This window comes from Trachurus japonicus, chromosome 4 (assembly GCF_045865225.1).
Source record: "Trachurus japonicus isolate A0001 chromosome 4, Traja_1.0".
Classification (NCBI taxonomy): Eukaryota; Metazoa; Chordata; class Actinopteri; order Carangiformes; family Carangidae; genus Trachurus; species Trachurus japonicus.
The window spans coordinates 20,448,934-20,970,279 of record NC_140910.1 but is presented as its reverse complement, the minus strand read 5'-3'; the positions used below and the strand labels follow the sequence as shown (position 1 = coordinate 20,970,279).

The 521,346-nt window shown below is 41.3% G+C and overlaps 10 protein-coding genes and 2 long non-coding RNA genes across 44 annotated transcripts in view; 7 read left to right on the top strand and 5 right to left on the bottom strand.

Moving 5' to 3' along the window:
• The first annotated feature begins 34,648 nt into the window (after positions 1-34,648).
• On the top strand, positions 34,649-291,254 carry ptprsa (protein tyrosine phosphatase receptor type Sa). 18 transcript variants are annotated; one of them, XM_085774628.1, is made up of 36 exons: positions 34,674-34,978; positions 56,097-56,231; positions 80,531-80,627; positions 160,148-160,374; positions 175,647-175,792; positions 178,618-178,759; positions 198,383-198,571; positions 214,436-214,546; positions 224,876-225,145; positions 225,347-225,928; positions 226,696-226,832; positions 226,956-227,100; positions 234,669-234,989; positions 236,851-237,044; positions 238,497-238,523; positions 239,717-239,834; positions 246,179-246,772; positions 247,835-247,929; positions 248,317-248,570; positions 248,857-248,944; positions 250,351-250,563; positions 250,817-250,977; positions 252,844-252,959; positions 258,144-258,191; positions 262,121-262,218; positions 264,756-264,879; positions 267,687-267,862; positions 270,016-270,135; positions 272,690-272,844; positions 273,797-274,082; positions 278,403-278,581; positions 278,685-278,811; positions 278,912-279,037; positions 283,330-283,484; positions 286,332-286,467; positions 286,736-291,254. In XM_085774628.1, the coding sequence occupies exons 4-36, from the start codon at positions 160,278-160,280 to the stop codon at positions 286,802-286,804; spliced, it is 5,799 nt and encodes a 1,932-aa protein (XP_085630754.1). In that variant the 5' UTR covers positions 34,674-34,978; positions 56,097-56,231; positions 80,531-80,627; positions 160,148-160,277; the 3' UTR covers positions 286,805-291,254. The 18 variants fall into 18 exon arrangements, with proteins under 18 accessions (XP_085630767.1, XP_085630770.1, XP_085630768.1 ...); XM_085774631.1 differs by lacking the exon at positions 238,497-238,523; XM_085774634.1 differs by lacking the exon at positions 258,144-258,191.
• LOC146988883 (uncharacterized) lies at positions 184,496-190,294 on the bottom strand. 2 transcript variants are annotated; one of them, XR_015035766.1, is made up of 3 exons: positions 190,140-190,294; positions 189,898-190,017; positions 184,496-184,652 (listed from the first exon to the last, which is right to left on the bottom strand). It is a non-coding gene; the product is annotated as an uncharacterized LOC146988883 (long non-coding RNA). The 2 variants fall into 2 exon arrangements; XR_015035767.1 differs by having other exon boundaries at positions 189,911-190,017.
• A 12,769-nt stretch (positions 291,255-304,023) lies between the features above and the next one.
• tbxa2r (thromboxane A2 receptor) lies at positions 304,024-315,240 on the top strand. Its single transcript, XM_085774627.1, has 3 exons — positions 304,024-304,240; positions 308,500-309,379; positions 313,065-315,240. Exons 2-3 carry the CDS (start codon positions 308,582-308,584, stop codon positions 313,386-313,388), a joined length of 1,122 nt encoding a protein of 373 aa, XP_085630753.1. The 5' UTR covers positions 304,024-304,240; positions 308,500-308,581; the 3' UTR covers positions 313,389-315,240.
• Positions 315,241-316,375: 1,135 nt separating this feature from the next.
• gipc3 (GIPC PDZ domain containing family, member 3) lies at positions 316,376-327,925 on the bottom strand. 2 transcript variants are annotated; one of them, XM_085775427.1, is made up of 6 exons: positions 327,543-327,925; positions 323,395-323,580; positions 322,988-323,168; positions 319,061-319,170; positions 318,332-318,413; positions 316,376-316,575 (listed from the first exon to the last, which is right to left on the bottom strand). In XM_085775427.1, exons 1-6 carry the CDS (start codon positions 327,834-327,836, stop codon positions 316,424-316,426), a joined length of 1,005 nt encoding a protein of 334 aa, XP_085631553.1. In that variant the 5' UTR covers positions 327,837-327,925; the 3' UTR covers positions 316,376-316,423. The 2 variants fall into 2 exon arrangements, with proteins under 2 accessions (XP_085631553.1, XP_085631554.1); XM_085775428.1 differs by having other exon boundaries at positions 318,332-318,410.
• Positions 327,926-332,723: 4,798 nt separating this feature from the next.
• LOC146988879 (GRAM domain-containing protein 2B) lies at positions 332,724-350,610 on the top strand. 8 transcript variants are annotated; one of them, XM_085774618.1, is made up of 13 exons: positions 332,724-332,977; positions 344,261-344,437; positions 345,352-345,415; positions 345,631-345,703; positions 345,795-345,898; positions 346,006-346,104; positions 346,295-346,366; positions 346,783-346,851; positions 347,024-347,120; positions 347,391-347,480; positions 347,768-347,867; positions 348,263-348,370; positions 348,969-350,610. In XM_085774618.1, exons 1-13 carry the CDS (start codon positions 332,886-332,888, stop codon positions 348,985-348,987), a joined length of 1,164 nt encoding a protein of 387 aa, XP_085630744.1. In that variant the 5' UTR covers positions 332,724-332,885; the 3' UTR covers positions 348,988-350,610. The 8 variants fall into 8 exon arrangements, with proteins under 8 accessions (XP_085630744.1, XP_085630743.1, XP_085630746.1 ...); XM_085774617.1 differs by having other exon boundaries at positions 347,021-347,120; positions 348,969-349,241; XM_085774620.1 differs by having other exon boundaries at positions 332,758-332,977; positions 344,264-344,437.
• Positions 350,611-352,391: 1,781 nt separating this feature from the next.
• Positions 352,392-355,153, bottom strand: lim2.2 (lens intrinsic membrane protein 2.2). 2 transcript variants are annotated; one of them, XM_085774614.1, is made up of 5 exons: positions 355,021-355,153; positions 353,724-353,946; positions 353,081-353,221; positions 352,728-352,862; positions 352,392-352,556 (listed from the first exon to the last, which is right to left on the bottom strand). In XM_085774614.1, the coding sequence occupies exons 2-5, from the start codon at positions 353,899-353,901 to the stop codon at positions 352,486-352,488; spliced, it is 525 nt and encodes a 174-aa protein (XP_085630740.1). In that variant the 5' UTR covers positions 353,902-353,946; positions 355,021-355,153; the 3' UTR covers positions 352,392-352,485. The 2 variants fall into 2 exon arrangements, with proteins under 2 accessions (XP_085630740.1, XP_085630742.1); XM_085774616.1 differs by lacking the exon at positions 355,021-355,153 and adding an exon at positions 354,355-354,437.
• Positions 355,045-357,346, top strand: LOC146988877 (uncharacterized). Its single transcript, XR_015035727.1, has 3 exons — positions 355,045-355,143; positions 355,367-355,488; positions 357,208-357,346. It is a non-coding gene; the product is annotated as an uncharacterized LOC146988877 (long non-coding RNA).
• Positions 356,750-365,714, bottom strand: LOC146988876 (WD repeat-containing protein 47-like). Of its 2 annotated transcripts, none has more exons than XM_085774612.1 (16): positions 365,490-365,701; positions 364,087-364,277; positions 363,888-363,971; positions 363,237-363,321; positions 362,715-363,023; positions 361,964-362,403; positions 360,918-361,014; positions 359,956-360,128; positions 359,611-359,865; positions 359,373-359,448; positions 358,976-359,133; positions 358,523-358,692; positions 358,210-358,380; positions 357,875-358,006; positions 357,569-357,787; positions 356,750-357,346 (listed from the first exon to the last, which is right to left on the bottom strand). In XM_085774612.1, exons 2-16 carry the CDS (start codon positions 364,242-364,244, stop codon positions 357,204-357,206), a joined length of 2,670 nt encoding a protein of 889 aa, XP_085630738.1. In that variant the 5' UTR covers positions 364,245-364,277; positions 365,490-365,701; the 3' UTR covers positions 356,750-357,203. The 2 variants fall into 2 exon arrangements, with proteins under 2 accessions (XP_085630738.1, XP_085630739.1); XM_085774613.1 differs by having other exon boundaries at positions 356,929-357,346; positions 364,087-364,266; positions 365,490-365,714.
• Positions 365,715-367,856: 2,142 nt separating this feature from the next.
• camsap2a (calmodulin regulated spectrin-associated protein family, member 2a) lies at positions 367,857-415,290 on the bottom strand. The gene is made up of 18 exons (XM_085774648.1): positions 414,624-415,290; positions 409,534-409,793; positions 396,304-396,465; positions 394,192-394,272; positions 387,925-387,957; positions 386,739-386,880; positions 385,820-385,959; positions 378,805-378,901; positions 378,562-378,658; positions 378,252-378,283; positions 378,076-378,145; positions 375,838-377,944; positions 374,578-374,714; positions 373,814-374,037; positions 373,219-373,315; positions 371,453-371,568; positions 370,932-371,050; positions 367,857-370,369 (listed from the first exon to the last, which is right to left on the bottom strand). Exons 1-18 carry the CDS (start codon positions 414,760-414,762, stop codon positions 370,064-370,066), a joined length of 4,359 nt encoding a protein of 1,452 aa, XP_085630774.1. The 5' UTR covers positions 414,763-415,290; the 3' UTR covers positions 367,857-370,063.
• A 724-nt stretch (positions 415,291-416,014) lies between these two features.
• Positions 416,015-422,578, top strand: ddx59 (DEAD (Asp-Glu-Ala-Asp) box polypeptide 59). Its single transcript, XM_085774611.1, has 8 exons — positions 416,015-416,067; positions 416,333-417,210; positions 417,862-418,044; positions 418,169-418,258; positions 418,697-418,948; positions 421,036-421,188; positions 421,983-422,111; positions 422,207-422,578. Exons 2-8 carry the CDS (start codon positions 416,356-416,358, stop codon positions 422,459-422,461), a joined length of 1,917 nt encoding a protein of 638 aa, XP_085630737.1. The 5' UTR covers positions 416,015-416,067; positions 416,333-416,355; the 3' UTR covers positions 422,462-422,578.
• A 500-nt stretch (positions 422,579-423,078) lies between these two features.
• On the top strand, positions 423,079-440,786 carry kif14 (kinesin family member 14). Of its 3 annotated transcripts, none has more exons than XM_085774608.1 (29): positions 423,079-424,513; positions 424,663-424,917; positions 425,054-425,141; positions 425,269-425,367; positions 425,610-425,662; positions 425,803-425,833; positions 426,129-426,236; positions 426,370-426,486; positions 426,805-426,923; positions 427,128-427,300; positions 428,664-428,811; positions 429,110-429,173; positions 429,323-429,507; positions 429,753-429,855; positions 429,949-430,106; positions 430,187-430,334; positions 430,427-430,573; positions 431,080-431,212; positions 431,766-431,859; positions 431,965-432,106; positions 432,842-432,951; positions 434,291-434,391; positions 434,523-434,753; positions 435,106-435,293; positions 435,800-435,952; positions 436,753-436,875; positions 436,967-437,041; positions 438,515-438,665; positions 439,726-440,786. In XM_085774608.1, exons 1-29 carry the CDS (start codon positions 423,453-423,455, stop codon positions 440,091-440,093), a joined length of 4,926 nt encoding a protein of 1,641 aa, XP_085630734.1. In that variant the 5' UTR covers positions 423,079-423,452; the 3' UTR covers positions 440,094-440,786. The 3 variants fall into 3 exon arrangements, with proteins under 3 accessions (XP_085630734.1, XP_085630736.1, XP_085630735.1); XM_085774610.1 differs by having other exon boundaries at positions 423,188-424,513; positions 431,974-432,106; positions 439,726-440,175; XM_085774609.1 differs by having other exon boundaries at positions 423,188-424,513; positions 434,294-434,391; positions 439,726-440,174.
• A 533-nt stretch (positions 440,787-441,319) lies between these two features.
• The window catches only part of LOC146988872 (adhesion G protein-coupled receptor D2), an 87,272-nt gene continuing 7,245 nt past the window's right edge, over positions 441,320-521,346 (top strand). Inside the window, exons 1-24 of one of the 3 annotated variants that reach the window (XM_085774603.1) lie at positions 441,333-441,534; positions 441,630-441,663; positions 442,183-442,207; positions 443,404-443,628; positions 443,951-444,592; positions 446,754-446,951; positions 447,126-447,199; positions 449,164-449,463; positions 449,762-449,873; positions 450,221-450,367; positions 450,657-450,759; positions 451,206-451,317; positions 451,763-451,818; positions 452,091-452,217; positions 452,795-452,898; positions 454,398-454,500; positions 456,742-456,895; positions 457,242-457,375; positions 457,788-457,903; positions 459,504-459,624; positions 483,827-483,868; positions 488,304-488,357; positions 491,907-492,060; positions 510,232-510,314. In XM_085774603.1, coding sequence (XP_085630729.1) covers positions 441,631-441,663; positions 442,183-442,207; positions 443,404-443,628; positions 443,951-444,592; positions 446,754-446,951; positions 447,126-447,199; positions 449,164-449,463; positions 449,762-449,873; positions 450,221-450,367; positions 450,657-450,759; positions 451,206-451,317; positions 451,763-451,818; positions 452,091-452,217; positions 452,795-452,898; positions 454,398-454,500; positions 456,742-456,895; positions 457,242-457,375; positions 457,788-457,903; positions 459,504-459,624; positions 483,827-483,868; positions 488,304-488,357; positions 491,907-492,060; positions 510,232-510,314 — 3,219 coding nt within the window. In that variant the 5' untranslated portion in view covers positions 441,333-441,534; position 441,630. Of the gene's footprint in view, positions 441,535-441,629; positions 441,664-442,182; positions 442,208-443,403; positions 443,629-443,950; positions 444,593-446,753; positions 446,952-447,125; positions 447,200-449,163; positions 449,464-449,761; positions 449,874-450,220; positions 450,368-450,656; positions 450,760-451,205; positions 451,318-451,762; positions 451,819-452,090; positions 452,218-452,794; positions 452,899-454,397; positions 454,501-456,741; positions 456,896-457,241; positions 457,376-457,787; positions 457,904-459,503; positions 459,625-483,826; positions 483,869-488,303; positions 488,358-491,906; positions 492,061-510,231; positions 510,315-521,346 lie in introns of all 3 variants that reach the window. The other 2 variants (XM_085774605.1, XM_085774604.1) reach the window with 2 other exon arrangements.

Here is a 521,346-nt window from a genome sequence, read left to right as displayed (position 1 = left end):
AAACCTCCCAGGCCATCTGAAAGATGTAACCCCTGGAGCGTGTCCAGAGCCTGCCCTGGAGTTTGAAGTCAGTTGCACCCACACCAAAAGAGTGAGTTTTGAGTTTTTTCAGTAGGCTTCCACACAGGATGCGCCTGCAGGTGGAGGAGACAGAACAGTCTGCGTGAGGAGCAGGGAGCAGGAAGGTGGGGGCTTAGGGGAGGACGGAGGGCTTCTGTCCTCCTCTAGACGCCTCGGGGCGGGATCTCCTTCCATTCACTCAATGCATTTAGGATTTTTTCATGCAGATCTGTGATTGGCTAAGACACGTAAAATGACGCGCTAAGGGAGGACGTCCTCCCTTACCAATCAGCAAACAGAACACAAGATTGACATCAGGTTGGTCCAATGACAGTTCCCCAACCCCCCTTGGTTACTGTTGCTATATGCGCCAAACTTTCACTCCCAGCCGTGCTGCTCATGCTGCTCCTAGCACAAGAAATACGGAGTTTTCAGTGATATTGGCATCGATTTGAAAGGAAATATCAGCAGATTTCTGGATAAACTGTTGGGAGATATCAGAGAGAAGCATTCAGGAGGTACCAGTAAGGAGAAGTGACAGCGTATGGCGGTTAACAGTACTGGCGGTAAACTCACTCACCCATAAAACACATGCTAACCACTGTAGTAAGAGCAGTTGGGCTCTTGGTGAAACGGTTAGCATTGTCGCCTATGGTGCAGGAGACCTGGGTTCAAAGCCAGGGGAGGGCAAATCTCTAAACTTTTTTTTTTTTTTTTTTACATCCCACATCTATGATAAATGCTCTGTCTTTTTCATTAGGCCGTGTTAATCTGAAAACAGTAGGGTGGAATAAAATGGTGTTGTTTTTAAGAAATCTTGTAAGACATTGTTTTACTGTTTAATTTCCATTGAATATAAGAAAGTAAAGTAAAGTAAAGTGAAGTAATGTTAAAATAACATGACGCCGTGGACTGGTCTTCCACCAGCCGCCACTGGTATGAACTGTTCACTAAGATTTAGAGATGCCAAAATTCATCCCAGCCATGTCACATTCAGCTGCACATAAAAGGATAACATCATCAGCAAACAGGAGAGAGGTCACCACACATGGAGCGAAGCCTGAGAGCTAGTTCAGGCAGCCAACTCAAGCTGCGCGGCGTCACTCTCATGACATCATACACACACCCTCTCAATTTGGCGGTCTATTTAAGATGGGTGACTTACCCATCGTCCTCTTTGCTCATCTATGACACAGCATCTCAGTGCTACCCTATTTTCTGCCCCACCATCACCGCAGCATCCACCTGTAGGCTCCGGGTTAAGATAGTCGCTCATCACTCCCATACACTTTAATGAAATCCTATTATCAGGAAGTGATGAAGTTGGAGCCTTGACGCCAAACTCAAATGTACCATAATGAAGCTTCAATAAACATTTTTAATCGTGAGATGTCGGACTGAAATGTTACTTTTTTAAAAATCACAGCCAATTCGTCTTTTTCTGCTCAGACCCCAGATAAAGACCACTAAATTACGTGCACATGGTAAAATTTGGCATGTTTGCTTCGCAGACTTTTTGTGAGTGATCTCCTAAGGGTAACTGTCGAAATGACAACAAGTAACTGTTTCAGCCATGGAGAGTTTGGAAGGACAGCTGGATGGCCACATTATGCACAATTAAATTTGATTTGCTGGGGTAGGGTGGGGGTGCACTGGAGAAGAGACACGCAGCGTGCGTGATGGCACTTAAAGGACACCACAACGGTCACATTTCACTGGAATGATCCAGACGCGAGGAAATGCAGAGATCAAAGAGCTTTTGCCCTGGCAGGTATTAACTAACTCCTGTAAGTGGCTCCAACTCAGCCTTTAGTTCATCCCAACAGCTCCAATATAACATGATGCGCATTATGTCTGAATCATTTTTTCTTCCATCATTCCAAAAATGATGACACAAGCAGAGAAGATTTGTTCTCTCTGTTGCCTTTCGTTGTGCGTGCGCCTCTCACTCACCTCAATAACCGCAGTCATTTGTGCACAAAGCTGTGCCAGTTAAGACTTGCCTTACAAACGTGCTAAATAAAGACAGGAAAACACCAACCGTAATCAGTTTCAGGTTTGGTAAATCATGTTGCGTGTGCTAAATTAATCTATCTGCATCTACTCCTGTTTTGGCAGAATCGCCATATTACACAATAATTTAGGCAAACATGCTAAATGGATTGCATGTGTTATTTTGCACGTAATCAGAAGTCAAAACCAATACTGCCAACATTGTGTGTTCATTTGTTTTCGTGAAAAGATTGTGATTTCTAATTATTTACAGGTTTCACATGCTCAAAGGTAATCAACCACACAATGTTTATGTTGCCACCGAATGAAGGAAAACTGAAAGATACTGCAACACAACTTGCTATGCCTGAGTGACAAAATAAAACTTTCCAACCTTCTTTTATATATATTTTTGAAAATTGCTTAGTTCTCTATTAAATAATATATATAAATACAGTAAATTCTGGACTAGAATAATGGCCATTGGATGTGGATAACATGCCATCACCCACCCCATGTCTCTGTGGGACAGTCTCATCATTTCCAGATTTGGGTTTTTGGATTCACTCACTATTCAAGTGGGTGGAAAAAAAAAATCCAGACTTATTTTAAGAGCGTGAAGTTGTGACAGCTGCAATAGCATATCTTGGTTCGGCTCACAGAAATAGAACCTCCAGTATTTGCTTGGTCTACCGCATTTCTAATGTAATTCAAGTAAATTGTGGCTAATTTGATATACTGCAATAAGAGTATATTTGTGACTCAGCAACCAATCACTCTCCCAGAGGTTTGTTGTACCCAAGCTGAGCATGGTGTAGCTGTGGCAAAGGGGCAAACACAGCACATCTGTCTTGCGCTGTTTCACCATTCCTAATAGGGCATGCGGATATTGCTTGCTGGTTTGGTTTTAAACTGGAAAATGGTCTTACTTTCCACAACACAGTAATCACTAACAAGACCTGGTCAAAATCTAGTATATGGTTGGATTTTGTTGTGCTTGCATTCTGCCTAGTGTCAGCTGGTTTCAGCCCTTCATCTGTTTGTTTCCCTCCCACTCTCTCTGCTCATATCCAGCCACTTCCAGGCCATTTTCAAGCTGCTGCTCTGCACTGCTGATTCAGATTTTATTACCACAATGTTGTCTGATAAAATCAGCATACACATTACTTAAAGAGACTGGTTGTGTTGTGATTTCAGCTATTTACTGGCAAAATTATCAATCAGAGACAAATTTAGAAGCTCACTCACATCTGCGGCATTGAGAGGTGTCTGCAGAGGGAAACTCCAACCTTTAACTCACTGGGCTAAAAAAATACAATTTGGGCCATTTGCCATTGTTGTTTCTGAAATAGCCTACTTAACTCGTTCACTCTTCCCCTCTTACTATACTGTGACATCTAGCCTATGTAGACATGTGTATAAACTAAACTACTAATCCATTATTGATTGTAAGTCATATACTACGTTTCATGATCCATTGTGGGATAGTACAAGTCCACTGCAGTATGTAGATTACAATAATTCTCACCATACTTTTGGACAGTATGACAAACAGCAAACTCCCTATGTAGTGGACTATATAATGGGCCATTGTGGACACAGCCTATAACGGATAAAAGGTTTGTTTCTTTTAATACACAATCCCCATTTTAGGTCTAGGTTTTAGACAGAACACTGTAGTGCAGAGAGAAATAATCCACCACTACATTTTATTACACATAATGAAACTTTAAATGAATCACAGGGGCGACATCTTTTAAATTTGTTGTGAAAGTAGCTCAAAGCAAAACACTGAAAGCAATTGTATTCAAAGGACATATTAGTCCCTAAGGCCTGTTTGGCTGGAACAGCCTAAATAACACAATAAAACCAATGGATTATTTGTTAGCATCACAGGTGAGATGCAGGATGACAGGAAAATGAGCATAATGTCTAACTTAAAATATTACTCTTTCATTGCTGAGACAGTTGTGATGAGCCAACAACTTCTATCGTTTCAAAAGCTTGAAAACAACTGCATTAACTAAACAGAGGAACACCTGAGACCACCTGTTCAATTCCCTATAGCTGCTATGGAAATATCAATGTATTGGTCACTCTCATTATCCCATTATAAAGTAAATTATCCGGTAGAACCAAAACACTGGAAGATGCTCTTAAGCATTTATTGCCTTATCCTTGTATTTCTTACATTTATACCACAGTTAAATGTTTTCTGCTTAAGTGGAGAGTGCCACACTCTTGCTATTGTCAATAAATCCCGCCAAAAATTCTAAGAACCTTTACAAAGCTCTCTCATCTGATCCGTTGCTAGAAATAGCTCAACTCCAAAGGCTGGGATGCCGGCAAAACTTGTTTGTTTTGTTCAATGACATTCCCCAAACAAAAGCTGGAAAAGAAGCCTGTCTTCTTTAAGGGGGCAAACAAAAAATGAGGATATCTTCCAAGTGGTGCCAGAGGGATCTGTCTCTCTTTCCTTTCCATCTCCCTGCCGTGACCGGGAGGGGGTTTTCTGTGGAAAACAACGGCGCTGTCAACAGCTAGTGCAGTGAATGCTAGAGGCCAAACGGAGGAGGAAGCAGCACTTAATGTAAGGGAATGGATTAGAGAGGCTGATTATGCCTTGGAGGTGACAGCAGAACAAAGTGAAAGAAAAGGAAAAGCCGGAGCAAGCTAGAGTGAATATATTTGAATGTGAGCATGCAGTCCTCGTAGGCCCATGTGCTGTATGTGTGTATGGTTGTTTGTAGGTTTGCATGTGTATGCGTGTGCAATGTCTAGGCTTATGAATGTTTAAGTACACTGGTGGGTTTGGTACACATTAAATTCTGAAGGAACTGTGTGGATGTGTCCACAATTGTGAGTTTAACTGTGTGTGTAGTAGCATGTATGTACAAGTAAACATATATGTGTGTGTATATATGTGTGTGTGTGAGCGTGCAGATTTGCTTGCAAGTCTATGTGTGTACATGATGTAAGTGTGTGTATGTGTAGGTGTGTATGTTAGTCAAGGAAAGGAGAGATGGGTGGTAAACAAGCTTAAATTATCTCCTTCCAGCATAACCTTTTCTCAGTCTTGTGTAAAGCTGCAAAGGCAGACATGTTTCTCCAGAGAGGCTCTGAGTACAGACTTGCCCCAGATCTTAGCATAAAACGCTACGCTATGCTTCTGACACAACCCAACAGTATCACGCATGTGTACAGTGCACTTAGCATCGACATCTCTCATTGAGAATGGTTGATGCAAATGACATCTGAATGTTGAATGAATCTGAGGTTAATGCAGCAGGTGGAATATACAGTTTAGATTGTGACCACTGATGGGTGAATAGATGCTCCTGTTATTGGAGCTGAAATGTGAATTTATATCAGTTTGTTTGTTTTTTGAACTCTCCATTTTGCTGTCAGTCACATGTCTATATGTGTAAGTCTGTTTCTGAAAATATCTCACTTGATACACCATCTGTCCTAAAGGCCTATTCAGTTCCTTTTTTTTCTACTAACACTACCATTTTGCAAGAGGTAAAACATGTCATTTCAACATCATTCCATTTTCAATTGTACCACCTTGTGTTTCACATCAGGCTGTTGCTTCCTTTGCCTTCACTGAAGAAGCTAAATGTGTAAAGTAGTGACATTCCTACTGGCCTTTCGCTCCTCTAACCATCTGCTGTTGTGAAAAGCTCTGACAGCTGTAGCTCTGTTTGTGCTGGCTTGAACTGGAAGAACTTTATCATAAATCAAAAACAGCATAACTCCTGCCAAATTTGACCAGGCAGCACACAATGAAAATGCCATACAGAGGCCAGGGGAAGGTACAGAGAGTGATGTTCTTGTTTTTGTTCAGTTTTAGGAAATCATCAACATGATTCACAAACTGCTATGCACACACTGTGTGTGCAGATTTTTTTTATAAACACAGAGAGCCTGTCTCTGGTTTAAGACAATTTCAAAAACCTGACTTTATTTGGCTGTAGTTTAGCTGCACTAATGACACTGATATAGTTAGCTATGTGCTCAACATATACAGCTTGCTTTTGTATATGCAGACATACATCATAAAGGCTGCATCCTATGACCACAACATGTTCCCTGCGCTGTCACTGTAGAGAGCTCCTGAAAACAATCCATCATCCATATTTACAGCAAATAATAGTTGCCCAAAATGAATTATCAGCAAATGCTTGGCTGCTACTGCAACTGCTAAATGGCGCCTAAGGGGACAATGCCATTACTGTGTGCACTCTAAATCTGCACAAGACATTTGTAATCTAAACACCACAATCTAAGATATCTTATTACATTTTTCTTCAGAATATAAGTCCACAAAGGTAAGGAATAGAGTGCTCCCAGGAAGTAATGATTTGCTGAATGCGTTGTAATGTGAAAGTAGATATTTAAAGTATATTCTGTTGATCTGATTCGATAGAATTAGTTTACAAGCAAGATATAATGGAAATATTTGCGGAGGCTATATGCTTTCCAGACTTTTCTATCAATCAGCTATCGGCTGTGGTAGGTCTGACACAATCAAGCAATGCAAGCAAGTTGTAGAGATCCGTGTATGTTGCTACGTTTTTGTACTGGCATGTTTTGTCATAGAACTTGCTGCAGTGTCCGATGAATTAGATAATTAGTGCCATGGGGCTGAGCCCAAGGCCACAACCCTGTCTGCAGAAGAAACTTACTTTCTTATAAGTAAAAGACACTTCTTCTTCTTCTTCTTCTTCAATGTTGAAATGTTCTGCTACTCATTACAGAAAAACACTTCATATCTTTTAATTATAAGAAAGTAAGTTATTCTTCTGCAGATCTTGTTGACACAAGGAACATATTAGCCATGATTGGGATTCAAACCCCCAGCCTCACAATCCAAAGTCAGTGACATTGCAGTACCCACTGATCTATCCAGCTGGATGTGTTGAGCCCTGCTGTCATCAAGGCCAAATAGAAAACACACACAGGTAACTTTATGTGATTACAGTTACAGACATACACAAGGTTGAGCAATATCAGTGCTCAGAGAAAAATGATCATGTGTCTGTCTGATTAGCTCTGTCTTGCCCTTTAGGTTGTGGGTTTGATGTTGACAGAGCTGACACCCCCTGAAGGAGACCATGGCCACTCTCAAAATTTATGCGAGGGAATTTTCTAGTTAGTTATATTAGTATCCCTCTGTACAGCTAAACTATAACTAGTTAATGTCAAGCATTGCAGTAATGTCAAGAGGTCTGCAGGTTCAAATTACAGTCGTGGGGGAATACAAATATGCTGATTGAAATGACACATTGACCAAAGCTTGTTGATGGTGTATTTTAGCAAATAGAGTAATGTCTTAAATGAAGGCATTAATGTATTTATCTGGATTTTATATCTCTGGTAACCATAGAGACCAGTCACCATCCCCAGATATTGCTTATGGAAACTAATATGTTTGCACAAGATAAAGTAATGACTTTCATCTACACTGACATGATGTTGCCTCCCCTTTTCTGCGTTTTCATCAAAATACTCACCACCTCTAACTGGAATGCAAATTTCATTTCATTTCCAAGTCAGAGGTATTTGAATTGTTCTGTTACAAAATGCTGATGGAAAGATTATTTGTAAATCCTCACTGTGCAGATCCAAAATACATAGGCTATTTCTCTAGTGCTTAGGGTACTATAACTGCTACGTTTGTGGTTTCTCCAGAAGAAAGCTTCCACAATGTGATGGGGAAATAAAAAACATTTTAAAATGAATACTGTATTTAATTTTTAATTTTATTTGAATAAATATTAGCACAGATTTTGTGACATTAGATTTATATGCCCACTGATGGCTGAAAAGCACAGTTAAATTAGCATGAACTAGCCTAAGGGCAGCACTATGACTCTGTGGTTAGCTTTGTCACTCTCAGTCTTTGAATGTGAACCCATTGTGTTGCTGTCTCAGTTGCTGAAAGTAAAACGGGATTGCTGGGTCCATCTTTGAACAGAGGTTTTAGGGATCTGTGGAATATGGTGCAAGAAGCTTTAACATGTGGCAATGGTTATTTTAACAGGTGCCCAACTGCCCATACACCTGTTAAGGAGCATCACTCCTAAAGGCCAAATATAGGGAAAGTAAAGGTCACCTGTGTAATGAAAGGCATGAGGAAACCTGCATTTACTCTTAGAGCTGAACTGACACCTTTAATGTATGTTCAGTGTTTATTAGTCATAGTGCTGTGTGTGTGTGTCTGGCATGCATGTACAAGTTAGTGAACTTTGCTCTGGGAGGAATTATACAAATTAACTGATAGTTGTGTCTGGATGTGTGCTGTGTGTTTATGTATTATGTGCTCTGTGTGTACTTCCTATTCTGTCAGTATGTTAAGTTTACAGTCATCCCGTTCAAACAAGAAAAAAACTCTACAAATGCTTTCATTTCACTGTGTCACTCTTTCCATTGTCACGTCTCCCTTTACGTTTCTCTTTCTCTCTATAGTGTCTATATTCCGATATTACTTCTCCCCTGCAAACACACATCCTGTCTTTGCATAACGACCAATATCAGGTTTAGTAACAAACCAATGCTCCTTCATTCATTCTTCATATCATATTTGTTCTTTAATTGTAATATGAAGAAATGTGTGTGTGTGTGTGTGTGTGTGTGTGTGTGTGTGTGTGTGTGCAGGTGCGTGTGCGGTGTGTGTGTGTGTGTGTGTGTGTGTGTGTGTGTGTGTGTGTGCACGTGCGTGTGTCCAAGCGTGTATGCATACGTGTGTATGTGTGGGTGGTGGTGGTGCTTAGGGGGTGCCTGAGGCGAGACAGAATGTAAGCACAGCATGAGTAATGAAATAATGACTGAAATATAAAAGGACGAGGCAGGCCGTGCTCTCTCTATCCGGGGGCCGACAGGTGTTTGCCAGAGTGCCAGTGCAGAATCCATTAGAAGGCTGTCAGAAGACGGCTGCCGAGATGTGAGGTTGCTGTAATTACAACCCGTTCGTACGGGCACAATGCTTCAACCCCTACTCACATGCCACTAGAAAGGAATTCAAAGGGGTGGCAATGCGGTCTGTCAGCTGTCTTTCTGTCTTTGTCCTTTTATTCGTTCTTCTACTGAAGGAAAAGTGCCCTTTTTCTGAACAAGGAAGTGAGGAATTGAGCATTGTGGGTGGAACAGAGGTTCATGGTCACCACTTTCTAGAGGTCAAAGAGCCAACGGCATGACTTGGATTTGATGGACACAGCAATGACAGAAGTATGTCTGCATTTCCAAAGTGCTGTCAAAGTAATGATTGGATAAGTTAATCGTAAGGTTGGAAGGATAGTGATTTATATTAACAGTGACTAAATCCTGTCTGCGGTTGTTCATCTTGTACATGAAATAATTAGATTTTCATCCGACGGGCACATCAGGACCAGTTAATTAAACAATGAACCCACCAAGTGTCTGTTTCTCACAGTCTCCATTTACACATTTTTATTTCCCTGTCCATTTTAAGCTGTTTTGACTCAGGTAATTTATCAAGAGAGATTATTAACTGCTATCGTGCATGTGATAGCGCAAATTGTTTTTCCCACCAGCTCTTCTTTTTCTCTTCAGTGCACTGTGTATTCTTCTGTGCCAGATTCAGATATCTCATGTGTGATATCTTGAAAAATAATTTGTAATGCTCTGCAGTTTGACAATGGTATCAACCTTAATTAAACATTAACTAGTAGGTGCACAGCAGAACAGAAGTCTGCTGTTGGGGAAAACCGTCAACAGTCAATAATACACACAGATTTTAATGTAAAAATACTTTTTGTGGGTTAAAGTATTATTAAAGGTTAAAGCTACAACTTTTTCATCAAAACAATTACATTTTCAAAGCTAATACATCCACAGAACGTCCAAGGGGGGGTCCTGAATAAAAGTCTGTCAACACCGGAGCTGCTGCTTGTTAAATACGGTTAGCATTAGCTAGGCGTACCTGGCAACCAGTACAATTGAAGGTTGGAGTGAGAGCGGGCGAGTGTGACTGCGACACTTGCTGACCATGAGGAATTAAGCTTACCTTACACCTTTAATTCTCACTTTGGCTGTGTTGACAGTTCATGAATTCCCCCAGAGCTATAATAAAATATATGCAGATGTCATCCAGACCTGTTGATCTTCATAACAACTCTTTTGTAGCCTTTCAAATAAAAAAAAAAGCACTTGTTTTCAGATGTCACTTGTCAAAAGTGCTCCCTGCAGGAAAACCAGGACAGCCTGCTACCTGTATGATGCAAATCACACTTGATAACTGGAATACATATCCAACCACAACAAGTATCCATTCACTTGAAGCCCTGCAGGAACAACACAACCAAAAGAACTGAACTGAGTGTCTGAACTATATGGCAACTGAATGGGATCCATTGTGTTCCTTTTCCTTCCACCATAACCGAAGATCCATGAGGATTAAACAGATCAATTGCATTCGAAATGCAGTATTCACGCATGATGAAACAACAACACAGTCATAATGCTGTTCTTTGTAGTTACTGTTTCAGTTTCTGTGAATGTAATGGATATTAAGGAGGCGTGCAGATGTGGGAAAAGAACAGTAAGAACTTGAGAGCAATCATCTCCAAACTAAACAGTCTCAAGTTTTATGCTTTAACCAGATGAAAGCACATGATCATCAAAACCTTCTCTCCTTCACTCACTTTATCCTTTCAAATGCTACTGCCAATTTGCTGTACATATCTACTTCTTTCTGACTTCTTTTAGGAAATTGACACAACTACTTTTAACATTAAAACTGGGCCCCTTCCTGAACCATCTTTCTCCTACCTTGAACTATCAAGCAGGAACAACTTTTAGTTCCTAGTTGCCCTGATCAAAAGGCAGGTGAAGTCCACAGTGCCTTCAGGTGTGACCACAGTGGAGGTATTTCAACCATGTTTTCCAGTCAGCCATCTCAAGAGCATGGTACTTCTATTTCAGCTGGCTCACATTTAACTGTCACTGTCACTGTCACAGGACTATTTTCTTCTCATGTACTGGGCTCTGACCACTCCCAAAGCGTGGGTGACCTACAGTGCTGAGCTTGAATACATCCAGTATCGGCATACATGGAAGACTGCCGCCGCTGCTGCTGCTCTGTTGACATGCTGTTCACACTTTGCCTCGGTGTTAAAAAAGTTCCTGTAGTGGAAATGCCCTTTAACAGCCCACTGAGTGACCATGGCCTGCTGTATCAGGACCGAGAGCAGAATGGGTCAATCAACAGTCAAAATCAAAACAGCCCACAGGTTCCTCGCCTCACATTCTCAGCGGACTCCAAAACTCCAGTTGGAAGCATAAGCGTGTGTGTGTGTGTGTGTGTGTGTGTGTGTGTGTGTGTGTGGGTGTGTGTGTGTGTAATTGTTTATTTTTCTTGCCCAAGGACATCTCAGGTGGCAAGTAAATGATGAAAGAAAATAGAGCAGCTAATTAGCATCGCATGCATAAATCAACTGTTTGTGAAGTTTCTAACTATCCCTCTATATCAACCCCCCACCCTCTTTGTGCATGTCCATCAAATTAGCAACATCATTAGCAAAGCTGCTTTCCAGAGTGTTTCACTCTTTCCTGCCGTCCATTTTCTCTACCTCCTTTAGATTTGAAAGTGCACTTGTTGGATAGATAACGGTCCGTCGAATCACTATTTATATTTGCTCTGAACTGCCTCAGTTTACCAGCTTCTTCAGTTAGGTGAACGAAGATACGCAGGCTATGTCGTGGATAGGGCAATAGAGAGGTTTCTGTTTTCTCATGTCACAGACAGGAGAGAAGAAGTCATGAATTTATATGACTTTCAATAGCAATGAAGCACTGGAGAGCTTTGCCGTGGCCAGGTTTACCAGGCCGAGGCCCGACACAGTAATTTTATGGGCTCATCCAGAGCTAGTGAGGTGTAAAATAGACTGTGGTGATAGCCCAAACACACTCAATGGCAGCCCTTGTGTCTCCACTAGGCTCTGAAATCATATTCAGGGATAACAATAAGTTGTGGAGGTGCGCAGAAAGTCATTGCAACCTGAGACACGAGGTGTGTCAGAAATGGTTCGCTTTGCATATCAATTTGTCGTGTCCTAAAAGGAGAGTCCCAAAGCAATATACACAAGTCACTTTAGTCGTAATTGTTTTTATAACAAGAATATGTATGAATTATTTTTTCAGTTTTTTTTTATTTTTTTTTATAAATACATTTATGAAAAAAACAGAGACCTCCAATGATGATACATCTCTGTTTTTAATTTGGATCATGAAAGGAATGAAAGTCAGTTCAGCAACTGACTGAACCATTTAGCTTGTAACCATTGTGTAGGTGTGCTCTCAGGAGGCATCTTTCTCACCATGACAGAACTCTAAAATGGATTTAAAACTTATTGCTTGCATTTCACTTGCTTGCATCATAAACAGCACAACTGTCAACCACTGCACTCAGAACCAAAGCAGGTTTGAAAATCATTGACCATGGACTTGGAAATCATTAGGTTTTAAGTCGCAGTGCGTCACACTACACATTTGGCAGGTGCCTCTAAATGTGTATCAAACCCCTTTGACCTGTTTGAATATTTTTCATCAAAAAGGTAAATCCCTACCTGCTTTAGTGGAGTAACATGAAGGTAAAAGTAGAGCATATAAATCAGGACCTTGCAGTGTGTTTCTAGGTTAATACTGATCTTAACTTGTGGGCAGAGAGATGGAAGAGTAAGTTATTGCAAAGATGATAACTTTCCAAAGTTATAGAATTCTTGCCCTGTAAAAGTATCACCTTCTATGCAGTAAACTCGGCATAATAAGCCTTCGAACTGGACCTCCTGCGTGGCATTTCATCCCTTCAGCGAACCAGACCCATACCCAGGTTCACCAGCTAGCCGGCAACCTTCACCTTAGCCTCCTCCCTATCTGATCCGCAGGGTGCTGAAATACACTATGATAATGCTACTTAGCTTAGAGCTCAGGATGAAAGGATTCATTGCAAGCAATATCTGAGGGAGAGTCAGAGCAAATCCACCGACATGTCAGATATGTCTCAAAGAAAAGAGTCAAGTTGCTCACTTGTGAGGATTTTCTGCTTGCCTTCGTGTTCTCTGTGAGATTCCTGAGTGCGGCCATCCTAAAAGTTTGATGTGCGTCCCATATGTGAAGCACGTCCTGCATGTGGGCTGAGGGCAGAGATCTATCCTGACCTTTGAATCTTTGTGTGTGTGATTACAAGAACAGTTGGGATTTAGCTGTAACACAGGATTGTTCTGATACCTGCTAAACCCCACGTATCCCCCAATTGGGGGCAGACATACTGGCTGACATACAGAACAACCAAAGGAGCCTCTACTGCACTAATTATGAAAGAATATAGTCATATTTTACATCAAATTAAACAGCAGAAGCTGGCCTACAACGTGTAAACATCAAACTGCATGAAGCACCTCTGTGTGGACCCATGCAGTCGCCACATTTCTGGTTCGTCTACTACTGTGCATTATGCAAAACACATCAGCTACCACTCATATGAAAGAGCCTGCTACAAAGATTGGAACAATAGCCTACATAGCACCCGTGGCTACACACAAGCACTGCAGAGAGAGAAGCCAACAACGAGCAAAGTCGAGCAAACTGCTTGGCCAAAACATGGTTGTAAATTTCCTGTTACCTTTGCTGTTTTGCCGTGAAAAGTTTGTTGTATGGGTAAATCCACAATATTTCCAGTTTGTCCTTTGACCGGTGTTACATCGAAATCGGTCCGGCCACGACCGCTGGGCTTTAGGAGCCGGGGGAACCTTTGCAAGCGCCGCACACAACAGCCTGCACGTCACACATTTCAGGATTCTGCTTATTCTGATTGGCTGCCAGTACTGTCAATTATATCAATGTGGGTATAGCCTCATTCTATTGCCTCTAACGGTTCGAATGAGCTGTCAATCACTCGAATCAACCAATCCGCTGCAGAGATAGAACCAGGTGTAACTGCACCCAAATAGCCTCGCATCACCAGGCTCGTTACACTCCAAATTTTTCTAGTGGAACCGGAAATCACAAAATTCACCAAAGTAAAAGTGTTCACCAACATAAAACTTATGAAATAGACATTAACTTGTAATACAATAGAAGCAAAATGTTAACTTTATGGCTCTGGGACTTTCTTGTAAATTACATTCCTTAAATTAAAGAGTTTCACCGCATTTTATTAGCTTAGTGCTTTTATTTTGACGGAAAGGCCTGTCTCGCTCGCCCTGGATCCGGTTCCTTACCAAAACAGCGAGTCAACGGCCCCAGACTAGCACCCAAATAAGCAGCTCTCAGTGCAGCTTTATGCAGAGGGACACAGAGGGCCTAGAAAGTAGTTGTCGTTTAGTCCCGGTTGATTCTTTTTCAGTTAGTTTATGCAAATTGTGTGGAAAATAAAGATTAAACAATGGTTTATAAGTGGCAGGTGGTTCCACGCTGTGCCAAAAATGGACATTTTGGAAAGCTCGCCTGCACATTTAGTAGTAAAATCTCAATAATTTTGTACTGCTTCACTTAATCAGAATCAACTACTGCAGAGATAATGTTTATACATTGTACAATCATTTGATAGAGGTTTTGAGCTTCAGTTTGGGGGGCAAACATTAAATTAATTTAATTTTTGCTGTGTGCCATACTCTTCACCAGTAGCACATATAGGCTACTGGAATTTACACATCTCAGTAATTTCTCATTTTTTCCCTTTACTATGACACCAAAATTAGACCTTGTGGTTGCAGAGATATAGGCTACTAATTTTATTATGGATATGCAATTTTCAAGAAAAGGCCTAGAAAATAGGCTTGGTTTTCATCAGTAGTAGGTAGATGCAGTGTCAGGGTCGCTCTCTTGTTTTCTGTGATTATTCATTCTCATAGCTGCTCTCGTTCTTTTTGCTCTTTCCTCTTTGACCTCATTTCGTTCTCCTCCTCTCTCACCTTTTCTATCTTGTTTTGCCTCCCGCTGAAATTTTAATCTGTTTCCTGAGACAGGACTTCTAACGAGCCCTCCAATTGAAAAGCGGTGGCCGGGCCTACTCCGTCATCTCTTTCGACCTAGGTGATGTCTCCTTCAGCACCTTTAACACCTGACTTCACCAGAAAACAAAGTCAGGCAGACCATTATTCCTCCTTAATGTGTGTTTTCGTGTTGTGGCAAACAAACTTTATCTAGGAGGCACCCAGAGAATCAGTTCCTGTTGAGAGATTGATATGCACTCTTATTTTGTATACCCAGTAAAGACAATACAGACAAGTAGCATTTTGCTGTGAATTGTTTTTATGTTATTTTTGTTAATTCCATTAAAACCATATAATGCACGATATATTCTCATATTTGACATCATTAAGATTTAAATGCAAATCAATTCTACTTTATCTTTTTATCGCTTAATTTGTCTCATCAGCACAGATTTATAAACTTCTCACCCTACTTTAAGTTTAAATACTTTTTATCAATACACATAACCTTCATACAAATCTTAGAGTTATAAATGTGGAATTTATTTCTTTTTTGAAAACCCTAAGTCAGTGATGGCATGAATGAATCATGAATCAAACATATTCACATCAGAAACCTCTCATACAACCGATTAAAATTCCATCAGAATTCCATCAACAACAAGAGCGTGGAGTGATGAATCTCTTCTACTGCAGAGGTCTAAAATACAATGGAGTGGGGTCATATGTGCAATATCACAATGAATTTATAAATGTATCTAATTACCTGTTACATACAGGAGAAGACAGAGGGCAGCTGTTAAGTGGTTGTCAGTCAGACAGCTTTTTATCCTAGTTTTGTTTGGTATGTTATTGAATTTGGGTAATTTCAACTCTAATAGCCTACCTCTGTGCCTTTTATGCCATTTCATTTACTCTATGAACTATACAAGGAATGAAAAAAAAACTCATCCCTCTTGAACAGCGCACATATTGATTATATCTTTCAGTGCATTAGTGTGTTTGTCCTCTTTCCACTGGTTAACATCATTGTCCCCCTGTACTGTATATCTGTAATTGGGTGGACCTGTATCACCCTAGTTGAGTGTAGTGAACCCTGGTGGATGTGGTGGATATTGTGTGTGTGTGTGTGTGTGTGTGTGTGTGTGTGTGTGTGTGTGTGTGTGTGTGTGTGTGTGTGTGTGTGTGTGTGTGTGTGTGTGTGTGTGTGTGTGTGTGTGTGTGTGTGTGTGTGTGTGTGTGTGTGTGTGTGTGGTGGGTGATAATGTCTTTTACACAAGGGTGTGGTCTTCACATGGTGTGTGCAGTGATTGCATGGCATGGGCTGATCCCATGAGGTTTGCTTGGTTGTGACCTCAGTGCTGCAGCCAGTTTAACCAGCCACACGCACATACACTTCTCAGTCTCCCTCTGTCCTCTCCTGTGTGCAGGTACAGGTAACATCTGTGTTCTTTCAGTCTCTTCTTATTAGCACTACAGTAGTGGAACTGTAGTATTTTGGTAAATGTTGCTTTCAGTATCTCATTGTCCACTCTTGTGTGCAGTGCGCAGTTGGATGTGCAACGTTGGTGCTGATGCCTCGTTTGAAACACGGCTGGGCCGAGACAGGAGAGTTACATTGTGCTAAGCAGCAGCGGCCGATCAGGGGTGCAGCAGCGACCAGCCGGGACCAGCACAGCAGCCCTGGTTATGACCATTTGGCTTTGCCATATACCAGGCCAAGAAGCTTGAGCACACCCATCGAGAGATGATCTTAGTTCTTCAGCCAACTGACTTTTAGCCCCTATGGCTCCACATTTTGAAAGCATTTCAGCCTGTATTTATTATATTGTATAAAATGACGCCTTGTTGTACTTTGCCCGTCTTTCCCACTGGTTGATCAATTTTAAAACAGAACCACTTTACATATGCATGTGCCCTCACAGTCTCCACATTATCATTATCTGTGATTTTTAGGTCATCTTGATTTTTTTTTCTCCTCAGAGTGTATTAAAAAAAAGAAGTTTGCATAAAGGCGTAAAGAGTGGAGAAGTCACTCCTCTGCCACCACTGGAATATTAAACTCAGCTCAGCTGAAATATCAATATCATTCAGAAATGATGATGAAACATAATAGTGTGCAGAGGCAGTTTGTCACCTGTGATGATTCCTGATTAATGACCTTAATATTATCTTCCTTGCTGCTTTGTGCCAGCTGATGTCAGACTGAGTTAAGATACAGGCACATCAGTTGTTCAGCTGTGACATCAAACATGCCCCACAACAAGTAAACAAATGTTGATGTTATTTTTATTTTGTAATAATGCCACTAATGTAGAAATAAAATCTATGCTTAAACCAATTTGACAGTCATCCCAGAAAGTTTGGCCACATTTGCTGAATGTTTACCTTCTTTAGCCCTGATATCAAACACTGACCCAATGTGAAAGACTCAGGGTCGGGGTTGGGGTGAGCCAGTTGCTTCAGTTGTATTGCACTGACTTCAACCAACACTACAACCGTTTTAAAACAGATTTAGATTCAGGTTTCTTTTGTGAAATATCTGCAAAAAAATGAATCTCAAGTTTCTAATAATATATGACTTTCAAATCAGAGTGTGGAGATCAAGCCTAATATATCTTCTTAAATCCATTAACTACATGTTCAAGACCCACACCCGCTACACTGCAACAGGTCAGCGGAGGAGCGTCAATAATAACTATATTCATTGTAAATACACGTCCATTACTGTTTCCTTCATTGTAGGATACATATGATGATCCTTCCAGATACATGTAATGTTTTCATACTCATAAAGTATTCATCGATTTCATGTTTTAATATTAACATTTTTTTTCACTTGATTCAAATCATGGGCTTGCTAATGATTAACAGCCTATGAAACCTTTCATTACACGTTTCCTTCACTATTGGCTAATAAACAAATAAATACTGTGAGGCCTTTATGGTGCCATTTCAGGCAGACAAGTCGAACACTGCTGCTTCACTTACACATCTACCACATTCTCTACTCGCCAAGTGTGTCTATGGAGACTGTTAAGCCTCGCCCACTTTTTGCTCTGCTATGCTGCCACTGCTACAAAGCACTGTACCGCATCATCACCACTCCTATCCTATCCTATAATCATATTATTTAGTGAACACAGCATGCACCCACAGCATGCACCATCAGCTCTGTGTATGAGGATACAGTGATGTCACTTGAGATTACATTCGGTGTTTCAGGTGTGAGGTGTGGTTAATGTTGTGCTTTGGTGAATTTATTTTCCAAATCACTAAGCTCCGTAGCAAGTGTAATCTGCCCCTCCTTATTTCCTTTCTGCCCATGACACACACTCAGTCAATCAAGTTCATACTTTTTACCCTTAGATATTAACACCCTCTCATGCACACCTTCAATATCACACACACATACGTATACGTACACACACTTCAGCTCACACGCCACTAAAATACCTTGTGATAAGGATTCATTGACAGGCTCTTCTGCCACTTTCAGCTGGCACTAACAGGGCAGTTGTGTAACAGGGAAGGTCTGCCAGGTCAGTGGTGCGACATGGGGTCACATGTGAGCATCATCTGGAGTCAGAGAGAGTCAGACGTAGCAAGATTGAAAGGTTTCCAACCAGGTTTCATGTGAGATACTATGACAAATGTTCAGTGTGTGTGTCTCAGTGAGTGTTTTTTTTTCTTTCCTGTGAGTAGCTGAAAGGTAAGACACAGTAAATTATGTGACAACTTCCTGTCAACTTCTTGTTGACAAATTCACCTCAAACCTCTGCCTTCATGCACTGTGAGTTCCTGGGTCACAGGTGGTTGTGGGTGAAGAGATGAGGCAGCAGTCTGCACCTCCAAACAGACAAATTGTTTTTTTTTTGTGTCATCTTCGGGTCACTTTTCACAATGTTACATCATTTGGACACATATAACAAGTGTGTCAGTCAAAGCATAAAAGCATAAGCAATAAGATGATGACTACAATTATATCAAAGTGTTTACAATAAAAGCTTCATATCGTCTGAAAATAATGTAACATTTTATCTATTTTACACTTCCCACAAGTGGCATTTGTTGATACAGAATATGTAACATTTGACAAACAACATCTCAAACAAAAACAAACACATTTCATGTAACTCGTGGATAGTGTTGACACTGAATTGGTTATAAAATGATGTCAGCTTTATAAAGATTCACAGTGGAGATTATTGTGTTAGATCATGTGTTTCAATATTCAGGCTCCATACAAGTCAACGCAAGGAAACAGGGAAACTGTGAAATAATAAAAGCAATGAATAAAACAAGAACACAATGAATGTTCACAATGTGAGAGAAGAGAGATATAAATGAAAATGCAATAAGAGTGACGTTATTCAAGGAAATAAAACAATAATTGAATGAAAAGAAAACACCACAAGTCAAGAAGAAAGCAAAAAGGTAGACAAGGGGAAAGGATATTAAATCTGGAACACTATTTAAATGTGAGTTATAGAAAGATTGTTGAAAGATAATTGAGCAAATGCGATACAGTAATGGCAATCAGAGATATGGTCGGGAGGTAAATAAATTCTTTGATGAATGTTTGCCTCAGAAAAGGGGAAAAAAAGACAGCAAAGAATGAACTTTTCGAAACAGCCTCGGGGAAGGGATCACCATTACAATCTAGCTGAGACCTTCAGATACCCAAAAGACTCCACGCACAGGCAAATAACTCCACAGAAGATCAGTAGCATAAATGCATCTCTAACATTCAGGCTTTGATGCTGTTTATCCAAACTTGTGCTGAGGTGCTCAGCTCCTCTGGCTCAGCACCAGGCCTGCAGTGTACATGGCCCTGTGCCATTGATTACAATAAAGGTGTTTATCACAATGAAGCTGTTCTCAAATCACAAGTGTGTTTTCATCTTCATGTGCCATCACTAACCGGTGACTGTCGCCTAGCAACAACAACAATTTGCTGTTGTGTGATGTCTTGAGGTCATTTGCATTATTTATGGGGCCTTGATTTCATTTGCATTAAAACAGGAATTCCCAAAATATTATAATATACTTTTGTCGGGGAAAGTCATAATGAACGACTGATATTCCAAACCCTCAGAGAACAAACTGGATTAAATTGATAAAAAAAGTACATCATATTATATCAAGTTACATGCAGCTAATAGGATGTCAGACCTCAGGCTTTTAGAAGACACGCACATAATTTGGTGACTTTCCCGTTTATTCGTCACACATGTCTGAGATAAACAACAGATATTATTGCTTCACCTGCAACAGTGTGTCTATGTCAAAAATAGAGTAGCAAAAGGCAAAAAGCGTTTTCATGGCAACTGCAGTGCCTGCTGAGAAAATGCCCATATGGTGAGATATGTACAAGTGTGAGTGTGGTGTGCATTTTACTAAATGTCAACGTGAAAATATGTTGTTTAGTGCCCAGGAAGTTGCGCATCGAGTACCAAACTGTTAATTCTGTTCTATGTTTATCTGTGTCGTTTTATTATGAACCTTTGTGCGTATTGGGACACATATGTATGCTATTGTGAGCCCTGTCAAAGCTGTACAGTACATATAACTGAATCTGTCCCAGAGCATTTGTTATATGGAGTAGATACTGTATGATTAATGATCTGTGACACAAACACAAACTCTGGGAAACAAAGACAGAGTGAGACAGATGAAGACAGATAGAAGCAAAGGGAGAAGCTCAAGTTAAATACCCAGACACTGTGGATAATAGCACTCTAAAGGCACTTCTTTTTCACCACATCCACCTCCTTAAAGGGGTTGCTAGACTACAATTTGAATAAAAGTGAAATACAGGGAGAAATATTGGTGAGAAGAAAGAGTAGACCGATAAGTAATGATGTTAACTCCGCATTCCACAACTTTGAATAAATCTTTACTTCACAATCCAGCAGCTTCCACTCTGACTTATCCCCTTGTCTTCCTAGTTCAAAGATCAGTTGGCTTCCAGTCATCACTTAGGTTAACAAATTCAAGGAATTTGTCCTTCAAATTAAGCTCCATCATGTTTTTCACTGATGTCTTGAATCCAAAGAACTTGGTTACTTGTAATTCTATTTGGTTATTTGACCTGAAAGAAATGTTCTTAAATGTGTGACAGCCATGGTGACATGGTGACATGGCATCAGCAAAAGCAACGGAAGCAATACCGGTAATGCACCCACCTGCTGATCATTTACAATAAGATATCCTGTCGGGTTGAGCCAAAACAGTGAACATGACACGGCTTAATCACCTCATTTGGGGTCTTGTTTTAATGTATCAGCATCTACCTCCTGATAAGAGCCTGAGAGCCCGCATTTCCCCTCAGGATTAGATAGTCTCTTTTGTATGGTAAAATATTGTAACACAGTAAAACAAGGCACACTGTGCTAAACGGCTGAATAGTAAAAACAGGGAGGTGATGTAAAGCCATTGAAATTGGAAGGAAACAACATTTGGAAAGTATGCTAATTGTCAGTGTCATGATGTTATGGAAAATACAGGGAGAATTTAGATATATTTCCATGTTTCATCTCTTTACCCCTCACCCTCTGTACATACTCTGTATCTTTTTTTCATAAGAGGTAGCTTTTTCCATCTTCAGATGTTATCACCCTAGCCCCATCCTGGCCGCTTTATCTTATGCTATCTTACTTAAAGTGCACACAGGCATCACTTCGCATTCTTTTAAACAAGTCAACATATCTCTTTGTCAGTAGTCATCTTAACATCAGTCACAACCTCTCAGCTAACAATAAAGTAAGCAGCCGCTGGCAAGACACTGGTAACTGAACTGTCCTGGCTTGTCTGGTGAAGTAGAGCAGAAATAGCTGCAGAAAAATATACACTACAGTAGCTATTTTACCTTTCAACCTACTGTACGCTTTGAATTATACAAAGGAAAATGGAAAAAAAAAAATAGCACAAGGTAAGTATTTATTCATGAATATCTGGCACCTGCATACCTTTAATGTTGAGTAGTGAGCTCAGGCTTATCATGGGGTTATCAAGTGGGCACCTCCCATCACAGATGTTTCACTGATTCAGACCCCCAAACACCTCCAGAAGGCTCTACTGTGACCTCTGGTGTCCTAAAGAGAATTATTATGTGTTGTAATGTATTCCATCTGACAACTGCCGCAGTGTCTGTGCTCTCTCACAATTTTTCCATTATCGTTTAATTACCATACCTGCTAAAGGGGATCCATTTAATTTTCGATTTCTCTGGATCTGATCTGTTATTAAACCCTTGAATAATAGCGCACTCCCCTTCATCATTACTTGTCAGACCCTGGGAATACAGTATGTACCGGGAATTGTAAGTGAAGGTTGAGGGAAAGAGTTATTCCAAGAGATTAACAATCCACCTTTATGATTAAACAGATTTGTTATTGACAGATATTCTGTTGAAATGCACTTCACTATTAAATTTGATCAGAGGTGAAAATCGGCTTGACAACAGAACTCAATCTTGACTAATTAAAGGTCCAGTGAGTAATAATTGGCAAGGTTTATTGTCAAAGTCTGAATAGCCATGAATATATTTGAAGAGTTAATTTGCAAAAGCAGATAACTCCGTTTTAAAAAAATTCTAGAATCTTCATTTTTTATTTTTTATTTACATAAGGTGATATCAGTCAAACCAAAGTTGAGTGACTTTGAGATGTAACAAAACAGACATATCTCAAAAAAATAAAGTTTTATTGAAAACAACACTATGCAAAGAATAATTACAAAGCCTCAGCTCATTTTTTTCAAAATGGCGCTTTTGCAAATGAACTCTTCATTTGTATATTCGCTATAAAATATATATATAAAGTATATACCAAGGGTCTTGCTTTAGAGAGTGTTGCCATCTTGCGCCACCATGTTTTTACGGCAGCCCGGTTTCGCATTCATAAATAAACCAATGAAGAAGAAGGAGTAGGAAACAGCAGACATCCTAAAGTGGTTTACATTTTCACCTCATCGCTCAATGTTCCTGAAATACTCCCAGTCGTCTCAGTCATGGTAAACATGTTTTTTTGTCCTCGGAGCTCAACCCTAAAGTCTCTGTATGTTATATGTCAAAATGGCGATGGCATGATATATGTGAAAGATGTTGTTTTGTAGCTACTTAAAAACCTACAGCTAAGAAAAATGTCAATGTCAGATGGCATCAGCATTTTGCGTCAAAATGACATTGGCATCCAACCTTTGAATTTTTTAATTTTCGCCACTCAATGTCACAACCTTGTTTCAACCAAATGTCACTGTCTAACAATGTTGGTGGACAGCTGTGTGCCTGCTGGGATGTTGCAAATAACAAATGAACCACACAGAAATATTGCTTTTATAACCTTCAAAGTATTCAAAGTAGCCTTCAAAGAATTGTGACATCATTGTAGACTGTGCAGCTGCATCCAGGATTAGCATGCAAGCAGATATTTGATGATGGCATAAAGTTGACAAAGTTTGACTTAATGGTTGCACTATGGTCAGAGCATAATCAATATTGCTGAAATTCACCTTATACCACATTTCATGCAATTCACAGGACTGTAAATAGAGTTTTCTCAGACTGTTTTATGGCAACCTGTTTAGGCTATAGAAGGCAAGCTAAGACTGACATGGGTATTTTAACATTTTACAAAAAGGAAGCCATGAGAAGGAAATGATGCTGAACTAAACACTTCATACCACATACAAGCACTTAAACAGAAACCTGGCTTTATCTGTTGAGTTTATTTCCTCTCCTAATGGTACCCTTATCCCCTGAAGGTGATGTTCTTTAGTTGTGACAAGGTAGTGTTATTATTGGAGGTGATGCACCTCACCAAGGTTAAGTCAGATCTTATCACAGCAATGGTGCGAGAGGAGTGCTGTTTCGTAGGCAGTTGCAGTGGAGGAAACAGGGCTGGCATAGGTGGAGTGATGATGTACTGATGAGCTGCAGTTCAACTCTCTGACTCACTGTCTGCCTTTTTCCCCCATTGGTGGTCCTGTATGAATATATAAAGCTTTTGTGCATAATGTTAAACTAGGTCAGGGTGGCTCCTGTATTGTTCAGCGGAGCATGACACAACAATTGCCTGGGTTAAAAGTTTCATTTTGAGTGTTTGCAGTAGAGGTGATGCAAGGCAATTTGAATTTCAAGCACCAATTTAATGTCATTGTTAATTATGTATAATATATTTTGGAATTCATAATTATTGTAATTATTCAACGGCGGTATAACCACATGACAATTGACAATTAGTTCAACAAAATGAAACTATAAAATGCTGGGTAGATGACAATGAACAGAGAAAGTGAGAAACACAATTCCCTCTCAATATCTATTTCCACACTGAAACTATCTTCTCTAACTGAATATGTGCGAATGTGTTTGTGCACATTCAGTGTGTGTGCATTCAGTGAATGTGTGTGTATGTGCACTCAAAAATCTATTTCTGTCCATGAGTGACTGTGACAGAGAGACTGGTACTAACATGTAGACAGAAATATAACCAGAGAATCTTAACAGCATTTTTGAAAGTCATGCCTAACGGGCAGACAAGGACCAAATGCAACAACCATCTGCAGTGGGTGCAGATGATCATTCACGCTATCCTTTGCTTATTCATACATTAGCAATCCAAACAAACCCACCCAGAACTATTTTAACCATGGCTTTGCTCCAAATTATCCCCTTAACTGCTATGATGACAAGCCAGCCTTGCAAAGATCCATGTATTTACAGAGATATCATCTTGCTGTTCATCTTTTTTATTATCATTTTTCTGAGGGATGTTCACACCTTCGCCCACCTGAATGTCCTGTCAGGCTGTTGCTATAGATATCTACGCAGAGCGCAGCGAGGGGGAGAAGGCACCAACTGAGAAAAAGTGAGAAGAAGAAGCAAATGAGGAGGAGATGCAGCAGAAGAAGAGACCAAATAGTCAGGAAGCAGAGGGAGCTCAGAGAGAGTAAAATAGTTTTAGTGTTTATCAAGAGTGAGAGAACGTGTGAGTGAGGTGGAAAGAGGGAACGATGACGGGGGAAGAGCAAGAGAATGAGCCCTCTACCTGTCAGTGCATCAAAGCCTTGACGTGTCATATGCTCACCGGCTCACACACCCACTCATCCTCTCAATGCCTCATCCTAATGAGCCAAGTGCCTCTGAATGGTTCCTGTATACACCCAGCACCCTCACACAGCCATTATAAGTCTGTGTTATAGACAATTTATCGCCTTGTACGGCAGCTCTTCTTCTTCCATTCACTGTTGTCATGACATGCACTCATACTGAGTTCACTCACACTGACATGTTACTAATTCACTCTCTCTCGGCAGACAGCGGTAAAATCCTTACTTATTCCACAGCATATGGTAGGTGGTTTCCATCCATTGCACCTCACAGTACAACTTGAATGGGTATAGCTTTCATAGAAGTAGATTAGACCAACCTTGTTAAGACAAATCAACAGAGAAAAACATCTCTGAGGAATTTCTTTTTGTTGTTGTTGGTCTCATTGAACTGTTTGTACAAACACGTCACTACACCATCTATAAGTGGCGTGTGTGTTGAATGCACTGAATGACGAAGGTATCAACTTTTTTTCACACATATGTTTTTTTCCCTCTCTTTCTCACAGGTCTTGCGATGTAAACAACTTAGGCTACTATTAAAGTCACACACATTTGGTACAATTGTACTTTTTACACATTTCAACAATTAATTTACTGCGAACTGTGAATTAATGATGTTACTAATGTTACCTAAAACAATTAGCATTAGAATTATCACTGATCAGACCAGCAGCTGTGAAGTTTTACTATGCTTGGCTCATTGTTTCAGAAAATGAAGTTGCGTCTGGGTTATTATAATCCACAAGGCTGGTCTGTGGAGATTTGACTACTGTGGTTCACACATGTGGTTGTGGATTATTTTTTTTAAATCTGGTATCACAATTCAGTGAAATATTCTTTCAATTGGATCAGTTTTATCTGAAGAAAATGTGTGAATTTGAGCAAGTTCTGGCAAACACCAGAGGAATTGCCTGGATCACAGATACCTGGAGAGACTACTGTCATTTTCAGAGGCTTATTTCTAAATAATGGTGCTTAGTGCTGACCTATACTTTGAATTCTAAAATAGAAAAAAAGTCAGTGTTGGTTTGAAGGAATGATTGCATGTACGAGCGCCTCCATGTTGCCGAGTTGTTGCTTCTGGTGTGATTTCAGAGTCTGAGTCGTTCACTTCTTGCTAAATGTCAAAATATCAAAACCCCCCGTGACCCTGGTATGCATTCATGTGATGTTCTGCTCATTGAACTACATAGGCCTAAGATCTTTTTAACTGTTGAGACTGTTGTTGCTGTGTGGATGGGGGCACACTCATTGCCATGGTAACAAACAAAAGAATCTCTTCTCAAAAGCCATATCTGCATCACTGTTTTTATCTCTCTAACAAGAGCATAATAGAAATCACCCCACTGTAGAGCCAACCATCAATACACACACATGCAAGTTCACACAGGCACTCTCTCTCACACACACTCACACACACACACAATGTACTGCAACAAGAAGCGGTGTGACCTCTGTTAGTCTTTCACTCTGGTGTCCAACTCATCCCAAACCATCTCAATTAGGTTAAGGTCGGGTGGTTGTGGAGACCACCAGGTCATCTGATGTACTGCGTCTTCTCGTCTTCTATCTCCTTATTGGTTAAATAAGCCTTACATGGCCTGGTGGTGTGTTTGGGGGTTATTTTGCTGTTGAAAAACAAATGATGGTCCAACTAAGAGCAAACCAGATGGGATAGCATGTCACTGGAGAATGCTGTGATAGTGATGCTGGTTAAATGTGCCTTCAGTGTTGAATAAATCACCAACAGTGTCACCATCACACCTCCTCCTCCTCCATGCTTCATGGTGGGAACCACACATGCAGATACCATCCGTTCCCTTTTTCTGTGTCTCACAAAGACACACTGGTTGGAACTACAAATCTGAAATTTGGAGTCATAAAACAAAGCACTGATTTACAGATTTATACTGGTTTGATGTCAGTTCCTGGCATTTCTGTTCTTCTCATTGACCTCCCTCTGTTGTGGTTTTCTTTGCAGCAGTATATGACTGTGAAGGCCTGATCAACCGTCTCCTTCAAACAGTTGATGTCGAGATGTGTCTGCTATTTGAAGCTACTCGTGTAGGCTATAATCTGAGGTGCTGTTAATTTCATGAATGCATCCTCTGCAGTGGAGTCTGGAGCATTTCATCAAGCATTAATGTAAAAGTTAATATCATTGGCTTATTACGGGGATAGGCTTTACTATGAGAAAAATAAATGAATAACGAAAGATTTTTCTCATTCGTTAATTTCATTTACCAATATTTTATTACAAGATGGGCTAGATACTGTTTAGCAAATTTTTGTGCAATATCTTTGCCCACAGGTAGGGAAACCACTGTTGTAAGCTTTTGTTTCAATCCATTGTTTGATATAAAGAAATTACCATTCCATCATACTTCTACTTAAATGCCCTAATTTCATGATAAAATATTACTGTAGCAGCTTTTTACATTTTCCATGAATTTCACCCAAAAGTTGAATATCCCTAACTTTTTGTGAATAGTGTATATACTACTGTAGGTCTGTATAAAAATAAAAAATGGTCAGTAATTGAAAGGCTGTGAATCAAAATAATGTTGTTTTTTTTCAATCCAGCCATATTTTCCACATTTCAGCTTACCCTTAATGCTGCAACCTGCTTCTCTTCTCTCTCCACGGCACTCTTGTTTACATCATCTGTGTTGCATCAAAGGTTCACAGTAATGATGGATGCCTCTTGTAAATCCTTTACACAATGTGGCCATTCTAGTTAAGCAAACTGTCAATTATTGGCTCATGATTATTCTGTATTCCGCAAGTTTTCTTTAAAAAATTCAGCAGCGTTATCCCTGACTGTGTGCGGTGCAATGTTCTCCAAACTTCTAATGATCTGAACAGCTGTGAGCCTATGCTTATTAGCTTCTCTAGAATTTGACATGTTTACATTAATGCAAACCATGAACGCTCTTATATTTTAATAGGGAAAGAAGCTGTGGCAGAATCTTTGTTTGATCACACAAGCAAGAAGAGTATGACAGAAGGCAGGTAACGCATGTCATAAAATGTGCTGAATATGGTTGATTCATTCATACATACAAACTGCTTGTGAATTATGCTATTTACATATTTGTGAGATAGTTCACCTTTAGTTAATGTGAGTTGCTAATTAAGCTCCATCTACACAGCTGGAAAGTGCACATACAGTCAGCCACTAATTCTGGCTTTGTAAGTAACCTGCTATAATCACCAAGCTGCACAGACGACTGGAAATGCAGTGTAATGGTCACATTTCCTGCAAACTAACTCTCAGATTTTACATAACAGAATAACAAAATGACCTGTTGTGTTTCTGTGAATGCTATATTCCACATCCAACTGGTTCACAAAATGAATCAAAACACTAATCACAGAGTATAACAAAGTGTATAATGTTCTTGTGTGAGCCCTAGCACTATAATATCCTATGTTTATTTGATTTGATTTGATTAACTTGATCAACTTTATAAATCCCTGAGGGCAATTCTGTTCAGCAGTCCGCCAAGAACCATACAAACTCACTCACATTCATACATACAGTACATACATGTTTATGTTTACAATGTCAGTGGAAGCAACAAGGTGTCCATCAGCCTCCCAGTGTGCATAAAACAATTAAAACGATATGCCAAGAGGAGCACACTAATTAATGAATATATCTGGTCCCCAGTGTGGTAGACAGCATAATAGATAATACATTTATAATACATTTTATAAATAGTACACAATCAATTGTTAAAAAAAAAAGAAAGAAAATAAATCATTTCCACATGCTTGTGTCCAGATTTAAGAGTCTGATAGCAGACAGGATGAATTATCTGAAATAACGGTTGGTTTTCTGTAGAGGAGCTTTGAGACGACGCTCTGAGGGCATCAGTTTTTGCATTTCAGTCAGTGTAGTGTAGACGGTTGTTTGTATACAGTAGGTAACTCTGTGTTAATATAACAACAAAAAAGACAAAAGAAAGAATAAAGAGACGTTGATCGCAGCTGAATAGTTCATTGTTTTTGCTTTTAGTAGTATTTAATTCTAATGTTCCAGCTGCTGTTGTTTTATTTAACCATATACTTTGTTTTTTATAGTTACAAAAATCAAACATTTTATGATCAACAGAAGCTTTAAAGGTCACATCAAGGATATAAATAAATAAATAAAGTATATCTCTGCTGGCCCCTCATGCTCTTACATTACTAAACTGAAAGTTTTTTTTGTTTTTTTTTTAAATGTAATGTTGAGTGTATCGGTAAGGTTATGTAGGATTGGAGAAGATAGCTAAAATTGCATCCACTCTAGTGCATTATCTTTACCTTTAGTTTAACGCTTATTCAGCATATTGTCAGGACTTAGTAACCCTCCTGAAATTGCCAGTGAATGGCTTTGTCCGACTTTTCTTCATGCTATCAGACTTTGATTGCCAGTGTTTTGTGCAAGGTGACAGAGCACTACTTCTTCTCTAATTAAACCACTCATCTAACTGGTCTGATTGTCGTGTGTTTCCCACACACCGGCGAACATGCAAAGGAAAGGGGAAAAGGAGTTTGCAAGAAGCGAGGTCAGCTGGGGGGGGGGGGGGTTAGGGTGGGAGGAGAAGAAAAGGTGATTGATGGAATGGAAGTAGGTGATGGGAAAAGGAGAGGGAATGAAGTTGGAGGAGCAGAGAGAAGCTGTGAGAAAATCAAAGACAAGGCACAGTCACTCTTGTCTTTAAAGGTGAGTGGGTGGACCACTTGTCTTATCGTTATTTAAAGAAGGAGAGCTGAAAAAGAGCCAAACTCAAGCAAACACCAGGAACATGAGCTCTAATAGGTGTCATTTTATTGTGACATCATGTTTATCTATACATTTTTTATTATCATTTTATATACGTAATATTAAATTCGTAGTGGATTTCACCACGTGGTGCACAACTGTAGAGTGATAGGCCTTTACTGTGCTTTCAGATTGACAAGTTAATTGACTAAAGGCACAATACAAATGAAAGAATCCTGCGCCTCTCACAGTGAGATTAACTGAGAGCTTTATATTAGAGACCAATGGATTTCAGCAAGTTAATGCTGTAACACTGAGGAAAAAAAGGCTACTAATGTTGAGACACACGACCACTAATACTTTTTTAGTTTCTGATTCATCCACCTTGAAGGCACAACAAGGTTGCAACACACATTTTACCCTGAGAATATTATTACAGGAGTCAACTGCTTTACTGATTGGTCTCACTGTTTAAATGCCACCACTAAATGAAGACACCCACAAAATCTGCACTGCAAAATGTGCAACTTTCCCTTAGCTTTCTTTCTTTCTTTCTTTCTTGCATAAAATGTGACAACTATATTTTCACACAATGTCAGTCATCTTGACATAATTGTAAATACACTATCCTATAGCCTGCAACACTGTGATAGCATCAGAATCCTAGATTTACTTCCCTGTTGGCTTTTGGCTTGTGATGGCTGATGCCTCCATACTGACCTGAGCACACATAATCAAAGGAATGTCCAATTATGTGAAGTAAAGGCAAAGACAGGCAAAGGACAATCAAATTATCAGTCCAGGGGACTTAAAGTGAAATTCCGGCGTAAGTGTAAACCATGGTCAAACACACCGTAACACCGAGTTAGACCCCCCCTCGAGAGATCAATTTGCCCGACCGCTACATTCACGAGATCCACCAACATCAGCAAATACCGCAATATCGCCACACACGGCGCTGTCCGGATCCACTGTCTGACCGCAACCAAAACGCCACCATTTGCCCAAAATAATGCTCAGAACTGCACCAAATGTCATCAATAGTACACACAGGGTCCCAGCACGTAGTACGAGTTGTCAAACATCTGCTAGCTTTGCCTGTTTTCTTTAGCAAGGAGATGCAACTCAACTCACCTACTTCTCCTCCGGGAGCCGCTCGTTCGTGAGGAAGCCCTGACGAGTCGATCACCGAGTGCACCGGAGTTCCGCAGCTCTTAAAAATGCTCATTTGCGCCTATATCGTGGCCAGCACTCGATAATAATAGTTATAAAGTGATATGCAAGATATAAAAAAAAAAAAACTCTGATTGTATTTCCATGAGGTAATTGTTGATTGAGCTGCGGAACTCCGGTGCACTCGGTGATCGACTCGTCAGGGCTTCCTCACCAACAAGCGGCTCCCGGAGGAGAAGTAGGTGAGTTGAGTTGCATCTCCTTGCTAAAGAAAACAGGCAAAGCTAGCAGATGTTTGACAACTCGTACTACGTGCTGGGACCCTGTGTGTACTATTGATGACATTTGGTGCAGTTCTGAGCATTATTTTGGGCAAATGGTGGCGTTTTGGTTGCGGTCAGACAGTGGATCCGGACAGCGCCGTGTGTGGCGATATTGCGGTATTTGCTGAAGTTGGTGGATCTCATGAATGTAGCGGTCGGGCAAATTGATCTCTCGAGGGGGGGTCTAACTCGGTGTTACGGTGTGTTTGACCATGGTTTACACTTACGCCGGAATTTCACTTTAAATGCTTTTGTTCGGCTTAAAGGTCACACATTGCCCTGTATAGCTCTGTGGGTAGAGAATGACTTCAACACTTTCAAGGTTAGCAGTCTGATCCCTACTGGGACCACAAATGATGAAATCACCGGCTCTTGCAGGGTGCTTCCTGGTTCTTAATTTATGCACCCTCACCTCTTTGTTCCACCAGCCCATGACACAGAAATCGATTGAGGGCTACCATTTTTATAAAGACCGTGTTTTTTTCTCTTTTTTTCTCCTTCTTCTTCTTTTTTTGTTACAAACAAGGCTGCAAGATGTTTCATCAATCTCTCTCTCTTTTTTTTCTTTTTTTTTGCTAGTGTGAATGTTATGTTGTCTGGAAGGGAAATTTTGCATTCATCTGGTTTACAGTGTAATTAGGATTATAACAGGATGTATTAAAAAGTCAATACGTCTGCATGCCTGTCGGTGTCCTGACCTGCTTGTAAGATCCTCTGAACTGGATAGGAAAAGAATTGTTTTTCTAATTTTGAACCTCAGCTTTTATTGCATACTTTCTCAAACCACATTGTTTTTCTACAGGCCTTAAAGTTACCATCCCAGGCGGCTGGATTTACGATTTTCTTTTCGAATTGCACAACTGATAAGCACCCACCCCCTCCTTCCAATCAGGAATCACCAAAACCGTTAAATAGATGTAAACGTAGATGGCGGTTGCATGATTTGGCAGTTTGAGTGACAGACCGGCCATCCAACCAAAGTTGTCTCAGACTAATTTGATTGGTAGGCCAAATTTTGGCCCCTGTTCCTTACACAGATTACCAAATTTCGTCATTGATATGTCAAATCACTTATGTCATTGATTAGTGTCTAATCAGACTTTTATAATTTTGCCAAAATTTTGCCAAAAGCCGCCTGGGATGGTACCTTTAATGAGGCAAAGACTTCAATCATCAGTTGGCTATCTAACTATCTTTTTGTTAGCTTCTGCTGTTTTTAGGCCAGAGGCTATAGTTTGGTTGGTTTCATCAAACCAGCAAGTCTTTTATGTGCTTCATTGCAAACCCTGCCAGAAGTACGCCATACAGCCCACACTGGTGAGACCTTATTTGGCCAGAGGCATATCCCTCTTTCACAGGATTTACTTCATCTGGACTCAAATCAAGGTCTAGAGACATATCAAAGATGTTGAGAGAAACAGGAAGCAGCCAAATGTCTGGCCTGTACTTACGTCAATGTGATTTTTGAAAAACCTTGCAAACATGTTCAAAGTGGATTAATGACATATTTTTGTCTAATGCTGCAACATAAGAAAATTTATAACAAAACTGAAGAGCTCCGAACACTAAAAAAAAATCTAAAACAAAATCTATAAATCCTGCCCCGCAGATACAGTATGGCACAGCTGATAACGTCATCCTTGGTAAGATTGTGTGATACTTTACAAACATTTGAGCGTATAAAATACACCTTTAAACGCAACAAAGGCGTCTTAATGAACAACAATTGGCAATATTAGTTTGTGTGCATATGTAAATGTTCTCTGGGTCACATACATTAGGTGATCTCTGCACTTATACACATAAAAACATTTATTTCTACTGACTTGAGGACTGAGTGGTGCCCACGGGTGTGAAAGGGCATGGGAATGTATTTGTGGTTTAGCCCTTTCTGCTACTGGCAAGTCAGTGACCTGTCCTTAACATGGGGTAATACAACATGTACTGTATAGTGAACTGCTCGATGGGAGGGGTGGTCTGATAGATGACAGTGAGGTATTGACCAAAGAACCTGTGTTTTCCGGCGTCCGCCAACAGCCAATTCTTTGACACTTGACACAAACTGCTTCCCTTAAGAACCACTAAAGGAACAAGCCCATGCATTATGGGAAGCACGAATGGCCGGGCTCCAGCAATACACTACATTGCAGCTTGTCCCTGTGAGAGCATCTGTGGACCAATATATAGTGTAGGGGAAAGCGGCCCTGCCACTTAAAATATCTGATTAACTAAAACCTCCAGCTGAAGTTGATTGATTAAATGCAGTTTCATTCTTTCATTCTTTCAGTTTTGTTTTTTTGTTTTTTTAGCAAGGAGCAAAGTCAGAGTGCAGAAAATATCTTATGCCTTGCTCACCCATTGTGAAGAATTCAAATGCATATGAGGAGACTTTAAATAGCCTCTGCCAAAATAGACTTATTTTGCGTCACTCACTGACGTTCATTTATTCATCTTCTAGTTGATAAACATTTAGATGTTATTTCAGATATTCTCAGAGAAATAAATTAGGCTGAAAACACATCTTCGGTGGCAACAAGAATTCATCATAACAAAACCTTACATATTGTGCAGTAGAACTAATTAACTTTTTAAAATTAAATAAAAAAGAATTACATCTTCCATATCAAAGGGGCGGCTGAATTAATTGTTTAAAATACTTATTTGTTTGCAGTGTAGAATATGACATGCACAATGAACCTCTAATACTGATAAGATATCATGCTTTATCTTTAAGATACTCCGGCTGCACCGAGGAGGGGGAGGCTGCTTTCACTCAGTGTGCAGCGTGCATTGGTCTGTTTCGTGCTACCTTACCTCCCCTCTTATCCCGGGTAAAGCAAGGCTGACGATTCTACTGGCCGACACCTTCAGCGAGGCGTGGGGATACGACATGACTTCATCACGTCAAGTGGAGCACTGCAAAAAAAAAAAAAAAAAAAGGAGAGATCTTTAAAGACAAGTTGTCGGGCGTGTGTTCCGGCTTAAAACCTTTTTTCAAACAACTACTGCTCAACAAACAAATGGTAGATTATTGCGACCATGTAATAAACATTTATTTTATGAAAAAAATGTTGCATTCTCTTGAGTTAACAATATTCAGCAAAATTAAGATTGAAAGAGACTGTTGATTGAATGTATATTAATGGTATTTTTTTTGTCACTGTAAAATAACGTGCCATAAATGATAGGGGTGTGGGGCATGAGTATAGGGGGAGAGATGGAGAGAGCCGTGAGTTGTGGGGTGGCTGGAGAGGGAGGGCCGGACGCATGACATCATTCCCTCAGCTTCCCTGCGCGGACAGAGCTCTGGTTTCTCCAAGTGCGCACGGTAGCTGCTGCTGCTGCTGCTGCTGAGGGAGCGACTCCTCCTGCCGTACACTCAGACGCGTCCTGAGCAACCTGCGCTCTTGGGGTGGATTTAAGAAAAGAAAAAAAAAACATTATTTAACCCGGTAGAGGAGCCCGTGAAGCGCTCCTAACTGGACCTGCAGCAGGGACGCACACATTGACCACAAACACGGGGATTATTGCTTCTTTTAATCATGAAGATGTGAGGGTTTTATAAGCTGTGAAGAAAGAGAAAGGAACTCCGAGGCTGACAAAAGGTAGGCATACTTCCCTGTCTCCCTTTTCCCTGACTCTACCCAGCTACTTTTCTATCTCAGTTTCTGTCTCTCTCCCTTTTACCCCCACTATCAGCAAATTTTAATCATGTATTTTTTCTAATTCTCTAAACATTTAAACGAAAAATAGGCATGTGGGCATTTGGTTTTCGGAGCGCACGAGCCGTGCGCTAACCTGCCGTTTTTTAAGACCCGTGCAGAGACGCAGGCAAGTGTCCAAAGAGGAGCACCGTTTCAAAAAATACTGCAAAGAAGCTTGTCCGAGTGCCGCGGAGCTTTGCGATGGATGGATGAGAGATGCTCGATAGTCCCGGACTCAGCGGGAGATCGGACTCTGCCACCGCAAAGCTGCTGGTGGTGGTAGTGGTGGTGGCAGAGCATATTATGGTGCCTGTGTATGAAGGATATCCATCATTCCGAATGACGGTGCACGGCTTCCCCCCGTTTTTTTTTTAATTCAAGCCACTGAGAGTTAATTACAATCTTAATCTCCCAAATGAAAGAAACCTGGGTGGTTCTGCAGTAGAGGGAAGAACGAACATTCTCATGGACGTTTCCTCATACACACTCTGCGCTGTACAGCTTTGGAGCATAACGCAGATTTCTGAATCATCTTTTTTTTTTTTTTTCGGGCGGAGGTGTGTGTGTGTGTGTGTGTGTGTGTGTGTGTGTGTGTGTGTGTGTGTGTGTGTGTGTGAGAGAGAGAGAGAGAGAGAGAGAGAGAGAGAGAGAGAGAGAGAGAGAGAGAGAGAGAGAGAGAGAGAGAGAAAGACAGGGAGGGAGACAGAAAGAAAGAGTAGTGTGTGTGTCTGTGTGTGTGTGTGCGTGCGTGCGGGGGTGCTCCATCTAACAAGTGCACCTCCACAGGGGGGTGTTTCATTTACCAAGTCGACCATGAGATGCTTTGCGTTAGAATCCATTGATACGAACATGCCCGTAGATCATGACACATTCACTTCCTCTTGCAGGCATCGATCGGAAATGCCATTTTCGATATTTCATCTCCCTCTCCTCCTCCCATCTCTCTCTCTCTCTCTCTCTCTCTCTCAACCGCCGTTTGATATGATACTGAAGCCTACATCCCGGACTTTCTTTGGTGGAGAGGGAGGGAGTCCATACTGTAGCGCTGGTCCGTATAACACACCCCAGGACCGGGGTTGCCTTTGCGCATCATGTTGCCGGTGGAGTTGGGCTCATTTCAAGGTGCGCCACTCGAGCTTCCCTCAGTCCCGCCGAGGTGGAGCACATCACTGACACTGACTTTTTGTAAGTGCTAGTGATGCCCTTGTTGAATGCTGGAAAACTCCCAACTTGAAATACATCCCCTCCCACGTATGGAGACCCTGCTGTCTCCGTGGATATTGGCCGATATTTCCGGTGTTCTTTTAAGTCCAATTGTCTCAATTTCAAACTTTCATAATTGGCTATTATACTGCCTTTATTTTTGTTCATCCTCGGGATATCGGTTCGAAATTACGCACATATCTGCTGCCATATAAAATCACTCCCTCAGACTGAAAACGATATGACATAATGATAAAGTTCTAAGAAGATGTGGAAGAGCCCTGTGTTTATCCATCCTTTCTCTAAACCCACTGCAAATACTTTTACATCATTCAGATTCATTATATTAAAGCGTCGGATTAGATTTATGATATGCGATTAGGATGACAGAACCTTTTTATGTAAAGATTCGCGTTTAACGATTTGCCTCACAATCTGGTCTATTTTACCTAAGTTGTGCATTTTCCATCTTGTTCCGTCTCCTGTTTTCGATCGCAATGAGCGCATCGCGCGTCTGCAAAGCTCATAAAAGCCAGAGGAGAGAACAATATCTCGCCAGCGCCCGGGTTGTTAAAGGAAAATGGCTTTATTCATTTTTCTCTGTACCCGTGGTAACTTAGTTATAGCTTTTTTTTATGGTGCCTGGAAATGTCTTACAGGCTTGCAGTGCAATGTAATGTAATCAAATTTATGATGTTGCTGTGTATTACAATTCTGTTATGCTCCGTCACATGAGAAATTTGGAGTGACCCCACCTCTCTTTCCCCCTCCCCAACACACACACACACACACACACACACACACACACACACACATAGACAGGCACAGCGGGATGCTCAGAAGCACCAGAGCAAGACAGGTAACAACTAACAATGGATTATAAAAATCCCGAGTCCTTTCTAAAATATAGACTTATTTTTACCACAGATGGTTCTGGCAATCAACATGCACTTCTTGAGTTTTGCTTTTTTCCCCCATATTTCATGCATTTTTGTAAACAACAATAGAACGTTTGGCCTCCTGCAAGGAAGACATTAAAAATATGTGGAGCTGAAGTACAGTGATGAAACATAATGATGTAATGCATGAGGTAGTGTATACACAGCGTAACGCACAAAGAGAATCCACTCTCTGCTGGTCTTTGTGATGTGAAAAACAGCACCCCTGGGATATTGGGCTACTATTTGTAAGATGCCATAATTTCATTTAATTCTGAGCATAACTTCAACACCAACGTGTGTGTGTGTGTGTTCCCATCCTTCTATCCTTCTTCTCTAAATGAGGATGTGGTGCCACGCCATGCTATACGACAGGAAGAAGTCACTCAATCTCTGCTGTCTTAACAGACAGGCCTGTGGAAGGACAGCCATTATGGAGTCCTTCCCTCAGACTTAATGGGCTGGACACATTTTATGAAGCGTCTCTGCACCCAGTGTTTGTTCATGGAGCAATCAAATACCCATGTTGGACATGGATAGAGGCCACACACTCTAAAAAGTAGCGGTAAACTGTTGGCTTTGCTAATATGCAGATGGAGTCAGTGAGGAATTTAAGTGTCTTCATAGGTTAAGATAAAACATTTCTTCCAGCAGTTCAATATATTTAAGATGATACCTTGCTGTGGGTCTTGCATGCTGTGGTTTGTGGCACGTGTTTTTATTTCATTTTATTCTATTTTATTTAGTCTTTCATATGTACATTCTCACACAAGCATATTCTCAAGCATATTCAATTTTTAGAGTGCACAGCATCATAGGTCACCTTTTAGAGATGGCACTTGGTTAATGAAGATGAGCGGGGTTAGTATAACCTGTCATCAATCAGCCAGTCTCTCTGTATGTATGAGATGGGTGATTGGATGGCATGCCCAAGCATCCGTTGTTTTCTCCTGCAGAGATGCTCTTCAATCATGTGTTCCTGTCACCGGCTGGGCGGCTACGATAGTTTTCGGGCTTGTGAGGCAGGCCAATGTTGTTGATGATCGACATACATATACACACAGTGGCAGACGTGCACCTGCTTACACACACCAACCCACTCACACCCACACCCATGTATGTATACTTTTATTATATTTACAAGATGAGCTATAAGTCACGCTCTGCAGTCTCATTACAAGCCACCAAGCCTAAGTGTGTGTGGCCACGTCATTAACGCAGTCAAAATGGAAATAGATGTGGATGGCTGGAGCTGTTTAAGGAAACTCAAACATGTAAAGTGAGAGGAGACAGAAAAGAGAGAAAGACAGGGAGAGAAGACACAAAGAGAGAGAAGAAAATATTTAATCATAAGTGCACTTTATGGAGAGCTTCGCCCATGTGCACTGCAGCAGTCTAATTACCAGGAGAGCGCTTGTTAGTTGTCACCTGCAGATAAACAGCAGACTATTTTTTTTCCTCTCATGTTTTTCCTCCTGCCTGTGGCAGAATTTGAAATTCTAAGCAGCAGAGTGTCAATTTCAGAGTATCCCATCTCATCCTGTTCTCAACCCTGACTTTTTGAACCACATGCAAACATAGTAATTTGTTATTTGAGTGGTCAGGGTAAATAGGAGCAACAGTGAGAGATTGACACATGTTGGCTCACCAGAACTCTAGTTGCTGGCACTGCAGAGTTAATTTAGAGTGAGTTGATCATTAAAAGAAAAGCAAAAAGGAGGGGTAGTGTAATGTGACATTTTTTGTACTCAGCCTTCTGTCCCATGGTGCCATATTGTACAGTAAATCTTGTCAGGAAGCATATGGTCCTCAAATCCATATGCAAATGAGTGCTGGAAACAGCATAGAGAGAAATTGTCCTTGCGACTCTTGAAGAGTGGTTTGTCATTTCGAATGGCTCAGATATAAGCTCTTAAGAGGAGGTCCTGACTGCCAGAATGAGGGCAAAAAATGCACTATTCACAAGTTTTCCATGAACATCCTGACCTGGTTTGAGCCCAACGTGGAGCTTGACACTTTAATGGTTTTGATGTGTACATATTTCCCTGCTACACTCCAACCTGTCAGGAAATGCAAGAGTTCTCTTCAATTCCTGGGATACAGAGGAAGACCACTTGCTTGTGAGGGGGGAGAGCAAAAGCCTCTAGGCCCCTCTCTCCCTGTCAAATATCAAGCTTCATTTTAAAACACCTTACCATGAATCAAATATGGCAGTCATAATGACAATCATAGCCATTTGAATGTGATAAACTGGCAGGAGGAAATGTCTTTGCACACCTACATCTTCGTTATTGTAAGGGTTTGATTATACTGTTTTGTTTTCGCAGTAATCACAAAAGTGCATATGGTTGAGGGAAAAACTGTCATGGTTCATCTTGACTGGTGAGCAGAACACTTACACATAATTATCGAAGGAGTCTTAGTTCAGGTTATAGCAGCACGTTTAGCATTCAAAGGCTCTTTACTCAAGGGTAATTGCAGTGGTAATGTGTGTATTTAGAACCAGTGAATATGCCAGCAAATAATGGGTTCAGGTGTAGCTAAAACTACACCATCAGAGGGGGAGACCTGGATGGAAGGGGTGATGGGGGATGTTCTGCAATTTGTCCCAGCTGGTATAAAAAAAAAAGAAAAAGAAAGAGATACAATTCCCATTTGATTATATTAAAATTGTGCAAAATAAAAATAAAGTAAATGTATACAAAATGGCAGTTGCTGTTTTGTTCGATCTTATTTATTTATTTATTTATTTATTTGGGGGGTACCCATAATTCTTAGGGTCTTACGGAGCCCTAACAGGAAGTGGACGTGTTGCATGCTGCAGGCGTTTGTCTCATGTCACTGTGCTGACTCCCCACCTTTTTTTTTTTTTTTTAAAAGTATGCCGAATCAGCCGCTAGCAGGTGGTGTTCACAGTGTATCGACGCATATGTCGACAACCTTATCTGGATTATGGTAACGAAGAAAACTTTTAAAAGCCGCGTTCTCGGGCAAGGTCTGGAGACATAAGGAGCGCCTTTTTTCTTTCAGTTTCTCGGTGGATTTATGGACGATAATTCGCGGTGGACAGCGGAGGAAATGACCGTCACGGAATGCGTAAGTCTAAACACACGTGCTAAGATGTAGGCTGTGAATTTTGACGCAGCAATATGTGGCTGAAGGTTTTACATGTTTACCTTTTACCTGTCGCCAGTGACGTCACGTGCGACGTTTTGTGACAACCTCCTCTCCCCTCCTGAAAACGTCTGGTTTCTGCAATGTTATGAAAAGTAAAGTTAGTGAAGGTATTTAGTGGACGCAGGCCTTGAACTCTTTCATTCAAATTGCAAAAAGACAGAAAATAAATGAATGAATGGTATCTTCTCTCTGTCTCTGCTACAGCTGTGTCCATTTCAAAACGTCTTTTGCAAGCTGCTGTAGCCTATATTAAATGCTAGAAAAAACGCTAGCCTATATATTATCTATATATAGGCTTTTTTTAATCTATCTATCTATCTATCTATCTATCTATCTATCTATCTATCTATCATACATACTGTATGTGTGTGTATGGAAAAGTCATATTCTAGGGAACCGTGCTGAATGTGGTGACACTACTGGCCTAGTTGTGTGTCACTGATCATAAAATACATGTAGAAATTACCTTACTTGGGATGCAGAAGCCTACAGCATTGAAAATCGTTGATATTATTTCATAATATAGTATTTACCAGTGGAATCAAACACAAGTGAGTAACTGACAAAGTGTCCATGGTGGCCAGCGGCTTGGCAGGATGTTCTTACGGAAAGCAGACAATTAGGAATCCTCTCACTGGATGAGACAGATGTAAATCTCCTTGGGGACAGAGGCTTGCAGAGGGTTACTCGCCACTGCAGCCGCCACCCGCCCCCAAGGGTCGTAACTCTTGAAGGTCATGGTAGCATTTTACCTCCCCCCTTTCCTTGCCCATGACAACTCCAGTGGGTATTGCCGGATGTTTTCTGCCATGCTGGTGAGCAGGGGAGGGCAGATGAGGGGTGGGTGGGTGTCTGTGAGGATGATGCATTTCGACAACGGCAGGGATAACAAAACACTGTCTGGCCTGTTTACTACTAGACTGCATCATAGTCAAAGACATCATAAAGAATGAATGATTCATACGCTGTCTTGGATAGTCATTTATGTTTAATTCAGAGGTGTGGGCTACTGTAAGGCATCAGCCATGGACCCCCTGTGGTGTGGCGGGGTCGTCACCAGGAGGGGGAGGATGGTTGAAGGTGCGGGACAGGAGCTGGAAGAGGTGGTGAGAATGTCTCCCTAGAACAGGGCAGAATTAAGACGGAGCTGAGAGCATTGGCGGTGGCCTTGTACGTTTCATCTGCAGGCCCTAATAAAACCCTCACAGGCCGGCATTGATCTCTCCCAGAATAATCCATTTAGACTGAGCGTGCCTGGCCATGTGGGGCCTCTTCAATTATTTATGGCAGAATGCTGTGCAAGCTTCCGTTGGGACGCAACAATGTGCCCTGGGAAACCTGTGAACTGTGGATTGCAGGGGAGCAAGGGAGACACAGAGGGTGGAAATGGCAGATGGGTGGAGGATAGTGGGCCTGTTTGGAGAGAGATGTGAGGAGGGAGGGAGGGAAGGTGAGGTGGAGGTAGACAGAGATGGAGGGCAGGTGAGAGGGAGGTGAAGAGAGGGAAATGGGGGATGACGAAGCGATGCAGAAACCGAGAGGGACCGGAAGGTGAGGACGGGGAGTGATGAGAAAGATTGGAAGGACGTAGTGTAAAGATGCATGAAAGAATGAGAATAGAGGGTAAGGGTGGGGAGGAGTGACAAACAAGTTTAGGAGGGGAGCTGGAACAGAGCAGACCAGAGGGAGGAATTTACTGAAAGCATGCAAAGAGTGGAAGGGAAGGAGCGATAACGGAGTGGGGAACAGAAGACAGGGATGGCAGGGAAAGACGGTGGGAGGGAGCGGAATGAATGTTGGCACGGAGAAATGAGAAGCAGGGAACGAGTGATGAAAGAGAAGTGGGGAAGTTGCGAAAGAAAGATGGAAGAAACAACAAATGAAGAGGCGAGAGATACCGTGAGAGATTGGAGTGGTGAGGATAAGGTACTGTAGGTAGAGAAGATGAGTGAGGGAGCAGTAGAGGAAAGAATGTAGAATTATAGATGAGACGGGGAGGAAGGGATGACTGGAAATGAGTCTGGAATAGATGGACAGGAAGAGGGTCGAGGATGGGACCTTTTTAAAGCAAGCATGAGCAACTATTGATCACAGCAGAGTTATGGTTGCTATTGTGCTAAGTGGAGACATGTGGGCTTGACTGCCTGTACGGTCAATCATGATTTCCTCTGCACTCCTCTTTCATGCTGTTTTCACATGAGAAAATGAAAACTAGTCCTGTGTGTAGAGAGTTATGCTTTCCATGACAAAGTCCTCTCCTGGCATGGGTAGATTTTTTTTTTTTTAAAAGAGTCATTTTTGGCAATATACAGAAACGGTATGCTCAGAACCACATTTATAAACTCCCCCACTGTTTACCTGGTCTATATTGTTCTATTTGCAACTCGCACACAGCTCTCATAAATCCAGACAGATTTGTTTTACCTGATTCCCCCGGCATTCTCCATCAAGCTCTCCTCCTCTTACTGTAATTCCCAGCACCCTATTAGGCTTTCCACCCATCGCCTGCTGCCAAATCCGGATGTCTGATCCGGTGGAAGACAACCGGAATTGAAATTTTCATCTGCACGGTTGAGTGATTATGTCAGGCAAATTTTAAGAGGTTATACCCCCTCATTCACATGGGCCCTAACCTTTGTGACCTCTCTGAAGCCCGGGCTGAAATTTAACAGGTCTTTTTTATTTGTTAAATTTCATTAATTTAGATGTGTGCATTCCTGCCTCATGAAGAGACATTGAGTACCTCTTTAATTCCTTTAGCGTGTTTTACATTAGTGCTTTATTTTAAGCCCCTCTGCTTTTATCTTATATCTACTTTACATTAATTCATTCATTAGACATGCTGCTAATCCTTTCTGAGTCGCAAGGGGCTGGAGTCAATCCTAGCTGACATAAGCCAGGGTCGGGTACATGCTGGACAAGTCACCAGTCTATCACAGCCCTAACTTATAGAGACAAATAACCATTCATTTTCACATATACACCTACGGGCAATTTAGAGTCGCTAATTAACCTGCATGTCGTTGGATTGTAGGAGGAAGCCGGAGTACCCGGAGGAAATCCACTTACATTAACGCAGAAGACATTTAATTTTTAATCGTATTTAGAGTCGTCAACGTTAATTTCTCACAGCTAACAAAAGAAGAAAGTCAAAAGTCCACAAAGGGATGGATCTATAGTCTTAGGAGTCGTTCAACTGGAATGCACGTAAGAAAATAGGGAAAGGACTTTGTAATGGCTTTTTTACGTGGCCTGTTGTCAAACAGCCTAATCAGATGAGCTAAATAGTGTAGCGGCGAAACTATTAGCTAACGATAGCACACCAGCAGGTTTCTGTTTAATCAGTAGAAACCCATTTCCTATCACCTCTGAAGCAGCCACTGAGGATTTATTGTTTGTCCACGGACATTGATTATTGGATTCTAGTAATTGTTTTGCCTTCGCTTGATTAACAAACCTGTGTTTTCTCCAGAGGCTAGTTCAATAGCAAGCTTTGATGGCAGGACCCTAGCCAAACTCTTGACGCTAACAGGGTCTTTACCATGATTACAATGGGGAGAAGAAGAAAAAATCCCTCATTCTCTATTTTTTTGTGTCAAGGGTGGGGGGGTATTGTTTCACACTAACGAGATATGGTAGCCTAAGATCATTAACAGAGGTGAGAGTGTTTAGTGAAAGGCACCATACACCAGTCTCTGTGTGGGTGGCCCCTTCTGGCTCATGCATCCAGGTGCACTGTGTTTTGTGATCCCTGTCCAGCGGATGATTGATGATGGATGTGTGACTGTGGCTGTGACGGTTCAAACCATGGCATTACTGGCATCTTAAGAATTTGAGTGGTTGGCCTCTTTCGCTCTGTTTTCCCCTCCCCTCTTCGTCTTCTTCTTGCGGGAGGTTCCAGAGGAGTGGGCGTCCCAGCTGTGGGGGAATGATACATAATGAGGAGCAGGAGGAGGGAGGAGGAGTGATGGAGAGCTGCTCGGAGCTCAGGGATATGGAGGAAGCGAAGGAATGAGGGCGGGAGGGAGGTGAGCATGCTTGTGTGTATTACTCAGATATATATCCGTTCATAAGCCCTGACACAAGTCACATCTTTGCCTTTCATTAGATGCCTTTCACTGCTGGGAACCTCCCCCTCCCCGCACCTATAAAACCCTGACTGAACTCTTGACTCTCCTCCCAAGAGATAGTGTTTGGAAAATCCAATTTGTCCTCTTTAGTTGTCGAAGATTACAATGTGTGACACCCACAGTCCATGGAAGGATGAGAATATGTTATTACTACAGTGCAGTAGTTATTCTTATCCGTTCAACATCTGTATCGCTGATATAATTGCTCCTACTGTATACAATGTTATGTTTTCATTATGAAACCACTGGCACAGCGTGGGGGTTACTGGACACTCGGATAGAAGCATGATCATTTCATGGTCACGTTTTTTTTTTATTATGTTCAATATAATCCCACTTTTGCTGCCTCAGTACAATCTCCACTAACAACTGACGACTGGCTTCCATGTGACAGCCAACGTCTGTGTGTCCGTCATGTTGCTGATTGTTTTTACCTTTTCGCTGTCTGTGGGTTTGCGCCGTTTGCTCAAAGCGGCTGCCGAGGTGAGAGCAGGATGCTGAGGGAGAGGAGGAACGAGGTCTACTTAAAGGTAATTTATTTCTGCTGTCACTTTGTTGGGTGAAGAGGAAGTGACAAATGCGAGCTGGTTGTTTATGAGGCCTGGCTAAGTGCTGGCAGGGCTGCTTCCCTCTGAGGTAGTTGGCTCTCTGTTTAATTCATGTCCTTGGGTGGTGCATTGCTTTGTGGCGTAGTGTGTGGCAGGCGAGCTAATGAGAGGTGAACCTATCTGCTTCTTATTCTTCCGTCGGCCTCCCTCGTGCTTTCTTCCTGCTTTCTATCACTTTTTGCTCCGCTGTCCGTCTCACTTTACTTCCCTCACTCTCTCTCTTGACCTTTTTTTTTTTTTTACCTCCCACTCTGTCCTTTTCTTTCCCCATCCATCCTTTTCTCTTTTACAACTCCAAGCCCTGGAGACAGAACAGCAAGAAAAGCACACAGAATCTCCTTCCAATTGCCCCTAGCTCTGCCCTGCTTGTCTCAAATGGAAACATGGAAAAAGAGAACCCTCCCTTCCATCACTTCCTGCCAAATAAATCAGTCAGCCCTTTGACAAACCCCAAATAGGACTGCCGATTTTTCAAAGCTGTCCCGTTCATCACTTTGATTTATCCTCCCAGAGATAGAAGACATGTTTTCTTCCCATGTCATCCTTTTTTTTCTCCCCACTCCTCCGTATGTTTACGGTCAGTGAGTTCGTCGAGGGAGGCTGGGTCACTGCACGCAGTCCAGTGTTCAGAGTTTTGAAAAGAGAGGCAGCTCAGTGCAGCGCTGGTGGTCAGACTTCTCACACGCTCACAAAGATGGACATCAGAGGGACGGGGTTGAGCTGGAAGTACGACCTCTGTGCCGCCTCAGCTCAAGTACATCCTCTGCCTTCTTTTTTTTTCTCCTGTATACCTTTGTGAAGTGCTGTTTTAATTGACACTATAAAAAAGAAGCTCTCTGGTTATCTGGCTGCCAGCGCCTGTTTCATGTCAATTGAGTTAATTTTTCTTCCCTCCTGTTTCTTGTCCATCACTCTGCTTTTGAGTCTCCCTCTCTCTCTCTCCCTCTATGCTCTCCTTTTCTCTCCCTCTCTTCTTTCTGCTTGCTTAACATCCTCCCATTCCCCACTGATTGCCTGTATTGTTCTCCCTTCCTCTTTTTCTCCTTGTCTAGTTATTATTTACATCTCCCCGTCGTCTCCCTGCTCTCTTCTCTGACTTCTATCTTTGCCTTGTGAATTATGAAATGAAGACCGCAACTCAATATGGAACCAGTTTAAGGAAAACAAAATCCAAAAACGTCATTAAAAAATGATTCCACAAATGAATAAAAGTTACAGATATTTGTACATGCTGAATAATTTACACTTTTTACAGTAAAAACTATTTGTGATGAATTTTAAATCAGGAGTTAAACATAAAAGAAACATAATAATGATGTTCAGCTGTTAAATATTTAATATTTTGTACATTCTTAAAATAAATTACATACTTTAAATAAGCTATAAGTAATTATGACATTGTGTAATAGATTGGTTTAATGCTCACATCATCTTGTGTTTATTTCTTTTCACATATTTGTTTACAATGTACAAAAGGTGAAGTGTAATGGCTTAGAAATGACTTAATAATAGCTCAACAAAATATATTATTTACAAGTCTATATACATAATGTTTTAATAATTAATAATTTCTGATTAATTAATGACTTACAAGTGATCACACTCAGTAATTGCTGTCCTCTGGCAATGTAATTGGTGGAAAACTCAAAACTGTCCAGCCCCTGAAATTGACCATCTCCTCCTCCTTCTCCACTATTACAGAGCTGTCTATACATCCATCTGACATCACAAAGATGGAGTTTGATTGACGAATCTTCCTCCTTTCATCTTCTTTGCAGTGCATGAGAGGTTTTGTCTGACTGACCTGTCTCTTCGTCCTTCCTGTGTTCACGCCCTCCAGGCCCTCAGAGATGAAAATAATACATTTTCACACAGATCTGTTGAGATAGCCATCTGAAACATAGCTCACCCCTCCCACCCCTACCTCTCGGTGGGTTTTCTATCTATTTCAGCGTGGCCGTGAGCAGGTGAATCACATCCATAACTGCAGGCGTACTTCCTGCCGCGATAGTGAGGCAGGAGTGACAGGAAACAGACAGGTGGCAGATGTACTTTAGGAGAAAATGATTTTCAATCAAACTGTGATGTTCACAGGGTTTTGTAGATCATCTTTGAGAAGGAGTGACACAAATTGTTGAGGTAGCTTTTCATACATGTTAAAAAAGAAGATAAAATGAGTAAAATCTTTGTCGAGGTGTTGCAGAAATGTTTGAAAAAATATCCAAACGACACAAAAAATGATTAGGTGAATGTCAAACATGAATAATACCTGTTTCACATGCTGTGTAGCTCAACTTTGCATTATTCCACTCCTGTTCAGGATGTAGACATACTCCTTCCTGTGCATGTCACCTTCCAAAAATAGCTCTTAAGTGCAGAGCATGTCATGGGACTCCATATAGTGTTCTCAGGTTAAACGCCAGTCCCGCTTAACATTGATAGTCACCTGTCATGTATTTTTTATAGCTCTGAGTGCCTCTCCCTTTTTTTCATCCATCAGCCCCCTCTCTCTTTCCTCTCCTCCCTTGCGTCTAACCAGCCGGTCCTGTCACTCTTGAGATGTGGCTTTAACCTCGGGTGCAGTTTTTTTTTTCCGCCGGCACCCTTTGTTTTCATCTATTGTTCTTAAAAGCGATTATGACCATCAGACACACCCATTAAATATTTAGAGGAGCTGGGGCTGCCGCTTTCACTGGCTTCACAGCAACACGCACCATCGATGTTCAAAGAGTCGATCTCTGCAGTGGGGACACGCAGGGATATTTCAAGGGGCAGTTGCTCAATTAAATAAAAGCCACAAGAGAGTGTGTGTTTTTGAAGGGCGGCATTTGTGCCGGTATTTCTTTGTCCTTTTGATCCTGACATCCAGACCTGTGTGTGTGTGTGTGTGTGTGTGTGAGCATGAAAGTACAGTAGTATATTCCTGTTTGTGTATCTGAGGGATGTGGGCTGTATTTACTGCTCTAATCATTCCTCTGTCATTAGCTGCCCCTCGGATTACCTTGCTGTTCAATACCAGAACATTTATATGCACATCCATCCTCCATGCTCACTGCAGGAAGACCCGGAATGATCAGTTGCTTGAGAGGACAATAAATAAGCTCCTCCGCTATTGATTCATCTGAAGACTTTGTGGGACAATAGCTCCACATATTACCTCTCCTTTGACTGCTGCATTTAAGAATCAAGTTGAAATGTTAGCGATTGTAGTCCTGTGTGCTACCTCATAACCTTTCACTCGTTCACTCCATTCTCTTCCCATGTTTGATATTAGTGAGTCATTCACCTGATCAGTGTGAGGACTTATGGATTTCTGCTCATTATCATTTTAACTCATGTCTTGTGAATCTTAAATGATGTTCAGTGTTCAAAATGATGAATTGATCAAGACGTTTGTATGATTAAGGACTCCCTTAAATAGGAAAATAGGAAATCACACAGGTTGAAGGGCTGTAACATTTGTTGTTATTACGTCTTTGCTGCATAACAGAGCTTTGTTGTCTCAGCCGTTACTATTCAGGAGGAGTTGAACAGAGTGAGCAACCAGTGTGCTGCTCAAGGATGTTTTGGCTGTTTTTATAAAAATGAAATGTGATGTGCCAGTTATGAGACTTTCAACCGCAAGTCCACCCTGCCAGTTTCTACACTTACTTACTACTGCAAGAGAGAGATGTAAGAAATGTTTATCCCCGTTGGAAACTGCTGTGCTCCATGTCATGACTGAGGCTGTGGCCTCCGCTTGCTTAGTACATTTGAACTCCACTATTTTCAGGACTTAGTCCACATAAATTCAAGTTATGTGAATTGGAAACTGTTTGTACGTTGATGCAGCTAGTGTGTGGCAGCAGTGCAGGTGTCACACCAAAACTCGATACAACACATACAGCCCATATCACACAAAAATCATCAAGTAAACAAAGGGTTAAGTTAACTAATATATATATATATATATATACTGTATATATATTTTTTTATTTATGTATTTGCACATATATAAAAAATAACAGTAAACAGTAGAGATATACATAGAGACACATGTTTTTATCATGTTATAGTCTGTTTTCTTATTAATATGATTACATTTATGTGATTAAATAATATCTTTAGTTATTATAGTACTGTATGAGAAACACGTTTCAAATTAAAATCCACAGCTAAAACAAAAGCAGCTACAGTCTCACAACTGACCCGATATGACCTGAAACTACAAGTCAGAGAGAGATCAGAATTCAGACAACACAGCACCAGACTATTTGAAGTTTAGTGGTTTTTTTTCTTCCTGCGCTGGATATTTCTCAGTCTTGAACTCATCTTGCTGTGCCTGTCTTTTGGATTCTTCTTGATTTTTACTTGTTTTTCTGAGCTTTTCATCCCAGACCTCTCTGTTATTTATGTGAAATGAGTCAGCAACAGTTCACTGCTGTTGGCTGCCTGAGTTGTTGAAACCGTGATGAAGATACCAGCACATACAACGGTACATGTGTGGGCGGAGCATGCGCCACCAAACAGAATGTAGTTAGCTGGAGAGGAAGAAGACAGATGCGAGGGAGATGATGGCCACACAGAACCGGAGTGGGCCGCACCAGCCTGCTCCGTCGTGCCCATCACCACAACAGTCACATCCATACCTCTCCTTTTTGCTCACACTCTTTGTGTGTGTGTTCGTCTTTAACACTGATCCGCCGCTTCCCTGGAAAAATCTCACTGGACACTTAGCACCTTTTCTCACTTGAGGCTGTGAGGGCTATAATACCTCCATGTTCTGTTTCAACATTTTTATGCTGATGAATCCGTAAGCAAAACTGAAATCAGAATACATTAATTTGTCAAGTTAAGTGGTGGTTGTGGTGGAGATTGATTATTCGACCCCTCTCTGATTTGTACTGCTCATTTACAACTAATCACTAATCATTTCCTGCTTATGGATAAGATTTCCTGCCAGAAAATACTTTGAATATGAACACATCCAAAGCATTTTATACAAAAATACAAAAAATATGAACCAGGAACAACACACACCTAGTTTTAAGGCTCAACGGGACATTTACTCACAAGTTGAAATCCTAAGAGAAATCCACCAGGGATAGAGACTCTTTATTATTCCATTCTCATATGGTTCTGAGAAAAGTCTGATTTGGTCAACATGCAATGATTGGCTGAGCGTCCTGAATGTACTTGAGTAACTGCTCACGCACTCGTCTCCAACCCCGACCAGGAAATAAACTTTGATAAACTCAATAAACTTGTTTTGTAAAACAGACTGACAAACCGCTCCCACCTCCAACCGCTCACAGAGAAATCAGTCAGCAAAAGGAAGACTATTTTTGAAAAAGCTATCACCAAGACAGAACTTGATGTGGCAAGGGCCAAAACTGGGGTCAACGTTGCTCTGCTTGCGAGCAATGGCGGAGACTGATGCAGCTTCATCCTGAGTTAAAAATGGAGTGCCGGGCCGTTGAGAACTCTGCTCTGTAACATTATCTGTCTTGTGCGTTTCCATTTACAGTACCAGTAACGATACTATCCAACACTTTATTATAAAACTCATCACTCATCACTGACCTCATTTAAGTTTGCAAACTCCGGGGTTACTTTGAACTGTGGTGGTTGTACAGTAACCAGGCCTCTGAATCAGACTCATGAGTCCGTTGTTTTGTTCTCGTTTCTCTCGCTTTCCTCTTCTGTTGACCGTTACTTTGCCAGAGCACACAGGATGGGCGGGCGCGTTGGAGGTGAGGCAGGAGGGAACAGGCGGGGGGATTTGGAGGGAGATGGAATTGTTGATGTTGAAAGTGCTTTGTGAAATGCCAGAAAGGTAAGAGTTGCTTTAAGTGGACCGCATATATTTTCAAAGACGATGAAGAGCATATTAATACTTATGCACAAGTGAGGTATGTTAATTGATGGAAGTCCTTGGTTTTAATGGCCGTCTAGCAGTGGCTACTGGGAAGAAAGTGACAAGCCATGATATGTGCTTGTATGAGCCAGCCAGCTAACCCTCTCTGGCTTCCTCTCTCTCTTTGCCTAATGGCTGATAATGAAGAGGGCATCTTTGCAGAGATGACATGTGCACGTCCTCTACTGGACACACACTCGCATACACACACACACACACATATACACACACACATATACACACATATACACGCACAGCCTGGGCTGACTGCCCTTCAGAATACCAGGCCTGACATTAATCTTTAAATGACTGTTGCTTCTTCCACAAGACTTTCAATCCATTAGTGGCCACGTCTTGAGATGGAGAGAGATTGCCAGAGAGGAGAAGCCAGGGAGGATGCAGACAGGATCTGTGTGTGTGTGTGTGTATACACGTGCGTGTGTGTTGTGGATGGGGTGGGATGGTAAGAGAGAGCATGACGGAAAGGATGATGTCAATGATAATGGAGGATGAGGACAGAGAGGGAATGAGAGTCATGTGGAGGCAGCACTGAGGTATCTGAGAGAGAGAATGAGACGAGGAGAGGACACGGGTTATTTTATAGTCTTGTCCATGTCAGCTACTTACTCCTCTGTGAACACAGGTTACAAAACTTGTTACTCTCAAAGTCACTGGAGCTTAGGGTTGACAAAAAAAGCAGTGGCTTAACATTCCCATGGATGTTAACAGGTCATCCAAATATCCTCAAAATGCAGCAGACAGATCTTCTTCTCTTACCTGTTCTGCACCACACCTTTCCTTTGTGGCGTGGTCGCCCACTGAGCAAGGCTCTGCTGGCTGCATAGCTTGATGCGAGGAGCTGAGTAGCCGTTGGAAGTGTAAAAAAGTGTTTAAATGTTTTCGCATTTGGATGCAATCAGAAAATGCTCCAAAGGTTTGTCTGTCCGATTTACCAACAATCTACATGGCTGTTGGAGGTGCCTCCATAGACCATGCAGGCCGTGTCCTCCGAAGGATACAGCCCCTGAATTACAGTTACAACTACAGTCTGATTAGGTTTAAGAAAAATGGTGAAAAGGGAACTTCATTAAGTTTAAAGGACCTTCGTCACCATGGTTATATAAAACATTGTTTATACCTCCTTTTTTAAATTAACTTTGTTGCTTTTTTATCAGGGCTGTTATGTGAAAAGAAAAAACAACAACTAAAGAGGTTTGAGCTGGATTTGATGTTTTGCATTTCATTTAATTTCACTGAAAAGATATGAAAATGATGATGTTAGTTTTGATGTCACTAAACACACATTTTCCTTTGCATCTGGATAATATGATTTGGATGAATCACTGTAGCAACACAACACTTATGGTGCTAACAATGCTGAACAATGTTGTGACACATTTTGTCTTTATCAAGGATGTTTCAGTTCCTGTAATTTGGATATTGGCTCTTGGCCATTATGCAATTTCAATTAATTGTGCAGCCCTACTTTTTATGCTTGATTGCTTGACTTTTTCTGTTGCTTCTGTCATAGTTCCTGCGTTGGCTTGAGGCTGCCTAACAATTTAACTATGGGTCATAACTTGATACTTGGAAATCTGACAAGCAGGATTGTTTTTTTTTTTACATGGAGGACAGCCTTGGATGTTATACATGTGGCCACTTCTTACACTGTTGGTTTATGTGAAGATGGCCTAGTAGCTGTGAAATACGTCCTTCGAAACTATGACCAGTCTACTGTTGAGATGGTCCCTTGATCAATCAGTGTAAATGTTATGTCTCACACAGAGGAGTGGATGGACAGTGTGAGGGGTTGTGTGTTTCTGGGCCATGTGAATTTCTTGACATGCTGATTGATTGCCCAGGAGAAACTAGTCAATGGACCTTGAGTTAGGATTGTTTTGTCTACGTACAGTTCTCAAGGTCATAAATGAACTTTCCCAGGCCTTTTTTTGCTCTCTGTTCCTACCAATACAATTATAACTCCACCCCCTATTCCCTCTCTTTCAGCTCTATTCCTCCTTCTTCTCCACTGCTTCACACCTCTCCCTTTCTTTTTCCACTCCCATCCTTGCTGCTCATTACTGTTTTCACATGTTCACATGTACTGTACCTCTCCACACACTCAATTCAAGTATTCCTTCCCTGTCTTATCTCCCTCTTGCCTCCCCTACTATCCTCCTCTGCTTACTCCTTTATCCTCCTCTCTTCTCTCTTCAACCCTCTTTTCTTCCCCACATCCTCCTATCCCCTTGTCTCCCTCCCACTGCTCCTCCAGCGGTGAGCTATAGTGACTCTGACATCATTACCCTTGTTGTGACAGGTTTCATTTGTACCCTGTGGACCTATACATCAGCCTGACTGATAGTCCAGGGCCCGGGGCCAGCGGTGCCCCGCCCAGACTGGGACAGAGTAACAGACAGAACGATCCTAAAAACCACTCCAGCTTGGGCACCACTGGATATTTTTCCATTACTCGTTCTGATATGTCAAACTCAATGGCGGTTCAATACCCGCCCGAATACTTTGCCTTGCTTGAAATAACAATCTGTGACAATTTCTTTGAAATAAATATTTAACTGTAGCTGAACCGGAGAAAGGAGAAGGAGGAGAAAACTGAGAGGAAAAGGTGTCAAAAGTAGAACTCACCATCTGACTGACAGGTGATCTCTGAATAGTGCTTTACAAAGAAGTGTTTCCTCTAGAATGGAAATAAGGGAAGGCCAATAAATGTGCCTCTTAGTCTTCAAGTATTTATTTTCTTTATGCAAGAGGTGTTTCAAATGTGATTTAGTTGTTTTCATTGAATTTATTAACATCATATGTGTGGGTTTCAGGGTTGTTTCAACACTTTCTCTGAACCAACAAGGAATAAAGTATTTCATCCATTCATTCCAATCAGCTTTTCTTCAGTCAATTCACCACCCACCTGCTTACCTCCAAGGTTGTGCATTTCATTACTTATCTTATATGATTTCAAGCCGCTCTATTTAATAACCCCTTGATTAGAAATAACCAATAGGAATAAACTCCTTTTTGCAGCTTTTGCTAGGACTACAAGTCTATGGTTGTGATATTGTGTTTTGGACATATGTAATGAAGAAAATAAAAATAAAAATAGGTCCTAGCACATGTTTGAAAATCATGTGATTTACTATAAAATGAGCACTCAGTTTAGATTATTTGCACAGAAATCTGCCGTACATATATCTCATCAGCAACACTAGTTAGCACTGCCAAAGGATGTCAGGCCTTCCAGTCAACCCCATTCATCTTTGTGGCGTCGTAAATCCAGCCAGCGCATCAACAATACCTTCAGACTGCTCACAGCCCCATTGATCTGTGGTCATATTAATGTGCGGCTTATGAGCTCGCTGTGATCCTTTGTGGCCAGACAAAAATGAATCCACTTGAGTGTGGAGCTTTTAATGGCCAAAGTACCCAGTTTTTTTTTTTCCTTTTTCCACAATGGATGGGTATCTGCATTGTATTCAATCAGACATACGGACTAGAAAGCTTATTAAAGGGCCATTAGGGAAAAATCAGAAGAGCTCTTTATTTTACAGGTGCCTAGATGCTTGTTAAAATGTAAAATGGAAGTATTTAAAGAGTGCAATAGTGGGAGAGGTTTGAACGTAAGAAGGCAAAATCCTGTACCACAATATTTTTGTCATGATATAACAGGATTGGATGTTTTGGATTTCTTTTCGAATTTTGCTCCCTTATGAATTGCCTTGGGACGTGTAGTGTTTTTTTTGTCTGTAGAGAACATAATTATAACGGTGCTTGTTTCTCAATACTAAATCCTGTCTCTAAAAAACTAACGCTTGAATTTCAGGTAGCAATTATGTTTCAATTAAGCATTAAGCTGTGTTCCTGTGAGCTCAGGAACTGCAGCAGTAACATGGTGATGCGTTTAGGGGAGTTAAGATGAGTTTTGGCTGTGTGTGCTCATTGTGCTGTGGTGCTTGCACTTGGCTTATAGACAGGGCATGTATAAATAAAGGCTATCTGTCTCGCTCCGTAGTCAATACCGCTACATTCACCCCAGAGAGTTAACCAAGGAAGCTGAGCTTAGACATGTTTCATCCACTGTCCTCTGGAATATAGCCCGGTGGTGATAACGCATACATCCATGCACATGTCTCTACTCATGTCATGTGCAAACGTATGTTGGTAATATACGTGTAAAAAATCCAATCCATGTTTGTGTGAGAGTTCACATTTGAGCCTCTTGTATTCAATCAGACATACGGACTAGAAAGCTTATTAAAGGGCCATTAGGGAAAAATCAGAAGAGCTCTTTATTTTACAGGTGCCTAGATGCTTGTTAAAATGTAAAATGGAAGTATTTAAAGAGTGCAATAGTGGGAGAGGTTTGAACGTAAGAAGGCAAAATCCTGTACCACAATATTTTTGTCATGATATAACAGGATTGGATGTTTTGGATTTCTTTTCGAATTTTGCTCCCTTATGAATTGCCTTGGGACGTGTAGTGTTTTTTTTGTCTGTAGAGAACATAATTATAACGGTGCTTGTTTCTCAATACTAAATCCTGTCTCTAAAAAACTAACGCTTGAATTTCAGGTAGCAATTATGTTTCAATTAAGCATTAAGCTGTGTTCCTGTGAGCTCAGGAACTGCAGCAGTAACATGGTGATGCGTTTAGGGGAGTTAAGATGAGTTTTGGCTGTGTGTGCTCATTGTGCTGTGGTGCTTGCACTTGGCTTATAGACAGGGCATGTATAAATAAAGGCTATCTGTCTCGCTCCGTAGTCAATACCGCTACATTCACCCCAGAGAGTTAACCAAGGAAGCTGAGCTTAGACATGTTTCATCCACTGTCCTCTAGAATATAGCCCGGTGGTGATAACGCATACATCCATGCACATGTCTCTACTCATGTCATGTGCAAACGTATGTTGGTAATATACGTGTAAAAAATCCAATCCATGTTTGTGTGAGAGTTCACATTTGAGCCTCTTGCTTGTGTGTGTGCTGAGGAAGGAGGCTGACCACACAGAAGGCACATTAATCATCCCGTTTTTTTTCTCCCTCTGCCTCATGTAGTGTGAGTTGAGGCCTGATGGATGGCTCGTCTCTCTGCCTGGATTCCAACAGAAAGGCTGTAGCCTATCGACAGGCCAGAGACCCCTTGGGGGAATCCCTTGCATATCCCACAGCCCATACATCTCTTGGCACTCGGTATGGCTCCTCGTGTTCTCCCTCCACACATGGCAGATGCACTGTCTCTTTCTTAAAAGTTGGAGTTTGTGCATTTGCCACCCCTACTTCTCTTTGAATCTGTTATTTTAAAGTATGCCAAAGAAAGCCATAAATAATATAGAAGCTAATAAATACTCTTTGTCTTATATGGATTTCTCTGTACAGAGGTCACTGCTGTTTATAGGAAAAAAGCCTCAATTTCCCATAAATTGCATAGTCTAAAAGCCTTCTTTCTGCTGCCTTTTTTGCTTTTGATGTTTAGTCTGTGGTTTGCAGTGAAATTGTCATCAGCAACCATGTGATGATGACAAGACAGTGGGCCCATTTTAGCCATTTTCAATGATGAGTCATAACTGATTAGCTGTTTCAGAATTGTAACGTGACATTACATCCTCAGATTTATCCTCCCCCTCATCCGGCTTTTTTGCGTATTGTGTTGCGTAAGTTACTGTAAAATTATATTTAAGAGAGACAGAAAATAAACACAGAAACAAAAGCCCAAAATCATTTTATTTTTATGGGTTTGCAGTCTCGAACAGTGGAGCCATTCTTCCCACAATCCCCTCCTGAATAACTAACCCAGATATGCCATCATGTCAGATTTACTGTCTTTTGTAGTAACCTAAAAATCTGTCTCTTCAGGGAACAAAAGATGCCCTTCACTCTTTCACTTATTTTCGTTAATCAAGCATCAGCTAGTTGCCTAAACGTTACTGTCTGTCTCACTCAAAACCAAACAAATGGATCCATTGGTTGTGGCGCTGATAATTCCCTGTTACTGTATGCTCTGCTGAATAGGTTTTGCAATTGTGATATGAGTCACAATTGTAGTGGACATTTTTGGCCTTGATTTTTCACCTGAAAAAAAATATTACATTGATGAATATGTGATTTTCTTTCTGGGGTTTGTGCAAGTGTTTTCCTCTATACCTGGGAACTGTTATTTATAAGATGGATGTTGAATTTCTCTCTCTTCATTCTAGTCATCAAAAATTGCTTAAAGGGATAGTTCAACATTTTGGCAAATTGGCCCATTGCCATAATCGCTATAGTCTTAGCAGTAGGTTCGTTACCTTTAATTGTTGGAGCAAGCTATTTTTAGAACGGCGGAGCGAAGCAGCTGGCTGCTCAGAGCTACACTATGGAGGCTAAGGGAATTTCTTGGTTTCCCTCATCAAACTCATCAAATACACAATCCAACAACTCCAAAACGCTGTCGTGGACAAGTTGTGAGCTGCACATTCACCACGCTATGAGATAATAACGGAACGTTACGAGACGGAGCCGTTTAAGAGGTAAATTCATGCAAAACCGCTGATGCGCGTTGCGTTCAGGGACAGTTTTTCAGCAAGCAGACTCTATATTTACCCTGTGTTTACCTCGAAAACGGCTCCGTTTCGTAACGTTGTGTTATTATCTCATAGCGTGGTGAATGTGCAGGTCACAACTTGTCCACCAGAGCGTTTTGGAGTTGTTCGGTTGTGTATTTGATGAGTTTGATGAGGGAAACCAAGAAATTCCTTTAGCCTCCGTAGTGTAGCTCTGAGCAGCCAGCTGCTTCGCTCCGCCGTTCTAAAAACAGCTTACACCGACAAATAAAGGTAACGAACCTACTGCTATGACTATAGCGATTATGGCAATGGGCCAATTTGCCAAAATGTTGAACTATCCCTTTAAATATTACAGAAGCAATCTTCAGAGTTACATCAGTGCACGTCATATACAGTATGCACATGCATCAGTGTGACTGGCTGTTGTAAAGTTATGTCCTGCGATCACAGTGCTGCTAATCGATACAAAAATCTGACAATATTCTGCTAATAGCCTGTCATTATGTTGTCAATAGGAATTTCTTGGATTATATCAGGCTGCTCTGTGTCCCCAGTCTCCCTAACAAACTAGTGAAACACTGGGGAGAGAATTAAAGAGACAATGGAGGGCATATGGGTTGGGTTTCTGGACGGGCCGGTGCTCCTGTGTGACCTTCCCTTGGATTATTTGCAGCACCTGTTGGTCCTTGTTGTCTGATGATTAATAATGCAGAAACAGCATTAGCTCTGACGTGAGAGAGAGTCGGTGAGAGAGAGATGGGGACAAGTAGGTTAGACAGAGAAGACTGTGAGGGGGGGGAGAAGAACATTGTTTTTGTGCTGTGAATGCTTTGAAAGTCACAGTGAGAAAACATAAACAGACAGAGGAAGGAAAACCTGGGCTGTGGGGGTGGGGGGATGCAGATGCAGCTAGGAATTTGAGAAAAGGATGCAAGTGAAATGGGACAGACAAAACATACAGATGGACGTGCCTGCAGCCTACCTGTCCTGTTTTTATTCCCTCTGCGGCCGCCTCCTCCTTCCTCTCTCGTGTCTCAGTAACTCAGCGTTGTCATTCACCTAACCTTGGTGGCAGAGTGGAAGGTTTCTTGGCGCCTGCCAGTTGTTCTTGGCACGGCAACGCAAGGGAATAAACCTCGGAGCTTTCATGATGAGGCGCTTAGCAGATGTCTGATGAACAGCTCCACGAAAACTTCGATCTCCCAAGGACACAGTACCTTTGGGGATCTGTGACGAGACGTGCATGTTTTATGTGTGAGTTTCAAGAATCAGGCTGGAAAGAAAGAAACAAACACTGATCATTGTTTACAGGTATCTGCTGCGATAGCCCTGTGCAGAGACAGTGAATAGTAATACAGTGATTCTGATGGGCAATGGTGCTTGTAACACTCTAATATTCTTCCACAAAAGGACATTGAAAACGCACAACATCTAACATTTTGAGTTTTTGCAACCTTATGCAGCTCAGTGTGACTCAAAATGAGATCAGCTACAATATAAAGGTCACAACCTCATGGGCATGTTTAATATTTACAGTAGAGCTGTGTCTGGCCTTCAAAGTGTAGGTAAATGGATGATGACAGACGCTTTGTTAATGTAGACTGACACAATTGATGCTGACGGTCTGGGTCGACGTGTCCTGAGAGCAAAGGGACGAGCGTCTAGATTTCCAAGTACAGATGAAGAATTTTACCCCTGGGATGTTTCAGCCTTGAACATAATCGAGCCTGTCCACTGCCAAGGTGGATGGACTGCTACACAGAGATTTGAAACAAGGTTAGAATGCAGATAACATACCAAGCGCTAATGCACGTATGAAAGGAACAGAGGATTCTTCCAATAATAACAGTTTCTGAAAATAGGTTAAAAGCCTAACACATATTCCCTTGAACAGTATTAAGTGATCCCTGATGAAGCCCAGCCTTAAAGTATTACAAATCAGTGTGATATTCTAAAAATCAATTTAGCCTATTTCAGTTGTTTGCAATAAACCATATTGAAGAAGTACACTGTTAAGTTGAGCCTACAATATTGATCTCTGCAGTTTCCACCTCAGAAAGCGATCAGCTTCCTAGGGGGAAAATATACCAAGGTTACCAATATAAACAGATGCTGTTAGTATCATTAATGTTTGTTTTTCATTTTAGTGTCTTTAAGATTTATCCCGGAAAAAATGTCTTACAATCCATACTATAACTACAAGATTGAATGACACCGGGATTCAGTCGTCTCAGCTCTGGATAATCCCTGAAACAGTCATCCAAGTGTAAATCTTTCAAGTGGCTCACTGTGCATTTTGGAGTATTTGGCAAGCTTCTCGCCCGGGTTAAATACCTTGTTCCCCCATTGACCTCTTTGCCGGTTTTCCCTGGCATCAGTGAGGCCAGCGTATTAATTTGATTGAAACGTGGTGGCTTGTACGAGGGGGTTAGAAACGGGGGGTTAACAGCTATCGTGATCAAGCCTCATTCTCACCCAGTGTGCCGCTCCGTGAAATTCACACCAGCCCATCCTATCAGGTGCGAGGTGGCAAGTATGCAAAATGCTTAAACAGCCTCTTGTGCAGGCATTTCCACCGTGACTCAGAATGCAAATTGGTCAGGCTCTCAAGCCCAAATGAGAGGGGAGGGGGACATCAATGCACTCTCAGGCATTGACACACGCTCGCCAGTGTACAAAAGCAGACACTCGCTCGCACACACACACCTTGCTCACTCTCAAGGTCAGACCATATTGGCAAATGTTAAGATAAAAGCAGAGCATCACTTGCAGCCATGGAGTAGCCTGAGATAACATCACATCCAGTGCTACATGAAACACAAATTTAACTATGTATTTATTTATATTCATGTTGCCTTTTTTTTTTTCTTTTTTGAGACCGTCTTCTCTTCATGATATTGAGACAAATTGTGGCGTGGCCATGAAAGCCACTCCGCTGATTAACTCTTCGAGGATGGCTTTTTATCTGTTGGCATTTGATGTACGACATCTTTGTGAGGGCTACGGTCGAATGCAATCACGGGCCCTTTCATTGCAGGGTCCCCCTCAGATTGCCTGCTAGTTCTCGAGGGAGGCCATCCTTCAGAAAATATTGACTGTTGGACAGTGAGCGCCTGTGTGTGTATTAGGAGGGCTTCTTTAGAGAGAAATTGCAAAAAACCTTTGTGTGTGTTGTGCCTGTCTGTCTCCATGTACTAATGGAGAAATAGAGTATAGAACCACCCAGAGTGCAAAGGTCACCTGCCTTGTAAAAGAGAGAAAGGAAATTCCATTTTCCTCAATACAATTGCTCCCAAATGCACTGCTCTCCCCTGTCTTTTATGCACCACTAGATGCAAATGCTGAAGTGGCCACAGGAGACCTTCAAGCTACTATAAGCAAGCTGCAGATTTTGCACCTAAATGAGGCCTTTGGTCTTTTGGGGGACTTAAACAACCACTACTAATGGAACAGGCTTCTAAGATTTTACCATAATGTCTCATTCACCACAATGGTTATGCAAAACCCTGAGAAGCTTCAAGACTTTGACACATCTTGGAAGAATTGAAACACCACACTGCTACAACCGTGCTGGTGTGTTACACTCACCCCATCACAGCAAAATGCTTTTAGTTTGCAGAGTTCACCAATTCCACAGCGCTGCACTCTGCCCTCACCCACATGGACAGCACCAGTTCTTATAAGCCGCATTTCTACTACGTGGTACAAGCTTGACTTGACTCGACTATGTGCCCTTTTTGCGTTTCCATGCACAAAGATCTAAAAGCTGTTTTAATTAAGTAATTAGTAATTAATTAGTTAATATGTCATTCCATTAAGTTTTAACATTTTTTCATGAGAGATAGTAACCATAGATACCCAATATGTGGTCAGTTTATCCAAATAATGCTTTTTGGGAAATTTGCTCCAAAGTTTTTGGCGATGTCAAGAGCCGCCCATGGGACCAGCAGGTCATCTCAGGTGGTGCCTCAGTGGATCTATGTACAGATATCACCACATTTCAGTAAATAAAGGTTTTAAAATTAACAGATTAGTCTTTATGAAATGACATTTTATTTTAGTAAGCAGCGTCGCTATGATGACCAGCTACTCTATAGGCGGTATGTCCTGTAATGGAAAAAACCTCCAGAATAGTACCTGGCTGGTACTGGAGTTGAGCTGGTGCTACTTGGTAGAAACGCTGCAATAGTGGTTTGTTGATTTAAACACAGCACTTACCTTCATGTCAGCATATCCCTCTTCATTGGACTTACTGCATCAATGGATCAGTTTATTTGTCAGGAACAATTCATGTAGGCATTGTTACATCTATTTAAAATGCAATTAGTCCAACATAAGACTTCTAGCTATGGCTTATTTACAATCCTAATCCCTCGTAAGGTTTCAAGAAATTCCTCTAAATCCTCACCTGGTGCGTCAGTCATTTATTTTTTACCATAAATGCCATCTAGAATGCATCCCATCTTATCTTGGCTCCAGCAGGAGTTTCTACCCTGAGGCTGTGACCCTCCTGAACTCCACACCACAACACTAAGCGTTATTGCACTCATTACTCTACTCTTTCAGTACTGATATTTACACTGCTCTGTCTTGCACAGCCTGATGTGTCATGTTCCGATTACTTTTACCCATAGCTACTGTGCATACAGTCAACCAAAGGTCTTTTGTCTATGCTCTACATAGGGTAACATTTTAAATATATTGATCTGTATATGTTGCTCTCTGCTGTCAGTAACACTGTGTGTACTGTAAAATACAGCATTAGGTTTGCTTGCACATACCTACACCTGCATTTATCTATAAATAATATGATGCTTTTACACTTAGACGCTTAGATGCTAACTCAATTTCATCAGCTGTCTACCTGCACTCCGCACAATGGCAGTAAAGTTGAATCTAATATAATCCAGTCTATCCTAATATAATCAAAATCTGCATGTTTTCCCCACTGATGGTAACATATACTTGCGCACTGGAGCGTCTGAGCTTTCTCAGCTGCCAACTGTGTTCACATCCTTCCACCTACCAGACAGACTTGTCCTTTCCCTAAAACACGCATTCTTCATGACTAACTACATCTGCTTTTTCTTAGGAATATTTTTTGAACCACATTTTGAGCAAGGTCCACTCTTTGTTCTCATCTGCTAGTTTTGATGAGAAAAGATGTGTTAAAATGATCAAGTGTCTCCTTTCAGTTTGAGTTTGTGAAGAGGTGTGGCAGGGCTGCTTGAGTGAGGGCAACGTCACATCTCTTGCCCCACATCTTCACTCTCTTTGCATAAACCATGATTATCAGTGCCCCATTGCTGTGGGCATGTGTGTGTTGTGAACACACGCAGGCGATCCTGGCCCGAACCAGCGCGTCGAGTCGGCCAACCCTAACCCTAACCAATGGAGAATGTTTAAAAGATGGTTTCAGTCTGGCCTTCAATGTAAGTCCAGTGATTTTAAATTATGTCATTCTGCACTGTAAAAAAAAAAAAAAGAGGCAGTGAGTGGAATCTGGACTTGGTCTCCCTTTGGACCTATGACCTTGTGGTTCCCTTTTGTAGGTCAGCTTACTCTTGACTTGCATTGTCCCATGCTGATACTAAACTGACTATCAAGTGACAGTAATGTGAGGAGTGTCAGGGGTTAATCTATTGTTGGGGATTAAGGCCAGAGGAGGGTCAGGTTGGGGTTTCGGGAATGCTGGAAAAAAAAATTGATCTGGCTAACAACACTGCACCATGGTGGTGAGGGAATGCAACCTGTACATCAGAACTTGCTTGCCAGTGCCAGCGCTGGGCTCAAATGCAGTAATTTGGATCTTGGATATCAGCAACTAGATTTAGAGACAAGAAAATAACAGCATTTGTCATCTGTTCAAATGTCCAATAGGATATTTTAGCCTGAGAAAGACCTCCAGAGGAAATATTGATTATAGCAATTGTGTGAAGCAAAAGTCTTCTGAACCATACATGCAATCTTTTCCCATCTTTAACTAAAAACTGCTTCTTTTAATCATGATGACGACCCTGACTAAAACAGACTAGGGAAACAACACCAACAAACATTGACATTGTGTTGATAGCTTGCAGATAGAAAAAGCCTCATGTCATTTTGAAATGCATTGAAAAAATATACAAAAATATGTTTTTCACATAGTATGAAGGACTTAAGTCTTAGTCTTAAGTCCAAAGGTCTGAAATCAAGTCTTGTATTTGGCAATGGGATGCCTTAATTACTATACCTAACCATTTAATTATTTGAATTTTGATTATTTCTACAAAACCAGCAAAGCTCCAAAAGGTGTATTCACAGCAAGGAAATGCCTAACATACAAATATGAAATGTTTATCAGTGGGTAGTCAGGAGGAGGCTACACAGCTGTTTGTGCTCCTCCATCAACAGCTTGTCCTCCTCTCCCAGTGTCCTTGAGCGAAACAGTGAATCCCATGCTTACTTATTGTAAATTTATCAGGACAGGAACATCAGCAAATTACCCAACAATGAAATTCAGAGCAGCAGTAAGGATACACATGGTGCTCATGGCTGGGGCACGACCGTGGCTAAGAGGCAAAATGCGCGTTTGAATTGGAGTGGAAAGGCAGTTGCCGTTTGTGAGATGGAGGCTCAGACAGCTGGTGTAAGTTTATTTTACAAAGACACAGGCACTAGCTAACACCCATTAATTCCCGCCTGTGCTATGAGCTTTCTGCTTGAATGAGAGTAATTATCGCTTCAGTGTTGACGTGGAGACACCAACGCTCTTGATGTCTTTGTTTAAACCTAACCGGGAGGCCTGCCTCAATTGCCCACACACATGTAATTCAAGTTGCACAGCAAAACACGGTTGTCTGGCTAGATGTGTAATTTATGTCGGATTGTGACCTTGGTGAGACGCCTGGTGGCCCTGAAGGGACAGATTATTCCATTATGATAATTTCATAATGCGGTATTATTTCAGTGATAACTTCAGTGATTTTGACAGTTGTCGGTCCAGGAGCAAACATGTAGTTTTTATAGCTGATATAGCTGACCTCATAGCAGATATACTGACCTGGATTTATCTGCCAACATAAGCGACATTATGTCCACACACAGTATTATCCATATCTCGCTTATGATTCAACCTGCTGCAGGGATCATACTGTAATGTTTGCAGGGAACATGATTGGACTGGTTACTTGTGTGATTATATATAGTATGTAGATGTTTATGGTCACAACAGTGCTTGCCTGTCTTTCCTCATACAGTAAGTACAGGAAGGGAAGCTTGTCCAGTTTAGTTTATGAAATCATGCCTCACTGCGAAAACCCCTGGTTGACCCTAATACCAGCATACTGAGAATAACTCACAATGATGTCATTCTGCTGGACAGGAATTTAATTATGTCTGGCCTTCAAGAAGTATAATTTAACTTATGAGGTATCCGTGTCTCTTCAATTACATGCATCCTTTTGTTTGATTAAATAACAAACATTCAGCCTCAGAAAGGTTTTTTTCAGAAATCCCCAGATTGTGGAAGCCGCACTTAACCTCAAATTCCAAACCAGATATCAGGTCCATCCATCTGGTGTCTCTGGAGGAAGGTTAGAGGCAGGCTGGACAGCAGAGCAAGGTCACACCTCAGGATGCTGCATTGGAGCTTGGGCTAAAAACACATGCCTTTGCCCTGTGCAGAGTGGGATAGTATGTCATGTAGCAACTCCTCCTCTCTCAAATGATGGGAGCATGTCAGAGGGGGGAAAAATCAAGGTCTTGCCCTTTTTTAACCATGTTGCTCTGCTCTGGGGTAACAGCCCCTGGGGTAGATAATAATGGAGTAATCCTCTTATCTGTTGCTGCTTCCCTCACCCTCACAGATCATTTTTCTTCTGCTCTACTGTATCATTCCAGACTGAGCTGGCACAGTGCTGACTGTTTTCCCATTTGAGTTTTGTGCACAGTTTGGCTCAGTTCAGATTACACTGGTGAAGTGCTATGAAAATGGGAACTTACACAAACGGCTTCAATGAAAAATCGAGGGTATACTGTGTTATACCAACAGCAGCAGGACTGTTCCCTCCCACTAAACCAAATCAATAATTTAACTGAACAAAATTTGCTAAATTACTCATAGGAGACTCTCACTGTCCTTTTAATGTGGGATCTCTTAAAAAATAAACTTGTCTCAAAAACAAAAAGGCTAAGAGCTGCTTTCATGGCTCAAGGAAAAAAAAGATATATTTTGGTAAATATGCTGTGGACAACGTGCAGCATGTTTTATTAAAAGAATAATATAGAAGCTCACTGGCTGCACTCAGTAGCTTACAATACCCTGCAAAGCTACACACATTGGCACACATATTTGTGCCTCCGTCCAGGCGTGTTGGACATGGTGTGTGAAAGGTGCCCTGCTGTGTGGTTGGTGACAAAGACTATTTCTGTACTCGCTCTCAGACAGAGAGACAAGCAGGATGTGAAGGAGATGAACTCCCATCACACTGTGCTAAATAGCACCAAGGGGCACAAGCCACACCTAACATTAGCATGCTCCTTTCTAAAGCTGTCATGCCTTTGGGCCACCAGTCCTCAGCTACTAAAAGGTCATACCAGACCCATGAATAAAAGTCTTAATAGATCATTGTGGTTGCAAAGGATTTCAGTTTCATCACTGTTGCATGTGAAAAAAAATCTTTTTATCGAGGGAAGGTTAATTTAATGTGAATGTTCTTTTTTTTTTAGCGATACCTGTGCCACGTTTTTATTTCCCACTTCAACTACTGGTGGTTCAAAACGCCTCTGTCAAGGCCAGAATGGTCTGATGTCCAATTTAAAAAAAAAAAAAAAAAATAGAATACTAAATGACTGCTGTTTTGGCAAGAGTTTATTTTTCATTAATGCGCAAGACATTTTTCCCTCAATAGCAACATTGTCCAGTACAGACTAAAATATGCTACCTATTCAGACAAATCAGCTAAAATAGTTAAAAAGCTGTGTGAAAAAATCATAAAGTCACGGAAAGTGAATTGTCTGTTTTTTCTGGTTATGCTGTTTAAATTCACCAAGTTTTAATCATCTCTTCCATTGTGTTTAGGTTAGAGAAGTGTTGGTGGAATGTCACCACTGAGAGCAAACTGTTCATTATGTTAAGCAGAGCCATAGTGTTTCCTGGTTTCACTTTTAGAGGAGCCAGGATGTGGCACACTCGTAGCCTTAGTTGCATGAAAAGATTTAATAAAATTGTGTTAACAAGACCAAGGTTTCGGAAATAGACAGAGGTCTTGACCATGTGTGCCGGTGTGCGCTCTCCTCCCCTCCAAAGACTCTGGTTTCACATTTGACCTTGGTTTTCACTTCCAAATTCCAAATGTTGAGTTAATAATTTGAGTCGTCCCATTTGAACATGTGACCAGTTATATTTGTTTATCTGTATCGCTGCCTCTCAGCGGTGACACTGACGCATTCAGCATCATTGTGTGACAGGGATTACGTCTAATCCCTTTAGATTTGACCCGGAGATTTTGGATCACTCTCTATTCTCCCTCTCCCTTTTTATTTTCATATACCCATAATGCCTTTCTGTTTTTTCACAGCACTTCCTGGTTGCACACAACCAAGGTGTGATATCATATCACATAATAGAATATAATAGGAGTGACAACAGGGAGACACAGGGAGATGTATTGGTTGTTGGGGAAGGAAGAGTGGGGTCCATTTTTCAAGGTGTTATCAGTGGCATCCTGGAATTTGTCAGTCAATGACAACACCGACATTGATAGACAAGCCTCTGACGTACAGAGAAACTGTAATTTTTCACCAGATATTGATGTGTATGCCTCACCTCATATGTATTCCACTTTGCTTTGGTAGGAATAGAGGAGACAAGGGGTGGGGGAGGGAATACCATGCCTTTGATGCATAAATGGCAGGAGAGCAGTTCAGTTTAGATACAACAATCCTGTTTTTTGTTTTGTTTTTTTAGAGTGAGAGTTTGAAGAACCAATATTGGATTTGGAGATAATGTGGCGAAGATGAAACGCCGGCTGATCAGATAGCTATTAGCTGTATCGTGCCGCTACTTGTTTAAAGTGGTTTTTCTCTGTCCTCTTCCTCTCTTTTAAGTGTATTTGTATTGAATGCAGAGAGATACAAATCTTTAAATAGAACAGTGGACGTAGGAAGGGCACGTGCGGAGGAGGGGTGCAAAGAAAACAAACTGATCTCTGATGTCTGTGTTTTACTTAACCTTCCAAAAGAAGACTTGATGAGATTCTGGGATCGATAAATCTCCAGCGGATACAAAAGATCAAAAACGGGCCTTCATTCACTTTTCACTATTTTTTTTTTTTGCTTGCTTCTTCCGGTCCCCCTTGGTGGCTCACCCGTTTTGTGTGTGTCTTCGCACCCCAAGGAGCATATGCCTCCGCTCACCGTCTCCAGTTGCATTTTCAACCCTGCCCGGCAGCTGCTTCCATAACATAATGATTACTGTTTGAGGAAAGTGCCTCCTGGGGATGGGGAAGCAAAGCTGCGGTTGAAAAATGATGTACCCACACAATTATGTGAGGACAGTGTAGGATCCCTCCACCTCCTCTCCTCTTCTCTGCATCTTTTGATCAACTGGCAAAAGGAAGGAGAAAAATGCTCCGTGTTGGCTGCAGATTCAAGGTTGTGTTTGGAGTCAGCAAGGTGTGCCAAGTATCACAGCTGTATCCTGCAATCGATGACCTGGCTACCAGAGAGCTGGAATCAATGATGCCCTCCCTGTTTACACTGCAGGCTCCTCTTGTTTTTTTCTCATGGGCCTGTGCTACAGTCCTACCCCCCCTGCTAAACCTAGGTGGTGAGATTAGTTGCAGCATAATTTAAGGCAGACAGATGGAGACAGATAAGTACGCACTACGTTTTATTTATTTATTTATTTATTCGACGCAGATTGACCGCAAATACCTTTTTCCGTCTGCCAAATTTCCAAGGGCTGCTCATGAACATGTGGTCGCAGGCTTAAAAAAATAAAACGCCGGGCCTTCTCCCTAGATTTGATCCTTTATTACAGGGTCAGACAAACATGGCACAGCGAGAGCTAATTTCCGGCAGTTTCGAGGGCAATCGGCTCATCGGGTCTTTAAATCCCCGCAAGGAGGGAGGATTGCACTTAAATAGTGGCTGATACTCTGATGTCTGTTGTGTTGAAGAGGCGGCAATCACTCCTGAGCAGTGCCCTTGAAGAGTTAGCATACACGTTAAGCTATGGGTAAATTTACACTAGAATGAATTTAGGCCTCTGATAAGTTTTTAGTCGCTAAATTGGTATAAATGACTGATGGTAAAGGTCCCATATTATGCTGTTCTTAGGTCTAAGTGGTCCTACCACACCCAAATTATTCTCAGTAATCAAAAAGTGGCTCTCCAGAACTCTCCTGAGAATGAGCCGTTTCTGTCTGCACCCTGAAATGCAAATGAGATGTTTAAACCACGTCCACTCCACACCCGTCACGGGGAGAGGGTGTGGTTCTCGCTACCAGTACCATGTACTGATGTTGACATTGGGAATAGAGATTGGCAATGATAGAATGAATGATCAATAGTTGTTCAATTAAAAGATATTGGAGAATTATTGATGTGGTTTTATGCCAGGAGAGGAGACTCCGTCCTCGTTCAGACATGCTCTTATTCCGAGAGAGTGTGTGTGTGTGGGGTGGGGTGGGGTTGAATATTCAAAGAATATTCCAGCCAGTCCAGAAGAAACTCCAGCCACTGTCTCTTGCGAGGCTCGGATGAAGGGAAGGAAAATAAATGCTCATGCTGCTTGTTGCAGTCGATAACTTCAGACTTTGGCTGCTGGACTGGCGCAGGGGGGGTATACGTGTTCCCGTGGCCTTTCTATGACGCCTGGAGGTGAAAAAAGTTGGTTCACTCCCTTAATTGATTGCTTCACTTTTTTGAGATCGTGTGCCCAAACGGGTCAGTTGGAAGTGCAGCTGACTCCGAGTGACATCACCTCCCGGTACTTCCATATAACCACTACAAAACCAGTATAAAGTTGATTTTGCATAATATGGGCCCTGTGTATAACATTCACAACAATGTCAAAAGTGAAGTGTAGATTGTCATTTTGATGATACTGATGCTATAGAGTGGCTTGACTCATTTTGTGTCTTACCACGTTGGTGCACTAAGGACCAAGATGCAAAATTAGGAAACTGCTGAAAATATCTCAGCAAATTCTTCAGGCATGTAAACAGAGTTCTTGCTGACTTCATGATGTTTTTGCACAGTTTTTTCTTTTTTTTTTTTCAAGATGAACTTCATTATTCCACTCGGTTGTATACCCACACCCAGCTGTACCCTTGCTTTGCATGATACCAGCACCAGTAGAGCTCAAATCCTAAACTTATAAGCTCATTTGCAAGAGGGACCTAATTCTAAACAGGCAGTCTGGGCAAACTGGGAGCTCTGATATCCCCCTCTGCCTCTAAGGTCTTTTGGCAAGCAGAGAGCTCTAGAGAGAGAGGTTGTGGGAACGTCATCTCCCTGCTCTCTATCCTAATTCTGCTGCCCAGCACAGTCGGATAAAGAGGCCACCGGCGCAGCCTCTAGTGTTTCAAGTCTGATTAATCTTCTGATTAGGTTAATCCAGCAGTGCCTCAATGGAGGAGAGCACCCCCACCCCTACTTGTGGAAAGTCTACTTTTCCAAATGACAACTTTAGTTGTTTTGTTTTTTTTCCTTTAGGCTTTCTTAGGATCCCCCTTCAATTACATTTACTCTGAGGTTAAAGGTGTTGCTTTTTATCACACACCTCACATTTACGTGAAAGTGTTCATAGTAGACTTCATATTACAAAGGGATTGTGTTCCCTTTGTGGATCTCAGCTGTTTTCCCTCTGGATTTAATTTGAGTTTAATTTCTGCTAGCAAAGTTTCCCCATGAACGAGCAAACAAACAAACTAAAAACACACCTACCAAAACCTGTGTTCGATTGAAATGCTGCTTATTGTTTAAAGAGACAAAAGCTAATGAAAGTCAGGTAGGGGAGAATGCTCTGCTACATGCCGCTGGAAGATACAATAGCAGTCATTTCCTGATTTATCACTAGGGTTGGAGCAATGAATAGAAGATGTTAATGAAGGTCAAACGACAAAACGCATGCTCTGGGTTCATAGTGAGGTTGAGTTAAGTAAATTGTTTCCTCCCTCCTGCACCACCACCACCACCACCACACACACTCTGATACAAACTCATTTATTTAGCTCTCTGCCGCTTCATGATCAGAGGACATTTACTTCACACACTTCCTCCTGTTCTCCTGCGTGGTGTTTATTTAGTAAAAAGTCCCCACCTAATTAGCCTTTTTGGTCTTTACCCATCTATATAACACTAAATGAATAGGACATGCCTTGCTGATGTGCAATACTCCCAGGCAATCCTCTGGTGTATTTAATATTCTATTTATTTTTAATAGTCGGGCATTAGAGATTGGTGGTAATCCTGTTTCCCTTGGCACGCTGCCTTTTGTTTTTGGAAGGACAAATGAATTTGTTTAGTTTATTAATTGATTTGAGTGATTCATATCAATGTGATTATTTTCACTCATTTCTATACAGAACTTCACTGTCAAATGTGACCATTGTGGTTGTGGATTTAAGCCTCAGGCACTTCACATCTGGATACTTGAAATGTTTACATTTTAATAATTTTTTGCTTATTGTCATGCATTTTAGTAAAGGATAGCATGTAAATAGTGTAATTTCACACTCTTATTGTTAAACCAACATCTACACTTATTTATTTATTTTGAGAATATTCTCACGTTCAACTCATTTGAATGCACAGAGGTCTATAAAGCTTTTGTTGCTAACTGTGATTCATAAAAACACACCCAGCTCAAGAAGCCAGCTTGAGCACCTGCAGCCTAAACTTGTACAAGACGTCTCATTTTCATGTGACTAAGCTGACTGTTTGAACTTGGTGAGAGTGTATGTGTGTGACTTTGAAGAGTAGGAGGGCAGGCTGGGTGAAAATAAACTGGCACATAGTTCAATCACGCTCAAAGTAGAGTCTTTGAAGTTGTACATTTTTACATTTCAGGCTTTTTTGCTCGGTCTCACTCTCACATGGAGTGATTCACACGGAGTGAGTGTAAGTCAGCATTTGTTGCCGTGACACTTTGACATGACACGTAGCTGTGGGTAGGAGCGGCGTTGTGCTGCGAGATCGGGCCTGTGACCTTTGAGTTACACGATATTCTTTCTCACATCAAGGCCACCCTGCTTCCTCTCCCGGATGCGAGACTCCCAGCAACAAACATCACTACTAAGAACTGCTGTGACACAACTCTTGGTTGGATATCGCCCCTTGCAACCACACCGCTTCAAGTTACACTGGGCACCAATCTAAATGGGCTTAAATTTTTAATTTGTGCTAGAGAACAGAGATCACATCTTGGGAGGATAGCATATCTGTAATTTATTTAAGAACCCCACAGAGGGAGAGTTATTTTGGAGGCATGCGGGCTGGAAGGGAAGTATCCATGTGGCATTTTTTGTTCAGCCCAAGGGGCTTGTAGGTAGACTCGACTCGACGGTGACCTTCTCAGCGATGTGGAGGAGCGCTGAGGATGAACATTCTATTTATGTTCCGATCCTCGGGTAAAAACTGTTGAGTGCAGAAACTATTTCTCCTCCATCCCGGGGAACAATGAAAGTGTTTGAATAATTGATTTGAAGTTTTGCTAAAACTCTGAATCCTTTTACATTTTACCAGAGTAAAGTGATTCGCCAGCTCTGTCACCCCACAGCTCGTCTCATCTCGAATTGCTCTTCCGTTTGAAGACACACTCCTCTGAAGAGCGCGGTAAAGAGTGCTCAGCTTTCCCTTGGTCAAACGCACGTCACCTTCGCTGGCATGAAATAAAAGCTTTGTCGCTCTTAATTAAACCGGGCCTGATTACCGTCGACAGGTGCGGCAGGTGTTGTGTTTGCTCAGGCAGCAGCGACAAGCACGCAATACAACAATCTGCAGTAATTTATTAAAATCTCCATCAAAGCTGCCACTTATCCACGGTGGTGGGGCGAGTGTGTATGTGTGTGAAAGTGGGGTAAACGGGGTGGGGGTGGGTGGTGTTGGGGCTGCGGAGGCTGCTGGTGGTGGCACGCTATCATGCAGTTCATCCTTAATGAGTGTGGATTAGCGGGGATGATCCGGGCTTTGCAAAACCCCCGGTCCGGGGCTATTGGAGGTTGTGTGTGCATATGTATGTGTGTGTGTGTGTGTGTGTGTGTGTGTGTGTGTGTGTGTGTGTGTGTCTGTATGTGTGTGTATGTATGCATACGGATGGGTAGTGACATCATGACACAAAGTCAGTTTAGAAATCTTTCCCAGAATTTTCCACAATGGTTGAGAAGGTGTGTGTGCGTGTGTGTGTGTCTCTGTATGGACACCCATTTTTTCCTCCCCCCACCAATCACCATGCAGTCCATCAGCCGGCTCCTCCTTCACAGATGAGCATAAGAGCTGATTAATATTTCTCTGCAGTGATTTATTCAGTCATTTAATTATTTGCGAGCTGTTGCCTGCGAGGGAATAACAAAACGTTTGTCACTCTTTCTGAAACGATTTCTCTACACTGAATGAGGAGAGAGTTTGTATGGCAGATAGGAATAAAACTTAGTAGTGTTTCTTAAGGAGCTCTTTTCAAGGTTTTATGTGACAATGTTAGCATTTACAGCTGTTTAATACTGACTGGCCCATCTTTTCTCTTCTTTTGTACTGTAGTGTCTAGTATAAGAGTGTTTAATAACTTGCTTGTGTATTTTAAAGGTCCAGTGTGTAAAATGGAGGGAAAATCGTGACATCTAGCGTTCAGATTCTAGAATGTAGCACTCACTCGCTCACGCTCAACACTCCAGTCGGCAAAGTGACAGTGGCCTCCGAGGACAAAAAAAACTTGTGCGGAAATGGCACTTTCCACGACTGGGACGACTAGGAATATTTCAGGAGCATCGAGCGATGAGGTGAAGATCTAAACCATATTACGATATGTTATAGGTTATCAGTGAGAGGTCCACCTTCCTCTTCTTGGGTTTATTTATGCACACAAAAGTCGCGAAACATGTTCTCTGGCTGGCTGGATTTTACTTTAGGGCTGACACTCTCTAAAGCAAGACCTTTGCTATAGGGCTATATGTATATATAAAAGAATAATTATAAGGCTATGAAAACCAAACAAATTTTATTTTATAGTAATTATACACTTACACAAATATATTCATGGGCAGTATTTTCAGATTTTGCCAATAAACGTTGCCCGGTATTACACGCTGGACCTTTAAACGCATATTGTGTATGCAAAAATGGCTGACGCTGTTGGGAAGCCACACTCTCCACCACCTGTAAGAGGGTTGCTCTTGTTTTGCTCATCAATTATTGTCTTCTACTGAAGATAACTTCCTAACCAGCGAGCCCACTCTACCCTGAAGAAAGTAGCTTCTTTCAAGGAGTGCATTATAAGAAAGTGTTGACTAGAGCTGCACAATACATTAACAGTTCCTAATGCTAACAGTGGCCATGTAGTGCACAGTAGCAATGGCAAGACTTTTCACAAATGGCTCCTTTAAGGCATGGATTTTTTGAGTGTTCTTCTGCTTAGGCCACAAATTATGCCACAGCTAAGAGAGGGTTCAGGGAGGCTTGTGACTTGTGACCTTAACATCACCATTTTGAATTTGCATGATGAAATTCTGTCAGTGTGGAGGAGCATGTGAATGAGCAAAACTCATCTCTTCCTTTTGCAACAACTGATGAGCTTCCTTTGAACTTCACATGTGAACGGGTGGACCTGCTCAAATGCCTGGAGGTAGAAGGATGTGAGAAGTAACTAATATGTCAAACTGTATAGCTATGCAGCGGGAAAAAAAACCCAAAAAATGCATGTCTTCTCAGCAAATCCCACGCAGTGAAAACTGAAAACGTAATTTTGCAGCACTCCTCTATGCTGAGATTAAAAATGGGGCGTTTTTGTCCCACAGGAATGTTGTGTTTCACCCAGGTCTTGATGCTTTGGCCCCTTTTTAAATGGATTGACTGATGCCCTACTTCTGGCCAGGAGGTCAAGTTAACAAGCTGACTTTTCAAACACCCTGTCTCGGTTTGATGACAGTCATCTCTTTTCCGCAAATGGCTAATCCGGAGATTTGCAGTAACCACATAAAGATGTTACCGTGATATGTTTGCTGTCAGAATGAAATATTGGCAATTGTCACAAAACAGCCAAGGCATTCTTCTACTCAAGTCTGGACCTCTCCTGTCACACAAACACACACAGTGCACACACACTGCAGTGTACGAGATGGAAATCTGATAGTCAGACAACAGTTTGAGTAGCAGCCATAAACATGTGGCCTGGGAGATGATTTATAATAATTAATCCGCTATGTCCAGTCCCAGCAGCCTCCCATTCTCTTCAATTTAATATGCAACAGCCTCCCCACCCCCTCGCCGGTCAGGCTGGGGAGCACAGCTGTGACTATCTCGGCGCCTTTCCAACCCAATGTCACCAACGTCCCTATCAAGGACATCGAAAGGGATTTAGTCCGTCGATCTATGTCCGTCCCTCTCTCGCTGTTAAACCTCTGCACCTTCACAATGGAACATGCGCTCTCCTTTATCATGCCCATCATATCATGAACCATTAACACGAGGCCCTACAATAACATTATTTATGGAGACGTTAATATTAATATCGACCTGTGTGCTGTCAGGCGAGCTGATTTACTCAGCGCTAGAATGCTGGGGACGTGTTGAGGTGGCAGGTGAACTAATTGAATATCAGTCACCACACACAGCACGCAGATACACACACACAATATTATATCCACATGCAAAACAAGAAAAAAAAAGTACATGTGTGACTGCAGTAAGCACTATGAAATGACGTGTGTGCAGGTGTGCATCAGGCAGGTCACCTCATGGACTTATTAACCACTGTCAGTGTCGAATGGTAGTAATTATGATCAGGGCTTTGCTGAGAGCATGTTAGTATAATGGACGCTTTTGCACTTATCTGCACAAAACAGGCCGCCACTAATGAAACTTAAGTCAGAGTGGCTCACGCAGTAGTGTTTCATCTGACAACTGCGGTGTTTGAGTGTAGAGGTTCTCTGACAGAGCTCACAGGTAAAGGGATTAGTTATCAGCCATAGGGAATAATGAGGTTGCAGGACAAAAGCTCTCTGGTCGAATGTGGAGTTTGTTTTGAAGGTAACTCTTGCCAGCTTTCTTATGAATTTGAGGGACTTTGCAAAGAAAAGCTCATTAACTGAGATGTTAGATGTGTGTGTGCAACTCAGATTTTTGGTGTTTCTTTGTTCCTCACAAGAAGTGAAGGTTATAGAATGTACACTGACCATGACCAAACACTTCAATCTTTCTGCAATAAACAAAAAGAAGAGGTAGGCCTTTTTAAACTATGGTTAAATTATTTTTTTCTAAAAAAAAAAAACATTGCTGAAGCTCTTTTGGAAGAGTGCAGTAAACAACTAGTTTAATTTGCTGTGTAGCTGGAGAGGGATATAATGGTACTAAACAAAGGAAAGGCACAAGGAAGACATGTAGACATGTGGTCATTTGCAGTATTTTGTGGGAGTAGATTGGAATACATTTGAATGACTAAAGGAGGTTATTATCCAATGAATGTCTCATTATTTCTTTCTCAGAGCCCAAAGGGGCCTTGACTGGCCCTTCTGCGCCTTGTTAAATGGCTTTGAATCGAAACAGTAATTTCCATAAGGTCAATTCTCCTTTTTTACATTTGCAATTTTTCGGCATTTAGCCGATGCTCTTAACCGGAGCAGTGAATGATCCGTTTTTCAAGGACAGTGCATCCTGAGAGCACACAGACCTGTTGACAGCTACTGAAAGAATTCCACTTGTGACATTTCTGTTACTTTAATCAGAACTGTTTTTTTGCCATCTCGGCAGACTTTTTTTTTAATAAGTCAAAGTCAAAGTGCTTCAAAAATACCACGTTAATAGCAGCAGAACCCAGGACATTGTATATGTAACAGGGCTGAGGTCAGTTCATTTATGAATTCAATTAAGTGCATTTCTCTTTGCACGGTTATGGTTGGAATGTTACATTCCTGAAAAAGAGAGGTATGCCGTAGGAACCTTATTTTCTGTTTGATATGAATAAAAATATAACATTGTATTACAAGGAAGGAGGTGTGCTTTTGCTGAATAACGTTCAGGTAAATAAAATATTAAATACTTAGCACCTGGCTTCGGAACAAGTGGATTCACCGCAGCACATGAGCAGACAGACACCCTGTTTGTGTAATCCACCGTCACAGCCATTTGTTGAGCGGTTTGAGCAAAATCCAATGCGACTGCATGACATTGGCATACAAATGTGAAACCAGTCAAAGGTAAACGGTGTCATGGGGATGGAGACAAGTTTGTAATACTATCACTTCCTCCTGATGGTTTCACAAATATGTGATTTTTTTTTCCAAGGGAAAGGGGAAATGATGATGTTGCATGTCCCTATCAGTTTCACAGAAATTCAGTCCAGGATCCAGTGCGTTAAGAGTCTTATCTCCTCAGCCAGGGATTTACGGTGCCTGCTTAGATTTTAAGTAGTACCATCACACAATCGCTTTAATTTTGTGATCATGTGCTCATTTGTAAGAGCAGTTGAACTTTCGGAGTCGGTTGCTCAGATTCTCCGTTCGCCACACTTTCTGTGTACGGAATCTAGCCTCTCCTCTTCTGTTTCATCATTTCCCTTGACTTCTCCTCTGTCCTTTTTCTCTTTTATCTCGGATCTTATTTCTTGATTTGTCACTTCCACTCTATTCCTCCTCCTATTATCTCTCTTCCTGTCTTCCCCTCTGTCTTTCCCCTCACCTTGTGTTCACCCATCATTTCCTCACTGCCTTCCTCTCTTCCTCCTGGACCTACCTCCTCCTCCTCCTCCTCTGTAACTGTCTGCTCACCCCACTCTGAACTCGTCCTCCCCCTTCCTCTTATTTCTCCTTTCCTTTTTCCTCACCCAATGCCTCCCCATTCTATTGATTATCTCAACTCCACATTTGTCCCCTCTTTCCTGCTCCCATCCTCCCCTCCCCTTCTCCTTCACACCTATTTTCTCCTACTCCCCCACTCCCTCCTTTTCTCTTCTCCTCTTACTCTGTGGTGAAGATCTGTTTTTTAATTGCTTTGGGGCATATCAGTCCCAATATCTGGAGAACAATAAGAAAGAGTGGAGGTGGATGGGTGAAGGTAAGGTAAGGATAGGACAGGAAAGACATCAGGTGCTACCATGGCAACATTTCACATTCAAAATGAAAGAATCACTTCACTTTTGTCACATCAAGGTAGAAACTGGGCTGTGCGAGTGTGTGTGTGTGTTTTACTTTTCCTGCAGACCTGTTGATGTTCGCACAGAAGGATTTTTTTTTTTGTGTTGGCCTATATGCTTAATTCATCTCAATTCAACGTTCTTCTATTCTAAAACAACCCGATATGGTCACGTTGCTGAAGAAAAAATACGTGGACCCATTTCTGAGCATGCATGTTTTCATTTCCCAATTTGCCGTGCACCATGATGCTCGGCCATCTGTCTCAGCACGGTGACTAAACTCAATGCCAATATGTTGCAGGGTCATGAGAAAACAAACCAGAGCTGCTTTCCACGTGAGTGGACCAAGCATAACTCAACCCACCCTTCCACGACGAAAAAGAGCCCTAATGGAGTCTGAGTATGGCACTTTCACCTGTGTGCTATTGTTGAGGATGCCGGGGCGAGATTCCCGCTATCTTAGATGGTGATTTAGGATCAGATTTTAGCTTCCGTGCTGTTCGGCTAACCCTTCATTCCGGCTGATTAATGGCGACTCGCCCAGCCAAGGGAGTGTCTCATGCGACGGAGGAAGCGGTAGTGCAACAGCGTGTGTGCAGTGAATAAATGCTGTACATTAAACAAATTCCCCCGCGCTCGTCTTGGCAGCCAGGCGTGTGGGAGGAGGGAGTATTGCAGAATGTGCCTCACTTTTTTTTTTCTTCCTCTCATACTCTCTTACTGACAAACGGGCGCATGCTCATGTGTCTAAACAGCCACACATTGATTTACTTCAAGACAAACTCACAGGAGCAATGCAAACATTCCCTGTGCAAAATGTTTTACATACCCTCACAAACGCACACACTTTTACAGGTGCTGTGTTTGACATTCATCAACCGGCTTCGCTTCACACACATACACACACACACACGCAGATACACACACGTACATACACATACACACATCCACTCCGTACTTTCCCCTGTGCTGCAGTCAGTGTACCAGGGGATCCTTCTGCATCCAGCCTGTTAGTTGACACTGATTGGCCAGCGAGGGCCGAGCTGACCCCAGTGGCCTGTCAGAATGAAGGATCATGTTGACCGTCTGCTGTTGAGGTAATAATGCCCACAGAGGATGCCGGGAGACTGTCTACAAGCAGCGCCCAGTCCATGAGCCGAAGGCGGAGAGGTGGAGGAAGGAGGAAGGAGGAAGTCAATAACATAAGGCTGAGGAGAGACAGGACAGAAGGTCTTACTGACATTAACTTTTGCTGTGACTTCTTGAGAAAGAAGCCATTTAATTTGATGCACAAGTAACACTTTATCGTTTAATACTTTGTTAAATATCAGCGCCACACCCAGATGTGTAGGCATGTCCAGATTTGAAGTGCTTACACAAACAGAGCACTTGACCATACCAGCCAGCGGTTAGCATAATTCAAGCTTCAAATGCATGAAAACATATAGCAGGGCTTGTGAATGATGATACCACGTCATGTGCACTGGGGATTGAATTATGTGTTCTAATTACATGCACTCTATCTGCATAGTAATTTGATCTTGGTGTGCAGTACTCGCATAAATATTATGTTTTCAACTCCCCTCTTCCCAACATAAACTTAGCACAAAAATCAATAAAGTTATTTTTTTTTTCACAACACAAATTTAACAAGCCATGTAATGCATTTCGGGGGGTTGCTGGCCCGCAGGAGCCTCAGTGTCCATACTAATGGACTGCACCTCTGTCGTGCATTCCAGCAACGATATTCATATCGTTATCTTGAAGGAGACTCTGGATGCAGGGTAATGATGAGCTCTTCTGACCTTTCACTGGAGATAACCTTCCTCAGCTGCTCAGTGGAGGCTCCTTAGGGTGGACTCATGGCCGCCCACAGCTGCAGACCTGACCGAGAATATCGACTGAGTATCGAGTGAGGCTACGGCGCAGTAGACATGGCCTCCAGATCTATAGAAGCTCGACCAAACACGCACGGCTACATGTCCAAACACACAAAAATCACTGTTGGTATCCAGTGCCCGCACTCATTTAAGTGGTTGAATTCACAGAATTAGTATAAACACACATATGAATGCCCACTCACACATTATTAATGGAGACACGCAAATGTGAATACATCCCCCCCATGTACACAAGTTCCCATAGTAACCATACATTTATGGATCCGTGTATATGCGGCACGTGGGTGAATTTCTAAACACGCATTGACCACACTCGTGCACTCGCCCACAAACATACGCACTAACACACACGCACACACATTTGCGCGCACACACACATCCACAGATTCAGACCAGGCTGATTAAAGATGTGAAGGAGAAAATGATCAAAAAAAGCCAAGCGGGATTTCATGCAGATTCGCACTCCACTGCTCTCAGGCAATCAGCGGCAAGCCTCCTCTTTGCCTGAGAACTGTCGTCCTGTGGTCATAGAGGGCAAGAAGACGAAGAGAGAGAGATAGACAGAGAAACTCATCTCAGTATTTGCCGAATTCCCCCACCTACTACTTGAGGAGGCAGTTCATTTAGTAGTCCGTTTCATTAATGTTTCTCTTTCATTTTCCCTCTTTTTCTCCCTTTTTTTTCTCCCTCTCCCCCTTTTTCTATCTACTTTAAAAGGTACGAGTGAGCGAGTAATAAGACGAAGGAGAAGAAGTAGAAGCCACTGGAGCAGCTGAAGATATGAAGCTAAAGAGGTTTTGAAAACAACCCAGCGGTAAGTGGGCCCCTGGATTTTCTGCACACTCCACCGCCATTTTAGGAGAGTAATTTCTTTTCCAGAAGTCTCACGCCCTGCATAATGACTGATTTTTACATTGTAGGGCACAAATTTATGCTTTCATTTGTGTCTTTTACTTCCCTAGCTCCACCTTTGGGGTTTTGCTCACACATCTGATTGTCATTGTGAATAAGACCTTTTTTTTCTTCCATCCATCAATTTTTCACACCACTACAGATTTCAATTTATGACACAACTCTACATGTTATGTCAGTTCTCATTTAGATTAAGTCTTAATATACATGTTTTTTTTTGTAATTCACAAAGTGGGGCTGTGACAGAGCATCCAAGCCCCAGTCGAGCTGATCGGTCCTATTAGTCTTCCATTTTTACTGGATGTTCTCGCAGAAAAAAGGAGGTTGATTTAACCATAAGTATAGAGAAAAAAAGTGGTCTTTTTAACAGTAGACTACTCGACCTGCACTGAATTACACAATTGGTGTAACACACACTCAAAAGCAGTGCATATGTTTATTGTTCATATGATGACGGTCCTTATGCCCCCTTTGTAGTGATCGCCATAATATCACACAGTAATCTGTCATTGTTCCCCATTTTTTCCCATGTTCCCGCTGCTAAACCCATCCATCCATATTGACAGCTGAGCTGAGGCTGAGAAAGAGCTATCATCTACCTGTCACAGCAGGGCTGGCAGTGAGGGGCTCCTCCTGTGCATATAGCGCATCTTTTCATTCAGTGAACCACACTGGTGGTTTTCAGAGACTGGAAGCTCTCAGACATCTGTTTACTAGTGTAATGTACTCGTTCGCCTGGCTTTTTCCAAATTCATTCATATTCACTGCTCCACTGTGGTACAAACTACTAAGTGCAGGAATTATTTTAAAAGGTTTTCCACATGTACTGTACTCTCTTTGAAATTGATTAACTAATTATTTTTGTAGTGTTTGACATTCCCCTGTGATTAGAATCCTTGTAAAAAAAACAAAACATCCTGGGCTTTCCTTAATTGAAATCAACTCCTGCTTTTAAGTCTAATTGTATGATTAATTTATTTATCTTTATTTTACCAGAATAGGCTCTTGAGATTAAAATCTCTCTTTCAGGAAAGTTCCAGATAATGGGACAACACAATTAGCAAAGACAAAAAACAAAAGGCAAGCGTAAAAAATAAAGATATAACAAGACTAATGTAAAAACCTCTCTATTACTCATCATTTGTCCATTCAATGACCGACCGAGCCACAAGTCTCAGGCCTGCCGTTAACTCATACTAAAACATCTATTTAACCATGTGACCATTTACAAGATACAATAGTCTTTTATTGATACTGTAATTAACAATAAATCTCAGACTTTTTATCCTCTTATCATTCTTAGAACGTACTCCCACTGTTTCTGATTGACACTATAATTTTCTACAACTGCATATCTGTCCACCTTATGTCTTTGTAGGCTCATATTTTTCATGCAGAATTATAGTGTGGGGTTAAAATGAAATCACTTGGCTGAGCTGTAAAATGTCCTCAGCTGAAATATCTACTGTAGTTGACTCCACCGCCATTGCACACACTGCACACGCCGTCCTCATTTCCATATCATCACTTGATTATTAGTGCTGCTGGCAGAGCGGCAGGCATGCAGAAACTGTGGATGAGTGTGTGCAAATGGGTGTCAGAGCAGATGCAGGCCCAGACATCTCCCTCTTCATGTGCAGAGGGTCGCCTACGACTTGTCATCTCGACACCGCTGCCTCTGCTGCCGCTGCCACCGCCACCACCGGGGGCCACCAGCTCCATATTAACAGCTGTATTTGGCATATTGAGCCGCAATGATAGTGAGGCCTCAGTGACCTGCTTGATTTGGCTTGCAGAGACAGTGGAGAGGTGAGATAGCACACGTAGACCACCATGGGCTCAACAAGCTGGAGGGAGGATCATCTGCTTTAGATCCACTGTTAGATCCACGGTTTTATTGACAAACTGTATCACACATCAGTTGAATTTTTTTTAAGAGAACCTTCATTTTGGATGTTTTTTCTTCTTAATGTGTGTTCTTAATGTTTTGCCTTTAATGTACAGGAGAGTTGAGAGAGACAGGAAATGGGAGGCAGAGAGGGGCAGAATGACACGCAGGATAGGGCCGCTCGGAACCGGGGTCACCTGCAGTGAGGAATAGCCTCAACACATGCGGGCGGGTGCTCTACCAACTGAGCTAAACACCACCCCTCTAAATGTGTTTTAATTTCTATGTTCACTTCTTATCAAAATGTATCACAAAGTATCCTTTGCTGTGACTGGTCTCCTTTAAAAAGTCCCTCTATCACAGGCCTGTTTAAAACATAACTACATCAACTACCATCTTGTAGTTTAGCTGAGTCCTGTTCATCGTCATGTGCCTTAAAAGGGACAGACATTTCTTCCAGCACAATAAAATGCTTGTGCTTCAGCTTCCACCAACAATAACCAACAATATAAAAGAGTTCAAATAAAAAACTTCAAAGTAAAAGGATTGCACATTAAAAAAGAAAGCAAATAAAAACTGCAATAACCAGTTGAAATAAACACCATGCATTAAAGAAGTGAAATCACATCACAAGGAATAAAAGACATTGCACATTAAAATGTCAGTTATGCTAGTAATGACACTGCACCAACGCTGCACATTAAAATACCACCGGTGCCTCTCATTCTCGCATTGCCTTCCATATTGATGAGTGTGAAATATTATGCAGATAAAACTTTTGCCAAAGAGCCTCTATACGACAGTAATATGTCTCACATTGTAATAATGTATAGGAATGATGGCCTCGATGTGTGTTATCACTGATGCAAACACACCATTGGCCTTAACGCAGTAAGAGTATATCTGTGGAAAATGTGATAGGCTCCCTGACTATTACTCCAGGAAACTAGGATGGCAATTTTGTCGAGCTGCTCCGGGTCCTTCACAGACCAAAGACCACCATTAAGCCTCCTGTGAGGATCCCTCTATTGGCACACTAATAAAAGGTCATCTGTGTTAGATTGCACTTCACCAGCAGGTGTAATTTGCAAGTTTCCTTTTGCCTAAAAATGAGATATCCACTTCAAGAGGATGAAAAGCCCCATTGAATATAGTGGCTAATTTTGTTTATCCCCAAATAGTGTATTTGGTTCTAAGGATGGGCATTTGAGTCAATTTGCTGATGTGTCACTTATTCAATTGTTTGGTGTAGAACATTTCAGTCTGATTGATTGAAGTGGAAATACTGGGCCTGAGGGCCACAAGCGGGGCTTAAAATTGCAAAATCAACATCAGGCATTTTACCCAAATCACGATGCACTGCATGTTGAAAAGAAACTCTTTATTCATCCCCCCGCCAAGGTTTGTTTGTTGTTGGTCTGCATGTTGCGGTTTAACTGTTATCTTTTGATATTTCTTTTTGATGTTTACCTGTTGGTGCAATGCCTCAGTCAGTGTTGGTGATGCAGGGGCCTGTCTCTGCGGGAGGGAAGGGTGGGTTTCTCTACCTGACAAATCCCAAAGGCCTTTGCACCTGAATGAACAGGCAGCAGCAACTGTTGGCTGAGCTTTAAAGATAGTTTCTAAGGAAAAGAGAGCAGCAGCTCTTAAGTGGCTCCTAGGTTGTTAGCAGCACAATTAAACAAAGCTCTGCTAATCTTTACAGCTGGTGTAAAGAGGCACTATGTTCTCACAGAGCCGTGTTAGCCCGTAGCGTGGCACTGAGAGTTTGACAGGCTGGATAATGTGCCCTACGAGCTGCCACAACCCTGATCACAGCAGCGCCTTCGCCACACGCTTACTGTACAAGCAGAAACTCTAATATACATCATAAAGAGAGAAGACAAAGGCACAGCAATAAATTGGGATTATTCAATTATATACGCTCCAGTTATTTGCAGCGGCATTTAAAGAAATGTAAATTGACCTCAAGTTTGGAGGTAATGAATTTGATTATGCCAGCGCAGGAAATTTCATGGTATCTGGGAATGAAAGATGTTTTGCTTATTGCAGTTTTGTCACAGCACTGGTGGAAAACTATTCAGTGTGATGCATTTTGAAGGTCTCCCTTTTTGTTTTGTATCATAGTGACAAGTCTTTTGTAACTTGGAACTCATGCAGGCTTAATTTCTCTTTTCTTTCCTCTACAGTGCTGCTCAACCATCTATTCTAACAACCTGTTACATTGTGTTTGAACGTATGTTTACACAGCATTTCAGTACATACCACCTGGGAGGGGAGGGAGGGAGAGAAGCTCTGCTCAGACCCCACAGGCACTCAAAACTTCAGCACTTAAGTTTTGCCTTAGTTTTCAAAACTATCCAGCCAACCTTTAAGGAAGCTGATGGATGAGAAATATCCAACCTGCTGATGTGTCCTAATATAATAGACATATATTTTTAGGGTGGGTGGAGTGATGCTATCTTAGGTCTATTAATGCAGTCATTGCTGTGTTGCCCCAGGCCATGGGGCCTAATCCAGAGGAGTGAGAGTGAATGGGACTGTGGCTCGGGCTTGCCAGATTTACTTAGGTTCTGGTTGAGAGCACAGTGCTGTGTGGGCGAATCTATTCTGTCCTGGGCAGGGCACAGCATAAACATTGCCCAGGGAACGTAGGCAAGCAGGCAGCCATGCAGGCAGTCAAGCGGACAAGAGCAAAACTATAAGGATGGTTGCCTTTAATTTCCTTTATACTGAATCCCCTCGACTGTCCATGGCCTCAGAGCCAGAGAGGGGAAAGGGAGAACAGAGCGTGTATGTGTGTCTGAAATTCACCTGTAGAAACCTATCTCCTTTTTCCTAGGGCTTCACTAAAGTATGTGCTGTTATCTACCCCGCTCTCTCTCACACACACAGAGGGACAGACACACACACACACACTCCATCACCCCCCTTTACGGCAAATCTGCCCGATCCATCCAGCTGATGGCCATGAAACGATGACTTAGCCTGCTCTCTTACTGTCTTTAAGTGATCTGTGTTTGCTCCATGGCACTCTGCCTCGCTGACCTCCTGACCTCGCATGTAAACAGAGCACCGCTGCTCCCCGATGCACTACCCTGCCGCCACCATCCCCCACCCGCCGCTACCAAATAAGGAAGACAAGAGGCACTGAGAGCCAGCAAGTCGGTCAGCCAACTCACTGAGGAGGCCATTAGTGAGCCAGCAAGCCAGCAGAGAGGTTGGTAGAAAACCACCTCTGGCATCACTCATCACTCCTGGCCTCCATGGCCTCACCCGCCTCTCCTCAGTGTAGAAGGCCATGCACATACAGTATATACACACATGCATTCACAAACGCTGACTGAAAGGCATGCACATATCTGCACACAGCATTACGGACACAGTGACCTGCAAGCACATTAAAGGCACTGAAACGCACGCACATACAGTATACACTGTATACAATGACACACATTGTGAGACACGTGTGTGAAAATAAACACAGTGAAAGACTCATGTGCACACACAGCACATTAAAAATCCTTCAAAAGCTCATGCATGTACAAAAAGCATATTCACGGGACGCTACACATACACACGCCGTGTACACAGAGTAATGATATATTACTACACAAAACCTCACCGCACAACTTACAGCATACAGTCTGAAAGTGAGGCCTTTAAACAATCAAAGATGTGTTTCCAACTTTGCTGATAGATATGGTGCTATATCATTACAGACACTTATCCACAGTAAAAGAGCTAAAACAAGGAAATATTGAGCATTATAAGGGAATAAGACTTTTAAATTGCGGCTACCAGAGTTTTACATCAGTGATGCTGATCGCAAATAATTTACATTTGCATCGGGCAATTTCAAACCAAAACTCATGAATTCAACTAATCTGGTTGTCACATAAAAGTGGAGAATCCTCTCACACAGCATTTGAAAGACTAACGCACATTTCTTGAATGACATTTGCCACTTTGAAGTAGGTAGTGACAGACAGAAATACATAAATTCCTTTACCATGAAGAATAAATAAGTAGTTTATTAAGGAAAGCAGATTTTCTCACAGGTTTTACAAATTCATCCTCTATACACATAGTCACAGGGGGACATCAACATCAAGTATTTATATGACTTTTGATATATAGTGTGTGATAAAAGGTCTAAGCCAATACATGATACACACCAGTAAGGAACAAATGAAATCGTCTCCAGTTTACAGCAGTCACCGTTAAATGGACCGTCTGCTCAGGAATGCCAACTTGAAAATTGAAATGTACAGTACAAGCGGCAGCGGGCACCGTATAAAACAACATTTGTCAGTTTAATGGGATTCATGAGACTTGCAGTTAAACACGGTAACACAAAACACTCCCTCTCCGTCCATGTCTTTGCCTTCCTCTTCTTTTCTTTTACTCTTGCTCTGAGATTCTTTGGTTTATTTAGCTGCACTCTTTCACCTGCCTCCAAATGTCAGCTAAGTTCAACAGAGCTGGAGGGAAAACACTCTCAGAGAGAAAAGCCATATTGAGATGGAGCTGGTCAAAAGAAATGCATAAGCGCTGAAAGGAGAAAGACAGGCAATGAGTGTGTTTGGTTACAGAACAGCCCTCCAAGATGGTTATAGTGCATTAATGCATTATTGTAACACATAACATTGTAATATAAGCATTTATCTTATGTCTTCCCCACAAAGGCTGTTGTTTGTGTTAGACTAGAAAAGACTCTTATCACATAGTCATGGCAGGATGAGTTAAATGACAGATTGGATACACAGAAATGGGATTTTTCTCACATGGCTGTTAGCTTCAAAAGCATACAAAGTGGTCAGATGTCACAGAAATCACAAAGTTCTGATCTCAGATGTTGCGCTGCTTTTTCCAATAACAACTACTTTGAAGTAGTGGGAGAAATGGGAGAAATGGAAGAAATGAAACGGAATAACAAAACACTCCAGTTAATGTCACAACCGAGCAGCAAAGAAACCCATCAAGATGTTGTTTCGGTTGTTAGAAGGTAAAATTGTAACCTTGCAAGCACCTTAGAAACACCTAATACATCTGCTTAATCAGCTATTCAATCATGTGGAAGGAGTGCAAGGCCATTCAGATACAGGTCAGGTGCTCTAACTAATGTTCAAACATCAAAATAGAAAAAAAAGTGATGTCAGTGACTTAGATGATTTGACATAATGGTTGGTCCCTGATGGGGTTTTTTTTTGAGTACCTCTGAAACTCCTGATCTCCTGGGATTTTATTGCACAACTGACCCAATATTTTTTTTCACCTCAGGAAGGTGCACAAAAACTAAACTAATGATTACTCCGTTGCATAATCACTCTTCAATCAGAATAAACTTTGTTGAATCTTGAGGAGCAGTGGCTACAACAGGTCATCGGACCACATTTGGGCTGCACCCCTGTCTGCCAAGAAGAGAAATCTGAGACTGCAGTAGAGGTGTGATCGCCATCATTGGACAGTTGAGGAAGTAACCTTGTCTGATGAATCTGGATGTCTACTGAAACAGACGGATTAGGTCAGAACTTGTTGTCATCAGCATGAATCCATGGACCTGACCTGCCGCGTGTCAGCAGTCTAGCCTGGTGGTGGTTGTGATGGTAGTGTAATGGTGCGGGCAATGTTTTCTTGGCACACTTTGGTTCCCTTGATACCAATAATTCAACATTTGACTGTTCCTGTGTATCCATTTATGGCCACAGTTTACCATATCCTAACGGCTCCTCTAAGCATGATAACCCACCATGCCAAAAAGCAGAAGTCTTGCTGGTTTCAAGAGCATGATAATGAATTTGGCCACCAGATCTGAGTCTAGTAGAGTGCCGTTGTGACAAGGTAAAACAGGAGATTGACAGCATGAAAGTGCAAATCTGCAGTAATTGCGATACAATCATGTCAACGTGGAGGAGGGTCTCAAAGGAACATTTACAAAATTGTGAGGAATTCATGCCACAAAGAAATGAGGCTCTATTGAAAGCAAATGGAGGCGCTACCTGCTATCAGTATGGCGTTCCTAATGATGTGCTTGGTAAGCGTATCTGCATGTCAGTTTCACAGAGCAGTGCTCCATGTGCAAGATGCTATCTGAGGAGCTCAAAAATTCCCAAAAATGCAGTGAAAGCTGACAGATTTATTCTCTATCAGAAGCATGTAATTCATCTCATTCCCCTCCCTGCCCCTCCCAGTACACCCACCACGCTCCCATCTCCATGCTCAGACTCCTGTCTGTTGCAATGCTCACTTGTGTATCAAGGTAATGAATTCATAATCTCTCTCAAGCTCTTTGTAGATCTCTATCGTGGTGGGAGATAAGAGGGAGCATTGTTGCACTCTAATAGCCGTCAGTCTGCCGCTGTTCCTGCCTGCTGTATCTCTGTGTGTGTGTACAGTATGTGTGTGTAAAGCAAACCACCCATCACCACAAATCCCAGCACACTGTCCTCCATTTTGGCTTCTGGGGAAGTTAGAAAAAATATTCATGCCCAGAACACAGTCACTTAGCAGCAAACTGTTGAAACTATTACGTTCACCAAAGGTGGCCAATGTCTCCCAAAGAGCCGAGAGTCAAGCACTGGTCCACTTTCTCTTTTCCTTCCAGGGTCTTGTTTGCACTAAAACACCACATAGCACTTCCCAACCTAGCTGACAAACACTCAATCACAGGGAGAGTAAATATCCGAGAGGGTGAGGCAGACTCGCGGTAACTAAACTTGCGACGGGGGGTAGCTCTCGAGGGCTGCCAACTGCCGCGTGCTCGTGTTTTTAATTGTGTTTTCGATGGGGTGATGAAATGTCCTCCATTTGAGCGCGAGCCGGCAGTAAGTGGGCTGTCGCCTCCAGGGACAGAGTGAGCGATGGCCTGCTCCTATCGGGGGTGATTGTGCCTCAACCCCTAAGGGTGACATTGATGAACAGAGGGGAGCAGGAAGACAATAGGAAAAGACATGACATTAGTTTTTAACTGTCTCTCATGGATTTAAAAACGGGGAAAGGGGGCAAGGAAGAACTGTAAGTATTTGTGAAAATCTGGTCAACCTAAACTTTGACTGTGTTGACAAGTTTGCATCACTTTGGGGGCGGTGCGTGGCGCAGTGGTTAAGGCGGCCGCCCCATGTAGAGGCTACAGTCCTCAACGCAGGCGTCCCCGGTTCGAATCCCGCATTGGGCAGACCTTTCCTGCATGTCATTCCCCCTCTCTCTGCCTCCCCCTTTCCTGTCTATATCACTATGTGCTGTCAAATAAAGGCAAAAATGCCAAAAAATATTTAAAAAAAAAAAGTTTGCATCACTTTGCTCTAGTGTTGTCAAACCAAGTGCTTCCTGCTTTTATACATGTAAAAGCAGTGACATATTTAAGGCGAGCTTTAGCCAGACTACCATTACTCACCTTTTTGGCTGGACCACAACAGCAGGGCTTGCCCTATAATCTAAAATGTCCTTGACTGACTGACTGGCTGAATGACTGAGTGATCATATTTTTACCACTGGTCAGAGAGTGCCTCGTCTCTGAGTTGGAGTTTCTACAACAGGTTCAGTTAGGGTGTCTGCAGTACTTATCAAGTCTTATCAAGATTTGAAGAATTTATTAGTGCTTTATTAGTGCTGTCAAATTAAAATGAACCATCTTCAATAATCAGCAATGATCAACAAACAGAGATGAAGACTAAGTCTCGCAATTTGGTGGAATAAGGTGCAGTCTCTCTCAAACACTGGAAACCCACTGATGGTGAGACTGGTCCTTAAAGGAGAAGTAAGCGATATTTTTGTGTTAATATAAGTCTTAAATAGTGCTATCTTCCGACAGCAATCACTTACATAGAGTGTTTGGACCGAAACACTGGTCTGTCAGTCCCTCTGCTCTGCTCTGAGCCGAGGAGAAAACTTTTCTCGTATCCTACAAGTTTTATCCAATGAGGAGAGAGAACAGCATGAAGGGCTGTGTGTGCAGCCAAGGGCTGCGCGTGAATGTGGTGATGTAGGGACAAGGACCAATAGATCCATGACGAGGGCGGGGACTGCTAACTCCATCGGCTGACAAGACGTTATGGTGTGTTCAAGGCAACCCGTAACTCGTGTTTTTCCGACCTGTGAAGTCGTACCAGTTCGATCTGGTACGAGTTCACGGGTCGAAAGTTACGAGTGGCCGTTATAGTGACTTTCACAGGTAAAACACGAGTGGGTTGCCTGGAACGCTACAAAGTCGTAAGTCGTGACTTGAAGCTATAATTTACGGTTTCAAAAGCCTGCCTGGAACGCAGCATTAGCCAAAACGACCGGATCGCTTACTTCTGCTTTAAATCCAGACATGGTCATGTAGCCGTTGTTGTCTGTTCACATGTGCAAACAAACAGTTCAAATTCTACTTCAAAATCTACTTTCCTTTATACAGTGTGTGATGTTCATCAGTTCATACAGTTTATTCAAACAACCCTCATTAAAGGAAAAGAACATCAACCAGACAACAAGAAATATTGTCAACAAATGAATTTTTTCATTACAGTTACACCTCTTGACAGCTGCAGTTACTGACGGTTTCCCAGGTGTTTGGGAACTCCAGGGGACACTGAACTTTGCCTCTATAACAGGAAGTTAATAACTCTCATTATATGCATCATTTTGTAGTATAGGAGACAGATGAATTACTAAACCTATGACACACAGATCAGAGAGGCCAGGGGACTAGTCATTTGTAACTGCTAAGCTAGAGAAACTAGCAGAGCTGAATAACAACAAAATAAACAACAGAAACACCAATGATGGGAAATGAGACCAAACCTTTACTGCAACTCAGCAGTAAAAACCCTGTTAACACATGAGGGAGTTCTGTCCACTGAAAAGTGGGGCTCATTTGAAATGGTTATAAGAGGTGTAATGTTATAGACATGTAATGCAATAATTTTAACATGGCAAAAAGCAGTGACGGAAAATGAGACTTCATACTAACTTATTGCTATGACCGATTATAAATATTAAAGAATAGAAGGAAGTTAGAGATAAAGACCTGTAAGTGACCCTCAACACCATCTGCTCCTGGCAAGAAACCATGTTTGGAGGCAAAGAAAACTTGTCCAAAGCAAAACGCTCACACAACGATACCGGTGGAGCCACATTCTGTTTTAATCTGCATATTTGTTACATATGAGCAATGTAGACATTCTCAGTAGTAAAAAGTGAATTTTATGTCTCCAAGTCCATTTCTTGAAAACATGAAAAAATATGAGCTGCTTCTGTTAAACATTCTGCTTTCCTGAGATGTTCTTTTTTCCTTCCATGTCAGTTGGACAACAGTGATAAGCAGATATTGTGATGAGGACCACCTTTGCTTGGAAGCATAACAGCTGACAGAAGGAGGCCAGTAGTTTCCACCAAGGTTCAGTGGTCGTTTGGAGCGTCTTCACACAGTACATGCTGTTACATGATTTGCTAACAAGAAGCAAACGATTAAACGCGTTCCCTCAAGCACTTGCCACGTCTTCCGCTCTCTGAATTTACATGGCGTTTATGAACACTCACAAGGAAAACAAAAAAAAAAGTGGAGAGGGAGAGGGAGGGCAGGGGAAGAGAGCTCCTAGTGTGGAGGAGTCTCATTATTCTGTTATGGATTGCACATGTCAGGCAGTAAGTGCTCTTTTTATCCCTCCGAAGCGCTAGACTCGGCCACTGAGCGCATTTCCTTACCCGAGTGAAATTTACCATGTTAAGGCTCACGCCACCAGGGGAATGGCGGCGAGAGCTCTGGGTTGCCGCTAAGATTTACCGGCCTGATTAAATAAGGGGTTGTAGTGTGAGTAAGAGTCCAAGGGAGATATTTACGTAAGGTAAATGCATGTTTTTTACTCGCCAGCTAAATTGATCAGCCCCCCCACATCCTCCTCCACCTCACACCCCTCACACCTCCGTATGGTGTGTTACATGTCACGCTGGGTTTTAAACAAAGAGCAGAGAGAGGGCAGTGGAGGATTGCTTGTGGCACAGAATGGCTTTCTGCCAACACACAGCAAAGATGGCTCGTTTTTTTTCCTTCTTTCAAAAAAGGCCTGTGCCTGCATACCTTGAAAAGTTAACAGAAAATATGTTGCTGTTCCTTCTTCAATTGGGCAGGAGAGGCCTTTCAGTAGATGTACCACCGTATAAAGTATAAGTTCCAAACACTGTCTAATTCAGTTTCATCTCCTTCAATTTTCCATCACACAACGGTCGTTAATGCTCCTTGAAGGTGTTTTGAAGCAGTCAAGTTTATTTTTCTGTTGAGAGGCCACAGTGGCTTGGAGATGTTAGAATCAGTCAGTTACTTCTTCTACCTTCTGGATTTTGGATCAAAATAAAATAGGGAAGGAACTTTAATTGGCCTTAATCAAAGGTATATCAACATGTGACTGCATGCCGGTTAGTGGTAACCAACTGTGGGTCAGTTGACTAATGTGTCAACAGTCCCTTTCTGCTGGACAAAGTGGACACCAGCTGTCTCTATTGAGATTCAAATCCTACCGACCAATCAGAGCTGCTGTGTCAACTCAAGCCCAGGTTCAAAACCCTCCTCACTTAAAGCAGAAGTAAGCGATCCAGTCGTTTTGGCTAATGCTGCGTTCCAGGTACGCTTTTGAAACCGTAAATTACAGCTTCAAGTCACAACTTACGACTTTGTAGCGTTCCAGGCAACCCACTCGTGTTTTTCCGACCTGTTTTACCTGTGAAAGTCACTATAACGGCCACTCGTAACTTCCGACCCGTGAACTCGCACCAGATTGAACTGGTATGACTTCACAGGTCGGAAAAACACGAGTTACGAGTTTCCTTGAACGCACCATAACAGTCCTCGTCCCTACGTCACCACATTCACGGCGTCCCTTGGCTGCATCCCTGCATGCCGTTCTCTCTCCTCATTGGATAAAAACTGTAGGATACGATAAATGTTTTCTCCTCGGCTCAGAGCAGAGCAGAGTGACTGAGAGACCCGTGTTTCGGTCCAAACACTCTATGTAAGTGATTGCTGTCGGAAGATATAACTATTTAAGACTTATATTAACACAAATATATCACTTACTTCTGCTTTAAAGCAATGAGAGTAAAGTAGTTGAGCTGTCACTAAAGTAAGACTTCCTTTTGTTTTTTGTTTTGCTGTTGAAAGATAAGTTGCATTGGAAATATTTTTCTTTTCTTTTTCTTTCCTTTAATAAATGCTAATCAGGTTCATTTTGAAATTCTAAACAAGGACAAACAGGACATCTTCACGGAAGAGTGACAGCTTGAAAGAAATAAATATTCATGAAATAATTAGAACCAAGCAACATTTCCAAATTATGATCATGTTAAAACCGTGTCTGTGTTGTATTTTAGCTGGCATGGCAAGTCTTCCAAACTGTACATTGTGTAACCTTTTCTGTCATGGCTTTAATTATGATGCCACTGCAACTACACCATCCTGATATCATTACCTCATTGCAAGTGCATTAAAATATGTTTTTTATTATATTATATAAATGCATAATGGATCACATGGCCCGAGAAGTCAGCAGAATATGCAGGCTGCTTTTCAAATGCAAAACAATTTCAGCATTTGGGGCAAAATTTCACCAGAACAGAGGCTGACTGTTGTGTTTGTGTGTCCAGGGGGATCCTGGGTATGGCAGCCTGCAATTAAATGCAAAAATAACATCATTAATTTGCGAAAACTGCATATTTTACTACAAAGCATGCCTTTTTTTTGCTATTAGGCTAAAAGTCCTTGGTAGGAAAAGGTGATGTGTGAACCATTTGCTTTTGTAAATGAGATCGCTGTTGAGATGTTAGTGAAACAAACAAACGACAAAAAAAGAAAGAAAAATCTTACTCAAAGTAACGTTACACAAAATTTGAAACAGGATCCTTACAAATGTGAAAACCCAATTTTGCCCCAGTAGCCTACATTTTCACACGCACAATCCTCTTCTAAGAGGCTCGTGTCCTTGCATGATTGCTCCGTATATTTGCCCCCTCTTCATTCTGCCACCGGGGCGCAGGTTGAACTATAAAACACAAGATCGGCCACAGTAACTCCGTTTTTCGATACAGAGCCTCATTGTGTTATGATTTTCGACCACACGTACACCTGAACGCACCAAGTTGCAGGATTTACGGCAGAGGAGAAATCAAGAGACGGAAGTTTATGAGGCGGCTTGAACGCAGCACAGAGCTCCGTATTTTTTCCCCGCTGTGGAGGGGAGGGAGGAAAGAGAGAGAGGGGGGGTATTTGACTCCTTTCTCCCCACCCCCAGTCCGTACGAGGTGGATTTAGGAAGAAAGGAATCCAAACCTGGTACGCGGAGATAACGAGAGACACCAATAAAGAGATATAGGCTACAACTGGAGATCCGCGCGCGGCGGTGTCGCGCACGGATTATTATAGGCTATTTTATTTTTCTTTCATTGAGGAGCTTCGGGGCTTGGAGCGTCTGATCTGGGGGAGAAAGGAATACAAACGCACGGGGAATAATAGCAGTATTTTATACTCGCTCCCCCCCCGTTAACAAGTGACTGCTCTGCCGCTGGAGAAAGTGGAATATAGCGGTTTTTCTACTAACGGGGATGCGAGGAAAGTTGTTTATTTTCTGAGGGAATACGACTGCTCACCCACGGAGAATACGGATTTTTTTTAAAAAGCTGTCCCCCCGTAAACCAACTGGGGGGTAGTCTCGGAGGTACATTTCTCACGCTGTGGAAGTAAGTGCTCGCAACTTTTTCCTCTCTTTTAACACTTTTTGTATCACTCGAAAGAGCAGACCAGCGATATTCAGTGGTAAATTTAAAAAAAAGTTTGAAGAGGGGCGGAAAGATCCATTTTCATCTGTGCTGCAAGGCTGGACCGTTTTATCTAGCGGGTGTTCAAGCAAATAGACCTCAGTACGTTTGGAGAGAGAGAGAGAGAGAGAGGGAGAAAGGAAAAGGTATCTATTGCTGAATGTGTTTCAGAGGCAAACTTAAAGTGTCCCATATTTGTTCGGTGTTTGTTTTTTTATTAGTATTATTAGTTAAACTTAGATTTCCCACTCGGGATCCAGACAGAAGTGCAAAATCTCGATCCTGAGTCTGCGCTTTCAAAGATTTCCAAAATTCAGGACCCCCCACCCCCCCTCTCTCTTTCTCTCCTCTCGACACACACATCAAAAACTCAGCCTCCATTCTGCTTAGATTTTTTTCAACTCAACTGCTGAAACCATTTTGCATTTTAAAACATATTTGAATAGTATAAGCAGTTTTCTGTCACTGAAAGTGAGCATGCTCTGCTGGCATGATGAGTAAACTTACTTTCATCAGTCGTTTTAGAGAGAAATAACAGCCTAAAACGATTAGAAGAATAAGACTTTTGATTACTAGTGAAAATGGAAGAAAATCACTATTATTAATCTAATTGTTTGGTTTATGTTTTTATCTAATGTTCCATAATGGAGAATCAGGGTACTGTCTGTTGTGTGTAGGGTAGCCTAGTTGTCGGCTTTGTGTTTATTACTGTAATTGATTGAAGTTCTCTTGTTTTTCATGCATTATAAAAGAGGTCCTGCCAGTTATTTTCCTGATGTTTACACAAAATCCTTTAAAATTTGTAGCATTACCTCCTTTTTTATTTAAGGCTAATTTTCAGCCCTGAGAAGTTAATTTTTGTCTTATTGAGTTAGAAAGTTTAGATACAGCTCCAGGCTACAGTCCTGCTTTTCTTTTTCCTCTTCTTCTTCTTTTGTTAAGCAAGCTACAGTAAGTCAAGTGAGTCCAATTTGAATTGCAATGGATCTTAATTTTATCAGAACATTTAAGGCTAAACCTTCCCCGGGCAACACCACCTCCTCCCCCTTCCCCTCCTTTCCTCCCTCCTTCACACCCCAACAGCAACTGCAAGTCCAAAAAAAGATGCATAAAAGTAGCAATGCATTTCATTTACTGGGGGGTGGGGGGGGGGCACTGTTGTTCTTGCTTTTTACATCGATCAAAATAATACTAAATAATAACAATAATATGATAACAGAAGTATCTGAAAATTGAGGGAGTTCAGAGTTCAGCCACAAGAAAGCAGAGTGGACTCAAGCCAGGGGGATATTAATTGCACTGAGGCTTGGGGGTTGGAGGACAAGGCCTTCAGTTACACCTATAGTCAGTGGTGTATATTGCATTTTGTTGTCATTTCACACCTTAGTGAGCATTGTCTTTCAAACTTGGTGGAAAATGAACATGTATTCTGTTCTGTTTCTGCCATTATCGAAAAAACGACAGATTCTTCCAAATGCAATTTCCATTTGTAATTGAAATTCAGGTTTTACCCCCCCCTTTTTTGTTTAACTCCAACTCATCAGTCTTGTATTCCAGTATTCCATCAGCCTGCTCGGTTGAATAAATAAACCCATTTGTCTTATGATGAAAGTCACATGTTGATTGTCAGTAGCAAGAAGGAGTCTTGTCCTTCAGAGTAATTGGACAACACGTACACCGGGAGGCTTGTGCGTCAAGTGTGTTCTGGATTCTTAATGTGTCTTTAATTGAACAATTTATCACCCCTGATCACTGTCAAGTAACTGGGCAAAGAAAGACAAAAGGCAATGAAAATGCCAAGGATAAGCTGCCAGGCACAGTTGGTTGAGCGTGACTGGCGTTTCTGTCACAGCAGCATCAGCAAGGTGCTGTTTCATTTCATTTTGCCTACTTATTTCTTTTTTGTACAAAACACAAAAAAAGCAGATCGATGCGTTTGTGAATGGCAAGCTTGTAAGCAGTGGTAATGAAGAATGGAGGAAGGGGAGGGGGCAGCGAGAACATTACATCCTTGAAAACTTCTTTTATTGGACAAAACTTTTGATTTCTCCCCGGAGCTCCTTTCACTACACTTGGAAGAAAAGCTAATTGAATTGTGCCCCGGATATGATGCCTTTTTTTTTCTTTCTTCCCCCCCAAGTACGGAGGTCTCAGAGAAGTGTCCTCCTTGGGGTTTTGAAATTCATTTCCTTTGCAATTATTACTTTCTGAGCTGTTTTCTTTTATTTCCCCTACCTCAACAGTCGGGTGTATTCTGTCCATTTGTGACAGGATCAAAGGGGAACACAGAGGGAGATTCTAGATAGCTTAAGGCCTGACAGACTGGCTGTAAGCCATTCAAAGTCATGTACTTTACTCCCGGTGTTTGAAAGACTTTAGTGTTTTTTTTTCTTCTTTTTTTGGGTGGTTTGGGGTTTTTCACATTTCACAAGTGCATGTTTGACATTGTGACATAAACCAACTTCCACCATTGAGCAATGACACAAAGTAAACACAACTCTTGATCCTTCAAGAGTTTTTTATTCCTTGAGACTTTGCAAATGCTTCACTGAAAATAATAAACTGCAACACATGTCTAAAAGTCCGCCACTGCCAAAAGTCACACATACCCCACTGAATTCCACAGAAATATTAAATGCTGTGGCAATAAAAATGATTAATAACACTTATCTCTTTAATTACTCTCCCACTTTTACTACTTTAAATCATGCCATGGTTTAATCAGAAAGGGTATGAATACTTAACCACATAAGGAGACCAAAATATTAATCAGCAAACAATATACATTTAACACATGTATTACTCATAAGCCTGTGTTCCAGACATCCAAGTCTACTATCCAACTTTTTTTTCCCAACCCATTGCCCTGTTAATTTCATTCACATCCAAATTTGGAGCATTTTGGTGCCATCAAGTGCTTCACAATTAGCCGCAAACCACTTGACGCAACAACACAGTTAATAACAGCTGCTCTGAAGTGACTGTCGTCGTGGAGAGACAGGGAGAAATGTGCGCTGTGCAGAGGCGCTGTTGCACTCATAGTCCATGAGCCAAGACCCCAAAATTGGCCTCCCGCAATCGAACGGGTGGGCAATTTCTAGTTTGTTTTTTTGACTTGGTAGACATCTCTAGTGAACAGTTTGGCATGATAACCATTGCAAACAGGTAGCTTAGTGGTGGTTTTCATGTGTTGAATAGGTGGACCAGTAGAGTGGAAACTTGAAAACTGTGTATAGCGCTTGTTCGGTATTATGCTGTTTGTTGACCACTCAGGGTGCCTAAATCACTTCAAGGATGTTTTTCCCTTTTATCAAGACCCTACTGTAATAATAATAGACTCACCTCAGGAATACGTGAATGAAAATGTGATAAAAATTAGAACATACACATGAAATAGCCAACGTTTTTAGAGTGTTTTACTTTTCATGCAATAACAAGAACAAACAAATATTTTTTTACACAATTAAAATCAACTAAAGAGCTTGCTCCTTCTGTCACAAATAATGTGGAGCATACTGCCAGTACAGTATTTCAAGTGTCCCTCTGTCAATGACCTACGCCTGGCCAACAGCCTGAACGAGTTCTACTGCTGCTTTGAAAGACAATGGGACAGACCTGATATCCCCCACACCTCCAACCACCAGCCATCGATCAGCAACAGCTCCTCCAAACCTGGATCACCTACACAGCCCCACACCCAAGTGCCACCCTCCCCCACACCTCTCACGCCTCTTCCATTATAGAAATCAAATCAAATCAAAGAAGGAGAGGTGAAGAGACTGTTTAAACGGCTGAACCCGTGCAAAGCTGCAGGCCCAAACTCTAGCCGTTTTCCTACTAACATCAGCGGGTCGACGCAGGTTTTTTAAATGCGGGTCGACCCGCTAACAATCAGCATTTGGCTGCTTTCCCATTGACCAAAATGAGCCGGGTCTGTCTGTCTAACCCCCGCATAAACCCCCGCTTTCACGGCGGCACAACATGTCAGTTAAACAGACTGTCGCTTCTTTTTTTTCAATCTTTTTTGGTCAGTGTTCTTTGATCTTCAAATCCCAGTCTTGAATGCAAGCAGAGCTTTGTTTTGGTAGCCTACGTGAGACGCGACTGGTGCGATGATGTGGCATCACGTAACGCCCAATGTCATCACATAAATTAGCGGGTTGAGCCGGGTCTGGTGTTTCCACTGCAAGCCGATCAGAGCCGAGCCGATTGAAGGCGATTTTAACCCGCGTCGCTTGCCGAGTCATTTGACGCGGGTCGACGGGGGGGCATACATCAGTCCGACTGAAAAGTCTGACGGCTCATTTCTCCGACTACCCATTCTACAGTGTTAAGGTTAGGTTTAGGGTAAGGTTGAGGGTTAGGGCTACTTAAGTCGGAGAAATGGGAGGTCGGACTAATGGACTCAAAAATAAAGAAATGTATGGTCGGAGAAATGGGTAGTCAGACAGACGTCCCGGGTTGACGCGGGTCGGTGCGTTTGTGGGTTTAAACGGGGTTTTTTGGCCAGTGGGAAAGGGGTCTCCCCCTCCACCCTGAAGCACTGAGCCAATCAGCTGTCTCCGGTGTTCACACACATTTTTAACACCTCACTGGAGAACTGTCATGTGCCAGCTTGCTTCAAGGCCTCAGCCATTGTTCCAGTTCCCAAAAAGACAAGGCTCACAGGCCTTAATGACTACAGACCCGTTGCTCTGACTTCTGTGGTCATGAAGACTTTTGAGTGCCTCGTCTTGACCCACCTTAAGGACATTACAGTTCACCTACAGAGCCATCAGATCTGTAGATGATGCTGTAAACATGGCCCTCCACTAGCACCTGGACTTCCCAGGATCCTACGCCAGGATACAGTTTGTGGACTTCAGCTCTGCCTTCAATACGATCATCCCAGCTCTGCTCTGTGACAAGCTCTCCCAGCTTAATGTGCCTGATTCCATGTGCAGGTGGATTACGGACTTCCTGACAGACAGACGGCAGTTCGTGAGGCTGGGGAAGCATGTCTCTGACACCCGGACCATCAGCACTGGATCCCCCCAAGGTTGCATCCTTTCTCCTCTGCTGTTCTCCCTGTACACCAACAGCTGCACATCTGGACAACAGTCTGTCAAGCTCCTGAAATTTGCTGACACCACCCTCATCTGCCTCATCTCTGATGGGGACGTGTCGGCCTACAGGAGCGAGACGGACCCTCTGGTGTCCTGGTGCAGCATGAACAACCTGGAGCTGAACGCTCTGAAGACAGTGGAGATGATAGTGGACTTCATAAAGGACCCACCTGCCCTCCCCCCTGTCATCCTCTGTGACTCTACAGCGACCCTGGTTGAGTCCTTCTGCTTCCTGGGCACCACCATCTCCCAGGAGCTCCAATGGGAGCAGAACATCAGCTCCCTCACCAAGAAGCCTCAGCAGAGGATAGGCTATACTTCCTGCTGCAGCTGAAGAAGTTTCACCTCCCTGTGAAGATGCTGGTGAACTTCTACACTGCCACCACTGAATCCATTCTCTCATCCTCCATGTCAGTCTGGTGTGCTGCAGCTACAGCCAGAGACAAGGCCAAACTGCAGCGTGTCATTCACTCTGCCCAGAGAGTGATCGGCTGCAGCCTCCCATCTCTTCAGGACCAGAGCCAGAATTGCTGCTGACCCCTCTCACCCTGGACACAAACTCTTCCAGTCCCACCACTCTGGCAAAAGGCTCCGGTCCATCCGGACCAGGACCTCACGCCACAAGAACAGTTTCTTCCTCTCTGCAGTCAGCCAAATGAACAATGCCCCAATTCCCCCTAAATAACCCTAAACCTATGGATGTAATATGCTATAATGTTAATGTCATCTTTACTCACTACATCTTAGCCTTCTTAACCTTGGATGTATATGTGTATATATCTATATATATTTTCCCCCTCGCTCTCTCATGCACCCAGTGGAATTAGCGCCAACTAGTGGTGCAAACAAATATCATCTGCAGGGCCTTTCTGCAACTGCAAAGGCGCTCTAAATCATCAGTAGTGGCACACAAATTATGAAATGTGCAACATCGGAGAATGGCCATAATTGGTGTATATGGCATTTTTATGGTCAAAATAGTGAATGCATGATAAATATTGTTAAGCTACTCTTGTGCGAAGGTTATCATACCAATTAATAATCTGGACATATATAGGAATAATAAAATAGCAACAAGAATTTGCCCACCCTTTCGATTGCGATTGGTGGTCTGGCTCATGGACTATCACGGCTAATTGTGTTTATTCATTTTAATTTCCTCCGAGTGCTAAATCAGTGCTCTTCCAGCGACACGAGGTGCAATTAGTCTGACTGTGAAAACAGTGCACAGTGTGTCTTGTAGAGTGTCCCCTCCTCTCCCCTTTGATACGTGGATTAGTCGTCCCTAGTCATTCACGTTTCTTTTGTTGCCGTCTAACCGGGGCTGGGGACGCACCCTGTGAAAGTGGCATGTTACAGCTTCATAGAATCAAAGTGGAGAGATCATGCAAATTACAACATTGTTACGCGTGTGTACAAGCACAGATGCCTACAGGAAGAAGTGAACTCTCGCGCTTATTCTGGATTATGGCAGTTATGCATTAGATATGAGGCTCCACTGGCTATTACAGCAAGACTAGCCATGCTTCTCGATGCTGATGTTGTGTAATGTAGTCTAACTGTACTCCAGTTCATTCACTTGGAGGCACTGTGGAACATGGCCTTATGTCAGCTGGAATACTTGAATTTATTTGTCTTAACAGAACATTGGGTCTTGTTTGTGTATCCGTGAACTTTTATAACCTGTTCTGCATTAACATTTTGCACGAGGGAGGTGGCGTGCACTGCTCTGACACTTTAAAATGATATTAATAAGATTGAATGCATTCAAGTCCTTGCTTTGTTGTCATGTTCCTTCATTTCCAAGAAGAACCTTTGCCAACAGAAAGAACAAAACAAAAAAACAGAATTGACCTTTTTGGCATTGAACTGTGGCTCATATGAGTGGTGGCTTTTCTCCTATCAGGAAAAGTAATCACTGCAGCCTTCAAGTCTGAAACATCCTTTTTATGCCTGAGAGTGTGTAAACATTACAGCCTGCAGTTCTGCTTTTACCAAACCAGACTGTGGAGCCACAATCTGCTCATCTTAGCAAGCTTGGTTTGTTCTCTTGAATGATAGCCTGATCACCCTGCTATATCTTGCGTGCATTTGTTTGGTGGATGATGTCTTGATGTCTTGACTTTGCCTGTGTTAGCATGTTTTTTGTTTTCAAAATGCAACATGTACGCTACTGCACCTGATGAATGAAAATTAGGCAAATCAAGTAAATAATAACTGAGGAGAGAGGGCAGGTCTGGTTTGATTGCAGATGCATGTTTTGTCAAGACGTTAGTCAAAGACTAAAAACCGGCAATCGTGGCAAATTAAGACGTTAACCGTTAACCTCCGGAGGTCGGTGTGTCAGTTTCACTCCACAGACCTGCATTTCAACTCTGGCCATAAGGGGAGAAACATGAGACTCGTGGCTGGCAGAGGAATTATTGACCACTCACTCAGACACTCCTGCTGGCTAGCTTTGGGTCTAAAATGAGTAACTCTGTCTCACCCAAACTTAAAAGCCTCAACACAAGCCTGCATTGTTTTTTTGGCAGAAATGACGCAGGTTGAAAGGCAAGGGGACAGATAAGATAAAGCTGTGATAAGGTTGGTGAATTAAAGCCCATCTTGCATCTTATCTGGCTGTTGACTCCTCTGGTGGTTGCTTGTTGTTTAACTTCACCCCTCCGTCCCACTCACCCCATTTTTTTCTCCTTCTTTCCTGTGTCTTTCCATATCTAATTCCACACTTTCCACTTTACCACTTTCTACGTTCCATGGTTTATTTTGCTCTTCTATCCCTCAAGATGTGCAAAGGTGGAGACGGATTCTTCATCAGAGAATTTTCAGTCATCACGTTATTGTGTGCAAAAGTGAGGGCAGCCTCTCACTCACGCATGCTAAATCCTGCCAGACTATCTGGTAAAGCCTTGGGGAATACATCGACGCACTGTCACCTCCCCAGCCTCCTGCCCATTCCCTTGGTACTTCCAGGTTTTTATAAAACTGTTTCGCTCTAGCTCCTTCTGATGAAGTGACAGTAATCTGCTGTTGACGACAAGCAGGAGCAGACCTTCTGTTGATGCCTGCTGCTCCCTCATTCACTCCAGTCTGCCTCCCTCAAGATGTAACACACTTGAACCAACGTAGTGTGTAGTTTGTCGAAAGCCCAAGAGGAAACCATACCAAACACAGAGGATCTACACAAACACCCTTTCACTCTCCTCTCCCTCTGGCCCTGATCCCATCCTCTTTATAGTTATGGAGTTAATGTGGACTGGTGTTTCATGGTGAGAAGTAATTAACACCCAGTCCGGGACAGACATCAAATGGGCGTGTCTGGTCTTGTCGTGCTGTCTGGACGTCTCCTAATGCTGGCTATTGGGCCGTTCCTGTGTTAAGTGTGATTACCAGCTGGCCTCCCCCAGACTGATGCACAGAGGTTCCCCTTGGGGCGTCCGCCTCCTCCTAATCTCAATAAACTAGGTCTGGCAGGAAGGGCAGCCCTGTGCCCTGGCAGTTTGACCCCAGTGAGGTTGTAGACACGTGGTGGTGGTGGTGTGGTGGTGGGGGAGTTAAGGACCCCCATTCTCACGCCTGAAGGGTTCGAACAGGTTGCAGTTAGCTCATTTAAACGCTGCTGATGCAGGCCGTTAGACGGGCCCACACCAGCCTGTTGAGCCATCTGTATTTAGTGTGTATTTGTGAAGCGGGACGCAGTACAGTGGAATAGTTTCCAAAAACATTTCTGTGTGCGCACACGGGCTATAATTTGAGCTTGTCAGAACCTTGTGAGGCAAGAAACTTTTTAAACGTTAAGGGCTTGACAACTAACTGGTTACAAAAGTCACTTGTCTTTTCCCTGCATGAGCCGAACTGTCCATCAGCACCAATGTACCAAACCCAAATCTTTTCATGCTCACTCACTGCACTTAATGTTAGTTCAGTACTTATAAAACCACATTTAATTGGCAGTGTGATGAACTCTGGATTTAAACAGGGAAATCCAGCAGCTGAAAAGCTCCGTTCCTTTTGTGATTCGTCCACAGAGTCAAAGATTGAAGTTCTTTTGATTGCGCTGCCTCCTCCCAACGTAAGTCACAGCCCCCACACTCCATACAGCAAACAAGTGGCACTGAAGGTAGCACTTTTGCTTCCTGTGCTGTAATTGTTGTGCAGAATTCCAACTTTATTTACTTTATTCAGTCAACAAAGGAAAAGTTAATGCACCTTTTGCATTTTGAATCATGCTTCAGCATCTGTCCTTTGAAGAAAAGCCGAATTCAAGATTGAAAAGGCTGAATTTGCCCACGAGTTCAAACAGCTATTACTGTGAAGCAGAAGAACATTGTACTGAACATTTCCTGCATTTGGCATAGCAGTGCTTGCCCTTCATAAATCTCAGCTGAGAGTAGGGTCACAGACACCAGTCCAGCGGCCAGTTCTGACTAATTCACACCAAACACTGGCTTTTTCCCAGTATGCAGCTACAGTGTGAAATGGTTATAAGAGAGATGAGTGGTTTTGTGTGTATGTGTGTACATGTGTGTTAAAAGCTGTTAATCCGATGGTGCTTATTGTGCACACACAGTGAGCCCAGGGCAAGCTGGCCTGGCCCATTCAGACGAACCCCACCACCCCACCCCCGCCGCCGCCGCCACTCCACACAGCCGTCCCTTTCCCCCCCAAGCCCACCACCACCCTGTCCTTTTGTTCCTGGCTTTTCCACACATGCACACCCTCACCCAAACTTTAGGGACATCTGGTATAATAGGGAGGGAGGGAGGGGGGGGCTGCAGGAGGGGTAAGCTTTTGGGGAAGAGAAAGAAGGGGAAGGAGGACAAGGGTGTGGGGAGGTACACTCAGCTGCCCCGAGGGGTGGGAGGTTGGAGATGGGGGTCGCAAAGAAACATGCGCATGCATGAAGGTGGGGGGTTGTTGTCATAGGGTAGAGAAAGGGAAGTGGGGTAGCAAAAGAGGAGTAGGCAGATAATTGATGGATGGAAGTAATTGTGTGTAATGCAAGCAAGGAAACATGGGCCTCTGGGTAGAGAGAGATATAGAGAGGGTGAGCGAGAGGGAGCCAGTGAATAGGAGTAGAGAAAGGAGGGGGATAAAGACAGGAAAGGGAATAATGAAGAGAGGGAGTGTGCAAGGGGTAGGAGGAAAGGGAGAATGAGAGAGTTAAGAAGGAGAGGAGAAGGAGAGAGAAAGATAATGGGGGGGGGGGCGTTCTGTTGCTTCACTCAGCACAAGCTGGGGTTAAGAAGGAGTAACTACCTGCCTGTCAGGCTGATTGTTCATCCCTATGCATCAGGGGATACGCGTCCCGGTTTATGAGAGATGGCGTGGATTCACTATGTAGGCCACTTAACCACAGAAAATGGCTGCCTGCGCATCTCTGGGAATAAGCAGCGCTGCCAGGTTGGGCTTTTTTGAACCGACGAAGGTTGCTTTGTATGCAGATGACGCCATCATCATCTCCCCTACTACAAGATGTTCATTGTCCCAGCGTTTTCAGGTGTAACTCTCATTTCACCCTCTTTGTTTTCAGCCTGGCTAAGTGAAATAATTCATTTTGTATTAATAATTTGCCGACCACAACAACCCCCCCCCCCCCCCATCTAAAAGCCCAGCATGAGGCAGCCTCTGTAATTACAACTCCGGCAGCCTGAGCACCTTTTTCAAACAGCACACATGCCTCATCCTTCACAGCGATGGAAACAAAGGCTATGTACTCAGCCTGGAAATTACAGCGTACCAGTGGCGCATAAAAGAGAAAGGAGGCAGAGAGAGGGCACCAGAGGCAAAATGCATTGAGTTTCCTCTCACTTTTTCCATGCACAATTCAAGCTTGTCTCCCAGACAGGGAAGAAAGGTTTGTCAAGTGCATCATGGTGGAGAGAGTAAAACCTTCCCCCAGCTCCTGGGAAGATAGAAGGTGACATTTGTATGTAAATGGAGACAGTCACTCTCCACTGTATTCCTGCTGACAAGAAGCAGAGTGGGCAACCTGGTGTTTCCATCTCTCTTTTTGAAGAAGTTGAAGATTTAGTTGTTTCTCTAACATTTGTCTTTCGGGATGAAGATGAATGTGAAAGGCAACTTTACAGTATGTGGTTGTGCGTCATGCTCCTGTGCAGTTGTCATATGCACCTGACAAATTATGACATTGACTTCAGAGAACCTTGGCAGCACAGCATTTAACGAAGACCTCTGTCCGTAAACACTTGTTTTGTCTTTTTTCCAGGGTGTGTAGTTCTGTATTGACTAACACATCAAAGTGGTTGTCAGAGTGCTGCCATAGGTTTCATGGATATTATTAGGGCCACGGGCAATCGCACCGGGCACTGGTCCCAACAGCTATGAAATAGCTGCAGGGACCAGTGCCCGGGCGAAGCCCGGGCACTACTGTTATTGTGTGGATTTTTTCCTAGTTAGGGCCGCGGGCAATCGCACCGGGCACTGGTCCCAACAGCTATGAAATAGCTGCAGGGACCAGTGCCCGGGCGAAGCCCGGGCACTACTGTTATTGTGTGGATTTTTTCTTATTATTAGTGTGAATGCTGGAAGCATTCACACTATTGTTATTCAAATCTTTATACTTATTATTATTATTATTATTATTATTCTTACTTCTTCCACCCTTTTTCAGCAGTTTTCTGCTCCTTCATACTTTGTGCTATTTCAACAATTCATATATCAAAACGTGCAGCTTTCTCAGGACAATATTGCTATGACTTTTCTCTTTCATACTATTTATACTTTTTAAAATATTTAACTTTTTGTGCAATTTTTCTCTCATAGGAAATACATTGAAACAGTCTTCAAACTCTTCAAATCTTCTGCTTCATTCAGCCTCTAATAGCTTCAGCATACTTTCAGCTACAGACTTCATTCAACTTTTAAACTGTTCACAAACCTTTCAACTATTCAGCTATATCTCAGCTTATTGATATCTTCAACAGTTTCAGATATATGTATAGTTTTAAAATCATTAAAATTTCTGACAAAATTCAGATTTAACATGAAAGTCAATGGGACGGAATGTTCGGACGTTGGCAGTTGGTAGAGTGACAGAGGGTCTAAAAATCCTCTCACATTTTTCTCTCTATCCTGTCAGCACGGCCACAGATTACACTCTACACACATAATTTCGGCCACGTTTGTAGACAAGCTCATCCTTGATCTCTTCATGTGCTCAAAAAACCAGAGAGACGAACACAATTTAAACTGGGAGCCTCTGAGTGCAGCCATTTCCCTCTCTCCTCTCATTGACTCCCATTCAAAAGTAGGCGCTGATTTTCTAAACGTCCCAAAGTTTCCAACCTGCGACACAATCAACAATTTTGACTCTAGAAACACCAAAGTGACACGGATGCGTTCAGCAAGGTCTTATGGTTCGGAAAATGTAAACCTTTTGCTCGTACTAAGTACAGATTTGTCGTACATTAGATCTGTTTGAGGGTGTCACAGAGCAGTTAAAGCCTATGGTTAAAGCTGCCACCATGCTGTGGCATGGTCTGTCTGTCTGTCTGTCTGTCTGTCTCTCTCTCTCCATAGATAGATAGATAGATAGATATCTATCTATCTATCTATCTATCTATCTATCTATCTATCTATCTATCTATCTATCTATCTATCTATCTATCTATCTATCTATCTATCTATCTATCTATCTATCTGTCTGTCTGTCTGTCTGTCTGTCTGTCTGTCTGTCTGTCTGTCTGTCTGTCTGTCTGTCTGTCTGTCTGTCTGTCTGTCTGTCTGTCTGTCTATCTCTCTCTTTCTCTCTCTCTGTGTCACCCTCTCTATTTGTCTCTCTCTTTTGTTCTCTCTGGGTCTGTCTGTCTGAAATGATATTATTCAATACTATATACTTCTAAATAATAATAATTATAATCCCTCCCTTCCTCCCTCTCTCTATCCTTCCCTCTCTCTCTTCTGTCTCCCTCCTTCCCTCTCTCCCTCCCTTCCTCCCTCTCTCTATCCTTCCCTCCCTCTCTCCCTCCCTTCCTCTCTCTCTCTATCCTTCCCTCTCTCCTTCCCTTCCTCCCTCTCTCTATCCTTCCCTCTCCTTCTCTCTCTCCCTTCTCCCTCCCTCCCTCTCTCTCCCTCTCTCCTTCTCTCTAGATCTATCTGTCTGTCTGTCTATTTATCTATCTGTCTGTCTATCTATCTACCTGTGTGTGTGTGTGTGTGTGTGTGTGTGTGTGTGTGTTTCACTCTCTGTCTCTCCTTCTCCCTCTGTCACCCTCTCTCTCTCTCTCTCTCTCTCTCTCTCTCTCTTTGTCTATCTATCTATCTATCTATCTATCTATCTATCTATCTATCTATCTATCTATCTATCTATCTATCTATCTATCTATCTATCTATCTAATTATTATTCTTACTTCTTCCGCTCTTTTTCAGGATCTAACTCCTCCTTCATACTTTGTGCTATTTCAACAATTCATATATTCACACACATTCTCTCTCAGTCTGTCAGTGTCTCACACACACACACACACACACACACACACACACACACACACACACACACACACACACACACACACACACCACACACACAAATGGACACACACTAACTACCACACACACACACACACACACACAAATGGACACACACTCACCATACACACACATCCAACACACACACACACACACACACACACACACAAATGGACACTCACTAACCACCACACACACACACACACACACACACACACACACACACACACACACACACACATGGACACACACTCACACACAAATGGACACACACTCACCATACACACACACACACACGGACACACACTAACTACCACACACACGCGCACACACACACACACACACACACACACACACACACACACACACACACACACACACACACCCAACAAACATACAACCACTTACCAAACACATACACAATTTACACAATTACACACAAACAGACACACATGCACACACAACAAACACACACACAAATGGACACACTAACCGCACACACTTTTCCTACAGTTGTCTGACTGTTTTGTATGTACCTCTCTATCTTCCTGTTGTAGTTGATGGACTTGTTGCTGTTAATTTTGTTCTTTAGCTATTTAAACTGAAAATACACATTTCCCCATTTTGGTCATGTTGAACACATTGTTTTACACGTATCCTAAACTACTGAGGCTCTTCTCAACCATTTCACACCATTAAACCCGCTGTTTACATGTTCTACTCCTCAGCTAATGCTCGATCTATATTCTTCAACAATGTTCTTCTGCTGTCAGTTTACAATGTATTTCAGTAGGCATTAACTTTTTTCCTAATTCAGGAATTTTTCAAACTCTTCTTTGACAATTCAAGTAATTTCCAGCCATTTTATACAAAGTCTCACATCTTCTACTTTTAAATATATTCTCAGCCATTGCTTCGGCTATGTTAGTGCTGGTTCATCAGTTGTCCTTCCTGTCAGGTTAGCTGCAGATTTCAACTATTTAACCATTACATTTAAACATGCAGAATTTCAATGTTTTCTTCTCCCTTTAGCATTTCTACTGCTTTTTACCTTTAAAAAAGCATTCATCTCACACTACAAGTTATATGTTTCAGCTTTTTCCCTCCTAGGGATGAATAAAGTATTCCTCTACTCTCTACTCTACTCTACTCTACTCTACTCTAGCATTAGTCTTTTCAACATTGCTTTAGCAGTTTCGTCAACTAATTTAGCATTGATTCAACAATTTCTTCAGCTCATTCAGCATTGCTTCTGCAACAGCGTTCAGCTGCTTTCAGCATTCACACGCATTTTCTGCAGGAAATGCTATCTTTTTCTAGTTATTCTCCGTCCTCTTCCGGACGCTTTTTCGATTCGCTACTAGTCCTGCAACTCGAAGAGTTGCAGGACATATTATATATCAAAACGTGCGTCTTGATCGGGATCGGTGTGCTATTACTTTTCTCAACAGTTTACGAATTTTTCGCGACGTAGTCGCGAAAAACTGCGCAAAAAATTTGCATGTAAGTCAATGGGACGGGCGAAAAAAAAAGAGCGAAAAAGACCAATCATTGGAGTTTAACAAACGTCTACTGCTCAGGCATACTTTCACCTAGAGACTCCATTTAAACTTTAAACAGTAGACACAAGTCTTGTGTATTGTCGTATTACTCCACGTTTTGATAGGTCATATAGTTTTTGATCAATCCCTGATCAATGACCATGATCATTTTTGGAGAAATTATGAGTTTATAATGGGTGTGTATTGGACAGAATGTTCGTGTCAGAGTGCGTGACATCATCGGTTAGAGTGGGAGAGAGTGAAGAAACATTCTGTATTTTTTCTGGATAAACTGTGACCACGGCCACAATTTACACTCTACAGACATAATTTTTTCAGAATTTGTAAGACAAACTTGTTATCTCTCATGTCATGTGCTCAAAATATCAGAGAGACTTACAGAACTTACAGAATCAGCCTCTGAGTGCGGCCACGTCTGTCTCTGCTCCTCATTGAGTCCAATACAAATATTTTCTGAGAGAAGCAGAACGGCCTGATGTTTTAAAACTGCCAGCGTCGCCAAAATATTTACTGTAGAAACACCAAATCGTACCGAAATTTTCAGTAAGTCCTTAGAGCAACGTTGATCTGTGTTTTGTTCTGATAGGAGTTACCGTTTTGTCATGCTAAGCCTAAATGTGAGACCGGTTTAGAGGCAGAAAATGGCTGTTTTTCTCCACGTTTCTGTCTGTCTCAGCCTGCGGGGCCCCTATCGCCGTGGTAACCTCTTTGATCCTCAGGCCAGAGCTCGTTAACTTCATAAACAATCCACCTGGCGCTCGTTTAAATGTTTATAAACACAGACACAGCTAAATCAGACTGACACAGGATGCAGCTACTAACTAACTATGTGTCAAGTCAGTCACACACACACACACAGACTCTAGAGCCAGCTTCATGTGATTACAGTCACACACACACACACACACACACACACACACCTTCATGTGATTAAAACACAGTTAACGTGCAACAGAATTTAAACTTAAACCATGATTTAATCTGGTTTTAAAGTTAAACCTTGTTGGTGACACACACACACACACACACACACACACACACACACACACACAGGTAACCTAATGTGGTTACAGCTCCTCCATATCAGTGCTTATAGAAAGATGATCATGTGTCTGTCTGATCAGCTCTGTCTTGACCTTAAGATCGTGGGTTTGATTCCCATGTTGACAGAGATGGCAAAATCGGCAGTAGCCCCGCGGCCCATTCAAAATTTCCCGAGAGGAAATTTTCTAGTTTTTATTAGTGTGACTGCTGAAGCAGTCACACTATTGTTCTTCTGTTTGGCCATTTTCTTCCGCCTTTTTACGGTCTTCTTCTAGTCCTTCATACTTTGTGCTATTTCAACAATTCATATATCAAAACGTGCAGCTTTTTTTGAACTTTATCGGCATTACTTTTCTCTTTTTAACTATTTATACTTTTTCAAATATTTAACTTTTTCACAAAAAATCTCACATTCATCAAAGTCTCAACCTCTCTTTTTCACAACTCTACTGTAGTGTAGGGGTTAGGGTAACTGCCTGCCAACCCTAAGGTCACTGGTTCGAATCTAAGGGAGGAATTCTTGTTATGTTATGTTCAATTCTGCTCTCCTCCCCCGCCTTCAATTGGTTACAGGTGTTTGTTATCTCCTTGATTACTCATACCAGTTTGCAGCACATCATCACATTACAATGAATGACAACAGTTTTGAAAGCAGTGTGCTCTCTGTAGCCGAGTGGCAGAGTAAAGGTTTAGTGATCATATGGTCATGGGTTTGATTCCTGCCTCAGTCTTTTCACTTCATTGCTTGACTTTTGATTCCAATTATTCAGCTGTCATTGGACAGTCTTTGATTCCTCATAGTATAAAGCTCATTGTAACTCAGGTTATCTGTGGCCATATGGTTAGTGTGTTAGGTGTTGTGCTATTTCAACAATTCATATATCAAAACGTGCAGCTTTTTTTGAACTTTATCGGCATTATTTTTCTCTTTTTAACTATTTATACTTTTTCAAATATTTAACTTTTTCTGCAAATTAAACTCTAGACAAATTATTTTCTCCAGTTTTGTAGCCACACTTGTCTTCTGGCTAAAATTCTGGTCAAAAATGCAAAGAGACTTAGATAATAATTTTAAATATTTTTTAAATGCAGCCAGGGAGCTCTCTGCTCTCATTCAGCCCAATGCTGAGAATTCTCCACAACTCTGTCTGAAACATGCTTATGTCTGTGCTCTCTGTGGCGAAGTGGCAGAGTAAAGGTTTATTGATCATGAGGTCATGGGTTCGATTCCTTACTTTTTTTTTTAAGCAGAAGCCAGTGATCCTCTTATCAAAGGTTTTCTTTACCCCTCACATACTGTCTCTGTCTGTAGCCTAGTGGTTAGCTTGCTGGTCTGGAGACCTGAAGGTTGCTGGTTCAAATCTTGCCTCAACAACAATTATAGTGAATTATTTTCCCAGTTGTCCTCTGTTGACTTCTGATAACTTGCTTCATGTTGAAACTGCTGCTCTCAGCCTGAAATTCACAGAAATGTTCATTCTAAGTCATTCAAGCTTGACTCTCAAGCTTTCTTGATGTCAGAGTGAGACAGTGTGCAGATCATTAACAGACAACAGTCTCTGCAACTGTGTGTGCACTGTGGCCTAGAGGCAGAGTGGCAGTCTAATGACCATGAGGTTGTGGGTTCGATTCTGACCTTGGTCAAACATTTGTATGGTGATCACTGCTTGCATTATTTGCTAATTCTGCAACAGCGTTCAGTTGCTATCAGCAGTCACACCATTTCCATTCTTGGAAATGCTTTTTCTAGTTAGTGTGAATGCTGGAAGCATTCACACTATTGTTATTCAAATCTTTATACTTATTATTATTCTTACTTCTTCTTCCCTTTTTCTGCGTTTAACTCCTTCTTCATACTTTGTGCTATTTCAACAATTCATATATCAAAACGTGCAGCTTTTTCAGGACATTTATGCTATTATTTTTCTCTTTCATACTATTTATACTTTTTAAAATATTTAACTTTTTGTGCAATTTTTCTCTCATAGGAAATACATTGAAACAGTCTTCAAACTCTTCAAATCTTCTGCTTCATTCAGCCTCTAATAGCTTCAGCATACTTTCAGCTACAGACTTCAGTCAACTTTTAAACTGTTCACAAACCTTTCAACTATTCAGCTGTATCTCAGCTTATTGATATCTTCAACAGTTTCAGATATATGTATAGTTTTAAAATCATTAAAATTTCTGACAAAATTCAGATTTAACATGAAAGTCAATGGGACGGAATGTTCGGACGTTGGCAGTTGGTAGAGTGACAGAGGGTCTAAAAATCCTCTCACATTTTTCTCTCTATCCTGTCAGTACGGCCACAGATTACACTCTACACACATAATTTCGGCCACGTTTGTAGACAAGCTCATCCTTGATTTCTTCATGTGCTCAAAAAACCAGAGAGACGAACACAATTTAAACTGGGAGCCTCCGAGTGCAGCCACTTCCCTCTCTCCTCTCATTGACTCCCATTCAAAAGTTGGCGCTGATTTTCTAAACGTCCCAAAGTTTCCAACCTGCGACCCAATCAACAATTTTTACTCTAGAAACACCAAAGTGACATGGACGCGTTCAGCAAGGTCTTATGGTTCGGAAAATGTAAACCTTTTGCTCGTACTAAGTACAGATTTGTCGTACATTAGATCTGTTTGAGGGTGTCACAGAGCAGTTAAAGCCTATGGTTAAAGCTGCCACCATACCTTAAAGCCACCAGCCAACAGTTACATGGTAACCTCAACATGGCAACCTCACCATGGTAACCTCACCATGGCAACGCACACACATTCTCTCTATTTGACTGTCTGTCGGTCACACACACAAATGGACACACACTGACCATACACACATATCCAACACACACACACACACACACACACACACACACACACACACACACGGACACACACTGACCATACACACATATCCAACACACATATAATTTTTATTAGAGTAATTTGAGTGTACTTAAAATGTTAATTTTTCTTTCACCACAATCTTCAACAATTCAAATAATTTCCAACCACCTAGATATTGTTTAATCTATATTAGTAATAGTCCAACAATGTATTCATGCTGTCATGTTTAAATATATTTGAGTAGACTTCAGCTTTTCAATTTCTTTATGCTAATCTTCAACAATTTAAATAATTTCCAATCATTTCATACAAAATAAACCTCCTTCTTACAGGTTCCATTTGTTAATCTATTTTCACTTATTGCTTTAGCCATGTTAGCACTTGTTTATCTGTTTTCTGTAGCAGTGCTTTTTGCAGCTGACTGCAGACTCCTCAACTGTTAGACTTAATAATGCAGGATTTTCCAACACATTCCTCTGCCTTTTCAACATTTCTACTGCTTTTAGACTAAACACACATTTATTACACTTAAACCTAAACAATTCAGGATTTTTTCCATCACGTCATGTCAATCAGCTTCCTGCTTACATGTTCCTTCTTTTTAATCTATTCTCACTTGTTGCTTCAGCTATGTTACTGCTGGTTCATCAGTTTTCCTTTCTGTGGCTAGCTGCAGATTTCAACTCTTCAACTGTTTAACATCTTCAACATGCAGGATTTTAACATTTTCTTCTCCTTTTTTTTTTTTTTTTTTACATTTCTACTGCTTTTTGTCCTTAAAAAGGCATTAATCTTCAAGTTATATGTTTCAGTTTCAACGTTAGACTTTTTCAACAGTTCTTCAGCTAATTTAGCATTGATTCAACAATTTCTTCAGCTCATTCAGCATTGCTTCAGCAACAGCGTTCAGCTGCTTACAGCATTCACACGCATTTTCTGCAGGAAATGCTTTCTTTTTCTAGTTATTATTAGTGTGAATGCTGGAAGCATTCACACTATTGTTATTCAAATCTTTATACTTATTAGTGTGAATGCTGGAAGCATTCACACTATTGTTATTCAAATCTTTATACTTATTATTATTATTATTATTCTTACTTCTTCCACCCTTTTTCAGCAGTTTTCTGCTCCTTCATACTTTGTGCTATTTCAACAATTCATATATCAAAACGTGCAGCTTTCTCAGGACAATATTGCTATGACTTTTCTCTTTCATACTATTTATACTTTTTAAAATATTTAACTTTTTGTGCAATTTTTCTCTCATAGGAAATACATTGAAACAGTCTTCAAACTCTTCAAATCTTCTGCTTCATTCAGCCTCTAATAGCTTCAGCATACTTTCAGCTACAGACTTCATTCAACTTTTAAACTGTTCACAAACCTTTCAACTATTCAGCTATATCTCAGCTTATTGATATCTTCAACAGTTTCAGATATATGTATAGTTTTAAAATCATTAAAATTTCTGACAAAATTCAGATTTAACATGAAAGTCAATGGGACGGAATGTTCGGACGTTGGCAGTTGGTAGAGTGACAGAGGGTCTAAAAATCCTCTCACATTTTTCTCTCTATCCTGCCAGCACGGCCACAGATTACACTCTACACACATAATTTCGGGCATGCTTGTAGACAAGCTCATCCTTGATCTCTTCATGTGCTCAAAAAACCAGAGAGACAAACACAATTTAAACTGGGAGCCTCCGAGTGCAGCCATTTCCCTCTCTCCTCTCATTGACTCCCATTCAAAAGTAGTCGCTGATTTTCTAAACGTCCCAAAGTTTCCAACCTGCGACACAATCAACAATTTTTACTCTAGAAACACCAAAGTGACACGGACGCGTTCAGCAAGGTCTTATGGTTCGGAAAATGTAAACCTTTTGCTCGTACTAAGTACAGATTTGTCGTACATTAGATCTGTTTGAGGGTGTCACAGAGCAGTTAAAGCCTATGGTTAAAGCTGCCACCATGCCTTAAAGCCACCAGCCAACAGTTACATGGTAACCTCAACATGCCAACCTCACCATGGTAACCTCACCATGGCAACGTCACCATGGCAACGCACACACATTCTCTCTGTTTGACTGTCGGTCATACACACACAAACACACACACACAAATGGACACACACTAACTACCACACACACACACACACACACACATCCAACACACACACACACACACACACACACACACACATCCAACACACACACACACACAAATGGACACACACACACAAATGGACACACACTCACCATACACACACATCCAACACACACACACAAATGGACACACACTAACTACTACACACACACACACACACACACACACACACACACACACACACCATACACACACATCCAACACACACACACACACACACACACACACACACAAATGGACACACACACACACACACAAATGGACACACACTCACCATACACACACATCCAACACACACACACACAAATGGACACACACTAACTACCACACACACACACACAAACACACACACACACACACACACACACACACACACACACACACACACACACACACACACACACTCACACACACTCACACACAAACAAATGAACACACATTAACTACCACACACACTCACACTCACACACACACACACACACACAAACACACACACACACACACACACACACACTCACACACACACACACACACACACACACACACACACACACTCACACACACACAAATGAACACACATTAACTACCACACACACTCACACACACACACACACACACACACACACACACACACACTCACACACAAACAAATGAACACACATTAACTACCACACACACTCACACACACACACACACACACAAATGAACACACATTAACTACCACACACACTCACACACACACACACACACACACACACACACACACACACACACACACACACACACACTCACACACACACACACACACACACACACACACACACACACACACACACACACACACACACACACACACACACACACACACACAACAAACACACACACAAATGGACACACACTAACCATACACAAACAGACACACACGTCCAACACACACACATTTCATACAGTTGTCAGGTCAGAACTTTTTGTATATCTTCCTCACTCACACACACACACACACACACACACACACACACACACACACACACACACACACACACACTTTTCCTACAGTTGTCTGACTGTTTTGTATGTACCTCTCTATCTTCCTGTTGTAGTTAATGGACTCGTTGCTGTTAATTTTGTTCTTTAGCTATTTAAACTGAAAATACACATTTCCCCATTTTGGTCATGTTGAACACATTGTTTTACACGTATCCTAAACTACTGAGGCTCTTCTCAACCATTTCACACCATTAAACCCGCTGTTTACATGTTCTACTCCTCAGCTAATGCTCCATCTATATTCTTCAACAATGTTCTTCTGCTGTCAGTTTACAATGTATTTCAGTAGGCATTAACTTTTTTCCTAATTCAGGAATTTTTCAAACTCTTCTTTGACAATTCAAGTAATTTCCAGCCATTTCATACAAAGTCTCACATCTTCTACTTTTAAATATATTCTCAGCCATTGCTTCGGCTATGTTAGTGCTGGTTCATCAGTTGTCCTTCCTGTCAGGTTAGCTGCAGATTTCAACTATTTAACCATTACATTTAAACATGTAGAATTTCAATGTTTTATTCTCCCTTTAGCATTTCTACTGCTTTTTACCTTTAAAAAGGGATTCATCTCACACTACAAGTTATATGTTTCAGCTTTTTCCCTCCTAGGGATGAATAAAGTATTCCTCTGCTCTCTACTCTACTCTACTCTAGCATTAGTCTTTTCAACATTGCTTTAGCAGTTTCGTCAACTAATTTAGCATTGATTCAACAATTTCTTCAGCTCATTCAGCATTGCTTCAGCAACAGCGTTCAGCTGCTTTCAGCATTCACACGCATTTTCTGCAGGAAATGCTATCTTTTTCTAGTTAGTGTGAATGCTGGAAGCATTCACAGTATTGTTATTCTGTTCGGCCATTTTGTTTCTTTAAACTTATTATTATTATTATTCTGAGTCTTCTTCCCTTTTTCTGCGTTTAACTCCTTCTTCATACTTTGTGCTATTTCAACAATTCATATATCAAAACGTGCAGCTTTTTCAGGACATTTATGCTATTATTTTTCTCTTTCATACTATTTATACTTTTTAAAATATTTAACTTTTTGTGCAATTTTTTTCCCATAGGAATACATTGAAACAGTCTTCAAACTCTTCAAATCTTCTGCTTCATTCAGCCTCTAATAGCTTCAGCATACTTTCAGCTACAGACTTCATTCAACTTTTAAACTGTTCACAAACCTTTCAACTATTCAGCTATATCTCAGCTTATTGATATCTTCAACAGTTTCAGATATATGTATAGTTTTAAAATCATTAAAATTTCTGACAAAATTCAGATTTAACATGAAAGTCAATGGGACGGAATGTTCGGACGTTGGCAGTTGGTAGAGTGACAGAGGGTCTAAAAATCCTCTCACATTTTTCTCTCTATCCTGTCAGCACGGCCACAGATTACACTCTACACACATAATTTCGGGCATGCTTGTAGACAAGCTCATCCTTGATCTCTTCATGTGCTCAGAAAACCAGAGAGACGAACACAATTTAAACTAAGAGCCTCTGAGTGCAGCCATTTCCCTCTCTCCTCCCATTGACTCCCATTCAAAAGTAGGCGCTGATTTTCTAAACGTCCCAAAGTTTCCAACCTGCGACACAATCAACAATTTTTACTCTAGAAACACCAAAGTGACATGGACGCGTTCAGCAAGGTCTTATGGTTCGGAAAATGTAAACCTTTTGCTCGTACTAAGTACAGATTTGTCGTACATTAGATCTGTTTGAGGGTGTCACAGAGCAGTTAAAGCCTATGGTTAAAGCTGCCACCATGCCTTAAAGCCACCAGCCACCAGTTACATGGTAACCTCAACATGGCAACCTCACCATGGTAACCTCACCATGGCAACGTCACCATGGCAACGCACACACATTCTCTCTGTCTGACTGTCTGTCGGTCATACACACACACACACACACACACACACACACACACACACACACAAATGGACACACACTAACTACCACACACACACACATCCAACACACACACACACACACAAATGGACACACACTCACCATACACACACATCCAACACATACACACACACAAATGGACACACACTCACCATGCATACACATCCAACACACACACACAAATGGACACACACTAACTACTACACACACACACACACACACACACACACACACACACACCATACACACACATCCAACACACACACACACACACACACACACACAAATGGACACACACTAACTACCACACACACACACAAACACACACACACACACCCAACAAACATACAACCACTTACCAAACACATACACAATTTACACAATTACACACAAACAGACACACATGCACACACAACAAACAGACACACAAATGGACACACACTAACCATACACAAACAGACACACACGTCCAACACACACACATTTCATACAGTTGCCAGGTCAGAACTTTTTGTATATCTTCCTCACTCACACACACACACACACACACACACACACACACACACACACTTTTGTATATCTTCCTCACTCTCTCACACACACACACACACACACACACACACACTTTTCCTACAGTTGTCTGACTGTTTTGTATGTACCTCTCTATCTTCCTGTTGTAGTTAATGGACTCGTTGCTGTTAATTTTGTTCTTTAGCTATTTAAACTGAAAATACACATTTCCCCATTTTGGTCATGTTGAACACATTGTTTTACACGTATCCTAAACTACTGAGGCTCTTCTCAACCATTTCACACCATTAAACCCGCTGTTTACATGTTCTACTCCTCAGCTAATGCTTGATCTATATTCTTCAACAATGTTCTTCTGCTGTCAGTTTACAATGTATTTCAGTAGGCATTAACTTTTTTCCTAATTCAGGAATTTTTCAAACTCTTCTTTGACAATTCAAGTAATTTCCAGCCATTTCATACAAAGTCTCACATCTTCTACTTTTAAATATATTCTCAGCCATTGCTTCGGCTATGTTAGTGCTGGTTCATCAGTTGTCCTTCCTGTCAGGTTAGCTGCAGATTTCAACTATTTAACCATTAAATTTAAACATGCAGAATTTCAATGTTTTCTTCTCCCTTTAGCATTTCTACTGCTTTTTACCTTTAAAAAGGCATTCATCTCACACTACAAGTTATATGTTTCAGCTTTTTCCCTCCTAGGGATGAATAAAGTATTCCTCTACTCTCTACTCTACTCTACTCTACTCTACTCTAGCATTAGTCTTTTCAACATTGCTTTAGCAGTTTTGTCAACTAATTTAGCATTGATTCGACAATTTCTTCAGCTCATTCAGCATTGCTTCAGCAATAGCGTTCAGCTGCTTTCAGCATTCACACGCATTTTCTGCAGGAAATGCTTTCTTTTTCTAGTTATTATTATTCTTACTTCTTTCACCCTTTTTCTGCGTTTAACTCCTTCTTCATACTTTGTGCTATTTCAACAATTCATATATCAAAACGTGCAGCTTTTTCAGGACATTTATGCTATTATTTTTCTCTTTCATACTATTTATACTTTTTAAAATATTTAACTTTTTGTGCAATTTTTTTCTCATAGGAAATACATTGAAACAGTCTTCAAACTCTTCAAATCTTCTGCTTCATTCAGCCTCTAATAGCTTCAGCATACTTTCAGCTACAGACTTCATTCAACTTTTAAACTGTTCACAAACCTTTCAACTATTCAGCTATATCTCAGCTTATTGATATCTTCAACAGTTTCAGATATATGTATAGTTTTAAAATCATTAAAATTTCTGACAAAATTCAGATTTAACATGAAAGTCAATGGGACGGAATGTTCGGACGTTGGCAGTTGGTAGAGTGACAGAGGGTCTAAAAATCCTCTCACATTTTTCTCTCTATCCTGTCAGCACGGCCACAGATTACACTTTACACACATAATTTCGGGCATGCTTGTAGACAAGCTCATCCTTGATCTCTTCATGTGCTCAAAAAACCAGAGAGACGAACACAATTTAAACTAGGAGCCTCTGAGTGTGGCCATTTCCCTCTCTCCTCTCATTGACTCCCATTCAAAAGTAGGAGCTGATTTTCTAAACGTCCCAAAGTTTCCAACCTGCGACACAATCAACAATTTTTACTCTAGAAACACCAAAGTGACATGGACGCGTTCAGCAAGGTCTTATGGTTCGGAAAATGTAAACCTTTTGCTCGTACTAAGTACAGATTTGTCGTACATTAGATCTGTTTGAGGGTGTCACAGAGCAGTTAAAGCCTATGGTTAAAGCTGCCACCATACCTTAAAGCCACCAGCCAACAGTTACATGGTAACCTCAACATGGCAACCTCACCATGGTAACCTCACCATGGCAACGTCACCATGGCAACGCACACACATTCTCTCTATTTGACTGTCTGTCGGTCACACACACAAATGGACACACACTGACCATACACACATATCCAACACACACACACACACACACACACACACACACACGGACACACACTGACCATACACACATATCCAACACACACACACACACGGACACACACTGACCATACACACATATCCAACACACACACACACACACACACACACACACACACACACACACACACACGGACACACACTGACCATACACACATATCCAACACACATATAATTTTTATTAGAGTAATTTGAGTGTACTTAAAATGTTAATTTTTCTTTCACCACAATCTTCAACAATTCAAATAATTTCCAACCACCTAGATATTGTTTAATCTATATTAGTAATAGTCCAACAATGTATTCATGCTGTCATGTTTAAATATATTTGAGTAGACTTCAGCTTTTCAATTTCTTTATGCTAATCTTCAACAATTTAAATAATTTCCAATCATTTCATACAAAATAAACCTCCTTCTTACAGGTTCCATTTGTTAATCTATTTTCACTTATTACTTTAGCCATGTTAGCACTTGTTTATCTGTTTTCTGTAGCAGTGCTTTTTGCAGCTGACTGCAGACTCCTCAACTGTTAGACTTAATAATGCAGGATTTTCCAACACATTCCTCTGCCTTTTCAACATTTCTACTGCTTTTAGACTAAACACACATTTATTACACTTAAACCTAAACAATTCAGGATTTTTTCCATCACGTCATGTCAATCAGCTTCCTGCTTACATGTTCCTTCTTTTTAATCTATTCTCACTTGTTGCTTCAGCTATGTTACTGCTGGTTCATCAGTTTTCCTTGCTGTGGCTAGCTGCAGATTTCAACTCTTCAACTGTTAAACATCTTCAACATGCAGGATTTTAACATTTTCTTCTCCTTTTTTTTTGTTTTTTTTTTACATTTCTACTGCTTTTTGTCCTTAAAAAGGCATTAATCTTCAAGTTATATGTTTCAGCTTCAACGTTAGACTTTTTCAACAGTTCTTCAGCTAATTCAACTTTGTTTCAATGATTTCTTCAGCTTATTCAGCATTGCTTCAGCAATAGCGTTCAGCTGCTTACAGCATTCACACGCATTTTCTGCAGGAAATGCTATCTTTTTCTAGTTATTTTTCCACTTCCGGCCGACTTTCGGTTCGCTACTAGTCCTGCAACTCGAAGAGTTGCAGGACATATTATATATCAGAACGTGCGGCTTGATCGGGATCGGTGTGCTATTACGTTTCTCAACAGTGTACGAATTTTTCGCGACGCAAGTCGCGAAAAACTGCGCAAAATTTTTGCATGTAAGTCAATGGGACGGGCGAAAAAAAAAGAGCGAAAAAGACCAATCATTGGAGTTTAACAAACGTCTACTGCTCAGGCATACTTTCACCTAGAGACTCCATTTAAACTTTAAACAGTAGACACAAGTCTTGTGTATTGTCGCATTACTCCACGTTTTGATAGGTCATATAGTTTTTGATCAATCCCTGATCAATGACCATGATCATTTTTGGAGAAATTATGAGATTATAATGGGTGTGTATTGCATAGAATGTTCGTGTCAGAGTGCGTGACATCATCGGTTAGAGTGGGAGAGAGTGAAGAAACATTCTGTATTTTTTCTGGATAAACTGTGAGCACGGCCACAATTTACACTCTACAGACATAATTTTTTCAGAATTTGTAAGACAAACTTGTTATCTCTTATGTCATGTGCTCAAAATATCAGAGAGACTTACAGAACTTACAGAATCAGCCTCTGAGTGCGGCCACGTCTGTCTCTGCTCCTCATTGAGTCCAATACAAATATTTTCTGAGAGGAGCAGAACGGCCTGATGTTTTAAAACTGCCAGCGTCGCCAAAATATTTACTGTAGAAACACCAAATCGTACCGAAATTTTCAGTAAGTCCTTAGAGCAACGTTGATCTGTGTTTTGTTCTGATAGGAGTTACCGTTTTCTCATGCTAAGCCTAATTGTGAGACCGGTTTAGAGGCAGAAAATGGCTGTTTTTCTCCACGTTTCTGTCTGCCTCAGCCTGCGGGGGCCCCTATCGCCGTGGTAACCTCTTTGATCCTCAGGCCAGAGCTCGTTAACTTCATAAACAATCCACCTGGCGCTCGTTTAAATGTTTATAAACACAGACACAGCTAAATCAGACTGACACAGGATGCAGCTACTAAGTAACTATGTGTCAAGTCAGTCACACACAGACTCTAGAGCCAGCTTCATGTGATTACAGTCACACACACACACACACACACACACACACACACACACACACACAGTTAACCTAATGTGGTTACAGCTCCTCCATATCAGTGCTTATAGAAAGATGATCATGTGTCTGTCTGATCAGCTCTGTCTTGACCTTAAGATCGTGGGTTTGATTCCCATGTTGACAGAGATGGCACAACCCGCAGTAGCTCCCGTGGCCCATTCAAAATTTCCCGAGAGGAAATTTTCTAGTTTTATATATATTATATTATTTTTGGGTTAAACTCTGTTGGTTTTTGGGTTTTCTAGATTTTGCAGACTTAAAGAACAGGATAATATAGGACACAAGAAGAATAAAAATAATCTGAGCAATTCCAATAAAGCTCCCGCACCTGGAGTGGCTGGACCCCTAATTAACTCTTGAGTCTCACTGTCAGAGAACATAATCCTGATTAAAAAGTGATGGAGGTGGGGAGGGGAGGGGGGATGACAACATAGCAATCAGGGATACAGGCCATGGTTGGGGAGATTAGCACTACCAGGGGATGGGAATGGGGGGGCTACCCCCACGCTGCTGTCACCCTTTTGTTTGTGGATGAAATCCAAGGAGGCATAATGGTTTTGGAGATTTTATTTTTTATTTTTTCCATCTGGTTTTTAGACAAGCGAAGGTTGCCTTGGACACTAAACCGCTTAAATATTTTTTTTGTGTGTGTGTTTTTGGTAGTTTGTGTGTGTGTGTGTGTGCATGCAGCGAACCAGATGATAACCATGTAATCAACTGTTTAAGGCGAGACACCCCAGGTGAATAGGGTAAAAAATTTAACTAACAGCTATTGCCATGAAACTTTCTATGTTTATTACTTAGATTGAGACAATTATTTTTTGTATTACATGTTTTCTTAAATATTATGCTTACATATGGAAATTAGACATTATATAATTAAATATGCGTGAATTTGTGTACATTTCCAGACCCGAAATCTGAAGATTGGATAAAGCCACTTTCAAAATTCTTGTTTTATTTTGTTGACATATTAAAGTCAAAAGTTTTTACAGAGGGGATTTTGGATATCTCTTTTTATCACTTTGTAAATGAGAAAATACTGTCACCAGCCCTAAAAAATCAAATTTCGCCCTGTTTTTAGGTATAAATTGTTGTATAAATGAGGCTGTGAATGATATATCAACAATCCCCTCTGTAAAAACCTTCAGAATATAGGCGGGAATACAACTGGAAGGTTTGGTGTCTGTAAGTGCTGCTGAACTGGAGATTTCGGGTCCAGAGTATAAGAAAAAGCTCATTTTGAGAAAACGGCCTTTAAAGATTCTATTGCAAAAATTCCACAAATTGGCTCTATGCACAGCTCTACTTCCTGAACTTAAGGCAGCTCCTTTGTTTCCTGTATTACATTATTGGACAAACTGATTAATCCAGGTGTGTCTGACCAATGTGACTACTCAGACACACCTGGATTAATCAGTTTGTCAGTAAATAAAAGAGCTGCCTTGAATTTAGAAAGTAGTGGAGCTGTGCATAGAGCCCATTGTTACTGGAAACAAGAGTGTCTGGCCACTGTGAATTTTAAGGTGTGTGGGCCAGTAGGTCAGAGAAAAAAAGAAAAAGAAAAAAAAGAAACACTTTAGGTGTAGCCTAGTTGGGCTCATCTGTATGACAACCAATGTTTTCAGTTTCTCTCTGTCTGGCTAAAAATCATCTCTGGCCCATGCCAGTGTCACATCCGTTTCACCTCTGTCACTGAGAAGTAAACTACTGCACAACACGTGATTCTGAGGATCGATGCTCATTTTAAGCCCTGTACCAGCGCAGGGACATATTAAATCTCCGATCAGTTCATTCAGACGTCTGATGTGTAAAAAAAAAAAAAAAAAAGCCACCGCTGTGTATCGCGCTGTCTCCGACGGCAAACACTCGTTTTTTTACGGGTGACAGCTTCCGCGATGACGCACTTTGTAAAGGGATCTTATGGCTCGGTGAGTTTCTGTGCTGTGTCTTTTGTTGTCTAGCAAGTGAGAGTTGCTGTTTTATTTTACGTGAGGATTTAAATCGATTTCCTTTCCCCGTTTTTAAAAGTCCCTCCGCTGTTCAGAGCGCATCACGTGATGCTTCTAAACGAATCACGCTGTCGGAAAACGACACCAGCCAATGAGACCCTCCCTCGTACTTTTACGATTCGTCGCTGGTACAAAGGAAATGACCATTTTTGGAACCGACACATTAGTGCAGGAGAGAGAGAGGGAGAGATAGAGAGAGAGAGAGAGAGCTTCACAGCGATACCTGATATGACAGGAGTCTGAACAGACGCGGCTCGCTCCGCGATAGAACGCTCAGTTCTGGTGAATTTAGGAGAAATCTACAGGCGACACCAGTCAAAGTGAAGTAAAATAAACACCCATAATGTGTATTTTAGACTATTTTTTTGTATTAGTCTGAAAGAAGACATGTTATGGAAGCAAAATAGCCCAAAATCTCAAAATTGATAAGTGCATGAAAAAACGATGTTTTTGCCTGCCGTGTCTCGCCTTAAATACAAGAATCATGTATACTGGTATTGATGATAACCATGTTATATGATTTTGATCATATAGTTACATAATGTGTATTATCATTATCATGTGTCTTCATTACCATATGAATGTACATGGTTATATCATGATAGCAGATGAAAGGCCCTCCTGTTAAACAGTTCTGGTTGCCTTTTTACCACCCATTATATGCACTTTCTTGAATGGTTTTGTACAGTTATGGTTACAGGGTCTCTCCACCTCCTTACACTCATTGATTGGTTTGCCAAAAAGATACTAAACACAACAAAAAGGTTAAACAATAGTGTTTGTTGTCTATTTTTTTCATAGATATTGTGATAATTGTTCATTTTGTTGAAGTGTGAAAGTCTGATACTGTGAGAGCCCCTGTTGTCAGTAGTCGATTGGACAGCTGATCTGGGTTTTCCAAATCCAAAGACGTTTCTCTTTCTGTAAGGCATGTGACATACTTCCAGCTGTTTGCCAACATGTTGAACACGCTGATTTGAAGTTGAGTCTGGCCATTACTGAGTGAGAGATCTTATGAAACAACACTCAGTGTTTGTGCCCCTGCCTTTGAAGTATTGTTTTGTAACCATACAGTCTCTGCGGCCTCTGCAATGGCAAGTTTTTTGTTCATCAGTAGCCACATGTCTTGCGGGAATGCCCTGAATGCTGTCCCGCTACCTGCTCAGACACAGATTGTTGTTTAAATTCCCCCAGTATGAAGCATAAAATGTAAGCAGTTACCTGTTAGCTTATCTGGTGAAAGAGGGAATTGGGCAAGCAGAGTAGTCGTGAGGTAGATGGATTTTTTAAGCGGAAATAAATAAAGCTGTTATCAGACTGTCTATTTGCTGTTGATTTAGGAGATCATGTTGACACAGAGTGAAGCAGGGAGCCAGCGCTGCTCTGATTATGCTTGCAACCTGATGCCACCAAGTGGGAACTAGAAGAGAAATGCACTTCAGAGATTGGGAGACATTGTATATAAGTAGATGAAGACAGCGGGAATAGCAGCAAGAGACTCCTGCTTAGACAAATACAAAATGCACCATAATAAGTAAGTCAGAGCGCTTCATCCTAAGTTGCAGATTTCTTAGAGAAACGGGGTATCTGGTGGTAAGAGTTACAAAAACATTTTTGAATGTTTGATCCCAGCGATGCCCCGCAAGTGTCCTTGAGCAAAAAGCACCATCTGCAGTATTTCCATGCTCATTATAAGTTATTCCAAATCAAAGTGTCAGCTACAGGAATAAAATCTGAGCACAAAGTAGGATACTTCATGCCCACTGCTGCGATCCACTCTTTAAGCCAGAGACCTAGGTGAAGGGGGGCAATCAGCAGATAACCCCCCAACCCCAAGTCAGCCCCTGTGACATTTGTCATCATACAGCCCCTAGTCTGTAATCTCAACAGGGTGGAGGTAGGACTACAAACACATCGACAGAAGGGACGACAATAGCAGGTCTGGCATGGAAATGGGGGTTGCTGTTCTTATCCCCACCATAGTTGCCCTTGAGTTAGTGTAGCGGAAAATAAGGGGGAGATAGAAACAATGAAATGAGAGCGAACAGTGCGAGAGTTGGAAGTAGTGAGAGAGGGAAAGGAGGGAGGGGTGGGAGTCGACAGGAGGGAAATGGAGACCACAGCTTAGAAACAGGAGGTAGATGGAGAGCAGAGGGTCTCCCATTTTCATGGACATAAAGGAGCACTAATGAATTTGAACCAGTGCCCTCAAGGGATATACCATAAGGGCAAAAATAGGAAGGAGCAGATTGGGGGTTTAGTGGGTTTTTAAACTACAGCCAAACTGTCTTTTAGACGCACAGGGGTGCTCCCAATTCTGCGATCACTAAGATGTCCGTCACACCGCTTGCCAACTGCCGCGGGTGAGGGCCGAGCCAGGGCTTGGAAAGGACTTGATGCCAGAGGAGATGTGCCGAACTGGCAGCGCTGGAACCACTCGTCCAGCCAACGAGATTATTTATCTGCCCATCTAACCCAGTTTTAGTTACCTCGTTTGCACAGCACTGGCTGTGCGGAAATGCTGATCGCTGCGTTGTCCAGTATCGTAGTAAACTGTAGCTGTAACTGTGTGTAAGATGGTACCAATGTGGGTAAGGGATTGAAGCACATTGGGTAGAATGGAGCATGTAGACTCCCAGGGCCCCATTCCAAAAATAGATGCAATCATTTTAATATGAAATACTGTAACAAAGTCCAAATGCTTGATTATATGTTTCACATGTGTGCACCTCTCAGGAATAAACCACATTAAATGATCAGTTTGGTTTCATGCAGTAAATAGTCAACTACAAACATAACGTTGAGTGATATTTTTGGATCACTAAGGACTCTGGGTTTGCACTGACCCCGAGCCTACATACCTTATCTATCATTTTTACAACGTGTTGTTATACCACTCGGAGAGACCCAACACAGCCTGTGGCATCTACCCCCATGTGGAGGTAATGGTCTGGCCCCCAGGCTGTGAGCCTAGCCAGTTAGTAATGAAGTGGGCCCCTCCATTGTAAATCACAGAGGGGTCTTGTTTGGCTGACGCCTTTGGGAGAATCGCATGGGAATGGCATGCGTTATGAAGGGCAGCCCGGCTTTAGTGTAGGCAGACACTTGGAGAAAGAAAGAGGGCTGCTTTGTACATGATGGATGGTGGCCTTTGCCTCCGTTTCTGTCATATGGGATCTGAATATTAAAGGCGGACTGAAGAGATGAGATGTGAGCTGGGGTGTCATATTTATGTTCAGTCAAAGGCAGTTTGTTATGTTTTACCCTTCTAGGGCTATTGGCAGTTTCATCCCAAGGGGGGCTTGGGTGAACAACTTTGAGGCCTCTTGTTGCTCACTTGCAAGCTCGGTGAAGCTGTTTGAGAGGACAACATGTTTGCTTAAGTAGCTGATACGGTGACTGCAAATTATTTTACATTTGGTTGATGTGCTTTTTTAGACGTGACTTCCACTGAAGATGTGAGAAATGATAATGCAATTCCCGGATCCATAAACATAAGCAAGCAGAAAGTGCAAGAATCAATCTCACAATGCAACTTATATTTGCGCAGCCCAGATGTTATTGTGTACAAGTGCGTGCTGAGGAGAGGGAGGAAGGTAATTTTTTTCTCTGCATGGAATAAGCAATGACTAACCTATTTGGATGAAATTTCAAGTCTAACAATTTTGCTAAATTGCCTCTTGCACACTGACAGCCAACCTTAAGCCTCTCAGGCAGAGTGGAGTTGAACATAGTATGTTTATAAAAAGAAGCCAGGAGGAACCTGGGCTGTTCTTTGAAGTCAGCTATTTTCCTTCACTTCAAGTGCGTCACTCACTTCAAAGCGGGAATTTCACACAAAATGTACTGATTCCCCCCCTCCCTCCTCTCCTTTGTGTAGAATTTACAGCACATAAAACGGGTCTGGGAGACTTTGTCAGAAGGTATCTGTAACCTAAAATGACTCCCGTCTGTGTGTGTGTGTGTGTGTGCGTGTTTTCGTGCCTCTTGACAGCTCGCAGGGGTCTACATAGCTGTATGTGTGTGATCTTGTGCATATCCACATAAAGAGGCCTGCAGATGATGCTCGGTGGTGGTCCGAGGCTTTGCTTTTGTTAACGAGATGGAATCCAGAGAGTGTCAGCCGTATTGCAGAGTCATAGTCGGATATGTTTGACCCCTGTGGCTTGTGGTTGGAGAGGGGGATTTGAATGTGGTTGGTGAGTAAGACTCTTAACTAGTTGGAGTTGGCAGCCTTGCTAAAAAAAAAGAAAAGAAAGTTACCAAACCAAACATATTGGCTTCAAATTCACAATCCAAGTCTGTAAAAACCAAATATGCACCAATTACAGCACAGCCTCCCGTGTACTAATGACTTTGATGTCAATGAGATTAAAGGCATGCATGGAGAAAAATGGCTGGCATACCATGGGAAATGAGCTTTTGCTTGTGTGCACCGAGTTCAGTCGTGTTTGTATGGAGGGGTTTTAGTGGTTATTAGCCTTTTCAAGCACCTTTAATTTTTTCTGCCATGATTGTAATTGGAACCTCTACTTGATGTTTTCCATTTTAATAGCTGCAGCCAGCACTGGCACACGGGCCTGTAAACAGATGAGGGTGTCCTCTCCGCTAACCACAGTAGCACTGCATGTGTGTGTGTATGCGTGTGTGCGGTGCAATGCTTGCACATATTACGCATACTCAACTGTCTTCATGTGTCTGCCTGAGTTTGTGATCGTCATGTAATTTGTAACAGCAACGTCTGTGCATGTGAAATTGTGTGTGTGTGTTTGGCTGGACAGTGAGGTGCCTTCTCTTGCCAAACATGAGTGGTGAACAATGGAGAATTGTGTCCCATTCATATGTAGGGGTCAGAGTGGAGAACCAGTTTGAGGGTGAGCTATCCATCAGCTTCCTGCACAGTCTCGCATATGGTGCCTCTACAGCCCATCACCCCCCCCATACTCACCTATACCACCACTAAGCACACCCAGCTGCACAGCCCCGCACAAGTCTTATTCCGAAGGTGACTTTGGCCCCGTAGTCCTCTTCAATTTATCTGCTGGCCAAACAACACTGTAATTGACTCTCGAATAACAAACAGGAGGGCATGTCGTCCTTCAACAGCCATGCAATATACGACACAATTTTAAATCTTCTTTTGTTGATTTTGGACACTGCAGATCAGATATAATGCGCTTAAGATGTTTTCAAGAGTTCAGAATCCTTGCACACCAGCATTCAATGCCCCCCCCCCCACCAGCCCTCAACAAAGCCAATTTGCACTTTGGCTTTGAATAGCCGCCAAACGCGAGATATATTTTTACCCGGAGTCTGTGATCTCACTTGATCTGAGTCGGTGCAGGTCGTTAGCTGAGGCGATTGCATGCACTTGACCTGTTGGCGCAGGCGGCGTGGGCATACAACACTGGGCGCTGAGACAGGCAGGGAGGGAGGGTGGGAGGGATGAAGGGAAGTAGTGAGGGAAAATAACTTATGTGTGTGTGTGTGTGTGTGTGTGTGTGTGTGCGCGCTCACCCAGTCAGACTATTTCTCTACTCAAGGGAGCGGTGGAGGCAGGGAGTAGGAGGAAGAGGAGGAGGAGGAGGAAGTGTAGATGCAAGGATTCTTTTGAGACCATGGCTGCCAGCTCTGTCAAGGAGAAGACTCGGAGAGGGAGGAAGAGAGAGAGCATATAATCAAGTGTGCGAGAGAAAAAGAGGCATTGACACAGTAGCATTGTCACAGTGCTAGTGAGCAATTAGCCGAAAAAAAGAAGAACTAGTCCTACTTTGATGGACCTAATATTTTGACCTCATCGTTTGATGTGGGCCTCATGAGGTTTTAATGATGTTCCTCTTTGCCGTCGGGCAGTTGTGTACCACTTTCAGATTAGCATGTCAGCGTATTGCAGGGGAGTGGAGTGAAGGCATTGGAAGGACATGGCCGGATACCCCACAAGAGAAGCTGTACCTCCCCCTTTTAACATTAGCTTTACAGCTGTAATCTTCCCTTATAGCATACTCAATGACAAAGTCTTTCTCCCTCATTTCAGGCTTAATGTCTTGAACACACCCTCCCTTGCCTCAGCAACCCCCCCTTCGTGCTCATTGTGCCGCCTCAATTTGCAGTTGCTGCCTTTGGGTGACCTCTGTGGCGGCTGAAAATGGGCTAAAGGCCACAGATGAAAATAGTACCAGCTGATAAAGGCGACAGGTGATCTGTAGTGCTATATGCAGCTGAGAGAGGCAAGATTTGATTTCTTTCCTGCCTCGCACCTGATTCTGGAGTTTAGCTTTGGACTATTACGGGCCTGTTTGATTCTGTTTGAACTCTTCTCTCAAGTAAACATGGCAACATGGCGCGGTATCATTTGCCTTGTCAGGACATGTTTTTTTCATCATTTTCCGGGGTGATGATATGCCGAGTTTTAGTGTTGTTGACACCAGGTGAATTATCTTCGCCTCTGCTTTCATCTTTTAGCAGCACTCGACTCATCACCTGGCACTCCGCGAGAAATCAGATGACACCTCTTGATGTTAACTTTGGTTTCTGCATTCGTGCCAGCAAATGTCAGCCCAGCTTTCATTTGACATGATGTGCCACCACCGAGCCCCTCCTCCTTCCTTTTCCCCTCCCAAATCCTCCCTGCTCTCTCTGCTCTCTCAAATTGGCCTGTACTGCTTACCGGCAAGTTAGGCATGATGGGTAACGTAGTTTGGAGATCCTTCAACATTTATATGATTCCCGGCACTGACAATCTGGAAAAGCACGCAGGCAGTGACTGTCACCTGATGCTGTCATATTGTCCCTCACACGTCAGCTCAGATTTCACGGCAGGCCTCGGTTTTGACAATTAAGGAGTTTGCACTGTCGAACAAGTCAGTCTCTCAGAGGAAGGCCGTTAATTGGATTAGCATTGTGACACCGCAGTTGACAACAATTCCCCCTTTGAACGTGGCCAGTGAAAACAGCTGTTGACAATTTTTGGGGTTGCTTATGTTGTGCTACGGTGTGGCGGCAGTTTCTGAAGGTAACCTTGCTCCACCTTGCACACTCCACGCTCACCTCTTTCAACTTACCGTATGTCAAAGGGGCCTGCTGTGCTCAGCAGCAGCATCACAGCGTGGCGTCCAAGAAGAATCGTCTTTGCCACTACAGCCTTTCATGTGGCCACATTGTTATTTGGTTTTGGTGCCCCAGCTGTCGCGCTGAGGGTCCGGCCACTGTCACATGGTCTTCAGATGCTGGTGTTGAAGCACACAGACCTTTGGGCTTATAAGGCAGCTTGAGTCAAGTCTGGATAATGGCAGTGACCAGATGGACACAAGATGCATGAAGGTTTTCTGTTCTATTCAGAGCTGTGGGATATTCAAATACCACACAATGTAAAGTACTGTGCGTAGAGTTGCTTCAGAGCCGCATGGAGTCTGACAGCTATTGCTGTACCCGGTCCCCATGGGGTGCAGTATTGTTGGGATATTGTGAAAGGATTCTGTCTCTATTTCTTTGATTTAGCTAGGAAGATTTGCAGAGGATATGGGCTGTTTTTAAATGCTGTCTGACTTCACATTTATCCAGTTCCGCACGTTGCCTCCTGGGAGCTGCCTGTTAGATACACAGATACTTTTTTCTAAAAAGAAAATGTATTTTTATATCCCCTCAGATTGGGACACTAAATAACAGTTACATCTGAATAGGGTAAACAAAAAAAGACGAGCATCTTTTGGACATAAACCGTTCACAGCAGACTCGCATAACTGAGCACGGAGCTCTCTACTGGAGCAGCTTGGAGTTGATTCTCTTGCTCAAAAGGACGCGGGCTCTAGCGGCGTTAGGGCAGTGTGTCACGTTTACTGGCTCCCTGCCAGGACATCAACCAGAAAGTGTTCCATTTTAAGCTTACTCCGCTTCATCTCAAACCACAAGTGTCTGTTTTAATCCACATGTATGTTAACAGTGAAAAAAAGAGCACATACCACAGCTAATGAAATGGGACAAAATTATGGTAGCAAGTATTTTGAGGGAAAATGACAGGAAGTAGGGCCATGTGAAACAAGGCAGTAACTTCCAGGGAGAAATGAAGTTATATTTTTGGACCAACAGCAGCTCAAAGTGTCACAGAGAGAAAAACAACTTTAATGCAAAGGCCGTTGTTACTCTTAATGTCATCTTGTGCTCCTATAAAATGCAAAAAAAACAACAACAAAAAAACATGATAGGCGGACTGGAGAATTTTGGAGAAATTCGTTTGGAGTTTTTATACCCTGGAGTCATAATGTTTTAATTTGGCCCTACCCCCCAGTTGTGAAATTTCCGTGGCCCGCTGCTGCGTAAACAAAACACATTTAGCATAATTGCACCTTTGGTGTAGGCCTCTCTTCAAGGCAAGGTATTGATTTTCTCTCTTCCCCCTCTGTCTCTCTCCCGCTTCGCTCTTTGTTTTTCTTCTCCTCAGCTTTATTTTCCCTTTTGCATTCCTCGGCTGGAGTGCTTGCTCGCTTACTCGCTCGCCTCTCTCCCGCTCCGTCTCCCCTGCCCTCCCCCATCACTCTCTCTCTCTCTCTCTCTCTCTCTCTCTCTCTCTCTCTCTCTCTTTCATGGATGGCACTCAAGTGGAAAAATAGTAACAAGAATGCAATTCGATTACAGTAACCAAAATAATGCTCACCTTTAATGACACCGAAAGCCTGGCTGCTTTTCCCGAACTCACAGTTGAGGTTGCTTTTCTCAGTCCAGGAAGCAAAGAAAACTCTCTCTCTCTCTCTCCCCCCCTCTCTCTCTCATACACACACACACACACACACACACACACACACACACACACACACACACACACACACACACACTTGTAGCTGTGATTTACCTTGTTGATTTGTACAAGGCTGCAACAGCAGCTCTGCAGCATGTGGAGTTGTTTTAGAGTCTGACTGTTCATGACATACACAGATGTGTATAGTTTATATGTCCTTGTAAATATCCATATATACTGCACCTGTGTAAACTGTAAATATACAATATGTTTCAGTTTATCTTTGCAGCTGAAAAATATCAATACGGGCTATAGAATTTCAAAATGGATTCATAAATGTGTCCTCTACTGCATAACCTGTTGCTCTCTCTTAGAGGCTCAGTGTGTTTCACACTGGCTGCCGTCTCTCTGTCTTATCATTCTTAAATTTACATACTTGAGAATGCATTTTCCAACTTGGTTCACTCTTTCTTTGGACATTTCTATAGCCTTATTCCAATGGGAACATCTTCCAAACTTTGGCAATGAGGGCTGCCAACTTATTGTGAAAGTTAATGAAAAAGTTTAGGAATTTCACATCAGGGCGGCAACTGAAACTCTGGGCAGTGCAGTAACTTTTTGCAAATAGGTAGCTCTCCAATCTTAAATCGTCACATTTCTTTCTTTTTTCCCCCCACATGCACAGCTTTAACTTTAACTGAAAACTAGAATTGCAGGCGGTCTTGACTGACACTTCCTCTTTTCTTTTCCATATTTGGGGAAACGGTTTGAAATAGACTTATTCTAACCCATTTTGAAGGCAGGAGGAAAAAGCTGCGTGTATGTCCTGACTCCTTCTTACCGCTTTCCTTCAATGTAAATTGGACGCTGAGTGGTGCCAGCTAAGGTTAGGAATGGAGGTCAGATATTGGTTGTAGCCTTTTATGTGCCGGCTTCTTGATCATTTTTTATCCACAAAGAGACAGACAGAGAGATGAAGACAAAGAGAGGAGGCAGCGGTGGAGGTGACATGGTTGTGTACAGTACCATGCCTGAGCTTGTTCTGGTTTTCCATGGTGTCTCTGTGTCGATTTTCATCTTCCCCTCTCTGTTCCTCTGTAAATTTTGCATTGAATTTAGCGTAAACATGCCAGAAAAGAATTCCTAATACGTCAGAAGATATTTAAGAGTACCATCTCTCTCTCTCTCTCTCTCTCTCTTCTTCAGTCTTCTCTGCTGCCTTATTGGCATTAGCATATAGCTCTGAACTATATAATTCCTCTTTCAACAATGGGGTCTGGGTTTTAGATCAAAATCACAATGAGATCAACATTTCCTCTTCTCTTACCCAGTGTGTGTGTGTGTGTGTGTGTGTGTGTGTGTGTGTGTGTGTGTGTGTGTGACTGTGTTCAATACTGTCTTCTTGGCTTCTCCTCTGGCTGCTATAAAAGACCCCCTGGCTGGATTAACCTCCAAACAATGTAACAGAGAGGGTCCTCACCCCTCTGGACACACTTAACACCGGCTCACACATGCATATGGCCAATTATTCCCAGCCTATTACAACAAATTATATGCCTCTTGTCTGTGTCTAATGTCCTTTTTATACATGGTGCAGGTCTGCCGATTGTCTGCTCTTATCTCACTGTTGTCATGAGGTTTAATTCTGGCTACACTGCTAACAGAGACTAAAGTTTGAAAGTGTGCTGTAAAACCACAGAGCTACCCATAGCTCATTAAAGATGAAGCAGAAGTTTTTAATCAAACAGGAGACTCAGGTTGACTCAGTTCATAATGACTACCGATACTTTGATGGACTGAGGGGAACACACACCCTGGCAGGCAGGTGTATACAGAACGATAAATAGAGAGGAGCCCATGTCATGACAGTTTCAGCTGTTATCCCGGATTTGGTGTAGACGATCTTACGCAGGTCAACCTCCGCTGGGAAACACAGGACTGTACACTACTCCATGAGGTAAAATTATCGTACATAGCCTCTAGATGACTGACCACGAGTCAGTACTTACAAGTAGGCACATGTACAAGCTGTCTGTTATTCCCCCTCCATTTGAATGGACACACTCTCACGCCTCCAAATGTCAGTACACATGTAATGTAATGTCACCGAGTGTATTAACATACATAAGAGATGCTTACAAGAACATGCATGGATACACACTGTTCACACACGCTCTAATGAGCACATGTACATACTCTGAGTATCCTCTTGTCTACACTACCTTTCTTTAAATAACCAATTTGTACGCATGGCATGTGTGTATGTAGTGCATATTTGTGTGCACGTGTGCGTCTGTGAGAGAGAAAGAGAGCAAGAGAGAGAGAGAGAGAAGGAGAGCGAGGCAGTCAGGAAGCCATTGAGGGCCCCTCAAGTCTGCTGGAATGCAGAATAGGGGGGTGGGGGGGGCAAGGTTTGGTTAAATCTGACAGAGAGGCAGAGTGAGAGAGACTTGGAGAGTGGGGTGTGGTTCTCCAGATCTGAGGACACACACACACACACACACGTTACAGTGTACTATATTTTCACAGTATGAATAGGCTTCCACAGATGTTCACTGTTTATATGGCCCTCATCAGCTCTGATTCAACCTTCGCTCTGAGCAGCTGTGCCAAGCACACACACTACACACCACACACCATACACACACACATGTATATACTATTAGCCTGGAACTTGCTATTTTTAGTCACAGCCTTGGGTGATGAGGAAGTGAAGAGTGCAGCAACAGGCAGAATATAGTTTTTTCTCGAAAAAAAAGAAAAAAAAACTCATTTGCACTTTTCTCTGTTCATCTAACACCTTCCCCTCATTCCTTCATCCTGCCTTATTGAATATAATATTCATTCAGTAAGCCGATAGGGGAGTGGGGCTCCAAAATGAGGCCCAAGCCCTTCCTCACCTGCTTTGGATAACACAGAAAAAAACTTTTAAATCAGCATTCCTTTACACCACACACTCTTTGAAAATGTCTGACACTGGCTTTTAACTGCCACTGTCTTTGTTAGCGCGTTTGGCTTCATTTGAAGCCAGTTGGCAACGACAGTAAAAGAACAGGATTTAATCTATATATATTCCTTGAGGGCTGATTCTAAATCACTGCCCGTGTGTGAGGATTTAGGATGGCGATGATAAATACAGTAATATTATGATATACAGTACATGCTGCTCTCCATTTTATTGCACCAAAATGGTGGAGGAGAGCTGAACAGCAGCACTGCATGGTTGATATGAAAGAAGATTAACATCAGCACAACATATAAGCAAATGACAGTATCTGTTCCCTTGAAGTGGGGTTCTTCTAAATTGTTCAAACATGCCGCCACTCGCTTTTCTAACGCGATGCCAAAAGGCAGAGGTAGTCACCAGCTGATAGTCGTGCTGTGATATGAGCTGTGGCGTAGAATAATCTTCGGCTGTGTAAGAGAGTGATAGATGTGTTCCTTGTCAGCAGACATCACACTAGACAGCATCCGAAATCATCAAATATAGTCACGAAATCCAGGTCTGCCAAACGTGTGGAATATTGAACCGGATAATGGGAACTATAGTGTAAGAAGAGTGACCAAGAATTTACACCGATCCAGAGGAACATAAAGAAATCTGGACCTGGCTACTGGTGTTTGTGGTTCCTTGCCTGTTCATGTGTCTGGCTGGGATGTTTATGTATCTAAGCAGCATTGGGCTAATCAAGAAATGTGTGTTTTCAGTGTTTTGACTTGCAATGAGGCTCAGATGCATACTGATTGGAGGGTGCGGCTCGGCTAAAGTGGATATATGCGAGGCGGTGAGCAGGCGCGCACGCATAAAAACGTCAAAAAGAATCTGCCAGCACATTGCCTATGCACAATCGCACATGCACACACACACACTCACTCGCCCAGACTACTCACACACTCTCCTGTATTCAGAAGGAAGGTTAATTGAAGGTTATATGGGGAGCTGAAGATGAGAGGCTTTCAGTAGTAATGTGTTCGTGTATATGTGTGTGTGCGTGTGTGTATTTCAACCCCTTTACTTTCCCTGACCTCCCCACTCCCCATTTCTCTCTCTCTCTCCCCCCATCCAAAGCCCAGTCAAAATGTGCAGCCAGGCAGATACCTACAATCTCATTAATTCAACCCATCGGCTATACTGCAGCGCTAGCTCGCCCCCCCCATCTCCCTCTCCCATATGCAAACGCTTCCTCTAAAAGGTTAATATAATCGGCTGCTGCTGAGGTTAACTATCTGTGGATGCACTCTAAGAAATGATGTGTCAACACATCTCTCTGTCCATCTGTCCATGAATCCATTAATCTATTTACATTTTAAAAAGTATTCTACATAAATGCTCTTGCTTGGTATTTAAAACATAGATGATGACATTATTTAAAGCTGTGGTATTTCGCTAATAAAAGGCTTCAAGTCACAAAGGTTAGAGGAAAAAGAAATATTGTGGATGCATGTAACACATGACCATCCACATGAACTATCCCTCCTGTATGACTTTGCCTCTATAAGCAGTCTTAGTGCTGCTCTGCAGTTGACCTTGACCTTTGCCCTTCATGTTGACCAAAAAAAGTAATATTCATCTGTAATCATTAAAATTGAAAGAATTCCAAAAGACTTTCAGATCCAGACACACTGACTTCCTGTTGGCAGGAGTGGAGAGGTCAGTGGCACAACACAGTAGTCATTTGTTGGTCAAGTCTGGCTTAGCTTCGAGTTAACTGTTGGCATGTCAGTAAGACACTGGATGCACCACCAATACACTGGTGAGCTGTTTGCAGTGATTATGAAATGATCAGTATGTGATGGAGACCTGTGTCACTGAGGATAAAAACCTTTCCCCGGTGGCTTTACATGATAGGTTGGCTTTGATGACTATGTGTGTCTCCTAATGTGTACAATAGCAGTTTGTACTTGTGTGTGTTGCCTTTGTGTGCATCCATACATGTGTGTGTGCGTGTGCATGTGAGTGACATTCGCGCACAGTAGCTCTTTGTGTCAGTGTGCGCTGGCCTTTGTGTGTGTCCATGCGCCCGTTGCCTGTGTGCGTCCTGCTATCGTCACCCTCTTAGAGCCTCGCTCCCACACACACTCATTAAAATGTCATCCTAAGCAGGGCCATCTATTCTATCTCTGGAATGCAGTCGGCTGGGAGGGAGCGAGGCGGCAGCCATATTGAGTTTCTGGAAAAACGGAGGGGCTGTGAGGGTACAAGGCATATTGTACCTTTTTGCTACAATGTGCGTTTGTCATCCCAACCCAGTTGACTGGATGTTTTCCAGAAGGCCTGTGTGGTGTGATTCAGTATGCCTAAACGAAAGCAATGGTTTAAAGTCAATAACAAAGCATTATTGGCGAGGAAAAATAATCAAGTAGTTAAAAGAAAAGCTGATCAACCAAAACTTTTGGTTATTTTTAATCACTTGAGTCACACATTATGATTTCCTTCTCAGAATAATCTGTAGATCATCTTCTAATTCATTTTGCCTGAGACATGTTAGAAAATTGTGAGAAAAAAAACCCTGGTTTCCCACAGTTCAAGGTGATGTATTTAGATAGCTTGCTTCATTCAACCATCAGTCCAATGCCCCAACTATATTGAGTTAACAGCTGTGTGTGACAAATAAAAGCATTAAATCCTCAACATTTGAGAGGCTGTAACCAGCTAAATGTGAAGCATTGCTGCTTATCTGTCTTTCACATTATGATGGAATTAATATATTTGGGTGTGGGGCAGTTAAGGGGGTGTGTTGTTGTTTGTTAAGCTGTAAAACCTACACACATATGTAGTTACATTGCAGCCCACGCAGCTTCATATGCATTGCATCCTGAATGCATCTTCATGTTGGGACTATACTAATGCAGACTCCATCTGGAGACCACCAGAACACAGTGTATCGGTCAGCCTGTGCTGTTGGCTTTTCTCCTACAAGCTTCTTATGCCAGAGAAAATTGTTGATAGCAAATTCAACATTGAGCAAGTTTCGCCTCCTTGTTGTTTTATAATAACCCACACTTTGCACAGCCATTGCCACTCCAAACCAACTCCTTTGCAAAGTTGTCACTCTTTATCACACAAAAATCACAGTTCAGTAAATGACAGTGTACAAACAGTCACTGTGAGAAAATATAATTAAACCACAATGTGGCCTTTTTTTCTGTGCGATGGATTCATCTTGTTGCATTTGTGCGATCAACAGGTGTAATCAAAACTGTGAAAATTGCTTTGAAGATGCTTTGAACACCGCTTTTCACTTCTTTTCTTCACATTTTTGTCATCTAAATGAAAAATATATTGTAACTTACAGATTCACTGGTGATTAAAAAGTAAATTTTTGCTGTGGCAATGTTTGATAAAACCATATACAAGAAATGGTTTTGTCAAACTGCAGCAAATCCCCTTGTGAAGGGATATACATACATACAGTAGGTGATTTGTGAGGATGTCATAAAGGTACGGCGGAGGAGATAAGAAGTGTAAACTAGAAGGAGTCACACACAGTCATTATTGAATACCATTCAAACATTCTTGTAGGGAATATTACAAACACAGTGATGTGAAACCATAGGAGATAAGAACGAGAAGTAGATATAGCTGCTGCAAACAGCAGATCCTTCTTATAATGTTGGTATAGGAACTTCAGAGAACATGAGATATAATCATATAGTCAGCTTCCCACTTTCTCTTTTTCCTTCTCCCTCCAAGTGTCTTTATCGCCCTCCCCATTTCCCCCCAAACCCCTCTATTTCCATGGTAAACAGACAGATGAATAATTTAATCACAATCGATTCGTTTGTTTCGGCTCAAATGTCAGAGTGTCATTTAATCGCTCCTTACCACCCTACCCACCCAGCCACCTGCCCCCCCTTCTCAGCTCCTTGCTACCTTGTGGCCAAACAACAGGCTTTCCTCTCTTTAATGATGATGATGAAGAGGATGAGAAGGAGGAGCTGGAGGAGGAAGCCTCCCCGTTAGCAAAATGTGTTTATTGGATGAGCTGCTGTTTGATTTTAACACTAATCTGTTAGGGGATTGTTTGCTCTCTCTGAGAATCTTTGTTGTAGTTCTGACTTCATTTTGAGCGTGTGTTTTTTACCCAGATGTAACTTCTTATGTGTGCATGTGGATGTCTGACCCTCACACTGCTAGCATTACTGCGTGAAGACCCGTCACCATGTTGTTATTTTTCTTCTCTTCCACTGCTCACAGAGGAGTGAAAGCCCGGCAGACAGGGGGCGGATGGAGGGAAAGACGCAAAGCAAACAAGCAAAGAAAAAAAAAGCAGGCAGATGAGTGATGTTGAGATGAGAGAAAGAGAGAGAGGAGGGAGAGAAGGATGAGGACGGAAAGCAGCAGGGGAAAGAAAAACAAGTGATCGTCAGAGGAATTAAGGGAGAGCAACGCAGAGCAGGAGAGGAGATTGAATGACAACATTTACAGAAATATATATATATGAAACAGTGTAAACATGATGCTGAAAAGCCTGAGGTATACTTTCTGCGTTAGTGCCTCTAACAAAACAACATGTTTGTGGAGAAAATCAAGCACATTAACCGCCAGCTCCTGAATAAACCCTAAATAAAATATCATTTATTTAGAATATCACATGATTGGTTGCTCGTCCCAGTGGCTTTTTGGGGGTATGAATCTCTGCTGTTGATATCCAAAAGATTTCAGCAAAAGATTCACACACTATTTGGCTTGGATTTTGAGTTAATTAATATTTGATGAAAGCCACATTAAAGCACAAGAAAACTATGTACTGATGCAGACAGAAGTACAGAAACATGGCCGCTCTTCTCCAGCAGATCTCAGCCATGGCGAGGATATTTTCACTGTCTGGAGGACTGAGAGGTGTAATCAATAAATTCACGCTTTGTGATTTTGTGCATTTGTCATGTCAGCGCCGTTACATAACAGTTCTTCCTGGGATTATTTGTGGATGTTAGGTTTAGGTAGGTGGCTCTTACTTGTGTGTTCATGCCAAGATGAGGTTAGGGGTTATCAGTCAGATGATTCCAAAACGCATTACACTTCCTGCGCACTCGAAGATTTTCACAGGGAAAGAGCATGAGCAGACATAAAGTTGAAATAGTAAGTAAGTAAGTAATCTCTTATTGAAGAGTTTGTGAGATGAGCGAAATGCAGGTTAACAAACACGGAGCAGAAGAGTGAGAGTGAAGAGGTGAAAACAAATGGCAGTGATTGATGGAAAGAAGATAATGAAACAAAGAAGAGAGAGAGAAAGTAGTAGGTTTTGTGCACGTCTGTGTGTGTGTGTGTGTGTGTGTGTGTGTGTGTGTGCATGTTTGGGGGCACAATAGCCCCTGTGTTATCTGCTGTGGACGATGAAGGAAGAGGGGGCAGCTGGTTCACATTTCCATGGTGCAGGGAGATGGCAGCCAGCTGCACTACAGCTCAGAAGTAGCCAGCCTCGCTCTCTCTTTCTCTCCCTCTCTCTCCGTCTGTGTCTCTCTCTCTCTCTCTCTCTCTCTCTCTCTCTCTCTCTCTCTCTCTCTCTCTCTCTCTCTCTCTCACACACACACTATTTCACTCTGTTGGAAAATGCTGGATACTGCGGTTGTTGCTCAGGGTTCATTCAAAAGTCGACCTGGCTACGAGCTCTGCAGCAATGCCCAGGTGACTGAGGCAGCCACAGGGGATCTTGTTAGTGACAAATACAAACACACAATTTTCATCACACCCTGCTCATGCCTAGATTTGATATCTGGGACATGGAGATTTCACCAGACCAAGCCCTTTTTTTTCTTGCAGCAATCTAAACATAATTTATTTGTGTGAACTGATATTTTTGTTTATTTTTTGTCACTTATCTCAAAAAGAAAGAGGATCCTGTCAGATTCTGTCATTTAATTAATGCACTCAGCCTCTAAAAAGTCTTAATTGGCTTTAGGTGAATGAAACTAACAGCAAAACACCCACTTTTATATGCTCTGTTATTTCGGCACCCTCTAGAGAACAAAATTATAGTGCAATAAAATTGACAAACAGCATCATCATAATTGTCACGATCCTCATAATCCTCATCCACAGTGGTTTTTTTTTTGTTTTCTTTTGTATTTTGGTGTTTGTTTGTCTCCCCCACCTCCCCCTGCTCACTTTTTGTTTCTCGCCCCTTTCTCTCTCACTTGGTCACTTTGGCTTTTCTGCCTTAGCAGATGGCTGAGGCTGAAAAAGAACCTGCCAGCAAAGCATCTGAAAAGCAGCTGCTTTTCCAGGTGAAAAATGGACTCCCCTCTGCCAATTAAGGCTTTTACTCTTTTCATCGTGAAGACCATAATATTGGCCATTTATTACGGTTGGATACTTTGCATTGTCAATCCCTCATTTAGCCAGAACCACCTGAATTCTTCTGTATTGTTCCCTCAGTGGGAAATGAACCTAAATTCATTTTACTCAAACGTAATATTTCAGTTCAATTTTCAAAGCCTTAGTGAGTTAATGTTCTACTATTAATCAAGTAACTTTGTGAGACTACTTTAAAAGAAAGAAAAAGTATCTATTTCGATATCTTATCATCAAACATGTTTAAAAATGAAGGTGTTATTTTTAGCTTTATTGACCCTTTTCTGCTGCTGACAAATTATATACTGAGCTGGAGAGAAGCCACCAATTATAAACATTAACAAGCGTGCTGGGCCTGGATGGGTTTTGAGCTTTGTCTTGTTGACTCTCCATCCTCACATTTTGTGTCATTGTCTGTAATTTACCTCAGAGGTTTTCCACTATCATTCCAGCAAACACTGGGCTGAAATGAGGAACGGAAGGGTAATAGAATGCTGATTAATTTCACACTAACTGTATAAGCTGCTGTGTGTGTGTGTGTGTGTGTGCGTGCATGCAAAGGATATGGACAGGTAGTATATGTACCCGGGCACATTGCATAACCCAGAGAAAGCACACACATCCGTGCATGTGTGGGTTAGTGCACGTGATAGTGAAAGCTATGCCATGCAGACTTCCACGCTATACACACACACACACACACACACACACACACACGTACATAGACAACACACACCCCTACACACAGAGTCTCCAGAGAGGACAGAGGAGGGGTGGGTTGACCAGATGGAGCAGCCTGCTTCTTGCTGAGCGAGCTTGACGACAGCTGAACAGCTTGAGGTGCACCGGAGTGGCAGGCCACAAACACACACACACACACACACACTCACAGGACACATATCATACACGAGTATACTGGCACAGACAAACACACACCAACGCACACTAACTCGCATTCATGTTTGTGTGGATTTGCTCACACAGAGACCCAAAGCCACCCACATGGATTGTCGCCCTCACACATGTGCACTCATTTAGACATGTGAAGAGGGAGTGAACACCCTCCGACTGAAGCCAACACACAACACACACATTCCATCAGACAAGGCCTTCAACCAGCAGGCCCTTTTTTGTTACGTATAATCAAGAGCTATAGTGCCACTGGTAGTAATGGCTTATTGGCTTGTTTCTCTTGATAGCCACTTCTTCCGTCTCCCTCTCTCCCTCCCTTCATCTTCACCTCCCCTATCTCCTCCTCCTCTCTATCCTTCCATTCCTCCCTTGCTACGAATCGTGACTCTCCAGTCAGCCTATTCCCTGTGATTAGGGGCTTTGGATTCCAGCCTGCATGCATTTTAAGGCCCGGAGGCTTTGGAAAAACCAGCCGTCTTTTTCAATCCAATAAAGAACGGCGAGTGAGGGCGATCCAAAAAAGCGAAGCGAGCAAGCGAGCGAGTTGTACACAACTCTTATGGTGAATAACCAAAACAAAAAGAAACATAAAACGCAAGGGAGAAAGAAAAATAAACGGGGCCTCCTGGTTGAATGAAAGCCAGCGCACTCTGCCCGGTGCCAAGAAGAAGAGCAGTCTGGTGTTACAGCAGTCTGGCTTGGAGGTCATCTTTTTTATGCTCCTTCTTAGTTTTGGTGCACGCTTGTCACTCTTTTCCCATGATTAATTGCTCTGGTGTTTTGTCACTGGAACTCCTTAATATATACCCGCTGTGTGTGTTTGTGTTTTTTGTTTTTTTTTCACAAGTGCCTCCCTCATTTTCTGAGTTTCTTCTATTCACATGCCCTGAGAGGCAAGTTTTCACTTTTACCTCCATCATGCACTCCAGATGCCTGAGAGGGTGAATGTTTTCATCCCACCTCTCTCTCAACATTGCATCACCTGATTTTCACTGTGTTCCAAACCCCAAATGATTATCACAGGGTGTGTTCAACAAGTTCAAACTCATTATTCTATACATATTTCATCACAAACGTGTTTGGAAAGACTGAACAGATAACAGAAAAAAAAAAATCAGTCTAGGTCTAACTGATCAGTCAAATGGCGAACAAAATGATGTTCGACAATAATAATTAATTTTCTGTTTCATTTGGTGCTTGATTTAACTAGGACCGATTTAGAAATTGAGCATTAAATTTGTTTCAAATCCAGAAATCCAGGTGAGCCTGGTACAACCTGTCTGACTGACTCTGTAGAAATCCTTTGGAACAGAATGGCTGCAAGTGAGGATAGTTGGCCAGTGATGGCGATTTCTTGGCAAATACACACCATGGAAAATGGGTACTGGGTGTGCTCATAAATGGAAAAACAATAGAGGGAATCATTTTGTGTGTCTTCTCATGGGAACTTGGGATCTTCAGCAGTTTCACATTTCTCGCCTTGTAGCTCTAAAAGGAAGATGCACAGACTGCAGACTGTGATGATGTGAATAGAAAATACATAAATACTCAATACCAGGGTCCAAAACCAAGAGGAGTTCAGTCAAAACCCTGTCAGACAAGCCCTAAACAATATAAGAAAAAAAAAAAAACATGACTAGAGAGTGAGACCAGACTTGAGCCTGGTTCAGGATTACATAGTCACAAACACTTGGAATTCCATAACTGGATTACAATAGTAAAACATCTATGATGTGGCTGTGTCTGGCTGGTGGAGTGTAAATCACAAAAACTGGCAGTGTTCTGTCTTATCCCAGTCACAGAGGGCTCTGAACAATGAACTGCTGATTCAAGGGCAGTAGGCAGTGCAGCACCCACCATTACTGCCAAAGTGCTCTTGAGCTAAGTGCTCAGTGTCCAAACTGCTGCGTGAAGCACTGAGTCTGCAGTCTGAGCCTTTTCTCACGGCCTCTCTCGCTCTCTCTCTCTTTCTCGCTCTCCTTCTCTGAGTATAAATTGTTCCCCGGGTCACTGTGACTGACACCAGCTCCACAGCCCTTGGCATGGGCCAATATGATACATTCATCTGTCTCCATTATGTCTGTACACCCCACCATCCCTCCACCATCCCACCCACCAACACTCACACACACACACACACACACACACACACACACACACACACACACACACACACCGCCCTCCAATGGCTTTGTCATCAGCTTGTCAGACTCATCTGTCGATCAGACTCATCTGCTCTCGATGTGGTTTAGCTTGGTGTCCCTGTGTGTGAGTGTGTGTGAGGGATGAGGGGTGTGGTCTCCTAGTGTTACTCTCGTACTATGTGATTATGTATGTAAACAAGCTCTCTCTCCCTCTCTAGCATGTCACCGCCCCTTTAAGTTGAAGCAGGAGAGTAGAGCTATGCCTCTCTTTCTCTTTCACCCTCTCCCCCTTGGTCCATGTACTGTAGTGTGGCACACAGCACAACAATACACAATATGGGTGTGCACAGTGGTAAAATGACAAACACACAGAGGAAATAAAAGACAGAGAGTCGGAGAGAAAGCGGTCTTGTTTATGCATTAGTTGCAGGACTTAACCCCCCCCCACCACCACCACCACCACCACCACCACCATCACTCTACCACCACTTAAAATCAGCGTGGGTACTGCAGACAGAAAAACAAACAAACCCAATACCCCCCCCCACACCACACCACCACCACAGACACACACACACCATTGCCACTTTTCTGTTGCTGTTTTGAATACTGCTGCAGAATAATTTGCTTTTGTGTTCTACAGTCTCCTAAAATATGACATTTTTATGTATTCCAAGGCATGAATCTGACTCCTACGCACAGATATAGGGTACATGACAAGAAATTGCACATGGACTCCACACATAAGCATGGTGTTAAATCAGGCAGGGATGGATGACTAGCTGGCGATACCCTGCTGTGAAGGAATGTGTGTAAAAAACAAAAAAAGAGCATTTAAAAGGGTTTACCAGCTGTCTGACCTCTGACCTTTGACCTCGGTGCACCACCCCTCCTCAGTTCCCATTCCTCGCCAGGCTCTCTGAAATTCATTCTCAAGTCGAAGGCTCACAGAGTGATGTGGGGGGGAGTTGCAGTGGGGTGTTTGAAAGGATGGTGGTGCTGAAAGCAATGATTGCTAACTTTGTGGACACACAGATCAGACGTGTGTTCTCTCACATATTATGTGAGAGAACACACGTCTGAGGAAGCTGTGCATGTGCGGCCACTGTTTGAGCCTCATCTTATATAAGTGAGAGTGTTTGGTGGAAACTCCGCTGTGTTATCATCACCGACCTTTCTCCTGGCTTTCGCCCATGTGTCTATACCCCTCGTCCACAATATCCTTCTGTCTGCCGCACAAACAAAACCCTGTACTCCAGCGGGTGGGAGGAATGTAAGACCAACGGATAACACTGGCTCTGTGTCTTAATAATTTATTGTGGAGGAATACATTAATATGGACCATGGCATGTTATTACCTCCCACTGAATCCCACCCCCCGACAACATCTGCCAACCACTGGCTGAACCCTCTACAGGTCACATGAGTCGGCCTGAGCCTCAGTGTTCTGCCAAAGGACAGGGGACTTTTCGCACTCGGCTGTCTGATGGTTATCTAGAAACAGGGAGGGGATTTCTGGGGGGAAAAAAATAAGTCCTGAGCTTCCAAAAACACAATAGCTGAAATTGTCTGAACACATCTCTGTCTCTTGCTTCACTCCACTTCAGTTCAGTTCACAGTTAATTTCAATTAATTTAGTCCAATTTTTGAAAAATTCCTGCATGATAATCCACTTTGTGCTGATGCCACTGTCCATTGTGGTTTCTCTTGTTAGATTTGCCATCATCACAGATTGGGATTATGATTCCTGTCAATGTTTGTTTTGTTTTCCTACTTTATTCCCTTATGTGTATTGTTTGGTTTCATGTAGTTTAGTTGAAAGTCCCGCATCAAAGTGTCACACTTGCCGCTGTCTGTTCCTCGCCTTTTTTTTAAAAGCAGCCGTAAAAACCAGTTGTCTTTCCTAGGCTTTCAGAGGTAGTGCTGGTGGTTGGGCTGTGATGAGTGGACTGACAGGCGGAAAGACAGTGTGGGTCAGCCATTCCATCTGTCTCTGCTCTTTACAATCCTGTGTGATTGACAGGAGGTTCAGACACTCCTCTAACCTCCAGCCCAAACAGGATGTAACCACAGCCTTTCTGCACACGGGGTTGCACAACGCTAATTGCAGTGGTAGCATGTTTATCTTCTTTGTTATACACTGAAACCATATAATCGGATTCTGAAAAATCACTTTAATCATGTAAAAATGAAATGCAGCAATTGTGTGCAGAGACACACTAACTAAACTAAACTGAAATGTGTGAGCAGCTTAATCCCAATTGGGAATACCTGTCGCAAATTGAGTGATGTTCAATTTGGTGTCTTGTGGATTCCTGCTGTGGTACGTTGAGGCTTGATGGCAGTGGGGATTTCAAATTTCTGACAGAGATCAATAATGTTCATGTTCACTCCTCTTGCAGTCAATAAGCAGGTAATAACACAAAAGAGTTCAAATTAAAAATGCACCTTCCCTAATCACACATGGAAAAATCTTAATCTCAGAAACTCTGAAGTGAGGTTACTAAATACCACTTAACCCGCTGATGGGCTTTGGCCCAGTTTCAGAAGCAAATTACCACGATTAACTCTATTTTCAATTAATTCCCTGAGAAAAAAAAAAAAAAGCAAAAAAAAGAAAGAAAAGAAAAGACGGAGCCTGTAAAAGATGACCACCCTTGATGAAAAGAGGGGTTCTTATCACCGGCGCCAACAGAGTTTGCCTGTGTATGTTTGAGTGTGTTTCAGTCAGTGTGTCTTTGTATGTGAATGTGCGAGTTTTATATCTCTCTGCCTTGCTCTCTCTTTTCCTGCACTTGAGAGGCACAGGATTAATCAAAAAAGCAGATAGGACAAAATGAGCCCAAGATATGAACCTTGAAAAAAGCAGTCTTGCTTCTGCAATCACTGTGGCCTCATATTATATTTAACTGAAGGATCACTGTCAAACCAGGTGAGAATTACATTTTGAAACCTGAGTTTGAAAAGGCATTAGCTGGACCTAATTTATTGCAGACGGATGCTGCTGGCTGAGGGCCATGTGTGTAGTTTTCCTTAAAAGACACACTGCTGTTACACATTTATTACAAGATGATTGTAGTTGTCATTTCTCTAGAATTAACTGATCATTTCTGAAGTATTTGACCCTCCAGAGCACAGGTGTAACTCTCAGATACCACATGACCAGTCTCTTTAGCTGTAGTTGCTGAGTTAACAGAATCTTTTTTGTGCTCTTCAATTTCCATTGTATTACTCTTAAAAGGAAACTCTTAGCTATCACATGCTCTTGATGGTAGATTATTCTTCACTAATCATTTGCTGTGTTGAATCTCTTGTGCAAAAGCTACACTCTGTACACTTTTAATTATTTTGTGTTGCTACATCCCTCTTAAGTACACATCATTTTCAAGGTCCATATATTAAATTGACAAGAACTTCGGTTTTACACTGAGCAATTTCAGTTTTTAAAATTGTTCATTTTTCCATATAAAAAGATTGTATCATCTCATTTTTTTTACTTTTAAAGCATGGCCAAAGATAGCTCCTGCTTCACTCAGTTGTGAATTTGCTTAACATGCCAGCTGTCATTTCGTTGTGTAGGTGTCACAGCTTTTTCAAATGGTATGTCTCTCCTTTTGGAAAATGAAACTTCTCAAACCACACAGCAAATGTTACACGGTGAGTCTTGCCAATTACACAGAGGAGTTTTTGAGATATTTTCTAAGCGCCCTGGTCTGCCAGTCTTTGCTTCCTCCGCCTCCTCTTCGATCACTTTGAATAATCTCATTCCCCCACCATCCGCATCCCATTTCCAGAATGAATATGAAGCATGCTTCCTGAGCTGTCCCTGCTGCCCTTCAAAAACTTCTTTCCCCCTTCTGTGATTTTTTTAAAGGGCATTCAAGCCTCTGGCCAGTCGGTGTGATGCTTGTCTGACTCTGTTGGCACAGGACCAAAAACTGATGTCACCCATCCAACCCCTCCTTTCCCCAGTTCTACACAACAGCTTTCCTCACACACACACCACATCCCCAACCAACTGCCCTTTTATTGTCAAGGACTGTCTCACACCACCCGTCCCACCTTCCCTGGCTTCCAACTGTGACCTGTGCTGTGTCCTATAATTAAATGCCTCCCCCATATATAATATGTAGCAGCACCCTCCCTTCCCAGACTCTTTCTAGCCAAGGTGATGGCCGTCACAGACAGTGCCACCTGTAACCTTTGGCCTTTCTGATTGTTGGCAGCCAACACCGACAGACCAGGAGAGGCAGAAAATAAAAACAAAAATGTTCCTGTGTGTGCGTGTGTGACTGGTTTGTGTGGATTTCATCTGCCAACTTGTGGCGTCACAGTATGGAGAGGTTACACAGGAGACAGATAGTGTGTCACCCCTCGGTGGTAAACAAAATGGCTGTGCAATAAAGTCCGTATTTAGGAGGTCAGCTTGCCGTCCAAGCCTCCCAACTGCCAATCCGTTCGCCCTCGCTGCACGACCCTGATGCTTGCTGCTGTGCACTCAACCTCAACAGAGGTGGATTTCAGCTAAAAGCCTCACAGCCCTTGGTGTTTTATTGGAGGGACAGTGCAGTCTCATAATGTTCAGAGTAAACCCATTTCCAGCCGATCGAACTCAGGGCAACACCTGGAGAGAAACAAAAGGTTGAAGATTCAGTCGGCTCCAGGTAATTTGCTCTGAAATCTTTTTGTAAACGTCCATTTCCTCTTGGCACTAGTCCGACACAACGTTTTTTTTTTGTTTTTTTTTGTTCCCCACCAAAAAGCCATGAAACGATGAGCTGAAGGTGATTTTCTGGAGCAGAACTCTCTGTTAGTAGGCAAACTGGAGCTCAAGTGGCTTGTAAGAGTCCAAAGAAAGGTTATGGTGCTCCCAAGGGGAGAGCAGATGGCCGACACAAGGTGTCTAGAGGCATCAAGCACCATTTCTGGGCCTTGGAGGTTGGGAACAGTTGAGGGCAAAGGCTCATGGGAAAGCTATTCCAAGGAGAGGTTGCTTAGGCAGGGCGTTCCGCAATCTCTTTATGAGGTCACGGTAGTGCAGGTCTGCAAACAGCACTCACTTTAGGCAAAAAAAGAGGTGCTCATGCAATGCCATAAGTTATATAACCTAATTCACCAGTGATTTGCTTTGGAGGTACAAACGTCCAAATATCAGTACAGGTTGTGTTCAGGGTGACACAGGTTCCCTGCATCCTGCAAAATCCAAAGGTATGTGAGTCACATACACTGGAGGTTTTGATTTCCCCATGATTGAAAACATCAGTTCCTCTAAAAACACTGTCCATTCCACCGTTAAAGTGTTTTAAACATTCTCCACCTCATAAAAAAATAACATATTGTTAAATTTACTGTCAAATATCTGCACAACCTACTACTTGTTGCACAGTTACAATATGTCGACTAATATCTACCGTAATGTAAGTCAAAGCTGATGCTTAAGATGGTAATGTCATTTGCAACATACAGTATTTGAACGGGTTTCCTTGGCATAAGCTCCTCTCCTTCCACTGGGGATTCCCTTTGTGTGGTGGTTAATGACAGGTGTGCCTTGTTTCATATTCCTGTGACACAGATTTCCCAGGTTGGAGTGGATGGCAATGAAAGAGTGAGGCAGGGGGGTAGATACACACTTGGGCATTTACATAATAGTCCTGCAGTTCCATGCAAATTCATGTGATTCCCTACCAAACATCTGCAATGCAAGCATACTTAAGTATGCATGAGCTGGAGGAATAGAGGAAATGAGGGAGAGGAGGGGGAGAGGGTTAGATGGAGAAAACGAAAACAGAGATGGAGGATTTGAAGGACGACTAGTTTGATCAGGGGGATATATTTAGAAGCCAAACACATGCATACACACACACACTAAACACGCACTTCTCTTTCTCTGTTACCACCTGTATGTCTTACCATTCTTAGCTATCACAGGACAGTGTGCCCAATGGTTGGGTGTTTCCTTTTTTTTTCACCATGGTAGGTTTTTCCTTAAGACGTAGGCTAGTCAGTGTTGTGATGCAGAAAAAGTATAAAGGTGAGCAAGGGAGGTGGAGAGAAAGAAAGAGAGAGCAAGGAAACCTTACCAATGACACATGGAATCACAGTTAAGATTTCAGCTTGGTGAAAAACAGATGGTTGCCATAGACTTGTTTTATAGCTGGGGTTGGGTGTGGGTGTGTATGTCTGTGTGACTTGATATACCTCTGCTATGCACATACAATTACACATAGGTAGAGACCCAATAAATTATATAGACACACTTAAATTAGCTCACACCAAATCATTACATACTTAAATACCAAATGCACATATTAAAGTGTAAAAAAAGAGCAAAACGAAATCATCTGCATACATAAGTAAACAGGTGCAAATATACACTGCTACAGATTGCCTATAGAACAGTGTGTTCAGATGCTGTTTCTTCACACATAAATATGCCTCATACATGTAGCCTATGCACACAGATTAGTACTGTTCACAGAGGCAGAAATACACAAGCACTAACACTGACATATAGTACAACGCATACAAATGGGCTGGTCTTGACACACACACACACACACACACACACGCTGATACAATGAATGGACCTGGTTCTTACATCTCTGTGTGTTGTTGGTCATCTGTAGGATATGAATCAATGAAAGGCAGTAAAAGGCTGTAACTTGGGGCTGACGCATAAAAACTTCATCTGAGGTGAAAGACTGCAGAGGGAGAGCGAGCAGCTGAAGGCTGAACATAAATAGCAGCCAGCTGCGTTTAGACATGAAAAAGGCAGTATTGGCTGATTTTTTTTATTTATTTTACTTTTTTTCAGTCCAGCATCATACAGCAAAACGGCACATTTGGCTTATTTTCCTAACAACTACTGGAGCAGTCTTGGCCATCTTTTTTTAAATTCTAAATAAAAAATGGACAATAAAAAGGTAATTTCATGTCATTCCTGTGGATTTTATGTCAGCCAAATCATTTTCAAATAGGCTACACACAATATTGTGAAGTTTAGACTGTTTTACAACATCTACCCTTTATGGGAATGCTGTATTTTGAGATCTGTGGTCCTAGTCTGAATTTGTGCAATTTATCAGAGCAACCACAACTCTAAAGTTCCAGCACACTACTTTTTGTATCAGACTTGTAGGAACTGGAGCAGGTCTTGGTGTTTGGAACATCGTACACAGAAAATAACATGTCATTACATAAAAACTAGACAATGACTACCTTTATGTAGTTTGGAAAGTACATCAGTATACAGTAGCCCTACTATCTGGCTACCAGTAGTAACAGTATGTTATAGCTATTTTTATCAGCCATAACAACATTACATCGCTCGTCACAGACTACTTAGAGTCATGTACTTAAGTCTTCCACTGCTCTCAAACACCTGTTGATACAAAGTGTGTAAAGTGTTTAGGGGAGAACAGTAAACCATTTTAAGATTAAGGTTTTCCTTTTTCACACAGCTGCAATCCACTAGTGCTCTGCTTGCTCAGCTAGCAACTGTCACTCAACAGTTAGCCATTAGCCAGCTGTTGGATAAGCAGTTCTAACACGAATTAGCCCCCAGTCTAACCCTGAGAAGTTCTGCTTTCATCTAACAATGTGCTTCTTTGTGGTCAACAACAACATGTGAAGTTGTCTGTAATTATGTAATGTTTATTGAACAAAGTAACTGATATAACATTAGCTACTAATGGCAACATTAGCCACTTTGCACAGCTGGATGCACATTCTGCCTAGGACTAAAACAATGACTTGGTGAAACTTCTTTGAAACTTCTTTGTTGTCTTGTTTTTGAAGAAAAATCATTGACCTTTTCTCTGACACAAACACAACTTTCTGAAGCAATTACTAAGTTGTTGGAATTTCAGGAGTTAAAATTACCAGGCTTGTCCTATAAGCAGCTTTCATGGCATTTTAAAAGTAATTGAAAGACCTATGCCAGACTTACTGTATGTCATATTAAACAAGAGCACTGATGTAGCGGCACCAGTTGCCAATAAAGTCCTAATTTAAAGACAATTAACTTGTGCAGGCCTTGACTTATTTTTCAGCCCTATTCCACTTTGCAGAAAAATAGTAGACTTATTGTCCTTTACTTAATATTGCATTCACATTAGCTGCTCAAATCCTTCTAAGGTTTCTCTGAGAGTCACTAAGAGGCTAACGTTAGGCTAAGAATCAAAACCAACCTCGTGGCCGTTTTCCTTGCAGAGGCCATTTTAAGCTTCCCCTCAGTCTGATTCTAAACAATTATGGATAGGCTTAGTGAATATTAACTACCTACTAATTTTAAAATGTGCAGAGATTATGAAGGTTTTAATCTCTTCCTTTATGTGTTAGGAACTTCCCCCCCAAAAATAGGGAAACCCTTTTATATTTTTCCAAGGCAGTTAAAGTTCCTACCAGATGGGTGAATATCCGACAGCAACATTCCTACCGGGCCACAGCAGGGAGTCACTCAAAACAGACTCTGTCAAGGTCCTGGAGACAGAAATTGGATATTGGTGAGACATCCACTCTAACCAGAAAGAAAGAAGCAGAAGCCAAACAATGCAAAATCATACTCCTGCAGAAAGTCCGCCTTTTTGTTGGAAAGGCGGAAGAAATATCACTCTTTTTGAAGTTGTACATCAAACAATCAATTTTGATCATCAAACCCAACCAAACTGTGTTTTTAACTGTGTGTGAAGTGAGCTTACTGCTCACCTCATAAAAGGGATTATTAATGTTGTCCCTCAGGTGATAAGTTTTCCTCTTTGTGAATAGCTGCAACTTCACATCTTCACAGTGTGTGTTTTGGAACAAGTGTAACAGTATAGTGTGTTGTGGAAGGAAATAGCGTGGTCCTTTGAAGTCACGTTGGTCTCAGGGTCTCTTATCAAGGAATCTATGTATATACTCGCCTGTACTTTCAATCACTAGGATTCACTTCCTCCTTTTTAATTTTTCTTGGCCAATTGTGTGTAGATGTGCATGTGCACACACTTTATACCTATTGGTCTTGCTCTCATTTCACGCTCATGATGGAAATTCCCATCACTCCTTCCCTTCACTGCCTTTCTCAGTCTCAGTAATCAAATGCATTAGTATCAATATTGCATGGGGAAACGAGCTGAATTTAAAACTTGACCATGTCAAAGTGTGAATCCCTGATAGCCAGTGACTGCCACCACTCCGTAGAAGTTTTGCCGCCATTTTGGCTGTAATTACTGAAGCTTGACGACGGGTTAATATCTGAAGAGCTGCACTGTTTTCACAGGGAGTACAAATTCAAGCTTTAGAATAAAGCCATTTCCCATCACAGGGAATAACCTACAGTTTCATGAATAGTGTTACTGCTACTGCAACGTTTCAGTATTAATTAAAAGAATTTGTGACAATATTTAGTATTACTATTTCACTAGATCACTAGTTTAATATAGTGCATTATGGTGCATAATTGAAGGTTTTCTAAGTGTTAGATGTAAAATATTCAGAAAGATACCCAAAAAAAGTAGACAATGCTCTATTATTGTTTAGTCTCTTTATGACTGGATTTACATTGTTTATGTAAATGTGTCATTCATTCAGTTTTTAAAGCTGGTTTGGTAGATCAACTTAGGAGAAAATATGCTCAACCTAATGTCATACAACATTGTTTCTAATGCTAACAACATTAACCTTTGTGCAGTTGGGAGTTTACTGGTAAGAAAACCTGGGTATCTGGGAATGTGAATTTGAAAATGTGGCCCCCATTGTCAGAGGCCTGATGTTAATACTAATAGTCACACTGACATGTCTGCTAAACATAATCACATGCAGTGCCCTCTTGATCAAAACCTATAATGTGGAAGCAGCTGAAGTAATGGTTAGGTGGTTTTATCAATCGATGGGCCTCTTCGCCATATTGCGAGAACGCAGAGGACTCAGTCTTTCCTCTTCCCATTTCTAGAGGCAAAGTGATGAATGCTTTTAGCAAGTGTTGACAGGTTTTCCCATGGAGGCGGTAACAGCAGGAGAAACATGCTGTGCTTCCCATACCGTGTTGTACTTTTGAGCAAAGTAGTGCTTTAGCGACATGCTTGCATATCTTTTTTCCGAGCTGTTAAAGGGTTAAAATTTTAATTTGGTGAGGGCCCTACCTTCCCCAGTCCCTCAGGGATTAATAAAGAACATGTCTAGGCATATACACATATCTTTTTATCTAAACTTCCCTATCTATTCCCTGTCTTCAATTAACAGTTCATAAAAGATGGCAGCATTGAGCCGTGGAGACTGTGTCTCTGGTTAAACTGGAAGCCATACATGGCCTAAGGTTATGTTTGGCGAGGCCATTCAACAACAATAGCTCATGTAATTGTGTTGTGAAGTTTGTATAGCATCTAGAGGTGGAGATAGAATGCCATACCCTAAGGACTGGGCCATAAATCAAAACCAAGGCATCTTGTGAGCATAGATGGAGTAATTCCCTACAGGCATTGTGGGATTCACTCCACCTATATACCAATGTTTACAGTCAGAACAATAGTGAACAGTCGTTCAGGTGATCCCCCAGACAATTTGATACTCTTCTATTCTATTCATGTTTTTGTGCTTCCCTCGGTTCTTACCAATGACATCACCTGCCCTTCAGGCCAAGAAAAAGAAAAAAGAAAGGCAAAACGAGCAAGGACAGATATTGGTCGTGTGCATATCGTATTGTGTTGAAAGATGAACTGAGCTCATGAAAGACACCCACTCTTTTCTGGCATGGCGTCACCACAAAAGACCTATTGTTGATATCTTCCTTTGTGCCTTTCCAAGTGCACGTGTCACATACTATAGAATTTCTCTGTGTTGCAGAATTACGGATCAAAAATAGAAGCGTGTGTTTACAGCCCAGTAGCTTTACAGTTATGTGTGCATTTTGTGTGGGTTTTGCTGTATGCTTTTGCGGTTTTATTTTAAGTGCTCCTGCTGCTGCTTGTGCCAGTTGAAGCGCCAGTAGCTGTGAAGGGTGGGGCGCTTGTCTGTGTGTGTGTGTCTGTGTGCCTGCTGTCTGAGGTGCTTGGTTACACTGCAATTAGCTGTGGTTTTCTGCCTCTCACAAGGCCACAGTCACAAACATACCCTTTAAAACAGCTGCATATATTAACCTTTCAACTCTTCTGCCAATTTAGCAGCTTGCCGTGGCTTCCATAATCACTCTTTTTTTTTTCTTCCTTTTTTTTTGAGTAAGCTGATTTTATTTTATTTTATTTCATCGAATAGAGGTGATGTAAACTGCTGTTGATCCAGATAGTGGGTTAGCCAACGTGGCTCCATGGCTGAGAATATGATGTAATTTAAGTGTTTTATAAGCAATTTTATAACTGAGGTAATTTTATGTGCAAGTGATTTCTATCCATCAATTCCACTGGTGTAGCTGACCTCTAAAGTGGTCTGTCGCTTTGTCTTAGCGGATGTGTTCGTGATCCTGATTGCATCTGAAGGGTGGCAATTATAATGGTCAGTTGTGCTACTTTTTGAAGTACACTCAGTTCCCATTTCAGCCACTGACAGCCTTGTCAAAAGCAGCTTGCTGTGAGTTTACAGGTGAGAATTTGAAAGTGGCTGTTTTCGTGGAACAAAACTTAAACCTGTGCTGACAGAATATTATCTTTCACCTCTATGGTGACCAGGATAGAGAAAAAAAACAGTTGCTTTAGGGCATCTACAATAAATTGTGTGCTGTCTGCATGGATTGTACTATTGTACCCTGTTAACCACCCAGGGTGCAGGTAATTAATCTCACTTCCAGAGAGTCGCCCTCACCCCTCATGTAGGCTCAGCTGAGAAGTAGCACCGTGTGTGCTGGGAGGAGTTAAAGTGTCTTGCACAAGGACACTAAAGCAGGCCAGATGCTTGCTGACACGGGGTCCTATGAGAGTGGACTTTTTTTTCTTTTTTTTTGCTTGGATGCTCAGACAGAAGTGTCCTTTAGCAAGACCCCCCACCTTTTCAAAGCTTATTTAAGGCCTACCTGTTAACTCATCTTGCTTTGGTTATGGGTGTCAGCTGAAAGTCATACATAATAAAAAAAAACGGAAATTGACTAATTCATTATATTCATGTCATGGATCTCTTTCAGTTCTCTCTCTTTTTGTCTCTTTATTCACGTCTTTTTAATTAAAGAGTATGTGTAACCACTTGGTGGTGGCTCGGTGCTGCACAAGACATATCAATGAGACAGGAGTGTGTGTCTATGTGTGTGTGTGGGCTGGGAGGCGTCCCCAGTCCTTCTGTGTAGCTTGGGGGATTAATGGCAATTTGACTAAAACAAAGAGACAGTGCCTGGAATATCATTGGCTGCCTGTGTAATTACAAAGCATTGAGATAAGCAAATAATGACAAGATCAGGTGATTAGAAAAAAAAAAATAGAGACAACAGTGACTCCCCTGCTAATTAAGGGATGTGAGAAGATGCTGGTTGCAAGATGGGGAGGTTACAGGGTTTGGGTATGTGACACTTTGCTTCCAGTCGTGTCACCAACACCCTATTACCTTCCTTCCATTGATGTGTTAGCAGCAATGAGAGGTTGTGAAAACCACAGTAGAGTGGCTGTGTGTGTGTGTGAGTGTTTATCAAAAGTCATATGTCCTGTTTATATGAGCGGCTCTGGAGAAGAGCATCTTCTCCCATGTAGGAGTGTTGTTATTTTACTTTTGTGGTGTTTGTCGCTGTCAGTTGTAAAAAAAAAAAAAATCTTAGTCTTAATCTTTCTTTTTGTCTTCTTTTGCAGAGTGCCAAGCCGTCCTGCGTGAAGACCCCAACCTTCCCTGCGCGGTCGGGGCCTCGGCTCTCCGGCCAGGTCAAGGATCAGTCCCGCCCCGCCCCTCCCTGCCCCCTACCCTTTCCCTACTGGAGCCAAGATGGCCACCAGCGGTGCCCCTCGCCTCTCCTTGCCACTCCTGCTGCCTGTCACCACTCTGCTGCTATCACTGCTGCTCACCAGCTCACACGCCTTATGTAAGTACCAACACATCAGCTACACACCACTCCCGATTACCTAGTGCCCTCTGAAGGGTCATCATGCACATCTGATACAGGAGTTAGAAACAAGGTATGTAGAGGATGGAAGTTTGTAGGTGGTCTCTGCTTCTGTCTGAGCCAAATAAAGTAAAACTGCCACCACGATGGTTAGAGCTAGATTTTCTCTTCAAGGTATTTCAGCCCCACCCCGCCTTTTTAAAATCGTGGATACCTCAAAATCTCTACTTTATCCATGCTATCCACATTGATCATTCTTACGTCCCTTTGCATGATGGTAACGGCAGAATGTCAGTATAGTCTCTTATCCCACCCTGTCAACTCCTGCTTAGGATTTGTTCTGCACCATTTCCCCGTTAAGATGGGCTTAGAGCAGTATTAAGGAGACAAAACAAAGAAGAGGCTCTGCAGAGAAATAGAACAAGAGTGATGGCGAGGTGGGGAGGCTTCCCCTTGGGTTTCATTGTTTGTAAATCCTGTGTGAGAGTGTGTGAGACTGTATATGTTTGAGTATGTTAAAGGATTATTTATGTATAAAGTGGTGAATGCGTATAAGTGTTTAGATCATTGAGAACATGTGGGAGGGGGTCGATGACAAGTTCCTGCTCGTTCGATTGCATGTTTGTTTATTGACTGTGTGTATGTGCACTGCTTTGGAGCAGGGCGTACAACATTCTCTCCTTCCTCCCTTCAAGATCTAATTTTATTTTCCTATTCATCCCTGTCTGCGACTCTCTCTCTTAGTACCAAAAAATATAATTTTGAGGTGAAAATTTTAATTATTAAGTAGTTCCAGTTTGTGTGTCTGCACTCAAACAACTAAGCGAGTTTGTAACTAACAGTATACATACACATCATATGGATGTAAATTAGCAACGCTGTATTCAGAAGTTAATAAACTTCTGAAGTAGTTTTATCTGCAAAAACCTAATGAGGAAAGTCTAATCAAAGATACAGAATCATTACAATTGAGCCGGTGTAAAAATCACAACAGATTCATTTCATGCATACTGTTAGTGCAGGTGCTGCAACCTGAAATCCTTCATGCTTCATTTTTCTATCTTTGGTAATTTGCCAGATAAATTGCGTTTTTCACCTTGTTCCCTGCGTCTATCTTCTTTGCTCTTCTCCGTTTCTGACATTCAGTGAGTGTGCTCTCGGTGGTTCACGATAGCATGAAGAGGACTTGATTTTTCTCATGTTGCAACAGAGCTGTCTACTTTTGATTGCATGGCGGTTGGAGTGTCTTGCAGCATAATTCAAGTGTCTTTAGGCCCAGCTGGCTGAAAACATCTGAAATTGCAGACAGTCAGACATGTCAAACAGACATCTTTGTTCTCTTTCTTTTTTGCTTTTTAAGTTGGCAATGAGTTAAAGTAAAGCAAAAGCTGCCCAGGCTCCTTTTCCTCCTCTTCCTCCTAACATGTGATACATGAAGGAAGCCCGTTGCATGTTCTCGTCTTCAGTTCACCCACCCACTGTTAAGACTCTCTCTTGAACTTGCTGACAGCTCCTCATTGCCCACCCTGGTTTAAATAACATTTATAGCAGGCTGCTTCATCCTTGATGGAGATTAAGCCCCCTTCCATTTTCACTCTCTTTCTGTCTCTCTCTCTCTCTCTTTCTCTCTCTCTCTTTCCCACACACACACATACACTTACTATACACTAACAGCAGGGCTACCTCCCCATCTGTCAGTATCTACCCGTCTCTGTCTGCTCTGCCTGTGGATGTGATCGCTGCTGCTGTTTGTCAAGCTCTCTCACTCTGTTTTATTGTCTCTTGCGCAAGTCATACTCATACACTTTTATTTGTTTAGCCCACCCACCCCCTCCTCACTCACTGCTTCTGGCCACACGCATATTCACACACACGTACTCACTCTCTCTTCTTCTCATCGCTTTATGGGGCCACACAGTGTTGCCCCACCATTATATCTGAAAATTTATGCACACACTCACAGACTACCTTCTTTTGCTCTCTCTGATTGTCTTTCACACCCACATGCTCAACTACACACATGTGCACGACCGCACGCACACACACACGCACAGCCCAGTGGTGGTGCCGTTGTCCAATTATATTTACTCCCACCTGCTGAACTGAGAGGACCAGAAGGGGGGCAGGGGGAGTGCATCAACATTTTCTGTCTCTCCCTCTCTCTCTCTCTCTCTTTCTTTCTCCCTGTCGCACACACACACACACACAGAGATGGCACTTTTTTTCCTTTTTTTTTCGCAGAAGTGCCCAGCTGAAACTATGATGTCATCCCTTCCCTTCCCTCCATCCCTCTCTCTCTCTCTCTGCCCTTCATCTCTTTCCATTTACACTCATAAATCACTGGGAGAAGGAGACATTTTTAATCAAAAGAGAAAGAAAGATGGCTCAATATATTGCGCCACCCCGGCATTAATAATGCCACATTGTTTGTGTGTGTATATGTGTTTATTTACCTGCATGTTTGCATACACGTGTGTGGAGTGTCCTCAGAGAGCTGCCATATTGAGCAAGGCATAGATATCCATAATATCTGTTTTAGCACACAAAAATAAATGGTTTTTGTATTAATTTATGATAAAATAGTTATTATATCTACATGTGGTACCTTTTTATACATATATATAATCATTTTTGGACATTTTTTTCAAGTGCTAGTCTATAAATAAGCCTAATAAAGATATACAGACAATATTAACCAGTATTTGTGCTGAAACATTTGCAGGCAAACAGACAAATTGTAAATTGCTTTTGATAAAACGTTATCAAAGTTTTTTGTATCATTGGACAACATTAACTGGCAAAATAGCAGTAGTCTTGCAAGTGGAAATTTTGTCAGCTATTTATAGAATTTATGCTAAATTACAACCTGGGGCATGTTTCAGTAATGATTAAAGGGAAAAAAACAGCATCAAACAAAGGCTCTGCACTGCTGAGAGTGAGAAGACTGATGTATAATAAACCAATATATCTGCAGCACTGGTTTAAAGAAGTGAATTAACCAGAGCAGTTAAAAGGTACATTTAGCTTTTTACTTTCTAACGTCACACACACACACACAAAAGTAGCCATATCATTCGCCACAAGACCTTTGGGAGCCCTGAATAACTTGAGCAAACCTGCTTCAACAGCTCTGTCTCTATTAACAAGTGGCATTATGACAAGTCGTGTTCTGTTGTTGACCTTTTGGGGGATGATAAAGTTGTAATAGGAAGCAGTATTTCTATTATGGTGTAAAACAGACTGTCCAATAGTTCCCTAATTATTCACTCACCATGTTTTAATAGGCAAAAGTTCATATTTTCCTCACTCAGAGAAAAGAAAGGACAAACAATCTTCAATCATTGCCAGTATATAGCAATTTATTGTTGTTTCTTGAATTAAGTGAGACAATATTGCAGCAACAAATGTGGGTTTTGTGTTTCAAGACAGGAAGGCATGATTATTTGTCAGCATTTCCTCCATCCCTTCACATCCTATACTTTTCCCTCCTCCTTTTTTTTCGGCCTTTTAGAGTCCTCAACAGCAGGAGTCTTGGCAAAGCACCCCTAATAGTAATTGGCCAGAACTCACTGTGATGGGGTGAGGGTGTTCAATTATTAATATTCCTTTGAAGCTGCCAATTGGAGAAAGAAAAAAAGCCCCTTAGTGGAGCTGTTATTTTCTTGTTCTTGTTCCCTACATCTCCGTCTCTGTTTCTCTCCTCTTGTTTCTCTCCATTGGCCTCTGTCCTCCCTCATCCCCTCACTCACTCACTGCTTATCTTTTCTACTCAAATTATGCGAGCCAACACTGTCAAGTTAATTCTGTCAGATTTAATTTTGGGTGCACCCTGTTCTCACATGCTTTGCCCCATGCTTTGCTCTATACACTGTTTTTTTCTCTCAAACGAGGAGAAAACATGTTAATTTTTAATTGCGTTACAGGCACGAGTCCCTGCCTCAAGTTTCCTGTTGGTGCCGTCTGTATTCTGAGGGTTGTTACAGGTTGAGTTCTCAGAGCTGCAGGAAACCAATCTTATTTAGCACAAGAAACCACCTCTCCTTCTTAACAATGCAAACTTTGCACATTGCATAGTTTTGTGAGGGCTGTAGGTGCCTATGCTGTCAAATTGCTATACTTCTGATACAAGACTGCTGAACACTGTTGACAAGCAACCCAGCGGTTTTATCACCACTAAAATGATATACAGTGGTGAAAGAACAAGTAAGTAATCAGCGGTGCTGCTTTGGCTCTTATGGCTGATTATCAAGAGGTCACCTACATACAGCCCATGCCATCAACCATTAAATCAGACCAAAAATATAAAATGATGTGGCCGTACAGTATCAGAAGAAGTCCAATCAGTGGAATCATTTTTATTGCGGTAGCCTACCTTTAAAAGCTCAGATTTTGGACTTGTCTTATGGCCACAGTGCAAGTAATGTTTTGTCTTCTCTTTATTTTTTTTGACATCATCTCTTTTTCTCAGTCTCTTTGCCATAACATGCTTCAGTAGTTTGAGCAATGTCGTACGGACTCAGTTTGACAGAACAATACAAGTAAACAAGTGATTGAAGTATGTGAAAGGCACAATCCCTCTATGCTCTACGTTTGTTTTGTTTTGTTCTCTAGCAGAGAGGAATTCAACACACTACAGCTGTAGCTTTTTAAAAAAAAATGTTATGCCTCCAGTGCTTTGATGAGCAGGTTTAGATCTTCAAAGATTTTTTGGTGTTGTCTGCTAATTTTTTCAAACCCTCTCTCAGTGGACAGGGCCACGTATACATAGATTTTAGTGTCGAGAAAAGATTAGGGAGGCCTGTGTTTCTCTGATTTCTGTTTGATTTTCAACAGAGAGAAGGGAGACTGTTTGTCTCAATTTTCTTTATTCCAGTGTCCTTTGTTTTGATCAGACCTAACACACCTTTGGCAATTTGAGGTGGCCTCTTCATTTAATGAGCCGACAAGTGTCAGTTGCCTCAAGTGAGTCTCTAAATGACACAAAATTGTTACAATTTCACTCCCTCTGTGTATTATGTGGTCAATTTGAAATCAGACACACACTTATCCATAATTCTCTCTCCCCTTTTTACAAGGAATTGGATCTATTTAAGATACTCGGCAGCATCTTTTTCTTTCTTTTTTTTCTTTTTCCAAACAATGAACCAACACTGAGACCTTTTTGTGTACCACTATTTTGCAAATGCAGTTTTGCTCTGAGAGAAGTGTGGTTGGGCAATTCTTTTTTTCTTTTTTACCTCTGGGATGCTTCACTGTATGATGCAATGGGGAAACATTTGCACAAAACATAGCATTTTTATTCATCTCATGCATTACTGAGCCTTGATATCTTTGTTTTCCCTCAACAAGGTGATAACAAATGTGATGAAGAGTTAATCATCTTATTTCTTGCCAATGGAAATCAATTGTTTTTTCCGCAGATATCTTAATAATTCTTTCAGATAAGGCCTGTTTTTCCACAAAAAAATATATCAGTGGTTGCAGTCAATTTCCTTTATAAAAGGTTTACTTGTATTTGTAAAAGATAATCTCATCCTGTCTGTTTATTAATTTGTTGAAAGGGGAATACGGTTTTTGAGGCTCCCATTTGAGGTTACCAGATGGACAGTTTTCCTCTGTGAGAGCTGGCTATACAGCAGGCAGGCACAAAGTCTCTTTGTGAATCATTACATCCACAACTGCTTGGCACCCCAGCTGCCCCAGGAGCAAATCCCAATTAGCCTTTCTTCCTTACATTTTAATTGGAAAAGCAACTGTTTCATTAACCCTTAAGCTTGTACAGCCAAAGTAACACAGGGATGGAGCTTGACCTGAAACACGGCCTGTGGAATATGGCTGCTGCTGAGATTAGTTTAAACAGTACTTTCTGGGTTTTTTTTATATTATCCTGACTGGCAGAGCTTATTTTAAATACACATTCAGACAATTGCAGAGGTTCACACCTCACTAACACAACCATTGTGTGACATGGCTTTCGCCCTCAGTTTAAATGCACTGCTCAAGAGTACCTTGGCAACAAGTGAGGTGAGAGAGGAGAAGTGCTTATCTTTCAGTTCTCCAAGAGAGATTTTGAGTTTATAACAGGTGCCTCAGATCAGGTGCTGTTGAATTAGGCTGATAAAAGTCAATGGAAACAAAGTGGCCTCTGTTATAAAATCAATCAAGTATGATAGAGGATCTCATATCAGAGACATTGTCTCTGAAAGAGAAATACTATCACTGTCATGAAAAGATCAACACTCTTTGTCTTCTAAGTTGTTGCGTATTGATGCCACCAAATTGTCCGTTAGAGACAGGCAACGGACTAATAAACTTTTTCTTCTTCTACCTCGTTTTTGCTGAAACTTAAAAGAGTATTTTCCCATCTTTCCCTCTTTTCACCCCCAGTTCAAGTTTTTTGCAGCAGTCTGCTGGTCTTTGTTGGCACTGATTACTCGTCAGAACCTCCAGACAAGACAAAGCAGGACGGGTTTAGAGTAAAAGCTTGGTTTCCATAGTGATGGTGCTTGCCGAGGCAGCCTGTGAGAATTGGTCCTGATTGATGGGGCTTGGTTGTTTAGGCCCGGAGGGTGTGTGGGGTTTATGTGTGTGAGAGGTAGAAAGAGGTGTGTGTGTGTGTGTGGGTGTCGGCGGGGGGGCGGATATGTGTTTCTGCTGCTTGTATATTTGTCTGTGTGTTCATGTGTTCACTTGAATGCACATTTGGATGAATGTGTCTTGTGTAACTATGGTCTTTCTCTGATGGACTGACCGTCTGTCTCAGACTGACGGACAGGCGGCTCTACAGTAGCAGCTTGGCGGATACTGCAAGCTAGTAAATCTCTACACTTCAGAGGACCACATGGTTGTAGTTCACCGTCAGCAAGTATGCCCTGCTGGTCCAGTTGACTTGATTTATTTCCCACACACAGCAGCAGCACCTTTAGTTTAGAAATATCCAAAAGTAAATCATATTTCAATCCATCAAAAAAAAATGTCTTAAGACTATCTAGATATATTTCAATGTGAAATTGAGAGGCAACACTTGTAGACAAACTCCAGAATTAGGTCCTGGACAAATTGAGATGCCAAGTTACTCTGCTCTCTCTTTATTAGTTGTTTTCTTCTGCACGTAGACAGTCTTGATAGTGCCCTTTTGTGTGTCATGTGTCTGCTGTTTGGTTAATATGAAAATCAAGTTAAATCTCAGGATTAGTTTAGCACTAAATCAGCTTCTTTAAAATTAGTGGCACACGTGGTTGGCATTGCTCTTTTCCACCAAAAAACAAACAAACAAAAAAGCATAATATCTGTCAATATGTATGGACACTTCAGTATCAATTTAGGTAAAGTGACAGTGAATTGGATGAGGATATGTGGATCAAGTCCTATGTTTTTATCTAATTAGCAGGAATTCTGAGTACAACATCTGTATCCTCCAAGCGACTATACTCTGCAGGCAGCTACATGAATGGCTGGAGAAACTGGGATTGGCTTGCTTGTAGTGGTATCTCTAATAGCACCAAATGTTCTTTTCAGACATTGTTGGTAGGAAAAAAACTCCCTGTGTGCTAGGAAAGATACCTATTTGTAGCAAGATGGATAACAAGTGCCCTTTTACCAATTTGCTGCCTTTCTCTGCAAATCACCGAATGGCCGTGCGTCATTTTGTCTCCCACTTTGCTAATTCAGCGGATAATGGGTCCTATTTATGACCTGAGAAGCTTTTCTCCATCAATTACTGTATTAGTCATAAAGCCAGTCCCCTCCCTCTTCTAACGTTCCCCCATTCCAAACGACAACAGTAAAGTACTGTAAATGGAGCCGTCTCATATTCACATACCCGCCTCCCACTCTCCACCACTTTATAATCACAGAGCCGGTGTGTTCTGTCTTATCAGGTCTAACAGAGGTAGTGGCCACTAGCAGGTGGTTGCTGTATTAGCTTAACAAGCGTCTGTATGCACAGTGTGAGGTTTTTTTTTTTCCCCCTCCTGCTAACTGGTCGTGTTTTCATGGACCTGTTCTATTCTCAAGGCCTTGTGAAGATAGTTGGGCCCCCAGTGCTGGTTATTTTAGCTCAGACCATGTCCCCCTGCCAGGCAGATAAAGACAGGTCTCGTGTGCTTATCTGGGTAGTTCTGTACCTCAGTCTGTCTGAGGGGAGCTTTGGGAATAGAGAGAGACTTTGGCGGAAGGGACAAATGGCCACTGCGGGTGCAATGTCCTTTCAATGTCATCCCTGGTAACATTACGTGTGCTGGTTTTTTGGAGACTTTTAAACAAGGTACCTCACAGCAAAAGAAGTGTGTACATTTTTAGGAAACATGGCCCTGGTGGGAACCAAGCCCCAAAAGATCTGTGTTGTGTGCAAAGCAGAGGACATTCTAGTACACTCTTATAGTATATTTTTATAGTCTAGTAAAATAATAGAAAGATATGCAAAGCCTTTCCAAATTCATTTGTCAAGACTTCACAGGAAATAGCTAGGTTGTTGTAAGTCACTAAGGTTTTTTACTACACCAATTGTGTAGAAGGACATGTTCTAAAAAAGAAAAAACAGGTTTCAGGGGGAATGTGTTTCAGCTTTTATGAGTTTGGCAATATGCACCACTGACAGAGATCAAGGTGATGCCTCTATCTTTTACAATAACAACAGGAAGTGTCTGTCAACTTCCAATGTCCATGGTGTTCACCACTGAACCATGTCAATACCATGAACCACCTATTAAAAAGAATGCAGCCAGAAAAGGGATGAAGGACGTAACAAAGTGCAAGTGAAGCTGGAGGAGGTGGAAGAATAGTTACACATGTTGCTGTAGCAGGTGAGTCACGACATCAGGGACTCTGATTCACCCACAGACTGGTTGGTGAAGATGGTGAAGGTTGGGCTGTTCACTAGCCACAGTCTTCCTCAATCACATTTATTTGAGAGTGCTGGTCTGGCTAGTCTGCACTCTAATGTGGAAAACGGGCTGAGCATGGACAGACAGAGCTCACTCTGCCTTTGTAGAATCAAACTTAAGTCTTTAAGCCATAATTAATTTGCCCTGGGGCACCTTTATGAAGCATGGCTGAACTGAAGATGTTTTCAAAACAAATAGAAATGTCAAGCCAGCAACATGTCATTACAGAGGGAAGATAGTCTGTCGATCACTATTATTATTTTTCTGAGTGTTACTGCTATTATTATTGTAATATTAATATTAGGGCCGGGACTCGATTAAAAAAATTAATCGAATTAATTAGAGGCTTTGTAATTAATTAATCGCAATCAATCGCATTTTAATCGCATATAAATATTTGACCTGAGAACACACATGGATTTTAGTATACCATTGAATGACTGAATACATAAGCTTAAGCATTCAAGGTGGTACTTAACCAAGACCAACAGACTAGGGATGCAAATTATCGATTAATTCATGAATCGATATTTGATACATACAGATTAAATGGTCTTTCCTTCCAATACACTATGATGATTACTGTAGTATTTAACTAGGCTACTTAAATCACAGTAGCATAAACTGATTTGTTGAACTCAGCCTGATGTAAACATGAATAAAACTCAGTAACCAATCACACAGGCAGCTCCATGTTGTCCCTGTGTGATGTTCAGGGACAGGTCAGGACAGTCTGAAGACAGACAGCTCTGAGGGTGAAGTCCTATCATAATGAGATGAGATGCACCTGTGACAGTGACAGGTCATAGATATAGCGCTGCAGCTGAGCATTTAGCGCTATAGCGCATTTAGCGTGCGTCCATGTCTGTGTATCTATGTGCAGGCAGAGATCAGAGATGGTGTTTTAAATAACCATGCTAGCGTTTCACCAGCTCTCATCTCTGCCAGTCAGCCTCTCAAACTGCCGCCTCTCTCGCGTGCGGGCGCACCGCACGTAGACACACGTGATAAAAAAAAAAAAAAAAAATTGAAAAAAAAAAAAAAAAAAATCGATTTTTTTTATAAGTGCGATTAAAATAACGCGTTAGTTTTTGTGTAATTAATTAATCGTAATTAACGCGTTAAAGTCCCAGCCCTAATTAATATTCTTTCAAAAGTCAATTAGTCATGGCCACCTTTATTATTTAGAAAACACTATTGTTGTTGAATAACATCACTGAGAAGATGATATTGAAGAAGTTTAAATACAATGTGGTTATCCTTGTCCATTGTTAAGTCCTGTTAATGACTATTGGACATTTGACGTCACTGCACAGACTAGTTTGTGTGGTGCACAATAAGAAATTATCAGTAATAATGACACGAATTAAAACAATACCTTTTTTGTCTCATCCCCTCGGCTAAGCCCCCACTGTCTCAAGATCCTAACAACACCTGTGTCATTGACTATATCGTATGGTCTGCTGCGCCTTCGTCTATTACTGGGATTATTTGGGGCAGTTTACACCCCTATACCACTGAACCTTCTCTAACCTGCAATTACTGGCCACGTGGCAAGCATGCATGAAAAAAAGAAAGGTTCAAAGTCAACAGTAACTGGCAGCAGAGGCCCAGAGGTACACAGTGGAGGAAAATTGAAAAAAAGGTTAATTACGCTCATCAAAGTTCACACAGTTACCTTTAGTAATTGCAATATAATAGACATTCATGCGCCCACAATCAGTGGCTGCAGGGTGTTTTGATGGCATACATGTGCATGAAAACACAGGCAAACAAATAGGCGCACACACGGCCTACTGTATTTACTGTGCATACACAAAAGAAAAAAATGAACATGTAGTGTTCTTTTTTTCTTATTGTTCATTTTATATCATTTTGAACACCTGTAAGTATTTACTTTTTATTCTCCTCACAAATCAAGCTCCAAGCTTCAGTTCACATTGGCAGCCAGACTGAATGAGTAAAACCTGGCATCTCGACTCTCTACCCAACATAGGTTGATTTAATAATGCTGATAGGATTTAAATAATATCAAACCAACCACCTGAATAGTCTTAAAAGAGCAAAAAAAAAAAAGCAGCAGAAAGGTTGCACGTGTTTCTGTGGTGCGTGTGAGGCAGAGAGATGATGCCCCTTTCCCATAAGTGGGCAGGCATGAGGGAGTGAGACAGCAGAGCCGAAAACAGAAACCTGTCTCAACTCCTCAGTGCCTACATTATGTAATTATGTATAATTCTGTGGCCTGCAGTAAAACCTATGGAACTTCACTTTTAGACATATGTCTGTGTGAACACTGAAGGCCAGGGATTAACTTCTGACAGCACTTCCATATGTATGTCAAGTGTAGGGGAATGAGCATTCTTTAGGATACCGTGAGAGACATGTCTCCTGTCTCAAACACACACAAGCACACACAACCTGTTCCTGCACAACCTGCTGTGTGTGTTGTGTTGCTGTTTGCTCCCTCACAGCTGGTATTACAGCCATGTGAGATATTTTCAAAGAAATAGAATATCATTTAAAAATGTGTATTTATGACTATATCCTTAGTTATGAAATGAATTGTTGCTTTTGACAAGAGGTTTTATCCTTTTAATCTTGTTGCTCAAATGCCACACTGTGACCAGTGGTTTGTGTTCTGCTGAATATATGGCACAGAGATAACACTTAAAAGGCATTGTGGAGGACACACAACAGTGTCGTAGCATTTACAGTCTCCTAAATGTTTGCAACATAATGAGTGAAGCTGATTAGCAGGTACAGGTGAAAACCTCCTACGTAAAGGGGGGTGTGAGGACAAAATGGGTCTTGATGTGCTCTGAAAATGTAATTTATGTATTTCATGGCTGTATAAATCTAGTGTTTTCATCTGCCTGTTTCGAGAAAAAACAAGAAAGAAAAAACAAGCAGTAACCACAAATAACAAGAAATCCAAGCAAGTGAGAAAACTGAAACTTTCTTTTTGATTAAATATTTAGCTCTTTCAGATCTGCTCTCACAGTTCACATCATCTCCTCCAGTCCCTGCACCCCCTTGTCACCTTCTCTTCTCCCCTCTTTCAACTTTTTCTTTACCGCTGACCTTGCCACCTCCCGCTTGCACTCCTCTTCTTCTGTCTCATTCTTTTTTATTTCATATGTCTTTCCTCCCGGCCTCTCACTTTAAACCCTCCTTAGGTAATGTTGAAAACTGCATTTAGCACATTTTGAGAATCCTGAATCTGTCAGGAGTTAAATTCAGACTGACATGTGGGCAAAGCACATTTATTGTACATCTCTCTCATCCTCTGAAGCAGAGAGGGAAAGAGAGAGAGAAGGCAACTGGGTGGAAATGTCGAATGGTCCAGGGGAAAACTAATCAAAGAGCGCTGGCCTTCAGCAGAACCACTGCCACAGGCCTGCTCTGTGTAAATCCCTCTTCTGTCTCGACAGAGGGCACATTGTAAGGGGAGGTCAAATGCAGAGGAGCTGTGTTGTGTAAAGCTGTGTCTTGCAGTTTGAGAATGGAAATTGAAAGTATAAAATGCCAAAAGGGATCATTGTATGCACCAGATAAAGTCGACCTATTCCTTTGTGTGAAACCCTTTGTAGTGTATACACAATGGATGCAGAGTGATTTATTTCATGATTTTTTTTTTAGTCTTCCCCTGTTGTGGTGAGTAACATTTGCACAGGTGTAGTTTAAACCTTTTCATAATTCATAAATGCCCTGAAATGCGTGGGTTACATACGTTTTTCCAACCTGAGCTGTCGGTCCTCTGCTGGTAGTTTCTTTTCTTTTTTCTTTTTTTTTCATACAGACTCAATAACAATTGAACATTATGGGATAATAATTATTGGACAATAACAGCAACTGCTGCGCTGAACAGACAATAGATATCCATCTTCAGGGAGTTGCTTGCACAACACAACTCCAAACAGATAAGATGGCTGTCGAGAAAGATGAATGTGTGATGTATTCATTGCTTCTGTGTGTCAACAAGCTGTTCTGATTAAATGCATTGATGTATGTAAACACCAGGCCACATTAAATCACGTCCCTTGTCAGCAGTTGACCAGAAATCTTCAGTCAGAATGAAAAATAAATAAATAAATAAAAATTACTGCCTTGACACATTACTTTAGAACACTTATAATATATTGCATTGTCATGTCACACCAGTGGAGCTCAATGGGCTGTATTAACTATTTGTTTACTATGTAGTGTTCATTTATAAGATATTGAGGTAATAACAGAGGATTGTTGGGTTTCACAAATCTTTCATCTTCCTAAAACATTATATCCTGTAAAGCCTCACACAGCATCAGGAAACGTGACTTCGTGAGGTTATTTTGGCAGATGTAGAGTTAGATTCAAAGAGTGCTAAGAAATATTTTTTGAAGGAGGCAACAATCAATATTCTTTCATTTGACCATCAGAAGGCCAGCAATCAATATTTCCAACATTAAAATGATTGCCAGCAACACATCCCTTTAATACTTTTTATTAAAGTAGAAGAGTTTTATCCCTGCCCTGTGGCTGATTTATTTAGCTCAGGGCGTCCAACACTCACAGCCTGTCGAAATGATGTACGACGATTTTAGTCACATGCTCCATGAAGGTAACACTTTAATGTAAAAGTGCATCTTTTTTATTATTTTTTTCCTTAGTATGCATGGTTCCACCACCACTGGCCTTGTACTCAGTGTCATGTTTTACCCCCTGAGCTACATATGCATTAAATTACCTCAGAACAAAGGACGATAAAGCAGAGAAAAAAAAAATCAAAGGAAGATAAGAGTGACTCCACTCATCTGCAAGTGAGCAACTCCGGCTGCTGACTGCTTGTCTCAAACATATTACAGCATGTATAACTAAGGTTAAGTTTGTCTCAGATGCTCATGAGCAGGGTCAGGATTACATTTTTGCTCTCTTATCCTTCAGAAAGCCCCGTTCTGCTCAGGCTAACTGTTAACCATTAGTTAAGTTAGTTTGTGAATGTCGTTGTAATATTTGCATCAGTTACATTTCGGGTGTTAGTTGGAGGCGGGGAGATGAACTTTACATGCAGTGCCTCTGGTTTCCCGAGGCACTACAGTCAACCCTCTTTTCCGTTCCCTTGTCTTACACTATTTCTCTTTGCCTCGTTCTTTCAAAATACCCACTCCCTATAGCTCTCCTCACCCTGATAATGAATGCAGGAATTCTCCTTCATATGTGTTTAGCTGTGCCTGGAGACTGGTGTCGGCCCATGGTCCCTTAATTATTAATTTGACGTTATGCGCTGGCCGTTTGATCATCCACACATATCTGTATGATTCAGATTTAACAAGTTCCCCAGGAGACTGTGTTTTCTCTCCCTTTTCCTCTTTCTACTGCTCCGAACCTACTGCAACTGCAGCGATTAGGGAGAGAAAAAACACACCACCACCATAAGCAACAGGAATTACTAACATTTGATGGGCAGTTTAATGACATGGTCTCAGCTCTGAGTGCATTTCTTTTTTAGTATGTGTGAGCCACGTGAGAATTTAACAACTGATTGTGGCTTTGTCAGTGCAATAATCACTTCTAACTTTTTAACACTTTATTACAGTGTCATACAAATTATAATAAAAACTCACTTTTACCACCTCATAGGCTTGCTACTTATACTCAGTGTATCAATAGTGCATTTCCCCATTGGGCCGTATTTCTTTTTTTTTTTGTTACTGATCATCAGCACCTTGGCACAACATCAACATACAAATTCACAGTGTCTCGATCAACACACAAAGCTACACAGCATTGAAACTGGGGTACCAGATGAGAAAGGCATAGTACTGTAGTTTAATGTCAACACAGGTTTTGGACTGCAGGTGGTAACTGCAATGAGGGCATGGCCCAGTGATTAAAGAGGCTGCCCTGTCAGGAATAAAGCAGCAGGTTCAAGTCACCACGACAGCCATTAAATGCCAAGCTGTCTACGTGTGGTTCACCTGAGATTGTCATCTTTCCATAGCGGCTCATCAATCAATCCAATATCTGGTTGTCCTGTTTATCCGTTCTTGCTGTTGACTGTGTTGTATTCATTTTATTTTCTCTTCAAAACTCAAACTGGCAGAACAGTGTGTGCAGGGCTTGTGTGGTACACAGAGAACTATAAAATCCAGGAGGGGTTGCAAGAACCGTCTAGTGTGGATTTGTGTGACATTAGAGAGTTGTGTGTCTGTGTGAAAGTATGTGCGTGCACTCAAATTGGCATTTGGAAGTCTGGGCTTTCAGAAATGTAATTACCCTTATTTAATGCTGTCTTGTTAGGAATGGAGTTAGCTCCAATGGTGGTAATATCTCTCCTTCTCTGTCTCCATCTCTCTCTCTCCTTCTCTTTCTTTCCTCTCCCCTCAGCACAACCACGGTTCACTAAAGTTCCCATCGACCAGATTGGCGTCTCAGGGGGCGTGGTCTCCTTTGTCTGCCAGGCGACAGGCGACCCCAAACCAAGGGTTAGCTGGAACAAGAAAGGCAAGAAGGTCAACTCCCAGCGTATAGAGGTGAGTCCATCGCTGCTGCACAGTGGAGGTCTGGAGATTTTGTGGCAGGCAACAGGCCGTTCCTATTACTGCACTGTCACACAGCAGGACTAAAGAATAAAATTTGAAAAATTCATTATATCACCAGAAATATTCAGAAAGAGTAGGGGTGAGGTATCTGAAATATGATATATGGTACAGTATCTGGTTATTCTAACGTGTATTTTGCAAAATGACAGAAAAAGAAAATGAAATGCATATTTAAATGCCCATCAGTAAGTATTAACAATCTGCTGATCACTGATAATTGATCTAACTACATATTAAGTGATGCTGTAATCTTACTGTTATATTTAATATTGGAACCAGCAAGATCTAGAATTATTGACAATTGTATGATCCCTAGCTGCTGATAAGACATAACTTGGAGTTCATCAAGCAAAGTCAGCTCACAGGCAGAACGCAAATGTCCTTGGTTGCAGCATGACACTCTTTTTAACCTTTATTTGTCCACACACATTCTTGTTTTCATCACCACATTCACATTAAAAGCTCGGTCTTCTGTTGTTCTTGGGTTCCCACGCAGTCGTTTTGAAAAGGGTGTTTTCATTTGCTTTATTCACCCTCAGTTTTCACAAATAGTCCTGCACAACAGCTACCAATCTTTTCACAGACAGGCCGTGCTAACCTCTGAGTGATGTGCAGGTCGTCCATTAGCTACAGTTGCCCAGTAATGCAATGCAGAGCTCTCCCATTCCTCCGACTCTGTCCTCTTTGCACTTGACTGGCTCTGCTGTTGTCACATTCTTGTTTCTAGTACTGGGGCTTTTTTTTTTCTTTCTTTCTTTTTTTCTGCATGCAGTCCTGTCCCTGTGAATGTGTCTGTCTGTGTGTTATTCATGATGTTTGTTGTTCAGTTCTCGGCAGGCATCCCAGATGGCATCTCTAAAAGTCTTGATTGATGCTCAGTGTCTCTTAATTAAAAAGTTGCTTTCGTTAAGGATGACGACAGTGCACAGAGACACACACACACACACGCTCACACACACACATTCCAGCAGGAAGACAACCACAGGGGAGGGGGCTAAAAAGCAAAAAAATGACAACAACATCAACACAGGGGAAAGCAGCATCTCAACGGAGGACAAACTAAAAAGACAAGTAGTGTTTGTACGTTCTCTTCTCTTGCATGCTAAGTGGGAAACAAAGCCAAGGGCGTAAAGCAGCCCGCCAGAACGGACGCTTCTTTTCCTCCGTTTAGCATGAAATAAAAAATTTGTAAAGGGGTTTTGAAGTAGTTATGATTTTTTTTTTTTTCTGTTCTACCCTCTAGACAGCTGCTTTGATATCGATCGTGATGCCGTGCTCTGCAGTGTTTTTAGCCTAATTAACGGCTCGGCTCTGAGATGTGCAGCAGTGGAGCAGCGGGGCTGCTGAAGACTTGTACTTGTATCTCAAAGTCATGTTTTGCTCAGAGATCTCAACAGTGAACCCTTCGTTGAGATGGTGTAAGCTCTTCTGAGGAAGAGAGAGATATTGGTAGAGAAGGTTTGCCGTGAGACTGACAAACAGGTTGGCCATCTTGTCTAACGCTTCATCCATCCAGAATTACAGTATTACAGAGGTGGTGTTTGGAAATGACCATCTTTATTAAAGTAAAGGGGATGATCACTTCCAAAAAGCGCACCATTTAAATTCTAGTCATTTACTCAAGTCTTGAGGTTCAGTTTCTTACCGTAGGATACATGGGTGTTGATATATTAACTTTAAAAGAAACCAACCCATGGCCTTTGAGATGCTGACCTGTGGCCAAACTCTAAAACAACTCTGAAGAACTGGCCTGCTGTCAATCACACCCACGCATCCACATTTTAAAACAAATACACATTTAAAAGGTCATTGGAAAGTAGTTCTACTGAATGTAATGAGGACACTGTTAGAGTGCATTTCTAGTCATTAGATAATTTATTTATTGGCAAGTTCAGACTATTTCAAATAGCACTCCATTGTTCTCAACATCCAAAACATCAGGATGCTGATATCCAATTAGTCTGTATTAGGAAACTGGCAGTCAAGCAATATAATTACTTCTGCTGTCAAGTTTTGTGAGTGATTCATTTCAGAGCTTGATGCGCACACTTTTATCTACAGTATAGTGGGGAAATAATAGAAAATTGTCGTTCAAGAAGTCTGAGTTTCTGTTGAACAAAAAGCATCATGACAATTCAAATACAAAGTGTGTTAATGCTTATGTAGTTTGTCTTAAATGTTGAGATGTAAGTGAAGCAGTGTTGTCAGTATTCTGAGCACATGTTGCATTCTGGTTGTAGTCTGAGTTTGTTTTAAAAAAGCCCTTTCAACACGGTTCAAAATAAGGGGCTTTAAAGAGAACAAAGGGCATAATCACAGATAAAAACGCGAAATGAAAACATACAGAAGCGGGCGCCTCATGCATAAAGATATGGGACTGCAACTGTTTGTGTGTATGTGTGCGTGCCGTGCGTGTGTATGTGTGTGTGTGGGGGGGGTGTATTTCATTATAACTCTATTTATGAGGACCAGGGGCTATAAAAGACTTGATACACAGTCCCTTTCCATCCGAGGATATCTTGTTATAACTCACTTCTGTACGTCTCAAATTTAGTATTGAGGTAGGAAAACAGGCTTCTTATCAGCATTATATCTTAAATAATGAGACAGCTGACACCAAACTAATCAATGTGTCTCCAAGACAGTTGTTAGCGCTGATACTCTGTGCTAATACTGGTTCACACTGGTTCAACACTGTTAGCATTTTTATTGGAATCCCACAACTGTCTAACCTAACCCTATTCCTTATGCCACAGACGATTGAGTTTGACGAGGGTGCCGGAGCCGTCCTCAGAATCCAGCCTCTCCGAGCGCCACGTGATGAGAACATCTATGAGTGTGTGGCAGAGAACAGCGAGGGCGAAGTCACCGTCAATGCCAAGCTGTCCATTATCCGAGGTGAGTCCTGCATTATGAAACAGTGTGGAGAGGGGTAACTGAAAAATAAATCATTTAAGTGTACATCCGGGAGCTTCTCAGGTTTTTTTTGGGGGGAGGTGACATCTTGTCTTGGAGTTGTTGAACTGCACTTGACAGTAGGCGAGGGCTGAACCTTGAAGTCTTTTTGCTTATACATGTCATTTCTGTAGGAAGTGCCCTTCGAAAGCCATTTTGACTTTTAGCCGCAAGAGGTGATTGGCTCGGTTGTTCTGCATTTGTCACAAGCATTGTTTCATTAAACAATATTGTAACATTTGGTACAATTAGTACTTCATTATGTATCTGACAATTTAATGATTGCATATTCTATCTTAACATGATTAAGTGGTAGCGGATTATTTCCTAAAACTCCCATCGCAGCCTAAAATAGATTTATATTCCCTTGCAGCAGATGGACAGTGTGCACACTGTTTATCAAGGGTCCATCAGATTGATGTCCCTAATCAACTGTCCATTCATGTAAGAGCTGAACCTCTATTTGCCCGTGATGAAAACCCACAGGATCCTTGAATGAAAAAGATTGATTGGTCACCCATAGACAGTCAGGGCACAGCGACTGACAGATGTGTCTGGACACATACATACACACACACACACAGATTCTCTCTTCACACAAACAGGTGTAAAATAACAAAACAGTATGAGATGTGTGTAGATGAAATCTGTGATAGCTGATCTTTGTAGACCTTCATTGAGAGTGTAAGAGGTGATAGTTTAGTTTCAGAAATAGATGTTATTTATTTAACTCCAGCGTAGAGGTCAGTGAGGACGGTATCAGAGGCGAGCAAGTGTGTGGTCACACACTCCCATGTCCTTCTATCTCAGTCTACCTGACACTGTCTGCCTCAGATATACAGACACACACCAAGTGTCTTCTCCCTTCTCTTCTGTTCTCTCCTGCCGCCATCTGCCATGTTTCCAGGGTTGGATGAAGCTGAGCTATTGCTGGCTGGCTGGCAGGCAGCACACGAGCTAGGCCTCCCTGGCTGTCAGTGCATGTTGGAGCAGGGATTGGAAGCCTGGCTCAGCATCCTTGGATAGTTATTGTTAGCAACAAACCCCCTACCCTGGAAGCATGTTGTTGTGGGTGTTGGAAAGGGGTGGGGGGTGGGGAGTGCCTCAGTCACCCTTTAAAAGTTTCTATACATTTACTAAAACTTAGTACAGTTTTACTCACTGCCTAATGTATATTGAGTGAGCAGAGAGCAATTTCAAGTCCAGAAAGTCCCTTATAAACAAAAACTTAAAAGCAAAAACAAAACACACATCTAAGTTTAAACTGCAAGGCCAGGCATGTGCAGCAGTGTGTGCAAATGGGTGTGTGATAGAGTACAGGGCAAACCCAGGGCAGTCTACAGCACCAGAAAGAAAATGAAAAGTTCTTGGAATCAGCTCGACAAGGTTTCCTCAAGAGCCCAGAGGAAGACCGCAGCTTTCCTGCCCAGGCACGACCCAACAGTGAAGTGAAGGATGAGTGTGATGATGAGAGTGAAGGTGCAACATGAGCAGCAGAGGAGGAGAGCAGCACGTTCTGTCTCTCTTTAATGAGGTCGAGCCCCGCTGCATTAACCTGCCAGCTTTCAGAAGGCAGAAAGATGCAGCGTATGAGAGAAGAGAGAGAGATCTAATATAATTCACAGAAAACCCAGAAATGCCAGGATGTAGAGAGAGGTGAAATGTGAAAACGTTAGAGAGTGAGTGTGGTGGAAGTGGAGCAAACCAGAGACACAAATAGGCAACAGCAAAAAAAAAAATTGTAGAAAAGTTGGCCAGAGATGAAGGGAGACAACAGGGGGTGTTGTGGACGATTGGCAGTGTAGAACAGGTGAGGAGGACAATAGGCAAACATGGGTTCTTGGAACAGGGGCAAAGGATTATGGGATATGGGACAAGGCACAAGGGACACATCCGCAGTAAACAGAGGGTTTGTGGTCTGGGATCTGGAGAGGTAGAAAAATGGGTTGCCATGTTGGGTGACTTGGCCGGAGAGCCGTGGCACACATTTTTAAGAAAATAAAAGCTGCATGCATTCATGTACTGTATGTGAACAAAAACAAACACGGAATAACATACACATAAACATGCATGACTCAACCATCATAAAGGTCATGGAACTCATTTATATGACTGAGTACTGATTATTTGAGTAACAGCACTAGACAAGAGCAGACTATACCCTATGCTCGTTTTTTTTAAAGGCTTCTTTATTGCATGAGCAGTGAATCATCTTCCATAACCTCAAGCAAGTCCAGTAACCTTCCTATAGAACTACATGTATAGTCACTGGTGGGCAGACACAAACAGAAGGGTGCAGTAAAACTGCACTTTCTGTCCAATTGCAAACTCATCTACCATGACAGCATGTGGACTCTGCTCTGAGTTTGAAAAGGAAATGAACAGCACCACAATGTTTACTCTTGCAGACAAGCCATAGCTGCATGCACATGTGGTAAAGATGCTCCCATACAGCAAAGACATATACACGCATATGTGCAGCAATGCCAATGCACGTGACCCCGTCCACTAAAACATGTACACATAACAAGATAAATGTTAGCTACCTCATAAACCCACAGACATTACGTCATTCAGAAAGACATGCAGACTAAACTCTAAACCTCATCTCCATAGTCTTTTTTTAAACTGTACTGTGGCAATGACAGAACCCCACCCTCTCTTCTGTTGTCTCTACTGTTTGTGTGTATGAATGTGTGTTCGGGTGCTTGTGTTGGTGGTGATGGCAGGGTGCGTTTAGCACCAACTGTGACACCTCTTTGGCTGTTGCTCTACTGCCTCAGCTGAATACCTAAGATGGGGGCCATCTGGCTCCACTAAGACTCACACACAGTCCTCTGGGAGTCCTTGGAGAGGGACTGACAAGTGTATGAAGCACACTCTTGAGATCTGACACAACTTGCAGCATGCTCTAGGTTTTTTTTTTTTTTTGGAAACATTTTTCTTTTCCTGTTTTTAGGATTTGCCTGTTTTTCCAGGGAAGTGTTTAGTGTGTCAAACAGCAGGCGGCGTTGCCACTGGGATACTGTCAGCTCATGCTGTTGTGAGGAGATCATGGGAAGCTAACCTGCTTTTGTGAGCTCGGATTTTTAAACTGCCACAGTCTTTAGCCCTGTGATTACTGTTGCAAATAGATTCTCCCCTGAGGCATCCCAAGGAGCAAATACTGTGATTGATGAGACGTTTGATCTGATGTTCATTTTTTAAAACGTTGAAAAAGTTGTGAAGATGATGTGTCTATCCCATCGAACCGATCGCAGCACAGCAGAGCTGCTCTCGAGGCAGAAACATTCATATTGGTTGAGTTCAACTTCAGTGGTGAAGTCATTGAGCTGCAGTGTTTCTCATGAAGTAACATACAGTACACGCAAGCTTTGGGCTGTTTGAACCAGCAGGCAACAGAGACTCACCTCTGATACACACGTATGCACACACACACACACACACACACACACACACACACACACACACACACACCAACAATTCAGCTTTCTGGTCTAGCTTCATATGAATGGTTGATGCATTAACATCAGACCTCGCCATGACCTTTATTTTCAGCCATGCATCTGTATGCACACACACACACACACACACACACACTTGCATCATGCAAATTTTCTTTGTCACTCGCAACCAGGTGGAACCAATCAGACGTACCCTTCTCTCTGCCTCTCATCACTCTCGTTACTCTCTACAAACCTGTCCAGTCCACTTACCTTCTCCCAGAGTATGCCAAGTTGCAGACCTGGTTTTCATCCATCCACAGCACTGACTTTTTTGTCTCTAATTTTACCTCTAACCCCTCCTACCCTCACCTCACCAATATACTCTTCCCTTCTCCTCTGCCTATTGCTTCTTGTTAAGGATAGTTTGTTCTTTAGTGTACATATACAGTACATGTAAGTCCAGGGTCTGTGGGCATGACTTAAGGCTCTGCTTTCAGTCTACAATTGTTGGCACAGAGAATAAAGCAACATCTCCATTTGGATTCAGCTATGTCAATGTTTCTGCCAATTTTCCATTATTTATTTTTTAGCTTGTGCAAGTATTGTTTTGTTGTCTCCTATGCTGTTTCAGTCGCTGGTTTAAAGTAGCACCAGAAGCCCACACCCATCTGCTACAGAGCAACACTGTGCAGGTCAAGTCAGGTTTCGGACGATCACCCAGAGGAGAGCTGGGCTGTAGTGTTTCTACTGTTTGATCAGGCTCTAATAGGCTGCTCTCTTGGGATGGAGCAGGTAATAGTGAATTTTAATGGGATTCTGGATCGTGATACATGCGCACAGTGTGAATAGCAGGAGTGGGGATGAGAGACAGTGAAAGCCAGGATGTGGGGGCAGGCAAAGGTGCAAGGATGACATGGTGGAGAAAGAAGAAAGTGGGAAAAAGAGTGGTGGAAAGTTAAATAGACAGAGTCCAATCAACCACTCAACCAGTTGTGGCTCTAGGCCAAGCCTTAAGACATTCTGTTTCAACCTCGCTTACGGCGTTTCATCCAGCGTCTTCAGTATCTCTGACTCTCTCACACACTATCACCACCATTACAGTCCAGGCTCTCTCCTCTCTATCTCTACACCGCACAATTGTTCCCTCTCTGCCTGTCTCAATTCATTGTATTTCAGCGGGCCGTGTGTTTGAGAGAGTAACTGCAGCCTGTTGCAGTGGATGGTGATTACTCACTTGATGTATGCAGTGTGTGCCATGCAACTATCTGACCACTACATTTTAAACAATGAATTGTTTAAATTCAAATTACACTACACTAGACTGGAGCACATGTAATGTCTATGGTCGTGGTCCCAGAACAAGGGGATGCTATTTATTCATTTGTTTTAGGATTCCTTTATTGACAACATATTTTACAGTAAAGAAGGTATAAAATAGTTTTGCTGTAGAGGAAAAAAAAAACAGTTAAAGGGACAAGATGGGAATTTCAGCTCATTTGACGGGCAAGCCCGAATAAATTCACATTACATTAGGTAATATTAGGAACTGTTCTGATCTCAGCTTGTAGTGTGAGTATTTTTGCTAAAGAACTTAAGATATGTGGGATCTCTCTTCTTGTGCATGATGCAATCCCATTTCAAAATTGGTTTGTGCTTTAAAAGTCTGAGCCTGAGCTAAGACTGAGAGGAAGAGACAGTTGGAGAAAAGAGAGATGATAGAGAGATAGAAAAAAAAAGAATTTCTCCTCCTTGCTGTTCATTTCATCAGTATTCCCTGTACATATCAACCAAGCGGCAGTGCAAACACACATTTAGATTTGTGAAATATTCCCCTTGGGTTCACTCATCATGACCCTTTGGGTTTTTGTAACTTTTTAAAACATTTTACAAAATTGTCTTCTCCTAAAACTTACTTTTCGTAGATGGAAGTTCTCTGTTTTGACACTTCAATTCCGTACTCATTTGGTCAGTCTTTTCTCTGTAGTGCTAATGTGCCGCTGCTTTGTTGTTGAAGGGTTGAGTGTTGATTTTTAATGTGTTCATTTTAGAGGATAAGGTGAGTCCAGGGCATCAGGCAAGCTGGATGAAAAATTAATACGACACATAGTGAAACATGAGCAGGTGTGTGGGTGCAAGTATACCTGGTTGACAGCTGATTGTTTGTGGTGTGTTTAAGTTTTTTTTGTAGGTGTATGTGTGTGCAGGAGAGAAAAGGGGACAAAGTAAGAGCGGGCCAGCGGGCAGGCAGGCACGCAGACAGGCAGTGGCTGCCCTGTAATGAGACAGTGAAGAATAAGCTTGGCAGTATCAGCAACAGATCTGGCTGTTTTTCCTCTTCCTGTTTGTCTGCCTCTGAGGTAACCTCTGCCCTCTTCCACGAGTTTCAGCACCTATAGAGAGAGCAAGAAGTATGGGAGATAAAATGCAGAGAAGAGTGGCAGAGAGGTGAGAAAAAAAAATGTTTATTTGAAAAGACGGTGAGCTTAGTGTTGCTAAACTAGGGCAGCAGAGGAGGTAAGCTGCATACTTGTATCCTTGAGGCAGTAAACATTCAGGGTATGATCCTAAAGCCTGTGCAAAGCAGCACCATACGTAATGTAAGTATCTTCATTACTTTTGGTTTGACGCTGCTGCCAGTTGCCGGTCCGGCAGCCGCACTGTTTAAAAAGCAAACAGACTTGCCCCCCTCTGAGCTGGGGGTGTGTGTTTGTCTTGAAAAACAAAGTGCTGTCAGAAGCATTGTTTGGTGCATTGACCACCAAACAATTTGAGTCTAAAGTCAATGCTGAAGTACTTAACTGTTATTTTAAGGGTGTATTATCAAGCTATGTGCCCACACACACACACACACACATACACACTGCCTGTTATTGCACTTGCAGTGTATGCTGAAAATGAGCTTCAGATATTTGGAACATCGGTTGGAACATTACACAGCCCTCGGAAGGTCGGAGCTTTACTGTGGCATATTGTGCATTGCATAACATTGCCATGCATCACGGATGTCTCTTGGATGTGAACGAGCCTCTGCAGAGAAGCATTCTTTCATACTAACTGGTAAAGCATCACCTGGATTAAATTTCTTCCACCGCAGCTTTATAATGAACTAAACATTCCTTGCATAAAACATGTCTAAGGGTGGGATTGGTGCCCATGCTTCTTTGTGAAGTGCTATACTACTCAGCTTTATGTATTGCCCAGCCTTTCTTTGTCCCTTGGGGTGCACGGAGCGGCTGCTTGCTTGTGCTGTGACTAGGATCACTGGTCAGTATGTAATCTGCTCACCACGAATAGAATCTTATTCTGTGTGAAACACTGCGCTGTTACAATAGAAATCCTCCCGGGTGCCTGGCTTTTAAAGGCAATGGGAGGTGACACTATGATTGGTCACACAACTTGGTTATGTTTTTGACTTTTTCCACACTCAGTTGCTATTGTGCATCTCATCTCTCATCTGTTCTGTGTGTATACCTCCCACTGTTTCCAATGTTATCTACTAGCCAGGACAGATTTGGATTGATTAAAACATGCCATTTGGATGAAAGCAGCCGCAGCATGGTACCCATATGTCTACATCAGATAAAGTTAAAGGCATGATGCTTTGACCCGCATATGTGACGAAGTCCACACTGAGCTTATGTAGTTTCTCTTGTTTTTTGCTGACCGCATTGTCTCCAGCTTGTCCCTGACAAACAAATCAATTCTGAATCCCAGGAAGGACTCGCTGCCTCCACTAAATAATACATTTGTTTATTCCTCTTAAGAGTACACCTTAGTTACTTGCATTTTTGCATGAGGCACCTTTCTGTCGTTATTTTTTTCAGTTGCAAATGATAAACCATCCATATGCCTACCCATTTTAGCACATGATCACAACAACCAGCATTTTATTTTTGTCTTTTTGTGGTTGTTATTTGGCTCTTATATTTGAATTACATGAGCAGCACATTTCTTGTTTTGTTCCATGATGGTGCTCATGAGGGTCTACTCCATGGTCTGTTGGAGTTCTTTAGCTTTTATTGGTGTGTGGTAGAGGGCAGGCTTGGTATAAATAAATAATAATAAATCACTAGTCAGATCTTGACCAGGAAGGCCCTCATGCCCCAGGCCTGTTATAGGAGGCTTAAGAGGTTTTATCAGTTGTCCTCACATATATTCCCTTCTCTGTCCTTCTGTGGCGCTGATGCCTCCTTTCCTCTTTTTGGAAGATATCTCCTTACCTTCTCACCTTTCCTCCCATGCCCCACTTCATAAACGTATATTAGCATTTGTATGCCTGCCAGACTACCGGCAGCCTTATATCTCCCTTACTCTGTCTTTCTCTATTGTACAAAAAAAAGTTCCCTCTAGAGGAAATTCACTCAGATGAGAGTTTATGGCCTCTGAATCCTTTGATCCTCTGGACCTCTAATGCAGTAATCATGTGTGATTGGGGGATGAAGAAGAGGGGCAGAAGCTGAGTGGTAGCAAGAAAGATAAAGGAGGAAGAGGGAGAGAGAAGAGACGTGGTGTGATGGAGCGGGATAACTGGAAGGAGCTAACCTCTAGCTAGGGATGGCTGGCTCCTGAACTTTCACCATCAATTTCATATAATTTTTGCTCAGGCAGAGTGACCCTGGCCACCCAGGACATCTGGCCACAGCCAATATACAGCACTGGGGTAGAGTTAAAAAAGAAAAGGGGGGAAAAAAGAAGAGATGAAGAGGAAAGGAAATGGCGAGCAAGTGCAACAGCAGAAAAGAACCTGTCAGGCTTTGACTGATGGTTAGAAAGTTTATATAAATGGATCCTTTTTCACAGCAATCAGTTAGTGAGGAGGCTAAATTGAAAGATCAGTGTCTCAGAGACACTTTCACAATGATAAGTGTTGTGGTTTGATTATACCAGTTATTCATCATAGTATATTCAATTCATAAACTGTTTCTTTTTTTGTGTACAACCACAAATGTAACAAAATGTTTATGAAATATTTTGCTGTTGAGCATCCATGTGTAGAAATCTACATGTAATTCAAGATTAGCCATTGGCTTTCCAGCAGCACTACTTTACTTCATGCCTTCATGTCATTTTATTTCATTAGGTTTGGACAAGTATTGTGGTCCCATGTGGTTTTGTTGGATCACTGAGAAAATGTAAATCAATTCTATGCAATCTGCCGTTTCTGCTGGTCAGAGTATTCATATTAATGTGTTGGATGACCTGGGATTTACAGACAACAAAACAAATATACAAATGCTGCTAATATTTGCACTTTGGAACAGTACATAAAATGAACATGCAATAATGAAATTAACAGTGCAAACTACACTAGGATAGCACTTTTCATCTGATCAGTGAAAGGAGGGTTGGGAGAAAGAAGTGGTTCCTGTGGAAACGGTGTGAGTGGCGACCTTTGGAGTGGCCCAACTCATGCATAAAGAAGAGCAAGGGGATATGGCCCGGACCACCAGCTTCATGCATATACATGAGCCACCAGCCCAGGTGACTGAAGTCGTACAACTCAGAGGTCATGCTGTGAGCCCTGCAGGCTTGGCTAAGTTGATGTGACTTAAAATCTTGCTTGCTTTAGGGTTGTGCATACGCCACCTGTGGTAAAACTTAAGTCGAATGCTTAACAGCATGATTGTTATTTCTTCTACGACAAGAGAATGCACCTCAGCCAGGACTGAATAGATTAAGACTCATATCCCCATGAATGTGTAATAAATCTCAAAAGGTTCAAGCACAATGTTTAATAAAGAAATAAATTATAATGTACTAAAACCAGAGACTTTATCATATGAATATTGTGAGGCCATTGGGCCTCTCATTTGCGATGTGAGGTGTAGTTATCAGAGGGGCAAATAGAGTGTGGGTGAAATGGCAATCAGAGAGAGGCCTGCTTGAAAGATGCTATCCAGGACTTCTTTGTGATTACAAAGCTTGTGTTCTGGAGCGCAGCCCAGATCCAACTGGATTTAAAAGCAGCTGTTCATATTTAAAGAACACTGTGCTCCTTGGTACTTAAAGAGCAATGCCACATCTAACATGTGTCACCCAAGCCCCCCCGTCACCCTCTCTTCCTGCAAACCCATGTACCCACATCTTCTGTCGCATCCTTCCATTGAAATACTTGGAGTTCATTTTAAGCATCACATATGTCATCACACGTGTGTGTGTGAATGTGAATGGGGACATCAGTGGATTGTTCCTGTTGAAGAGGACATGTGTTTTCTTCATTCATAACACACTGGTAGTGTTTTTATTTTTTTATTTTGCTGATTTCCTTTAAGCAGCAGAGAACAAGATTAGACCATTCACCATTCTCTGTTCTCTGTTGAACGTGGCGTTACAGCAGGAAATTGTCATTGAGGTCTTCTATACATTTTGCCTCCCGACAATCTTTTTTTTTTTTTTTTTTTGTATTTCGGTTTATCAGCATTCTACTCGCAAACTTGCTTGCAGTCTTGTCATCTTTTTTAAATGACTTATTTATCCAACACTCTCACTCCAATCTCGCTCTCTGGTGAAGAACACATCCTCTGTGACCCTCGCCGCCATGTCCACTTGTCGTCTCCACGTGTTGAAGTGACATTAAGCAATTACCAGGGAGTCATCTAGCTGCCTTTCTGCTCATTTCCAGCTACCACATATTCATAAATGACCAGAGGTTCCTCTAAAACCTGTCATTAGCAGCTTAATTGCTCTAAGCTAATGGCCCACCAAGACTATGACCTCACACCTCAGCCCCACCCATCCACCTCCTTCAACATCCTTCGCAATTAGTGTCACTCTTTGTTTTGGAGGTTTTTGGGTATTTGTTTGGGTTAGATTAGTTAATTTGGCAGGAACAGCACAGTGCAGCGGCTCAGCTCTCTCAGTCCATTGTTGTTTTGGCCGCTTAGCGCTTAGACAGCTTAGAAAGGCCTCTGCTCCACATGTCAGGATTCTCACACACACACATAAGCCCTGTTCACACATATCTTCTAAAAGCCACAACTTAAAAAGCTCCAAATTAACAATGATTTGTGGATATTTGGGGAAAATAATAATTCACAGAGACTGTTTTAACATGACAACGCTGTTTTTTAAGGTTAGCATTTGCTTCCATTCATCACACACTCAGAACTGTTGAAGATCAGGGGTGAGTTCTTTAAGTATCCTCTGTTATTACACAGACTGTTTAAATAAGAAATGATGAAACTTATTTTGCTATCGAAAGAAGTTGATGATGCCAACTTGATTGCCAAACTTATGGGAATGCTGCACCTCAGTGAGCTGTCACAGCACCCTGCCGTACGCTCTCTCATTAGTGTCATCATTAATTAGGGAAGACACAAAATGATGCTGCCTACTTAGAAGATGTAAGCCCCTCTGCCACTATTATTTCTTTAAAAGGTTGCGTGAAATGAGTTTAGCTTTTTTTTCCCCTTTGATTGAATGACACAGACACATTACAATCTCTACAACCACCATCTATCGAACAATTAACGAGAAGAACACATTTTAAAAGGCTTTCCAGTTCTCAAGCAGCGTGATAAACTGACGTCAAGTTGCAAGGTGCCCACTGCGCCTCCACACGCAGTCCCACCCTCCCACACACATGCGCATACACACACTAGAGAAACACATACACGCACACTCAAAGACACCCACCACTAAACCAGACCTGACTGGTTGACGTTTTTCTACGGTGAGGCACTTCCTTTAATGGCCCCGGCCTCATCTCCTGTCTCCCCTGGAGTTCGCCTGTCTTACCCCAGACGCCTCAGGAGCCTGACGAGAGAGAGAGAGAGAGAGAGAGAGAGAGAGAGAGAGAGAGCTCAATAAACCTCCACCGGCTGAGATAGATAAACAGATTTTTTTTTTTCCTTTTTTATGTTTTTTTTTTACTTCACCTCTTCTCCTCACAGGGAAGGGATCATTGGAACTGTCCTTCGCAATTACACCTCTCTCTTGTCTGTGCTGTGTCTATCACGGTGGCTCACCACATCAGGGAAAAAGCCTGTAGTGTACGTTTTTCTATCGAAGACTGGACCCTGGATTATAGCACTTAAAGTTATAGACAGAGCAAAGATGGAAGGTCGTCAACTTGAACCATGTGGAGAAACTTGTCAGAAAATCTACTAATGAGCTGTCAAACACTGAATGGATGATAATGTAAGCGTAACAGCACAATGTAGCTACAGTACATGACCCTAGATAAGAGTGCTGTTGATACAAGCATGATTCAAAGAATGATCAGAAAGTAAAGCCAATACTGTATGTGCTTCACTCTTCACATACTGTATAATGCAGTTTTTTGTTTAGTTTAGCCTTTGCTGCAAGATTTGACTGTTGACTGTTTTTTAAATATTTTTATTCACTCTCAAAAATACTGGTTCTCCGCTGTCCTAGGAAATATATGCCTGCAGCAGTGGTTTATTTGAAATCTTATCAGGCAGCCAACTGGTTCGTGAATTTGTAGGGACCTGGTTTTGAAATCTGAAAAGAAAAAACACCAGAGCTTATTGTAATTGCAGGAGGCAATTATTTTTTTTAGTCCCAGAAAAACCTTTATCATCACGAGTTAATTAAACATTAATACTAGTTACATAAAGAACCACTTCTTTCTATAGATTGTGTGTCATCCTCTTTGCGGGTATTATTTGGAAGTCTCATGTTCTCAAACTATAGCAGCTGCTGATGTTACATGGATAAAACCTTTGTCCATTCTTTGTCTATAATGGGTAGAAAATTACGCAAAATGCTGTAGAATATTACCCTGCTCAGCCTGAGGGTATAAGACATTGTTTCCTGTCTAGTGCTAGTGCTCTCTCCCATGATTCATTTGGCTTTAACATTGGACAAAATAGTGGTCAGAGATGCTATTGTGTGTGTGGTTGTAGCTACCATTTGTTCTCCAACATCTCCCCCTCTTGTCTGGCTCGCTTGTTGCTGTTAAGCTCAGTGTTGATGATGGCTTTATGAGTGTGGCCTAATATGGGCTGTCTTCAGAACTGGAAGTGGCGTGGAAAGTTTCTGCAAGCTGCCAACCATCAGACTGGTCAGAACTGTGAAGTTTCTGTGTCTCTCATATATCTACATTCTAGCCAAAAATGTTAATATCAGATCATTCCTTTGCAACTTCAGAGAAAAGTGCATAGTTAACCCTATGTCTTCACAAGGAGCTTACCCAACAGCATAGGTTTGCATTGCAAAGTCAAAAGTTACTGAACCTCATTATCATTCAGACTGTACAACAAAGAGTGCACAACAGAGCAAAATTGCATTCCTCCTACCTCACTGTGCAAATAACTGACATATGGGGGAGGAACAAGAAAATAAAGAATAGTTTGCAATGTCAAGTAGTAATGTGTAGTACAAAAACACTAATAGTCCACTGATCAAGTGCTGAAATAACTGAAGTATTGACTTATTGCACATGTGTAATAGGCAGATAATTAGTATTGGATATATCTGTTCAGTCACCGTGTGTGTGAGACTGTTCCAATAGTCTGGTAATGTGTGTGTGTGTGTGTGTGTGTGTGTGTGTGTGTGTGTGTGTGTGTGTGTGTGTGTGTGTGTGTATTTTAAAGAGAATGGCCTGTGGGAAGAAGCTCTTGCAGAGCCTGGCAGTCCTGCACTGCATGCTGTGGTAGTGTTTTCCAGGGGGCAATAACCTATGCTGCAAACTGCCTTACTTTCAATGTCCCTCACTTAAAAAAAAAAAAAAAAATCTCTCTGTGTCTTTCTCTCTTTCTTTGTGACTCTTTTCCTCTTCCCCCATCTCCCTTCCTCTCATCTGCTCTTACAGGCTGTTTCTCTTGGTTGTATTTTTTTTTTTTTTGAGATTTGGATGTAAATGTTGCCCTTGGTGGCTCAATGTGCTGGGTGTGGAGAATACCAATGGGACATCAGACGTCTTTCCGGGAACTGAGCAGGGGGGTATAGGTTGAGTGCTGGCCGTATAATAACCATTATTCAGCTGAGATGGCTATCCAGAGAGGGCTATCGGTGCTGGGCCCAGAGTCGCTGTGATTAGATTTCCCCTGTGTTGCTATTCTTCTCTACCCCTGGATCACTGTTTCCCCTCTCTTCCTTTGTATATTTCTCTCGCAATTCAACAGTGGTCCTATTGGTCATAGAATTTGGTGAATGTTGCAAAAAGGTGCACAAGACAGGAAAAGTACGAAAATGTATCAGGCTTCCTTTCGACCTGACAGACACACATTTGTGTCAGTCCTCACCTACAGATGAGAAAGCTGCTGAGTGAAACAGGCTGTTGCACTGTTTGGTTGGAATGAAGACCTGAAGTCTGAACCTGGGTTTCACATTTTCTTTTCAGCAGTTGTTGGCTTTCAGCTGCTTTACCTCACAGTGCAGAAAAGAAAACCTGACCATGACCTATTTTAAAACACAGAGAATGCAAGTTACAAGTTGGTGTTGCAAGCACTGTGAGTAAAGAGACAATTTCTGTAGCTTGTTGATCATTGTCTAACATAGTATATAGTCACTGAAATTTGAACCATTTTGACTGAACTACTTCATATTTGCAGGGGAACTATAATTCTTGTGTTTTGCACCTTGGTGAAAATTATTTTCTACGTTTAGTTCCAAGTGGTCAACATGTCAAGTTGTATTTGCTTACTTGATGTGAACTGTTCTGGCCGTGGTGTAAGTACAAAGAAATTAAAGCTGCATTGCTATGCCCATCAAATAAACCACATTTTTCTGAGATAGTGCAGCATCTGTATTCTTCATTGTCTTCCTGTGTGTATCAGACCCTTTCTGTTTAGCCTGTTCTCTTAACCTCTGTCTCTCTTGCTCCTCTTTCCCCCGCTCTTTCTCTCCCAGCAGCCCCTCTGTGGTATTAATGCACAGACCTGCTTAAAGCCTGTGTCTCTGTGCTGTGGCACTGGGTAATCAGTTAACCTGATTATGCTGCTGATGAAATTAAATCATTTCAGTAAGTGAAAATAATAATATGAGTAATAGGTGCGGGGGACGTTGGAGCACCCCACAGCATTTGCTGCAGTCCCAGCCAGTCAGGTTTTTTACCTCTTTCCCTCTCTGTTACTGCAGCCCCATCCACCCTGTGAGATAATTGATGGCTCGGAATAAGCAGCTTTGAAGCCAGTGTGTCAGAGATCTTGACACCAGATGAAAATGGATGACATGTGCAGTATAAAAATATAAAGATCCACACACAGTATAGCATCCTGACCGGTGCTCAGGGCTGAGTAACTGCTTCAGTTGCTTGTGTAGCGTATTAACAGGAGTAAACCACCAACACACCAATGTGATAACTAACACGGTAAAATAAGCTGCCAGCATTATGAAGGCCACAGGCTTTCTTCAAACTGCCAGGGACCAGGGTTAAGTGCTCTTTGAGTAGAGAATAGCTGCACGATACTATGCATGGCTCTGTAATGCACTATTGATAACACAGTATTACATTGTAGATAGTGAATAGTATGCAATTATGTTGCTGTATAGTGGGTATAGTGCAGCACTTCCAAGGTTGTACTTCATATGGCTCACTCATTCATTAGTACTGTTTGTTCTTTTTACTCAGGAAACTCTAGTACTCTGGTACATTAATGACCGGAGTTAGATTAGCACAAAAAAAGAGATGGTGAAGAGTGAATCACTGGAAATGGGATTAGGCAGAAGAGTTAAATGAGTCTAAAGGACTGACCTTTTAAGAGTGCCACACTTAGCATGATAGAAAGCAGAATGCAACAGCAGACATGAGTCGGCAGATTAACAGTCGGGCAATGGCTAAGCTGACCAGAGGCTGATTAAAGGCTTTGCACCTGTCACTTGTGTAATGATATTAAATGGTGGAACCAAATTAAAGACAATTATGGATAATGATGGCACTCAAGCCAACCCAAAAAAAAAAAAAAAAAGAGAATGACGAAAATCAAAAGTTAGATAACGGTAAAGGCCTGTAGGAGCTTTATAGTCAAGCCAGCTGTTGCATGGGACATGGACAGCTCTAGGTAGGTTACCGTTCTTCCTCTTGTGTAACTTGGAATCTACTATTCCCAAGGCAAGTGGCAATCACTGACACCTGTCTAAATCCCATTCAATATATAAAGTAGGTTGATAAATGGTAAAGGGTTTTAGCCTGAGTAAGAGCAGAATGGGAAAAGTCTTTGTAATTGAAAGGTTCAAGCTGAGCTGATGCCAGCCATCAGTATATGCCAACAAGTCTTTCAACCCGGACAACCATAGGTCATTTCTCCTGACCTTCTGATACGACCCATTGAAGCAGCTCCTGAAATAGCACCCTTAACGGTGGCAAGTACAGCGGAGCGTCATCGCCATGGTTTCAAAAGCAAACACATCATGAAGGAACGGTCACAGTTTGGTCAGGTTTAGATACACAAACTTCTTGGTTAAGTTTAAGAGAAGGTCTCAGTTTAGGTTAAAATAATATACTTTCTTAAAGCTGGATAACCTTTGTTGTCATGGTTATAATAATAAACATGCAGTTAAGGTTGAGGAATGGTAATGATTAAAGTGGTAATGACTGCTGGATTCAAATACGTCAGTCTACCTAATTGCGAGGCTTATCCTTGAAATCCGGAAGATGATGATGAGATGAAAGGTTCATGTTTTAGCTGTAGCATTTACACAGTGATTGAATGAGAATGAATGTGTGTGAAAAAACAAATTAACAAAAGTAAAAATTCACACATCATTAACACTGCAGCATGTGTCTCATAGCTCCATAGCAGGATGATTGTTGGCCCAAGTGACAACGGCTGCTCTCGGCAAAATAAATAGCAGTGTTGTCATTGACCAAGAGTGCACATGCGTCAATTCTATTTGGCCTGTGAAGATTTGTCATCACAGAGAACCCCCAGTACACATCATAGAAATGCAATTGCAATGCCATTACAGGGGGACTGGCCCTTTGGCAATTCTATGATACTATCAGCCCGTGTCATTGGTTGCCTTCTCCCCTTCACAGTCAGGCTGGCTAACCCTGAAGTAACACTCCCTCGATGAGTGATCTATTTATTTTTGCATGGCCGCCTTTATCGACAGAGCCTGTAAGCTTCAGGGGGAAAGATGGTATCAGACACTGTTCCTAGGGAAGTAAGTAACCAGCATACATGCCATTTATTCAGGAACGGCTGCCTGTGCAGTATCAGGTCAGAGCAGCTGTAACGATAGCAGAGTCTCTCTGTGAATTCACCATCCCTTCCTTCTTTTTTTTTTTTACTGCTGTTTTGGCTGCTTTGTTTACTCACCCACCTTTTTCCCGGTCTCCCTCGCTCCTTCAGGCAGATTCCCTCTGTCACTTGCCTAATTTCATTAGCCTCAAATCCACTTACTCTGTGTATGTTTTTTTTTGTTTTTTTTTTAATTACTGTAGCCTGTGTAGGCCTCTGTCTACTGTTCTCATACCGTGAAGGCAGAGTTGGTGTGATGCAAATTACAGATAGGCCTCAGCAACAACAAATACATCAGATAGAACACGAGGAGAGCAGGCCAGACCGATGTCCTTCTCCAACAGACAGAGCTAGCCGGAGGGCTACGAGAATCCAGCACCTTTTATGGCATCTTATACGAAGATCATTGATGACACACAGGAGAGGGAGTTTGCGAGAACATATTTCTCTGCCTTGTCCTGACGTTTCTAAAGCGAAAGTGTGGGGCTTGCCATTGCCTTTCTGAGCTGCGGGGGAAAATTGGTATAAAGAGATTATACAGGGGTGATCATTAATAATCGATGGAGAGGATACAGCACGGAACCTAAAACTGTGTAAATGCCTGTACTTCTTTGAACCTGGTATTGAAATATTCATTGTGCTCTGCTGATGTCAGCCTTAGTTAGAGGTAACCTGTCTGGACTTAGTTTGGAGACCCTCTGGTTCTTCCTTCTGTCATGTTTGTCTTTTATTTTCAATATTCAATATTTTAAAAAGCGACCTCACTTCGCCTCTTCTCCACACAATCCAAGTGCATAAAATGAGGTTTGTTGTTTTGTTGTCTTTGTTTGGGCTAACAAAAGAATAGAATAATAATACAAAAAAAACCTTTTAGAGATAAGCCATTACATTCATCAATAATAATCATCAACCTGACATTTTGGGTTGTTTTGTTTCCCAGTCTTGTACAACTTTGACCAAAAATAGACAATTCTGAAATAATCATTTAATTCATCATTGTTTGTGTCAAGTGAAAAATGTAATGCAGAGTAGCCCTTGGGCAGACAGACCAACTTTGCTTCCAGACAGAAACTTAGTGTCCTAATTTCCTTTAATTTAGTGCTCCCTGGCTGTCTATGCCACCACCGCGATGTCTGCAGAGTGGACATGAGGTCATTGTCTCTCCAGATGAACAGTGACCTCTGCTGTGCCACCGGCCAGCATCTTAGTCAGTCAATCTCCTCCGAGTTGCGATGTGGCCTTGAGCTTCTGATGCATATTACAGCTCGAGGTACTTCCCCCTCGGCTCTCATCATCTGAGATTGAGTCACCGCTCTGGCTTCAGTCAGGGTAGAGGTCAGGCAATTTTACCCATGGGACTAATTGCCCCCAAGAGAGCAGGGAGTCTGCATCGGGAGAACAATGACCATAGAGCACACTGTCATCTTTTAACAGTGTAATGACTGGGCAATCATGCATGATTATTAGCTTCAAGGATCTGACAGTGTTTGTAAAATAAATGTAAGTAGCTAGTGTGATGGTTCTTGAATTAATATAATGACAATCACAATCACAGCAGCTTACACAAACCTCTTTAATGCACCTTAAATGCAAAGGAGAATTTTTTATTCAATCCTGGATTTTGGTGCAGGTTGTAGTGTGTCTCGACCAAGTGGTAGTTTCACACCGTGTAACCACAGGTTGACTTGAGTGTCACCAAACATGCAGACTGGAGAAAATGCCTAGTTTTTCTTCTGGTATTACTTTTCACTCCATTAACTTCACTGCTGGTGGATTTAAATCCATTTATTTACCACTTGTTATAACCAAAATGCATGCAGAGGGGGAAAGGTTGTCATCCATAGGCCTTTAAACAAGACACATGGTTCTTAATGTGTGGGAGCCAATAGTGGGAACGTAGTATAGTCTGTGAGCATCTGGTTGTGGGATGGTTTTTCTAACAATTAGACGAGCTATAAGCCATTAGAAAGCCATCTCATTATCTGTGGGAGAAGAAGTGAAAGAACGCATCTTGCATGGTTTCATTGCTCTTTGTCCTTAAACCTCTTCAATGCTTCAACGCAGGGTCATGGGAGAGTGAGATTCTTAATGAAATGCAGTTTGTATGTTTATCCCAAGCCTCGTTTATTCAATTGATCTGTTTACTGTACATGGATGACTATCAAATCTAATTCCCAATGTACATTTCTCCCAGTGGTCAATGGTAAATTGGAATTTAGAAAATCAGCTGTGATAAGGCAAATTTTCATATACAAATGCATTAATTATTTGGCTGTGTGGTCACTTCATTGCCTCCACTGCAGGTGAATTTAATTTGACACTACTGTATGTGGAGTTAGATGATGGGAGCTACTAACCCATGCACCAATTTAAGGAAAAATATTTCAAGCACCCATCATTACACATTATACTACATTAGAGCAACCAGTTACCTTAAGACATTAATTTTGTCATAGATGTATTACATATTTAACTCATACAGACCACTGTTAAATTTTCCCTTTATGTTAACATTCAAATGACTATGATAATTAGAAATAGCTGGCTTTGTGAGTTTGAAATGTAGAATGAAAAAGTTCTCATTTAATTTCAGAAAGGTATTTTATCACTGTACAGAAATCACACAGCACACGGTTTCTGAAAGTGTTCTGATATGTCACACCTACCCAAGTCTTGTTTTTTTTTGCAGCAACACAATTTCAGAAATCACCCTCCTAATAGGCATGCGAACAAGACAAGATACTTGTGAGATTTAATCATTGTAGATTTTTGTTCCAACGTTTGACACCCACAACTACAAAAAGGTGTCAAAACGATACTTTGTTGTGTCATTTTTCATCTAAATCACTATCGTGTTGTGTCTCTCAATGGGGGTTTATGATTAAGGATTAGAAGTAACTGTGAGAGAGAACCTTTTTTTTGCTTTTTGAGTCAGATCCCTAATGTGCCCTGTTTTTCTGTTTTGTTCACAGAGGACCTACTCCCACCAGGCTTCCCTCACATTGATATGGGCCCTCAGTTGAAAGTGGTGGAGCGTACTCGAACAGCCACCATGCTCTGTGCCGCCAGTGGCAACCCTGACCCAGAAATCACCTGGTACAAAGACTTCCTGCCCATTGACCCCAGTGCAAGTAATGGGCGAATCAAACAGCTACGCTCAGGTAAGGAAAGCTAAAAAGAAAGTAAATGAATAAATGATGTTGCGGCCGTTTTCCTTTGTACTAACTTCAACATTTTGTTTGCTTTGGCAGGACACTAATAATGAAATTTCAAATTCTCATTTTTTTCATCTTTCCTTTTCCCAAAGTGCTTGATCATTTGATTGAGAACATTTCTGAGCCTTTCAGCAGAATGCTGTCTTGAGTGTGGCAACACATGAAATAGTTCAGTAACAAACGTATCACTGTCTGTAACTTTGTCTTAATGTTAACTTTCTTTTTTATCAAGCTTTGCTTTTAGATTTAAATGATCTGAATAGCTTTCGACCAACAGATAATTAATTAATGAAGGAGCGTGCAATTATAGATTACATATGGATAACACATTAAAGCAGATATCAGTGGAATGTTTTTGTTAATATAAGTCCTAAATAGTCCTATTTTCCGTCAGCAATCACTTACATGAAGTATTTCAGCCTAAACACGAGTCTCTCCGTCACTCTGCTCTGCTGTAACCCGAGGAGAAAATGTTCCTTGTGGGATACAAGTGTTATCCAATGAGGGGAGAGAACGGCGTGAAAGGCTGTGTGTGCAGCCAAGGGATGCGCGTGAATGTGGTGACGTAGCACGAGGACCAATTGATGCCTGACAAGGGCGGGGGCTGCTAACTCATGGTGCGTTCAAGGAAACTCGTACTTTGTGTTTTTCCTTCCTGTGAAGTCATACCAGTTCGATCTGGTACGAGTTCACGGGTCGGAAGTTACGAGTGGCCGTTATAGGGAACTTTCACAGACAACAGGACGGTAAAAACACGAGCTACGGGTTACCTGGAACGCTACCAAGTCGTAGTTGTGACTTGAAGCTGTAACTTACGGTTTCAAAAGCCTGCCTTGAACACAGCATTAGCCGAAACGGCCGTGCCACTGATATCTGCTTTAATTCAAACCATTACATACTTAACATTTAGAAGTCAAATGGTGAATGATAAGAAATGTTCCTATAATGTGAAGTCAGGCATCAACCCATTGAGCTATGAATCATTATAACCATAGATCATCGTCTGAAAGAGTCAAAACTGACACGTTGTGTTTAAGAGTGTGACATTATTGAATGAGGGCAAATGATTCAGACCATCCCGGAAGCATGTCATAGTAGACAATGATAGCAAAGTCCACTTTCTACAGACACAACTCAATGGTGGATATGTTGTCTTGTTCCCATTGATTAAACCCCACTGAGAGGCCCAGTAAAGCAAAGTCTAATTATATAGCTAATTAAGAGCAGACCCTGGAGTGGCCCCAGGCAATAAGGGGTAGATATTTTAGGTCGATGATTTGTCACCATTTGAAAAATCCAATGACTCTTATTTGATTTGTTGCTGCAAACGTAAATCAGGGTAGACGCCACTAAATAAAGAGTCTGTTGCCATTGAGTTCCTGCCCCAGTTGTGGCCCTCATGAGCTGCACACTCAAAAGAATCAATTTGTCATCTCATTATTCATGCCTTACCAAACACAACAAGTGCACATTCCTCTAAGACGCCTTTAATTTTAGATATGTTTCATCTTTAATTTATTGATGCATCCGAGTTCCAAGGTACACCTTTGACTTTTAAATTTTCTGATCAAAAACCTTGAGTCGTATTATGTGACTGTTAATTGTACTGCCTCCTGTGACCCGTGTTTCTTGGTGTGTCGTGGCCCGGCAATCTCTTCTGGGTATGTCAGGTTGTCCTGAGGTGCTTTGGTGAAGGCTGTCAGCCAGTGCTTTTGATTTAAGTTTGAGGACAAAGAAGCCTCCACATGGGACTCATAGGAAGGGAGCTCTAACTTTAATATTATCAGCCTTTTCGGTCATTTTCTTGCACAGCCAGGCTTGTCCTAAACAATTTAGCAATTTAACCTTAAAGGTGCCCTGTGTGTTTCCTTCCTGTAAACAAACTTAAGTTGTTTACTTTAATAGATACATTTACCACAGGGTACCTTGAACTTTTCAGATTCACAGCACCTCTTGAGACGTGACAGGCAAAGCTTCACAATAATGCCAGAATACAATTTTATACAACTAGAGGAATATAACTAATATCAGGTCGCCTGACATCATGGCACCTTTTTTTCCCATTCAGTGTCTGTGAGATGTTACAAGACTGGAACAAACTGAAATATAACAGTGGCCAGTTTACTGTACCATCACAGTGATCAGGGTATCTTGTCATGTAGATAAACATCTGAGATGCCATTTCAGAGATACTGTCAGTTCTGGTACCCATGTAGTGATAGTATTAGATAGTATTGTGGTATGATTCAGCTTCAACAGATGCTTTTTGAATGATACCTTATAAACCTAACAATGTTCAAACATTCATGAAGGCTTTTAAAGGTATTTGAGATGTATAGAACAATAAGTGAATATGAATGTGTTAGTTTGTGTTTTCCAATTGGGGTATTACTTTTAATTATAAACAAAGACATAAACAAAGCAACTGAAATTACTGTCTGTTCTCTAACCTCTGCATTGTCTGTCTTTATCTGTCTCATGATGTCTTCAATTGTCTCTGTGTGTCTTGTCTTAACTGAAACAGACTGCTGTTTTGTGCTATCTCTCTCTCTCTCTCCCTCCCTCTCTCTCTGTTTTGTCTGTATTTGTGTCTGAAACTCTGATGTGTCTCAGTGCACATTGAGGAGTCTTCAACACGTGTCATTTGACTGTTTGACCCATAACACAAGTTAAAACCAAATAAATCAAAACCAATAAATTAAATTTAACAATTGAAACTAAATGGGTCAATGCCATTGTTTACACAAAAGGCCTCTAATTAGATTAATTAATTAATTCAATTGTAACCCGACCATTGAGACTTAATCAAACTTCTGATCTCATGCGAATGAACAACAAAAAATCCTGACCAAGCTTAACTAGTTCCTTTAACTCTAGGGTGGCAGTCACTTTCAACCTCAACCTAAAATGAGCTATGTTGTTCTTCCCCTTTTTATATTTACTTTTACTTTTTGTTTTCTTTTTTTTTTGCTTTGTCATTTTCAGAGACCTTTGGTAAGTGTCTTACAAAGCCCAGCAAGCCCACCCACTCTCCTTGAAGCAGATGGCATATTTAAACTTCTTTCCAAAATGCATGCATCCCCTGCTCCCCCCTTACACTCGTCCTCTTTTGTCACTTGTAATTTATATTCTGTTCATTTTATCTGTATATTTATCCGGAACTTTTACTTTTTTCTACCATCCTCCTTCTCATGCCAACTGTATCCCTCCTCCCTTCCTTTCTCCTCCCCTCCCCTCATACTTAAAACTTACACCAGAAAGGTTCAAGGACAAGCAATATCAGACTTTGGGAGGTATCCAGGTGTCATTGTCCACTTTTTAGCAGCACAGTTTTTATTTATATGCTGAAGAGCTGCTGAGCAGGTCTTTTGGGGTAACAGTCTACTCCACATTAATGCTGCTTGTAAGATGTAAAAGCAGCACAGTTCAACCACCTTTCCTGCAGCATTTTAGCAAGTTTGCTGGACTATTAAGGATTCTAAGTACCTTGGAAGTAGCTGTTGCCTTATTTACTTTCCCCTGACCATATTATTCAGATTTCACACTGCTGGTGCCCCCTGTCACATCTACGTAGTTCTTTCTTTCCGCTGTGCTGTGAGACAGCCGGCTTTGAGGAAATAATTGGACTCTGTTTGAATTCAACACAATTATCCCTATGTAGTCGTAGCATACAGTATTTTTAGGCTTCCTAGTGAGATTTATAGCAAACAGTTTGTTCTGGCAATACATGTGACTAGCTCTATTCTTTTTCTTTTTAAAACTCAAATGTTAACCTCAGTTTTCACAATAAGAGCCTCGCTGTCAAAAAGAAAAATACCTGTGGAAATTGCAGCAACATCTGATAGGGTCTGAAAGAATCTTAAGTTCTTTCCAGGTGAAGGCCTCAGCAGGACCACTGTATGGCTAAACCCACCAATCCCACACTTGGCTGGGTCGACCCTCATATTTTCTCAGGAGAACATTTCCTTCTCTCACTAAATTGGCCCTCATCCCCACTGGCTTACAGATCTCTAGCTAAGGCTCTATTGCCTATACTACAGGGCGAGGGCTCAAGTGATAGTTACATTTGGCCACATTTTGTACGCCTTGTGACTTTTTGAACTTCTTGCAAAAATATACCCAGCCACTTTAAGCTGGGTATGTTTTACTTACAGTTCAAACTGTATGTGTGTATAGGAGGGCAGAAAAGGAAATTACTTTCCCTTGTCTCAATACTAAGACTCTCGTAAGGTAACGTAAGCTTTGAGGGCTTGCCTTTTTTTCTGTAGTCCTTCTGCTGGAAAGCTCATTCAGCAGCCAAGCAGGATTTATGCTGATGAGAAAGCGGCCTGCACTCTCCAGCCCCCTAGGCTGCCATCTTCACATGTCCTCAGCACTTCAAGTAGCCATCTTGGGACTCCAGGTTTTATTATTTCTTCTTTTTTTCCCAATGATAAATGCATTTCCCAAAACAGAAAGGTCGAAGTTCTTCAGGCAGAGTTTTAGTGTTTGTTTTTTTTTGTTATGTTTTGTTTTAATTCTGTAGTTGATCAGATTGCTTTTGACAATTTCTGGGGGCTACCTGTTTACTCGTTCCCTTCAGGCTCACTCTTAAGCCCCAGGGGGTAACTGTGAGTCTGTTGGTTCCTTTCCCACAGAAAGGTGGTGAAATAGAGCAGAGGTGGTGGGGGGCGCTAGGTAGCTGACTAGCTGGCTGACTGCCTCCTTATGTGCCAGACCATGCTGTGCTGGCAAGGCAGTGATATTTGCGTCTGGGTCCCCTGAGGAGCTCCTCTAGAGGTGTGGAGGGAGCCTGACATTTCTCCCCAAGTCCCTGTGGCTGCAGACCCCAGGCCCTCACTGGCCTTGTCAGCCAGAACAGATTAACTAGAGGCCAGAGAGACGGCGAGAGGATGGCGAGGAGAGCAGATCCACGCCCTTTTGAATGTAAATGTTTAAAATCATGACCTGACACTGAATAGCTCCTTTACTCACACATGTGTGAACTTGCTGAGTCTCAATCTTGCTGAGTTCAGTTGCACGTAATCCGAAATGTGTGAGAAAACGCTCACATTTGTTGGCATCAAAGCCGCTCTGCAGGGAGTGGCCAGGACCTCTGCAGATGTGGTAACAACCGCCAAGTTTTCCTTGAGACCTGCTGCGACCCCACCAGGATCCCAGATGGGAGTCTGTGGTGATGAGAAGGTCAGCCAGACGCCCTCTGGAGGGTGGTCAGACTTTGACACTTAGCCAATCACGCGACCCCGTCCACCTCGCACGCAGATGTGCAGCATCTCTGGCCAGATTGCCTCGAGCCGGACTACATCCTTCAATAATATTTTTTTAATATATTCAGAGTGTTGTTCAACAAAACATCTGGGATGTTTTCTGGAGCAGATAATGCCGCATTGATAATGTGAGGAAGGCCATGGCCTGCCGAGGTATATTTAGGTCATTGTCACCCTAAGCTGATCAACCCCTGGCTGACCAAAGCTTAGAAGGGGGCTTATGGCCATGAGGTTGCATGTCTGCATCACAGGTGGATTTGCAAATGTAATTGAATACAGGCTGGCTGCTGTGGACACAGCCAGACAGATCCTTGGCCACGTTTTATTTATATCACTTCATGCTGCTTTATTATTAAAAGTTTGAAGTTCCAGTGACACCTGGCCCCCATTTCTTTCAATAGTTTTTCTTTTTTTCTTTTCAACCAATGACTTTGAACTGAACCACCTCCATTTATAACCCCTCATCCTCCTTTTTTACTCTCCTGTCTTTTTCAGTCTCTCTTTTGTCACTCACTTTTTCAGGTCTACGTGCTGGCCTTCCCCTGTATAAACCCGCTTTATTAACCTTTTCCTTACCCTAACCTTAAACTAATGTTGACCGTAACCTCACCTAACCTTTAACTAGTAACCTCTCAACCCCCCAACTAAAAATCATCTCAGCAAAAGCAAAATAAACCAGCTTCCTGCAGCCTCTAATCAAACTCTAACTCTATAACAACGTAACCTTCCCAGAGCCCTATTGTCTTTTGTCTTGTGATTACGTATGATTACAGTATGTGGTCAAAATGTCACTGTTGTTTTGCCTGGTTTTCCAGTGACTCTAAACTACCACTGAAGTAAATGTATGTGCATAGAGCACTGTTTATGGATACTAAATGATGATATTCTTTTTATGGTGGGTTTATACTACTGAAATCTTGAAAGTAAGAAATTGGTCAAGAATTAATCTTTTTTTTTTAGATGTCTTTCTGAATTGTTTCACAAAATATTATACACACTTATACACATGTACAGTTTGGTTAATGTCCACAAATTCACACGTAGAATATATAGATACAGTCTGTACTTACTGATTTGTTGAAATGCTTATAAAAGCATGGTGCAGCACTGTGTACAGCACCCCTAAAGAAAGGGAATTAACCCACCTAGCTGCATTGCAAACCAGGCAGAGCTTCAAACTCAGTGATTGCCTCCTGCCTGCTGGTATCACAAAGGATGTCTCTGTATGCAGAGCTGCAACAACTATCGGACTAGTAGACGTTGAAATTTTCATCTCCACTACCTAGCCACCCACACTCCTTAATGTGTCATATAGAATATGGAAATAGCTGGCACCATTTTGCATCTTTAACACACCGGTTTTCTGTATTTGATTGGGAAAAGTATTGTTATTTTGTTGGTTCTGCTATTTCTTAGGAAAGTTGGCATATGTTGTATCCAACTTGCATGGATACACACATGCACACACACACACACACACACACACAGGGGCCCAGCCTGTAATGTTAGGCTCAATGGGAAGTGCATACCATTGACCCGCAGCTCTGTGCCTGCAGGCTTTCTATGCTAAGTAGGGCACCTCTCTTGGGTTGGCGCCGCCCTGCTGGCACTCTCCAGGGATGGCCAAGGGCATGTTGCTGCCATGAGTCATCCCCAGATTTCGAGAGGGAGACTAAGAGGAAGGCAAGAGAGTAACTATGGGAAAGACTGTGAGTTAAACTCAAAAAAAAAAAAACTTTAAGAGAAGAATGGTGGAGCAGATAAAGTATGAAAAGAAAAAGGACTTTGGAGAAAACTGTGTGAAAACAAAGAGAGAGGAGGGAAAAATGAGCAGAAGGACAGTTTAATGCTTGGCAGAGAAGGGGTTGAAGTTAAGCTGGCTCCCCTACCCACACTCTAAGCTCTGCCTATAAGGGATGCGTTTTAAATTGCAGCAACAACTCGGGCTAAATTTAAAAAGCCCACCAGCCACCTACTGGATAAGCTCAATATTTTATTGGCCCTAATGGGACATTTGGCCTGCAGTCAGGCATGTAACCCAATACACAATAAACAAAGAATAGAGAAGCATACAACTCTCAGTGAAATGAAACAACGGAACAAAACAGGAGACTGAATGACCGGGGAGGCGTGCTGAAGCTTTAGGTGAAGAGCCTATCTGTCACAGTTAAGCAGGTTTATGACTTGTAGGATAAATAAGAACTTCAGTCTGCTTGGTTTAACTTTGCGGGTGCCTGAAGGTACAGCCTGAAATTCTAGTTCAGTGGAGACACTGTTTCTCCCGCAGCAAATTTGTGCCAGACTAATGCAGATATCCAGTGGAGAATAGTGACGCCCTAGCTGTTTTACTGACCTCTTACTCAAGGTCAATTGGCCTGGAAAGGGCTTACGCCACTGGAGCAATCCATGTCAACCTAAGGTCAGACCTCTCATGCTCAGCCTTATCAGCCGGAGTTGCAGCCCAGATAAAAATGCACATCGACACCCCGAGCTTCTTGAGCTCTGCAGATGAAGCATGTTGTTTCCTAAGACCAAGGCAAGTGGGGAAAAAAGAGAATGATAAGGAAATGGTGTGTGCCAGCCATAAAAAACTCCTCATTCCTTTGTGATACCAGCAATGAGAGGTATTGTTTGTTGTTTTCTTTTGTTTTTCTTTTTTTTTCCAATGAAAAAACCCCTAAGAAATTTCAAAATGGTTTAATAATCTAGTTCCAATGATCCACTTTCCAACCCAAATAACTCCTCTAACTATTACTAACATTAACCTTGGACTAAACTGATGTTGTGTCTTCATTTTTGTGTCTCCTCCAGAGGGTACCCCGATTCGAGGTAAGACGTTTAACCATCACAGTAAAAAAAGGAAAGCAAAAAAAAAAAGAGCAAAAAACAAGACTTAAACTGACACATAACCAGACATAACCGCTCCTAACTCCACCCAACTGGCTCTTCCTGAGAAAAATGACAAACCTCTTTCATTTCTACTAACGTTTATATTCCATCTGTGTTTCTGTTCTGTGCTTTCTGTATGTGTAAATTTGTGTCACACTCCCATGCCCCCATGTCATCATTAATGTGCAGTTCTGTCATCCCTGTGGGCGTCCAGTGTTTGTGCTCACTGACAATCTCCACCACACCATCAGTGTCAGAGACCACTGAGTGATTCAAGTTTTGTTGCCGATTGGTTATGATACGGCCGATTTGGGAAGGTTGAACCAGAGGGAGGGAGGGCGGGCCATTTGTTTGCTTTGTGCCTCTGACATTTAAGTTTGTTTGGACATGGTCATGGGTCTGGAGGGTGGGCGAGTTGATGGGATGTTGGGGTGTAGGCAGTGGTGACCTTATTTGTTGATAAGACCAGGCTATTCAGTACTGTTCAATACAACCCTGTTTCCTCCCTACCTCTCCATCTCTGCTTTGATATCCTCCTCATCCTCCTGTGCGTCACCACGGCAGCAGCCGCGATGCATAAGTAAGGCCTTCTGCTTTTAAAACGGCAACATTGTGCATTCTTTTTAGCACGGCATAACCAGCTTTTATAATGTCAGAGGATGAACAGGAGGATATCAAGGTGGGACTGGAATGACAGTGGCAAAGGAGTGTGATGAATTATACAAAAGCTTTGTTAAAATAATTCCTCCTCTCTCAACATTCTTTGTTTTTTCATTTCCCCGGACAATTTAACTTTCGCTTGTAATTATCCACCAGGCTTTGTTGCTGAAGCGTTCTCTCCCAGTTGATTCAGAGTGATTCTGTGTGTTTGTTGCAAAATGTTTTTGTTTTGTTTTTTTTTCTTATTCAACAGGCAGAACAGGTAAGTGAATATATCAGTTTGCCATGTATGTCCCCCTATTCAAGGGGATGGAAAGGTGACTGTATTTTCATAATAGAGCTCCAATAGTAAAGTTAAGGTCCTCCATCCTCAACCATTCACAAACCTCTAGACAGTGGTGTGTTGTCGAGCATATCCATGAATGTCTTGAGTTTTTAGACTAAACTCAAAGCCTTCACTCCTTTAACACCCTCACTCATGACTCACGTAGCAAAACCCAGCCTTCCCCATATCTCCTTCGTTTGAATAAGAAGGTCTCATAAATCATATTCTGGCGAACAAAAGCAGGCGTGACTTATGAACTCTGCATTTACATAATGAGATAAGCGGCCTGAAAAAGGCGATTTCTCTCAACCACTTTAGCACATGCCAACACCGATACTCCATCGAGAGTATGTGAAAAGAGAAAAAACGGATTGTGAACCGGGAGAAAATGTGATTGAAATCAAGGCAACAGGGAAGTAAAACAAATTGTTTTGTTTGTATAGGCTCATGTTCACATTAATGCAAACTTTAGGCTGTCTGTATAACTCCAGAAAATTGAGCTTGTATTTTTTTAAGCCTTAGGAAAGACATTGTGAGTGATTGCTGAGTCATTTTGCATCACTCCTTCTAAGAGACGGCTTCTTAAAATGTAAAATCTGCATTCATTTTGCCACCCAGGTGTTGGCCTAGAGGTAAGCAATAGGTATAAAGGTAGCTCGGCTCCCTACCTGCTTCATTACTGATTTCATGGGAGCGTTACAAGCCACCAGATGGGCAGTGACAACAATGGCATCACACGTGGGGCCCCATGCTGGTGCGATCACAGTCTAACGACCTTGGGGTGGTGACAGAGTGTACGCGAGTGACAGGCAGGATGCGGACAGAGGGAGAGATGCAGGGACAACAGTACAAGTCTGAGCTCATACACACAGGTCACACTAGCCGTCTTCTTATTTGTGGGCTCATCGCAGAAGATGCTGGAACCGATATTCAACAATACAGTAACAACTGGAGAATATTTATTTTTTGAACCAGTTGGTTGCAAAACTTGGAAAAGCACCAGCCGCTTAGGTGGGATTCTACTGGGCTTTTGATATTGAGAACACGTTTCGCACTGTGTAAAATGTGTTCCTTCCAGTTTGCTTGCTGCTGTTAACTTTGTCAGCCAGGACAGATGTGGCCCGCCAACCTTTCCCTCAACATCTACATCTTTGTATAAACTACTAGAAAATCATTTTTGGAGTGTTTCCTCCTGAATCATAACAGCACATGTGCATAACAATTTATTGAATGCCGCACTCTTTCTGTGCACTTCAGTGAGTTCACTTCATGTTCTAGAAAGGTTATTATGTTGAGTGTGTATCCACTTATACAGAAAGGTGCTTTTAATTACACTGTAGCAGAGCTTGGTGAGTGGTGTCTGGGCGAGAGGATGGAGGGAGAGCGACAGGAGAGGAGATGAGAAATGAGGGACAAATGAGCGACATGCACTGAAAACAAGAGATAAAATGATGAAAAGAACAGTGTGCCACCAGCATGCCCGAGTGGGCCGAGGGAAGGAGCGGGGGAAGAGAAGGAAAAGAAAGAGAGAGAGAGACTTGGCCAGCCATTTTGTTGATCGCCTAAACAAATCAATCAAGGCCCGCTGGAGCACACTAATTGAATTACACAAATAGGACCGGGAGGGGGGCACCACACCACACACGGCAAATCTGCTACAAAGCAGCGACCGGGGTGGGTAGACCACGGCTTCAGGCACTTTCTGAAATTAATCATCCATGGCGGCCCCTCCTTGCTTTTCTTTTATCCCCTCATCTGTCCTTCTGTTTTTCTGAGCTTGTCTGTCTCTTCAAGTTCCTCCCAACCCGTCTGACCGTTCTCTTTCTCTGCTCTGTCTCTCTTTCGGTCACGACACCGCTCAATTTCTACATTTCTTTCTTTTTTCTATATCTCAGTTTCTGATCTCCCGCGTCCTTGCACTCTTTTCCTTCTCTTCCTACCTAGAATAAAACTCAAATTTAATTCCTATATGGATTTGTTGATATTGATCTCCTGCTTAAAATAGATATTGCCTGATGTGGTATTTCCTACCAGGCTACAGCTACAGAAACCTGCAAGGAAATGTTTAGGCTTAAATGGAGTGAAACATTTCAGACTTTCTCCTGCCGTTAAATAGATAGGCAGGTATAGCATGACTATATTTTTGCAAAATTTGGGGAAGAAATATAACATACTGATGATTACTACAGTAGCACAAAATATCCACTGTAAACAGCCTTCGCATCAAGAATGCTTGTCCCAAAATCCAATTGGGCCTTCAAAAGCATGTATTTGCTGAACTGTGCCAAGACAGTCCTCTTTGTTATCACACCTTGGCACCTCAACGCTCCTCATCAGACCACCCTGAGGCAAGAAGTGCTGTTAACCAGGGCAGCTGTCACGGCTGGGACAAATGTCCCAGACCCAGTGCCCATTACAGCCCTCTTTATTGAATGGATGAAGGCAGTGAACATGCTGCAAGACAGCCAGGAGTGGGCAGCAGTGGAGAGTTGAGGTTATGAGCGCTGGTATGCAGGAAGGGTCACTTTGACTTAGATAGAGACTAATTGGTCCACATGGAAGTGATTTCATTGTATTCATCAATGACTTCATTTGCCTGATGTGGACCCAGTGGTATTTTCTTCTTCTGGACATATCATGGGATAAGACAGAAAGATAAAAGTCTTCTCTCCTCTGACCCAGAAAACATGAATTATTACTCAGCAGGGGCGGGACTTTGTGTGGTTTTCTAAGTGGATTTGAGAGACTGTCCTGTCCCAAGACATTCTCCGGTCTTAGGTTCACCCTCACAACAGCTCGCACAGTATCCCTCAACCTTCATGTGTCCTTTATGAGTGTCCTTGAGCAAAATAAAGTAAGATTGACTCAGATACATGTAATGTAATATAACGCAAATGCTATATAATTTATATGTGAAAGATGAAATATTTTATACAACAATCACTAGTCACGTCAAACAATTATCTCGTCTGCTGTGGCTGCAGAGGTCATACCTGTACCTGCAGTATCAAGGAAATGTAGCCAGGTTTATTACCGTCATAGCCAGTAGTCAACTGTTATGAACTGTTTCTCATGTTTTCTAATGAAATCAACACAACAAACTGGTCTGTGATAGTTACTGCAGTTGTTGCTTTTGTGATAAGACGTCATAGCTGGAGACAGGGAGGACATGCCATTAGGCCCCGTGCAGTAGGTCTCGCTCCGTAAGCACAGCGTGGTCATCTTGTGAGACACTGTAAATTGCCTCTTATTTTTTTCCTTTCACTGGGCAAGTCTTTATCAGTAAACACCCATGTGAACAGACTGTGGCTCTACTTTTCATTGTGGTTGTGAAAGATAATTTTCAGCATTTATTTCATTCTTGTGTTTCCCCCGTCTTAATAAAAGCCCCCCACCCCCACCCACCCAAAAAAAAAAAAAGTGCCAATGGCCACTCGCACTCTGGTTAGCCACAGGCGGCAGGAACACAATTATGCAAAACATTGAGAGTGCAGTCACTTTCAAAAAAAGACAAAAGGGAATGGCAGGAAAGAGACGCATGCTGGTGACAAGGGTTTTCAAAGAGTGGAGTTTGTTCTGTGTGCGCACACATGCACATATCCATGCTGCTTTTGGAGATAGGATATCAAAGATGGTTCATTCGGATTTAGAGGTCTGTTGTCTTTAAATGCTAATGTTATCAGACTTAAAACTGACACTCTGGACACTGAAAAAAAAAGAAAGATATTTTACTCTTTTATGTAGTGACAGAAATTATTAATCAAATGGCAGGGATAGATTAATTTAAATTAACTTCTTTGTGGTTCACAAAAGACAAAGCAGGGGCTAGAAGAAGGGAGTGGAAATGGACACGACAGATATGCAACTCTCAAAGCATGGCACAGCACATATAACACCAGCAGGACATTGCATCTCTGCTACGTGTGAATCTAGCAGAGAGAGGAGCATAAAGCATCTCAAAATAGACTCAACTTGTGATTTCTTCTGTGTTCTCTTTTACCTTCTCCGTTCCTCTCCCACTCAAACTCTCTCACTAAGCTTCCCTCGTCAAACATTTGTTCATGCACATCTAATCCTATGCAGTGTGCAGAAATGATAATCATCAGTATTTTATTGTTTTTGTGAAACTAGTCTGAAATATATTGTGACTCACCTATTTTCACAAGGGCAAGAATAATATCTGTTATGAGCGCAAACATTATTTATTTATTTTTCTCCTACTTTCAGACAGAAAATAAGGGGAATGATACATGAATAAGAATGAATCCCCTCCCTCATTCTTCCTTTACATTTGTTTTCTCTTGACTCCTTTGTCTCTCCATTTTTCTATCTCTCCTTTGCTTCTCCTCTGCCTTTTCACTTATTTGTTTTTTTTTTCTTAACTTGCTTGTTCTCCCTCTCTCTGCAAGTACAGGGAGTGTTTATGTGTTCCTCACAGTTCCATTTTGAAATAATAGCTAGAATATGTAATGAAGCCAGTGGGGGATTGGACACAATAGATACTACCACCTAGCAAGGAGCCGCCACCAAAGCTGGCAGGAACATATGAAACTCACTCAGTCTCTTCAAAGTTCCTTCTGTTTTTCTTCTCTTTCGCCAGGAGCTACGATTCACACCAGCCAATGTTGGTTTTAATTGGCGCTCAATTAATTTTGTTTGGCTCATTATCTGTCACCCTTCCGCATATTGGTGGTTGTGTTTTGTTGACCTTCAGATGACATTTGTTAAGCAGTATTTTTAGATGGAGACATTTGTAATTTTTGGAAGCATTGGTACTACGGATTTTGGAGACATAAAAAATATACAACAATTTAACTGTATGGTAACCGTCAACAAAAAAGGCAGCTTTTACCCAACACAAGCCCTACTGCATTATTATTTATGAAGAATTGGAAAAAAAAAATAGAAACAAACCATGCACCAACTTTAAATTTAACCTTGCAAAGATTTTATAATTCAGTACGGGGAGCAAGCCTGACGAGCTGCTGGCAGAGCTTTCTGGAGCCGTCCATCTGGAGTTGAACTTCACACAGTCCTTACTTTGTGGTCTCCCTTGTGTTGAGGAGCCTATGCTTCTGAGCAAATTCCAACCCACCTGCCACCAGGCTGGCATTTGCTGTTCCAAGCACATATCAAACAGATCCAAATCAGATCTCTGCATAAACGCAGAGCAAAGACTCTACCACCTGCACTCTGTAGGTAGATGTTTCTATTTGGTTCACGATCTACGTGCCAGGAACAGCTCCCTCTGGGGGATGAGATTGATCTGGGGGTGTACTGTAGAGGGAAAGGAAGAGAAGGGGGGAAAAAAAGTATAGATTGTTGTAGCTTCAGGTCTGATTTCGTTTTGTAATAGTAGATATCTTTGTTGTGACTCTGAGGTGTAAAATACTCTTAGGCCATGTCCAAGGTGAAAGCGTGACTAATCTTTATAATTAAGCAGGATCGATAGTCTCATTTGTGCAACAGCTGAAAAACGTTATTAGACCAATGTTCCAGAATCGTAGCCTTGTACAACATTGTGTTCACTCCGCTTGCTTGATGTGATGGAGTAGCTTATGGTATATTACAAAGCATCCTGGGCAGTGGCTGGCGTATTGATGCTTCCTGGCTAAATGCTAACGAGCGATGGTGCTGTGTTTGTCAGGGAGGCCTGGGCTGCAATCTGTCTGCTGAGCCAGCCAGAAGCCCTAATGATATCATCAGGAAGTGCCGTCAACAGCGCTCTAACGAGGAATGATCTGACGCCCGTTGTTTCACCTCCCTCCTCTATCCCCCCACACCCATTCTGCAATGCTGTTGCCAAGCATTTAGGTCGGGTTTATTTGCACATGTGAGATAAAATCTGGGGACAGTAATCAGAAATACAGCCTGTTTGAAACACATAAACCCTAAGGGGTTCATATAATATAATAACCATAAAATAAATGAGTGGATCTGCATCCGATCTTAACACAAAGGAGAAAAGCAAAATTCATGGGCAACAAATCAAAGCCAGTATAATAGCATATAGTATAATAGCATTTTTTTTTTTTTTCGCATTGTTTGAAATTCTTTGAGCTGTAGAACTGTAGGAAGTACCAAGCTACTGCATTATGCACCATGCTAGTGTTCATTTGGACATGCAGTACATGTAAGCATAGTTTCCCATGACCTCCCTCCCCCGAGCACACACAGACTCTCCCTTGGTGAGTGCTATGCAAAGGAGAATTTGTTAATCTCACTCAGCTTCTAGGACCATCTCAACACTCTTCGAACACTAACTTTCATCGCGTTTGCATCCTCTCTGTGTCCTTATTTCAGTTCTCACATCTTAAATGAGTTGCAACGCACCAGTATAATGACAAATTCAGTGCAACTTGTTCAGTTCACATTTTAATTTATTTAATCCTTTTTTTTATCTGTGTATGGCTGAGGCTGGAGATAAACTCAGTTTGTCATAGCAAACTGCATTGGCACTGCAGCGAGAAACAGTTCTTGACAAAAAGGTCTTGAGAAATTCAAGATACCCTCCATTAAGAAGATTGTCTGACTCCTTCATGCACTGTCACTGACAGGTTGACTAATCATTTCCTCTCTGCCTTCTCTCTCTCTCTCTCTCTCTCTCTTTCTCTTCTCCCCCTCCCCCTCCTCCCCTTTTTGTCTTTGTTGAATCTTGTCATTTCCCAGGTGCCTTGCAGATCGAGAACAGCGAGGAGACAGACCAGGGGAAGTACGAGTGCGTGGCGTCTAATGTGGAAGGCGTGCGCTACTCGTCCCCTGCTAACCTTTATGTGCGAGGTAGGGAGCAACCCGGCCCCAGAGCCAGGCCAGAAATATAAAAAAAAAAAAAAAAGAAAAGAAAAAGTAAACATCCACCCATTCTAACTAAAATGCACAGTGCAGCTCAGCTTTAAGTGGCATTACTGTTGAGCTAAACAAATGATAATTGCTTCCATCCTAGCCCAGCTGTATATGCACAAAATGTATTTTACAAAATAGTGTTACCCGACTAATATAAATCTTTTAACATTGATCGTATTGCCTGCCCATAAATGTAATTTCATATGCACTGACACTTCCAAATGTAATACTATAATTGACCAACTAATGTTCTTCTCTGTTATGATGTTATGCTCCATTTTGTCTTCCAATGCCCTCCCCTACTCACTCGGAAGGAAATGTGTAGCACAACAAGCCGTATGTCTTTATCGGTTGCAAGACGCCTTTTACCTGTAATTGTGTGCCCGATAAAATGTTTCCCCCTTCGTCAAACTTATGAAACACAAAAAGAGTCGGGAAGGACTTCTTTTTGATTAGTTTTTTTCAGGTACAGGAGCGCAACGGTAAGTCTGTATTTTGATTGGGTGGCGAGGTATTAATGCCCACCAATCAAAATCTCAACCCCTTAGCCTTCTCCAGATTCAGGGGTTAAAAAAAAGGTTTTCCTTGTTGTGGAGAATTAATAGGAAATGACTGTTAACACAGTCAACTGCACTGTCTTACGTAAGAGATGCTCTGTCATATAGATTATAAATACTTTACTTTTCTTTATGGTGTTCTGGAGCATACAGTAAATCCATAGAGTTCCCGTTTCTGCTTTGAGGTATTATCTTCAAAGCCTTTTACAGTCAGTAGTAATTTTGGCTGGCATGTTCCAGCAAAGTGGAGATATGAAAAACAATCAGTCACAGAGGATGCTGAGTTTCATAGAAAACAGGCAATGAAGACAAAAGCCTACACTCTACCACTAATGTTAAATGGCAATGAATCCCAGTTGAGGGAGCTTTAATAAATTGAAGCAGATGCATTTTTGACATGTATTATTTATATTGTGCATATTAAATAAAGATGCCTCGGTATCTACTCAGTTTGTTCCCTCTGCTGTGTACCAAATAACTTTGTTCCCAATAAATAATTCACTAGTCTGACATTATAAAATGGGTCAGGGAGCTGCTTTTTCATTATTATTGCTATTATAATACCCTGTGAAGTAGCAGCATAGGGAAGAAAAATTTCATCTGTGAGGAGCAGACGGTAAAAAATAGTTCATCAAGATTAGTGTGTCTTCTTGCCAGCATTCATCCTGGAGGCTCATGCTGTCTCCGCTGTGATGCAGTAACACTTAATGTCAAATAGCTATCCACCTTGCTCATGTACAGCATGGTTGAAAATGAAAGGGTTCATGCAAATTGCAATCAACAGCTCTAGCTATACTGGGAACATTATGTCAACACAGCACTGGGATATTCAGTAGTTTCTATGGTCAAAAACACAAACAACTACCCTTGTATCATTTCCAACAATTCATGCAATCTCCATGAACACTGGCTCCATCAGCATGCTTCTAAAAAAGAGTACACAAGGGTCATAATGCTCAGGGTCTTTCACACTATGTAACACACTTGTTATGCCTTGATGGTGTCAACCTCTGTCTGTTTTCAGTTAACTTTTGTCAATCAATTCTTGATACTTGATGTTGACTATGTTTTGTTCACAAAGCGAAATGCACTCGAGATTAGCAGCTGTGGTAGAGATCGCTTTTTGGAAGGAAAAAAAAAACAGAAGAAAACAAGAGACCTAAAATGTATATAAATTGTTGAGGTAACTACCCAAACAGAACCCATAATGACAGTGCTGCTGATTGGCTTTCTAACAACATTTACTGTAACTGTCTTAAACTGCAGCTGCTAATTTCAGCCCAAACTGTGTCTTTTTTTATTTTCTATCTCTCATTAGTTTTTCTTTATTTTCTCTTTATTTGGTTTCCTCTCTAACAAAAGCAAATACAGCCACCACAGGAGCTTGTCCTTGTGGCTATAAGGAGCTTGTGAAATTTTGAATTATGAGTATGGTACGCTTGATTTGACTCCAGTGGCGCCTCACTTTATTTTTCTTGCCAGGCGACAGTGCGGCCACTGGGGTGAATCTGATTGTTTTGGTTCAAAGTTTATTTAAGGGGGGGAGTGGGGCAGGCAAGTGTACTTTCAAGACGGGTGTCACTGATAGCAGGGACAAGGGAAAAGGAGGGAAAAAAAGATTAAAGAAAAGGGAAATGTAGCTGCAGCTAAACACCTTGAGGTGGCTTTTTTTACTCTCTCTGTGTTTCCCCTATTTTTCTCTTCTCCTCATGTCATTGTGTTCTGCATCAACCCCTTTACATCCCTCAGAGCTTCGAGAAGGTTGGTGTGTTTTTTCTTTTTTACTTTTTTTAACCCACATTTGAAAAAAAAAAAATTCAACATGTTGAAAAATTTTAGCTGTATTTGCCTATGACAGAGCTCGATTCATTACTAATTTGAACAAATACTAATCAGTTATTCCAAACTGCTAAATGATTATGAAAAGAATTTTTTCTTTATTTCCAAGGAAGAAATGATGAAAGCAAACCCGAGTAGCTCGGGTTTTGTTAATTTACTTTTATGTTTGCATTGTGGGGCCTTTTCTCGTTTTGCATCCTTTGGTATTGCTTCTGCACCTAAAAAGCTTTCTTGCACGTGTTGTCATGGAAACCCAGCACGTGGAAATAACAGGACTTGTTGCATGATGGGAGAATGTAACTGCGCTTGCATGCCTGTACAGAATCCCTTTGGCCATGACGGTCTTTTTCTTTCTGCATTCCCTGTGTTTTGTTCAATTGATTCCTTCTCTTTCCTTGGTTTCTCTTCAAGTGTTTCCCCTGATACACCCCCTTTTTTGGCTTTCCTTTATTTAGTTTTTTTTTTGTGTGTTGTGACTGGTATAGTGTTTGTGTGTTTTCCTTTCGTTTCAGTTCTGTTCCTTGCCTTACTTTTCTGTTTTAGAAAACAACTGTTTGTCTTTTTGTGGTTCATTTGTTTGTGAGAATTGTGTTTCTTTTTTCAAAAAAATGATGCTGCTCTGCTTCTTGAGTCTCGGAGTGCAAATGCAAATGCCGAATGAAAAATAATAAGTGTGTATACAGCCAGTGTTCCTGTCATCTTGTGTGTAGCGATCCATTACTGAAAAAAATTAAACCTGATTGGGCCTGATTGGGTTCCATGGTGATTCAGGCAGCCATTAAGGGATGCCATTTACAGTCGTGTGGATCAATAACAATATAATGACTCCGACATCACATTTGCTGTTGCTTAGCAGGTGTTTAAAGATACTTTTTCTTTTCAAATGGCTAGATGTGATTGGTTTTGTTGAGTGACTGCTGTTTGTGTTCCCTAGCAGTCATGATATTCAATCAAATTATAATTTATTATTCAAAAGTGCCCATTCTCTTGTACACAAACACACACCCACACATTTAGAGAATAGAATTGATTTTCAGATTGTTGTGACGAAAGTAATGAAGATTCTTAAAGTGGACTACAATTAGCTTTTTTCTGCATTCATGCTGTAATCCTAGAACATTAATGAGCAGATAGTGCTAAATGAAATGGAGATCAATGCAAGCAGCAGTAATGTATGTTGCAGAAGGCTTTGTTTTAACTTCCTGTTTACTCTTGATCAGCACGTGCACCACGTTTCCAAAGAACATGTTCAACAAATGTATGTCAGGTCTCATATCACCTGCTGCAGCGAACTTGTCTGCACATTTTTCAAGCCCCAACAGTCTCATTTAAGGAACCATAGTTTTTTGGTAAGGGGTATTAGATATGGCTCAACAAGTCAGGCTAGATCAGGCATATCAGTCTTTTCAGGTAGAAGAGATTACCCACTCTCCCTGTCGCTCTCCTCTGAGAGTGGTAGTTTTTGTATGTGCTGCCACAGTGTGCTGATCTCCATGGGATTAAACTGATCTCTGTAAAGCATCTGAAAATCATATACAAAATGATTACAGCTACAAAAAGTAAATTAGCCAAGTGCTTTCGTAACCCTTGTAATCCATGGAAGCACGCAAATATGTTTTGCTTATTTACCTAATTCTGTACAGTAATCTGCCCAAGTTTCACATTTGGAGTCATTGTACAGTACATTTTACCTAAAGGCACCTTTACAGTCATTATTTACTTACACAATATGAACAAGCCAACAAGAGAGTTTCCACTTGCAGCCTTTTGCTTCTTTCTGTGAGCCACACTAGACCCCAAAATATAAGCAAGACAAAATCATTAAAAGTAGAATATAACAGATCTATTTTTGGCCCAGGCTACCACATTTATGCAATTTCTCCAGGGCAAAAAATGCACCAAGGCAAGTCATTACTCATATATACGTAATCATCCGTTCTCATCTCGCACTTTCTAGGTGCAAATTAATTTTCCAGCTCCAACTTTGCACCAATTGGCTGTCAAAAAAAAATGCTTATCTGTAATTGTAACCGCAGAGTTTGCAAATACTGCCAGTTTGCGTTGCTGCCCTCCATAAAACAGTGTCCACAAAGTATGGCACAATCAAGCTACGAGAAACAATGTCTAAATTTGGTCTTTATATGTATAATTCTAAGTCCAGTGGATAACACTGATGCAGAAAGACTGTGCTGTTATGAACGCATGTGCCTGTTTGGCCTTCTATAATGGTATCTGCCTGATTTTGAATGTGCTTGCATGTCCTGCTATGCATTTGTGTGTAACGTTGGGAAAGAAAGCTAGATTACACCTTATGTTCTCACTGGCCAAAGCAAAAAATCCTGCCATCTCTATTAGATGTTTGTCTCAAGGAGTCCTGAAGTTAATAGCCACCCATCAAAAAAACAAATATATATATATAGTATATTGTACCAGAATTGCGCTTCCTTTTCATACAAAACCGAAGTTTTAATACCTCATATTCGAATGCAAATACATGAATACACTCCCTTTCCCAATCTGACTGAAGGGATCAACACAGTAAGGGGACAAACTTGCATTATCATTCGGCTACTTGTCGTCTATCTATAAAACAATAGGAAAAAAAAGTGATATACTCTGAAATCCTATCAATTCACTGCTTGCTATTATTAGACACCCCTTCCATTATCCCTGTCAGTTTCCTTTAGGTAATAATTTCCATTTTGATGAGCCACCCATAGTGACTGTTTAGCACTGGCGCAGCCAAGGTATGTTAATACAGGCCAACCCCTACAGCTTATATGTAAATGCTGTAGGCCTCACCCAGCAAGTGTGACTAAAGGATCTCCATACTGCGCCTGTGTCCTCAGGCAGCAAGAGGGTGTAATCTCAGCTTCAAGGTGACACTAAAGGCTGCACATTATTTTGGCTTCCCCCTTCATTTTGGGGCAGCAAAAACTGCCTCACCAAAATGGCCAATAATGTCCACCTTCTGACCTCTGTTTTTTGGCACAAATCCCTCCACAACACCGCCCACTATTAGCGTTAGTGCAGTACTCTGGCGTTCTATCTCGACTGCTTTTCACCTCGTTCACCGTAAGGCTTCTTGTCTTTCTCTCCACATTGGGGCTTGAAACAAGATTACATGTTGTTAGTAGTCCAAATGAAAGGTATATGTTTGTTTTACTTTTCTCTCAATTTCAAATGGGCCGGCTGGGCTCCTGGTCTCTGTGAATGAGGAGCCTGTCCATGCAATTGGGATTCTTTATTTTCTTTCACTGTCCCTACATTTTAATGGCAGGATAAGAGAGGGTGCCCACCACACACACTCATTCGCTCACTCACTCACACAAACGCACATTTATGCATACACAGTTTGTGAGTGGCTACTTGAGCATTGACATGACAGAGCCACGCAGTCCACTTGAACATTCAGTCATCACGCAAACCCATTTCTGCCTAATGATAGCGCAGCTTATTTGCATGTGACACTGACATTTAATTAATGTTGTCCCCTAAAGTGTCTTCTGGTCTTTAAGACTTATAATTTTCTACCCCAGCGTATAGTGTAATGTGCTGTAGTTAACTGACCTTGAGCTTTTTTTCGTTGTAACCAAAGACTAATTTACTTACAGACACAAGGTGCATGCTGTTGACAGGTAGACTCTCCCCTGGCTTTGTAGTTGTTTTCCAAAATCTTAGTTTGATTACTTAGTGCCCTTCTACCGTGAACCCTTTAAGGAAGGAAGTCTCTTTTTTTGGGTATTGGCTTGTTTTGTGTTCAGAGATTTCAGAGTTCACCGGCCAGTCGCTGCCAAAAGTTACCAACATTTGGCACATGTCTGGTCTCAGTTTCCACATTGCCCTGACAATGTCGCTATTCGAAGGTGAACAGAGACATCTTCCTGTGGGGAAACCTCATTCACTCAGCCACTACAGCTCCCGGTCCATTGGCTGACCTGAGCCCCAGGGAGAGAATAGCACCACCAGACACACTTTGATTGAACGTTTCCCCTAAAAAACAGGCCCTGTTCGCCCTAATCAGTTTTCACCATTTTTGGATTTGAGGCAAAATTCAAGCAGAGACAAAATCATAGCTGAAAAAACATCTAATAGCATTGATGCATACCTCTTCGTTGAACACAGCTGCACTCTGGTACTGTCTATGCTGTTTGGACTTAGTTCTTTTTGTGGATTTGTTCAGTTTGATTTGTTTCCTTTCGTTTGATTTTGTGCGTGTGTGTCTGGAACAATGCTATATTTGGGAATGAATGGCATGCTTGGATGGGCTTGGGTGACATTTTTTGGATTGTATTGGTTCTCCGGTGTCTGCCCAAGTGGATGGGGGCGCACCTGTATATGTCACTCATGCCATAGCCACACCCATGCATGTCCGTGTGAGGAATGGGCTGCCCTTTCACCTTTGTTGTTTAGCGAGATATTTTTTAACAAATTAGAGAGCAGAGATATATTGTCTCTCCCGACACAATGGGCTTTTTTCAAAAGAAAAAAACTACAATTCAACATGTTTTTTTAAAATAATCTCCCATTTAGATTTCATGACTATGCAATAATAATAGACTGTCATGATGAAAAAAAGGCATGAAACATCATGCGTCCCGTTGTTTTATTCACTTTTTTCAGGACAGGAAAAGTTACTTTTATTTTATAGAATGAGCCATTTTTTTCTTCTTACTCAGACTTTTTTTTGTTAGATTGCTATCTATGGAAATTTGACATTTTTAACGTCTTTAAATTCGCTATTCACCATTTTTCATGGTGCGTTTTCAGTGTGTAATTTTGTGTACTACAAAGGAACATTTCCTCAAAGGTCAGCGATGAAATTTTTGCCCTCAAGGTCAGGTCGAGTCTTGCCCAAGGTATTAACAAAACTAACATTAACAAGGAGTTACAGTTAAGGACTGAGAGGATGCATGAATAGCTCAGAGGAGGAAAAACCAAAGGCCCACCTTCGGCTTTGTGGTCTCCATCTGGGTTTTATTCAACTGATAACTATGATTCACTAATAGTGTTTTAAATATATTAAAAAAGCAAGTTGCATTGTTTTCTGTTACTGGATGTGAAATTCCTATTCCAAGCCATTGAGAGTAGATGTGTTTTAACCCTTGGGATGTGCTGCAGTGCTTCAAAGCTTTACCTCGTGAACTACATGTCAGTGTAGTTTATGTACATTTTAATGAACAATTCAGTGCTCAGGTCAGTATAATTCAGCTCTCCAAATAAAATAAAAAACCCTTCAGTGTGTGTAGGTGATATTTGTGCCCTAAGTTTGTTGGCAAACTGTCCTATGCAACGATCATATGAATCCCATTTGGATCGACACGGTGTATTTTGGAATGCTACCTATCCTTGAAGCCCCTCCCGGTCTCCTTTCCCTTCGAATCTCCCCCTCAGTCCCCACCCACTCCAACCCACCCTCAAACACACACACGTCACATCCACCCAACCCAAGACTTCCTGAGTTTACATTTGCACTGAGGTGCACTGAGGTGTTAAAGGCGGGGAGGAGGGGACGTGTAGTTGATTCTTGATTTTAAGCCCCAGTGTGTGAGACCTCCAAACCCACTTTGAGCCATGGTCTTCTTTTTTTTCCTTTTTTTTTTTCTTTTTTGATTTTTTTTAATTTGGATTCAGAATCCCAATCTCCTTATTCTATCCCCCACTTATGCCCTCCTCCTCCTCCTTCCCTTTCTCCGACAACCCAAACCCTTACCCTTACCCTTTGCGTACTGTACAGTATGTCTGCGTACTCATCCGTCACTGTCTGTCTGCTTGTCTCCCTCTGTCTGTCCTCTTGTCTGCTGTCTTGCTGCTTGAGTCTGTTTTGTTCTGCCTTGTGCATTGTCTCTTGTCCCTGTCTTTCCCGTCTTGTCTATCTGTCTGTCTCTAAGTCATCTCTTCCATTTAGTTCATCATATTTTACTTCTACATCTGCAGTACTTTCCTTGTCTCTCTTTGACCTTCTTTGCATCCCAACAAACATTTTGATGTTGAATAAATGAAGACACTGTACTTTGCTCCGCTGTTAAAAAGCTTTTTGAGTAGACAGAGAGAGACACATGGAGTTTACGGACTTCCGTAGATGCCCCTAGCTGCTGCCTGTATCTTTATGTGAATTCAGAATCAGAAATGTCTTTTGGTTTTTGTAGTAAAGTCATTTTAAAGCTTGGATTAGTCTTTTGAAACATATGCTAATGTCACCTACCTTAGATATTAACATAGGCAAGAAAAACCCTGCACTATCAAACACTCTTGCATGTCGCTATCTGTCAAGTGCTTGCTGGGATGCCTCTCATGAACACACAATGTTTATGCTAACTCATACTCTTCCACTTTCTAACTCTTACATACTGTACACACGCACACTCATGTCTATACCAACGCAAAAAATATATATACAGCTATGTATATGCACATACACACACATGCGAGCACACAGTACCTTTCACGCCCTTCCTCTGCGTCTCAGACTCATTATCAACCTCCCTCCACTCAAATTTCAACTCCTCTCCATGAGTTTCGAGGTCCTCCGCGTCTCCCTCTCTTTGCTGTCATTCTGCCCTTATTCATCTACCTCTCTCTTTCCCTTTCCCTCTGTCTTTCTTTCTTGTTCTCTGGATTTCTACTCCCTGTTGATCCAGTTCTGTTTCTTGACTCCAACCCTCTGTGATACTAGACTCTCCAGCTACAACTATTACAGCTCTTTTTTCTATGTATTTCTAGGCACATACCTTGTTCCTCAATACTTATTTTGTGTTAACTGGGACTGCGATGTGACAATGTGCCACCATCACATTTTGTCACATTAGCTGAAGAAAAACAAAGTTTACACAGCATTGAAGCGGGTTACCCCCCCTTTACCCTCCTCCAACCTTCCCCTCTCTTCTTCTTCCTCTGTCACTCTTTGCTCCTCTGTTCCCTCTCTTTCTATCCTTTCCTCGGATGCTCTATCCTCAATCTTGTATTTCTTCTTTCCTCTCCAATCGTCTTTTGTCTGGGCATGCTAGCGACCCTTCAGTTATATTCCTCTATGCATTTTATCTCAATTTTTATATCTGATTTTGTTATCATTTACTCCTTAATTTACCTCGGTCTATTTATGCATGCTGTCTGTGAAACTGATAGCTGCATCTATCAATGGAACCGTGTCAGATCTTAATAAGGCTTTGTCCAGTGGATCTACCCTAAACCACAAAAATCTGATTAAAGTTTCTCATCTTTAAGGTATCTAGGTAGTAGAGACAGGTGTCAAGTGCAAACTTGTGCTAGAATGCGTTTAAGGACCTTGCAGAGATGGTCAATTGCCCTGTAACCCTACACTTCCTGTGCCGTGGGAGAAGCCTGCAATGGCCTACTTCCTGTTTGGCATGTGTGCCAGAGAGGACAGGAAGTTCCAGGTTGCCACTTTGACCCTATGTGATAGCATTATCACATAGCCTTTACTATACACCTTTGTAGTTGGTGATTAGGTCATGTCATAGTTGTACATATATGTCAGCAGTTCAGTTCCAAAGATGAGAAACTCGTAATAGATTTTTGTGTCTTTAATTGTGCTGTGATGGGTCAAATATTGGTCAATGGAACCTTGTTGCTATGAATCGTTGCTTTATTGTTAATCTATATTGTTGTTGAAGCAGTTCTGTTAGTTTAGTTCCTTCTCATTATTTGTATATTTTTTATGTTTTGAAAAGTCTACTCTTTTATTTTGTGTTTAAGTTCACATTTACCATGTTGAACCTTTTGTGTTAAGTATTATTCTTGAGAAGGGTCCATTTTCATCGGCCTCTCTTGTTACCTCTCTTTCTTCTCTTTTTTTTGACTCCCTTGCCCTCTTTTGTCATCCTCTCCCCTTCCTCATGCCTTCTCCCAGTCCGGCGGGTGCCCCCTCGCTTCTCCATTCCACCAGCGAGTCAGGAAATTATGCCCGGTGGCAGTGTGAACATTACGTGCGTGGCAGTGGGATCGCCCATGCCTTACGTGAAGTGGATGCTGAACTCAGAGGACTTGACTCCAGAGGATGAGATGCCGGTGGGCAGGAACGTTCTCGAACTGAGCAGCGTGCGTGAGTCAGCCAACTACACCTGCGTGGCCATGAGCAGCCTGGGCATCATTGAATCTGTGGCGCAAATCACTGTCAAATGTAAGAAAAAAAATGTGCATGTGAAGCGGAGTACTCCTAACATTACCTCAGTTTCAACAGAAAACTACAAATATGATGTTTATTGCTGAAATGATCTTAGGCTGTTGTGAAGAATTTTCCATTTTTGCGAAGTTCTTCAGTCCATCAGTGTTTTGATGAATAATTTCCTCATGTTTGCTTCCTCCTTTTTCACCTTAACAGCTCTCCCCAAGCCTCCAGGTACCCCTGTGGTAACCGAAACCACTGCCACCAGTGTGACCATCACCTGGGACTCAGGCAACCCAGAGCCAGTGACTTATTATATCATCCAGTACAAGGCCAAGTCCCCAGACAGCAAGTATGAGACAGTGGATGACATCACCACCACACGTTACAGCATTGGTGGCCTCTACCCCAACACAGAGTACGAAATCCGTGTCTCAGCCGTCAACACAATTGGCCAGGGTCCTCCCAGTGAGCCAGTAGAAACCCGGACTGGTGAACAAGCCCCTGCCAGTCCACCCAGAAATATTCAGGCCCAGATTATTTCCCAAAACACCATGATGGTGCGCTGGGAAGAGCCTGAGGAGCCCAATGGGCAGATCAAGGGGTACCGCGTTTATTATACTATGGACGACTCCCAGCCCATGAGCCTGTGGCAGATTCATAATGTCCAGGATAGCATCATCACAACCATCCAAAGCCTGGTTCCCCAAGAGACATATACAATCAAAGTCCTAGCATTCACCTCTGTAGGAGACGGACCCTTCTCAGAGCCCATCCATGTCAAAGTACTGCAAGGAGGTAAGCATGTGAAGACAGTTTTTGTCAACTTGGCAACTGGTGTTTAAACTTCATATCTGCTTTGTCATACAACAGGCGCAGGTGTTGTGTTCAAATATTATCCAAACCAAGTTGTTAGGTAAATTTGAAATAATACAGAAAAGCAGAGAGTGTTACATCTGGTACCCAGCCTTCTTTGTAAGGAGAACACTTTCTCAGTTATTGAAGAACACCTTCAGCTGTTTTGTGCATCAGCAGCACAATTTCTGAGACTTTAAACAGAACGTGTCTGCTGCCAAAGTGACAAGTTTTCACCCCCGCTGTGCAAGGGTCTCCCGCACATCTGCAGACTCTGCAAACAATGACAAAGGTCTGTTCGTGGCAGACTGAAAAAAGAAAAATAAAGAAAATCCAACATCTCAGAACTTTCCAGGATCAGATTCAGAGCTGATCAAAACCTGTCTATCCAGGCCAGTGAAAGGCAGCACATCCAGCTGCAATGACGATAAAACACAACTGTAGCCTGCTTTGTCACAAACCTTTTGTGCTTCAGTGCAGTAAATCCTTTGATATTTTATGTCATTGAATCATCTCATGTTAGTGTGAAGCAAATAGATTTATTTTGTTCTTATCACTTAATCAGATTTTTGTTAATTGACCCATTCTTAAAAATGGTCTCCCTTTGGTAATTGGACTGTAACACTCCCTTGTGTATAATATTAGTTTCCAAAACTTTAGTAATTCTCTGTTTCATATCCTGCAACAATGTCCTCTGCTGTGTCCTTCAGTTCCAGGTCAACCATCCAAATTCCAGGTTGGTGCTGTGTCTGACACAAGCATTGAACTGACCTGGGAACCTGCCTATGAAAAAGAAGGAATTATAAAGTATGAACTTCGCTACTCAGAAGGAAGTTTTGGCACCCAGGTAAGAGTTTTCATGTCAATTTAAATTTCAGCGCCTTTTGCACCGAGCGGTGTAGATCATTTTCTTAATGATTCAACACTGGTTTTCAACCAGACTGGTTAACAACTTTTTTTCTGTCAACAGATGAAGAAAACATTTGGACCCACATCCTCATATGTTGTGGAAGGGCTCCGCCCAAACACAGAGTACCACTTCTCCCTGGCAGCCATTTCAATCAAAGGCATCGGCGCCTTCACAAATGACATATCGCAGAAGACCTTGCAAGCTAGTATGTAACCCTTTATTCAGTGCTCTCTTGTGTGTTTTCATTGTGGCTATGCTAACCAAGTAATTTTCCCCAGGAAAGCCTTTAAGGGATTTTATGCCATTGTGGACCTTCACTAACATGAATTCTTGGATGTGTATTTTTTCCCTTCTGACTGGAGCCTTTAAACCTTCTTTTCTCTGCTGCTGCATTATCACCTTTGAACTGTGCCTGTGTTTCTGTCAGGAAGAATCATGGTTCAAAGCTGATTCAGAAAAGATGAACTACGCAACAGACTTAACTGAAATGATGTGTTGTTTAATTCTTGCCTGAGCACATGATTTAATACTTTTGCATTCGATCTTTGTTAAATCTTAATTTAACAATGCAACTGTGGTGTTTTATTTTTAGGTAAAGTGGTATTTACACCGTGACAGTTGAGGTTGAAATTAAGGCACAAAGGGCTAGCATTTACAACCTTTTCATATTATTTCATATTTCTAACTTGGCCCTGGTGTCAAATATGTATAAGTGTACCCAGCACTGTCAAACAAATCAGGTCTTTGTGGACTGACAATTTTGGCAGATTATTTATTTCCCTTTCACTTTTGTTCATATTTACTTTTCCTTTGTCAACAGCAAGTGCACTTTCTTCCACGTGACACAGACACAAAAAATGTCAGTTCTCCCACCACCAAGGCTCTCATATGAACTGTATTCAAACTCAGGATGGGGGGAGGTTGGCTTTGAGTTTAGTCATCAAAGAAAAAAAAAACCCTATCAGCACTCACCAACAGTGTTCGCATGCCCACCCCAGGAATTTATTCCAGTATATCAGTTCTGCACTGATTATTTTATTTTACAGATGGCAGGAACACAACTGAATTATTTAAACCAGCCTGCTAAAAATAACAGGAGTGATATCATAGCACACAGAAGAGCAAGCTGTAGAGAAAAGAAAATACACACAGCTTATCCAATCAAATATCCAATAGCTGAAGGACTGTTGGGATGACAGGGTATGAAATTCACGTCTTCTGGGTTTACACAGCACACAAAGATTAACAATGGTGTTGTGTATTGATGTTTAATACATTAATGGTAAAGAACCTGGGAAATTTAGCTGGATTTATGGGATTACTGGTGGATCTGAGTGAGTCATTGTGGATCCTGATGATACAGAACATAGAAAATTTGAGACAAAGATACATGTTTACATTCATCATCAGAATGTCTGCCTTTATTTTTAATGGACTGGGTCTGCGCTTTGTCAGATTTTTGTGAGGCTTAAACCAGATTGAATTCTTTGACTGGGACATAGGAGAGCCATGGCGATGGGAGTAGACCTCTTTTAACACATTTTCTGTTTCTACCAGTGCAACTTGTTGGCTGTACCCCCCACATCTGGGCTGTGGGGGCTTTGGAACAACCACTTCACCGTTCTTTTTGTTACTGCTGGGCAGCAGACCTACACAGACAGTGCAGAGTCACTGAGGAGAGCGCCAGTTGCATGCAACACACACTCCTGCCCACTGGGGGTGCTGTTGAGAACCTGTCACTGCACTGTTGATCTTTGATCAGTCCAGGCATGAAAAATACTTTATGTTCATTCAGCCCCATTTCTGTCTTGGCGTCTCTCAAATGTCTGTGCACATCCTCACCTGTCGATGTGTGTTTGTGGTCTCCTTACCTCTGTTTTTGCATTTGTTCTTGACCGGTAAAACCGCAAGCTGATTGGATGGGATCCACTCCTCCTTTTCCTCTCTCATCACCCTGTTCCAGCTCTGTTTCTCTTTGCCACTTGTTTCCCTGTGCAATGGAACAAAAGCTCTCCTTGGAATGGCTTGATATCACCTTGCTCACTTTGTGTCCTCTTCTTCTTTTGAAAAAAAAATTGAGTCAGATTTTATTTATTTATTTTTATTAGTTTCTTTTACTTTCTGGGTTGTCTGAAGGAATATTGGTTTGACATCACTTCAGATAGCAGCTTGCTGCTACTTTATTCTTTCTGTTGGGCTCTTTCATGAACCTAAGCCCACCACAGCCATAAGCAACTACAGCGCAGCAGGCAGAGCAACACGTGCAGACTGCATTGACATCATTCCCCCATTGAGCAAACAGAGGGGAGAAAGCTGAACTGATAGCTGAACTCATATCTCTACTTGAGACGAGGGACTCTTCCTTTGAACTGCCTCATCCATACAATTACAGTGGACAGAAAGGATAACTGCTGCCTCATAATGGTATCTTCTTGCCCACCATAGACATTTGATACTACTGCCCTGGAAATGAGTATCAATTTATGTTCGGAGCAGCAATGAACATTGTCAATATTGTGTTCCACCTAAGTGCTAGTTTCCATGACAGTATTATCAAATCTACTGTGCCTGTCATTTTAAGGTTAACAACCATGTTTACCTTTTCTATCCATTCTATTTCTATGGTTTTGCCATAATGGCTCATTGATCGTGGACTTTCTCAGCCACAGTTTTTTTAAACACCTTTATCAAGAGTCCCAGCTCAAGCAGATGTGAGTCATATCCATCAGTTTCTCTTTGCTGAGGTCAGAAAAATCACAGACTAAGTCAGTCACAACAAACTACTTCCCACAACACAACACAATAACTAACTTGATGTTTTGGATGCTCTGAGGTAAGTGATTGTGTGGTATAGGGATTCAGTCTGCCATAACCTTTCTACAAGACCTGTCAGGGACATCCACATTTTTATCCAATTAACCGCTTTATGCAGTGTTTTTCTTTGAAATACCAACAGAGAATTTGACGCATAGAATAAGCAGTCTTTATACATGACACGCTTTAATATTAAAGTGACATGTCTGCAGTTTGGCTGTTCATGCAGGTCAGGAATAGAAGCATTTCTATGCATCCAAGTCAGTAAAAAGCCCTGTGAGGTATGTACTGTATATATAGCTTATATTAAGTGCCTTCACTGCTCAATGTACCATAAACAGTTGTTCTGTAAGTCTTTTGGGAAAACACAAGCAGACCATAATGTATTAACAAATACTACATTTTCTACACAATAACCTGCACAGAAACACAAAAGTCTCAGTTTTAAGGGCAGTAAACCGACATAATTTTGAGATGCCGTAGTATTATAATGATGGATGTGGTATACACAGAAATTCCCCACACATATCCAATAAAACGGTATCATATCCTACACCACACTAGAGAGAGGAAGCCTGATTTAGTTGCTTAATTGAAGTAGCTGCACAGACACAGATACACTGCAGTAAAAAGAAAAAAGAAAAAATGAATAGATTTTGTCATGCCAGTTGGACGCTTCTCTCCCAAACAAATTACAGAGCAATGACTGCATACAATTTTAATATTGCTTCATGCACAAGCTCAGCTTTGGGCATTGTAACTGCCATTTTCTACTACTACTCCTCCTGCAAAACCATTTCAGCGTGGTTCTGAGTCCTCTGCAGTGTCTGGCAGACTGAAACCTTTTGCCACAAAGTGAAAAGAAAGACAGACAACATGATTTCCCTGTTTGCTTTGTTGTCCATTACTTGTGGTACAAAATGTTCGCAAATTGTTAAAGTTTGTGCTCAGTCCAAGCAGCATTACCAGGGGCTATTGTCATGGGGACCACTCTGTCACGAATGTTTGAGAAGCAGCTAAAAAAAAATCTATCCTCAATTTCAGTCCTGACTTGCTCCGGCATAACTGACACTAAATAAGTTATCAAAGAGCTCTGCAATTACTTCATTGGTTCTCTTGGTCAACATCACAGCAGGCTGAACTAAATACTACTGGCAAGAGTGGCCCTCATTCAGAAGCAAGGCCTCTTGGGTATGCTGTCACAGTCAGTTCAGGTTGAGAAAACCAGTTTTTGTGAGATCGTTCAGACGTGGCCGGAGTGGGTCCACAACCCGAGAGCCGGGAGGGTTTCCCAGCATTCCTGTAGTGGTCCTGTTACCAGTCAGAAGATATGGTAACAGGACCTAAGATGGACCATGGGAGTTGGTGTTAGGGGACAGCAGGGCCCCAGAATGGCAGATAAGAATCCCATTTCATAGCGTCAGAATTAATTTCATGCTCTGCACTGAGCTATGAGCCTGGCCCCTGGATTGTCAGGCTTTGTTACACATTTAGATTATACCTAGAACCTGCCAGTAGCCAGTCAAGTGCTATCTCTCAAATGAAAGTGGCAGATTCTAAATCCTCTGTATTTAGCCAAACAAGCAGTTTAGCGCCCGATCCCCCCCACCCCCACCGACACCCACACCCCCCCACCCCACACACACACACACACTTACTGTAATTGCAGGAGGGTTTTTAGATATATTGAAATATTTGTGTGAGCCGCAGCATGGCCATTTGGCATCGGGGGAGGATTAATTCCATAATGATCCACAAATACGAACATCGTGTCGTTCGAGGCCTCTGGTGAAAATACAATTCAAATGCAGACATGTGCTTATACTCTGATAGCAAAGCACTGGCAATCTGTGTCATTTTTTTAGGGTTGACAACAGGCATTGAGTAATGGCCTGCGTAGCTGAACTGTGAGCGTTAATGTGTGTAATTTATATCCACTGAAGATGTCGCGCTAAAAGCACTTTTAATCTGAGGGTAGTCATAATAATTAGGTATGCCACCAGTACTTGACATTGCAGACTTTGTACCCAGAGCTCCCAGTCATATCACAACAGACTTAAAAGTCAAAGAGAAGGATATGAATGCAGACATGACTAATTATTTGTCAAATAGCATTTATGAAACTCTTTCAGGGAAGCTTCAAAAGAATCTCAAGTGAAGCATTAGCTGAATTTCTTCTTTTGTGGTTGTATAGTTCTAGTATCCATAATCCTACCACTTGCCTTCATGGGATATGCACTTTATTAAAGCTGTGCCCCAGCTGGTCTTAAACCGTTATCAGGCATGAGGGTGCCTGTGCGCTGCGATAGCCTGGCCGCTGTCAGATTCACAGCCCTTTTCCGCACCACAAAGATTGAGAACTGAGCGATCATTCTTGACGTGGAGAGTTTGCAAATACAATATGAGCGGAGGAAAGAAGCTGAAAGGCTCAAAATCCAGTAAGACCATAAGTAAATAAGCCCATTGGACACAGAGAAGGGTTTGGGAACTGTGGCTGTGGTCCTGTCCTATTTGTTGTGTGCTGGAACATTCGGTCCTCACCGGTAGGAGGCCTCTCCGACAGTCAAAACTCCTGTTATTGTATTTTATTTTTTCTTTAAAGATGTTCTACCCAAAGTGACACTGCAGTCAGAACACTGTCATTAAACTTTTATAAGTTCGGCTATACAAGCTTTCCGTCTTGCTTCCTCTGTTCTCGTGGCTTGGTATTCTCAAAATGGCAAGTAAGCTTTTGGACGAGACATAGGCACAGGGCTATGAAATGGGATTCATATGAACAAATTATTAAGAAGGAGCAATTTTTGTGTACGTGGCCAAGTGAATGGCTTCCCCTCTCACAGTCTTGTGGACCCTCCGGCCCAAAGATACATGAGTATTAAACAGCCCTGGCTACAGCACAGAGCCAACTCTCTCCCTCCCAGTAACCTCCTAAATGGGTCCAAAACGATCTGTCAATGAATTCAAATGAAACTGATTAAAAATGTGAATAGATCTCAAAATTTAAGACATGCTTTCTGGGAAGGAAAGTGTTGCAGCTCACTGACTATAGAGGAAGTATACTCTGTAGTCAGGTGCTGGTGGTAAGAAAGTCTATAAAATTGAGTATATGTGGGAGTCAGGTACGTATGATGCAGACAATGCTTGTGATTTCTTTTTGTTTGGTTGGTTCCTTTTTTTTGTTGTCGTTGTGTTTGTTTTTTCGTTTTGTTTTTTTAAGAGGTTAAATGTTCTTATTTTCTGTTTATGAGTACCGTGTTTTTTCACATTTTCTCATGAGTTGTCATTTTGAACCTTAACTGTTGTTGTGGTTCTTTCTTTCGAGTCACCTGGGTTACAGAGAAATTCATTTCCCAGTACCCTCCTTCAGTTCATAATTTATTTCTTCAGCCTTTGTTTTGGAATGAGAACATGCTGCCTGTTTCCATCGGTTTCATTTTAGTTATTTTCCTAAGTTGCCGCGTGTGGGATGCTCCCCCCCTCCCGGATGGTATTTCATGTTGTTTTTGTTTACTGTGCAATTCTTTTGCCCTTACATAACAGACAAAAATGTAATAATGAACTGGGTTTTGTAACAACCAAGATGGATTCCCATGAAGAACCATTGCAGTAGATAGAACAAACCTGACTAGGATAGAAATATTTTCATACATATGCCTTTGTACATGGAGTGTAATACCAAACTCTTGGTGAGAATGTTTTATCACTCCTTGCACAGCACTGTCTCTGGACAAGCACATGCTGCAGAGGAGCTTGGCACAGATTAAGCAAAAGGCATTGAGTTTGACTTAGAAAGTTCACAGATGTGTGGGCTTGAATATGTTTTGGAACAGCCGCCATGTTAGAAAGTATTTATACTGTTACAAATTAAAAGAGAGAGATTATACTATCTCCCTGTAAGATTATGTTTAGGGAAATTGTTTGTTTTGTTTTTAGCTGCTGCTAATATAGCTGAAATTTCTGGTACAAAATTACTATTGTTTTTCAATGGATTATTTAATTGTGCTCATTCAGGGTAAGATGGAGGCCATTACCAAGACAAAGAAAGAGACAAACAATGCACATTAACAACACATCTTAAATATATTTGTCTCATTTATATGCCAGTTTTGTAGCTATGACAACATGTTATTAATCCTCACATAGACAGCCCAGTGTCTTAATGGTCGTAATTGCGGACACCCTGCATAGGGAAATTAGGGGTTTAGTGCTCATGACTGTCATGTGCAGTTGCAAATTCAGATTGGTAAAGGACTAAAACCTCAGTCTCGTGTCTGAAATTAAAATACACAGTGAATAAATTCATCCCTGATTATGTGGCAGTGCATCTTCAAATTAGTGATTGTGGATAAATGAAGTGACTCTGGTTTAGAATATAAACTAAATGCTTTCCCAGGGGTGATGTGAGCAAGACAGTGTCAGAACCCCTACAGCCTACTTGGTAATACATAACATGGCAAACAGCTTCTGTTGAATGTAAGGATGGAGATTATAAGATTATTGCAGAAGAATGAAGTACTTATCTCATATATACAATAAATTATCAGTGAAACAGTAAGAAAGAAATGCTGCAGGGGTAATAATATGTAACACTATGACGCTTTTGATTCCTCATACAAAAAACACAGAGCCACAACCAAATGTGCCTGTGTGTCCCTCTATATTTAACAAGGGAAGCCATCTTGGTTCATTATTACACAAGCTTGTGCCATTGTCCATTTATGCCTCTTTTGTTGACATTTGCTTGATGATTTTTTTTTTAATTTTTAAACATATTTTGCCTCCGTCTTTGCTTTGCGATTTTTTTGGTTTGAATTATTCTAGCTTTTATTTGAGTTTTATTTTATCATTTTCTTTATCTCTCCCATCTTTTTATTTTTTTGTTTTTCAACCCTCCCTTCCTCCTCCCCCCAACCTCTTCGTCCTCGACTCCCACCCTTCCTGTCCTTTCCACCTCACCAGAGCCCTCAGCCCCCCCTCAAGACATTAAGTGCAGCACCACCAGCTCCACCACCCTGCTGGTAAGTTGGCGCCCCCCGCCTTTGACGAGTCAGAACGGTGTCCTGGCAGGGTATAGGGTGCACTACCAGGTGGTGGGCCCGTCAGAAGGCGGCAGTGACAACGGGGAGCCCACGGAGGAGGCCACGGTGCCTGCCACGGAAGAGCAGGTGCTGCTGCAGCGCTTGGAGAAGTGGACCCAGTACCACATCACTGTGTCTGCCTTCACCACGATTGGGCCAGGCCCTGAGAGCGAGCCCCTGATCTGCCGGACAGACGAAGACGGTACAAGAATCTCTAATCTTTTTCAGTTGTATGGTTTCAGGAGCATAACAACCTCAATATCTCTAAGTAACCAGACCACATACACCTGTCCAAACCATATGAAAGTAAAAGACTTAAAATGTACAACACACTTGGGAAATCAACTATGATGGCAATAAAACATAACTAACCAAAATGCAATTCATAATAACTACCACATCCCATATCCTGCCTCTCTATCTATAGGCTTTTAGCAGTATCTCGTTGCTCAGCTGAGAGCCATAAGCATCCGTGAGTGCTTTACACTGCGAAGGCATGTCAATGTTTTTATGATGGAAACAGCAGGCTGGACATTAAAGAAGCAGGTGTGAGTCCACTAAGGTTGCAGCACAGATCCCCTGGCTGGAAAGTATGGCTGATGGGGGAAAAAAGAAAGAAAAAGAATTAATAACACCCTTGCAGTCCTCACTTAACTACTGTTGTGGTGCTTTGGAGCGTGGTACTCAGACCTGACCTACTCCACTGAAACACAGAGCCTGGTAATGGGTGTCACTGTGTGAGTGTTAACCAAGGTGCTGTTGAAAAAGAGAAAATAGGCTCTGTTGACATTCCCCGGAAAACAGTATAATACTGTACTCACAAACAGATTTTTGCTTCTGTGCACTACTGGTCACTCCTCAGTGTGTGTGTGTGTGTGTGTGCGTGTGTGACAACTGTGTACCGGGTTGGCACAGATAAAATTGAAAAAGACAGAAGAGCCAAGATGCTTGCAAAAAAAAAAATCACATCTCATATCTAAAAGTAAACATTACACAGCTGAGTTGGGATAGCAGGAAGTAGATAACAAATGAGCAAAGCAGTTGAACAATAAAATACATAAGCTGACAAATAAAGATGTGAGCATGTCACGGCTCATCAGAATCATTGATGGATGGCTGACACTGGCTTCTGTTCTCCAGGATCCATTTCACATCCATTACCACAGCATTCTTAACATCTCTGTGACGCTGATGTACAATGAGCAGCAACAGCAGAAGTGAGCTCAAATTCACCCTGTGCCTGTTTTAAAACACACAAGTATCAGGGATTGCAGGGGTGAAAGCCACAGCACACTGAGAAGTGCTGTAACAAATTTTCTGGTGTCATTACGATAATAACGTGTGACCGAGAAGTGCCAGGCAGAGAAAAAGAGCCGGGGCTAAAAGGTAGGAAAGATTTTGGCAATAAACAAGATTGGTGAATGATCCCGGGGAAGATGGGAGGGGAGGGGGATAGGGTTGTGATTTAGGGAGGAAAAGCAGGACTTTAAGTGTTTGTGGAGGAGCAAAATGGAGGTAGTTTGAGTGGAGGAGTTTTATTAATGGCACATCCTTCTCAGAAAAAAGCAAGTCCGTGGCGCACGAAAGGCCTGGAAGCAGTGCCTCCCATAAAGGCCTGTCATTATGACTGAGAGGGAGGGCTTCCTATTGATGGCAGACAGACACTGCAGATATATATTGCAAAAGTGGAGCAGACAGGAGAAAGTGGTGGTGGTGTGAGTGGATATACTGACACAGGAGTGTGTTTGCATTTATTTTTTGTCTGTCTTTGTCTAATATTCTTGCCAGATGTCAGTATCTTATCTTGGATAATGTGTGCGTTATAGGGTGTTATTAATGCTATGACACAGTTTTATGTGCATCTGCCACCCTGCATTGCTCCTATAAATATTGTGAAAGATTTGCAGCAATTGCACCATGACAAAGTACTGCATGTTTATAGCCATTGTCAAAACAGGGACATCCTTACTAATGTCTGAAAATAGAAGATCAGAGTCACTATTCTTTTTCCTGCATACATGACAAAATGATTCTTATTTGACTTGTTGTCTTATTACCCACAGTTCCCGGGGCTCCTCCAAGGCGGGTGGAGGTCGAGGTCCTCAACTCCACAGCGCTTAAGGTGATGTGGCGCTCCATGACACCAGGCAAGCAGCACGGTCAGATCCGTGGCTACCAGGTTCACTATGTGCGTGTGGAAAATGGAGAGTCTAGGGGCCTGCCCCTCATCAAGGACGTCATGCTGGCTGATGCCCAGGTATGACCATCTCACAGCTTCCCCAGTCAACATCAGTTAGAGCGATGCAAATGTCTCCCCAGAGCTCGCTCACACGAAATTGCACACAGGCCCTTGTCTGCCTTTGAATCTCTTTTTCATTCATGATACAAAGACTGGTTAAGCAGCATACATCAACACCGCTACGCCGATTTAATGATTAAAATCTCAGCGGGCACATCAAAGAAGCTCCGGCCAACTTTCAAATTGTGTACTTCATCCTCACCTGTTGTGGCTGTGCAAATATTGCTAGAGTATGCCAGAGCGATAGGTTGCTCTTGCCTCTTGGATTTCATTTCATATCGCTGTAATATCCCCCCCCCCCCTCCCCTCAGCCCACAACAAGAGCTGTAATCAAAGCTTCACTCATCTTGTCCTCCCTCTTCTGCCTCCATGGCTTTTATTAGGAATGTCTAGACCCCTGCTTTATGGCAACATGTGCCATGAAATGCCTGATTGTGTGTTTGTATCAAATGCAAAGGCTCAAAGAAAATGCTGATTATAGTATTCTTTGCCAGGGGCAGGAAAGTAAAATTGGCATGAAAACATTTCACCAAAAACCAGCCTCCTCTGACAGATAGAATTGTAATGGAGCCTTTTGTAATAGCTTTTTTTCCCCTTTCTTTTCGTTTTTTTTTTCCCTCTTTCTTACAAAACTTACAAAACCGTCAAAACGGAGTTTCTTCTGCCAAAGTGCCACTGTCTTGGACTGTGGCAATCATCCAAATGGAAATTATAGCCTTGAAGCAATAGGGTAAACAAGACAGAAAAGAATAGTTGTATGCAATGCTGCCTTTTTGGGGAATGAATGAATCAAAGTCTATTTCTTTGCACATGACTGAAGAAACCAAATGCCACCAGCATCATGTTTACGTTTTTAGCATTTAGCTGTCCCACCAATGCAAGAGTCCAAATTATCTTGAATTACTGAAATTATGAGATCCAAATCATCCAGCAGCAACAGACAGCCAAGAATGATTATCTTTTATTGTTGCAGATTTGTTGTTAGTCTATTTAAATATATATAAAATATACTAACAAAACCTCATCTTTAAACCCTTAAAAGCTACAGTTTAATGTCACTACTAGTTGGAGCTGTCAGTGATTTAACTCTGAGGTACAGTAGTCTATCAGCCGCTGCACAGCAACATGGTTAAACATCTCCAGGCCTCACAGGCAGCCCAGTAGAGCTCTCAGCCTTGTTTCAGCTGCTCCTCATAACATAAGCTTCAAACAGCTTCTCTTTCTCCTGACCGCACAAAACCAGTGACCTATTTCTGATACCAACCCTCTGCTCCCAAACCTCTAATGCCCCCGTCTCTCACAATCCTATTTCTTCCCTTTTTCTTTTCTCTCTCTTTCTTCTTCTTCTTCTTCTTCTTCAAAAATGCTTTCTCTCCTGCACTCTCCTCTTTGGCGGTGGGGGGGGGTTAGTGGGAAATGGACGATACAGCTGAATATGTGAGTACGAAGTTTCGCCTGAGTGCTTTGTGTAGCTGAAAGGGAATAAACAGCGGGTATTGCATCAACCTGGTTGGATTCACAATTTACACAGACCCTCCAATCTTTATTCAATAAGTTTGGATTGCGAAGTGGCTCAGAGGTTTCACCTCAGCTGTCTGGCCAGCCAACCTCTACGCTATCTCTGTACGCCACTGAGGGAAAAAGGACAAACTTCTATTGCCGTCTGGCTTTTACAAAATGGTGGCTGATGCAATATCCACTGCCCACTGTGCCTGGAATGCTAATGCTACTAGTGTCTTGTTTTGTGTTGATGCAGTACATTTTGTCTTGTGCTCTGGTGGTGTTTGTGTGCGCGTGCTTTTTTTTTCCCTTTTCTGTAATTTCTATTATTTAATTGTCTGTGTGGTGCCTTAGAATTACTGTCATGCTGTAAGTTCACGTCCTTTTTTTGCATCTTTTTTATTGAAAATACAGAGACAGTAGTTTAAATAACGTCCATGTATAATCCTTGAAATCTGCTGTGAAGTCTTCCCCACATCTGCACATTTTTCTTTTTTGCAACAAAGTGTATACCCTTATTTTGAACCCAGATTTGATACCCCGGCCCCTCTGCATTACGTGAATACCATGTCAAGTGAGAGACAGTACTTATAGCTCATTTACCTTTATTGACCTCTCCCATCACTCCAGCCAACCAGCCTGTTAAAAACCTAATTCTGCATTCGTTCAAACCTGCTCCTTTGAAAGATTCATTAGAATTGATCGGAAGCCTTTCTTTAAAGAGGACTCAAGGAAACTTAATGGCTGAGGTAAAAAACTGACAGCGAATGGCCAGGATGTTTTCAGCATGCATTCATCACATAGTTAAGTTGTTGATTGGAATATTGCTGAAGGAGTAAGGGGATGCAGGGGCACTTCCCATTTACATACAGTATATAATGTCTCTCCTCCACCTAGCACCAAGGCAACTCTAAGGATTTCCTAATGGAATGGTCTCCTATTACACTGGGGGAATCGTTACATTTAATGCATGCCTCGTGAAAATTAATAAAGACGACCAGGAGACACTTCACTCAGATTAACATTCTGTGTAAAGCAGTTTGAACAGCATGAACTCTGGCCAAATCATCATCAATTCAGGACACATTTTGACATTTTCCTGTTTCCTGTGTCTACCCCGTCTCTCATAGGAAATGGTCATCGGAGGACTGAAGCCAGACACCACTTACTCCATCACGGTGGCAGCGTACACCACCAAAGGGGATGGGGCCCGCAGCAAACCCAAACTGGTGGTGACCAAAGGGGCAGGTCAGTACAAGCCAAGGACAAATCTATTATTTGTTTGTTTGGTTTACACAGCCTTAGTTCATGCAGTAATGAAGGCAGCATATAATTTCTTCAGCCCGTGGCTGAAAGGTACCTTGCTTGGGGGTGGGGTGGTTCCTCTTCATTCCCGTACAGCTGTTACTGCGTGGCTACCATTCCTGATAAACAGATTTATTACGATGTATTTCAATGCGGCTTGGAAAAGCAAGGCGTTCAAGAACATGGTGTCCTTACTACAAGTATATCTGATACTTAGCCCTCTGCTTCAGAAGTACGTGTTGTGGAGTTAACATGACACATAATTTCCAGCTGCTATTCAAGACACTTTTTCCAAATGGACGAATCTGATCTGTAAGAACAGTTTAGTTTCTCAGGGATGGTGTTTGCTTCTGTCGGGGTAGTATTTATCATTTCATTCATGTTCAGAAATCTATCTAAATATTTATAGAGATCACGATGGTGTGAAATAGTTTGAGATTTTTCAGTCCGATTATGACAGCTCGAAAACCCATGTAGAGTCTTTGGTTTGAGCTGGATAACATTTTGGAGACTAATGCCTGCACATTACTAAGTCTTACCTCCAGATTTTTTCTCCTTTGTTGCCACCACCAGTTAAACTGGACCACTTGAGCTTGTTTGGAAGCTGCCAGTTGAGCTACCATAAACATGATCTAAACCTGTGAGGCTGGCTGCCTCAGAGTGTGAAAGCCATCTTTTGGAGAATTTAAGGCGTAAAGCCAATATAGAAGCATCCTTTTGTGGGAGCATCTGTGCCAGTCGGCTTTAAGAGGCTTCAGAGAGCCAGGATGTACACAACTGCATGCATATTTATACACACACACACTTGCATAGACACCTTCTCACTCATGAGCACAGGCGGTATCCACAAGCATACAGTATATGGAGATTTATGCTGTGGCATTGTACCCATGCAATAGTGTACATGCACATGGTCATAAAAGATCATAAAACAATACATGTACAACACGTTTCTCGCAGCCAAACACACGCACACAAACAAAGGCAAATTTCCCCGGTCCTGACAGGTGTGTGTTACAGGTGTCATGGAGCGTGACACTGCCAAAGGGGCTTGAGCGAGTGCTGTCACTATCCATCCTCCTGTCAGGGCCAGCTGACTGATATGCCAGTCTAGCGCACTCAGCCTGTCCCTCAGACGGAAAGCCTCTCCTTTTTTATTATTGAAGTGTAAAGAAATGGTTTGCGCCAGGGGGCCAAGATAAATAGAGAAGAGGAAGGGGTGAGAGGTGGGGAGAAGACGAGCCTCGGCAGCCTTTTCTTTTTTTTTTAGAGGTGAAGTGGTTGTCTGAGGGTTGTCAGGACGGCCTAGTGAATAGCAGGGATCCCACTGGTTATGGGATTTCTCAAATAGCAAGGAATTTCCTGAGATCTTTTTCAAGCGGTGAACAAAAGTGTTTTTTTATGCTCTCCGGGGATTTCATGAAATGTCAGTGAGTTTAAAAATTAGTTTAATATTTTAGAAAGAAGCTCAAATCCTTTGTATAATGTCTCTCTTCTTTTTTTTCTCCAAAGAAAGCTTAACTGTTCTGGACAGCTTTAACGCATTTTGAAGCTATAAAAAGAACACAAACAACAGGGACAAATTAGACAGAGTAATCAGATTATACAGAGGTGTACCAGTCAACAATTCCCTTTTTTCTCACTGAATTGAATTCACTTTTATACTATGCTAGCTGAATTTATAAAAAAATTCAACGTATAATGTTAAAATTGCATTTGATGGGTGCACCTAAAGGTTTTATGCCCATTCTCACAGAGGTATTAGATTATGCTGCTATATAGCTACTGTCAAGCTACTGTATTTATCGATCATTACATACAGAAAACATACATATCCTAATTTTGACACAGTATATCATGGGATACATCCTGTATATTATATTTGATTTGACAATCATGCTTTTCACCATACAAACTGATGTTTTAAGTGTCCTTTTTGTTACTCATACACTGGCACACATAAAAAGTGTGATGCAAATAAATGAAATATTCAACTGCATGAATGCATGTATGCATTTTTAAAACACACACAAACACACATAACTTATGCAACAGCTCTTTCTTTTTGCAGACAAGTATGCACTTAAAGAGAAGCAATTGCCTCCAGATACATGTGACGTCATAGTCTTGTTCTGTTGAGGAAACATAAAGGCCTCAAAAGCGACATCAATACAGAGCATGGTGACAAACAGAGCATGTATTCGTGCCACTTAAAATTCAATTCACATCAGTGGCAAAGTCTTTTCATAACCCAAACATTTCAGCAAGCCTGTCTGGTAGTTTGGTGCATCATAAAGTATCCAAAAGAATCTATCTCAGGATTTTCCAGGATATAAAAAACAGGTATAACTGCACATTTATTTGTGAGTCACAGACAAACAACATTATTCTGTGCCTCGAACTGTCTTTGTTTGCGCAATGAAAGTCAGGTTTGAAAAGTGTCTTTTCATGATTCATACTTTCCAAACTCTTCGTTTGAGGAGTACACGCTGTGGCTTATGAAAGACAAAGTTTTTGAGAAGGCCTTAAGGACATTTTATTGACAAAGGATTAAGATGTTTGTCTGAAACTTTTATTCTGCCGTCACATCTGTCCATTAAGAAGTTTTTCACCAGGCTGAAAAGATCAACAATCGATGCCCATCCTTTTGATCTTCATGCCTTGTCCTGGTTCACGTGGAAAATATATTATGTGCTGTATTATCAGAAAGTTTTCAAAACACTAACTGATAAATGAACTCAAGACATAATATTCTATGAATGGCATGTGGGGTTGGCTGTTCTTACTTTAGACCTGCAAAATAAGAGAGAACAGCTTATCTGTGTGCAGATCCTCATATAAATGTATTTTGCATTTTAAACTTCCTATAATTTTAGTGGCCTGAGATCATGCGGGGAAATCATATGAATATGATAACGTCTTTTAGTTATGTTGAAATTTACACCACAGTACATTCAATAACTGACCCATGTTGACAGTACTCTGTTTTGGTAGTTAACATTTAAGAGATTGCACTGTGTATTGTTTTGTACACATCTGCAATAGACAGACAGATATAAATTATGCTTGAAACATCAGCCCCAATGTTCAGCAACTTCCTGATCGTTCCAGCAAGAAGACATCAATGTAATGGCCCTATAGCTCTCTCTCTCTTAATAGCACTTGCTCTTCAAAAGGGGCATGTGAAAATTTGACTCAGTGACATTTCCTACCCTACATATTACTCCCCTCCACGAACCACTGCCACATACACACACATGCACTCCTACAGTAAGCAGACTAAATTAAAAGCAGAAGGAAATGAAAATGTGAGAGTGATGTATTCATCGCGACTTTGAAGGTTAAAACGACCTCTTACCCCCCACACGTCCTCAGATAAGTTAAATCTCCATAGATGGGCTCTAGCCGCAGGTTAATCAGTGGGAGATTCTTTCCATTGTAAAGACGAGGTGGGGAACATGATTTAAAACTGCACATACATTTGCACCTTGTCCCTGGTGGACAAGTACAGAGGTAATATGTTTGTTTGTGTGCATACAACGCTGTGTGTACACATGTGTGGCATGCACGAGAGAGGGAGGAAATGAGAGGGTAACTTGATCTCCCCTTCCTCAATCAGGCTGAGAGTGTATCAACAGCGTGCTGTTAATACTGTGGCCTGATGGGAAGCATGCTGGGAGGCCCACAAGGAGGGATTGAACCAGGATCGACCCTGAAATGGGTCATAGAGAGAGAAGTGGGGGGTGGGGGGTGTGGGGGTGGGGGCACAAGGACAGAATTGGAGAGATGGGGAAAGAATAAGGGAGAGTGTAAGGGCAGAGAGAGATGAACACTGTGAAGAGAAGGAGAGGGACAATCAAGGTGTCCAAGAACCACAGAATCGCTCATGTACACGCACACACACAGGCGCACAGACACACATTTCGGCCTCCTCATATCCCTGTTGGGCCCTCTCTGCAGCAGATTGCTCCTTGTCCCCAGTCACCTTCATCATCCCTCATTCACTCATTCCTCACCCCCTCACTCTGCCCTCTGCCTCGCTCTCTCTCAACACCCTGTAGCACCACACGGACACATACATGCCATTACAACCCCCCACTCTGCCGCCATCAACACCACCCCCCCCCCCACACACACACACACACACACCCCTCCACCCCTTCCTACCACACCAATCTGCTGGCTCACTAGCCATGATCCCTCTCCCCAGTGTGCAAATGATACCGCAGTTTCAGGGCTACAAACTTTGAATAATGGACACTTGGTAGCTTGTTGAGGTTAGAAACGGAAATTCTGAATGGGAAACACACACACACACACACACATAATGTATACTACACACACAAACACACACTAAGAGTCATCACAGGACCATTATCTCTGATTCTATTTCCTTGATTAGCGGTGAGCGTGACAGCAGAGTGGGCTTTTAAATGACACCAAGCTGAGCTATAGTACATAGCTGAAGAGTATTAGGAGCATTCGTCTCACCCAACATCACCCAATACTTAGCACCCCCACCTTTCCATTACCGGCAAAGGCTCAGCTGACTAGCCACCACCGACCCACCCGCACACCCACCCCCCCCCCGTCTTCCTCTGGCAACAGTCTTCAGAAAGAAGACCATTAGCAAACGGAAATGAATAATACGAGCAGAGGGAGGAGACTGCAGAGAGTGGATTGCTTTTTTTGTGTGTGTGTATGCGTATGTGTGTACTACATGCACATTCAGACTCACATGGCAGCACACAAATATGCTGCTGTATATGTAGGCACATGTACACAGACACACTCATAGACAATGATACTATTCCACTGAGAGGGAATGCTGTTGCCACAGACTAATGTTAGCTTCTCCAAATTACTTTAAGTCTATACTGGGCACCAAGCCAAGCAGCTCTGTTGCAGCTGGAGCTGGGAGCAAACTGGCGCCTATACCATCACACACACATGCATACTATTGTTCATCCATACTGCGTGCCCGTTATACAAGATACACACAAACAGATTGTACAAGAGAGGTAAGTTATAAGAGGCTTGAAAAGATGCTGTAGTTGAAATTCTTGTAGCATAACAAAGTGAAAAGGAGGACAAACGTATCCATAATTGCAGCTGCTGAAGATAGCGATGAAATGTATGTTACACAGTATACCCGTTGATGATTTGCATTGAGCTTATTCAGCGTTTTTAATTTATGCTGAGAAAGCTCTCACTGCCAGGACCAACCAATTTGACAGCGACCCAGTTGGCAAGCTTTTTTTTTTTTTTTTCCCCAGAAATACACAGAGATAGCCAATCTTCTCGCAAGTGGTCTCACAATTTCATGTAGAGGCATGAAATTAAATTGATTACAGCGAATAAACTGAAAATGTTCCATAGCCTAGTTTATATTATTCATTCAGATTTATATTGCAAAAAAATAATAGGAACACTTGTGTTTGAGTACAGCGTGTACGTCTGCACTTGTAACCTCACTTGTGTTTAACAGTTATCTGTCCTGCCGGTGCCTTGTACTTCTGAGAAAGGGGTTGTACCGTAGATGAGCAAGTCGAGATAGAATCTATTTACGCAGGGACAAGGCTCAAGTGCGAATCAGCCACACTCATTGCTCACAAAGCTTTGACGGCAACTCGAGAACTGAAGGTTTCCCATAACTGCTGCTGCCTCTATCACACTGATGGGGTCTTAAAAGGAGGGTTAAGATGAGACGTGTGTCATCCATAAGAGCAGCAAAACTGGGCCACTCTAAAGAATGGTGTCTAGACCCCAAGTGTAGATCATCCATTTTACAACAAGAGATGACTCTTAACAGCTGAAAGAGGCACTGTTCTCTGCTTAAAGTTTTAGTGATGCTTTGCTGTACAGAAAAAGATTTTGGCTCAATCTTACATTTGTCATGAAATGGTAATGGGTACAGCGATCGCTCGAGAATTTAGAGGCTCAGAGGAACTTCCACATCAATGTGCAACATAACCTGACACAGCTCATTACGTTAACTGATGAATGGGTGATATTAAAAGTTTCACTCTCAGGGTGGTATCTGAAATCTGTTAATATTTACCACAGCCACTAAGAAGAGTATTTTACTGAAGCTATAGAATTAGCCAGGTATGACAGTTCTTTTCCATTTTTAATTCATGTTTCAGTCATAATACAATTTTGAAATTGTGTTTTTTTAATATATATATAATATGTACTATATACAGTATATATATAATATGTACATTTTTATAACTAGAAAGCACCATAATTAAGACTTGTTTTATCTTTTTTTTTTTTTTTTACAGTGCCTGGTCCCCCATATCTGTCTGTGGCTCAGGACTCGGAGTCATCAGCTGTTGTCCGCTGGGATCCTCCAGACCTGATCAATGGCATGGACCTGCAGGGCTACCGGCTCCAGTTTGGCCGTAAAGACGTCCCTCCTTTGGCCACACTGGAGTTTGCACCCCTAGAACAACAGTACCCTGTGGGCAACATTCACCGTGGGGCCACTTATCTCTTTAAAATCTCAGCCAAAAGCAGGGGGGGCTTCGGAGAAGAGGCTGTTGTGGAACTCAATATCCCAGAGAATACGCCAGGGGGATACCCTCAAATTAATGAGGGCTCCAATGTGACGTGCTGCTCAGTGCAGCTGTCCTGGTCTCCACCAGTACTGGCAGAGAGGAATGGGGTAATCACAGAGTACACTTTGGCCTATAAAGAAGCCGGTGCCGGAGGAGCACCACGGGAGCTCCGCTTGCCTCCCAGTGTGTCCAGCTACGTGCTCAACAGTCTGAAACCGAACTCTGCGTATGATGTGAAAATTCGTGCACACACCAGTGTAGGTCCAGGGCCCTACAGCCCTCCTAACCAGTATCGGACGATGGCCTTTGATCCAGCAGGTAGGGTTTGCCTGTTTCTTTCCCAGCCAGGTTGGCAGGGGGTTGGAAATTGGCAACAGCACAAAATTAAAACTGCCTCACCCCCACCTTCAACTACCTCCACTTCTCCTCAAGAATCAGAAAAAAAAAAATTGATATTGAAATTGTTTGCCGTTGGATACTCACCTCACTAACCCGATTAAGGTAAAAATGCAAGTCAGTAAGTTATAGTCAGTCATTTTGAGAGAGAGGAATGCAGCATAGAATCCAAAGGTAAGTGCTGTTTGATCAGACAATCCTGTCAGTCGTCCTTGCAGCCCTTTGCCAAGCACACTCACGCAGCTAATGTCATCTCACATCCCCAGTTTTCAAACAAGGTAGGACCTCAGTCAAACCCAGTCACAAGAGTATGTTTGGACTATTCCAAGATGACAGAAAGTAGATTTTTTTTTTATTTTATTTTAATTTTGGTTTTGGATTTGTTTTGAGATACCCCTCCCTTCCTAACTCCCTCCCTCTCCTAATTCCTCCTCCCCCCTTTCCTCTGTCCCTTAAGGGGACAGCTTGTGGCATGGCATCCCCCAGATGCACTGCTGAGGACTGTTGGCATGCTGTGTTTTGGGTCTGTCTCTATGCCTGCATGGCAGCACGTCGGTAGTGCCAACCTAGACTCAGTAGAGGTGTAGGAACAGTTGGCATTGAGACCACATGGGTCGGTCGTTAATCCTCAAGTGGTCATGAGTTCAAAGACAGTGGTGAGCCGGGTTGGCACTACCCACGATAGCTAGCCAGTGGGCGCACCCTTGTGCTCCATGGGTTTGTTGTCCATGAGTCTTCCGTGCTGTGTGTCTTAACCAATGGCGTTGCCCCTCTCACAGCCAATCACAGCTCACCGTTACACTCACTCTCCAACCCGAAGGAACGTTCCAGGGAAACAACTGTGTTTTTGTTCTGTTTTGTTATGTTTTGATCTAAAGGTTCTTCATTTGTTTCTCTTTCCTTGGTCTCTCTACATGTTCCATTCACTAAACACACACTTTGTTTTTTTGTTTGTTTGTTTTTTCGCATTTGTCAACTCAACAGATGTCCCAAAGAATTTCACTGTCAAGTGGGCCACCAAGACCACAGTGGTCCTTGCATGGAAGTTTTCCGAAACCAGGTCTCCATACAAATGCACGGTGAGTTCATGTGTTTGATGAAATCCTGCTGCTGCTGCATGAGTGGCATTTTAATTTCATAACATCCTGAAAATCCCACTCTGTAATATAGAACTCATTTCCATCTGTTTTTTGTTTTGGTTTGTTATTGTTTTTTTTTCTGAAAATGAAAACTGCTTGGTTTTACACCAGTACAGTTTATTATGCATTTGTTATTTGCATTTCACAATCACACTCATTTACAACATAACCATTTCTTTCCTTATGTAATCATCAATGCATATCCATTCCTACTGTACCAACATCCGTGCTTACTCAACCACCAATCTATCGATCTACAACCGCACATTCATTTTATCCCTCCTGCCAGTTCTCAGTTCAACTTCTTCACTGTCTCTTGAACTCCAGATTGAGTACAACCGTCAGAAGATGGATGTGGATGCGAGGCAGTTGAGGGTGTTCATCGCTGGCCTAAAGCACAACAATACATACGACTTCAGGGTGACCTGCCAGGAAAGCATGGATGGTAGTCAAAGACACCGTGTGGTGGCCAGGACAGCGCCGTTCCTCGTGGTTAAGAAACCCAAGGTGGAGGACAGATATGGTGAGACGGACAACATTGTCACCATGTCCTTCCCACCAGTCGACTACAAGGATGTCAAGTGAGTACAGCGTTCTGAAAGATATTGCAAGCTTTGTCTGAAATGCTTTTGAGGAGTGGAGCATTTAAGTCGAAGTCTTGAGATCTGATGCAGTATGGACTGAAATTTCATGTATTTGAGATGTGTTGAAATGGGGGGGTCAGCTTTGAGGATTTCTGAGACAAGAAAACTATTGCTAGAACCCTTGAAAGTATTGAATTATCACCTCAATTTCCTAACCCTAACCCCATGGGAAGTGTTTTAATTCAAACTGCTGTACAATATTGACCTTTTAATGTGTTTCCAGGAACTTCTATGTGGTAGTGGTGCCACTTAAGTCGACCACTGGAACAGTTAAAAACCTGATGAACCCTGACGAGATGGACATTGAAGAGGTAGGATCTTTTAATGGCGAGAGGTGTGTAGTAAATCTGGCACACAAGAAGTGATCGGGTTGTTTTGGAGAGCTGGATCAAACAGAATGAATTATAAGACATGAAATGAGAAGAGGCAACTTAAGTCCTTCAGTTACTTTTTTTTTGATGGGAGTGTCCTCTTTTCTTTCTTCTGCTAGCAAAACCTTTTCACATTGGCAGCTCCAGAAATGCATGTTCATGTTACCAGCAGTTACATGTGCTAGACACATTGCATTGTAAACACCATGCACAAGACATGGGCACACACACAGCACAGACATAAGAACATCTCAGCTATGCTAATTCATCCCCCCAAGCATGCAGCATAGAGAATTACACAGTCTTCTCCCACCCTTCCCATCGCTCAGGGTCACCTTGAGCGCCAGATCAACAGCAACCATCCCTATTGAATTGGGGATTACACACATTCCCTCTGCTTAATGCCTGCCTCTGTCTGCCTCCCAATGAAAGGGAGGGGTTGGATGTTCAGAGGGTGGGGGCCCGGGTTGCATGAAACTTTGCCAGGACGTTAGCAGCTTTTTGCATTTGTGGGTGCAATTTCCCCATAAGTTTTCTCAGGGAGTCCAATAAAAGGATTATAGTTTTATAGATCCACACACACACATCAGTGGGAGTGAAGGGACTTTATTGAACCTATAATAAAGATACTACAAATCCTAATAATTTTAAAAGTAAGAGCTTTGTTTACTTACAACAAATTATTTTGTCTCTCATCTGAACCTCTTTTTATCATCATTGAAGGTGTCCGACTCTTTCGGCCATGTTCTAATCTGGACATCCTCAAACCTTTGACAGAATGAAATAACATTATTGGCTCAGACTTAATTGCTCTCTAGTTTCAGTCCTTGTAAAAGGATTATGCTCCCTCTCAGCCACTACACACCTCTGCAGAGGCTGTCTGGTACTGCCATCCCTGCAGACAAGACAATCACAGTCCAGACTGTTCATATTTGTGGTTCTCTGATAGTGTGAAAAGCTACCAAATGCTATCAGAGCCCGGGCGTCTCTCTTTATCTTCAAAGTCTCATCTCTTCCGAGAGCACCTGCTCTCTTAACACCTCTAACACTGTAACATGCCGAACAAGCATTAACTGTGCACTTGTGTTGCACTTCTTTACCTGATCCCCTTGCACTTTGTCTTATTGAACAGATTTAATACTTAGTACTTACTTCAAGGTCTTCCACTGTACTGAAGCTTTAGTGCTGTCCCTCACTTTGGATAAAAGCATCTGCCAAATGAGTAAATGTAAATGTCAATTTAAGACGAATCAGTTCATTTAGGATTGATGTAGAAACTGCAATGGTAAAACCAGATACTTGAAGGATCAGCTAAAAGTAAACAAATCCCCTTCTACATCAATCAGCTGTTGCGGGAGGTTACCCCAAAGCGCCGATCACGCCGTCAGCTGGCTCAGCTGGACCAGAGGAAGTCCTATATCACAGCCTGCTTCAGGCATCTGCCTTCCAGCTTCACCGTGGGGTCCGACCATGTCCACAGCAGCTGTGAGAACAAGCCTCTCGAGCCTGGCCAGGAGTACGTCTTCTTCCTGCTAGTTGAGCTCAATGCCACCAATGGGGTGAGTTAGTCGTTCAACACAGTTCATTTCACTTACCTTTGGTCAATTTCTGTTAAGTGGAGTTGGTTTAATAATTCAGCTCTGTTCGTGTTATTGTGGCTCATTTCATTATTTGTTCATCTGACAGAGTTTAATATTTAATATAGCTGTTTGGTAAAATTCACTCACTGTGTATGTTTTGTTAGCTAATCTCAGGTCTCCCTTCATTTCTCGGAACTTCATTAATATTTTTTCTTTTGATTTTTCTGTGTAGAGAATGTTTGCTACCAGCCCATATACCGACACAGTGAGAACTACGGTGGGGGTGGACCCCCTGCCGGTAGAACCTGGTGATGGGCTCATATGGGTGGTGGGCCCAGTCCTGGCTGTGGTCTTCATCATCTGCATCGTCATCGCCATTCTCCTGTATAAAAAGTGAGTTGGCTTGGCAATTGTAGTTTTTTGTGGTGAATGCAGTTGGACTTTGTGGTACATAAATAACAATGTTCAACCTCAAATGATGACTAAACAACACTCACTTAGTATAAACTGCATGCATCGAAGGTTTTACACTGAGAAGAGGCATAAAATCCAGTCTTTCCACTCTACACAGGGAACTGAATCCTTTAGATCCTGGCATTGTTAGTTTGTGCCCTCCTGGTCCACACAAGCAACATAACAACATAACAGTGATCCGTATTGTTTGTGAACTAGGTTAAATGTTCCCTTAATGTCAATATTTTTAATCCGACAAGGCAGCAACACAGTGAAGATTATTTTGTCATTTGATGTTGAACCGGTTGTTTGCAGTGTAACTGGGGAGTTGGGCTATCAGGATATAATTGCATGTTAGGGAGCATGTTGAATGAAGGGCTTATTCTGTTTTATAGCAGCATGATAGTCAAAGACCCAACACCATTGTTGCATGTAAATATGAAAGCATTTCTTGTGTAAAAGATGGTTGTGGGAAGTGAGGGGGTTGGAGAAAGAAGAGAAGAGGAGATTCTTTGAGATGGTGCTCACTAATTAGATGGTACAATCTACTAATCAAGAGATGTCATGCAGCAAAATGAATACCATCAATTCCAGAAAGAATAATCTCTAACTCTATCATTCAAATATTGCCAAAACTACCTAACTAGTCATTATAACAATTATTAGCATGTTACGATAATTATCCAGTGGTGGACATCAAACTCTGCTGTCAGGCTTAATCAACCGTATATGAGGAAGCTTCCTGTTACAAGCCCAAATGAATTTACTGTTTCTCAGTGTCGTGGGACTTTGTAACAGACGTTTTAGTCCATATTTCTTAGTTGTACTTTTTAGCTTTATCAACTGCAGGTCCCAAATTTGCTGTGTCGTCAGAGGTTTCCCCTACATACCAGGGAAGATCCCTGCATTTTCTTAGGGGGGCAGGGCAGGTGTGAGCAACACAAGTAAAATTTGCTACTGTCAGATGATCCCTGACTGTCTGACCTTGCCTTACCTCCGCCTTGGTGGTTAGGGAGAGTAACATCTCTCCTTGGATCTCTCTTTTCTCTCTCTTCTCTTTCTCTCCTCCTCACTCTCCCATCTCCTCCTCCATCTCGCCCTGGTGAATAGTGTTTCCCAGGTCTGCCCTTGGCCCTGACATTCCCTTTTCCCCGTCTGTATCTGTCCTTTGTGCACACACATCATCACATACGGCCATATGCAAACACACAAGACACAGGCTCGCAAATGCTGCTTACTCACACATTGCGTTAAATACTCACTAGTTCTCACACACTGATACATGTGCACACAGGCACACACACCCCCCTCCAAATGCTGATGAGCCTTATCTCGCGTTTTGCGAGCCCAGCAGCGACCCCTGTGAATTTTAAACTGCTCTCTATTGATTTATCTCTCTTCTTGCCTCCCCCTCTCCCTTTCTCCTTGTGTGTTGTGTTTTCACCATCTTTATATATTTATTTGACTCCTATTGCTTTCTCTGGAAACAGCAAACCTGACAGGTAAGGCTTAGCAGTACTTTATTGCATTTTACAGGGGGAAAACAAAATAGCCTGCCACAGCAAAAAAAAATGAAAGAGGACTCTTTAATTAGTAAGGGTGAAGGAGAGTTTTGCTTACTTGATACGCATTCTCAACTCTCTAATGCTTGATTTGGTTTCACTCAAGCTGAGTTACCAGTCAGCTGGAGCTGTTTAGTTGTTGGAAATGTCATTAGTGAGAGTGTGGTGACTGTTTTGCTCACAAAAAGTTATTGTGTTTGTATATCTTCCCCTCTTTCTACTCTATTTGTGTCTTATTCTCCAGCCGCAAAAGAAAAGAGTCAGAGCCACGAACAAAATGTCTGCTCAACAACGCAGACATCACACCCCACCACCCTACAGACCCCGTGGAGATGAGACGTATCAACTTCCAAACTCCAGGTACAGGAACGACACACAGCACCTACACTGAGGAACAAAACTGGTCACATTATAAAACTGATCAATATATGTAAGTATAGTAAAATACACATAATTTACATTTTCACTGATACAGATGTGAAGAGGAAAGTTTGCTCATCCAGCTTTAGGCGCTGTAATGTGATGTAAATTATATAGTGCAAACACAATGGACATAGTTGTATAGCTCAGTGTGAAAACAGGAACAGCAGCCATGAAAAATATATAAATAGATAAAAACACACGTATTTCTGCTTTACAAAAGACTCTTTGGATTACTCAGATAATAACATTTAATGGTCTTCATTCAAATTCATGAAATAACTACTTTTGATTGTTGGATAAAAGCCAGCTTGTTATAATGACATCTAAGGCTTGTCTTTCTTTGGATTTCAATGTTTTCCATCCCACAACTGTTTCTAGTGCAAACACTCATGCCTGTTATCTCTGCACGCACAGTGGAGCGTACAGCATTAGGATAACCTCAAGGTTCTATTGCAAAAGTTATTGAGGTTTTAACAAACTACAAAGCAAAGTAGCAACTTTAGCTGGAACCTCAAAATCCCTATTTTCCGAACATGCTGAAATGGAAAGCATTTTTTTTCTTTTTTGGCAAAAAATGTTAATTAAAATGCTGGATGAATTAGCAGTAGCTGTACCCATAATTAGTATAATTGGCTGCTCTTGGACCATGTTGTTGTGGTCAAATAAAGTTACACAACTGCAGAAAACCATCCTTCTTGGCACTGGTTCAGTCATTTACAGTGTTTCATACAAATAATATAGGAGGAAACATACATGTCCATGTTTAAGTATAATTTACATGTGTAGTGACAGCAGGTTGTAAAATTGCCATACATATACATGTATGAACTGGTAACAAATTATGCAATTTAAATGTATCCCGCAGCATACAAGGTGCCCCATATCATCCTGTTTGACATAATGTTCCCTCATTACTACCTTCAAGCCATATTTATGTGTTTTCCATGTAACAATTTATAAATAACACATTAGATGGTGTCTGTTGTTGGACTGGATGATTTTAGGTTGAAAAAAAAATCCTGTTTTGAAGATGTCTGGGTCTTTACCTGCTTCCACTTTTGTCTTACTTCCCTTCTGGTGTTCATCCGAGCTAAAGCCCGGTGTTAACAACAGAGCACGTTAGATCCCACACTCATTCTCTAAGGCTTCTCCACCTTAAGCTTGTCTGACATCTTCCTCCTGCCTCCTTTTCAGACCCATTATCAATTGGTATGCCTTTCCTTTGTTCAGCCTGCAGTGATTTAGGCAAAAGATGGCATCCACAGTTAGTCGTCTTTGGTCTGAACCATAATGGAACCAAATTTGCTTTTTTTAATGTCTTTTTATATTTGGTTCCCTTAAATTTCCTCTGTCCAATTACAAGCTATGGTTCTTAGACAGGGGTTTGCAGCCAAGCCAAGGAGCTTGTCTATTGGCTCTCCAGGCCTGGGGCCTTTCTGTGTGGAGTCTGTATGTTGCCCCAGTGCCTGCGTGGGTTCTTTCCAGGTTCTCCAGCTTCCTCCCACAGTCCAAATATATGCACAATAGGTGGATTACAGACTCTAAATTATCCATAAGTGTGAATATGAGTATGTGTGCCTTGTTTGTCTCTGTATGTCGGCTATTCGGCTAAATTATAGGCTGGTAACCTGTCCAGGGTGTACCCCACCTTCACCCTATGTCAGCCCCCCTTGACCCTGCACGGATAAGCCCTATAGCTGATAGATACAGTAGATGGATATCTTTTGGCCTGTTTTGGAAAGAAAGTCCCGCCAGAAAGGAGAGTTAAGATGAATGTGAATGAAGTCCTTGTTGTTGCCTCTAGCTGAGCATTTTGGAAAACATTATGCACTAGCTGGTGTATCACTAAATCAACACTTTTCTCCCTCTACCTTGTAAAAGGAGACTTCTGTTTTCAGCTTTACTGAAGATAGGTCAGATTATATTCTTTCTTCCAGCGATTTTCCATATGACAGAAGACAAAGACCTATTGCCGTGTTTAAATGGCGTTGTTCTCACCTGACTGAGCAACCTTCAGTAAAAGGAGTAAATTCTCCAGAGGCGGAATAAACACACCCTCCCTTGCTTCTTTGTGTACCATTGTTTCTCTTTCTCTTCTCTGTGCCTCCCACCTTTTCCGTCTCCGAGCTCAGTGGTCTTTCAGCCATCCATCTGTCATCTGCAGCCATGCTCTGCTCCATCAAAAGGCTCCGATTTCAAAATGGAGCATTTCTCTTCAGCTTCTGTGGGAGCACCCTGCAAGCTGCCTCGAGTCTGTACCTTGGAAAAAAAAAAACAGAGAAGAAAGATACCAAGATGAAAGAAGATGCACAAAACCCACTTATGCACAGAAGTGTGGAAGTTCAATTTGCTGTCCTCATCTTTATCTGGCTTGATATTCAGAGCCCTATCAGTGGTTCTATTCTATAATGACAAGGTAATAATGGCCATTCTCGGTATTTGTCTCTCTGACTTCCAGCTTTTTCCAACATGCCCTCACTGTCTTTCTTCCTTTCCTTAAATAATAGAAATTCTTGTTGCAATCTTTTGCTCTTTTTCCCCCAACATTCACCAATACATGTTGAGACTTCTCTTTATATATGACAAGCATTCTCATTTGACAGCCTCGCCGTTGTTCTGCAGAACCGGGCGATGTCATTATCTCCGCACCCAGGGAATTTAATTTGAATGGACATTTTAGCCCAATTAAGTGGGCCGGTGAGCATTTGTGAACATCCCCATCAGCTAATAGCGACCATTGTTCAAATGAGCATACGCGCAGTGCACTTATCCAAGGCCTCTCCAATCCAACAGAGCATATGCCACATTGGCAAAGTGTGCTCACTGACCCCTAGTGCTGGGGAACAAAAAGTATGTTTTTGATTAGGCTCGCTATAGGCTAAGCATGGCTAATGCAGTGTGCATGCGTGTCTGTGTGTGCTTGTGCATTTGTGCTTTAAAGCCTGTAGGTCATGTGACAGCCGCACAGTGACATCCCAGAACTCCTTAGGGTGCAGAGTGGCTCTTTTTGTCATTATCTTCATCGGTGCCTGGGGTTTAATTGGCAAATGGGGCCAAAGTAATGAAGCAGCACGACTCAGTGGATATCCACTGTCTGTCTCCATCCAAGCTTTCTCTTTTCTCTCAATCTGAATTTTTCTTTCTCAGCATGTGTCGCTTTTCTTAAATTTTCTTTCCCCCACTCTTCCCAGTTACCTTTTAAGACAAACAAACAACAGCAGTTGGTGACCATCTGCAAATCATGATTTTTACGTTTCCTATTATACCAAGTTATATGAATTAACCTTGTCACTGTCCAAGCAACTGTAAATGAAAAGACATTATAGTGTTTATGGGTTTTCTCTATCAAATATCTAAACATACAGTTTCTATACATTTTCTACCCTCCACCCACCCATCCTTGCCAAAACATAATCCTATGGAACCTCACACCCCCATAATTCTGTCAGAAGAAGTGCCTTTGACTTTTAAGTGTGGAAAGAAAATCAAGTATTTTCTCGTAGATTTGCACATTTTGCAAAATCCACAGTCACCAGCCAAACGTGCACACAGACATCAGCAGCCTACTTGTTTCTCCAAATTACAGCAACAACTGCAGCAGCCATGCCCTCCTCCTTGTCTCCCTCCTCCTCCTAAGAAACAGGTCTACCACAACACACAGCACACACTTCACCATAAACATAATCAGACATGCCTGTACATCCCTCCTGCTGAGATGAATGACGTGTGGAGACAGTGGATCAGAGCACCCCCCACTAGGTTTAATTAGCCATTGTCACAAATCAATTAGCAAGAGGGAGATGTTTGATGTCTTCATCTCCTCGCTCATCGGCGCCAGTGGCCCATTGCCTTCACGCCACTGAGAAGTAAACCCACCAAAATAAAGTTTAGCAACTTTCATTTTGTAGAATTGAGCTTTGTAGTGTCTTATGGCTGACATACAACATAATCATGTTAGACTGTTTTTCTTTCAAGGGGTTCTTCAGCTTCTTTTGCCTTCCAACTGGAAATGATGATCTATCTGCCTTTTCAGCTTTGCTTTTACAAAGGGAAGCAGTTCATGTTTTTGGATCAAGAAATTAAGGAATAGGAAAAAACTTGTTTCTTTTGAAAATGACTGAAAACTTATTTTTTTCATCTTGCTCACAAGTCATATGTCTTTTTTCCCTCTATTTCTCACCTCAAATTCTGGAACAAATTATATTTTCTTTGTGGATCAAAGTTGCCATCCATGGGTGATGTGATCCTTTCTTATCGCCAGGTAACCCTGTTGATCGGATTTCAGCTTTCAGCCCTGGCAAAATTTATTTCCCTTCACATGATGGGCAGATTGCCAGCATCCCATCAAACGACATCTCTCATCCACATGTCCAGTTAACGTTGCCACAGATGGCTCCTTTCTGCTTGAGCGGTTGAGGAGACCTGAGTCTACCCGGACATAACAGCGGCTGGCTGCAGCCTCAGAGGACTTCTCCTCTGGAGCAGATAAGACTTTGAACCATCACCGCACTCCTCGGACCCCTGACTCCCACCAGCTTTGGCTCCACAGCTGTCATCCAAGAATGTGGACACTTTTCCACACCTTTCACTCCCCTGTGCTTCAGCAGCAAGCCACATACAAAGGAATCTTTTAGAGTTACTTTTCACCAGGACACATAAGCTGGTTTTCTATTCTCTGTCTCCTTCTCATTCCTGTCAATGGGTTCCTCTAACTGGTGTTTATGAAAGCTCAGAGATAGCAAATCCATTTCTTATCCTGATCTCTATGAGCGTTGATATATAAGGCTTGGTAGAGGAGGTTTTTCTGCAGGGGCTGACACCCATGGCTAACCACTCTGCTCCGAGAAGGCCAGTGGCACTGAGTGGGATTTGGTAGCAAAAGGAAGGTCTTCTGTTATCTGAAGATGTTTGCCCTATATTTTCATGTGTGTGCGCCGCGGCACTGTCACAGGCCACCCAGACACATTTTCTCATGGTAAATCACTGTAGTTTTGCTATTGTGTTTTATTTCATGGACCTTTATCATTATGCACATTTTTATGTTTGTTTCCTACATAGCCTTCTCTGTTGCATTACAGCCTTTTGAAACCATTTTCCATTTATGTTTGCTGTTCTTTACAGATTCTGGTCTGAGCAGTCCTCAGAGCGAAGCAGATTTTGACTATGAAAGTTAGTCTCTATGCTTTTAGCATCTGCGTATACCAGCTTTCCTTATCTTTTATTTTTTCTTCCCCAGCACCGCTTGCCTCCATTTACAAATACATAATTTGCATTTGTTTGTTTTTCACATGATGCAGCAAAATTTCAGCTCTAATTAATTTGACGTTGGTTTCCAATGGTATACTGGGCTGTTTTTTTTCCCCCCTCTTTTCTTTTAATTGGATGTCAGTCACGATGTTCACTTGAGCTGTTGGCTATGCATTAATCCACCATGCATAAATAACCTGTGTGATCACTTCTGCTGATGTAGAGATGGTTGAGAGGTGTTTCTTTTCACAGACCTCCTTTTTTTCACCTCCTCGTTGTTGTCTTCCCTCTCCTTTCTCCTCCTCCTCTACCACTGCTGCTCCATTTCCATTCTGATCTAACGGGGTCTTTTCTGTGCTCAGAGATAACGAGCAGAATTAATTAAAGCGGTGGCAAACAATGGCTCGACATTTGATCACCCCCTCTCCCTGCTCACTGCGAAAGGATCAGCCGAGAGAAAAAGCAGAATTTCTGCCCCCTCCCGCTTCCCCCCTTTATTTTCTTTGCTTACCCACAGACAGACTTTTTCCCTTTTATATGGAAATACACAACATCATAAATAGGCTTTTGAGGAGAGACTGCTTTGACTTATCAGAAAGAATCATTATATGTCTCAGGCACATCGAATGCGGATTGGGAGATTGGAAATGTGTAATTAGACGCTAGTTTGTTTTTCTGTGTTCATTGATCATGCTGTTGATTGCGGTGGGAAAAAATGGAAGAGTCTGTACGTGGATAGGAAAAATCTGTGAGGACTTGGGAGGGGGAGTGGTGAAGAGAAGGGGTGCGGGTGGGGGTAACAACAATTTGTCCTTGTATGACTTTGCTAGACTATTGCTAGACTACAGGTCACGGCAAAGCCTAGTTTTGAAAGTAAATCTTTTCTCGGGTAAACACCGCAGCGTGCAGCACAGTGTGTAAATGACAAAATGAGAGCGAGAGCAGATCAGTCGTCATTGGCTCATTTGTCTTGAAAACAAAACACATGGGTGAGGCCAGAAATGTACTAGATGCACGGGCAGGTGAGTTCAGATGCAAGCTTCATTTGTGTAAATATAATTAGTTACACTGGCAAATGGCAAAGTGGGATAAAGATTAAAATAACTGATTTAAGCATCTTACAGTTTTAAGTATTCAAATGGTTTTTGTATGAGTTTCTCTAAATATTCTACCAACATCTGAGAAACTAAACAAACACTATAACCTCCAGCCTGTCCCACTGGCAGTGCATCACAGTTTATCTGGATGTATATGTAAACACTTTGGTCTGATATATCTCTGATGGTAGCAGGCACTTATACATGCAGACAGTAATGTGGGCAGTAAACACAAACTGAAAGGAATTGATGGAGTTTGGGTACATTTGTAACTCACACACACTCACAAACACAAACATGCTTTGATCTCCCCTCGAACAACCCGCTCTTGTTCTCTCAAGGAGAAGTGAGATCCCCTCATTTGCATACGCTTTTACTTATTTTGCTCATAGCTTCTCATACCTTTCCCTCTCAATTTAAGGCGAGAGAACTGGCAACCAAATTTAATTTGCAATATTTCCTCTTTTTCTTGATGCTCATCTCAATGAATTCCCATACCAGAATCGATTAATAACTCTGTTTCATTCTCAAGTGTCACCGCAGTCTGCATGCTTTCTTAGCTTATTGAAAAATTGAAGTATGAATAAACACACTGTTTCGCTCGAGTTTGTTTTTGCTCAATTTTATGAAGATGCTCAGTTGAAAAATATGCGTAAAAAAAATAGAAGAACAGTTTGAACACAGGAAACAGGAAATTCAGATGTTTCATTAGGCAGAAAATGAGTGCGTGTTGCACAACTCTTGTCAAGTTGTCTGTTAATGCAGTGTGTCCATTTATTTTCCAGAGAATGTCACGCCATCCAGTGTCATCTCCATTTGTCTCATATATGCATTGTAATCTTTGTTAATCTTCATGTAATTGACGCCGCTGCATTGTTCTCTCAGTTTAAAATAAATTACCATTACTAATGAAGACTGTCAGCGCAAGGGGGTTGGGCTCCCCTCCTCCTAAGCGCAACAAAAGCAACCAAAACATCAGTGACCCCCTTGACATTGGGGCGGGGGGGAGGGGTATTAGGCATTGTCAAAAAAGGAATATTAAGGATGGTTAATGTGATTATGGCGATTTGCACACCCAATTAAGCCAGAGACACTTTTTTTTTTGTGAAGAGATGTCAACATTTTGTCGACTTCTGACCTTGTCGCTTGGCAGGAAAAAAAGGCCTCTTACTAAAAATACAAAAGCATTAAGTATTGCCAGCCGAATGCAGGGGCAGAGCCACAATCTATGGCTGCTCCATTTCCATTACATGGCCTCAGCATTATGCCACTAAATGGATTAGTGACTGGAGTGCACAGCAGTGCTGATAATATTGTAGCAGCAGCAACACAATATTCAGTGGATATTGGAGCAAGCGAAAAATCTCACAATTCGCTCACCCATTTGAAGAAGCGAGCTCTTTCTGGGAATTCCTTTGGATAAGTGGAAGAGGGATTTGGGAGGAGAACATATTGGACATGCAATTGCAAGTGTTTTTTTATTTTATTTTTTTTATTTTTGGAAGTAAAGTGGTGTTCATCTTAGAGCTAGTGTTGACTGGTTTGAGGGAACCAGGAAAGGGTAGAAGGAGCAGCAGCTTGCTTGCTTTGCACTGGCTGGCTGGAATGGAGCAGCTCACTGTGTCACTCAGCATCACTCACACTCCTGAACCTCCTTATAGCCTTCACCCCACCTCCCCTCACACAAGCCCCCAGGTCAGGGCTCTGTTTTAGAATAAGCGCCTTTTTATAGAGCCATCAGTCAAAAGTCGTCAGTATGCAAACAGCACAACTAGAGCATTATAGATTACATATATCGCAGTAGCAGGTCTGTTCAATAGTTTTGGTTTTGATTAAAAGCTCAAATTAATAGTTTAAAAGTTTAATAATAAAATGCATACAGTATATACCGCATTCATTTGTAAGATAAGAGATAAGATAAGCAGCAGATAAGTAAAAGAATATAGAACACACATAAAAAAGATATAGAAATAAAAGGAGCAATACTCCTAAGAAAAGAAGAAAGTAAAATAATAACTAAGTGGTTGATACCACCATTTTTGATGACTCATTTTTGTTTTTTGTCCAAACAATCAAGAATTTTCCCTTTTCTTTGTTGATAGCAGCTGTACTAAAAGGAAATGATGCTTTTAATTATCTCCAATGAGGAGTACAAGGATTTTTCTTTCAACATAAGGATTTCATTGATTCAAAGAGTAAAGAGGCCCTTGTGTTTCTTGTCTGTGATTTCACCATCAAAACTTTTTAAACATTTTTTTATCTTATGTATTTTTAATTCATTTTCCGAGCTATTAAAAATTAGTCATGCCTCTAAATGTTTAAGTAGTAATTGGTTTGGGTTTTCCTCTGGCAGCACTCAGTGACTGTTGGTCCTATTGGTCCATCTCTCTGTGAACCAATGTGGGAATTAATACAGTTTGGTCTGTGGGTATGTGTTACTCATGTCAGTCATATTTGACAAATGTAGTGATATTTGAGCTCTGGCCTGGCCCAATCATGTGCTTATAACATCACCTGTCAATACATTTTGCTGTGCGTGAAATTCACTGTGTTCTGCACAAGCTTCCTCACCACTAAAACCCAACTTTCATTGTTATGTTATCAAGAAGTTCTCACTCATAAAATTGTGTTGTGTGTTTGTTTGTTTGTTTTTTCAAGTCTCTATTTGACTGTTGTGTCCTGTCTAATGCACTGATGGACTTTCTTTCCTTTCTTCCCCCGTGTGGAATCCTTCTCTCCACTCTTGGCAAACAGGTATGATGAATCATCCTCCCATCCCTATCTCAGAGCTGGCTGAACACACAGAGCTTCTTAAAGCCAACGACAACCTCAAGCTCTCGCAGGAGTATGAGGTGAGTGGGCCAAAGGTCAAAGTTTCTTCGGAGTAATTGTTCTGTCTGGTTGTACGATTCTTTTTTTTTTTTTTGTGCTTTCGCAAAGCCGTATTTTCCTGCCTTTTTTTTTTTCAATATTATAATTGTTAGAGCTCGCCCTTGATTGTATTCAGCTTTTTATATTTCCTCAGATTTCTTTTCTCGACTTGGCAACAATATAAAATTTCTCGCTTTGGGCTCCTGCAACTCCTGTGCTCCCAAATGCAATTTTCTCAAATTCTTTGCTAAATGAAAGGATCATTCTGCTGCAGTGCACCCAGCTCTACGTCAAGAAGCATGCATGACAGAACTGATTGTTGAAGCTGATCACCCAAATTGTGTCCTTTACCTCCCAAACCGTATTCACCAAAGGAAATGGAGAGACGAGGCTTTATCTATCTAAAACATTTACTCATGGAAATGTGATGCTTTGAAAGTCCTTCACACCAAACACCGAACTTCTTCCACAGTGGAAACCTAGTCCTTTTAAGTCGACGTCCTCTAATGTGTTTCACGGGGAAAAGCACACCAGCAGTCAGGCTTTAGTAGGTCTGTGTGTGCGTGTGTGTGAGGCTGAGTGTGTGTAGAAGGAGTAACTGAGCTGTCTGAGCTTGGAGACCACGGCGGTTATAAATGACACCAGAGTTGATTAGAAATCAGGAGCGCTGAATCAGCTCTTGTTTGCATACAGGCAATATCCCCTCCTCGCCATCCCTAAATCACTGTGCCTGTCGCCTCGCTGCACGCCAGGCTAAGGTAGGAAGCGGGTACACCAGCAAAGATTGCCGTCATCATGCCTGCCGGTGGATGTTGGTGGATAATGACTTCTCATAGTGATCCAGTATTTCTTGGGTATCTATTATTCATAAATCCACATCCGGGCTGTGTACCAAATGGACGAGCTTGCTCCATTCGTAGGGAAGAGAGACGGAAGACGTGATGCCAAAAGTGACGCTTTGCTACAACTACAACTTCTAATTACTTGGCTTTGAGAGAGCATTAAAGCGCCCGCTCGTCTCTTTCCCCGCTCCCTCTCCCTCTCTCTGTCCCCCTGCCCCTTCGCTCAACCACCCCCCAGGAAAAATAAATGACCAAATTAAATAGAGAAGTGTAATTTTAATTTTGTTATTTTCTTGATGAATGGCTGCTCGTCCAGGGGCCCCAGCTTGCCAAGCGCAGCTCTACGGGGCTTTGACTGATTGGTTTTTAGCCAGGCGGGATGTGAGGGAGGAGGAAAAATGGAAGGAAGAGGGGAGAGAGGAGAGATGAGCGAGATGAGGTGGGGAGGCCTGGTTAATGATGAGGACTCAGTGAGGGGAGAGAGCGCAGAGCTTCGCAGCTGGAGAGCACAGATGAAGAGGAGATAATCTTGACACAAATGGCAACAGAGAAGCAGTTAGAGTTTTACCTAATGATACAGAGGCCACACGGTTTGTTGTCTTTCCACTGTCAGGCAGTGTGCAGCCATGTCCTGAAACCCTGCTGTCCTTAGAGGAGCTGTCATCCAACTTCAAACATCAACAAGGAGAGAGAAGAGAGAGAGGTTGTTGTTGTTGTTAAAGGAAAAAATTAAGTAATTGTTATTTAATCAATTTTTTAATCATTCAATGCGGTTTTCAATTTCTAAGTTGAGGGATGTGTCTCGGAAGTGACCTCAATCTTTATATACACATACACGCAAACACTCACTTGCATATTATGCCTTAAGGTAATTACGAGAGAAATGAAAAATAGCGGGGTAGTATAGGTGGCTGCATGGAGAGGGACTGTAAACATCAGAGAGGAGATGGGAGATAGAAAAGGCGATAAAGAGACAAAAGAAGTGTGGACAAAAGAGTGGGTAGACTTTGAAGATGGAGAGATGCAGATAACGAAAATGGGGACAAAGACGGAGGGATAGAGAGGGCAGAGAAAACAAAGACGGAAAGAGGCTAAGACAGAGAGAAACTCAGATTGCTGTAATGATTACATGCAAATTGTTGGCTCACATTTCCAGTTGGACTTCATTTAGCTTCAGTCTCCCTCTCCAGCCGCCCCGCCCTGCACGGTAACGCCCTTACTGCAAATATCCTTCAAGCCTCCATCCAAACACCAACGCAGTGCCTGACGCCCATAAGCAAACAGTGGATCGTAATGGAGTACATAATTATCCTGAGCAGGAAACACATTTATCTGGCATTCTTATATTTCAAAGAGGCAACCGTGTCAGGCTTCGCTCCAGGGGGAGAGCCGGCAGCCGCCTTCATCAATATTGTTATTCGTCATTATGTACCTGCTGTATTAATGATCTTGATAAAGTACTGTGTGCAGCTGCTGTGAGTATTGAAACCGGTCAGCAAGCAGATTTTCATGATACCATGTACTTTCCTTTGAGAAAATCACCCTCTCAATCTCTCCCTCTCCCCCCTCCCTCTCCTCTTTCTATGATAACAATCAGTGCGTATTGTTATTGCTCAGCTCCTCTCACAGCTCTTCTGATTTCTTCTCTGTGTGTGCATGTCTCTGCCCCCTGTCAGTCGATCGATCCGGGCCAGCAGTTCACCTGGGAACACTCCAACCTGGAGGTGAACAAGCCCAAAAATCGTTACGCCAACGTCATCGCCTACGACCACTCCCGCGTCATCCTGGCTCCCATCGAGGGTAAGGCTCACCCATCCTCACACTCTGCACCTTCACCGCCTCACGATCGAGCTCAGCTCTTTGTGTGTCATTTGGGAAATCCTCATAATCACAGAGTCAATTTAAGTCATTAGGAATTTGTACTGAACAGACCAGATGGGATTACACAGTGAAGAGCTAACTAGAACGGTTCATAGCAATACAAAACAGAATATGTTGAATAATCAATACAGTAGAATGCTGTGTTTTATTGTATTGTAAGATAGAGTGGGATAGTCTGGAAATCTAAGATGTACAGATACAGATACAGATACAGCTTTGTAGCTGAATTTGTAGGTAATGAGAAAAGAACGGAGGACGCCAAAGAAAGAATGGAAAGCACTGTACCGCTAGGCTTGATTACATAATTATGGTATCGAGTCATCACAGTTGTGAGAAGCCAAATAGAAGAAAAGTGAAAATAAATTCTAGGATGAGATTCACTTCAGCTTGTTTCGATTCCCAGCAAAACGGCGGATTCACAGAACAAAACGAAATTTTGTTGGAGGCTAAATGGAGGACTTGTTCCAGCTCAACTTGGTCCTGAGCAGCTAAGCGGTTTATGGAATCATATTATTTTTGGGAGTGAGGCGAGGACTTGTTTCAGCTCATCTTTGGGGGCCTGGTCATATCTCACACCGAGTGTGGCCCAGGCATTTAACCAGTGTTTTCACCGTCCTATTTGTCTCATCAGATCTGGGCCTCTCTCGTGATTTCTCCCTAACTGCACATAGACACAGCACTGAGAATCTCAGAGCCAGACAAACTCTTCCTCTGACTCCTAAATCTCAAGGGACATTGTCAGAGGTAGTCACCCTTCACCGCTGACATTGTTCTGGCGTTGCATCACTAGAAGAGCTCCTGACTCCTCACAGTGGTGCCAAACTCCACAGTGCTCTCCTCTTTGTGTGAGCTAACAGCTCCAACTAGATTTCAACATTTTTGCAATGGCCGGGGCCAATTTGAGGGTGCGACAACATGCATAACAAAATTATCCCCGGGAAAAAAAAAATGCCTCGTCCATAAATACATAAATTAATCAAGTCTGAAATTTCTATTTTACACTGCAGTGATTTTGCCATTAGTCGCAGCAGTAGAACAATTCATGCACACCACCATTCTCTGTTCACTTAGCTATGACTAAAGCCAAGGCACCACAGTTGGATTGTGCGACGTGGTATCCGTTTTAATGACATTTGCCTTTTTTTTCTTCTTCTCCTTTATTTCCATTCTTTCATTCATTCTTTCTCTTTTTTCTGCCTTGTACCTTCTCTCCTCCTCCACCTCTCTCTTTTTCTCTCTTTTTCTCACTCACTCTTTCACCCCCTTTTTTTCTCCGTCTTATACTTCTCGTCCAACCCGGTTGTTGTCCTCACTGTGTCTCCACTCTTAAATTAGCCCAGCCAAGTGTCTCATTGTTTGTCGCTTGAGTGAGGAGACGTCAGTCAAAGAGACGTGATTCTCCAACACAGATGCCGCCACACTGGAGTCTCTTTACAACTGACAGGATTGTAGACGTTGGTTAAATGAAGATGGGTGATGTTCTCTTATCACTGTCAGATGTTGTGTTAGACACACACTAATCTTTGAGATTATCTTTTTGGCTTAAACCTTTTTTTTTTTCCTGAGAACAACTTCAATTTGCTGTGCCTGTAGTGGCTCTGCGCCAGGCTTGAAAAGACCTTTATGTTCTTTGATATGGGACACTGCACACCACCACAACACCCAGATTCCCTCAGATCAGAGCCTGGTGACAGTTGTGCACTGCACATGATGAGACCGGAGATTTGTTTCACAGTTAAACAACTTTGCACTCTCTGTATTATGAGCAGTCCTGATGAAGCCTTGCAGCGAGCAACATATTTTATCTTTGAAGTGTTGCTGTTACTGCTGTAGACACATTAAAGGATGCCACAGAATACTTTGATAGCTACATGCAGGCAGTTTAAGCAGGATTTTACGATAGAGCTTACGAGTGCCGTACACACCATCCTCTGCATTAAAAAACATTGCCAGTACACATCCATCTATGCGACGGTGCAGAGAGGGTTCCTTACGGCTAGATTTAGTAGAACCCATGCGTAACAGAGCATGGTGGTCGGGGGCTGAGAGGAATGGGAGTTGGATCTGCCCTCCCGGCTTTGGCGGCTGAGTGGCTCTTTGCTATCCTCCATCTTCCAGCACACCCCAGCTGTGGTTGTGGTTAATCAGATGGAGGCTAAACCATATCCACAAAAAAACCAAGGCAGAACCACAGAGGTACAAAATGGGAGAAGTGATAAAAGAGCAGCATAGGAAGTTGTGACAGTGAGGTAGTTGCTGAATTTGAATCCATTCAAATGGAACAACAATTGAGGTTTTCTTCCAGATCTACAGCAGGAGAGCGGGAGAAAAGCCATGCAGACGCAACATACAGTATCACATTTAATCTTGCTTTATGTCTTGTTTTTATTTTTTCCTCCACCAAACAAGTTCCAAGAAATAGTGGTTGAAATAATATCTATAATATTTTAAAGCCCAAAAGCTGACATGAGGTACTGTATATAAAGACAACACCACTTGTCTCTGGGCTATTCCAAATCCTGAGTAATCTCCGCCAGTTTTTCACAACAAGGTGTGAATAGGTGTGTCTTCTCCCTACAAGCCTAGATTCTTTACACCTTTACTGATTCTATACATAACAAGATTGTTATATATAGAATTAACAAGGCAGATGGCTGAATTAAACGAGAAAGTGATATGGAAAACACCACATCACACCTTCTCTTTCTCCTGTGATCTATTTCCAGGTATCACAGGGAGCGACTATATCAATGCAAACTACATCGATGGCTACAGGAAGCAGAATGCCTACATTGCCACCCAGGGTCCATTACCGGAGACATTTGGGGACTTCTGGAGGATGGTGTGGGAACAGAGAGCAGCCACTGTGGTCATGATGACCAGGCTGGAGGAGAAGTCACGGGTAAGTTCGCTCCACCAATTTTTGCAGTAAAGCCGGGCACTGCGTCTGGCAGGTTTCTGAGTAAAGCTTCCCTCCAGCGACTTCACAGACCTCTTTAAAAGGTTGTTTTTTTTAAGTAAACCTCAAAATCAAATGACTGCTTCACAAGACCCAAGCACAAGAAGCAGCTGCTGAAAATGGCCCAGCTTTACATTGATTTCCCAAGTTGTCCACCTGAACGTCATTGGTAGGTAATCAGACTTCATTTTCTTGAGATGAATTGCTTTCAGAGACGTGTAGAAATTTGAAAGGGGTGGTGAAAGCAGCAGAAGAGAGGTGATAAAACAGAGTTAATTCAAAGAGGGTCTACCTGTGCACATCTGATAAGTTAGGCAGTGTTTCCACTGGGGGTATCTTCACAGACTTGGCCGTGTTTTCCCTCCTTATTTTCGGCGAAAACTACAAGCTGTTGCATGTTCCCTGTAGCACTGAGTGTTTAGCAAGTTTCAGCTCTGAGACTTCACAGTGTAAATTAAATTATAAGCAACAGAGAGGCACAGCATTTTTTAATACATGTGGCCAGCGCCTCCTACACTCAGTTGTTGATTGTGGAAGTAAGAGTAAAACGTGTCTGGAGAGCACGGTGACTTAACTTTCAGCAGGAAGGAATGAGATGTTTGGGTGGAGCCACTCTCCTTCACTTTTGTTAGTTGTTTCTTTGCTTTTTAAAGTTTTTATACATTTACATACATGGAAGCTCAGCACAAGTGTCCTGGGAGTCTGCTATTCTGAATGAGCTCACCCTGGTGGCCTTTGAGATGGAAAGAATTGGTTTCCACTGTTAGAAACCTGCCAGTGATTTTCACATACACTGTAAGCTGACTTACAATAGAAAGACCAGAGTAGGTAACAGCAGCATTTTACAAACTACTAGATTAAAAATGAAAAATAGAAGTAATTTCACCTATTACTGTGATAATAGTGAGTGAGTAGAAAGCATACTAGTTATATTAAGGAAGGCTGTTAAGTGCTTGACAGCTGGATATCAGCCCCGTTTGCCAGTAGTGACAACCAGTCATTATGTAAACAAAGTGCCTGTTTTATGAACCATTTCTCTGTATTAGGAGTTAAGAGTGCAGGTAAGTGCTGCACAGAAGCAACAGAATGAAGCCAAATGGTGTGAAAGCATCCTCGGGGGTGGATCTGTGGGGATAATATTCTTTGCTGTGAAGGAGTGGACTTAAATGTCAAAAAGCCAACCGCGATGTTTCATCCTGTCAACTCAAACCTGTGTCAACATCAGGCACACTCACCCCAGGTGTCTCCACTCATTTTTCCTCCCTCTATCCCCTTTCAGTTGTTTACCTATCCTCCATCCTGACATGCGCGTTCCACTGCTGTCAAACGTGATCAGGATTAGCGGGCGGTAGAACTTGAGTGTCAGCTCGAGCAGGAAATGGAAGAGAAAGCTGGAGAGCAGCTCATCTCCTTCACTGGCTGTCACATCTCATCAGATGTCCGCTGGCGCATCACACCACATATTGAATGAATCTTTATTAAGTGGGCAGACAGGGGTGGGCTGGGTGAAGCTGGCGCTGTTTTTTTCCAGATATACAGTAGAATCTCTGGATAAGAAACAGCAAACATAATGAGAGGTTCTCATGTGAGGATCTGAAATAATTACACTATACTAGGCTTTCATTTTGTTTGATTGATTTTGATTGATTGATTGTGAAGACATTTTTCCCCTACTAGTAAACAATTTTGATTCAGCTAAAGGAAGCAGGCAGGATTTGGTTGATGAAGTGAAACCATCAAAGCACAGTGGCTGTGGTATTCTGGTCACATAGTGTATGTTCAGTGTACACAGTGTTTGTTCTTAGATGTGAAACAGAGAGAAGCTACCCTGGTGCTTCAGTCCACAGCACCTGGTGTTTCAATCCACAGGAGGGTTTTCCTTTATGAGCAGTGCGTGAGCACACATATTCGTGAGAAGAGGAGGGAGCATGATTTGATTTGACGATCGTACTTATCAGCGGAGACACCATTTAATAGAATGTGACGTACTGCAGCTAAAACCTTTTTGTGTTCATCTGTCTACCCCTCTCTCTCTCTCTCTCTCTCTCTCTCTCTCTCTCTCTCTCTCTCTCTCTCTCTTACTTCCTCTTTTGCAGATTAAGTGTGACCAGTACTGGCCCAGTCGTGGCACAGAAACATATGGAATGACTCAAGTCACCCTGCTGGACACCATAGAGCTGGCCACTTTCTGTGTCCGCACTTTCTCCTTGCACAAGGTAGGATGATTTATCTCTCTCTCTCTGTCTACCACACATCCACACACACATGCACCCCTGCAGTACAGAGAAATCTCTGGCCGACTGCGGTTGTCGATGATTAACAATATACCCATTCAGTGTCTGCCCAGTAAACACATGGCTTATTCACAAGACACGGCTCATAAAGAATAAACACCCAAAGTTTCCATAAGCAACAAAAGTGATGTAAACCGTGTGCTCTTTTTCCATTCGATGTAAAGATGCGTGAGTATAATCCTGTGTCCTCATTGTCCTTACAGTCCACCCTCTCACCTTGTTCAGCTCTCTGTCTCCTCAATAGATCATCTGTTTATGTGCGTCTGCCAAATTGGAGCACTTAGGTAAAGTGAGCAGAAGAGAAACTCAATATACATAATTGGCAGACTGCTTTCATGCCTGCAAAAAAAAAGAATACTGAGCACACAGGCAGATGCACAGTCTCCGAACAAATGAAAACATTCCTAAGAGGGGGCATTTGCACATGCAAGCTCACAGATCCACACAGGTACACAAACATACAGCCAAGATTGCACATAGAAAACAAACACATGTATCTCAGTACCCATGAGTATGACTTAACAGCAGCAGACATGAATAACACGCATTAAAATGTATTTAAATACAGACACTCACACACAAACACAGAAAGAAAAACAAAGAAGATGTCACCAGCACATGAAAACTCATTCACTCTCTCAGTCTCCTTTCAGTCCTGCAAACACTTGTAAAGTAAGCTGTTAGACGACATGGCAGAAAACCAGCCTTGAGCAGAGTTTTCCGTCTTAACCAGATAGCACCATATTAAAGCCACTGCTGACTTTTTAGCCAGCATGTCAGCAGAATAATTAACACCAGAGCAAACTAGCGATGGTAAAGATAGAACGATATCAGCAGCCACGGTGCTTTAAAGGCAGCTGGTTGACATTCAGGGCCATTTATACTCCGCCGCTCTCAGCCTCCGTCAAACCTATCTATCCTCTCCTTCCTCCTCCTCATAACTGCAGTCGTAGCTGTGATTTCTAACTGAGCTGATTTCACTTCATATCTACAAAGAAAAAAAATCTTTGTTGGTTTTGTGTGGAGAATAAGGTAGCAGGCAGTAGGCACACAAACATATAAAGCAGCACTATGGTACCTATCCATATGTATGTATGTATGTACTGTATCTATTTATGTGTGTGTTTATGTATGCATGTATGTACCGGTATGTATGTATATATGTATGTATGTAAAGTTGCCCTGCAGTGATGCAGATTTTTGTCTACTCATAAATCCTTAACCAGAGGATGGGATTAAACAAATATTAGCAACGAAGCACAGCAGCAATCACATCCATGTAGCTCGCCTCCACCGCAGAAACAGGGAATGTCCAAAAAAGAAAAAACAAGAGAAATAAGAAGTAGGTCAGTTTGCTTTTAATTACCACACTCATTTATTCATTTATTCAGCATGGAAAAAGTCCCTCTGTCAGGAAAGCAGAAGCATTGCATTGAAATGCAAACAGTTGCTCCATTAGAGGCTCTTCAGAGAGGAGAAGAGGACAGAAATATGCAAGGAGAATTTTTCCTTTCTTCTTACTTATCCTTCTCAAAATCTTCCACTGGATCCCAGCGTGTACCTTTGATGCATCTAGAGTTGAGTAAGAGATAGGAGATGACAGACGGCTGTGTATAATGTGGGCGTTTGCTGTATGTATCTGTCGACGTTTTGAGCATCAGTAACATGAGAACATGAAGATACAAGCACCTGTAGTGTCCAGTATAGAAATTATCATAAAGATTTGATCATGTTGAGGCTATCTGACCTGCTGTGTGAGTATATACAGTGAATATATACAGTATATATATATACAAACATGCATATATATTTATATGAATATATGAAAGGAAAATTACAACTCCAGTACAAGACTGCCGTAAGAATCCCTGAAAACACTCACCCCCTGTGAAAGTAGATGAAATTTTTAGTCAGACTATCCAAGTCAGTGGTTTAACTGTCCATAGATTGTGGGGGCAGATGTATGGAAAAAGATGAGGCAGCTGTTCACACCCGGCATGCGTCTCGGGTGATTCAATCACAAGTGGGCACTTCTAAGTACGTCATTTCACACCTGGTATTGAAATGCATCTCTACATGCGTCCCGGGTGAACACTCATGATCAGATCTCTCTCCTTCGCTTTATATATTAGCAAATGTGTTGGTTTTAGTCAGTCTGACTATGACAGATGGGTTCACTGTCAGTGTGTTCGTTGGAGCGTGTCCTAGGAAACGCCATTTGAAATAGTTAAGTATTTCAAGTTCATTGTGTATCTGTGGTGGGACTAAATAGACTGTAGCATGGGACAGCCATTGAGCAGGGGGCCGGTCAGTGTAGCCTATAGGACGCAGTCTGAATGTGATCTGGGATAGGATTTAAAATGCTTCTTCAATAACTCTCATCCGTGACACCGATAAGATTTGCCCGTCAGTCAGCTAAACACAAACATACCATCACCAGCTTACTCAACCTCCATCTGTTTTTTTTAAAATCCAGAATGGCTCCAGTGAGAAGCGGGAGGTTCGTCAGTTCCAGTTCACGGCGTGGCCTGACCATGGCGTGCCAGAGTACCCGACCCCCTTCCTGGCCTTCCTCCGCAGGGTGAAGACCTGCAACCCGCCTGATGCCGGCCCTATCATTGCCCACTGCAGGTCAGTAGAAATGTTATGTTGTTCACGTTGGTTAAAAGACTCTGTTTTTCTTTTGAGTGCAAAAATGTTAAATGTGAATGTAACTGTAGTAACCTCATCCTACATATGGAAGTGGTATCCCTATTTTATTTTTACTTCATACCCATCTGACTCCGTGTATGTGTGTGTATTCTCATGAGCAAACAGAATAGTGAATCTCCTCCCAGTGTATCTTCTATCATACATTACATAACACACATTATACAAACACACGCTCTCTTTCTTAAAAGACCTACATCTTTTCTTTTCTCCATTGGTCACATCATCATTCTCTTTAAGGCACTCCTTTTTTTCCTGCTTTCTCTCTCTCATTCTCTCCACCTCCATCTCTTTTTTCTCTCTTTGTGAAAAGCCTCACAGTAATCCTTTCCCATCTTTCCTGCTTCTCCCTTTTTGCTCCTTAACCCTTCCCCCTTTTACAAGTGCTATTGCTTGAATGGCTTATTCAAATAGAAACCTTTTTGTCAAGATAAGAAGACTTCAGTCGGTCCAAAGCGCTACACAATAAAAACTGAAATTCGACAGCTTGCTTCGCTTAGTCTCCATTGCCGTCGCCCTGTCAGTTTTATTAGTTGGTTCTGTATTCCTGCTGTAGCTGTCACTACATCTCTTTGTTTTGCTCACCTATTCAATTATTTAGCATGTAATGCCACAACAAATTTGCAAGCATTACTGGACGTACATAATCACCTCGTGTTTTAATATTTTAGGAGCAAGAGCAACAGTAAATCACAATCAAATTCCTGCTACACAAAATGAGACAAGGACTTTGTATTAAGGAAACAAATATTCATAGCCAGAACATCCTGAGAGGATACAATCCTAGAAATAAAAACAATGAAGAAATGAATTTCTATTTAATAGACCTCTTTAAACATCCAGATTCTCTTTCTCTTTCCTATTCCTCCTCCAGTGCGGGTGTTGGCCGAACAGGCTGCTTCATCGTCATCGACGCCATGCTTGAGCGCATCAAGCACGAGAAGACGGTCGACATTTACGGCCACGTGACGCTGATGCGGTCACAGCGGAACTACATGGTGCAGACGGAGGACCAGTACAGCTTCATTCACGATGCACTGCTGGAGGCAGTGGCCTGCGGCAACACTGAAGTAGCTGCCCGAAGCCTCTATTCCTACATCCAAAAGCTGGCCGGGGTGGAGAGCGGCGAGCACGTCACTGGCATGGAGCTAGAGTTCAAGGTACAGGAAATGGAGCAATTTCCTATATGATCTGGTACATAGAATGCATTTATGTAGTACTTTTCTTGTCTTGAGGACCACTAAAAGTGCTTTACACTACGAGTCACATTCACCCATTCATATTCACATCACATTCATACAGCATTTAAGCTTACATATTGCACTTTTTCTATCGTACGCATTCACACACCCTTGATGCCCACTATACATCCTGAGCCACATCCACCCATGACCTGGTACATTGTTAGAAGTCAAATGACAGGGGTTTGTTTGATTTTAAAGCTCTATTTATTTCTTCCGTTCACTAACAAACCATAAAATGTGCGTGACAAATATTTTAAGCTTAAGTTTAGGACGTGTGGTCCACTGGGGTCTGGCATGTCAATTATTGGATGCACTGCCTGTGGTGCTTTTGCAGGTGACCCCATTTTGCATTTGGACAAATTCAGGCACCAATTAAAACTGCAAGTGACAGCAAGCTGAAAAACTCGTCTGGCAGAATGAACTGTCCTGAAGCCAGTACCGTTACAAAACAACATGCAAATCAAACGAGAAACAGCAGACATGTTAGATCAGTGTTTGTATTAACTTTTCACTTTTTGAACTTATTCATAACTATATAATGAAGACATAAATGCTAAGTTTTGAGAGTTCTGTCACCTTGTCTTAAGCAGCCATAAGCCATCTAAACGAGGCTGGCTGCCAGCTTTATCTTCTCAGAAGTTATTTTGGATGCAAATCCAATTTCTTTGCCTTTCATATTTTTCCTCCTCCTCATTATTTGGAATGTGCCTTAATTGTGGGTTGCAGTAATTGCTTTTTGATTCGTGATCATAACATTTCTTAGCATTTTTCACACTTGAACAGAACATACAGTATACGGTGGCAATTCTTGACCAACAACTGTGTTTCTGGCAAGAAACTGTTTCAAACTTGAGAGTGAGGACGACACAAAATGGATGATTATGGTAGCTGATTGAGGAAACTGGGCGAATAATGTTTCAGCTGAGCAAAGATGCAGTTCACGAAAAATTCTCATACCTCAGACAAACTGAATTTGGCAGTAGGCGAGAGGCAATATGGATGTCCCTTTGAGCTTATGTTGCTCATAAAGACATAATGGAAATGCTGAGCGAACACAGTGTATAACATAGTAAGCTTTAAGCATTTGAGATAAAGACACTCCTCTGGAAGATGTAATACCTCTCAGCCCCAGGTAAGTAGAATATAGATTAAACCCACCTTATTTATGTGGAAGCTATTTGTCAGTTTACATATGCTGTCCAATTAATAGGATCTCAGATGGACTAGAAGGCAAAGCTCCCTTTTTTCTAAGCCTCACTCTAATTTAATCTCTTCGATGCACACTTTTTGAATTATTATTGAATTTTTTTTTTTCCGAAGCTAGAAAATGGAAATGTTGAAGCCCCTTGTTGTTCGGCTGCAATGTTCATTTTTTGAGGATTTGGAATAATATGCTCAAGCAAAGAAACTGGGTTTAGTCCAGCAGGCACAAGACAAAAGATGTTTGGCTGAGAGCAGCATGAATTTGAGTTCAGGGTTGAGAAAGAGAGTGTGCTGCACGCTCTCTAAGAGAAATTCATGACAAAGCAGTAGTAGGGGAGCATGGGCAGCCAGACACGGTGTTTACATAGATCTCCATTAAAGATCTCAAGAATCATCAAGTTATAAACTCACCTCAGCTTCGCCGCTATGTACTGTACTATCTGCTGACCTTGAATTGCACAGATGCTCACTCCCAAATCATCCGTCATCTTCCCATCGCCATTCATCAACACGCCCCCCTGCCAAGAAACAATAATAGTGCTGGTGTGTTCAACCTTTTTTTTTTTTTTTTTTGAACTCACAGGGGCACAATGGTGGTGGAATCTCTATCGCCATCTGTAACAGAGATAATGCTGAGCTGGCGTCAGGAGTCGAACGGGGGATTAATAACGTCCACACTACAGTCAGGATAGAGAAGAGAAGTGTGTGTGAGGAGGGGTGGGGGGGCGAGCTAAGTAATTAATACTTGATGATGACAAATGGAGGTGGATGGCAGGGCAAGTAGAGGGAGGAACGTTTGGCTAATGAACAAAGGGACAACTGTATGCTAACTTAGCGCTAAGGAAGCGATTCGACAGAATGCTGCACTATAGGGAGAGTGGGAGGGCATTGTCAGTCTCAGGTGGGGAAACGGTGTCATGCAGAGTTAAGCTGTGACCGGTGGGACTCATAGGAGTTCAGCAGGGAGGCTGAACCAAGAACAGGGACTTGTCATGAAGTTGTCAGATTAGCGCTTTGTGAATGAATAACAAGCATGTTCAGAGAGAGATTTATGCACGGAAGACATTTGTTCACATAACCCACTTTCACAAGTCTTCAGAAACATACAGGACATGAATCGGAAAAAAAAGAAAAAGACAAGAAAAAAGAAAAGCTACAGGGATCCATTTGAAATGAAACAGCAAAGGAAACATTTAAAAATCAGCAGGCTAGATTTAATTGGGGATGAAATGCAAAGAAGAAGACAAAATCAGTCATCAGTTTTAATCAAAATGATGTTGACAGTTTACAAAGCATTGTCTTGTATTGTGGCCACATCACAAACATGATTAAAACAGTCAAACATTGATGCACACACTGTACAAGAAAGATGATGTTTACTTGGTAAACTAAAAATATTGTTGAAATGCAGTATTACATTTCATGTTAATAAATAATGTCTATTACAGTATTTATTTTGAATTTCTAAAATTGGTCTGTCTATGAGGCTGAGCTCTTGTCTCTGACTGTAACACCAAAATTGATTATCCCTGTGGCAGTATAACATGGCTTATGTATGTAATGCGCTGGATCTTCCAAATGAACCGATATACTGCACTATAAATGAGGAGGATCTGGCAACCGTAACCAGAGGGACCCCAGGTGCTTCTGTGCCCTGTTGGACGGCAGGTTGGCTGGCTCCTTTCCCTGCACCCTCTGTGGTGTTTGCTGGTGTAGCTGAGGGCCTCTTTAGCGCTGCCAGGCCACCTCAAGCCTTTCCAGGTGCCTTTGTGAAACATAGATCAAAGGGAGGACGGTAGTGAGGGATGAAGGGAAGGGCAGAGGAGGAGGAGAAGAGCTGGACGGACTCCAAGTAGCCACTGAGACAGAGATAGTGGTTCCACGAGGGAATTAGAGAGAAGGGAGACTGGTCTAATGGGGAAAAAGGGGGTAAAATGGAAAGTTAGACCCTGTTGCAAGAAGAGAGGCTTTCACTTTGTGTGTTTTGACAGGACGTTGAGAGACGAGGAGTTGGGGAAATAAAAGCTGCATTCCTTCCCACTTTCTCCAGTGGGGTCAGTTGCAGCTCATCCCTCACTGTCTCTCCTCTTAGGATGCTGCTAGTGTCTTCAGTGCGCCATGCTTTTCTCTGTCTGAAAAGGGCCCTGAATAATCTGACGAGGGTGTCTTCCATTTGCAGGCAAACTCTAACAAGCAGGCATACACACCCACGCGCACATGCACACACACACATAATTTCTTTGTTGAGAAGCCAAGAGGAGGCGATCATAAGACTTGCTGACCCACAAACTCCCACTGAGGTCCTTATGACGATGATGATGTAGCAGTACAGCTTTTCATTTTGATCATTATGCAGTATGTGTGTGTGTGTTTGTCTTTCTGAACATCTCTGTGTGAGTCTATGATTTATGCACACATACTACACTGCCATTATCAAAGGCGCTGGTGACCCACTTTTAGGCAAGTTTTCTGTTTTGCACAGTCTTGATCCAGAGGCTTGTTAGTCTGGGTGTGTGGCATATTTTCCATCGTTGCATCTGACCCTGCAGGACCTCACAAGTTGCAAAAGGGGATGAAGTTTTTTTTTTGAGTCGCTTCCTGATGAATATATTCTTGATAAACAATTTCCCTTTGAAGTTGTGCCATCATCGGTAAAGCTGGGTGAAAGATCAGATTAGATTGAGTGCGCTTTATTACTTTCTGTCATTGATATTCTACTCTCTTTATCTGTCTCGCACCTGTCCTCCCCTTCCTCCCCCTTTCCCCATCTCTCCTCCTTTCATCATCCTCTCCCGCTTTTCCTTTCTCTCCCTCTCCTCTTTTCATGCCTCTTCTCTCTTTATAACCACCGTGGCTTTTGCCAATCCATTCCCTCTTCCTCTCGCCGCTGTACTCTCCTCTTCGTCTTCTTGTCATCTTTTTTCTCCTCCTCCATACCTTTCCTTCCACACTTTCCTTTTTTTCCCCCTCACAATCTTTCTGTATCTTCCTTTCTTTCCTTTATTCATTCATCCATCTATCATTCCCCTCCAGCGTTTGGCCAACTCTAAAGCCCACACGTCGCGTTTCATCAGTGCCAACCTTCCCTGCAACAAGTTCAAGAATCGGCTGGTCAACATCATGCCCTATGAGACCACACGCGTCTGCCTGCAGCCAATCAGAGGCCTGGAAGGATCTGACTACATCAATGCCAGTTTCATTGATGGATACAGGTAGGAGGGGCGTCGAGGTGGCATCCCAAGAAATTGAATCAGTGGTAAAATGTTTCTTATAAAAACAGGTGGTTTTAATATGTTTTTGTTTTTGTTCATACAGGCAACAGAAAGCCTACATCGCCACGCAGGGCCCTCTGGCAGAGACTACAGAAGACTTCTGGAGAATGCTCTGGGAGAACAACTCTACCATTGTAGTCATGTTAACCAAACTGAGGGAGATGGGACGGGTAGGAATCAGATACACTTGCAACAAAGATGGAAACTAATGTGTAAATTGTCCAAATATTAATTTCAGGGGGGTTTATCTTTCGTTCCCACTCACAACAGGAAAAGTGTCACCAATACTGGCCGGCGGAGCGCTCTGCCAGATATCAGTACTTCGTGGTGGATCCCATGGCCGAGTACAATATGCCCCAGTACATCCTTCGAGAGTTCAAGGTCACAGACGCCAGGGTAAGACATAGGTGGAGGTGCTTAATGTGGATTGAGAATTGTATTGCTGGGTAACTGAAGTTGTTTTATGGTATAGATAAAATAAAACATTTGGAAGCCTGATTTCAACTGAAGATATCATAGCTAAAATTATTATTTGGATTGAATTATTATGAGACATCTGAAACATCAGCCTCACATATTCAAAGAGCAAAAAGCCCTTTTGAGGAAATATAGGTCACATAACTGCAGGAATCTTTTTCTTTTCTCAGAACTTCCTTACATAGCTTTGAGATTGTAGTTCTGCTCCATAATTAGATGGCTTTCCTCTCAAAACAAGATATCATAGAGACTTAATGGTGAGAGTAACTTCATTCAAATATTAATGAGGGTTCAAAACCAAAGTGACTTTTCATGTTGAACTGTTTATAACCTACTCTACACTACTGTAGATATCGCGTTACCCAAGTATTTCTTTCTCGGTCCAATTAGGTCGGACAGTTTGAAGCAGCAGCAACAGCAACTGCAGCACAGAAATAAAACTGCTTCCTCTTTTTGCCAAACAGGCTGACATATCCAACGATTTCCCAGGCAGTATGGCAGCTAGTTAGCAGTCATCCTGTTGGTGTTAGAAAGAATTAATACACACACACACATACACAAATATACACACTATCCACTGTGTGGAAATCAGGCACAAATACTGTTTTAGCTGGTATGCATCACCCGCCACATACACAAGCACACATCCACACACACATTTAGGACATACACACCCTGTGCAGTGTGCAAAATGACTTTCTTAAAGGGCTCAAACACACACACACACACACACAAATGTGCACACAGGATCACTTCCTGTCACAGACTAACAGTATCTCCATGCTGATTTGCTATTCTCAGCACAAATATAGAGCCATGCATGCAGACACACACACACACGCACACACTCACCTTTGTATATTGATGTATTTTACGACTGTCACACACAAGGACACATAATAGTACACACACACACTGACACATACATTAAACAAACGTGTAAATATGTTTTAAGCCCACATGAACACCTGGATACACATGTGCAGTACACTGGTCACTGTTTGCGTCTTTCACATGATTCTCAAAAGGCGACGTAATCAAGATGAAATGGAGGCAGACAGACTGATAATCAAACTCATTGTCAGAGTTAAGGAAACAACAGGGAGAGAGAAAGACAAGATGGCAGCACAGTATACAGCACAGAAGGGTTTTGTGGTCATGACGTGAATGTGGAGGTTTTATCAGTGTAAAGTGTTAAGAGCCCCTCTGTGAGCGTGGAGCTGCATATGCATGTGTGATTTATGGGTTTTTTAAAACCCTGTTTAACTGATTGTGCATGCATGTGAAGCTGTGAGTAAACAGAATTGAACTCCACATATCATACATGCATGTTTTTGTATATGTATGACTGAGTGTGTGTGTGTGTGTGTGTGTGTGTGTGTGTGTGTGTGTGTGTGTGTGTGTGTGTGTGTGTGTGTGTGTGTGTGTGTGTGTGTGTGTGTGTGTGTGTGTGTGTGTGTGTGCACGTGCCTTATGTCGCATGCCTCTGCACAGTAATAGCAGAGACTCCACGCCTCAACACTCACATCTAGCGAGCCAGTCACGTATTTAATCACACAATTTGACACGCCGCGTGGGCCCTCAGGTTGTGTGTTAAATTCCCCCCCCACCCCCCACCTCTTCTCATTCTTTGGCGTGCTTGGTTTATTGTGTTGTTGTCTTTGCCCCTCTTTCATTTTTAATCCCTCTGCTGAGGCAAAATGTTTTTGAGATGGAAAAACAAAGGCAACAAAAGAAAGACAACATGCAATGCGTCATAAAACAGGGAAACAGACATGAGATCTTGTACAAAGAGAGTCGGTGAAGGGAGCTTAACTTTTTTATTAACCAAATCATTGTATTTGCCAAGAAGAATAAAAGTACAAGGATGCATCTTGGCTGCGGCCATGCAGAAACATATCAACAGATAACACAGGAACACTACCGTACAGGAGAATAACTCTTCACGTCAAGAGCTCAAGGACTCAATAGACAGATTATGCATATCCTTAGAAACATAGGAGCTCCGTCTACTCTACATCCAGCATCTAGTCACCAGCTGCATTTAGCCTGCTATCGGCAGAGTAGGCAGCAGCCTCTGGCGGAAATCTGAATGAATGAGTGAATGAATGAATTCAGGTGTAGCACAGTCACCATCACCCATGACAAATAGAGACCCTGAGGTGATTGTTTACATCAACACATTCACTATTAGCTCTGCTCAACATGATGAATGTCATTTTTGGGCACAGAGCAACAGATGGAGAAAGCATCCATTTTCACTTTTTAGAGGTCGTTTAATATTAGATTACCTTATGTGTGTTTGTTTCATGGTCACATTGAAGGAGTACTGACATAAGTTTGTTCAAAACCAGTGATCTGATGTTTAATAGCTGGCAGGAATGGATGAGAGTGAAATAAGAAAAAAATAAAACATTTGCTGTTTTTACCCATATGATCAGTTCTTTCAGGATACAGGAGCACAACCATCAAATTGACGGCTGCCTGAGATCTCATCTCATCCAGGAGACAAATATAACAGCTAAATCCAGAATTTTAGCACTAAGCATTCATCTGAGACATGTAACGGCTCCATGAATGCGTACAGGTGTCTGATCTGTGTGTTGTGTTTAGTATTAGCAGCAGTTGTTTGCAGGTAGATCCTTCAACGAAGCACAGTTTCCAACCATTCCAAGGTTGTAGCCACTTGCAAACACATTGATTATTAACTTTCTGTCTATTTAACACTCCACTGGCTCTGGGCGTAAATGTAATTTGTTCATCATTATCAAGCTACTCAAACAAGTGCGGTGAATTATCTATAGGGAGGAGGAGGGGAGGGGTAATTCTGTTTCTTAACAATTTATCGAAGGTTAAAATATCTCTTTTCTCAGTGCAAGTTCACATTATTGCTTATTACATCGATTCTACGACACAGTTTAGACAGAATTACTGCAAACACAATTTCAGAATCTATAATTCTATTCCATCTAATAGCAGGATAGCAAAAAATGACCAAAAAAAAAAAAGACCCCATTTTACTAACCAACTGAGCGTTCATTGAATGGCGCCTTTGTGGTGTGAATAAACGGTGGGAGAACGTGTGAGAGTGACACATCATCATGTCTAAACTGGATTCTGTTGCGCAGAGACGTGAGAATCAACAGGAGAAATGAACACCTAGCTGTCTTAATTACCGGTGGCATCAAGCATGCAAGGCCGTCTCAAAATGCAGAAATGCTTCTCGCTGCTCACTTTTTTGTTCCCTCCGAGACACCTTGAACAGAAGTTCTTCTTCTACAAGGACACAAGTCTTGCCCGCGTATTCACGGACTTGAAAATCAGCTCTCTCGAAATAGAGAGCAGCAGCGTCCTCGTTCCCCGTGTGATGCCAGCCTGATTGTGAAGATGTATTTGAATGTTTTTGTTTGCTTTGGAAGCAAGTTCAGTTATCTCGACACTTAAAAACTCTCACCTCTTAAACAAGATTATAAGAATCGATCTCAGATTAAATTGTTCCTGACATTTTGTGCAGCAGGCATGTCTGTGTGCGTCAGGGTTTTTCTTTCCAATTTTCATCGTCCAATCCCGCCCCCACTGCTCCGTTAGTCCTCCCGTTCTTGTTTCTTAGCTCCCTCGCTCGGCTCATCCATCAGGTCGCGGGTATCGATCGCATCGCAGGATTATCCTATTCAACATGGTGTCTGGGAGAAGACGCTTGTCACGGCAGATACACTATTGATTAGCTTTAACTAGGACCTACTCATGCGGCACACACACACTCACACACACACACAAGACAGGAGAAAATAGAGACAATTGGAGTTGGATGGTAGAGGAGTGAAGTGGGTGAGAAAAAGGACACGCTGTCCCTCTGTGTTGACATGAGTGTGTCATTTTTACATTCATCTGTGTATCTGTTGTATTGATATTGTGCAGTCTGGAGACAGAGGACAAAGATAACATTTTTATAGACAAATTTGTCTAAATATTAATAGCCCCATGCATCTTGCATCTGTGTTGCTTAGCTTGCATTAAACTCTCAGAAGAATTTAATAGTGAAACCAGCTCTAGGAGTAATGCTGTCCTCCTCTGTGCATACAAGTTTCACCATGAAGCCACTGTCTGCCTTTGCTTTATGTCTTCTTCACATTCCTCACATGCAACTACTCTCTCCTTCCTTTTTTATACACTCTCTTAAAGCCTTTCTTATCTTTCGCCCCGTTTTGCAGGATGGCCAGTCCAGGACAGTAAGGCAGTTCCAGTTCACTGATTGGCCAGAGCAAGGCGTTCCCAAGTCTGGGGAGGGATTCATTGATTTCATTGGCCAGGTGCATAAAACCAAGGAGCAGTTTGGACAGGATGGACCGATCTCTGTCCACTGCAGGTAAGACATCTCAATGTCACGGCGTGCCATAATTTCTTTTGTGCGTCATATTTAATATCCCGAGATTACGATAAAGCTTTTCTTGAACAGAGTGGGCGTGACGTGCCGTGTTACCAGAGATTTTAACTGGTTCCACCTCAAACTGCAAGTCTAACACACACCTTCCTGTCTTGAAAGAGATATAACGCCCTGACTATCAGGGCGAGATTAAATCACTTCTTAAGGTGGTTATTGTTTTGCGGTGCAGCACCTCCTGCGGTGCAGCTCTAACAGCATCATCAGATATGATCCTCTCTCCTCTTTTTTTTCCTTTTTTTTTTGCCACCGCAGTACACTACCAGTGCACCTCCACAGGCCCATCTCCTCCATAATTGATAAGGCTGAGATGCGGCTTGGCATTTGCAAAGAGGAGGCACATGAAGTGATACAGCCATTCTTTTTGGGTTTTATGATCGCTCTGTGATGCATTTTTATCACCTCGGGTGTAGCTTCCAAGGTAACCTTCATCATTAACTCGACATGTTAGACTCAGGTAGAATTTGATATTTGGTAGTGGTCACCAACCTAGACCGATTATTCATATTCATTGACATACCTGGAGCAAGATACATCTGAATGAGTTGTAACCTTTCATAGCCACACAACAGACACCTGTCACAGTTCTGTTTTTTTTTTAATGCTGCAAGACAAGTAAAAGGAGAGGGGAAAAAAGGAATCTTAAAATTCCATTAACAAAGACACTTCCCTGCATGTGATCCATTGTACATGGTGTTTCATGGTTTGATTGGCATTGAGAAAAAGCTTTTACCTTGAATGTGATAGTGTTAACAAACAGCGGTATTAACACAATGAATTATATCCGCGGCGTCTCCTGAGCACGTTTTCACATTTTGCAAGAGAGAAGGTGCCACTTTTTCTCGCACAGGCACCATGACATCACCAAAAACATAACATCACCTCCCCTGTATTAAAAAGCAATGATGTCACCAGCCATCAAATGGCCCTCTGGGAGTTGTAAGATGTGTCAGGGAAGCTCCAATAAGACTGAGTTATTCCTTCCTTCTATGAGGCCATTATTAGAGGGGGAGAGGGCCGTCTTAAAGCCAGAGGATCAGTTATTGCAGGAGGAATTGCAGGACTGGAGGAACGGACGAATAGATACGCAGGCCTGTTAAAGCGGACCTCTGGAGTGTGGCATCCTCCACACAGCACGGTGAAACCAAACTACCTCAGCTTACAGTTTTGCTTTTTATTAATTGTTTTTTTTTAGGTGTCACTTTCTGTAAATGCAGATATTTAGCCACCTCCTGCTCCTCCCTATGATCCCTCTCTTCCTCTTCTCCCTCCATCCTCCTTCGAGCTTTGTCATCTCCTAGTTGAGAGCTTATGCCTTCCTTTTCTCTTACTCTTTCGTCTTCTGTCACCAGCCTTTCCGCTCTGTCATCCATCTGTCTATTTCTTAATCCTCTCTCCCTCTCTCTCTCTTTCTCTCTCTCTCTCCCTCTCTCTCAATTCACTTCAGCTCTCCCCATCTCCTTTCTCTCAATCTATTCATCCATTCATTCTCCGAGACCTCCTTTCTTCCACTCCCCCACCCCCTTTTCTTTCCTCCTCCTTCGTCTCTCTCCTCCTCAGCCACTATCTAATAGACCCACATGCTTTTTGTCATTAATTGCCTGATTACTTCCCGTGAATGGGGACACCAAATCCTCTCAGTCGGCAGCGGCCCGGCAAGCCTTCAGACTTGGAGAGTCGATCTTCCTGGAGAGAGAGGGAGAAAGAGAGAGAGGGAGATGGAGATGGAGAGAGAGAGAGGAGCTCCGAGGGAGTTTAAGAGTCCATGTGACAAGCTGTGACTGACTCTCAGGAAGAGGCTTTGGGTGGGCTGAGGGATGCTGCAGCGTGGGGGTTGGTAGTGGGTGGTCCAGTGTCAGTGTGTGTGTGTGTGTGTGTGTGCAGGGTGGTCGTATGTTCTGCATGATTAGGCTCAATAACTACCACGTTCGATATCGTTTGATTTATTGTCAGATGATATAAGTCATCTTTTGGCCTGTGTCTAGCTGTGTCCTCCCAACACACACAAACTCAAAAGTGTCTGCTTGCAGCCACCGCTTTCACTCTTCATTCAGCGCCACAGCATCCGAGGCTGGAAGGAGCCCAAATAAATCTGTTGTCATATCAATTATTGTTCCATTGGTGAAGTGGAAGTTATTTCACAGCAAAGCAGCTTAGAGAGGCAGCTCTCAAGTATTTCAGGATCTGAGTTAAGACTCAGACTGTATTTCTGGAGAGCGGCAGCAGGCTGAGTTTCCCCGACACATGGGAGGAGGTGGGGCTTAATGAGACAAAATGTTTGCCGGGTTGTTTTTGTGCATGATTTGGAGAGCGTCCGTGTGTCCTTGAGCGCTCATTTTGTGCTCCACGAGTATACGCAGGCACACATTGAAGTGGATTCACAGAGTTCTCACATGCAGTCCGCGTCCTTGCTATCAGCAGCATCTCTGGCTGTCTCCAGTTCTCAGGCAGTCGACTGTTTGAGGCATTCAGAGCGACCCTGTGTGCAAACTTGTTATGACAGAGTCTGGTTGTAAGATACAGCATGCATTTTAGAGGAAATTTAGGATAGAAATGATTTAAACATGACTGTTATTTTGCAGGTCTTGGTTATACTGATGTAGATCATAAATAACAAAGTGCATACATGGAAAAGGGACTAGAGGACCTAAGGGAGCTTAAGGCATAACAGAGAGACACATTCCACCGGTACAAATAAGGATTCGCCTTTCAGTCACTGTCTGTAAGCAAGACATGTCTTTACTAATTCATTTAATAATCGTGTGTTTCTAGTGCTGGCGTGGGCAGGACTGGAGTTTTCATCACCCTCAGCATCGTCCTGGAGAGAATGCGCTATGAAGGCGTGGTCGATATCTTCCAGACAGTGAAGATGCTCCGGACACAGAGGCCAGCCATGGTCCAGACTGAGGTTAGAGATCGCACACACACGAAACTCAGTTCAATAAAACTCTATATTAAATCTCCTCCGTATTGTTTTTTTTTTTACCTTGTTGTGTAAAGAATGTCATAAAAAGCAGCCGTCAGATCTATAAAATTGTCTCCTGTGATGAGTACTGTAATTAGTCATATTTATAATTTGTTAATTTAATATCATAGTAATATGTTCAGACTCCCTGTGAGATTTTGTGTTCTGATGGGTTTTCTTTGTCTATGTGTGTCTCTTCTCTCCCATACAGGATGAGTACCAATTCTGCTATCACGCAGCTCTGGAGTACTTAGGAAGCTTTGATCACTATGCAACGTAAAAAGCCATCTCTTCCCCCCCAGAATCCTGTCGCCCCCCCTCAACAGTCTCCTGAGCCATAGAAACTTTGAAATTTGAAACGACAACAGCAGACGACGATTACACCACCGCTAATTCAGACCCACCAAAACAGGATCCTATTGTAGATTTTTTTTTTCTTTTTTCAGAAGACAGAAACAGATCACTCAAGATTTTAATTCCAATTTGACAAAGAGACCCTTCTCGAGGAAGCGCGGAAAAATTGCCCATCACCAAGAAAAGACAATCCTCTTCAGGGGAGGAACCAGAAGCTGTGGCTCAAGCTTTGGGGCGGGAATCGATCAAAGTGTCAGACTGCTTACCTTACCTCAAGTGTTTCAATGTGGAGGACATTGTAAACATTCGTGGACATTTCTCTTCTCAAAAATATCTTCGTGATACAACGGTAACGAGCAACAGATAATGAAGGAGAAGGCAACAGCAAAAATCAGCGAGAGGCAGATGGATGTAGCCAAGAAGGGGTGACATTTGTGGGTTGTTTTTTGTTTTGTTTTGTTTTTCTTTTGATATGCCTGGGTGTCAAAGGGGTGCAAGTATTTCTAGCAACACATTTTAAGAGTGATATCCAGAGAAATGACCAAAATGGGGTTGCCTGTACGAACACAAGTTGTTTCCCAAACTCTGGTCACCCAAACATGGATGGGACAAAAAAAAAATCAAAACACTCACTCCATCTGGCATCAAATAATTCCTGAGTTTTACACTGTTCGACTAAATGGTACACGTAACCCGTGTGGGAAAACACTCAACTATTAAAGAATACATCACGCAATTGCCTGTTCTCAAGCAGGAGGAGCTCAGAGAAGCCGCTGTCCGTGGTTGTTGGGAAGAAAAGCAGCAAAACATATCGTAAGATCAGTTAGTTTCATGAATTGTGAACTTGCGCAAAATCAGTATTTTAAGCCACCATGATGTTGAAAAGTACCACAAAGTATTTACAGTAAAACAAAAAGGAAGAAAGAAAGAACAAGAGTCCCAGGAGGCCCGTGTGTGACAGTCACCAGAGAATTCGGGGGGAAAACCTCGGCTATTGCAAGAAGCTGCGGCTGGGTCGTCTTGCGGATTGGTTGAGGTAGGAGAAATGGCAACTGTGTCCCATGATTTTTTACAATCACTCCTCTCTTTGGATCCATTGCTTCACGGGGCTTCGGTGTTAACATCCACCATTTTGAACAAGAGAGAAACCTGGTGGGTGAGAAGCTTTGGAACAAAAACGGAACAACCAAACAAGGATTGCCGCAAAACGTTGGGGCTTTCTTTGTGTACAGTGACCAACGCTCATCAACTTTTTTTGTCTTATGAGGATTTATCCTTAATTTTTTTGTTTTCTTTTCATTTCTGTCAAAACCAAACATGCTGCTTATCGTGTGTATGCTGTACGTGTGCTGTACGACTCTTGAGGGAGAGGAAACTGACGAACAAGAGATGCCAGCTCTGCTGACCGTTCCCACCCAGGCGGACATGACTGAAAAAGCGCATCCACATGACACCATTGTCCACCAGTCTTTTCCAGCCCTCCTTTAATTTCACCCCCCAGCCTCCTCTATAATCATCTATTATCATTGTACAAGACACTCAAGAGTGGCAGAGGCCTGTTGCAGTTACAAAGCTTTACGTTCATGTGATTGAAAAATTGGCCTTTAGTTCCACTGTGTGTGTGTTTGGTAACAGGTGGATAAACAAAGTAGATGCTTTGGTTTTTGTCCTCCGTTTTATAGATGATGTCTCTGTGGGTGAAACGGCCAGACCAGGCAGCCATGTTGGATCTCAATGCCATGATGTGATAATGAAATTCTTTGGTACTAAATACTTTTATTGCACATCCCTAAGAAAAAAAAAGACAAAAGAAACTTGAAACAAAGACCCCGAAAACAACAGCAGGTTGACGCACTAATGTATACGTGTCTGGTTTAAAAAGGAAAAAAAAAATCGAGCTTTTGAAATCACCAGGTTTAATTTTAAGATCAGCGCTTTGGTAGAGACGCGTGTACGGATCCTGCAGAGGTTTCCGGTGGGTGTGCACAAAAAACCAGAGCAATGGACAGAACTGTGTGTAATCTTTTCTTATTTCCAAAAAAGCCTTATTGTTATTGTAACATTATGAAAACATTAATGTTGTATTATGACAACTTATTTTACATTACATAGTTGACTTTTTATTTTACTTTTTGATTTAGTTTTTTAACAGAGATGTTGTATCACATTTTTTAAAATTAGCAGGAAAAGAGAAATGCTTATTTGTTCATATTACGTTGAAAGACATTCTATTTTTTCACTGTAGAAATGTTAAGTATAACAACATGTCTGTATGTGTACGTGTGCATACATGAATGTCTATATATATACATCTACTGTATGTATGTATATATACACATGCATATACTGCACACTCACACATGCATATATATTTAAAAGCAGAATATAAAATATATCCAAACACTTAGTATGAATTCAAATTTTTCTCCTCATCATCTTTTTTTTTAATACCAACCAGTGCTCATGTTTTCAAATATAATGGGTTTTATTATTTTCTTTTGTTTGTGAGTTTGTTTTTATATTCCTTGTAAAACCGTGTGTGTTTCTTTAGAAAAAGCAGAGGATATGTTAGCACTATGCCTGGATCCTCTGCCTCCACTCACTAATGTTTTACTTCTGCCCCTGGGTAGACCCTATGCTGATGAGGAGATGCCATTTTTAAACCTTGTTGAGATTCTTTATGATCATAAACTTGTAGGCATTAGTATTTTTTTTCTCCTCTTGAGCAACTGTTCATCAACTGGTCTACAAAATATCTAATCAATCAAACATTTCATAATTGACCTTTTTATTTTCTATATCAGCCCAACTTGACAAACTGTACCTTGAATGATCATGTACAGACTAAGACCCTCACAGTTTTTAAGGAAAAATCCAAAGTTTTTTTTTCTCTTTTCTTATTTTCATACATACCGTGGTCATTCATTTTGTTAGATATCCACTATGATCTAGAATATACCTGTAAATAAACAAATATATAGATTATATGTATTTGTATCATTTGACCCTCAAGATCTCATACTTTAAATGGGTAAAGAACTGCAAGGATTTGGGGTTCTGCTCATATCCGACTTCCTGGTGTTTGTAAAGCCTGTTTTCTCTCCTCCTTTCTCCAGCCCTGCTCCCTGGTCTTTAATTACCACTCGCTTTTTTTCTGCCTTTAATTTCCCCTGTTAGCAGTTAAACTGGGAACCATGCCAGCAGCTGTTGCCACACCTATTGCCTCAGTGAGGGCATGAAATCAGCATCAGTGATCTGCTGAGAGGTTAGCCCACTCTACTAACTTACCATTTGAATTGCTAATCAACCATAAATTCAAGGGTCTGTTAAATTACTGTGGACAAGATTTTTTTTTTTTTGCCCTTGCAATGGCGTGAGTCTATTAGAGATAATATGGACTTCTCACTATGAGACTGAAGCAACCCGAGGGGTTTAAGACCTGATAGTGTTTAAATGATTAGACATGCCAAGTCCTTAATTTTCCACAAAAAAGGCTACATGGGTGTAGATTCTAAATTTCTCCACTACTGTGAGAAACAATAGCACTCAAACGTGTCCTTCATTCCTTTAAATTTTCTCACAAACCCTGAAAGGTCCCTCAGCTGTCCGACTGCCTAATATGCCAAGGTATTAACCACAAATATATCATTGGCTGATGGACAAATGCAGCTATGCTAAAGGCCACAAATAGTTCAGTTGCAACACGACATGTTGATTTATTTTCTTCCTAATGCATTTTTTTAAGCCTTGTATAGAACCATGCTCTGTGTTTTTGTTCGACCATGTTTCGTTATGGGATGCAGAATGAAATCAGGACTCACTGAAACGGCAGTGTGGTGCAACCAAGGGAAGACCAAGACAACCAAAAAAACTTGCTGCAAATACACATTTTCAGCACATCATTTCTGAACAGTGGGAACCTTGAGATGTTTCATAATGAACTAAAATCCCAGACTGAGGACTTCTGGAACTCAAAAAGACTGGTAAAAGGGGCCCATGCCAAAACTGAAACCGTGGAAGTCTTTGGAAGCTTGTGCAATGTGTTACTCTTTTGACTTCATGTAAAGATGCTAGACTTTTGAAAACAGCCGCCAAATTTACCGGAATATGTTGCCGAATATTTGGGGAGGGGGAGCGGGACTAACAAAAAAGAACAACACTAACAAAAAAATGACATCAAAAAGAATAGAACATATACAGTACATACCGACAAAATGAAAAAGAACCCAAACTCAGCAAAATAGTTTTTCCTTTGTATGAGGGCCAAGTGCTATCACTTTCAAACTGTTACTTCTAACTGAAACAATAATTGGTTTAAAGCCACTGTGTATGTAGATATGTTGACTTTGTATTAAAGAAATGTTGTCTGAAAATCATCTCGCCTGGTGTGATTCTTCAAGACATCTCTCATCTTGCCTCTCCATGTGTGTTTAATATGCATATAGGGGTTCTACTTAAATTGTACCATTTGTCCGCTACAAGAAGCACGTATAGGACAAGTAAAGAAGCGCACAAATGGCACATTTTCTTTGTTGGTAGATGCCTTGATTAGCTTTCGTCCTATATTTATCCACCGGCCTCTCCACAAATATATCCCAATGTGTTCTTAAGCCCCTCTTCAAGCTTGATAAATGCCACCCACGTTGGCCAATATTGGTGAAGAGGCAAACCATCACCTAGTGGTATTTGCTCTCTCATCCATCTCCAAGTGTGGCTCTCCAGATATCTGATAACATCAAAGTAAAATGTCTGCGAAGGAAGGGGTGTGCATTCTACCAAACCTTGCCACACTTGCCTTTCATCAGCAATAGATTAGAGCCTGTAAATGACAGTGTGATTATAAGATATACCGGTACATGTTACAATATTTACTTGGTATCGATACCAACCCAAATGTGTGAAGTAATCTTAAATTAACGATCCTATATTTTAAAGCCACACATTTACAGTATCTTCCCAAAAAATGATCTCAGTATTGTTTTACATCTCTTCTCTCAGGCTTCTTGCTGAAACACTCACAGGTCACTAAGCCTGTAAGGAGAGACTCTCTGAACCTTTCCTCTGATGGGCTGACTTTCCTGAGTAAGCAAATACAAATATAGCAGATTTTCAAAATTCAAGACAAACCTTTTTCTGCAAAGCTAGACAGTGGGTCTGGGTGGGCTTGATGATTGTTTTGTTATGACATCCCAAAGTTTCACAAGTCCTAACGGCTTTACATAATAATATAGAGCATAGGCATGCTTTGTTAATATATATATATTATAATAATATATAATAATAATAATAATAATAATATTATAATAATAATAATAACTCGATTTATACAATATGGAGCTGTAGAGAAAAAACAGAATTTTGTTATCAATTGTAAAGGTCTTTATTAAAAGTAAGTGGGTATAGGTTGAAATTGAAAAGTATTCCCTTAGTTTTAGTCATATGAAATGAGAGTGAAGAAACTCTTAGTGTAGTGAGCCATCCTGATATTTTGAGCACTCAAACATTGGCTCCCTGAGGACTGCACTATTCATGATCATTTGATTCACACACGGAGCCGCTCCTCATCACCTGAAATGGCAATTTGTGGCAACATTGTACAAGAAGTCGCACAAAGATTGTCATTTATTAAAGGGTAATATACGCCGAATGACACCCCGTTTCAAGGATGATGTTACTAATTGTCTGCTCACAGAGCTGTGTTTCAGTCCATTCTTTTCTAATAGTGGCGAGCCAACAGACCGAGTGTGAGGGTAGGCGAGGAAGTGAATTAGGGCGGTGATTATGCAGTGATTCAGACAGCAGCTCATTAGGACCCAGCTAAGCAAGCAATCAACGAATCGATGTGACAGTGGACCCAAAAGCCACAGAAATTTGTAATAAATGGCAAAGCGATAAATTGGATTATCCACAGCCCCGTGGCCAAGCTCTTTCTGTTTCAAATGACAAATCAATCCAATCATGCCACACACAAAAAAGAAGCCAGAAGAACCAAAAGAACAGGCCTCAAGTTGCACCGGCTGCAGAGGTTATCAGTCTGAGATGGTCTTTGTTAAGGTTGTGGGTTTCCAGAGGTCATTTCTGTATGAAATTCAGGGCTTTAAAATATTCATGACAGACCATTAGGTGTTTATGACCATCTTTTATAATAAGAGATTTACCGACATTTGAACCCCAGCCAGAATAGTAAAGGTGTCAGAGGAGTACCATACCACATGCCTACTGATTCACAGAGGAGAAGGCTGCTCTGCCCTGAGATCTTGATCATGTAAATGAGCAGCTGAGGAGCTGTAACAAATAAATAAAATGAAAAGACAGCAGTATCTCTTCTTACCTCGGGGTATGTTTTAAGTACAAGTGATGGATCTACTCCATCTACCTGTCAAATCATTATCACTGAATGTCACTTCCATGACTGAAGCACAGGCTGATGAAACGCCATCATGATATTGATGAACAAAGATGAGCGGACACGGATCAATAGGATGATAGACAGTTAAGATATACACATTCCAACCACATGATAATTTAGGAATACAGCTAGTAAAGATTATCTCACCACTGTGATTGTACTTTGAATCAATCCTCTAAACTGTTCAGACTGAATACGGCCTCTGCCATGAAGAAAAAAACATGGCAACTTAACTTTTCTCAAATGCCTTTGCTGCCATCTGCAGGATATTGTGAGGTACTTAACCACGCTGAGGAGCTTTTTGCAATCACCTAAATTACAGATTCATATGGATGATGTATAGATGTAGATTTGCTCTCTTTATGCTAATTAGACCATTATGGCATGGGCCCTGTAATGCTTTTAGCAGATACAATTAATTTTGATTCACCAACAAAAGGAATCTGTAGGCCTACATTTAGACATCTTATATTGATGAAGTAAATACTTATGGTTTTAACAGCAAATTAAGCTTCATTCTGCTGCCAGATATTTATGAAATCCTACTGAAGGTGCCTTGTGTGGTGTAAATGTCCCATATTTTTTATCCCTGCTGGGGACTGACTGTTTGAGCATCTGCCAGCAGTAAACGGTGGCATTTTAAAATTGTGCATGACTCCTGCATTTATGCCCTTGTGCTGTTATTTTCGATAATCTGTTTTATGTTCCCTACACCTGTCCCTCTGTGTCCAAGCAGGGCTCTACCTCTGACTGATTGCTGCTATTAAAACAAGTCCCTGTTGCAGAGGGAAGACGGGCTTCTCTCTCATTTTCCCCTCTCACTCCAGCACTTTCACCTCCCCACCTCCCCACTCTCTCCTCTCTCTTTCATTCTTTTTCTTTCTCTCTCTGTTTACATTTGACACTTAGCCATGCTTGTGGCCGTGGTTCTGCTGCTGAATAACCGATCCAACACTGGTGGAGAGGGAAAACTGTCTACAGGATGGACTGCTACATAAAAAAAGACATTCATGCCCCCCCCCCAGAATTAATCTTTTTTCCATTTACACCAACAGGTCAAATTTTTCACTACTTAATTTCATTTGTAAAGGTGAAAATAATAAATCATTTCACAGTCACTAAATCAGCATCAAAAATGCCTCTTGACTGCTGTTGCTGGTGCCATTTCCCTTCACTTTCCTATAATCCCATACTGTAATGACCTACATAACCTTGACCAAGTAGTTAAGTGTGTCTTAAGCCTATACCAGTGCGGTTGTCCATATACTCATTCTTAAAGCATTCTTTAGCAAGGTGCTTGATCCATGTGGATGCAATTTTGGCTCAGTGGCATGAAGAAAGCCACATCTCCCCTGTCAAGTGTTTTTTTTTTCTTCTATGCATGCCCATACAAGGACAAGGAATGTCTCTTGCAGGAATTAGTTCGATAATGACTTGGTTTGGATTTAGAAACACTTGCCATCCCTGGCCTACAAACTTCAAGATCTTTTAAATCTTCAAATATTTGTCCTATTTGTCCAGAAACCGTTCTTCCAAACAGTTGTTTCTAAAAACTCATTCAGACATGGTCTCAAATTTCAGCTGAAACAGTCAGTTCATCACAAAATAGGCTTAGTACCATAGGGATAATGGTTCTGTAATGGGAAACAGAGTGTAAGAGTGATGGCAGATATATAAAACCTGACAGTACTATTTGCTCCATGATGCTCTCAAGTGAATTCTACAGTAATGATTAAGGATACATGAAACCATCTGCACTTGAATCGTTAAATCTTCTCAGTAAACATGTCCATGAACACAGTTAAATCAGATTCCAGCACAGTCAGGAGCTGGGAAACTGGGTTAAGGCTGCAGAGTGATGATAACTTGTTATGATTTTAGTTTTACTAACACATGTTCAACCTTTTTACTTGGTGCATCCACACACTGTTTGCAATTTGCACAGTCAGCCCTTAACGCACGAATATGAGCCACAGAAAAGAGGGTATTTGTCCCCAAAGTATGGGTCTAAGGGAATCAGTCTGTGTGTGTGATGCTCTTCATCATCTCATCTTCAAAAATATACAACATACTACATGCGTTGTTATGGGATCTGGTTATACACTAAAAGCTTCATTACAGCCAAAGACATTCTTCTGGTAATGCTGTAATCACCAAATCAATTTGCTCAGATCTCAATGCAATGTACGGTCCAATAGGGTAACAAGCCAGACAACTAGTCTCCAAACATACACCAAAGGTGAGCACATTTTTCAGACTAGATTTTAATGAGTGTTTACACTGAATAATTTAGCTCCTGACTTTATCATTTTCCTTTGAACTCCTCATTGATCCTCATTGGCTTATTTATTTTTCATGGACTCCGAGTTGTCTGCCCTGCTGTTTAGTTATTTGTGTGAGTTGATATGCTGTAATTAGCATTAAGAAGACCTCTTAAGGAACAACAAGATAGGGAGAGCACAGCTTAGTCATGTCTCATTAAAGAAAGAAGCACATCCTCCTCTGTTGCACTGACCATGCGGACGTCTGTGACACATTAAGTGTGGCCTTTGTGTTTCTGTTGGACTGTCAGAGCATGGGATTTTGTTAAGGACAAGGGAGAGTGATAAACAGCTCCCCAGTGGGCCAGCAAAGTTGCTTTGTTGCTATTGTACCTCATGCATAATAGCTACAGAGTATAGGACTTCAGGACTGTCAGCACAGTTCCTCAAAGTAGGAACTCAAAAGGCAAAGGGGGGAGGTGGATGAAGTTACAGGAGAATTTTATGCACAGTTATTCCTAAAGTGCAAATGCATTTTCAAAACAAAAAAACAGACATGTGATCCCTCAACATGTCTACCTCATTGCAAAAATTAGTAAAATGGCAACACTGTGGAGTGTATTACTGTATGTCACATACCCAAAGATAACCACCTGAAAAAAAAGTCTCCCAGTTCACTGAGACGGAGCCTCATCATCATGTCCTCGCCGTATGACTCACTCTCTTCACATTGAGTAATTGGCCTCTACACTTCTGTTTCGACATGCCTCCACAGATGGATGGGAATGAAGTGAGAGGAGACCTTCTTTTTGCAGCTCTTTCTCAAGGTGCTTTCATGTCAACGAGGAGCCTGAAAAGAAATCATCTGAAACTCTTTCAGGCATTTTCCAGGGAACATATTGCTGAACACATTGTCGCCTTGCCTCCCGTTTTTAAACACCAGAGCAAAAACGTATTTCTCGTTTCCTGCACGGCACCCATGGAGGCATTTGCCACAGGTATGACCCTCTGGCTGAGTTCAGAGAAAGTTCAGTTAGTTGTTTTCTCAGGGAGCTATGGTGTTCTGTGTCTGAGTGCTACACTTGTACAGCTCATTAGAGAAAAATAACAGAACAGCATGCTTGGGGCTGGTGTTTATAGATGGATATACTGTATGTCAGATACTGAAATAATAGATTGACTCTACTATGTTTATGTGTGTTTGATAGAGAGTGTGTGTGTGTGTGTGTGTTGATTTGTCAAAATTCAGTGTGTGCATGTTTACTTTATATTTGGTTTATCTAAAGATAACACAGTATTAATTACTTCCCTCTGCTGCTGTGCTTTACACTCATTAACTTACACTTATTTGTGGCTGGGAACTGTTTTCTCTTCCAGCTATTGAAACGCTCCTGTTTTATCAGTGAGCAGCTTCACTGGTGCACTCTCACTCCTTACTTTTTAAAGACACAAACATTAGGAAAGTGACATCACCACACTGATTTAACAGCATCTATCTATCTATCTATCTATCTATCTATCTATCTATCTATCTATCTATCTATCTATCTATCTATCTATCTATCTATCTATCTATCTATCTATCTATCTATCTATCTATCTATCTATCTATCTATCTATCTATCTATCTATCTATCGAGTTATGGTGCCAATTGTCCTACTATGTGTAACAGGGGTTATGCATACGATTATATAATTACACAAAATGTATTTTTTGGTTGTACTTTTGAAAACTTACGTAAAATGACCTATAAAGTATACTTTTATAAACTAAAATGTAGACTAGAAGTATATACTTGGTACAGTAGGAGTATATAGATGAGTGTACTTGTTGTATACTTGAAAGTGTACTTTTGTAAACTTACAGTAAAATGACCTATAAAGTATACTTGTATAAACTTAAAATGTTCCAATTTAGTCTGAAGAAGTATTAAATTACTGTAGTATACTTTCTTGTATGCTACAAGTACATAGTCCATAGTATAGGGTACTTGCTATACTTATACTTATAGTCAAGCATACTTACTGTAATAAAATGAACTTATAAAAGTATAGTACTTTTTGCTAAGGGTTATGCTAGTGCTCTTGCCTTTGTGCTCTGTGGGGGAGGGGCTCGCTTGAGGGAGGTCATAGCAGATCATTTATTGTTTTTGTTTCATCTTTGTCATCAGATAATAAAGATGCTTGAAAGAGCTGTGATATGGTCTCCTCCCTCGCAGAAGAAGAAGAATTTCACCGGTTACTATGGTCCGGTCTGATGTTGCATAATGTTGATGGAATCACTCAGAATCCTTTTAAGGTATTAGCTGCATTGGAGTGTAATTAACTAGACATGGTTAGCTCACAGACAGAGAAGGTCTGATCAGCTGCAAAGAGAATGATGGAAAAAGAGTAAATTGTTTCCTGTGCGAACAGGATGGTGCAGGGAGTCTAGTGCACGTAGAGTTATGTTGAAAGGAGTTTCCAGCTGGTCTTTAGTAAAACAATGGTTCCAATATTCAGTTTGCAATGACAATGATATCAACATGATGAAGTTTGCAGGTAAGCTGGTTTAGATGAGTCTGTCTCTTTTTTCTTTGCACTGATCACTACTGAACGTATGCTATTGGACGTAGTGTACTCTAATTTGTCTGTGTTGAGAAAGTAAAGACAACAAAGATTACAGATATGTTTACATCTCTTGACAGCCTAGCAAGGAGAGTTACTGCTTTGTTTTACCAAGTCCTATTTTCTCCCTAATTTTATGACAAAGTATTGTTAGCCTTGGCGCCAAAAAGGAGGACTGTGGAAGCCTGTGGAAAAAATGTCATTCTTTAATCAAGCGTGGATGTCTTCCATCTGTGGAAGTGTTTTATTTTTATTTTATTTTATTTGGCTCAGTGTTTTTCAGAAAAGCTCCTCTGTCAGTCAGTGAGTTATTAGTTTGTGTGTGGAAAAAAGTCAGTGATAGCTTGAGGTCAGTTGGATTTTTAAATAGGCTTTAAGCAGAATATTAGTAGTTTGAGATAAAATGCAACTCTGACTCAATAAAGTGCAAGAATGACTAAGAACAGCTGACCTCCATTTCGCCTCTCTTTTCCTCTTGCCTTTGAATCTCAGCCTCCTCAACCTCAACATATCGTCTACATCATCCATTTGTATAACAGTTGATTCCCTGGCGTTTGCTTGACCTTGCAACTTGTTTTTGATGAGTTACTTGTGGTGTTCTTCATGTTTGCCTGCTGCGTGTAATGTTCCTTTGATGTGCATTTCTGCGACAGGTGGGTACAACCCGACTTACGTAATCCACAGCTGACTGAGATCAACTAAGTAACAAATGGTTGACTGATCTCAGCCTGTATAAGCTTTGTGTGCACCGTCATGTCAGATATACATTAAGACAGCTCCTTTGGTGATATGTCGCTTTACTAAACTGTATGTTTTAGCGTTTTGAAGGTTTGACTTTATGTGTGTCTGCACCTCAGATAGTAAATTGTGCTTTAACAACCTTAAACCTACACCATCACTTGCTTTAGGAACCACATTTTACCGACAAACTCTGATTTGAGGATAGAGTGGCGACCTGAGGACATTAACCCCTAGCCTCGTAAACCAGCCTCTCGCGGAAATGCATTTCATTTCATTTCTCGGGAGAGTCTGGCCTCATCCCCATTCTAAGCGTTTGGACTGAAACCCTCAGAAGGCCGAGCCAATCAGCTTCGCCCGCTGTGATTGACACAGCACGTTGGCCAATCAGGGACCGACTGGTGCAAAGCCCCGTCACTACACCAACTTGCTGATTGGCTGAATGGGGTTGTCTGTCAACGCTACTACCAAAGATATTAAACCGTCTTTGCTACTACTCCCACCCAGCTCCCGCCCACCCCAAACGCTTAGAGGGGGGATGAGGCCAGACTCTCCCGAGAAATGAAATGAAATGCATTTCCGCGAGAGGCTGGTTTACGAGGCTAATTTACCCCCAAACCTTTAATGCAATTAGCTACCAAATGGACCAGTTTAAAGTTCAACTATGCAGAACCTGTCTGTTTATTCCCAGCCACTGTATGCTTCCTTTAGAGGCAGTGGGGTAACAGCAAGGTTGCAAATAGTGATGCTTGCAGATCGTCAAGTTGTTGTTGATGATGACATTCTTGTTTGTGTTTTACTTACTCATGTGTTTTTGATTAGTCTTTATGCTCCATTAAGTATTTTTGCTTTAGCCCAAAAAGGAGCCAAGCTAATGTAGCCGATGTTATCTGGCCCTCTGCGTGCTTCGGTAGGGGAGAGTGGGGCAATGTGAGACACCGGGTAATGTGAGACACCCCCTATATCTAGAAAACAGAACACATTTATGGTCATCTGACCATTATGTTTTCAAGCCCCTTCCATTTCCCCATGGCTATGAAGGAGAGGAACTCATGATGCTGTGGAAAACATGTTTTTTTCACAAAAATATGATTTTTGCATGTAAAAGTAAATTTTCTTGGTGTCAACTTAATCAACTGTTGTGCCAAAGCAAATTGATTCAGGTAGAAAAACTTATATGATACATGATGATGAACTACCAACACATAAAACCATGTGATGATGCTGGCTGAAAATTAGCCTGAATTTCTAAGAGAGGTTGTTTTTTCTAAAATGGGGGTGTTGGGGTAAAGTGAGACAAATGCTGCGGGGTAAAGTGAGACCATGGATGTATTATAATAAATCCAAGAGTGAGACACTGTGAGCACACCACACACAAAGATTCACACTAGAATCACGTCCCCCAAGCCAGAAATCTTGCGTGATCAATGATCTGTAGCCACACTGCTTTGTTATGCTAGGTGCTCTCAGTCAGCTTGTTTATTTATTGGTTAATTAACTCAATTTTAGTCACATTCCACTTTGTCGGCTCCCTCCACACACAAGAGGACTTTTGATCAAAATGGTCACCATTGTTGGGGCCTACAATCTGACCTCCAGACTATCTAACAGGTTCTATCTGGCATTTGAATGTTAATTAAAACATTTTGTGTTGTATTTGATTTTGTTCTTGAGTCACTTTGCGTTGAGAAAACAAAAGTGCTTAATTGACCAATCCCCATGATTCTGTTACTAGTCCGATATTAGATCTGGAATGTGTGGTTGTCAAGCTAGCTGTCAGGATTCTAGCTGTTACAACATGTGTTGTTACGGTAGTTTCAGAGTGGAAAAAGTAAGTGGATCAGTTTACCCCATTGATTTTTCTAGTTTGTCTCAGTTTACCCCTGACCTGGGGTAAAGTGAGACACGAGTTTTTTTTGAACAATCATATTTTCACTGTCCTTCATCCTAAATACATTCTGATAATTTCCATTGCTAGGCAACATCCTGAATTAATGGGAAATGTGTAAATTTTACTGATAAATCATTTTAGCTCGCTTAGAGGGGAGCAAATGTAAAAAGTGTCTCACTTTACCCCACTCTCCCCTACGGACTGCCCCAGGTGGGATTTGAACCCTGATCGGGTTTGCATGTCCATATCAGCTGCTGGTCGCTATCACAAAACGGGGTTAATTCATGAATTGAGCGATAGGCCTGGCTACATCTTTTTTCTGTTGATACAAATTTGGTGTAAAAAAAAAAAGTAATATCATCAACACCAACAATAACTATAGTCTATTTGTTCCTTGCTAAATATGGTCAAATAAATTGTAGTGAGGCAGCTAAAGTGTAGCTTTTTAGCTGTGTTTTGGAATTGGGAAAGGAGCTAGCATCAGAAACACAGTGCTTCTGTTTCAGGTGCTGGACCAGGTTTGTTGTTAGCTCTAGAGCAGTGCCCTACGGCGAATAATTTACCTTGGGTGGTGCGATGTGATTGAGGTGCTGCAGAGACTTTCACTTTTGTTGATCAGAGCAGCCATATTGGATTTTGAGGTCAGGATTGATGAGATTGCTCTGAATTTAGAAATTGAAGGTCTAACCTCAGTGTGCTTTCCATTTAAATTTTTTGGACCATGCTTCTCAGAAAATCCAATTCCCAAGTTCAGATAGAACACACTGTCACATGTGTAGTCATCTCAAGGGAAACAGTGGCTTGATTAAGGATGTTAAAGGGTAACTATGCAAGTCAGGTTGCTCCTACTGGCCATGTGCATTTGTTTACAATGAAGTCAGCGAGAAATCAGTCAATAGAGTGTAGATAACTTTATATATCATATACAAAGTTACAACGTGTATATTTGTGTAGTCTGTCATTAACAAGGGATGGTTACGGGGTGTGTTTTTGTGGGCAGAGACGAGAGCTGGGACAGCGGGGCGGCGGTGCTGATCTTGCAAAGTTGTTTTTCAGCCAAGGGATGCTACGTATGTGGAAGGCATGAGCCTCCATTCTCCCTCGTAACAAGTTAAAAGTAATTTATTATACCATCACAATTAGTCCAACGCTGTTTAAAGCAGAAGTAAGCGGAATATTTGTGTTAATATAAGTCTTAAATAGTTATATCTTCCGACAGCAATCACTTACATAGAGTGTTTGGTCCGAAACACGGGTCTGCCAGTCACTCTGCTCTGCTGTAAGCCGAGGAGAAAACGTCTTGTAGGCTATACTTCCTTGTATCCTACAACCTTTATCCAATGAGGAGAGAGAAGGGTTGTGTGTGCAGCCAAGGGATGCGCGTGAATGTGGTGACGTAGGGACGAGGACCAATAGATCCATGGCGAGGGCGGGGACTGCTAACTCCATCGGCTGACAAGAAGTTAGCCAAAACGACCGGATCGCTTACTTCTGCTTTAAGGTGAAAATGTAGCATAGTTGAGTTAAAAATCCTGCATAGTTCCTAAACTAATGAAAAATTCAGTACTGCAGATGGATAATTGACTTTTGACTTTATAGTCACAATCCATGCAAACAAACAACGACTATGTTTACAGATTAGGCTTTGTGAAAGGAAGGGCAAAACGTAGTCAATAGTTAATGTAATTAGATTCAGCCAAATTTTCCTCACTGTGGTGTCAAATGTCATAAAATAATTCACAAAGAAAAGCAAACCATTACACTGTATGTCACATAATGTGAACTACAAGCTAGAGATGGTATTCACCCCATTAGATCCATAAATATTTAAAGTAAAAAGTGCTGGTTGCTTCAATTGTTGCTTTACTTTGCCATTCATCTGTTTTCTCCCAAACATCTTCCCTGATATATCCATTGTGTAAAGCCCAGAGGATTCTTTAACTGGAATGAACTGTATTTATCCAGACACCCAGGCGTACCTCAAAGCCTTTCATCTACAACATGGGGAACAGATGAGGGAATGTGAGTTCTGCAGGAGTAGGCTAGAAGAGGAAAACAACCACACTGGTAAAGTAAAATCAACCACTGTGTGGAGCTTGAGTCCAGAAGATTGTTTGTTGTACTCAAGCTCTTGCCTTTTTTTGTTATCCTCCTGGTTGAGCTTTGCAAGTCAAATTTGGCTGATGGAGCTACTTACATGATAAATGAGCCTGGAACAAAGACAGTGTGATGTCTCCGCGGTCTGCAAATGACCATAAATACTGAAATCTTTAGTGTATTGTTCTACTGTTGCTATTTTGACTTAATTGTATTCATTCATTCAGGCTTCTGACTTTAATTTAGCAAAAGACTGCCAAATTAAACAATTTCTAAATGTACTGGAGATAAGAATTATAAGAAAAAATGTCAGACTGTTCATAACATACTGTATGTTATTGGTGTTTGTGAAGTCATGTTGTCCAGATTGCGATTATGATCTCATGGTCAGTGTTGTTCCAGTATCGGCGCTATTCCCAGGCTCTTATCAGGGAGAACCACTGAGGCTGTCATTGTTTAGATTGTCTTGTTGATAAATTCCTGCAGTTGTTGTGGTGTTGAAAGTCAAATGCATTGTAGACTGTGGTTAGCCTCCATCACCTCCTTCACCACAGTGGACATAATGAAAGACACTGTATATAAGTGATCATTTTGTTTGTGTGTGCATGTTTGCGTGAGAGTGAGAAAGAAATAGAGTCGAGAGAATTATTTGACCCTTATGCACACATGTCATGCAGCTGTGGATCATGAAGTTAGTCAGTTCTGAGAACAGCACAGATTCTGCACAAAACTTGTATGAGGTCAATCTTTAGTGTCCATAATAGAGGCTGACTCCTTCTTTTGCTAAAGTCTGCAAAAGCCTTTACTATATTAACTTTCCTTTAAATCATCATTAACTGTCTTGCAGTGCAAAAAAAAAACATGCTTTGGTGCAATGACTTAACTTCCACTGATCACCCTCTGCAGCCCTTAGGACAAACATTTACACAAGTATACTCACATGTAAGAATTAGAAACAAAACATAAGACAACACCAGCCCCTCCTCCCACTATGCACTATACTTACTGTCTCCACTTTGATGCATAATGGCCTTTCTCTCCGGTGGCAATCATTCCAGAGCCCTCCCCTTTTGTCTTCCTGGGAGGAGTGAATTGGACTAAAAAAATGCAAAACTGGAGGGGAGAGAGGAGAATGTGCAGGAGTGAAAGAGGATACAGCCGGGGGAAGGGAGTAGAGATAATCGGAGGTTCTGCTAACACTCTGTAGTTTGTATTTCCATCAGATGGGGTGTACGTGATTCCCACTTCTTAGTGAGTTCATTCTTGGTGTTGAAGTAAGTGCAGAGAGATGGTTTGAATGGAGCAGTACAAACCCTCCAACTGAGAGTCAACTTCATCCCTAAACACACTTCTGTGGTGGTAAGACCTTAATTTACTTACTTCAAGTTAAATTTGCATACCATTTGTGAGCAGCAACAAACTGCTTCTCTGGGAAATATGAAAGACTAAATAATACTTTAAATGTAGGATATGCAAACTGTGGAGGAACCACAACATTTGGGAAAAGGAATGTATTGTTATGAATTTATAGCTGTGTGAAATTTGTGCATTTGTTTAAACTACTCTTGTGTATTTGATAGCATGGAAAAGGTGATGGTTAAAAAAAGAATCCATTATCATAAGAGTCTGCTTTGTGAAGACACATGTTGCTTTTTGCCAAGTTTGTTGTGGGAAACTGTGGAGAAGAGTTGGAGGACAGTTTCACACCGAAATACTAAATTCAACCATACTGAACTGGCAATGGATAACACAAGACAATTGTAAAACTTAGTGAGGCATAGTCACCACAGTTGTTATAGCATGAGATATCATGTGAAATATGGATCAAGGTCACTGAATGTGATGGAGCTTGTGTAAATCAGGCTCATCAGCACCATCATGAACATTTTTAATTTGGTTAATTTGTAAATTATCATTGATATAAATTGAGCGGAGTTGTAATTCTCAGTTCTTGGTGCAATGATTGGACGCCTGCTACATCTAGACATATGTGTCATGACTTTGAATTAACAGCAGATATAGATATCCTGGAACTGTGTTAAATGACCTTTACATTATTCAAAATGCATTATTGCATATTGGAGAAAGATTAAAAATAAATAAATAAATAAAAAGATAATGCCTTCAGTTTTTCAGCCTGTTTTGTTTTGTTTACCCCAAATGAGTGAAGAGGACAACAACCACTTAGTCAAGTCAAGTCAGCTTTATTTATAGAGCACAAAAAAATGACCAAATTGTGTGCAAAACAAGAACAACAGTGACAAAAGAATATAAAAAAGAGAGAGAAAAAGACAGAGAGAAAGAACATTTAAAAACAGTGGGTACAAAAAAAATAAAAATCAGAGGATGATGGAGTATTTGTATCTCAAATCAAATGCGATGGGCTTAGGATCAAGTGGACTGAATGCCAAGGAATTTTGCTCAGTGATGTTAGTACCATAAGCTGTACTTCTCTGGGATCATGTTCTTGTTTCCCTCCCTATCACCCTATCATTTATTGTTCAAGTTTCTTTAAATCAGTGTTTTAGCTTTGATAAGTAATGCAAAAAAGAAAGAAAAAACCCTATAAATATGAAAATGATTTGCAATTACAAACATGGAAAAGATATAGTACGCAAAACACAGCACTAGTACTGATGTTCAGCAGACTGTGCCAGAGTTTTAAAAAATCGTTCTGCCTTCTACCACTCAAGAAAAAAAAAAAAAAGATTTTCCCACTGCCAAGCAAATAGTTCCCTGGAATCCCCCAGCTGAGTTTGGGGCCACATCTGCACTGATGATATTTCAATCAGGTCAGACTATTAAGAATGGAATAAAACAGGCTGTGAGGCAGAAAGACATTTATTGTGTACAAATAACTTGGTGCTTAGGCCCCAGGGAGTAGATCAGCTTAGAAGACAGATCAATGGATGTGAAGCTTCTATCTGAAGAGGACTTCCCCCAGGCCTAGACACTGGTGGTGGTAGGGATGACACCTCCTGACATGGAAGCATCTGGATGAAGATCTTGGATCTTGATTGAGAAGGTGGAGGGGAGGAGGTGGGTTGAGAATTTTTCGTGTGCTGGATGACAGCTGGGTCTGGGAGAGAGAGTACTCCAGTCAGGACCACCTTGTCAAAAATAATCTTTATTTACTTGCACAAGTTTCATTTGGCAGTATGGTACTGTTCTTGGACCCCCTGCTTTTCCACGTGCTTCCAAGCACACCTTCCTGCCCTTTATGAGCCATCATGAACGGCATAAGCAGGGAGCGCAGCAGCAAAGACAACCCAGACAGAGCAGAGCAACCAACATGAATACAAGAGGAGCTGGGGTGGAGGTGGGTTGCAAAAGTGCCAGCAGAGGAAGCAGGAAAGAGGGTCGGGCAAGAGCAGTGTAAATACCCCGCTCTGAATGCAATTTCCCAATAGGGAGTGGACACACAGAGTCAGCTGAACCATTAGCTGATCTGCACCTGTGATGACAGCTATGCTGTTAGAGCTTGACGCCGTGGCCTGCCAGAACTAACGACTTGATTTTTAAACATGACACCTGAAAGCTGATTGGAGAAGGAGAGAAGGTGGTGGATTGAGATTGGATGAAGACAAGTGATGAGGTGTGGATCAAGAGGGAAGCGGGAGAGATTAAATAAGACTCAGTGAGCATGCTTGAAGAGATAGTCTTCCTGACTGAATTTTTGCTAATCTTCATTTTAGACACTTCCCCATGCCATTCAGAACACTGATCTCAATTGAGGTTCCATGGTTTCCCATTAGCTTGAATAGGAAGCCATCTGACAGCCTGAATGATCCAATGACATATTGATTGTAGAGGCTAACAGACTCTTTTGGCTAATGTTCCTTTAAAAGGGTTTTCAGGGTCACACGAGAGCTGGCGCCAAGCCTCATGCTAGTATTCTCTGGAGATGAACAGACCTCATTATAGTTTAGATAGCTTTTAGTGGAAAATCCAAGGTTCTTTCTTGCTTCCTACATATTAAAGTTTTCTACCTTTTGGAGAATATGAGAATTAGACATAAACCTGCTCCGCTTGCATTGCTTTTAGTTATTAGCCTTTTAACCTACAAGTAAACTGATATGCATTCAGTTTATTTTTTCCCTTTGTTTCGTTTTCGCTAATTGAGTAAGTAATATATGGAGTCTACTCAATTGCAGAAGGCAGCGTTTTCTCCAGTTAGATGCAAATGTAACTGTATCGCAGTACTTCACTTCACTAGGCTTAAACCTATGACTGAGGTGCCTTTTGAACTTAAATTGATGTTCGTTCTCTATATGTTCCACACTAATAATTCAGGAAAAAATAAGGTCACCTAATGGAATTAAGTCTGTGTTTCATGCTCTTTCTTCTAAAGTGCTTCTGCCTTTTAGATCAAGTTACTGAATGCATGACCCTCAGTCACTGTACGAGGATGTCCAAAGTCCAGCTTTCCGTCTCTTTAATTAAAGCATAAACGATAAACAATAGAGTACAGGAAGTACTTAGACAAGAGACAAAAAAAATCATATGGGGGAAATCCTGCAACATGACATGATTCCTGGGTATTGACTAGACTGACTAGACTGGTATGTTTGTTCCTGTCGTCCTTGCTGAGATGCTGATGCACTGATACATATTTCCTCTTTCCTTTGAGTTTCAACCATCTTACAGTAACATTTTCTGTTTAGATCATAAAAGGTTTATTTATTTATTACTTTATCTAACTTCAGGTTGGTATCATCAATATCCATCTTCCCATGAAACTGAAAGTAGCTACTGGAAAAGGATTTTCATGTTTGTTTCATTCGTGGTTCCTGTTTATTTCCCTTTGTCTCTTATTTCATCCCCATGTCCAACCTAGCATACTTTCACTTTGCTTGAACCCGGACAATCTGACAGGCCTTTTGAGGGCTGACCACTAGGGACATCATCTTAGTCTTACAGTGACAGTGTGTGTTTATTTCCTGTGAGTGTCTCTGCCAGCACTGTTCACACAACTATATTTCCTGTCAGGATGTGCCTGTTGTCCGTCTCTCTCCCTCTAATTTGGTTTCTGGATCATTCAGTTGTTGGCAGTTGTTACTGCCAGCGTACGTTTGTCAGTGTTATGTACTATATCTGAGCTATTACATTGGCTTTCTATAGGTTCTGTACAAATTTTACCTTCAAATAACATACTTAAACTCTTGTCAGACTGTTCGCTTTTTTGCAACTTGCTTATCCGTCCATCTGACCAACCCATGTTTCTTTCATGGTCAAACTTTACTGCATTAACCTACTCATCCTCTCAGCAAATACTCTGATGATTAATACAACGGTGACCATAGACATGATGGCATTATATAGTAAAACAACTAAGTGATTTTTAATGGTTTTAATATATGACACTGTAATGGACTTGTAAAGGGTTTTTCTGTGGGTAAACCAATTTTCAGGGCCAGTAGTTTTGCATTATATTGGGTCTGGATAAAAAGTTAGGTAAACACCATTTAGAAATAAATTACATTACCAAAATGTCCTGTTGATAAACTGTAAAAGTGCCATAAAAGTTCCCACAACACAACAGCATTTAATTTGTATTTTTTGACTGTCTAATTGTGGACAGTGTCTTAAAATTTAACTTCTCACTTTCTACTTTTAAGGTTGAAGAGAGAATGAAACTCCTCTGACTGGTGCCCCATCCTTCCATCTGTGAGTCATCTGACCCTGAACCTGCTGGCCACCATGAATGCCTCAACCTCACCATCTGCCAACAGCACTCCACTATGCTACTCCATAAGCAGCCCTCCATTCAACTACAACCTCCCCATCGCCTCAGCCTACTATTCGTCCATATTCACCATTCTGGGTCTCCCCTCCAATCTCGTCGCCTTCATAGTTCTTGTCAAGTCCTTCCGGCGGACACACAGCCGCTCACGCTCCTTCTTCCTGGTCTTCCTGGGCGGCCTGGTGGTCACTGATTTCATGGGTCTTTTAGTCACAGGTTCCATCACCATTTCTTTCCATATTACGCACTTTAATTGGCGCAGTTTAGACCCTCACTGTCACTTTTGCAACTTCATGGGCATGTCCATGGTCTTCTACGGACTGTGCCCATTGTTGCTTGGTGCTGCCATGGCTGTGGAGCGCTTCACTGGCATCAACCGTCCATTTGCACGCACCGGCAGGATGCCCAAAGGACGGACAATCTCCATGGTGCTGATGGTGTGGTTTATCGCCGGCTGCATCGCATTGCTACCCCTAACGGGCATTGGGAGCTATCACATCCAGAAGCCCGGCTCCTGGTGTTTTTTCCTCATTAGCGCCAAGGGAAATGACAAGATCTTCTCTCTCATCTTTTCTTTGGTTGGGTTGATGAGCATCACTGTGTCATTTCTGCTGAACACAGTGAGCGTGGTGACTCTGATCAAGGTGTGCTGTGGACAAGGCAGAACCCAACGAAGTCGAGATCATGAAGTGGAGATGATGGTTCAACTCATTCTGATCATGGTAATTGCATCTATCTGCTGGTGCCCCCTGCTGGTGAGTACATCCTATGTTTGTGCATGTAACAAGTTAAGATTATCAAATGCTGCACTAATTTACACTAATTTACCAGCGCTAAATGTGTTCAACTTAGAACAATATAAGGTGTGTTCCCACTGTAGGAGCTTTCCAGGAATCTTCTGCATTACAGTCACAGGCTGAAATTTAATTCTAGGGTAATTGATCTACTCCCTAAAAAAGTCCCTGATTGGGCAGTAGTGGTAATACATTTTTTGGGATGTGGTCTGCAGTGCTTGGCAATTCTGATTGGTTGAGTACTCCTCACATTTTATTTCACCTGTCACCTAAAGCCTACAACAGATGAACCAACGCCAAACCAGGCAATAAAGCACAATTAACAGCAGCACAGCTTGAATCCCTTTGATGTTAATAGACTGACTAGAGTGTCGCACAAATGATGATGCTTTTATGGCCTATATGTTGTTGTATTGGCTTTGTCTTCTTCTTATTGCCACCCCCTGGATTGGACAGAACATAGGGGGGGGGGGGGGACTTGATTGATTCTATTTTAACTTAGTGTGTATCTTTACCTTAAAACATTTAGGGATCAGGTTTGGTTTGGTTTTATTAAGATCCCCATTAGCTGCTACACCTGGTATGGTTATTTGAGGCTGATATAGAGTATGACACATCCCTCAGCTGAATTCAATCAATTAGAAAAATTCTATTGTCCATGCACATTGAAAACAACAGGAGAACCCCCTAACTGACATGAAGCTGTAAAATAAATGGGGTACTCACAGCCTTTTATTAAGCTGCCATGGGCCAGCACTCCACAGAAATTCCACAGGCCTTGTTTTAACCTGTGTAAATGAGCGTGGGGCCTCGGTAACTATAGTCTGAGGACTGTAGCAGTGTGTGTTGTGTAGTGATAAGACCCATAGGGGGATGTGCCTTCTACAGCTGGAGGCAGAAGGGAAATATCTGTTCAATCTTTGTTTTCCTACATTTATTTTACATGTTGTTATCAAATGGGTATTAATGTAAACATAAATGTCCTGCAGAGAGAATACCCACAAAACCATTATTAATACTACATACGCATATTTTGATTCAGCAAAAATGTTTTTTTTTAACTTTCATGAAAGAAATTATCAGCATCACTTATAAAGTGATTTATGGAAAGATTAAAGCAGATAACAGCGGCACGGCCGTTTCGGCTAATGCTGTGTTCAAGGCAGGCTTTTGAAACCGTAAGTTACAGCTTCAAGTCACAACTACGACTTGGTAGCGTTCCAGGTAACCCGTAGCTCGTGTTTTTACCGTCCTGTTGTCTGTGAAAGTTCCCTATAACGGCCACTCGTAACTTCCGACCCGTGAACTCGTACCAGATCGAACTGGTATGACTTCACAGGAAGGAAAAACACAAAGTACGAGTTTCCTTGAACGCACCATGAGTTAGCAGCCCCCGCCCTTGTCAGGCATCAATTGGTCCTCGTGCTACGTCACCACATTCACGCGCATCCCTTGGCTGCACACACAGCCCTTCATGCCGTTCTCTCCCCTCATTGGATAACACTTGTATCCCACAAGGAAAATTTTCTCCTCGGGTTACAGCAGAGCAGAGTGACGGAGAGACTCGTGTTTAGGCTGAAATACTTCATGTAAGTGATTGCTGACGGAAAATAGGACTATTTAGGACTTATATTAACAAAAACATTCCACTGATATCTGCTTTAAATCATGATATTGGATTTTTCAGGTGTCTGGAAGCTCCCAACACTAATCCTATCTATCCAGCTCCTATTCTTATCAGCACTGCCCTTTAAATGTTCTAAGTCCTAAGCTCCTTTTCTTCCAACCTGGTATCGGCTTACAAATAAGTTTCTTTCTGAAGTGTTGTCATGAAGCATTTGTCCACGTATGTCATTTGACGCCATACAATTTATCCGTTGATTAGTCCATAACAGCCTAAAATGACACAAAAAAAACTTCAATACATTACATGCAAAATATCCTTAAAAGTGATGCACTATTCATATGCTATCGCACAGTAGTACATGTTCTTCACCTTCTGACTGTGTGCTTCATTTCTCATTAGCAATGCTTGACCCACCACACTTAACTATGCACCCATAGTCTTTTGAGGAATTTTAGAAACCGTTACCTTTCAGTGGACATTAATCAGACAAAAATTTTAACACCATAACAAACATTTTTACCATTTTATCAGGTTGTCCATGTTGTCATGATCTGATGTGAAGTTTCAAATGGTTCGTAATTAAGAGACTTTAAATTCCTACATGAAAGCATTTTAGGAATTGAAAACGAAGAATAAAAAAAAGTCCAACTCTGGTGCCTAAAGTTAAATTTCTCCTGCAGTCCTGTCTGACTTCAGCTGTGTGACACCCTGCACAGATAAAAATTGTGGTGAGCGCAGTGACTGGTGTTGCTGTGACACCTGACAAGCTTTTGTTCTTCATACGAATGGCCACCTGCAATCAAATACTTGACCCCTGGATTTACATCATGGTTCACGTGTGCAGACTGAGGCGAGTAAAAAGTAAAACAAAAATGCCAAAAGTCTACCTTAGCATGTCCTAAACCTTTTCCAATGAAACTCATGGAAGAATTAATCTCTGTATCACAGCTTACCCAGCGCCTTTCAGCTTGTATTCTTTACCCATAAACTCACAGTATCAGTAGCAGGCATGCTTCATAGTTGAGTCGGTGTCCTATCTGGGTTCTACTGCTGTGTATCTCATTTCATTTCATGAGCTCATAAACATTTCACTGGGATGGTTTTGGCCCCTTCACATGTTTGTTTGTTTGTTTGTTTGTTGGTTGGTTGTTCTTGTGCCTGCTTCCCCTTCCTGAAACTAACACAGATAGACTTTGATATCTTCACAATCTGCACATTGAAGTCTAAGTTATCTATGCAAACATTTCTTCAGAGCAGAACTGCTCAAATCCCTGTGAGTTAAACATCAACAGAGTCATCCAGGTTCAGCAATTGTAATGTTTCTGCAAAAATGTAATCTAGCTGCAGTTAGGCCTCAGTGCTCCAAGTATCCCTGATGGCAATAAACAAGACCATAAATGCTCTTTGGTTGTTTAAATTCCTGAAGCGCCTCTGCATCTGAGAAAGGTTTGTCAAACTAAAACTGTATTTTAAACTAAACTCTTGAATGCAACACTGTCAATGTCCTAGGTTACTGTTTTTCTTGCATTGTGTGGATGAATACCACTGGAGAATGGTTAAGAGCACCATCTGAATTTGGACCAAAGTCAACAATAAGCCAATATGTCATTCTGAAGAACCTTGTTAGCTTGTTTTAACCCCCAAGAGACTGCTGGGCTAATAACTAATAAGGGCATGGCTCATATAAAATGCTGCAGCTTAACTGAAGCAGGAGGATAATTGAGTGACCACTGCCTCAGGAGAGACATGGCAAAGGTAGCCAAGCCTTACCCTCAGAGGATTTAGCACATACCATATCATTGTCTGGGTGCATTTAAAATATTAACCAATTTAATATTTCCTCTCTCATCCCTTATCCCTCATTTGAACTCATTTCTACTACAATTTGGTCTCTTTAACCATTTCATCCAACATTTCCATTTCACCCCTCCTTTGCTCATTTCCTGCAGATTGTTTCTTCATCTGTCCGTCTTAATCTTAACTTAATCTTAACTGTCCATGAATCCCTTCCTTTGCCAGATCTTCATTGCACAAACTGTGCTGTCAGGAGCCGAACTCCAGGTCAGATACCTATTACTATGGCTACGCTTCGCCACCTGGAACCAGATCCTGGACCCATGGATATACATCCTGTTTCGGAGGTCAGTTCTTAAGAGAATCTCTCCCCGTGTCGACTGGTCAAGGAGCTCCATCATGACCTTGTACCCACCCATAAGCAACACCCTGCGCAGGTTCACACGTTCCTCACTGGGGAGCACCCTGGGATCAAGTGAGACAGAAGGCACAGGGAAGACAAATGTAACACCTCCATCTAACGTGAAACCTCCGCCTCCCACCCCATGATTAGTTGGATTTGAGCAGTTGACGAAGAAGGATGAGGGATACCATCAAAGTCACAGTATGTATTTATGCCATGACATCATCTACAAAGAGCGCATGCAAGGTTGGACCTATAATCTGAAAGGTTTTTGTTACAGTGTACATTCAAATATTTTTCAGTATTAGCAGCGACACTTTATTTCAGAGCAACATATAAAGACAGGGCAGTAAACAAGCCTGCTATCTATCAATAATAACACTCTCTCTAACTACTGTATTAGTGCTGAAGTTGGCCAAGGCACATTTGAGCTGTCTATATGCACTGCATATATGTATATATATATATGCAGTGCTGTCTATATGCACTGCATATAGACACTGCATATAGACAGCACTTTGTACTGTTCAAGTGTTTGTATGATGTTTGACTTGTAAACATTGTATCACAGTAGATTTGCTTTTTAAGCATATGTATACTTTTTTTTTAGATACTCATGTGTCACTATCAACCCAGGAAGAGTTAGTTACTGTGGAGGTGTTTTCAGGCTCATGCGGAGTATCCTTGTTCCTTTTCTGAATGCATTAAAATGAGCAGTTTATAGAATATAACATACTGTTGAAATGTCTAAACTTTCAAAACCTGGAAATGACCAGTTTTCCCAGGTTTGGGATTTTTGGCCAGTTTTCCAAAAGCGAAAAAATATACCAGTAAAATGCAGTGTTAATAATGTAGATTTTAAAAAAGTGTTTGCTTGTTTGTTGTTGTTTTGTTTTTTTTACTTGGATATATTCATTTTTGCACAAAAGACAATTGTGTAGACATAAATGGGTTAAAATTCCAAACTACTAGATGAAACAATAATACCTGATGTTTGGGTTAGATATTTAAACAAAACAAAAAAAGCCTATTAACTTAAACCCATGATATTAGTAATACATTACTAGTTTTAAAAGTAGCATTTCCACTTTACTCTATCCCTTAGGTGCTTTGAGACTGTAAGTGAATGGACAGTCATTTATTAATAAATGAAAAGTAATGTTTGAAAAACAAGGGCCAAAGTAAGTGAACAAGGTTAAGAGTTAGTGTATGAAAGGGCAAGTGTGAAAGTACTGTAGTTTTGCAGTTTGGGTGAAATTGCAACTTTGGTGAAAAATAAGCTCATGTGGTTTATGTAATTTATTTAAGTCATTATCTGCATAAATATCTCTTGGATCCAGAGTTGCTCAGGAGTTAGGAAATATAGAAATTATATTTTAGGGGGTGGCAAGCCAATTCCAACACATAATGAAATGTGGTTTTATGAAACTAGATTCCTTTCCCTCTTTTCCTTGTCCCTTTTCTGGGCTTCAGTCCAGTGTTATCATTATTTCTCCCTTCACAGACTCTCTACTTCTCAGGCATATTTATCAGAAACAAGTCACAGCGTCTGTTGACAAGATATTTGTAAAACAACATTCACTGATTACAGCAGGAATTCACTTGTTTGATGATTCATATTCAGTCATAGCAACGTCATGACAAACATTTTAGCGTAATGTGAAACTGACTTTCTTTTGGTCATTTGTTACCAAAAGAAAGTCTGGATGGAAAAAAAACTACTGGATTACTGCAGTCACCCAGCTCTGTACACCGATTCTGCACATCCATTGCTTCGAACACTGTATTATGACTGATGTCAGTGTGACTGGCACTCAATTACTGAACAAATTGACCTGAACAATCACTGATAATGGCTGAGATAATGTCTTAAGCAGTACCATCCAGTGAAAATGAAGTGTAAAGATGTCGATGAATGTGCTTGACAAAAATCGCATGTGATTGTACACATAAATAAAGGAAATAAATCTGTTAAACACACACAGACTTGGTGATTATGATTTCAACCCTTTTACTTACAGTTTAAACATGTAAAATGTGCCATACATTTTTAGATTGTCATACAGAGGTGCAATCATATACAAAGCATTAAAACAAAACATCACTATCAGACCAATACTGATGTAGAACAATAGCCATTAATGAAGGAAGACGAGTGGTATAGAAATTTATCAGCTCAGCGTATACTTTTCAGACAAATAGACAAACTAAGAACCATGATGAAGGCTACAGAAACCTGGTCTTGTATATTTACATTGTCTCTGAATATGTGACATGACCTTTATTTGTATAAGGAAACTCCAAGGAACTGGTTTCCATGCACACCAGCAAGTTTAATTTGCGTTGTTTTATATTTTTATCATGGGAAATGATGGGTTGGGTTGTTTTTGACAGTAATGATCATGTGGGAAACTGAACCACAGAAGAGTGGGCTTCACATTGCCCTAGCTTACTGAATGTTCACACTCGTATGATTTCATTTTCAGATCACTGGTTTGATGAATGCCATGTTAATTTTAATGACGGTTAACATCAAAGTTAAAATGAAAAAGCAAGTCAAGAATTATGTATTTAGAGGACTGAGGATATTGAAATTGTAATGATTTTTTGAAAACTCAATTGCATTAGTGCCATTTTTGCCTCAAGAAAAGTCACCCAAACATTGTAGGACAACACAGATCTCTCTCTTGTAGTGGCTGTTGTACATGAAGAAGCACACATTTTGACATTTTGAAAATGACCCAAATGTCTCTTCATTTCTCCTCACCTTCTATGCCAGAGGAAAAGGGTTCACTTATCTGACTTCCTGGATTCCAAGATCAGTTGGCTGATTGTCGGTTGTTTTGTCGTCATGTTTCCTAACGGTTTCTATTTCCCAATGGTTACGTGATGGTCTAGATGCAGACAGAGGGAGGCATAAAACTTTTATCTTTATTCAAAAAAGACCTATTTTGGTCATTTTAATGTTGCTGTTTTCCTCCCTTATTTAAAAACTACACTGATTTTTTTCCCCCCTTTTTCAAAATGTTTCAAAGCATCCACAGTGGCGATCTGCTTATGGACTAATTTTTGTTGTTTGATGTTTAAAGTGAGAAGTTGCAGACCCTGTTGTGGTATTACAGTAGTTAAAAAAATAATGTGAGGACTGGGAAGGCAATGTTAAAAGCTTCCTTTTCCATGTTCAGATTCTGCCATTCTTGACGTCTCCAATGGCCCCCCATACATCAAACAAGAACACATCAGGGAAAGCAAAATCTCCCAGAACGGAGTCCAAGGCCTCTGCAAAGTCATCTGGGTTCTTCTTGTCTTTGCCCGCTTCCACAATGGTGGTTGCTGCAGAGTGAAGGGGACACACAAGTTTCAGTTTTTACATCCAAATGAAGGTAAATGTTGGGGGTTAACCCCTAACCCAAAGCAGCAGGCAACAAAAAGTCATTAAGATCTTTTTTCTTGTTTACTCCATAAACCGGCCCTTTGACAAAATAAATCTAGATCTAAATGTCATCGGGTACTCAAGATATTCACTAGAGCAGACTAATATACAATTCAACCCTGTTTATTTAAATTTACTTGTGCTGCCATTTTGCTGTCATTTGTTTGATTTTCCAAGAGCACACAATGACAAATGTTTTGGGAGGCATATACTAGCTGTTTCTATGGGAAAACCTGTTCTATCAAATCTTTTTGTATTTCTGCCTGTGGATCAGAATATTCACTGATTATTTTGTTTATCCCATGATTTCTTCTTCTTATCTACTTACATTGAATGTGCCATACATCAAAATTTGTTTGGTCTCTATTTAATGTTTAATGTTAAAGATATGCTCTACAAATCTCTACAGATCTCTTCAAAATCATTTATAAAAATATGCCTCCCAGCCATAGACTGTAAAAAGAATGGACGTAGCGTCCGTGACGTCACCCATTGGTTTTGGGGAGTCGTTTTTGTGACTCAAATATGGCGGCCTGAACAGCGCCATGTTGGATTGGCCGGCCGAGAACCCGCCCACTGGCCTCGAAGCAGCTGTCCACGGAGCTGCTCGGACCTGTCACTCAACGCCCTAATTGGCCAGAGTTTTAACCTTATAACAGTAAAACGGTAGAGTTAAAAAAAAATTCACCCCCCTCAGAGTGTGTGCAGGGGTAGAAACTATCGATTGAGACGAAAAAACATTCTGACACCAGGCTTTTAACATGTTTACTGAGGATGTAAAGTCGGCGATTTTAACATGGGGGTCTATGGGGAATGCTCCCTTCTGACACCAGCCCCCAGAGGAATCCGAGGGGATTGCAGTTTTTTGAACGCGGAAATGAGCTTCACTTCTCAGACTGACAACTGCCCCCTTGCTCCCAGCATAACTTATGATGCAGATATTTTCACCAATGCTTACATGAAGACATGCAATATTAAGATAAATGCACTGTTACACTACTACTAAATGCTTTACATAATGTGTTGCATAGTAGCTGAGTGAAGCAGAACTAGGTCACCCCTAGGTCAACATTTTTCTCATCATTTGGACCAAGGAAGGAAACCAAACATATTTTTGTAGGCTAGCTTCCAAGTAAAGAACAGGATGAGAGATGGGTTGAAGAATCATTGACCTATTTTACATTATATTGGATATAAACCCTGAAGGCCATTGACCTTGAGTTTCTGGGAAAGGACAGAGTGCTCCCCTCATTCCTTCTCTTTGGGTTGCAGGAATGTAAGCAAGTGTCCCTCTAACAATAACTGATCAAGCTTCCAGCTGTGAGATGTGGCTGTCATCTCTAGAGAAAAACTGCACAGCTCATCAAGACCAAACGGTCAACCATCATTATTCGAGATAATCCCCCCTAAAAAATGCAGGAATTAACCAGTTAAAGCCAAATTAAATGTCCAAAGGTTGAGAGAACAAAGACAAAAAGAGACAGACAAAAGAAGAAGAAGAAGAATATGACACACCATACAGCCACATTAAATCCCACAGACCTCTGGGTTTGTGTAATCTATAGCACTGTTTTACATCTTTACATCCAAACATGGACTGAAAAGTAATGTCTACTTTTTTTTTTTAGGACACAAATGTTCTGTGGGTGGTCTTACCCAGCTCCAGATCTCTGATGCCCATGTAACTCTCCAGCAGGTCATCCACTTTCTTGGTGGCCCTTTCTTCAAACTCGTTCTGCTGGCAGAACACATAAGGAGCAATACAGAACAGTGTTAGTGTAAACTCACTGGTGTTCACGTTCTAAATATGGTGTAAGAAAATTTGTGAGTGCTCATCCTCTCCTGCCAAAATATGCAGCAGCCAGGGATATTCTGGGCTACAGTTTATCACTTGGATTCATGTTAGATAAATATATCAAAGTTTATAGATGATGCAAACTGTTCAAGTGTCAAGTGTTTACTTGTAAAATGTCCTAAATTTGCTGCTTCTTGAAAACCATTAACCCCACTCAGCCTCTACATGAAATGATCTGCAGGTTTCTGAAGTGTGGGAAGTAAGACCATCTTAAGAGGTCATTGCTGGCAAAGGTGAGTAACATTGTCTAGAGTCTGTGACTGGATTTGATTTGATTTCCTTTTTAGTTTAGTTCAGGCAGCATGTTAACATGACTCAGCACACTGATGATAAAGTGGGAATAAAATTTGATGCAGAGGCGTTTCACTCACCAAAACCCAAATATATCTTATCATTATTTTACAAATCATACAGTAAAGAGAAGATGAATAAATCATTTAGAACAAAGAATAATAAATGAAATAGTGAAACAGAGAGATCAGAATTTAAACTTCCCATGGCCATTGTTCAGCAGGGCGTGTGAAACTTACCACTTCCTGAACTGTAGCAGCACCCTTGGAGCGAAGGCGCAGCGTCTCCCTCCCGTTCACCATCTTGCCCTCGTTAGATTTTGGCACTCTGGTCCTCATTCCAATCATGTCTAACCACACACACACAAACAGGATGATGAAAAGTTAATCATAGTAAATTCAAAGGACCTCTGATGCTCTGTTAGGATGACGATTGTGCATGTTCTTCTGAACAAGGCCCTTCTTTGGTTACTCACGTAGACTGGACGGCCAAAACAAGGAAGCTTCAGAAATGATTTCATACCCCTGCCTGGATTTATCGCCAAGATAATGGCTCGGCATTTGTCCTGATATACAGTGTGTAAGTCAAGGATAATTAAAGTAAACAATATGCACCTGAAGTTCAGTAAGTGGTTGTTGACGTTGTATCTCATTCACAAAAAACAGTGGTGGAGCCAGTGATGTATCTTTCACTTGATGAGAACTCTTCCAGTAAACAAATAGTTGTATATTAGCGTAAATGTGACTCATGGATTTCCAGTTTACCAGGCATTTTTCCTTTGTTCGGGGTAACAACCATCTTGCTGACTCATCATCATCAGTGTATATTTTTAGCTGCTGGGTTATAAGGAAACCAATGTTGGTCGGTCTGTAGGTCCACATGCTGGTCCAGACTAAAATACCTACGCAACTGCATATAATTCTTTTACAGGCATCAATGTTCCTCTGGGGACATGGAACATGACATTATTTGGGTTGATGCAGTGAACTTTCATTAAGTGTCACCATGAGGCCACTGTTGTGTCCCGATGAAGTTGCAATTTTTGGTTTTGAGTGAACTATTAGGTGCATTGCCGTGGAATTTTGTCAAGACAGAATAGACTGTAATAACTTAAGTGATCCCCTAATGTATTATCTAACCATTATGTGAATGTCTTTGACCAGACACCGACTCTGACCAGACATTCCCATCATTGGCAACTGTAGTTAATTAGCTAATTCTGTTCACTGAGCTAAGATTGAAAGGATAAAAAACGTTATAGTTTGCTAACATCTGCATGTTAGGATTGCGAGCATTTTGCTCAGAGTAATACTGCCATGTGTAGTCTTTTGATTAGATTTTTCCTCTTTGGCTAATATAAGGGATGTAGTTAAGTCACAGTTCAATCGAATTCGGGATGATTTATATATGACATCTACTCCGCTGTGTTCAAATTTGACAGTCGGCCATGATGTAGTATGTAATACGGTTCTTAAGACTTGTGTAAAACTTGTTATGGCAGGTTTACACAGGGAAATGAGGGGATGTGTTCAAGTAAATTTACCAGATGAAGTTTCAGAACAAGTGAATAAAGGTTGTTTTATCAAAATTTCTTCTTCCTCTTTAACATTAAGTGTGATTAAACTAGAGAGAACTAAGGGTGCTTTCACACATGCAGAGTTCAGATCGAAAATTTGGGTCAGTGTGAACACAAAAGTCACACTCGGGTTGGGTGCACACCAAAACGAACAGAGACCGCTCCAACTGCCTTTTTAGGATTTATTAAATCGTGGGTCTTTTTTCCGGACAGTCCTCATGGAAACATGACACTCTGCCAGTGGTGCAGTGTTTGGACCAGAGTGAAAACAAACACCTGAATGTAAAGCCTACGAGCTGAGAAATGAAACAATGTATCATTTTCGCGTCTGGTGCAAGTGGTGTGGTTGGTTGGAAGGACCCTAAGGTACAGATTTTTATCAGGAAGTCTGCCCATTGATCATGGAACTGGTTTCCTGTCTCATAAGTGAGACTGAGCTCCCACCACCCAGTCCTACATTTCCACTCTAAAAATGGGGAAGCTGTTTTCCGCCTGCCATGTCCTTTAACGGATGCAATAAACAAACCACATAGTGTACTTTTGGCAGGTGAAATATCTCTTGAGAGAGAAGCGGAAGAAGGACGACCTCATTGATAGAGGGCGTGTGCCTAGAAAAGTTCATGGGTTTAGAATACAAAATAACAATCTCTGGCCATCAATCATTACCAAGATATGTAAAAGTATTTATTTCTCATCTGTTCTTAGTTTAATTCGAGATATGAAAACATGTTCTGTTTATGTTTTTCAAACAGTTTTACCAATTTTTTTCACATAGGCTAAATGGGAAGGTCTCAACATTGCAGTGATGACAACACTCACACACACATGTACACAAGAACTCAGTAACCTTTTTTATGTGCTTTGCAGTCACACAGTGACAGTGACAGCTGTTTTCCGCCTGCCATGTCCTTTAACGGATGCAATAAACAAACCACATAGTGTACTTTTGACAGGTGAATATCTCTGGTGAGAGAAACGGAAGAAGGCCGGCCTCATGGATAGAGAGCGTGTGCCTAGAAAAGTCCATGGGTTCAAAATGCAAAAAAAACGAACTAGTGTAATTCCAAATATGAAAACATAAATAAATACAAGATTTGCTCTGTTTATGTTTTTCAAATTCTTATGAGGACCATTTTTTTTCACACATGTGGGAAGGTCCCCACATTGCAGTGATGACAATACATAAACACACACACACATGCACATGCACAGAGAATACATTCATATGAGGGATCTCACTTTTTCATGTGCTTTGCAGTCACACAGGGAAGAATCCGTAGATAAAAATTCATATTTTGTTTAGTCATGTATTACCCTTGTGATTGCCAGTTTGAGTCTTAAATGGTTAGAGTTAGTGCATTTTGACCAGTTGAGAAATGTGTAGCATTACAGTAAGACAGTTTAGGGTTTAGGCAATCATTTATGTTAGGCTATGTAGCTGCAATGTGTAAAGTCAGAATTAGGGGAAAACAAATGCCTCTTACAAAAAAAAGAGGGAAAAAATGTTCTCATAGATATACAAAGTGTGTTCCTGTCTCTGGAGGATGCTCATGATTGCTTCTGAATTCCTATAAAGCATAATTTATTTTCAGCATGTCTTGTGGCTGGTGTTGAATTGTAAATGTAAATTAAACCTTAAAATATTAAAATGCATCACTGTGCAGTATTCACTTCTCAAAAAAGCCTCCATTTCTTCTCCCGTTGCAATGTGAAAAATCCCTTACAGGCAGCCATTTTTTGGGAATGAAAACTTATGCACCGAAAGACTTGGTTTTCAATTAACTGCATACTTACCCAGACCAAATAGTCAGTCAGTTGGTTAACAGGAACCAATTTTACTTACAGCTGAAAAGATTTATTTTGTTGCTGGAATTTCCGAGCACTTAAAAAAGTATTTGAAAATTCTAGAAACAAAATAAATCTTTAACTATGCCTTTGTTGTTATTGTTTATTCATAGCTACTTTTGAGCATCCACAATCACACATAATCAAGGCTGAATTATAACAACCTCCGCCATCATACTTCTCAATTAATTGTTGCTACGAGGTTAACGACTATTCCAGATCCACTGGCAGCAAGCTAGTACTCTCCAGACAGTTATGCCTCCCCTTTTGTTTGGCTGATGATATGTGAAAGTGTTCCATGGAGTAGCTACTGAACACTGAAAAACTGAAAAATGGAAACTACAGATTTTAATCCAAAGGTTTGTGTTCAAGATTTTCAGAAGTCCTTACTGTCATTGCACGAGAACGACAGAATTGAGGTAGAGAATCACAAATGAGGTGCTATTTAGAAAAGATATTATAAAGACAACAACACACAAACCACAATCAACAGTAAAAGACACAGCAGAGTTAAATAAAAGATATTCAGTATATTTCACAAAGTATTAAGTCATTTTAAAGTGCAGTGTTCAGTGAGGTGACTGCTCTGTTTGTTGTTAATGCTATCAGCGCATTAGCCCAGTGTCAATTAATATTGTAAATAACATTACGTTTGATCTCACAAGACATTTTTGACAGATTTTCATCATGTCCTATGTAAAACTGATGTGCGTTACTGTAATCAGCCAAAACATCTTCCACTCACCAAAGGCCTTCTTGGGTCCAACCAGGCGGAGGGTGAAGGGAATGCCTCTTGGTTGCTCTTTTAGCATCTTAGCCACCTCATAGTGTCGACACCCTACAATGCTCTGGTCATTAATGGCCTCAATGTGGTCACCAACACATACAGTCTTCAGCCGGTCGATAGTACTGCCTTCTTTTATCCTCTTAAAAACAAAAAGGAGAAAAACATATGAATATATAAATGAGCAAACTCATTATAAAACATCCGTAGAGGTGAATATGTTCTTTAACCAATTAAAGCTGTTACAAACGTAACCATTCATGTTTTATGTGACAAAAAAAAAATCATGAACAATATGATCTCTCCAGAAGGTTTACATTGAAAACCAATTTGAAATTTCAATCTATCATGGTCTACCAGTCAATCACCTTGATGAAAGCATATCCAGCCCCATTGTCTGTGATAGTGAGGCCCAATGCGTCTTCTGTCTTTGTCACCTCCACCTCCTTGGTTTCTCCTCTGACGTGAGCAAAGATGAAGTCCTCCAGTCCAATCTGTCCCCCCAGTAGTTTCTGCATGTCTACTTTATGAGAGTTGAGGGTGCAGAACAGGATCTGGGGCAAGGAAATAGGGAAAATATCTATCATTGTGTTTTTATTTTTGAGTTGAAAATCAAAGATGATAGAAAAGCATTTATGATTTGATCTGGATGCAAGACTAGAACTAAAAGAGGACATTATGTTTGTGTATTTCACTAAATTTCACTTTGACGGATAGATTAAAAGGTAGAATCTGTAGGTTTGTTCATTGCAGTTTGTAAACACTCCATTCAAATTGGGCCCCACACCCCACCTCTCAGGCTCAACTGCAGACGACCCCTGCCCCTGACAGCAGTTGTCAGGACGGACCCATGTTCAACTGCTGTTCACATGGAACTCTTCTCCACAAGATAGCAACTGAACACCATCAGCGCTACTGGTCACATAACCCTCAAGGCTCCCATTGCCAGCGACAGTGGGTATGGGCCCAACGCTCCAGCACCTCACTCGGACTGTATTTCTTTATCTGCACTGGTTAAGTGTGTATCCGCCATTTCTTCCAGCTTGTTGACAACCAGTTTTATACAACCCCATGGCGCCACACGCCCAACTTCACCTGCGCTCTGTCATTGGCTTGGGATAACACACTAACTCCCCGCCCAGAATAGTCCCGACTACACCAAAACATACATGGGGAGACGGGGCTCTGCAGACACAATCACCACCGTGACGCCAGTAATGATTAAGCAGAATTTATTTTATATAAGTAGCTATATTGTTTCGTTTTTTAGGAAAATCCTACAGACTCTATATAGGCTATGGTAGAGCTCCCAAAGATTACAGGTAACAGTGACAAGCGATTAATTAACCATCAACACATCAGAGAGTGTTTGCATGTGATAACAAACCTAAATGTTTTTTTCTTTCTTTCAATGTTACATTCAAATTATGCAAGTGACAAATGAACTTTGAATAGGCTACACACTGCAAAAATCTGAAAAAAGTATAGGCTACTCTTTTATACATCTTGCAGAAGCATATTATATAACACTAACATCACACCTCTTAGTGAGATTTTGATTTACATGCACAACATAAAGGTGAGACTAATTGTTTATTTGTCTATGCAGCATTTCCTGCTGCTTTAAAAAACAAATGGTGCCTGTAAAAATCTGAAATATGCAGTACAAATATAGAACACCAGAGGGCAGTAGATCCAAACTATTTAGTTTTGCTGTTGTGGCCATTTTGTTATGAGCTATGATTGTAATGCCTGATTGAGAAACTTTGTATAGACTTTGTATAGACAATAAAACTTAGTTTTAAACACTCAGCCATGTAAGTATCAGCCATGTATCTTGGCTTCGGCTGGGTTTTTCCTGTTCTTTAGAAGAAGAGGATTGTCAGTGGTTTATGTTTTTTTTTCTCATAATAACATGATATTAGTAAGTAGTTGCAACTTGCAGTACAGACCTTTATAGACATATCTTCTGTGTAGGCTATGTGTCTTCAAGAACAACATTTTCACATTGCAACATTGATCCTGTGAATCACTTTTACAGTTTTAGTTTGAAAAAGGGAAAAATATCCCCCAAAACTTTTATTTATTTATTTATTTTAACTATTTTAAAGTAGCTTTTGTTTTGTTTTTTCAAAAATCTCCCAGGTCTTATATTTGTCCCAGGTCTTATATTTGTCTTAAAGTTAAAGGTCATGTTTAACTTTATAATCCATAACGGAAATTCAAGATAACCTCAATGAACTGTTATCTCTATTGGAGCAGTTCCTCTCAGATATTGCACATGATAATCCTCTTGGCAAGTGGAATAGACTGACTGCAGTCCAAGGTCTTCTCCGGCATCTGCTCTATGGCTGTACTGTAACTTTATGCTGCTGCTGTTCAGTCCACAGGAGGTCAAGGAAACTGCTGCACTTCTCACTATCACCAATTCATTGACTGATATTTCTCATAGAATGTCTCACTGCAGTTCAAGGTCTTGTAGATATACTGTATAAGTTGTTAAATCAATTACAATCATTTTAGACAAAACCACTCAAATGTAGATATAATTTCTTGATTCATGTACAATTTGAGGGCCAAGAGGGCTTATTTGTTTATTTATCCTTCTTGTTATTCTCTTTACGGAGAGATTGTGCCGAGAGATTAAGTTTAACAGCCTGGTCTGACTTGGTCTCAACTTAAAAGGCTCAAGTTTTCAAAATTAGGTTTTTATTGTATGTATTTTCCATTATGTGAGACTCAAACACTTGCATTGGTTAATTTTAAATAGAAAGCCTGAAGGTAAACTATGCCACACAGCTCATATACCTAGGACCTTATGAAGAGCTAGCCACTATACTGCTGTTTACAATCAAACATTATCAACTTATTCCTCTTGTTAGTCATTCCAAATGTATTTGGGACTGGATACTTGCATAACACAAGCAAAGAAACCGACTCCTAAAACATCATCATGACTATACCTGATAAGATCATCAAGGTTTGTGGTATATGGAATGTATATTACATTATCACATCTCCAGTCATTTATGCACAGCAAGTAGCAATACAGAGATAAAACAAGCCTTCATGGTGGCCTTCATAATACTACTGATAAGTAGCGAGGCCAATGCAGAATACTTATCGTTCAGTTGCTGTGTGTGTTACCATAACTAGAAGACGCTGAGCATGTTGACCATCTCTTTTTCTTGAAATTCAAAAAAGGTTCAAATATTTTTTTAAAGGCAGAATAATATTGCTCATACAACCAACAAAGACATTAAACAGAACTAATTGTTGATAAATACATTGCTGTGATACCAATAACTGCTTCAGTAGGCCTAGAACAATTTCTGTCAAAAGAAATGTTCACAAGCACAAGACAGAGAATAGTGTCTTTTCTGAACAATCATTTTCCTCCTGTGCTTACAGATATAGGCTACTTCCAGCTGATCCTGATAATCTAAATGTCTGAAATGCAAAATAAATAGTCTAACTTCTTGTGTGATATCCATGCATGAAAGTCTGTACCACAAAGAGCCTGTGGCCTGTGGTGTTGAGTATTTACAGCAGTGTCAGGCTGCAGTTTGGTTTGCTCCTCCCTGACCCACTAAAGGTTGTGTGTAAACCTTTTCTCAAGGATTCTGGTCTCACTGCAGTTTAAGCCAAACTACAATTGATCCACTACAGTGCTATAAATTAACAGTTTAGACCCATAATGTTGTGTAACTTTGGAAGTACCTGAAATATATTAAGTGATCTCTCACTTTTAATAGTATTTGAGTATATATATAATAATAATACTTATAATGTAATATGACATCTCAGATTTTCTGAAAGGGGAACTGCCAATTTTATACATGCAGTTCACAAAAACCATGTGGGAAAACTGCATGTAGGATCTGGTGTTTCTGGACACCCAGAACTAGAACTAAACAAGCCTGTGTTCAGACTGTATAGTACATTCCTGTAGAGGCCCTTTGAAAGGCTTTTATTATACCATATCAGCTCCTTGATGTAGTAGTTTAAATGAAGCATTGCTGCTGCCCTTGATGCTGATAATCTTCTATCAGATTGCAGGATGGAGATATGAAACTATTTGCATTCATCTTACAGTAATTTCTGCTCTTCTTTTGTTTTTTAAGTAACTTTCAAAGCAAAAATTTAATCTATTTTTCTTGTGCCCCAAAGTCACTTTCATTACTGTAAATTGTTTTGTCCTACAGTATGTGTGGTGTTTACTGACTACAGAAAACTATCTGGTTATTTGTTTCCATTATTGATCCTGGTCAAGGCGCATATGAGTACAAAGTCTGGCAGACAGTAGTGAGGGCAAATGATCTTCAATATTGCATCATGGAAAAAAGCCTAGACTGGAAACCTAACACCTATTTGCCTGCCAGACCACAAATGGCCTGCCAGACCAGAAATGCAAAAAGGGAATGTAACCAGTCATTTTCTTTGATCATTTTCATAATTGGAAATGTAAATAAGTAGTTTTGCAGTGTTTACACGCATAGCTGGGTTTGTGTTGTACCTCTGATGGGGAGATGTTGAACACTTCTGCGATCTTGGCATACAGCTCCTTGACATTAGTGAATCCATGGATGCGGCCTGTGGGGCTGCCATGAGCCAGCTGGGTGTGGAAAATGAGCCTGGGTCTTGGGTATTCTGGTGGGCCCGGTGGTGGTGGTGAAGGAGGAGGAAGCGGAGGCGCTGTGGGCTCCACACACCCTTCATTCTGGCTGTGGTTCTGAGGCTTCTGTTCTTCCATGGCTTCAGCCCCTGCTGCCTTAGTGTCCTGCGGGCTCATGGCTTCCCCGTTCTGCATTGGCCCCAGTTCAGGTGCGTGGTCCTCCTCTGGGAGCCCTGGTGATGCACTGCTCTCACAGGGAGAGAAACACTGTCCTCCCTCCTGTTTCGCTTTGTGGTGAAGAGTACAGATGAATTAATGATGATAGTAGACTGGTAACTGTATCTGGAAGAGGCCAGCCAGGTCCTGCCAGGTAGAAACCCGATACACTTTGAGTCGAGGATTGTATGTGTTACACCTGAGACTCTGGCAACTCATGCAAAGAGAACACAAACAAAACACATCGGGTAAAGGTTTCTTTATAAACCTGACACAGTTGAAAATCTAATTCCCTATATCAGCCTGTCTGCAAGACAAGTTGCACACACATGATCCTGAAAGTGTGAAATTCCTCTAGAGTGTGAAAATGCGCCACATATCTCCAAACTGACTTCCACAGAGGGCTGCTCAGAGATGGCAACAGACAATGTCCTAGTGTGATAGGTAAGATGATATCATGGGGTGAGGAGTAAGTGCCCCCCCGCCCTCCTTCGTTGGCCACATTGAATGCAATAGGCTGTTGCTGGGGACTGGGGTGAATCCTTGGTGATGCACTGACCTTTCTGACCCCACTGACAGCCCACGGATACACTGAAGGGAGTCTGTGCTGGTACACAGATGTTTTTTTAATATCAGTTCCCTAACTTATTGTACTAGATTGTAAGTTCACATCACATGGAAGCACTTAAAATAGCTGAGACAGATAGACTGAAACAGATAAAAGACCCTGCCAGCACTCAAAGGCCAACCCAACAAGACACAAACTGGAGCGGGTGCCTCAGCAGAACTGTTTTGCAGTTGTTTATTTCGAATAGTGAATAAATAGCCGTGACTGAATCAGCATAATTATGCCCATTTTGTTTTGCCATGGCGATCACTTGCACATAACAATTTTATTTGTCTCACTTTGTCCCAGATGATGCGGCAGTTGTGCAAATCAGGGATGTTTTCACATCTGGACACAAAGAACTATCTATTGCTCTTTCATATGGGAAATTCCATAGGAATCACATTTTCAAACTGGGAATGTCTTACCAGCAATGTGGTTCCACTGCAATCCTTCTCAAACAAAGATTCTTTAAAAAACTGAATATAAGGTATGTATTGATGCTAAATGAGAGATTGAGAGGCTCAAATAACTTGTTTAAATTCCTAAAGATAAACATTTTTGAATGGCAATCCCGTTCCCATGGTGTATGCTTCTATACCATATTGCTGTAGTTTATTGTTGTATAGTAGGTGTATGTATAGACTGCATTGTCCTGCTTTCCCCTGCTTCATAAGCATTTCTATACACCTGTGTTGTAACGTGCGTGGCTGCAGATGTATCTGCGTCATAGCCTGCTTTTTTCAGGCCAAGGTGTCTACCAAGGTCAGGGTGTTCACTTCAGGAGCTGATAATAAGGATCTCTCTAACAAAACTTTCCTTGTGCTACAGATAATAGTCAGTCCTCTAAGCAAATGATCCCTTCCTCTCTCGCTATGTATTGTTGACCTCCATCTATACTTTTCAAAGCAAACAGATGTGTGAGTTAGGCAACATCGCAGATAACAGACAGGTTCTGGTTTCTTGGATGTCTACATGACAGCACATATACAAATATATCTTGGCTGATTTCCAAACGGGATGTTTCCTACTTGTGACGGATGTGATCTTAACATAAAGCAGTCAGCATTTTGGCAAATGCTTTGCTTGCGAAATTCCATGCAAGCAAAGGCTTTGCTTGCAAAATTTGCAAAAAAAAAAAAAGAAAGACAAAGTCTAAGCTGAAGGCAAGTAGAAATTACACTTTATATTAACAGTTTAAACAACAGTGTAACACGCAAAATTCAAAACCACAACGCCAAACCATCCTGCCTCAATAGAGTGACATATGATAAAGAAGTACAGAAGAATGCAGTAACAGCCTTGTCTATGTGACTGCTCACTCATTGGCTCTCAACACATGGTGTGTTTTTTGTTTTCTTAGTTTTTTAAGAACACTAAAGTCATTTTCAAATATTGACCAGGTCAAGGGTGAGAAATTCAGGATCTCTGAATCAGACTGTCAATATTAGCAAAATGTGTGGTGTACAGGACTAAAAGCATTTGCTATGGTAATTATAATTCATTATTTTCTTTTTGTTTGTTATTTGTTTGTTTGTTATTCAGCAGTAATGGTTTGAATGTAATTGTCACTTCACATTTGTATAGAGTTTTATATAACTCGCAACCTCTTGTTAGCTGGGTCAATGACGGGATGCAACCCAATCAACTCAAGTGGTGTAACCAGTATTTATTTTATTTTTTTAATCTGACTATAAGTCTAGGCTCAAATGTGGATGAATGTAATTCATTTTTGCAATGTTTCTTAACAGTTTTTACATTATTTGTCATATTGTTTAGAAGAAAAGCAATGTTTTTAGGTTTATGTCCTGCTCTGTATTGTAAATACATTGCATTAAAATTTAAATATAGAAATTCAGCAAAAATATATATTTTTAATAGTAGACCAACACTTAAATCCACTGTAGGTGGATAAAATAATTAATACTACTTCATTATTTTGTGGTTACACCATTTTATATTTTCAGGGCATTCTTAAATGTCATAAAAACAACATGAATACAAAATGTTCTTTTTAACAAAGCACTTTTACGCATTTTTCTTAAAGATATTTCTCAAATTATTATCTTGCCAACCTTATTTGTCACTGACCCATTATACAGTGGTAAAATGTGGCTTAGAGATATGTTTGTAATTGTAAATGTACTGTAGCCCACTGTTTGGTTTTATTTTGTGTTGGTTCCAAAATCTTTGTTTTGTTTCCAAAAATTGAATCACCAGTATTGTAGTCTATCAGTGCTACTGATCTAGACTGTAAAGTTTATGTTGTCCAAAAATGATAGCTTTACATATTTTCTTAATGAATAGATGGATAACATTTCCAACAAGAATGCTGTTTTCGTGAGCACACAGGGCCACTAGACACTTGACAGGGTCACAGGGTCAGATAGAAATGATAGTTTAGGCTACATAGCTGATACTCCCATACAAATTTGGGCTAAATTAAATTACCTTAAACCAACAAACACAGTGCAGATTGGGCTTCAGTGAGTTCCTGTGTAGTTTCCCATTTTGCCCAACTATTAATCCGACCTTCTCAGTGATGAATCAGCACAGAAAAGCCTGTTACTGCCTACGCTCCATTGACACCCCTTTATTACATCACATACATCCTTGTACGGCGTGATTTCCGCCTCTCTATCTGCTTTGTTTCCTGGCAGGGGAGACGGAAGGGAAGACCATGGGCTGGCTAGCGTAGGCCAGATTGTGTGAGGGTGTTGTGTTTGCTGTGTCATGTGGCAGTACACTGCCTCTTCTGTTCCTGTTGCTGGTGGTGTGGCGGCGCCTGAGCTGCGTGATGAGGAAAAAAGTACCTCCAATGCCGAGATTTGTGCGGATGTCTTTAAACTGCTGCCAATGATTGGTTTTCTTTTCTGAATGTTTTCAAGGTCTTTATCAATGGAGTGGCAAAACACTCTACTGATGATGTAAGAAAGCTGTAGGCCTATTAAAATTCAAAGGAATGATGTATCTCACACATTTGTCATGATGTGATGTATAGGCTAAACATGACATCAAGAATATTTTTAGGCAATTATTGTAATTAACTGATATAGTCATTCTCCCTTAGAATGTATTTTTTTATACATTCAAGGTTGTAATATATATATTCTTTTTTTTTTTAATTAGCCAATCCCAAGATGTGTAGATCTTCAAATGTACAAAATAACTGAAATAGATTATGCAGGTTACATATTATTTACTTAAAAAAAAGAAAAAAAAATACCAAGGAGGTGGTTTCTCACGGGTTCAGGTTGAACCAGGTACCTTGACACAGCTAGCTTAAGTATACTTCAAATAATTGCTGTAATGGAAAGGGGGACTGGAGGATTAGGCTTGAACCTAAGCTTTCAACATGACAAGGTTGTCACAGAACACAACCCGTCTGGACCATACTGCATTAGAAGAAAATGCATTGCATAAAAAGAAAGCACATGAGGTAGTTATAGGTACCTCACAAATCCTCCAGTGTGACTACAATGTGACTTTGCTGACAGTCTGAACTTTGGCCCCAACTATGGCCTTGGTGTGCTCACCTTACAGTAGGTGTGTGACTTTGCCATTTGTTGCAGCAGTTGTTGTCTTCTTTCTTCAGTAAGTGTGACTTGGCTACAAGAACAACAAAATTATATATTTCATGCTGTGATATTAGGATTAAAAAAAAAACCCAACTGAGCAACTGACTTGCTGTCTGAGTCACTTCCCTTCATTGGAATAGAAGTAAAATCTGGTGTCCTTGCTCATTATGATTCATGAGGGAATGTAGGCTAATGTCACTTTTTTAACTGAAAGGGTGCCGCCACGTTTTGTCATACATGAGATCAAGACACTCATATGTTATTCTGGTAAACATTTATTCACCCTCGTACAGTCAAATGTTCAGCTTTCTGTTTAAGGATGCAAAGCTGTATGTAAAGTGGTAGGCTACTGGCTATGGCCCCACCCTTGTGTGCTGAACAGTTATCTTCATTGTTACATGAGGCATGGTGTGATGTGGCACATGAGACTCTGCTGTTTAATCACAATATGTATTCCCCATGTTGTTCACACGTGAAATCACAGGTAAATTATTGATAAAAGAACCACACTTGTGCAGTAAAAACACAGGCCCACCCTTTTATAGCTCTAAAGAAAGTGACAGCCCGACTACCATATAAGGTAATGGGCGGTCGGTTGTGGCCAACTACCCCGTTCTGATTGGATAACACGCCTGACATGACCGTTTTTTCTGAAGTCATCCCCGTCGCTGATTGGTTGCCTGACTTGGTCCGATTTAAGCTCATTATCTTAATCAGCAGTAGATGAAGTGAGGAGGAGGAGGAGGAGGAAAGAAAAAAAAAGCAGAAGCCAAAACAAGAACGGTGGAGTTTGGCGTGGAGTGTCGTTTCAACACGAACCGACCACCACTGGCTGAGGGAAGAATGCTTGAAAACAAGAGGGAGAGATTGAAAACCTTCCTCAGGAAGATCGACGAGAAGGCCATCGTCAGAATCAAGCACTTCATGAAAGAGAGGTAAGCGGAGTGACTGTGGCTTAGCTGAACCGCTATCTGCCGCCGGTGAACAGCATCATCAACAGGGTGGCTAACGGTTAGCATCCCTTCGCTGACACCAACCTGTCCGACTGGGTTTTAGATTATATTATCTCATCTTATATTGTTGTGCCATTTTTATCACGGAGATGGGAACTACGTTTTTCTACGAAGCGCAATGTTTTGTACAAGGGGAATATCTTTCACGAAGAGTGTTGATAATGCTAACATGCTAGCCATCCGCCGGTGTAAAGACGTGGGCATTTAAATTAACTTTAGCGTTAGCTAACGTCATTTGTGTATAATTAGATACAACCACTGGCTATGAATTTAAATAGTAAAAAACGGTATTTGATCACCGTGTCTTAACAATATACTATGCTGGCTCTTTGGGGCATCTATGTATGTACATTAGCACACACATTAGTGGAGAATCTATATCGTTTGTTAGCATAAGCTTTACATTACGTTGTTAGCTTAGTTATTGCTGAGAGCTGTTGATGACTTAAACATATGACGTCCTCGATATGTTTAATGGCAGACTTGGATAATGTTTTCCAGTGGTAACATGCGTGCAGACACATGACCTGTTTATATGATATTTTTATGGATGATGATTTTGAAGTCAATATTGCATGCTCTTATAATTATACACTTCCATTATATTGATTGTAGAGAGGTGGGACAGGGGATTTTCATCTGCAATCCCCTGTTTCTTTTAGCGTAACACATTTCCAAGAAGTTAATGATTGACCCACATTAGTGCTACAAAGTGATGTTATGTGTGTTGTTTGTGTCTAGTAGCTGGCTAATCCATTCCAGGCAGTGTGAATAAACACTGTTACATGTATGAGGATGAGTGGCATAAAAAGTAAGGTAGTCCTCCAGATCTGGTTGGTTCTTAATCTTGCATTTGCCTCCTACCTAGAAAGCATGACTCATTTGGATCCATTTGACATCACTGTGTCATGTCAGTGGATCATGGATGATCCAGAGCAGACCAGCCTGGCAGTCATGCATTAATTCACAACTACATTCACTCCCACACTGTTTTGTTATACTCGCTATCCTCTGGGATACAAACACGTACACACACACTTGTCATACACGGGTCAAGCAAGTCTATGTTTTCTCAGAAAAGCCTATTTTTAGCTCCTGTGAGGCGACCACAGGTGGTACACGGTGTTATATAAAGGTTTCCTGTATCTCACTGTTAGTACTCCCCGTCCTCTCAGCTTTGCATCTCACTTTCCTCCCCATAGATAGCCATTTGCTGGAGTCAGGAGGAGCCCCGCCAATCAGACGTAACCTGCTAGTTATCAGTATTGCTGTGGTGTGTCTGTAGTCTGGTATGTAGGGTGTATCTGTTTCCACAACACACACAGATATAAGAGTATTGTGGCTCTGGCTCTGAACAAATAAACGGTCAGTTGTTGCCTTGAGTACTTAAATTCTCCAAGTAAACATGGGGAATATAAAATAAGTGATGCACCACGTTGCTTGTCACTGAGCTTGGCATACAGGTTAGTAGGGCAGGCAGTCAGAAAACTATGGATTGGCTTTGTTTAAGTAAAAAAGAACGTGGTATCGCTGCAAAGCTTTCTAAGATGGAGGAGCCTAGAATAGGCTGGGTGGGGCACATCTGCAGGCGTCCTTTTGGCTACAGGAAGATGCTCCCAGGAAAGAAGTTCCCTAGCGCTGTGGGCAGTGTAGACATGTAGGTCTAAATTATGAGATGGGCTGCAGGCGCAGAGGAAAAGCCCAAGTTAGAGGATAAAAACCACATCTGCAGGGCAGTTTATTGCTAAATGAATGGTTGCATACTCACCAGCTGGTTTTGGTTGAACTTATCTGTTGCCTCTGTCAGACTGGTGCTAATAACCGTTCCTCTGCCCTTGTCACAGAGCCAAGAGAAAAGGCTATATTATTCTTTGCTGTTTCACCTTTGGGCACTCACAGTAGCCTGACGAATTCCACTTTAAGTATTTGCCGTACAGTTTATTTAGACACATGAGGCTTTATGGATGCTTATCTAGAAGTGTGACTTAAGGCTTGTCAGGTACCTGTTTTGTTTTGAACTGAAGGATAAGATTGGGTGTGATGTCTTGCTGACAGAAGGTGGCTTTGCTGGCCATAAAAGATTTGACATGTCAGCCTTTTTTAATACTAATCTTGAGTTTGAGATAAACCTAGTCCTTGGAAAAGTGGGTAGACCCACCTTACCTTGACATCATTGTGTCAAGGTAAGACGCTCATCTGAGGCTTGAGTGTCTGAAGGAGAAATAGCATAAACATCAACAAAAAAAAAGCAGTCTTCTCCTCTCAGGAAAAAAAAAAGTTTTCACCCTCAGGAGAGTTTTTCCCTCTACCACAGCACTACACTTTATTTTTGCTGTCCATACAATGCACTAGCCAACTTTTTTCTGACTTGAAATTTCAGTGAATTCAGCAAAGAAATAAAGAAAAACGGTAAACCATTACTCATCCAGATTTGATGGCTGAATGACTTAATGAAATAAAGATGAGCGAGTTATGTACATGTGGACTGTGTATCTCAGGGTCAGGAGGTATTCAGCAAGCAGTTACTAATAAGTGAAATCACCGACTGTGGACTTTCCCAATACACTGCCTCACATGCCACGTGGCAGACTCCTCCTGCTCTATTATTTGATGTTGTTAGATTTCCTTATTTATTTTTTTAGATGGTAGGCCTATGTTGATGTTAAACTGTTTTTTACCAGGAATTTCAGAGCAGCAAATGAATGCAATTTTGGACTCAAAATGGTTTAGACACAGGTAATAGTTTTGAATTCTTCCACAAGGCCACCCCGCTGTTCTGAAAAGCTGAGATAAACAAAAAATGTTTCTGTAGGTTAAATATGAACTCGGTTTGTGTGCTGTAGAATGGCCCGATTTTACGTTGAATGATTTTCAAAGTCAGCTGGGATTTTGCAGCCACCCCACCGCCTCCCCTGCTCACATGCCTGGTCGCTGAGAGTGCTCCGTCGCCTTGAAGAAAGACCCTTTCTGTCTCCGTGCCCAGTTCGCTCAGAGGAAGTGGAGGGAGCTGTTGCGTGCACATGGCCACATGACTTCCCACTCAAACACACAAACACAACAGACACAGTTATTCTGTTACACATGCACACAGGCGCACTCTCTGTTCCACTTGGCACACATGCACACACAGTTTTTCTTGCAGACTGATCCCTGGCAGGGTGCTGCAGACTGTATGTTATTTTGCCATTACCACTGGCTCTTTTCCTTGCCAATACTGACTGCTCTATTGAAGCTCACATGCAGACATACACGCAGAGACACATTTCACTCCAATCCAGAAGAATATTTTTGTGTTGTCTTTAATTTTCTTATCGGCTTAAATTTGTATTGGCTGGATTGTTGTCAAATTGCCAAATTATAAACCCTGCTGTACAGCAACGTGAGTTTTAATTGCTGTGCAACATTGTCCCTAAGATGAAATGGATTATCACACTGATCATGTGGCTGGTGTTGGAGGTCAGTTTTCTGGTTTAGTTGGAGGCTTAAACATTTAAACTGTCCTATTTGGCTCAATAAAGCACAGCTGCATCAATCTGTTGTCTTGCTTTGGAATAAACGGGTTTTGATTGGACAGTGGGGAATCAGCAGTTCACGTGATGATCATTACTTATCCGCGGCTCTCCAGGAGATGGTGCTCTTACACTGTCTGGCTGTGCTTTAAAGTTTTCTGTCCTTGAAGTCCCTCTGAGATCAGCTGACGATCTCAGAGGGACTTCAAGGATATATAAACTTTTGTCAGCTCACATGTGAACTCGGTGCCGCTGTCACAGCACTTGAATCGGCTGTGGGAAAGTTTTGACACAAGAATTCTATACAGAAGCAGTCGTGTCTTCAGGGCGCGAGAGCAGCAGGCTGGCTGACGTACGGCTGACGTCCGCAGCAAGACTCCTGGGATAATCTCTCATCTCGGGACAGCAAATGAAAGCACCATAACTCTTTACCCTGAGGAGCTCTTTTGCCAGCTGGAATGTCCTGTGCTGGAGAAAAGAAAGCCCCCACCTCTGTCAAAGCTAGTTTCCTATCAATTCAAACATTATCGTTAATGTATCCAGTGTAGATTTAACTTTTTTTCCCCTTAAGTTTTCATAGTCAGTGAAAATTGCCATTTTCTACCCTTTTAATATGCATCAGAGAAGAGAGCATGCATTATGATACCTCATCAGACAACATCAGCAATTCAGTTTATTGTTGGAACCACAAAAATATTCCATCCTACTCAGTGGTAATGTTTGCATGTTAGTGTTCAGGCTGTTGAGCTCAAAGTGGTGATAGGAGTAGAGTAATAATTTGAGTGTACTCTGACCTCAGATCTAAGATGAACAGTGCTATCGTGAGAAGTCGCTCCTCCTCACCAGCATTGTGCAAGTCTTATCTATAGATAAAAAGGTTGGTAACAAACACTCATGGAAAATCTTTATACAGTATGTATGTACACAAGTATTGTGTAAGGCGTATGAGTAAGTGTCCCCTTTTACCTGCCTGGCAGCGTTATGATGTAAACATGTTCTGCATTTACAATATTTCAAGCAATATCTAAAAAGTTTTAAAGCAAAGTAATCTAAAGAATGACCTTTACCTGTGTAAATGTCATTAGGATCAAATGATATGTTAAGGAATAATTAAACTTTTGAGAGATCTCCAGGTATCAGCCTTATACAGGTTAAAGTAAACTCAGGAAGTTATCTAAGTCAGCCTGGTTTAACCTTTACCATCAATGGATAGCCTTTACTCCAACTCTCCCCTCACGTACAAATGTGTTGTCCTGATTTGCGGAAGTCCCACTATCAGGGTCAAGGACTCTGACGGGCCACATTTTTACAGCCAGGAGGATCAAACCTGTGCCTGTTTTTGATGATAAGAACTATTTATAACACAGCCATACCATAATGTTGATCCTGGAGCTTGACGCCTAGATGTTTACACCATAAACATAACAGATGGCTGAGGGGAGATGTATGGGGCCTAAATTTAGACTCATGTCAACAAGTGTAGTTTGATTTTGTGTGATTGAGTTTCCTAGATGGTGGTGCCATAGGCATAGGGATCGTCTCTCTGTCTCTCCAGCCAAACACAAATGTCCTACTAGCCTGATGGCTTCATTTGCATCCTCTACAGAGACTGGGCCAACTGTTGTCATGCACATCGCTCTGGCTGCTTTTAAATCCATCTCCTTGTTGTCATTGAGAACAGACCATTGATTGTTATTGTTAGGCCGTCTAAACTGAGAATAACCTGGCAATGGTTCACTTAGTCCCCCCCCCCCACACACACACACATTATCACCATCCACTTTCCACTGTTAACTGTTTCCACGACAACTCATTGTTAGACGGCCCCCAGAAAGGACAAAGCTGGGGAGCTTTTCACTCGTGCTCTTTCCTGCTGTGTACTCCTGGTTCTGGCTCTGTCTTCACTTTGACCTCTTTGGCTCTTAAACCTCTGCAGTAAAACAGACCTTTACACCCTTTCGGTTTGGCTTTGACGTCTCGGGGTCTAAGTGCACTTTTTTCGGCCGTGCCCTGTCATTCCTCTGCATCGACCAGTGCTGGCCACAACCTGTCAGAAACTGTAGAAGACGAGGGGAAAAAACTTAGTTGGCCATGGAGAGAAGGAAAGGCATGTTTAATGTACAAGGTGCTTTCCATGATCATTATAAGGAGGCAGGAAGGTAAGTTGAGAAAAGGTTCACAGTTGTTGATCTGATCTATCTCTCCTCAGGCTGTCTGAGACAGGGCAGGGCTGATTTGAATATTATGTAGTTATTAGGCGACTTGTTTTGCTGTCTAAGTTGAGTTTGGATTTTTTTGTTGTAGTACATCTCTTTCGCGATTACCAGCCCATTTCCATGGAAAAAGATCTGATTTATTTGCTCAATAGGCCCACTCCAAATCCAGGAAAACAGGTTTGTATACAGGTGGTTTCAGATCAGAGCAGACGACCATCAAGACTCTGTGATGAAGTGATTTATCTGGTCTCTCTTGGATAATGGTAGAACAAATGCAGATGGATTGAATCATAATGTGTTTGACAGTAATCTGTATTTTACAGAACATGCCATCATGTGAGCTTGCTGTTCACGCTGTAGTTTTCCACCCCTGAGACAATCTGTACTTTGGAGTGTATCCAGACATATATTCACGCCTCTAACTGTTCGCATGCCCATTTTTAATCTGCTGCTGCATAGAATTTGATATGCCCACGCTTGTTTTGAAATGTCTAACATGGTTCAAAAAAAAAAGAGGCTCAACATTGATTTTCGTCAGGCTGTATGACAGTGGTCCAATAAGGAAATAGGTCAGATATCAAGGCCTCTGTCCTTGACCATTATACTGATATAATCTATATAATATAATATATAATCTATATAATCTATATAATCTAAAAGCTAAAATAGAATATAAAGATAAAGTTGAATGTCACTATTTCTCAGGAAATGCCAAGAAAGCATGGGAAGGTTTAAATGTGATGATGGGCAGGGAAACTAAGCAAAAGCGTACCCCCCTGTCGCACCCCTCTCCATCTTTTGCAAATGATCTAAATGTCTTTTTCAGTCGTTTTGACAAGAATGATTTTAGTGCTGAACGTGATAGTGTGTGTAGGTCCATTGTGGGATATGTCCCCATTACACTGAATGAACATGAGATTGCAGTCAGCCTGTCTAGTATTAAGCCAAACTCGGCCCCGGGGCCAGATGGCCTGAGAGGGAGAGTTTTAAAAGAAAATGTTCATGAACTTAAAGGTATTGTGCTGGAGTTATTCCAGAACTTGCTTAATTCTTTAACAATGCCCAAATTATGGAAAATGTCTTATATTGTGCCTATCCCTAAAAAACCTGGAGCTACTGAATTAAAAGACTTCAGGCCTATTGCTCTTACTTCTATCTTAGGAAAATGTTTTGAGAGAGTTATAAGCAGACAAATTACAGCGTCAGTTTCTAACAGTTTAGATCATCTCCAGTTTGCTTACAAAAGTCAGAGGGGAACTGATGACGCAACTGTCAGTATGTCCCACACCCTGTCAAAGCACCTTCAAGCCCCCTCCCACCTTGCTAGGGCCCTATTTATCGATTTTACCTCTGCCTTTAACAGCATGCAGATTCACATCCTGCTGCAGAGACTTATCGACATAGGAGTAAATGGTGGTATTATCCACCTTGTTAGGGACTTCCTCTCTGACCGCCCTCAACAGGTCCTGGTTAATAATACTCGGTCCGACATCACTGTGCTTAACACCGGCGCCCCGCAGGGGACCATTTTATCTCCATTACTTTTTTCCATATACACAAACGAATTCCAATTAGATCTGGAAAAGTTTCGTTTGTTCAAGTATGCAGATGATATGGCCCTGGTTGCCTTATTAAAGAAGGGGGACATAGTCGGAGAGGAAGTATATAGAGCACATGTGTCATCTCTCCAGAAGTGGTGTGATGAAAGTTCCTTAGAGATCAATGTAACAAAAACTCAGGAACTTGTCTTTCATGAGAAGGACCCTGTGCAGCCCCTTATAATTAGGGGACAAATTGTAGAGGTAGTAGACAAGTTCAAATATCTAGGTACATATATTGATTGTAACCTAAATTTCAGTGAAAATACAGACCATATTTTTAAAACCTGTAACCAACGTCTCCATCTACTGCGCAAGCTCAACTCCTTTAGAGTGAGTAAGCACATTATGGAAACAGTTTATAAGAACCTGATAGAGGGCATTCTAACTTTTAACATGGCAATGTGGTACGGTAATCTAAATATTAAAGGAAGAAGCAAGCTGCAGAGAATAGTAAACCTTGCCTCAAAAATCATAGGGACAAGACAGAAACAATTAAGTTGTATTTACGAGGAAGTGCTAAGGAAAAAAGCTGTCAAAATAGCAAATGATCCCTCTCATCCACTCAATAGGGAGTTTGAACTTCTTCCCTCTGGTAGACGTTATAAAGTACCAAGGGCAAATCGTAATATTTTTAAAAATTCCTTTATTCCTAATGCAATTGGGGCACTGAACACCATGCCCCGTTGATGCGTTGATGCGATGATGTGTTGTAATGTAACTGCCACTGCTGTCCTGCTTTTGCCATGAAGATGTCTGTGTGTAAGTGTTGTTGATGTTTTTGTTGTTGTCCTGCTTGTTGTTGTTGTTGTTATTGTCTTGCCTTGTTGTTTTTTATGAGACCAAAAACAAATCTCCACATCGTGGACAAATAAAACTAACTAACTAACTAACTAAAAAAGGCTGCCTCCTGCTTTATGGTGATCATTAAGAAACACTACGTTTATGCAGTACATGGGTCTTGTCATTTAGAGTTACTCCTCATGCAGCAGACGTTTGTTCAACAGTTGACAGTTTCTTTTTTTTTTACAAACTCTGGTTACTGTCACACATCTGGCCATATGTTATGAGTTTGGCCTTGAACATTTATAGCCGACTCTTGTTTCCTTGATTGAGACAGACTTGATAATGTAGGCATGAGATGTACTTTCACACAGACTTGAGTATGTTATCAGATATTAAGATACTGTTTTTTTTTTTTTTTTTGTTCCTTCCTTGTCATGTTTCCGGACTTACAAGATGCCAGTGTCATGACAGTGACTATATTTCCTGGAACCTCAGCAATAAACATTATATACAGAAGCATTTAGTGGGCAGTTATCAGACGATGTTAAGGAGTAATGTAAATGAGCATATGATTTACAGGTAATACAGGGACTTAACAGTCACCTTATCTTCATAAGAATTACTTTTATGAACTCCCATCATTTGTGGGAAATGTTCTTTACTGTGTGCTCTTGCGAGTACAGAGCCAGCTGGTGGCTTTGTGAGTGTCAGAGGAAGCGGCTACAGTGTGACCTTGTTAGTGGTTACGGTTCATCCTGAGCAAAGATAGGAAGTTGTTGAGTAATTCAAACAGTTCAGAGTGTTTGAATATTGCTTTTATTGCACTGCTGCTTTAACCCCCCGCCCCCCTGTCTTGCTTTCCGTAAATAGGTCAGGTGTGCATACAGGAACACACGTGTCCCAACGGTTCATCTGTAATTATGGTATGGCTCACACAGTGTGTTGCCTGAGTAAAAAATGGCAGCCACAGAGGCTTACTAACCTACTACACTGGGTTTTCTTTCAGGTGGTTGGTAAAACTACATGCACAAACATGCCTTAGCTTAATTGACACTATGGATGGGATGAAGTAATCCCACTGTGCTGTTACCTGTATCATACTCCTGACCCTGTGATTAGTCATTAATGAAAGTAAGCATCAAGTTGAAGCTGACTTTCATGTTCTTCTCCTCCCTGACCTTTACTCCCGATTACTCACACGGCAAGGTAAAGAAATTGTTCCCTCATGAGACAGGGTTAGAGATTGTATCACAATTTCCTCCATCAAAAATCCTTTGTCCAGGTTTTAAGCAGTGTAACATGCTATGAACTGTAAATGGTAGGCCTATTTATTTTAACACGATGGTATCCATCCCTGTTTTTTATATGTCTGACTTCCTGTATAGATGGTCTTTAAGCAGTGCGTTTAAGGAAGACTTTTAAGGTTACGGCATGTTTTAATGTGTCCTTGGTTGGAGTCATTTGCCTGAAGGGAGACGGGGATCATGCACCACTCCTAGATCGGTGTAGACAGGCCAGTCTGAGCACCTCGCAAGTATTTTTTACTTTGTCATTTGCACTCTGAGCTGTTTTTGAAAAGCCTCTGATCCAGCTTTGGGCAACCTGGAGCAAATCCCAACAAGACTGGATTTTTTGATATTAGACAATGTCTGCCAGTGGAAGACTTTATGAGATGGGCCTTGTTTTTGTAAACGTGTCTACACTTGTGTTGCGCTCCGCTGGCTCTGTGTGTTTGAGAGAGCGAGCGGGAGAGAAAGAGAGAGAGTGTGTGTGTACATTGGGCCCTTTTCATGCTTGTTTGGCTCAGGGGGAGTGGCTGAGTTTGACGTCAGCCACTACGGAGTGTCACACCATTCTCAACACAAAGTGGCTTCCTCTTTACCAGCACATTCATAGAGCAACAGTTTTTTCTGGCAGGATGTTGTGAAGGACGCTGACTTAATTCGGACATAAACGCATCTTGGACAACATTTTAGAACCTTTTTACACGTGGTGTGCTTTATTTTTTTCATCTTTTGAGCTTTAACTTGGTTAAGACATTGTTAAGCGCTTAAAGAGGAAAAGAGTGGTGTTGTTTTTTAAAGTTTTTTTTCTGTAAGGAAAGGAAATGCCTACTGTTAGTAGGTACATGAGTTTTCGTTCATCAAAGCGATTTAAACTTATCAGGTAAGGTGACAGTTGTTGTTGTTGTTGTTGTTGTTTGAGCTTTAGTTTTTTTGTGTTGTGTTTTAGTTCAGCGTGAATGGACGCTTTACAGTCAGCTTGCCACGTTTTGTCTTGTGTTGTCATTGTGAACATAATTAACAGGTTTGGATTTGCTGACTTTGTAGGTTTTAATGAAATTGTGGCTCGTATGTTCCTGGTCAAGGACGGGCCATGGCCTTTGTAGAGCTCGTAGTCACTGTAGTAAATTCTATGATCCTTTTCACAGGACTATTTAAAAAAAAAAAAAAAAAACTCTTTTTGAAATGGCATGTTTATAGAGGCTTACCAGTTAAACCGCATCAAGCTACGTCAAACAACTTGTAAAGCAGCCGGGTGGTGTAATTGTGCAGTCACCGTCTGAACCCTGATGCAACATGTATCCATAAAACTTTGTGATAACCCTTTCCAGCACATCATAAAGATAAAACCATTCATTTACTGAATATCCATTCCGTCATGGCACAACTTTTAATTTTTGCAGAAATAGAATGATTTGGTTAACAGGGTTGTTGTTGTTGTTGTTGTTAATGATGATGATGTGCGCTGTTTAACTGTTTAACTTGGAAGCTAGATGACAACACTCAGTAACTTACAGGAAATTGATCTAGACACCCTTGCAGATACTTTTTTGGATTTCTGAGAAGATTTTGTGTGACAGTGCGTGGTTACTTCCTCCACCTTTGTTATGATCTGTGGTTGTGGGTTTTTTGTGTACTGTGCCTTTGTATTGCATTTTTCACATGAAATCTTGTTCCTGTTGTCTTTGATAACATTTTACTCAGAAAAATTCCACTGCATAACAAAACGAAAGGGACTCTACAGTAACAAAAATACTTGGCATTTAACTAAAGTCACCTTTTTCTTCCTGCCCCCCTCCCCCCTTTTTTTCAGCAGCTACCCAGTAGACGGCAGTGGTGGCGGGCTTCCAGAAAAGGTGAAGAAAAGCAGGAGCAGCTTAAGCAATGGCAGCGTCAAGAAGCTGGAGACCAGGAAGGCCTTGAGCTTGGAGGCGGCCCAGCTCGAGATCCAGCAACAGCACAAAACCCTCACCAGACAAGTAGCCATCAGGTAGGACCGATAGGATGACACGGGATATGATAAGATGCTTGGGGAGGGATCACAGGAGCTGCGACACCTGTCAACCCAACGTGCAGTGGTCATTAATAGAATTTTTCCTCATACTCGGTATTCATGTAATAGACCGCACCCATCCTCAAACGTGTCATTCGTTCATTTTTATCTCGACTCCACACCTGGCAACGTTTGGAGACTGTATCTCACAAGCGGCTGTGACACTATTTAGCTGTAAAACTCCTGCCAAAGTACTTCAAATCTGTCCACATTTTGCCATGATGACAAAAATACACACAACTAGGCTAACAAGCAGAGCCATACCTGCCACATCCTGTTGCAGCTGGTAACACTTCACTTACATGTACAGAGGAAAATTAGCACCACAACACTAAGCCACTTCTCATGAATTAGACCTATAGACTATGCCAAGACATTTTTTGTTTGTTTGTTTGTGTTTTATTAATTACTCAAAATCCCTTAAATGCATGAAAATCAGACATTTGATATAGTGGAGACTTGCAGCTATTCTGACTGTGCGTCACAAGACCTGGCCTGGCGCTCAGCTGTTCAGTCATGACACACACATGACTGCACAGCCGTTGCAGGCTGACTGTTTTCATTCTCACATGATTCAATTTTTTTAGATTTGTTGGGATGAAGAGGGATTTTTTCTCTTCGTCACACGCCGATAGGTTTTTTATTAACCGTTTTTTAAATTTTCAACCGTTTCTCATTTTACAGAAGCTCTATCCATTTTTAGCAACGAAAGTGTTATTTTTTTTTTTTCTCATTTCTACTGCACTTAAGCTTGCAGTCACATCGTGTCTTTGTATCACCTCACATCAGCCTGATTCTGCTGAAACCACAGAGCTTTTTTAAGCCAACAGCTGTGCCTTTTCTCTGCGCAGGTCACAGACGTTCGAGGTTGACAACAGACCCTTTGAGAAGACAGAAACCCCAAGCACACAAAGTGTAAGTCCACCTTAACTTTTCTTTAAACGTTAAAAGAAATGGATTGTACTTCAGGTAAAAGTCTAAACCTATATGTTACTTTAAGTGCATCATAATGTCAGTGAATGGGAGCAAGGTCTCAAACTACACAAAACAGCACATTATTGTCCTGATGTGTTGTGACGTGTGTTGTAACTTTTTTAACTTGGAATTTGTTTTATCATTTCTATTTATAGAGTTTCATAAAGCACAACAAGACATTCCACAAGTTGTTCCCAGACATTCCTGAGAGTGAAGACTTGATACATGGTAGGTAAACGAAATTCAAAGAGAGCATCGGTGGCTTATGAATAAATCAATTGTATAAAACTTGAGCATTTGTTCTCCTCTCGTCTCCCAGCATACATCTGTGCCCTGCAGAAGGAAGTGCCCTACCATGGTCGGCTGTACATCACAGACACCCATGCCTGTTTCTACTCTTCAGTCTTACTTAAGGACACTAAGGTAGACTTTCGCTCAGCCTCTCCCCCTCATTCCTTTTGCTCCTAATGTCTGAGATCACAGTTTTTCTAAGCCTGCTCTTTTCTACGTGTTACTTTGTTCTCCTGCAGGTAGTGATTCCGGTTTCCTGCATTCACATCGTGAAGAAGCAGAACATGGCGTTGCTGGTTCCCAACGCCTTGTCGATCCGCACCTCAGATGGAGACAAGGTAGGGTCCTTCATAATTCACGCTTGATGCAGATTGTGTTATATTTAGGGAATCAATGTAGGCCTTGTTCAGCCACACTGAACCCTCCTTTAGGTGTAATGTAATCAGTGACGATGCTTCTTTTGTTGCTTAAATGATGCCATTGGGCAAACGGCTAATGTTCCTGCTGTTTCTTCTTTTTCTTCTTCAGTTTCTGTTCGTGTCACTGCGGAACAGAGAATCGTGTTATCAGCTGCTGCGTTCAGTCTGTCCTCAGATAGAGGTGAGTGGCACAATTCACACGTCCACAACTCTAGCTTTCATGAGCTTCACAATGATGAAAGCGTGGTTATTCTCTTAGTCTGTGTAACACGAGACGGTTGCATCAACACTTCTAAAATCTGACTGAGGTGTACATTTAGTGTCTCGTCCACTTCCTAAGTACATTACTTCAAATTGCTGGTGTAACTGTGGCATTTTTGCAACGCTGTGCAAAGTCTCTCATAACAAAATCTCAAATTTTGAAAAAAGGAAAAATACAATTTTGACAGAACAGAAACCCTTATGTCATAATAACCCTGTTGCATGTCTATAAATAACTTTTCTACAATAGGCAAATTTGCCTAAATCTATTTGCCCAAAATTAAATTATACCAAATTGTTTGACAAACGAAATCTAAATAATTCTCTCTGTTACAGGACGGTAGCACAAATAGTAGCCCTGTCTTCTCTTCGGCCGAGAACAGCTTTGATAAGAGCAAACTTGTGGTAAGAGACCTTTTCTCTATTTTTAAAAATCTAAAGTAACATTGTTGAGTTGTTATGTTGGAGCAGTCAAGTGATCGAGAACATTTTTTTCCACTTGTCTAAAAAAATGTGTCTTTGAGGTTGTTGTTTTTTTTCTTCTTTTTGCTAATGGCATTCTTTCGTCTTTCCTCAGAACTCCAGCCAGTCCAGTCTGGACGACAGCTTTGACCAGTTTGACGGCTCTGAATCTCAGTCTTTACAAGACCAGCCTCTGCATAGACCACTCAGAGGTGAGAGGTCAACACCTGTCTACTTTGACATTGCAAGCAAATGGCTAGCAGCAAACAGTTGACGTGACAAACAGATGGCCTTCAAATGGACACGTCAGAAATTTTTATAGATGTTTGTCTGATCCTCAACTTATGCGGTTATGCATAGATAGACGAGAAACTGTTAACCGTTTGTCTTGAAGCCGTTATCTCATGTTCTCATTTCTGTTCCAGTCAGTAGACATGCAAAGTCCAACATAACATGCTGACACTGTTTTCTCTTCCCTGCAGAGGCAGTGCCTAATGGTAATGGCTCGGCTTTCAGGAGCCTGCACATGCAGGAGAGTGATAGCTCGTCTTCAGAGGAGCTGTCTACATCAGGTAATGGAGACACACACACATAGGGTGGGTTACATTAGTTACCACCATTCAGGGCACTGAAAGGGGCAAGTGGTGTTTGATCCAGAGACTAAGAAATACAATATTTACATTATTTTTTTAAATTGGAAAACATTTCACTTTCAGACCTAGGATACTCACAAAGATTACAGATTATCTCTTTGTTTATTGCTTGATTTTTAGTTTATTCTCTTAACGTGTGATAAAACCAAACCCACTTTGGAAACCTGATACTCATGCTCGGTTTATGTTTCTTTTTCCTGGTTCAGGTGGATCGTGGGTTTGGAATGTGACAGAAAAGGCCAAGTCGATGCTGGTTCAGAGAGAGGCCAGCACCCTCAACACTCTACTTTTCATTTACTTGATTTTGTGAGTACATCCTCCTTCCTCTTCCTGTCTGTCCTTGTTTTTCCCCTCATCTCTCCCTTTGATCCAGTGCCTTATCTTCCTCTGTGCTAATCTAAATCTGCTGCTCGCACTCAAAGCTGCACTCCGTAAAGGAGAGGTTTAGGAATTTCAGAAACCCGTCCTGATAGTTGGTGATCTTGTTTTGTCTCATTCCATTGTAGAAAATGGAAGTTTAACAAAAAAATTATTTTGTTTTCTCTGCAATGCAGTTTACTAAGTGTGATAGCAGTTTTTTTTTGAGTGCGAGCTAAAAGAAACCATGAAAAACATTAATTTTAAGTAGTTAACTGATATCATATCGGCCTCTGTCACAGTTAATAATAAAAAGGCAAAAAATGTTTTTTTATTTGTTCCAGGGTTGTGCTGCTGCTGCTGTCTTCAGGCTACATCGGTTTGCGAATCGTGGCTCTGGAGGAACAGCTGACATCCCTCGGGGCGCTGCCCGAGTTCACTTTACAGAGCAGGTGAGAAGTCTTTCACTTTTGATTTGACTCTTTTTATCCGTAATCTGAGACAGAACAGCCCTATTAATAGACTGCCAAATGGATTTGAGACGTTTGAGTTGGCAGTGCACACTACCACAGCGCTGGAGGAAAGGATGGGTCGGCCGTATTTGTACTTCTGTATTTACACATCTAAAAAAAATTCAATGTATCCCGATCATCTCAAAAATGAGACCAATCAGGGAGTGGTTTTTCAATAACCTAGGCATGTGATTCCAGAGAGGAATTTATTTAATTGATGCTCTTATTTTAATTGTCATCACTTAGAAAAGCTTAATTTGTAATGAAAGTTAAGTGTTCATTATAATAGGAATGTTGAAGGGGAAGAAACAGAAGAATATACGTAGATTTTTGCATTGTTAGGAGTGTTTACTTAGTGTATTTATCTTGACTCTGTTGCATAATTAGCAGTGTTTCAGACTTTCAAGGAAGCTCAGAGATTCATTCCTGTAAAAGGTGTAGCCCTGTTGCCAAGTAACTAATACCTCAGTATTAGGTGTGTATTGAGTTGCCTCTTGATAATGCCACTCTGAACTGTTTTCTTCTGGTCTTTTCACAGGTACCGCCAAGACACATAACACTCAGCGACTGAAGGAGAGATCGGTTGACCCGTGACTGGAGGATTATTTTGGCCTCTTCCCAGCAGAACCCAGTGGGAGAAACGTTGATGTACTCAGACTGTGCTGCCAATGTGGCCTGTGCTGTTGGCTTGAGGACGAGCGGCCAACCTGTGCAATTTCAAAGACAACTTGTAAACTTGAAGGGCTATACTTCCTCCTAGTGCAGTAAACAAAAAAAAAAAAGGACACGCCACGACTTAAGTCGCACAGAGTCGAGCCAAAATGCATACACACTGCCTGGTTGCAGCGTGTCTGTCATTCAAACCAAAGCCAAACGGCTCTAACTTAGCACGGTGCCACACTAGCCACGGTGATGGGCACCTTTCCTGACAGAAACTGTTCCGCATCTGTGAATTTATGTTACCCATTGTCCTTCATTCATTCTCTTCTCCATGAGCATGCAGTCTGAACAGGGCTATACCAATCAGCATTAGCCTACTATAGTGCTTATTGTTGCATCTCAGCACAGGAGACAGTGCTATGCATAGCCAAAGATGCACACAGTGCACGTCTATTGCATGAGTGCACAGAGATGAAGTTTTAATTGATTTTTCTATCTCTTATTTACCCTTCCCACCTATCAACAGTATATACAATTCTGTCTCTGTCTGAATTCAGTAACCTTTGGCTACTTCTCTTCTTCTGGCTCTTATCTTTTAATCAGCTGTGGGTTGAAATGATGAAAGCTGAAATCTCTCAGATCAGCCCATCGAGGCTTGATACTCTCCTGATGGTCGTATCCTTTCTCTCTTTCTCCAATCAGCAATGGTTGCAGTATTACTTTCCTCTTACTTTGGCATGATTTAAACGTGTTTAATGATCAATGCTCAGAGGTTATTCTCTCTCCAGTCTCCACTGGATGAATGCATCATCAATGCACAAATATTTAGTACAATAGGATAGGAGGAGGTAGTCTCAGAGGTATTCATATGTTTTTGTTTTGTTTTGTTTTTTGTGTACGGCTTTTCGAAAAGCAGACTTATAATCTGTCTGGGTCAGATGTCTGTCGATGTTCTGTTTTATACCAGGAAAAAAAAAAGACCACGTTGTGTTAAAGTACAAACATCTCTCTTTGACGGGCCTCTCGAGGACCAAGTGGCATTTCTAGACTTTTTCAGGTTATTTAACGTAGCACCAATAATTTATTTCTAATGCTCATGCACGTGTCTGACGAAATCGACACTTAACCGATACTGTATATGCATTCTCACTCTTTATCACCCAGGGAGGAGAATATGCAACCACACTTGCTGTAAGGTCCAAGTTTTCATCAGCAAAACAAGTGGTCCCAGAAAGAAATTTCAATATGCAACAAATTATTATTATTATTATGCATGACAAAAATGTAATTTATCTTTGTGTGCTGTTTTTAATTGGAGCTTGATGTTTTGGGGGGAAGAAATTGTGTAAGGAGATGAAAAACAAAAAACAAAGATGTGAGTGAAAGAACAGCTCGAGTGAGCGATCGCACTTTAAAAAATGTGTTGTGCCTGTCACAATCCACGACCATGTGTTTTGGATTGAGAAGAAATGGCAAAGTTGGTGTTCTGTGGTATCTGATGGTGCTAAGACTTTTTTTTTTTTTTTTCAAAAAAAGAAAAAAAAAACTTGTTTTCACTCAGGGGTGGTGGGCACTACCTGCCACGTGGTTTTAGGTTTTCATTTTTTCCTTTGCCATTTCAACGTCTAGTGCTCATGATGAGGTTCCCATTATGTACATCTTGGCTTTGGTGGTTTCTCAGATGTCCCTTTGAGAAAGAACTCTTTCTATTGAGATTCACTTGACTTTACTAATTGATGTAACTGTATTGAGCTTCTCAGAATGCTTGCGTTTTCTTTTCTTTCTTTTTTTTACCTTTTCCCCCCTCTCTTATGACTCTTTTCAAACTGACCTACCAACGCATATCCACACCACATCTCAATGATCTAACATCACCCTTGTTGTGGAAGCTCTTCTTGACGAGGTGTAGCGGGTGGGTTTTTCTTCACCCACACCCTGTTTCAGGAGTCTCATACACAATGTGTCTCAAAGATTTTTGTCAACATGCCATATACAGTACTGTCAATTCTTAAACCCAGCCCCCTCCACCAGGGGGCAGCACACACATCCACTGTCCTCAAATGGACTCAATGCAAGAATTTCAGTGAAGAGGGCAGTATTTGTGTGGTTTTGCACTATTCAAAGTGTTGTAAATAATTTTGTATCAGTTGTTAATGTCCTAAATTCTGCTATGGTCCTATATATATTTATTTGCATTCTGTGTAATTCAAAGTAGTCTCTGTGAGATGGCTTTGCTATTGTTCAAAAATAAATCAAAATGTTGCAAAGTAAATGTTCTGTGTTGTTGAGCTTTACTTTTCCAGCACTAGACATGATTGTGTGGGTGACAGATGAACTTGATCAACTGATGGTTGGGATGATAAACTGATCAGATGTGAAGATACTTTCAAAACGCATACTTTAAACACACGGGCATCTCACACCATCTGTTTTGGGGATTTCTTCTGCGGCTGTGCCCATAATCAGACTACTCACTGTGCAGCCTTTATCAGTGCATGTACAGAGAATTATTTTGTCTGTGGTCATACCAAACGTTGCTTGTTTCGAATGGCTGAATTATTCATAGGTCAAAGGGAAACTGGCTGCAAATAAAACTGAGTATTGAATTGTTACTTTTTTAGTTACGTTTAGAAGAACTGAATGAAAGGAAAGTGGAATGTTTGTGTTTTGCCCTGAAGAAGTCAAGTTTCCTTTGACTTGACATTTCTAGATGTTACCTTTTTTTATTTAATATTCATTGATTACCTATAATTGGTGGTGGTTCTGCAATAACCTAATTTATCTTCACAAATATCAATAGTTTTGTATCAAATTACTACTGCGGGTTTGTTAATTTGGGTTATTTGGTCCAAACCCTGCCTGATTTGTGTGTATGTCTTTAAGCCTGCGGTGAATCCAGGGTTAAAACAGCCAACACACATTCAGCATTGAGAGACCACATGGTCTGAATTTTCAGCGAGTTATCTGGTTTCACTTTACTGGGAAGCACAGGTGAAGTTAATTCACTTGGTGAGGCAGGATTTCATTTTCTACAGCAGTATCGTGTGTTGTGCCTCCTGTATGTGGCACAACACCACCATCTAGTGGAGAATTATTTTCATGTAGGCATCACAATGGAAAACAGACTGATCCTTGTATCACGACAAAGTACTCACGTTTAAAGGAATATTACTGGAGATCCTCAGATATTTTTGTCAATGTGTCACAACCTAAAAAATAAGGTGTTTTCTAAATGTTGTGGTCAAGATGGAAAAAAGGACAATTTTTGAGGAAATTAATTTTAAAAGAAACAACACGGGAGTCTATGATTTCTATTTATTCCATTCTACGTATTCAACAGCAGCTGCAACTTCCATGTCAACAGTCCTTGGATCTGATCAGTGCTTTCAGCTCGTTCAGCTGTCGGGGTTATTACTGGGAGCAGGTTCTGCAGTGGTCCTCTGGTAAGCACAGAGCTGAAACACGCCTAAAAGGCAATGAGAGAGGACTGTCAATCTTCACATCAATCTTAAATCACATGTGCACAATTTGAAAAAGATTAAAAGACCCACAGTGTAAGATAAGAATGGAAAAGCACACTTTGTCCATGTTACTGCTACTACTTACAAAAAAAGAAAAGAATATACAATGACTGCACCTGCTGCAAAAGCCAGGATGATGGCCACCCAGCCAATGATGTAGGACCAGGAAAAGCGCCAGTCCAAGAAGCGTTTTCCAAAGAAAGTGACAGTCACTCCAGTGTAAATCGCCAAAGCAAGCAGAGCAAGGAAACCTGACAACACACACCAGTGAAAACTGCTCATAAAGAAGAAACTTCACAGTTCTTGACAGTCCTTCCCGATCATGTAATTTGTTGTTGATAATCTGATAAACTTCACCTATGTACCTACCACACCTCTAACCACCTGCTCACCCTGACATGTGTATGTGTGTGTGTGTGTGTGTGTGTGTGTGTGTGTGTGTGTGTGTGTGTGTGTGTGTGTGTGTTACCTGACAGCACCAGGGCGATGCCACCTGTGCGGACCCTCCTGTTCTTGGTTCCGTTAGTGAAGGCGCTGAGGCCGAGCACCACCCCAGCAAAGCAGCTCAGCACCGCCAGTAGCATGAAGGCCCGTGTGGCATCCCAGAAAGCTGGACACAGGAGGGCAACAGGCGAGCACACACATCAACACATGTTCACGTTCACTCCTGCTTGTACAGGCTTTTCTCTAAAATACTAATATTCTATTTTGCATACATGCACTGTAATGCTATGTTTGCATGAGTTTGTCTGCATACACGCACAATACAGAGACTGTAACCCTCACCCCAGTATGCAGTAAGTTTTCTTTTTAGTTTTCTCTTCTTTTAAACCCAGTTTATAGTTTTAGTTATCGATCCATTTCTAACAGCCCACTTCTTGTTGTGAGTAAAGCTATTTTGAAGTTACCAACAAATTTAGGGTTTATTTTCTGGGTAGGCCAATGTACTGACAAATTGTCTATGCAAATGGTGTTTTTGCAAGAATAACTTCCTCAGAAACACCAAACTGGCCACTTGTAATATCTAGATTTACTGATATCAGCACAAAATATCAGTTTGAGTTCCTGCCAAAGAGGGCACATCAGTGTTTTACTACTTCTGGAGCACTCACCTACAGTTATCGTATGGGCATGACATTTGTGGTTAATGCAGAACCTCCAAAGCCCCTGATTGGCCGAGCTCCCCGAGTATCGATACTGCATCCAAAAATCAGTCGCCGTGGAAACGATGAGGAGCACGAGGGCGGCCACACCGCAGAGCGTGCCTCCTCCTGCTAAAGAATACAGCATCGTGGAGAAGCCGGGGGAAGCACTGTCCTCCTAAACATTCAGCAACTGATTTAGGGGGAGAAGAGAAGAGAGTGGTGGGGAAAAAGTGCATCATTTAGAGCCCATACTCTGTGTTACCCCACAATTACCCTGAGAGTTTGAGCTGTATTTACTGTAGTAAAATCATCTGCGGAAATGCCCAACCTGTTTTGGAGACATATTTTGTTCTAAATGGCTGTTCAAAGATGTACATTTAGGAACATTTGGAGAGTGTGCACCAAGTTTAAAAACCATGACTATAGCCTACTTTGTTTAAAGTGACTATCCTCACATCCACTCCTCCACTGGCCAAGTCCTGGCAAGCTAGAAACCATGCATGCACTCTCTTGAATGTGCTACACATCTAAACCCAACCAGACATAGTATATGATGGAAGATGCTCCAGTAACATGCACAATTCTCTAAGATGACCACCAAAATAAAGCAATACTGAGTTTTTTGACTTTCAACAAGTGATCCTCATGAAGCCTTTTTTTTTAAACCAAAGGGCACACAAGTAACCAAGCCATTCTTCAAAACGCTGTCAAATTGCTCATTGCCAGCAAAGCACTTGACCCAAACTGCTGGATGACAATAAGCTTGCCTATCCGGCAGTTCAGAGCCATTGTTCACCACTAATTCCCCTCCGTGCACCACAAACTAATCTTCCTAAACTGAACAACTGAACTGTCAGCACTGTTCCTCTGTCACCCGGCCAGCAAACCAGTGATTTCATGCACTGATTTCAACTCCTGCACACCTCACTGTACTTCGTGAAAACTCTCCAAATTCCAATAGTGCATCCAAACTACTCTTAGTCTGAACTATAAACGTTTTCTGACAATATCCTCAGGCAAGAAGCATGAGCAACTAGGTTTCAAGCCCCAGGCTGTGAGATGTGCAGATCATTTCCTCTGTAAGAGAAGCATGGGTAGATAGATCTCCACTTCATCTTTTCTTTGGCTTTCTTGATGTCCTTGACGTCTCAAAAAAAACAGGTTTTAGTTGATTTGCCTCTCACACCCTTAGAGAACGCAGTAACTTCCTTGCAGTGCAGTAAAAACAGATTCTGTGTAATTCCAAGTTTCTTTTTCCTGATACCTCTGGGTTGGCTGGTGTCTCTCCAGGGTCGCTGGCTGTAACAGAGTGCGTATCCTTTTTAAGCTCTGAACCCCTGGCTCTCATTGTCCACCTCACAAAAGAGGGAATGATCGAGCGCAGCATGTGAGTGATGGTAAATCCACCCCCCTCTCTTGCTCTTACTCCGTGCAGTTACCCCCCTCTCCTCCATCACCTGTCTGTCTCTCTCAACTTCTCTTCATTCATGTATTTGCATCCTGCATATTTCAACTTTTTCTTTCAGTTATTATCTGCATGTTTTCTATGAAATATCTGGTCAGATCTGGCAGCTGTGGTGAATGCATCATGAGATTCTCCTCTGTCAAAGGCCGTGACCATGTCCCACCCCCCCACCCCTCAGTTAAGCCACGCCAGCAATTGGAGTGTGCAGGACAGGCACTGGCAATCCTCCTATGCATTGGCAACATAGGCAATGGCCTAAAGCAGAAAGTAAGCATTTGTGCACCATGCACCTTGCATTGTGTGCATCCTCTGCCTACCTGTGTGCACCTAGAAATGTGTGTGTGCATGTGTGTGTGGCCCTTTCTGAGCAAACACTGATAATACACACAGGGAAATATAAAATATACACACAACTCTTCATATTAGAGAACAGTGACGGTTTCACAGTGTAACTTAAAAATACCTTTATTTATTCAAAAGCAAGAACAGGAACAAGAACCTCATCAACCCCTTTGGATTCCCATCATTACACATCTGTGTGCACGCAGAATTTCTCTTAAAATGATTCTGAATTTTTCCAGTGAGCCACAAAACATTGATGTGTACTACAGTAAGCCATGACATCTGTCCTCTTCCATACCACCTTCTCCTTCACATGCATCAAAAAGTGAGGATAAAATCTAAAACCCTTATTACTACAAGTGACTTGTCAATCCACTCTGTGTGGAGTCTTGAAATTGCATCATTACCACTGTTTTAGCTTTAGCCTGCCTGTTCTTTAGTCATTCTTAGACTTCTGGTTGCAATATAAATGCAACATTTACCTTTTTTTAAATCTTGCTATTTACCTACCTATAGTTTAACTTTTTGTCTGAGATACATCTAAAATTGACTCAGTTCATCACTCAAATTCCAATTCAAAACATGATGAATTTTCCTACTTTCTTTATAATAACAAAAAGGGAAAGTCACTTTGGGAATTTATACAGATGTGCACAACTGCCTAGTGGATGATCTCTGTCTACTTTACAGTGCCATTACAAATAATCTATATATGACAAGGCATATGGACAAATAAGATATAGCTACAAATGGATAAATAAATAAATCTCTTAATTAATCCACATATCCAAAAACCTCTACAAAGGCTACAAAAAGGCACATCATGATATGCATAACCAAACGTGGCTTCTGTCCACAAGGTCACTCACTCCCTCTCTAAAGCTACATCCCATCTAAAGTGACCTCCATGCTCTGACTATGGCTGATTTATGTGAAGTTTGGCATTTTAAGAAAATAACTAAAACTAACTTGAAAGTGTGCTTGCAGTGAGCTCACTCATGCGAGGCATCATCAGTCATCTCTACGGTCTAAGTACGTCTTTGCCATTCAATCTTTATGCTCTACTTACAAAGCTAAAAGCAGAAAGGTATTGAGCAAACACACACTGTAAATATTTAACCTCACATGTCACAAATAGCGACAATAAAAGATTCTCATTTCCTCATGGCATTTGAAAAATGTTCTCTTTTTTTTTCTTTGAATTTAATTTTAATTACACTAAAACTGCAAAACCAAACACACATGTCTATTACTAGAATGCCATGTTTGCTTGCACACACACAGCCACATACTCACAATACATATACAATAGTACTCATTCTCACACACAGGCACACACGCGTGTGCACGCACAAGCACAAGCACACACCCAAACACACCCACAAAACCAATTATAGACATCATTTTTAAAGTGACTGCACACACAAATTCTGGTCACGTTTCTCACACACAGCCACACTTACTTCACAGTAACTTTGAACTGACCAACATATAACCAGTTTGTTGCTCACAATATGTATGCATATGTTTGGACACAAGCGCACATACTGTACATACACCCTGCAACAGTAAGTGATCCCATGTTGAGATGTACGTGGACGCTTGTGCTGCTGTTTAACCAGTGTCTCTGTAGCAGGCCCTCAGGGGCCCGGAGCCCAGAGGACAACTGTTCGGTCTGCAGAGGAGGAGAGGAAGGTCCGGTCATGGGGGTGCCACCTGCACTGGATCACCTTGTCCCAGTGTTCCCCTGCCACTGTCTGAGGGAGGGGCTTTGTTAAGTCACCTTGGAAGAAAGAAAGAAAAGAAACGAAACATGACCATGGCAATTACTGACACTGACTGCACCGTGGCACCTTCATTTATCTTTTGACAAAAATGTGAAACACAATCTAATCAGCAACAAGTTAAGTTTAACCATTTCAAATTGCATAGTCAGAAATCTAACACAAATTAATTTGTTTTTTTTCCCCAAATGTTTGCACTCTCTTGGTGAGGTTGTTGCTACCTTGCAGGTCATTGATGATGATCTTGTTGTCATAGGATCCCGTCAGAAGATGATGGGCTCCTGGTGAGAAGCGCACTGAGCGGATGTCACTGCTGTGGGGCCGGTATGTCTGGACAATGCGGCCTCCTCTGATGTCATACAACATGCAGGTGCTGTCTTCCTGACCGGTGGCCAGCAGGCGGCCGCTGGGATCCACTGCCACTGAAGCAACTGCACTTCCTGTGTGGGGCAAGAGTGGCGATAAATGGCCATTTCAAAACAACCGGCTGACTAAACTTGAGCCGTGTGAGTCATGACGTGACTCACCTGAGCCGTGCAGAGTTGTGCCCACCACACGGACACAGCTGGGCACGCGCAGATCCCAGAAACGGACCGTTTTGTCCTGTGAGCCAGAGGCAATCATCCACCCTCCCCATGTGTACAGAGTCAGAATGTGACCTGTTCACACAAAACGGTGAAACAAACTCTGTTAAAGTGGTTATAATATAACTATATTTACTGCTTCTTTTTTATGATACTGAATTAAATGGTTTCACATTAGTTAGAAAAAAACATCGTCTATGTATGAGAATTTCACAAATAAACCATCTGTAAACTGATTTCAAACCCCTATGGTTCCCTCAGGACTGTTTCCAACGTACCAGTGTGTCCGCTCAGGGCATGAAGACCCTGTCCCCTCTGACAATCAGTTGTGTAGATGTTGCAGTCTCCAGCCCCAGCACTAATCAAGATGGATCCTCCACTCTCAGGTCCCTCCAGGAAGGCCAAGTCCCTGATGGTACCATCATGCATGCTGAACTCTAGATCTGGGCCTGGATCACAGAGACATAGAGAAATTAGATCCAATTCAATCTCAGGAGAAAAATTAACATCTGATCTGTATTACTCTGCCTCAACATGTATTTCACTTTTTCTATGTTTCTTGGAGCACAATCAAAACACAAAAAACAGTACCTGTGGCATTACAGCTGTCTGCATTGAAAGGCAGGACTTTGACATATTTATCATTAGAGCCAGTTGCCAGCAGTTGTCCACAGTGGCTCCATGCTACACAGTAGATTGAGCCCTTGTGGTGTTTGTTCCTCCTGAAGCGCACAACCGGCTGCTTAGCTGCACCAGAACCACTGAACGAGCCAAGAAAACACAACAGAGATGGATTCAGAACTGTGCAGGAAGGCGTGACGTGCAGTATATTCAAACCCAGACAATTTATTCAGCCATGATTGAGTTATATAACAAACACCTACTGTACAACACTGCAAATACTTCAGCCACTTTAGATGTTACCATTCATGGAGGCATCTGATTGGTTCTAATTCACCATATAGCGTATCCAAGTACATTATTAACGATGCTGTAAGAATGTAGCATGGTTTGAAATCATACATAAATGTGAATGGCTCCCACCTGGTGGACAGGCTTTCTGGGTAGGCACAGACTCTCAGGGTTTTTGAGTTGGAGCCAACAGCATAGAGCGCTCCTGAGGGGTGGAATGCCACAGCACGTACTGCCTGTGTGTCCTCCAGCTGGTTGACTTTCACAAACTGTGCTTTGGACTTGCCCGACTGTACAAGAAGATTGAGGACAAAAATAATTATCATTTGCCATCACTGATTTGTTTAACCTAACCTTTATAATACATTAATGGCATCTATGCAACTACATTTCAGAATGTCTTTTTAACCACATTTACAGCTTTTCTACAATAAGAATATGTGGAACTGCAAGTAAAGTAGAACAAATAAAGTAAAAAGCAGACTGACTGAGTTCTGTACTATAATGTTTAGTTGGCAGTTAGGTATACCTCTTGTGTACTGCGTGTTGTAGAGCAGCCTGAATCATCTTGCGCCGTGGGACAAGATGCTCTGATCCTCTCAGCACTTAAACATAAAGAGATGCACAAGTTCATTGTTTATATCTAACTGCAAAAATACATGTTGATGAATGTTAAATGACTTCATTTCTGGATAACATTGAGATTACTCTTATGAAGTTGGTGTTTCTGTAGCGGCTGATGAACTGCACAGTTGACAGACTCTTACCTATGACTAGTAGGAACTGGAGACTCACTGAGGGAAGGTAAACCATGGTTCCCAGTCTTTAGTGGGGTGCTGCTAATCACACCACCTGGCTTGTCCCTCAGCACCCCTGTATCTGGAGTTTGGCGGGTGTTGGCAGTCCTGGGACTAGAGGTGCCGTTTCCCGTCAGTCCATTCCACTGCTGGCCCAGATGTGTCATCACCTCATCTCCTTTGTGGTCAATGCCCACATTCATTTCCTCCAACTTCTGAATGGATCTGGACAAAGACAACATTTTGAGTTGAGACGTTCAGTGTGTTATAGTCACTATTCATTCATTGCTGAAGCTTTTCTTATGCCTTCCTAACCTGCTGAGGAAAGTCTCAGTGAGGTTATGTTGGGTACCGTCCTGCGGCTTCACCCCCCCCTCCAGCAGCATCTGCTGGTAAAGCTGCCTCTGCTGCTGCTTCTGTTCCAGATGTTGCTGCACACGGAGACGCTGCCTGTAAAACTCCTGGATGTGCTCTGTGGAGTCACATCGCTGGACAAACACACACACAGAAAGCATCAACATGTGAACACACTGTTACTGAAGAAGATTTAGAAGAATGTTATGTAAAGCCACAATCAGGCCCTGTGAATGAACACGCACGCACGCACGCACGCACGCACGCACGCACGCACGCACGCACAAACTCTCTCCCAAGAGCTAGTCCTGACAGCTTTTAAGTTCTCAGGGCCTTGTCCTTCATCATCCATCCCATAAAAAGTTTTCAAGGACCTCATTATATCCAAAGGGTCTACACTTTAGTCTCTCTTTACTTTTCCCTCTCCACACACACACATACACACGCACAACTATCTAATCTCAAGCCACTTCACTTGTCTAGATGGGACCTGGGATGCATAAAGATGAGCGATGATAGCGGCAGCAGGCCATCTCAGGTGTGACCGCACATCAAACAGGATTATCTGCCTTCAGTGCCCATGACCTCCACCCCTTTCACTAAGACAGGGTCAGCAGGGCGTGAGTGCCCCTTGTACAGGCGTGGTATAGAGTTGGGGAAGGATTTATGAGGAAGTGCAACACATGGAGGCAAGGAGGTCCACAAGTTCAGGGGGAATCTATTTTAGATCTCTTGAATACTGAGTGACCAGACAATCCTCAAAAGTCATCAAACCAATTTAGCCTGAGTAACCAAAGGTGACACAGTACATTCCTGCATATATGGAATGTCTTTGCCCTAATTATTGATTTATGCTCGATGTAAGGTCTATAATATATCACTACACATACAACAAAGTACTGCTAGGTTTCAGTTTTTACTACCTCATTTGTTTCTGTGCTGCAGGGCGGCCCACCATCCTTCCCAGGGGTCAGAGGTGTCCGTGTGGTGTTTGGTCCATCCGGCCTCTGTGGCTGCTTCCTATGTAAATTCATAAGCAATATTTTAACATCATGAAACATTAAAAGTAGAAAGAAAAAACAATACAACACAATTCAAAAACCCTCACTAATTACTGTATGCGGCAAAAGGGAGGAAAAAACACAAACAAGTTAAAATGTCAGTGTCACAATGTGTAAAATGTGCTAAGTTGTGTTTAAACTTGAAGAATAACTAAAGTTGTAGTTGCAGCATAGAATCCTGCAGGTGGAGCCAGAGCGAGCTGGCAACCCAATGCTCTCATGCAGCGTACATGTGCTGTATCAGCCTCTTTTACAGTAGCTGATGCAGCGCTGTTTGTGGGAAACGTCATGTGGATCAAGGAAACATAGTAAAATAAAATAAACAAACAAAATCAAATAAAGCCTGTTAAAATTCCTTGATATTGTTGTTATCAGGGTTTATTATGGAGAACATTGTATTTGAAAATGGAAAAACTTGCTCTTAGGAACAGTGTCTATATTAACATTTAGGTCTAGCTCCTTAGGATTAAACATCTGCTATATTACTTCCAAAAGCACTACTAGTAAAAGTACCTTGAAATAACAGGAGGATTTTTATTTTCATAAAGCGTATTAGTATGAATTTAAATTAGTGAATTATAAAGTGGAGGCTTTAGATTCTATTACGTCCATCAACACTCAGCTGCTTTGTGCAGCACTGTGGGAAGTGACAGCTGAGGCACTATGTCTCTGTTTAAGTGGGGCTAATGGGATTAATAGAGCTACACATTGTGGCATACAAAAAGGTCTACCACCGGGTTTAATGCCTGAGGTTGCAGGTGCACATGCAGAGGGAGATAGTAAGAAAGCTTTTGAAAAATAAAAAAAAAAGCTATTGTAGCTGCAGAAGGGTTAAACTCCGTATCTGTTATTTCAGGCGCTTACAACTAACACCACAAACCGTTTGTCCCAGCTGGGCTCCAGTTTACCTCTCAGGTGAATCATCCTGCTGATGCACATTATTCTCCACGAGGCTCCGACTGAGAGCAGACTTGGCGTTCGCCTCCATGCCTCTCTTATCCTGCGCTGCCAGACCATGCGACAGGCCGTCCAGAGCTGGATTGAGAGACCTGGACATGTATGTGTCGGCTGAATGAGGCCTCTGGCGGAAAGGTGAGGTGGGGCAGGGAGACAGACGGTTGATTAATGGGGTCAGGAGGTCCGCGTGGCCTGCCTTGCTGGGCTTCACCAGCCGGTCCACGTGGATGTTGAGGACCTTTTGCTGGAAGGCGCATGAAAAGGCACCAGGAGAGACGTTCTGCAGCCAGGACAGCAGCGACAAATCCAGTTCATCACAGCCGTTCCCACAGAGCAAATCCACACCAAGCAACACCTCACCCTCTGTGATTTCCTCACCAGTCGCTTTGCTCTAGAAAACAGAAACAATGTTGTTAAGACCACAGACAGAAAATGTAGAGCTTTTGTGTAATCCTTGATGGTTTTGAAGTGAATGCAAGATTACAATCACAAATTTTAAAACTTATGATTGACATGAGATCCAGACAGAAATTTACTTTATGGCACTTTGCTATATCAAGTAGGGGATTTGTGGCAGGAAGTGTTACCATTCTATCTCTAAAGGTTTTGAAAAACACAAATCGGTCCATTAACTTTTCAATGCAACATCAAACACCAGTGGAGTTCCCTTGTAACACTCTCAGTGCTTAGAGGTGATATTACCTGACAGAACTCGACACAACACTCATAAAGAATCCCTTTAATGAGCAGTTGGAAGAGGCGGTTCCCGCTCGCCCTGAAGCCTGCCTCGCTCAGCTTCCTGTCTGCGGGGATGAACTCGGCCACCATAGCACACGCCTCCTCGAAGCAATGGACACGCGCTGTGCTCGGGTTCCAGTCTTTGAACTCTGCATGGTGGGTGAGGCGGGGCAGCGTGAGGAGAAGACACAGCTTGCTGTAGTCATCCTTGGATGGACAGAAATCCTCCAGACTGTGGAGACACTTGACTGCCGCCTGCATGGTGAGCTCAAGCTGTAGATGGAATAACATTACAGAGGATTTGAGTACTATGTTAATGCTCTTTCTGAGGGTGAGGTGTGTTTTTGTTATTTTTATTCATTTGGTTTGTAGAGTGTCCATGCTTATGTTTTCAAAAGTAGATTTCTGTTGGTAAATCAGTTCATGTTAAGCTAAATTTGAGGCTTTTTTTTGTTGACAACTGTGAAAAACTGAATATATCCATACATTGTGAGGGTCCTCAGCGGCAGACATGGCGTTATTTACACACAGAGCTTCCAGAAACTTCTGCTTCAAAATGATGTAGCGGAACCTGGAAACACAAATCTCGGTATTTACACTTATATTTTGCAGTACATGGATTGATTAACCTTCAGGTGATAATTCCTGGATTAAATCATTTTTTGATAAACTGGTTATGCCATTTAAGTAGGACAACTGAGTTGAAAAATCTCTTTGGTGGTTGCTGAGAGGCTGCCAGTTATATGATGTACCCATGCCAGTACAGTACTGGGATGTGACCTGATTTAGCTCCCGAGGCTACCACTCTCCACTTCACTGCCAAAGCTTGCCCAGTGACCAGTAATGTAAAATGTCACCAATGCTGTTATTAATATTGTATGTCAAAAAAACACACAAACAAGCAACTTGATTGTAGTGAAATTCAATATTATTCTAACTTATAAAGTTGAGTTTCTCTTAAGTCTTCTACTCTCCTCATAACTGCTTAACAATAAATCAAAAACACACTCAAACAACGGCCCCTCCTAAAACTATGGTCAGTAAATGGTTGATGAAAAAAACATTAAAATTTAAAAAACTCTAATATTATGCTTAAAGAAATCAAGTGAGAATCATCCCCCACATTATTTCCCCCACCTTTTCTTGTCAAACTTGTCCATTCCTTCCAGAGGTTGGATGAACTGCATCACCTCCTCCCATTGACCGTCAAGTATCAGTTGCCTGTTGAAAGCAGCCAATAGTTTAAGAGGCATCAGCATTCTCATTTCCCACCACATTTCTGAGTCAAAACACAACAGTCAACCAACTGTATAAAGATAATACACTATAAATGCACCTGAGGAAGAGCATATCATCGGAGTAAAGCCCGTTAATGACACCGCTCTCCTTCTCCAAGGCCAGCATGCTGATGTGCAACTTCCTGGAGTTGAGGAAATCCAGCATCAGCTTGATCACCTCCGCCTCCTTGATGTTGATCGTCTCGTCTGCCGTCATGATTACAGATCTGTGGTGGCAGCTTGTAGCTGGCTGGAATATAGAGGGACAGAGTAGAGAGAAAATAAACTACCTTATTTTTAAGGTTCACCACCTAAATTCAGAGACTTCCATTCTAAAATTAGTGTAGACATCAACTATTTAAGGGAAATGCTGTCCTCATTCCTTTAAAATGATACAGCCAAAAACAAATAAAATTGTAAACACTAAACAGATGTTCTTTAACAAATATTGATTCAACAGAACTTCATACAAAACATGAACTTTTACAATGTGTGATGGAGATGTGGCAAAGGTACCCTGGCAGCGGAACAGTTTTAGATCAATGTTAATGACATCCAACACGCTGTGGATCAATTACTGTAATATTCCTACAGGGACTACTGGTGTTTCAGCTCTTCTCAACATCATTTATCACCCCATGTGTTATGTCTTTTATTAACTCAATTTCTACACAACAGCTTGCGCCTGCGTGCCCCAATAGTAAGGTTGAAGTGAGTTTACAGCACTCTGTGGTTATGTTGTAACTGCTGCATCACCAAAGGATAGTGTTTCTGTAAAGCTCCTATTGTGACTATCTGGCATTTGTGAGTTTGATAATACTTTTAAAGTGATCTTGTGTGATTAAACTGTTCTCCAGGGTGCTGTGCATAGGACATTACTGCACTGTTTGTGTTGTGCTGTGTTTAATCTCACCATAATATTCCTACTACAAACAGTTTTGGTAGGATATCTAAAGATGCAGTCCTCCAGGCTGGCCTATTAATGGTTAACCACTGGAGCATCACATAGGGAGCTACAATAAAGGATGAAGGGCTCTGCATTATGCATGATGCTCTCGTCCTGTGTCTATGTAAAAAAAGGCTGAGATGAGCAGTGATGTCTGTCTCCAGGTGTCCGTGCTGGAGGCAGAGCAGCCGGTGACACCGCCCTGTTAGCTCCCGTACACACAAACACTCACACACACTCACAAATAAAACAACATCCAGCTCTGGTTCTGGATGTGACAGCAGGTCTGCGGCCCAAACCTGACATCCTCCTTAGACACACCTTGTTTACTTGAGCATGACGGCACACAGCGCACACTCGTCCGCACTCACACACACACAGCAGCAGCTCAGTGTTACACACACACACACATGCAGGATAATAGCATTCATTTTCCCTCCAAGGTACACGGGGTATCATGCAGGACTGGTACACTCCGGGCTAACACGCCACCGTGAATCCGTGCTGACTCCTCACCTGTCAGTCTGCGCCAACGACGCGCCGCATTAAAGCCACTCAGCGCGGTCTGCAGTCTCCAAATCTGACAGTGTCGACGGAGAAGTACACGGAATAATGTTCTGTGGATGGTGAAATGTCTACTTGTGTTTCCAGAAAGCCGCTCTTTGCCTTAATTCTAGTACACAGCTCGCCGTTGCCATGCGGACGCAGCCGCAAAACGTCCAATCAACTGCAGCGATGACGTGGCCACACCCACTGCACGGGACAGACGAACTTTCAGGTGATGCACGGGCATATTAAAAACGTAGGCTGACTACACCATGACTATTGTTTATTTTTAAAAATCTATTATTTAAATGTGTATACAGTGTAGAAGAAGTGTACAGTATATTCACCAACTGTAGCCTATTGCAAAATTTTGTGACTGAAATACATTTGGGAGGAAATTCACAAATATTTGACGATAGGATAAAACCACATGTAGAAATACTCTACAGATTATATCAAAATGCTCGAGTGGCTACCTAAAAGCCCATTGGAGTAACAGGATTGATTTTAATGAATACAATCTGTAGGCTAACTTAAATTAGGAAAATATAGGCTAGACCAATAAATGTGGTGGCAATGTCGGCCTAATGCCCTTTAAATTTGAACAAAGATCAGTAGCCTAGCCTACTTGAGTAAATTCCCACCACTGGTTTTAAATGCCATTAAATTATGGTATTTAGCCAGCAGTATTTATCAGCAGCTAATGGTGGATTGCCTGAATTGTACAAATTCGGTCAGTCGGGATTTATAGCAAATGTTCTGCTTCTCCCTCTCCCTCATTGCCCTGGGTTCCCGCTGTTTCTCTCCATCTTTATGTTTCCTGTCCCCAGTTTGTCTTTGTCCGTGTGTGTGTGTGTGTGTGTGTGTGTGTGTGTGTTGCTGGGCGTGGCCTCCCGGATTGCTGCTCCCGCCAAACCACCTGCACACCTGCTTCTGATTAGTGATGTGTCGGTCGCGAACGATCCGGCTCTGAGAGCCGGCTCTTTGAAGTGAACGACGGGAGCCGGCTCCTCATTGGGAGCCGTTTTTGTTTTTTTTTTCTCCTCTGCTTGTTGTAGTGAAAGCCACAGATCGACGGGGGAAGGGGGTAAAAACGAAACTAATCAACCAGCGCATCCAGCACGAGCCTGTGGCAGCACCTCTCTCTCTCTCTCTCCCCCCCTCTCTCTCTCTCTAGCTGGTGCGGGCACTCACGCAGGCACATGGACAGGTAGGGTAGTGACAGTAATAAACAAATGCGCTAAATCGCGCTAATGCGTTCAAATTGCTATCCTCCCCCCATCTGACAGTCTGACCGTCCAACGGAGGAGGGGGGGCATTTGGGCATTTAAATAAGCAGTAAGCAGTTCAAAGGCAGAGTGTAGATTGTGCAAGGTGAAAATCTCATATGGAGCAGGCTCCACAAACAACCTGCACAGGCACATCTGTATGCAGGATGTACAGCATTGACAATTTTGATTGATTATTTTGATTTTGATTTTTTTTTTTTGACATGAGAAGTTTTCATCCATAAGTGCAAAAGTAAAGTTAGTCTGGAGCCCTGGACTTTGTTTTTTATAGGCCTACTTTATAATTTATTTTTGTAACACTCTATTCAAGGTTGAGTGTGTTCAGTAGGCCTAAATAAAGGCATAAATGAAAATATTTGATATAATGTTTGTTTTTTTTACATTAGTAATTAATTTTACACATAGTTTTGCATTATTTTGGTGATAAGCAACATAAAATCTGAGGAGCCACTTGGGAGCCGAAAGAGCCGGCTCTTTTAGTGAGCCGAGCCGAAAGAACTGGCTCTCCAAAAAGAGCCGGAATTCCCATCACTACTTCTGATCAGCTCGTCAACTCAACAGCCTCCACTGACTGCACATTGTTTCTTCCAAGTTCCAGTGCAACACAACGCACATAGAGGCCGTAAAGCACTGCCAAGAAGAAGCTCACTCTTTCAGTCCAAACCATAGACTGTATAAAAACGCCCTCTAGTCAGTATTATAACTCAGTTTGCTTAATAACAGACTATAATACTTTGAAATGGCTATTCATTTGCTGGGAGGTCTCGATTATGCCACATTAATTCTGTCCCAAGGATCAGTTTTGAGTCTTTTATGTAAAATTTAAAAAGAAAAGAAAAAAAAAAAAAGTAAATTGTGATAATTTTGCCTCAAGTTCTGCTACACCTCTCTCAAAAGTGTCACCTTTTAATCCCTTCTATGAATCAATCAATAAATTAATATTGATAGTAGGCTAATCCTGCTTACTTTTCTTACATTTTGTCTGCCACAAATAACTTTTAGACTTTTAAAAGTTAGTCTAGTTTTAAAGTGAACACCACAGAAATGCTGAGGCCATGCTTAACTTTATTAAATGCAAAAAAGAAAAAGAAAAATTAAACTACATGTTCAGCAAATATGTTGAATGACAGCACAGCGTCTGACAAACAAAACGGGGTCATCATAGTAAATAGGTATGAGCGCACATGAACACACTGTACAATATCATTACACTTTAAATAATCTTCCTCCCTTGGCCTTAAACAGCCAAAAGCAGGTGGACAGAGCTTTCTGTGGACAAAATCCTTCCAATTAAACATCAGAGAAGCACATCTTAACTCTGTCATATTGTTTTACATTTTCAAAGACATGTATAGGCTCTCTTTTGGTCATAAATACCCCATCCCTATCCCCAGTTGAAAGCAAAGCACCATGTTAGCAAATTTGTTTTGTTGAAAAACAGACTTGCGAATGGTGTTGACTTGACATTCCATGACAAAAAAAAAAGGAACGTGACACTGACACCAGTGAAACCCTGTGGCGAGTCTCTTACCCGTATGCAGCAACAAGGATCTGCCCTATTCTGTTCTTGCATTATTCTGTGAGATTCATTCTCTTAATAATAAAGAAAAAATCTAAAATATTCCTGGCCTATTAAGGACGTGTTCCATTTATAGGCGACTGATGCTGTTAATACACACTCAGATAGTTTACATTGGGTTAAGACACATTTGTGTGAAAAAAGAACAACAGATGCAAATGACAGCCAATTTGTAACCATGTGGTTATTTTGAGTGAGACGATTCCTCACTCATCTATGACTGGCTTCTTTAAGAACAGAGCTAGTGATTTTTATCTAATTAGAAATCTAAACTTTGTGTATGCACTATAATAACTACATTTTGGTGCTGGGTGGATCTGCAGTGCCTTAAAGCTTCATGGGTATAGACATTATTAAGATGAGCAGTGTGTGAAACTTGAATTTAATACTGTCAAGCCTGTGCTAGCACAACTTCATTTTAAGTCCTGATATAAAAAGAACTTGTTAGGTGTCATTATGTCTTGGATTTTAGTCATGTTCCTGATACCAGTGGGTGAGAGTGTGATTGTGCAATATGTCATATACTGCACAGTTACTCCGTGGTGCAGTAGGCAGCATTTCAAAAATAAAGAAGAAATAATAACACTGTGTTTTTATTTGTTCACAAACCTGCTGTGAACCAGCAGCAAAGTGATCTACAACACTGGTTCTCAACCTTATTGGGTGAAATGACGATGCCTCTGTGTTACCCCTCAGGTTAACTCTGATGCTACATGGGATGATTTTATTTTCACCGTCAGGCAGTTTTAATTAATTATCAGACTACATTTTAAGGTTGCAACTACTTACAAGAAAAACAAATAATGTATTACAATTAGAAACATGATAGCACATTTGTATATTAGAAATATATCTTTTTCCACACATTGTATAGCTCAATTTTTCTGCAGGTGTCCAGACCCACAGGTTGAGAACCAGTGATCTAGAGTAACGTCCTGCATTCTTTAAAATCACTTTCCCAAAAAAGGCTCTGAAAAAGCTTAAACCGGTTGGCTTTGCTGAACTGGACACACATGTACCATGTGGCTAATACTAGCTGTATGCAATTAGTTTTTTTGGCCCTTAATATACAAACTGTTTTACCCACAGAGATGAAGAAAAAACATGTTCTTCCAAATACAAAAAAAAAGCCTCAGTATATACGCTGCTTTACAACCATCTCATTGCACTCGCACACACTAGAAATAAAACGAGCATAAGGCCACACATAAACAGGATAACGCAAACAGAAATCAATCTGTACATGAATTAAAAACATTCAGTGCTTCACTGTACCGCGTAAAATGTCCTAGCATTCATACTGTCTCTTTTTTGACATTTGGCACATAGGAAACAAGAAGAACACTCATACATGCCTTCGTAAAACTGACTCAAACGTGACAATCTCTAAAAACACAGAAGTGGTAAGCATTTACATCATTCTTTAACAGTGGCGTACATTCCAGTTGCTCCTAATCTTTGAGTCCTATCATGTTCGGTCCAGAGTAAGGAGGAAACAACAGGGACGGGAATGCAATGAGAGGAAAAACAGACATAAAAAAGACAAATATGCATTCATCTAACTGGCATTGCAGGTGTTTGAATCTTCATGGATATGTACAGTGAAGTGCAAATTGAAATGGGTATGTTCCATTCAAAGGGGGAAAATGGCGATGATTGGGGGGTACCAAGTTCCATTAGGACAGGGCAGGCACTACTTTTTTAGGGGTGGCTGGCTTCTTGGTTTGCCAGAGGTGGTTGTGGATCGTCACCGCGTCCACGCTGGCTGACATGGTCTTGGCTGGTATCTGACTAAATTGCTTCTTGTCCGAGTTGTACTTGTACAGGCCGTCGATCATCTTGCGTGTGATGCTCTTGGGGCCGATGCCTGTCAGCTTGTTGATCTCTTCTGTCTCAGGGCAGTAGATGTAGAGAGAGCGAAACTGGCAGCCAGCATCACGGAACAACACCAAGAAGTTGGTGGCTTCTGATTTCTCCATTTCCTGTTAAAGTCAGGGGAGAAAAGCTCATTGGATACAGAATGAAGGTCATGTGTGCTAAAGGGATACAAATAAGGTTTTGGTCACATTTTACCCATACCTCAGACTTTAAGTGTTTTTTCTCTGCAAAAACATCCTATCCTTGTAACCACACATTGGTGGAAAATAACTACCTGGTACTACATTCTTTGTAAATCATTATGACACCTTCATACTGTAAATTCTGTTTCCCTCTATAGCAGAGGGAACCACATCTTTTATTTTGACAAGGCTTTATTTCTAGCTTAATGAGCCTACCTGTCTGGACAAATAAAAAAAATAATTTTAAATTCCTACCATTACTCATTACTCTGTTTTCATTCAAATTTTTAATTCCAGTAACTCTCTGCTATTGAATTTACAGCATATGTGCCTTTGATGTACACTTTTAAAACCAGACAGGAATACATAAATTGTGAGATTTCAATCCACGGTGTTGAGGGTACATGGTGTGCATTATCAGTAAAGCCACCAGGGACCCATTGACCTCTCCAGTGAATAAAACAAATGTTAAAAGCTCCATTACCTCCAGGATCTTGTTCTTTTGGCCCTCGTTGACCTTGCCTGCGAGGCAGCAGTGGGCCAGAGCGTTCTGGATGATGTGCTTGTTAGACTTGGCACTGGGTTCTTTGTAGAGCTTCGGTCCTGGATGAAAACAGGGGGAGCCAGACGTCAGGATGAGACTGTTGTCATGGCAACCATTCTAGTTATGTCAAGGGAGGGAGGCCTCCCTCGCATTTTTTTTCTTTTTGCTCTTTCTTTTGATAAATCATTTATGAAGATTTTCAACCCGTAGCATTTTTCTGTCTCACCGGTTAGTGGGACAAAGGAATATGAGCTAGACATGCAGCGTTAAAAGCACATTAGAAAATTTGGGATTACGTTGAAGGGATGCCAGCCCAAGAAAACCACAGACATGAAGTGGACTTAAGATCAAAGCTAAGAATAAAGAAGATAATGGATTAAATCCAAAACTAATTTTTATTTTGTGATTTAGCATGTTTATGTTAATTTGAATGAAAAAGGATTTTTTTTTAGCTGACATACCGGTGTACTCTGTGTTTGACGTCACAGAGGAGGTTGTGGATCCATTTTCCCAGTCCTTCTCTCCATTCCTGCTGCTGGAGCGACTTGGGGACAGGAGGCCGTCTGCAGAGTCTGGCCTAGAACACACGCACGCACACACACACACAGAATTAGTTCACCTTTCTGCATGGATGCTGCTGCTGAACACTCAGCAAATTATACTGTAGGCAGGGCAGGGAAATAAACTGTGCTCTTCACAAGCCAACAAGATATTTTTATAAACAGAGCCAGCTCCAAAAAAAGAACCGACCCAGCCATTGTAAAACAGCTGAATTTGACCGTTGGCTGGTGTCACATTCCCACCCTGTCTACATCATATTTATTTATCCTTTACTGTGGCAGAAACTGAGGGTACTGTTTCAGCGCACAGTTTGAGATTGGACTTGGTTTGGCTGGAGAGCCGAACAGTAACTAGTAAAGCAGCAAAGCTTGCAAGCACAGGCAGTGAGTGAAGCAGTCTGGTGCACTGAGGGTCATTGAAAGAGGTCAATCAATCAATTATAGTGCAGCACTTCGTGTTTACTTGCTCTTTTTTGCAGACGGCAACTGGATGCTGTGTCCTCTCTGTACATTACCATCATTGTGAAGCAGTAGGTTGCAAATATACAGAGCAAACACCACTTATTCCACTAAAATGCATTTAAAAATGCACATATCTAATTATAGTATATAACTGTGTAAAAGTCAATAAGCAGGGAAACAGTACAATAAGAGCAACTAAAGCCACGTGTTTGTGGTGCATTTTTTTAAGGAATATAAACTGTCCACATTAACAAGTCATTTTAACTTTCTTGGAGTCCAATTTAGATTTGAATATATCCTGATGCTGAATACCCTACTGGCAGATTTTAAGAAAAAATACAATGTTAAATGACTTGATAAGATGGGTGTTTTAAGCAGAGTGTGTTCTACAGGACGTATTTGTGATGTAGTAGCTTTAGACAAAGTTAAACAGTTCACTTTGAAAGAAAAAAACAGAGCAGAAAAACGAGTGTAAATTGGTGTGGGAGGCACAGCAGAGGGGTGGTGATGTGGAAAAAGAGAAGTGAATGTTTTGTGATGGCAGTGCTGCTAAAAGCAAAGCATTAAATCAGTGCTTTTGAAGTCAATCAGAAGGAAAATAAAACATGTTACTATAAGTGCTATTCAATCCTTAATAAAACCCAGTGAGGAGGAGACAGGGTTTCAGCAGAGGATTGGGCTCGTGGGACAGCGTGAACCGAGGGGCAGAAACTAACCTTCTCCTTCTCAGTTTAGGAGAGCTCAGAAAGTAGAAGAGGCTGCCAGAGGCTAAACTAGCACTTCTGACGTGTGTGAAAGAGCAGGAAAGAAAGTGGTAGGACAGGAACATAGGAAAAATACAGGTGAGATGTTAGACCTGAGGATGGGAGTTAGTCTGGAAGTCAGTTAGTCAGAAAATATCACCATTAATGCACATGAAGAATACACAACTAAAGACTGGTGTTAAAAATCAACCCAAGATCAAAGTTCATAAGATATTCTCAGGTTTTGTGTGAAGCTTTCTGGAGCTAATAACCACATCACATGTCCAGTCTAACTGATGACAGCACTACTTTACTAAACATATCCCACTACCGTATTTCTGAAAGAATGAGAGTTGTGTATCTGAAAATGAATAAAATCCTAGAAAAATTAAACTTTGAATCTGGCATTTAAGTTTTTTTTTTATTATTGCATTTGACACAGAGACAATGAAAACATCTCACCTTGGTGTTCTCTTCTCAGAGTGAACGCTGTCGCTGTCTCCCAGGTTGAGGGAAGCCAGGGACAAGCTGGAGACTGAAAAGACACGTTGGCGTGAACCTGGATGTGAGACAATGAGATGTGGCACAGCACGACACGATTACACCAACACCACGAATGACAACATCACCAGATCACTGTCCACTGTGTTTTGTGCCAAGGCCTGTTACAGAGCAATGCGCTAATGAGCTCTCACATTCATAAAATACACACAAAACTGGCAGGATCACACTTACTTAAATGTGTAAAATGATATTATGCTTCATTAAATTTACATAAAATAACACAAACCAGACAACATTAAAAGACTGATGCTTTTTATTATTTCCAGTTTCCATATTTAATATTAATTAGGCTATGGACAAAATATATCAATTAATGCCGTACATAATACTGGCAGCTATAACTGGCATAATGTAGCCTACTGAAAGTACCAGCTGGTTTTTTAAGACATTTTCAGGTGGTACAAAGCAGAGTGGCAGTGAGACACACAGACACAAGGATTGGACAGATGGGATGACCTTGACCTCTCTGACTGGAGGTTGTTTCCATGGTTACCTGTGGCAGCTCTGACAGGGGTTTTGGGGGAGTCCATGCTGTCACGGTGGATGGACTTTGGCCTGCCCCTCCTCTGCTTGGCGCCTCCGGCGGGTCGAGGTTTGATGACGGTGTCCATGTCCGCCATCAGTTTGAGCTGCTTCCTCCTGAGGTATTCCTGTTTGATGTACTCCCTCCTGGCCTTGTCCTCCTCCTTCCTGAGACGCTCCTCCTCTGATTTCAGTCTAAACAGGCAGACCAGACACATTATAGTAGAGTTGGTGCTAAGAAATACTGTTTTTGGTGTATGAATTATGTATGGTTATGCACTGGAGAAATTCAAAAAGGAATAAACTTTGAGTAATTCAATGCCACATATAAAATGACAAAACGTTTTCTGGTTCCCGGCATGTGAGGATGTTTGCTTTACTTTGCCTTTCCTGACATTAAATCAAATAAATTAAGGCTTTCACTGTTGGTTGGACAAAACAAACACTTTGAGGATGTCATCTTGGGACTGTTAGATTGCAAACTAACTGGCAGTTTAATGAAATGTGTTTCCAAAACTTTACACAAATAAAAGAAAGAAGACAGAAAATGAGAAATGCATGAACCAATCATATTAGGAAAAGGTGTGTAATTACTATATCCAAACACATTTCTAACAGTGAACATTAACATAAAAATAGTGCAATAAATTAATTTTCCCTTTCAAGGCTTGAGAGCACACCCCACTGCCTCCACTAAAGTGTGTATGGACTTTTCCTGCCGATGTGTCAACATACCGAGCTTCCTCTTTCTTTTGCTCCAGTTCAGCCTCCAGCTGCATCTTCCTCTGCTGACTCTCCTTCTCCCTCCTCATCCTTTTCTCCAGCAGCGCCGCTCTCTTCTGAGCCATGTTCTCCTCTGCCTTTCCATCCTCCTGTGGTGTGAAGGAAACAAAAGCCGGTCACTTTAACACTGCTGCTTGAATAAAATGTCAGGGTCATTTAATTAAGTAACTGTTTCATCTGCAGTTTATGAAGTAAAATTGATGCCAGTTGTGACATGCTGTAGCTGAAGAGGCTGAGTGGAGTGCTCTTAACAGTGTGATACTTTTATTCATTTGATCTAATATCCTAAATGAGATAACTGCAAAACATCAGTTGTTACTGTGAAAGGTCATCTTTTTGGTATGATTAAATGAGACAGTTAAAAGGCTGGCAACACAGCAGATTCTTTTTTTTCTGCTTTCTTCTTTTTTTATAGACCCTTTTTGCAAAATATTCCAATGTTTATACCATGTGCAAGAATACATCTGTATTTCCTTTATTTCTTTGATATTTTTGGCCATATAAAGATAGATGTGCATGAACCCAGACTACAGCAAAGGAGCAGGAGACTGTTGAAAACATGGTTTATAAATATATCACAGCTGTGAATCCATTATTAATAGGAAATCCTGGTTTTACTATGCCACTACAAAACCAAACTCAGTTCAAATGTAGTGGGTAACATAGGTTACTACATCACCATACAGTTGGCATAAATCAGTTTCATCTAGATTTTTATTTACTGGGTGGATCTTTGCGTTCGTCCCTCGGTATCCACCCTCACAATCTATTCAATTTAACACTTGTTCAACCCCACGCTTCCACAGCTGTGCCTGAATTATTCACAACAGCCCCAGTTTTCTGACCTACATCAAAGCCCAGACTGCAGAGACCGAGCCATCTCACAACAACCCATAAATGGAAAGATTACACTGTCCTCAAGCTGGCATGTTTCCGTAACCATTCACCATCTCATGTTAGGAACAAGAGCGTTTCATGGTGAAAAACTAATACAGTATGGCTGCCCTAGGTTCAAATGTATAATAGTTTCTTTTCCAGAGCTGCGTTTTACACTTAAGTTGGGCTTTTGTCTCTGGTTTATGTTTTTTTTTTTTGAGTGCTGGTTTGAATAGAGAAGATGCTTGATAGATAATAGGCTGAACTGCAGTGAGGGAAAGTCCAAACATTCTTCATGCAATATGGCGACATAAACTGTGTGAAACAACAGCCTACCTTGAAGAAGAAACCACGACATACTTTCTCCTCATCCACGCCTTCTGCATTATCCTGCTGCATCTCCAAAGCATCGTCGAGGGTCAGATCCTCCAGCGGCTTCACCACAGACAGAGGAACCTCGATTAAGCTGCTCTTTGCTTGGGGAGGGATCTCCGTGGGTGTAAGGGTGAAGGTTTCTACCACAGGGTGAGCCAGGACCTCAGGGAACGACGACTCAATTGCGGGTTTGACATCTACAACTGGTTTCTGAGAGTCAGTGATCTTAGACTGGCCGTGAGCCTCTGTTTCCTGGGTTTTGGCCTTTGAATCTCCGCCTGTTTGCTCTCTTTTGTTCTGCAGGTTGGGGGAGCCGGGGGGTGAGCCGGCTACACATACGCTGGCAAACTCCCTCTCTGGGGAAAGGAGGGAATCAATCTCCTTGTTTTTATCTCCATCTGGACCTACTGTCTCCGGATGGGCAGTCGCTGGTTTCTCTCCCATGTAGACGAAGGAACTCGCCAAAGGCTGGCAGGGAGAAAATCGACGCAGCCTCGGGATGCTGTCGACGGACTGCGGGGCGGTCAGGACTCGATTGTAGGGGGCCAGCTTGAGCTCGCTGGGACGAGCGGTGCGGGGATTACGCGAGTGGAAAGAGGCGGATTTCCGTTTGATGCTGGTGGGAGAGCGGTGGGTGGAGCGAGGCGAGTCGGCAGGAGAAGAGGGTCCTGAGGATCGAGTGGCGGCTCGACTGTGTTTTTGCGGCGAGGGGTTTGTGTGCGGAGGAGGGATGACCCAGGCCTGCTGTTGTTGCTGCTCCCTCATGGCCATGATGACCTCCTGCTGCTGAGCCAGTCGCTGCATCTCCGTCTGGAGGAAGGCCAGCGAGTGGTTGAGCTTCTCGATCGACCGGGTATACTCTGTGAGGTCCACCTCGGTCAGCTGAGCGGGACTTTGTCCGCCCTCCTCTCCGGCACCGGGGGACTTTGTCCAGCAGGAGGCCGTGCTGCTTTGTTCCGCCCCATCTGGCGTGTCCGCCTTGCTCCTTCCGAATTTAAAAACGGGACTTGTGCTTGCTGCCTTGCCTTCTCCTTCGGTCTTCCCTCCCTCCTCTCCACTGGCGGCCCCGTCCCCTTTTCTCTTCACCACGTTGAGAAACGCAGAGTGCCCCATCTTTTGCCGATGTCTCGTAAAAGCGGCCTCCACTTTCTTCTTCTGCGCCTCGATGGCTTTTCGTTTCTCCTCCAGCCTCATCCTCAGCTGTACCATCTCTGTAGCCATGACCTGGGCAGGGTCATTAGGTGGAAGCTGGACAGGTGAGGGCGATGCTTGTGCTGTGCGGGAGGGTGTGGTTTGTTGATGGATGGGGCTGTGTTCAGGAGTTGGGGCCCAGGAGACAGATAACGGGAGGCCGAACTCTGAGCCCTCAGGAGTGGTCTTGAGGGAGCTGCTGCTGCCCCGTCCTGAGTCTGGCGCTGACGGATTGAGCTTTTTCAGCTTCTGTTCGGCAAAGCTGGTCAACTTCACTCCTGTGGGGGATTTGCTCAGGCTGCTCGGGCAAGGACTCGGCGTATCCATATCCAGCTCCATGTTCACAGAGCAGTCTTTCAGAGAGGAGTCCTCGTCCAGCATGTCCTCTGTTCGGATATGGATGCCAGTGTCCACCTCTGTGGTGTCTGTGGTGCTCAGAGCTCCTTTGGAGTCCACCTCTGACACCGGCTCTAAGCCACCGGCCGTAGCCCCCCCGTGGCCCTGGCTGTGCAGGAAGAAACCGTTGTTGATGCCCTCCACTGGGGGCCTGCTAGGGCTGTGGATGATCTGCAGGGCCTCCTCCATGGAGGGTGTTGTTGCCATGACACTCCCATGCCCGTTGGGAAAAGCTCGCCTGGCAGGCTCCATGCCAGCCAGGCTGTCTGGGCAGCCCTCCTCCTCAATGCCGATGCTCTGACCGTTCACTGGCTGGAAGGAGAGGTTGCGCTTCATTCCACGGGGCAGGTGGTGGACTTTGAAACCAGAACCATCATCGGTGCTGACCGACCGGACCATGCCACGTGTGGAGGAAGGAGCGGCAGGAGCAGAGTCCTCTTTGTCAAAGGGGATGTCAAAAGACACTCCGTAAGGCCCGGATCTTATCACAAAAATACAAAAGAAACGAATTATATCTACAGACACTTGAAACGGTTATTTGAGAAAACTCTCTTGGGGATTGGATATTTTGAATGAGCAGTAGCATATGAAGAGAACAGAAACATTACAAACCTTTTCTCTTTGGGCCAGGTGCCCAGGTTTCCATCAACAAAAGACATTGAGGATGACCTCTTGATGTCTCCTAGAGGACACAAGTAAGAAAAGAGAAATTCAAAACAGAAAATTGCATTTTGTATTTATATCTTCTCGTTTAATTTGGCAGAAAAAAAAACATCATACAAAAATACCTGAATTTCTCGGCTGGGGTCGGAGTGGCAAACTAGAGAGAGAAAGAGAGAAAATTACAATTTAGACAATGTAATAGATACTTTCATTGCCCTTTTTAACTTTCATTTGTCCAGATGAGGCCAAACAAGCTGATTTCATTTGGCTTAATCTGTCCCATAGATTGGGAGCACTTCACTCCTGGGAGCTGTGAAGTGAAGTGAGCAGACAAAGAGCAGCTCCGCTAAAGTGGAAATGAAAGTGCCTTGCTAATGTGCTTTTAGAAGAACATAAGTAATATCACAGTGAGTACCATCATTTTGTCTAACATACCTTGGTCTTTCAGGACTGGGGGGTCTTTCCATGAAGCTTCTCTTTGTTGCCTTGGAGATGGGGATGGCTGGTATACTCTTCAACAAGGATGATGGATCTGAGGTGATACAACAGAGACAAAATGATCACACTGGATGGCAACAGACTATTCTACTGCACTTTCTCTTTACTCTCTCTGTGCATGTTACTGCTTGCTTTTGCTACTGGGGATGCCCATGTAAGATCAGAGCTTCGAAGACTTGCCTGTGCCTTCATTTCCCAACATTCTTGGTTTCACAAAAGACGGCTTGGCCACTTCAAACCACCAAAACAGCTCTGCCATGAACACCAGGTAGTTATTCTGGAAAAAAAAAAGAAACAAAACATACATTAACAACATTGGTTATATTTGATTACTCTTAAAGAAACAAGGACAAAGTCTATATCACTTATGTTGGCTGACAGTGGAGGTATAACTGCCTTGTACCTACTTCTCCAGCAGGTGTCTCTGTTGACACCCCCAAAGATAGCAGAGTTTATTGAATCCTCTTCCCTTCATATAAATAATTCAACAATCTTACTCCATTTCACAGAGTATCCTCATAAGAAAAAAATGCCTCACAGCTCAACTAACTCAACTACAGTATAGTATATACAAGGGAATATAGTACAGATATTTTCCCAAATGAGTGAGGTTCTTTTCAATGAAATTGTGAATTTCCCGACTTATTCCAGAGCCAGACTTTTCATAATGTGAGATTTATTTTTTGTGTTAGCTGACCAGATGTAACCAGGTGGATAAAGCTTATCGTCCACTTAGCGTCAGTAGCACCTGAAATAGTTGAGAGAGGTGATTAAGACATTACCCTAATTTATAAAAATAGAGGTCAGCTATTTTTTTCTGTTCTATATCACACCGCATGCAATCCACCAGCTGACCTAAATTAAACAGGTAAGTAATGTTGGAGGGATTTTTGCTTCTGCTGTGCCAGGTCATGTCGACGTCCCAATCGAGTCAAAATGCAGTTGGAGGTCAAACTGCTTGAGGACACTGTGCTGCAAAAAATGTCCATGTTAGGAATCATTTCACCCAGGATTATTATATTTTCTGTTTCTTTCAGTGAAGTAAAAATGTGTGACCCATTAAAGACTATTTACACTTGGGGTTGGAGCTATATTGTAGAACAGTAATTATACAGTGTGTTGCCTTCACTAGACATTAGTGGAGAGACACCACGTGGCTCAGACAGCATGGTTGGCATTTCCTTTTGTTGCCATTTTTACCTTCACTGTAAAAGCGTCTACGTTTTCTGTGTTTTTGTAATGAAACATTTTCTTTTTTGCTGCGAAGGGTGAAATAAGTCAAGCTGTTCCTGATCAAGCTTTGCTTTTAAAAAAAAAAAATGTTATTTTAAAAATTAAAAATCATAGTCTTTATATATTGCATTGCCATGTCGTGCTGTTTTTGCCGACTTGATCCTATTTCAGGAACAGTGCTCCATTAATTATCAGCTAAAATTGATCAGTTTTTTTTGCAGTGAACATGCCGGCGCTCACTCACAGATGCTCACAAATTCACATGTCTATGCAAAATGAGTGCATCGAAGCAGGAACGACCTTGAGGAAACACGCCCTCTCCCCACCCTCAACCCGTGGTCTCCAGACAAAGACGGTGCTGCATGGCTCAGCTCTAAAGATACCTGATTTACCTCATCAGCAACATTTCACTCTACCAGCCCCACACTCGCACGCACACACTCCCATCATACATTCACTCCTTAAGCCCCTAAAGTGCAGCCCAAAAGCTCATCACGGGGGGCAGAGGCAATTAACACCAGCAACTCTGGTCTCCCTTGGGTGTTAATGCAGCATTTTACTTCTTTTTTTTCCCCCCGACCCCCTTTTGTTTTACCCTCACATGCTGGTGTGCAGTGCTACAAAAGTCTAAAACGGTGTGTGCAATGACAGGAGGTGCTGTAGGTGTGAGGAGCAGTAGTCCACATGCCAAAGTAATTAAAGCCAAGTATAAAAATACCTATTATGATCTCCACATGCAAACTGCTGCTAAGAGTTTTCAGTTTTCTTTTGCAGTGCTTCAGTTGAAATATTTTGAATTGCATCCATCATCCTTTCCGTCTGCATAAGAAACTGCATAGAACTCATAAGAAGAGTTTGCCCTTCTTATGACTCTGGGATTAAACAGTTCTTAAGCACAAAATTGTTAACAAACACCAAGTCAAATAGCAAAGTGCTGGTTACCTTCAGGAGAGTTCATCATTCCTTGATTAAGATGAACAAAAAAAGGAAGAGCTGGAAAGAAATAAGGGAAAAAAAGAGAGAAAGAAAAAGAGACGATCTCCTATCCTCCGTTCAGCCCAGATTTGTGGCAGGAATCCAAATTCCCTTCTCTCCTCCCATCTGTCCCTCTGACTACTACGGACACACCAGGTGTGAGTGTTAGTCGCTTAATACCACCAGTCAGCAGTCACACACACTCACGCTGATCCCTAAACCACCTACTGTACCACCACACCACCACTGCGCCTATCTCCCCACTGACACTGGCAATACTAGCTCATGGACTGCCCGGTCTGCAGTGTTGCCAGATCTGGCTGTTTGGAGATTTGACTGTCGGACTGTGTCACACTCAGAGTGAAAACAGGAGGCTGATTGGTGATTACTAGAAGAGCTCGGGGTCGGAGGGAGGGAGGGAGGGAGGGAGGGAGGTGGGGGAGCTAATCCACTCTGCGGGGATGGGCACAAACGGCCACCCTACCTCTGTCCTGCATGTATTATGCACACACGCACACACACACACAAACAGTGTCACATTTAAATGCACCATCAATGCATAGGTCTTTCATGTAAAAAAACCAGCAGGTCACACCCTACAAATTGCATTATCCAACTCAGCAAGACCACATGACCTAGCCACCGACTGAGCATTCACAGGGCATTAATGTCAACAATCGCTGTGCCAGAAAGTTGATTAAAGGATCTAGATCCTGCAGCCAGACAGACACACAGACTCACTGCAATCTGGAAAACTCACTTTTTTGATTTACTGCCAAGTTTATCGGGCTGTCCTCAGCTGCCTGCTGAAAAAAAAGGAACTTCTAAATTTTCTAAAAGCAGAGAAATAAAGAAAAGACCAAAGCTTCAGGCTTAGATATCCACTGATGAATTGGCGAGCTAAACAGAGCAACCCTTACTTGAATGTCACTTAATCTTTGCACCCTGTACCAGCTGGTGATCCAGGAACTGAGGTTTGTTTTAATGCAGTAACAGGGGGGATTATCAGCTAATAGGTAGGGGGTTTAGCTCATCTAAATGCTGTGTGTGATTTTTTCTTATTGATAGCTCACAGTCCAAGCAATAGTCAGATTGTAGGCAAATGATTGAGTAACTGACAGCCATGTTGAATAGGCAACCAAATTACTTTAAGTGTCTTCATTGCGTTCCTCGGGGTGAACTCGGCATTTCTGCTAAAAAGGTGGTAAATGCTGGCTAAAACCCAAAGCTGGTAAATTTCATTGTATCCACAGATGGTAATCTAGATGTGCTGTGAATTAATTAAAAGAAGAGCCAGTAAATGGGAGTGGGTTGACGTGATTTACTAGCCTGGCGTCCATTAGGAAAGAATGGCCTCATACGTAATGTGTGTATTCTGTGGCTTTGGGGGTTGGGAGCTGAGGGTTAATCCATTGTCTCTTATTTAGCTATTCTGAACATAGTGTGAACGGATCGCTTCTTCGGCGAACACGCATGTTGTGTTTACGATAACTGCCACAGTCTTGAAACACAGTTTGTGAGAAAGGCAACAGAGCTTTAACTCCGGTAGTTAGGAGCACATCGAAGCTGAGATGGAGTTGCCAGACAGAGTGGTGTGTGTGTGTGTGTGTGTGTGTGTGTGTGTGTGTGTGTGTGTGTGTGTGAGTGTGGGGGTTGTGTGTGAATCATGTGCACACACTGTACCTGGTGTTTTCAGATGACTAATAATATCTATTACAGTATCTAAGCCCCCACTGGCTACAGTCCTATTTGAATTGTCTTTGTATTTCTTGCGTTTTGATGTCGTCCATGTTTAGGTTGCTGAGCCGACAGTCAAATGTATAACATTTATACCATGTTAATAATTTAAGACAAATTACTTTCATTTTTGCAAAGCTTTTTCGATGATTAAGTCATTTTTCAGGCACATCAGTTTCTCAAATTTAAGGATTTATTGCTTTCCATTGTTGTTTTAAGACGGATCCCTAATTAAACACTAATTAACACACTGTAGCGCATGTTGGCTGAAAATATTCACACATTACAATCATAATTTAGAAATGTTCCTTCATATAGTTTTGCGTTCCTCATTTAAATTGAAAACATCAAGTCTAATAATCTCTCATCACATGTGATGGATGAATTAGCACAGAAACACATTCAGCCTCAAGTGTGATATTTGCCACGGTGTGTGTCCCCTCGGTGTTTGACTGTGTGTATGTTTCATTGATGGAGCGTGTCTAAACACATCACCAAGTTCCCGAAAGATGTGTCCCCTCTCTCTCTCTCTCTTCCCACCTCATCTTCTCTCTAACCATTTCAGGCTGTTATCACTCCTCCTCATCTTCTCTGTCCTGTTTTCATTTTCTTCCACATCAACACCTCTCTCACTCGGACCCCCCCATCCCTTCCCCTCTATATGGATGTCTCTGTTCAATCTCCATAATAAGGTCGCCATTAGTATGACCGAGCCAAGACGTACAGCTGCTGAGGACGTGGCAACCTGGAAACTGGGTCAAGGTTACTGAAACTAACTGGTTCTGTGTGCTGTTTTGGCTGCACTGCTTCTCTTTTTTATCCATTGTGAAATCAGTGTCAGCAAAATACTGATGCTGGCTGGTTCACACAACTCAATTATTGTTATTTTTTAGTCACTGTCTGGTATCTGATCTTGGGCGCTGCTTGGAGTGTAAGCAGCCCATTATTCTTGAACTAGAGTGATATAGTATGTGTATTACTACTGTGCTGCTCTGCTGAATTTTTCACATCTGGTTTCATGTTGTTTGTTATCCCACTTTCAATTCAGCTGACTAACTAATTTAAGTTCGGGTGTGTGGCTTGAAATTTAAATTGATGTTTAGTCAGGTTATTCAGTCTACTGCTGTTGTCCTTAAAGTGACCTGTACTCTGCCTGTGCTTACAACAACAGTCCTGCATCAGAGGACATGCTGAGGTGACAGTCAGGCAAAGTCAAACTCATCCAGACATATTCACTTGTTTTGTTTTTTAAACCACTTATGCAGCTCTCAGGCAAAACACACTGAGATGGACACAAACACAAACACACAACAGAGAGGGAAAGTTACACATGAGGCCATCAGACAAATACTAGCATGTTGGGACTGCGGTAGCCATTATCCCCTTTTATGTGATAAAATAGAAACAGAAGTTGCTTTTGGGGGTGTTGTGGGCATTGTGGCAATTTTATGAAAAGGATGAGTTCCCTGCAGCAGCAAAAAAACACAGACATGTGCACAGCGACAAGTAAACAAAAAAAAACATTATAGATCATCTAAAGAAGCGGAACATTAATTAGAGGGTGGAACAATCTCACAGAGTTAAATAAAGCTTTTCCCATTTAGTCCTTGGTACAAACCTGGTATTGAAAAGCAAGAACAAGAGAGGGAGAAGGAAAAGTACACAACTGTAGAGCAGTATAATGTCAGCACTCTGTCTCTGCTTTGAGTCAGACAGCAATCCAGCAGTCTGTCACCTCTGCCAGTTTGAAAACAACAAAGCTTTGTGACTTCATACTGTCCCCTTTTTGAATATTTTTACCAGACCTGTGGTTGATTTAAAGTGACCCTGCAATCTGTAATCTCGCACACACGCACACACGCACACACACACACACACAAATGCAGGCACACAGCCGAGGCTATATATGTCAGAAGAGAGGTGTGGGAATAAACACAATAAAAACTGAGCTTGTAACTGAGAAAGATGGAGTGAGTCAGTGAGAGACAGAGAGAGAAAAGACGATGGGTAATTAAAAAAGATCAGGAGGAAGGAGAGTATGATAAGAGCGAGAGAGAGAGAAAGAAAGAAAGAAAGAAAGAAAGAAAGAAAGAAAGAAAGAAAGAAAGAAAGAAAGAAAGAAAGAAAGAAAGAAAGAAAGAAAGAAAGAAAGAAAGAAAGAAAGGGCACCCAAGTTCAACAACAAAGTTGTAGAAGGATACCAGCAAAGAAAGACAATGAAGAAAACAAAGGAAATGAAATTAAAGAAGGGAATTAATTCAAACGGTTAAAGAAAGACAAGGAAAGTGTGATGAGAGAATGAGAGAGAGATGGTGGGAAAGAGAGAGAATGAGAGAGTGAAAGAGAGAGAGAGAGAACAGGCGGAGTGCAGCTCTGTGCTTGTGGTTGGTGTAGACAGTTTGGACTGAATGGTTTTTCCACAGCATGAGTCACCACACTGGCCCACAGAGCCACTCATTTCTACTGTTTCATTTAGACCCACTGACTGGATACAACAGCATATGGCTTTCAAATTTGTTTAGTCAAAACTCCATGAATGAATTAACACATCCCGGATTTGTGTCAGTTTACGGAAAAACTTCATTAACTTAACATATGGACATTTGAAATTGTCTGTAATTATGACCTCTCTAAGACTCAATGCCACTTATCTGGATTTCAGTTTAGCAATTATTTTATATGAGGTTACATTTTTCACATGGTTGTTTTTCTAGTACCTACCACTGGCATCTCTCCTTTCTGGCTTCATTTGAAAGGGGCAGTTTGAATATGGTTGCAGCAGTTCAGCAGTTCTGACATTTCTGATATTTCTCCAAGACTGTACTGATGACTGTTACACACTTACTGTAAAAGCTATTTAAGGGTGAAAGGACCTCTGGACACCGACCCAACTGGAGCAGTATCATTAAACATACAGTAACAAATCAGAGCTTTCTACTTTGTGACATTTTGGATATATATTTTTTATGTTTAGTGACAATAAGCTTATACTAAAAGACCAACCAGTGCCATACTTCATACTTCTACTTCATACTGATTTCAACATATTTCTGAAAAACAAAATGATGAACTTTTACTCTGTCAAATTATTTAAAATCTGTATAAATCCATCCATCAACTATTGAAAGACTGGCGCCCTCTTAGTTCATCAACTAAACTTAAAAGGTTTTAGGAGTGAGGGTCAAATTGAATGTCTCACTTTGGGAAAACGAAACCTCCGAACTCTTCATGCAGTAGATTTGAGCCGTACCTTGACAGTGGAGGAGGCGTAGAGCATGTCCTCCAGGCTGAAGTGGCAGCAGCTGTTGAGGTTGTCTTTGCAGAAGTCCTGAATGAGCTGCAGGTTGTAGAGGCGATCGGCCAGCGTCATGTTCTCCTTCAGACAGACATCTGGGAGGACAGAGGGAGCCATCAGGAGTCAAGCAGCATGAACTGGATGATTAAAGGGTTGTGGTTGCGTAGCGCTGGCGGTAAAGATCAGAGAACTGTGCAATGTCAACGTTCTTAAAGCGCTGCGAAGGTGTTAAAAATGTAATGGTTTGTAAATGACTGACCAATCACGACGGTGGGCTCAGTGTCATCAACTGGTGGGCGGAGCTGTGTGTTAATAGACATAAAGACTCTCCACTGATTGATCTTTTGTCCTTGTGATGTTTTTAGTTTAGCTGAATACTTGTGTATGAACGTACTGTAATCACTATCAGCACACTTCATCAACAGCTGATGTGATTATGTGGTATTATTTGTTTGCGATTGATCTTCGCTCTAATGAATGAACCCTTCACAGGAAGAGGACAAAACAACACAAATCTACCTCCAAAACACTGTGGCTGCAATTCCTTATAGGTAAAATATCAAATGTTTTCACACTCTGTAAACACCGAAGAGGAAGAAAGAAAAGCCCCAGATCAGTATCTTAACAGGCAGAATCAGCACAGTCCTGATATTAGCTGTAAATGCTGGTTTGAGAGCATAGTTCTTTAATGTCTGTTGTGTTGTTTTGGTCAAAGAAAGTTCCTCCTCTTCCTTCTCTTACAGATAAATTCAGGTCATCATGAACTTTGTTGCAAGATCTGCAGAAACACCGCCCCAAAACCCACTCACACATAACTCTTCCTGCATACCACTCTAGCTGGAACCGTTTCCCGCCTCTCCTACGAGCTCCTTACCATCCAGCTGTAGCAGTTGAGGGCAGTAGAAGTGCAGCAGAGCGCCCAAGGCCGAGCCGTCCGTGCTGTCTTTCAGTAGGTTGTCCACTGGGGGGATCCAGGGAACGGGCTGGGTTGAGGTCTGCTCCTTTCTGTACCGAGCCTGTGTAACGTACATAAACCAACCTTCAGTAATCTATTGTCTCTTCTTTTCCAGCCATTAAACATATCTGCAAAATGAGTCACGTACAGCATAAGGCAGCAACACTTTAAACCTCATGGAGGCATCATTAGATTTACCCATGTATGAATGTAACACAGCCTTAGAGCATATGTGGTAAAATGTGAGCCCCAGTGAGAGGAAACAACATGCATTATGGCTGCGAGTCGGGCTGCACATCGATTTTTCCAGATGGTGTGATCTAATTTTGTGATGAAGATGAAAATAATTATGTTCTCAACATGCTGAGTATTTTAAATAAACCCCCCCAGTATTTACAGAAAGCACTGGAAAGGAAAAACACTCAAAACCGCTTTATCAGTGTCTCGTTTTGTATGTATAGTAACACCAAGGGTGCTTTCGTCTACATATCCACATATAATGTTTATGCTGAAAAGAGACAATGTTACAAGAGGGTGTACACTGAGTGCTGGTGCAGAGATTCATTAAGTCATTTCATGCAAAATGCTCCCAGACATCCCTTCCGTGAAATGAAATTCCACTAAAATAAGCTATTATTTTAATGTTTTTTTTGGAGGGGGGGTCTCTCTTGGGACCTCTTCAGTGATTCCCCAAGGGTGTCCTGTTCCCCTGACAAGAACTTTCCTATTAACAAGTACAAGACAGTACATTAGAGAAAAGTTCAAAGTAACACACTCCAAATGTATAAACCCTGGATTTCAATATATAGCCTTAAATTATAAAGGACAGCTGCTTTTTAATGTCCTTCACACTCTGCAGTTACAGCTGCAGACAGGTCTTTTCTTCTCATTTTTGCTGTACATCCAATCACATGGGTACACACCACAAGGGAACATTTGTTAATCGAAACACAGGGTGATAGAGAAAAGCTGTGTTTATGTAACAGTGAAGTCACAGGCTGATGCACACTTGTGATAACATGATGGCAATCAAGACAGACAGAGGGAGGAGGCGGGAGAGGCGGCCACTATGGATACGTAGATGAGAAAGCGTAAGTTGACTTACAGGCACAAGCTTCATGTACCACTTGGTCGGAGACTGCAGCAGCACAGCGAAAGCGAAAAAAAAAAACCACAACAACAAAGAAAATACCCGTTAGTGAGATTAGTTAGTAATGCGATTAGTAATACAAGGAAAGACATGACAGGTGTGAGACCAAGGAGAGAAAAAACTGTGCTATTGAGAGTGCAAGAAAAGCAGCCCACATGACATAAATAACCCTGAAATTGTGTTTAGTGTAATGTGGTGTTAAGGTTTTTCAGTATTTATCCTTGGCCCAAATATTAGCTGCACTGAGGGGCTCACTGTCGCAATTTCACTCAAGCAAAATCAGCGCTAATCAAAACATCATTTCCCTCCCTATCCAAATCTCATCAGTGTGAAAAGTAAAACAGATGAAACATTTGAAATCCAATTTAAAACAAATGCACGAGAAGAAACTGGATCACGTGACCTGCATTTGGAGCCCAGATGGAAATTACACTGGTGCAAGACTTGTGCAACGAGACTGAGCCGATGTCAGAGTGGACTCAAAATGTATGAGCTCAAAATGGATCAAAACATGTGGAGGCAGTTTTGTTTGGTGTGAAATACAAAATTGTTGTAATAAATGTAGTCAGTTGTAGTAAATGTGCTGTCCTTCTCAATTTGGACAGTTTGTTTTTGTGCTTATAAGCATGTTAGCAGCTGACGGGTCGAATCAATAAGTATACTAAGATTGTATGGCACAGACAAACTCAGGGTATATGTATCTCATTGTTGCTGGAGAGAAAAGCATCCGCGAAAGTAGAAGCCAAAATAACAATCCCTGTGGATAAATGGAACTAAACTGTCAGCCCTCCACTGGCAATGTAAGCCGACTCCAGAGGAGGAGAGGTCTGCCTCAGTAATAGCTAATTCCCACACTACCTAGAAGCATCAAAGAACCAAATGTAAATGTCACTCAAATTGTCTGGCACGTCCTCAACTTCAAAGCCTCATGGCGATTTGTGAGAAAATACAGTCTCTTTGTACTGAACCCCTCAGAAAAAAATAAATATCTAAGGTGGTGAGAGGATAAAAAGATCGATTGTAGCCTTCTTGGATTCTCCTGATTTGATTTACGTCACAGCCGCACGAATTGTAATATATGAGTTAGCTGCGTGAGTCCAGTGCCATCGCACCTGATGTAATCTAATCTTCCTGTTACGTATATTAGTTAATCAGTTTTATCGATTTGCCAGTGAATGGACTTCCTGTGAATCTGATATCTCAGCATGAATGTGTTTTAACGTGATGTGTCGCAGCAAAGTCAATTTAAAATGTTTTAGTGGGTGTTTTTTTGTCACTTAAGTTGTCATAACGACATGATGAGTCGGATTCCTGCACAAATTGAAGCGATTCTGACAAGATTACCTAACAACATTTACATTCCTGACATTTTGTATTTGTGAGCAGAGAGTGAGGCAAAAAAGAAAAAAAACAACAACTCTGCCCTTGCTTCACCCTCACAGAGTCAATGCTGATCTCCAGGCCAAGTTGAACATTTGGTTGGCAGGAGGGAAGCGTGGCATGACACGCAACAGGATCAGGCTGTGGGTAATCATTTCTCAGGCTGGTAGTGACATTCTGTTTCTGATAATCACACAAATTCAAAATCTATCTTTTCCTTCCCTTTCCATACAGTACTTCATGTTTATTGAATCTTCTATGCCCGGCTGTGTCTGCAAATGACTCCAATCAGAAGGCATCTTTTTTTTTTTTTTTACACTTTTAAAAGGACAGCTGACATTAAAGCAGAAGTAAGTGGTCCGGTCGTTTTCGCTAAAGCTGCGTTCCAGGCAGGCTTTTGAAATCGTAAATTACAGCTTCAAGTCACAACTTACGACTTTGTAGCGTTCCAGGCAACCCACTTTTTTTTTTCCGACCTGTTTTACCGGTGAAAGTCACTATAACGGCCACTCATAACTTCCGACCGGTGAACTCGTACCAGATCGAACTGGTACCACTTCACGGTCGGAAAAATACGAGTTTCCTTGAACGCACCATAACAGTCCTCGTCCCTACGTCGCCACATTCACGGCGTCCCTTGGCTGCACACACAGCCCTGCATGCCGTTCTCTCTCCTCATTGGATAAAAACTGTAGGATACGATAAATGTTTTCTCTTCGGCTCAGAGCAGAGCAGAGTGACTGAGAGACCCGTGTTTCAGTCCAAACACTCTATGTAAGTGATTGCTGTCGGAAGATATAACTATTTAAGACTTATATTAACACAAATATATCACTTACTTCTGCTTTAAATATTCAAATATGCCAATGAAAGACTCATATTTAAGGGGAAAAAAACAAGCAAAATCAGCACAATAGATACAGACTAAAGAACAAAGTAACTCAGCCCTGTTGATTTTAAACTTTTTTAAGCAGGAACTGACACGTTATTTTACCTACTGATACAGAGATGATAATGAGTAACCTAGGGATAAATTATGGGTTTTGATGAAGACACGAGTTTCTACTAATACCTACAGTACATGTAGCTTATGAAGAGGTCGAACTGAACTTCCTGTGCCAGGTTATTCTGAGTACACAGCTCCAAACCCCTCTGGCCCAGTTTGAGAATAAGATATGGGAGATGAAGACCGTCTGCATTTGAAGTAATGATCAAACTGTAGCTAAGCAGGGTCAGGCAGAGTACCAATCAAACCCCTGGGGAGAGGTAGGGCCCTCATCCATCATCTCCTTATGGCACACGCACGCACGCACGCACGCACGCACGCACGCACACACGTACGCACGCACGCACGCACGCACGCACGCACGCACGCACACACACACACACACACGTTATACTTGTGTATTTACACATTTACCCCACCCAACTCCACTTCAATCATCCTGTGACACTTCCCCCTTCCCATCAAAGTTCATCCTCTGAAGCCAGACATGTCCGGTTCAGCTGCAGCTCAGCTTTTGCAACTTAAAAGGATTAGTCCCTCTCTTCTCTGTCCTGACGTCGCCTTTGCGGTCCTCCCACCCTTTGCCCTCCACCCACCCTCCCTCTCCCCCGTGTACGGCACAGTAGGTTCAAATAAAAACACAGTTGCCCCGGTGAGCTCTACAGCGCTGTCCTGGGAGGTACGAGTCTGACTGAGACAGAGGCTGCCTGTGTGACTCACACTGCAGTCATACTGCAAAGGCAAAGAAGAGGGGTAGGTCTAGGGAGGTGGGGAGTGATGGGGGAATAGAGAGAGGAGAGATGGAGCTGCTAGGCATCAGCAAAAAAACAAAAAACAAAACAGAGGAGCACTATTTTTGTGTATTACTGTAGTGGAAGTTATATATAGTTGAGTTATACATTTTGTTTCCTCCTGGTTTTCCACACAAGGTAAAAATGTTTTCCTTAACAAACTGTACAGAAAAAATCCTCCACTCTTCCTCCTCACTCTCTAGTGATTATATTCATAATGCTGGGATGGAAGCAAACTCATTACTGAACACAATTTGGCCAAAACGCTGACTGTACTTCACCTTCCAAAACAGCATGTGGCTATTATGCAATGTCTCCTGGCTGAGGCAGTGAAGGCTTGAAAGTTACAAGACCCAAATGTTGAAAAACTCTCCTGACTAAATAACATGAAGAGTGGTAATACACTGGTTCCACACAATCCACTACAGCCTACTTTGTCTGTCTATGCTTCTCAGTCTGTTTTATGTTTTTACTTGTAAAGAAAAAAATCCCTTTTCAACACTGCATTACACATTGTTGTCTTTAGCAGCCATTATGCACACACAATGAAATTTATTGTAAACTTTAAAGATGCAAGTTTCAAAAATCCTAATATCTCAGCAGACACAAACACTGACTGACATGAATGCACTTTAAATCAACTTCAAGGCGTTGAACTGCATCATTCAATGACTGTGACTTTCACCCAAATTCAGACCAGGACATTATGAGCCATAAGCTAAGCTATTGGACACAAACAAAGTCAAAACAACCACAGGGCCACCAACATACACACACGGACACACACACACACACACACACACACACACACACACACACACACACACACACACACACACACACACACACACACACACACACACACACACACACACAGAGTCCATGTGACCTGACGTTACTGAAGGGGTCAACTCTCCAGCTTGGGAGCCTGACAAGCGGGTGTATTACAGTAACACTCGCATCAAGTGCAAGCGTGGCTGTACATGTGAGACACTTGGTCAAAGTCTGGGTTAGTGTCTGTTGTAACTTTTAGTTTTGTTTATCAAGCATTAAATGATGCTGTGATGTCACTTATTTTAGATTTACCTTCTCCAGTCAGATGCGTGTGTGTGTGTGTGTGTAGGACAGCTGAGGCATGCAATGCTGTGTCTGCACACTGACTGGACAGATCAGCATCAAACACTGTGCAAGTCTGCACACAGCCCTGGGACTGGGATGGGAAACACACACACACACACACACACACACACACACACACACACACACACACACACACAAACTGCAGTGCTCTATTTCAACTCGCTGCATGCTCAAACACATGTGACAGGGTTGCAATATTTTCCCTTCGGTAAACCTTCTAACTTAGCCACAACGCTGACAAGTGTGGTGTCATAGTGTGCTGCCTGGCGTGACCTGAGACAGAGCGGAAGATAGGACGTGGAGGCGTGACCCAGCAGCAGGGGTGAGGAGGGAAGATGAAGATGTAAAGTTGAGTGTGGAGTTCAAAAGCAGGGCAGCGTTACTTTGTAGAGGTGGGGAATAAGAATAAGAGAGATAAGCACAGCAGAAAGATGAGCAATCTGCTGCTGATGAATGTGAACTGGTAAATTATTATCGTTATCTAACATGTTGGGGGTGTTCGTGACTTTCATGTGTAAATAAAACTTTTAAAAGGTCACTGCTGCTGGTGCATGATGAATAATGTGGAGGGGGAAAGGCAGCAGAGCATGAAGGATGAACATGGGTGCGTGTGGAGTGACATCATTCACCGGCCACTCGCCGTCCTCCGTCTCATCTGCTGTGTCAGGGTGACGGTTGGTGGTTGCCATGCCAACACCATGACCCTCCTTACCACTATGACCATGATAGCAAATTTACCCCGACTGGTAGAATAGCTGCTAGAGCAGAGTCATTAGGACACATTAGTCACATACACACAGGTTCATTAGTTGTAAAATATATCGTATTTTTATCACGACTGGAGCTGGAATCTCCTCATATGCAAATCATAAAGGGCTGTGACATCAGAGGAGCTGAGATTCACGAAGCGGTTTTCCACATGGGTTGATGTAGGCTAACTAAGGTTGGCACTCCAGGACAACTAAAACATTTTGGAGCAGCTGCTTCACAGTAAAAAGCCTTCCACTCACTGGAAATATGATGAGAGCAAAGGAACTGTTCAGTCTGAAAGGCTTAAAATGATGCTGAACAAAAACAGGTCTAACTACGAATTCGTGTCAGAACATGATGATATCAATTGCATTTTGAAAATACTGAATATTTTGTTATTAGCTAAAAATGCTGCTACAAACCCCTCCCCCAACCCCCAAATTGTCTGTATTGTACAGCCCTCAATACATAGGCTACATCCTCAAACACACATACTGACTGTGAACATTATAAATGGCTGCATATCAATTTTATGTTACAGCATTCTATTTCCATTGAATAAAGTCAATGTTCAGTGAACTGGTGAATGATGACAAACGCAGCATCAAGCAACAGAATCCAAACACACATTACTCCCACTATTCAAATACATACTGCATATGTGTATAAATATGCACACGCACACGCCAGCCTGTCCTAGGGCATCGGAAGTTGCTGTTGATACCAGAGTCAGTTATATAACAGATATGGACTGCAGGCTGGACCCTGGACATGTGTGATCCTGCACTAAATGACTGCTGGCCCATTTACACTAGAGAGAGCACTGATCTGCTGGGTAAAAGATAAATACAGTGAAACTCAGTATGATCTTAATGTTTCCTGGCTACAGACGAACATCATCTTCACTGGGGTTTAACAGCTTAAGTTCTGTCCAGGCCAATGGTCCGAGATATCAACGAGACACAGAGGTCCGGGACAAATAGCTCTCAGTCAAATGGACAACGCCGGTTGTTAAATCCATTAAGTGTTGCTAGGGATTTCACTTAGCTTGTGTGACACTGTCCATCAAACTAGTGGTGTCTGCGTGTTGGTGTGGTGTACTGTAGTTAATGGAGTGCCAAAGATGGGAGAGGAAAGGAAAAGAGAAGCACCCACCCGAGGACTCCCAGCAGGCTCAGCACTCTGCGTCTCCTTTCTCTGTTCCTGAGCCACAACATCCTTCAGATACTCATTTACCTGGGAGAGGGAGGACAAACCAGATTCATTATCCCTAAGCCAGCAGCAGCAGCATCAATGAGTAAAAACTGAATATGTGAAGCAGACTATGACTAATACTTCAGCTCATATTGCTTGAGTTAAAAATTTAATTTGTTTTGGTATTTAAAGTGAGGCTCCACAGATAATTGTGGGTTTAAGTCAATATTAAAACTTCAGTTTCAAAAGTCATCATAATGGAACATTAGCAAGCAGATAATACTAAAGCATTTAATTTAATTTGGCTGTAAAATACAGATTAATAACTTAATAACTTTTCACTGTATATTATCACTTTGCCAGCTGTATTTAATACTGTGGTTTTGTGTTGGTTCCATAAAATTCTTCCATAGAATTCTGAGTTTTTGGATAGTGATCTGAATTTACTCACAATGGACTTGAGTGGAGTTGAATTAAAATGAATCAACTCTAATCTCACTCAGTCCTTAACTTTGGCCAACTTGCACTTATCTGCAAAACTTCATGTGGGTCGATTTAAAGCAGGGACCAGTTGTTAAGCTGGTGATTTTTGTCTGTTTGGAATGCATAGGAAGTCCAACAGAGAGCCATATGTCAGACCAGTAGGACTCCATGACCACACCCCCTGTTAGCTGTGTGTGTGTCTGTGTGAGTGTGTGTATGTGAGTGTGTGAAGCTCAGAGCTGGCAGCATCCCAGCTTTCCTACCAGAAGAATGTAAACAGACTGGGCCCTGTAGCACTGTATGGAAGAGTCACAGCCATCTGCACATGCAGGCCATGTAGACTTATCTTATAATTCAAAACAATTGATTGATACGATACACGGAAGTGCAAAAGGTGCTATATAATAAATGTACTGAACTAACACTTTTAATAACACAACTAAGTCGAAAGATTTACCACAGAACATGCATACTACATACGACAAGCAGCAAAAATGACCTACATTTTTGTACTGATAAAGCCTGTGAATATTCTCATTTGTCCAGGATAATAATAAAATAAATTTGCACATTATTAACATTATCAAATTAGTGGGTAGTTTTACTTTTGTAGGACTTTGACACATAACGCTGTAATTATAAGTTAATCAAAAAGTGCTAAATGCTGCTTAAAACCTCCAAATAATATTATCAGTATCAGCCTTTAAAACCCTGGTAAGCTGGATCCTGTAGTGTCAGAGGGGAGAGCCAGAAGACACGAGGAGCTTTGACAACAGCCAGCTCTTACATGTAATTATCAACTCTAAACAGGGTGTGGATAATGTTTAAGTAAAACCATCTTTAATAGGACACGTTGACAGATTTCATGTGACAACTGGCTAATTGTCATGCTTTACATTTTACTTCTCAATCACATCCAGTGAGTTATGCATAATATTGCTATACACGTGTAGGAAGCACGTGTCACAAGGTACTCCACTTTTACTACACCCAAGAGGATGCTTTCTCACTTCACCTGTGCACGTGATACGGCATAACCTCAAGGCATGGAGATGCAGTGTGTGTGTGTGTGTGTGTGTGTGTGTGTGTGTGTGTGTGTGTAACAGATTTGATGGTATTTAGGTCAGTATTTTTCACTGAAATATCTTGGGAACTTGAGTTCAGAGCTCAAGCTCTCCTGTGTACAGAATGTGGACCAGTGATCTTCTTTGACTGAAAGTCTTAGTTTAAATTTGTCATGTAACAGCACAAAAAAATATATATCTTATGCACAGTTACAAAATAACCTTTTGGGGAAATACCAGTACCTAGTAATACCTAATGTGGCATTTTGCTTTGCAGGGTTAGGGTTCCCATATGACCCCAGGATCCAATGCATATAATCACAACCTCATGTGAGCTGTAATTCTGATCAAATTTGACATCTTGTAACAGATTTCTATTTAACTTAAATGATGGACACAACACCTGATATCGTGAATTAGGTCCAGGAAACAAAGGTGAGTAAAACACAGGCTGGTGGAAGCTGAGACAGGACTGAGACAGCTGTTGCAGACTCCACACCATCTTTGTCTTTTCGCCGTCACCCACCTTGTTGATCCAGGTGGTCACTGCATCCTCGGTGTCATATGGCGTTTCCACCTCAGGGTTGCTGGATGAATACTGACGAATGCAGGCCATCACCTTCTCCACGCTCACCGTCTCCACTGTGTATGCCATCATCAGAGTGTCTATCATCGCCAGATGGGCGCTCTGGAAGAGAAAAAACACACAGAGAACGATTTAGAGAGGTAAAAGAAACATTTAGAGCTTGAAATTGATTGCTGAACTTATATTCGCTCTCATTCACTTGCACTTCACAGAAAATACCGTAAACACTGCATTCTTGTATCTTCTGCTTATGAGTCAAACACAGCGGCAGCGGTCGAAAGCCTTTGCCAAGTGTGAAAAGAAAATGATGGATGAGGTAATGGGCTCCATTTATTTCCTTGACATTTCATCTACAGTAAAGAGACAGATCTGACCACGTTACTGAGAGGAGTTGAACTTTGAATTGAAATGTTTGAATCTCTGTGACAGACTGAGCTTTCAGACTACAAGAAAATCTGATGTATTTACAGTATCAAGATAACACGGATGCAAGGATATTGTGTCTTGCAACTTATTGATTGCAAACAAAAGCCAAGACATACCAGGGTCCACACTTCCACCAACACACTATGTAAAATGAATAGTTGCAATATCTTGGGGCTTGTGTTATCATAGTCAATATCTTCAATATCTATTTGATCAGCGCATCCATACATTTAGCTTTTAACAGCATTCACACTGAGATTGTAATCCTGAATTTCTGACAGTGTAAGAAATTTTGGTTGTAAAACTGTGACTACGGTGATCTTTGAACCTTGTTGAACCATCTCTCAGTTTTGGAGCCTTGTCCATCGATATATCTCCATGATTCTGTCACTATTACCAGCCCATCGCTACAAACCAAAATCACACTGTGTAAACTGGGTTTATGGTGCATGGGAAGCTTGGTGCTGAAAGGACATTGATTTATAGCATCAGACCAAGACTTCTAATCTTCCACCGTACTGTATATCTGTAAGTCTGCCTTCATTCGAACACTCCCCCGTGGTTGTTGCCCTGGAAACAAGTGCATCCATTCCTGGTTACGCGACCCACTTTGCTCACAGCGACTGCTGGCCTTTTGAGGAGCCCAAATAAGACATCTTCTTTACAACAGACGCCAATTATCAGAATTGGCTTCCCATACATGCTCAACATTATCAATGAAAGGACAACAGCTTTCATCATACTGAGTATTTACTGACCAACTTATATGTCCTTCTTTTCATTATGTAATACTGTGGTAATTGTTTTGAACAATTACATCAGTGAATCTAAGACAAACACCAGACTCCAGTCAAGTGTATTATTATATTTGATGCTTGTTATGTGACTACGCCTGCACATTTCCTTGTTTAGAAAAGCTGTGTCACATTTCAGTCGCTCCCCCTGACCTTTCAAGGAAATAAGGCATAGAACAACAAGCGGTTTAACCAGTTTTACACTGCAATATGCAAATATGTTTATGCAATCTTTTCCATCATTTAATATGCAGTATTAATACAGCAACCAGTGATTTACAGTCATCTGTATCTCTTACTTGAAATGAGGGATATCTGCTTGAGTCACTTATTCTTCATCTATAATGCTGCCCTGTGTTTATTGTCAAGCCTGGCTTAAAAGCAAGGACATCCTGCAACCTGCAATGAATCTGTTAACTATGTTGTAGGCAACTTCTGAACATGCAAGGATAAATAACTCTGATACAGGATAAATGCATTTCTGGGCCAAAGACAGAGAGATATGAGAACTTAAGGAAACCGACTGCTGTTACTCATCAGGCTAATCGACCAACCTTTAGACAGTGTCAATAATTTATGAGTGTCACAGGTAGCCTAAGTGTCAAGTCAGACATGTTGCCATGTTAACCCAAAGGTCAGAATACTGTCAAAGTTTAGTTCCCCAGCATCATTCACATATATATTTTTTAAAAGTGGACTGTAGCTGTTGACCTTTTGCTCAGCTCCTTTCTGTTTACAGATATATTTTTCTAGTCTAGTTTTACCCTCTATTTTTGTACACTGACACCTCATTAGTCATGCTCACTAACTATGTAACATCGCAATCTGGTGCAATGTTATTAAAAGCTTGTTCAAAGCAGCAAGAAATGAATGATTTGCATAAAATACATTAGAAACATTATTCCATCAGGTCAAACCAGCCAAACACAGACAGACACAATCAGAGCCTCATATAAGTGTCATTTCATCTCTTACAGTGTCCTGTTAAACATACTTAATCTAAGTAGTGTACTGACATGTCATGAGGCATTATAATGTCCAATGTGGGCATGAATATGAGACAAATAAGGAGAAACTAACATTGTCTTTACTGCACTATGTGATGTGGATAAAAGCAGTGAAAAGCATGTCATCTGTGTATTTTAGTTCATGCTCCTACGTTTGACTCTCTCTATAGTATCTTGTGTATCCAGCACACACCACCCAGGAATCAGTCTGCCAAATATTTATACTTGGGCAGCAGCTTTTCCATGAGCTAATCCAATTAATCAACCATAAAGTTTAAGTGGCTTTGAAGATCCACAGTGATTCAGTGCAGCAGAGCTGACGAAAAGGTACAAGGTAATAAAAACCTCACTTTAGTTTTTTTCCCTTTTACTGTGGAAGTGATGCTGAAGAGAGCATGTTATTCACTTATTCTATCAATGACAGCCTTTGTGTCATTTTCTGCTGATAATAAGGCTGAGTAGTTGGTAAAGTGTGTTTTTTTTGTTTTTTTTGGACTACTCATGTTCAAAAAGTGTGCAATGTTAAGGTTAATATCGGAGCAATAGCTGATGAGTTGTGGCTGTGAACTTAGTGTGAAGATGATTTCTCGAAAAAAGCAAAGGATAAACAATTATGCAATATATAGCATAATTTAGTAATGTGTGGTAAGACTGGCTGTCAACACAGTAACTGTGAGTGAATTTATTTTTTTTAGCCCTGGAATGAATTTTCTGTGTGACACAGCATTAGCTTAGTGCTTAATTTCCGCCATCTCTGATCTGGCAACCCAACAACAAACCAATCCCATTTAATAATACACTGCCAAGATGTTTCCTATTGGCCCTCATTTAGCCTGTCCAAACACTGTGAGACATTATCTCAAACAGACTATCCAAAGCAGTTACAGATCTGCCCTGTATTCCTACATAATCAGCTCCTTGCAAGGACAAGTTTTAAAAGGCCAAGGGACCGGCGTAAATCCTCCAAGGCCTCTTTCCCCTCCTGCATCCTCCCTTCTGCCGAGCAGTTTGAGGATATTGACTCAGATCTGCTGTGGTCTGATGAGATAAACTGACAACGAGGTGAACTAATCTTGTTTAGTAGACCACAGACCTGCAGTCTCTAATCAGACTGAATGAATCCAGGCTGTTGTGTAGGACGAAGAGGTGAGTGTAGGATCACGGTCATTCCAGGATTCCATGGCTTTTGACAGTGGGGTTTGAATTCCTTACTATTTGCAAACACTTAATTATAGACAAAAAGCCTTTTTAAACACCTGCTACAGTATTTGGAAGTGCATAAAGCCATGGCCAGCTGAAACACACGCTCAGCTTTGATATTTAAACATCCATGTTGCTGTCTCTTTGCACAGCCTCACGGGAGCATTGTGGTGTTGAAGAGCTCAAACTGTGGATCATAGTACAGGGTGTAATTAGATTGGCTCCTGAAATCAGACAGGAAAAGTGTTTGAACTGCACTCAAATTGCTGACGTGCGCATCACTTTGATGAACACCGCATCAAAACAACTGTGGACGTCTTAGGGTTGGTTGCTTTGTGACGAGCGCTGCTGTAAAAATCAATTTCAGTACGTCCAGTCTGATCTGCTATTGATCTGTTGAGAATGTATGGTGGAAGAAAACAATATGCACGTAATAAATACTTTTTGTTATCAGAGAGCTCAGCACTTTGCAATCAGTTTAACAACCGAGCCCCATAATTGAACTTTTCTTTCATTGTTGCATTGAAATAGACAAATCTGCTTTTTCTGCTCTTCGATGGCCCTCTGCACTCAGCATTCATGAAGCATCAGACAGCTTCAATTAAATTAGTTTGGAGTGAAAACTGGTGTACCGTACTGTAACACTCAGGGGAAACGGACGGTGGGTCAGTGGAGGATCAGCTGACCCTGTGCTAATGTCAGATGAAAGCAAGAGAGTTGAAGAAATAAAAGCTTCAGTAACTGGACGGACGCAGAGCGGAGGAAGTGGTGAAGCAGAGGTAGATACTTCATTGCCCTAAGGAAGAGTTAGCCTTTCTCATCAGAGAGGACCTGCCTGTGGTTTGCGATAATGCCGTTTCCTCTGTGACATCTCATGACGTCATGCTCTCTAACCTTTAAGTTGAGCTGAGCACATATGGTTTTTCCTTCAGCATCACTTCACTTCACTATCAGTTGGACATATCCATACCTTAGAGCTGCCCACCACAACCACTGCTGATGACTAACTCCATTGCAGCATTCAGTGATCAAATGCCCTGCTTGGGGCTACCTAGACAGCTGTAAGAGGAGAAAAAGTTGCTAATTTCATCCCAGTTTATTTGTTTTTCTCCACAATTCAAACTGGCTGCTCTCTAATTGTGCTGAGTTTTATCATTTTCTTCCTTCTTCAAAGTAATAAACTGACTATGAAAACTATCTAATGGCTGCTCATTCTTTCTGATGAAGCAACTGCCTATTTTCACAGTCACATATGCACAAAAACACATCTACTCACAGATTTTTTTTTTTTTTTGCTTTCTCATCTAAGCTGATTGTGTCCATAAATCCTGTATTGATTTCTCATGGGGTAAGAAGATGCTCCTTCACGGTCAATATCCTGTTTTTATTGTACTGTTACACTGCTGGCTCTGAGTATTTCCGACCAGGGAAATAGGCAAAGACTCCTCATCTTTAATGCGACGAATACGTGACAAAGGAGAGATGAAAATCCACCGTAGAAGCCTGATTTAACAATCGCACAAAAGAAGTGTAAATAAGAACTGAAGCGACCTACAAAAGACACTGCATTTCACCTCAGTGTTGTGTGAATGTTGTAAATAAACTAAAATCTCTCTATCTTTTGTCAGAGCTTTGAGCTGCTTGTTAAGGCCTGAACCAGGTATTCAGAGCAGAGGATGTACAATACTACACACAGGAAATCATTGAAGTCTCCACACTGACTTTATTCCACCAGAAAATGAATTGATGTAATCACTACGGTAATGTCTTTACCATGATGACTCAGTGAAACCATTTCAAAGGGCTCTATTGGATCATGGCTAATAATCAGCCTGGGCCAGTTTTTTTTATTGGAGTGCAATATTTTTTATTGATTATTTATGATAATCTCCAAAGTTGTTTTTTTTTGCATCTGTAGGAGCACAGAAGAGCCATGAACCTGAACAAGCAACAAACCTCTGCACTGCAGTCTCCTGGACCTCCTCTGGACAGAGGAAACACATTCACAGTGAATCAACATTAACTCAAGGGTGATGCAATATTGAAAATGCAGTCTGTTTTTAGTATCACAGCTCTCCTGTCCAGGCCCAGAGGTTCAATGCTGGGGGAGAAGTCAGAAAATTGAATCTGTCTAGCTTCGGGTAACTTCACGCCAACTCAGCTGGACATGGAAAAGCACTCAGCTGTGCCTCTCTCTGGTCTCTTTTGAAGGTCACCATAAGTACCGTAAAACAGTGGTAGTGGGTAAAAAGGAGGCACTGTTAGAGAAAAGTTTTTTACGGTAGCGGAAATAATGAAAGTAATGGCAAAAAAACGCTGCATATCTCCAAAAATATCCAGAATCAGGCAGGTGCCAACTTGCCGATGAGAACCAGTGTCAAAAAGGGAAAAAGGAAGAACAAAAAAACAATCAATCACAGACTTCATGATCGATTACCATGGCAACAAACGAAGCTTCAAAGCTTCGATTTTTTTGGGTCAGCCCTAGCAAGCGGACAGATTTTTTTTAAGCCTTCATTTTACCAGGTTAGTCCCTATAAGGACTAACTGAAAATGAGGTACAAACCAGAAAAAAGCACTTCCCCGATGTGTACCTCTGACTTCATGGACTTGATATAGCATGTGGTTACTAAGACATCATTATAGCGGCTCTGTCAGGCTATATATAAAATATAAGCAGTGCTTTAAACGCAATACAAGGTTCAGCATCTTAGTTTAGTACTGTATGCCAGCTTGCTAACATTTAGTAATGAACACTAAACACAAAGTACAACTAAGACTTAGGGGAATGCCATAACTTGGCAGGTGTTTGGTCAACAATCAAAGTAGTTTAATCTGGTGATGGTGTTAAACTTCAGGTCATAGGGTCAATTTCTCCTCTGGGGTATCTGTACCTGAACCAAATTTCACAACAGTGCAGTCCAGTAGCTGTCAAGAGCAACAGACTGACTGACATAACATCGTTTGAGTCACAGGAGCTTAATTCAAACTGAACTGAAACTAACTACTCAATTATCCAAATCATGACTTTTCCCACAAACATAGCTGATCAGTCTGCACTAATGCATTTCACCTAAACTGTCTCAATGAAGCGGAGCTGCATTTTGAATTTGGATAAATTCTGTTATTATAAATCAGGAATCTTTCTGGAAGTATAAAAAGCACCATCCCCTTTTCTGTCTTTTTAAGCACTTGCTTAGCTTTTCAAATTGAGAGCTGGCACCACTCCTTCAACAGCCTGTGCCACTGTGAGTTGAAAAAAAAAAAAAGCTCTCACATACACAATAGCACTTATACACACATTTGGATTCACAAAATACCAACTGTGAGGTCTGGCATCAGTTGTGGGAATGGAGCTTTTAAGCAACATACCTTCCCCCCTCCATATGCTCCAAACCCAACCTAGCAATTATATGGAAACCTCAAAGCTAACCTTAGAACACTATCTGGGGACAGGATCATGGCTACCAGCCAGTGTTGACCTACACTGGAGCTCCAAAGCCTTCCATCATGTTTGAGAAGGGCCTCTAGGCTGCAACGATTTCATGAGTGGTTAGTGATAAGATTTTAGTGGTTGATTAAACTGATAGTGAAGAAATATCACTTGTTTTACATAAATATGATGGACATTCACCTTGTGTTCACAGTGAGCCCCCATTGAGAATGCAGATAGAATTTCACTGCATTCATTATTTCACTGGCCATTGACCACAGAGGAAAATGTATTACCAGATTAATTTGGTACAATGCTGAATGCACAACTCATCATTATTTCTGAAGGTAATGCACTTTCATGCAACGTCTTTGTCTTTGTCTGAGAGGTTGCTTTTTTTTTTCTTCTTAAAACTTGAGTCTGAGCACAGTGCAACACATTATCTGCTAACGCATTGTCATTGATTTTTTTTAAATCTGGTACCAGGAGCTAATTAATTGTTCTCTTATGGGAGTCATTTCTTTATACTGCTGTATTATTGTATTGTAAGATTGCATGTTTACTCCACCGTTGTACCTGCTGAAGCACACCAAAATCCTCTCTGAGGTTTAATTCTTCAGAACTGCAATGAAAACGCATGTTGTAACAGGATAACTAATAAAAAAAAAAAAGAATGTTCTATCATCTAATCTCAGTAAATGGGATTCCAGTTTAAACCTCTGTCTGTATATGACCAGATCTGTATGAGCATAAATTCATTAAGGATTAAGTGCCAGTCAATAATGGGGAGAATCAGGTGAATAAATGTATTTCCAGGCCTGCGGAATAAGAACGAGTTATCGCAAAATCCCTGCTTCAAATCATAAAAGAGACACAAATGACACAGAGCTTCTCTATCGAATAATAAGCTAAAAGCACCACATTCAAAGATGTGACATTTAACACTGATGTGGTTTAATTATGCACTTTCACACGATAAATCTCTGTCAAATATTAGAACTCAAGTGTTGTGTCTCTAGCACCAGCAAAAACAGTACGTCACCTGTGGATAAGGTTTCCTTTTTTCAGACTGAGCCTCCAGACACTCATACACGATCCCTACGATCCCTAAACAAACCTCACAGGCTCCACAGGGACGAACCATGCCCTCAGCTAAAATACCTTCGAATGGAGTGGCATTCTCTCCTCTATCTCAACATCACTAAATCAATATTTACAAAGACAGTCGCAAAAGACAGAATGCATGCAGCTTCAGAGATCAAACACATTGTCAGAGCACTGTTGTATCAACTGATGAGACAAATCATCATGAATATTATTTCTCCTGCGTTGGGGGTTAAAAGCAGAGAACCATCCTGAGGATTTCTCATCCCTCTTATGTGGATTTTTCTACCCAAACAATAGAGAAAAAAAAAAGATGAATTAAAAAAACAAACAAAGCATCAGTGTAAATCATATTCTAACTCTACTAAGCTGCTCAGGACCGAGGACATCACATGGCATCTCATAACGTGCTCCCTGACTATCCATCCATACTGTACTGCCTGGGAGTCGCCGCTGGCATTGGGCATAACATACTGGCTGTGACTTGGTCGAGGCCGACGAGCACAGAAACTACTTGGATGGGCTTCCCTTCCACCCTGCTGCTTCAGCTCGTCTTTGTTCGTGAGATCAAGTGCAGAGGAAGAGAAAAGGGACAGAAGAAGCCAGTTTGATGTTGACACTATTTTTTTTGGCACGCACAGGTTACCTTTGTGTTCCTTCGCCGTGTTTGTGTGCACCGGCGTACCGATGTGCGTCTTTTGTGTGTGTGATGCAGCATCTTAGCAATGCTGTCTGCCTGCTTGTATGAATCCAGCATTTCAGCATTCTCTGTCTCGGAGCCTGGCAGTGTTCACTATAACAACCCCCACTACACACACACACACACACACACACACACACACACACACATACACACACCCTCCGAGCACGTAGCTGCACGTAGCTGCACGTACACACTGCACATGTGACATATGCAACCATGAGCACCCCCACTCTTGCACCTACCTACACACACACACACACACACACACCACGCATGCACAACACCCTGCCTTACTGGAGTGTAACCATGGAAACGGAGCGCCTGCCCAATAGGGGATGTGATGGAGGCAGCAGAAGAGAGGGAACAGGAAGAAGTGTATTCACCTCTATTCATCTCTGCCATACATGATTTGATGAATCAATCTGTCGCTGAGACTGAACTGGCAAACACATGTTTTAATCAATTCAGTTAAATATCAGTATAATGATGCTAATTATTGAGGTTTAAATGACTGTTCCTATTCGTTTAGACACATTTTTACAGATGCAAGTTTCTTCGATTGTAGAGTCTTCCAAATTACAATTTGCTGTCATTAGAAGTGCATTTTCCATTAAGGTTGAATTTGAAAGCACACTCTTAAAATAAGTGTGACAATAAACCTGCCTGTTTTATGGTTCCTCTGACATACAGTCACAGAGACGGCACCCATAAAGCGACTCAGAAACCATATAAGGTACTATGCCTCGTACTGTACAGTAAGTACTCACACAGCCTCTGTGATAGAGTCTCATTTAAACTATGCATTAAAGATCCTGGCAGCCACATGACCTATTTACAATATTATTAAATATTAAAGCTATTAAAGCCATGACACAACATCAATCTGTATTGGCCAAGGTAGTGCAGCTGTGCATGAAACCCTGCCCTGATCTCCAGAGAAAATGTCTGATTTATTCTCTTTTACTTCAATTTGGGGTTGGTAAAATTGCACCACCACCCATTTAACACCATTTAATGTAAACCAGTGAACAATCCTGTATCTGTGTGATGCTGATTTGAGAGAGAGAGTATGAGCAGCGCTGGTCTCCGTTCTCATTATCACTGCAGAGCTGCCCTTGAGCAAGGCAATAAACAGTCACTTCTCCAGTGGGGCTATTCGGCATCTACCAGATTAGACTGTGGCTCTTTTTTTGCAGCTTTTATGAATGTGGAGAGGAGCCGCCGTGCTCATGTTGAAGTAGAAGACTTAACGCCAACCACAATTTCTATGCATTAACCACCTTGTCTAGTGTGTATGGATACAGTCTTTTCATTCAAAGAGCACTTCTGTTCCCCTCAGCTTTGTCCAATTTGAGCCTCATGTACCAATACTCATAAAACACACTTACACATGCACAGGTGTTAAAGGGATAGTTCAACATTTTGGCAACGCGAGCGTTTTGGAGTTGTTCGATTGTGTATTTGATGAGCTTGATGAGGGAAACCAAGATATCCCATTAGCCTACATAGCGTAGTTCTGAGCAGCTCACGGCTCTGCCGTGCCGTTCTAAAAGCATCTTACACCGACAATTAAAGGTAACAAACCTAGGGATTATGGCAATAGGCCAATTTGCCAAAATGTTGAACTATCCCTTTAAGATTCCTTGGCTTGACTTCATTTATCAGACTCAGTTTGACATTGCCATAGCTACGGGGTTAGACTATACATCAGCTTGTCCATTCCTGAAGCTTAGACATTGTTTTTTAATTCTGCAGAGATTATCTGGTGGTGAGCTGACACTTTTAAAAGAACACAATAGAGAATAAGCGTAATCAAACTTTGCAATTAAAGCCTTTTCATAATGGCTTTTTCGCTATTATGGGGCTCACAGCAGTGCTTCATGTGGGCTGTAATGTGTAGTGCTATAATAATATTTTCAGATCCCGAGTCCACCTCCGCATCTCCCTTTCTCCTGCTCTATCTCTGCGAGCAGTGCAGGTAAAAGAGAGTGTCAGAATGTGTGTAGGCAACCGAGTGGGCGGCAAGTGTGATTTCTGGAGCCTTCGTCTTCACATGTGGGAATCCATCACGTGGCAGGAGACAGAAGGATGAGTGGGCAGAATAGTGACAGAAAGACAGACAAAAAAAATAAGACTACGATGAGAAGTCAGTTTGGCAACCTTGTGAAAACATCGGCAAATGTGCTCAGTTATGACACACGTCAGACAAAACATCAGCAGCATCCGAGTCTGTTGCTGACTGACCCACTCGCTCCCTCGAACATCCTCCAAAGTTGCTTATTCTGACAATTACTTTTCCTTGTGCAAACTGCTGAGTTCAGAAAATAAAGATGCTCTGCTAAAATGCCACGAAGCAGCATTTAATGACACTGCCGGTTGTCTTATCTAGAGGAGCTTACGGTTACCACAGCAGGTGGGGCGCTTAGTCTCTTTCTTTTTCACGGTTTACGTCAGGAGTAAAAAGCAGCCATGTTTTTTATTTTAGGAGAACCTCTTAGTCTCCCAGAAGAAATGGCGTTTCTGCCTTTTCTGCTCCACACATGGCCCCACAGGGCTCAGCCTGGACAGTCAGCTACCTTATCTGCCAACTTAAAACATCCTCTAAATAATAGAGGATCCTTACACCTGAGCTGTCAGTCCAATATGCAGCAGGTACCTAAGGCACATAAACTGCCTCATAGTGCTCAAAATCCTTATGGGAAAAGTACTGCTTGACAAATCTGGTGGAAATCTCATTAAATGGACAGCGTTTCTGTGCATCTACAATACATTTTGACCTGTGACATGTGTCACTTCATCTGAAATCCAAGGACAGTGGAGCAGAAAAACCAAGACAACCACTGCCTCTGCCAGAGAAGGAGAGTATATTGTAAGGTAGAAATTGAATTGTAAAATGGGAGGGAGGGATTGAAGTAGTCAAGAAAAATTAGTGGCATAAGGTGGGAGGCATCTAAAATGGAAAAGAGTGTTCAGGAAAAGGAGTGGGGAAAAGAGAATAGGAATGATTGAGGAAGAAGGCAAAAGAGGAAGAAAGGAAGAAAGCAGAGATAAGGAAAGGCAGAGGGAAATGTGTGGAAATTAAATGAGGAAATAAGAAAGTATGGGACAGATAAAGGGCAGGAAGAAGATAAGTAATAGGAAAGTGGTGGGTGAAAAGGAAGACAAAGGAGGTGATGTCAGAGTGATGGGAATGACATAAGAATAAAATGAATGCAGGATATCGGGTTGAAAAATGGAACAGTGAAATGCGGAGGGAGAAAATTAAAAAGGTGCTGTCACAGCTGTCTAGCAGCTCATTTTCACATTCACCACCACCTGCTCACTGACACACGCACATGCACAGACACACACACCGTCGCTCTCTGGCAAAACCAGTCATGTTATGATCCACATTGGGTCAAAAATCAAGTGTAAAACGCTTATTCAGCACAGAAAGAATAATGCAACCCAAATGTGAGAAGAAAAAAAACATAAACACAAAATTGTGCTGTTGTGTTTACAAGTCAAAGAGCAAAGTGAAATTACAGTTAGGAAACCATGTGACATATGTGCGAGATATGTATTTACTGCAATGCCAAATGTAAAGCACAACAAAACTTAAATAAGTTTTGAATTAGCATAGAAAGGAAATTAAAACCAGCAAGACTCTACAAACAGACTGCAGGCATACTGTGCGCTAATCATGTCTCAATTGCAATTCACTGAAGCAATACAGCCTCCCATTGAGATTTCGCCCCAAAATAATGAGGATCCCTCTCTCTCTCTGAATAGGCTGCCTACAAAGTCAGCTCTGCTGTGAGAGAGACAATACAGAGGGACAGAGACACTCACAGTAACACTGGAGGCCTTAACTCAGCTTGCAGCTGGAAAATGATCAACTTGAATCTCCACACGGTCCGTAAACTGGCACCTCTTTTATTATTGTTTTGAATTTTGTCACTTCTTTTCAGTTACTAGTTTGGTGCAATTGCTCTAAATGGCCGTTATGAGATTTTCTTTTACTGTTTGGTAAATGCAAAATGGATGGAAACCTCATTTCAGAAATCCTTGTGTTTGGCTTCTTTTAACTGACAGAGATCAGAAGATTTTGAAAGGATTTATTTTCTATTTTTAATCATTTGCTTATCCGTGCTGTGCTATGGCATTTCAAAATAAAATACCCTAATTAAAAGTGGCATCAGAACTTGCACAGGGAAAGCTGGCCAGTAAGGATGCAACTTGTAAAGAAGCACATGCAAGCAAAAGAATTACTGAATACAGGTACTGCTTCCTACATAGCTATTTCAGAAAGTGTTTTTAAAGTAAGTAAACACACGTGGATGAAAAGATGCCTGCAAGGGGAAAGAGATAATGTGCATGACACATTCCTCAAAGAATGAGGAAAGAAAAGGAAATATCACTGTATGGTACAGGACCTGTGTGAGGTTGGAATGTACCATAATAAAGACAAACTTGTCTCCCTTAAAATGAAAAGATAATAACAAATGGCGAAATCCCTCCTACCATTTGTAGCGGCCTCTTTCGAAGGTCCCTCTCAGTGACCAGTCTCTCCTGGTCGGTGACATAGAGTCCACGCTGTGCCAGTGCCTGGATCACAGCGTCGTGGCCCAGCAGCGGCTTGGAGTCGTCGCTCTTCAGGATGAAGCTGCCGGCCCTGCAGTAGAGGTCTGCAGACAGCAGGAGGCTGGCCACAGGAGGCTTCAGGTGCTCCTGCTCATACTGGTCCGTGTAGAAGGGATCCTTCAAGTCGGACGGGATGCTGTCTGTATGAAGAAGCGGGAGAAAAGGGGATCTGTTAGACATTCACTGACTTCCTGGGTGGCTCAATAGAAACAACATGCAATGAGTTGCTGGCAACCCAGACCATCAAAGGCAAAATACATGAGATGAAAGAGTAGAAAAAAGTGAGTTAGCAAAAGCTGTTGTGTATAAAAAAAAGCGAACTATTTTTTCCATTTCTCACAATTAATAGTTTATAAACAAATTAACAACCAGGTAGCCTTGAAATGAGCTGATGTACAGTGACACCAACTTTATTTTTTCCCCTGCAGATTCCCCTGCCTTTACTTTACTTTGGCAGGTCTGCTTCATTTTTTATTACCATGCTTTGACAATATCTTGACATGGATACGTGTGAATAGATCTCAGGGTTGCTATAGCAACTGCAGGAGGAGTGGAGGAACCCAATCGATTCATCTACTAGTCTGTGTATCTCCTGCAACTTCCAGCTCCCTGGGAACACCCCTCTCACCGCCTGTCTCATCAAAGACACAGCCTGCACGTGTGTGTGTGTGTGTGTGTGTGTGCGCACCTCCTCAAGCAAGTCCACTGCAGGAGGATAGTCTTCATATGATTAAAAAAAAAACGTCTTTCTTTTCCCGGCCTTTTGTCTGCCACCTTTCTTGTTAGTGTTTGCTTAGCTGGGAGGCATTTTTACAAACCACTGCTTGTAAAGACAAAGTGTAGCTTCAATGGGAACCAAAGCAAGTCCCTCTCTCTCTATAATAAACTAGAAAACCATGTTTAGATCCTTTCAAATGAGTTGTTACTGCTGTGTAGAAAATAAACATTAAATCACATGTCCATGCTCTTAAACGTTGCACTCCTCCAAGTCCTCTTCCCATCCTCCCACACTAGCACACACACCCTGACCAGTCGATGAATCACCTGCTTAGGGTGACCACTGTCAACAAGGTCATCTACAGGAGGACGTGGGTTTATTATGGAGCAGAAATGCAGACGGAGGCAGTAGCAGCTACCCAGGATATGTGCTTCTCCTGTAGGTACTACTACGTCCGTGTTATTGATCCCGGCAAAGAAATGAATCTTTCTCCTGGCCCTCCCCCTCCTCAGGGAGGTCAGACAGGTCAGGCTGAGTTATAGAGCAAAACCCCTGTAGCTGGTAGTGTGCCTCCACTTTGCTGAAGCAACAACAAATGACATTTTACTGTATTTCATTCATGTTGTTGTTATTATTCAATGCAGGCTTGCAGTTGTGGATAAGGGCCACATGTGAATTTTTCTTTTTTAGATTTCTGACTCTTAGAATCGTGGTTCATGTTGTCGTTATAATGCATCTTCTGCGGTAACACTTGTGTGTTGTGACCCAGTGTGCTGAGCTTTAAAAATACACTTAGTTTAAATGCCATTAAGTACCCAAACAACCCAAAACATCTGGAAACACACAACAAAAGCATCCATCTACAGTCATCAGTGCAGTCAAACAAACTCAACTTGATCAGATATATATCGGTACTATACAGAAAACTCCAAATTTAACAAATTGTTCAATTATGCTTTATATCATTATTCATTTATGTGGATAAAAGTCTGACTGTCTGTTTCACATTCACAATATTTCAGCCTTCAGTCGCTGACAGAGCAAAACCACTGGGGCTCTGAGTTTAATAGCCTTAGCTCAAGGGCATCTGCAAAGCATTTAATAGAGAGAGAATAAGAGAATACAGAAAATTACACTGGTTTTCATTCAGCACCTTTTGACTTTGACTCCTGGTCACAGGGGCTATTAACTGAGCTCTGCTTATGAAACACAGCCGTGTGGTACATTACATATCAGTACGTGCTGTTTGATAGTATCGCCTGATAGCCCATGATCTGCTGTTTTGTGTGCATCTCAATAGCATGTATTCGACTGTGTATTGGTGCAGTGCACTGGCGTAATGAGGCAGATGCATGTGAAGTATTCAGAGCAGCGTAGGCAGGGATCTGGAGACAAGCCCGTTCCCTCTCTTTTTCGTGCACTCTACCTCAGCCTCTCACTCTCTCTCTCTGGAGGGCCGTATTTTTGGAATCAACCCATTTCATTCAGCCCTGATTGAAAATACTTAGAGGATGTGCAGGAGATCTCATGTTTTCTGGACTATTACAACATAGTGGCAATAAATCATGGGCTTTGTGGCTACAGGAGAATAATAACACTCTGTCTGCACTGGTGATACGGGGTGACTGTTGGTTTTAATGTGACCAGTAAACAGACAATTACGGGGATCACAACAAATGAATGAAACGGATCATTTCACTTTGTGCAAAAACTCTGGTCAACCTAGATAGTTTTTAATGACGTGATTTAATACTATTTTTATCTGTACTTTTCTTCCAAAGGTCAGATTGGAAATACATGTTGCATAGAGTTTTATTATAGACAGTAGATTAAGAAAGTGACTCCCGTGCTCATGATTCAGTTTGAATGAATAATGTTGTTTTGCAACCCACTCTGACGTGATACATCAAGGATCTGTTTGCTATAGGAGGCAACCATCTCAACCTGTGGGAAACATTGTTCCCTATTAACTTCAATTAACTCTTAATGTATGAAAAGGGGCTTTTTTCTCTAATGAGTAAAGTTGTTTAACTCTGACACAACAAACTGGATTATAAACTCAGGACCCGCTGCTGCACTCTGACCGTATAACTCTATTTCTGAGACCCTTAAGAGAGTGATACCTCAGCAACAAACTCCTGAGGTTAGATTTCCAGAACCCAGCTTTGGACCAAAATCGTTTTCATTTCACAGTGTAACTGGAGCAAGGCCTCATTCATACTGCAGAATGTCTTTAAGCCCAAGCTACTGCTCTTCTTTGTGCGTTTAATGGGAACATATTTTAATTCTGTGTGTTTTAAGTGATGTGATTCATCTTTTCAAACACTAACCAGGTTGGCTATAAGCCCAAATCTTATAACTGTTTCAGGAAAAAGATGAACATCGAGTTACTGTAATGACTGAAATTTAAGTTCATATACAGTAGTGTGGGTCACATGGCTCATGAACAGATACGTGCTCATCCCATGTGTCACATGGGGAATTAAGGAAAACAGTCAGCAGCAGTATGAAAAATAATTTTATGTCATGACACTAAACATTTCATAATCCGCTTTTATACACACTGAAATTAGCAGATTAATAGATTTATTTCTATTTTATTTTTCTTTTCTATTTTTTTTCCTAATCTTTATTGTAAGCGCTTTGAGACTTGTTCTTCAGGTGAAAATGCGCTCTATAAATACAATTTATTATTATTATTATTAATAAGAACTAAAGAAAGAAGCAGGAATTGTATCAGTGGCATTAAGATGTTTTCAGAACTAAACTTTTAAATAACTGCATGCTTCCTATATTTTCAGAGCACTTTCTGCATTATCTACTGATTGTATAAGCATTTCAACTTCTTAAGGGTAAAAAATATGCATAAGAATATAGCACATTTCCACTTTGAAGGGTATATAACACAGGCTGATTCCCTGGTGTGTTATATCACGATGTATTATGTCTTCATTATAGACTTATGTTGAAATGTGACTTAAAGGAAGAAGCCACCATAGCTCAGAGGCACAATAAGAGGAGGAGTGAGGAGAGGAGTTCCTGTACTGACTGAGTATTGTCACTGTCAAACCACACTGTTGTAAATCCAGCTGATGGACAAAAGAGGGAAACAATGAGTTACATATAACAGTATGACTATGTCCACCCTAAATCCATCACTGCTGTGCACATCTGTTCATTCATAACACCTATCTGAAATCATATTTTGCATAAAAAGACCTGCCTTGCTTTGATTGTGCAGTGTGTGTCAGCTATGCAACCACAATTGGTCCTTTTAATCTCTGTTTTGAATCCTAGATTGATGCTGTGTGAGGTGAGTCTCTACTGACCAGTTATCACACTCAATTGCCATTTTGTTTTCACTGCATTGCTGGTGATGTGGGTGGTGACTCGTCAGTATGGAACCAGGCTATATCCTTACATTCCTTGCATTAACATGCCCTCTCTATGAGGCATGCATTTTTAATACTTCAGATAGGCCTACTACATCATGCAGTGGTGGTGAAAACGCTCTTTTATCTATATTGTGACTGCAAAAGACTTAACCCTTTAAATATCATATACTGCCAGATGATCAACATACAGTACACACACAAATCAAACAAGTCATAAACTGAGAAGGAATAAAAATACATTTTGTTATCATGATGCTTATTGGCTTCATCCTAATAACTTTTTTCTTTAACCTACATTCATGTCCACAAGCACAGCCCTTGTGTTCTATATACCCTGGTGAAAATGTACAAAAAGTCCCAAGTGTGATGTCTCTTTCTAAATTTGCCTTGGATGCAGCAGAGGGTGACATAATTTGGGACACCTTCACACCTCTCTAGCTCTCCACTGAACAGAAGAACATCATATTTATTGATCAGTGGCTTCCAGTGGAGCTGATGGTTTCATATTTCCTAGGGGGGGGGGGGTAATATTTACTGTCTGTCCAATAGACAATTAATTTAACATGATCCGCACAGGGAAACAGCAACAGAGCACAATGGTTTTCGTGAACCACTGATGGAAAAACACTGTAGATATCTCTTCAGGGAATACAACTGCCTCCGGAAATCAATAGTGAGACCTATATAGGACTCCATGACGTCGATTCAGATTCAAAATGTACACACCTATTACCCGTGTGTTTCATCAGGTTCTGCAGAAATGAGTTAATAGTTGATGACAGACATGCCCTTTAAAAGAAAGCACAGATTGCAGTGATAACATGCATGCAGCGTGCAGGTACAGTAAATACACCTACCTGTCCCGTACGCTTTGGCCACCAGCCATGTGAGGCTGCAACAGATTTTGGCTCTGGAGAACTCATAGTGCTCAAAAGACTTTATTGCTGGAGCAACGAAGGTCTTGTGGAAATCCCTGACGTCCTGAACTTCTCCCATATTTCTCCCTCAATTATACGGTTAGACCTTAGGAAGCTACCACACAGCGCCGAAGCATCCCACTAGTGGAATTTCGTGGAAAACAATAAATAGAAGAGTTAAATGGAGAGATGCGGTGTCTTTCCGACGATTATTCACAGGTTCTTTCAGTCATGAAACGCTAGGCTGGCTGTGTTTTCGTATTTTTTCAGTCTTGTTGACACAATGAATCGCTAGTCTTGGTGTTTTCCATCCATTCTGCTCCCTACCAGTTCAAATGGGCTCCGTCGGACCGAGCTGGGAAGGTTTCCTTGGGTTTCAGTGGAAAAAAAGAAAGCTGTTTGACCGGAGTGAAAGCGGAGAAATTTCCATTCTTTGGGTTCTTTGGGAGCAGACGGCTCCTGCCTTTCATGTCCATGTATTCTTGAATGGATAGCCTACGTGTTTAGCAGTCCCTCCTCTATTCAGTCTCTTGGTGCCGTGGTGCGGTTTTCCTGCCGCACTGTGGCTCTCCAAGCCCTGCACCTTTGTTGCACAATGCGCATGCGCGAATGTCGTCTTCAGCGACCGTAGGAAATAGTAAAACTTTTATTTCAGTTCTTTAGTTTGAACGGTACAAACACATATTTTACTGCACTAGATCGGATGGAATGACGTAAACTGGTTAAAATTAACAAATCTATTGATATGAAGTGATAATGAATAGTTAAAAAAAAATGTAACAATAGCTTTGGGTCTATAGCCTAATGCATTTTCCTGCAATAAATATCTGGAAAATGACAGCAGAAAGAGAAACGCTACTAAATACCTACATCGGTCTACCACACGGCTGCTGTGTGAAGTATAAAGGGAATTGTCGACTTTACAATAGACACTTGAATGTAGCACATAAAAGAGGGTAGGTTCAGGGTAGGTTGCATGTAAAGCAAGAAAACAAAGCTGGACTGGGTGTTAATTACATAAATCTGGACATTTTTTAAGGTTCTCTCTATCATATTGGCTTTATTCCAAACCATTGTCATTCCTTTTGATATATTGACTTTTAAAGCCCAATTCCCCAGTCACATCCACCACCCTCAATGGAAAACATGACTTCACATTATACCTTATAATATTAAACGTTTAATAGGTTAATAGTTCGTATATTTAATAAAAATATATGACAATTAAGTTTGTGAACAATAAGCCAATTACACGGTCACTATCAAACTAAAGCACAGCGGAGAGGCTGTGCTGCGAACCACATTTCCCGACGTGCCATGCGATAAACGTCATCAGTTTGCGTCGGTGATTGTTTTGAACTGTTGGAAGATTTGACGCAAGGAGGTATGTGTAGTGCTTTTAAACTCAGCGAAGATACTTGCCGGGCATTTATGAGTTAGTCATGTCCGAACCCTGGTTTAAGAAGTCAGGAGTTACATTTGTCTTTGTATATATCACTAAAGACGGATTTGTCACGCGGTGCAAATCGATAAGACACGGACTTGGTCCTATCTCATCTTTGTTACTAAACAAGAACTCATTTGAGGAACTTGACTAAATCTTTGACATTACAACTGAATGTTTACATGTGTTTTTTCCCCCTTTGTAGAGACATATTGATAATCCCTAAAAATGTTTATGCCAAGAGCACTGAAAGTGAAGAGACCAGCACAGGCATCAGGACAAATTTTGAGTAAGAAAAGCAAGGCAGAGCAGGATGAGAGGAAAGATGAAGGTACCTCAGAGACGCCTGTTCACAAGGAGGAACAATGTGGGGATACCAAAACACATGAAGGGACATTGCAAGCAAGTGGAGTTGCAGATCTGACAGAGAGCTCAGTGCCTGATGATGGACGGAAGTCTTCCCCACGTGAAACAGAGCAGGAGGAGGAGGAGGATGAGGAGGAAGAGGAGCCGGTCAAATCATTCAAAAAGAGCCAGAGATGGCCGGAGCCAGGGGAACCTGTCTGTGTGATGTGTGGTCGCTATGGGGAGTACATTTGTGACAGCACAGACAATGATGTTTGCAGTCTTGAATGCAAAGCTAACCATTTGGTGCAAATGGGAATGGGGACTGGGGCAGATGCGTTTAATCGTAAGGATGAAAACAGAGATGGAAGGACTCCTCAGCCTCCGCAGCCTGCAGCTGACACTGGTGGGACGGGTGGAAGTGAAGCAGGGTATTCCTACAGGGAAGATCGATTCATAGCAGGCCTCTCAGATGAACAGGTGCAGCGCATTAAACAGGAGCTGGGCATTGAAACCCAGGGGACAGATGTCAGGAGACCCATCATTGAGTTTGAACACTGTGCATTCCCTGCCACACTGATTGGGAACCTGAAGAAGGCCGGCTACGAGACGCCCACGCCGGTCCAGATGCAGATGGTGCCTGTTGGTCTCTGCGGCCGGGATGTGATCGCCAGCGCTGACACAGGCTCAGGGAAGACTGTGGCCTTCCTCCTGCCAGTGGTAGTGAGAGCACTTGAGGTATAGTAGTAAAACTGCTTGTTCCTACACAGATCAGTTCAGGGCTCCAGACTAACGTTTTTTACCAGGAGCACAGTATCCCCTTACTTAAAATTTTAGGAGCGCAAGCAGAAAATTTAGGGGCGCACACTGTAAATCGACTTGCAAAGCAAATTGTCACATTTCCTTTTCATTCATGATCCTCACACACATTGGTCTTCCACCTGTGATGACAGATACCAGATTCTTTGAGTTGTCCCTTCCATGTTACACTAGTGTAAAAAAAAAAAAAAAAAAAAAAAAAAAGGTACATTTACTGGTTGCAAATGTGCAAGTAGATGAAAAATTTACTTGCACTGTCTCAAATTTAGACACAGCCTGGAGCCCTGCAGTTTTAATCTGTAGAAAACTTAATTGCCATTCTGAGGTAGGATGGAATATAATAGTGGTTTGGATTTATGATTATTGTTTCCATTAAAACGGCTTGCAGATGTGTTTTTTATTGCATGCCACATTTTGTTCTTAGGGGACAATTAAAAGGAATTACCTACGAAGGAGAATTAACATCATCATTATTATTATTATTATTATAAAGGAGAGACTTTTAAGATAAACTGTGTTGAAAACACTACTTTCATTTTTATTAACATGCTGAACATTTTTTTGTTTTAGAAACCAGCTCAGAGTGTGCGCAGCCCTGTGGCTCTGATCCTGACTCCCACCAGGGAGCTGGCCATTCAGATAGAGAGACAGTGCAAAGAACTGGTGAAATGCCTTCCCAACATGAGAACTGCCCTACTGGTGGGCGGCATGCCACTTCCCCCGCAACTCCATCGCCTCAAATCCAGCATCAAAGTACAGTACAGAATACATTACTTTTTTCCCTAGTATTTGATAAATCTTTTCATCAAAACATTTTCTCATTAAATTATATAACTGTTTAGTTTTCTTAATTAAGCTCTCCCTCTAATCCCCTTAGATTGTCATAGCCACCCCTGGGCGACTCCTTGAGATCTTGAGACAGAAAGCGGTGCAACTGGACAAAGTGAGGATTGTGGTGGTTGATGAGGTATGACAGACACAGTGTAGGAGTTCAGCAAATTAGAATGTTGTGCTTCTGGGAACAAAGGACCTGTAATTTTAGATTAACAGGTTTCATTTAAATACCAGTATTTGATTTTTCTTTTTCAGTAAGATGCATCAAGGACAGTAATGTTTCAAGTGACTGGCGCTGTCAGAATCTAACAGTTGGTTCTAAAAATCCTCCAGGATACCAGCTCTGAAATGACTTTACTTAAATTTAATTAAGTTGTGATTAGCGAAAAATGGCTTTAATTGCTAATTTTGACAAATATCACATCATATCCCAAAACATGCTGTAAAACTGTGACTATATAAGAGCTGCACTGAGAAAAACTTGAATCGTCCCACTGTGCAGTGTTTAGTGTGTAGAAGCCACACTGTTTTGATGTGGACAGTCCACATGTATTTGCGATGTCTGCTGTAGGTGGACACCATGTTGAAGATGGGCTTCCAGCAGCAGGTGCTGGAGGTTCTGGATAAAGTCCCTGAAGAGCACCAGACTCTGCTGGCGTCGGCCACCATCCCAAAAGGGACAGAGGAGCTTGCGGCTCGTCTGGTCCGTGATCCAGTCCGTATTACCATCGGAGAGAAGAACCAGCCTTGTTCCAATGTCAGACAAATCCTGCTCTGGGTAGAGGAGCCATCCAAGAAGAAGAAGCTGTTTGAGATTCTCAATGTAGGTTGCAACCTGTTTAGATTTCCACTCAATAACTCTGTGAGGCGTGGTGGTTCCAATAATTGATGGTTTTTCTTATGTTTTTTCAACAAATCCAGTTCTCACTAAAACCTTAATACAGAGATTTTGGGTAGAGTATCTTTGTCCTAGTGCTTCCAATTCCAAACAAAGCTTTCTTTAACTAGTCAGCTGTTTTCATAGTCTTTTTTTCTTCTTCTTTTTTTTGTGTAGCCAAGACAAACCAGAAAGTGCTCTGGTAGAGACGTACATAGAAAATGGGTTATTGTCTCAGCTTCGATTCATCGCTCAGTCTCGACATGCACTGGTACCAGCTTGGTATTTTATGAACTAGTTGCTTAAAGGTGGGGATTCCTAAAGCTGCATAGACTGGTCTCCTCACTACACCATATTTAGACAGCCATTGCTGCTGCCCTGGCCCCCGTCTGGAGGAAATGGGTGGGTCCTGAGTCATGGCCCCACTCCAGGAATCCCAGCAATGGCTTGTACCATTTATACAGGGCAGGACAGGAAAGGTCTGCTGTAGTTGACTCGGTGAAGAAGTGTGGTTAGACCATTGTGTGAGTAACAGGAGATTTTCTGCTAAAGGGATGTTGTGATTGAGATTTTTTTTTCTATTCGTGACTGCTGTTATTTAATCCAGCACCATCTCTGAGCACTTTAGTGGGTGGGTCCTGCAGGATTCCTGTAGGATCATTGGGCTGTTAGACTGGATTTAGAGGGGACATCCATAGAAAAACAAAACTCTGGAGTGGATGGGACTTGGTTACAAATTGTTCATATGCCAGTGCCATTACAGCATAATATTGTTTACTCAAACTTAACTCAGAAGATCAAGTTCACACACCAAGTTCACACACCAACTGAAGCCAGATCAGTGGCCTATGAGCTGAATTTAATTTAACACAGAAGCCTCATCATTATCACTTTACCTTCCCCGATGCTGTAGGCAGAGACACTTGATTCATTAACAAGGGAAATAACAAGTTGGATTCAGGGAAAAGGAAGACACATGAAAAGCTCACTCTCATAACATTTATTTAGGCTGTGTAAAGCCCTTCTGTCAAGATCGTGGTAGGAAGGCAGTAAATATACTGGGACAGGGGAGAGAAGTAGGGAAGTGGTTTTCACTCATCTGTTAAAGTCTGGCTGCATTTAGCACTTGGCTCTGCTACATCCCCCAGTTAACATGTTTTAGTTGGAAAAACCCTGATACAGTATATATCCAGCCAGGTAAATGGAATCGTTTCTGAGCATGTCAGCCAGTCATTACTTATTTTCCTTGAACGTGTAGGTCACTAGCTGAAGCTGCTCCACTGCTGAATGATTAGCATTAATATAGCATATAGCATTAAAGCAGAAGTAAGCGATCCGGTCGTTTTGGCTAATGCTGCGTTCCAGGCCGGCTTTTGAAACCGTAAATTACAGCTTCAAGTCACGACTTACGACTTTGTAGCGTTCCAGGCAACCCACTCGTGTTTTTCCGACCTGTTTTACCTGTGAAAGTCACTGTAACGGCCACTCGTAACTTCCGACCCGTGAAGTCGTACCAGATCGAACTGGTACGACTTCACAGGTCGGAAAAACACGAGTTACGGGTTGCCTTGAACGCACCATAACGTCTTGTCAGCCGATGGAGTTAGCAGCCCCCGCCCTCGTCATGGATCTATTGGTCCTCGTCCCTACGTCACCACATTCAGGCGCATCCCTTGGCTGCACACACAGCACTTCATGCCGTTCTCTCTCCTCATTGGATAAAACTTGTAGGATACGAGAAAAGTTTTCTCCTCGGCTCAGAGCAGAGCAGAGTGACTGAGAGACCCGTGTTTCGGTCCAAACACTCTATGTAAGTGATTGCTGTCGGAAGATATAACTATTTAAGACTTATTAACACAAAAATATTGCTTACTTCTGCTTTAATAATATACAACCTATTTACAAGCACTCAATAGCTGTACATAGTGGCTGAATCTGTATGCACTGTAGTTATTGAAAAAGTTTTCATGTTGAGATATAAACATGTATTTTTTAAATCCCTGTTGACTCTGTCTTTCTATGTGGCTCTGCAGGACAGTAAGCTGTACCACCCTCCAGTGGTGGTGTTTGTAGACTGTAAACTGGGGGCCGATCTGCTGTGTGAGGCTGTTGCCAAGGTGACCAGCCTAAATACAGTGGCGATTCACTCTGACAAGACCCAGTGGGAACGTAATCGCATCCTAAGGGTGAGTCCAGTGGCAGCCAGGGCATGCACAGTCAAGTGGATAACTAGCTGTGCTCCCATTCTGGTGTCCACAGGAGGGTTTGTTCCTGATTTTCCATTAGCTGGTAGAGCACAGCCACTCAGAGCTGAGACATAACTCTGCTGCTTTTATCAGGATATTGAATGCACAAGGATTTTAATGTTATTATTATATCAAGGCTGAAAGAACTAACAGACCATCTCATTCGCTCAGCCTCTTTGTTAAAAAAACATGAAGGCCAGATGAGCTGTGGTTTTCAAACCACAACTACTTTGGAAAAAGCAACTCTGAAAACACAAGGAAAAGCAAAGTTGAGAAGTAAAACATAGTGGCTGTAGTAAGGCAAAACACAATCCTGATTTTAATTTCAGATGCCAACAGCTGGTCACCATTCTCAGTAAAAACAGAAATAAAAATGGAGCAGCCATCAGATTTCATAGTTTATTCATTTGAGTTTATTCTTAAATTTGAGTTTGTTAGAAACCAGTGGCTTCTTAAAGGTGTACAGAAAAGAAAAATGAATTCGATTCCACTCTGAGTCCTAACATTAGTGTAATAACTCATCTATCGGACGATGTAGCCCAAACTTTGTGGAAAATTCTATTTTCGAGTAAATCCGAGATGAAAGTGGGGTAGTTTTTTTTTTCGCATTGGATAATGCATGCACACGAATTATGTGTCATGCTGCTCACGAATGTTTACAGCCCTTGTAGAGTGGTTATCATACTAAACGTGTCCACCAGTTCAATGTGTGCTCTCCTCTGTGGTGTTTTCAGGGTCTCCTGGATGGAGACTTTGAGGTGGTGATCAGTACAGGAGTGTTGGGCAGAGGACTGGACCTGGTCAACGTCAAACTGGTGGTTAACTTTGACATGCCCAATACAATGGATGAGTACGTCCATCAGGTTAGTAATAACTGATGTGGGGACGTGTTCATCATAAAGTTTTATTTTTTTATGATGAAAGTAGTATATTCCCACTTTCATCTCTTCCTATCCAGATGGGCAGAGCAGGGCGGCTGGGACACAGGGGAACGGCCATTACTTTTGTCAACAACAACAACAAGCGACTGTTCCTGGAGGTGGTGAACAGGGTCAAGCCCACGGGATCCATCCTGCCTCCACAGCTCTTAAACTCACCCCACCTCCATGAGCAGCAGAGGAGGGAACGACAAAGGAGCAAACCTGAAGACACACTTGTCACCCAAAACAACATCATAGACATCATTAGGAAACATGATGCTCGCAAGAAGTAGCAAGTTCCTCCTTTCATTACTGCGATGGTGCTGTCTATTTATTGAAGAAGTACTAAATGTTTATGTTCTATATTGTACATTATTTTGTATGCTGTCTTTTCAAAAAAAATAAACAAAAGAAGCAATTTTGTAGAGATATATTGTATCTTCCTCAATCCAGGCGCTACATTTTAGAGAGTCTTGCTTCCCACTCCTGTGGTGTACTCTTGGTGTCTTAATTGATGATCAGTTAGGTAAAAAAAAAAAGATATACTGCTAAATATATATATATAAAGCGACAAAAAGATGCAGGCATCTATAAAAAAACAACAACAACAATGGGATGCAAAAATATCATGGATACAACATACAAAACAAATAGGCCGTATACAAAGACTTGAATTAAGCATAACATTAGATCTCTAAATTTGGAGATTATTGAGTTATCTCAATCATATCTCACAGCACGCCTCAGCAGATCTAGTAGGCTACAATTCAGACTTTGTTTAAACCACATAGTGTACGTCACCTTTCTAACGGCAAAGTGCTAAATTTAGAAAGGAAAACATGAGTAGTACTAAAGTTGATTACATTTTACAGTTTATTCCAGGAGTGTAATTGGCTTCACGACCGTTTAGCCTTGATTGTGCTGCCACCTAGCGTCAGTCTCGGGTACTCTGCACCGAGGCGTGACGTAAAACTTGCCAAGATTTCAGCCAATCAGCTGCCACTGACGCAGACGATTTGAAATTGAAGCGGGCGAAGGCGGAAGAGGGGACAATTATAAACAAAAGTAGCTCTGTTAGTGTGGACACAGCTTATATTTTACTCAAATGCCTTTATACTTAGTTTATTTTATTAACATGGCGAGCTGTAGTTGCGTCCGTTTATATACGTTTCATTTCCTGTAGTGTTGTAGTTTGAGTAAAAAAGCGGAGTTATCGTTAGCGCAGTTAGCTAAAACGTAAACGTTTTTATTTGTTTGTTTTTTTGTTTTTAGCTGCCCGCAGCCATGTCGTTATTTAGTGTACAAGCCAGGAAACATACAGCTTTTTATGACCATCTTATGTCAACACCATCGTCCAGGACACCGGCGGGCAGAGAGCGCCTGGCTGACCGAAAAGCAACGGACACAACACTGGGGAAAAGCGACACTGCATCCGAAGCCTCTGCGGGTGAAGACAGCAGATTATCCGATAAGAGCCGGCAGGTTAACAGGACCTTTGTCATCTCTGCGCTGTCAAAGAGCGGCAGCAGCCAGCACACTCCTTACCGGAGCCGACTCACCCTACAGAGGCGGTCAAGGAGAAAGACCGGGACTGAAACAGCAGATAAAACCATGGTCGAAAGCAGCCAGAATACCACGCCAGCCCCGGAGAAGAGACTGACGCTGCAGCGCCGGACCAGGACTCCCTCCATGGGTAAAAACTCACATGGCCAGCGTGGGGTCAGCGGCGCTGGCCTGCAGCCAACGCAGAAAATCCTCAGTGAACCAAACGGCAGGACACCAAGTTTATTCAGGTCCATGAGTTTAAGGGAGGCTGCCACTAAAAACAAAGCCAGAGAAGCTCCTGAGGAAAATCAAGGGAGGCTGGGGCTCAGCAAGACGCCTTCCTCCACAGTTAGGCAACTGGAGGACCAGGCCCACACCTTTAAAACCCCCACTAAGAAGACCCCGTTTGAGAAAATCGCAGCCAAGAGAGATGTTTTTGAGAGGCTGGCAGGGAAAGAAACCTCTAAACCAGCTGCAGCCAAGTCCGCAAGTCTAGAAAGGCCCAAACCCCGAGCACAGCAAGCTGAAGACAATAAACCTGTCCCAGCCCCTCGAGTGAGCAAGGCGTCCACAGGTGTGCACAAGGCAAACGCTGCGCAGCAGGTGAGGAAGACATCCACATCCACATCCACCTCGAGCCAAAAAGGAGACGTGACCCAGACTAAGACCTGCACCCCTGCTCCAGCACCCACCGAGCAGACGCTGCATCGTCCCAGTGAGGCTCTGAAGCAGCAGGACTCATTTAAGATGGAAAACAGCGCAGTGACTGTGGCTGTCCGTGTCCGCCCTTTCAATGCCAGGTATGCAATGCAACGCTCAAGTTGTCTGACACCTGGTATCTAAAGTGTGTGGGTCTCTAAAAGTTATTGCAGGGTCTAAAATATGATGACCCAGGGTAGGACGTTTATCATACATTGTGTGTTCTTGAATGTTTCTGGTTTTGTTACAGGGAGAAGGCAGAGAAGGCGTTGCAGGTCATTTTTATGAACCACCAGGAGACTCTTGTCCAACATCCAGAGTCCAAACAGAGCTACTCCTTCACTTATGACTTCTCTTTCTGCTCGGTGGATAAGAGTGATCACACATTTGCCAGCCAGCAGACAGTGTACGAGACCCTGGCCAGACCTCTGCTACTGAGGGCCTTTGAGGGATTCAACACCTGTCTGTTTGCTTATGGCCAAACAGGCTCAGGAAAGTCATACACGTAAGTTATTTTGGTTTTAGTTTATTATAGTCATTCATTTTTCATTGAATCACTGTCCTCTCGCATCTTTTGAGCTTGAAGTGCATTATATTTTTGAAATTGTATCAAACAACTGGTATTTTGACTCGTTTTACAGGATGATGGGCTTTGGAGAAGAGGCAGGAGTTATCCCACGTTTCTGCCGTGAACTTTTTTCTAAGTTGGCCACCATGGAAAATGAGGAGGTAAATTGTCACATTTTGTCCAGAAAATGTTAAAGATTATAAGACTTGAACATGTGTAACATGTTCAAGTCTTATAACATGGAACATGTGATTCATCAAATGACCAATTTGGCCTGTCACACCTCAGGTCAAATGCCATGTAGAGATGAGCTACTTTGAAGTGTACAATGAGAAGATCCATGATCTCCTTGTGACAAGAGATGAGCCAAACCAAAGGAGGATGCCAGTAAGTACTTACATATGACTATAATACACTTCATTACCCAGTCAAGTATTAGCATTTTAAATTTTGTGACGCATCCTAAATTTGAAAGTTCATGCTAAAACTGCTGCTGGAAAGACTTCCCTGTCTATAAATACAAGTATGGACATCTATTTGAAAATATGTCTAATGATATAGTTTAGGGTTGTACAATAACCTATGAATCCATCAAGATAAAACCCTGTTGATTTGTTTTTTATTTCTAGTTGAGGGTGAGGGAACATCCAGTCCACGGTCCCTATGTTGCTGAGCTCTCTACGTAAGAAAACCCTTTCTTTCTTTCTTTCTTTCTTTCTTTCTTTCTTTCTTTCTTTCTTTCTTTGGCCTCCAAAAGAACATTCTTGAATGGTGTGATTTGCACAATTGCTCACTTTTTTTCTTTTTAAAATTTCCCTACAGAAATGTCGTGAGCTCCTACAATGACATTCAGGTGGGTTGAACCTGCAGTCAAGATTACTTCTGTCTGATCTGTGGCCTTCAGTTGATGCTTCTTTGAACAACTTTGAATGATGGAGGAAGTCAAGGTTCAGTGCTGGATAGACATAGAGGCCACGGAGTACAGACACACCACGTTTGACTGAATCATAATGTACAGCGCAGGCACAGCTTGCAGATACGTGCTGAGCTGTAGAGTTGCTGTATATCCAAAGGGTAGCATGGAAACAAAATGGTATTGGTATCATATAAACAATTCAGTTATAATTCACACTGGCGTTGTGTTTTAGGGATGGCTTCAGCTCGGCAACAAGCAGAGAGCCACAGCAGCTACAGGAATGAATGACAAGAGCTCCAGGTCTCACTCTGTCTTCACCCTGGTTATGACCCAGACCAAGGTATGGCCTCTTGACCTTAACTCTGTCATTATCAAACACACAATAAAATGCTGTCTAGTCTTTCAAAGTCTTTCATGTGTTTCAGTTGAGCGTTACACTTGTACTTTGTTTTTCTGTGCGTGTATGTGTACAGACAGAGTTTGTGGAGGGTGAGGAACACGACCACAGTATCACCAGCAAGATCAACCTGGTGGACCTCGCAGGCAGTGAACGCTGTAACTCAGCCCAGACAAGTGGAGACAGACTCAGGGTACATACGCGTGCACACACACTAGTTTGTGGCGCATAAATGAGAATGTACTTTTCTGTATTTTGTGTCATTGTTAATTTGTATGTATTTCATTTTATTAGAATGAAAATGCCACATGGGCCGATGATATTTCCTTCTAGGTTTTTGTGATTGTAAAAATTATCTTCAGGCCCTGCTATTTATGAGGGCCTTTTTAATTCTTAGACTAAAATTGATCTTCTTATAGTGGGTTAAGGTTACGTCCAGCATTTCTGTTTCGTAAACTGCCTTTTTACATATGCTCTGATTCAAAACAAATGCTTTTTTGTGTCATTACAGGAGGGTGCTAGCATCAACAAATCCCTGCTTACCCTTGGAAAGGTCATCTCTGCCCTGTCTGAACAAGCACTGACAAGGAAAAAGGTCTTCATACCATACAGAGAGTCTGTCCTCACATGGTGAGAGATCAGTGTGCTTGTGCATACGTAGCTGTTGTAGAACACAATGTTTATCTTTTGCTTTTGTTTTTTCATAAGAAAACAGTCATGGTTTCCCACACATACATACACATGACATAAATAAAAATACAATAACTAAAACTCTGACCCAGTTAGCATTATTTTCTAGCTTTGAAGTTTAATCCAGACTCTCCTCCTCTGCAGGCTGTTGAAAGAGAGTCTTGGAGGTAACTCCAAGACGGCTATGATCGCCACGCTGAGCCCAGCAGGCAGCAATGTGGAGGAAAGCCTAAGCACTCTGCGCTATGCCCAACAGGCTCGAACAATCATCAATGTGGCCAAGGTCAACGAAGACACCAGTGCCAAGCTCATCAGAGGTCAGTCGCTCCTCAACCAAAAAGCTCACTTGATCCAAGTCTAACAGACTTTTTAAACCTGTTTATTTGCGCAACATTTTTATTGCTCTAAACCTAAAATATAATAAAAGATAGTTAATCGTTTCATTATGTTTTATTAATATGTTTGTGTACCTGTCTGTACATGACTGACCCCCCGATGCGAGGTTGAGACTTAAAAAAACATATGGCCTATTATTCCCTTCTGTCTCTACAACAGAAGGGAATGTAATGGTTCTATCCATGAGGTAAAAAAAAAAAAGGATCTCAAAGAGAATCGGTGGATGTTTTTATGTAAAAAGACTTTCTTTTTTGAACTGAATAACTGCCATCTTTCACAGCATCACATACCTGCATGTCCCCATTCATCGGGAAAACCCAATGGCGTTTCTGTGCCGTGACCATGAAGGGGAATCCTTAAAAAAAAATCACTGGTTTAATTCCACGCACATATTATCTCAACAAACCATTCATCGATTCTTTGTCTTGGTTTCATCTAGTTCTCTTAACTTCTGTATCACTTTGTCTTTGTCTGTATGTCTTTTCTCTTACTTTATATGCGCACGTCTGTCTTACTGCTCGTGTCTTGCTCTTGATCTTCTCCCTCCGTCTCTCCCACATACCCTCCTGTCTGCCCATCTATCCATCACCGTCTTATGTACTACCCAGTTCAATTAAGGCTGGGCCCTAACCTTGTCTCCAGGCCATATTTATGCACTGTCATCTGCACATGGCGGCTAACTGTCATGCAAGGATTATTTTTCATGAGGTGATTGTGCTGCTGTTTGAAGTTTTAAGCACTAAGGGGAGCTCTTGCTGTGGATTTCTCTCACATCTCCAGTTTGTGAGAGGCGCTCAAAGTGAAGACAACTTGAACTTTACAAATCGGGTCAATACTTCTGTAGATTTTAGCAGTAACTGTCATTGCTAAAATATTCAGATTTGTCAAAGACCCTTTATGCTGACTGGTATACTATTCATCTAATTTACATTTGTTCACAGCTGTTGAAATATATTGGACTGGTCCTGAATGATGTGCAAGAACAATCAAACTGCAATTATTTCAACAGTTATAATAATTGTTAAATGAGTAAAACATTTTGTGGGAATTTTAGGATAGGATAATGTTGTTGTGCTTGGTTCTGTTCCAGACAAGCATGTTATCTGCAGTGTATGATTTGTAGGGCTGAGCATCTTGTCACACCAACATGTACTGTATGTTGTCACACTTAAGGGATATTTCTTGATGCTGTGTTGTGATTGATTGATTGATTGATTGATTGATTGATTGATTGATTGATTGATTGACCAGTCTAATTTTCAACATACTTTGTGTGTGTCTCAGAACTGAAGGCGGAGGTGGAGAAGCTGCGATCAGCCCAGATGAGCTCCCAGGGAATTGAACCAGAGAGGGTCAGGCTGTTCCAGCAGGAGATCACAGCACTGAAGAGCAGACTCTGTCAGCAAGAGAGAGAAATGGTCGAGGCCAATCGGTCAGCATCGATGCAATCATAACAAATTTATTGATTTTGTTCATTGAAACCCGCACTGTAGTTGTCATGCTCTGTTTTAAGGGGATTGTAGTGGAAACTTGTAGCTTTGTAGGATTTCCACGTACAAGACAATCCTAATAGTGAAGCGATTCTTAATATTCCTTGTTACATATGGAGCATATTGATATTCTTTTAGATTTGTGTTTCCAACTTATGTCACATTGATAATGTATTTCTATATGGAGAGCAAATTCAGATTTGTTTTAAAACTTCTATAATTGTTTTAAATTCCTGGCAGAGCATGGAGGGAGAAACTGGAACAAGCTGAAATACGTAAACGTGAGGAGACCAAAGAGTTGCAGGTAATTTACAACAGAACATTTATGGCTTATTTATATGTACTATATTAAACTTCACCTGAAGTATCAAGACTCTCATTTACAATTTGCAACAGTGCAGTGATTGTCAAAGTAGTGACTGAAGAAACATTCTCGCTGTTGCGTGTCTTTAGAAAGCAGGTGTGACGTTCAAGGTGGACAATCGTCTTCCCAACTTGGTGAACCTGAACGAGGATCCTCAACTGTCTGAGATGCTTCTCTACATGATCAAAGAGGGTCAAACCACAGTAGGCAAACTCAAGTCTGGCTCCAGCCATGACATTCAGCTGACTGGGGCTCTCATCGCTGACCAACACTGGTGAGATAATACGTCTGTAATGTGAAAACAATGGCATTTTGTAAAGATATATACATTGTATGGGTACAGTCTTGACAAGTGCACCTCTGCAGTAAGAAAAAGACTATGTCTATGTAAAAGTTAAATAAGTTACTGTTCATAAATAATCTCAAGATAAACTTAACATAAATTTTATCATTTTAAAATTGTATTTTAATTTTTCTATCAACTGTTAAATCAGTAATTGTTGATTTTTATCTTTCCAGTGTCATAACCAACATCCATGGTACCGTGAGCGTCACTCCCATGGAAAGTGCCAAGACCTTTGTTAATGGGAACCTCATCTCAGATTCCACTGTCCTACACCATGTGAGTAGATCGGAAAGTAAAATACCCGTTTTACCTGAGCATATTACAAATAGTTTCACTCTCCTCACGTTTGCCCGTGCATCTGGTTCTTAGGGTGACAGGTTGATTCTGGGTGGAGACCATTACTTCCGCTTTAACCATCCAGCTGAAGTGCAGTCTGGGAAGCGGGTATCGTGTTGGACAGGCGCAGGCGACGGACACAAAGATTTTGAATTTGCCAAAAATGAACTACTCGCAGCTCAAAGGGCTCAGTGAGTAAATACGAGCAGATTAAAGATATATAGTTTGTTAAAAGTGGGACCTCCCCTAAAGCCAACTTTGTGTGTCGCAGGCTGGAGGCAGAAATTGAAGAAGCCCACCTGAAGGCCAAAGAAGAGATGATGCAGGGAATCCAGATGGCAAAAGAGGTGGCCCAGAAGGAGCTGTCTGATCAGAGGGTTCTCTATGAGGACAGGATCCGTGGTCTAGAGAGAGAGCTGGTACACAACACTAAGATTACATGTTGTAAAACCTTATATAATACTTAACAATCGTTCCTCCACTGAGAAATGTCATGTCATAATTTCTTAAGATTGAAGAGAATGAGCGGAAGCGTCAACAGGAGGTAAACCAACAGAGGGTGGCCACCCAGATGGCAGAGCTGAAGATGGCCAAGATAGAGCTGGAACAGGAGGTGGACACCCAGAAGAAACGCCTCCGCCTGCACATGGAGTCCCAGGTCAGGACCAACACCTGGGAATGTTAAATTTCCTGTTGAGACGACTTGACTTGTTTATGTTCTTTGGAATTTGTCTTTGTGCTGGGCAGGTTCTTATCCATCCAAAATTTTGACCTGCTTTTTTCCACTGTTAATGTCCAGTGGCCTTTTTAAAATATCCTAATAAAAACAACGTCACAGGTCTCTACTACCTAGTTACTAACAATTTTGCTTCAAGTCTGAGATCCACACTAGTGGGTGGTAGAGTTGTAATATCTTGAGAGAAGAGAAATAGCAGACTTTATTTCACTTAGCTTTTCACATTTATCCTCATTTGCTCGTTCTCCTGATTTCTGATAATCTAAAACGAGCTTGAGAAGCTCAAGTAAATAGGCTGACATCAGGTTTTATGTTTAACTGATGGGCCATTTGGGATGTGTTTTGAGTTGTGGCAGAGCTTGGCTTTGAGCATAATGTTCTGGCCTGGTGGGTTTTAATGTTGTGTACATTACCATGATTCACTCCAGGCGATGGAGGAACACCGTGTGTGTCAAGCGAAGATTGTTGACGCCCTGGAGGCGGAGAAGAGAAAGATCAGCAGAGAGCTGGAGGAGATGCAGAAGAAAAAGGCTTTAAGGGAAAAGAACACTTTCCAAAATGGTAAGATCTTTTACGTCACAACCACATACCGTACTTAAGTTAGGAACTATAGTGACAATTTTACACTATGCAGGTGAAATTCGAGATGGGTGGGATTTGTACACGTCAGCCAGAAACACTCGAATAGAGAGTGTTGGCAGATGACCTCATGAACATTTGACTGCGCATTAGTTTACCAGGTGGGAGGAGGCGGTGAGGCAATACAGCATGACTAATTTAGCAGTTTGTAGTGAGATGGTAAACTTTCATGGTCATTGGTTCATTCACATAACACTATACAATGCAAAGTAAGAATTTTATTCTCGCTAAGCTGCATTGTTACTTTTTTAGCAATTGGCAATAGATAGCAATAATAATGTGTTGCATGGAGGTAGTAAAATGTATCTTTTGATCATTTGCTTTTTCCCCACTCCATTGTGTTGACACATCCCCACAATATCTTATGTGTCACTGTTTCAGGCCAAGAATTGACCGTATTACTGTTGGTGCAGGGTAGCCCATGTAGAGTATTTGAACTAGTCTTATACAGTGAACACCCATTTCTGTTTTACAGTCTCTCCTCAGTGGGATGTCATGAAGTTGTCCTTGATGATTGAAGAAGCCAATAAGATCAGTGCTAAACTGAGGAAGGGCACAGTCTTCAGCAGGTAACATATTGATTATATCTAATTTGATTGCAAGACTTTCTCTCAATCACAGTATTAGTTCAAGCTGGAAATTGTGAATACAATATCATTTCTTGACTCTCATAGACATGAAAGCCTTGACAATGAGAATATGGAGCAAGGGGATTTGCCACAGGTGCGGGTTCAAAACACAAAGCTGGGGATCTCCACGTTCTGGAGCCTGGACAAGTTCCAAAACAACATGGCAGCCATGAGGGAACTCGAACAGGTTCGTCATAAATCAGCCATCATGTTTTTGATTTAATGATGTTTTTTTGTTGTTGTTGTTTTTTTTCTTCCTTTCAAATAGTTTTAGCTATTCCCCAAACAAAAGCTGTTGAAACATATTTTGTTGTGTGGTTCTTCATTTTTCTGGACCTTCAGATTAGATGGACATGAAACTAAATGCGGGTGTGAATTTCTGCCGTCATAAGCTTTTTAGTTGTCCAGGATTTTTCCTAGTCTTTGGCAATGTTCTTAGATTGTCTTAAACAGCCTCTGGTTTTAGAGTAAGTATGGATTTGTATAAGGCACTATTTTTTTTCTGGCATTTTATTTGGCAGTATTATTGGATGTTGTGAATAGAATCAGAATGATCATGTATTTGAATAAAATCAGAAACTTATTTACCCCCTGAAGGGTCTCAGTGATGCAATGATCAGACTAATGATGAAGCTGATAAATTATCATCAACTATCAAGGACCAATACTCCAATAAGACCATGGATGATGTCTGTTGAATGAAGCATATTCACTCTGACAGCCTATCTCCTCCGCATTCTGCATATTCAATCTGACATCAGCTCAAGTGCAATTGCCAATTTCCCAGGTGTTTGACCTTATTTACAGCACAGAATGGGTTGTTTTATGCCTTACGGAGGGGTGCTGCATCACTTTGCCATGCTTTCCTCATTAAGTTGAGTAAATAAGACTGGTCATGTCAGCAGTAGTTTACTCTCCGCAGGGGGATTCCACCTCTAAAGATGACGATGTGTTTTATGACCCCGATGATGAGTGGGAGCAAGATATATCGGCATCCTCTGCCTCCTCTACCTCCTCCTTTTCACGCCGAAGGTAATTATCCAGCTCTCCCTCTCTCCTCCTATCTGCCAACTCTGCTTCCCAGCACATAAGCACTTACATTTTATTTGAGAAAATTGTTAGAATTTTTTTTTTGTTACTGAAAATGTGTTGTAGTGTTTATAAACGCATGTCTCAACTGCTGCAGGATCTGACTATCTCTTAACCTAACCTACTATATTTTAATAGTGCCAAGGGCTTGGATAGAAAATACCTTATGCCTTACAGCATATGGGTTGTAATTCCACAGCCTTTGCACTTACCTTTTGATGTGAACAATATGCCAGGCAAATGACTGTATATGGAAAGTAGAAAGGTATGTGGAAGTAACACAGAAAATCACTTTTCTCCAAACAGTTTGGAAGATTTTCGTTATTTTCACAAAGTCTTCCTATTTCCATCCGTGTGATTTCCAACCTGTCCACAGAATATTTCCCTCTTTATTCTGTTCCTCAGTTCATTACCTTAATTTCCACGAAGGCTAGTCCAAGGCGTTTAGAAAAGGGGAAAGGGCAACAAGTCCTTGTGTTTCTCACTCTACAACGCATAACCCAAACACGTGCACAGCACCTGTGGTACATACAGATCACCAACATTTTCCCCTCACATTGTTGTTATTCTTCTGAAGCATGTTTATGGTGCTTCTGGTGGTGCCTGAACTACCAGCAGACCCAGCCAAGTCAAACATGGCACCAGGTCTGTGGTGCCTTTATACTATTTCTCACTCCAACTCTATTAAACTCATTTTTAAGCCTCATGACCACGGTTATAGCTGTTTATTGACCTTTCCCACCTCTAGATTGTTCATAACACGTTTATTCTTCTGCAAACCTCAATTTAACCCTTTTTCAAATTTAACTGACATCCTGGCAAAAAAAAAAGGTCAATTGGCCGTTATTTAGCTCGGTGTGTAGAGCAGGCGCCCCATATGTGGACGCTTTGGTCCTCCCAGCAGCAGCCCGGGTTTGATTCCACCGGTAGCCCTTTGCTGCATGTCATTCTCCCCCTCTCTCTCCCTGTTTCCTGTCTCTCGACAACTGTCCTATCAAATAAAGGCTTAAAAGCCCCAAAAATACTTTTTTAAAAATTGCCTCAATCAAGTCTGCCTGTCAAAAGTGCCCTGCCCCCATTTAAGGGTAAATGCCAGTCCATTAATAAATTTAAGCACTCAGATTAAGTAAGGAAACTAGAGACACCAAATTCGCTCTGCACTATGCACCAAATCATTCTGAATGAGAACATCAACATGTTTAAAAGTGAAAAGGCAAATCCAAACTCCAGTTCTCAAATGGGTTTTGAATCTTTTTTCTTTTTTTTTCTTAATTGGCATCAGGAGCAGGAGTTTGTTGAAGGGCAGAAGAATCTCAGGGCGCCTGTATGAGATCCGGGTACATCCCATTCAGAGCCTCCACAATAGCTCCTCCCAGTCTACTGGTAAGAAACTGAACAAAATTGTCTGAATATTTTCTCATTTTTATTTGAAATGAAATGCACATTGATAGTGACGGTGTTGTTGCTTAAGGAGGCCATCATCGCACACCCTGTCTCTACTTTGTGTCTCCCAGGCTTGATGGGTGTTGCCAAACCTCCTTCCACCCATTCCAGCAGCTCAGACTCTGCCCTGCCCGGCATCTGCAAGGAGCTGATTGGTCAGTCAATGGCCCGTCTGCGTAGTTGTAGCAGGACAGAGGAGAGCATGGCTGACAGGTTGACTTCTGACCTGAACCTGCTATATGCGGCGGTCCAAACCATATCTGACCTGTATGAGAGCATGGATGACGACAGTCAAGAGAATGGTGAGATTTAGCCAAAATTGTGTGTAATGTGTAAGAGGAGGAGTGTACTGCTGTTCTGATTTTCAACACTGATTTCATCGGTAGAAAAAAAATAGAAGATAGGTAGTTAAGGTAAGTCAGGCCTTGATTAGAAAAATCACTTTGGATGTCAGACAATTACATAGATGTTTCTTATGTAATTGTCTGACATGGCACACCAAACTTGAATAATATATCTTTGTATGTTTTTGGAGTGACATACCAATCCCTCCTGTTATTCAGGCCAAGGATTATCCTATTCTTTTTTGCTTATACTGTAAACTGTGAATATGTATTGAAACACATTTTTACTGGGATTTTCTTTCTTCTGCAGTGTTTGTGTGTAACTTGGTGGCTCAGACTCAACTGGTCAAGGCCGCCACGGCCATAGAGAGTGCAGTGCTTGTTACCACTCAGTGGCTGGCCAGTGTTAAACCCTCCTCTGGCTGCCTGTACACCATCGCTGAAGAACTCAAAAGCCAAGTCAAGAAGCTGGGTGGATACTTTCAGCTGCTCATTCAGGTAAACACAAAAACTGCCGCAGTGACATGCACTGACATACTGTGCTTTTCATGGCACGTGCAGGATATAAATGAGTTGAAGAGTGCAAAATCTGAGCTGAAAAATGATTTTCAATTTAGCGTAGTTTGGGCAGGGGGTAGCTAATCAGAATGCAGAGCATTGATTGACGGGTCTTAGCTCAGAGCTGTTTGAGCTCTGTCTATGGAAATGGCCAAGCGGAGGGAATTCTCATCCTTGAGCCCCAAACAGAACATGAATATATGAAACGTAAATCTAAATTCCTTACCAGCCTCAGCACCTAAACACACAATTTTCCCCTCTCACTCCTGATTTTCCACATTCTCTAGTATTTTAATTTATTTACCTACCCCTCAGACTATGTGGACCACTTTGTTGGCTTGCTATCATTGATTCACTATTAAATCAATTTTAATTCAAGCTGTTAGTTTGTGCTGACTTGAATGATAATAAAATGATGATAAAATGATAATTTTCTCACCGACCAGGGTTGTGAATCGGAGATCACATCAATGGTGACGGAGGCACGGAGAAAGAGCAGTCAGAGCCTGGATGCGGCATTGCTTGCACTTGGCCACCTGGCGGCAGTGACATGCATGCCGCTCAATGCTATGGAGCTGGGTGCCCAGGCCACAGGCAAGGTAACACCACCATTAATACCACAGCAGCTACTATCTCTGGTAAGGCTCTGGGGTCCACTGTAATCAAGCCCCCACTCCACAATACCAGAGAATGGAATATTAGCTGTGTGCATCTCAGAGCAAGGAAGATATTAGGGGGTGGGGGATTATAACCTGACACATTTGTATATGTTTTTTTATTTTTATTTTATTTTATCTTAGCCCTTTCTAAAAATGCTCAAAACAACCACACTGCAAACCACAAGCAATGAAGGACAACATCACTGTACCAAACAAAGAGAATACTGCTGGTAGCTCACCTACAGAAAATTCAATTTAAATGATTCTCAATGCTGAACTCTAGTGCAAAAACATAATGATCAATAAGCACCAAATATGTCAACAAGTGGGACTCAGGGATAAGTCTTTATTTTTTAAGGCCATAAAATTCTCATTTAACCTCTGATTTTATGTTGTTAAATCAAATATATTGTCCTTTTTTTTGGGTCATTATATTCTCATTCTATTGTAACCTACAGATTGGCCCCTATATTCACAATATTCCCATACTCGTCATGCTAAGCTTAAGACCGTCTAAAGAATTTGTGTATTTGTCTTGTCCAAATTTAGAAATTCAAGTAATATCAAGCGATGGAAACTACCGGTAACCTAAAATTATTTTAGGTTTTTATTTTCTTCCTAGATCCAGAATCTGTCATCCTTAATTTCCTATACTCTTGTTTGTTGTATTTTGTAGATTCTGGTGATAGATATGATTATAAAAACATGATTCATGCAATTATATGCTACCATCTTTTCAGCCATCAATGGTTATTTGTCTGCTGAAGGGGACCAAAAAAGGTGTGCACTCTCTCTTAGAGGAGAGCCTCACCATCGCCAAGGAAATGCTAAGAGATGCTCAGCTGGCCTATCCCAGAAATCCAGTAAGACATTATGGTCCTTGATTAAAAATACTGTTTTCTATCCTGTCCTATCACACATATTGCTATCACCAATATCTGTCTCTACATACAGGTCCTGCAGAGCCTGAAATCCAAGGCACTTGATTTAGCACATGCTCTTCAGACCTACATGCATTGCCACATCTTGGTAAGTTTCAGAAACATGCCCAGAAACAAACTAGGAGTTATAATTATAGTGTAATTGTTGTTCTACGCTTCTGAAGCTTCTTCAAGATGCATTAAAATTAACTACATCTTGATGTTTCCCATTACCATGTTGTTTGTGCCATGAAATGCCATTAAATGCTAACAAGTCAACCTAATCATTTTGGTATTCTCACTAAATAAAACTATGTATGATTTTAATTATCAATGATCAGCATTAAATAATTTGATTAATAGTGCTGGCTATCAGTAACCTGCAGCTTCATTACAGAAACTGCTGCTATTTGTTTGCATAGGCCACAGCTGAAAGACAGCATGCAAACCCAGGCAGCAAAGCCTCCCTGGATATGCAGAGGTTAAAAACAATCTTCCATCTTGACACAGGCTTAGAGGTTACAGATTAATACCCACTCCCACAGCAGACCCGTTAAAGATGCCACTCAGCCTTTTATGGTTCCTATAAAGCTCAATGCTCTGTAGGCTTATCTTGCTGCAGTCGACCCTTAACGATAGTTTCAGGTAATGAATGTGTTGAATGAAGTGGCATCAGTCACAGCTAACAGGCTTGTTTGCTGTTATCTTAGTCACACAAACTAGCAGCTTTTTTTTGTTAAAAAAACAATCACTGACACATATAGGCACTAGGCCATTTTGTGCCCACTGGTTTTGTAGTCAAATTAAACTGAGTTACAGCTTGAAGCAACTACTGTCATGGTGTTTTTGAAAGAAGCATGTGAAACAGGACTAGACATCTGCATGATTGTGGACGCAAATGCATCCACAGTATTGAGTCAGTATTGTAGCAGAGATCATCATTTATTCAGCTCATCAGTATTTTTTTATCAAACCAAGACTTTTGGCCGAAATAAAACCCATCAAGGAGAAATTCTAGAAATCATAATTAAAACTAGTAGCAACAATGCAATTTTATATTGCAATTCAATTATGATGTAATTGCTTTCTAAAATAATTTAATCATGTATCATAAAGCTTGGATATTGAACATTGGTGCAAATGGCATGGTGCAATGCATTAGCATTTCATTTTGTGGGCATTGAACAAGGATAGAGACCATTAGGTCTCAGATATACAGTAGGAAAGGACCGGTTGCTACGGAAACCCATTCATTGCGTAGCATTGTTTGCCACTACATAGGCACTGGGACAAACAACAAGAAATTCTGTGTTTAAATACTAAGAGCAGCTGTGGACCGTTAAAATAAAACAGAGTTACAGTCTCTCAGTTACTACTCGTGTGCCATTAAGCACAGATCTCAAATACTCTGATACAGCAGAGATACTCAGTGGTTGACTGTCTGGTAGATCCCTTAGTGTACTGTATTGTTTATGTGTGTGTTGTAGTTATGTAACTGTTACATAACTACTGTTATATTACATTTGGAGCTGCTTATTTGCTCTGTTTCATATTATTTGTGCGGGATGTTTTTTTCAAACAGGAGAGAAAGTCTGATCCAGAGGAAGTGGAGGAAGGGTCAGAGGAGTCTTCAGCTTCCTATCTGAAGAAACTGAGGACAACAGCAGCCAAGCTTTTCCAGCTGAACCAGGCCATTAGACAGCTACATTCCTCTCTGTCTACCACCCTGCGAGGTGAAGCTTCTGGTACACACAGATCCTAGGTGTAAACTAAGATGTATCCAGAGCGACTTACACAGATACATCCCAAAGTCACAAACATTAGAGACTAACAGTATGTCTAAGGTCAAAGCTCTTCTAGCCTTTAGTCTTTCAGCATTTCAGTTCATTAAGACAGTTCTTTAAATGTACATTTACAGTATAAATAAAAAAGAAGGGCAGCTGCAGGTAAATGCCAAGATAAGTAATACATCATTGTTTTTTGTTGTTTTTTAAAGAGCAAGTGTGTTTACTTTCAGTATCATAAACCAAATGTTTAAAACTTAAGCCGCTTTCCCACTAAAATTAGCGGGTCAATGCAGGTTTTTTAAACGCGGGTCGACCCGCTAACAATTGGCATTTGGACCCTTTCCCATTGACCAAAACGAGCCGGGTCTGACCCCTGCTGGCAAGCTGCGTGGCCTCTGCTTCCACCGCTGCGCGTTGTTGATATAATAAGTGCGACAGAATTCAGGGAAGTAACATGGAAGCAAGTCAGGCAGTGGTCAGTGTTCTTTCTTGTTTTGCACTTTTTTGGGGGGAATTTACCTGTTGTGCCAGTGCTGTGACATGTTGATCAAATCCCAGTCTTGAATGCGAGCAGAGCTTTGTTTTGGTACGTGATATGAGATGCGACTAGCGCGATGTTATGACGTTATGACGTGGCGTCACATAACGCTCAATGACATCACGTAAATTAGCGGGTTGACCCGGGTCTGGCGTTCCCACTGCAAGCCGATCAGAGCCGAGTCGTTTGACGTGGGTCGATGTGCCTTTCCCACTGCCACCAAAAGCCGATTGTTAGCGGGTTTAAACGGGTTTTTTGGCCAGTGGGAAAGGGGTATCACTTACCACTTAAACATGTACTGATTTTTTTAATTCAGTGTTTACTTTATGCAACAGTAAAGAACTGTTATGCTAATTAAAAGAAAATTAACCATGAACAGTATAAAGATAAATGCCCTCAGCCAAAATGCACCAGATCACCGTTGCTGTGTGTGTGACTTCCCCTGGCTGACTGTCATTCTCCTTCCAGGAAAAGACAGAGACTTAAGCAGCTGCAGAGAGCTGATCTCCTCCTCTGCCAAGGCTGTCGATGATCTGCTCAGTGGTCTGTCCAAGGAGGAAGGAATGACGATGTCCTTACAGCTTCCCTGTCCTCGGAGCATTGTGACTGCACAAGACGAGCTCTACTCTGCCCTGCACTCCCTGTCCTCAGCCTGGAACAAACAGGGGGCAGGAGAGAGCAGCGGCTCAGCCGCCTCAGATAAGAGTGCAGAAGATGAAATCTCGACTAAAGAGAGCGCTACCACTCATAGTGCTGTTAGAAATCGTATTGTGAGTAAGGTAGTGTATTCTCTCCCTTCAGATGTGTCCTCCAAAAGCAGCCCGCACTGGGTGTAATGTCATTCTTTATGTGGCCATATCATGTAGGATTTACTGTAAAAAAAATTACTGATGTCATGGAGAGAACCCTTTTAAGTGAGCTTTGTACTAATAATAAGTGGGTGTATTTTTTTCATTTTTTCTTGTAAACTAGCCTCACACCACATGCAGCAACAACTCTCAACTCTGCTCAGTGCATGTGGGCAAGTGTGTCACTCCTGTGATGATGAGAAGTGCTGAGGGTTTTCTTCAGTGTCGTAAAAAATGTGCATAGGGACAAAGAGTTTAGTCACCAGAGTGTAGAGTTTAACAACGTTATTCATGATGGATAAAAGCAATAATGAGTAAAGTATTTATCTGTATGAAAAATGTTCACTTGAGCTGTGCCAGGCCTTCTCTGTTGTGCTATATTTTTCAGAGGCCACTAAATTATTCTGTGTTGTATTTTGTATTAATGCCAACATACAACAGTTCAACATGCAGCTACAATGTTAGTGTTTTGTAAACGACTTTCTTCAATTTCTCTTTTGTTCTTACATTTGCATAAAGCTTTGCTCTTGGATTTTGTACACATACTGTAACAATTTGCACTTAGGAGAGACTTGTATACTCTTCTCTTTCTTCTCAATACATGAACTTTAACAGAGGAATGTTTCATGGTGTTCTAGTCTTTTGTAAGATTTGATGAAATGTTGTTACTGTCAAAATAATTTGACAGTACCACCACTGCAGTTCGTTAATGTGGTTTAATTAGGCAAGAACCCAAACATTTCAAACATTCCTACTGGTGTGGGCGGAGTTGTGTTTTGTTTATGATGATGATGTGGTAACTGCAGCATGGAGCAGGAGATACAGTGAGAATGAAACATCACAACTTTTACTTTACCACACAATGACAATCTAAGGACCTATATCTAAACTAATGTATGGTCTTCATGTTCCTGGGACCTCACTGAGGTTACAACCTCATTCAAATTAAACCATTCGGTGTCTAATACATAAAACATACTTTAGTCTATGGATAATCCTTGGCTGCACGTTTATTAGTAAGGCAGGAAAGGGTGACTTCACTAAGCTGATTAATGGATTCATATTCATTGGTGTATTACATCATTGTGCAAGCCTCTAGCTTGACTAGACCACTGGAAACTACTCAAAGGCCCCTGGAGGTCCTTGAACCCTACTTTTCTTAGCCCTTTGCTCGCAGCAGGTTACACCCACCCCTCCGCCCTGCAGCCTCCTCCGCATCCTCCCCTCATGCTCTCTGGAGTCGGCTACTACCAGGACTGCTCTTGTACTGGTAGAGCACAGCTGCGAGGAAAACACATTTCGGGAAACTTTTCACTTACTGGAAGTGTAAAAGACTCTTTAAGGAGTGGTTGAATGCTGCGTTCACTGACACTACGCAATTGGAATGAGAAGACGCGCAAAAAAGTTTGTAACAAGACGAAAAGTTCAGGTAAAGACAAACTAATCGTTTTTTGATTTTTACTTCTTGTGCTCGTACAGTAAATCAAAGGACAGTACGAAGGAAATGTACTTCTTTTTTTTCAGGATGCACTGGTTATTCCCCAATTTAGGGCTGCTTGTAAGTACACCACTTTTCTATGTCTGTTTTATCTTCTGCAGGATTTCAGATAATGTCACCATGTCGACTTCTCATCAGGATAAGTTTTTCAGAGTTGTGTGCAACACATGTATAAAGCTTTCATTTGCCTCTGACTCACGTCCCTGTAAAAGAATAATTAGATGCAACTGTGTCCATCGTGTGTTCACGTGTGGAGCTGCCCCCCCCCCCCCCCCCAAAAAAAAAAAAAAATGTTGTAAAATGTGGAGTTAGGGTAGTGATGTAAAAGTAAAGCCTTTATTATGTTATATTAGGTTGTTAAAAAATTTGAATCGCTTATATCTCTTGATGCCTGTTAATGATACAAATTTGTATCATAATTGTATGAGTTATAATAACGTTAATATGTCCTGATCAGTTATTCAGGACACCTGTTGTTAAGCTTTATAGGCTACGTCATTGTAACGTAGATTTTGTCCCGCGAACTTACTTCAAGAATGAGCTAAATTTATATCATATTTATATTATCTCATGTTTCAGGTTTGTTTTCACAGCTGTATATCAGGTGAGTTGCTTTATTATGTATTATGCATTATTATTTTAACTAAACAATTTCATTTAACCTGCATTGTTTTGAACAACTAGCTAAGCTTGCTACCTAGCTAGTGTCTCAGTCAATCTCTTTATGTACAGTAGTATAGCCAATTAACGTGGCTACTCTGTTAGCCTGTTGCTAACTAGCATAATTAATTGCTTAAGTGCTGTAAAGTCTTATCATCTACATTAGGCAGTTTCTGCCGTGGTATGAGGTAAAACTTAAGTTCATGTTTGGAAAAAAAGAGAAAAGTGAATTTATTTTAACTCATTAGCCCCCCAAGCCAAGCTTACACTAACATTCAATTCTTTAGCTACCGTACATTAACTTTTTATTTTCTACCTCCAACCCAAAAATGTTATGTTAGCATCCAGTTGAGGGTCATTTCAGTTAAGCTAGACCAAGTTCCAGCATGAACCTCTAAACCCAAAGGTACGTCTACACTTAAACAGCTCCACTTTCCAAAACTGTCACAGACAGACTCCCCTAAGGTAATGTAAAACACACAGGCAAGCCAGATGGTGATGCCATGATATGTAACCTTCCTCAGATTACTTCAGTAAATGAACAAAAATGTAGTGTTTCTCAAATGTTTTGCATGACTTGCTTCAATTATAAGTTTGATTGTGCTGTGTTTATTATGCATACCTGTTTCTCCCTCATATTTTGCAATAATTAAGTCGACCCCCGGCTGTTTATCTTGATGTGTCTAAGACCTTGTTTGTTTAATATAGTGAATGGAAATGTTCATCATTATTGTAATTATTTTATTTTTGCCTGATCTTTGAACATTTTGCATTATGCTTAGACATAAACTTAGCCTTGATTGTGTGACAGGTGCCAGCATTAGATGTTTTTTCTTTGTAACTAGCCTATCACTTTGATTGTGAAGCATTTTACTTTGGAAATGTAGCAGTCTGTCTCACCAGTTCTCACAGGTACTCAGTGATTTTAGTCTAAATTTTAAACGGTGACACTGGTTTTCTTATCCAGACAGTATTGAGATTGTACCATGATGACCCAGACATGATCTGAAAAGGATTCAAATGTCTTTGGGATATCAGAATCTAATTAAAACACAGTCAGCTCTTTCAGCCTTAATCTTTGTCAATCAAATCTAGTAGGAATCTCTTTATCAATTTCTTTTTTCTGTCTTTTTTGAACAGCCTTTAAAGTGGAAACCAGAACCCTGACATTTGATGATTCCTATTATGAGTATGTCCCAGATGGCCTGCAGTGGAGCAGTGCAGGGGAACTGTGTAAGCAGCGCTCTGGGGCCTTAGCTGCAGTCTCCAACCCAGAAGAAAACCAAAATCTAACCAGCTTTTTGAACTCATTGAACATCTCTCAACCTGTGTGGATTGCCAGGAAAGTCATGACACATCTGAAAAGTAGGTTCAGAGTGCTGTTTGTTTACATTTTATGTTGCTTTATTAGCACCCTTTCTTTTTGAATAGTAAGCTCATTGTTTTTCTTGTCCAAGATACCTTTCTGTCTGTTCACTAACAAGGGAAATAGAATACAAAATGGGACTGACGATGCTATCATACAAATCTCTTAGCCACAATGAATAAATGTTTCCCAAGTTTACAGTAGGAATAGGACCACAAAGTGGAATTTTATGATTAGGTTCCATCTTTTCCGAAAGCTGCGCCAGGATTTTTCCTTCATAGTATCGTCTCTTTCTTCTCTCTCTCTGGGTTGAAACCAAAGGTTCCTCTCAGACCCTGATTTTGGAATTCCCCGGGCGCTCGGACAAGAATTATGCCCGTCTGCTGCACAAGTTCCCTTCCATGGGCTCAGTGACCGTTTGCACCCGTCTCCGCTTCGATCCCAACTGCTTTGGAATTTCCACCATCTTCTCTTATTCCATCCAGTCATATATTAATGAGTTCCAGCTCCGAGCAAATCTGATCCAGGGCAAGCCTGTGCAGCTGGCTCTTCTGGTGCATGGCAGTCATGGGCCTTACCAAGAGGTCTTTGACCACGACGATTCCTGGCACTCTCTCTGTGTTACTTGGAGCCAGAATGGAGGACGCTGGGCACTATATAGTGATGGCCTTGGGTTATTAAGGGGTGATGGCCTGAACAGTTTTGATAGCATTGGTCCTGATGGACTTTTCATTATCGGGCAGGAGCAGGACACTTTTGGGGGCTCGTTTAAGAAGGACGAGTCATTCTCGGGGAGCATTACAGAGCTACACATTTGGGATCGGGTACTGAATGGCAGTGAAATCCTCACCATGGAAAAAGAGTGCTCGCCCATTTCCTCTGGGCTGGTGTTCAAGTGGAGTGAAGCAGACAAGAAAATAGAGTCCTCTCTCACCATGCTGAGGAGAGACAACCCATGTCAAGGTACATTAGTCAGGATTCTGCGTGGGGATGGGGAAAACTGAACAGATACCAGAATCTAAATCAAAGCAAATCACCACTACTAAAGGAAATACAGGAAGTGTTAGTACTGTACAAAGCAGAACAGAAGAGACTCTAACCTATCCCAGAGGTCTGTTATGGTTAAGCATTATTTTTACATGCTATTTACAGTTGAGCTAGTTTGGCACTCAGGCTGGGTGGGGTTGCTATGCAGAAAAACAATCACATAAGAGAGCATTTCAAAGTCATTTGGACTATATACGCATTTCAGTAACATGACAAGATCTGAGCTCCACCCATCTGGCATCACCAAGCAGAATAAAATAAACACTACACATAAATCACAGATGCAACCAGGCCAAAAATCTGCTCTGTCTGTGTTCCATTTTCCTCTCTAACTGTCCTCAGCTCTTATCAGACCATGATGATGATGACATTATTTTACATAGATGATGGTGATGTAATTTGCACAGATGGCCAACTATAGCTAGAAGTTGGTCTTAAGAATAACATAGGAAAGGATCACTTACACTGTCATCAACCAATCTAAAGTAAGTGGAAAGCTAAGAAGTTGCTTTGATAAAAATGCGCACTGAGAAGAATAGTCAACAAGAACATTTTATTGCAAATGACAAGACATGAAGTTAGGCCAAGTGTGATTTTGTCTCTTTGTGACAGATTCCAGTTTTTTCCCCCATCTGCTTCAGGTTAATGTAAGAAAATACACTGATCTATAGCTACAGTGTGCCAGTGTTTGAAAAGACATGTCAACTCCCAAGTTTACAAACTTTATTACATTATGTCATAAATTCCCCAACCTGACCCTTGAATTTATGTCCTGCTCCAGCATATAAATGCACTTGGCAATGCAAAACTGGCAGTCTTTCAGGCTATTCTGTATTTCAACTATATTACTATCACTGAATAAAAAACACACTGTGATGAATTACCTATATAAATTTAATGAACATGCAAGTTTTTATATATTGCTGGATCCAATCAAAAAGATTGACTGCTGTGCTAATTCACTCATAGTATTAGTCTGTGCTAACAAAGTTTTTGTGCTGTGTGCAGCTCTTACGTAGGAGAATATAGTCATCAGTTAATATGAGCATTAGGACTTGGTACTGGCAGACATTTAGTATTTAATGTCTCAGATTGGGATCAGCAAAAAAGATTTTATTAGGATATCCCTAATTCTTCCTGAATTTGTGGCATGCCTTGGCAAACTGTCTGTGTCAAACACACACAATTTTCCTTTCCGGCATTAGAAGTTTCATGAAACTGTGGAAAAGGGGAAATCTGTCTCTCCTGCTCTCTCTTTACTCACCCGACACTGAATAGGAGAGATGGTGACCACGCAACTGGCAAACATCGGGTTCCTAATGGTTCTTGTAAATGTTTTGTAACTCGCGTCACTCTGAATCCCACCCTTCAAAACAAACTACTCCCGTTCTGACATCATGCTCCCCAGTGAGCAGTGAAGCTCCAAAATCCTCAGTGTTCCCCCTTTGAAACTGAGTGTAGAGAGAGGATAGTGTACTCCTCCATATATTGACAGTTACAGTGTAGGAATGTGTTTGCCACTCGTTTAAGGATTAACTTGCAGACAGAGCTAGGGTATGTAGTACACTAGCTGATGAAGGCTGTGAACCTATGATCTCCAGCCAACAGGGCAGTACTTGCTATCCTGTCAGACGTATTCATTTTTTCCTTCTTCCTCATCAGACCAGTTCAAGCGTGCTCTACGTATACACTGTATACGTAGAGCACACTTCTGAACATCCATAGATTTGGTCCGAGTAATGGCTAGTCTTGTCATCAGCTGCCATTTCTACCAACGTTTAAATGTTTTATGAAAAGACATCAGTCTTGTGCTTAAAACTACACTGATGGTTTAGACCTAATTAAGGAAAAGATGTTTTAAAAAATAAAATAAGAAATTTAGTTACATGTTAATGTGACAGCAAATCCTCAACACTATCTTGTGGCTAACTTGATTCTCCTATCTTGAAGTTTATCTTGGTAAATCAAATTATTTGGACATTACCCCAACAACTGATGGACTGGACATGCCATTCAGTCCCTCTTTGATGTTCAAATATTTAATGTGAAGAATAACCATGACCATTTCTTTCACCAGGTAACTTCACTATGTTTACAAATGTGCAAGTAGACTCCGACCAGGATGGAAATTCCTTCCAGAATCAAACATTCTTCCTTCAGTTCCTCCACAGCCCTCAGTCTGATGAGGATTGTGACATCTTTGACCCTGTTACTGGGGGCTGGAGCCTAGTCAAGTGTGATTCATACAGAGGGGCTGTCTGCCAGTTTAAGAAAGGTAACAATAATAAAGCAGCTTTTTAAGCATGTTATTCTTTATGTACAGTAATGTGATGATATAGACGTGGAGGCAATCCGCTTAATCAAGGACAATAGTATATGACTTGTTTTCAGCACTTGTAATGGATTTAATTTTGTTGTATTATGTTTGTCTTTGTCTTTGTCTTTGCAGAAGCATGGGATGTTTTCAGTTTACCAAAGACACCATTCTTCAGTAGTCTGAGCAAGGATCCTCAGATTAAACTTGTGAGTTGGACAGTATGCAGCACATATAGGTGCATCTCAATAAATTAGAATATCATGGAAAAGTTCATTCATTTCAATAGTTCAATTCAAAAAGTGAAACTAATACCTGATATAGATTCATGACACATGGACTAAAATATTCCATGCCTTTATTTTGTTTAATTGTAATGGTTATGGCTTACATTTAATGAAAACCCCAAATTCGTGCAATAGATGTTGTATACAGACAAGAAATAGTGGAGAGGTACAAGAATCCAAGTTGCTCGACGTCCAGTGTAAAGTTTCCACAGTGAGTGATGATTTGGGGTGCAACATCATCTGCTTGTGTTGGTCCACTGTGTTTTCTGAAGTCCAAAGTCAGCGCAGCCATTTACCAGGAAATTTTAGAGCACTTGCTGCACTTGCTTTCTCCTGCTGACAAGCTTCATGGAGATGCTGATGTAATTTTCAAGCTGGATTTAGCATCTGCCCACACTGCCAAAGGCACCAAAAGCTGGTTAAGTGACCATGATGTCACTGTGCTTGACTGACCAGCAAACTCGCCGGACGTAGAGAATCATAGAGATTCTATGGGGTATTGTCAGGAGGAAAACGAGACACACTAGACCCAAAAATGCAGACGAGCTGAAGGCCGCTATCAGACCTGGGCTTCCATAACACCTCAGCAGTGCCACAGGCTGTTTGTCTCCATGCCATGCGGAAATGATGCAGTTATTCAAGCAAAACGAGCCTCAACCAAGTATTGAGTGCATATAAATGGACATACTTTCCAGAAGACCAACAATTCTGTAATAACAATCATTTTTTTAATGATAATAATGTAATATTCTAATTTTTTGAGATACTGAATTTGGGGTTTTCATTAAATGTAAGCCATAATACAATTAAACAAAATAAAGACACACACACACACACACATACTGCTGTCAGTGGTGCTGACACTCGGTCCCTGAACCGTCGGCTACACAACGATGGGACTTTAGTTTTCATTCTCCATACACACTTGTTAATTAACAACACACACTCATACGACGGTGACATTTACGCGCGCCGCCACGTCTGGCCGTCACTGAAACACTTGGTGGAACCGAGACATGACACGACGGGCCCGGTGGAAATGCTCCCAGAATCAGCTCCGGTGACTGCGGCGCTGACGACTGGGGGTGAGTTGCGAGCGTCATATGTCTTGGTAGAGCACGGCCTCTGCAGCGACCCTCCGACAGTCCCATCGCTGCGTGTCAATCGCCCCTCTCACTTTCTCTCCGCGTCCCCGTCTCTCTCCAGCTGCCCTTTCAAAATAAATGCATAAAAAGCCTGAGAAAAAAACACAGTGGGGGAAACACTGCTTTGTGTTCTCTGTCTTTTTATGGTTTAGTCGTGTAATTCTTTTATTGGTGCAGTAGCAGCGTTCAGTTACCACGAGAGTTGTGACCTGTTGTTATCATAGATGGCATGGCATATATTTTTTATGTAAGTCCATTCGAAATATAGGAGTCCCATGACCAGCCAAACTCCTAAAAAAAAGCGTGACTTATAGTCCAGAATATGGCACTTTTGGCACATGGCACTACAGGACCAGTTAAATAGGCTATAAAACACAATTTTATACAATATTTATAAGTAGGGGGTCCCCGCTCCATCTCTCCATCAGTTTGGGGGTCCTTGGCCTGGAAAACGTTTAAGACCCCTGTTCTAATTTATTGAAATGCACCTGTAATACAATCTGATGAATTAACAAAGAGTCGTTGCTGCAGAGGCATCTCAAGACATGAGAGGTAACACTGTGTTCTGATATGGTTAGGAAAGATAGCAGTATGCTCCAGCTTTGTAGTAATATGGAATTAATATGTCATGATGAGGTATAGTAGAGAAGATACTGACTATGGTTACAGTAGAATTATATCCTCTCCTTTTCCCAGGTTAAATCAAGTTAAAATTGTCGTCTTTCCTGTGTTTTTCCTCAGGTGATGGAGAAGCTGAGTGTCAACGCTTCCTGGAACAGAGATCCGACCTCACTGCAGCAGCTGTCCCAGGCTGTCCTGCACACTGTGGAGGCTGGTGGCCCAAACATCCTCACCCCCAGTGATGTCCTCTACCTCTCCCACATGATTGAAATAGATGTGACTGCACTGGCCAATGCTAACTCTGGCAGACCTGATGCAGCAGAGATCATGGTCTCCATTGCGACTAACTATTTGAAGGTGGCAAGTTTGATGCTGGAGCCCCACATGGCTACGCAGTGGATGGGCCTGACAGAGGATGGGGTGAGGGGGTGACCCGTGTTTATTTGTCTTTGTCCAAAAAGCATCTGCGGTGAATGATTATTATGCAGAATATGTGCAGACAGTTTCACTACAGTGTTGCCAGGTTGTATGAAAGAACTGTGTTTCTTACATGGATTTATGATGCTATGCTATTTTTTTGGATTAGCAATTTTTATTTTGCATTTTTATATTGCATTTTTTGACCTAGGGATGAGATCACATGTTCTTTGCCTACAAATATAATGTTCCTCCAAGGAATCCTGTTCTGATATTTTATTGTTCTGTACTTCTTGTACAGGTCAGCGTGGGACCATTTAATATTGTCAAGAGCATTGACAGCCTCACTGAAGGTCTTGCAGACATGCTATCTACTGAGAGAAGAGGCTTCACTCTTTCAACCAAGAACATAGGTAATAAAAACATCTCAGGCACATTTAAGAACAGATTTCAGAGGTTTCGGAGGTGACTAGAGATTGTGAAGCTGAAAAAAACAAAAAAACAAAAATTGGATTTCATAGCCGAACATTTTATGCACAAAACTGTCAGACACATTTCACCTGAAAAAAAAAAGAGAAACGTTCCCTGTGATGTGGTGATTGCATAAGAGTCTTTTTTTCTGTAGTATGTTGCCTTGCTTTGTGTTTTTTTTATTTTGCTGTGGTTTTTACATTTGCCATACTGCTACTTACCCTGACCTCTGGTAGCATTTGGCTTTGTAACTCATTTTTGGGTTGCCATCTGATTTCTTTACTACCAGATGTGTACATGAGATGGCAGAGGTTGTCTGAAGATCACTGCAGTCAAGTCTTCAAGCCATCTGTGGTTGGCTCTCATACCACCAGCAGCAATGGTCAGGATGAGCTGATAATCCCTGACACTGAGCTCCAGAGGATACATACATTGGGTAAGAAAAACACACACGGAAATGCTGTTGCAGTAGAGGCAAACTTTATTGAGTTGGAAAACAAAACCCAAATCACATGTCTGCTACATGACTTGACACATAAATAACAGTCATTTGTACACACAGCACAAGTGGTTATTCTTGCTGTGAATCTGTGTCTGAGTGTCCAAGAATATGTGAAAAGAGCATCTGAGTTGTGACACTGTTGAAAATGAAGTGATGCTCAAAACAATATTTTGTGTCACTAATGGATAGGAATAAAGATGTTGTTGTTTTCTTCCTCAATCAGGATATGAGGAAGTCATGTTCATTCATACCCACTTTAGCCATCTGAGTGAGATTGTGTCTGAAGCTCAGGACCCTCCAGTGAGTCATCAAGACAAAACTAAAAGGTTGGTTGTAGTCTGTCTCTTGTCATATCTTATTCATTTACACCTCCACCCTACTTGATTTAACATGAGTTTTGCTTGATTTTACATCTTTATGAATATTTTATAAATGCAGAGTTTAGGATATCAACTGTTGCAAGCATCTGAGCAGCAGAAAAAACACAGTGTTTCATTGGAGGTATAATAACACTTAAGTACCTCAAGTAAAATGGCCCATAAATGTTCAAATATATATATATAATAATATGTAGTTCACAAAATCTGTGAACTACATACATGAAAAAGGAGATTTCCTGTCTACTCTGGTTTCAGTCAACTTCTTGCACCTTTGATAATTCAGTCATTTTGAAAGTGTAGGAATCATTTGGATGCCTGTTTGCATTGAAGTTTTTATGAGTGCATGACCTTTACCATATCAGTCAGTTGTAAATGGTTATTTTTCCACCTAGGCCTCTCCCAGGTCATCTGGCTTCTGCTGTTATATCAGCCACCGTCCGTGATGCTGCCAAGGCACAATCCATCCCTGTGGCCGTCCAGTACACTCTTTCCACATCACATGTGGTACAGTCTATTGCTCACAATATGATTGTATTGCCTATAACATTGATTACATATATTTGAACACCATGACTGATTTGTCACGGTTGGATGAATGGAAGCCATTCTAATCTGGTTCAGTTACTGATGAAAGTCAAGTCAACCATATCTCAAATCATACACTTTGCGAGGTTTAATGGTGCTAATTTGGACCTTCCCTTTTTGAAACTAAGGAACTTGTTGTAAAAGCAACCACTGTGTGAGGATAGCAGTTGAGTTATAGTTAAGCTGCTGCCAATTGATAAATTCAGCAAACAGAGCATGTCACTATAAAGGAATTTTCATCTCTCAGCTAGAAGGAATGGCTTTTATCCATGTCGCTTTTGCCTGGTTGGAATCCAGAGCAATATATCAAGAGTGTATTAGAAAGAGAAGAAAAACAAGTGCAAACAAATGTTTCTGTTTCTAGGTGGAGTATTCACAAAGAGTTTCTCCTATTTGTGCCTTTTGGAATTTCAGCCTGATGTAAGTTTGACAACACAGACACATCAACAACAGTCACATAAACAGGCCTGATAAATTGGTATATTTATACAAAAATACGTTAAGGTAAAGGTAGTCTATTACTGAGTACTGTTAGGATATATCCACTTGTTTTGACGCTGTGACAATGTGCTCATTTCAAACAATAATCAAATCTAACAGATTTTTTTAATGTTTTTCATTCCAAAATAAGATAGCAACATTTCTTTGCTGTTTGAACTCAATGAGTGTGTATTTTTTTGTGTCTTGTATAGGCGTAGTCATACCAATAGCTGGTCCAGTGATGGTTGCAGGGTGACTTTTGCAGACTCTGGTGTCACTTCTTGTCTTTGTAACCACACCACCAACTTTGCAGTGCTTATGAACTACCTGGGGTCAAAGGTAACTCATGAGATGTTTGCTAATGCAGTGACTTAAGTCACAGATACAGATTTAGAGGTTGCGTGAGGAGAAATTTGTTTAAATCTCAAATTTGAACTATGGTAAAGGTTGTGAAAATGTATTTAATATTGATTGCACAGGGTGTTTTTTTCTTTGTGCCAATCAATATCATTTAATGTTTTACAACGATGGACATCTAAATCATGGATTTGCTGTTCTAAATCCATGAAATTGTGAATTTGATTTGCAGTACACTATATAAACCAGCAGGTGTCACTCCCAGTGTGCCTATCCTGTTGAAAAATGCATTGGTGGAACTGCTTTTTCTGCTTATCCAAAGTACATAAACAAGTAAAACAAACACCAGCGTTTTGATCTTTTTAGGTTGTACTTTTCTTCTTCTATTTCTGATGCACAAATTCAACTATATTGAAATTTGTTGTCTATGACAGGGCATCAGGTGGATCAGATGTATGATTTTTCAGTTATTCACCTCCAGGCATATCTGACATGGATCTTTTTTTCTCTTTTTGTATCACTGCCTCCTTCACGCAACAACTTTTCCCCTCTATCCCAGTGGAGTCCTGAGGAACAGCTTATTTTGACCAAGCTGACGTTCGTCGGCTGTGGCGCGTCTCTATGTGCTCTGGTGGTGACCTTGATGCTGTTCACTGTGCTGGAGTGAGTAGCTGATTTTACTGTTTGCATGTGTGTGTGTTTTTATGTTAGAAACATTTTGAAAAATGAGTTCAATTAAAGTGCATATATAATCATTTTTCATGAGTCATACTTGCATGGAATCTGATCAACCATAAGAGTCAGTCTTAGAAAAGGACCAATCCTATTTGCCAGCACAGGATTCTTCCATTTTTTTTATTTTTTTATTTTTTTTTTACATTTAAACTTTGCTTTGCCAAACTAATTGCATCAATAAATTTAAACTAAAAGAAATCACTATATATAGGGGTAATAACAGGTGAACTACACGTATAGTTTATAGTATTTTTATTTTTATGGGCCATGTATTCAGTCGTGTTTTAGAAGGTAAATGATCATTTGCTAATATGAAAGTCAGCATTCCACTGCCAGATCTCCCCATGTTGTTTGTTGTAACACACTCCTATACACAACAACCATAAGATAACTTATTGGCGCAGTAGTTGGTTTGCTCTGTTCCTTAGGCAGCTATGAGTATTGACCAGTGCTAATGCAGTAATTACTGTTGTCTACATGTGGGTCCACTCTGAAGGTTTATGGCAGCGCTCAGCAGCTGTTAATTAAGATTAGGGTCACTGAGGGATCACAATCAGCTGGAGAGGAGCTGCCCTGGCGATTTATGACTGTCCTGAAATCAGAGAGCGCAGCCATGCATTTCACACTGATGCTGGTGTATGATGTACATGCATTTGTGTACTTAAACACACAACACACACACATACAGTACACGGAGCAGATGCGTACATGTGCCCAGATGCATTTACATTCTTAAAAGAAATTATAATGATCATAAGAAGGGATGCAGATATGAGTTGAGTCTAAATAGGCTGAACTCATGAGGAGGTAATGGAAGGGTCTTTAGTTAATCTTTGAAGCAGTTCCAGCTGTCTGTTTTATTTATGTCATGTATGAAGTGGAAACATTTTAAAAACTGCTATTTGAGTAATATATGCTACCTTTTAGCATAGCCTTGAATTATGGATATATACTAATATAATCAGATATGATCTCAGCAAGAAAACATACTAGAAGACAAACTGAAACTGTCAAAGGCAGTTGTAAATTGCTTAAGTCTAAATGTAACATAATGAAAAACAACGATGCATCTGGAACAATGCAGTAACATAATCAACAGGATGGAAAATTTAGAACAAGTAGAAAGTGATTCAACGCACTGAAAGCTAATCAGATTCAGGTCATTGTGTTGACTCCGCCAATGGAAATATTAATGCCTGCACTGTGGCAGAGTAAAATATCTCAATAAGTTCAAGGTTTAGCAGTGATTAAATATAGCTCAGACAAACTTGAGTGTAAAATGTCCGCTGGCTGAGACATGTGCTTATATTGTTATGTTATCAAGATTATCTATGTATTAAAATGTATGATAGGACTTTCTCAATCTCTGTTATACTGTCACTTTTTAAGTCAAGATCTGTTGACAGTATGGTCCTCTCTTTCTATAGCATCCCCAAATCTGACAGGACGTCCATTCACAAGAATCTTTTCATCGCACTGATCTGTGCTCAGGTGATTCTGCTTTGCAGCGGCTCAGCCATTCACAACAAGGTACGGGCTCCTTATTTTGAAATGCATATAGGATTTCATGCCATTACACAAAAAGTCAGATGGTGGACAAATAAGGCTTAAAGGGACAACGAGGAGTTTCTATTTGGTTATAAAAAAGTCTCATATTAATGTGGATGAATCTACGTTACCACTTGTTAATGGGCCCATTTTAGATAAATATATTGTTTTGTCTCTATCGTTATTTTGTTATTATTAGTGGTGGTGGAAACGCTGGTCGAGCCGACCAGCATTTCTTTACTTTCGGTTTCGTGGCGAGTCATGAGAATAACGCCGCCGAATCTCCGTTTATGGTCGGAACTACGACGGTATCTGATCGTCTTCCAACCTCTGACTTTAATTCTTGATGAATGAAAACATGAGTCCGTCTTGCGCCGGTCAAAGAATTTCACGGTGCGCGCGGAGGCTCATAAATGTAGTGTGAAAACACTTCGCTTTTCCAAAACTCCTCGTTGTCCCTTTAAATGGTTTTCAGATGCATGTCAGTTTGAGGCAGAATTTGAATGAAGAATTGATTTTAAGTTGGATATAGGAGCTGCTTAACAAAACATTTTTTCGAAATGAAATGAAGTAATACTGTATGTACGTCAAGACTTTATATATTACAATCTTCTCACACAGTGCAGCATAAGCTTTGAATAATTACCCTGGATAATAAAATTTGAAAGGGTTGTTAAAGGAATACTTCACCCAAAATCGATAATTCACCAATTCTCTACTCATCGTCATGCCAAGGAAGGATTTGGAGAACTTTCGGAGTCATCAAAATGCTTTGGAGTTCCAGGGGGTCCGGCTGGCAACGGATTTTCATATAACGGCGGCGGATAGTGCTCACTTTTGAATCGTTCAAAACACACACTATGAAACATCCAAATACCTCCATACTGCTCGTCCGTACTGACCCAAGTGTCCTGAAGCCACGACATGAAAAAGTTATTTGGAAAAAAGTTATTTGATCTCTGTTTTTAGCCTTGTTGTATCAGTAGCTCTCAGTGGCTCTGTTGATGTTTGTGCAAATGCGCGAGATTTGCTGCGAGATGTTCTTCCATGTTTACATCGTACATCCAATGGTTTACAACGACGAACAAACATCTCACAGCGAATCTCGCGCATTTATGGACGAGCAGTATGGAGGTATTTGGATTATTCATAGTGTGTGTGTTTTGGACGATTCAAAGTGAGCTCTTTACACCGCCATAATATGAAAATTTGAAAAACTCTGAAAGTTCTTCAAACCCTTACTTGGCATGACGATGAGTAGAAAATTGGTGAATTATCGATTTTGGGTGAAGTATCCCTTTAAGATTTTTCTGGTGTCTAACACATTTTAGTCTTTGTCCACACCAATGTCTTTTTAATAGCTTGCTTAATGAGATTTGAGTGCATACTGATGGTCCCTGGCATTTGATGTGACATAGGTGAACCCAACTGTCAAATCAGTCTTAGTGGTCACTCAATAGCTTGTAGTTGGTTTGACCCCTGCTCTGGTCCTTTGACCCCAGGTCAGGTCAGAGTGGACTTTACCCATGGGGGCAGATGACCACTTGTTGGAAATTCATCAAATGGTCTCATGTGTGTATATACAGGCTGACTGGTCATTTTTTTTAGTTCTTAACAAGGGTTTTTACCCATGATTTGTCTAGTCCAGAGCCATTTACATGCAATTATTCTGAGGTAATTCAATTTCTGCTGAAGGATGATTCAGTGGATGATTGAATTGTAAATGTTGTGTTGTGTACTACCATTATTTAGGAATAAATCAGCTAATGATAATATGAGATGCGAATACAACACAAAATATTTTCAACATATTCCTTTATTATATACTGTATATATAAAACCCTAACATAATAATATAGCACTGTATAATGGTTACTAAATCATTATACAAATTTATAGTTCCTCTCCAAAAGGTACTTTAACCCTTCTAAGTGCACAAATTTGCAATGGATTTTTGAGAATTTTCAATAAAAAGAATAACCCTTGCAGATAATTTAAATGCAGGGCATTGTGCAACAAACCAATCCTTTCTCAATACATAACCCATCTGGAAACATGCACACATTTCTGATGATGCTTATGACTGGTTGCCCTTAAAGATTTGGCACCGGAATTGAAGCTTATTCAACTGGTTGCTGTTCTGGCATGTCACTCAGGAATTTCACCTTGAAATGTAAAATATGATGTGTATCTGTCTGCATTCCTGTGTCTGTGTATTCGTAGGTGGCTTGTACACTTGTGGCAGCACTGCTTCATCTGTTCTTCATGGCAGCATTTAGTTGGATGCTGGTAGAGGGGCTGCTCCTCTGGAGCAAAGTGGTTGCAGTCAACCTCAGCGAGGATCGACACATGAAATATTACTATCTCATCGGCTGGGGTAAATGGCTCGACTCAGACCAAACCATTCTTTTCACTCCTGTACAATGAATGTACATGATTTGTTTTTGATATTTATTGATACCTTAATTATAAAGGACATGTTAAAATCATGGATGCAAACTCACAAAGAGTCAGATTATTCAGTCTATTCTTTTTGATTACATGTTCTAGCTGATGGAACTCTGAATATGTAAAACATCACAGCAATCTCTTACTGTAGCTCCATTTTACTCTCTTTCTACTTCATATCCTTTCCTCTTCCCTGATTATCTTTTTCTGGTTGCTTGCATTCATCTCTTATTCCTCTCCTCTGCATCTATTTCCCTCTCTCTCCCTCCCTCTAGGTCTGCCGGTGCTGATAGTCACCATCACTTTGGCATCGGCCTCAGGCAAATACTCAGCCGACGGCTACTGTTGGCTCAGTGTCCAGAATGGCGTTATCTGGGGTTTTGCTGGGCCCGTCATCTTCATCATCATGGTCAGCAAATTAAATTATGTAATTATATTATGTAGCCTGAAATGGTTAAAATACTGGGCACATTTAACCATTGCATACTTATAGTGTTCTGTGGTCCTAAAGAGCTCCACAGTAGACTATATAAGTTAATACTACCAATAACGGTTGCATAATATATTTAAAGAGCTATCATTAGGAACATATGTCTCTATTTTATTATTCTTTCCTTTGCTTTGCTTTCCTTTCCTTTCCTTTCCTACAAGCTCCTACTGTACCCACAGATATATCAGCCAATACTCCTCTTTCTCTCTCCATTTCTCTCTTCTGCTTCAATTTGTACTGTTTTACCCTTATCGTTGAGCAGATGTTCTGTTCATCTCTGTCCATTTGTCTTTGCCTGCTCTCATTTCCATATCCTCCAATTTATTTCCAGGTAAATATCATGATACTGACTCGGGTGGTCGTCATCACCATCTCCACAGCCAAGAGAAGGTCCATCATGTTGGCCATGGGCACTAGTCCTGTGGAACAAGCCTATGAGCAAATCAGGTACTAACCACAAGGAGGTGCCATTTGTCCTCTTTTTTAAGATTATTCACCCAGGCCACAGGCCTTGGAGCAGACAAGCTGTAGTCACTGGGCGTCAAATAAAAAGCAGCTGGAAGATTTTGTATTGGATTTGTCATTTTAAAACAGCCAGGCTCATTTATCAAACAAGATAGGAATACATTTTGAATGGATTGCATTAGCGTTGTACATATAAAAGACTTCAAAATACAACCACTTGTAATGGTTAAAAATCCAAGGGCTTTGTGTTTTAGTATCAATGTGTGTTGACAAAGAAATTATTCATATATAGGTTTTCTGACATGTAAGTGTAAGTGTTGGATTTATCTAATTTAAAAGCTCTTATTGACCTATCATTTTCATTTAGTTTCAATGTAATGGCTTTGTGTTATTCCTGAAATGTTGAATATATACCGGTATTATAGAATTCATCGAAACTCCTATTTATCAGAGCCTTATTCTCACACTTGCTGTAGTGGAAACAGAGGCACTATCAGTTGCAGCTGTAGTTATGCTCCTGGTAAATTATTATGAAGATTATGAATTGATATGAGGGGGAGTTTAAGATGAATAACATCAGTGTAAAATATCATCTTGGCATCTGTGATGTGATATTAGCATCACTCTCACTGTCCTTCATATTTATTGAACGGTAATTCAGATATTCAAAAATGGGCTGTAAAATATTTGGGTTAAAGAATTTCTTACCCCTTCAATGATGAGATGCAAAATTATAGACATTTTATTTTTAATAGTTTTAATAAAGACTAGATATTGTGTAACACTACTCAGAAAAAGATTAAATAGTTTTAATATATTGTACCATGGAGTGTGATTTCCATGCAGAAATAATATCTTGACTGCTATTGTCTTGCACTTCCTATTTTTCCTTGACACTGGGTTTAGGTCATTAGAGTGAAACTGCAGTGTGTGATCCAGTAGATTTCCTACAACAGGCTTGTATATGATCCTATCAGTGAAAATTGTGTTTAAGTGTATATATTTTTTCACTCGCTCAGCCCACCAGGGCTCACAGTAGGTGCTCTATGAAGGTTTTCAAAGCAGGCCTTGAACCATTTGGCACCCCTGGGTGGCAGCCGTCTCGGAAATTCAAACACATTCCTCCGCTGAATAAACTAGGGCTCACAGCCCGCCATGTCACAACGCACGAACACACACACAGCTGGTGTGGTTTGGCGGTCACCTGAGCGGGAAGCTAATTCCACTCTAAACAGAATTAAAGCGGATTTAAGGTGGGAAGTTGTCACCCCATGAACCTTCCCAGCCGCACAATGTTGTATATGGAACACCCAGCCTGCCAAAGCTGCTCAGTTTTGTCCAAAAAGAACTGACAAGATGAGAAACCCAGAAGTGAGATCAAGACGATCAAGGAGGAAGCAGAATGCTCAGTGAATATTAACATCCATTTTATCTGATGTTGTTTAAATTCAGCTCAGTCAGCCAGTTCAGCCTTTGTGGTGTGACTTAAAATGTGTGTGTATCTTTGTTTGTTTGCCCAAATGTATGTTTAGTCTTACATTTTTGTTGTGTAATTTGTTTTTGTGTGTGTGTGTGAGCACAGGGCTGCAGTGAAAGCAGTTTTGGTGCTCCTGCCCATCCTTGGACTGACATGGCTATGTGGCGTCTTGGTGCCCTTCTCCATTGTGATGGCTTACATCTTCATCCTCCTCAACTCCCTACAGGTACACACACACACACACAAATAAACTCTGGATTGGAACATTTTATTACTAACTTAATTAATACAACTAACACTACAAAAAGGTTGGTAAACAGACTTTTTTTTTTTTTTTTTTTGCAAATGCAAGCATAATTTATATTATCAAAAAAGACTGGGCTTTTTCAAAACATGCATGCAGTATGCATCACTTTCTCTTAAGTTTGTTGGGAACATTAAATACAACTTTTACTTTTAGAACAAAACATTCTATGACTATTGTAATTAGGTAGAAAATATAAGACTTAATAATACACAGCTAAAACTTGTGCACAACTTAAAAAAAACTTCCAACAATTTATAGAGTTGAAACAGCTTTTTTTCTTTAGTGAGAAACAGAAAGGTTTTCTATTATACGTTGTAATTCTGCCCTTCTTTGGTTGTGAGGGTACATAGCCTGTCAAGGTTTTTATTTGTCAGTGACAAGGCTGAGGCAGAAAGAAGGAAAAAGAGCCTCGGTCGAGCTTGTGTTAAGCAGGTACTTCATTTTATCAAGGGAAGTCAATTTGTATTGTTTGTTTGATTATTTTTGCTTTATGTATTCAGAGGTCAGCATTACTGTTGTTGTTTGTGGCTTATCAGCATTGGCTTTATGCTTTTAGTGCTGAAATTCAGAACTGTATAAAATATACAGTCAAATTTTAACAGATTTTCCCAGAACTAACATAGCTGTGGGCATCACAGCACTGTTTTAAGAATGGTCACAACTTAAAGAAACAATGGTTTTCACATTGAAAAAGAATAAAAACCATGTGTAGCCTCATTTTCTACTATGCTGCAGTTATTAGGTGGAAGACAAGAATGAAAAATTGTAATTCTCCATCTGCAATAGGTGGCTTACAGTTTCCCATCTTCCCCAGCATGTCCAGATCCACCGTTGCAATTTGTAGTTGTCTTTTAATCAGCTGTATCTTTAATTGAGCTGTATATTTAACAAGGAAATCAATAAAGGTTTTAGCTTCAGTCTGATCATTAACGGAGGGCCCTCAGTTGCCATAAATAGTTTTCCCCCTCATATCTAATTATATTTTTTTATGTTGCAGCAGTAATTAATACAGATGATTTTTTCATGGGCTCTTAACAACAACACCATTTCACATGTTAACACATCATATGGATTTCTCCTCTGTTTCATGCATGTCTGTCTGTCTGTGTTTGTTCAGCTGGATGGCTGTCTGTCTGCAGTTTCTGATTAACCCTGTTGGTCTTTTACCTTTCTGTTCATCTGTTTAACTTTCTCAGCACAAAACACTGGACTTAATTAATTATCTTCTTTTATCCAGTCTTTAATCCAGTCCTTTAACTTGTTACTTTTCAAATGTTTATTGGCCATCCCACTATCGGGTAATGTTAAAGTCAAGTACTGATGAGGCACTTCTATAAGATAACAGATTTTTTTAAATGTAACTTCTATGTTATATATATCTTACTATATATCTCCAATGTGATTTTTAGATTCAGGCAAATCTAATAAGCACAGGGATTATCTCTGTAGGTCATAAAAAAGTAAACAAATTGATGGAAACATAAGAAATATATTAATATTAATATACAGTATATATATTTTCCAATGAACTGCATTTTGTTTCATTTATGTGACCTGTAAGGTGGCAGTGATACCTCTGCTGCCAAATTCAACATCCTGATAATTAATGATTGTGACTTACATAACTACTCTAAAAAAAGACATTGTGTCTCATCTATATTTAATATGTTAAAACTTGCGGTCACTCTTAATTCTGGAACATGCATCACCAATATTCATCACATGGATGGTTATGCATGCATCTATTTCATCCTTAGAAAAACTGGTCATGAAACATAATATTTTCAACACATTAGTGATACAATTTTTTAGAAAATACTAGCACTTCCCCTCTGCTACCTCTTTTGCATGCTACTTTCATGTTCTGTCCTTCAGCCATGCATGCTGCAAAGGACAAGAAAATTCCAATAATTTCTGTAATACATAAAGTAACCCACATTATTTAACATCTGTTTTATGCTATGTGTGTTTGTGTGTGTTGATGGGGCTTCTGGGTAGCTGTAGCAGAACTCTGGTCACAACCAGCTGCTCTGGAATAATAGAGCTGCATAGTGCGTCTTTCTCAAAAGCCTCAACAGTTCAGAGCACAACAGGAACCCTACCAGGCTTCAAGCTGCTCAAATGACACACTCTGTTGACCTCACAGCTCTCGGGTCTGCATGGGGTGTAGTGGCACTTGAAGTGGTAATCCTTAAAATGCTATGTGTTTTTGGAGAATTGTTCTACGTTTTGAGGTGTGCTTACCGCTGTGCTGTCTGTTCACTCAGTAGAATGATAGAAATCAAAGCTATTTCTGTAGGTTGTCCCCTTTTCCTTGCCCCACCATCCATGATTCTGATAGCATGGCCTGTAATTATGACTACACACCTACCTGCAGACAAAGAGGAAATATAAAACACAAATTCTGGATAGTTTTTTCTATGAAAACATCTAGATGTCATGTTGTTAAATGTAAGGAAAAAATCCAATCAAGATAAGATAAGATAGATAGATAGATAGATAGATAGATAGATAGATAGATAGATAGATAGATAGATAGATAGATAGATAGATAGATAGATAGATAGATAGATAGATAGATAGATAGATAGATAGATAGGTAGATAGATAGATAGATAGGTAGATAGATAGATAGATAGGACAACATTTTTGGTGGTCGATAATTTTGTTTATTACACCTCAAAGGGTTGAGTATCTATACTTGCATCTTGATCTTCTGCACTGGTAAAACAAGTTCACAGCAGGAAAGTTAGCCAAAGGGAAAAAAAACTTCCCAAAAAAGAACTTGAATCGGCTCTAGATATTGACCAGATATCATGGTTCCCAGAGGATGTATTCTAATGACTTTGGTGATCATATGCATGTAACTTTATCATCACTAGCAAGGTGTGAAATGTGTTAGATATTCTTACCTCTCTCAGGATCCTGCTTAATCCCAGAGTGAAGCTGACTTTTTCTTAACAGCTCTTGGAAGGATTGCAGTAGAATTCAATACTGGTCTTCAGCTGATGTATTGTAATCCCACAAACAAATGCATGCATTCTAACATGATTAACAGACAGGGAATGTACTAAACATACAAGCGTTATAATTGCATGCCATGTCAGCATGCTAATTTGGCTCAAAGCATTGCGCTTATGTGCAGCTGGTATAGCTGTAGACTCTGGAACATGGACCATTTTTTCCTCTTCTTTAATGATCCTCTTAATGGGTTAATTGGACGCTGCATTATGCTACATTAGATCACAGTTGCCCTGTAGAAGACAGCCTTACTGCTGCTTCAGTGCCATTGATCCCATTTGGACGGGGAGCGTAGTTGAACACTGTCCCACCATAATGGCTACTCATAAAGATGATGAAATGAATGAAACTTTAACAATAACACATGCAAAATCCAAGATGGTAGGCAGGAGATAAAAATAAGAGATAAATCAATAAAAATGCTGAATTTTTTTTTTTTTTAAGAAATCGTTTTTTATTTGCAGCTGTTGTATTTTCAATGGGGCTAGCCAAAGCAACATAAAGCTTAAGCGGTAAGCCTTTACTGTTAAATCAATAAAACAGATAATGTTGACAAACCTTTTTCATTGCACTCCCTGATGCCCTTCCCACCCCCACTCTTCCTCCTCCATCCCAACAACACTGTCTGAAGTGTCTCTCCTGTTGCTGTTTTTCTCAAGATAGAGACCTTAGCAGGCCATTATGCGCAAACATAGTTTAGACCTGGCAAGAATGCATTGCTGCTGCACAGACCTGAGAGGTTCCGGTTTTTACTTGGGTTTTTGTTCATTAACAGATGGCAGGTGAAGTGCAGCTTGTGCAAAAGTAGCATCTGTATCTATTACACTTCATCACTAATTTGTAGAAGTTGTTTAACATTTTACTTTGACAAGGATTTTCTTTAATCAAATTCTTTTTTGATTGATGCAGTAAAATTAAAAACTCAAACAAACCTGTTCATCAGGATGTCAATAACATCCATGCATGTCTTAAATCAGTGGGTTTCTCAGTTTTTAATATGCTGTTCCCCTGAGTGGATTCAAACTTCCAACTCAAAGGCGGCAGTTTTTATGAACATCCTTACCATAAATACTGGCATGCCTCATCTGCTTCCTTATCAAGCTCGAGATAAATAGCATGGGGTGCCATGTTTGTGTGTGTTTGTGTGTGTGTGCACGTGTGAAAGAGAGCGAAGGGTGATGGGGGGGCTCATTGGGGAGCCTATAAATCGCTCCACTCTCCGTCATCCAATCTCTAGGCAATGTCATTCAAAACCCTCTCGCTATCCATTACCTGGGTATAATAGGCTCCTGGCCATGCAGTGTCCATCTTATTATTAGCCCATAACTTTAAACTATCAATAACTTTGAGCTGCAGAGGCAGACAGTAGGGGAAAGAGAAAGGAGAGTGGGAGAGCAGCGTAGAACTGTTAGAGAGTTGGAAAGAAAGTATTAGGGTAACAGTCGTCCTGTGCAAGTTGATGAGAGAGTGCAAGTAAATGTGGTTTCTTTTAGCAACTTTGCAGGGAATTAATTTGTGAAGTGTTTCCTTTCATTTCTGTTATGCCAGTTTACTGCCTGTGGAGGGCAACCCTGTGCCTTGTCATTACAGTGTGAAATTATAGAGAAATCAATGAGGGAATTTATCAGAGCCATTTCATTCATATTGCATTAAAGTCTTTTATATCACAGGAACTGATGACAACGTTTTCACTTTTCTTATGAAATGAACAGAGTGGCGAGTGGTAATGGGATTTTACAGGCATTCACTAAAGCTTTAGAAGTGATATTTAGCATTTCATTCAGGGTTAAATCCAACTAAGAAAGAAGTACTGTATATGCCTGTGAAGAATTCTGTAATTGTACATAAAAAAGAAAAAGGTGCGCAGTGTGATCACTTTGTAACTGTGTTACCAGTTTGAACTGCTAACACAGTTTTCATAAGCAAATTGTCTAATACAGGATGTTTTCAGATGGTAACCAATCTTGTGAATCAGTATTATGATTTTATACACATCTTTTTACAAATCGTAAAATGAAGTCATTTGTAGAAACAAGTTGAAAGTGAGGATTCGATTAATGGACTGATTCATCCAAAGCCATATTAGATGCCTAATAATGGGGGAAAAATCGACCAGAATAGTAGCCTTTTACCTGAGGCATAGTTTTAATGCAGCTTAAAGCCTCAATGAATATTGTTTCAAGTGAAATAAATGCAGCACACACAGAGAAACACAAAGAAACACACACAGTTGGCTAGTAGAGCATGACATCAGAGTGTATCCAAGATATAGATATGATCAATAGAGTGTTGCTCTGCTTATTGATTTTTGCCATATGGGAGAGATTTGTTGTGTGAGTAAGCACTGCTTTTACAGCATGTGAAGTGATTGTTTGAGGGAGAGTGGTTTTTCTTTTTTTTTGCCAGTCCTGTATCTCAATGGCTACAAAACTGTATTGCTACCACTATAGTACGAATATAATTAGGGAGATGGGTCAGTCGATCCATAGCTCAATTCACAAAGCATATCACAGCAGCATTTAAGTAAGCTTATTCTGATATACTACCAGAATCAGAGATGATTTGATCTTTACACATTTAGTTTGAAATTCACTGGCTGTGACTTTTTATATTTATGTTTGCGGATCATTTAATATATTTTTTTTTCTTGATATACATTGGATTTATAATAAGAACACGTTGATATTGATATTTTTTGACTCTTTCTCAAAATTATGGATTAACATTCACATTGCAGTTAAAACAAAATTAGTTACATATGAGGCTCGCACTTGTGTGGTGGGGTCACCTGGGTTCAAAGAGCTCCTAAGTTAGTAAATTGTTGGTCCACTTACTTTTTCAGATTTTCCTCTAATGTAAAAAAAATAGGATGAAATGACTGTGATTTGCTTTAAGTATCAGCTGTCAACAGCCCATAACCATTCCTACCTTGAATGTCCTCTGAATGTGTAAGTCTCCACCTAATGTAACTTATAAACTCACAACAAGCCCAGTTCATAAAATATTCATATGCACAATTGAATTTCACAATTTTACTTTAGTCGCAGGATTCATTTAAAATTTTACGATTTCAAAAGTTAATGTTCACTGCAACCACATCCTCCTTGTAGTTGCAGTGATTTGTAGTCCGTGAAAGAAAAAATGAACCTTATGAAAAATACTAAATATTACAAGAGAGCCAGTTTTCATCATTTTGCCTCATGCATTTGCTCCATGTTTTTCTCATGTGTGGTTCAGTATTATAGAAACACTTGTAGCTTGGTGATTCACTTGATATTAGACCAGTTGTTCAGGAATTTTTCAGTCCACACAGAGGAAAAGAGTTGAGATGGTCAACTCATTTAACCGGATACTTCTTTTTAAACAGCAAGGGCTTTACCAGACAAACACCTATACAACAGCAAAGTGGGTCAGCCATATGCCTGGCTACAGTACAGTACCATATGGTAGGCAGGAGTGAAAACTTCCTTCATAATACAAGTGGGAGAAGTTATGCCCTTAATATTACCTTGACTCAGCCCGCAGTTTTGTGGCTCTTGTAAAGGCCATAAGGATGTGGAGGCATACTTGTTATGTCGCCAGGGCTGGAGGCATCATGTGAAGAATGTGTCCCATTCTTGTGAACCTGATATCTCAGGAATAACGTAACGGAATTTCTTCAAATTTGGCAAATTTACTTGGACTCAAGGATGAATTGCATTGATTTTGGTGGGTGACGGCTATTGTAGCCTCACAAAACATTTTTGGCCATAACTCACAAATATTCAGTTATGACAAAACTTAACATAAATGTGAAATGGGATTACAGTAAATGATGAAGTGATGACATTTCTAGGCTATATGAAAATAGTGAAATGTCAACTTTGTGGTGACATCATAATGTTCTGCAAACACAGAACAGGCCATTAACTAAGGAGATTGTGATTGGAGTAGGAGATTGTGACCGTATTTCCTGCTACTTGGCTGGTAAGTGGAGGAATATAATCACTGTTAAGTTAGTCAAATAAGAATAAACTGCTAAACCAGGGAAGAGTTGCTAATGTGTGTGTGTCCCAGCACTTCCAATTTTGTGAAGATCAACTTGAATTTTTAATGTAAAACCTCACAAGTATTTTAAATGGGTGTGAGTGTGTTTGCATGTGTAACCACATGTCACCACCACCCTTAACCCGCTACAAACCAAGGAGTTGTTTTTTTTTAAAGATATTTTTAATTTTGTCTCCAGTCCACTCATCTGGACCTGCACAACTGACCCATTCAAAGCCAGATTTTCCCTTTCCTGTCTCCCCTCCCTATTTCATTTTTCCTGCTGTGCCATGCCGTAACAGAGACTTACTCAATTCTTGTGGACTGATACTAAGACCCTTGTCAATGAGCTGCAGTAGAGGATATTTTCAAAAGAAAAGAAAAAAAAGTTTATTTTAAATTTGATCATCTGAGTTAGAACTATTCAATTGCAGGAAGAAATGCCTGTAAAGAAGAGATAAAAACAACAGAAACAACAGAATGAAAGAGTGTTCAATTAGTGTGTTCAAAACACACACACACACACACACACACACACAAATAACAAACCTCTCACCGGCCAGATGATGAAGGGAAAATGTTTTTCATTTTGATTGTTTGAGAAAGCAGGAACCATATTCTCCTGACGTCCTCATTCTGAGTTGGCATTACCGCACATCACACAAAACTTAAAACAACTGTCAGAGTTCCCAGTTTGGGACAGTATTACACTAAAACAACAACATCAAAAGCAAAGGTACATTTTAGCTAGTTTCTGGCGAGAAACTGATTCTCAATCCTTTGTTGACAGTACAATTAATGGAATACATATATGCACTTCATGTTTTTATGTTTTTATTTTAGCAAAATTGTAAAAAAAAAAAAAAAAATAAGCTCTGGAATTATATAAACTCATAATTATACCTCTCATATTAAACACATATTATTTCACAATAATAGCCTTTAGCTAGACGCTGAGCACTAACATATTTTTGAAATGTGCAATTTAAAATGCACAAACAATGCAGAAAAATGGAACAAAAAGATTTTCAAATGTTTGGATGGAACTGGATAAAAACAAACTACGAGGGTGATGAGAACTTTTAAGTTAATGTAGTCATAGGTAGTCATCGAGATTTATTTATAAATCCCTATTTTAATTAGTGTCTAGGATAATTATGAGGGGGAGTTGGAAAAACAAACAAATAAATGCATGACATGATTGTTTGCATTCCCATTGCCTGAGAAAATAACTTTCCCTTTGAAAAAGAGTCCACTGTTTGCAGTGCATCCTCAATTACCAGCCACGGCATTAAAACAATATTCAAAACGGGATACCAAGGTCAGCGCAGACTCCCACCATGCTTCTCTGAGATGGCACTCATAATGAGGATGTAGCAAAGCTTTTTAAAGTAGTATATTTATAGTGTGTTTTGTCTCAACTTGTACTTATTTTCTTCCTTTTTCCTCTTTTCATCTTTAGCTGTATTTTTATGTTTTTTTTTAATGTTTGAAAAGGATTAACATTAGCGCTCTGTTGCACATTTCATAATGTCGTATGTTCACATACTTGAAGGAAGGATTTCTTACAGATGGAAGCTTAATTCAGGTTATTAGCATCAAGGTTTTTGATAATAATAATGGTCTATATTTATATAGTGTTTTTTTATCAAAACCTGATACCCAAAGCGTGTTACAGAAACCATTATTCATCCATACACATTCACACCGGTGGTGTACGGAAAAGCCCTCATAAAAATGGTCACCTAAGTACCCTTGAAATTAACTGAAAAGAAGTCAGTGAAAGAGGCTGTTAAAAAAAAGCACCTTCATTCTCTTGTACTGTAAATATTAAGTCTAGGAATGAAGAGATGGACCAGCCAAAGTGAACAAGGAGAAGCGGTAATTCAAATGAGGAAGAACTGAGTTTTTTTGGGGGGGGCGGTGGGGGGGTTAGGTGAAATACTATCGGAGAGATCAGTTCTTAAAAACGAGCCTGGGAAAATAAAGCAGTGAGAATAATAGGCTTCCTGTCAAGAGGTGAGAAAATTCCTGTCATTGCTCATGCCGGCACCCCTAAGACCTCTCCTTGTGTTAAACCTGCTGGCATTTATTTGCCTTAGAATTACCTGCCAGCTCAATTTAGTAATAGCCTGTGTCATAAGAAAGCAAACCATCTCTTTTGCCCCTGCCTCACCATACCTGTGTCTATACTTGTGTGTGGGTCTTGTGTGTGTGTGTGTGAGAGAGAGGGAGAGAGACAGAGACAGTGTGTGTGTACTTTTTGAGTATTTGCCTATTTATTGCACATTTGTTTTTGTATTTTCATCCATGTTTTGGTGCATTTTAGTTATGTCTGTGTGTGTGGTTTTATGTGTATGTGTGGATGTCATGTTATCCCCTCAGCTGACTCCCAACTTCATGACCTCACTCCTCCCACATCCCCTCCTCCCTCGCCATCCAACCCACACAGCCGACTGTGTCAGAAACAGCCCCGACACCCAAAATTACCCATGTCGAAACAATGACCGTTCTATTTATAAGTTCACTGCCTTGCCTTTTGTGTTGGCCCACACCTCTTCACACACTCACATACACACACATCAGCACACCGTCACCCACCGGTAATGGCTGGTGGTGACTGGGGTAGGGGTAGTCCATGTTGCGCCAGATCTGTAGATTTGCCCCTCTTTGATGTATACTTTGTGGGTAATTAGTGAGAACTGGGTCAGCGCAGGGCAAGAAAGCACAACCCTGTTGTTCTTTTACTGGGTGGTTGGCAGGGAGCTGGTGGGATGGGGAAGAAGAGGGGGGTGAGAGTGTCGGGAGGTTAAAAGCCTGTCAAACATCAGTTCCAATTTGCATGTGAGACATTTTTTTTAACTGCATTGAGGTTAAAGCAAATAAATCCTCCTGTCTTTCTTCTCTATCTAAATTATTTCAATACATGGAAAATGTGTGTGTGCCGTCTTCAGCAGCTTTTTTTTTATCAAGTTATGAGATTAATTATAAGTCAATTCTCTGTCTCTAAAAACTAGTTTATTTAATTAGAGTTGGAGAACACATTCACCACGAGCTACTTTGACAAATAAAATCAGCTATTGATCCCCATTAAGTAAAGTCTGTAGTTATTCATTGCGAAATTGGTTTAAATATGAAATTATTTTTATTTAGACATGCACACCAATGAAACAAGATTATTTCAGTGTAGACTACTGATCAAAAAAATCCACCCTCAGACCTGTTAATGAATGGAAAGGTGGATTTCAAAGAGCTATGTAATTTTTTTGGCTAATGTATAGACATAGGGCAGAATGAGATGCCCATGTCAAGCATAAATTAGGCTGAGCAGTAGTCAACCATGATTTACTTTTGGCAATCAGTCAAATTTATTTTTGGCAGTAACTCCATGAAGTACAACAAAGGCCCCTTTGACACTTTATGACATATTTTACAACTCTAGTGTTAGACTATAATCAAGACAACTACCTGTAAACCTGGGCAGATCATTAGGAGACCATTTAGCACAATGTAAATCCAATGTAGAAATGATTTATGGGCAGTGTGTGGAGGTGTCTGGGGAGCAGGGCGGCTACCTGTGTATTTTATTGCCCTATACAGCATTGTGTGAAAGTAAACAAAACAGTGGCGATGGGAGCTGGACAACAACAGCTCTGGCAGCAGGACACTGATTGGGATGTTGATCGCCCCTTGTGGCCTTTCGCCCTTCCTGCTGTGGCCCCTGGCTTGTCCCCCAACAGATACCTCGGGTCATTTCCTATGCACGTCAACACACACAGATATGCACTCTTCCCGCTGAGTGTTTACAGCCACATGCTGATTCCTATTAATCTGCTTCTCATCGGAGCAGGGTGGAGGGAGGGGTCTGGGAGGGTTTGTGTTGGAGCGGGAGGCCACTGAAGGTGGGTTAAACATTCACACACACAACCTGAAAGCCCTGTCTGACAGATTGCACCAGGCCTGGACTCCTTTTTACACTGAGCAGATGTGGTCTCCCACTTGTTTTCCTTAGTAATTATCCCTCATTAAGTGAAAGCATGTGCCAATCAAACAGCTTGGAGAGCGAGAGCAGGGCCTGGGCCAGGGCAGAGAGAGAGAGAGAGGGAGGGAGGCAGAGAGACCTATAGCCTCATCTTCCACAGTTTTTTAAAGCTCAGTGTCATTTCAGAGTCATTACTAGATTAAAGGCAAGCCTTTCTGCGGTGCGAGAGCTACAGCAGCTGCAACACTGGCATTATTATGGCTCATTTGACTTTCTAGTGGAAACAAATTTGATGATTATCACATTTAACACTTGCCATGTTCAATTAAAGCTTAATGCCAAGTAGACTTTTTAATCTTAAAAGGGGCTTTTTCTGCCATTTTCAGCATTGACATCAAGGCATGTTTATTCCAAGAATTGTGAGGTCTTCAGAAATTATAAATAATCTACTCTGATAAAGTGTAGTATGTTTTGTAGAAAGATATTTCGAGTTTAATTAGATAAATGTCTGATGTTAACATATAACATAATAAAATGACTTCCTTTGGTAATTTTGTGCTCATCTTAGTACTTAGTACTCGTTTGTGTTTGCCCTGTAAAATACTAAAACACAAGTTTGGTTTGTCAGTTTGTCTGTTCAGTTGTATTGGGTTTGCTGGTTTTGACACATTGTTATTCAAAATCATAACTTTTACCACACAAAAGAGAATGACAATAATGATAACAAGAATAAAACGTGAGTAAATACTGAAACAACAACAACACTGCACTCAAGTGCCACAGGTGGTGATTAATGATTGCACTGAAATTACCATGTTGGTCACTTCCTGCTAATGGATAGGAAATTGTTTTTACGGTATGCGAATCAAAGAAAGTTGAAAATTGATATTGTATCATGAGTCTTGTCGGAGTCTTTGTGTCTTTTACTTGTCACATTGAGCCTTATACAGCATTATGTCCATCCACAGCTTCACATGCTCTACACATTATGTAAATGGTCCTTTAAGTAAACTTTAAATTTTCAAAACCTTCAAACATTTTTATAAGTATGAGGTCTGATTGAAAATGAGTTTTATCACATTTAAATAGCTTGATAGAAAATGATGAATAGAGCAAATTTCTTTTTTTCTTTTTTTTTTCAAAATCCATGTTTCCCATCATGCATTTCAGACAGTAACAAAAGCATGAGTGATCCTCTGAACAAAAGGGGGCTGGGAGACAAGTCTCTTCCAAAAAATAAAAGAGAGACAAAAAGCAAAAAAACGAAGATATATGAAGTCCTCATGTCGATGAACTACCATTCATTTTCACTTTGAAGTCCCGCGAACCGTAGTGAAGTGTGATTGCATGTGACAGTCGCCGAGTCTGCCGGTTTATCATGATGGATACACCCTGCCACCATGGCGGTGCTGTAGCACATGTACACGCATGCACACACACACGGGCTTGCACATGCATAGACAAATTCATGGATACAGAGATCCATAGATGTAGAGTTTAAAAAGCTACAATACAGAAGTAGAGAGACAGCAACATTTGAGAGGCATGGATTTGCTGCTGCATTGTCAGGAAAAGCAGCAAAGAGGATTTTGCTTGAGATCATCTGATATATTAAAAAATGTGAAAAACACACACAGTTAGATAAAAACAAGCTAGAAGTAATTTGTATCTTTTTTTAAAATATATTTTCTATTCATATCCTAATAATGTATCTGTAGACAGTCTCATCCATAACACAGATGCGGTCAGATATGTCAGACACAACAAAATAACCTAGTGCAAGACACCTATTGTCAATTTACACATCTAAATAAGTGAAAGATTCTCTCCTTTTTCTCTGTCTCTCTCCTACTTCTTATCTCCCATGCCTATATGGACACACATTGCACACACACTCACCTACACAGTTCTCGATCTTGACACATGCCATTAACCTCAGATTGGCTCACCTCAGCTGGGAAACAGGAGAGCAAACACATCCCATAATGGAGCCCAGAGCAATCTTCTTCCTGTTCTGTACCCAAAAGCAACTTGTTCAGACTTTGCATATTGCATCCATTTGTCATTGTTAGTCAAGGGCGCTGCAACGCGGTTTTGTCAGGGGCACAGTTTTAGGTGTTCTGTTTCTGTGCATGCATAAGGTGTGTGTGTGTGTACGAGTGTTTGTGTGTGCACATGTACCTGTCAGGTGATTTCGATTTTGTTTTCTTGCCTACAATCGTATGCATATGAATAACTGGACACATTACAGAGCACCTCAAAAAGAATTGACCAAGGGCAAACATGCCATTGTTCCCTGAACAAAATGCTCTTTATGCAGAAAACAAAGCTTTGCACGTTTCTTTCTACAGGTTAGATAGGCTACATTTGCAATGAAAAATGGTGAGCTGAGCTGAGGCTGTGCTGGCGTACAGGTGGAACACAGGCAAATGTCTCACCCACCACCAGGTTTAATTCCTGGAAACTGCACCTTTGGCTAGGTTATGCGTTCTTAAGAATGCAATTAGTGTTTGCAGGTGGAAAGCCAATGAGGGGCACCTGCACTGCAGTCGGTGTCTTAGGGGAATAGTGCACGTTATGCCTTCTTAGTAAACCACCTCACTGCCAGGTGAAAAAACGCATTCGGCAAGAACATGTCACAAAGGTGGTGTGTGTGTATCTACAGCCTGTTGCCAGACTGTTGGTGGCAGGCTACCAACTGTCTGTCATAGAAATCCCCGTAAATTACTAAATGAATAAACTTGTAACACAAGAGTTATTTCTTTGTTGCCTCAGTCCTCTGTGTCTTATACTGCTGTTGGACTGGTAGGTGCACATTTTCATGCAGTGCAAAATAAATAATTGAAGTTGTCAAGAATTGTGTAATTTTGGGTGAACTGATGATTGATTGAAACTCAGAATAGCTCATTTGTGCATGTGTATTATGTCAGTATCTCTGGTGTGTGCTTAAAATGAAACCTTTTGGATTTTAAATGGTGCAAAATGTAGATGAAGGAAGAAGGCTTCAGGTGTTAGATTTAGCCCAGGAAAATCCCACTGTCTCTGTGTGTATGTGTTAAAAGGATGCACACAAGTCCATGAATGTGTGTAAGCGTGTGTGCACTTGTTGTATTTGTGTATGTATATGTTGGTTTTGTGTATGAGTTCATGCTCATGTGTGTATTTCTCACTGAGCACATATACAGTATGTTTGTGTAGTGTATGTTTTCATATGAAATATACTATGTTTGTAGGTTTATCTGTATGTATTCACATTTAGGTTGAGGGGAGTGTGCAAACAGGATTTGTATGCCTCCTATTGTGTGTGTGCCACAAGTCAACACCAGTTGATGCCCTGCAAGGGGACAAAATCATTTTAGTTGGATTACTCTGCAGATTCAGTGTATTTGTGATTTAGGTTTAGGTTAGGGCTTTAGTGTGCTACAACTGGACAGCATGATGTGTGTGTGTGTGTGTGTAAGTCTGCATCAGACTGGAAGTGTTTGCAGGTGGACTATTCATGTTGTAGAGAAGTCAACACAGGGTTTCTGCCAGTGTATTTCAAGCCCAGTAGCCCGCCAAGCCTAAATTGACCCCATGCTGTGCCGAGGTTGACCCCATGCCAGGCCTAAGCTTTTTGGGGCGGAATTTGAGGCAGCTCATTTATAACCCAAATATAATTGTTGGAGAGCTCACCTGTTGCTTAAAATGTCCTCAGTAATATTAGAATAAGAACAACCTTATATGACCATCCAGCATACTGGGACAAATCCCTGCCTGTTGGCTGCTGCATTGTTCAAAAACTTCATCAAAGTTTTCTGCCTACAGTACCTCACAATCCCAGCATAAGTCCATGAGTGTAACAGCAAAAACCCCTCTATACACTGATATGGTAACCATAAATATGTGTATCTACAGTGCATGTGCATGTGTGAGTGTCAGTAAAGTGTAAGAGAATGTATACGCAAGTGTGTGTACACATGTGTGTCTATGTGTACAGTTCCTTTAAGCCAAACCCAGTCCCCAGCTGCTGTTTCTCAGTACTAGCTGTCTTCCAACATTTTTTCCTCTCTGTCAGTGGAAAACTATGCAATTAGAAAACACCCTCTATGATTGACAGCGGGATCACATACAGTTTGACAAGGGGGCGCCCCAGAAAGGCCCATTGGATACCTAAGTATTTTTAATTAAACATCTCTCTGCACTGGCAACGTGCTCCCCCTTGCCAGTTCAAAGACTCTTGCTTTGACCCATGTGTTAAAAGTTTGTATCAATTTTCCATCGCTCTGTTTTGCTTGGCGCCAAAGACACGCAACCCTAAATTGTCTTGTTTAAAAGCTAGTTTGTTTACAGTTCACTCTCTTTCTTGTGCTCTCTTTACCACCACCACCACCCCCCCTATTACATTACCACATGTGTGCAGTATGATCAGATTCAGGGTGTAGTAGTTACCCACTTCATCGGTCTTGCAGTAGACCCAGTTTGTGCACAAAGACTCAAAATTGAATTAATTGATAGATAACAACAAAACAAAAAAAATGTGTCAGTGAATGAATGGAACAGCCACACAAGTCCACCCCCTTCCCCGACGTCATTGTGGTTTATTTAAACGTTAAAAACAAGTAAAATAGAGTGCTCATCTGTTACTTAGGCACTTCATCAATAACCTTTGTCCGTCTGATGTAAAATCGATATGACACACACTGACACAATGCCAGAGCAATGGCAAATGTGCCGTCATTTGTCATCGACTGGCAATAAAGATATGTCACAATTGATTTTAGCCCCCCCCCCCCCCCTTCCCTCTCTCTCTATCCCTCTCCCCCTCTCTCCCTTACACTTTTGCAGTAGTAGTAATACAAAGAAAAAAAGAATGTTATTATGACTGAGGCATGGTCAGCCTTGCCAAGCTCAATTAATATTAGAGCAAGGGGCTGTAATGATTTGAGAGTGAGCGCGTTGTGTTTTCATTGAGATGCCCTGCCAAAGATGTTAAAAAAGAAAAGTGCAGGGATAGATGGATGGATGGTTGGGTGGGTTTGTTCTCTGGAGGAAAGGCTTTGTTTTGGCCTCCGCTCAATAGAGATGTTTTTAACAGACTTACAAACTCTTTCCTGTTGTTGTTGTTTTGTTTTTTTTCAGTTGTGCTTTTCCTCTTAATTCCATTTTGGGTTCAGCTGCTGGAGTATTTTGTGCTTCAGAATGAAAAAAATACAAAAAAACCAATATAATTCTCAGTGACCTTGGACTGATAGAGTTTAAATCTTAAATCATTTTTAAACTGTACAGAAAAGCCCAGTATGTGTGTTTGTGTTTGTGGATTTAGGAGTTTAACCAAGGTGAGGTTTAATTATAATGTAATTTATTTTTGATTATGCTGTGCTCTATCTAACTGGTAAATACAGCATTGATGGCTAGTTTAATCCGACCTTGGTCAAGCTGACGACACTGATTGAAATTCTCTCTATAGGACAGGTTCTGGAGCTCATTATATTTGTTATTTATGTAAAGATAAACATTAGGCTTTCTTAGTGTTATTATTAATATGCAAATAGTGATGCAAAAACTTAGCTCTCCACCAAAAATGAGCCGCCATATGTATTAATGGACACTTATGGTGCTTTTTTCCCCCTTTGTATGTGTGTTTTTTGTACAGTATCATGTGGCTTGAGAGTGTATGTGTGTGCTCCATGCACACTGTGTCCGTCGTGTGTGTGTGTGTGTGTGTGTGTGTGTGTGTGTGTGTGTGTGTGTGTGTGTGTGTGTGTGTGTGTGTGTGTGTGTGTGTGTGTGTGAGATTTGACATTGCAGTTTGTTGCCGCTGGGTTGTGTACTCAAGTTGCGCCGGTGGTAGCGAGCAACATCTGTTTCGGGCTTGTTGTTCCTCTTGGCTGCTTTTCAATTGGATTTCCTCAAGCAGGGCCAAAAGCTGTCACCTCTGCCAGGCTCTGTTAGCGATCACCGCCGGCCCCTATATTAAGTAGGTGGTTCAGGGCTAAGCTAATAACTCTCCCTCCTCTCCTGAGCCATAACACACCAGTACTGGTACTGCTGCCGGCCTCAGTGTGTGCCTGTTCATACGTGTGCCTGTCTGCCTGTGTGTGTACGTGTGTGTATACTGTTTTGTTTTTTTTAATCCCTCACTATCCCCCGTATCCGCACTATCCGTAGAGGCAGGCTGGCTTGGGGGTCCCCTCCTCAATGTGACAGCCCAAATGACTGGATGTGTGTGTGGGAAAGAAAGAGGGTGAGTCCTAATAGCTCTTCTCAGAGAATGACTGATCCACTTTTCCAAATCCAGTACAATCAAATGGTAACAGGAAGAGTCCTTTGACCCCAACCCCACACTGACATGCAGACTATATACTGTAATGTGTCATTATAAAGAGCATCAAATTGAATATACTGAATGGGTATATGGCCTGTCTATTGTTTGAAAGGTTTAAACAATAAAATTGCTGCCAGTTCCAAGTGTCAGGATTGTTTGTATTTGCCTGCAGTTTTACCAGTTAGAGTAGTTTGAGTTGGAGATTGAAAATAGAAATTCCTCTTTTATTTACAGCGTTCCTTGTTGTCAGGCTACACAAACAAACTTTTTAATGGAGAATGATTGGTTTTCAAATACCACTGATAGACCGTGTACAATTAGATGGCTCACTGCTTCAGAAGAAAACCTGCAGCCTTTTATTTTTTGCACGAGTGTTAATTTGTTCACAAGTTCAGTGACACTATGGCACCTGGTTTTTATAACCTGTTAGACTGAATAAAAAGTTGCAGTGCATTTAGTTTCTTATTTTGTTTTTCTACTGAAAACATACTGTTTTCCCTCTGATCGGCCCGGGCAAAGCTCATTTGTGTGTTACAAAGCTTTTATTGGGAGGTGTTTACCTCATCAAACTGACAAGAGTAGCCGGCTGCCCGTCTACCTGCCCGTCTGTCTGCCTTCATCTCTTCTTGCCAGCTTCTCTGGCCAGCTGGAGCAGTTACACAGAGCTGGATTTGAACTGAGGACCTGCAAAGTATCAACTCCCTGTTTCACAGCACTGACAGACACTTTGATTTGACATGCCATGAGCAGTTAAAGTGAAAGTTATGTATACATGTTAATTAAACTGTTTATGCATGGAGGGGTCAGAGACATTAGCAAGTCCCAGCGCAGAAGTGTGAATTTCTTTTCTTTTTCCTCCATCGCAGCGTTTTAACCTCTTCTGTCTCTCATTTCCGTAATGATTACCAGGTGCGAGGGCAGAATTTTTCCTCCCATTTTTGCCAAGTGCTGATGCAGATAGCTCTATTTGTGAAAAGTGTCTCTGTGTGTTTGAATTTAGGCTGGGGTATTTGACGTCGGGTCCAACTTGTTCAAATAGCTCTCATTTTTGGCATTAGGTGACACTGAAGCCTGGAATTCTCTAAAAGGATGTGGAGATTGCGGTCTTCGGCTACTTAAGAGAAAGCTGTAGGTCCAATTGAAAGATGTCATTTGTGAAAAGTATATCTACGTGATTTTTGATGTAGGATTAGACAAGTATAAAACATTTTTGACATTGAGGAATGGCAGTGCCCTCCCAGAAACAGTGTGTGAAACATGTGGTTTACAGTTACTCCACAGAAAGTAACACAAGCACAGCTATCTCGTGTATGAAACTCATCTGTGTGTTTTTTTAATTTTAAAATGGAACGCTGAGATGGAGTGAAGCTTTCTCAAGCTGCCAGCTTTATACTTCATGCCACACCAGTGCAGAGAATTCTCCTCAATCTTGAGTTTTAGTGCTTGTCCTAGATCGAATTAATTTATGCAAAAAGTGTCATGATAGAATTCCCTAAATGGCTGACATTAACTGTTTGTTAAGGCTAAATTTTAGTTTTTCCTAAGAGACGAAGTAGACCATGTCTTTGTTTTTGAATGTATTTGTACATTTTCTTCAAATCATACATATTTGTTGTGCATTAATATAAATGGCATTGGACTTCTAACTACACTACATTGAGGAAGGGCCGAAGACAAAATTTCCATCTGAAAAAAATTTAGTCAGACAGTGTCCCATGCTGATACAGTATGGATGTAAACTTCAACTATAGATGTGCTTGATTTAAAAAAAAAAACAAAGGCCATGATCAACATACCGCAAAGAGAAACTTGTTATGGTGCAGACAAAACCACAGAGGCTATGTTTTCGGATCAAATGTGCACAGGTGCATGGACCTTATAGTTGAAGGAGCCCCTAAGCCAGAGCCCTTGTGTAAAGTGACTTTATTTGGAGTGTCAAAGGGCTCAGTCTTTGTGAAAAATAGCCCTGAGTTACTATTCTGCGCTACTGGAATGACACTGAAGACATCTCACCGGGTGTGATCATAGGTGGATACAGGCCCTACAGTGCTGAAATATTTCTTTTGATTAGTGGGGCTGATGAAATTATTACATTGTGTTAGTCATGGGAATGACTGCCAATATAGACTTCAAACACCATTTACCTTTTCACCATGGTCTGTTATGATAGTACCAGAAACCATTTATTTCTTAAACAAACAGAAACAGGTGTTGCAAAAAAAAAAAAAAAAAAGTTACCATACTTCATGTTAAACTGTTGTGCTATTATGTGCACTTTTTTATACGCCCTCCTACAAAAAGGAGATCTAAGTTGACAACCAAAAAAATTCCAGTAAGAAAAAGAAATCAGCCCTGACAGTCTGTCTCTCTCCTCTCAAAGACACTGCCCACCCCCCTTAATCACAGTTTTCATATCTGTACATTGGAAATTTGTTTCCCAAGGACAATGTCATAAACTAGCTGTTTTCTGCCAGCACTATGTTGCCTAACGTTATGCATTCGGGGAGGGGTTGTGGAGATGGGAAATACGCGTACGAAAAAGTAAGGAAGGAGGCTGAACATAGAGGTGTTCTTCAGTGAGAATTTGTAATCATTAGAAACAGAGAAATAAAGGTGGAAGAACTAATACTGCTAATACCAACAAGACTAAGACTAATACTATGTGTTGGAAACATCCTGCTTTAATTGAACAGATTTAGAGTTCTTGTAAGTGAATCGATCTCTGACTTCGATTTGTTCTCTCAGCTTTCTCAGACAAAGCTCTCTGATATTAAGGAACACCCTTGTTCATTTAAACAAATGTTCTTTTCCATCTTGCATTGCAGCATAGTGCATTTCTCTGGGGTAATAATGTTTTTGGTCAAACACAGTGTTTGTTGGCTTTAACTTTTTAAACATACAATTGTTCCCTAATTAGCTGGATGCTAATTAATTTATGCTCCCCTGTTTGATGTACAGTATAGCAATACTTTGAAAGCAACTGTGTTCATTCTTTGCATAAATTTGTAGCATTTGCCGCCGAGTTCAAAAGAAATAGGACTGGGTTTAGAAAAGCACACATGCATTTAAATAATGCGCCCCATTTTTCGTCTCTGTTTGTTTTTAGTGGGAATATTAATGAATTAACATTTTAAACAATCCATCATTATTGTTATGCAGCCACTTATTTTTAACTCAATTATATTTTAATAGATCATTTTTCCTAATGTGCACAGTATGTTCTCCCCACTTTGTTCACTACACAACAAAAGATTAATTGCAAATAAGAGGAATGATCAAAAACATGATAATCAAATTGCAACAATAAGTTGGAAATTGCAATTCTAATGCAATACAATAGGGTATGTATTGCAAATTAACCACCCACTGTCTGTTATTGTATTGGTGCCTGCATATGTGTGTGTATATGCATGTGTGTGAAGAGTAACAATACATTTTTTATTCATGATAAAACAATATATACAATATTTAACTTGTAATTTTAAGTAATTGTTGGTGAACATCATTGGTGGTGATTGTGATTACATTGTTTTTGTTTGTGATGTGTACTTTAAGTCGTTTTCTGTGTCTTTGCTGTCAACTTTGCAGCAGAAAACCCATGTAAATGACAAAAGGAGTGAGTTTCCTTGGTTGCAGTTAGTATTATCAGGGGTTCGGGGTTCAGTAAGTTCTGTGTTGTAAAGAATTTGTCCTATAGTTTGTTTGATATTATGTTGGCCTGCCTACTGAAATCATAAATTATTTGCAGTTTAAATGTCATTGAAATATATCTGAGCAAAGTTCATTAATAAGAAGGGAATTAAATAGTACATGACCTGTATTCCTGTAAGCAGTGGGAATAGCTGAAAAAGATCAGAACTTGCCATGTTATGAAAGTTTCAAGGACAGTGTACCATCTTTGCAGCCACACAATCTGCCGCAATGACCTGTAACAATAACACTGTATTTTAAAAGTGGAAGAGTAGGACACAGTAGGATATTGGAGATAGAAAGATACCTTGCCTACATGCTTGAGAAACAAGCCTCGTTATCGATTCAGACTGAGAAAAAGCCTTTGCAGCCAAAACATTTTGTTACGTGGTGATTGTTCTTTTGTAGTACCATCCTGTGTCACTGAACAGTACTTGCTGGGTGGAATTGAGGAGTTGAAATACAGGAAAAAATTGAAAGCCAGAAATTTCCCCTCATCGTCATTAGGTTGTGGCTGACATAAGATGCAACTAAAAGTAAGACATTTATAGATCATATCACAGATCTCTGCATTAGATCCCATGTTATGCCTGTTGTTTTCAGCATGTCAGAGACCAGCAGAATTGTCAGTTTAAAGAGGATGGATGTCCTTAGATGTCACCTGACAGCCCGACAGACAGGGCAATTCAGTCCCTGGAGGACAGGAGAGCAGCCAGTAGAAGGGGAATGGGCAGTAGCTTGGGCTAGAGGTCGTCATCGTCGGCCATCGTCGGCCTGTCACTTTGAATGGGCCCCCAAATCATGTTGTCAATGGTGATGCATCGAGATCTCCCACTGGCAAAAATTGGATGCTCCAAACTCAACTTGATTGATGCATTGACCAGGTACTGGCTGCCTGTCCTCATGATGCGGCCTTACCGTCGTTTTGAAATGAACAGGGTTGGGGAGTAACGGATTACAAGTAATGTTGTTACGTATTTAAAATACAAAATATGTGTAAGTGTATTTCGTTACAGTTGCAGTTTAAATTGGTGTATTCTGAATACAGATACTTTATTTAAAAAATTGATTACTTGTAGGGATTACTTTAGCCTACTGCACTACACGCAGGTTGCGCTGTGCGGACGCTTGTTGCATTGTGGCGAAGTTATAACCATCAAGGTGGGAGCGGGACTGACAAATCTGCAGCAACACTTATTAATCCAGCTCCGCCGGCCGAGAGTGCTCTCAAAGCGGGGAAAGAAAGGAGGGTTAAGTGCAAAACTCATCGGCTGTCTATGCTGAAGTTAGCTTCATTTTGGTAATGGTGCTAATGGGATGCCCAGCATATTCCTCTTCACTGTACTGTACGGTCTCTGGCAAACAACATGAATAAACTGCGACAGGATCACGTTTTAAAAGGATTATAGACTGTCATGATGTTTATAATGAGCATGGTTCAACAGCAACGTCACACTGTTTCCAAAACAACACCGACTTCAGCAGAGAAGTGAGTTTAAGTCAGCCTACATTTTTAGTTAGTTACAGATTAAACGGTGGCTTCTCATTACTTTATTTCCAAAATATTGTCATGTTGCTTGTCCTACACTCACAAACAAAACTTATTTTAAATTGTGCATTTTTTTCGAGGGCATTCTGCGTAAGTATTAGAGGCTCAGAGGCTATAGTCTGGACATACACTGTATAGCAGAGAAAGCTGCTCTGTTTTAATATACTCATTTTATATGATTTAAAAAAAAATCAATAACAAGGATTGATCAATAACAAATTTAACTGTGGTGTGACAAATTCAAATACATTATTTATCAATGCTTTAGTTTAAATGAGCCACGGTAGCCCGTATATGATCATGTGTAAGAATTATCTAAAGCAAATTCAGTCTACCAGTTAAAGATGCTCAGGCAGATGATTTGAAAACTAAAAGTAATCTAGTAAGTACTCAGAATACATTACTTTACTTGAATATTCCAAATACATTACAGATTACATTTTAGGACACATAATCAGTAATCTGTAGGGGAATACATTTTAAAAGTAACCCTCCCGACACTGGAAATGAAGCACAGATACACTCTGAAAGGTGAAAGGGTAGAGATTTACTTTAAAAAAATGTTTCTATTATTTATTTTCTGTGTATGTTAGCCCCACATCGCTGTATATCAAATAATGTACTTTATCTATTAGACAGGGAATTCATAGGATATTACCTGCCTTTTCATTCTTCTTGGTGCATCCTTCGTGGCACAGCTCAGTTCCATTGAGGCAACAGGATTACATTATGGCTTGAAGGCGAATGCACGGCTTGTACATTCAATGGATGCCACAATGGACTGAAATGATAAATAAATGTTTTTCTGTGACCAAAAATGCAGCCTTTATGCATCCAAGGGCAAGGCATTCTTGGCCCCTCGGTACTAGCCATGGAGTTTTGTGAACATGAAATATCTTCTTTTATGTGTCTTTTTTTCATTATGCTATGTCTCTCTCTGCTTTCCTCCAATGATTTTCCTTGATAGCCTCGTCTGGCCTGAGTTGCTCTCTTTATGTGCATGTGAGTGTGTCTTTTAATAAGTGTTTGTGTTTGCGCTCTCTTTCTGTCATCATAATTGTTACATATGCTTATTAAAGAGTGGACTTTGAATGTCTGCCTATACGTGTTTGCTGGTACTTAATTACATAGTATGTGTGTTTTCGTGTTTAACAACTTGGGCACTTAATATTTTTTTTATTTCAATAAAGCCGTGTGGAACCTTGGGTTTGAGTCTTTGATGGCTCGGTGGGGGCTGGGATGAGAAGCATGACTATTATAGACGAAACAAACGCAAGCTGAGCCTCACGGAGGTGGCCCAGTTTGGAGAAGTTGTACTCTTTCAAGTCCTGCTTCTTCTCTCATTACATTTCACTACAGTCTCACATCAGCTCTACATACAGTAGCTGGGATAGAGAACAAATCAAACTATCCCATACTTTTGATCTTTCCTTTTTCTTACGAAAGGATAAGAGAGAAAACAACAGTAACAACTTTGTCCTCCTTCTTGTTTCTCACTCTCTCTCTCTCTCTGTCCCTCTCTCTCTTTCTTTGTCTGTGTTTGCAGGGCCTGTTCATCTTCCTGATATATGGGGTGTACAACACAGAGGTAAGTCTGCATTGTGTCTCAAGGCTGTCGGAGTGAATGAGAGAAATGACAAGTTTCTGATGGGCTCCCTGCTTAAAAGCTGTGTGGGTGGGGTGTGAGAGCACGGCTGTGTATGTGTGTGAACGTGCGTCTGTGGATGGGAGGAGGGATGGGAAGGAGAGGAGGGGACATCGTTTCCACGCGAGCATCCCACTGCCCTTCATGCTTGGACTAACTTATATGCATCCGAGTCCGACCATTAAACACTGACACGCCGCGGTTCTCAGCCACTCATTCCTCACCCACAATGGCTAATATTTCACTGCCTCTTTAAGTTTTTAAACTCACGGCCCTCCATTTAGCATCCTGACAAAGCCGCTGGCCAGGGCTTCGCAGGGCCCCAAGCAGTAACCATAGTTGGACAAAAATAAGAAAATAATATGCAACCAACAATATGCAATGAAGGAGAGAGGAAATATAGTATTGAGATGCTGCGTTATTACCATTTAAATGCACCATAGCTGTGTGGGTGTGGAGGGTGGGTGAGTGGCGCAGACAGAGAGATACATTTTAATGGATGAGACCCCAGTCATGAAGATCACTCTTGGTCAAATATGGCTCTTACTGTATGTAAATGGCACTAACTTAAAATGTGCATAAGTGATAATGCATCCGAGCCTCTTAAAATACAGCACTCCTTTCTTAAAAGAGAAAGTGTAAAAAAGGATTTGCCTTGTAGCACAGTTAACAATCCAAGACACAAAAGTTTCTGTTAAAAGACTTCTGCAGTGGTATTACACAGACATCTGCTTTTGAGTAAAACATGCATGCTCACTTTTCCAGAGCTACGTGTGATATGACAAAGAGAGGAATAATAATAACTGTTAATATCACAGCGAAAAACAAAATCAAACAAACCAAAAACCCAGTGAATTGCTGATGCAGCGGACCGTGGTTCATTCTGATGAATATAAACCTACCTATTTTTTCCATCTACCTCTTGTTGCTTTGATTGAATGTTCAAGGTCATAGTCACCATATACAAGCAGCTTTTTTAACAGCTGGGTAACATATAGCTGTTACTTCAAAAATAATGGGCAATATTACGCTAGCACGCCCACCTCCCCCATTCTATTTCTACTTACCTATTTTACTTATTTTTATGTTTACTGTCTGTCATCATCACCTCTGTCCGACGACACAAGAAGACACACTTCTTGTCCTTTTTCCGTTTCTCTTCCATTTCTTCATCTGTGTTTTCTCCAGAGCATGAAGAGCATGCTGTCCCTGAGTCATAATAAGCAACACACCAACAATGTAGAGCCAGTGAGGGCATGACCCCTCACACTATTAAATAAATCTACATTGCTTTCTTGCTTAAGTTGCTTTTTTAGTGCTTTCTTAGACCCGGGGATGTCCTTGACCCCAGGGATCCTCACTGTTTGTGAGCAGCTCATGCACATGTTCTGGTTTTCAAAAGGACCACACTTCTTTGTTAACATTTGTTCAAAAAGATTAACATCGCCATTATTCAGATGTACATTTTTTTCTCTTTCTCCCTCTGAGCTCTCATCATCTTCCTCTAGATTACTCTCGAGCTTGTGCCAGTGGTTTCAGTTTTCACCTTCTTTGATGCCTAAAAGAAGATGTTTGCACAATAGAATTTTTTTTTTTAAAAGTTCCTTTACTTTAATCAGAGAGGCCAGGGAAGTTCATCTTCTGTCTGTATTCATTTACAGTACAGTAACCAGCATTGATGGCTGTAGAACTTCAACTCTCCTTTGATCATATTGTCACACACACCAGTTTGCCACCTGCTTCACAAAGCAGTTTGGACGAACAAATGCTGATCACCATCTCCAGCTCAAAGACGCTCTAGGCAGAAAGGATCAAGTGGACAGTTTATACCACATTCTGATATGTTGTGTTAGTGAGTATTGGTGACAGCTGTCAAAGTATGTGGCAGGCAAAGTATTGAGTATTAGACAGCTCATTGTAACAAATTCTCAAGAGTGAGGAAAAAACTTTGCAACTAAGTTGCTGGTTGTTGTTAACCTGGTAAAACAAATTAGTCTTTAACCATCTTGGTGAGAGTACATTTTACTTTGATATGCTAAAGAAAGGTGTTGAATTAGCTTGTGCTTCAAAGTCAGAAAATGCTCCATTCATGAGGCTGGTTGCCAGGCTCAGTAATTACAAATATGGCGTTGAAGACAGACTGCGTCTGCTGCTATTACACTCAAAATGCAGCGTTTTAATTGCTAATTACCTGACAATAGCTTTCCATTATTCATTGCAATTAGCTTTTCCTTGGTGGTCACCTTGTAATCCCACGCTTTGATGACCTTTTATTTCCATCAGCTCCAAGGATGTCGGCAGGTGTTGTCGGGCGCACTGCTTTCATATGGTAATCGCTTATCACCCATTTACATGGGGAACCACGTTTTGCATCATGGCGAAACCTTGAGTGTACGCAAAACCTCTTAAACACATAACGATCATCTAAAACAATGCCCTTCCCCTCATTGTCAAATGATTAATTAAGTTGTGTCATGTAATTGCCTCAGCACGCCGGCTGCTTTTGATATCAATGAAATCCCCAAGACTTACTTTCCCCCATTAAATAATGTTAAGATGGTGTCTCTCCAACATCTGCACTGTGTCGAAGGACTGCTGCAGATTTTGTCGGATATAATAGGAGGGCTGTGAAAACATGATACTGCTGCTGTTGAATCTGCCCTGTCACAAGGCTCAGGCTCTCTTCATTATGTGGCCCTTCAACGGTGGTATGTATGCAAAACACCCTCTGTATACACATGCTGTCTCTGAGACTGCGTGTGTGTGTGCTCAGTGTGGTGTCATAATTTATAACACGCCGCGACTTAATGAAGCCATAAGCCATAATGCATATTCACTAACGTGGTGGGCTGGGCTGGGACGGGCTGTAGTGATGAGTGCCCAGCCGCTACAAATTTACAGTGAGTGCTGACAACGTGCACAAACAAATGCCCGTGCACACACACACACACACACACACACACACACACACACATACAGATCCCGTAAGTGCCAGAGGTTTTTAACTGAGACATTTCTGCTGTTTTGTATGTATTTTTATTAAAGTTAAATAGATAGTTATACTGTTTGTTTTTAGTTTAAAAATGCCTTGTCTTAAAAATAATATTAATATGCTATGAAGGTGTAATATTATGTAACAGTAATATCTCCCACTTTTAAATAATAAATAATATATTATAGGAAGAACTATTGCATTGAATCAGTGATTTACAAAAATCAACAAATAACACATTTTTATAAATAAAAGATCATAACTTTTTAGCAGGCAAATGCATTTATTCTTTTCTGTAGGGGCAAAATATTAATGTATACAAAATACCGTTTTGAATGTGATAAATCATTTTAGCTTGAATTTAAACTTTTGATTATTATTTTTTTCTACCAAAGTCTGCATATTTACTCATTTACTGATTTCACTCTGCTAAAATGCATGTGGCCAACAGGGGCCGTCACAGTGTATATTTATGATCAGTAAAATTGTTTTACCACAAATTTACAATCACATCAATTTTGAAAATATTTTGTGCATATGAATTTCTTTCAGAGGTCAATGCAGAGTGTCTTTAAGTGAAATCAGCCATCGGAGAGTTTCATTATTGTCAAATAATAGATAGATTAAATCAAAAGTTAAATAGGGTAAAGGGGACCAGTCAATTAAAAAAATATAACATTGTTGTAAGTTGTAAGTGTCTTGGATTGACATTGACATCCACAGTATTAAAAAATGTCCTGCTTATCTAAGAAATTCTCTAAAAGAGTTTTTTTTTTTTAGTTTTTAATAAATTTAGTCAATAAAAAGGTGAATTATAAATTAGGGTTCAGGGTTTAGTTAGACTTTAAGTTTGTACCAAAAAAGTATATGTAATATCTTGAAAATCTATAAAAGTCTTGCCCTGTATTGTGTGTGTTAAATGACGGTGTGCACTCCACTGTTTCATCCGAAGTGTAAAAATGTAATCTGTTCTGCTAGGGCGGTCCCTTCTCCTCCAATAGCTCCATTTGTTGGTCCCGGCGCTCTGTGTTGACAGATGATAGCTTGAAGTCGTCTCCTTAGTTTGCCAGCTCTATGTGTCACTTTCAAGTCCCATTAGCTACTGGGACATACTGGAACATCCTCACACACGCTCACACACAGAGACAAGCAGACACACACACACAAATCCCCAACCACTGCAAGCCGATGCCTGCAAGCTAACACTCAAAAATTTGTTATTTCCTCTCTACGCTCTTTTCTTCTTTCTCCATTTTACACTTCGGGTTGTCGCAAGCATTTGTGGTGAAAGATTTTTTGTTTTGATTCATTGTAAGTGTGTTTCAGTGAGCGCTTTGTCACATACACTTATCTCTTTCTTTGCCATTCCCTCTCTCTTTCTTTCAGGTTCGGAGCACGGTCAACAGGATCAAGGAGAGGAGAAAAGCACTTAATTTTTCAGTACGTAATCCTCTATTTTCCCATGAATACGTGTGTGTGTGTTCTTTCACGTGCCTTCGAGTATGTGGGTGTCTCTGCAACACACTGGTGCAACAGACTCAATTTTCCTTACAGCTTTTGCTTCTCATGGAAAAAAAAAAATCACTACTCCAGAAATGCCAATGAAAGCTGGCCACAAAGCAACATTGTACATCTGGTAGCCTCTCGCTCCTCGACAGTCCATGTTAGATGCCCTTATACATCAAACGCAGACCCCTCCGTAATAGCTCCCCCCCTTCCTCACGCTGCCCATTGCAGCACCTTCATCCCAGCAATGTCAAGCTCCGCGGTGGGTTACAAGTTTCTAATCCAGGACAAGCCGTCCCCTGACATTAAAGTGTCAGGCCAGTATTTATACCTTGTAGGATGCTGCTGCTTGGCTGAAATGGTAGGATGCTGCGCTTGTGTGCGTGCGTGCGTGTATGTGTGTGTGTGTATTAGGAAGATCATAGACTATGCAAAGCTCTTCAAAAGTAGATAATGGCCGAGCACACACAAATGTGTACTTACATGTTACACTGCACAGACACACACACAAACAGATGCCTTTAAAAACACCCAGACTCATCATTCCACCCTCCTTTCCCGCTGGCATCTCATGCACGCACATACACACACACACGGCTACACACCAATCTTTTCCCTTATGAGTGGTCACATTAACTCCACTCCTCTTTCCAGCTTGTCTTTATGGCCAACACACACCCCACCCACTGCACCCTGACCCACACTGATGTGACCCACCAATATTCCCCATCCTTGAGCACTTCAGGTCTTTGAGGAAGGAATGAAACCATTTCTGATGGCACCTCAGAGATGGACATTGCAAGGAGGGGAAGAAATAAAATAAATAAATAGATGAATTAAAGTGTGTTTGTGACTAATGTGTGTCAGAGTGTGTGTGTCCCTGTGTTTGTGTGTCTGCGTGTCGGGCGGGTGGAGGGGGCCCCCCGAGGGTCCCTTGCCACCAGGTGCGGTCTGATATATTGGCTGCTCATGTTATCAGTGAGGCCCCCACATTTACCGTCATTTTTACTGCTTCCTTTCCCGACTCGTGGTGGCAATTTTCCAATTTTGCCGGGTTCCGCTACCAGAATGCATTTTTAGCCATCACTGCTGCCTGACGGTTTTTAGCTAATGCTATTTCGTGCCATAAATCCTGCTTGAAATACTGTATCTACCTGTCCTTTGGTTAGATAGGAGACATTTGGCTCTAGATGACCGCACATGCCCCTATATATCCCCTTGTTGTAAAACATAGGATTGGGTATCGTGCCTCACTAGGTGAGGGATAAAGAGGCGCTGGTGGTGTTACTGCATATGGCATCATTTGAAGACAAATGGTACTTGTCAGAGATAGAGGGGTTTATGTGTTGTATTATTTGCAACAGTTGGAGGGTTAACCCAAGGGGATAATACACTTCAATTTTAACTATTTAAGGATTTGGAGTGCTTATCTAAAGTATGAAAGATCTTTTGAAACTTTCCTCAACAGATATTCACAAATATTCCAGCATCTATTTGATGATTGTATGTGACACGGATTTCATGAATAAAGTAAAACAGGGGCGGGACTAGATAAGCTTTTGCTTCTCCCGCTTTCCCTTTCGGCCATGTGTATTGTATTATTTGAACTAAGATGATGTGTGATGATGATTGATCTAACTGACATGCCCGAAATAAACAAATAAATAAATAAATAAAACAACATGCTGATACAGAACTATTAGGGGCCTTACAAGACATATTCTCCTTATATATACATATATTTTCACTTTCATATTTATACATTTTCACTTACACAATTATACATTTTTATCTCATAAATATATTTTCACCCTCGTAGGTTTGAATGTATGTAAGAAAATAATGTGTGTATGTAAGAGAAGAATGTATGAATGTGAGAGATGAACATAAGCATGGAGGGAGGAGACATCACATCAGATTTAATCTTTTATAAAAATAATTTAGATATAGCCAAAACTGTTTACCTACATATTGCTCTTAGTTCAGTGGCATGACACACCTCTGACCGAGACGACCTTTCACATAAATTCCACCAAATCTAATCACACACTCTCCCCTCTTTAATTCCACACTTCTGTCGACCTCTTTAGCCCTCTTCCTTGTAGTAGCCCCCTGCATGGGCGTGGGTCATACACACAGCATTTTTTTTATCCCCAAGGGGTGGGGTTTTACACACACACACACACACACACACCCACCCACAGAGCCACTTTGACCAGTGTAGCTTGCCTGTTTGATACCAAGCGCCTCCTGACCCACCCTGACCTCCCTCTTGTACACACACAGCCAGATTGCTTTGTGAAATAAAGCTGTCAGTTGCAGGACTGAAATAAAAAACAGCCCCCCATGAATACTCCATGCCCCTGACACCACTGAAATATAGATATAAATTGCAAGTGGATTAGTTTTTTTGATCTCCATTCAAGTTTTGACAAGATATAGGAAGTTAGGAGTTGGTTAGAATCAGCCATGGCATCACAAAAATTAATTGAATCTGATCTGGTTTTCACAGGTGGACAGTTGAAAGTTGATCTCTGTCTTGATCTGGTATCACGAAAACAGCTGTTGTGAACGGCGCCTTGTTGCTCAGCTTATGTTGTAACAACAAAGTGCTCACGTTAGTGCGTGTGTCTGTGATTCTACATCAACACTACATGAACACAGAGAGGATGGAAGGCCCTGATTGTTAGCCACTGAAATACTCCTGTCGGATTGAAGTACAGTGTGTAATACAAGAGGCCCTGAAGCATTTTGGAGCCCCACAATCCCACCCTGGATTGAGAGCTGTGCAAATAAATGGGTTTTTGGTGATTGCCCTTTATTTTGGTCTGGCTGGAAGATGCTTATGTAAAACTGACAATTGTACTATTGTACTAAAATGACCTTCCAGCGTCCCATCACCAAGGTTTGGCAATGGAACTGTCTGTCTCTGACATTTTAGTTGCCCACAATAGCCCATGACATCTTTTAAATTTTAACAATAATAGCACAGTTATCAAACAACTGCACAGTTGAATGATTAAACATATATTTAAGATTGAAATTATTACATTTAAAAAATCTAAATCTAAAAAGCCTCAGTTAATTCTTCTTACTAACAAAGATGTTTTCAGTTCAGTGTCAGTTGTTGCTCTATGTTTACACAACATTCATTTCAAGTGTGTCTTTTTTTTTATGAATTGCATTCAATGCAAAAAGATCTTAATTCATCTTCTACCAATTGCAAACCATAAAACGTGTGTAAAGAGAATTACAGAAAAACATAATAAGGCTAATAATCTTTGTGAAGAATATACAAAAAGTATGGTACTACTTTGCATTCCTAGTGATCAGCTAACCCTAACCCAAACAATATGAATATTCTTGATATCTTTGGTTTTATCAGTTAACAGGTACGATAACCTGTGACTTTTTGTTCTTTTAACAGCTGTAAAACCCTACACTGACCTCCTTTAGTTAACACTGTCTTCTCATTTCTCCCAGAACTGTGCCAGCTCCCGACCATCCAGCTCTGGCACCAGCACTCGTCCTGTCAGTTTCCCACTTGGAACTACCCCAAGCCAGGAGGAGGAGCCCACCCCTACGTACACTTGCAGCAACACACCAGGCCTTGGGAAGGAGGAGGAGAGCGTTGGAGGTGAGTTGTCAGACCAATACCATGCACTAAGAAATCATGCATACAGTATGTGAACAGCTTACCGTTGTGAGCACTTTGCAATACCATAGGCAGTATTCTCACGTCTGTGCTCCGAGCTCTTAAGGGGCATATAATTAAAAAATGCTTTCAATGGAATGAGGCAATTTCTACCACTAGACTTCCGGCAAATTTTAAAATGCATTTTCAATTGGGACTTTGTTGATCAGGGCCACAAGAGTATTAACTACTGATGAAGGGGATTCATTTCACATAATTCATTTTTCTCCTCATGGTTTTTTTCCTGGTTGATGATCGGATTTGAACAAGCGGTCTGTGGAACTGAACACCAACAAGATTGCTTGCTAATGTGATTACTCTGCTGGCCTTACTTGAAGCACAATCATTCTACTGTCACTCAAAAAGAACAGTTTTTCAATTAGAAAGAAATTAATGTATAACAATACATTAGATATTTAGTGGGCTGTAGTGTGTACCTTTTTATTCTTAGTGTACCTTTTGAAGAGGCTGCGTCTGTAGCCTTGCTTTTTGAAATATTAACACAGTAGTTTTCTCTGCGAAGGATTTTCATTTCCACTGTGCAAATTAGTATATCAAATGCAATGAGGGATATTCAATGATTAACTAATGACAAGTCTTTAGATCTTATGTGTGGCATGTTTGTATGTAATATATGTGTATCAACCATGGTATGTTGCACTTGATTTACCAAACATTGACTGTGTGATGGAGCAGGACGATGACGCAGGGTGTCATTGGAACATTTCATCTGTTGCAGTTTATTAGGCCGAGTTAAGACTAATGCAGTCTCATAAAGAAGCCCTGCAGAACATTGGGCCTCCAGTAAGGTTTTAATACACTTTAATTTGAACTGATTTAGAGAAGTGGTGCCTCAACATCATGGCCATTTTCGAGGCTATTATATATCTGTTTTTTGATATTTCACCCTCAAAATTTTAAATTATCGTAACATTATTTGTTGATTTAGCACTGTATGCACATACTGCCCCACTGTTGCCTACAAGCATTACTACTCTCTGAAAAAGAGAGTGGCAACTGGTCTGTTGAGTGGAATCAGATATCTGAAATCTCCTGTTAAACTTTAACACTAACCAGACACCCTGGTTTCAATCTAGCTGCCTGACCCATGCTGCACTCGGCAGAGTTAAGAGTCATTTGGCTGTGGAAACGATTGGAGACACCGGTTTCGAGGCAGGAAAAAAACAGGGAGAGGTCGATCCCTGGTTTCATTTTGTTATTTAAAGTCGGTCTTAGTGTCGTTTGTCGTATTTGCCTCAGTTGATGATATTTGCAAAAAGTAATGCAAAAAGATAAAAGACAGTCTGTCAGAAAGTGAAAAAATATACTGAAATTGTGTGTGAAAATATGCCTGCTATGCCAAATCACCTCCTGTTTATGAGAAAACTGACTCTTAAGAGGGGGTTTGAGTCTTAAAACAAATTGTTCTTCTCTTGTATTTGTTGTTTTTGCTGCTAACCCTTTCTTTAATTTATTGACTATGAGATTGGACAATGGAATATCACATAACGCGCAGTACCCTCATCTGGCAGAGACCACGTTGGTAATGGTTTATGACATGTACAATAATGATATTCGCATTTCAATAGTACATGTGCAGTGTGTTATTGCTGCCTGTTGCCGCTCTGCGCACATCTCACACTGTGATATACAGCGTTTCCTTTGCAGGTGATTTGCATGGTCCCTGACACTATTACTGTCTCTTCCATTCACTCAGCGCACAGTTGTTAAAGCAGTCACTACATCACATTTAAATGACTGAACCTCCATCGTGACTCAACAAATCAAATTCAGCAGCAAATATAATGTTTTCGATGTAACGCAATTGCCAAAATAATTGACAATGATCGCCGGATGATATTATTCAGCCCATTTGCTGCTCCTCCAATCTGCTCCTGACTCAATGCTACAACATGCAAATGTGATCGGCTCTGTGTGACTGTAAGTGCTTGGACTGGTTTGGCAACTGAGTGCTCATACAGTACAAACAAATGCAGCTCTATGCGTATTACCATGCAGATGGGATCCACACAGGTAAACATGCACTCTCAGAAGACTGACCAACCGTGACAAACACCACTCACCTGACTCTAATACTATATCAAAGGTGATTGAATGTTTGTTTTCATACACAGCTTTGACCTGGCATGCTGTATGTAAACACGTCTTTGCTGCTGTTAGGTGAGGTGATTATAACAGAAGCAAGTAGTTTGTGTGTCTGTCCATGCAGATGATTGTGTATTCCTTTTAAAGACAGATATACAAGAGAAATGTGAAGAATGAAACTTTTGCACAAGGGCAATTGAAAAGGAGTTTAGAAACCTATTGCTAACCTAGCAGCCAAGTTTCTCGAGGAGAAGTGGACAGCAAATGATGTTTAATTAAAGTCCAGTATATACAGTATTTCTGCTGTTTCCTACTGCTTCTTCCTTCCTTCCGCCTTCTTCTTCGTTGGTTTATTTATGCATGCGAAACTCGCAAAACGGTCTCTCTACTGTAGCTGGCTGGATTTTCCATTTGGGGCGGCGCACGATGGCGAGGCAAGACCCTTGCTATATCTATATATAAAAGAAGAATGATAATGCTACAAAAACCAAACACTTTTTATTTTATAGCGATTATACACTTATACTAATATATTCATGGGTAGTATATTCAGATAATTCCTATAAATCTTGCCAATTAAATCAGTTGTTTGTCATACATTCTAAAACATCGTTTAACCTTTACAGTAGCAATCAGTGTGGCACATCAAAATTTGTTACCATTGTCATTTTCAATCAAATAACATTTTTTTTTTTTAAAGAAAAATAAATGCACATAATGCCGGGCTTTTCAGTGAGGGTGCCTTAATTTAGACTGTACGCTCTGCATATGGCACAATGCGTCTTCTCACTGTAAAGCACAAGCAACAAACAAACAGATGGGCCCCATTTTTCCTAACAATAACCACAGCATCTCCTAAGTGATAGTGGTATCTTGCATGTACAAGGTCAACCCCTTCTTAGGAGGGGGGTGGTGGGGGGGCGGCAGTGTGTAGCAAGGGGGAGTGTTCTGCTTTTGATACCTTTAAGCCTTTTCCATCTTTCTGTTTACTCAAGTTGGTTGGTGCAAATGTCCAAGGCAGACAGCGTGTTGCGTTGAGGGTACATGGTAAAAAATATACACAAAATAAAGCACATATTTGCTGTGAGCACAAGAGAAGGACAAGTTTATAATGAAGGAATAATAGAGGAATAGGGGGTGAAGTGTGGCGGGAATTGAATTGAAAGGGGAAGGGTTGTGTGGGTGTTTGAGTGTGGGCATGAGTGTTGCATTCCTGATGAGATGGCCCCACACAATGGCTAAGTTGAAGGTTGCGAGCCCTTTTAAGCAGGAAAAATATGCTAGGTCAGTTGTGTTACTTCACATCATCTCCTTGCTTTGTTAAAGCCTCCTTCCCAATAAGCAAAGACAGCCAAGTGGTTATCTTTCTTTTATGGTTTATTTTTCGAATTCAATAGGCCATTGAGTTTTCCTCAGCGACCCTGCGGGTCACCTTTGCTTCAAACAGTGTCTGGACTGTGAAGATTGTTTTATTCATCATTAAATTAAAACATGTCCTGCTGTTTCAGCTCAAATTTGTATCTGTATTTGAATGTGCAGTGGTGGACCGATAGCATCTAACATCATGCTGTTTCTAAATGTGAGGGTCACAGTCATGTTAGAGTTTAATCAAGCTTTTGTGTGGTGGGATTTCACATTTTAAGTGCTAACAGGTGAAGCAATAGCCGGACCAGTTGATCAGTTGTTGTCTGTCCTTCATTGTAATCACCTGTTTAGTGACTATAATGAAGGAAGGGTTCAGAGTTGTGCAGTATCATTCTGGTGTCATTTTCACTTTATGTAACCGAACTTGTAGGAACCATATGGCCACACATTGCTGACATCTGACGCCCCTTCCCCTTCCTCTTTCCCTAACATGTGTTCCTCAGCATCCCTCACAATTAGGGGCCTTGTAGATAAAGTAGTATGGCGGTCTATTGCATGCATCTTCCGCAGATCTCTGACCGAGGGGTTGACTCCCCCTTGCCTCCCTTTACCCACACACCACCACTTGTCATGCATGTTTAGCTCAGTTCATTGACATGCAACAGGATCCCCTGCTCAAAAAATATATAAAAAATGAAATATTCCCCTGTGGAATGACAGCATGTTTGCAGCAATTTCATCTGGGTGCTTCCTGCTCTCTATTTGCAAATCCACTTCTGCGCACCATGTGCTACGTATGGATGGGGCTGTGCAATGGTGCAGAAGTCAAACCTCACTGCATTTTCAATACAATTCCTCAATGCCACTACATATAAAAGTAAAGTGATCATATATAAAGGATAAATGTTCATCCTGTCAGAAAATATTTCAAATCCAAGAAAACCTGGGTGTGTTCAGTGACCAATTTGGTAGAGGCATAAAATCAGCTATAAGACAGCAACAAGCGCAGATAGCACGGCAGCACAAATCATGTTTTGAACACTTCTGGAATACCTGAAATCCCAAAGTATTTATTGTCTTCACTTTATCAATATCAACAGATGTGTTGCCAGAGTGATTATAGAGATATGTGAACACTGGATTGTGAGAAACTTGAGGAATAGTCTTGGACAGATGTTTGAAAACCTGACACATTTCAGTAAAAAAAAAGAAAAAAAAAAGTCAGCAGCTGTTAGGTGACTGCTGCTTGACCTCTCTCTTTGTTTCTTTTCTGTATTTTGCTCATTTGGATGTGCATGCAAGTACATCTGTTATTGTAGCACTATATGCATTATGATTTGGACTAAAATGATTGAACTTGTGTGTGTTGCCAAGTCAGTTTTTGTAAGATAATTGATGTAATTTCAATATGTTTCAATTGTGAGACAAATTCCTCTAAAATGAAGTAGTATCTTACAATACTGTTTCTTCTAATTAAAGTATTACTGTATTCAGGCATAAATCAAATGTCTGTGTGGTCTCAGGTCTGTTTTATAATGAACTTTTGTAGACTGAACTATTAGTGGCCAATTTATAAAAAAACAGAAGTTAAAATTCATATCCTGAGGGCAGAGGAACCGTTTTTAAAGTGTAAAACTGATTGTGTTTTCAATTAGTTTTGACTGGTGTAACAGGCCACTGATGCTTGGACCAAGCCTTTTAAGAAGAATACTAACAAGACGTCGCTGCCGTGGGAATTGACATCACACTGACACTTACCACAGCAGAATCGCAGACACTGGAGGCGAGGTGTGCGTGTCTGTGTTGGTGTGACATAGAGGTACTTGGCCTCTGAGCAACAGCTTGTGTTCAATGTCTTGCTGATGCAAAGTGATGTGTACTAATTCTACATCTGCTCTAACCAAAACAGGGCTTGGAAGTTCAGCCAAGTCCCAGAAAAAAAAAACACTTCCTCAAAGCTTGTCTTATCCTGCCCTCTCTCTGTGCATGAATTAAATTTGATGCATTTCCTCTGCATCCTTTTTTATATGTTGAAGTAATGGACAAATCAGTGGATATGACTTTGGGATTTTGTGTGTGCATGTGTGGATCGGGATTTGGTTTGTTGGCTTGGCTGTTTAGAAGATGTGTGGCCCTGAAATGGGCTCTTGTCATGTGGGCTGAAGCTTTGAGGACTTGATTGTAGCCTCACAGTGTAAATACCCAAACAAACACGCAGCGGTCAAAATGTGCTATCGGTTTGCCTCGTATTTACATTCCTCTTCCTCTCTCCCACTTGGATCTCTCACTCTTCGTCTTACTCTTGGATCTGATTTGTTAATTCATATTTACTTGCTATACTCCTATCCCTCTATTCCCCCGACCCAGTCTCCTTTCATTCCTTTTATTTTTGCAGTCTCAGATTGACATTTGTAATATTTGTCAGTCCAAGTATCATGGCTAAATGAGGAAAAGGACTCGGTGACAGGAATTAAGATTTGAATTGTCAGTGAAAGCACTTCTGCTATTTCTCACAGTTGTGTGAAAAATCTCAAAATCATTCTTAGATCATTTGAAACACTTAAACAACTGCATTGCCTGCTATACTATATTCTGGCATTTCATATTCATCACACCCAATGAAACAAATCCAAAGATGAAATATTGAGCCCATTTGGTTGTTCTTAAGTGGCTTTAAGCGCAACTGTTTATGCATATTCGCCCAGCCGCTACAAAGCTTACCAGGCTTCTCGAATTTGTTTTCAGCAGCTGTTCTGCATAACAGCGCTACGCTATCACGCACAGGCGAAAGTCTGGTGAAGGGAATCTATTCATAATTCAAAGAAACAACAAGGCACAAGCTGTGTTGTTGTCAGATATAACAAATTGAGGAGGAAAAGAGTTGAATTTGTATCTGCTTACGGAGGTTGACTGCATTATACATACTGCAGGTGCCGCTGAGTGCGTGGTAATAGGATATATGATGGATGGCCAAGCCGCATAGGCTCCCATTCCTCTGGGTTATTCATCTATTTATCTGCTTATTTATTTATTCTTTCACCCAGAGAGACCCTCACAAACTCAGGATTTGCTTAAGGTGCAGTAGGACCTAAAAGAGGCTGAGTGCTGACCACTATGGAAATGGGGCAGAGCACACTGAGGTCTGGAAGTTATCTGTTGAGCATGTGTCAGGTGTACTGATGCCTGTGCTGATATTCATTGGTGGTGTTGGTGGTTTAAGGAGGCCTGCAGTTTGTTGAATCTTGATAGTTCCATGAGACATTTTTTCTCCAAAGGAGCTTTTTAGAAACCACTAATGAAACTCATATCTCACAGAAATATATTGGAACACACATGCAAACTTGTCCAGATAAATTTCAACATGTTACAGCCGGGCTTTTGTCTTTTGAAGGATTGTTATTGGTATGTATCCAGAGACATTAGAGCAGTTAATGCCTCCATGTTGAGCCACATGTAAACCTTCTGATGAAGGCCAGAATCTCACCAAAATATCCTCCTTTGTTTTCTCTGCTCAGCTTTCCTGCTATCTAAATAAACAGTGCATAAAAAAGTTTCCAAAAACTGAAGATTCACCACATGAAATGTACACTTTTAAAGTAGAAACCACATAAGATTAAATCAACAGTTTTACTTTTTAAAATTCTTATGAGATATTTGAAAATATCAGATTGATACAATTTAATTGTAGCTGTCAGCTCGCAATAATCCACAGGGACTCCTGTGACACAGTTTAGAAATCTCCACACCTTTGATCACACACTACTGTTAGCTAACTACCTTTCATGGTTAACCCTGTCACTGCTCCCCTTTCAAGGGTGTCAGTCAAAGACCTAGCCTACATGTGCTTGGGGGCAGGTCACCTCCCCTGGGCAAAGCTGTCTCACTGTAACGCTCCCCTAGCTCACACCATGACCCCCTCCACCCCCACCTCCAGGAAAAAGAGGACCCCACACTCTATCTCACTAAATAAACACTACAAAATGATAAAATTACTTCAGCCAAAATGTTCTGCTTCTTATTCAGCTGCATTTTTACACCCAAATACCAATTTTCTCCAATGTGTTAACACACTACTAAAGCATTTGCCACTACTACCATCATGCAGCTGCCAACAACACCTCTAAACCAATATCAGCACCCCCACCCCTTCGCCCCCCCAGAACATTTTTTCCTCGTCCTCATCTCAACAGCCCATGGCAACGACATAGTCGGCAGCTTACGACAAAGCAAAGTGGGGAAGAGGGAGGGTGGTAAAGGGGTAAGGGGGGGGAGTTAGGCCGTAGATCAGGGCAGGGAGGATGGCGGCGCGACCAGGGGGTGACAGGGGAATAACATCCCTTTCTCCTCAATCGACAGGGACCATAACTCCTGCCTCTCCAGGGACAGATTGAGAAAGGCAATAGCCCTAGGGGCTGTGAAGCACGCATGCTTAGGAGAATTGAAAGTTAAAAGAAAAACGCCATTTGCCGAGCCACTTCCACCGATCCAGCCGTCAGCACTGCTCTTCGCCTCTGGAATTTTCTTATTTCTTGTAATCTTTTTTTTTTTTTTTTCTGAAATGGCAATAGAAAGGCCCAGGTGGCACACTGTCCACATAGTTTATCAAACAATAAATCTCCTGGGCTGGTTGTATAGTATTTTACCCAATATCTTCAGTTGCTGCACTTATTGAAGTTGGTGGGAGACTTAAGACATCTTTCTTTTTCAATAACCCGAGGTTCGAGCCTCACTTTGCCTAGATTGCTATGGTGGCATTGGTGAGACAAAATGATCAGATGAAAATTGTCTTTATAGATATGAACTTTATCTACTGACGTAATTGCTGTGAGTTTGTCATAAAATGGTCAAACGTAACAGCAGTAATATATTTTATTATAGTGCCAGGTGAGAGGAACGTGAACATTTCTTGGTCGTTTTCAGATTTTACTGTATGTCGCAGTAAAAATCTGAAATCACTGCATTAAAGTGAAGACAATGTCTGACTTTAGCACCTCCTTGTGGTGGCATTCAAAAAGACACTGTCGGGGTGGTGCGTGGCGCAGTGGGTAGAGCGGCCGCCCCATGTAGAGGCTACAGTCCTCGCCGCAGGCGTCCCCGGTTCGAATCCCGCGTCGGGCAAACCTTTCCTGCGTGTCATTCCCCCTCTCTCTGCCTCCCCATTTCCTGTCTATCTCTACTGTCATCACTATCAAATAAAGGCAAAAAGCCGAAAAATATACTTTAAAAAAAAAAAAAAAAAAAGACACTGTCCCATTTTCGTAGACTACGCACAGCAGGTTTACAATTTCTCAAGAATGAACTATATCAACAACAAAAAACTTAAAATTTCTGAATAATTTTCAACATTTCACCACTGACGGTCTTTACAACTACCCCACAGCCAGCTAAAGGAACAAAAATATCCTGGAATATGCAGTTGTGTGACCCACACTTCTTTGAACTAAATATCAGACAACACTACCTCACAATATATTCAGGGCATTAGGTATTTATCAAATTTAGTCCAGTTGTTTGTTTGCACGGTTAAATGTGATTTGATTTGTCTGAGGCTAGTTCATCTCATTGGTTAACCCAAAGTTAAATAATCTGAAAATGTGAATAACAAACACATGTAAAAACATGTGAAGTGATGACAGAGACAGCACTTACAGTATGTTCACATTGTAGGTGGCAGGACAAGCCATGCCCTATGTTATTTTTTATTGGCTCCTCTTCTTCAATCTGTTACTAACCAATTATGCTGATTCAGCAACCAATGACATTTAGTGCCTCTGTCCTCAGACTATAAGACAAATAGCTGTTACATGGAATATTCTTTAAAACATGATTCCATGTCATTCAATAATTGCAGTAAGTAGTAATAGAGTAATTGGCAGGACTAGTTGAAGTACATGCATTGCTGATGCAGTCCCACTGTCATTTGTAAGAACACTATATCTGACTCTGAAGTGTCAGTTTAAAACTTCTAGGGGACTGTGCATAACCAGTAATAATAAAGAGGAAATTAATAATCATGGGTATTGTAATTTGAGTGTTAGGGCGTGTGTGGGCTGTAAAATACTTACCAGTGAGCGGAGAGTTTCAATACATTATTGTTTAATGATACAACATGGAAAATTGTGCTATTTAACTGCTGTGATTATTGAGTGGGTGCTGTGTCAGAGAACAAATTACAACTGCTTCCTAACAATTCTCACTCCTTCCTCTTTTTTGCCTTTTCCTCTCTCTTTTTCTCTTTTCCCCTCCATCTTTCTCTTTTTCCATAGTCTCTGTCACTTCTTTTACTCCTCCACAGCCCATTCTCCTGTTTGGTGTGGGTGGGCTGGGGTGGGTGGGCTGCATATCAGCTTTTATAGCTTGATCAATTTTACAGTGGCTTATTGAATAGTTTTTAATGCCCTTCTTTATTTTCAGTTGTAACCCGCAGAGTGTCTGCAGCTCCAGGGCTGATGTGATGGCTCACCAGAGAGAGAGAGACAATAAATTTTAATATGTCTCTGGAAAATTACACATGCTTAATCATTGATTTTTATTGGTTCATCATGATAACATTATCCTAGTGGGTGAGGGTAGACAAAAGAGCAGCTCATAAAAGAAAAGAGGTTGAATTAGTTATGACATTTTAAAGAGTGAAGTTGAAAAAATGAAATGTTGGCATAACCAACTTTCTTTGTCTAATGTACAGTGTATTGATTTGGCAGTGTAACTGTTATTTCCATGAACAGTTTGATGCAGTAAACATTTAAACAAGTGGAAGCTTTAGCAGAGAGTTTTCTCCTCCTGTCAACAGTAAATCAGGGCATGTGTTTGTGGAGATGAGACAAGATTAAATGCCAAACATGACTGCACGTTTTAAAAAAAAATGATGCAAAGACAGTGTAATATTATCTGGATGTTTTGGGATTTGGAAACATTCAAGAAAATTCTGAGCTATTTAAAATAAACAGAACAGACATCTCTAGAGGAATTTTTCTTACAGCTCTAATTCATTGAGTGCGTGCGTGTTTCTGTGTGATATCATCATGGCAAAATATGGTCCCGCCAGCTACAGTACCACAGAGGTGATTTTGAATACTTTGGCAGGTGTTTATGTGTCTGACAGATTTTGTCGCCATGACAGCATTACAACTATGTACAGTCGCAAAACTGTACAGTACAAACGTGTAGCTGAGATCAAAGTAAAGGCCAAGTTTGAAGCTCGATGACGTCCAACATATGACTGCTGAATACTCATGTAATAACATGGTAATACTGAGTACAGCTTCTCTTTTTTTCCTGTCTCTCTTTTGCTATGTTTCTTATGTCTTTAAGTCTTTGTCATAACATAGTTTCTTGCTTTTTATTATATAGTTTGACCTGTCACTTAAGGATAAAAATTGCTTTAATTAAATCAAGGTATAGTGAATGTTTGTTTATTTCATCTAATCTCTTATTTATCTTTTTTCTTTCTTTTTTTCTACCTCTAATTTATCTGAAATACTAATGTGTATCTTTAGTTCAGTCTTCTTCCCTCTGTCACATCCCCTGTGATTTCACCTCATCTAGAGAGCAAGAAAGGTGAAATTTGAATGTGTGTGCACCAAGATTTATCGTCTGCATATAAAAAAAAATATCAGGATCATTAAGTCCAACTCTACTGCCATCAAGCTGATGAAAGCTGGCAAACACACACAGACTTCATAATACCTGGTGTGTATGCCAATGTGTGTGTGTGTGTGTGTGTGTGTGTATAAGGGATGTGATAAGGTAGATTGACTTCTGATATAAATGGCAGAGGTGTCTACTGACATCCGTATAGCCGTGCCCTTTGTGTCCCTGCCTGGCAGCCTCATTCTCTCCTTGTGTGTGTGTGTGTGTGTGTGTACTGCTGTACTGTGAGTTGATGCGTGCCTGTTTAACATACACAAGTCGTGTGTGTCTTTATGGTTGAAGACAGAATACTGTATGTTCTGGTTCCTAGAGTGTTTTTCAAGAACGGTATTGAACTTTGTGATAGTGTGTGTGAGATAGTGAGTCTGGGTGGACGAGGTAGTGAGGGAGCGAGCAAGTGGACAAGCATAAACACAATTTGCTCTGTATATATTCATTCTCTCACTCTTGCTCTCTCTCTTTCTCTCTCTCACACACACATGCACACACACACACACACACACACACACACACACACACACACACACACACACACAACACATAAAAAACCCACACAAACACACACTGGGGTAGGTTAGCCCTCCTCCACTCCGGCACCTGCTTCGCTGAAGGTGAAAGAAGTGCTCACTTGAGCTCATTGAAAAGTAGATGTGACAGTAAATTTTTCAGGCCCTTGTGAGATGGGAGATCTTGTTATAGCAGTCAGGATGGGGGTCAGGGCAGTGGCTGCTTGATGATTGAGGAAAAGAGAAGTAAATTCATTCTGCTTCGGGCACTTTGTCAAGTGCCAGTAGCTTACTGTTGAGAGCCACTCACCCATCACTGTGTTACGGCCCCAGAGGTCACCTCCAGCACCATAAATCTGCCTCGCCTCCTCGCCTGCTAAACCTATTGCCTTCCCCCGGCTGAGCACGAGCAGAGAGAGAGGCTGCAGCAGCTGCTGCTGCTCCTCATAGTCACTCAAATGAACAAAAGACAGAGGGGAGAATATAGATTCTCCGTCTGATGCTGCTGATGGTGTAATAGCAGGACACTGGGTGTGTTGTGCCACAGGGGTGATGTGAACGCTTGGACTAATGGCTGTGCTGTGTGTGAGTTTGTATGAAAGGATGGATGGAGGGCAAGTGTGCATTGTATGTATTTGTTGGCAGGGACATTTTGTGTGTCTGTTGTGATAAAGGCTTACATGTGTTTGCATATACATTTGGTAAGTGTTAGACCTACAGTGAGTTTCTGCGTGTTTTTTTTTTAATTAATAATTTTTTTAAAATGTGAATTCAAAGCAGTGCTGAAGTGTTTTTGGACTGCCTCAGAATCTGGTTTTGAAACAGAATTCATCATATCACCACATGAGCAGGAAAATGTAACAAGAACTTAAAAATGCTGAGTATGCAACTTTTCTTGTTTTGTTTTTTATTGTTGACAGCAATTAGTACAGCTAATTATTCATATTTGCTGTATGATGCCTGCGCCATGTAACTCATCCATCCTTTTAGCCTCAAACTCTCTCTGCTCAACTCATCTCCTCCCATACTCGCTATTTGCTCACTGTGAGTAACTCTTATAAAGATACCTGACCCACTTGCCTGTGCATGTTCTGCTCAGCGTTCCGTGCAGAAAAAGCAATGAGGAGTGCAGAATTTGTTTCTCTTTGAGAATCTGACATGATCTAAAACTTAGTCAGTATACAAGTACATCAGTATAATGCAGCTTAACTTCATGGTGCTGCAGTAAAAACTCTTACTGGGTCATACAACTTCAAATCATATATTTTCTTTCAAAGCACCAGAGGCACTGGTGGTGTTACATTTGCTTGCTGTCCATGTTGCATTCACCAATGTCTGGTAGTCACAGCTGATGAGACCCAATCGGTAGGTGAGGTGAGGACCTGTGTCATGATGGGACTGAGTGTGTGCCTAGTGTCCAGGCAACAACTCAACCCCAGAGTTTTCAAAAAGACAGGACCAGCTGTGTTCCCAAAAGTCAACAAAAGACAAGGCTTGAGGATCAGTCTATGCTTGCTGTATTTCGCTCAAATTCCCTGTCATACGTTTTAAAGTGGACAAAGTTTGAAGGATTTGATGTAGTATATTATTTTTAAGATTCTTTCAAATAATATTCATTTGAAATGAGGTGCCTTGACTAAATACATTGAATCAACTTTTTGAACTTAAATGTTTTTACTAATTTTTAACTAGTTTTCTTAGCTGTTGCTCCTCACGATAGAACAGAAATGTGGCCTGTTGATGTTGTATGTATCCCAAGAAGTTTTTGATCTGTGTGTGCAAATTTGTATGTATGTTTTTTCTGTAAGTAGAAATGCTTTTGTAATCAAAGAGCCTCCTCAGAGTGTTAATTAAATCGCGACAGATGCTCAGGTGAGGGAGATCACTCTGTAAAAGAAATGTCTTGTGTAAATGCATGCACACCATGGCCATCAGTCCACATGGATTAATCATCCACAGGTGAGTGCAGAGAGAGCAGTAAAAGAGCTATTGCGAAAAATGGACTGGAAGTGAGAAAAACATAGAAAAGAAAACTACAACTAAGAAAGTAAACAGAATGCAATAGAAAGTAGAGAAAGTCTGCATACTTGTAGTGATACGTTTCTTCTTCTGAACAAAGTAAAAGAATACTACTGTAACTGAAGCAGTGCAGACAGTCTTTCAAACACTGTCACCAGTTTGTTAGTAGTTTTTTTTATTTATTGTTTTACCATCCTTCATCATACAGGTACAGTTTACAAGTGGATGGCTTCCTCAAAGCAAGGCTAGTAAACAAGCTTAATCAATTAATTTTGACATATTTTGTGTTAGCAGCAGCACTTCCAAATGTGTCTGTATGAATTCATTCAGTCTGGTGTCGGCAAATGTTGTATTAAGTTTAAAAACTAGTATGCAAAAGGTTATTTGTTTGTATAATATTCATGAAACAGAATATTTCCATGCCATATTTTCACACGCGCGCACGCACACACACACACACACACACACACACACACACACACACACACACACACACACACACAAACACAATGTATACTGGTTGATTTTGAGCTGTTTTTCCTCTGATGAGATGTAAAGTTTCCTAGTTTGAGGGCACTTCCAACATGCTCTCTAGATGTTTTTCCAAGATACAATAAAAAGAAAAATGTATTTTTTATTCTTTATGAAAAAACCCCAAAAGAACTATATTACAACTGTGAAGCGAAAAACTAATCTATGGTAGAAGTAAAAAAAAAAATCAAATACCTTTACAAAGAGTTATTTCTCATTTAGAATCCTCACAAGCTTCTTTCAATTTTAAGAGTATAGGCAGAGCTTCAATTTCTATGCTAAGCCTTATATTCTTTCATAGGGCCACACAAAAACAGACACCAACATGCACAATCCCTATGGGATCCTGTTCTCTCTTTTTCTAAATTGATAATTGATATATCAAGAAAATATTTATATCTTTTGCCATATGCTAACATTTTTCTAGGATGGTGGTAGAGGACTAAAGTCAGAGGAAAGAAAGAGGATCTGGGTCTGGTGTGGGTGTCTGTGCGTTCGTATGTGCGTGCGAGTGCGTTGGGGTTTGTACACATGCTTGTCCATATGTGTAGACACTGTTAGTGATTGCCTCTTTCTGAAGTGTGTCATCGTGCGCTATAATTACACCTGCCCCAACTGAGTGTGTGCACTGAGCTGCACGTGTACATGCATACTTGCGTGTGCTTTTATGCCTGTGTGTGCACACGCCTTTCAAGCTTGTAGTGTATGAACACCAGCCTGCTTTCAATATAGCCTCTTATTAGGGGGTGATTATCCTGCCTGGATCTGGCTTCTCTCAGCCGTTGACTGGAAGTTGGAGAGGCCAGGGGCACCCTGGGAAGAGAGGAGTGAAAACTTCCTGAACCCAGTTTTCACCCTCCACCCCTCAACTCCAGTATACCCCGCAACCTCTGCAGGAACCCCCTTATATTCACTGGTGATTTTTCTATAAACAAAAGAAAAATTTCAATTGGACAGAAAAATATGTAGATTGTGGTCAAATTATGTTTGTGTGCATGGATGTATGAGTTTGGCGAGTAAATGTATTGTTGTTTCCTTTCAGTCAAGTTGAGTCAATTCTAGCAGTTTCACTTACTGTAGTTGTCTGTGTTTGTCCTGATTGAACCCTGCAGTTATTGTTCAATGCTTAGAAGTGCCTTCGGCTTTTTACTGCAGGAATCTTTATAAATTTGATGCTACATATTTTTGCATTTAATTTCACTAGTTATTCACAGGACAGACTTTTTGCGTGAGTCTTTGCTGTGTCTATCTTGTAAAAAAGAAAAGAAAAAGGATGAGACAGTACAAATATTTCTTATCACAATTACATTATCTAAAATGATTAGTTGCTGCCTCTTCAACACAGACACACTTGTGCTGCTACACCTTGATCTAAAAAAAAATACTCTGTGAAGCAGAAAAATGAGAAGACAAAGCAAAAGAAAAAGAGGAAGAAATAGATAGCAGACACGGTGAAATCAGTGTGGCAGGATCCCGAGGGCCTGGCTGGGGACTTTGTAAGAACCCATACATCAGCTGTCATCCGATGAACTTCCAAAGAGTCGCAACAGAGAAACACAATAGACTGGACAGATGGTCCCAAACAAACTGCAGTGGGTTTGATGCTATTAAAAGCTGTTTACCTCATGCCAGACGCCAGCAAGTGTGGTGGATGCATTGTGTGATCATATTTGAATGACTGAATGTGTGTGTATGTGCATCTGACTAGCTGCTCTTGGTGTTTCAATGAACCCTCTGGTGTGTGTTTTAGCCACCAAATGACCATTCGTGTCTTGAGTAAGATGTGTGAGAGTGTGTATGCAGTTTTCTCATAATTAAGATACAATCAAAGACAACACGTGATGGTTAAAACACAGACAGTATGATGATTGATTTGGGCTGAATGGATTCCAGCCAACTCTGTAGGCAGTGACGAACTTTTGGCTGATAACCAATAACCAGACACACATAAAACAGACCCCCTCATCATTGTCTGTTTTGCTCTCCCTCCCTGCCATCCTCCCTCCCATCCTGTCCTCCTTCCGCTCCCCTTCATCTGCTCTCCTAAAGAGAGGCTCTGACACCTCAGAATGATGAACTCCTTCAGTGCGCTGACCTTTCTCCTTCGGACTAGTCACCCGCCCTCCTGCCCTCTTCGATGTAGATGAGACAGAGACAGATGAAGATATTTTGCAATGTGTGTGCATGCATGGGTGTCAGTGGGGGTGGTGGGCAGGGGTGTCGTGCAGTGACACAGTGAAATTAGTTTTGGTGTTGGTGGATGGCGGCCGACCCACCTTCAGATCAGCAGACAACCAGGGAGATTAATCCAGACACAGGAGGCCGGTTGGATCGCAGTCATGACAGGCCCTGAACGAGAGGAGAGAGACAGGCAGGAAGACAGACAGATGGGGCGGGTTGCTTCATGACAATGATATACCTACTGAGATTGTGTCCATATATCTGTGGGTATAACTTTGAGATTTAACATACAGATTGTTAGACTTCTATGGACATGAATAATGTAAAGTAAAGACCCTTAACGTAATCTACAGTACATGTAACTATAGAATAAATACAAATTATACACGGTCTTAAGTGACCCTACAGACATGAGAAATGAGCTGATGACAGGGTGGGAGGACTAATATTAGTTGATGAATGAGCTACATTTGCGTTTTAGGTTGCAAATGTTATCTAGCAAACTTGCAAGCATTTTATATTCAGTTAAATTGCCAACACCACAGAAATTGAAAAGGCCTTAAGTCTTTTAATTCAATTGATGTGAATCAGTATGTAGAGCTTCTTAGCTATCATTTTGCCTGATAGTGGTCTGTTTAAGGTAATGTGCATTGTTAATTTTAATCACTTGCTTCACGGTGGTTCTGTTCATGCAGGCTACTGGGAGTTCTGAAATGTATTATCACAAGATACCACCAGTTCCACTAATATTTTTCATGGACAGTATAATAGCAAAATGGCATTGGAATTTTAGAGATATTAGAGCAGTAACAACGGTGTCCATCAACAGTCATCTGGCCTTTTGAAGTGTCCTTGAGCAACCTGCCATACATGTTCAGACATTGCAAGACAACCCAAAAGAGAGTAACAGCAAAGTGCCTGAAATGTGAAAATGAGTGGCAGAAGTTGATGAATGTGGTATCATTAGCCACACTTGACTTGCCTTCTTTCTATTCTCCTTTAATTGGCTCCAATTTATAATCCTTCACCTTTGGACCTTCCTTTATGATTCTGTTTGGTTTCCTTCTATAATTGGCTCAGATCAGTGCATTTCACAGGTCACATAGATTCAGATAAATTCTCGGCTCATAGAATGATAAGCTTCAGTGTGGATCCTGAATAAAGAATTTTCTATGGGATCTCTTTATTTATGCTAAATGTTTCAGTGACATATTATACATGGGAAAACAATGGCACACCAGTAGTTCAACAGCTTACTAGCTCTTTCTTTGCCCATTTCCTGGAAACTGAAACATTATAGTGACAAGGTGTGTGTTAAGAGTTTAACTGATGCTTTTATCCAGGGCATATGTGTCACAGGACATGCAAATAAATCTATACTCTGTTGAATGTTACTCTTGGATGGTGCTTGGTTGTATCATTTCTTTGTTTTGTTTTATCTTCTTCTTCTTCTTCATCTTTTTTGTATAAATATAAAATTGTAAAATCAAACCCTCAAAGTTGTGATTTTTCAGAGAAAATATTTTGGTTGTACAAGAATCGTAAAATTCTGTAATGTCTCATTAACTTCCACTATGTTTTTATTCATTGTAATATCATTTTAAGATACGCCTGCTCACTCACTTGCTCCAAACACATATCCTTGTGTGTGCATGAGTGTATACAATGACTTGTGGAGCTGAGAACTTTTGGCAGCACTGACTGACAGATTTACTTCCCTATATGTGTGTGTTTGTGTGTCCGTGTGTATCTTCAGGTCAGCTGTCCATTCCTTGTGTTCCAGAGAGACAAGAGAACCCCTTGAGCCAAACCTTTAAAGGCACTCATCTGCATAGAAAGGTAACTGACTCCTAACACACACAGTGGGGTATATAAGTCACTCCAGTGGTACTTTGAGCTAACAGGGCATTGGGCCAACAGCGGCATTTGATCTTTGACTTCAGGACAAAAACAGACTGAATCAGGTGTTGTAGTACTATACCCGTATTAACACACTGAGCAGCAGCAGGTCTGGTTATCCTCACTTACAAGTTAGTACAGTCCAATTACCAGGCCTTTGTACCATTAAAACCACAAATGTTGCTCTAATAACAACACAGTAAAGGATAATTATTATCTGTGTTATTTGAATATTAAAACTGTTAAATAATAAAAACTCAAATGCACTCAGAATTATTTATGCTTAATATTTCAGTTATTAGTTTATTTTATTTTATTTTATATTGTTTAACAATAGACATACTATTGAATCTATTGGTCTTCAAACTATGATTTGTTTGCTTTTTGCCTTTTAATTACTTTCTCTTTTTTTCCCAAAACTGTCAGATTTATTATTTAGTTACCAATGTATCCATTATTAGTAATTAATTATAATTTAGTGTTATTTCATAAAACAAGACTACTTAATGGGGCTTAGCAGGAGTCAGCGTCTCTCTCCCACTCTCTTTCTGCTGCACACACACCAGTCCACTGCCTCTCCACTGAATATATCTGCATATCCTCGTCCCCCTGGTGGCCGGGGATAGAACCACATCGCCACATATCAAACAAGTGTCTTTGATTTATGATTAATGTACAGTCTATGATATCATATATTGTTGAACTTTAAAGTTTAGATGTTGTTGAAATAAGTGTTTGGTTAAAAAAAGGGAATTACATTTTCTTGGAAGAATCATTTTTTGTTCATGGGCTTTTGCTTGTTTATCCAGGTAAGAGTCAACTAAGCCTACTTTGTCCTTTAGAATAATTCACTGAAAGGTTATGTTCCTCGATCAAGGGCACATTAGTGGTTACTGCAAGGAGATTTGGAAAATTTTATTCACTTCACTCACTTTATTCATTCACCTTCTGAGGTTTTTCCAACCGATTTACTGATTCACAACTGGTCATAAACTCTCTTCTTAAAATCTGAAATCCAGTTATTTTTAATCCCAGTGCTAGTATTCTGCTTCATAAATTAGTCAAATTCATTAATTTGCCCTGCATGGTTTGTATCATGCAGGGAAAAAAATAGTTAATGTTTGTATAGAGTGTGCTGGTTGAGCTGCCATGTTAATTTAATTTCACAACATAAAACAGGGGTTTAGAGTAGAGGGCTGTTTTAATTTCTCTTATTCTTATAGTTCCTGAGCTCTGTTTTACAAGTGAAACCAGCTGTGCTCTGAATCCAAGATAGAGAAGCTCCCACCAGCATCTTGGTAACACAGGAAATGATCACACAGCAAGTTAAATTTCAACCATATTAAGAAAAAAAAGACTAAACTGCAGACTCAACAAAGAATGTTTACAACTTTAACAATTTGAAACAAGAGGCTTTTGTTGAACAAAACAGCAGATATATTGAGATTAATGGTACTAAATACATACTCTAAAATCAAATTATTTCACTGTCACACTTTTACATTTCTCTCTGCCTCTTTCACCTCTTGGCAAGTGCTACTGCACGACAACTTCCAACTGTCCTACCTCCGATGTGATCGAAGCTGATTTTGCTCTCCACCCAACTTTGTTTTTCTTCACAGCCGTTGGGTGGTCCATGTTTCTCTCCCTCCCCCTTCCATTCTATCGCTCTCTCTCTCACTCATTGTTAAGTTCACTGCGTCTGTTTCTCTTTGAGTGCTGTGGGAGCCAGGCATGGTCCGAAACTCAATACCTGAGTATACACAATTAAGTTCACACCAGAGGTTATTGGGTGGAAGTGTGGTCTCATTCCACAAAATGTGCGAGTCAGTCAATGGATAGGAGGGCGTGAGTGTATATGTGTGGCTGGTTAGTTGGTCAAGGTTAACTAAATGATGGGAGGTGGAGATGGTGTAGTTCGCGGGGCGGTCCTTTGGTTTCAGCACGGGCGAGAGTGGCAGCCTGTGTACACGTCGGCTGTTGCTGTTGGACACTTTGCCTCGACGGGTTGTGCTGTCTGTGTGGTGACTGATTTTAGCCGAGTGTGATTCATGGTACTATATTGTTTCCCGGTATTATTTTTGTTTTGTGCAAAGTTGTGCAAAGTTATGTAAAGTTATGTACAAAGCTGTATGTACATACAGCTTTGTGTTGTAATGACATCCTATCAGCATAAAAGCACAATACTTTAATTCTATTTTTCTGTGCAAATCAGAAACATACCACTGTAAAATTAGCCAAAATTTAAATAAGGAAAAAAAACAAAAAACAAACTGGGCCCGTGTGGTCTGTTGCATAAAACAGAAAAAGGCAGTATTCCTGGTTTTGGCCTGCTGTAATCACCCCAGCTGACCTCTCCAGCCTGCTGAGTGTTTCAGTTTTGGACCAGCTAGCCACAGCTCCCTCCAGTACCATTCACACGCGATTGGGAGTCCCATGACAGGCCAGCTGGAACCTCCAGTCCACCCCTTCACTCACACACACACAGACAATCTTCCATGGAGGCACCACTGGCGAGCCAGTCTGTCAGTCAGGGGAGGGTTGTGAATGTATTAATGTGTGTGTTTGGGGTGTTGTTGGGGCTTCCTGTTTTGGCCTGTGCTTCAGTCCTTCGTGGAAGTGGCACTTCTGGTCTCATGTCACCATTGGGACAAGCAGACATAAAATTTAGTGTTAATTTAATTTGGGGGTTAGGTAGCTGTTGCCCGATTCATAATATTCCAAAGTTGATCCTTGTTTACAATTTAAGATAAAGAACAGGACACAGAAAGCCTCTCCTAGAAACTCAGAATAATGACATTTCCTCTGAATGGGTGAGGCAGGTCTTATTATAGTTTTTACAGGCTCTTGGTTGAAGTTCCTCCAAACAACACTGCAGTAATTTTTCTGGACAAACAATAAAATCACATTTCTCCTCCTCCATCTTTCAGTTTGTGGTGCAAAGCTTAATGCTGTCAAATATTTATTGTTGACAAATTTCAGTTTAGACAGAATATACAACTTCTTCATAAGTTGAATGGGTTTTACTCTCTTAATAATTTCCTCATCTGGTATTTTCCTTATTTTCTCTGAGTCACACACATGAGTTTTTGTAGAACAAACAAAAGTAAAGACCAAATCTGAACAGTCCTGGTTGAGCCTGTAGTCAAACCTGAGACCAAAATAGAAAAACTGTGCTGAAACCCAGAGTAACACAGGATGCACACTCAGATCAGTCTGTCATTGATTTTCCTCTGTCATTTCCGATGTCACTCACACACACACACACACACACACACACACACACACACACACACACACACACACACACACACACACACACACACACACAAACATGCACACAACAAACAGTACCCATGGCAGATTCACTGACAACAGTACAACAATAATTATACAGCATTAACCTATGAGATGTAATACAGCGGTTATTTGTGTCATAATAACATCAGGTCTTCTCAATAGCAAGCAATTTACAGGCCATTAAAAAAGAATCTGCCAGTGGCTATAAACCCATGCAGAGGGATCTGAGATTCTTTTTTTTTACTGTCAACACATTTTTTTATTTAGACCAAAAATTGGAATGTGAAATTAAAACATAATGAAAATCTAGTCCCCGCAGCAACCGGCCCCGTATCGAATCCCGACCCGGATGGCCCTTTGCTGCGTATCATTCCCCCTCTCTCTGCCTCCCCATTTCCTGTCTCTCTCTACTACGCTCATCAATTAAAGACCAAAAAGCCCCCAAAAATATATATACAGTATTAAAAAATAAGCTTTTTGTAATACAATTGTATATCTTAAGTACATTGTAAATTAATCAGTTCTACTTTCCTCTTTAGAAATATCTATTGTTATATGTTCCCAATGGAGAAAATACAATCCATTTAGCTCCAAACAAATTTGGTGTATTCATAATAAAAACTCATAGAGACCTTGTGTCGGTTAATGAAAGACAGTGTTCTTTTTGTATATATTTAATCCAAGCTAATTTTACTTTAACATGAGAAGAGTAATCTATATTCTCTCCACTCATGTGCATAAACATATACACAGTGTTCACACCTCGCACATAAACACACATGTGCTCACTCAGGCCTCTTCATTAGAAGTGGATATGTCTTTGGGGGAGCACCAGTCATGTTCCATTAATCCGAAGCAACCAGTGGTGATTGATCAATTAGCCCTGCTTAAAGCTGGGGCTCAGGCTAATCAATAGCACTGATCACCAGCCAGAGGTTTTTCATTAAGACCTGCTGCTCTGCATGACTAGACTCCATTAGCATAGGCCAAATGGGCTGTGAGGAATGCAAATACTAGAGTGAAAACAGACACACATGCAGGCCACATAGATTTGCCCTCTATAGTGCATCTGTGTGTGTGAAGAAGAAACGTATAAACTGAAATGTTGTAGTTTTTGTTGGTGTTATTTAAAGAGCATTTATGTCATCACTTGGGGATCGCACATATTTCCGTTGTACTTTTAAGCCATGTGTAAGTTGTTAGAAAAGATCTTTCTGTTATGTGTAGAAATTCCTCTTGTTTGTTGGACTGGATTAAATTGTCAGATAATCAAATATAAAACAGCCTGTCTTGACACCATAACTATTTTTACTTTTTTGTGCTCTTTGGAAAAAATTTCACAAAATGACCTCTATCATTACACAATTGTTGAGCTATAAAAAAGGGAAAGCTCAATTATTTAGATGATACCCAGGTATTGTTTATTGTCAGCTGCTAATTATTCATTAATTAGTCATGTCTGAGTGATGAACTGTATCCAGGGGTGTTTCTCTGAGTCACTTCTAGCAAGCCTCATTACACCTTTCATTCACTCTCAGATACTATGAATGTTCACTAAAATAATGTCTCATTATATAATCATATATGAGTCATGTTGCCTCCAAATAGTCTTTATAGTTCCACAGAGAGCATGTCTGACAGTATTTCCCTTTCTGCCCACTTATTGTTACTCAGTTCCACTCGTTTACCTGAAAAACAGCGGATGCTGCTGCGACACAGTGATATTTCTGATCCACGACCCCATTGAACCCACGGGATCATCCATAGCCCAAAACACAAAAACACTGGCCCGCTACCACTGACAAACTCACCTTTCTCACCCTTTCCGAACCCTCAGTGGGGCCGAGAGCCATTGTTTCACTCAAACAATCCTCATTGAATTAAAAACTGGCTGCAAGCTTTGTTCAGTGTGGCCGATGCGTACTGCTGTCATGGGTCCTATCGTTAATGTGCCATCACTGTACCTCACATCCTTAGCAGACACAGGCAGCACTGAGTTTATTTCCTCCATCTGTAGGTGAGTGTGTGCGCACATGTGCATCCCTGTGTGTGTGTGTGTGTGTGTGTGTGTGTGTGTGTGTGTGTGTGTGTGTGTGTGTGTGTGTGTGTGTGTGAGAGAGAGAGAGAGAGAGAGAGAGAGAGGCAGAGGCCAGTACCGTGCAGTGTGTTCTTACTGTAGATGGGGTGAATGAGTAAGAGAGGAGGTTTGAGGGCGGGTCATTGAGTGTGTGTATGTGTTTTTGAGTGTGTGACCGCATTAAATCGTTCAACAGACAGAAGAGCAGTTCAGAATTATGACATGATAGAGCTCTGGTTCCATACACACCCACACAGTAAATTATTTCTCATCACTACACAGAAAATTGCTTGTCAGTCTAATCTAACCTGTTGTTATCTTTTGTAATTTATGACAGACTAAAATATGACATCATTCCTTAATTGTAGTTTTGAGGAAACATTGTCAAGTCAAACCCTTAACCCTTTTGAGTGGTAATCTTTTTCTTTTCTTTTGAGTGTGTGTGTGTGTGTGACATAATCTCATTTGAATTGGCCTAATGGTTCGAGTCTCTCAGTGACCTTGACTTAGACAACCCAAAACTTAAGTACTCACATTTTGTAAGACAACACAGGCCTGTTTGTTGCAGCCAACACATCCTGATATTATTATATAATGATATAATATTAATATAAGGACCTCTGAATTGATATGGGGAAGTTAGAAATTCAGTGAATGAGTTAATCCATATCAGTAAATCATTCATGGATCTGGGGCTCTCACCACGAGTGAGGGAAACTGATGTGGTTCTTCAGCTCTTGAGAAAAGAAGTGCAGGATGTGGAGATATGTGACACCACAACATCTGCTGTGATCAAATATTAAGCTTGTAATGTGAAGTATCTTGTGTGATTGTTTCTCTAAGGTCTCAAAATCAGCTCCAATGTAATTTGTCAGTGGTGTTTGTGTTCACTTGAAAAACAGATCAGACTAAAAGTATACATCATGTTTGAGCCTGGTTGAGTTTTAGGTGTTTAGGTGAGGGTTAAGGTTAATGACAGAGATGGAACGTTGTCAATATGAGATGCTCATAAGTATGGTAACACAAACTTTGTGCGTGTGTTTGTATCTGTGTGAGTGTGGGTGTGTGTGTGTGTGTGTGTTTTAGCGGAAAGGAAGGGAGTTGGTCGTAGAGATACTGAGGCAGACAGGAAGAGATCATCCTGGTGTTACCGTGGCTGGGGTTGAGCCCTCTGGCTCCCCAGCTCCATACATAACACACACGCAGGTTATTCCTCATACGCTTACACATACACACATGCAGATGGATGAGCCCACCAGTGCACACACACCTACTATACAAAAATGAACATGTTCTTCATCATGGTTTATCAGCTCCTACCTTTTACTTCTCTGTACTAGTTGCGTGTCATTCTTGTAGCCTAAAACGTGTTCCTTTCACAAGTCATTGTATGTTTATGAATCTCTAAAATGTGTCCACCCTGTCCAGATACACACATGCACACGCAGCCACTTCGTGACCATTTGCGCTGATGTCCAAAGAGTTCGATGAGTTTTTACGCCGGGATGGCATGGCAGCAGAATGATATTTCCGTGAGACGTGCGTGGGTGGGGGTCGGTGGGATGGATGGATGGACGGATGACACCGTATCCACCCACCCTGGGGAGAGGAAGTCCCTATCAGAACACAACAGGAAAGAGACAGAGCAAAAACAAGCTTATGTCTTTTTGGACATTAAATCACTTCCTGTAGGGATCTGGACTGCCTCCCCCCACCATCCTCAGCCTCAACCACTCAGCATAGTCCAACCACCCTTCTGGCAGACAGAAAATTGATCAAGTCTCTTTATCTGTGTGTTCAAAAGCATGCTAGCCCCTGTGGGTACATCTCTGTGGTATTGCACTGATGAGTGAAATAACTCATCAGTAATGAAGAGAAGGGATCTAAGACCCCATCCTGAGCCAGTATATATATTTATATATATTTTATCTTTTAACAATACAAAACACCTTTGCTTCAAACTAGAGTCTATTGACTCACGGACCAGCGAATGTATATGTAATGCTGTGCAGCCTGCCAATTTGATTCATCGCTGTGACTTGCAGATGCGATGAGTATCATAGGATGCAAGTGCCATATAAATCCCTGCACCCTGACAGATCACAAGCCCTGAGTCTGGACCAGCCGCTTTGATCTTCATCCAAGAACAAAAACAAAGAGACAAAAAGGTTAATCTGTGGCTTGTGCAGGAAAAGGCCGTTTTATTGGTGACAGGAAAAGACAATGACAGCAGGTTTCATTCCAAACACAAACACTGGCTTTAGTCTTCATGTCGTTTTTTAACGTGTTGTGTGTGATCCTGAATAGAGATATCACACATTTTATACATTATACATAAGGATATAAGTGTATATCCTCCGTGCATTAAAACTGCAGCTCTTGCACAATACCATTCTCATCTAGGACACAGCTGTAAAATATATGACTTCCTTCCTGTGGGCAATTTCCTGTTTATGTCTGAATGCAGGTCAGGAGAGGGGGATAGTGGTCCCTACCTCATCTACCGTCATCCTTCCCTAGGTGTGACCCCAGTCACAGATGATGCAGTATGCTGTGCAGCCTAGTGTCATTACTCTGAACGAAATCCCTTCCTCCTACTCCAGTCTGTCTTGTTCACTTGCTCACAAGCATTGTGCAACTTCAACCATTTTTTCCATCTTAGTGCAGAGAATGAAATAAAATATATCCACAGAATAAACACTGTCATTTAACTGTAAAACAGTCCCTTTTATCCTCAAAACACAAAAAAGGGAGTAAACACACTCTTGTGACATTATTTGCATTATTTGCATTTTTCTTCTCCGCAAAACTTAAGAGATCCCCTCACACACACGCAAAAATGTCTCAATTGCACACATAGATCTTCTTGAGGCACCCTGTTTGTTTAATTTTCTGCTGATTTACCTAAAACAGACAGCAACTGCTGCTGTGAATGTTTAATTTAAGAGCTCATGTTCCCCTCTCTGCGATGTGCGGTTGGGAGCGTGTACAGGCTTGACAAGGTGGGTCCGATGGTGGGGCTGGGGGAGAGGGAGGGGGGAGTCTTATGGAGACCCCGCAGGTCTCTGGGTGCAGTCATTAAGATGGCTCTTTGGTTTGGAGATGAGAAAGCATGCTCTGCACTCATTGGAGATGCTCCCCTGCCTACTTGGAGCATCCATTATTTATGAGTTTTTACAAATTCCAACTGACATTTTCATCAGTTGTGGATGTCTGTTTCTGATTCGGCTATCCTGGGTGTGTCAGTCCCCCCTCCCCAAAAAAGAGAAAATATTGGTTAAATACAACTGCATGGTAATACAGAGCAAGATTTTTTTTTTTTTTTTTTTTACAGTTTGTTGCAGGTTTTGCATTAATTTTACATCCATCCATACTTTTTTAAATTTTGTTCGAAAGTGTTTTCAGGGTCACTGTACATTTTAAAAGTAAACATATTAAGTGTTGGAAAATGGGTTATTAATCATACCTGCTTTGAAAGTGCACTGCACTGAGTTTGTCTATTTTATTTTTCTGCATAGTTATGACTAAACAAAATCAGTAAACCAGTCGAATTTTACCTGCGTAGTTCATAATTTGTTAAAAATATCAACTTAGTGATTTCTCAATAATTTAATTGATTCCATTGAAGAAAAAATAGTCCTTGATAGATTTTTGAAATCAGATGCCTGTCCTGTAGCATGAAGCTACGATGTGCAGACTGTACCTTGTACACAAATGATGAGCCCAGGTATATCAGGAAGCGTTGTCACTCTGCTCTAACCTCCTTGGTCCATGGATCAGCCAGTATTGATCTGACCGCTGCCCTGTGCTTTGGTGTTCAGCCTCGGGCTTGAAGGAGGCTCACACCGCCCTCCAACGCTCACCTCACATTAGACTCAGAGCCTGATATGCACTGTTTGGCTCTGGTATAAATTGAAAACTTGTCCAATTCCAGTTAACATGAGCTCTACCAGAAGACCGCCCACTTGCTGTCAATTTTGCACTGGCTTACTGGGTTGATTCTACAAAAGCTGTGACATCTATTATACATTTTGTTATAAGGAGTTGTATTTGGAAATTCACAATTATATTGTCAGCAGAACCTTGATTAGACATACAGATAATTCATAATCTTTGTTTTCTTTGTCTTTTGTCACCATTTCTGAACTTGTTTGAAGATAATCATGAAACAGACAAAGCAATTGTTTCACCTTTTATTTTTTTCACCCTTTTTACCTTGGAATTATTGACTTGCTAAGCAGCTCCACTACAGTCATTGTCTAACCCATGCAGTGTCTTCTTTCTTCTATAGCTGATAGTAGAAGTTCATGGATGACAAATGCACTTTACAGATGCTATTCCCGTGATCTTGGAAGGCTTACAGTATGTGGCTAAAAGTGATTTTAAAGAGACTTTTTGACATGCATAATATATGTTATTCAACAGTGATGGAGATCTCCTTACTAACTGGTGGCTTGCCAGACACAATATAACAGCAACAGAAATAGCCATGCTAGCAGTATCATTTTAGGCCACAATGAAAAACTGAAAAATAACTTTTAACCATCCAAATATACAGTTAAACATCTTTCATGTAATTATGACGTTACTTCAGGGCAACACTACAGCCCGTTCATATATCAATCACCCTGTGCTGAAAACTGCTCATTTTGTCCAGCTGAGTACTAAATGAGTAGTGAAACAGAATGAGAAAATAACCAAAGCCTGGTGAGCTTGTAGATGTATCATACCTTAAAATATATATTTTTAAATGATTGCGCCAAAATAAGTAAAAACCACTCCACCAGTACAATGCAGGATGCTGAGTCATCTGTGGTAGTTTTGGTGTATGAAGACTTTCAGATGGCTGCCTTGAGTGGAATGGGAAGGCCTTTCAGTAATTTGGAAGTTTAGTCAGACTAAAACAATGATCATGGTTGGGAACTAAAGTGGTAAAACACATACATAACTGACATTTAGGTCTGGGCCTGAGGTTGGGGCCTGTTGCATGTGTTGCAGCTGCCTCAAGAACCAGGATTAGGAACCATGATGACATGAAGGAGAGGTCCAGCCCACACAGTGTACAGTATCTGTACCCAAACATTCTTCCTTGTTGCCTGCCACCCAGAAAGCACAGAATCCCCAAACCCAAGTGCTCACATGATTAACGGTTTACTAGGTGAGAGGTAAAACCAGTGATTCAGTGGAGTGGATTTGAGACTTGTCAGGTTCAGGTTGATGGTGATGAAAGCCAGCTTTCCTCTGTTACTGTTACAAATCCTGGCCACAGTCACAGATCCGAGCAGATGCTGATGGGATGTTCCCCAAAGATCTTCCCTGGGGCCCGTATTCTTCTTTTTCATAGCTATGTTAAAAGTCTGTGATGTTCATTTATAGGAGCCTCTGTTACAGTGTTATTGCAGCCCCTGGCAAAGCACCCTGCCTCTCTTTAGAGCCCTCAGTAGCTTGCTGAAACTGTTGCTATCCCAAGAGAGGGACAGCAGACTAAATAATCCAGTCAAGTTTCCCATCACAGTGACAATGTGAGAGCAGCTGTTTGCATCTGAAGACCTGCCAGCAATTGTCCATGGCGCTCTAAAGCAGAGAAGGAAAGAA

Coding starts and splice junctions, on each gene's coding strand:
- LOC146988879 (XM_085774617.1), top strand. CDS start 332,886: ATGCTTGAAAACAAGAGGGAGAGATTGAAAACCTTCCTCAGGAAGATC. Junction 345,416..345,630: donor AAACCCCAAGCACACAAAGT/GTAAGTCCACCT, acceptor TTCTATTTATAG/AGTTTCATAAAGCACAACAA. Junction 347,121..347,390: donor TCTGCATAGACCACTCAGAG/GTGAGAGGTCAA, acceptor TCTTCCCTGCAG/AGGCAGTGCCTAATGGTAAT.
- ddx59 (XM_085774611.1), top strand. CDS start 416,356: ATGTTTATGCCAAGAGCACTGAAAGTGAAGAGACCAGCACAGGCATCA. Junction 418,045..418,168: donor GCCTCAAATCCAGCATCAAA/GTACAGTACAGA, acceptor TAATCCCCTTAG/ATTGTCATAGCCACCCCTGG. Junction 418,259..418,696: donor GGATTGTGGTGGTTGATGAG/GTATGACAGACA, acceptor TGTCTGCTGTAG/GTGGACACCATGTTGAAGAT.
- gipc3 (XM_085775427.1), bottom strand. CDS start 327,836: ATGCAGAACGGGGAAGCCATGAGCCCGCAGGACACTAAGGCAGCAGGG. Junction 323,581..327,542: donor TCAACATCTCCCCATCAGAG/GTACAACACAAA, acceptor TCCTTGCCCCAG/ATCCTGTTCTGCACCCTCAA. Junction 316,576..318,331: donor CATCAGAGATCTGGAGCTGG/GTAAGACCACCC, acceptor TTCACTCTGCAG/CAACCACCATTGTGGAAGCG.
- kif14 (XM_085774608.1), top strand. CDS start 423,453: ATGTCGTTATTTAGTGTACAAGCCAGGAAACATACAGCTTTTTATGAC. Junction 426,487..426,804: donor CAAGTGGAGACAGACTCAGG/GTACATACGCGT, acceptor GTGTCATTACAG/GAGGGTGCTAGCATCAACAA. Junction 429,174..429,322: donor AGGAGACCAAAGAGTTGCAG/GTAATTTACAAC, acceptor GCGTGTCTTTAG/AAAGCAGGTGTGACGTTCAA.
- tbxa2r (XM_085774627.1), top strand. CDS start 308,582: ATGAATGCCTCAACCTCACCATCTGCCAACAGCACTCCACTATGCTAC. Junction 309,380..313,064: donor TCTGCTGGTGCCCCCTGCTG/GTGAGTACATCC, acceptor TTCCTTTGCCAG/ATCTTCATTGCACAAACTGT.
- lim2.2 (XM_085774614.1), bottom strand. CDS start 353,901: ATGCTGTATTCTTTAGCAGGAGGAGGCACGCTCTGCGGTGTGGCCGCC. Junction 353,222..353,723: donor TGCCCATACGATAACTGTAG/GTGAGTGCTCCA, acceptor TCCTGTGTCCAG/CTTTCTGGGATGCCACACGG. Junction 352,863..353,080: donor CATCGCCCTGGTGCTGTCAG/GTAACACACACA, acceptor GTGTGTTGTCAG/GTTTCCTTGCTCTGCTTGCT.
- ptprsa (XM_085774628.1), top strand. CDS start 160,278: ATGGCCACCAGCGGTGCCCCTCGCCTCTCCTTGCCACTCCTGCTGCCT. Junction 267,863..270,015: donor GGCTGGAGGAGAAGTCACGG/GTAAGTTCGCTC, acceptor CCTCTTTTGCAG/ATTAAGTGTGACCAGTACTG. Junction 278,812..278,911: donor AACTGAGGGAGATGGGACGG/GTAGGAATCAGA, acceptor CACTCACAACAG/GAAAAGTGTCACCAATACTG.
- LOC146988876 (XM_085774613.1), bottom strand. CDS start 364,244: ATGACGGCAGACGAGACGATCAACATCAAGGAGGCGGAGGTGATCAAG. Junction 360,129..360,917: donor GCAGCACAGAAACAAATGAG/GTAGTAAAAACT, acceptor GTGTTTGTCCAG/CGATGTGACTCCACAGAGCA. Junction 359,866..359,955: donor ACTGAGACTTTCCTCAGCAG/GTTAGGAAGGCA, acceptor GTCTTTGTCCAG/ATCCATTCAGAAGTTGGAGG.
- camsap2a (XM_085774648.1), bottom strand. CDS start 414,762: ATGGGAGAAGTTCAGGACGTCAGGGATTTCCACAAGACCTTCGTTGCT. Junction 378,284..378,561: donor CCCAGTCCTGAAAGACCAAG/GTATGTTAGACA, acceptor TTCTCTCTCTAG/TTTGCCACTCCGACCCCAGC. Junction 378,146..378,251: donor ACCCCAGCCGAGAAATTCAG/GTATTTTTGTAT, acceptor TGTGTCCTCTAG/GAGACATCAAGAGGTCATCC.